The following is a 408,384-nucleotide window of genomic DNA, read 5'->3' on the forward strand; positions in this document are numbered from 1 at the left end:
CCACTGCCTGGGTGGAAACTATTGTTCCAGTGGTGTTTGTCAATGGACTGCTAGGGAAAGGCAAGCAGCCTTGGGAGGGTATAAATTCCGCAGTCCATACACCAGCTCTCCTTCAGCAGAAGCAGAGCATGAAATGAAGTTCCTCATGCCAGCCACCCTCATCCTGCTCCTCCTGTGCCCCCCAGGCACAGGGGTGCGTGGTTACACCTCTGTCCTCTCTGTGCCCAACGGAGGCCACTGGGGCAAGTGGGGCAGCCGGCAGTTCTGCCACCATGGCTATGCCAATGGATTTGCACTGAAGGTAAAAGTCTCTCCATTCCCCACCGTCCCTGTCTCTAAGGATCTTCTGCAGATTTTTCATCTTCTTGAGTATGATACTCTGTACATAAAGCTATGAGCCTTCTGGCAAATGTTACCACTGTAGCTACACCAGAAAAGTCTGCATGTGGCTGATGTTGCTGGGAGAAGTCATGTGGGTGAGAAAATCTGGATTCTGGGAGAGAGGCATCCACCACCAGTGTCTCTCCTGAGACTCTGCCTTACCTGTTGGGTCAGATATAGTTAGAAAACACAAAGAACATGTTACACGGGTTAGGTGGTTTCCCAGTGACAGCTGTCTTTTCCAATGTGCTTCCCAAGGCATTTCCTCTTTCCCAATACAGAAAGGAGGTGGGACTGTTTAGGACAGGCATGTAAAGGACTTTTCCTGGGTCCTTTTCCCCTTGCCTTTACCTCTGTCCCTGTGTGACTTCCATTGCAGGTGGAGCCTGACCAGTTTGGAAGTGATGACACAGCTCTGAATGGCATATGCCTGCATTGCCAGGATGACTCAATAACCATTGAGTCCTTGGTGGGGGAGTAAGTGACACTTTCTCTCCTGTTTGTCATGTACCAGCCCACAAAACACCCATGGCTGTGACCATTTGCAGGGGTCTCTTCTCTCTGACTTGCTGTATTCATAGTGCTGTAGTGTAGTGAATTAAAACAAGTGGTTAGGGGTTGTTTTTCATTAATTTTGGGGGTTATTAAAAAGGGTTTAATAACTTTAACTTAAGTTAAAGTAACTTAACTTTACTACTTTTTGTTTGCCCTTGGATTTCCTGCAGAGCACTGTAAACACCTGAAGTTTGGTCCCAGGGTCAGAGTCTTTCTTTGGAAGGGTTTCTAACCATGCATTTAGAAACTGCCAGGTCCAAGCCCTGGCCATGCTGCAGGGAACAGTGCTGCACCTCTGGCTGCTGTCCCAGCTGCCTGCTGTGTACCTGTCACACATGTCAGGGATATATCATAAAACCTATGCTCAGGCTGCCCTCAGAGTTTCCACCAGAACCATAAATATCTCAGGTTTCCCGATGTTTTTCTTATGAGATATCAATGAAGAGAAAAGTACATCTTTGGAAGGCAAGGAAAACAAAAGGAGAAAGTAAAGGGCCCCAGACTGCAGCAGGATGCTATGTCAGAGAAGTGTTAAGCTTCTGAGCAGCATGACAAGCAGAAGGAGCATTTCCCAGCAGCTCACAGAACCCAGACATTTTTCCATTTGCTTTTTGTCAGGTGGGGTTCCTGGACCAGCTTCCAAGTTTGCTCTGGAGGCTACCTGATCTCCTTTTCACTGAGAACAGAGAAGTCCCAAAGAGCAGGTGATGACACAGCAGCCAATAACATCCAGTTCAGATGCTCAGACGAAGCTGGTTGGTGATGGACTCTCGTGGGGCAGCTTTGGCCCGTGGACCAACAGCTTTAAGATATGTGGTCTCCAGACCAAGGTAGAGCCCCCACAGGGACTTCAGGATGACACAGCACTCAATGAAGTTCTTCTGCTGAAAATGAGCACTTGCTCCATATCCCATATCCCACAGCAAGTGAAGTATCAGTAAGGCTTTGCTCTAGCTTTATCCTGGGGTGTGCCCATGATGTTTTGACTGCTTGCATCTTGTTATTCTGGCCAACGCCTTAGGTGATGATGTCTTTTACAGCTACTGCTAAGTTAGCATAGCCAAATCTTTGCATCAAGTACTGCTGGTATGTTGCTGTGAAAATGCTCAATCTCTAGCAACTGCTCAGAGCTGACAGATTTCTCAACTTTCTTTTTTCTGACTGGCCAGTTTCTTTGAGGTTTGGTCTGCCCATTTTTTCCTTATTTGCAGTAATACTTGATCTGTCGGTATGACAAACAGGGAAGAATGGGTATTTGAGTGCATTTGAAGCTTGACCAAAGCCAAGACGAGTAACAAGAGACAAGCAGGGTGAAACAGAAGTTTGGGTGGGCTCATGAGAAGCATCAAAGGTTTGCTGTCATTTCCCACTCCTAGCTTGAATTGCCTCAAGATTTGTACATGTTTTTTGCAAGCAATCTGTTAGCTCCTGCCTTAGAAAACATGGCTAGAAAGTGTGTTTGCACTGTGCATTCATCTGTGTGGCACTGAACCACCCAGGTGGGTTGCAGCTCCCCAGGCCTCCCTAGCTGCTGCATTGCAGTGTGCTCTGCTGGCTCACCTGGCTGCTAGTGCAAAACATTTTCACGGAACTTGGATTTTGTTTGTTGCCTCTGGGCTTCATGCTTTAAATAGAATGGGGGAGAATCCAAACTAAAAATAAACTCTATGTCATTCATCCATTTTTTATGCTCCAATTTCCTGGTTAAGCTGGAAGTTATTACCTTGTCCTGATATGCTAGATGTAAAGAATGTACTCTCAGTTCAGGGAAAAGGAATGTTTGGAGATCATTATCACACTTTATCAAGCCACCAAAACTCTATGGCAAGAGGTTGAGAAGACTTGCTGCTTCTCTGGGCACCTCCTAGGAAGAGTAGCTGTTGCTTTTTCCTCAAAGCAATGCATTATGCATCTTTGTGTGCTTGAAAAAAAGGTAGGGGCGTGGTGTTGGCATTCTCCAGGTGACTGCTGGGGTTGGGCTGTGGGATGTTGTGTCTGGGACCACAGCCACTTGGAGCAGCACAGAGCTGATGGTGGAGGCTCCTTCTGCCAGTTCACATCCTCTCCTTAGCACACACATAGAGCCATCTCCACTCTGGCTCTTCAGGCATACAAATTTTTCTTACTGTTGCTTACCTCAAAAAGTACTCTAATAATAACTGTATTTCCTTCCACTGAAGCGCTTCAGCAAAGCTTCCATAGTGCAAGAAGAATCTCAGAAAAATTCGTGCATTTGAATGATTTTATTTAAAAAAAAAATGAAATTTTCTAATCAGACCTTCTGCTGCAAATTTTCATAGTTCTGATTTGTTTAATCTCAGGATTTAATTTATTTCTTAACATTTGGTATTTCTAAATGATCCTTTAACTGCTTTCTCTCTTCCTCTTGATTGCAGACATTTTAAGTGTGCAAATGCTTTATTAAAGAAATGCTTACTTTGTAAAACCAGCCCAGTCATCACTTGAAATACTGATTATTAGCTTCAAGGAACTGTTGTGTAGCTTCCATCTCAATTTGGCAGTTTCTGAAAAAATCCTTATTTATCATATATTCAGCTCTCTCTAAGCATATAAATCCCTCAGCTCTAGCAATTAGCCAAAAAAAAGCAAAACAAACTCTCCCCCCCGCCAAAAAAAACCCCAACAAAAACAAACAACCACAAAATCACAACCTCTTTTTAACAAGGGGAACCAAACTAAACTAAAACTAAATTCTGATGCTATCAGAGTTAACTGGAGTTAGCAGTGCCCACACCATATCCTAACTTCCAAAATTACTATTTTCAAGCCCCACAAGGGGACATATTTTAGTTTGCGTCTAGTTGCTTGGCTTTCATTTTCCTGTGAAACAGGAATAATTTCAGCTTGCAAGCTGACATCCAGTGTAATTAGCGAGGCAATATTTGGGGACATAAAAGTAAAAATAGCTGCATTGATCTAAGCAAAACAGGCTTAATTTGATGAAAGTGAGCAGAAATCATGGTGAAACAATTATCTGCATCATCTTCCAAAGCCTGGGAATCCCCTTGCTGAGACAGAGGCAGCTCCATGCCCTTCACAAGGTCTTAGAGGGCCAAGTGCTGGTCACCTTCCACCAGAGCACGTTGGACAAGCAGAAACCATCAAGTATTAATACTATAACACTCTGTCATCAGTGTCACCAGCAAATCTGGCAACAGGACATTCCAAGTGCTTTTGTTTTAGCATGTGAGTAAGTTGTGTTTTTGTGAAAGACGAACTGAGTGGACCTAAGCTGTGTGTGCAGCCAATTATGTGAGGGAAAAAAGGTCAGATAGTTCATCGTCTCCATATAGAGAAGGTTTCTAATAGAGTTAATTTTTGGAATGACCAATGCTACTGAGCTGAAGTGCTTGAAAGAAGGAATGGCATTTCGAGTGACTTGTTCAAGAAGCAGTATCTGTTTTCTTGTATATGTGTATGCACATGTAAATGTAGATGATGGAAAACTGGAGCTTCATATTGTGCATTTCTTCTCCAGAGAGTAATTCAGGCTGGAAGACTCTGATCATCTGCTCTTTCTTTGCAAATGAATGGTTCAGTTAATTTTGAGGTTTCACTGTGGGAAGAATTATTCACAGTGCCAGCAAAACTAACCTTCTCTGCTTTCCTGTTATGCCAGGTGTAACACAGCTTCCTAATAGAGTATGAATAGACACTCCAAATGGGAGCTGTTCCAAGAAATGTTTGGAAAGCAGGATACCATCTTCTCCTCACATACTTTCTCATGTACTTATCAGCAACTTGAAAATTGAATGGCTATTTTTTTATCATCTGAATATTGATAAACCAGCTGGGTCTCCTCGGATGGTCCATTTGCAAAACATGGATCATACACAAACTAGAAAGTAGGTCTCAGGCATTTACTTCACTCAGAGTGGAGGAATCACTCTTATACCAGAAATGAAGGTATAAAACCATCATCTAAGTGTGCTGGAGCTGGTGTGGCTAAAAATGTGCATAGCTGGAATCTGTGAGTGGCTACGTCTGCATGACTCAAAGAAGTGACTGTGTGTCTCTGGCACATCTACAAGTCAGGAATATGTTGCTAAAGAACTAACACATAGTCCCTGTGGAATGTTGGTGGGACTAGTGGCAGGACCAAGGACCAAGCAAGAATTATCCCTGAATTGACTGATAATGTGGCAATTTTAGATCTGGAGCATGAGTAGGCTTGGGGAAGGCAAGAAGGAGTTTTCCACTGATCCATGCATATGCGGCACAGATCCCAGGGAGACTGGCAGAAGCAGCAGACCTGGAGCTTTCCCAAAGTGATTTTTAAAAGCCAATTCTATTGAATAAGACTGAATCAGACCAAGACCAGACCTGCTGTTAGTGGTGCTTCAGTGAACCAAGCTTTGAGTCTGCCTCTGAGAAAGATGACCATAGAAATCCTAGCCTTCATGGCCATATTGTTCCTGTTGCACAAGGAACATAGACATTCCATCCATCAAAAGTACTTTGAAGCTTAAGTTGTTAGTTTTTGTGAGATGCAGGGGAAACACCTGAAGATGCTTTAGCTGCAATTCATTGATAATACTATACATGATGAGTGCATCATGCAGCTCATGCTCAACCTGTCATAGTTAGCAAGTTTTCCAGCCCCATAAAACCAACCCTAATTAACTAGTGTGATTGCCAATGAAGAAACAACTAAAACCATCTGGTTTTGAATTTTATGAGTATCATTACTTGGAAATGTTTTTACAGAATGTGAGGAGGAAAGAACATTAACCTATGGATCATGAAAAGAAAAACATCAAGACTCTGGAGAGGCGATTAATGAAGGACTGAATTCTGGCTTCCATGCTTCCCACAACACTGTGGGCATGCCTGGGTCCTGCAGGACTGAATATATATGGTATTGTGCTTGAACCCTTACTTTTCATCTGAGGAGCTGTTGTGTGGTTTGTACCTGCCTGCTCTGTCTTCATCTCTCCAGAAAGGGAGATCCTTCCCAAGGCAGTCCAGGCTACAGAAAGTAATGTTGGAAGTTGTTGTCCTGGCAGGAAGAAGGAGTAGCTGGCTCAGTGAAAGCTGGGGGAACGCATGAGCTGTCTGACAATGCATGAACACGATTAGCAGCAAGGCAGCAACACCAGATAGATAGAAAATATATTGCTCCTGGGCAGATAATATAGAATCTTTCTTAGAGACTTTTGCATTTGGTGTGTTTTTCCTGAGCTTTCCATGTTCCACTGGAGAAAAACTTGGTAGACATCAGTCACCTCATAACCCCTTCAAAACAGACTGACTCTGTACTGCTTGCTAAAGCTTGGTGGCTTTGGCACAGGCCACCTAGCTGGGTGACATTTGGCTCCACTAGCACCTGGGCCTCTCCAAAAGAGATTTCTTTTTGGTCACTCAAAACCAATTCAACAGTAGCAATAGGGTAGTGGCAGTTTGGTGCATTTCTTAATGAACATAAACGAACAAAATGGACATCAATGACCTCTTCAGTGCTGTGTAGCAAGGGAAAAAATTACAGTGCCACAGGAACATGTGCAGGAGTTTATTAATTCAGTTTGTGAAAAAGAACATTTTCAGAGGGGACAGGACAGTATGAGAAGTCAGGTTACTGTGGGAGTCATTTCAGGATCAGGCCCTGAAGAGGCCCAAGACATCCTCTTTGTGTTTCTGCTGTTCTCCTTCTCAGGGGGAGCATTCTGCTGCTGTCTATGAATGACTTAGAAGTCCATGGACAAAACTGTACATCACTGCTTCATTGAAACCCAGAAAGGGCCACTCTTACCCTAAAGGAGTCTCTTCATGCATTCAAAAATAATTTAACCAATTTCACTTCTGCAAGTAGTAAAAGTAGATTAAAAGATTAATTCCCCAATCTGATGTTGTGCCTAGAATGAACTTCAATCCTTGTACCAATTTTTATGTCAATGAACTTTTTATAGTGTGATAACCAAAAGTAATTTAAAAAGCAACTTTCTGTCTCAGCTTTTGCCACTTATCAAATAAGACCACATTTAGTAATTCTAGTTTATTGCTATAGAATCCACAACATGGCTAGCAATGCTGTCAACTGAAAACATGAAATAGATTCTAAAAGTTGATTTGAACATGTTCTTTTCTGAGGAAAAAACACAAAAATAATTTTTGTCTCCTTCTAGCTACATTGTTTGTACTTCACCGTGACAGCAACTTCTGTGTCCTTGCTGGGAAGAGCCGTGTCAAGGGGACAAAGCTTTTCTAATTTTAAAGGACACTTTCATCTCAGGAAAAGTAGTACCTAAAGGAAAAAATATTACTTCTATGTCTAGGTTTTTTCAAACAAATATCTGGGAACACATCAGTGTTTATGGAAAAAAACATAACTGGGTTTCTCCTCTGGGTCATGCTAGTGAAGCTGCACATCTCTGAAGTAGGGGAGAAGTAAGAAAGACATAAACTTAGGAATCATTACTGTATAAACAACCTGATGAAAAATTTCCTTTCAAGTCCAACCAAATGACTGCAACTTTCCATGTGAGATTATAACACCCATGCTGTGGTGCTAAGTAGTTATGCAGCAGTACCTGCTGAGTCTCACTCCTATTAGAGGTGTGAGAAATCCACTGGTGTCCTCCTGGGCTTTAAAACCCAGCTGGAAGTTTATCAATGGGTTACCTCAGAGGTGGCTCACCTTGAATGAGATACAGTGTCACACTCTTGCTTGTTAAGCAGGCTTTTATATAAGTGTTATGGTTTCCATAGAAACATAACTAAATCTTTCCTCCACCATAATCCCCAAAAGCTTTCACAGACCTGGAAAATACACAGTGAATAGTCAAATCATTTTTTATGCTGACAAAAAGAATGCCACAGTTGTCACCCAGTCAGGTTTCTCACATGGGGCAAAATAAGTTTAAATCCCACACAGCAAAATTGCCTTGCAACATTCAGACATTTTCTGGAATCCCATTTCCCTGCAAGTTCAGTTTTAAAAAGCTCTAGAGAAACCTTACAGAACTGTGTGAGCTATAGGTGGGAAAGACCTTAATTGTGCTTCCCAAAGCATGTTAGTGAGTGCAAAACCCCTGAGAACAGAAACAATAATTATGCTGATGATCTCTTCCCCAGGCCTGTATTGCTTTCAGCTGTACATTTTCAAGTGTTCTTCATGATGAGTTTTAAATGTTCTCCTTCATAGCTGGGACTGCCAGCATGCAGCAGGGATCCTCTGGGCAGAATAATTTCCCCCTTACAGTCTGTTTCCTCTTGTGCAGTTTCACCCCACTTCTCTTAGCAGTTTAGGAACCCTAGGTCATGGCTGAAGACTTCCTTTAGCTTGGAGAAAAGGAGGCTCAGGAGGGACCTTATTGCTCTCTGAAAGGAGTTGTAGCCAAGTCAGGATCAGTTATTTCTTCCAGGCAGCCAGGGACAGAATAAGAGGAAATGTCCTCAAGTTTTGCCAGGGGATGTTCAGGTTGAACATCGGGAAGAATTTTTTCCAAAGGGTGGTCAGGCACTGGAGGAGGCTACCCAGGGAGGTGGTGGAGTCACCAACCCTGGAAGTGCTCAAGAAATGACTGGACGTGGCACTTAGCACTGTGGTTATTTGGATGATGGTGTTTGGTCAAAGGTTGGACTCGATGATCTTGGAGGTCTTTTCCAACCTTAATGATTCTGCTAATTCACTAGGAGGACGACTTCTTACAGATCTGTGTTTAACCCTGTCTGCTCTTTTAGTGTCTTCAAGAATGTGAGCAGAGCAAGTTGAAATAAAATCTGGACAAAATTATAATGATTCATCTAATTAACACTGTATGAAGTTATTTATTTTTTTGAAGTTTAAATATACAGTGCTGCTGCAATTCATTTAAGCAAGTGAACAGAAGTTTAATGCAGGTGCACAGATAGTTTTGTCCCTTTCAACACTTAAACAGAAGCCAGTGCTGGGCTGAATTTGCTCGCTAGAATTATTTATTATGAGTGACAGATATATGAACTGCAGTGCCCTCAGGTGGAACTTACCTGAGTGAATATGGACACCTGTAATTTACAGCCCATCAGTGACAATGTCCTTGTCTTCTGCTTCTATTATGGAAACAGGTCTGATGTTTAGCAATAACCTAACCCTGTTTGTTCTCTGTTTAAAGGGTAAAATGCAGTTCTTTCAGCTTGTAGTTAGGTTACACAATCCAGGCAGAGAAAGAAAAATCTTCCAAGGAGCTGGTTCAGGGCTGCTGGCTGTGGATGACCAATGGGTATTAATGGCAACTGATGGCTTGGTCACAGCCCCCCAGACACTGGGGGCTCTCTGTGCACGCAGTCCCTTCTGCAAAGCAGATGGCCTCGTCCACAGCCAGGAGCCAGGCGGGAATCGAGGGCTGGACACAAAATTCCCAGACTCTGCATCATCTCCACTTCATGTGGGAGCACGGAACGGTTGTCAGCTCTCATTACATCCCTGTCAGTGAACTCAGTGCCTTCCCAGCTGGGCTGAAGCAGGGCTGGCTGGTGGAGACCCAAGGAATGGCAGCTGCTCTGGGGACTCTGCTTCCATGAGGCAAAATCCCTCCCTGGTTCACTGGCTGTCCTGCACGCTTTCCTTGGGGCAGAGCAGACAGGGAGGGAGAAGGGCTGTCCCTTCCATGCTCCTAGCATGGGGAGAGAAGGAGGGGGTGAGCAGCCCTTGTTAGAGCTGTCCTCCTTCACCCTGGGGGTGGCACCCAGCTCATGAGGACTCTGCAAAATGGGAGTGAGTGGGGCTTGAGAGGGGACACAAACACTGTCTTGAGAAACAGCTGTGAGATGAGCTGTTGTTTCATGTCCCCATACTTACTGCCAGGAGTTACTTCCTGAAACATTTTTTTTAAAAATCAATTAATTTAAACTGTAGTTCAAGATAGCTCAATGTCAGGAAGTCCCAGGCGGGTTGGCAGTTGATACAGATTTGCTCTGGCAAGGTCAGGGTATCCTAGGAGCTTGTTGGGAACTCTGCAGGGCTGATCTACACATCTCTGCCAGGGTTATGTTCCAGTCAAACTGTTGGACCTCCAGGTGAAGGGACTGATGGAGGAGCTGAACCCACTCCACAGCATCAGGTAGGATGAAGGGAAGCTGTCCCTTGAGGCAAGACCCCAAGCCCTGTGTTCCATGGAGGGAGGGATGGCAAAGAGCAATCTCTGAACAAGTAGAGGATGGGGATTCCTGTCGTGGGTCCCACTAAATGCTTGTGAGCTACAGCAGCAGGAGAAAGGCTCCTTCACCACCTGTGCAGGGCCTCAGTTGGTGAGACCAGAGGTTGTATTGTGGTAGGAGTCCAAGCTGGTTGAGCCTGATCCATACTCTGGAGCAGTGTGAGCCTCTGAAGTGGTGTTTGTCACTTCCAGCGAGCTTCCTGCTGCTCTGCTTCTGTTCCTTTGCACTGGGCTTTCCAAAGAAGAAGCTAATCAGGATGCTTGTCCCTGAGCTGCAGGTATCAGTGGGTAGCACTCTTAGATGTGTTATGTGTGTTCCCACTGTGAGAAACCATCCTGTTCTCAAATAGCCTAGAGTCAATCAATACAAGAAAAACATGGACAGGCAATGGTGGGTAGTGAGGCAGTGTCTTTGATGATGTCCAAAAAATCAGTGGGAGAAATTATGGCATTAAAGTTGCAGGAAAACCAGGAGTGAATAGGCAATTATAGTTTAAACTCCTCTTCCCAAAGAGACCTGTGGTCTTTTTGCATAGACATTTATAGTGTGCAGTCTGCATTATAATTGTCCTTTGAGGGACTAAGCTTCATGAGATGAATAAAGAACAGTAATACAATGAAGTAAATTAATTAGAGTGTATTTCATACAATAACATGACAAGTGCCCTGCTTCCATTCTCCCTGGAAGCTGTGTCCTTGATGTCAGCACTGACAGTGATGCTGCAGGAGCAGCATCAAACTGGTGGTGATATGGAGAGCCAGGCTTTCTGCTGTGCTGGGAGCTGGGATGGATGCACCAGCTAGGAATGGCACTGCCTGACAGCATCACTTCTGGATGCAGGCAAATGCAGGCCACAGCCATGGATTGTGAAGGCTTTGTGATGTGTCTCATGAAAAGTGGGTCTCTGAGACATGTTCTTATGAACCTTTCTCCCAATTTCTGCTAGACACCATGAAATAAGAGGAGCCCCTGTCATGTAGGATATGTACCCCAATTAAACAAGGAACAGAGAGCTCAGCAGGAAAGTGCTTCTCTAGCATTACTGCAAGTGCATGCCACCTCCTGGGATTGTGAGAGAAAGGAAAAAACATCACAAAACTCCACAAGCAGAAGTTAAATCCTTACTAAAGACCAGAGGCATGCATATGCCAATGTCTCCCTTTCAAGTTTTACAGCTACCTATGAAGATAAAGCTATTAATCAGGTAAGCTGCAAGTCAGATCTCATGCTTTGGCTGATCCAAATGGCCAAAGCTGGATGACAATTTTATCTGAGGTGAGGCAATGCCACCAGCTCTCCCAAGACATAGCATTGCAGAGACATTCCAGATCTGGTGAGGAGTCCTGGTCAGATTTTTCAGATGTGAAAAGAGTGGAGCAGCAAGGGAAAATCTTGATCCACCTTAGGAGGAAAGTTCACTGTCCCTATGACAAAACAGAGCAGTCATTGCCTGCAGCAGCTTCCTTAAAGACCCTAGACACACTGGGGCACACCTAACATATCAAGAACCTCCAGAGTGCTAAGGATGCATACTTTCCTTCCTTGTAGCAACATTAACCACAAAGAAGTCCAATTTCTGCTTAGATTAAAGGAAAAAAGCCCCTAGGAATCCACATCTTTGGAAAGAACTGTTTAGAGCCACATAACCACAGCTTAGATGACTATTTACTGTGATGTTGCAGTCTGAAGTGAATATTGCTTTTATGACCAAATTTTGATTTGGCACCGATTGCCTCTTTGCTAAATGCCTGTGAGCCAAGGACCAGTTTGGGTTAGAATTTGTTTTGGGGATGCTTTGAAGCCTGGATACTTTTTCTAGACTTCTACTGAGGAGAAGTGGAGCTCTTTCCATAAGCTCTTCCCATCAGTCACCATGAGGGTACCAAGTGCTTCCTAGAGCATTTTTTTTTCTTGTGGACCATGATAACCACCTCCAGGTGATCTTCAAAAGAAGTACTGGTTGGTTTATTCCCAGTCCTTTGAAGCACTTGCAGAAAAGGAATTTACCAGTCTCTGGAGATGGAGATATGCCATCCTTGTGGTCACTCACCCTGCACCCTCTTTACTCTGTGTCTTGGAGCCCTGAATCATGCAGATGATGGCTGCGTGCCAACACAGGCAGCAGTCCAGCCATTAGTCACCCTGTGGAGCACTGAGGCCATAAGATTCATCTGAACTCACCAAGGTACAGCAAAAGCAAAAGGTCTCCAAAGGAAGAAGTCTCCTGCATGCTGTTGCAGGGAAGGAGGAGAATGCATTGCTGGGAAGGCAAGAAACCTCCTGGAAACCTGCCTTACCTGCAGGAGCATCTCCGTGACACCTTGGCTCTGTCAAGTTGTTGCCTTCACCCCCACAGAGTGGGATTTTGAGGGGAGGAGCATTGGATCCCTGATGGCAACAGCTGTTCCCTTGTGAACTGACCCATTTGTCAGCAGTGACTCTGACTATGGAGCACAGTTGTGACCTGTGAGCTGCCTTGTCAGTGTGCAAACACTGGCTGTCTAAATGGACAGAAGAAAAACAGCAAACACCAAACTCTCCAGCCCAGAGTGAGATTCCTCTCTGTTGAGATTCCAGCTAGGGCTGGGTGATCATGAAAGAGGATGTGTAAACAGTGTTCCTCAAAATCCCTGAAATCCATGACCTGTCCTGAAGTGGTTTGCTGTGTTTTAGCTGATAGCACAAGCCACGTGCTATCACAGACACTGACCATGTACAAGGTGCATGACCCCTGCAGCAGCCATCCTGCTGGGCTCACCAGCTGGACAATAGCTAGGGAAGTGCTGCAGCAGTTTCTCCTCAATTTTGTATATTATACTGTGTGTATGTTCAGCAGGGGACTCCCGTCAGGGATGACGTGCTGCAGATTGCTATGGCTGTCTGTCAGTACAGAGCCCTTCTGCAGAAGGATGCTGATGTGAAAGGGGCCTGTTAGATGGGGCTGCAGGAAAAAGGTTGAAGAAACGCAAATTGCATGGAATAACATGATTTGGATGTGATGAGGCCCAATAAGCACTAGGCAAGGATTTTATAGACTGTGCTCTAAGCCCAGCTCTACAAAATGCACTGTCACTTACATGTCATTAATACACTGGGTACTCTTTCCATGCTTCACTTCTCACCTCTTTCTCCCTTAAAAGAGGATCCATCTTCTATCCTGGCCATTCCAGCCAAAAATGATAGCAAGGGAGATCTGCATTAACACTTGGTATCTTCTGTTGGTCTCCACTGAGTGTACAACCGTGTCCCAGCCCCTCTCCTGCTCCTCCAGACAGCTCTGGCTGCTGAGCACACTGGTGTTCTCCTCTCCTGTCCTACTGCAGGGCTGCTGCTCTTCACCTTTGCTCTTCAAGTTTTCTGTGATCTGCTCTGCTCAGACTTCCCTGCACACTGACGAAAATCCCTGCCACAGATCAGATATCAAGGCATGGCCCCCATATCAAAGGTGAAGATATGGAGCAACTAATACGTTTGGGAATACTCTGTCTGTGTTTCACAATCCTACTCCTCAGCTGCTGGTGTTCTACCAGGCATTATCCTGTCCAGGAATTGTAATAGCATGTAGGAATATGTGTCCTTTAAGAGCCCAGACTTTAATTTATCTCTGTAAACAATTGCACTCATCTTGTTTTAAGTTAAATATTTGGCTCAAAGAACTTAACTGCACAAATACAGCAAAATGTTACAAGAAAGGTGGAAAGGAACTCTTTACAAGGGCATGTAGTGAGGGGACAACAAGCAATGGTTTTAAAATGAAAGAGGGCAGGTTTAGATTAGGTCTTTTCACTATGAGGGTGGTAGTCATCTGAGCCAGGATCTTCTGCTGTCCTTTCTCTCTCTGAAGATGCTTTTGGGGAGGGACATGCTGCAGCCTAAAGCATGGGCTTTATAAAGGATGGAGAAAGCCTGCTGAAAACACAGAAAGCACCATAAAAAGGATGTCACATGTAGAGGAAATGCTGAAATGTGTGAGCTTCAAAGGTTTTTTTTTTTTTTTTCTGGAAACAAAATTGATACATTGTTTGATTGTGACCTGGAAAGGAAGAAAATATCAGTTAGTGAATGGCTTGTTAAGCTCAGGGCAGAGGAAGGTATGATGAGTTACAGTAGCTGGATGCTCAAGATGGAAAATTTGAGTAGGAAAAAATAAGGTGCTGATATGAACTTGACATGAATAGCTGTTAGAGCAGGCAGACAGGGAAAGAACAGGGTCTCCACCTCTGGAAGACTCCCAACATCAGCAGGATATTCCTCTGGAAGACTGACTGAACACAGATTGCCAGGGCTTGAGGAGGATTACAAGAATATCCTGTAGGAACTGTGACATCCCTGGTGAGTTAGGGAACCCACTATTCCCAAAAGGACTTAAACTCTGGATCAGTGAATAAAAGGAGTGGGATTTCATTTCATCTTGCTGCAGTCATCAATTGTTGCATCAATTCTGCACACACAGAAAGGCTGGTTGAGAGTACTGCCTGTTGCTGCACTGAGCTCGACACCTATGGGAGCTACAGAAATGTAAAATCTACTTATTAAATTAAATTAGTACCACTAATTAGGTGTCAATACGTAGACTGGTCAGTTTTCCAGAAGGATGATTTGCTGCCAGAGGTGCCATTTTCCTTTAAAATTATGTGCCAGTAAGCCTTGTACAACAAATACCAAGGAGTGGTTTGAGTGGAAGATGCAGAAAATAGGGCAGCCTAATGAGAGGCAGGCTGAAATCAATCTCCTGCTGTCCCTGACCCAGAGACTCTGTGTGCTGAGATCTCTGCTGCATAAAGACAAGGCATGTCCTTGCCTGTGCACTGCAAGGAAGGTCATCAGGGATTTACAGGAACGGCACAGGAGAATCTGAGACCTTACATTTGCATTCTGAGATTCACCACAGCATTAAACTCTGCCCTAGCAGAATGAACTAGTTTCAGCTCTATGCCACCAGTTCCCCTGCAATATCAAATCCAGGAACAGGATTAAATTACCTGTGCAAAAACACACATCTTTGCATTCAGACATTGATTTGGTGCTTGCCTTAATTTTCACACTAACAAGATAAATGCAATAATTTTAGCATATGAAAGAAATATTAAAATTTGCAGGACAGTAATGAACAAACCCTTTTGAAGTGGTCTGTCTTTCTCTCAAGAGAAGCTATTTTTGTCTTTTTTCATTAAGAAAATAATAAACGTATTTTTGGTGGCCAGCCAGTACAGAAAATAAACTAGCAGTGTTATGCTGAGCTGATCTATTAGTATGGATACCAAGAGGCACTCTGCTCTTCATTTACACTGTGAAGGAATGGTTTCACATGCTAATGCTCTCCTTCCATCAGTGTCCTACACATGGAATCATAACAGCACCTTGCAGTCTTGCCTGGGTGCTTGCAATTGTGCAAAAATCTCAGCAGAAATCCATGGTAAGTCCTTACCCTTCCCTCCTGAGAAGTGGGCAGCTTTTTAGAAAAGACCCCAAACTGCCTCTGAGCAGAGCAACCCCTGGAAGATGCATTATTTGTGTTCAATAATATTATTTTTGCTAGGGTTCATGTCAATTTGAAAGAGCATTTTAAAAAGGCAGAAGAGTTCTTTCCATAATTACAGCTACACCAGCTTAATTTACAAACTCCTATAAATCTGTTGACACATGGTAATAGTGGTATTTAATCTATTCTAATATCAGATTTATACTGGTTTGGTACACTCAGTGCCTTTCATTGCCAATTCATCCCAAGTGCCTTTCATTTTTCAAAGCTGGGTAAAGGAAAAATTTGTCTAAGCTGTGAGTGTCTGGAAATTCACCATGGTGCAGGTTTTTGTTCTGGGAGAATAAAACAGTTGTGCCAAAAGGGAGGGAAGGGAAGGGAAGGGAAGGGAAGGGAAGGGAGATGACACTTAATTGATAACTGCTCAGAAACTTAGACTGGTCATAAAATTCTGAGTCTCAGCTATAAAAAAACACAGACTCCTTGTCCCCTGCGATCCAGACCAGTTAGTCGTTCTTAGACACCCTTGAGAATCTGGGCCTGAAATTCTGATTTGAGGAAGAAAAAACTGAAAATGTACTCTTTTTTCATCACAGTTTGCCCATGGAGGAACCAACAGATGCATTTTAGTTAGCAACAGAGTGCAGACAGATCTCTTGGTACTGAGACCCATTAGTCAACTACTTCTGTTCTTGATGCAATTAATCAATACATTCTTCAAACTATCAGTTTTCCCAAAACAGATCAAATTACAATCTCCAAAATTCAGTCCCCGAATAGACTTATTTTTAAAAAACTATCAACCATCAACACATAGCATTGCTTTCCTTCTAACAAGCAACAATCCTTTTATAAAGAGGATCAAGAAGGTCCTCTTTCTGCCCATGATGAAATTCGTAGTTAGTCGTTAGTTAGTCCAGAGCACCCACAGAGCTCTACTGGAGCCATGGGTGATGCTGAGTTTTGGACTGGTGAGCTTGATGTTCAGGTGAGTTTTGCTCCCCAGGATGCACAGAGCCCCAGGATCAGGAGGAAGTCAGGAGCAGGGGTAGATGATTGGATGTGCAGCACAGTCGTGGGGTGCTTCTTGCCCCCTGGACCCACTCCAGGCACACCTGGCCCTGGTTCAGGGCCGAGGGGAGCCTGGGTGCAGCCCTGTATTTGCATGGGTCTGGCACCCACTGTCAGCTGCAGAAGTCAGAGGTCTCCACCCTTGAGTTGAAGCAGGGTTAGTGAAACCTTGCAGAGAGTAATAGGAACAATAAGGAAAAAAATCATACATCTAAGAAATTAAATACATGGTCTGAAATACTTTGAATATAATTAAATTGCACTTAGAGTTTTCCCTCACATCAATGAAGCCAGCTATTAAATATTTTTTTATGTGAACCTTAGGAAGATTTGATGCCTTAAACCATTAAACCCAGATATTATAATTTCCCCCATGGCCAGTATGAACATTGTATTAATCATGCAGCACCCACTGCAAGCTATTTCTACTGTACTGCTTTTGTCCAGTCCCCTAAACTATTACCATCCATCTACTACATGAATTTCCTGTAATGGATTGTAAGAAGTCCTTTGTGCAGCTGACTGCGTGATCAGAAGAATTGGGATTTTTTTCCTTCCTTTTCAAAATTTTCATGCATTATCTTCAGTGACTCATATGGTTCAGTTTTTTCCAGGTGTGCTTTAGGGAAAAATGAAAATAACCCACCTCCAGCACAGGCTCAGCCTTTTAGGATAAATTGCAAGTTTTTTGTTATTACTATAAACAAGGTTTTCTGTTTCAGAAGATCCAGTTAGAGCCATTACTGTTCCCTGTATCCTCTGGGCAGGAAGTCTCTTCTCAGGCTAATAATCACTTGCTATTTTTTTCCTATGGAAAAACAATAAACAAAAAACCAAAGGATCCTCATTGGTAATGCTATTCATATTACAGATTAAATTGCCAGAGGAAATATATAGTTAGATATATTAAAATTTTTCTGTGAATCTATACATGAACATACAGATTTTCATTCCTGTCAGTGCAGCCGTTCGCAGGTCTGCATTCCGCAAAGAATTTCAATGCCAGCGCTGTAAAAGCGTCACTCAGCAGCTCTGTTGCTTCTGGGTCTGATGGTAATAGCTTGTCTAAGAAATCTGGACACGTTCATTTTGCCAAGGGATTGTGTGTTGCTGGAGGTAATGCACATCAGACGAGATGTCACACTCTCAGAAGAAGTGCAGAGGCGTTAAGACAAGCCAAATTCTCGGCTGTTTATATTCTTCTTTACCAATCAGGGTATCAGGATGCAGACTGAATTTATAAATACTGGAGTGGGATTTGTTGCATGACAGAAGCTCTTGAAGAGTGAGATATAGGTTAGACCTTTTTCCTTATTATGCCTCAAAGAAAACTGATTATCTATGTTCACAGTTTAAATTAAATAAATATGTTTGGTTGTGGAGTGATAGAGAGATTTCAGGAGAAGAGTGCTTCAGACAGCACATGCTGAAGGCTGTCAGGGGGGAAGCAGAGAACAGCAGCCAGCTGTGTTTTTTGCTGCACAGGTTTCTGAATGCTTCAGAGCAGCCCTGAGAAATTTTGCAAGTTTTAGAAATAACTGTCTCCAATGAACACTAGTTCTTGGCTCCTATTTGAAAGCTGGTTTTGGGTCACTGGTAACTTCCCTGAAGAAGGAGTGAGGAGAAAAAAACCCCTCTGCTGGGGATTAAATGAGAGCCAGAGATATGGCTGTAGCTTCCTTGTGTCTGTGGAGGCACTGGTGGAGCAGGGAGGCAGAGTTGTGGTGGGGTGTTGTATTGGGTTTAGCTGGGGACAGCAAGAAGCAGCAAGAAGACAGAGTCTAACAGCATCTCCTTAGCTTTTTGCCTTTCAGTCTTTTTGCCTATCATGGTTTAGACTAATCCTTTAAATATATTTTGCGTTCATTTCTCAAATAACCAGCAGACATATGGTGCTAATGAGAACTAGAGAGGGTTTGTTTTTTTAATGAGCAAGAGCAGCTGGTAAGCAGAACAAAAAATTAAAAATGGAGGGAAAAGAAAAATAAGCTCAAGGGGATAGATAAGGTTATTAATCACAGCAGAATTCCTCAGCTCTCTCCTCTGAGGGGAAGCATCAGGTGGAGTGGGACACCGGTGACCTTGGGACAAGTATGTGACAGCCTTTCGCACTAGGTGAAAAATAAGTGACTGTCTGATACATGCAGCTGTGTCACTGCTCTCCATGGCAGCAGAGGTGCTCTGCCCTGTCCCTGTGCAGGCAGCCTGGCTGCTGGCAGCCCCTCCAGCTGTCCCAGACTGTCACTGCGTGGTCCTTCATTCGGGAGGGAAGCCTGACACACCTTGTGGGTGGCACCTGCAGAGGGACAGGTGAGCACAGACCAGCAGTGACACATCTGAAAAGGAAATAACTAGAAAGTGGAAAAAATTGCTCCAGTACATCCAGGGGTAAATTTGCCATTTCTGAGTGGTGCTGCATTGCTGGGAGTATTTGTGGCAGATGCTCACAGCTTTCTTTAAGTGAAAGCCACTTCATTTTCTGCTATTTAAACATGTCATCCTAAGCAATACAGAACAATAAGGGACTTTCCCAGGATGCACCTCTGTCTGACTGAGAGGCTCAAAGTAACACAAAGAGCCCTCCTGCCCAGCAGCCCAAGGTTTCTGCTGCACCACACTGCTTTTTTTTAAAATCAAGCCTATTTCATTTAATGACTTGAGGCAGACAGAGCCCAGCTCACAGCTTCTGTGCTAACTTACATTCATCAGGATGCACACGCTTTTCAATACTGCTGAATCAATCTGCCCTTTCCACTCAACAGAACTTCTCTGGATTATCTTGAAGCCTGTTCCTGCCAGAAGCCTCCTGCTCACATGGGTACTGCTGGCCTGCAGTCAAGTGCCTCCTATCCCTTGCCAGACAACACCTGAGTCACAGGCAGTATCCATCCTGTGATGCAGGGAGCCCCAGGCTCTCAGAAGCCCTGAGCACCTCCAGCTGCACTGGTTCCATGGCTGAAGTTGTCCCTGTCGATCAGATCCTGTGCCTTTTCCAGAGAAACATGTGGTTTTTGTAGGTGTGTCTGACTCTTAAATTCAAGTTGTCCTCCGCTCTTTGCATGTGCCTGGCCATGAAAGATAGAAATGATCTGGTCTAGTTCTAGGTGTCTGTATGAGAGCCAGTCTGTTCCTGCAATCCAAGGACAGAGGAAGAAGGTGGGATTTGTCTCTCCTAATACAGACACAGCAGTTTGGACAGGTTAGTAGCCTTAGAGACCTTTCCCTACTGTGGCCATGTCAAGGACAAAGGACAGTCCTATCCCTCCCTATGCTTAGTGGAGTATACTTTGATCCCAGTAACTGTGGGGCAGAAACACAATTGTGGTCCCAATTCCTTGCTCCTCTCAGCAGGCTAAGGACATTTATGGACACCAGTGTTGCTTTCAGTGTTGGTCCATTTGGTGCTGACAGTGGTGGGGAGGGACAGGCATGGCCCTCTAGCTAACCTTTATTTGAAAGGATCCAGTTTGTATCCCCTGAGACACACTTTATGATGTGCAGAAAAAGTGTGTGGCTGGCTGCAGTGTGCCTTCTTGATCTGATCTGCAGCACTGATGTGGATGTACCTTAAGAGCATTTGACAGACTGCAGTGTGAACATTACCCATTGCTAGCTTCTGTGACATTATTGATCTTACAATTATTATGCTGAGGGATGATGATGATTTACACAAAACAAAAGCAGCCTCTTTTCTGAAAAGAATCTTTGGTAAATTATTCATCCCTCAAATTTTGCCCAGAATATGCCCTTAATTTCCAGAGTCAAATGCATGCTGCAGTAAAGTGACCACTCTGAGCAGGAGTCCGTGCCATGCCTTTTCCTCCTTGAGCAGTGCAGTCACCTTTTACTCCTCTGAGGTGTACTGAAGGTTGCTTTTTCTTATAATTGAGCTGAATGTAAGGTAGAAGTAAGGTACAGCCACTGTAACAAAGGATTATGACTTTTTCACAGGGTGAAATCATAAGAATCTGGCTATATGGGAGGAAGTTCTTGTTTGAGCATGTAATTTGAACAAGTAGCAAAGAGAATCCTTGCAGCTGAATGACACTAAGTGGTTTCTTCTGCTTAATAAATATAAAAAATATCTATCTAGATCAGTTGGATGACTAATGGAAGCACTCAAAGCCTTTAGGGACATTTTTGCTGTCTTGCAGGCTTGGATTACTTTTGCACCTAGGATGAGAAGAATTGAAAAGGCAACAGTGGGAGATGATTGCTGCTGCTAGCAGCAGTGAAGAATGAATGCAGATGCATTAGGTTTTACCCCCTACATGATAACAACTTTTCTAGGAACAAAGAGATTCTTTGTGCCATGGGATTTGGTGAAAAAATGGGTGTGAAACTTCAGGGACATAGCTGAACATGCTGGGTTCAGAGACAGGGGAAAGCATTCCAAATCCATTTTTTTCTTCTATCAACCTGTAAAGCCTTTGGTGGACATAAACATCAGGCATGCTGTGGCAGCCCAGCTCTGTGCCTAGAAAATGCTCTCCTGCTGCTTGCTCAGTCCCAGCAATCTCTTCAGGAAAAGACTCCACGTGGCTCACTCAGTCTCACCAGGACCGACAAGTGCCATTTGAGCTGTTTGTGCTGTGAGATTCCCACAAGCCCATTGTGGGGGATGCACATTTTCAAAATCTGGCTGAGGCAGCTCTCTCTTGTTCACTCCCCTATGGTAACCATAGTGCTATTTTTTGCTACACACTGTGCTGAGAGGGAAGGGTCCCGTGGTGTGCCTGAATGCTGCACAGTGTAAAGCAACACTGGGCTCCCTCCTGCCTCTCCCAGACCCCCCTCAATCTCTCAGAAGGGAGAAAAGGCTCACATCAGAGGGATGTTTATGCTGATGTTATTCAAATGAGCAATGAACAAATAAAATGGTATTTAGGCATTGCCTTTGCTTCTCAATACATTTCTTCAGGCAAAATTACCCTCAGTGGTACTTAAACCTCCTTGGGGGGTCTGTAGCTCTTGACAATGTTTTCTTTCCTGCCTGCTACAGTTTGAGGGGGAAAAAAATTCTTTATTGTACTAGCACAGCCCACAAACTTGCTGAGACACAGATGTGAAACTCTTGTCTTAGAAAGAGCAAGGAGGAAAAAGAAATCTGAAAATAGGGAAAAATGTCAAGGGAGACAAGTTCTTCTTTCTGATTTAAATATTTCTGTAACTTATTGTGAAATTCAATGTTTGTAAGTAAGAATAAAAACTCTTTGTATGGAACAGCTTCTGGATAACATGTTTGTGCAGAACAGAAATATTTCAGGGTGAAAAAATCAATACTCAGAGGGGACTGAATGGCTCAAACTATGGGCAAGTGTATGGAGGATGCTATGAAGAGCTTAGCACTTGGAAATTCACCCTGGTCAGTAGAAATGGAAACTAATTTCCAGCTATCATCTTTTCTGAGGCCATTTGTTAGAACCTGTCAAGCTGATATGACCTCTCTTTCCAATCTCAAGAGGGCAAATGCTTCTATTTCCTATTTACAGAGTGTTTATCACCAGGGCAAAAAGCAGTCTCAGCTATTAGACTGGGGAAAAAAAAAAGCCTAGCCATAGAAATAGGTACAGTTCCTGCAAGGCAGGACAATGGCATTTTGTAGGAAATTTGCACAGCCTGGATCAGATCACTCATTGGAGAACAGTTTTTACTGTAGTCAAACTTCCATGAGCTTATGCAAGTACATGGCTTGGTTGACTTTGTGCAAGAGTCAGATCAGTAAATGAGGTGTCACAAAGCACAGTCAGGAGAGGGGTTGCCTATTTGACTTTTGAAGCTGCTTTGGTGTGAGGGATGCAGGAAAGGCATTGAGCCTCACCACCTGAGCCAAGGACAGAGCACTCATCAAGGGCAGGTGACCAATTTGATTGTTTACAGGAGAGAAAGGCAGGAGAATAACATTGACAAATGACATTTTAAGAAAAAGGAAATTTTTCTGGGAGAGCTTTGCTTTCTTCTGATTAAGAACCAAAGGGCTGCTGAGCATGGACTTAGCTAAGTCATGTTAATTTCTCCAGCATAGTGGACTGGTTGAACTCTCCAAAGAAAAACCTCACTACTAAAATCCAGAATAAATTAGATGACAACTGTAATCTATCAGCCATAATAATTTCAGCACACATTGGAACCAGAAAATTTTAGCTCTGTTTTAGTTCCCTGTATCTGGGAACTATTTGAGTTGGTGAGGAGGTCTGTCTTTGCCAGTGGAGAAAAGCTCCTTTCTATCCTGCTGCACCATGATTAATATACCCCCCAAATTATATCTCCTTCTCTGAAGATCAGTTGGAAAGTGTTGGCTGGGAGCAAGTCTATAGACCTGCAGGTCAGCTGTGGTCTTACCCCTGCAAGTCAGGACTGGCAGAGCAGACAGAATCACAGCTGTGACTCACCTGGTGACATCCTGGAAGAAAGCCTGCTGTGAGAGGGCTTGGTGGCTGGCAGCCCCTGTGAACTGCAGGACCACTGGGAGTGGGAAGTGTGAAACATCTCTCTCTGAGTTCACAGAATCACAGAACATACTGAGCTGGACAGGACCCATCAGTATCCCCCAAATCTAATTTCCGGCCCTGCACAGGAGCACCCATCTCACACCCAGTGCCTGAGCACACTGTCCAAATGTTCCTTGAACTCTGTCAGGCTGGTGCTGTGACCACTTCCCTGGGGAGCCTGTTCCAGTGCTCATTCCCTTTCTGGGTGGAGAACCTTCTCCTGATGTCTAATCTACACCTTCCCTGACACAGTCTGAGGCCATTCCCTCAGGTCCTGTTGCTGGTCATGAGACTGAAGAGATCAGTGGCTGCTCCTCCTCTCCCACCATGAGGAAGCTGCAGCCTTCCAGGAGGTCTCTCCTCAGTCTCCTCTTCTCCAGACTGAACAGAAAAAGTGACCTCAGCAGCTCCTCATATGGTTTCCCCTCAAGGCCCTTCACCATCACCATTGCCCTCCATTGGACCCTCTCCCATAGTTTAATGTCTTTTTTATGTTGTGGCACCCAGAACTGCCCCCAGCATTGGAGCTGAGGCTGCCCCAGAGCAGAGCAGAGCAGAGCAGGACAATCCCCTCCCCTGCCTGGCTGGCCATGCTGTGCCTGATGCCCCCAGGACAGGGTTGGCCCTCCTGGCTGCCCAGTTCCAGTGAGAAAATGTCCATGCCAGCTATGGCTGCACTCACAGGCTGTGTGTGAGGTCACTGGCATGTCCCATCTCGATGTCAGTGACCATGTTTTCAGTTGTTGTGAGGCACCTCTGATGCAGAGCACAGAAATCTGTGAGACTGTCCAAGACTTCACTAGAATGGCTCCCTTCTCCTGTGGGACTCAAGCTGGTAGTTTCAGATCCAGCAAGAGATTTCTACATGTTGGATCACTTGGCTTCACTCCAAATTGATGGGTCTAAACATATCAAACTCTCTTTGCATGCCCCACTTGGGAGAATATCATAACCCTCAAGTTCAAGCATCTACAAAAATTTAGACAGAGTGGTTGCTATTCCTCTTTTCCCATTGAGAAGGTGCTTTTGATTCCATAGCACCCTCATTGTCTTGAGCCTGACCCAACTGAGACTATGGGCAGCCTGTACTGTACCTGCTACTTGAGCCTTATCATAAGTTCTCATTTACCTGGTGACCTACTTCCAGCTGTTTTTACCTGCAACAAGTGGCCCATACCCCTTCCCTGCCTAAGATGAAGCCCTGTGTGTGTGCTGAAGGGCAGTGGGCCGTGCTCCCCTAGAGACTCCCAGCTGGCTGACAGCTTACCATCCTCCCTGTGTGCTCCTCATAGGAGGTGACACTGCAGCCACCACAGCACAGTCCCCTGGCAAGGCACAGCCTGCACAGGATGAAGCTCATATCAGCTTGTTGTGCTAGTTTCTTTCCTGAGCAAGGAGGAAGAAATACCTTCCTTTCTTTGCAAACTGACTGTATGTGCTGTAGATTATTTCCATCATACTCTTTGTCTGTATTACCTACATTAATCCAGTACAGCGTGGGATGAAAATGTGCCCCTGAGACTAAGCATGCACATAACTTTGACTACAAGCTGCCAACATGGATGCAAAGTTGTCTCTTCAAACTACTCATAAAACCCTATGGATAGTGACACTAAGTACCTCTCTTTTATGCAATGCAGGCGTTACATTTTTTTTTAGTGTGTTGACACATCATTATATTTCTCAACAAGGCAAATTAGAGCAATGATATGAAGTTTAGTCTTGAGAGCCTTGAGGATTTTTTATGGTTCTGGGAGCCTGCATTAAGACAGACTGTAAAATGGGGTGTAAATATTATAATGATGAGTTATTTCTTCCTGCTTGCTAAGAAGCAGCAGAACTGCTGGTAAAAGCCAGCATATCCCATATGGATTGCTTCTATTATATTTTAACAACTGCTGCATGTACTAATTGCTTTTAGTTCATGGGGACCAAAGATAATGTTATGAATACTCAAAGGAGAACTTGTATTGTACATGACTGCCATGGCTAAGCATCTCCTTTCTCCTGCTCTTGCTGTGAAGACACCCAGGTGGGATCTTCCTTTTCTCTTTCTTTTTTTCTCTCGCCACTTTTGATGTCACTGTGAGGATGTGCAATAGTCTTGAAACACTTGTTCCAGGGTCTAGCTGCATGACAATTTGTCCCACAGGTGCCTACAAGGATGGATTGTCCATGTCCTTCTGATTAGGGGCAGATGGGGTGTGTGTTGCCAGAGTCACTGTGCTACAACCTTGGGCCTGCACAGCCCTTTCTTCTCCTCAACCCCAAGAGCTGTGGGCATCATTCTGTCTGTGACAGCACAGCCTTTATAAAGAAAGAGGACTGGGATTGGGGAGAAGTGCAACCACCATGTCATGTTACCTCTTTTGGGCACCACTTCCCCCTGCTAGCACCTGCTGTCAGCCCATCTACTCTGACTAGCCAACAGGTATCCAGACACACTTACTGTGCAACTCCCCACAGAAAGGACATTTTCACATGAAAACTGACCAAGAAAATGTAGAAATTAATATTCCACAGGATCCCTCATTCTCTGTGTAGAAACCTGCTTGATTTCCCTTTTCTTGTTTCAAAAAGGTGTAATTAAACACAAAATTAAGCAGGGCTGGAGCTCCTGAGAAGTGCTGCAAATTCACTGTGTCATGGACATTTTTTAGTTTAACTTGCACATTACTGGGTGCTGGCATTTGCTTGGGCTGCACCCCACCTCCTTGTCAGGGGCAGGGGTGGGTGAGCACAGCTGCACCCCAATTTTCCTATGGAGAAAGCCTGACCACAGCAGCACGGCACAGTGCTGTGTGCTCTTAGATCAGGAGGAAACTGGATAAAATCTCCTTACATACATTTAACAACATATATGCTTAGCAGGAGTTGCTGCTCAATAGGTGCTACTGATATATCATCCAACCTCCTGCAAACCACAGGACTCATCATTCTGCTTTGCACCCAGCAGTTTGTGTTTGATCACAGTAGGACTTGTCTTTTGCCACACATAGTGTTCAAAAAAGCCATCCAGCCTTCATGTGACACTACAAAGGGGGAGAGAACATACCATTCTCCATGGTCATGTGTTCTGTTGGTTAACCATCTTTGTTCTCATAATTGCGTGCCTTATTTCTAATTTAAATACATCTGACTTCAGTTTCTAGCTGCTGCAACTAATTTTTTCTCTGCAAGATAAAGAAGGAATGTGGTACTGAACATCTCTGCAGTCAGGTCACCCTCCAGCCTCCTCTTTGGTAAAGTAACCACAACGAGTGCTTTAGCCGTATGAGGTATTTTCCATAGTCCTCAAATAATTTTAATTTAATATTTTTAAAAAATCTCCATTTTTTTGGTCAGATCCTAGAGTTGAGAAAATTATTCCAGTAACAATTTCTGTAAACAGGAATGATCTGAGATGCCAGCCACTGCCTGCTTCTTTGAGCTGCTCCTGCCATCCCCAGTGAGACGTCACAGCTCTCAAGCTTGTCCATTTTGACCTCCTGTCCCTGGTGTTTCAAAAACCATGGATGCTGCATCTCTTGCTCTAGATACAGAGCCTGATGTTTGACTGTTCCCAACACTCCATTTTGAGTTTCAGTTACTGCAGTTTAAGGTAAAGCCAGATAAACCTCTGAAGAATCAGACCTTGAAATCTGGATTTCTCTCTGTGTTCTCCACTTTCATAAGTGGGCTACAAAGGCTCCTCTTTGTTCATTTGCTTCCTGATTCCTCAAAGGTACCCTCACAACTGGGAGGTCAGAGCCATCAAGAGGAGTGAAAAATGATTTTGTGGGAGTCCTGGTGCTATCCCAGGGGTTTCGGGATTCCCTTGACAAGAAGGACGATCAATCCCAATTCATCCAGCTTGAGGTGGACTGAAATTTGTGTCTCCCCCTCCCTGGGTGATTGCTCTGATCATCAACCTTTTCTACCACCTTCAGCATCAAAACAAGGAATGAGGCAGTGTTGTGTACCCAGCAGAAAGGCAACAACTTGGGAGCAGAAGTCTGTTTCAGAAGATGCATCTCAGGCTCCCTTAGGTACAACGGTAGAAAAGCAATAAACTTCAATTTGTTCCAGACCAGACCTTAACATTTGAATCTCAGGAGGCTGGTCCAGGTTTGAAATCCTTACCTGGGTGGCCAGAGGTGCTATTTAAGCCCTTTCATACAGCTGGAATCAAGATCCCATCTTTATCACACTCCAAAAGAATGTGGTACTGAAGGACCTGATATGCACACAGTGAGTGCCAATTATGCTTTCTTAAAGAACATTTTCTTTTTAAATGGAGAACATTTCATTGACAATATTAAATTAAATTCCCCCAAATAGTAAGAATTTTCTCACTTAATACAATGTTAGTGATAATAAATCCCTAATTAATGGTAAATATAATTGCAAACCCAACACACTAAATTCTTCTTTTGTGGGCATCAGCATCACTCTGAGGAGAAGGCAGTTTAATGCTGTAAATGTACAAAATTTTGGCCACAGTTATTAGATCTTGGTTTTGAAATGTCTTCTTTGATCTTTTTGTTGAGAAACAGGCAACTGCTCCAATTGGGAAAATGGAAGGACAGGATTGAATAAATAATAGTCAATAGCACACAGAATTCAAGGATTCATGCATTAAAGTATAATACTGTGCACACTGGCATGTCTCGTAAACACGTTCTATCCATTTGAATAGAAGGCTAAGTCAGCTCCCAGCAAACCCTGAAAGATGAACCATTTGTGTTGTGTGCCTTTTGCTTAAAATAGCTTTGTTTTATAATTTGATCGTGTAATGTAACAGAGCTCTGAACTTTAGGAGCTGTATTTAACAAAAAAAGGAAACAAAGATAATGCAAACTTGATTCCTACATCACAGGATATAAATACAGCAGGTACAGCTGTGAGTGCAAATTTTTTTAATTAAGAGGAGTTCAATAGGAAGGTCTTTCCTTTAGGTACTGGGCAACTTTTGATTGCCTTCCCCTTACAGTTCTATGACTATTTTTTTAAAATCTAGGCATTTAATATCAAGACACAAAACACTGGTTCCCTGTCCCTCTTTTAGAAGCATTTTCTAGTGCTGTACACATTTCTGACTCAGCCAAGGTCTTTTCAATGAAAAGCTAAAATGAGTCTGCATTGAATTAAGTAGTTCAAAGCAGCCTGCACCGTTTACCTACAACTGTGAATGGGCACTGGGGCTGGTTACCAAACCTGGGTGAAAATGTAAATGTCTCTTGTAAATGGGATTGCTTATAAGGATTTGACTGACCTGAAGTAAAATCTATTTAGTTTCTGCAAGTTTTGTGCTGTTTTCCTCTTTGGAAGGGAAAGTTTAGATATTCTTGAGCACTGCCATTACTTTCCAAGCAGTACAACTGGACATTCAATGATCTGCAGACTGTGACGCATGAGAAGAAAACAGTCACTGATACAGAACATTTATAAGAAGACTTCTAACAGAAAATCATAACAAAAAATTCCATGTTTTTTTCATGTCTTGTAGTTCTGGAATATCCATCTCACCATGGTCTGTCTGGCTCTTCACTCCTGATAATTTCCAAAGTGCACCCAGGGGCAGAACTAAATAAAAGTCAAAATAATTCCAAGTAAAGAGATATTTGCCTTCAGCATTACTTTTTTTTTCCTCCAAAATGAAAGCATTTAGTTAAAAATTCTCATTGAAACCAAAGACAAAACTCCTGTCATCACCTGCCATCCAGAAGAGAAATTCTTCAGCTCCTACTAGAAGTCAGAAGAGTATATAAAGGCCATTGAACACATATTGCTATTTCTGTCAAATCAGTGGGACCAGAAGGACCTTTGACCTGGCCTAGAGTGGAAGTTCTTGTATTTTTATTTAATCTAAAGTTGCATTGAACAGATCAATAATTGTGGGTGGTTTATTGTATTTTTGCAGACAAAGAAATGTAGGTCCCAGCTGTTAGGTCTTTATAATCTTCCACAAAATATAATAAATTGCTGTAGCATGCTTTAAAAGAATGTATGTGTATGTCCTTTGCACATTATATGAAAGTAAGAAAATATATTCTTGAAGAATATTTGCTTGTTTTGTATGCATAAGTCAATATTCACTCTTCTCCTTCCCCTTGTGTCATGCAGAGCATGTTTGGCTTCACAGGACCTACATGGTGCATCACACAGTCCAGAAATCCATTGGCACACATCACAGATGATCAGCTGGCTAAAAGTGACTCAGAAGAAATAGATTCTATGGATTGCTTCACAAAACTTCTAAGATAAGGCCCAGATTCATTAGGAACATTTAATTTTTTGGTGATGAAAAACCATTTTTTCCTGGGGAAATCTTCCTCAGCTGCTGCATTTGGGTTACAGCAGGCTGGATCCATATTCCCTTAGTATTTCCTCATTTGAATGGATTGTGGTTTGTTTGCTCCTTTTGGCTTCTTTGCCCAGAACAGGGTCTTTGCCTTTCTCCTTCTCATGAGATGAAGGTTTGCAGCCCAGCAGCCCCAGACCACCTGCACTGAAGCTGTGTCTTCAGATTGCCAAACATTTAAATACCATTTTTCCCAATAAATTCTACCACAAGCAGATGGAATTTACAGTTTAGTCTCTGGGGTCAGATGCATAAGAGCAAACTGTGCCCAAGCTTTGTAAACTCTTTCAAAAAACTGGTCTGGCTTTTAGCTCAGAGTTGTACAGACTGTGGCTCAGCTATAGAATGTGTGTACATAATTCAATGCCTCATTTCCCTCCTCCTTCATGAGTCCTCTGGGGAATACAGTGCACTTCTGCAGATGGCTTCTTCCTCAACATATCTCCTGCAGCCCATCTCCTCCCTTCTTTGCTATTTCCACAAAGGAAATAACCTAATTTCTGCAAAAGTGGATCCCTCAGTTCTTGTCTCCTGCTCAGCTACCATTTGTTGAATATCCCTCATAAAGTGACTTGTTCCCTACCAGAACAGTCAATTAGTGACTAGTTAGTGAAAATCCAATTCTTAGCAAATTATATAAATTATATGGTTATTATATAACCATGACTTCCACCTCCCCCTGCCCCCAACCCCCCCAAAATGTAGGGTCTCTTCAATGGTCAGTCTCCAAAGTTCATTAGCTTTTCTCTACTGGTCATAGCCAGGTGCAAGAATACTTCTGCCATCTTCTGGGGACTTTCCTCCGTGTGAGGCACCCCACTGAGAACATACAGCATCCCCTGAAAATACTACCATGCAAAATGCCAAGAATTGAAAAATTCCTCAGTTTTGGTAACTTAAATGCTCTGTGTATAAAGCCCAGTGTGTTTTAAGCAGCTAGCTCACACCAGTCCTTTGAGACTGGAGGAAGTGAAGTGTCCCTTTCTTTAAAGCTTTGTCTTTCTGAGGAGGAATGACAGCAAAAGTCATTCTTAGAATGACTAAAAGTTCTCAATTTTTAATCCTTGTGACAGTTTTCAGTCAAATAAGTGTGACTTTTTCCTCAATCTGCCTTCAATCCTCCTTTAGTAAACATACATCAAAAGCAGCTGAGGCTGTGTTTGGTACAACATTCGCTTTTCTTCATTTACCTGTAACAGGACTGACTGCAGTAACATCCTTGATTTGCACATGACTGCTAACTTTCATTCTGCAAAAGGCAAGATGTGGCCAAATGATGCCCTTGTACCTTCCTGTTGGCAAGCTTGGTCACCAAATACCTGCTTGTTTTGTATATGCCAGGTTAATTTGCTATACATATATGACTTTGCTTCAAAATCCTACAAAATACAAGTTCCTTTCACTACACAGGCATAATTCTCTCATGCTTCAGTGCCATCCATGAACAAGTTAATAAACAAATTAATAATCAATTTAGAAAAACCACACAGAAAAGTAAGCAGCATAAGAGTGGGTGATGTTCCCCAGCAATCTCTACTTTTTCATACTGCACAGGCTTTCTTGTCTTTTTTTTCCAAGTCAACTGCCGGAACTATTTCAGACAGATGCCCCAGTAACCTCTGATGTTTTCTACAGATCTCTTCTTTTTGACACAGAGGTTATAAAAGCAGAACTCTCAAAGAAATTGGAAACCTTGTATTCTGCAAAAGCTCAGTTCTTGATCTTCTCCAAGGAAATAGAGTATACTCTAAGTCTCTAATCCAGATATAGCAAAAAGACCAGAAGGTGCCAGATAAATTTATTTTCTGTACTACCTAATGTTATTTCTATATATGTATATTTATAAATCCTCCTTTGTTAGTATCTGCACAATGTAAAAAGTGAACGGAAGTAGTGTGAGCTATGTTTTGTTCCTGTCCGATGTAGCTGAGAAAAATGTAAGAGAGGTCATGGTCACCCAATAGAAAATGAACAAGAGGCTTGGATTCCCTTGGATGTCTGCCAGTGGATATTGTCTGATGCTCTTTGGACAACACACTTGTGTAAACAACTTTCTTCTTGCAGCAAGTGCTCTGAGGCTGCTGACACCCAGGAAGTTGTCAGGACCTCTGCTGCGCATCTCTTGTGAGGGGTGGCACTGTAACCAACGCTGTGTGCAAGCATTGGTTCATAGTGCCACCTACAGAATCAACACTTCCACTTGATGATGAATTGGATTGCCTCTCACTCCTTTCTCTCAGCTTCATTTAACATTAGGAAGAAATTGTGAAACAGAAGCTTCACAAACTTTAAGTGTTAAATTACCAGAGATTTTCAAGTGGGCTATTACACAGTGCAACAGGGTATTTTTAAGCATCTCCCTTTAATCTAGCCTGTGATGAGGATATTCCTACCCTGGAAAGCAGAATAAAATTGAACTCAATTTCAAGTGGAAGGAAGAAAGATCTGGAACATTAAGAAAAAAAATAACCCCTGAGGGAGATGTGTGGACATTGAATGACATAGGAAAACATGTAGCTAATTAGGCCTGAAAATGTGGAATCTAGTTTCTATATTGAAGGATATTTTTATTAAAAAAAAAAAAAAAGAAATTTGATTAATACACCTGTTTCCAAAAATGAAAATACACTTTTTATGAATGGAATCCTATGTGTAGGATAGGATTATGTGTATCAATATGTGTAAAGAGATGATATGTGCACCTGGAGAGCTGCATTCTAGAGCTACAGTCTAAAGCATATTCATGACAATAGCTTCATCCACCAGGCTAGACTTTGAAGGAGTGAGACCTGTCATTGGCACAAAAGACAATGAAACCTGTTATAAAGAAAACCATCCAAATAATATATTGAGATGAAGAAACCTTCTGGAATGGCTTCCTTTCTTTAAGATTAATATATATATTTCCCCATATTGTCCAGTTTACTTGTCTTCATTTATATATACATATGGATATATGAGGAAATCTGGACTCCAGACCTCTCTGGATTCTTCTTGTGTTAATTTATGCTTGCAAAATTGAAGGTCACTGTGAGAAATATAGAGATTCATCAACTGAGTTTGAGAAACCCAGTGGCATCACCAACTGGAAATTCATATTAATCCCTTGTGTGACCAGTTATTTTTGTATCAAGTGGCAAAGAGATAGGGTGATGCATGTTAGAGAACGATTTCAGTTTCAGACCTGTTCTCACAATGACTGTTTTCAGTGAAAACTTACACACAGGTAATAGCAATTATGTGCTATATTTATGGTGAAACAGCACTAATCGCTTCTTGTTCCAGGTCAGGCCTGAAAAAGAAGTAAGCTCTGGTTCATCTTTATTTGCTCTCCCCTGATGAACACCACATCCTGGAGTTAGTCCTCTCGTACTGGAGTCCTGGGTACCTCTCCCAAGGACATTTGCCTGCCTCGAATGTGTATGATGGGAAAGCCCTGGGAAAACAAATTGGCTGCATCTAAAGAGGAATAATTGAAAACAATAATATGTGAAGTCATAGTATACAAGAGTATGAGTGCTCCTGCTACACCAAGCTTTAGAGTAGGAGAAAATTTTAAACGTGATTGTGGAAGCTCTAGCAGTGAATTAATCGGTGTATGGTTCCCCACTGAGAGTAGTACTTGAGTGGGAAATTATTTAAAACAGGTGGAACAGAGTAGGTGTTATCAGTCTGACTGTCATTCTGTTCCGTTTGGGGAATCTTACTGGTCCCTAAGGAAAGAGAAATCACATTCCTTGACTCATGCTGTGCTGGTAAGGGATGATATGTTCAAATTACTGGGAACATGTGTTGATTTCAGTAGACAGCAGAGAGAAGGAAGAGCTCCCGTAATTAGCATCCTTTCTGAAGTATGTATTTGTACAAACTGGGCTGAAAATTTATGAAATAGGAAAGAAAGAGCAAGTAACTGAGAGAGAACTTTTTCAGCCCCTCTGTGAGTATCTACAAGCTGCATTTCTACTGGGTTAAACATTCTTGCACCTTTTATATGTGATCTTTGTCATAATAAAGGCCAAGATGAATTCCTTGTGGTTGAACTGCTTGACTTAATGTATGACAAGGTGTAAAATCAAAATACAGGAGGAAAAACTGAATTTAAAATACCCTTTTATTGCTATAAAGCAGACTGAAGCTGTATATCTTTTCTCATATTTGCCCTTTAGCTTTTGATGCTCTTTAGATTTATGGCATAGTGCTGAGTGAAAATGATAAGTGGGATATAGATACTGGAAAATGGAAATGTTGCTTGCCAACCTGAATAATATGAGCAGCCATTCAGTCACTAGAAGATATTACAGGTTTAAATGTACTTTGTGATGCTTCTTGTAGGCCTACACCTTTTTTTTCATGCCTCTTTCAGAGATACTATCTTACCGTAAGGTAGGTGCTCTAAAGTAGCAAACCAGCAGCTCAGTTGTGGAAATTACTTTCCATTGCTCCCCTGCAGATGTGTACCTCTCTGTAAGAAAGCACTGCAGCCTAACTGGAACAAAACCTTGGAGCATGAAAGTGAGGATGGCTTTGTTGCTGAATAGTCAGATCATTAACAAGGAGAGGAGTCATAAACTATACTTTTTTTGAACTAAGTTGTGTTTGTGATTTACCCAGTGACTGTGTACTCTAAAGCATCATGGGACTTAACCTAGGACTGAAAGAATGCCTGGTCTTTGCACCATGGAGCTCTCAGTTTATGTTCCATTATCACACATTTACCCAGCCACGGGGTTAATAATAAATTATGATAGAAATAAAATTTAGAAATTCAAATCAATCATACATCTTTTAAAGACGGAGTGCCCTAACATGACAAGGATAGCCACAGCTTTGAGTGAGGAAGTCTGGGATCAAGTCTCCTTTCTGTTTGAGCCAGAATACAGTTGCAGTGAAGGTCAACCACATCTTTAAGACATGTCAGGATTGGGGGTAGATTTTTCTCATCTGTCTTGTTGAAACTGTTCCAATCTATGTCAGAACTCAAATACTCTGGGGCCAGAGAACAAATGAGAATATAAAACTCACTGAACTTCCTACATTGGGCACTCAGATGAGGGAAAGGGAATGATAATTTGTATTCACCCTGATTTTGAGGGATATGTCTATACACAAGACAAAACATCCTGTAACATCTGTGGTTGAACATTCCATAGCATCTGTCTTCAGAAAGCTGATTCTCAGCACAGCTGTTTCTCATAGTTCATAAAGGAAGAAGTCTGGTGCTAATCTCAGACAATAAAAAAGAGATCAGTTATGTGGTATTCAGATGATTATATCCCAAACTTCCTGTGTATTTTAGATACCAAAGGCCCTGAAATGTGAGGGTGTTTGGGAAAGAAAAGGGATCATAAAAAGTTTTGTGGTTTTTTTTTTTTTTCTTCCTTAGCATTGAATTTTAGCAAGTTCTTAGTTACTTGCACACTCCTGGAAACATGAATTTTTTTAATTTTAAAATGCCATGTACAAAATATGGATATTTCCAAAACATTTTCCTTTTCCTGGAGAGGTGAGAGAGTGAGGGAAATGTGAAAGAAATTCCACTATACCCACACTGCACATCAGTTTAAATAGAATTCATGGAATCATAGAATGATTTGGGTTGAGAGGGACCTTAAAGATCATCTAGGTCTAACTCCTCTGTCATGGGTGAGGACACTAGACTAGATTGCCCCATCCACCCATCCAGCCTGGCCTTGAGCAGTCGCAGGGGTAGGGCTTCACAAGTTTTCTGGGCAACTTGTTCCAGTGCCTCACCACCCTTAGCAGTGTAAAGATAGTGAAGATTTTCTTCTTAAAAAAAATCATATTGGTAAAACCAAAAAGCACAGTTTTGGTAAGTAACTTACTGATAGCCTCTCCTCCTTTCCTCCCTTTCCCCAAAGTTAAGGATTCCACAAACTCATAGATAATGTTAGAAGACTATAATCAGAAATGCCAAACTAGACTTAAAAACAATGACAGGAGTTTCAATTAGTGATTAATGGGCTCCTTTTATTTGCCTTCAGTTTTTCTTTTGTGGGTTTCTTTGAAAAGAACTTTGCTGAAAACGAGTTGACCAATGGCTCCTCAGATTCCATAAGAGAAAACCCAACACTTAAACTAATGGAGAATTTTCATTATTTCTCTCAAAATACCATGGTGATGAACACTGGTGAAATGACTGTTAATCATTTGTCAGCTTCAGGAGCAATATGATTTATTTTTATCAGGGATTTCACCATATGAGGACAAGAACAGCACAGAACAGACTGCTTAGTCTTTCACATAATTTCTCACAAAAAGTCTTGGATTTTCACTGGTCTGACAGAAGGGTGTTTGCCTTGGGGAATCACTGGTGATGGCTGTGCCTGCGTGCAAGGTGGGTTATCAATGAGCAGTGTCTACGCTGGAGTGAGACTAGAGGGAAACGTGAATCTTACAGACAGGAGGGTGGCAATGCCTCTGCTTTCCAAGGGAAGGCAGGAGGAGATGGGCTAGATGGCTGGAGGTCAATAGGGATGAATTGTTTCATCACAATTGCCCTAAGGAAAGGACTGAATGTCTTCCAAAGAAAAAGACTAAACAAGGCAATTTGCATATCAGAGGAATCCAGTAATGAAAACTTACATTAATGTGTTAACTTAGTAAATGTGAGAAAGGTGGGTGTGAGGTTGTCCAGTGAGATGCAAAGATCTGAGAGAAATGACCAATCATGTGCCATAACAGTTACCTCCATGACTGCCAGTCTGGAGGGCTGACACATCCACAGCTTCCCCCAAATCCCTGACTGTATCCCTTCTCTCCCTGACTGTATCCCTTCTCTCACTGCACATACAGTCTTCTCCCTTGTTTGTGAGAATAACCAGGGTCTACCCAAACTTACTACATCTGCAAATAGCCCTGAGCTGGTGATATTTTCAGGATACTTTTCACTGTAGAGCCACCAGAAACATTAATTAACAAGAAGTTTCTTGTGTGACTTGATTTTCATCAGGCTTTGATCAAACCTTCACGGAGAAGTTTGGGTTAGAGGTGTACTGAGGAGAGTCACAGGCTCTATCCAGCCACTCTGTCCCACCCTGCAGTGCTGCAGGAGGTTGTTGTGGCCAAAGTGTAAGACCCAGTGCAATACCACTCATGTTTTCTGTGCAGCACCAGCACTGTGACATATTCAGAAAAAAATACTGCTCCAAGGAAAGTTAAGAAGTCATCTTCTCCTGGCTCCTGCCCCAGTGAGTGTGTCTTGCTGTGCCTAAAACCTTGCCTGGCTTCTGGACTTTCAGCCTACTCTTAAAAATCTTCCCTGATGGAGACCCTGGTGTCTCCCTACAGAGCCTGTTTTGGTCCCTAACTAGAGACAGACAGTTCTTGCCTTGCTGCAACCATGGGGTCTGCCCACTCTCCACACAGGGATGGTGGCACCCAGCCCCAGGTCTGCAGTCACAGCTCAGCTGCAGACCAGCCATGGCTTGGCAATGCAGGAGAATAAGTTGTTTAAAATTACACTTAAAAGAGCCCTAATCCTCCTCTCTGAACAAATGAGTAGTCCAAGTGAGTTGCTTAGCTGCTGTGAGCTTTGCCACCTCATTCCAGCATGGATGACTAAGGAAGGAGTTTGGCAAAAGCTTAAAATATTAGAACATATTTCTACCCTAATTTAGGCATGAGCATACTGTGATTTCCAGCCTGTAGGCAGCCACTCACGTTGGGTCAAGGCACACTGACACTTATTTACTGTGGCCCTTCATTTCTGGGTTTGCATGGGAATGGCCTGCAGGTTTTGTGTCAGATGCCCTGCCTCTCGTGGGCTGAGCCCACCTTGCTGAGCATCTGACTAATACAAGGCTTATTGGTGAAGCATTACTGCAAAACATTACCTTTTGCCTTTCCTCAGCTGCTTGTTCTCCTTAAACTTGATCCTTGCAGAAAGCCATTCCCTCATCCCAAATTGCCACTAAATCTGTTTAGGCCCAGACAACAAAAATGACCTTTTAAAGTATTATGTTAGTCAAAATATGATTAATTAGGGTTGAGTTCTTTTAATTCTGATTAGTTTAAATACTTATAAATTAAAATTTAAATAATTATAGTCTTCTCTGGATATTTTAAAGAAAGAGCTATGAAGTAGAAAGTTGAATTTTCAATGCCTCATTTAGCATGCTGAAAAGAAGGAAAAGAAGAATATTAAAATATTTTATATCAGAGGTGTAAAACTGAAAAGAAAGAACTAGCATTCTGATTGCTAATTAAGTTCTCATTTAACACAAATAAAGCATGCAAGGTTGTAAGAAAGTTTGACAAAAAGAAAGCCTGCAGAGATCTGTATTTTTTGTGCTATAATTATATTGGTATTTCTATACTATTATAGTTATTATCTTGCCAGTACCCAAGACAAAAAGCCACTATTAAATCCTCTGAAGTGGATAGTGGCTGCATATGTATGTCTGTATGTATGTAAAAGTGTGAAGAGTTGTAAAAATATTGAATGGGGTTCTGAAAATAGTCCAAATTTATGCAACCACTTAACTGCAGCTACTGCAGCTTGAGTTTCACTTTGTGTTTGTGAGAAATCCAACACAGACCAACTAGAGAAGAACCTTGCTCAAGTCATGCATGGCTACCTACCCTTGAGTTTGCAGGAATTCCACTGAGCCACGTGCCAAGAGCAGGCAGCAATTGAATTACTGGCTGCAAACCCAAAGCCTGATCTAGATATTGAATCCTAGAGGTCTTTAAGGATGCTGGTTTGGCTGACAGCCCTTCACCCCCTGACTGTGAGCAGTGTGTCTCCTGAGAGTTCCTTCAGCATTGCTCTTAGCTGCAGGAGATGAGCAACAGAGCATGAGGCTGGCAGAGCAAAGTCTGACAGTGCTCACAGTCCCTTGCCTGCAAAATGTGTGCAGCCACAGACAGGGGAAGCCTGTGGGCTGCAGAAGCTGCCCAGTCATGCCAGTCAACCCCAACAGGGGTGTTCCAAGCTTACTTTGCTTCAGCTGAGGTGAGAAAAGAGTCCTGTATATCTTATGTGTTCCTCTTCAGCAGCCTCCATCATTCTCATTATGTTGATTTTTATTAGTGTAGAAATGTTTAATTTACTGAAGAGAACAGAAATTATTTGCATGTGAGGCATGTAATAATTTTTAAGAATAGAGTAAGAGTGATTCTTAACAAATACACTTGGATTTTTCTGGAAAGGCCATTTTTCTACTCACATTTAGACACATTAAATTTCTTACGGAGAACATCATCATAAGTTGCAATGACATGAATGAGCGATGAGGACTTTTTTAAACTGAAAAGTTGAATAGCACTGATCAATTATTCGACTGGAAGTTAAAGCTAACTGGAGTTTGGAGATTAATTTGAAAATGGTATACGTATTCTATTTTCAGGAACCTTTATGCATTCAAAGTGGGAACAAACACAGGGCAATGAAGAGGAAAAGCAGCAGCTTGGGAAGATAACTTTTTATGACATTAGCATTATGGTTTCAGAATGAGGTTGCGAGCAAACCTCTTCAGCTTTAGTTGGAGAGTTTGTGCATTTAGGCCAAGCCAGATCTCACTTACAGAAGATTCTTCACAGTGGCAGGCTAGCTTTACTGAAGTTGCAGAAAGGATCCACCTTTTTCAAACCTGCTCTGTCCATCTCTGAGAAAGAAATCAGTTAATCTGTGCTGATCCTTCTGCACATCAGGAAAGCAGGGAAGGTCTGTAGTGAGGAAGGATCAGAGTCACTGAGCCATGGTCTAATATTGGCCATGGGGTTCAGGTGTCACAGGGAGGCCCAGGGAGGTTCACACACCCACACAGACACTGCAATAGCACAGCACAACATCAGAGAACCATGGAATGGTTTGGATTGGAAGGAACCAAAAAGATAATTCACCCCCCCTACCACGGGCAGGGACACCTTCCACTAGAGCAGGTTTCTCAAAGACCCTTGGACACTGCCAAGGATAGGGTATCCACAGCTTCTCTGGACAACAACTTCTATGCCATCTTCCTTGAAATTCAGAATAAAAAATGCTATTGCTATATCAAGCAAAGGTCTCAGGCAGGTTTCCAGATGGAAGATTTCAGTTTAGGAGTTTTTCCTCCTTAGTGCTCAAATGAACAATACTTTGGTCATATGTGGCTAGCAGTTAGTTGGTAGATACCTCCACTTTGAAATCCATAGTACTTGCCTTCTAATCTGTTCTCATTAATTAACTTGAAGAGCCAGAGCCAGCCTGTCTGTGTGATCAGGTAACCCTTGTCACACTGCCACCATGGTCTGTGCCTTCTTCGCTCCTCTCTCCAACCACCTCCTGACCCAACATTTGCTTTATAAAGTGCTACTGCTGGGTGAATTAGCTGCAGAGCAATTTCCTCACTGGTACTACAGTTCATGCCAGTCACAGCCCTGTGCACCATGGGAGGCTTCTCCCACAGCAGATAAAGAATATCCCCCTTGATGTCATCCATATTTTATTTATGTGTCAGCAAAGAAGCCAAGCAACAGCATATTTTCACTGTCTCTTGGGGCATTAACACACCCAAGAGACAGAGAAAAGTGTTATTCTGGAGACTTGTCCATGGCTGTGGAGTCCATAAAAGGAAATTAGAGTGAGAGGTGAATTCTGGGGCTTGGATGCCTGCTGCCATGTGCTCACAAAATGTGTTTTCCATGTGAAGACCTCCTGGAGAAATCTCTCACACCAGGTGCCTGAGAGTGTTTTCAAATGATTTTGAACTCTATCAAGCTGGTCCTGTGACCAGTTCCCTGGGGAGCCTGTTCCAGTGCTCATCCCCTTTCTGGGTGAAGAACCTTTCCCCAGTGTCCAACCTGAACCTCCCCTAACATGGCTTCAGGCCATTCCCTCGAGTCCTGTCACTGTCACCACAGAGCAGAGATCAGTGCCTGCCCCTCCTCTTCCCCTGGTGAGGGAGTTGCAGACTGCAATGAGGTCTCTCCTCAGCCAGTTCTCTTCTCCAGGCTGAGCAAACTAAGTGACCTCAACAGCTCCTCATAAGGCTTCCCCTCCAAAGCTTTAATCATCCTTTGTATACCCTCTAATGGCTTAATGCCTTTTTTATTTTGTGGTGCCCAAAACTGCACACAGGCACAAGAGGGACAGAAAATGAGCACAGGGTATCCTGAGGGGAGCCAACTATGAAGATTAGAGGAAGAAAAAAGGAACAGTGAGAAGTGAAAACCGTGGTGGAGCGAGTATTTAATCTATTTTTGTCCAGGGAAGAAGAATTCCCCCAGCACAGGGTGAAACCAGATTGTAATGAATGGCAGCTCATGTGCATTGGCCAGCAGGGCAGACCCAGACTGTGGTGGGGCTGTGACCACTTCCCACTGGTCTCATACCCTGGCAAAGAGTGTTTCAGATGTTTACAGAAAAGCAGTGAATTGTTAAAGGCTACCTGGGGATTTTTCACACTCAGTTGGATTTACTGCATGCAGAGGACATCTGCTTTCACCTGGCATCCTCTTTCTCAAAAGCATGACATCAGCCCAATGCATGATTGTGATCTGCATGGTGTCTCCCTCACTATTAATGCTTCCCTCAGTAGTAGTACATTTCCCTTCTTAGCTCATTGCCAGTATAGTTTTCTGTTTTCTCTTGGTCACTGTTTGAATTTTTTTTTCCAGTAGTTTTGTGACAAAACCCAGATACAGGTGAAAGCTGCTGTGCAAAAAGCAGCCAAGCACAAAGGAGGAAAAACCACATCTCTCCTCAGTGGCAGGGAGCTTCTCTGTGATTCACTGTGCTGCTGCTGAGCTCACAGCTCTCTGCTGGCTTTTTAACTGCTGCAGGCAAAAGCCAGATCAATCTGTTTTAGGTGTTTGTTTCATTGTTATTCTGCGCTGTCAGTCACAAAGGCAAGGGACACTCTCCCAGAGACAAACAGATGATGGCAATTTTTGTTGTGCCAGATGGGGGTGTGCAATTCAACACTGAGAGGAACTGCCAACCAGAAAGGCCATCATAAATCACAGTATCCACATTTTCCATATGATTAAGGTCTGTCAGGTCTCTGCCAGGCATAAATATCCACAAGCATGCTATCATTTGAATTTTGGAGCACTTTTCTGCACAAGGAGTTACCATTTTACACCTGAGTACTCCTTGGAGACTAAAACATGTTATCTGCCTGACTGAGGGATGGAGGAAAATCCCACAGGATTTTGGCACATCTGAACTGTGCCTCCTGTTCTTCCAGGAAATCTCAGCTGGCTAGGACAAATTAAAAGTCTGCCATTGTTGCAGGAATTTATAAAGTAAAAACCTGACCTTTGTCTTTAAAATACCAACAAACATCAGCAGAATATTTTTTACACCATGGTCCTACAGTGTGAAAGTCAACATGACTTCCTTTTGACCCAGATATAATGGCCTTAATTCGTTCTTCAGGCTGTCATTGTACAAGAGCAATCTTGCTCTCACAGAGAGTTTGCCCACAGCTGACACTTGGGGAAAGGTGAGATATCTGTGCCCTGGGGCTTGGAGTCAATGGGCTGCCATCATCTGAATGCTGTAAGAGACAGATCCCTCTGGTATGGCCAGCACTAAAGATGTGACCTCCCTGGCAGGGGCCAGTTGCTGCGTTCAGCCACCATTATCACTTTCCCATGACTCTCTGTGCCTCAGTCTTACTCCAGCAGCTCAGCAGCACAGGAACATGACAGTGGATATGACACAACCATGCAGCACATCTGGCCCTAAAATATATTTGAGTTGTAGGTAGGGTTTCTGTCACACAGGAAATACCTCCAGATCTATTAAGATCCCAAATCTTTTCCTCTCTCAATACCAATCACAAGAATTCTCTGTGTGTTTGTAGTGCTTGTATTCAACTCCTTCTGTGTGGAGGATTGTGTAGTTTTATTTGTAATGTTATTTAACATTTTTGGAGTCATTATACTAACTTTTTCAGATTCTAATTTAGTATGTTACTGCAGAAAATACAATTTTGTATTACAATAAACATACTTACTAAAATCTATTTGGTGGAGGGAACCAAAATCCGGTCTGTGAGCTGCAATAAATTTACAAGGAACTTCCACTGTCTTTATGAAAGGGGAATGTAAAGATGAAGTGAAGCATCTTGTCTTTGCATTGTGGCTGGGGAGTAGGATCATCTCATACAATTACAGATGTCTCTGGTGTAAGTCACCCTAGGTTCCTTTCAGAGTCAATTGAGAGAAGTAGATATTTTCAAGAAGTGATTCACTTGACCTATTTGTAGCCATCTATTTTCGTAGGAAATGATTGTCCCCCCACCCCCCCAAGTGCCTATTTCTGTGCATTGACTGTAAAGAGCAGTTTTACCCTTTTAGCTGAAGGGCAAAACATTGCAGGTTTTTGCTTTTGGCCAAATGAATTAGCGGATCTTTAGATTTTATCTTTACTTATTCTTGGCTCAGTCCCTAATGTTATAGTAATGGGTAGTTTTGGGGCAATATAATCACACCAAGGACTGCTCTTTTTTTGCTCCTTTTGTCCCTGCCTTTCATATTTTCCTTTTCTGTTTCTCTTTTCTCTTTGTTGTCTTTCTGTATCTCTTCCTTTTCCCTGCAGCTGTTTCTAGTCCTTTCTTGTTCCCTGAAATTGTGTTAAATGAAATAATGAATACAATTCACTAAAATATTATGAAGACTTTTAAGGTAGTATGCCAGTAGGAGTAATGGGAAGGGAGAGAGTTCATAACTCTCAGAACTCTTGTGCTAGTTAGGTTTCAAGGTTATCTTCCCAGTTAGTTAGATCTGGTTATCTTCCCAGTCAGAGGGATGGAAATAAGCATTGTAAAATAAAAGCTTAAGCTGTTCAGAACCTGGACATTGCAGAACTAGAATATTACACCAAATATGCTGCATTCAGACCAACCTATTCCAGGGAAGAGCTGCTCAGTGTGTTTGCTGGATAATGTCAATTCCTGAAGACCATATTTCACTCATGGCTTTTTACAGATGCCGTAGCTTGGGTACATTTCCTCCTTTCCCCTTTGCTGAGCTGGCTGCAGTGAGGCTGGCAGTGTGAGCCTTCCAGCAGGACACTTGGGGTTTGCAGCACTGCAGGGGTGGCGGTGGGGGCTGGAAGGTGATGGGGCTGGGGCTGGCATTGCTGTGCTTGCACCCCAGCAGCCCATGAAAGCAGGGACAACTCTGCTTGTCCCACCCAGTCCTGGCTCCAAACTGCATTCCCAGCCCTGGGCTCTGATGCCAAGGGCTGTGGTGCCCCCTGATATTTTTGGAGTGGGATCTTCTCTCTCCACTAGCTCTACTCACTTCTCCAGGATGGAAGATGACTATTTCTGCCTCTGATTTTTTTCCTGCAAGCATAGTGGCTTGCTGCTTTTCTCATTTCCAACCAAATTATGCAAAACCTAGCATAAAAAGATTTATTACCTCATCTTTACAAAATTCTGTTTCTTTTATGTCTATGGTTCAGTTGATCCCTGTAGTGCCTGATTTTCTTTCTGTTAGTCATCTTTGTTTTCTTAGCTGGAAAAAAAGCACTCAAACCTCATAAATTCCAGTCCTCTAAAATAATAAAGCTCTATTCTTTGTGTTGTCTTTGATACAGAGTCATACGCACACATTATGCACGTTGCTCTCTCATCAACAGTAAAGGAACCCAAAGTATTTCAGAAGAAGAAATTAAGAATACAAATGTTGCAGCTCTTTATAACCTCTCTTTGAAGTTAAAGCAAATTAAGGAAGAGTTGCAAAGTTGGTTGAAGTTTACAGTGAACCCATTTCTGTTCCAGATTTTGCTAGCAAAATTAATTTTACATTGCTACATTTTTTAATGTGGAATTATTGACAGATACTCAGCTTCTGGTTAGGCTCATAGAAGATAATGGGCTGTCTACAGGAAATAGAGATTTCCTTGGAGTGCCTTCTTGTTTCATGGAAAGCCAGAACTGGTATCTTTGAATAAAGTTCAAAGAGGAAAAGAGAAGTTGACTCAAGATTTACAAGTTTAAATTGGTGGAACTTTTTCTTTGATAAAGTATAGATAAGTACTTTACCTATCCATTTCTAATTTGTCCTTTGCAACATCAAACCTGCCTCTCTGCCTGTCTCTCACACTTATATTTCTGATCTACCAGAGATGAGACTTTGCTCAGTACAGACCTTTCACACTATTTAAAATCCAATTACCCTGAAAATCCTTCTCTTCCCAGCTAGGTCTCAAGTGTTCAGGTTATGATGAAATTGCTCTGCTTGATTGTAACAGGTGCACTTACCTTACTAATAAAAGAAGACTTTTTGCTTGTGTTTTATATATCTGTACACTTACACAAGCCTGCTTGAACCAAAATGTTACTGTTTTTAATATTTAATGAGCTGTATTTTTTAATATAAATAACAGTGAACAGAACAGGACAGGAGAAGATGGGAAGGAAGACGAGAACAAATAATTTTGAAACATAAAATATTTAGGAATTACTGGCAGCTGTGGAGAAGGGGGAAGCTACCACAGACAGTAGCACTGTGCTTTCTGTTTCTTATTCTCAGACTTGATCAAAGAAGTTGTTTATTTAGGAACTTACTGTTGTACTATTCTTCAGATTCTTGGTTTTAATACCAGTCACAATAAATTCAGTGCTTCTTTTTCATGTCTCTATAATTTTTTGAATCTGACTCTTTCATTTTCAAATCTTGTCTACATTAAGTAATTTTAATGCTTTTGTAGCAAGTAAAAATTAAATTTAAAAATTAATTTTTAATTAATTGAAATTACTTTAAAATTAATTTCTAAAAAATTAAAAATTCTGCCATATGATGAACTGAACAGGCTAACACTCTAATGCTATGCACTTCCTCTGAGTTTTCACCTGCAAGGAGTTCAAGATGCTTCTTAAAATCCGGGGAAGTGTTTGGCATTTGAGGTAGTATGGATGTTTTAATGTTAAGCTGCTTCTTTCTGCTGCAGAGCATTTGCTTTGTGTTGCCTTTGTGCCCAACCAACAAAACAATTGCTCTTTAACTTTTTTGACACCTTGTTCATGTTGAGTCATGTAAAGCGTTAAACTGTTGTCAGGGGATGGAAAAGATCACACTTGAAGATAAAACACGACGGCATGAGGGAAAAACCATGACATCAATTTGAGATTATACAGCAGGAGTACATTTTACTTCATGGTAAAAACAGGACAAGATAGTTTGCAGAAACTTTGTGCTGTGCACTGATTAGTACTAAAAATAGTTTGAACCAACTGTGTTAGCACTTTCACCTCTCTGGAATCAAATTCTCATTGCTTTGCAGAAGCATCTGTGGTTTAGCTTTAGCTGAATCTTATTACTGAAGAATAAAGGGAAAAACTGATTGTATAGAAAATCATACCAGTGACCTGAACTACAGCACTCTCTTTACAAACCAGGCACTTGGCTGCATCACTGCAGTCAGAGCTAAGATTTCTTTTGACTTTTTAGAAGAAATATTCCAAAAATATGGTTTACTTATTGGTCTTACTAGCAAAATGTTAGATTCTTTCAGGATTTTAATGGTACTTTGTCTGTAAAAATAATTTGCATATTTATTTAACTACAGAAAAATGTTTTTTTAAACATTACTCCAGTAGCAGCAAGTGTTGGTAGATAGAATTTATTTCTGCATTGCTACAAGCAGCCAAATTCCCATTATGTCAGTATGTGCCTTGCTTGTGGATTTTTTTTTTTCAAAGAAGTCCTGATGATTTCTAAAAGGTGCCGAGCACCTCAGCCTATATCAGCAGGGATGAAAACTACAGGATTTGGCCCACACTGCCCTCAACTCCCCACTGAAACCATTCTTTGTTTGAGCTTATTCACATTACATATTTGCTTTGTAATTGCTTGCAAATCACCTTGAGAAGTTTGGAATGAAACATGCTGCAAAAGTGAAATATTCATATTATGGCAAGCACATTGCAACCTCCCCCCACACCCTGCCCCTTCCCAAGGTGTGTGATTCCCTCACAGTAGCCTACCTTTTTTTGACCTTTTTTTGCATAGAATATGTTGATATGAAAGAGAACTTGAGAATCCACTAAGAGTCTTGCACAGAGAAAAGGATTAGTCTTTCCTTCCCATATTTTCCATATTTTGTTTGTTCATCTCCTCCCACCCTCCCCCCCCAACAGAACATTTTAGAAAGGTTCCAACTCAGATTCTGAAGCTGAAATTACACACACACACATATATATGTTTCTAGTTATGTCACTATTACAAAATACATTTATTTAATAACTCCTAGTGCAGATCTTCCCTATTAGTATTCACACTAATGTCTGCATAGAAATATTCCTCTGGGAACTGTCTGTTTTGCAAAGAGCACAAAAAGCTGTAGAATAAGAAATGGTGATATCCTGATGCTCAGTCACATCAGCAAGAGAGACAGTGCTGAGTAGCAGAGGCACTCATATCTGAAAGTTGTGTTCCTTCACCAAAACTAATTTGACAGGAAAATAATTTGCCTTTATATTTGCCTGTGGCCTTGTTTTAAGGAGCCAAGTGAAAGTGAAGAATGTGGTTAAACAATCAATTAAGTTTTCAAGCACTAAAACTTAAGTCACCATATTTTGCAATGCTTTCAAATATTTCTCTAGAATATTAGGAATGTTTTCACACAGGTATCCACAGCAGGTTAGACAGCTGAACATCTAAAAGGGAAAGGATTCTGAGCACTATTAAGTACATAAAACTGCTATGCACTACTAGGCAGAGACAGACTGAAGTTTATGTTGAAGGTACATGTGATGAAAGAGGCTGGGACAGCCACTGTAAGCAGCCACATTACATTTCACTGCTTGAAGAAGTTGCTTTCACAAGAAGATCCTTTGCCACCTCTTGGAGAAATAGAGTAGATTTTATTACAGTAGATTTTATCTGGATGCTCAGTAGGATCTTTCATTTGGACAGCATTTTGGTTGACTCACTGTTCACGAATAATATCCTGTAGGTAGATATGGTAGATAATTTTTCATTTACTCAGACACTATCTTAATGGTTTATTATCATCTACATCTATAAGCATGTTCTTTCTCTCCCTCTCCTGTTGCTGAAACTATATAAAAGTAAAACCTTTCTATTCCTTTTTGACCTTCATGGAAGCAAGTCTTTAGGACAAATAAAAGAATTCAAAGAATCTTCCAAGAGAAAATCTTGCCAGTCCTTACATGATAGAAAGTTTCACTTTTCAACAAGTCCGGGTAAAATATAGTGGGATTTGCTGTCATTAAGATAAAATAGAAAAAGGTAATCTAATCAGACAAGATGTCAGTGTGAATTCACCTTAGACCAGTTGGTAAGCTGGTATTGCCACATAGGCAGCAGTAATTTACATTTTGGAACTTTTCAATAGGAAAATATCTGGTGGAAAGTGTCAGTTTGTGAAGTAACAAAGTGTGCAGTGTTTGTGGCAAGGGCCAGCTCGCCCAGACGAGAGACAAGGAGCTGCAGTGTGACACTCACGGCCTGACCTCCTCTGGTCCCGCTCCCAGCCGGGTCCTGCTGAGCTGCTGCAGAAAGCCCTCCTCACACCAGCTCTGCTGCAGGCTGCTTGCCCACAAAACTGCTCAAAACCTAGTCAAACCTGCTCAGTAATGTGTGATTGTGCTGATTTTCCAGAACTTGCCTGCTAACTCCTTGCTTTTGCTTCCAGAGCTGCTACACGCTTTCCTGGTGCTTCTGGGATCACAGGGCTGCCTAGAGTGTGCTGGGAGAGACCACCAAAGGGAATTTCTACAGGCAGGCCTAGAGTGTGCTGGGAGAGACCACCAAAGGGAATTTCTACAGGCAAGCCAGAGGACTGTGATATAGAGGGTGCTCGAAAGCAAATTTGGTTTAATTTCATATGTACATGCCTAGAAACCATTGTATTTTCTTTGGCTTAGACTTGCTGATGCCATTGATATCCTTACAAAAAAACTGCTTATAGCAGGAAGTATGTCTCTGGGATAAATATGTTTGCAAGGGTGTAAACAAACTGGTTTTCTTTAGGGAGCTTGCTATATAAAGAGTGGCTTGACAAAGCTGCAAAGACTGCTGGGGTGAGGTAGCTCTAGACCATAAAAGATGCTCATCAGCATCTTCCTGTTTTAGTGTTTTAAATGAATTTTAGTGGGGTTTCGCGGTAACTCTGAGGCAGGACTCATGCTGCTCCTGCTGCCTGGTGTCCTCAGGGTAAAATACTCAGGACACAGAAGAAACTCTGATCAAGAAAATGTTCAGTTTACCTCACCCAGGGCTGAATTCAGCACATCTGCCTTCCTGTGGAAGTGGAATGGAAATAGGAGATTTTGAGTTCTGAGCTACAGTTTTTATTTTGCAGTTTATAAGTTTTTGGGTCTGAATGTTTAGCCAGCTGAATGTTCATTCTAGACAATTAGTTCCAATTGTATGCCATCACTTCTCCCTGAGATTTGCAATCTCAGTTCAACCTACTCATCTGGGTCAAAGCACTGCTATTTGGGCATTCTTATTTTTCTCACTCCATCTGGCATTTCCTTCACCTTTTTTTTTTTCCTGTGTGAAATATTGATGATGTCAATATACTTAGCTCTTTCCACAGCCCTGACATCTATTTTTGATCCTATTTTGGCAAGTCAGTATAGAGAAATCCCTGAATTTACAAATGGATCTGATGCTGTCCATTCATGTTTCCAGCCAATTGATCCTGAATAAAGTTGTCTTGAAGTTGGATTAGGCAACAAGGAATTCCTGATTCTGCTATTGATTTGCTAGGTGGTGTGACTCTTGTGGTATGTCACCAGTGCTTTGCTTGCTTTTCTTATCCACAAGAAAGAAGTCCTAATAGTATGCTGAGGGTCACAGATTAAAGATATTTTATGAGCATTAGGACACTGATTCTTCTGCTTTCATTACACAATATGTCATCTTGCAGTGTAAAGCAGATTCATTACTGCTTCAGTAACATGCTGGACTCTAACCTAAGCTGATGACTAGAACAACAACTTAGACCAATGTGAATTTGCTGCACTTTGCACATAAACTATATTTCTGAGTAGTTGAAATATAGAATTGATTTGTTCTTCAAGCCAGCTGTAATTCAACAGATCATTAATGACAAATGGCAGAACGCCCCAGCCATCCTTCCAGGCACTGCTCCAGATGGAAGTCATTGGATAAAGAACAGGAAGGTTTGGCAGAATGTGAAAGAAGAATAAATTCGCTGCCCATCATTCATTTTGCCCGACTGCAATAAAGTAATTGTAACACAATGTTGTCACAGGATAACAGTCTCCTGCTGCTTTAGAAATGCTTTGCAAAACAGGTGTTTACTTTCTCTGTGGGGACACATTGATCCCATGACAACAATCTTTTGTATTAAAGGAAAATTAAGTACTTATAGGTTCAGCAGTACTATAAAAAAGATTATTATAAAAAGCCATATAATGTAATAGGTGAAATGATATGAACTGTGTATATGATATATGTGATATGTGCAACTAATAGAGGGTAAGTAAGAAAGTATTTTAGTTAGTTAAAATACTTTCTTTTAGCAGCTTTACAGCCAACATTTTCTCAACAAAGGCAGATAGGACAATGCAATGCACTATGATGAAGTTGTTTTTGTTATTTTAATCTTCCAAGGCTGTGTGAGCTGTAGAAAAACAGCATTTGTGAATAAAAATAATATCAAAACTCCAGCATATGTCTGATGAGAAATGCACAGTTAATAGCAAATAAATAAAAAATCATGAATAATTAACAGTAATCTAACACACTCTAAATAATGGAAATTAAAGACCATGCATTTTCTGTCAGGACTGAAGTCAGTTTTGTGAATTTTGCTCATTAGCACTAAGACAAAAATGTGAAAATATATAAAATGAGAAAACATTTGTGATTTTCATAATCTTTTCCTTAGAATCACAGAGACACAGAATCATTTAGGTTGGGAAAGACCTCTAAGATCATTAAGTCTGACCTTTGACTGATCATAACCTTGTCAGCTAAACCACAGCACTACTCCATCACCTCCAATCCAATACTTAACCCCCTTTCTGTGGAAAAACAATCTTCCTGATGTCCAGCCTGGATCTCTCCTGGCACAACTTGAGGCTGTTTCCTCTTGTTCTGTCACTTTTTACCTGGCAGAAGAGGGTGACCCCACCTGGCTGCACCCTCCTGTCAGGCAGCTGCAGAGAGTGATGAGGTCCCCCTGAGCCTCCTTTTCTCCAGGCTGAACACCCCCAGCTCCCTCAGCTGCTCCTCACAGCACTTGTGCTCCAGAGCCTTCCCCAGCTCCGTTGCCCTTCCCTGGACACGCTCCAGCCCCTCAATGTCTCTCTTGCACTGAGGGGCCCAGAACTGAGCACAGCATTGGAGCTGTGGCCTCAGCAGTGCTGGGTACAGGGGGACGGTCACTGCCCTGCTCCTGCTGGCCACACCTGGCTGATCCAGGCCAGGATGCCATCGGCCTTCTTGGCCACCTGGGCACACTCTGGATCGTGTTCAGCCAGCTGTCTAATGAGAAGAGTAATTATGCATTAGAAATTGTGAAAGAATTAAAAGTACTCAAATTTTTTTCTGAAATGTCTGTAATGTGGGACACATACATTGCACTCTGTTGTAGTATGAGAGAAAAGTTGCATTGGCATTCTTTTAGTGAACCTTATTCATTTTACAGACATTCTGCTATTCACCTGATAATGTGCCAACTACAGGTTGGGGCTGATGAGACATGTATAAAAGAAGAATATTTGTTCTCTTATATGCTGTAAATATCTATTTCTATGGGCTCTCAAAGGCATTTGACTAGCAGATGAAGCAACCCCTGTGGTATTTAGCTTTTGCCAAGGCTGTGTCTGGATCAAGAAAAATGAAATGAGAATAATTAACTGGGGACTGAATGACTTGTTTGCTCACCAGACTCACCTCCGGGATCTGCATCATCTTGAATCTTCTGCTGTCTATTTCTATTTAGCTAAAGACAACTTATGATGGTGTTTGGTAGTTTTCCAGCTGGTTGCTCTATTCAGCTCTGTGCACTTCATATCATGAATCCCAAACAGAGTTGCAGTATGCACACTACTGATATCTTTAGTCACTGTATTGGGCAGGTATGAGGCTTAATTTCACAAGCTTTAAAGGTTGTATCTAATCAGACGAGCCAACATGGTCTGGGTTTACTCAAAGGTCTGCTTCATCTGAAGAAAAATATTCTTGAAGAACCTAATGGCATTTTTTTTTGCTGAGCTGTGAACTTCACTATCTAGACGTTGAAGGAAAATGTCCTTCATGTTCTTCAAAAGAGTTGGTTTGGTACAAGTACATTTGGTTATGATGTCCTGACCTCAGGAATAGTCACTGAGGCAGAGAATTTTCTTTTCCACTTCAGGATCACTATATTATAGACATAAAAGGAATATGGCCATGAGGAGCATTAGAAAAGTAATTTTTAAAGCTGCAAAGGTAACTCAAGCACTGTCAAATGCTACCAATAAGTTGCATTGGGAAGTGCTCCTTTAAACTTAAAGAAAAAGAGAAAACTGAAGACCTAAAAGGTGTCATTTTTGTCATGTTGAAACCATCTTCCTTAGTGCTGAATAAAATGCAAAATGCCTCCAAGCAAGTTGCTTACCCTACAGCTGAAGCGTTGCACATGGAACCAGTTGACACTTTGGTATTTTTGCAGTTTAGAACTTATAAATATGTATTTGCATTTTCTGTGCTAAACCATGTGGCTCTTACCCAGTTGTCACTGTCACTGCATCAGCCAGGAAACCAGTGATAGTTTACTTCACTGAGGACTGTATGAAATGGTCTGTGAGGAGGAAATAAATTTAATGGAAACTGGAGCATGTGAAGGATGTTAACATCTCAACACAGAGCACCCTGTGCTAGGGGTGATGCTTAGCACTAAAGGGCACCTTTCAGACCCCTTAGTTCCTGAGTCCCCCAGTGGTGGGAGCTTGGCTGTGGGCCAGCAAGGGCTTGTGCAGCCGATCTCAAAGAATCTGTGAAAAGGAAACACAGAGAAGGACAACAGATCTGAAGGTTCATGTGTGAATTACTTGAATGTGAAGTCATGCCTGATTCATGTCCTAGGGCTGCTGAGGGAATCACCAGCACAGCAAAAAAAAAAAAATCTGTGCATCCCAAGTGTAACACTTCCCATGGCAACAGAAGGTACTATGGAACACTCTGGCTGTACTAGACATCCTTTCAAGCCACAGGCTCCAGTCATCAGACTCCATATCTATTTCTATTAAAAAAAAAAAAAAGGAGAAAAAAAAGACACTCTGCGAGTCAAGGGAAACAAGGATGGCACACTGAAAGCAATGTCCTGGCAAAGGTTGTGGTGCCCCAGTTAAAAGCAGCATGTTCAGCCATAGACCTGTGCCCCCTCTGAGAGCAGACGCCGGCTTGTGCTGCCTAGGGCCATGCTCAGAAGCTCCTTCACACCTGTGGAAATCTCCCTAGTTTCTTCAGTAAGTCCTTGTTTAGGCTGCATTCAGACATTTAAAAGGATAAGGTTGTAAAACATGTCATAGTACAGTGAAAAGGTAGAGTAAAAACTACCTAAAAATAATTTCTTTTTAAAATAAGGTTTTTTTGAACAAAGGGAAAGTAATGACAAGCTGTCTTCATTGATGGTAGGACGAACCACTTCAGCTGAGATCACATTTCCTTGGAGCATTTTTGCTGAGGAGAAATACATGGGGTTATCACTATTATAATGAATCTCGTAAGGTGTCTTTAAACTGACAGCATGGGTCGGGAAAGTTGGGAAGAAGACACCTTGTGTGCCATCCGCGATCGAAGCTCCTCTGCTTTGGTCATCTCTCTTAGCCCAGTCCTTTCTCCCATTGCCAGGACTGTAGCGTGGGAATGAATTCAGTTTCTTCGCAGTTTTGGACACGACCTACAGTGTTAACGGGAGCAGTGCTTGCACAAACACGACAGCTTTTGATTCTGAAAGCAGATGGCCGGCATCCTCTCTCCCCAGTTTTTAAAATTATTTATTTCTTAAGCTTCAGCTTCCCTAACGTCATTTCAAAAGTTCGCTGGCGGGGAGGGCTGGCAGGGAGCGCGTACCGGCTTTCCCGGCCGCTGGAGCTGCCAGGGAGCTGTCCAGCACCGCGGCGGGACTGGCGGCGGCGGCGGCGGGGCGGCAGCCACGGGAGGGCCCCGGGATCGTCCCCATTCTCCGCGCTGGCACCGCCGCTCCCCGCGGAGCCGTGCGCGGGTACCGGGCCACCTCCCCGCTTCCCCCAGCCCAGCTCCAAAGCTCCAAAGCGCAGAGCGGAGCGCCTTGCCGCCCTCCCGGCAGCCGGCAGCGGCTGCGCGCCGGCCCTGCCCTCGGCCCTGCCCTCGGCCCGCCCCGCCGGGGGCATCTCCGCGGCGCGGGGCAGCGGGGCCGCGGGGAGCGGGGCCGAGCGCGACAGGCGGCGAGCGGGGCGGGGGAGGCGGGAGGAGGTGGAGGAGGAGGAGGGGGAAAGGGCTCCAAACAACACGTGATCCCCGCGGAGCAGCGAGGGAGCCGGGGGAGGGGAGAGCGGGGCGGGCGGCCGAGGCAGAGGAGGGCAGCAGCCACCGCGGTCGCCGCCGCCGCCGCTTTAAAGGCTCCCGGCGCGGCGCGGCGCGGCACCCGCGCTCCCGAACCGGCGCGGAGAGCCGCGGAGCGGGGCAGCGCCGCGGTCTGCGCTGGCCCCGGCGCGGCGGCTCAGCCGCTGCCTCCCGCCCGCCCAGGGGCACCCGCGGCCATGCGAGGCGGCCGCCCCCGCGCCCGCCCAGCTCGGCGCTGCCCGCCGCGGCTGCCCGCCGCCCCGCGCTGAGCCCGCCGCCGGCCCGCCCGCGGCACCATGTCCCGCCGCAAGATCTCGTCAGAGTCCTTCAGCTCGCTGGGCTCGGACTGCCCGGAGACGAGCCCCGAGGAGGAGGGCGAGTGTCCCCTGTCCCGCCTCTGCTGGAACGGCAGCCGCAGCCCCCCCGGCCCCGCTGACATCCCCTTCGCCGCCGCCGCCGCGGCCAGCGCCGGGGCGCGCCGCGCTCCGCGCCGCCGGCGGGTCAACCTGGACTCGCTGGGCGAGAGCATCCGCCGGCTGACGGCCCCCGCGGTGAGTGAGTGCCCCGCGCCCGGCCCCCGCCCCCGCCGCTGCCCCGGGGCTCGGGTCCCTGTCGGGAGAGAGGCGGCGGTGCCCGCGCCCCCCTCCCGGGTGGTCCCGCCGGGTGGCTGGAGCCCGCTGCCTCTCCGTGCCCGCTGCCTCTCCGTGCCCGCTCCGGCTGCCGGCTGCCAGCCCCGCGGACCTGCGGGAGTGCCGCTGCCGGCGGCCCGGTGCTGGAAATCGGGTCGGGAGTCACGCTTAGGCGCAGCTGCCGCTTTGGCTGGGTTTATCGTTTCTGCCGAGTCCCTCTCTGAATAAAATCAGAGCAATAAAGTGCTTATCACTGGTACTAGCGACCGGTTTTTTTCTTATATTTTTATTATATAAAAAGTTACATCTGTGTGATGCATGACGTGCACGTTGTTCCTGAACAGTGAGGGAATGTGAACTTCTTAGATTTGTAGGGCTTCTCTGTACTGAATAGGGTAAAACAAAACAAAGTTCCGGCTATGTGTTCGGAAATATTTCAGCAACAGATTTCCCTGTGCCTCCTGGATGCGCAGACATTACTGACAGGTCAGTTTCTTTAAAGCAGAATTTGAAATCCACGACTTAATGATTGCCTAGATAGCTGCACCTGTAGTTGAGAGTCAGGGACCCATTGTCTGTGTGCTGTTAACATCAGGAGCGAATTCAGGTAGAGCCTGTAACATATGCTGGTAAGACTGAAAGCAGTGTCTCTCAACACTGTAATCAGTGTTGTAGATTAGTGTAAAAAAGAAGGTTTTTCTCCAGCCTTTTTGTTATGATTGTGCTATGCTCCTGTACATACATCTGTGATCACTGCTAAAATTTCCTCCTGAAGTTTCAGCTGCAACTGAATGTTTGTTTGGGCTCTGAGATAGTTTAATGTATTAAAGCATGAAACATTAATGGCAACAAGTAGTGTAATGTGCAGGGCAACTGTATCTGCTATTGTGCCATCAGATCATCTTTTTTCATATTACTAGACAGCTCTGGAAATTCCTTATGAGTCTCATCACCATCAACTCTCAGTTTTCATTGGTTTTAATATACTCTTTTCTGTTTGGAGTTTAAGTGCTGGACAGGAGTTGATAGGGTGTTTAATGGGAGAAGTTTTAGTGCATTAAATAGCTAATAGTCATCCAGCTGCAGTTAAGACTTTTCTTTCCCATTGATTTTTTTTCCCTCTCCACTGGGAATCTGGTCTTGTAATGCTGATATTAATAGATGATATTTCAGGTGACCTGTCTTGTTTTAGTATATTAAAAAAAGAGAAGCTATTTAATTTGATAGTAAGGCAATGGTATAATTAGAGCATATGTTACCCCAAATATTTGAAGTATTCAGAAGTAGTTCAGCGCAGCATTTTGAGATAACCTTAGTATTTGTGTTTTCTAAGCTTTGACTGTTATTTCCTGTGTTATGTTGCTATAAGAGACAATTACAGTTTTACATATAAGTTGTTGAATTTGTTTTCAAAATAAACACATTCCTTGAATTAAGACATGAATAAAACTCTGATAGATCCAAGTCCTCTTTCTTCCCTGCTCGCAGAGAAATTTTGCTTAAGAATGCAAAAATTTCATCTAACATGGTTTTGATGTCCCAAACAACAGCTTTCATGGTTTCCCTGGGAGGTAATTACAGCAACCCTTGTTGCTAAAAAATAGGTTATTTAAGAATCTTAATGTGATACACATTACTTAAAATTTCCCTTTTTATCTTGGCATCCTAACTACAGCTTCATTCCCATCTTACTCAGTTTGGCATAAATTAATGTCATTAAGTCAAAGAAGTCTTCTTGTCCTAGTCTTGGTTTAGGGAAAGAACCAAGTCCCCTGCCTTTTTATTTTTCACTCAGAGAAACCACTGTTCAGATGCTTTGTTATTTTGGTGCTTTCTTACTGAGCTCTGTGATACTGAATATATGCCTTCATGCAACAAGTCAAATTGCCATATGTCTAACACTTTGGATCTGATTATTTTTTCACATCTACTGATATAAATCAGGAATAACTTTAATTAGAAGTAAAAAAACCCCACTTTGATTTAATAGGATTCATTTATGTTGTTTGTTAAATTAGAAGGCAAGTTTAAAGGGAGCACTGGCAGATGTTCTTTCTAAACAAAAAGCTCTAATACTTTTTTATAGATGTAGATAGATCTTCATTCCATTCTACTATAGATAGGGGTCTCTGTTAAGTATATAAACATATCTGTGTGCATACAGATGTCTATACTGTGTATCTAGCCTGGAAGGTCTAACATTGTCTCTTCAAACATGAATGCAGCAGTTCTTTGTCCTCATTCCAGCTTTCAAAGTTGAAGGATGCTACAGGTTCCTGATGTTTATACTCAGCTGTAGATTTTTGTGCTTTCCTTCAGCAATGACTAGGATTGAACACTCAGTGAAACATTGTTTTGTGTTTTCACTGAAGACAAATTCTGTGTGTGTATTTAATACTACTGTACCATGCAGAGAGTTCTAAGTGGTACCAGGAGCTACTGAGAGCTTCTCTGGGGATGTGGAGAGCATTGAACAGAATGGGAAGGTGCATCCAAGGGGAAAAAGAGCTTTGGGCACCCAAGAGGGGTGTCTGTAGGGCAGAGCAGCAAGAAGGCTTCATCTTAGGAGTGGTAGTGCAAAAATGTGTACGAAATGTTTCTCCTGTGCAATTCATTCATGAGTTAGTACAGCTGTACTGTCAATTGTACCAGATTCTGTACAAAGAAATGCAGTAATGAGATATTCAAGATTTATTACACTAAAATACAGTGAAAACAAGTTACTGCATTTTTTAATCACTTGCAATCTTGTAATCTCAATTTTAGCTGAGTATGACTTTGCACAAACATTACTTTTTACGGAACTGTGGAAAAATATCAAAAAGTGAGCCTTACTGTGTTGCAGCACTGAATCCACCCCATTCTCCTTGCTCCCGGACAACAGCTTCTAGCACTTTCCAGCAGGCATGATATTCCACCTTTTCTCTTATATTGATTATTGGAGATTTTTTCCCTGCAGTAGTTACACTAGAGGATGTAGGCACCTGATCCCTCTTTTGACATGGGTTCATTTTATGTTCCTGTGGATTTGTAAATGTTCCTTGACATGCCTGGATGGGTGAAGGATTGCTACTGTTTATCTGGAATGTGCTCACTGCAAGCCCCCTCTTTTCTGAGTCCCAGAGCTAGAAGGATGATAGGGCTCACGTCCCACCGAAACAGCTCTGTATTTTGGGGAAAAGTGTGTGGTGAGACTTCCATCCACACCCCACCGCTGGCATTTGTGAGTAAGCTGTGCTGGGGAAGCAGGGTGCACCAGGCAGGGAGGCAGAGCAGCCACAATGCAAGGAGAGGCAGCTCTTTTGTCTCAGCCTCACTCAGCAAACTAACTGTGCATGTGCTGAACATCTCACCAAGCTGCTGCCCTGCTGCCTCCCACAGTTTGCTGTGTAGCCAAGTGCCCTGGCATCAGAAGGGTGGAGGCACAGCCTTCCATGGGGCCGGGGAGCTGTGCTCAGCACCTGGGTGTGACGATGATGGTTGGCAGGACCAAACTTTGCTGCCCAGCGCATTAAACTCCGGGCTCTGCACACAGCTCTTGTGGCTCCATCGGCTCACAAGGTCCTGGCAACCGTGCTCCCTGCAGATTGCCCCATGACTGTCCCTGCCCTCTCACAGCCTTTGATCCCTGTGATGTTCCCACGGGGCTGAGTAATTGTGAAGGCAGCTCCTAAGCATTCTAACATGTTCCTAAATCATGTTCCTGACAGAACACAGATGTCCCTCTGTCCTCCTTCATCTGAACCGCTGTCGAATGGTCTTTGGTTATGCACTCTGATCAGAGAAATCTGGAGCCAGATCCAGCTGCTCCCAAAACAAACAGTTGCCCTTGTCACCAGGCTGGGTTCAGTTTATTGGAGATAAATAATAAAATGTTGGGAACTTAATAGGGACATTGATTTATGACCTTGTTTTTAAGAAATAACGCGGTAATTATATGTACATCACAATCAAATTTAATGATACATTCTCCTTTTGATTCCAGCTTTGTTATTGAGTTCCATTTTAAAGGATGAATTTTACACCCACAAAGACATACATTTTGATTAATTATAAGTAGAGAACATGATATTATATGCTATTCATTATCAAAATAATATTTTCTGCCCTTAGGAGCTCTACTATAGGAGAACAGTATCCTGGCACCAGTTGGCATAGATTGAGTCTTTAAAAGTGCAGTTTAGTATGTTACTGAATTCTAGTTCCTTGCAGCAATTTTCAGTTTTGCTCCAGTTCTATTTTGACTTGTATCCAATACCAGGCTGAAAATAGAATCTAAATCAGAAAAACATAATTTGCCACTGATTTGAAAAGTCAAATACTCTGCTCCCATCTAAGAGGCATAGGCTGTCCCTAAAGGAGCTGAGAGTGACCGAGTGCATTCAGAGGAATCTGTGTACCCCTAAGCACTGCACTGATCTTTCTGAAACACAAATTACAGCACAACACAGCATTAAACTGACTAACACTTCAATTTGATTTTATTTTCTGAAAGGCCAATGTAACGCATCACTTACAAAACTGTTAAGTGAAAATCACTTCTGCTACACTTTTCTGTTCGCTTAGAATTATTTCTGCTATTCTTTAAATGCCCAGTTCAGAACACATTAATGTAAGAACACTTTTTTTCCTGTGTTATTTAGGAAGCTGCTATTGGCTGCCGCCAAATAGTTTGAATTTAAGAACTGTCTTTTTGAATGCAGCCCTTTCCCTGCCAGTGGAAGAATAGTGAATGTAAAGTCAGTCATTTATGTTGGTGTGTAGGCTATGACTTATGTCACAGAACTACTGTAACTTCAAATTGCTTAATTGCAAGTGAATCCTCCAGTGAGCGGAGGTGGGCTTTTGGCAGAGAAGTTGCAGTGTAGCAGCTTATATCAAACGTGGCTCCATCATAAACCTCTACCACTTAGTGTCCATGAGTACTACTCCTTTTACTAGCTTTTTACTTCTACTCCCTTAGCAAGCTGCTGCCACTAGCAGGAGAGGTAGCAAATTGCTTTTTGCATAAGATTTTGGAAAGATTTTGCACAAGTATTCTGAGCTCTTAATGGCTTACATTAACACATTGTGTATAGCTAAGCTCTGCTGTTGTAGAAATGACTTGTGCCTGTCTTTCTGAATAAAATAAGGTAATGTCAAATGATACCCATATCACTGCTGTGATGATCTTATTCACTTAGTAGCCCAGGCTGGATAAGCTTCTTATATGAGTAACAACCTTCTCAAGAATGTGGGTGTGAAGCATGAAAATGGTGAAGAGAGGCGCATTCTATGAGAAACTTTTAATTTCTCATTTCAGCAAGCAAGCAGAATGATTTTTTTGAAAGTATAATAAAACCAGACTTTTACCGAGTATCTTCCAAATTAACCTAGGCAAAAGTCAGTTATACAGAAGGTCATGCAAGCAGTCTGTAGTCAATCAATCTGTTATTTCATAGCTTGAAATGGAGTTGTGATGTCTTAAACAAGAACATTCAGGAAAATATCATCAATATGAGCATCACAGTGGGTTTTAGTTGTTTTTCATGCTCAGCACTTTAACATGTGATGCAAAGAAAATTCAGCTTCAGCAAATAAATACTAAAAGAAAATTATCTGGCCAAGGGCCTGCAGCATTGTATTGACCTTGATGAAATTTTATTGAGTGTAAGTTTAAGTATTTGACATGTAATGCTTAGACCAGTCACAGTAATATTGGCTTTCTTAATATTTGTGGTGTTTCAGGCTGAATCTTAACTTCCCTTCAGTGCTTGGAGAAAACGTGTGTCGGAAGCATTCATAGGTTGCAGACATGTTTGCTGCCTGGAAGCAGTGAGCATATCCCTGCTGGGGAATAGGCTTTGCCCACGGGCAGATCAGGACTGCTGGCTGGCAGAGCAGAGCATGGCAGCACTGGTGGTGATCCCACAAAATTGATCTAAATTGCTTTGCACTTCCTCTGCCTCTCCCCTGGCCAGAGTGTGCAGGTGCAAATAGAGAAAGATGTAAGGGAGATGAGAATGTCATGATCATTAATAGATGCCCCTACAAAAGCAGTGAGCCATCATGGCTGCATCAAAATGAGCATGCATGTCTTTCATTTGAAACTGTTTGAGCAGAGCCATTTACCACCTCACAGCAGTTGGTTGTACTCTGATAAAATGCAAAATGTTAATACAGAGGAAAGCCTTCTCTTGCCTTCTACCTCTTGTGCTAATGTCAAAGGCTGCTATGAAGTGCTTTCAGTAAAAGAAGTTATTCTGTCTTGTATCCAGATTTTTCTGTATGTGTCGGTTTGCCAACTCTCAAACTAAGTTTCAGAATGAAGATTAAAAACATCTGTGGTTTGTCCATAGGTTTCAAAGGGATAAATACCTATGCAGAGCTGCATATGAAATTAGGTCCAGTTACACTGGGGAAATTGGTTCTTCTTCTATCGCAGCAGAAGAAAAATCCTTGAAAAGGACCGACCTATAAAGCTTTTCATTTCCTATCAGTCTGCTGGAGTAGCATGGATGATTTTATGTAGTAGATATCAGTTGCATTAAAAGATGAACAGGTAGCATTAGTAATAGATCATCTATTATAATCTTACTGAGCACGTTCTCTCTGCAGCACAGAACAGTTTTTCTGTCCATTTCAGACCAGGCTGAAATTCAGAGATTAAAAAAGTGATTGCAGCTGGTGTTGCAGGGGATAGCACCCTGAGATATTTATCCTTCACTGTCAAGGAGTTAGGCTAGATGATATAATAGGCAATTTCCATCCCTAATATCTGTGATTCTTCTAGCTGAAAGGCAGCTGGGGATTCAGAACTTACAATTTCTAGTCATTATTTAGCTCTGCTTTATTTCTTCACAGTGTTTGCATTGTTGCCATGAAATAGTATTGGGCAAAATTCTTAATCTCAATGCTGTTTATTAAATTAAGGCAATTCTCTGATGTGCACCAGCATTTCTCTGTGAAGAGGACCCCAGTTTGTATGAACTGAGGAGCAGAAATGTCTCAGGTTTGCCTGCGAGATGCGCTGAGCTCGGGTGCTGCACCCTCGCACGGTCCTGTCTGGATCATTGTGAGCTGTTGCAGGCAGCTTGTTCTGCCTCCAGCTGTCAGTCACCCTGCCCTGGATCCCCAGACAGTCCACTCCTGGGGATTATGCATCTCCCTCTCTTGATACCGAATCTGCTGCTAGTCATGGAGGTCTGCAAGCAGGGGGTGCTTTCATCTGGAATTGGGAAGCTGGTCTTCATGAAGAAGATATATTTTTAGCTCAAATAGAAGCAGTTAAAAAATAGGTGCACCCTAAAATGTTCAGAATCTAGAGAGCAGACCTATATTTTTTTTTCCTGGTTATATTATCAAAAGCACTATTAAACGCCTAAAGATTATTTATTTTTTAAAATTTCAGATGATTGCTTATGTTGTGAAACTGTTTCTCCATTTCTGATTTCTGTCCCCTATCATTCCATTCTTCAGCTGTTGGGAATGGGACAGGGAGAATGCTGGCTGTGCAGGACCTGCTATGGAGTTTTCCTCCTTTCTGCACCATCAGAACATTGCTGGATGCCAAAGGAGCGTTCCTTTTCTTTTTCAGTTCTTCTTTTCCCTAGTCGCAGCAATTTCAATGCTTATCTCTCCACTCCTGGCACTTGGGAGTGTTGATAAATGTTTGTCTTCAACTGGAGCCTTGATTCTTTGTTTACAACCTCTTTAATTCAATATTTTGCAGACCAGAAGGACAGGGAGGGAACAGTTTTTCACTGCTTACATGATCATGGGGTAAATATTAAAAATACGCAGACTGAAAATGACTGTTTTGCCATTTATCTTCTTTTGGATGGGCCAGATGCACACCTGCTCGTGTGTGCTTAGAGATCTGCAGTCACCTAAGCACAAAGGCTTGACTAAAATTGGTTTTGAAATATGAAAAAAGAAATGGTTTTCATTTATGAATGATCACCAGCAGTGAATCTGGTGACTAAAATCATACACATCTGCTCAGTTTATGATTGAACACTTGAAATTTGAAGCATTTAAAACTTTCAGTGTCACAGTGCTGATTTGGCTGAGGTCCACAGGCTCTCCTGCATGCAGGGGTGCAGATTTCTCTGGGAAGGACTTTGCAACTCCCCAGGGCACAACACTGTGGGAGGGCCCCCTGACCCAATGAACATACTTGAAGAAATTCTGATAGAAGCAAAGTGGTTTCTAGCAGAGCCTGTTATGCTCTTCAATGCTTCAGTTTCCATGTTTAAAATTTTAAGCACTCAAGTTTTAACAGCATGACTGCTGAAGCCCTTCTGAAGCTCAGCTAGGAGCCACTTAGCTTTTCTGAGGAAAAAATATTTGCAACTTTGTTAGGGTTAAGGAGGAACTGTCTGTGTACCTGGCTGCTCTCTTGGCAGTGTTCTGTACAGCCCCTTTCTTCCCTAATTCCATCTGGGTATCTTAGGATGCAAAAGGAATGGCATGGAGAATTTGAAACTGCATTTATGTAAATTGAGACTGAGTCATCTGGGATACTGTGTGCAGTTCTGTCACCTCAGTGTGGGGTTCGTCTGTCCTTACCTCAACATTTTAAGATGTCGAAGTCTGTAGCAATCAATCAACGTCTCTTCTAGACAAAAGAAAGAAATGGGTATTTATAAAGACTGAGTCCTCAGGCACGTATTAGATGCCAACCAGAGGATTAAATGAATCACTGTGGGTGCCTGCAGTTGGGCAGATGAGCCCTATCGTTTATTTCCAAAGGTGTTGCAATCAAATGAAAGACATTTCAGAGGCAACAGAAGATGGCTAGAGAATAGGCTAAAATCTCTGTACTCTGAGAAGATTGGAAAGTTTATGTTTGATTGCCTTAGGAAAGACATTTGTAAGAAGGGATGCAGTTAAAGTGGAAGTTCTTTTCCCCTTTGCCTTGAAAACTGAGGCAATGAAGCTGCAAGAAGAGAAAACTGAACTCAGAAAAAGAAAAAAGCCCCACAGTTTAAACTAGAATCCTTTTCCAAAAGAAGTTGTCTGAATTTAAAAATCAGGAATATTTCAAGTTCATTTAGCCAAATGTCTTCGTATAGATTTTCTCCAGTTAGTCATAAACGGAGTTTTTGAGGAACTATTACTCCTCTATCTTCTGGACTTGAACAAGTTTTGCGCTACTGGAGAGCAGGATGAGATCTAGCAGGAAGGGCACATTTCTCTAGGAGTGCATCCTCTGAACAGTGGTGGCTGGCAGAGTGACAGTGGCTGCTGTGGCAGGGCTGCCACCGCTGGCATTGCTGCCTGGTGGTGCCAAAGGCCGGGCACTCTGGTCAGAGAGCAGTGAGGTGCCAGGGGGAAGAGCTGTCGTAGATACTGAGGGAGGATGGACAGATCTTAGTCTGTCTTGGGCCCTGCAGAGCCAAGAACCTGAGCTCCATGTCGAAAGGAAGGAGAGAAAAATAGAGATAAGCTTTGAGAGTCAAGGGTGGAAATTTTCAAGAGTGAGAAGGCTGGAGGTTGGTTACTGCTGACAGCAAAATTAAGGTCCCTGTTCCACCTGTGATTCATCAGGTACAGAGAAGGTAAAGTGCCCTGTGAAGAGGTGAGAGAGATGACCTCCCTCCCTTCAGATGAGGCAGTAGATCCAGCAGAGCCTCAGCCCTTAGAAGGTTCCAGAAGAGGAGGGTGGTAGGTATCAGAAGCTCTCTCCTGAGGAGACAGAAGCCCTCGTGTGCCAGCCTGCTGTGCTGTCACAGGAGGTTTGCTGCTTGCCAAGAGCTCTCACATGAGCCTTGTAAAGAGGCTGCCAAAGCTTGTTTGTCTCCTGGACTGTGACCACCGTTGCTCATCCATGTGGGCACCCCTGATGCAGCCAGGGAAGACCTTGAGGAGTCAGGAGTGACTACATGGCTCTGAGTGCAAGGGTGAAGGGTGCAGGTGCCCAGCTGGGGTCTCCTCACTCCTGCTGGTGGAGGGGGGAAGGCTCTGGCTGGTGCAGGCACATCTAGCAGGAAGTCTGTAGCTGTGATGGGGCTGTTGTTAGCCAGGCTGTGATCTCCAGGGACACGGGGTATGCTCTGAGGAGCAAGGACTGCTGAGCAAAGTGATCTGAGGTAATCTCTAATTGGCTGCACAGCCTTGTGAAGGCGGCTTTAAATGATGCTTATTGGGGAAGGGGCTTTGTTCCCTGAAGAAGAGGGTGAGCAGAAAGATGCAGTCTATAGCTGAACTGAGCAGGGTGTGTAGGGAAGATGGAGCCAGGCTTTCCTTGGGGGTACAGAATGGAAGAAGGATGAGAGGCAAAAAAGCTGAAAGATGGGAGTTTAAAATCAGAATTATGGAAAGAAATGAGATGTCATGAGGGTCCAGATGCTGGCCGGATGCTGGCACAGGTTTTCCAGAGAGGTTGTGAGATTGCCATTCTTGGAGAAGCTCAAAACTTGTCTGAAGAACCAGTTTTTAACTCAAATTACTTTGCATAGGATGTTGGTCTAGGAGACCTCCAGAGGTTCTTTCAAACCGATATGACTTATTGATTCTGTAATTTTTTACAAATTATTCTGACACATTAGGGTTAGCCATGGCCTGATGTCTGAATTCAGAGTTATTTTAGTGAAGTCCTCTATTCTTTGCCATGCAAGAGATCAATCTGAGTATCTCCAGTGTTTCCTTATACCTTACATGTCATCATACCATATGGAGCTTGGATGTGATCTGGTATGGCAATCCTTGGATTAATTTACAGTTAGAAATAACAAGAATTTGTTTTACTTTGATTTGTCCTTAGGCACATGAACAGATGTGACTACTCCTCTTGTGATGCATACAAATATTAGTCAATCATCATAATCAAAATGAATTGTTGACATTTAATTGTTTAGGTAATAGTCCCTGGCTTATATTTACATTAAATCCTATAATTTTAAGTAGCCATGAAACTTTACAACCTCTTCAGTAAATAAGTGGCACTGAGCACCTAAATGGCATAACAGTGGAGGAGGTATATGGTTAAAGGCTGTCTTTTACCTCCTTAAGTGGCAGAACTCTGTTTCTGGGAGAGGTCATGTGTGCCATGCTAGGAGAAGGTTTAGCTATTTTGCCTCCATCCAGTCTTGTTACTGAATTTAAAAAAAAGAAAAAGAAAAGAGGTGGAAATGTTTTCCTGCTCATTCTCTGTCTCGTGAGCAATGCATTAGCAGAAGTGGAAGAAGCAGTGCCCCAAACTGCCCTTGTAGGCAAACAGGTGTCATATCTCTTCTCACTGTTTTGTTTAGACATGGCCCTGGTTACAGAATTACATTTGTAGCAAAATGACATTCACCATTGATGAAATACAGCAAACTGAGAAGGTGAGCATAGTGACTCTAACAATGCACAGCAACGTGCCATTATAATTCTTGTCTGAGATGAAGAAAGACTTTGTGACTCTTGGATCAGTTTTCATTCTGGCTCTGAGCGCATTACATTGAGCTCTGTTTATGACCCATGTTTTAATAGTAAATCCTATTTCTGTCTGTACTTAATTTCTAGGATTCGATAGGAGTTGCCAGTGAAAAGTGGTGTGAGTTCATGGGGCTGTTTAGAATTGTCTGACAACAGCTAGGAAACTGATTTAGCTTTCAGGAGAGAAAGTTAACATGGGGATTTTTTTTTTCTGTTCAGCACTGCAGGAGAAGGGATGTTTACCACTGAAATAAGTTCAGGACCAAGAGATTGCTTGTACTGTGAAATCTTGAGGTAGTTGAAATGATTTTTCCCTGGTTAAGGAGTGCAGTATGTGTCCAGGTATGAGAAGGACAAAGACAATCTGTGGCTGATTGCTCAGGTGCTCTAAGCTGCAAAACTTCTTGAGAAGACAAGAAGCTGTTTTTCTTCCTCTCTGCCATGATACCAAGCATTGCTGCATTCCATATTCTTGCTGTAAAAGCACTTTGGGACAACCAGAATGGAGATTTAATTTAGCAATCAAACATTTCTATTATTCCCTATTTCGTGTCAGAGGAGTTGCTGGTGGAATACTGATATTCTGTGTGGAGGGAGTGGGGCTGAGGGAAATGCTGTATGGAGATGGGAAATGGCAGCTCTCACTTCTTTGCTTAAAGCTATTCTGCTTTGCTTTGGTGCTGCTGTGAGGAAATACATCTCTTCTAGATGTAAAGAGTGGATTTTTTTGCCTTCTGAGCAGAGGAAAGCTTCTGAGTCTCAGTGAGAACATGCCATTAAATATGTTTGCAGCCCATTAGGCCTGAAGGCTTCAACATGTGCTGTACCACTGAGAAGGAGATGTTTTTTTGAAATGTGATGGTTTCACTCATATGGTGTTTCCATTGTGTTTTACAAGAGAACATGCAACTTTTAAAGCCTTTTGGCACAGGTAACTTAGTTCCCACAGAGAAGTAAAGTGATTACCTAATAGTGAGTTAACAAGAAAAACCTTTTCCAAGGTTTGCATCTATGTTGAGCTTTTTTTCTTGTTAATGGGATCACAGAATAGTTTGGGTTGGAAGGGACCTTTAAAGGTCCTCTGTCCAGCCTCCCTAGAATGAGCAGGGGCATCTTCAGCCCAGAGAGAGCCCCATCCAACTTGACCTTGAATGCTTCCAGGAATGGGTCACCTACCACTTCCCTGGACAGTCTGTTCCAGTATATCACCACCGTTGCTATAAATATCTTCTTTCTCATATCTAGTCTAATTCTGTCCTCTTCTAGTTCTAAAACATTGCCCTTGTCCTACTGCAACAGGTCTGGCTAAAAAGCTTGTCCCCATCTTTCCTATAAGCCCTCTTATGCTCTTTTTGAGTGCATACATTTAAATTTTAATTTTTACAATTTAATTAATTAAATTCTTTAATACAAAAGCGTAGACGCTTTCTTACAGTTTTGCATTAGAAAATAAATTTTTTGCAGTCGTACACACCTAGTGTAGCCTGGTATACAGTTTTTTCTTCCTGGTGTCATCAGGACAAACTCATGGGCAAGAGTTTGAGCAGAGTGGGAAGCTCAGCTCTTGAACTGCTGAATCTGTAGGTCAGTAAGCAAAATCTGAGACTTTCAAAGGTGATTGTGGTTTTAGAATGAGATTCCTCTAATTAAGGGGCATTTTGACTATTACTTTCTAAAACAATTAGGTGTCTATTCCAAAAGGCAGGAAAAGACCAAACACCTCTAAAATTTCAGTGTGTGTTGTTGTGAGTCTGATCAAAATGTCCATGTGTGCTTTTGATACAGAAGAAAAACTTATAACTCTAATTTGTGTATCTCTGTCTGAATTCTGGCACCAGGTCAAAATAGACAGGTGAAGAACCTCGGATTTGATACAAGCTAGTAATTTTTGAGGAATAACATTTTGTCATAAGTGACTTGGAAAATTCAAGAGAGGAAATTACATGGATATCACACGTCCTTTATTTGCCAAAAAATCTCTCATGAATTCATTCAAAATAATAGTAGCCTCAGCAGCTGTAATACTAAAGAAAGAAAATAAACATTTATATACATAAAGAAAATAAACATTTATATACATAAGTATTTTGGTGAACACTGTAGTAGTGGTAATACTGCAAATAAAGACAATTATATACATATGTAGTTTGGTGAACACCTATTAAAGTGAAATAGCATAGAAGTGCTTGAAGCATGTCATGATTTTCTTCTGAAGAATTTGACTTTCCGGTATCTGAAAGATGACTGAAGAGTTATAGCTTGTAGGAAAATAAGCCAAAATAAATTGCATCTTTATAATATTCTTTATTAGAAAATTCTCTAGGGAGCATATAGAGTTTAAAAATTCAATGCCTTTTCCTGGTGATACTTTCATCACAAAATAATGGCATTTTCTTGCAGACTATTTCAAATTAATTATTTTAATTACTGAGATAGTTGGTGGGTGATAGTTTTCGAGAGCTGATTTTGAGAGTGAAGTGGCTCCTTTGTTATGTGCAACTAGCCTTATGAGCAGTATTAATTATGCTGCATTGTAAAATTCTTCCTATTAAAATGGTGAAGTAAGATACAAGGAACGAATTATAATATTTAATATCTGTTGTTGCGATGGGCATATGGCAGGTAGAAGATAAAGAGGAGTAAAACTGAAGAAAAACAGTGCGTGAAAAGATCTGTTAATTGAACTGTGCTCCAATTCCCTAATCTCACAATTTTTAAAATTATTCTTCCGTAGCCTCAGACCATTCGGCAGACTCTTCAAAAGACACTGCAGTATTTTGAGCATCAAGTTATTGGGTAAGTGTTAATGTGAGGTGGGGAAAGGTGCATGGTAATGCTTTGCTCTGTGCTTTCCAATTCACAGCCTTCCATGATAAGCTTTTTAATTTAATTTTTACCTTTTTCTCTCAAATTCTTAGAGATGCTTTGGAATAGCAATATGTAACCTGGATGTAAATGGTAAACTGCTGTTCAGCACAATCCCATCAGACGGCGACTACTCAATGAACTGGAATGTTTCTTATAAAAAGAGAATAGCAACTTCTTTTCAGTCATAGAATATCAGGTTGGAAAGGGACCTTAAAGCTCATCTAGTCCAACCTTTCTTGGCAGAAGTATGGTCTAGACAAGATAGCTCAGCACCCTGTCCAGCTGAATCTTGAAATTGCCCATCATGGGGCAATTAATCCTTAATCCTTTGCCACCACTTCTGAAAGACATTTGTTGACTTTGCATTTGTATGAGTTGTTATAACTTTTTTTTTTTCCTGTAGTTACAGAGATGCAGAGAAGAATTTTCACAATATATCAAACAGATGCTCCTACACAGACTGCTCTGGCAATGAAGAAACTGAAGATGTCTCAGGAATTCTCCAGTGTACAGCTAATGTGCTTGGTATGTGTTTTTTCAAGGGAATTTGTTTCCTTTAGTTGCAAGGAAGGTTTTCTGACCATCCTAATGCCAACAATGAAACAAGAAATTTTTGCTCCAACCACAGAAATTTAGAATATAGGGAGCAGCATACCAGTGCACTGTTACTACATTTGCCTCCTTTTCTACATACATTTTGAGCTTTTTAGACAATCCAGACATGATTTTCAGTGGAGGCAGTGAATGTGTATTGAGCAATACCCAGTGATTTGAGAAGTTTCAAAGGCTTTTGGCAAGTGGACTTGCTTCTGTGCAGGCCTTGGAATTATCTCTAGTGTTTTTATAGGGGTTCTGCAGGACAAAAGACACTTTTATCTTCTGTGGGCCTGGTGGATGGAGGGCCTGAGAAACAGCAGCAGGGTGTACCTGAGTCATGAAACATTCTGGAAACTTAGATTTTCTTCAGCAAGGGGCACAACACTGAAATCTGACTGTGTACGATAAGTGAAGATAAGTTTTAACTTTCCATGTCAGGGGAATATGGTGAGGTGATAGTCTGCTCATGTTCTGGTCTTTACCATTGTATCCTGCTGACTTAAAATACTTTTGGAGGATATGCGTTGTGTATCTGTCTTACTGCAAACTGTTAAGCAGATTTGGTGTGCTCTGTGAAACAGCAAACATGATCTAGTTTAGGGATGACTGTGTTTCGCTGACATTCAAAATTTCAAGATGTTTTGGTTTTTTTTTTTTTTTTTTGCTATCCAGTGCCTTATTCTGTAAAATGCTAGGTGCTGTCAGGGATATTCTGTGTGCCTTTAGCTGCTGCTAGAAAGAGGTGGCATTTTGTATTTTGCATGTCATGGAGAGAATTTAGAACAATCAAATTCTAAATGTGTCCAGTGTTATTTACCTTTTCTTTTTTAATTCTAAAATATTTGCATGCTAGTTCTCTAAAACAAATATGAGTGATAAGGCAGAACTCATGCAAAGCAGAGTTATCATGTTATCAGGTGCATATTAATATTATAAAAAGCCAGACTAGACATTCAGTACTTGTTTCACCATGACACAAAGTATGAGTTATAGAAAACAGTTATGAATAATTTTTCACCTTCATAGTGCCTTTAAAGCAGTATGTCAGTCCCCGTACCTCAGCATGGCTGAATAATGTGCAAGCTGTTTCTTCAGTGGTATCCTCAAAATGCACGTTTATTAGGGGCAGATTGGGGCCAAAGTAGAAGGATAACATCTAAGCATTACTATCTTGGGGAACTATTAAAGTGGGCTTTGTTGAAAATTAGGTTGCAGAGACTTTTTCTTGGACAAGTTTGCCTCTTAAAGAAAGAGTTCGTAGCAAAAAACCCCACTTCAGTATGAGCAAAACCCTGAGATAATTTAAAAGCAGTGCTTCTCCGTATCTGGGATAAGAACATAAGGGAATGAGCAGTAAACCCAACTTCTTTATTTTAATTGTAGCTTCTATCACAACAGGGAAAAAAATTAATGGAGGCTGTGTAATTAATTCTCACATACACATTATTTTTCTTGTTGAATAAGGATTGGTAAGATTGGCCTCCGTGAAAGAGGGATGTAACCACTGGGGTGTGTACCTGGAGCAAGTGGCATTGCTGAGACAGGAGGCAAGCATGAATCTGATTGTGATGAAGGCTAGAGAAACTGTTGAACCAAATCTGGCTCTTAGTTCATTTATATGAGCAGTAAGAGACACTTGCTGTCTAGGGCTGGAAGAAAATGTTTCCTTAAAGACGATTAGAAGCATCTTCCTGCTCTCTGACCTTAGATACTGCCAACATGATTCACCTCTACCAATCTCCTAACCACCTCTAAAAAAGTCATTTGGCATTCCTTATTCATCAGAAGACTGAAAATGCTGAGATCTCTGGTAAGCTTGGAAGACTGTGAGCAGATGCTTCACACTGTGGTCCTGGTGCTTGCGCTGCTCACAGGGAAGTGCTGACTGCAAGCTGTTCACTCAGCTCGGTGCATGTGATTTATCATGTATGGATGCTGCAATTTTCCTCCTGTCAAGTCAGCACTAAATTGTGTCACCATCTTCCTGCAGTGCAAGGACCTGGTTCTCCTTGTCTCCTTGCTGAGTCGCTCTGCTACAAGTCTAGGCATCAGTACAAGTCTCCTTGCTTTAAACCACTGTGATGGAAGGAACCCATATCCATCAGATTCACATGCTGTAAACTGTGTGTGGCACCAGATCAGTCCCAATGTTTTCCTTTACAATGACAGCTTCTGAGGCTGTAGTATTTAATTTAACTTTCCATCCTTTCAAAAATAGTCCAGACAGCTTCATGATAGACTCAGCTTTCATTAATTGGTGCGTGCATACTTTTACAGTGTCCTTCATAAGCATGTAGAAACAAAGAATCCTGTAGATTGAAAAAGACCTTTAAGATCATCAAGTCCAATTGTTAATGCAGCACTGCCAAGTACACCACTAAACTGTGTTCAGAGGAGATTGACAGTATTGGTTTGAACCTATTTTAGAAATAAATGATAAGAGAAAGATGTCCATGATGAAGTATGTTATGTGGATTGCTACCACATTTCTTTCTTAGGTGACTATAAAGTTATACTGAGGTATGTTAGAGAGAAAAGTTATATCTGGAGAGATTCCTTATTTGACCTTGGGCAAGTTTTTATTCTTTCTGTGCCTCAATTTCCCATCTGTATAATGGAGATAACAGGATTTTTGTAATCCTTTAAACCACATGTCAGTGCTATTCAGATTTCAACCTTCTTGAAGTAAAGACATTTTCATACCCTTTGTACATTCAGCATTTTGAACAATGACAGCAAATCTCGTTTGGGACTGCTTTTGTCCTCATGATTTAAAATAATTTGATTTCATGTAAGATTAGAATGTGCATTTTTACTTAAATGCTTCCAGAATAAAGCAGAAGACCTTCATGTAGCTGCAAATTAAAACTTTGGCAATAGGAATAGGAAATTACAGATAAAAACTTTTTTTTTTGTTTTGTAACTGCTATTAAGGAATTTATTCCGGGACATAAAGCCTTCATGACCTATCTCCTATTTATTTCTTTGGCAGATATTCAAAGAAAGTCTGTGCTACTGAGTTCTACAAAGCAGTAGAGAAATGCTCGATTTTCCTTTTTGAACCCCACTCAGTAGTTCCAATATATCACATGATATTTCTCACATCCCAAATGCACAAGTCAGATAAAAACTGTACAACCTTCACCTCACCTCATCCAAACAATCTTTTCAGACACTGCAAACAATTAGTGTAGCCTTTGTGAACGCGAACTATTTTTCACTCTTCAGTCCTTCACAAGGAAAAAAAAGAAAGGGAGCTTCATTAAGGCAGTTATCTGTCTTTTAAACAGCATCAATATTTCCTTTGGAGCCACTTTGCATCTTGCTGAGGAGCTGTGTAATCTGTCCTCACTTCGATAGTAAAACTAATGAAAAGTAACCTAAATTCATAAAGTCATATAAAAAGAGCTGTTGTGCAAAATCTGCAAAGCAGAAGTAACTGTTCACACCCAGTCTCTAACGACATGGAAGAAATGTTGTCTTTGAAAGCCCATTTGTGTATTTTAAACTGCAGTATCTAAATTGCATGTACTGCAGCACCATGTTAGATAAACTCTATAAATTACACTTGGTCACACAGTCTGAAGCTACAAATACACTTGTATCAGATCATGGTTTCAGCAGAAGGGCCTGGAGAAGTAATTTTACCTATCTGACTTTCCATTGCTTATGGCACAGAAAAAAATTCTCCTCCATTTTTTAAATTCAAGCAAATAATTTATACAACGTAATTATTTTTTTCTCATAAAAATCTGGCTTAAAAAATGCACAGCACATACCAATGGCTAAGTCAGCTCTGCATGTGGACTCAAGTGTATTGCAAGAATTTTTCCTATAAGCATTTGTACCTTGTGGGACAATAATGCTCTTTCTTTTGATCTTGCTTCAGAGAGTGATGTAAAGAATTTGCTTGTTGGTCTATCTATCTGGGCATCTTCTGTTTGGAGGATGATATGGTGCAGTGGCAATTCCCTAGGGATTCCCTAATACCCTGATGATAAGTTTTATGGAATCCTGGCCCAGAGCCCTGTCCTGTCAGGGAGATAAATTGTGTTTCTGGATTCAGCTTCCCCAAGTCACCGAGGAGGAGGTGGAATCCATTGCTAGTGTAAGGTTTTAGAGAGTTCTTGCTCTGGGTGACATTTGCTTGTCACTACCAAAGAGAATATGTGCTGCAGGCTGCTTTATATAGGGCAGATCACTTCATGACTAAATATAACTTGCAGGGCTGATCCTTCATTTAGTACAAAGGGCATAATTCTATAAAAGTCATTTGTTCTCTGTACATTTGTCAAAGTTAAAGATCTGTGTTTCCTTTATGAAACTAAGAAAATCTTAGCTCTTCTATGAGACAATGGCATGAAGCTGTGTCAGGGCAAGTTTAGTCTGAATATTAGGAAAAGGTTAATCACCCAGAGGGTGGCTGAGAGCTTCACTGACGTGAAGGCTGTTCAATTTTTATTGCTCCACTGCTGAGCACTTGGGAAGTGGTCGCAGCACCAAACCTGACAGAATTCAAGAAGTGTTTGAACAGTGTTCTCAGGTATATGGTGTGGTTCTTGGGGATGTCTTGTGCAGGGCCAGAAGTTGGATTTTGATGATCCTTTTAGGTCTCTTCCAATTCTGAATATTCTATGCTTCTGTAATCCTCTGTTGTTAAAGAGGAATATATTTGGGATCATTCTGGTAACTATTAAATAACTGCTGAGAAATACTGTTTTTGAAAAGGCAGGAAATAATTGAAAAGGAGGTGCCAGGACAGATCTTAGCCTACCTTCTAACCACCTTAGACCAAGTGTAGTGTTTGGAAAAGGTAAACAAAGGTTTGGTAGACTGACTGCTTGGGAGGTGTCTGAGAACTGTAAATGCTTAGATACTGAAAGTACATAAATTTTTATCACTTCCCTTTGCACTAAGAACTGCAGCTAGTCATTAGGATGCAACTAATTTAGGATACACAGCCTGATTTATAATTAAAGTTGTTGGTTTACAAATGGCGTAAAAGGAAATGTTACACGGCCCAGAGGATTGGCAATACTAATGGATTCTAATAATACTTTATCCTGGGGGGTCTCAGCTATACTCACAGGGCTCCTGTTATTTAGCAGATGTTACAGTGCACTGGCAACACAAAAGTAATCTAAACAAAAAGCACATAATTCATGTGATTTCAAAACTGAGATGAGTACATCTCAATTAGAAAAGGACAAATGTTTATACCAAATGGCCTTAGACGTCCCACTCTTCTCAAATCAGAGCTATTTATTGTTAGAAAGCAGATGAACTTCCAGCAGATAATGAGCGGTTTGGAATTATGATGTACAATAGCATCTTGTGGAAGACTATTTATAAAGAACATTTTCTGGCCGTGATTCATTGACTAAATGTAGGTGTTTGTCATTATCTGAGTGCTGTGAGGCATCTTGTGGCCTCTGTCAAACCTTCAAAAATGTGTAGGTCTCCCTTAGGTCCCTCATCTTGGCAGATACAGTAGCTATCTGTTGGTTCTTTTGTAGATGTCTTGGATGCCTTATGAAGACTCAAGGAGCATTAGATTTCTATATTTAGTCAGATGAGTTGAGCCCTTTATATATGTGAGGAGTTATGAGAGATAATTCTGCATTTCGTGGGATGAGCTTTTAGATTTCATTGCAATTTTATTTGTTCCAGGAAGTGCAGTTCTGCTCCCTATGTTAATTCAAAGGCACATATATTTACTTTAATGAAAAAAAAGCAAATTAAAAAAATCCTTATTACTGTTTAATGTTTAGAGTTAGCACGAAACAAACCTGCTCTGCCTAATTTTTAGGAACTACCAATCTAATGACTGCAGTTTTCATTTAATGAGCCCTGTGCAAATGTAAGAAGTGAGCCTCCCAGGTGGTAGTGGGGGACATAAAATCATGATAGTCTTGCTTCACATAGCTTGGCTTTGCTTGCAGAATTGGCGGCTACTGAGAGCACTATATGGGGGCAAAAACCTCTTCCACTGCCTGTTGTTAATATCTCATGTGAGCTTCCTGTTTCATCAGTTTTGAGCAGAATCTTTTATATTTATGTTAAGAACTGGCAATCAGCTGCTCAGCAAGAGGCAATAATTACAGTGGTATTTCTATCACTGGTCAAAGGACAAGGAAAGAAACTACCTCATTAAAAGTGGATAAAAGAAATATTACAGTGAACAAGTGTCAGGAGTTCTTTTTTTAACAGTAGTTCTCATTTATATTCTGTGAAAGATATGCAGGCCCTGCATGTCTCTGTAAGAGAGGTGTTGTATAGGTTTCTCAGTTGTGTCACAACCATAGGTAAAGTCATAAAATGATGTTACTGTATTTATGTAAAAACCACCAAAAGGTAATATAAAAATGCTATCTGGATTCCCAGGATGATATAAATACACAATCATAATGAAGTAAAATCTAAGTCATTTACACAGTAATTAGATACTGGTACTAGGCTCACTTACAAGCCAAATGATTCATCTACTGTACCTTCAGCATTAGTCTCTACACAAGAAAACCTTTTTTATTCAGAGACTAAACGTTGCTTTCCCTACCGTCTGAAATAATTCTTTAAAATTCTGAACTGCCACCTGTTTTTCTGTCCACAGGTCTATTTAAGGAAAAGATGTTACTGATGCCAAAAATTTGATTATCCAAAAACATTTAAGAGACACTTGCTATAACTGAAGGTGGCAAATTCTGCTTCTGTTCACAGTATGAGGTCTGGAATTGCATATTTAATTGTTCCAACCTCTTAAGGTTTGATATTTACAGATTCTGAATGGTATCTCAGAAACAAAAACTATTTTTCAATGCCAAATGAGTCAGATGCTGGCCACTCTGCAGCCATTGTCTTCATTATTTACTTTTAGGAAAAACTGGATGGCTTGTAACTGCTTCTGCATGCTGTACCAGTTAATGAATTACATTGATTTTTTTTATCACATCACATCATATTTTTTTATCAAATTTGATTTTTTATCTTCTGATTGCTTCTCAAGATTTGCAATTTTCTTTATGGGAACAGATTCTTACCTAATTTCTCCACTTCATAATGTACAAAATACTTAAAAATAGTGCATTAATTCCTTGACATTTTGTAGTGTGTTTTCAGTTTACATTAACTGCTGAAAAGAAAGTGAAAATCTTTTGCTAGTATGTTATTATAGGATGAAGTCATCTATTTCTGCTCCAGTTCAGCGAAATACTTAATTTGTACTTTGAACCTGTGCTTAAAGACTTTGGTAATTTTGGATCTGGATAGCAAATATAGGATCCCTTCTCTCAATGTCTTTGAGGCACATTTTCAAAGTATAATAATTTTTCACAGATCCAAAAGTGCGTTTTAGTGGAGGTCTATAGCAATATTTTCATTCTGTGGTTGCTTTGCCTCATTTTCTAATGTGCATATTTAATTTCTCTCCAATAGGGACTAGAATAAAAGTGACATTGTAAGGAAAAGCAGCAAAAAGAAACTAGTAAGAAAAAAACATTAAAGTTATGATGTGATTTGTCCTCCTGATGTCAATTTAAGTAGTAGGAACACAGTAGATCCCTCTCCAGGAGGAAAACAAATTGAGACTAATGCATTTTTAAGACTTCATTCACTATATTAGTAGAAGGTTTGTAAAGAGCAGAAGCTCAAAATAACGAGTTACTTCAGTTGGGGAACAGCAGAGAGTGTTGGGATGATTTTTGGTTTATTTTGTATTGCTACCACTTAGTGGAGTGTCTTGGTGAAACCAGGGAAGACCTTTTCCTCTATATTAATTGCAAGCCAGCGCTCATTAGGAAGCTGTGTTGGGGTCCTACATGAGGTGATAATGGGAGTTCAGTGGCCTCTGCATTTGGAAGTTCCAGGCCCTCATACAGATATCAAATATATTTATTTTTTCCTGGGAAGCTGAATGAAAATTTTGCTTAGAGGTCGACAGTGAAAAAGAAAGAATGGAGATGCTGGCTTTTCAGGATGGAATAGCAAATTGTCAGTTTTGATGAACAGAAGTTGACTCACATTTTCAATGCCATATTCAATTTGAATGATTCCACTGCAAAATCAAACAGAAAAACAATTGTTCAACAATTGAATGTGAGATGAGTTTGAAAAGATTGGACTTTTTATGCAGATGCATAATCTGAAGGTTAGAAGAAGATTATTTTAATTTTGTTTGTATTTTCTCGGCATAAAAGAAGAAACCAGGACATACCATATATGTTGAAATTGGAAATCATACTGAATGTAATATTTAAAAATAACAACTAGCTCGTGGAAATATATAAATGTAATAAAGTGATAAAGTGTGCATTATAGACACAGTGAGTTCTGGGATTCTTTTTTTTAGCATGAAGGTTTTTCTACTTGAAATAAAACTATCTCCCAGTCTGGTATTGTCCTGGATTTATCTGGGATAGAGTTCATTTCTCCTCAGTAGCTGGTACTTTGCTGTGTTTTGGATTCAGTATGAGAATAATGTTGATAAGTACTTATGTTTTGGTTGTTGCTAAGTAGTGTTTATCCTAAGCCAAGGACGTTTTTTGTGTCTCATGCTCTGCCAATGAGGAAGGGCACAAGAAAGCTGGGAGGGAGCACAGCTGAGACCCAAACTGGCCAAAGGGACATTCCACACCATTAGAATGTCACGCCCAGTTTATAAACTGGGGGAGTGACCTGAACGAGGACAGGGACTGGCAATGGTGGTGAGCAGTTGCATTGGGCATCACTTGCCTTAATGTGTGGGGTTTAAAAAAATTATTATTATTATTATTATTATTATTATTATTATTATTATTATTATTATTATTATTATATTTCCGTTTTGTTTCAATTATTAAACTGTTCTTATCTCAACCTACAAGCTTTACTTCTGATTCTCCTCCCCATTTCTCTGGGGTGTGAGGGCTAAGCAAGTGACTGTGTGGTGTTTACTTGCCAGCTGGGCTTGAACCTCAACAGCTATGTGTAGAAATATGGGTAGGGAGAAAATCTACAAAAGATTTGCAAAGGATTAGGATCATTTATATGGTAGCAAGTAAAAAGGTTATACTGAAGTATATACAGAGTTAGTGCTAGGTGAGCATCTGTTCATCTGTTTGCTTCAATAAGAGAGGCAGGAATAATTGAGTAAAAATATGTATGGAATATTTTGTGCAACTTTACACAAAGAAATCACTGGAGCCAATAGCTTTGCAGAGAAATACAGAAAAACTTAATCTGTGTGTTTGTGTAACAAGGAATAAATCCTTTTAATTCAAAGATAAACATCATGCTTCATGCAAAAATTATTGTCTTGTTGGTAAGGCTAAGGAAGAAACTTCTTTGAAAGTAACATAATGATTCTTGGTTCTGAAGGTTGCTTGACTTAGTTTAATTTCCTTAGTATATCATAGTGTCTGTTCTTGTAGAGAAAATTCATGACCAACATAGACCAGCAGTTTGTTTGAGTTTGGTCATATCCATTTTTCTATTAAAGCTGATCTGATTTTCTGCTGTACTCTGTGTTACTCAATTCAAAGCTCAAATGTTCTTAAAAGTAGTGGGACGTCCTCGAGCCAGGTATAATTCCTGTTGCTTGGGGTCAGTATGTTGCATCCAGACTGAACAGCCAGTTCCCCAGGATGGACAACGAGACCAATCTAAGACAATCAGCAAAACCTCAGGCCAAATACTGAGATAGAGTTCCCAGCAGTGATAATGAGGTGAGGCTTGCATGTGTAGCAGCAGAGTCCAGGAGTGATCAGTTCTGCAAACCTCATTTGCAGTCAGTGGCGCCAGGGCAGCTGCTGCACTGTATTTGTACAATACATTTGAAAGGCAGTTCACCTGTGCTGTCTTTTGGGTGGCTTTGTGGGATATATTTGGCCATTTGTATTAATAGCCCAGGGGTTTCTGATGCTGTTCTGCTCCCCTCTGCAGTCTTACAGCCTTGGGTGCCCCTGCTAGACTGCTCACTTTTACACACAGACTTCTAAAGTTGCTCACACTTCACTATACAGAACAATGAGATTTAAAAGTATGAATATCTGTTTGTGTGTATATATGAATATGATGATTTCTTAGCTATTTGCTATTAATATCCAGTTATGACAGTATTGGTATGGGTTACAATTTAGTTCTTTTTGGGTTATAGTGAGTATTTTTTGGTAAGATGTTGCAATGCCATGTTATGCAGGCGTAATGGTAATGAGTCAGGAGTTGGCACACAGTCTTCTGAGTCAGGATATTAGGGGGCATTGTGTACCAGAGGTACTTTCTTTTGGCTTAGCTGCAGAGCTGACCATCTGTGGTCATAAAAGATCCTGGGAATATTTTTGTAATAACCTAGTTTAGTGACCAAATTTCTTTATGAGTAATGGCATTTGAATGAACTTTCCCAAATTATAGCTATTACTTCTTTTATAAAATATGCTTTGTCATGTTCTTATGTTGTCATATTCATATACGTAATTTAGTGCATTTTAATTTGCTATTAATCATACATCATTGCAGACTGTAAAGCTGGGAAACACTGAAATCCCTTGTGAATATTGATTGTGTTAACTATGCCTGTGTACATAGGCTGTTCAGACACTGCCTTGAGTTTATAAAAGGTTATTGTCTGCAAACAACATGACTTCTGTGCCCTGTTATACCTCAGGTATAAAAGTCACTAACCACTCTGTTCTTCCCAAATTGAAAGCCTAGAAGCAGTCTAAACAATGAGAAGTTCAGTGATCCACTGGGATATTACCAGTGTTATAAAGCATGCTGAATACACATAAAAATAAAGGGCCTGTTGTGCTCTCAGGAAAGAAATAACTGCCCTTCATTTCTGTTCAAATTCAAGAGGAATTTTAAGGTGTTTCACTAGTTGACTGATAGGTAATTCTGTATGATTTCAATGTATGTTGTTAATTCCCAGATTAATTTCCTTTGAAAACTCTGGATATTTGTAATTCACAGACAGCTGATATATACTTCCTTTTATTCTATTATATCTTAAAACAATACAAACACCTGGTTAATTTTGTAACAGTGAGGAAAAGGAAACAGGCTCACTAATAATTGGCTGAGATAGAAAGCTGAAACAATGAGGACTTAAAAAAATTGGCTTCTAGGGTTATTCCATTCCCAACCACCACAGAAACCTATAGATAGGTATCTAGTGAAAAAGCTGCTCTCACTGTTTTGGAAAAATCCTGGGCAAATAGAGGCAAAAAGGGAAAATGTGACACAGTAGCTATGTTGTTGATATCAGTGTCTCATTGTCCTCTAGGTCTGAAGTTTGAGGAAATGCAAGAAAAGTTTGGGGAGGAATTCTTCAACATCTGCTTTGACGAAAATGAAAGAGTTCTTCGAGCTGTAGGTGGGACCCTTCAAGACTTCTTCAATGGCTTTGATGCTTTGCTGGAGCATATTAGAACTTCATTTGGAAGACAGGCCACCCTGGAATCTCCTTCTTTCCTATGCAAAGAACTCCCTGAAGGCAATCTCATGCTTCATTATTTTCACCCGCATCAGATTGTGGGATTTGCAATGCCAGGAATGATAAAAGCGGCAGCAAAGAAGATTTACCGCTTGGAAGTGGAAGTAGAACAGGTCACAAACGATAAGTTGTGTTCAGAGGGGACAAATCCAGGTAACTGCAGTTGCTTGACTTTCCTTATCAAAGAACATGAAAATGCAAATACCACAAAAGCACTTCCACCAGGAACTTCCCAGTCCCCCTTAGACCTGAGGATTAGTATCAGCACCTTCTGCAGAGCTTTCCCCTTTCACCTGATGTTTGATCCAAACATGCTGGTTCTCCAGCTTGGAGAAGGTCTTAGGAAGCAGCTGAGATGTGACACTCATAAAACGCTGAAATTCCAAGAGTGCTTTGACATAGTCTCTCCTAAAATCAGTGCCACATTTGAACGAGTTCTCCTGAGGTTATCTACACCCTTTGTCATTCGGACCAAACTTGAGGATTCTGATTCTGAAAGTAAAGATAAGGTAAGAATATTAATTTGGAAGTGGATGTGCTTTATATGTGTGTAGTGGGAAAGGATTTTTTGCTCAGAGAAAGGCAGCTCAAGTCCTGTGTACTCTGGAAAGCCCACTCATGCCTTGCAAACAGGGACTAAGTGATATTCCCCAGCCAAGTGAATATTTTCCTAGATTATTTATAAGCTTTGCCTGTGAAGTTGTAGCAAATCATGACATTTCTATTTAGAAAATTCTGCACAGTGGGGTTGAATAGTAAGGCTTGAATTAAAGGGTGAGGAATTTTACAAAATACCTGTATCTTATCCTTAATTTCACTCCAGCTGTATTATGATAAGAATAGTTTTTAAGCCATTTACTAGGGCCTAGCTTGAAGTATTTATTCTGAAAGTTTCTCATAGCCAGTTTCTCATTGCTACCTTACTGTATCTTATTTCCCTCTTTTGGAATGCTTCTTTCCTATAGGTTTCTTCTTACCTCTCACCCTGCACTCAAGAAAACCAGGGCTGTAAGTGGTACTGAGTGTCACTTAAGCCAGTTTTATTGCATTCCAGTCAATCAAACAGGCACTTGTCCTCCTACACTGCATCTTTCCTCTATGTTTTAGGAGAGAGCTACCTTAACCAGTGAGCCCTGTGTTGAGTTCAGTGCATTCAGCTGAGTAGACTGAGAACATGTCTTTAGTGTGGAGTACTCCAATGGTTGGATGGAATTTGTCTCAATGCCCATGCTGGAATTACAGGGAAGTTTTTTGGTGTGAAGTAGGGTTCTGGGTTTTATGCACCAAAGTACTTGTACTTAATTAAAACTTGCTTAAAGGCTTGAAAGTCTGTGTGTGGGTGCCTTGGAAATAGTGCTGCCCTAAGTGGAACTGGATGATCTTTAAGGTCCCTTCCAACCCAAACCATGCTATCATTCTATGATTCTATGATAATTCAAAATATAGCTACTTCTTACAGCAGCAGTATTTCCAGCTCCTCTTTGGCATTATACTTTGGAACCAAAAAGCATATGTCTGGTGCATTTTCCTCTGGAAATAACATGTTCCTCCAAGAGAAACAAACTGGTGCTTTTCATTTTGTATTAGTTGATGTGATTCAACCTTCTTGAAACTAAAAGGGAGTTTATTTTTCAGAATCTGTCCTCAGTGTCACCCTAGCCTTTAATCACAAGAAGGAAACGAGGTTTGAAAGTCTGGTTTCATGACACTTCAGGCAGAATGCACCTATCCCTCTCAGAAACCTTCCCCTCTCCCAGGACAGAGCCACAGCCCTTTGACTGTCTTCTGCTCTAAACGAATCTGCTGTAAATCACTCTGAAGAGGAAGAAGGTTTAGGTGGGGGAAGGAGGCTTTCAAAGCCTTTTCCCCTATTTAAGTTAAACACACAAAATACTGTCTTACCTGGACAGATTTCATATGGCTGTGGCTTGCTCTCAGGAGAAGTGGCAGGAGTAGGGCTTGTTGGAAGCAGGATTTTAGATTAGGCAGTACTAACACCAGAGAAGCAGGTGGAAGGGGATGGCAGCAAAGGACATCCTTTGCCTGCCAGCAGCTGGGAGAAAAATTGTATCTTGAAGAGTGAGGTGTGAATGAGGAGTGATGGTGAGGTGCAGGGGAGTTGTTGTGCTGCAGGCATGGGAATTAATTTGAGAACATCAGTTTATCTGAAGAGGTATTTTCTTCTGTCTCACCCATTTGATAAGCACTTCCAAAAATTGTTTGCTTGTGAATAATTAAAAAAAGCTGAGCATATGATGCATTTTGCTAGATATTTGGGTTTTTGAAAAAAAAGAAGTTGCACAGATTCATAGGCTGTGGTTGACTTGCTTACATAGATTTTGAGAGGAGGAACATAGCAATACAGTTTATGTCATGTCATTATCCATAAAAGTCCTTTATGGATAAAAAAAGTAGACTGTTCCTTGGGAACTGCATGCTGTATTATTTTCCCATAGCTCATGTCACTCATTTTGGAGTTCTTTTCAGTTTGCCAGCACTTGTTTGGAAGTTGAATATTAGGCAGGTAGATCAGTAGCTGTAAGCATGACCCTGCTTAAAAGTTGCCAGTAACTGACTCAGGCATTTCCCTATTTCTCTGCCATACACCTCTATTCAGTTCATAGTGGAATCACATCCCACTTAAAGCTATTTATCTTTTTTTTTTTTTTAAATATCTGACTCTGCAATAACTGACACTTTTCAGACTCAGTTACCTTCAATGGCAGCTGTAGGCATGTGACCCAGACAACTCTGCTGCAGTGTTGAACCTGTTCAGATGTCTTATTGCATTAAAAAAACCAAAAACTCAAAGGCTTTGCAATGAACAGATGCTGTTCCAGCCTCTCTTCAAAAGATGTTTATTTTCATTTCAATGCATAAATCATACATTTTTTCAGACTAGCAGTGAGAAAGAATCAGAAAACAGTTTTCATTTAGTCCTGACACCAGCTCTGTGTTCAGATGAAAGTAAGACATAAACCACGATCTTTCCCTAACTAAACACATACAAGCAAAATCAAAAAAACCAAAACCCCAGAAAACAGCACCTGTCCTGGCTTTCAGGGTGTTGAGTGCTTGTCCAGTTTATTTAAAGACTCATTTGTGTGTTTCAATTTACTGGTATTTGAATAATTGGAATAAATAATACTATCCTAAGTTTCTGGTATAAGTCCTGTGAGGTGTGGGTGATAGGTAGCACTTCCTGCAGAGCTGTGTTGCACTTTTGCAGAAGCACAGCCTCATGCATTAATATCTCAGCAGAATTTTGTTAAGTTGGTATGTCACTGGCTGTTCCTTGGAGCTCAGAGCATTTACAGGATCCCATTGTTCTAGAGACCAAGCAGGAAAAAAAGGACTCTCCACCTGAAGAACATGGATACCTAGCTTTAAACATGATTTCCAACACCATGTTTCCTGTTTTCCCATGTAGCTAAATGCTTGCTATTGTTTTTTTTCCTATGGTATGGTACTACAGATGTTGAAGGGCCCTGTTGCTCTACCTCTTATACAAACATTCTGTTGCTTTTCCCATTTCACTATAGTTTTTGGGTTTTTTGTGTGTGTGTGTGTGTGTGTGTGTGTGTGTGTGTGTTTAACCAGGGACCTTCACTAGCATCCAGTTAGATTTTCCAAATTTTGGATATTGTCTCAAAATATCAAGGACAATGTTTGCTATTTAACCTCTCTAAGGAAACTCGTTCTACACTTCTCTATGGGAGCAATAATTTATTGCAACAATAAAAAATAAATTTGTTGTCACAATTAACCATTGGGATTGATCCCTTACAACTTCACGCATGGTTAACACAATTGTACTGCACAGAAGTTCAGTGAATGTTAGTGGACTCACATGTGGGATAAGAAATTAAATTAGGAGGGCTGAGTCTGAACTCGTGTGATGGAGTGTTCTGAAATCCGTGTCAAGCCCATCCACTGAGGTGAAGGTGCTGGCATGGGAGGGAGCTGATAACCCCCCCGGCAGTGAGTTGTGCATGCAGGGCAGGTTGGTGTCCCCCACCATTTCCTGACCAGACAGGGGCTGGAAGCTCCCACAGGTACATCCTGAGTGCAGCCATTTTCAGACTGTAGTGATGAACAAGGCCATCTGTGACATGATATAAATACTCGTCTCCTTGACAGTACACTGAGGTGCCTGGAGCTGCTTCAGTTTTTAGCTGAATGGGAACACAAGGAATTGTGTTTCTGGAACTGCTTTCACTCTTCTGGCACGTTCTCCTCACGTGCCCCTCGTGAGCCATCAGTGCTGGGCAGATTGAGAGGAGATGGGGCTGCCCTCTCAGGGACCCACTGTCCCCGAGATCTCCATCCAGACCCAGCCCTCCTGGACCATGGATTGGCAGGATGAGCCCTGCCAGCATTTTTGGTGCCCACCAGTTCATGGGCCCACATTGCTGAAACTGGGTTTCAGGTTCCCTGCCATATGCTGTGCATCTGTATTTTTCTTGTATTGCTGCTCTTCAGCTCAAACTAACAGCCCTTTTGTACATTTGAAATAAATCAGTTTTTTAAGGATACTCACTGGCCTTTGACTTAGGCCTCTGGGTGCTTTAGAAATTATCTAAGAATAAAGCTGGCACTCTAAACTGCATTACTGGAGGTGTCCAGACTTTTTTTCTGATGGAATGTATTTGTTTTGAATATTTTATTAAAAGCATAACTTCCCAGTTAACAGTTCAGCAAAATGTCTTCTGGCAAAAAATTACTTCTATTTATATATGTGAGTTAAATTTTTTTTCAGTAATTTTGGACATAAAATACCTTTATTAGGGAAAAAAGTTTACCTTACAAATTATAATACAATGTTTAAAATACGAAACACTGAGTTTGATAAAAATGACCCTCTGAAATTTTTATATTGGCGGAAATTCCAAACTCCACATATAACTCAGATTTATGAATGGCTTGAAACTCTGTCAGGGGAGATTTAGGTTGGATCTTGGGAAAAGGTTTTTCACCCCAAGAGTGGTTGGGCGCTGGAACAGGCTCCTCAGGGAGTGGTCACAGCACCAGCCTGACAGAGTTCAAGAAACACTCGTACAACACTCTCAGGCACATGGTGTGACTCTTGGGACTGTCCTGTGCAGGGCCAGGAGTTGGACTTTGATGATCCTTGTGGGTCCCTTCCAACTCAACCTATTCAGTGATTCAATGATGAAAAGTCCATCCAGACCAGCATGCTGACTCTCACAGTGACCAAGAGAGGTCACAAAGGGTTGTCCCTTTGTGAAACAGGTAAGACAAAGTTCAAGCCTGCAGTGTTCCTCTCTTTTAGCTCTCAGGGGAGGAAAGCACATCCTCTTGCAGTGGTATCCAGGATGTGGTAGGGGATAGCCCCCTCAGGACCAAGCCTCCATGATTTGATTTTCTCTGCTGCTTATTAGCAGCTGTGAATGTGAGACCCCTCTGGCAAGTCTCAGCCAGGTGTTCACATTGAATATGGAGTAAAACAGCTGGCAAAGAAGCCTACTTGCCCCTTGCTTCAGCAAAGCACTTTCCCAGTGTGTTTTCCCAAGTGTGTTTGTGGATCATTGGAAACTGTAAAAAAGTAGTGCTTTTTAAGTGCTTGAAGGATGCTGTCCCCCTTTTTATATTGAGAGTCAATTCTTGATCTCCTTCTGTATTTTTAGTCTGGACCAACTGAATGAGACAAGCAGTCCTGACACTAGCAGATTAATTTAAAACCCACTGTACATAATCTCATATTTTTCTTTTGCTCTGTAAACTGTTTTTCCTCTTCTCCTAATAAAATTAAAATGAAATGGCCTGAAAGTCATTCTGGCATAAGGGACATCTGTCACTCATGATCTAAGAATTCTAATTTTTTTCCTAGAGCTGATTTATTCACAGTCAGTCAGCTTTTGCCACTAAGCTCCTGTTGCTTTTCAGGCTCATGGAACTCTTGGAATCAAATTTCTGTCTTCTGTTTCTGCTAATGCTATTATCCCACCCATTTGCTTGTCAAAATGTGTATGGACTTTGATGGTTTTCAAGATGAATTGGGTTGGCTGGTTTGACTGCTTCTAGAGATTGTGGTGGGTTATGAGAAACAATAGATGACATAACTTTCTTATCTCACCAACAGTTGTGCATTGGAGAACTGTAATAACATTGTGAAATGGGCCCAGAATTGTTAGTAATTCTACTTTAGGACAGGACAATGAAAATGCCATTTTGAAAGTGTTTTCAGTAATAGGACTGAAAAAGTTTAGCAATCTAAAATTAAAATACATCCTTCTCATTTACATTAGCTGAAAAACAAAGAAGCTGTTTGGAAATTGTTTTGTCAAGTGAAGTGGCTGTTAAAACAATGTGACTCCATGTAAACTCTTTCTTCTTATGATTTATATAAAGTTTTGATAAGGAAGCTGGTTGGACAAGAAAATGTCCATATATCTCCTTTTGCTGCAAAACTTTTGCATGGGTAACTAAACTACACTATGTCATAATTGGAACAAAATGCATTTCATTAATTTTTGCATTACATGATGGGAATACTTAGACACAATTCAGTTTGATTTTCAGGAATGAATTTTTTTCCTACCTCTTTGTTCCACTGACTAAAATTAATTGTTGGTTATTCAAAATACATTTTCATGCTTTTCCTCATTTGCTTGTTTGAGTTCCTAAATGACTGTGCTTTTCATGGCATCTGATCTGAATGGGTGTAATGTCAGTGAAAAGCACTTTTCCTATGGATGGTTGACTTAAAGGAGACACATTCAGTCACTCTTTGCCTTACTCCTTCCTGTCCTGGAACCTCCAGCTTGACAATGTGTGAAGTCAGGTTAAGGTTTTATTGATGTGTCTCTTTGTAGAGGCTGAATGGACTTAGAAAGAAGGGGGAAAGCTGGAGTGTCTCCCTGTGGATTGAGTGGGCTCTGTGCAGGAGCTCTCTCAAGTGCATGGGTGGGAAGGTGTGAGAACACCTGGGTGTGCCTCTGAGCATAAACATTGGGTTTATTGCTCTGAGGAGCAGTGAGTGCAAGTGTGGCACTACTTGCATTGTTGGCTTTGGGTTGTAAGGGCACCTTTACCCAGCAATTGCCAAACCTCCTACCAGCCCTACTCCTGGAACATGCTCCGTGCCTGAAGGAAGCCTGAGTTACCCCAGGTCACTTGCAGAACTGTCCACAATGGCCAAAGAGCCCACACAAAAGAGGAAGCTTATCACTTCCTCCCTCCACCTTAAATCTTGTCTTCAAACCTCAAATTGGGACCATGGGATTCCCTTCCTGTTTGGTTTTGAGTGTAGCTTAGTAGTTTTGGACCAGTTTTTGACTACTTAGCTTGTTTCCTCCAATCATGGCTCATAAATATCTAGTCTTTTGAATTTAAATTCTAGTTGACAGCATGGTTTGACTCTAAATATTAATTTATTCATGCTCACTGGCCATGCATCTTGTGAATTTTTCATGCTTTATTTACATGGAAGCAAAGCTCTGAAGTTTTGAGACTGTCTATGAAATAAAAGCTTTGCTGATGTTTTGCTGGCCCATGGACCCAGATGGAATAGGCAGTTAACAGAAATTTACTTTGCCTGAGACTCGTACCTGCATTGGAGCTGTTTATATTCTGGGAATGTAGCTGAATCAGACATTGTAGACTGTGAAGGTCATAAAACTCTAATCAAGGGGAATACTACTAGGAAATAACACTTCGCTGGTTTTGCCTTAGGAATAATTAGTGTGACAGAGTGAGATAATAGTGATTTGCAAAAGCCAGGACTCCAAAGCAGTTGCTGATACCTAGCCAGGTGTTTCGGCTATCTCTGAGCAGTATTGGAGATAAGTTTGACTAGATAACGTTTTGCTGCCTTTTACTCTCGCCAAGGATGTGTTTTATTCACCCTGCTCTACTCCAAGGTCTTCCAAGAGACTGACGGTGTCAGTAGCAGCAGATCACCTACAGTCAGACAGGTGGCCCATGCCAGTGGTGCTAATCATTGTTTCATTTGTGTTTTGCAGTGATGAAATGGTTGAGGAGGCCAGAGCACTCAGTCAGAAAGGATGAGCCTTTCCTTTGCAATTCTTTACCATGTTAAGGAGGGAGTCACAGTTCAAGTGGACAGCCCAGCCAGGCAGACCCAGTGGCTGTGTAACTGGATTTGCTCCTCTGGGAATATTCCTTTGCCACTTGAGGGTTTTTAGGGCATACTGAGGCAGAAGTTACCTCACTAAGCGATATGTTAGATGTAGAAGTTACATAAACCACAGAAGTACTGCTTAGAGGGAACACAGAGCCCAAGTTCTTCTGCCTGTGCTAAACAATCACAAAAAAAAAAAAAATTGTAATGTGCTGTTGTGAGGATTTCCCAAATTTTGTAGGTTGTTTCATTTTTCATTTTTTTGAATATGCCTTTTACAACCCTATATGTTCACATTCTCTCCAGCTGGAATATCTAAGATACATTTCCTTTAAAAAAGCATATAGTACCTCCCTCATATTGTCATGATTAAAGAGAGTGAAAGAACTTAACCCATAAAATAATATTTATACTATTTGTTCCTGTCACTAACCTTTGGCTTTTATAAGTAAAAACTGAGTATCTGAGAAAATAATTAAATGTTCTTTTTCCACAGACAGAGGACAGGCATGCAAGATATTCCTAACACATAATTTTCTTCTTAAAAATAAAAAGAAATTTTTCCTCTTTGTGGATTGCAAACAATTAATCAAAATTTGATACTTTGACACCTCAGAAAGATGTAAACATTTTAAAGTTTGGTTCTGGCTGAAGGCATATTGAAATATAATTTTCAACATTTTAAATAATGTAATTTCTGTCTGCCTTGTGAGTTTTATATATTAGGGTTTACTGTTTTTCTTTCTCTCTTTCTTTCTAAGAATAGAAATAAATCTTCTTGTTCACACTAGACAGCAGCTTTTTCTATAATGATTCTCATTCTGCTGTGGGCTCACTGGAACAGCAGCATTTATGCAGCCATCACAGGAATGAAAACATATTTCATTTTCATTTTCCCATTACCTTTCTTTTTCTTTGACACTTTAATCCTTTTTTCCCTTTCTTAGAAGGGGCTGTTATGTAGTTATAATGTGATCTTCATAAAAACAATTTCAGCTTTAATTTTCTGTGTCTATCTGACAGCATCTTCGTAGGAATATTCCAGTGGAGTGGCTGTAGTGGATTCCTGTCAGCACTGGAGTTGGTAGGATCTGATCATGTCATGTCTCAGTACTTCAGTCATGTACTTCCCTCCTCAAATGTTGAACTGGTAGCTTTAAAAATGTCTGCTCTGATGAAGATGCAGGTCAAAAGGATCCTGCTTGAGACAGTACAGATAATATACTGAAGTGTTTAAAAAAAAAGATGGCTTACATTGACAGGTTGCAAGGATAACTGCCTCTGAAAATTCATAAAATAAAAGCTTAGAGCATAAAAATATTTGGCCTGTGATGTGTTTGGAAGAGTCTGAAGAATGAGCTGAAATTTGCAAACAGTTTATTAATAAATTAATTTCTTAAGCAGGTATTTTAATGTACAGAGATGCTCAAAACTGAGATAACTTCAAAGTCCTCATTCTTGGCTGTTGAAGGGACGAAGGGAAATATGCCTGTCCCAAAACAGAAGTGAAGTCATGTCCCATGGCTAGAGGAAGAAAGTAAAATGGGGCAGACTTGTTTTTTGTTCTGTCTGTGATGGGGTAGGGCCTCTCAGCACCTTGGCACGTGGTGCTGTTCTGGCTCAGTTTGAGCAGGGAAGTTCAGTGATGGTGAGACATGGGCTGCAGGATGGGCACCAGGTGTGGATCAGGGGATACACTTATGTTCCCTCCTTCCACTGGTGTTAGGGATCTTGGCAGTTTAAATTCTCCTTTTGATTCCTCTCCCAATACAATAAGTGTTGCATTATTATGATACAATAAGTGTTGTATTATTTCAGTTGTCAAGTAGCTTCTTCTTATCAGGACAACCTTGCTTAAAAAGGGATGATATCAAAACTGATTTCATACAATACAGCACAGGCTGATTTCTTGTATTAGTGTAACACTTTCCAGTGAATGCTAAATTAATTATAAATGTTTCACTTAATAGAATCGTTATACTTTTTCTGGAAAAAACTGTTGGTATTTTCTGCTTGGTTACCTTAAAGGCACCCAGCAGAGGGAATATTTGAATGGATTTACAGAGCCTGGGGATTGTTTTGGCTGTGCTTGCTGTGGCAAGCTCAGAGTCCTTTGCTGTGCAGACTTTTGGATGACTCCCCTGTGGAAGTACATTCTGCCTCCATGGTCATTGCACCTGGTAGAAGTCAGGCAAAAGTAATGAAGAGCTCCTGTATTCTCAGAGTTCTGTTACTGCCGGTAAAGGAGAACTACCAAGGAAAAAACAGATGAGGCTGTGTTAATTCCAGCTCCACTGAGACCCAAGGGGAAAAATACCAGTGCTTGGCAGGTATTAAAGGAGATACTTCATATTGAAAGAACTTTGATTTTTCAGCTTCACTGAATTGTGTTTAGTTTTTCATTTTAAAGGAAAAATTGCTATAAAAATATTGTCTAAAGCAGTGATGTGAGTGCCGTGCAGACAAGCAGTGTTGTTTAATTTCCATGTGAAAGAAGCATGGAACATATCATTAAAAGAGCATCAAATTTTCTCACTCATCTCAGAGGACTGCTGATTCAGTCTATTTCCTCTTTGCTCAGGAAGGCTTCAAATTCAGTTATTGGATAACTTCTGTTCTGTGTCTTGAACATTCAGTTTCTGGCATTTGTTCCTGGGAATAGGAGCATAAAATAACAGAGAATATTTTCTGTCAGCCAAAAATGCAGAGACCTCTGAGAGGTTTCCTAGCTATGTTCAGCAGCATCAGAGGGTCCTGAAAGGCTTTTGGAACCATTTTGGGTGATGGGGAACTCCACAGAGAATTCCAAGGACATGGGAATAACACTAACAAATACATAAACAGTATTTAAAAATAACTGACTTACTGCTCCAATTCTGTTTTTTTCCCATGGTGTTATATAATTATATTGGGGCTCACTGAATGTGTTGAACACACCAGGGTGCCACACTGGGCTAGCAGGACTTGAAGGACCATCCTAGCAACCCCCTGTTTGCACTGTCCAAAAATTACACATTTTTTTAGTAGAGTGTTCTGTGAGTGTTGGTGTACTCAGGTGTGCAGTTGGGTAAAAACAAAGAATATAAAACTGACAGCATAAAACCAAAGAGAAGTACCAGTGGCTGTGGTCAGGACCTCCTGACCCCTAACTGATAACTGAAATCAAATTATAATTCTAAACTAAGTGTATTGTGCTGCTACTGTGGGACCAAAATCTGGTACCTTTGCTCAGGGTAAGTAAGATGTTACATCTTGATTTGCCTTGCTAGTTATCATCAGCCCAGTTGCAACAGGATTGCTTTGGAAGAAGGTATTTATTTTGAGTAAGGAGAAGAAAATAAAGTCTCATTTGGCATTGTTCAGCCTGAAACAGAGAAGGCTCCAGGGAGACCTTATAACACCTTCCAATACCTAAAGGGGATTACAAAAGAGGTGGAGAGGGACTTTTTACAGGGGCATGTCGAGATAGGACAGGGCTTTAAAATAAAATGAGAATAGGTTTAGAATAGATGTTCATTCCTGTGAGGGTAGTGGGGCACAGGTTTCCCAGGGAAGCTGTGGATATTCCATCTGTAGCCAGGTTGGATGGGGCTCTGAGCAACTTGGTCTAGTGAAGGTGTCCCTGTCTGTGGCAGATAATTGGATAATCTTTAGGGCCCCTTCCAACCCAAGACTTTTGATGATGATGATGATGATGATGAAGTGCAGAAAATACATTTGGTGACTGCTCCTACAAATGCCTAAATGCCTTGAGTATGAAACTTTTGATAACAGAAGTGATCCATATGGCGTGTTCTGGGAACTAGACTTTTGTTTCTAAATAGGAGTCGTTAACATCGTCAACACTGTATTGCTGATTTTTTTAGTTTAAGAGAGATGCAATCATAAATAATCCTCCTCTTTTCTTTTTTAGAAAAAAAGCGCCTTTTTGTCTAAAAAAAGAATTTACTATTCAACAAATTGTGACTTAAAATGTTGTATAAGCTTCGTATTTTTGAATGTGTTAATTTGATTGACATTTTAAGACTTCTTTCTATAGTCACTGTAAAAGTAGAGATTGTAGCATTAATTATGTCCAAAGAATCACCAATTAATAATCAGAAGTGACTAACATGTTGTTTTGCATCTATGCCAAAGTACAGCTCTACAAAATTGAGGTGAAAGAACTGTTTGATCATCCACCCAAATGTTTATTTCTGGTTTTGTTTTAAGCTACAAATGGCTTTTGTAGGCTAAATCAAAGGCTTCTTTCACTAAGAGATCTTGAAGTGATGTTGGAAAATGTTGCTCTGATTGATTACTAGGTTAGGATATAAGTTACATGTGAAGTCAAGTAGAATTTGACCAAAGAATATCTAAGAAAATAGGGCAGATCCAAGATACTGTTTTAAGATGTTTTCATGGAAATATCTTAATATACTTTAATAAGCAGGAGTTATTTTGCCAATTCATAATATACAAGGAATTAATGTGCAGTTTGCTAAGGGGAGCAACACCTGAGTGAGGTGTTTGAGATGATGAAATGAAAAATTTCAACTGTTGGCTTTTTTGTTGCACAGATAAAAATGTTCTCTACAAAATATCCTATCAGCAAGGCTCTTGGCATTGAATCTTCACTAAAGAAGGCACCCCTGTGTGAACAGTCTTGCTGGGTGAAACTTGGAAGGACGTGTTATCCCATTGCCCCAGCATATGGAACTCGCCATTGGCAGGGCTGGCCAGGAGTATAGTGGGCACACAAAGAGGTCTAAAATACACCCTGTGGTATTGTGATGGAATTTGTGGGTGAGCTCCATCCACCTCTACACTGGTGCCATGTGGCCAGTGAATGAGGAGCCAAGTCATGGCTGGTAGTGTGGTGTGTGATGCCCCAGCCATGCTGATGCCAGGGGTTGCTGACTGAGCACTGCTGCAGCCTTCCCCAACAGCAGGTCAACAGCCTAATCAGTATCACTGGGAAAGCAGGCTCAGGAGGTCCTTGGGCATGGAAATTGTCCAGATTTCTCCCAGAGTGTGAGGGGCTGCTTCAGAGCTAATGATCTTACAGAAGGGTGTCTGCCTCCAGACTGATTTCGTCAAAGAAGGGATGTTGTACATCTGGGTGAGCTCTTGTTTCTCAGCTGGAAGCTCCATTTCAGACCTCAGGCTTCTTCCATATCTCAGCTGAGTGAGGACCACTGCTGCATGCCTGAGTCCTGCAGATGTGCTGTTGCTTTTTGAAATTGTTACAGGTACCCTTTGGTTCCATTCAGCCCATCCCAGTCTCATTGCAGGTGAGCATCACTGAGTCAGAGCAGTTGAATTCTGGTTTAGCAGACAGCTAACACTACTTTCTGTCAAAAGAAAGAGCTGTGATGAAGAATAATGTGTTTTAAAATTATGTTGCAAATTAACTATATCAATTAGTAGTTAAATGAGCTGACTGTATGCAAAGCAAAGAGCATATCTGTCTTCTTCTCTGACCCTTTCACTCACCTTCATGCTCTCCACTGTGCATGACCAGCTCTCTAAACCAGGACCCTGGCTCTTCACTAGCTGTGAAGAGTGAATGTTTTTGAAAAAGTATTTTGGGACATTTACATCTCTGTTTGACTACCTTCTAATCCCTTTTTCTGTTACTCCCTTCAGTTTTTATCTGTGTTTCATAAGCAGCTTGGAGCAGAGGGAATCCTCGTCCCCTCTCTGTGGGCAAGGCTTACATGTGCAATATGCTTCTCCTTGAACAAAGGTTCTTCAAGGTTTCCAGGTCCTTGACTGGTGAGAAGCCTCAACCCTTTAGCTGTGATAGCCCTGGTATTTGAAAATAATTGTGCCAGTCAGTGATCCAAAGTAATGGAAACACCACTACAAATTTTCACGCCCTTGAGTAGTCTTCACAGGAGCCGATACTCAGGAGTCTTCTTTAAGCAGATGCAAGAGTATTTTCCTGCTGAGGGTCCTTTCCTGAAAGCAGGCTTCTTTGTAACACTTTTCCCAGATGTGCAATATTCAAATTCATGACAGAAATAGCCAGTTGCCAGATCTTAGATGGCCTTAAACTTCCCTCTGTTAATTGCTTTATCTGGTGGGTTGTGCAGGCAGCGTTAGTGGCTGCTGCTCAAGCAGAGCTTTCGCACATGACTAGGGAAGCAGAGGGATTACATGCAAAGGAAAAACAGATTCCATTTTCTAACAGGCTGAAGAGTTATTAGCATTTTTAGAGAATCTGCATGTGTTTCTGAATTGTGTCTGCTGAAGTGAAAGTTGTGCAGATGATCAGTGTTTGATAATGTGTTGTAGAATTAGAAAAAAGAGATGGTTTTTGATCCCTGCATAGATTAAAAAGCAGAGACTTACTTCTTTGAAAGAAGTGATGTGTGAATCACAAAAAAAAATGCCTTGGGTGTTCAAGCTTAACAGATATTTTCCTGCATAATTCCTCAAGCATTTGTATGTAGTCATCTACCAAAAGGCTGCCTGGTGCTTTCCCACTTGAGTTAGAGAAAATTAACAGAAATAAGGCATTCTGCTGAACAGGACTGATATCCCACAGCAGATTATAAAGGCCATGAGTAAATCCATCTTTCCTTTAGCAGAATTAAGACTGAGAAATTAATTTAATTTATAGGTTTATTCCTTTTGAAGAAATGTATCAGTAAAGGGTATTTGTCAATCTGCTACTGCAGATCTGTGAGAAGAACCTAATAATATAACTCTCTGTTCTTGTTCATGAAAGTGATCTAGATTTAAAATAACCTCTCCCAGAGGAGTGGGAGTGGAAGGTTTGTTTTAAACTGGGGTCAGAAACATCTTGAAAAGTTTACCTGAGTGCCCTAGTTACCGGGACCCATTTACTGTTAGTAAGTTTGTTACAGATATAATTTTGCAAAACATAGGGATTTGGAAAAAACCTAAAAAGCTGTAGAAAACAAATGAGTTCTTACACAGGCAAACAACATGAGACAGCAAGAGAGAGTCTTGCACTTGACACTGCAATTGCACATGAGCTTGGTGCACAAGAACTTAGAAGTGCTGATCTTTTTTGGAAGAAATGTCCTGTCTCCTGAATTCAACAGGATTTGTTCAAATTACTAAAAAGGAGGCAGGCAGGATTTTAGCTAAGATGAAAACAGACAAAAATATATTCCTTCAAGTACCCTTTTGTTGGAATTACAGACCCCCATGCTGTACAACCAAAATCAAATTATAAGTCAGAAAGTCTGATTTTCTGTTACCTTGCGTTTTGTTTAAGACAGAATGAACAGTTGTACACCAGCCTTTTTTTATCTGCTTGGCACTGGAGTCTGAAAAGAAGAGGTGAAGAAATATCTTTTTACTTATGCAATTTGATGTAGTTGACAATCCATCAATGTACTTACCTTTAAGAGTACCAGTTTGCTCAATTTCTTTTTTTTAATTTCTCATTGAAGAGTTGTTATTTTCTATTTAAAGATTTCTGCTAAGTAAATAGGAACACATGAGTAAAATCACCAGCACATATTTTGGTTACTGTTACCACTGTTGATATTTAAAAATTCAGAATTTTCTTATTTCTGAATTTGTTAATAATATAATATTTAAAATTATACCTTAATTGATTTAAAATATGGCATGTATCCATGTCTGCATTCAGAAAAGCATAATGTGTGTAATCCTTGTTTGTACCATGGGCTTTAGTTGATCACAAGGTGTACATTGTAACACAGTCTACCTTCTGTGGACACTCTGGCAGTAGATGGGAAAACAGTATTGAGGCCATATATATGATTATTTACACATGCTTGTATTGGGAATAACACTGAGAGATGAAAAGTGAACATAGATTTTAGGAGTTCACATTACAGCAGTGTGTAGTGTACCTGTGTCCTGTCAGGCATTTGCAAAATTTCCTTTTGAAGAGTTTGCCTATCAGTGTCAAATGGAACAGTTCCTTCCTCCATCTAACCAAATAAAATCTCATTTATTTCCTACTCATGTAGGACATGGAAAGCAACTTGGTACTGTATTAAAAGTATCTTAGATGAAAGATAGTACTACCGCTCAGTAATTTAGATTTTTGTTCAGGACAGTAGGCACTGGAGGAAGCACCCATGAGGGGTAGAATTGCCCTTATTACTTATTTGGCATCACTGATTTGGGATGCTACTGGTACTGGCTGGGAAATTCCCCTAATGCTTTTACTAAGTAGCTTTTAGTTAGAGTTATAAAATTTTCTTCTCTCTTATTTTTGAGAATACAGATGTCTTGAATCATAGTTAGTTAGTCCAGTTAGTTAGTGTATGATTTTCTTGTAAAATTAAGTGTTCAAAGTCTGTACAGCATTCTGTGTAAATCAGTAAGAGTCTGTATACATTAGACACTGCACAGGACTAAATAGAGTGGAGCTATTACAGCTCGGTCTCCAAATCTGAACCAACAAATGAACAAATACGGTTTGTAGGAAAAGAAAGTTCTGAATCCTTTTTATGCATCTGGCAATCTTGCCATCTGCTCCAGGACTGGAGGGAGAAAAGCCCTGTGCTTTTGGGCTCACTCATGAAGCTCAGCACCCGGGCTCCCTGTTCTGTAAGGCAGCAGGTGTGATGAGCTGTTTTAATGTGAAATATTTTTCTTTTCTATTCCTTGTGTCCATAAAGAAGCTGGTCTGCCACAAACCACCTCATAGTACTATGTAACTTAGAAGTTTCACTGTCTCTTTAACTAAAAGCAGTTCTCAATGCTGGAAGTAGGAAGGGATAGAGGAACAGAGGCAAAATATTTTAAAAAGTCTAAATTTTACTCATATAACTTGATGACTAGGGTGTAGTTATAACATTTGACATTTTCTGTGGCTTTTTTCAGTTATGATGTGACTGTCTAAATATTATTTGTTTATTAATGCACTCTTTCACAGGAGAGATAAGCTATAGTAATAAATATGATACTGAGATTCGAGAAAGTTGATGTGATATTTCAAATATCCAATAAGAGCAAAATGTTTTCTTTGTTTTGGTATGAAATGTTGTTAGCTAAATAAAACATCACATGATAAGCCGTGCTATGTGTTGATACAAGGCCAACCAGCAGTCCTAATATCATTTTCACAGTCCAAACCATTTATAGTTTGTTCTCAGATCCAGTCAACAAACTTGAGCTGAATCCATCTGCATGGACAGCAGAAAGGTCTTCCAATTAAAAGCCCTTAAGAATATCTAAGAAAATTATACCATATTAAACCAAGTTGTTTTTTTTTTTAATAAGAAAGATTTAATGTCAAATGAGTATCAGGAAAAAAGCTGTTGTAAGACAATGCTAGAATGCTGGGAAGCACAAGCATAAAGCAGTAAGAAATAGAAAAGTGCTTCAGCCTAAGGAAGACGTCGCAGTGCAGGACGCATTCTGGACAGTCAGAGTAGCAATGGCAGCTCTTCAGAGTCTTTAGAGCTGAATCTGTCAGGAGAAAAAGCAATGGAAAACTCAACAAAATGGTTATAAAGTTATTAAATTTGACTATCTTTTGAAACCGAAGCAAAAGCGGCCTCTGTATTCTGCGTTTGGAGGTTTGTGTGCAAGGGCGAGCCTTTAGAACCAGAAAGGGCATCTGGAGCCCTGGTCAGCATAGCAGCCTTTGTGCCATGCCGTGCTCTTGTTCTGCTCTGAGGTGCTAAATACATGGAGGGACACGTGTGTGCATCTTGCTTTTTCCTGCCCCTTTTAAAATTTATCTTAGAATCCACTGTCTACATATACTGCTGTTTAGATTTACCACTTCTGCAGTACAAAACTATTATGACGTATTACCAGTATAAAGCTATTAACACTATAGCACATTTAGATTGGATCTTGGGAGTTTTCTTAGAATTTAATATCTTTTTATGGGGAAGAAGGAGACAAGGAAAAAGAAATACCTTTTCTTTTAATGGATTAAGGTGGTTTAAATTTCAGGTTACACTGAGGATGCAAAGGGTCTGGGCTAATTCTAACTCCTTCCAGAATTTATGGAAAGGGATATAGCCCCCATGTACTCCTCCTCAGGTAGGTCTGTGTTGTTTTTATGGTGAAGTTGAGTCTTTGAGGCACACAAAAAAATTCTGCTTTGTGGCTATTAGCAGGATAAGTATGCAGTGCTGCAACCAAAATCTGTCCTTTAATTCTTTGTTCAATTTTAATTGCTTTAATGAAATAAAGAATATTTATGAGTGATAATTAATGACTGTATGAAGCACTATCCATTTCAAAGAGAGTACAAAGGAGGAAATGGAATTTAAGATAAAAGTTTGACCTTCATATCTGACAGAGAAAATAACCCTCAGACTTAATATGGACTTCATACTGTTTGAGGCAGGATCATCTTTTTTGTCTGTTATATAGGACAACCAAGCACCAACTAATTAATTAGTTTCCTAGGCACACTAAAATGTTAAAAAATAAACTTAACTGATAAAACCACAGAATCAAGGAATGTCTAATTCATCAACTTTGTTCTTCAGAATTTATGTCAACATAACAAAATTTATAATTTATAGGCACATCCCAAGATTTGTAAATAATAGGCACACAAGCTGTTTTTGGGCTGCTGGATCAGGAAGCAGTGTTCCTGGGTGCTCAGTGAGGTGGCTCCCTCTGGGGAAGACCATGAAGGTGCTGCTCTGCTGAACATGCCTATTCTGATTTCATTTCATCACACCCTCACCTGCATTTGAATCTACTTTTATAAGACTAGTTATGACTCCCTCACACCCTCATCTTAGGGGGCTTTACAGCCTTGAAAAAATTTTTAAAAATCTCTGTTTTCTTCCTTATCACTTCACATTTTTAGAGTACTACCTTGCTTTTAATAAATCAGTTAATTTAATAAGTGTTTTACCTCCCTTCTAGGAGGTAAAACACCCAGCAATCTTTATATGGAAATCTTTATTACTTAGATTGTATTTAGTGTTTGGTAATGTCACTATATTTCTCTTTTAAAAAAAATCAAACCAACTCTTTTAAAAATTCATAACAAAGAATACTTCCTTTTCAAGTCTAGAGTTTTGGTTTAGAGTAACTCTGTAGCAAATAAGAGACTGATGGGACATATTAGAGACATTGGCTATGTTTCAGATAAGCTCTGTCTAGTAAAATGGGCATTTGTCCCATTTGTAATTAACAAGGCCATAATTTGGAAAGAATAAATTAATTGCTCACAGCTATTAGGTAAGTAAAGTATCTAAAGAATTGTATTTATGTTCAGCTAATTTCTTCATTGTTTTAGCTATATCCAACTGTTTTAATACCTTTGTCTAGTCTTCCTAATACACCAATCTGTAATTTACTCCTTTTTCAATATTCTAGGTAGTTCCATTTTCCATTTCATCCTCTGTAACAATTCTTTTTGGGTTTTTTCCAGTTCTTCTGACTTTACTAAACCAAATTTTTATTGTGTTGACTGTTTTTCACTGTAATCCCAGTAACTGCATATTTTTAGGACCCTAAAGGCTACAGTTTCCTGTGATTGCGGCTAAATATTTCATAAAATGAACAAGTGCCATTTTAAATTGTTCAGATTTTATTTTTTCACCAGTTCTTCTACTTACAGGAATGTTCCAATATGTTACTCCCCTGATGGTTGGAGTCATTCTCTTCCTGTTTAAATGTATTTTTTGTTATCTTGTGTGTGTTTATTGTTGTGCAGAGTGTTGAAGGTACTGCTAATACACTGTAATCTAGGTCCTGATGGCTTCTTACAAGATGCACAATATAGATGACCATGCCTTAGGCAGAGGAAGATTTCATTAATGTAAAAGACTCTCAGGTGACATATGAGACCAGTGGGAATGGTCATGTTCTTCATGTTCTTGCTCCCCTTCAGCTTAATCATAGCTTAGCTTATAATATTCTTCTATATCAACCCAGTAAGCCTGTGGAAAGCTCTGAGGTTTGAGGTGGCATGTGTGGAAAGCTGATGCTCACTGCATGAGTTGGCATTTCTTGGTGCTTTATTTTAATTGTGTGATGATTATGTTGGTTCTCCAGCTGCTGTGTTTTTTGAAAGCCATGTTCCATACATAGGGCTTTTTATGAATAAGAATTAGCTTAAACATTTTGCCCTGCCATCTTACATTTATGACATTCAGGGTGGCTGAGAAACAAAAATATTTGATTTGATGAGCTTTGAATGTGTGCTGAAAACCCCACACTGGATTTGTGTCACAGATGATCAACAAAATGTAAGAATCGGAGTAGACCCAATTTCAAATAATAATGAAACCAAATCTTTGTGAATAAAACTAACTCCATATTTGAAAAACAAATTCCTAATTTTGTACCAGAATTATTCTACTCATTTCAGAGCAATTACTCTGGTTTACATAAAATGTACGTAATACTAAGGTCAAACTTTTAATGCAGCTCCTAATTCTGTCTCAGGAAATACTGCTGACTGAATGTCACATAACTTTTGTTTTGGTGTTTCCAAGGAAACACAGCTTGCTTCCACTGCCATGTGTGGAAGATATGTATTTTTTTCTCATCTTATACTTCTCTGGATTGCTTTAAAATTCCCTTCTGTGATTACTGCATATTTCACTCTGCATCTGCAGCATCTTTGCATTGAATTGAAACAGGTTTCTATTCTAATCTTGATTTACTCGGGCACCACACAGATTCAGCTGTCTTCCAGCCACAGTACATTGTAGCTGATCTTACATTTTGGGATTTTGTTACTGGCTGGTTGGTTTTTTTCCCCATCACTAAATGCTTCCATCACTCAAGCTCTTTTGCTCCTACACACTTCTGCAAAACGGTTCCTATGGTGACACGGCTAAATACCTCTCTGTGTGCCTTGCATTGCCCTCTGTCATCTTTGCCTTCAGGAGAAAAGTTGGCATCATGACATCCCATCCACACTGCTTTTATAACAAAGCTAAATTAACCTTTTTGGTATCTTTTTTCTACAGAGCATTTTCGGTAGCATTTTTTATTCATAGAGGTTCTTAATTAAACATCAGTGTGCGTGAAGTTTCAGTTCTTATTCACTCTCTTTGGCTTTGCCTATATTTCTTCACCTCTAGAACTTACTTTCATAATTGCTTTCTGCCTGCAACGCCTGACATCTCTAATGCAAAGGGCACCCTCCAGGATATGGCAATGCCCTTGACTTTTAAAGTGCTTCAAAGGCTTTATTACAATTTCTGTGAATGGCTTCGTTTTTGTGAATGTTACACTCATGCATATTTATGTTACTTTAGAGACCACAGTAAAGAGGTGCATGGATCAGCTGCACGATGTTCAGGATCAGCTTCATGGGAACGTTTCCACAAGGGCACCAGTATTGTTTACGGGGCATGCACCAAGCCAACCTAACAGTTCACCTGTACCCCCTTTGGGAGATGTAAAGGAGCTTGGACAGCTTTTGCTGAGTGTGATACCTTAGAATTATTGTGAAGTAAAGCATGCCCTGCAGCACAGGTTATAGTAGATTACAGATGCTTTCTTCATGGTGTATTTTTACTGTAGCCATTCCTATACCTGACTTGGTTCCAAATCTAGTTTCTGTGACTTTGTATGCATTTTGTGAATATTCCTCCACCAACATGCCAGTTTTCTCTGCCTATAGCTTGTTAAATACAAATATGCTGTAGCCCTGGGAATTATTACAGGATACTTTGGTTTCTTGCATGGAAAAGTTCACCTTTGCTGTATTTAACCCAATTTGAGATTTTAAATTTTCTTTTCAATTGTTATTTTTAAAGCAAAATATTCTGGCAAGATAGTCTTTATTTATGCAATCAGTGGAAGCCTGATATTTTTTATTATTTCCATGATTCAGAAGTGAGCATAGGGGAAATCTTCTCCAGAAATACTGCAGAGTTTTCAAAATTCTGAAAGATTGTCATTGATTTGGTATTTTCAGCAGGATCTTTGCTGTAAACAAAGTCTATTAACCTATCTTCTTTGCAAATTGGAGTTAAAAGCTTGAAAGTCACATAGGTCCTTACTGCATCTTCATCTAGCTCTCTTTCCGTCTCTCTCGATCTATATCAATATATCTATGTGTTTTATATTTTCTTTTTTTGTTTTTGTTGTTTTTTTGTTTTGTTTTGTTTTGTTTTGTTTTGTTTTGTTCCAGAAGGGTGGGTAATTGTAGTATGTTCTGAGCCATCTCTTCACACTCAGTTCCTGTGTTTTCACCCAGCAGTGCACATAGTATCTGTGGTCTGGAATTGTCTGTCCAGACAATAGCAACACAGGCCATATATCTGATGAAATGTGCTACCAGCTGTCTGATAAACCTGTTTTTAAAGGGTCTCTGCATCTGTTAATTTGGATGAGCTGACACAATGGCATAACCACATGCCTGATACAGATGGTAAGTTCCAAATTCATGCTATTATGTGCAAAAGTACTGGAAATCACCAATGGAAGGGTTGTTATTTCCTACTGCATTAGGATTCATTTGCTTTAACCATGAGGACTTTCTGTTTGTTTGGTGGGGTTTTTTTTTAATGGTGCAAACCATTTTGGTGCAAATTCTCTAATGTCATGACAACCTGAGGGAGATGCTGGAAATGGAAAATTTCAGCCTGAATGGTTCAAATATGACAAATTTATGAGCAATGGAAAATGCGATCTGTTAATGGGAAATGTTTGTCACCTTTAGTAGTAAAACAGGCTCATAATGTTGCTTATGATGCAGATAGAGCAGCTTTTAGTCACTGTTTTTTAACCTTCTCAGCATGTGAAGGGTAATGCATTTGAAAAGATTAGTTGGTTTTAGCTCATGACAGTCAACAGTTCATTACAGGTGTAATTAATAAAATGGCCTTTGCCATCTGCTTGAGTTAGGTTGACAAGAAAAACACTTTCCCCACAGTGTAAGGACCCAGGTCATTATGTGTTGGCAACTTGATTACTTGTGAACATTTATACTAAAAATTCTTCACTCAACCCCCACACTCTACCTCTTAAAAGAACCCTCAGCAGCCACAAAACGTCATAGGTATGCATGTGTCATGTATGTAACGTATTCACTGAGATGCCTGAATTCTCTGAAGATACTCAGTGAGCCCCATGCCTGAGCCAAGGGTGGCTTTGTCAGTGCTCTGAGCTTTGTGTCTCTCTGGGATAGGAAACATGGGTTAGAAGATGATACTGTAGAGAAAAGAAGGCAAATAAACAGAGGCAAGAGGTGATGATGACTCCATCTCTATTGCTTTTTACTTGTGGGATTGTGGATTTTAGGAAATGCCCAAGACCCAGGGACAATAAGTCTGTTGTCTGATGCCAAGTAATGTTATGGGGTTTGAGTTGGGTCCTTTGGGCCCCTTTGAATTATGCAGCTATCACACAAGTCTCTGTAGTTGTGAGATCTATATTCCTGGCAGTCTTGAACCACTATGAGGTTCCTGGGATTCCTCCCCTTCCAGTGAGGTTAATGTCAAAATTGCCTTAAATCTCTTCTACCAGGAAGATGCCTGAAGATGTCTGAGTTACTGAGACATAAAGATTACCAGACATTTGTATTTTCAGCTTGCATTACCATTTTTCAGGAGAATATAATGGTATGAAGAACAGCAAGACGTGTATTTCTGAATCATTTGTCTGTACCATGACTGGCTGATTTAACCCAGGATGTTGTCTCTCTCAGTGCCTGGCAGGATATAACTGGAGGCAGTTAAAAGGAGGAATGCACACTAACTTATTTGGTGGGGAATTTTTTCTGACTTTCTGTCTAGTGTGAGGTGTGAAGGCAGTCTTTTATGGATTAACTTGGGATGTTTTATTATCCATGCAAAGTACTAAATGTACTTCTAGTGGTTACAAAATCCTTTGCTTGGACGAATCTTTCCAATAGCTGAACAAGGTTATTTTTTCAGTGTTAATTAAAAAGAATATTCCCTATCCTGCTTTTAACTCTCTTTCTTCTTTCATTGAATGTCGCCTTTCTCATTCATTACGACAGGATCATTAAACTTAAAGCTCAGTACCTTTAATGTCTTTATTACAGATCCCCTCCAGCCTTTCTGGCTGCTGTTGTTAACTCTTAAGTTTTGCCATTCCAGTATCACTGTGGGAGTTTTTTGGTGGTTTTTAGATAATTGAGGAAAAACCAAATGCAATTTCTTTAAATATCATCATCTTAACATACCTCCTCTGAAAAACTGGTCACTCTGTGTTTCCCATTCCTTCCCTTACCCTGCCTCTGAAATGACAGAATACCAGCTAACCCAATGGATGTATGTCCTTTCTATCTTCTTATGAAAGCCTTTGCCATGAGCTTTCTAAGTGTTGTACATGCTCTCACCTTTTGCTGAGTGTTCCTTTCAATAGGATTCCATTCTTCAGAATGAAATACTTTGGAAAAATCATCCTAAATGCCTTCTTGTATGCGTATCAAGGTGTGAAATAGTTCTATTTCAGTAATTTCGTGATGAAAAAACTGGTTAGGACTGAGCAAATGTTCTACTTGCCTACAGTTCACATAGTCAGGCATGAAGCTTTTTAGCTGACTGAGCTGCTAGGAAAACAGGAAGAGAACAATGCAATGTCTTCTTGAACTCAGCTGAACACTGGTGTCATAAGAGCTCATAGACCCCCTTACTCAGTACCTTCCCAGGCTGGTGGCTGTGACTATGTGGTGATTAAACCCATTTTTTTCTAGTACCAGCTATTCTGACATCTTTCTCAAACTATTCCTCCTTAATCAGAGCTTCTTAACATCCTACGTATGAGGAGAATTATGATAAAGGTGTCATCTTACCTCCATGAAAATGTCCTTAGTCCCCTTAGTGAAGAGTTTTAAATGTTTTATACCATGTGTTGGTGTGGTAGACCTGTAAATTCATTGCTTCTTCCACAAATAGAAGTGTGAGAGGGTAAAGAAACTCTCCTGAGTGATTTGGAAAGCTGCCTACCATCTGGACCTACCTTGCTGTTGGTATGATGGTGGCAAGAAGCCTTATCATGTCTAAGCTTGCCTGGGTCTCCTGTAGGGCTGCAGCAGGTGGAACTGACGTGCAGCATGTGCTCAAAAATGGCAATTCATACATTTAGGAAAATTAACTGTGTGATGGGATTGTCTCCCACAGGAACTCTGCAAAATCAAGTGGCAGATCTGTAATGACCTCTGAAGCAAGCTAATGAAAGGGATAGAAAAGTGTATGCAAAATGCCATGAACATTTTATATTCACTTTGCTTTAGTGAAATGCATGGTGACACTGTCTTGGTTTAAGTCTGAGACTTCATAACTATGCCAAAAAAGCATATGAAACTGATGACGGACTGTCAATAATGTAAATTCTGTTCTAGAAATAATTTTAAAGAAACTTAGATACTTATGTTTACTGCAAAGTATACCTGTATGTGGGCTGGAAAAATACTTTTCTGTGTCTCAATGCCTTGCTAAAGGGCTGACATATTAAATATTGAATACTGGTTTTATAATGGATTTTATTGTGATTCAGGAATTGCAGAGCTAGCTGGCCTTGAGGACATAATTCCAACTCAGTTTATTATTTGCAACCACGTGACATGGGTGTGACAAATTGATACCTGAGGTAAGACCAAACTTTAAGTGCAATGGCAATGCAACAGCATTTTCAGTAGCTGTTTAGAATAAAGACCAGACTGATAGTTACTATGACTCCAGAGCACTTTGAAAATCCTATGTGTAGTCTTACGTAGTAAAACAAATAGAAATCCAGGATCACAGAAATGAAATGTTTTCTGAAGCAGTTACATACTTGTGATAGATAAGCAGCACCTGCTAGTGGCAACTGGCAGTGTGGCTATTTGAGAAACAGAAATGACTCAGGGCCTGATCCTCTGCTGTGGCCGATCTTGGGTTCATGGACATTAAAACCTGTGTAGAGTGACATTCAGTCTGTCAGGAGTGTGCTGCATTCATTTACTATTTGCAAGATGACTGCTTGAGTTTCTAGGCAAGGAGGAATTGGGGTCATGACAATTTCATAGCTGCTTTCCAAGTTTAGCTTTACATACATATGCTAGCAAGTTGGCATAAATTTGAACTGGCACAATGCAAGAGGCCTGAACTGCATGTCAGAAAGGGCATGTTAGACAGATTAGCCTACATGCAATTAGCTCCCAAAATTATTCAAGAATTTTATCTGATATAAACATAGTCATGACAGCTGACTGTATCTACACTAGCAAGCATTGTTGAGTGCTAGGAACAGACCTGGAGGGCAAAACAGCAACTGTTGACTACTCAGCACTGACATCATTTGTATTTCTGTGGGTTTTACTGTGGATGGGCTCTCATCTGGTTCTGTGAGCTGGCTGCCCTTTGGAATGTGGAGTTCAGAAGGGAAACTCCTAGAGAAAAGTCTGCTCTCTAAGCCTGCTCTGCCAGGCTTTGCTTCTGAAGTGAGATCTTGATCAAAATTAAAACACTATAGCAGATAAACAGCATCTGAATCTACAAATTTACTGAAACAATTAAGTGTTTCAATCATAATTATTGTGCTATGACCTACATAAACTATTCATTCTTTTCTGTGCAGCCTCCAAGGGGAAAGTTGCAGCTAGTTAGTTCAAATGAACCCTGATCTTTAAAGAAGACCTTTGAGTAGATAGTTTTGAATCCTGAAAACAACTCGTTGGAGTATCTACAAATTGGAAAAATCTTAAATCTCAGATTTACCATTGTTCTATTACTGTTCTAGACAGTCTGTCTGTCTGCTAGACATACAGGCTTTTCAGTTACCTTATTGAGACACACACATCTCCCCAGGCAGTGCACAGGAAAACAGATACCTGGGGCTCAATTCAGTTTTCTACTCTGAATTAATTGTGTGCCTGAGATGCCCTACAGCACATAAGAAGGTCTCGTAGGGCTGGTGGAAGTGTGGGAGACCTGTGCCCTTTTGGAGCAGCAGTAGGAAGCCAAGAGCAATACCACAGAACATGTCAAATGCTATTAATGCAAATGTGTCAGCCAGTAAATTTAATACATACATTTTATGCTTTGTTGCACTATGCTTATTCAATGTAGAAATTGTTATTTGCGTGTAACCCCCAAATTCATACAATTAGCAATGCCAAAAGCAGTGATGCTCCACTGTGAAGTGCTAAGATACATGATTGTATCATAAAATAATACCTCATGATGATGATGGCTCACCGTGCATTTGAATGAGTAGTTAGCAGGGATTTGTCATATTCATGACTATAGAAATGTCCTTTTCCATTCACTATCAGTGGACGGTAGCTGGTTTTCATTTGTGTTGTTTTGGTTTTTTTGTGGTTTGGGTTTTTTTTAAAGAAAATTCTTTTCTGTTAGCTTGTTCCACATTTTCTAAGTTGTAAGTTTATAAAGTCTTACTTCTGCACAGCAGCACAGTTGTAGTGCAAGATTCTGAATTTCATCTGTGTCTTTTGTTACATCTTTTTTTTTGTCTGGTTGTCAGCAGTTTAGTATTTTAAGAAAGTATTTATTCCATGATAAGTCTATGTTTTGATATAATAACATTACTATTCCTTTAAAATTAGACTATGTATTTGTCTTTCTAATTGAAATTCTAATTGAAATAGGACATTTGTGCCCTAATTCAACCAATGGACTTCATGATCTTGGAGGTCTATTCCAAACTTAATGATTCTGTGATTGTTTGATAAAATGTTGAGCTTTTTAGAAATTTTTAAAACATGCTGGATCTTTAAACGTGCTTTCTAAGAGAAGAAGATCCATTCATTGACTTCAGTTGGCTTTCTCTCAATCTAGTATTGATTTTAGTAAAGTACTGCTACCATCAGTAGCCCAGTTAGATTTAACAATTTAAGTGCATTCTTGAATGTTGGAATATGCTTGAAATAGTTCTTTGAAAAGAGATAAACTGCCAAAAATACACCAGATTTCAAGGGTTTGACCACAAATAATGCTAGTTCCTGTCAAAAGATGTATTTGGGACAGAAAGGAGGTGTATTGACTCTTTCCTCAACTGGACAGATCAGAACAAGTTTAAATTATTTCCTGCAGAAAAGATAATGCAATTTTTGTTGTGAGTAGCAAATGATAAGCTTAAATTCCTAGTCAATCTTAGTTCTTAATGACAGAATCAAATACTGCTGCATGTTTGGAAACTGTCCGCCCAGCATGTTTTGTTTTCTGTGAAGAGCAACTGGAATTAGACACTAATTTGCAGCATAACTTCACTTTCAGAGCAAATCCTAATGATGGTGACATTTTAAAAAATACATTTTTGCAATAATGCCATTACAAAGCCATTTAGGCTTCATATGAGTAGCAGAGGTTATTGTTTTCTGTAGAAATATCAGATTTCTTCTGGAGGAGAAAACTGGAAAACATTTGTTAAATGTACCATAAAAGCAGAGTTACCCAAAGTTTTTAATTTTCCTTTTTAGCAGTCCAGTTTGATGAATTGTCCTGATTAGCTCTGAGGAAATTAATTTTAAAATTAGGTGGGACTAAAAGGAGAAAAATAGTGACATGCCTGGGAGTCGTCACAGACTGAATCACGTGAAGAATTAGATGTGTCAGCTAGGAAGAGGCACATTTATTCAGTTTGTTCTATTTACCTCACACCCAGGATCATGCTAACTGGTTCATTAGTGAATTCAGAAGCAGAGTACCACTGCCTAACCCATGCACTGGCCCAAACCTCCCTGTGTTGTGGTGTATCCCAGACCCATGGAAGGTTTCCCTGGCTGGCATGGGAGCAGTGCCAGCAAGTCTCTCATGGGAGTGGGCAGGCAGCACATGCCAGGAGATAGCAAAGTGAGCTCTGCCAGCCCTGACCTGCTCTTAGCTGCTGGAGAGGACTGAAATCACAGACCTGGTCTGCAAAGAGAACCAAGCAGTGATCTGGCTGCTGCAGACTCTGCTGGGCCACCTCTGAGCATGGGCACAGACACCTACAGCTGGTTTAGGGCCAGCAGGGAGATGCTCCAGGAATCTGCATGCCCCACACTGTGATGTGAGGCCTTGCACTGTTTAGCACTTGGGCAGAAAGGCTGCTGCAGGGCTGTTTAAGTTGTCTAAATCCTTTCTTTTTGGAGCTTTTTCTTGGTTCCTTCTGACTAGCCAGAAGTAATAATTGAGATAACAGAAATAACGACTTTGTGTAGCTCACTTCTCAAGCTGCACATTTTGAAGAAAGGAGGGAAAATGTGTTTTGATGAAAAACAGTCTCCTGGTTTAGTTCTGTAAATCAATAACAACAAAATAACTAAGGGAGGTTGCAATAAAATCAGAATGTACACTTTAATGTACATGTAGTCATGCATTTTAGCTCCTTAATTTGGCTATTCAGTTTGAACTGCAAGTGCCTGGATTTTTAAATCTAGAGAGACTACAAGTCTCTGGATTTTCAAACCTCTTGACTAATGGAATAGACAGCTTCATCACTGTCCTATGACAAAAGGGCATGCTAGAGAGTATGCCACACTAACTTCATTTCTTTAATTTAAGAGGCACATGTTGCTGGATGACAACTAGTGTGAAATTGGACATGGTTGGCTTACAGTAATGATATAATTTCTTATTTTTGCTTTATTATATCTGCCAAGTACAAATTTACCTGCAGAATTTGGTCAAGAGGAAAAAATATGAAAAAATATTAGCATCCTACAGAAAAGGCTTTGTTTTTATTTTAGCAGTTCTTTTTCTTCATTAGTCTTTTTTTTTTTTTTTTTAAGAGACTTATTTTAAGAAGATATAACTAGTTCTTTTATATGGCTCCAGAGATTGTATTTTATAATTATCCTTCAAACATTTATAATCTTTTAATAGCTGGCTTTTTTCCTCGACAACATGACAATAATTGCTAGATTAAAAAAATGAGCAATTTGATCAAGCTTAAACGCTGGCTTGATCCTATTTCTGTGGAAGTCAGGGAGACTTCTTCAGTAAGAAGAAAGTTGGAATTTGCTTCATGATTGTTTCTCTTCTCCTGCAAAATCCTCTTTCACTCATCCAAGACAGCAAAGACTTCTGCTTTCAGTCACAGTGAAATCTGGTCTAACTACATTGATTCAAGGGGCTTATTTTTGTAGAGATCAGTATAAGTAAGAAAAGGATTTATCTCAGTTGGATTCATGCTTCTTGTTAGTGAGTCAATGTACTATATAATTGGTGCTGTCAATAAGACTTTCCCAGTATTGATTTCTTTTTCAGTATGGAAACAGATGGAATATATCATAGGGTGTAACTGATATGAATGTACAGTATCTTGCAAAAAAAAAAAGAGAGTTTTTATTTGGCTGGGGCTTTTAATCTTTCATCCTGAGATTTTAAAATAGCAACAAAGTGACATGTATCATTATCCATTGCTCATTTTGTGTAGTTCAACTTTCCTAGAAGTTGCTGACAGAATTGTAACTGTTTGAAGGGTTGGATCCTAACGCAGGAAGTGCACAAGGTGCTGCTTATTATTTATAGCACCCACAAGGTGCTATGGATAGAATATCAGAAAACACATAATTTGAATCTTAGTCAATTCAAAGTTAATGAAAGAGAAGACTGTGAAGATAGAAACAAAATCTGACAAAACTCACATGCTCATAGCTTCATTGAGAATTGGCTTTTAGCTTGAAAAAGTTATACTTGAGATAAAAAATGTTCTCTAATGTAGCTATTAGAAAACAGGAAGGAGAGGGTCTTTTCCAAACAGATGGGAGAGCCTTAATACAAAATCTTAGAAGGAGACTTATATTGTTTAACTTTGTGGAAGAACAGTTTTGAGTGGTTGTTTTGATAATCTGGGAGTTCTTAGGCAATCTCAGTTATTATATTTTAGAGCCAAGATTTCTTTGGCATGGATTTTTTTATGGCCTTTGACATATTTATTTTTGCTGCAGTTTTTCCAAACCAGCAGGGACCATGCTTAGATTGTGCTTAGAAATCTGGAATATGTTCAAGCAATAAAAGAGGGAAAAAAGATAATTTTATTCTTATAAGTTCTGATATAAAAAATAGCTAAAGGGGTCATTGATTTATGTGTTCGGTACTTCCTTTATATTTTGGCAGATTTATATATGTGTATATATATTTTAACTATCTATTTTTCACCTGTGTATGTGTTACAAGAATTCATGCAACATAAATTAGTATGTATGTCCTGTCTGATATGTTCTTTGTGAGGCATGAGCCATTACATTATGTCATTTAGAGATTATAACACATTCAGGAAGTTTAAATTATTCATTTTTACAAAAGGAATACAAAATTAAATTCTGACTCGAGCATGCCATTTCAAACCACCTTGGTTCTCATTAGGGTTCTGATAATCTAATGTTAGATTCATTACCATCTAAAATTATTGCAATCTGCTGCCTTTTGTTTTGATTCAATGTCCGTAATTATTCCACGTGATGTCAGTGATTACTGAGGCTGCTTTAGGAAGAGACGCAAAGACACGGCAAGAAAAGATGATCAAGCCAAGTTTAGATTTGTTATGTGGTTGTATGTGTGCGTCAGAAACTACATTTTAGTAGTGTGTCTGTTTACACTTGGTGTTGCATAGGTTCCAGAAAAGGAGGAATTATGCTGCAAGATAAGGAAAACAAATTAAATATAGTTTTGAATCATTCAAGATTGAAAGGAATGACTCCTGGCTGTATGAAGATGAAACTTCTGTTGTATTGAATAATTTTTTACTTTGATTTCTTTTAAAGACAATATGTGCTCTTTCCTTTGTAGAACCTACTCCCTTTCCATACAAAACAGAATAAAACACTCATACCTGCTGAAAATGAATGCTACTGACCCCAAATTACATTGTAGTTTATAGAATTTGAAACACAAAAATATTTACTCTCAATATATTTACTATAGTAATATGTTCTGTTAAGTTTTTCTTCTTTTTTGTAAATCAGTAAGGCTGTCTTTGCACCTTTTATGAGTGGGGTTGAGGAAGAGGAAGGATGACGCAAACTTCATTTCTATTGTCTGTTTTCATATACCTTTTTATGAACATTTAATAATGTAACACTACATCACAATCTGATCCATCATAAAAAAAGTTATAGCTCTGAGGCAGCCTGAATCCACTGGAGGGACAACACTGTGGGTAATGTTGCATTTCAGTTGTGTTTGGCAATGTTAAAAAACGTGGGTATGAGAACTAAGACATGCTGGTGTGATGGTGGGTGCTATTTGAAAGATATTTTTCATCCCATAATTTTATTTCTCTTATATATTCAAATCTTGGTTGGCAGAAGCTTTTGAGAATTTTGGTAATTTCCTCTCTTTGTCCATTTGTTTGTCTGTGGTTTTTTTTTTTTTTTTTGGTTTTTTTTTTTTTTGTTTTTTTGTTTTTTTTTTTTCTAGTACACATACCCACCTTTCTTTTAGAAGTTTGTATTCTTTTAGAGACAGAAGGGGCTTATTTAGAGTAAATCAAAACAGAATCTCTGGCTAGACATACAATAGATTCAGCAGATCTTGCGTGTTTTAGTTTCTGATACATCCAATTAAAGGACTTTTAATGTTCTGTGGCTGGAATTAGAAAGAAGTAGCAGAAACCTGTAAAATGTTAGAGTTCTCAAATAGATGTATATTTATTGGAGTACTTAACATGAAGAATAACTTAGGAAAATCAAATTGAAACCTATGAAAAAAAGCTGTTTGTTCTGGCTTTTGCATAAAGAAATGAAAAAGCATCAAGTTCGATGCCAGTAAACTGTCCATTTGTGGAAGCAGCTGTAAATCAAGTACTGCTTTATTATATTGCTGCACATTTTGAATAAGCTGGATTACTGCAGTGGGAATTATTTTACATTTGTACTACTGAAAATGAGAACATGATGTTTCCTGAAGTCACTAGCCAAAGTTAATGACAAAAGACAGAATTTACTAAGGAGAAGAAATAAAGAAGAGAAAAAAAAAATCAATGTTAAAATCAAATTTTAAGAGATTACAATAAATAGCCTTGTACTCTTACTTAGTTCTTAGTCTTACTTTGTTAGGTTTAAGAGCTACCATTTATTTTGTATGATACGGAAAAAGGAGAACATGAATTGAAATAGGCTAGAGATAAGTGTGATGTCTGACCTGTGTTAGAAAAGCAGGCTCCCTTTCCAGCTTAAAGATGTTTTTTCCAGATGATACAAATAGCAGATTGTAGTTGATTACCAGTAAGTATGATCAGAGAGAAGATCCTTAGAAACTGGCCCCAGATCACCTGGAAAATTCAGTAACCAACGAGATGAAACCAGATTCTCTGGAGGCATTAAAACTTTTTACTCCCACTGTAGAACAAAGACTAATGACAGTCATCCCATCAAAGAGTTTTCTGTTCGTTTTTATAAGAAAGAGAAAGGAATTAGTGGCTAAGTAAAAAACAGATTACAGAACACCAAAAATTAGCTGTGTTGAAACAAATCCTAGAACTTCTCACAGCAAAGCTGCTAAAATAGGAGAGAAGTTCTGCTTTTGCTGACTCTGAGCTCCCAGGGTGACTTTGTTGTTAGCATCCCATGTGGGGCTATTTGGCTTTCTAGCTAGGTCAGTTTGGAATCCTGATCTCTTCCTCCTCACCTCAAGCAGCAGCTGCTTAGACTTCTGTAAGATAGCTCTCAGGGAAAAAAAAAACCCCAGCAAAAAAAACAACAGCAAAACCAAACAAACCCCCAAAATCACTTGAAAAACCCCCATAAAAGCAAACATATCTCCTGGGCACAAAGTACATCAGCAGCCCTGGTGATTCTGTCTGGTGCTGGTCAACAGCAGGCAGAGGACAGGAGAACAGAGGACCATAGATTAGACTAACATAGCAAATCTAGTGCTGTAATTGTAGTGTTATCACAGTGCCAGGAAAAAGTACATTATTAACTTCCTTTTGAAAAGAACGCCTTCTATTCCAAGGCTAATGAATGAATAAGCGTAGGTAAATCATTACTTCTGTGCAAGGAATTGAGCCTGGCTAATCAGGAAATGTGTGAAGCTGATGCTGTTTGCCAAATACAGGCTGTTGGTGGAATTGGTTGTTCAATGAGAGTAATGGCACAGCTGCATCAGTGTGAGAAAACACAGCATGTCGTGTTTGCTGGTCTAACTAAGAAAAATATGCTCTGATGTTACCTGGGGAGGTGTACAGAAGTCAAAATGAAGACAAAGAGGGGGAAATCACTTTGGCATTACGTAGCCTAAGCAAAAGAATCAGTCTCTGTTAGCAGAATGCCACCTAAGTTTGATAATGAATATTCAGTGGAAAGGCATGCCCACAATTCATCTGAAATGGATTTTTAGACATCTGCTGGGTTGCACCAGGACAGAGATTTTTCTGTTCTTCTTGTCCCAAATCTGATAGTATTGATATATCTGAAAATATAATTTCTTCATCTGTTTATTGTATGAAATATTCCTACAAGTTATCCAACCTTACCACCTTTTTTGATTGAAAGTGCCTGTTTCAATAAGACCATTACTTCTATATTTAATCACTTTATTTAGTCATTTTAGGATTGAGGAGTTTTGAATTTGAGTCCACATGAATACATATTTTGTTTTATTGTTTGGCTTAAGTAATGTATACCTGTGAAATATGTCTCTTTCCTTGAATTATCATTTCCTGACACAAAAAGATATTTTGCTAGGGTGTTTTTGACCAGCTACTGTCAGTGTCTTCTGTAGCTATTAAGAATGCATCTCCCAATCTTACTTTAGGGAGGGATTGTTTTTGAGGGTGGCTGAAGAGCTTGCTACAGTGAGCTTAATGCTGTGTGCCTACAGCAGCTCTGCATATGAAACTGTCACCAACTAGGAAAAACAGTAATGTTTAAAATACATTCCTCAGGTATATTGCCAGTTTGAAGTCTCATTCCAGAAGAAAAAAATTGCAGGTTGTTTCACTGATTAATTTTACTGTTAGGTTTATTTCTGGAAGATTTATTCTGTTAGAAACTAAAATATTTGGAACAATCTTGCTTATGCAAAATGTTTCATTTCCTGTGTGATCTGATTTTAATACAAAATCAGAAATTTTAAGTTCTATAATGAGAATGTCCTGATATAACAGTTTAAATGTTAAGGCGCTGTGAGACAGCAATGTTGTTGTAATTTTTTTTGTGTGAATCAGAGACAGTTTTTCTGATGTTGTTGATTTACACACATGAAACTCTGAGATTTGATTGATCTTTGCAGAATTTAGGCATCTGGTGATGTGAAGTGAGCAAGACACCATATGGAAGTTGATCTCTGGAAAGCTTTTATAGAATGAGCTTTGATTTCATTTTTCTCCTGATTTCAATCACTAACTGCTTTTGTGAAATATGAGCATTAAAATGTTGTGAACCTTTGCAATCACTAGAGAATATATTTTATATATATGGTCATCCATGTTTAAATGGTATATAATTTCAGAGCATGGGACAAAGCTGCAGTGGAGATCTCTATGTAGTTAAGTTGTCTGTTTATCCATTTATTTCACTGGGCCAGGATTTTTACTCTGGGGGCTTCAAAGCAATGAAATGCCTTGGTAATCTGTGATCATTTAACATACTTCTGTTAGGTTATTGTGTATGAAATACAGTGGTGTTTCCAATTGACTGAGGGGCCATCAACCTAAGCAGAAAGGAAAGAAAGTTTAATTCTTCCATCTTTTCACAACTCACTAATACATCATAATGACTTTTCATAAACGATATCTTATTTTCTTGCCTGTTGAGCAAAGGGTGTTATTTCCTTTCACAAACATGTGTGGGAAGAAATTGGGGAAAATGGCTAGTTACACTGTTTAGCTATGACTGACAAATCACAAATGTCATCAGAGAGTTGTTTGTGCCAGACTTTCCATTTATTTCCACTGATGCAACATTCACTTGTAGGTACTGGTAGATATAACCTAGAATGTTTTGTGTGCTGCAATAAAAGGTGAACCAATTTAGATCATTTGAGAAAGGAGGGATTTTCCACTTATTTGTGACCCTGTGTCCTGGAATGTGCTGCTGTCAAAAACAGCCTCTCCATTAATTCCAAATGATTTCAGACTAGGCCTTTTCATTGCTCTAGCTCAAGAGCATCCCTTTTGGAGAGCCATGTGTTTTGAAAGCAATTGGAAAATTTGTTTAAACAAAAGATCTCATACTTCTCATCTTGTGAGAAAATTTGTCTCTTAACAGAGAAATAGGCGATCATATTCTGCTTTTCTGTGTCATTTCTTCTTACCTGAAGCTCGGTAATCATCATCATTTTATCTCATTTCCTCGACAGATATAAGAATAGTTACTTATTTTTAAGGAATCAACTGATCTGTGAATAATGCCATTGATTTAAATCAAAAGACTCTTGCAGTGTGATTAAGGACTGCTAAATCTTACTGTCTTTTAAAAAATTATTATTATGGAATATTATGCAAGAACATAGTATTTGAGAGAATTAGTTTAATTTATTTTAACTTTATAAATAAATCATATGATCACACTTGAGAAGTCAAATTTTCTGTATTCTCAATACATCAACCAGTGTTTTATTTCATAGAATCATCAGCCTGATAATGCAATAACATTTAATATTCCTTTAATTGTTCTCTATAGTGTTAATACTTTATTAAAATTTTATGAAAAATAATGCAATTACAAAAATTAAGCATTCTGGAGGGCACCATGTCTAGCCAAATATTGCAAGTTATATATGAAAACTAGGGAGAGATTCCTTGATTTTGTGTTTGTGTTAATTTGAGTATTACAAAATTAAACTGCTAATATTCAGAGAATAGAGGATTTCCAGTGTAAATGTGTAGGAAAAGTCTACGTGTTATAGAATATTACAGCACTCTAGCCATATCTGGTATCAGTGCAAAATAATTTCCATGTAACACACAGCTGTGTGTGATTACACCAGTTCTTACTGCTTGTTGAATCCAAGTAGATCCTGACTTGTGCAGAAGGAAGAGAGCATTTATGAGAGCCTGTGCTTGTAAATGAAGTACAGGAGTCAATGACAGGCCATGTAAACCCAAATAAATGAAAATGCAGAACAGCTACTGAAGACACACGTATTACAGATGCTCAATAAAACTTAGTCCACAGTTTTAGCTGAAAAGGCTGAAGATTTACAGGTAAAACCCGAAGAGAATAAGGTGGACTAATTTCCACAAAGAGAATGTTTTCTTTTTGGCTCTTCTCATAAGACCATTTTCACCGGAGACTTTAGGCAGGGCCCCCTCCTCAGCTGCACAGGGGAGAGAAAGTTGTGGGTCAAGATAAGGACAGGGAGAGATCACTCATCAATTACTGCCAGGGCCAAAACAGACTTGACTTGGGAAAATTAGTTTAATTTATTACTAATCAAATCAGAGTAGGATAATGATAAGTATAACCAAATCTTAAACCCTTCCCTGCTGCTTCTTCTTGGGCTTAAACCACTCTTCAATTCCCGGCCTCTTCCCCTCCTTCTGACTTTTGCGAAGGGAGTAAATATCTGAAATGTGAAATTTTCAAAGATCTGAAAACTGACTTTTGAGATACAGATTTTAGGCTTAAAGGCTTTAATACTCAAAAGAATTGTTGGAGTCAAAATGCTGAAAATGGGAAGGCTCATCAAATGCTCTGCTCGTTAGGGAATTCCCATCTCCAAATTAGCTGCAGGTCAGTATTTGCATTGGTTATGAATTGGTTGGAGTTGATCCCTGTGGATGTGTGTAAGGACAGCTTTTCATTAGCTCCACTCAGCCTGTCATCCTGTCCTGGGTGAGGTGGCCATGTTCCAGCAGCAAGGTGGCTGTGTTAGCATCGTGCTGTGTTATTTTCTGCTCCTTGGCAGGGTGCTTCAGCTGAGGCAGAGCACTGCTGGGGCAGCCCTGCGATTTCTGGGGCTGGCTGGTTTGTGATCTGCCTGCCACAGACAGTCCTGAGAAGCTGTGCAAAGCTCCCCTGGGGTATCCAGGGGCAGGAATCTGCAAGCTGAGTGGGGAGCTTCAGAGGCAGCAGTTCTCAGTATTTTTAGACTGATCACTTGTGTTGTCCTTTGCTGTAAAGGCTGGGTCTCCCAATTCCATCCACACTCACGCTTGCCCCATCCCACCACACCCCCTCCAGGCTTTGGTGGCTCCCGTGCAGCAATGGGGAGCAGCAACTTGCTTAAATGCATTCTTCAATTTGTGCAGAAAAGTCAAGGCAATAGAGAATGACTGTGCTTTGGTTTCAAAATATCACCTTCAACATTTTTTTTTCATTTCACTACCATATCAAGGAAATGTCAGATAGATGTAGTGAAGAAAATTGAAGCTAAACAGATATTTTAATGTGCACAGAAATGTGAATATTCACTACATCTGACTGTTCCTTCTCACACTATATCCTATTTATAGTTAAATCAAAGGCATTTTAATGTTTTCATTTGCTTTTCATTTCTTGATATGTTGTAAAATAAGTACTTTGTGGAAAATGACACCCTTAACCTGAGGCTACTAAACCAGGCCAATGCATTCTTCCCAAATTCATTAATGCAGCGTGTAGGAGACTCCACAAGGAGACTGTCTTTTACTGGCACCTCTCAAATATGCTACTTACAGCAGGTTATGGATGAAAGGTCTCTTAATGATGTGGTGGATTATGTTGAACACTCTAAAAGAAATTCAACCTTTTTAAGAAATACAGAGAAAATATAAAGGCCTGGTGCAGTTCTCACTAAAATCAGCTTGATATATTTACAATGACTTCAGTGAGAGGTAGAATGGGTTTTTCTTATTATAACTAACTTAAGAATTATTGGACTGGGAAAAGAAGAAATTTCTTCTCCTCATGTTCTGAAAATTTATACTGCACCAGGAGAGCAGAATTGATTAATCCCAATATCAAATTCTAATGATAGAGTCTTTTATCAAAGCTGCAAAAGTACTTGATCTATGGGGTAATAAAAATCAAAGCAAAGTAAAAATACCAACAGAGGACTCCAATTCTCATCAGCTTCCTTGGTGTGGTGCTGGCAGGAATTTTGAGCAGATTTATGTACTTAAGATGAATTAGGGAAAGAGTCAGATTCTGTAAGTCCTAAAGTTGAAAAATTCTGCAGGCTAGCTAGAGCATGGGCTAAGAGATCTTTTAATCACAGGAATTTTAAAATACCTAGGTTGGTGGTGAAATGTGATATCTCCTAATGGTTGCTATATATATATCTGTTCTCACAGATCAAAGGGGAATGCTGCTTCTGCTGCTCCTTGCCTACTGTTTTCATGAATAAACATATGCACTTATTTAACCATTTCACTGCTTTTTGCGAAGAACCAATTTCCACAAAGAAACAAGTGAGCCTGAATCTGAGAAAAAAAAGCACTTAGCAAGAAATATCACATAAGTAAGAGTACTTCCTGCTAGTAGGACATCTCAGGCAGCTGGGACAGATCTTGTTCAGAGGAGAAGCTCTTGAAAGGAGGTGAAGAGTACTAGGGGAAGGATTAAGTGAAAGACTGATTCGTGCACCCGCACAAATCTTGGGCCGAAGACAGTAAGAACTAATTCAGAAAGTAACAACACTGTGGAAAATGGCAACATCCACGCTCCCTTCAGTGTACTGACACATTCCTCCATAATTTTGCTTGGTTGACATTGATAGAAATAAATAAAAAATATCTGTCTTTAACAAGCTGACAGATAATATTTGTCAGTTATAAAGGTTTTCCCAGGCATGAGATAGTTAGATATTTGATTATGTAAATATATATAACATTTATCTATTTTTATAACCAGATGTTTAACAAAAATTAATTGGAAATTAATATCTTTCATAGAGAATATTAAATATGGGAAATTTCCCTTCTACTTTGATTGATCTGTTGTAATTAAACTGTGGTGGGATCATAAGTACAAAAATGCATTTTGCTTTGCTTGAAATATGAAATTAATGCAAGTGTGTGGCTTGGAGCATGTTATTGCTACCACCACTTTCACAGTTCACAGATCTTGAGTTTGTTGCCCAGAGTGGCTGTGGATGCCCTGGCCCTGGAATTCCCCAAGGCCAGGCTGGAAGGGGCCCTGAATAAGATGGTCTAGAGGAAGATGTCCCTGCCTTTGATGGGGGTGGGGGTTGGAACTTGATCATCTTTACTGCCCCTTCCGGCCTAAGCTATTCTAGGATTCTGTAATTCTAAACAAATGAGCATGTCTCTGAAAATTGTTTCCACTCCTCTGCTCCTGACCAAAGCAGACTTTTTAAACACTGATACTGCATATTTTTAACTCTGAGTTGTTGGAGTAAGATGGGCAGCTGAATATCTGCACAGAGTATACTGGCTTTTAATAGAGAGACATGTATTGTTGAAATGTAAAACTCTAGCATGCTAATCAAGGTGTGTGCAACCTGAAAACAATCTTAGGGAATGAAATAGATTTTGCAGTAAAATGAAAACCACAAAATCATAGAATATCTTGAGTTGAAAGGGACCCATAAGGTTCCTCAAGTCCTACTCCCTCTTGTCACAGGACTACCTAAAACTAAACCATATGGCCAAGACCACTGTCCAGATGCTAATTGGTTGATAGGTGTTTCAGGTAAAATGTTTTCTGGATGCTCTCAGGGTACTGCAGGGGCCAGGGCCCCCTGAGTGCCAGGAGCTGTGGGAGTCTGCAGGGTGAAGGGGCAGCACCTGGCAGCCAGGATGTGTCCCAGGGACCCAGACTGGGAATGTGGGGGCAGCCCAGCACCAGCACTGGGACCTCCCTGGGGTTGGCGATGGGGAAAGACTGATATTGGGCTGGAACTCGGGCCCTTGGATGGGCCCATGGCCAGGGAGGGCAGGGCAGGGCTGTGAGGGCATGGCTGAGGCAGGACTGACAGCCCAGGGGGCTGATGTGGGGTGCAGGGCCCTGAGCAGGGCCAGGGGTGTCCTGGGAAGCTGGACAGGGACTGTCAGGCCAATGGTACCTTTGGGACTCACACAGGTTGTGTTTAAGTATATGAAGTTATTTATTCATGGAAAAAAAATCAATCTGTTCTCGGTGTGTTGATGTTCAAAGGGATTTTGAAATTCTCTTAGGAACACTGGTGAGTTTCTTCTTGTGGTGTTGCCCATGCCATGTTCTGCCTGTCTGCCCTGTTGAGTTCACCCACTCCTCTGCTTGAGAGCATCTGTAAGGGAAGGTGACCAAGGAGCACATAGGGTTGAATTCTGACTCTTTGCTGTCTTGTGAAGATAGATGTTCCTTTGACAGAATTCTTTTCCCATTGTTTTTATTCCACAGGGCTAGATTTATCTTGCACTTATCCATGTAGCAGTCAGGAGTACCCTCTTAAAAGCAATTTCTGTGTCTTGAAGCAGGAAAAGATAAACTGTAAATAGTTTTGGCCTGTTTCAGGTGGAATCCACTGTTGCCTTTTGTTTATCTAGTTGGTTTGGCAGACTAATGTGTTAAGGATAGAGTCATCTCCTTTACCTTTTCTCCTTTTCCCCTTTCACATGTCCTTACAGGTGGCTCCATGCTTTTGATATGTCATGCATACCTATGCTTCTTGTGGAGCAGATCCTATCTAACCCTAACTTGTTTGCTTTTAATCTGCCACACTTACTCTTTTCATACCAAGAAATTATTTTAGAGGTCCAAGTTTACAACTGAAAGATATGAATGTTTCTCTCATTATCACTTTCTCTCTCTTTTACATTATAGAAAATGAATGTATTCCCACCAAAATTTTGGATTTCCTAAAGGTACAATATTTTGCTGCCAGTCTGGGTTTGTGAGGTATCTGTGACTTACAGAAAATCTTACATTTGGTCACTTTGCTCTGAAGGCTGTTGCATGTTATGAAACACTCCAGGGTTTGCTATAAATAGCGAGAAATTTTTAACAGTCACTTTGCTGCTGTGTGGAATAATATTCTTTTGACAATGCAGTGAGCTGGAAATACAAACTTGTAAGCAAATGCTGAGAGTTGCAATTTCACAAGAAGCCAAGCACATCCTGAGTTGTGCTGAGCAAACCTTATCTAGTTTATTCAATTGTATCAGGCATCGACTGAAAAGTTATTTTTCATTTCTATGGAGATGATATGTATTTCTCTTAGGTTGCTTTTTAAATAAAACAGGGGTGTAATGGAAGACAGTATTTTGTTATTTTTGTCTACAGAAAAATAGCAAATCAGGGTTTCATTAGAATAAATTTTTTTTCTTATTTTCATGAATCTTTCTCCACAGCTAGTTCTGCTGGCTGTGGCTTTGACTTACCCCACTCTACAAGCAGAGCAGGAGTATTGGAGAGGTTTTAATGGCTGTTTCTTTTTCTATCTTAAGGGTCAAAGTCATGCTTTGCCTATCTGGTGGTCAGCCAGCCACACTGCAGAACTAATTTTACAGGCTTAACAAGTCTTCATTTTATTGAATTGAGTTTTGGAGCATTTAAAATAGAAATTTGTTAGACCAATAGAGAACTTGTATTTCCCTTAATGTGCTTAACATATTGGCATTTAGGTATCTTTCAATGCACAGCACGACATTCGCTCCTATGAATTAAGTTTATTCTGATAGGAGGTAGACTTAACCAGTACAGGCATGTATGTCCAAGCCTTGTGCTCCCTTCACAGCAGAGAAATGTAAAGAAAATGTGTCTACACATGGGGCATGACTCATTTGACCATGACTTTGATGTCTCATGTAGATCATACAACTTTTATTCCAGAGGCACCTGTTTCTGTTGTTGCCTGTTGAAAGAGTCATAAACTGACTGAAGCAATGAATTCCACACTGACACTACATTAATTATCCCAGAATTAACTTGTGTAGTTTTTGTTTGAATACAAAATGATACCCTACTATGTCTCCCCTTCCTGTTTCCACCTAAATTTCTGTTAAGTCACTGGTTCATTCCTCTGCTTTCAAGACAGATTGATTGCCTTTGACAGGTCTCACAAATCAAATGCACAATCCAACTCTTCACCATAGTCCAACTCCTCACCAATGATGTTTCCTTTCTCACTCTCCCTATGAATACAAGAACATCCCATATTAAACTGTTTTTTTTCCAATTTGAGCCTTTTACTTTTTCTTCATTTCATAGACCAAGGTTGGAAGGAACCTCTGGAGGTCATCTGGTTCAACCCTCTGCTCAAGCAGAGTCACCTAGAGTCAGTTTCCCAGGACCACATCCATGTGGCTTTTGAGTATCTTCAAGGTTAGAAACTCCACAATCTCTGCAGGCAACCTGTAACACTGCTTGGTGTATAAAACAAGTGTTCTCTGCTGTTAGAGGGAGCCTCTTTTGGCTAGTTTATCTCTATGGCCTCTGGTCCTGGGCATCACTGGAAAGAGTCTTGCTCTGTCATCCCCGATCCCTTCAGGTACTTATGTACATGGATAAGATCATCCTGAGCCTTCTCATCTCCAGGTTAAACAGTACCAGCTCTCTCAGCCTTTCTTCATAGGGAAGAATGTCCCAGGTTCCTATCATCTTTGTTGACCTTTTCTGGATGCTGTCCAGCATGTCCATGTGTCTCCTGTACTGTGGATCCCAGAACTGGACACAGGACTCCAGGTGTGGCCTCACCAGTTCTGAGCAGAAGGGAAGGATGACTTCCCTCCACCAGCTGCAGCACTCCTCCTTCCAGAGCCCAGAGTACTTCTAGTCTTTGATGGACCGTGTTCAATTTGGTGTCCACCAGGATCACCAGGGCCTTGGCTTCAAAGCTTTTGCCACAGGATTTGTGTTTGACCTCTTTACATTGGCACAAAGTATTTTTTCCATATGCCCACACTCAGATTTTTCTTCTCTGGGGCAAACCATCAAATGTTTTCAAATTTTTTTTGTAGGTCATACTTTTTAGACCTTCCATTGCCTTCATTGCTTTTCACCAGGCTCTCGAATCGATCCACCTTTTTGTTATACTTTAAAAGGGACAGATTTGCCCTTCTGGGGTCTGAAAATTGGTGGTCACAGTATAAGGATTACTTCCGGTGTTTTGCAAGCTGTATTTTTTGTTTATGTAGTCCTGTATAGCGTTTTCTTTCTAAATCACAGCATGCCAGGTTGGCTTATATTCATTTGTTCTACTCTGCACTCTGGCCATCTTCTTAGGAAAAGTTAGCCTGCCTGTGCTTTTTTCATTTGATTATTTCTATCTAAATATATTTATTGCCCTTATTTTGAATTCTAGCTTTAGCCCATTTTTCCAATTTAAGACTTTTTTTTTTTAATTCCAGTGTTGTCTGTCATACTTTCAGCCCTTCTAGACATGTCATGGAAACATAGCAAGAAAGTCATTGCATTTCTTTCTGCAAGTGAACTGTTGTAACTGTACGGTTTTGTCCAGTGTTCACAAAATCCTCATAGCTTCTAACTCCTCAAATGTTATGAAATACCTTGCTGTAAATGTTCCTGAGTCACTGCCATGTATCCTATAGGATATTCAGAGAAGTCCAGTTGTTTTAAAATTTAGGTTAGCAGGTGGATCTCCTTTCTGAAAGTCACCCTAAACTCTTTGTACCTGGAAATTATGATGGTGATGGTGTTCAGGTTCAAGCTGATTTTGCCCCAGTCTTTCCATCCTCTAAATAACTATGAGCCTGATAAAGAAGCAGCTTTGTTTCTCTTACTGAACTTGTCCATTGTATAAAATCAAGCATGGATGTGCAACTGTGTATGAAAACGTGGCCTAGCACTGTAAGTTTCTAACCTAATCCCAGTTAATAAAACTGAAAAAAAAAGAAGACTATAATCACAGTTTGGGAGGGTTTATGCACTGATCAAAATCAAAGGAACAGCTCCATTGAAATTTGTGTATTACAGAGGCTGCAGAAAAGGTCTGGCCAATTAGAAGGAAAATCCTTTTTAATCCCCCAGTTATTTCTCAGGGATACCATCCTGTATTTCCTTAATCTTTTTGAGGAGATGTGTACACCTTCTCTCAATCACTATTCCGAAACACGCATCTTTGTATGGAGTAGTGTCGTACCTCAGTGCAACCAGTGAAACTTTTCCCTGTGCTTTTCCTTAAAGATTAGGCAGTGGATTTGGCATTTGATTCATAAGCTTTTTGGTCCTAGGGTGGCTTGCATCCAGAGTATGCAGAGGTTGTGCAGAGGGTTGGATATTGTGTACCTAATGAAGGAGCTGGTGTGCACTGCTCAGTTGGAGACTCTCCATGTTCCCAACAAGCAGCTTTAGAATCTGTCAGTATTTCTGAGCTGGGTCTTTGGGGAGAGACACTGAAAGAGCTCCCTGGAATCAGGAACCATTCTCTCCCTTTCTTTCAGTGATAGGGTTTTTGTTTTTCATCCCAGAGCTACTTAGGCTGCGCTGTCATTTCACTGCAACATAAGACTGTAGAATATGATATATATTATTGCTCTTTTCAAAGCATTCTCTTGCACCACTGTAAATCAGGAGAATGGCCTCTGAAAATGGTAGAATTAGTCTCATTTTATTCAGTGAGAATATAATTAAAGAGACAGGAAGGCAATGAAATGTAGCCGTAATGAAATAAAAGTGATGACAGGAATGTTCCTGTTTTTCCCTGCTTACAAGGAAGATGGATGATGCCATCCTGCTTGCCTGTAGGCTTATGGTCCAGGTGTAAAGCTGTCCAGCTTTGGGGAGGTGCCCAGAAGTGTGACTTACTATGGCAAGCTTCAGGCAAACCTGATACCCTGTAACATCAGCTGTATTTTTAGATAAAAAAGAAGAATATAAGAAGCATGAGAAATCAAAGAAAAGAGATGGAGGTCATGCTGGATCACAGTTGCAGACTGAAGTCTGCTAGAAGGTGTCTGAATCATATCTGAAACTTCTTTGGAAAGGAAAGGGCTTTGCAAAAGCTGATAAGAGTGATGCACTCTTAACTCTTCTCTACTGTTGTTCTTTACAAGACCTTAGTGTTTTGCCCCAGGAAATCTGGGGCAGTTTTTTTTCTGCTGTCCTGTTCCCTGATTTGGCAACTTGAAGAGACTGGCAGGCCATTTTCTAAAACATCCATCAGTCATCAAGAGGGACCAGGATGACAAAATCACTAATGTAACATGAACGAAGTGATAGGAAACATCAACAATTCCTGTTAAACAGAACATGTGATAATTTAGGGGATAAAGCTGAAATATCACTGAACCTTTGACAGTTTTAGGAAGCTAATCAGTTTTGTCCAGAGAATATCTTTGCAGAAATTTCTCAAAATGCTCTGGAAACAACCTTTTTGAAGCAGGAGGCAGCTCACTTGGTTATTATTAGTTAGGCATTTTACAGGATGGTGTGTCTTTTATTGCTTTTCACACATAAGTCTCCAAGTGTCTTACAGGGTGGTCAATAGCATTGTTCCTGCTGCACTGAAAGGCCACATAAGAAATCAGGATTGATAATTTGCCTGAGGTTACCCAGAAGCAGAGCAGAGGACTCCAGAGTGCCTATTTAGTATATTATTTACACAGTCAGTGTTTCCTGAGAAAAGTCCACCCGGGGAAAGTTGGCACAATATATTAACACAGACAGTGATCGCATCAAAGAGTTTAACACCTCAAATTGACAGAGGCGAAGTGGGAGCACAGGGGGATGCATTGATTTTCTTCTAGTCTCACAGCAGGTTAACAGGAGAAACACACCTCCAAGCCAGGTGCCTTGCCTTGCTGACATGCAGCTCAAGCCCAGGCTAGGCTGGCTCAGCCAGCGTCTGTGGTCACACTCTCTCTATCCTCCTGAGCTGAAAACACCTTGTTTTCACCTGGAGATGGAAGAGGCAAGTGAGGAAGTGATGGAAGAGGCAATATGAGATACTTTTATTTTGCACAAGAGTGAAACTCTACAAACAGAAAACTCTCCGGCACAGGGGAACAAAATAGGAAGAGAATTTAGAAACGCTGTACCATGTATTTCATATTTGGCAACTTGTACTTCAGAGTCCAAATAATTTTGCATGTGCCCTTTTGAAAGCATGAGCCTGCATGCATGAAGAAAGCATCCTATTTCCCAGGGAGCCATGTTTCAAAAGTAGAAAAAGAACACTTAGCCATGGAGCATTAAATCAGCTCATGTAGTTTGCTGACTAGCTTTCCCACTGAGATGAATGTCCCAGAGTGAGGCTGAGAAAGCAAGGCTTATGAATGTAAATATTAGTAGGTGTGCAGGAAAATAAATCAGAAAATTTGACAATTTTAATGACTTGCATTTATTATTTTCACTTGCTGAGTTCCCTGGCTGATATCAGAAGCTGAATGTTAGGTTTCTAGCAGAGAAGGCAGAGGGCAATAGGGACAGGATAGGCTCAATTCCCATGTTGTCATAGAGTTTACAATGACAGCATTATGTAAAAAAATATTATTTAAACTTTATGTAAAAACAACTGTTTAAAAGAAGTGCTTCCTAAAATGTCCCCCAGACATGGAAATACCATGTAGGATTACCTGTCACCTCAGCAGGAGCTTTCAGACCACTGGACACTTAAATCACATCATTATTACAGACACCTCTGGATTCCCTGATGGAGGTTTTTCTATTTTGCTTGCTAGGATTATGGATGGAAGGAGGATTAAATGATAAGTGAATAATGTGACAGCAAGCAAATGGCTACATGATGAAAGAAATGGTGACTGGAGGAGGCCTTTTCATTTTCTGATATTGTGTGGAATAGAAAACACAGATACAAGGCATTATGGTGCCTAACACTGCTTAGGTGCACAAGGTTTGTGTGTTGTGCCTGTGTTGACTGTAAGATCCTCAGGGTAAGATCTGTGGGTATTTTAGATCAGTACTGCCCTGGTCTTTGTGCAGTCCTGGAATGGAAATATTAATGGGGTTGTTTTTCGTGACAGAGGCTATGGCGAGCTGTATTTACAAAGAGATAAAGTTTGTCTGATTTAATTTAGTTTTCAGTGTCCATTTCAGTCTGGCAGTTTTGTGCTTGAGTGCTGTCATGGAGCAAGAGGTGACAATCCATGACCTCAGTGATATCCACCCTTGGACAGTGCTCAAAACATCTAGACATCTAACAAGCAAATGCAAAACCTATAAACCAGTGTGATGAACCACCTGATGCTCCTTCCCTACTCTACCTTCTGCTATCCCACAAATACAAATTGGATGAAGCTCTGTTACCAAGAAATCTGTAGATTCTAACTGAGTGTCAGCCTTCCACTCTGCTGCATGTATGGGAAGGAAAACAGGAAACAGGAGGACTAGTACGATATTTCCATGCCATTTGTTATTTTATAGAGCTGTTTTTCACATCTATTTTTATTTGATTCCTCTATAAAATGGCCACAATTGACTTGCATTAGATATTTTGCTGGAAAATAACAGAAGGCCCTTCATTTCACTAACCTGCTTTCAGACAGTTGCAATTTCTCTTCCCTTTTTTGCTTTTTGTAATTTATAACTAAGTAACAGAGAAAGAACAACTCAGAAATTTGCTTGTAAGTCCAGGTACATCTAGGAGCATTATTTAGACAGCACTCTGAGAATACATATTATTGCTTTCTTATTTAATTGGGTACAAAAAAAATCCAACATCTGATTTGGGAATACTTTTGTGTCAGTTTAGGTTATTTCCTGACTCAATTTGGTGAGCAGACTGTGAGTCTCATTACTTGAGTAGGTGAGTGCAAGAAGCTTCCATATAAAAGGCTACAGTTAATTGTTTTAGCTGGAAAGACGGAGAAAGTAGAACGAGGATCCACATCTATAAGCTGATTTTTCCCCTTGTCTGAACCCTTTCTTTTTTGTTTTACAGGTGATGGAAATTAAAGGACAAATGATTCATGTGCCAGAATCAAACTCTATATTGTTTCTGGGTTCCCCCTGTGTGGACAAGCTGGATGAGCTGATGGGCCGAGGCCTCCATCTTTCGGACATACCTATCCATGATGCTACTCGTGATGTCATATTGGTTGGGGAGCAAGCAAAGGCACAGGATGGCTTGAAAAAACGAATGGATAAGCTGAAGGCAACGCTAGAATGTACACACCAAGCCCTGGAAGAGGAGAAAAAGAAGACAGTAGATCTCCTTATTTCTATTTTCCCTGAAGAGGTGGCTCAGCAGTTGTGGCAGGGGCAGCAGGTTCAGGCCAGGAAGTTTGATGATGTCACCATGCTCTTCTCAGACATTGTTGGCTTCACTGCCATCTGTGCCCAGTGCACGCCCATGCAGGTCATCAGCATGCTCAACGAGCTCTACACGCGCTTCGACCACCAGTGTGGATTCCTTGACATCTACAAGGTAACAGCTCAAGTCCTAACCTAGCAAAACATAACTGAAATGAAGGCAGAAAAAAATCCCAGTAGCTTTCTTCCTAAATTGCAGACCTTCCTCAGAAAAATATGGAGGCAAAATTTTTGTTTTATGTGTAAAAAAACCCAGGTCTGAAATATGACCATTGAAACTCAAATGCTTCGATATGAAACAGTCATCATGGCACTCCCATGGGAATATAGGCATCATATTCCCATTTCCTTATAGAAATACACATCTCCTGTATTATAGCCTGGTTTCCTTTTGATGACACATCAGCCACAGCATTCTAAAAGTGAAGGAGTGCACAGTGATGAATCCTAACTCAGGCTTCAGCTCCTAGGAGGCACTCACTTTCAACTTGAATGGTTTAGGGTTTAGGCATTTATCTTTCCCTTGAAAGAACTAAAATTTTCCATAAGGAGCAGAGCATTCACTAAAAAAAGTTATTATAAGGAACTTCAACTTCCACTGAAAAACAGGAAGAGGAGAGCAGATGTCTATGCATAGTAAACGTAATGAATGGGACATGGTGCTGGTGTGCCATGCTCCAAAGGAAATGTCACACATGCTGGTCCCATTAGAGGACTCTTAGAGAATTCATCTTCACTTCTCTTAAATGGATTTGGTGTCCAGTATGTATTTGAGAGAAAAAAAGGGGAAGGTAGAATTTAATAAATGCACTGAAGATATTAGCAGTGTAATTATCCTGTGAAACCTACAGAATGTTTTGTATATGGAATGCCTTTAATATTGTGATAGAAGAAATAGAGCAAGTCTCTTTTTATATGTTAATGCACAAAAGAAAAGAGATGCGGTTGTAAAATTATATATTGACTTTATCACATGCCTGAGGTTTGCAAACTAACAATTTTCAAACTATTTAATATAGTATTTGTTGATAGGCTGTAAAGCAAAAGGTCTCAAAAATGTCCTGCTCCTTTAATTTCTAGCCTTTAATGCACTTTAAAAGGAATTGAAAAATAATTACTACCTATCTAAATAATAATCATGGCTGAAAAGCTACAGCATGTACCACAGATAAAACTGAAAATGGTATAGCTAAAGGTTGATAGGGCAGTTTACCAAAGTAAACAAGTACACTGTAAAGAAGTTTCGGGCTCCTGGTTTAGGGGTTTGTTTTCCTAATGCTCAGAAGCCAAAGGCCATCTTGGGACATGAATGCAGTGGAAGGTACCAGCCCTAATTTGAAAACTGTTGTGGTGGTGCTGTCAGAAAAGATGGTGAGTGTGATCTCAGTTTGTGTTCATCTAATGTTGCTGCGCTGGATTATGGCTCAGCTTCAGGAACAGGACTTGAGGAACTTTTAACCCAGAGTCAGGAGGATATCTAGTGACCCTGCTTCACATGCTGTGTATTCACATGCTGGGTGTTCACTCACTGTGTTCCCAGGTGATTAATTTCAGCTGTTTTGAAGCATTCAAAATATCCTTTGTTGAAAACTATGGTTGCATGGGAATAGGATATAAAGTATGCAAAACTCTATGATCTGACTGCAGAGAAGGTTGGTTGAGTCCTGTGAGAACACTAAGAAGGAATATTTATGCATAGGAATAATCACCATCACAACAATTATGATGTTATAAGTTATTGTCAGGTAGTGATTTTTAGATACTTAATCACCACTACTTGTACCCAGGCCACCTCAAAGATATATTTGGCTAACTAGGCTACAGAAATTTATCATGTGACCTAAATACATACATTTTTAAATTTGCTTGTTTTTAAGCAGCATGGCAAGAATAATTTGCAAAGATTATTTGGTGGACACATCTGAATACCAAATGCACCATTTTGTAAACAGAAAATTAAGTAAAATACGATAAATATATTCCATGCTGTAAATTATTTACCCAGCTTTACTGTTACAGAATTTTGTGTTAGAGCCTCACTGCTTCTAATCCGGCAATGAACGTAATATTTTCATTTGTCTCATGCTGTTCATCCAGGGATGTTTATAGAGAAATATGGCACAGAAAGAACAAAGATCCTCACATTTAACTCATCAGACATAGAGGGCAAGCATAATAACCTCTTGGATACAGACTGAAAATGCTTGGAGAGAGCTGAAGGGTGATGAGTTAGACTTTGAAATTTCTTGGAAATTAAAGTAAGTAGCTATAACTGATGAGGTAGGGAAAGCTTATCCAATGGATGGAAGCACAGGTAAGAATGACACTGACAGATGATGGGCTCAGAAGATGAATTTCACAGCAGCATTTTGAATGGATAGCAACGATGACAGATTGCATTTGTCCAGGCTGAGGTAGAGCATTGCCGTAATTGAGATGCATGGTGCTATGAGCCTGGGTGACAGTTTTAGCAATCTAGAAGAATCTGTGTTTTAGAGACTGAAACTTGGGAAAGAATCTGCTGACATATAGCCTTGGTGAAAAGATTAGGAGGGACATGCTCATGATAATCATAGAACAAGGAGGTGAAAGAACTGAGACCTGGTGATGCATTTGGAAACTGGGGCTGCTGACTATCAGAGCTAATTTTATTTGGCTTGAGGTTGAGGAGTGGGAGAAAAAGTCAAGCAGGGAGTGCAGTCCAGGTCAGTGTAGCTGCAGATGCTTGGCAAGCTGGTGTTTGTGGACATGCAAGTAAAAGCATGGACTCCAGGAGCAGAAGTCATGGGAGAGATATCTCAGTACATTTTGAAAGCTGTTGCTTTGGGTAAAATATGTACTTTTTGGCCTCTTTTGACCTGTTTTTCTCTGCCTCTGAGTTCCTGTTGTTTATCAGCCAAGGACTGGGAAATGGTGCTTCAGTTAAGCCATCTCTTTATCAAACAAGCTATTTAGATATGCTGCAGCCATGTCTTCTGGCATTTAGACTTAACCCTGCAGTCTGAAATCTTCCCTGCTTAAGATTCCCACAGCTTCTGTTTCTCCTTCATGTAATATGTATTTGATATTGGCTCATTTACAATATTTGTTTCTTGTTGAGTCCTTCTGCCTTTGTAGGCTTACTTTCTCAGCTCTTTCCCCCTCAGTTTCCTTTCTGAAGCATTTCCCTCTTCCACCCTTTAACTGTGTAAAGGCAGCATTTATTGTGCATGTTTTTTTGGCTGCATGGCTGGGTAGCGTCAAGCCAAACAGAGCAGAATCAGGCCTCATCCTCTAGGTGTTAGTTTCTTTGTCTTTCTCTAAACAGAGCAGAATTTGTCCTTGAAGACATTATAGATTTTCTCTGACGCTTATAGATTTTCACTTTCTCTGAAGTCCTAAGTCCCACTTCCCTTGTCTAAGTAGAGAGTACTAAATGTTTTTTGAAAATGAACTGTGGTCAGCTTCCAGAATTTCTTTGCTATACATCTTCATCATAAACATTTTAATTGAAAGTTTATTGATTATTTATATAAGACAGTCATACATTCATTTTACAGTCAGAATCCACCACTTTGCTGTGTGGATTCCTGCTTTCTTTTTGGTTTCATTATTTGGCTGAACTGGCACTCTCTCTGAGCAGTACCACATGCAGCTTCCATGAGTTTTTATTCCTTGCAACATGATACGCTTAGTATGCTACATCTTTATTTTCTGATTTTATATGCCTAACACTGTATACAGCCTTTATGTTTGCTCATTGTAAAGACCCAAGACTAAAAAATGATGGGAAATCTGGACTTTCCTGCAATCATTCAAGACTGATACCAGTTTTGAAAAATGTTTATATTTAAAAATGTTTATATTTAAAATGTAATTTTAACCTCCCATTTTCTAAGAATATAACTTTGCATTTCTGTACTGGTAGTTTAAGTTGCAGAAATCTGTACTCATTTTACAGAAAATACCAGTACATTCTCAGTGCCATGACTGTCCCAACTCTTGAGAACTAATACATCTTGTACTCATATACAAGTAGTTGTACATACTTGTACTCAAATAAATGTTCTCAACCTTACTATCAGTGCTATAATGACTAAAGAATACTTCAGTAAGCAGAGTCATGAGCTTCAGATTATTCTGAAGTTTTCCAGGCTTTATGTTTCATAAGTTAAAAAACTTAGTCTCCAAGTTTTCATGTAAAATCTATGGCCACTATTTTTGCCATCTTTCCATCCAGCTTTAACCTTTTAAGTTCTGTGCAAATACATGGGCATTTTGAGAAGTGTTAAAATTCTAAACTTCAGCTTAGGCATTTGCAAAATGCAGGAAATGCAATTAAGTTATATAAAATGATAGTGATACTCTTACATGAGCAATACAGAACACATAAAATATTACAAGATCCCTTTTTATAAAAATGGAATGGTGCAGTTCTGAGGATTACCAGTGAACTAGGTGTTGCTTCTTCCTGATAGCCTAAAGTCAGTGGGTTTTGAATGTGTAATAGATGAAAATGGGCAATAGAAAAACATTTGCATAGCCCAGAACCTCGCTCTCTCTGCAGTCCACCCAGCCTGGTAGAGCTGCCTTCAGCACACTGCTCTGTTTGGGTCCCACCATGGAGGGTTTCTGAACCTTCTTTCTCCTGTCTCTGAGCTGGCTATGACACTTTCTGCTCCTTGAAGTCTTTGCCTGTACCTGGGCTTCCTGGCACGCTGGCATGTCTCACTCCAGTATGAAGTTAGAGCAAAGCCAGGGCAGCTCTCTCTTTGGGGAACTCAGAAGTGTTCTTGGGTTAAGGGGAAAAAAACCCTAAGGGAAAAAAAAAAAGAAACAGAAAATGTTCCATGGATTTTCCCTGCAGATCTGGTGTAACACCACCCAAGAACTCAAGAATATTTTAAGATTTCTCATTACTTTAAGCATATATTTTTCTCCAGCCTTGTGGACGATTTACACTTTCTGTCTTCAGGGAGATCTGCAAATGAAGCAAACAGACACTCAGGCTCCAGAAGAGTTATTCTTTGCTTTATAAACACCCAGCCCTGCACAAAGCACTAAAACATCTGTGCAATCTGTGCATGTTCTCCTGCGATACATCACCCAAGAATCCTCTAAAGAGCGTAGGACTTCTGTTTCTGTATACAACTACTTCTCTACTTCTTCACTAATACCATAGTTGTATATAGTTCCTTTTTTTTTTTTTCTTTTTTTGGTCTCCCTCCTTTCACTTTTCTCTCATCTGGAATGCACACTGTTGTTTGTAACTGCCCTGGTCCATTTCTCTCAAGTTGCATGGGAGCCTTAGAGTCTGTGTCCAGCTTACAGGTCCTGTGAGCACTTTCCAAGTGCTCAGTTTGTATGTGAAGCCTGGCTATAAGCTTTAACTTGTATAGGTCCAAGAGGGGTGTCCTCCCTGCTCCAAACTGAGGAGCCAGCCCACATACTGTGGCCAGACAGGAAGCATGGCCAAGGGCATTCCCTCTTGCAGCACATAGATGCTATGTCCTTTGTTTTATTCTGTCCAGTTTTTCCACCTTCTAAGTTTTAGTACCTCTGAGGGACTGGAGAAAATTAATTTCACTTTCCATCTGCTTTGGCCCTTTTCATTTTTAAGCAGTCTGGCTGGACTATCATGTATCAAGATGCAACATTTTCATTCATGCAAATAGCATTCATAACTGTACCTTAATTTATTAAATTATTTAAATTAACATGGAGGATACTTAAGTAAGTTTATAGAAAGTGGATGACATAGGAATTTCAGGACACATAAATTAAAGCCTGCATAACCTTGAGGAGGATGTTCTGGTTCACTAGGAGTTTAAATAGTGGGGATACCTCTGGCAAATTAAGACCACACTTACAGTGGGAGAAGGACGATCACATTAAACTGAAATGTGTTTCTTGGGTCATACATGATTATTTTAATATTTTCTTGTTTTGTTAAGTAGTTCTGCGCTTTGATATTGCAATAGGCAGAATTCCAGCCACGAAGTTTTCTGTTCATCAGAGGTAATTAGTCTGATTTTTGCAGTTTCATATTTGCCTACAGAAGAGAGAAATCATTTATACACTATGAATTTTGTATTCCGTACTTGTTGTGTGCAAACCTGATGCTGGGGTCATGTAGACTGCAAGTCTTCTGGCATGACTCTTTTAACTATTTAAAGAAAACCCCTCTTTTAACATACTAGGTAATAATTCTACATGGCAAGTACTGTTTGCCTTTTTTCTTCTGTAAAGGAAGTAACACTCTGAATTACAGTGTAGATGAAAGAGTTTCTCCATATATTGCATACTGAAAGATCTTTGCTTAAGACTGCTAAGTAGGTGCTTTAGAAAGAGTTCAAACACAGCTCTTCCTGCAAAATGCTCCTGAACTTGCCAGTGTGTAGCATCGTTAAATTCACTAAAAATAAGATGCCCTCAGGCCTGGTAAGAGCAATTGCTTCTTAATTAGGCTCCTGGGAAAGGAGCTCGGTTTTATAGGAAGTGACTTCTTTTGAAAAATGAGCTTTACAAGAACAGAGTTCTGAACTTCATAGACTTCATAGATAGATGCCTGTAATCCCTCCCTTCTCACATGGGAGGAGTTTTCCTGGAGTATTTCCAAAAGCGGAATGTCATGTCATAAAAGTGTTGCAAAGTTACCTTGAAACTTGGGCACAAGATTTCACTGCCTAGGAATTGATTTTGAAAACATTAGAGACAGAAGCTAAGAGAGTGAAACACTAAGTAAAAACTGAAGGACATTCTTTGAAAGCAATTGCGTTCTCAGATCCTGTCTTGAAAACTTTATAATACTTTCCAAAGCAGAAAGTTTTTTATAATATACCAGAGATTTGGAAATCTATAAATAGTGCTGTATGCTGATGGATATTGTTAAGCTTAAGCAGTGTTGCAAAATTCAACTGTTTCAAAGCTTTACTGGCAAATCTTTGCAGTAGAAAAAAACTTAGGGAAAACTTCAAAATGTAAACATAATTAGGCCTTAATTTGTATTCAGAAACAACACAAAGCCAAATAGATTTTGTTTCATTTGAAAAAGGACAGTATTCACTCATTGCAATGTAGACAGAAATGTGGATCTAGACCTACCTCAGGATCAAGAATACCTACTGACCTGAGTCCAAGCTCAGAGGAGGCTTTTTTGAACTGCACTTACACCACCTCCAGAGAAGGAGCACACACACTTAATGTCTCAGGGAAATAGCCTTATCTGGTTTCCCTCCAGCATGTTTATTTGTTATGTCTTTCCTTAGAATCTGTGTTTTAGATTAAATGACTTGTTCAAGTCTTTGTACCATAAGCTGCCCAAAATACTTCACATCTGCTCTCCCTGCACTTAGTGATTGAAAACATCCCCTGACCTGCATGCCAAAACATGCATGGCCAGACCCAGGACTTTCTGAGCTAAGCAGGATCTTGCTGTTGTGCTGACCAATGGTATCATAGCACTAGCAGTGAGCACACGTGCAGTCCTTCTCCTGGCTTGGGGTACGCTGTGGGAGCAGGAACATGCCCACTGTGCAGCCCTTTCAAAGGCACAGAGCTCCCCTAGAGCCTTCTGGGAGTCTCACAAACTAAGCCTGTGGCTCACATAAACCTGTTTTTCAGGCAATGCCCAGAAAAGCATGCTGGTGACAACATGGGAGGGGTCTTGCATATCAAATGACAGTCTGGGCATGGATGCAGGCAATTAAGCAAAGGCACACACATTTGCATCCTGCTGTAGTAAATGGGAAAAAAAGAGGTTTACAGAATTCAGAATGGAAAGCGTCATGCCTTGAAAATTCATTTTTCTCTTCAGTTACTACAGAAAGAGTATAGATGAGTATACTGAATTAAAGCTTCATTTTTGTGTGACTGATGCTTGGTAATGTGAGCTCCATCATGAATGAGAACATTGTAAGGTTATGACTGATCTGCAGAGATACTGTGAGAATGATTTGGGTAGAAGGAAATATGGGAGATGTCAATGACATCTTATGGCAGAATATGAATATCAAATAAATTGTTCCTGTGATGAGTGCTGAGATTGCTGACTTAAAACTAAAAAGGAGAGAATCTCCATTTTCTTCAGTTTTTGTCCCATGCCAGTTAAAAGCTGGCCTGTTTGCTGCTGGACTAGAAGTCATGGACGGGAATAATGAAGCCCAAATGAAAAGTCTGAAGCATCATGTTGCCATGTACCACAACCTTTTCCTTATTCTCCTGCTGTACAACTTAGGGCATAAAACAGATGAAAGGAAAGCCTTTGGGAGATACTAATAACTTCAAAGGTTTCCTTTACAGTTAGACTTGCAAGAATTTCATCTTAAGGCTGAATTTGACTGTATTCTTTAGAAGGAAGACATTTCAGCTTTCATAAAAGAAATACATACTTTTGAAGTAATGTGTAGTTCAGTCTTGCAGATGGAATGAAATATGGATAAACATAGGTGAAAGCATAGGTCTTTACTGTAGGCCCTGATAATTTCCAGTGTTCATTCATATCCTGAATTTTGGCCTCATGCTGGGATGAAACTTATAAAATCATCGCCTTTAATATTTATATGCTACCATGGAAATGCAGCCTGGGTGTGCAGGAAGCTAAGATGTGCTCCAGTAAGTCTAGGCTGAAGAGTACAAATAGAACTTTGACTTTGCTCATTAAGAAACACAATCCAGGTCTTCAAATCAAAATAATATGCTAGAAGGCTTTGATTTTGCTGTTAAGGTCATCATAAGAATCACTTAAGGTTTATACCTCTAATAAATGCTTTTCTGGATTAATATCGAAGACTGGAAGGGAAACTGATCTGTGGAGTGTAGAAGGTTTTTCCAGTGGTTCCTCTGACAATCTAGAGATTAGCTTTCCTAAAGGACTATTTGATTTTGCAGAACTTGCCATGTCCTTCTTTTAAAATTGACCTGCCTCTGTGACCTTCAGAGGTTCAATCTGCCCTTCTGCCTCTTCACATAGTCTTGTTAATTCTTCCTTTTCTACAGTTCTGAGGTAGAGGTGAAAATATGCTACTTTTAGCATAGAGTCAATAATTAGACTTATCCTCACAGTCAACAGAGGAATGTTTGATTTTATAGGGTAAGTGTGAATTTTTTTAAGTGTTAGACTTTTGTTTATGAAGGAGGTTTTTAGCACAGGTCTGGTAACTGCAAGAGTTCCCATTGGGTTCATTGATTATGAAGAGAATTGAGAGTGAATAGCTCATATTCAAATTGCTATATTAGACATATTTCTGGTTAGATGAACTGAATCTCACCTGTGTAGATTACAGCTGCTACATCTACATCTTACAGTCTGTAGGATTGAGCTGCAGCTGAAATACTGCTTCTTTCTGCTAGTGCCATCTACTTTTCATGTGTTTTATGGTTATTTAATAATGTTATAGTTTGATGCCATGTTATAGTTAATGCACAGAGTGTATTTTAACTGGGCTAAAGGAATTTTTTCTGCATTTTAATTTCTCTCATACAATCAGTATCCACTCAAGTTATTTCTTCCTACCTTCCTTGATTGTTGTTATAGTGCCACTGGAGTAACTCCCATTGCCACTGGCATAGATATTCTGTTGTCTCTCAATAGGGTTCCTTAGAACACTTAAGTGATTAATTCAAAGCCTGAATTTCTATACATTATATGAATGAATGCGATGATTGTTGTCAAAACACCTTGTCATTGCTCAGTCCCACTGAAACAATTAGTAACATAATTAATGGCTATATTTGAGAACAGGGAATACCATATAGTTATAGCTTGGATTATCTTAGAATCTGCCCAAATAGTGCATTATAATGGTCTGCACTTGTACTGAATGTGGTTGCTTGAAGAAATAAAAGATGCGTTGTGAGCTACTTATGAAATGTCAGGCTCATACAGCAAACTTCTTTATAGCATTTTCATTTTGAGATCTACCACCTAAAATAAAAAGATTATGTTCCTTATCCCCATGTTTGCTGAAGTATCTATGAGAATCTTCACTGTCTGCAGATGCTTGATTGCTTTAAAAAGCTTCTTTTTATCTGAGTAAGACCTTGTTGTCAGTAAGTTTCACAGGTTTCCCTGTTTCCTAATTCATAAGGATGCTGATTTCATTTTTTCACCCTCCACCACTGTGGAAAGCCCACTTGTGTCCCCTCAAGTGCCATGAAACCATGTCTGCTGCAGTCTGGACAAGCTCAGCTCTCCCAGCCCGTTTTCCCAGGTGCTCCAGCCCCCATCTTGCTGGCCCCAATGAGTTGGATCCAGTTTATCAATCTCTGTCTTGCACTCAGGACCCCCAAAGTAGATATAGATATATAGATGGTATATGAGGCTAACAAGTGCTGAGTGGGGGGTGATCGGCACTTCCCTGGCCTCTGTTTATACATGCAGAATGTCATTGGCCTTCTTTGTTCCCAGGACTGATTGCTGGCCCATGTGACATTTGCAGCCCAGCAAGACCCCCAGGGTCTCTCCCAAAGAGCACTCTTCAGGAAGTTAGCTGTATCAGTTCCAGAGAAATTCTTTCCCAGGGACAAGACTTTGCACATGTCCTTACTGAATTTCATAAGCTTCCAATTCACCCTGCCTGTGCAAGTCACTCATGATGGCAGCCCAGCCCTAGAGCAAATTGACAATTGACCTGTCTCGCCCATTTGTAGGCTGATGCAGGTGCAAATAATGTTATTATCAGGAAAAAAGCCCCACAGGTTTTGTTATAAAAGTCAAATATATTTTAAAATTCTAGATTTTTTTCAATATACTGTGTTTTGAAAAGTGTTAACTGTTCAGTAAACATTTTATACACTGAGAATGCTGTGTCTGTATTTTTGTTGGAGAAGGTAAACATGCATAGGGTAGAAGGAGAGGCAGGTTAAGATGGAGAATAATGCTCTTCAGTGCAGGTTAAAAAATGACCCACAAACAAACTAGAAAAGTTAGTTTTCTCAGAGAGAATAGTTAAATGATAAACAGAAGAACATTAAACTGCAATTAGCTAAAGCATTACCCCTTTCCCTGCTCATTATTTCTGTTTTCTTCACTCTCAAGCTCTTTAAGAGGAAACTGATATAATTGCAACTGCTGTTTGTTATTATTTCAGTTTTACAAAATAACATTTTATAGGGTATCTCCCAGCAGTAGGATAGTTTCAGGCTATTGGCAGATTACTCATATGTGATAAGAAACCATTTAGTAATGATCTTCTCTTCAGCTAAACATAGCATATACCCTTTGTACACTGTGTCTGTAAACAGGGTGTGGAGCATAGAAAAATTGTTTAATATTCCAAGTTTCCTTGCCAACTTAAAATTACAGTGATTAGGAACATGTACTTACTTAAGCAGAAATAAATATTTCTGGTGATTAAAATAGCAGAAAAGGGGGGAGACCACAAGCAGGATTTGATGCATATGGAAACTCAATTCAATTGGAAGAAACATCTGTTACTCTATAAAAAGAAGGGTAAGGAATCAAGACATGGCTAAAGAATATCTAAGTCTGGTTATTCTATCTAAACTTTATGTGTATGATACACTTATATAGATTACCCATATATATATATATATATATATATATAAAATATATTTTTCCTCAAACATGACCCTTTTTTCAACAAAGAGAAACCTTTAACAAACATTTGATATGCAATTCTTACATACTTGCTTTCCAAAGTAATCCTATATTCTGGTCATCTGTGTGTAGCAGGAATATTCTGTAATTCTTCATCCTGAACTGGAAAGCAGTCTCACTTTTTATTTCCAATTTATTTTTTAAAAAAACACCATTGAACAGGCTATAAAGGACAGTGACATAAATTATTTTAGGTTAAATGGGTACTAAATATTACAACCCTTACAAGTGAGATAATAAATATGTATGCAGCCCTGTGAGTATTTTAGAGATGAAAACAATAGTATATAAGTACCCTTCAGAGGAAGGTGAAGGATCTACAAAAGACATGCTGTTAAAGGTAGGTTTTCTTCCTTAAAAAAACCAGAAACTTTTGAATTTTCAGAGCCATTTTTGGTATGCATTTCATTTTGAATGTAAACAAAGAAGCCTGATTGATATGAGTATAATTTAACCCATTAAAAACACACAAACTGCACTCAGACTTAATGTCTCTTACCTGAAAAAAATAGTAGTGAGTACTCCATTATAATAGTTCTAATGCAAATTATATATTAGGTTTTCACAGGAAACCTGCTGAGAGAGACAGGACTAAAACTACAGCCTATTCCCCCTCCAGCTACTTCTTTCAATGTATTTAATATTTCTGATTGCAGTAGAAATTTCAGATTAGAATTGCCACAGAGTGACCCGTGCAATTATGTTTTTTATGTTTATTTCCAAGCTGTGCTTTGTAAAAGGTTCTGAGTAGGACTCATTAGAATTGAATGTTTGAATTCCTGAGTATTTTAGGTGAAAAATCTTCAGCCTGCTATTTCAGGTTTCACTTAAAAAAATGGTATCTCTGCCCCATGTATGACACTCTGTGAAATGAAGTGTGACACGTCAGTTTTTTGTTACCTCTAGAAGTTCAGAAAGTTAATGACTGGTGCATATTCATGAATTTAGGATGAAGGATGCAAAGGAGGGATGTTACATCAGTGCACCACATTTTCCCTTAAAAACTGTCACTGAAAGAACACCCTGACTTTATATCCATGAACATCATTTGGCTAAAACTTCCAGTTTCTCAGTTTAATAACAAAAGACAGCATAAGTTTTAGCTACTGATAGTTGGAAGAGACCTGTTGGAGTTGCCCAGGGATCAGGTTATTAATTTCTTTTCTCTGGCACTTTAGATTTGGAGGAATTACATTTTGACTTCTGTGCTACTGAATTGATCTGCAAATCATATTCCATCTCAAATGGTTATGAATTAAGGATAAGTGACTGTAAGACAATTTCTGTAGGGTCCACCCTCTGTAAAAATTACTGTTCACATCTAAAGCAGGCATACAGTATCTACTGAGGACTAGCAGAAGCTGGCTATATAGAAAATGACTTCTTGAAAGCAGGAGGTGTTTGCTTCCTGCTGCAATTGGATGCAGTATTCAGTATTCAGTATTCAGCAGTGTTGGGATACCAGTCTAGAAAGTTTTCCTGAACTGTAGAGTACACAACACTTCAACTAATTATTAATTTTAATATAAGATTTTTTGAGGGCCTGACTGGAAAACATTTGGGCAGTTCCAGTGACTTGAGAGTTAAAGAAGGCTTTAGAGGAGGCTTTTGTATAGCAGTGTAAGTAGCTGCAAAGTTTCCTGGATTCTTCATTTGTTAGTTAAGAATAAAAATTCTGTTATGCAGTTTTTAGAAACTGGTCTTTTTCTTGAAATCCAAGTTCAACTTCTTTTCATTGGTACTGTGTATTAATTCCCAATTAATGAAAACTCCAGTGAAGCTTGTTATGGTAAGTGTAAATCAGTGAAAAGGGATGAAAAGTTGGTAACAGTTGGCCAGGCAATCAGTGTGTAGCTAGAACTATTAGGAGCAGTAAGAAACTATAGTTTAATTACAAACAAAAAAAACCAACCCCTAAGTCTTATTAATGGTAAACTGTCAGTCATCTGCAAAAACAGCTTTAATATTCAGAAGAGAATATATTTCACTTTTTTAAAGAAGCATCATAAGGCATTCCAGTCTTAAATGATTGAAAGCAAAATATCTTTTCCTGCATATGTATCTAGGAAGAATATAAAAAACGAATATACTACTACTAATGCATCTTAAAAGTCACATTACAAAGTCAAAAACTCTGAATCTAGTTTATCACATGGTAGAGATTTCCTCTGGAGTTTTATTGCTGTATATCATCATCTCAAAGTGTATCAAATAGATCTGAGTGCAGCAATTTTTAGACACTTTGAGTGTGCCTGCCTTTTCTTTTAATCCTATTGGCATTGCATATTTACGGAGTAGGTTGCTCTCTGGTATGCACAGTTTCATGATCTACCCAGGCAATACTTTGGAGCAAGCTATGAGCTTTGTATTTCTAGTCCAGTTGCTACTCCTCAGCTGGGACAAGAGAAATTCCCTTCTTCCCTGTGTGCATCTGACTCATTCAAGGGCCCAGCCTGAAATTCTGAAGTGTGGTGTATCAGTCTTGTTACAGTCTCTATTTTAATGTCCTCATATACCCTTGTGAGGTTCAGCTAGGCCAATTGAAGGGTCTGCGTCTGGGTCAGGGCAATCTCTGGTATTTGTACAGACTGGTGGATGAATGGATTGAGACCATCCCTCTGAAGAAGGACTTGGGAGTATTGGTAGATAAAACCAAGAAAAAACTAAGAAAACTTAGACATGAGCCAGCAATGCGTACTTGCAGCCAAAGACAGCCAACCATACTGTGGGATGTATCAAAAGAAAATGTGGCCAGTAGGTCAAGGCAGGTGATTCCTGCTGTGCTGTGGTGAGACCCCACCTGTAGTGCAGCACCCAGCTCTGGTGCCCTAAGCAAAAAAGGGACATGGATGTCTTAGAGCGAGTCCAGAGGACGGCCACAAAAAGGACCAGAGGGCTAGAGCACCTCTCCTGTGAAGACAGGCTGAGAAAGTTGGGTTGTTCCACCTAGAAAAGATCTTGTTGTGACCTTTGATGTATAAATGGGGCTTATAAGAAAGATGGAGAGAGACATTTTACCAAGGCCTATTGTTACAGGACAACAGTCGTTGGTTGTGAACCAAAAGTGATGGTATTTGATATAAGGAAGAAATTCTTCACCATGAAGGTGTTGAGACACTGAAACAGGCCCAGAGGAGCTGTGGGTGCCCCATCCCTGGAAGTGTTCAAGGCCAGGTTGGATGGGGCTCTGAGCAACTTGGTTTAGTGGAAGGTGTCCCTGTCCATGGCAGGGGAGTTGAAATTAGATAATCTTGAAGTGTGCCAACCAAAACCATTCAATGATTTAATGACTCCATACAAGTGGACCAAATGCAAATGCCATGGACAATCTGAAATACAAGAACTCCTGGAACTTTTAGAAGATTTATCAAATCTGGTTTTGAAAAAGGATGGAACCAAGGTTAAAGTTTTGTCGAGGTACTCATAATAAAAATTTCAGCTTAAATGCTTAGTTGAGGAGGACCCTAGAAGTGACTGAAAACAGGGTTACAGAATGATAAATCATTAGACAGACCTGTCAGTACTCATCACATCCAGTTTAAACTACCAGGTCAGTCTAAGCAGTCGTAGTCCTTCCCCTGCTTCTCCAGTATTGCTGTCAGATGAACTCCATAGGGACAAGCTCTTTAAAGAGTAATGGCATTATTACAGTTTTTATTTTTATATAAAGATGAATATGAGGCAGCTTCAGTCCCGTTTTTCTGGTAGTACAGTACATTCAGTGTGTGGAATTTAGCTGTTAAATTACAGCTATGGAAATTTCCAAGGGGGAAGAAGCCAACAAAATAAGTAGCTTTGTCTGAACACTGCAGGAACAGTATATGATCCCACATCTATGCAACCAGCTTTAGTGGAAAAGCAATTCTGAAATTGGGACATTCAACAAGGAGCAGAATTTGTATTTAATTTTTGTATTTGACATCACAGACTCAGCTCTTTCTGTAGTAAGCCCTTTGAATCTATTCCTACTGATGTTTATTCATGATTTTAAAGAATGACAATGGATTCCTGCTAATGCTTCCTTCCAATTTAGAGTATTTTTAAACATCTATTTCTTCCAGACTGTCTTTTTAACTTCTGATACTTCTCACTGTGCTTGTTTGTCTTTTTTCCCAGTTTCTACATTTTTCACCAGCCATGGATATATTCTTGCCCACCCATTTATCTTTGGAAAAACAAACTCCTAAGCTGCAGAGCATTGGTAGTGTCTGCTGCTTGTGGACAGACATCCTGAGATATGGCAAACAGGCAGACGGCAGTATTGATTGCTCCCTACGTGTTTTGTTCTATATACAAGTACTATTAGGAGCTTTCAAAGGTATTGAAGGAGCTCTAATGATTGTCTCAGCTCAGGAGAAACCTTCAGCTTCTTATCTATATTTACATCCTCCTGCACAATCAGCCAGAAGGGTTAAGGTGGCAAACTTCACAATGGGCTTGCAGCAGATTAAGTTTGGTGGTGGGAAGTATTTGCTCAACCTGTTCCAAGCTCATGCTCTGGGTACATTTACATGTGATGCTTACTATTTCAGGTATTATTAGTATTGAGATGCTGTTTCCAGTTTATCAGTTTATCACAGGAAATTAATCTGAGAAGATCCAGGCCTACTACTTAGTAGATTCTCTGCAGAGAGATGAATCAGCTATATTTATTCTCCGAATAACTGCTTTCTCAGTGCTTGCTTTCTTCTCACTCTAGTCTTTCCTGAAGCATTTTCTGGCATTCCTGTAGTGTTGTGTGCAGAATAAAAGCCAGATTAGTTATGTCACAAAAACTAAACTAATCCTTGAGGTCTGCTTGAGCTCATGTTAATAGATTTTGTGTGAGAATGTTACAGAAGTGTGAGCAAACAGACTGCAAAACACAATGCTGTAAATAAAGCTGCAGGCCTAGAGGGCTGCAGTGTTTCTCAGGCTGCCTTTATCCAGAGCCAGAGGGCTGCTGCAATTCATTTTGCTCCCACTTCCTCCTGGGGGCCAGCTCTTTTTAAAGCAAATCAGGATAAGAGAGCAGTAAGGCCTGCCTGAAGAAACCAGCGGGCTCTGTCTGCTGAACTTCATGGCTGCAGGTAGGGAATGCAGAGTAAGACATCCTGCATGGCAGAGAGAGACATCAATTCTTATTTGAAAATAAGGGACAAATGTGCAGGCAAAACTCTGTAGCAATAGCATCTCTTCATAAATTATACCAGGAAGAGTTACCCACTAATGAGAAGTTAGTCTTCACCGTTTTTATGGTGATGTTTTGCTTTTTCTAATTATCTTCCTGATACAATTTTCTAGCATATCAAATACTAATTACGAATTATAATTATGTGGCGCTACTCTTACCCAACAGCAAACTCAGCCAGGATAGTATAAAATGAAGCTGCAAGTGATTTCTCATTTAGGAAAATGCAATTTTCTGTGGTACTGCTGTGGGAGAATGTTGTCATATCTCAGCTGACACCATACACTGTTCTAGACAATCTTCTTTGGTTATTAGGTGATAAACCACTGTGCTGTTGCTTGTAGGGTTTTCACTGTACCTGTTTGCAGACTCAGTAATTATGCTCTTTTTGTCTAATTGCTTATTTATGGGTGTTTTGCTCACATGTTTTAAGCAATGCTATTTGATTGCAGCCCTAATGGCAGAGTTCCCCTCTCATTATCACACCATAACTCTGGGTTTCTCTGATTGCTGCAGGTGGAAACAATAGGTGATGCGTACTGCGTTGCAGCAGGGCTCCATAAGAAAAGCCTTAGTCATGCCAAAGCCATTGCCCTGATGGCACTGAAGATGATGGAGCTTTCAGAAGAGGTTCTTACTCCAGATGGAAGCCCGATTAAGGTAACCCCTTTGGTCTTTACTCTCAGCTAGTCAGTGATACACAGACCTGCTTAATTTCGTTGTGTTCTGTGCCAGAGTGTTTACACTTGCATCACCACGTCTGCAGCTCTGATGGGCCACAGGCCCCTTCTCCAAATTGGTGTAAACCTGCATGAAAGAAGAATCTGTGGACTGCCTGCTCTTTCTCACTGTTAGTGTGGTTCCTTCCCATGCTATGCCATTTCCGCTCCCTACTTTGGTACAGCGGGGGGAAAACCAGATGTCCTTTTGTAAAATTTTCAAGTTCCTCTGCTGTTCTGCTATTTTTGGTCCTATACCAACATATTCAAAAGAATACCATTCTGAAAAAATATGTTGGACTGTGCGTTTTGAAGAAAATTCTATTAAAGCTTCATGTGAACATTCATTGAGCACAAAATAAACTTGAAAAGACTGAAGACACCAGAAGACATAGCATTTTCAGTTTTGATATAAAACTATTTCAAACAGATGTTAATTTAATCCTACTAAAATATATCTTTTAAATTGATTTTTATTTATATTTATTTATATTTTTTTGCTTCTCCAATAACTATAGGCAATTACATGTGCTAACTACATTGGTATGTGCTGGGAGAGCTGTCTTCCAGAGCCTCTTCACTTTCTTTTTTTTTTTCATTGCTTCAATTGTAGGGAAATTTTGAAGGTGTATGTTTTACTCTGAGACTCACTTTTTGTGACTGTTTTCATTAACACACATTATTTTTCAGAACATTCCTCTTATTTTCAATGTCTGCATAATGAAACCTGTTAAAAAAAGATATAAAGACATTGTAGAGGAAATATGTATGAAATAAAATGCTGGGAATAACCAAATATTTTCAAAAAGTGCTAATAAACCTCCATTAGAATTCAGAAGAAAAAAGTTAATCATACTTAAACTGGAAGTAGAGGTACTGAGAAGTTCATCATAATTTCTTAGTTGTTCTGTTTTCAGTTTTAGGTGTAATAGATTTCAGGGCAGGAGGGATGGTGATATTGTAGAATGTTGCTACCTTTGTATCTTATCTGGAAGCTGTGCTTAAAAATAAAGCTTCTCTTTCATAGAAGCATATTCTGATTTTAAAGTTTATTAAGATTAGGGTTCCTCTCATGTGGCTGCCTTTACCCTGTAAACTACTGCAGTAAGGACTTTTGGAGAAATCTACTTTAGTTTGTCCTAGTTTAGCTGTCTACTCTAGGACAAGATGAATCACTCCCTAAAAATGTGTGCTTTTTTAGTTGTCTGTAAGGGAGATTTATGTACTTAACCTAAATGTGGATGTCTATGCTGTGAGCTTCTACACTCTGTCACATGAGTCCTCCTACAAGTGGCAAGGAATGCATAATTTTTCCCAGTGGCTATGTCAATGATCATCATAATTAAAAACATACTCATAATTTCTAAATTCAGTTGGCATGACTTTTGCCTTTCAGACAATGTTAAATTGGCTTGAGTGATCCCTATTTTTGTTAGTCAGCAGTTTTTCACTTTAAAAAAAACATTAAGGGGCCCATTGTGCCACACATTCCCATTAGCAAATGTTCCATGTGCATTAAAATGTCTTAAAGCAGCAGCAGGGGAAGTTCAGATTGGATATAAGGGAGATGTGGTCAAGCACTCGAATGAGGTTCTCAGGAAAGTCATCATGGCCCCAAGCCCATATGTGTTTAAGTGCTTGGACAGCTCTTAAATACATGACTTAACTTTTAGGTTGCCTGGTGTGAAGGTTTATGGAATATATGTATTTTCTAAATTAATTTGATGAATGTATTTTGTTATCATCTCAAGGCTGAATTCACCAGAATGCAAGGATTTACTTTCTGTGATTCTTGAAATGTTCATCCCTGTGATAGCAGTGAATATCTTATTAAGTGACACTTCAAGTCCCAAAAAGTTAAGATGAAAAAGTAAATGAAAAGAATTTAAAAATACCATATCACATAAACAGGAACTTAGGATAAGATTTTCACCTATCAAGTGCATTAGTAGATGATGAAATGAGGCGTATCTTCTTATCTGGGTACACTGGGTACACTGTTATCATATGAAGGTGTTCATTGTAGTGATCACAAAAATAACTTCTTTGTACAACCATTTAGACTTTATGAAAAATCTGCCCCTTAGAGAAATGCTAGTGTGGGCAGTGAGCAGTGATGTGCTAGAACCCTGGATGCTGAGAATTTTAAACTTTCTGTGCTGAAAGGCACAGACTTGCAAGAGAGCACTGCATTTGACCTGAGGCTGTGGAGAAGGCTTCCAAAATTGATTAATATCACTGGGATTATGGGTGTAATATCACAGAGTGGAAAACTTAAGAGTTTGGGGTTTTAGAATATAGAAATAAACATGAAGCAAGATGGAGGTTTTAGGGAGGAGGCAGGTTCTTCTTTACCTTCTTCTTCCTTCTATTCCATGGGTTTGGGTGATGTTTTGTAATTGGACAGAAAAATCCTCATTGCAGGCTTCGAGGGATCAGTTATTGGGTTAAAATGCAAATAATCCAGGTGTCATTTCTTAATTGGATAGTTTAGTCTTAAAAGACCTTGTAACAAGAGATAGTTAGCCATTTTGGGCCTTTGTAATGAAAGGGTGCAGAACTCATAGTTGTGAGGCTGTTTCACTGATAAGAAATAATAAACACCTGAGTCCAAACATGAACTACTGCCTCAAGTGCCTTCAGTCCTGACCCCAACAGAGGTAGAAAAAACAAGCAGAGAACCCGCATGATGGACCTCAGGATGGTGGCCAGGTGTACGAAGCAGGTCTGGTTTGTATCCAGATGATGCTCCCTGCTCTGAGTCAGAGCTCTAGCATGCTGATGAGAGCACTGTGGTGTGCAGCTCACACCTACTCAGGCATTTGGCACTTCCAGCAGAGCCAGAGGCAGCACAAATGCATGAGCAGGATGGGGAGTCTGTGCCAGCACTCCTTAAACCTGTGTGAGCAGCCTGGCACTTGAAGGGTAATGAGGAACTGTTATTTTGCAGAAAGAGAGAGCGAGCTGTATTACAGCAGAACACACAAATCCTATCATCAGTGTTGTAACACAGCCTGCCCTCTTAGAAAGAAATATTTGTAACAGAAAATGGGCTGATCATTCCCCTGTGAGTGATTGAGGAGGCTTCAGGTCCCTGTGTGTTTTTTTTAAACTCAGTTCTACTAGAGGCAAAATCCCGTTACTTTAGAATGAGGTAAGGCCTTAGTACAAAAGAGAGACTTTTGCTTCAGATACTGCATGTAGAATTTGATATACATTTTTATCCTTTCAGCATAAAATTTTATTGTGGAAGCACTCTTTTGATTTATATTCTGTACAACTATTTATATGTAGTGCTTTATGACTTTAGTCTGAAAATATTGATTTAAAATTGCCTCCTACATTTAAGTGAGTGTTACTTGAGTATAGCATGTGCTTCGTACTTTACTACATTTTTTTAAGATAAAGTGGAATTATGTTAATTTTAATAGCTGGAGATAATACTGTAAGTGGAATTCTCCAAGGCATTGACCTTCAGTGAAAGGTTGCAGTGCAGATATGGAATTCCTAGAGAATATTAATACTTGGATAACTTTTTATCATGCTTCAAAGCTTACCTAATTAATCAGTGTGTGGTGTATATCCCAAAGAAAGAGAAGGATCTCCTTTTCGGATTTTTTTTCAAAAGGGCTGCTGTGACAGAACATACCTAGTTTCCACTAATGAGATTTCCTGAGAAATTATCTGCTTATTTTTGTGGTGTATGAAGGTTTATGTAATAGGGTCATGAAGAGATAAGAACTGGGAACTCGGAGGAAAAGTAAACTATTTACACAAAGCTGCTGAAATTAACTACAATTATTTAGATTAATTGTGTGCAGGTGTTCTTGTCTAAAGCATAATGGTTGAGCCCTACCACAGCAATTCAAAACACATTGCAAGATGTTTTGCTACAGCAGAAAAATTTCATCTATATTTGAAATTATTTATGCTACCATAACATGAGAATTAGACCTGTAAATACTGTAATCCCAAGCCGAAGCAAATACATGCCCCTACCTTTCTTTTTGCTCACTTTCTCATGACTAGTTTGTGAAATACTCTAAACAGAATAGTGCAGAACATTTCTAGCTGATACTGGCTTCAATGTGATTAATTTATTCTCAGGTGAGGTAGATGGGACTTTGCATTTGCATGGCACATAATTTGGTACTCGGCTCAGTTGTTTCTTTATTATCACTTGAAGCTTCTAACCTTAAGATTTGCCAAAGCTATTTTATTATTGGATTGGTAGGCTGCACTCAAACAGTGTAGGCATTAATATCATCTAATTTCAAACAGTAACAGTGTGAACAGGTACGGCTAAACTTGTTACTGTAGCTCCCTCTTAAATGAAGAGTAAATTTAGTCTGTATTCATCTGAAATGCTTGCAGTGTCTAATTTATAAAGAAATATATGAATTAATATTTGTCAGGTAAGTCCCACCTCAAGAGTGAACAGGCTAATGACCTCTCAGAATGGATGATCCCACTGGAAAGAGCTGAACTGAAATGGAGGTTCACAACTTTGATCAGTCACAGCTTTTCCATTTGAATTTTAGATGTAATCCAGACTTTCTATACTTCAACTTTCCATGTATAGGTGACAAATAAAGCTTCATGGGTAGAACCAGTAGTTTAGCATGTCTAAGATGTATCACCTTACAGCCATGCAGCTGCATTAGTTTTGGTTTATGCTGTCTATTTAAATATCTGTGATCATGACAACTGAAACAATGAAAGCCTGAGTTTGATAAACCTCTAATCTCTGCTTGCCAAGTGGTAATTTTAACTAGCGTGAACTCAGACTTGTGAGTAAGGGCACAGAAGTAGTCAAAAGGGCTCTGTAGATTGTAACGGTTGATGGCCACAGTGAGCGACACACTTTCCTAAATAACATGGAAATGGGTAATGAATTTTAGAGTGCATACCATTTTCTGCTGGTTCATTAAGTATTCCCCTTTGTATTTCAGTAATATGCCACTTGGGTCCAGGATCCACATAGGAAGTGCCAACATTTGTTTGTATAAATGGGATTTCTATTTTTTAAGTGAAGGGGCCATTCCCAAAACCAGTGAGAGAGAGCGGCAGGTGTTGTCTATGTTATCCTTTTCAGTGTTCCTTCCTTGCTTATTATTCAGGTTGTGGTGTGCTGGTTTTATAACAATTCAGGTTCTATCCAAAAGTACATCTTTACATAAGCAGCAAAAGGTTGTCTGGTTTGTTTTAAGTTGTGAAGGGCTGACTGCTGATGCAGGCATTCTCATCAGCCCTGTGTGAGAAGCTGCTGCATTCCTGCAATGCTCCTTGCTCCATCTGTGGTCTCCTAGCAACTTCGCCTTGTACCTAATGTCTACATCAGACTCTGGAAGGTATAAAATATCCTACTTCAGCCTGCAGAACTGGAAATTAGAAATATCCTTGTGTTGAAAGGAGAAAAAGTCAGAAACAGTTCCACAAAAGAAACCTTTGCATTAAGAGACTTCTAGAGCTTATAGTTTCACAGGTTTACCAGCATTAGAGCATCATGACAGTTTTGGGGATCATTCAGAGCTGCATGTCAGGGAAGCTTGGTACCTTTTCTTTACAGCATGCTTGGGAGATGGTGAGACAAAGTCAGCCATGGTGATGATTCCCTGGACGTGGGAGAGTTCATGATTGCACTTCCTCAGTTTGGCCCAGTGCCTCTGGAAATGTAAAAAGAGAGAAGCTGATTGAAGCACATTTCCCTAGGAATGTGGGAAATTGAAAGTTTTGTTAGACTACTCTAAGGGAAAATTCACTTTTCTCAGCCCTACAGTCATTTTCACTCAACTGCTTCCTTTTGTGTGTGATTTTAGTAATGATCTTTAAAAATCCCAAACCACACCACATTATTTGCAACTTCTTTTCTTTTGAAGTGACTTTGTCAAATACATATTTGTATATTATAGCCACTGTAGGACAGTGTTACTGCATGTGTTGCAGTAACAAGGCAAAGTGGGGTTTATAATGAAGAATCTGGTCTGAAAAATTAGACTGGCACTTTGTCTGCTGAAGAGGGAAGGTTCCCAAAGGGTTGTTCATTCTTTCAGATGGCACACATTTCAGTTCTTAGATATAGTCTGCAGTAGATGCTAAAGGTAGATTGTCAAAGCTACGAGGACTTGATTCTGCACAACATAAGGATCCACCTGCTCAGGCAGAGGCATCATATTGGGATTGGCAACCTAGTGTAAGCCAAACTTGAGTAAACTAGAAAGCTAGGGAGATCTTTTTTTTAATGACTGCTGGGAGAGAGAGAGACCTAAAAGACAAGCAAGGGGCTAATTAATAACGTGAGGATCAGCTGAGAAGAGGTTTTGTCATTAGACCTGACCATTCTTCTCTCATGCCATGTCTTGTCTGACATTTCGTCTCTGGCTAGTAGGAGGGGCAAGTGCCATTCCATCTCTACTTGACCCTGTGGCAGAGATAAAACATGTTTGTAGAAACCAGGTTAGTTACCCAGGGCACCTTGTGAACTTTCCCACTGTTTATTAGTTCACAGTGATTACTACATGTTCACAGCTCTTTGACTCAGTATGCAGATCTAGCTGCGTGTGGAAACGCCTCTGTAATTCAGTCATACTTCCTGTTCCTCAAGGGAGACTAAACCTTGCTGTGATGGCTGCACCTAGCTTTGTCCTGGTGAGGACACACACCAGGAGTGTGTCACAGTGAGCAGATACTTTCATTTCCTTCTCTAGGTGCCATAACTACATGCACAGGGAAAACCAGCAAGGATTTCAAGGTTTAGATCCCTGCAGGGAGCACAGGATATGCAGCTGGGTTGTGGGGTCAGCTTTGAGGTCACGGTGTGACATCTCTCACGGTTCAGCAGTCATTTCAGACACAGACGCCTCCAACTAACACTCCAGATGTCTGGCTAGTAGTAGAACTGGTTGGGAATTTTCCATAGAAAACACTTTTTGGCTGAGAACACTTTATGATAAAAAACAAATTACCAGGCATATCTACCAGCTTTTGTTAATGCACTGATCAAAACCACTTCATAGTACTAAATATCAATAGTTACTGGGACAACGACCTGGGGAGAAAAAAACCCAGAACTGTGACGGTGGTCACAGGGGTTTGCAGGTGAAGAGAGAGACGAGAATGTTGACTCTATGATCAGAAGGTTTGATTTATTATTTTATGATATATATGTCACATTATAACTATACTAGAAAGAAAAAGAAAGGAAAAGGTTCTTCAGAAGCTTGCTAAGCTAAGAATAGAATAGAAAAGAATTGATAACAAAGGCAGCTCTCTCGGACTCTCTCTGAGATAGCTCTGTCTTGATTGGCCATTAATTATAAACATCTAAGAGGGGCCAATCACAGGTGGACTTGTTGCATTCAACAGCAGCAGATAATAATTGTTTACATTTGTTGCTGAGACTTCTCAGCTTCAGCAGGAAAATCTTAAAGAAAAGATTTTCACAAAAGGATGTCTGCGACACAGAACTTTAAAGAGAGTAAAGCATTAAACTTGTATTCTTTATGAGGAAAAAGACCTTTGCATTCTCATTTATCTAGGATGGAAGATATCCTGTGATACAGTTTTGCCCCTGGGCTTGGGTTGGGATATTTTTTGCAGCTGCCAGAACTTCACATTCTGGCTTTGACTGTTACACTCAGTGGAGCACTCCCATGCTGAAGCTGAAATTTTCTGGTTTTGATATTGTACATTGACTCTTTATTCAGACAAAACCAAGCAATAGTAACAATAGAAACGCAACCCTCCAGGTGAATAAATAATTAAATCTGTGCTGCATACAGCATTTCAAAAGGTTGATATTGTTGCATCTTTATGAAGGGAAGAATAGACAAAAATCTAAATTTAGAATTGCAGCATGTACAATGATGTTAAATGTTTATATATAATAGAGATATAAAATTTGAAATAATTAATGAATATTTAAAGAATTGGGCTAGGGAATCTAGGGTAGCAGAGAGCTGAATTTTTATTTCTCCTAAGTCCTAAATATATGTTATCTTCTTCCATTATGTTTCCTGTCAAATAAAAATTAAAAGGTCTGGTTTCCACTATACAGCAAGAGTATTTTTTCTTATCTCCTGAGATGGAGAAGAGATGCAAAACATTACACAAAAGTTGAAAAAAGTAGAAAGTAGTGATATGAAAATACACAAACCTGCAAGGACTCACAGAAGATAAGCAGTAATACACTGAGAAACAACACAGACTATGCATAAAAATAGTGCTTGATTGGCTTTTGTGCAGTAAGCATGACCAGAAAATGCTAGCCTTGAATTGCTGCCTCACTGGGTTAATAGGCACAGGTGATCCCAGAGGCCTCAGAGGGAGATGCAGAGATGAAAATGCCATGCCCTGGCTATAGAGGTGGCTGCAGAGGTGGCTGCTACCTCAGTGTCTGTTTCCAGCTGCTGAGATGCTGTCAGGCAGCTGCTGCCCTGTGCTGCATTGCTCGAGCATCTGCTTCTCCCTTCAGTGACTGAGCTGTCAGCACCTGCTTTGTGGTCTGCCTGCTTGAAAATAAGGAAGCCTGTTCTGTCCAGTGCTGGTGATATTTATTTACTGTTGGAATCTCAGTTATGTACATTCTCTTTTCTAAAGTGGACAATGTGTTGCTTTGGAACTACCAGTAAATCACTCGATACCCAGTTTCTGTCTCTTCCAAGGGTCCCAACAGTTTAGTCACCTAATCCAAATGGTTTTCTTTATCTAAAGTCACAGTGTACCATAAACTTTGTTTTGGCAGTGAATAGAGCAAATCTACTTCATCCTGACCCTCCCCTAGAAGAAAGAGATGGTGTTATACCTGCTGTAGCCTTACAGTGTGCAAAAGTAACACATCCTCCTGGATAATGCAGCTTGGGCATCTGTCGGCTAGACGACAATGCTAACTTAGCTCCTCCTTTCATCCAGATGCAGCTTGGAGAAAAAGATTCAAAAAGAGCCTTGTCCCATCTACACCTTCTCCCCTCTTCCTTGTCTGCTACTGCATGAGTAGTTTTGTATAAAGTGCAGCTGGAAATACAAAAAGAAAAAAAAAAAAAATTGAGCTGCCTGCAGTGTTTCATACTGTATGACTTCTGTTACACATTTGAAGGGCGTTGTTCTCCTCTCCATAACCTATTAGTTCTCTTGTCCCTTTAATGCAATTTTTCTGTGAGGATTATCTCACTGGTAGAAAGAGGCAAAGCTTTTTCATGTTGCAAGGAAGAGCACCTTAGTTGTCCTCCTCTTTCCTTACCCTGGATTATAAGCAGAGCCTTGCCCTGAGTCCCAGAGGAGCTGCTTGTGGGTTGTCTCATGGAAATCAGTGTCTTTGTCAGCCCCACTGGGTAATCCTGTAGAAATGTTAACCTTTATGCATCCATAAAGTTACAGTAATTTTAGGAGCAACTGGCAGCATCTGCTCTGCAAGCTAAAGAAGAAGAAAGTGCATTTGTTAATGGCAGTACTTGGCTTTCCCCATTCTCTCCAACATGCACAGTTCAGGGAGGAAAAGTCAAAGTCTACAGTTATAAGCACCAGTTAAAAAACCCTATGGCATAACTGTTGTCATTATTCTGAGCTAAACAGTGAGTCATTGCACTGTGCTATATTTGAGTGAACAGTTCAGATGAGGGCTGGATGCTGGAGGATTTTACTTGGCCTTCTGTTTGGAGCTGACAAGTTCAGCAACATTGTTCAACAGTTTCAGAATAGTTTAGTTCCCTAAGGAAGAATGCATTTCCTGTCATAAATAAATCCATAAACTAAATGTTTCATGGTATGTCAGCTTCCTTTCATATGAGACATGGAGTGTTTTGGAAAAAATGCCAATACTTCCACGGGATTTGTGACAGCCTTTTCTGTTCAAATACTTCCTTTAAATCTAAACTAGGGTAAAAGTCATTCAATGCAAATCATCCTCTTCAGAGACTTTATGTTTAATAATTTGAACTTTTTTTTTAGCACAAAAATCTGCATATTTATATTGGATTTTGGTTTTGCTTTAGTATTTTAAAGAGAGAGGAGAGGAGAGGAGAGACAAAAGCATTAGTTTTGAATGGAGGAGGAGGGACAAGGCACAAATAATCTGAGAATGTTGAGTCCTACCATGTGACCTATTTGATTGCAGCAATAAAAAGAAAGGGGAAAGTGGTATAAGGAAACGTGGATTAGAATGTACAAGGATTTCTCCACCTGGCAGAACTTGGAGGGGTCAAAGTGATAATTATCCTGAAGGAAAACCTGATTTTTGTCTAGCTTTGGGGCATAATTCCAGGAAAAGAATCAACCCTTAGAAGGAAGATCGGAAGAGATGTATTTCTGAGATCTCATTTTACCCTCCTGCAAAATCTCCATGCCATAAAGCAAATGCTCTGGATAATTTCTTGCTGAGATATAGTTTTCCTAAATGAGTAAGACATTTCTTGAAATTTAGCTAAATATTCCAGTTCTTTCACCATTATTTTAATATCTAAAATGACAAAAACTGATTATAACAAAGCTATCAAAAATCACAAAATCATAGAACAACTTTTAAGGTTGGAGAGGGTTTCAGAAGATCAGTTGGTCCAGCTATTTGTGCCCAGATGACATTATTGACCACCCTGTCCAAAGACAGCTTGAAAACCTCGACTGATGGGGACTTTAAATACCTATGTGCCTTTCTGAAAATTTATCTTTTCTATCATCTCTCTTTAGAATACCTGTTTTTCTTTCTGTGACAACTTACTTTGTAGTAGTAGGTCCATTTGTGCTGCATTTTAAAAAATGGATGAAAAAAAAAGTAAAAACCTTTACCAGAAGAAAAAGAGCCCTAAAAATAGGGAGATTTTTTAAACTGCCATACAGTTTGTTGGGATAGGAACTAACTGCTGTTGTTACTGCTTTACTACTGTCATTTCTGCATAGTGGCACCCACTCTGTAGCCACAAACAACACTTTGCAGAATTAGAGTTATTGTTTCCTTTGGGAACGTCAATATGATTTACTTAAAAGAAGCAGACTCTTACAAAACCTTAAATTGAAGAAGTTTTTTTTTTCCTTGACTGATCTATGACAGTGATGAGAAATATATAATATGAAATGACACATATATTTCCCTTATTCCCTTTCACTTATTTCAATAAGTGTTTCTGTGAGTATTTTTAATTAATGCTATGATCTCAAGGTGTTATGATAGTCAGAAAATAATTGAGCTTTGTGGTCTGAAAATCAGGCATCTGGGGGCATTTCAAGTAGGACAATGAGAACCACTATACACTCCAAACTTTAAAGTAGATAGTACACTCAAAAATTTGTATTTATAGTCCCTGGTTATAGGACTTTGATCTTTTATTTGTTATTTCAGTTTGCATCTCTGTATGTTTTTCCATCTTGCTTACTTATAATGTTTTGAAAATGTGATCATCTCACAGCACACTGGTTGCTTGAACTTAGAGAAGAGCTTCATTGTTCAGATGTCTTTTTGACCAAAATGCCTATTTATTTAATCAAATATGGTCCAGTGTTTATGGATAATTTCAAACCTGGTTTAGCTAACTACACATTTGTAAATGTAAGTGCTTTGGGAGCTGAACTCAGGTCCTTTTATTTGAGTAGAAAATCTTTTGCATTTAGCTGCCTTCGTTCAGACTTGGATTTTCTGAGGAGAAACTGTCATTTCAGTTCACAGATACTGAAAGGGATAAAAATATAGAAAGAATGAACAGTTTCTTCTCTATGTTACAAATCTATTTGTCTTCAAGAATTTGCTCATAGTGGTTATTCTTAGCTCATATTCACCAAGACAACATGAAAATTGGTGACCCTTTTCCTATATAAACTCTAAAACACTAATTAATTTAATTTCATTACATGCTAATTTTAGCATGGACAAAGTATTTTTGTAAGATGCAGACTGACTGTTTCATTATTTTTAACTCCAAAATATTAGTCTCCTTTCACTTTGAATAATGACTTTTTCAAAGGTAAAATTAAAGACGACATAGAGTTCAAACTTAAAGAGTTTATTTCTGCATGTGTTTATCACAAAACTTCACATCTCTTAGAAAATTATTTGATGTTCAAATTTACAGTCTCACTTTTCTTAAACTTCAATGAGAAAAAAGCACAATTGCATCCTGTTTAGCATTCCCTGGAACCTTTTCTCTATCATAACTAGGGAAAAAACCTTCAAAGGCTTCAGTGAGTCCTTCATTTAACCCCATTGGTCTCCAGGGTACCATCCATTGCATACTGGGCTCTCTGTTATGTCTGCCTCCAAGGCCACACCACTGCACTAGATGCTCTTTTGGTCTGATTCAGTACAGTTGTTCTTACATTCTTATCTAATTTATTGCCTGTTCCTAGTCACAGATCTCTGCAGCTAAATGTCAACTCCTGTTTCTGAAGGAATGACATATTTAATAGCTAGGATAGCTCAGATAACAAAAGCTACAAAAATTCTGTCTGCTATGACTGAGATCATGGCAGCTATTTCAGTGTGGTTACCCTACAGATTTTTATAGAATAGAATCATGGAATTATGGAATTGTTTAGGTAGGGAAAGACCTTTAAGATCATCAAGTCCAACCATTATCACAGCACTGCCAAGTCCACCACTAGACCATGTCCTTGTGGTTTGTTTATACATTCTCATTTCCTCCTCAACAGACTCATAGGAAGCTTATGAAATTGCTAGTCATAAAAATATTGAGGACACTATAACATTCTTCTTCTGTTCTCAGAGCTTTCATTACTTTTGAGCATTTGCCAAAGAATTCTTAGCCTTTTTGTTTTCCATGAGCTCTTCCTTGATGTTTGCCATTTGTTGCATTGTGTATATTGGATACCTAAATTATATGATGTTCTGCTGTCTGGACAGAAGAAAAGCTTTAGAGGCATGAGAATGAATGGCAAATAGCTAAATAATGAAGCCTACTCTTGTTCACACACGAAGGCTATTGTTTACAGGAGATGAGATTAATTTTGCTAAGATCTGTTCCCTTGTGAACACAGTGAATAAGTTTTTTAGTCTGACTGTTGATGACTAAAAAGAAATGAACAGCCATTCAGAATCAGTGGGATTGTTTGCAAATGTACCTTTTGCAGAATGGAGGAAGGCTGTTCCCACAGTAGAGCTGTCTCTCCTGTTACGTCTTCACAAATTTAGGGAGCCACAGTGTACAAACAGCAATCTATAGGACAGTCCAGAGTTTCCCGTCTGGTTTTCAGTGGGGCTAAGCCTTGCATCCTGGATAGTGGTAGAGTAGGGTCCACTTCCCTTCACCTAGAAGTGTGAGGTGGGTGTATGTCATGCTTGTTGCTGGTTTTGACAGTTCTGTAATAATAGCCATCTGGGGTTTCTTTTTTTCATTTGTTTTTGGTGGAATATTTTGCTCATATGAAACCAAGATTTATTGTAAACACATTCCTTTATGGGTTTTTAAAATAGATTAAGATTTCTGGTAAGAGAAAGTGTTATTAGGAGTAGCCAGTGTTTAGGGGAGTGAGGGAAACCAAGCTTAGCCTGTATGGCTTACATTAGGAAAAGGTAAATATCCCACACCCCATATGAGGGAGTACCATTAAGCCCCAAATAGAGTAATGGCTGTTCTTGAGCCTGTCATTGTTTTGTCATTTCAGTTTTGTTTCTCAGAAAAGATGTTTAAGTGCAATGTGTACGAAATTGAATGTTTTTCTTGCTAACCCTAACAGCAAGAATCATCAATGCACAGCCCACATAACACTAATATTAAAATGAAATGTAAGCTTTAAACAATGTTTTGCAAGAGGAATCAAAAAGTGTTTTTGAGAAATTGGAAAGTGAGAAATAAATGCATGTTTTAGAATCTCTTGTATGCTTAGTGGGCATCTGAATCCCAAAAATTTACGTTGTAAATGCCTCTGATTGCACCAGATGACTGCTTTTAGTTTGGTCTTCTGGAGATCAGAAAGCAATATGGAACCCTGATGGCTTCCTGAAAGTTCTTCTGTATAAACATTCCTTCTCTCCTCCACAGAAATGGAAAATGAACAAAAAGCCAGTAGGAAAAACAACTCTGAACAGCAAATCTGCATTTATAGGAACTGAATAGCAAGTTTACAGGCTGTAGAAAGCACTGAAATTTGTGGAATTTTCTGAGAGGCCTGTAATACCAGTTTTTCTGTTGCTTCCTTTCCAAGAACACCAGCAAAGAGCAAGTCTTGACTGGAATTGTGGCTTCCTCAGTAGGATGTGTGTCCATGCATATGTGAATACATACAGAGAGGGCATATAACCCTCTGTAAAGCATTCACTTGAATTCACTCTGTTTGCAAACATTGCTAAGCCATCTCCTGATGTGTCTTAGACTCTCATGACAGTGTTATGAATAATCCAGATGCAACTACTTCCTGAGCATATTGACAATTTAGTTGGACAAGGTTCCAAAATGACAGCATGACTTGTGGTCTCTCATTAGTTTGGGTTAACAGAAATTGATACCTTTATAGGTATCAATTTATAGCCCAGTGCTATTGGAGGAATTGCAGTTTTCCCGTGGATACTGTGACACATCTGGAATTCTTACTATTGCATGAAAAACAGATGTGCATATTTTTGTTACTGCCATGTTTCACTCTGGGCTTAGCATCCCAAACCTTGACTGTCACTGGTCCCCTTGCTCCATGCTCCTCTCCCATTCATTTTTTCTTGCCTTGAATTTTGCTTTTTAAGTCATTTTCTATAAGTGAGATTCTCTTTTGCTCTGTGAGGTTATGCTCAGACATATTAATTATGGCCTTTAGGACTTGGTAGTTACAACATTTAGGATCACTGTGGCTTAGTATGGATGAACATGTACTGTTGTCCTTGCCATGAATGCCTTGGGGAAGACCTGTGTTTTATCTTGTGTCACAGCCTTAACTGCCACAGGTCCCTCTACTCTTCCCAATTTCTGTTCTCCTTAAACCCAGGCATCCTAAGCATCCCACAGCATACTGTACACTCACCAGCTTGCATTGCCCTCTGTTGTCCTACACTGCCTTTGACCCAAATCCTTTTCCAGGCACCTTTTGAGTCAGTGAGAGTTCACTAACAAGGTTTGAACACTGCTCTATGTGTGATGCAGATCTGCTGCAGCGTGCTGTCAGCTGTGGGTGTCAGCACAGGGCTAACTGGGTGGAAAAGCAGGGAGCTAAATCATGTGCTTTGATGCTACCTTCTGTTTTAAACTCTCTAGGACTGCACTGGGGTGACGTCAGAAGAACCACTTGTGACCCCCACAGAAATGGCACATTTTCAAAACTGTTTAGTTTTAGGAATCGTTTTTGGGGAAGGCTTTCAGTTGTCTCCAGGCTGAGCAGAACTGATTCCATTCTTCTGAAAAATATTTAAAAATTCATGCTAATTGTGTAATGAATTGCTTCATTTAAATAAAATCAAGGATATGTAGAGGGAAAAAGGGACTCTTACTGTGGAGTTAGAGGCTGGGTTTATCATTACCTCATTTTTACAGCCAGAAGGGCAGAGCAAGGAAAGAGGAGATGCAGTCAAGTAAACTGCCATCAATTAGTGCCTGAAGAAAGGTTACAACAAAGCCTCCCTTCAGTCCCGTGAGCACTTGAGGAGTCCACTCGGTGCATAGCTTTGAAAAATCTGCTGCAAGATGACCAGAAATATGCTGGAACTCAGGGACAGGAAAATACAAGAAAATATCAGTTATCTGTTCTGGTTTGCTCCAGTTAGTTTGAGCAGCCATAACAATCTAATGAGGGCATCACAGAAAGTGGAACTCGGCAGAAGGTGATGTATTCTTACCTCAGAAGACTCAGAGCTGGTTGGAAGCAAGGAAGGCTGGAAAGCTATTACTCTTCATTTGCCATGTTCTGACAATGTTTTATGGGTGTTGAGCACTGACATGGTTTGTGTCAGGACAGTCCTCCTTGGACTGACCTAGCAGCAGTGCTGTGATTCTGTGGCTATATTGAGTCAGGTCTGAACAAGCTTATCTTAACACAGCTTGGAGTCTGTGTTCCTCACTGAAATGTGCAGTGCAGGTAATAGCTTTAAAGGTATTCAAATTTAAAAATAGCCTTTCTCAGCGTGGCAGAAATTAGAGATACAAAGAAATTGTGTTTGCTTGGCAACATTTCCTTGTGATTAATGTGGAAGTGTACTTCCTTGTTAGCAGGCTCTTCACACATAAGCATAATTTGTAAAAAATCTGCATGTCTATTGAGATACATTGTTCTATGATTTAGACAGACATTAATAAAATGCACACTTTAAAGGAGAAGATCTTCTTCTCCTTGCTCAAATTTGCTTATTAAGTTCAGCTGCATGAATTTGGATAGTTTTTGATTTGAAGAAAGCTTCTATTTATTTCTATAGAAATTAATTTATTTATTTCAGAGAAAAGGAAAAGAGTTTTCATTACTCTTCCCACAATTCTACAATAGGGAATGGTGTCTGTGGAAAATGTAGTCTGAACATTATTCATCTTTCCCATGGGGATTACTAGAAGTAAATTAGGATTCTCTGAATTTGCTTACAAACCAAGATCAATTTCTAAGTAACACTAAATGAAGAAAAATTGTGGTGATTTATCAGACACAGTCCACTGTAGTAGCTGCTTTATAATGAGCTTTGAGACACACCATAATGCAGTCTTTTGTTGCAAATATCTTTTGTACACACACTGCCTACCTTTTATGAATTAATTGGAATTTAACATGCTACAGCTTTGAAGTATATGAAGCCAAACCCTTAATGTGGGAAGCTTCTGGGATTTAAACACTTTTGCAATGAGAAATCTTAAATATGTTTTGACTAATTTCATTCAAGGATCATCTACAGCATTTTTATGTAAGTGAATCTCTTAATTTCATGAGCCTTACCGCTCTAATTAAAAGATACATTTCAGTCCTTAGAACATTTCTAAGAGACCCATAACTTTTTTACTTGGTAATATATTTATTGTTATAGAATGTCAGTTACTGATTAGAATTTTAGCACCTAAATTTTTAAATTCACGATCACAGGCTTGAAAGGTCAATGGAAAGTAGTTAGTTTTGCTGTTGCCACTGTCACTCATGGCACAATAAGTGTGCCAGCTCTTCAAGTAGATCACTGCAACAGAAAAGGATTGATGGATTAATGGAGTTAATTTGCTTATTAAGTTCAGCTGCATGAATTTGGATAGTTTTGATTTGAAGAAAGCTTCTTTTTATTTCTAGAGAAATTAATTTATTTATTTCAGAGAAAAGGAAAAGAGTTTTCATTGCTCAAGAGCTGAGGCCCTTGCATCTATACTTAATGTTTTTGAGATTTTTACTTGAAGTGATTTTGTTCCTCATACTAAATGTCTCTACCATACAAAATGCCTCCATAGATCTGAAAGATCAAATGTTGATTTACAAACTGATATGCCTGTAAAAGTTTGTCTTAACTTTGGTGTACATCTTGGGAAGAGCTACTGCTTTAATTTCCCTTAACAGGTTTCTAGTTCATGCAGAACAAACCATTTTGTGAAGTGAAACAATGTAAAGTAAATAGGGGCAGTTGGGGCAGGTGCTTCAAAACCACCTAGAATGGTATAAAAGCACAACCACTATGTTGTACTTTGGAATTTGCTGCCCTTTAGTGAGGTGGTTCTTCCTGTCATTCTCATGGAGGCTGAATGTGCAGCTGCCAAAGTATTTCCTGTGAAAGGGTTTGTTTTGTTAGTTATCCACAGGAAGCTTAGCTGTGATTGTCTGTGATGAGGAGCAGACCAATGCCAAAATAACATGACTAGATATGATTGCAGTGTAGTAACAGAACTGAGAGTTCATCATGAAAGGATGACTGTCTGAAATGTTTTTTTTCTAAAACAAGTGTTTTCTGTCAAGCTTGCACTGTTTTGCTATTCATGGGTGTGCTTGTTACTGCAAAGTATGTTGTTGACATTGATCATCGTATGATTATTACAGAAAGGACGTTAAATACCTGAGTTTGTAGCATGAGTAAAATTGGTTCAACACTGCTGCTGTCTACATTTTTTTTAGTTTTAGTAAAATTCTAAAGACAATGTGAATGAAGGTACACAATTTCTCTTTGAGCTGAAATTCAAAATTCTGGTTTTTTTAAGTGGTTTCAGAACATTAAAAAATATTTCTCCCACCCCATCTGTTCTTAAGGATGACAGGAAAACAGACTTTGCAGCCGTCATTTGAAACCCTCGAATGTAACACCACTTTTTAATTAGTTGTCCTTCAATGCAGTATGATGTTAGAGTTAAAAAAGACACACATATGTTAATACATCCTGTCCATCTTCCTGTCAACATCCTCACAATGTGCTTTCCAGTGTTTCAGTAGTGCCATAATGAAATGATGTAACTTTTAGCACATTTACCTCAAAAACTTGTCACTGTCATACAGTACAGTCTGTATAGGCCTAGATAAGCTGGATGTTCACTATGACTTCATTTCAATTGTATTATTTCTAGTTGTGTCCCCATACATCCCTCTTTGATATGAACATCTTGCGCATACTGGTAGATGATTATCACGCTTCCCCTACTGAGGAATAATTAGCCAAGCTGTAAGCATTTATGGATTTTTAGTTTCCCTCTAATTAAATCCTTTCTGAAGAGATTCTTGATCTTTTCAGAAATCACAGCTGTTGACAGTACCTAGGTTTTAACTTTTAATAGGCTTAGTGTGGTTGACTAGAATTATGTAGGAAGGAACTATAGGTGTCAGATGATGTTCATAACCCCAGATTACTTCTTTCATGTGATAAGATTGCAGGCTATCTCAAATTCATTTTGATCTTCACTCAGAATTTCCCAGCTTTCTCTCTTAAATTGTGTATACTTAATTCAGAGTATATTTCTAGATGCATTCAGTTTGCAGGATCCATTTACTTGCATTGTGTGTTGTTTATTGCAGATCATTAACAAATACAATAAATAAAAATAGGTTATGCTGAATTTTGTTTATTATACACAACTATGGGTGAGATTTCATCTACTTTATTTCATTTATCCCCAGATTTCAACTCATGTTAAAAATAAATAAAAAATGTCAAATTTTCATGATTTAATATTCACAGTCATCTTGCTCTCAGACACACTGATAAAGAACAAGGCACCAAAAAAGAAAGGAATTCTTTTTGATGAAAACACATCTTGCATCATTTGGGAGGAAAGGAGTAAAGAACGAGACTTAGAGCTAAGGGACTTGTCAGAAAAGGTTGCACCAAGAGAGATTCTTCGCCCACTTCTTGGTTGAAGAATTTGACTGGAAAAGTTTCAAATAAAGCATAATCAGTTGGGAGTAACAGCAGAAAAGAAGCAAGCAATGAGAATGCTGGATAAGCAAAATCCAGGCCTGGGGGTCTGTGCCCCTCAGCAGCCAAATGCACCCAGTTAGTATCATTAAAGGTTGGCTGGAGAGCAGTGACAAACAAGGAAGTTGTAGATATGCCATGCTACCATCTCCTACTACCTCCCAAACTAGATTAGTTTTATGTTTTCAAAAGAACATGCAAGGATAATTGAGATTTTTTTTCTGGTCTTACTCACACAAATAATAGCGTAAGTATGCTTAAATTTTTTCTGTATATTTGTGGATTATAGAAATAGAAATTAATTGATAAAAGCTGGTGAAGATCTGCAGAGATAATCTTGGCTATGCATATTAATGTCTAAATTTTTGCAATTGCAAAATGCATAACCTACAGAAAAGGATTTATTATAATATATACATTAAGATTGCTATTTTTTTATAGAAATTACAAGCCAAAAACAACTGCATGTGTTGCCATGCTTTGTTCTTTGTCAGTGTGTCTCTGAGAGAGGGATGAGTGTTAGACACAGTGGGAGAGATCATTGAATGAAATGAAGGAAAGTCATTAGACTGAACATTGAAATCTTTCCTTCCCATAAGTGATTCACCTTCATCTGAGAGCAATTAGTCTTTGTTTGGGTTTTGTCATATTCTTGACATCATCAGGCATTCATTTGCTAATTTTTTGAAAATAAGATCAAAATCTTTCTAGTCATGAAAACACCAGAAATTCAAATTTATCCTGAATCGTCTTCTTTAAATTGTAGTGCAGTTAAGAATTTTCTCTGAAGCAATTTAAACCAACAGTGAAATAGTATCTAATTCCTATTCATGGTTCGTCTGATGTTGAATAACAATCAGATATTGCTTGTAGATTTCCACCTTAAATCTAGGAATAGAAAATGTTACATTTTGCATGAGTTGCAGAGTGATTTTTCATTAATTTCATTAACCATTTTATTTACAAATGTCCTTTTTTAAACTTAGATTTTCAGTGAAGGTAACAAAGCTGTACAGAATACTCTTGAGTTCTGATCCTAGCTTTTGTTATGATTTGTTTTGTAGTGTTGAGAAAATTTGACTGACTTGCTGAAATGCTGTCTATACAGGAATCAGAAGACTCACTAAATGCTTAGATAATTTGCTAAAATCCTCAGTTCAGTGCAAACCAGCTGCCTTTCTCTTTGTGCTAATTCCCTTTGTTGTATGAAGAAGTTATTCACAAGTGTCCGGATTTGCTGTCTGAAAGACTTCAGAAAAATCATTTTATGTGAATGTGTATTTTGAACTCACTGAGGAGGAATTTCACTTTCCCTGCAAAGATCTGCAGCTTTGTGATGGTGAAGTACAAAGGCCAATAAGGAGTATTAATAAACCCCTTCCCAATTATAGCCAAGGTGAAGTCTTTTAGTCCCTTGTTTATAGATCTGTGCAGTCACAGAGCCTCATTTCCCTTTGTATGCAATCTCCACTGCCAGCTGTGGAGGTTTGCTCCTGCCATAAGAGTTGGGTAAATTTTGCAAAAATCATTATCTTACATTGTCTTGTGTTCAGTCTATAGAAATGGCAGTTCTTAAAATCAAACTGGTGAACAAGCAAAGGAACACAGCAGCATTATCATTTTAGAGTAAGGTATTAATGATTATCTAATACAGTGAGCTCTTCAAACATTGGAACCTATAAGGTATAAAATATCTGTATGTCCCGGCTGTCATATGGAAACTTTCTTTACTTTACAGGCAGATTTATATTTATTTTTGATTTGAGCATGAGAACAAGTTGTGATGTTGCACATTAGTATTCATTTAGTATTTGCAGTTAGTATTCAAGTCTCTGTGATGGTAGCAGTGCTTTAAGTTTCTTCACAAAGAAGCAAGCTATTTTTTAGCTATTAAAGCCTGCAATTCTACACAGTCTTTATACAAAGCTTGGTGTTCCCTTAGCCTTTTATCTTTCATGTGGTCATTTCTTGATTTACTGTTTCAAAAAAATCAATAAATTGGCTTTTTTCAGGTATTTGTCTATATCACAGAGTCACAGAATCACACACTTCTCAGTCTAAGAGACAATACAGCCAATTAAATTGTTCAAGAAATGACTGGATGTGGCACTTAGTCTATGGTCTAGTTGACAAGGTGGTGATCAGCCAAAGGTTGGTTGTACTCAACAATCTGAGAGGTCTTTTCCAACATAAATGATTGTTAGACTGAGAAGTGCTGAAGGAAGCAGTCTGTCTGCTTTTCCCAACTTAAGAAAAGATACATTTTTAAAACCTGACCCACTGTTTTGTTGGTTTTTTTTTTTTTTTTATCCTGTCTACTGTGTCCATATGGAGCAGGGAGTTTAACAATTTTTATTTTGATTGTATCTGCCTTGGTGCTGATTGCAAGAAGCTGGGGCATCCAGTAGAAACTACAGGCTTAAAATGTATCTCCTCTTTGTGCAAAAAGTATCAACATACCTTGTGGTGGTAGGGGTTTAAATGATATGGGCAACAATTAAATTTCATTAATAGTGCGGGAGCCATTGGGAAGACTCTGATACATCATTATTGTAGAGGCTAGATAAGGTTGCTTCTAGCAGTAAAACTATAAGATTGTTACAGATCAGTGGTGCTATTTAGAAGCTGCTATGATCCTTTTTGATTGGTTCCAAGCTCTTCCCAAAGCAGATAATCTGGCTTTCATCGATGTGTAAGAACATGAACTGTGGTCAAAAGATGAAGCATGACTCTGCCACTGAAAGGTCATTTCAAAGATTGCAGGCTAGATTCAAAGACCATTACATTAAAACATCTGAAGAAATTTCTGCAGTTCTACAAATAGAATGATCTTCTGATGGGGTCCCATCCATCAACACCAGTGTTTTTGATGATTTATGCACAAGAGTGTAGCTCATTTTACATAGAGGTAAAAGTGTGTCAACTTTGCCAGGCTGAGAGTTGAATTCATCTCAACTTTCTTCAGCTGTCTGTTTATGAGGTGTCCAGGTTAAACTTAAAATTAAATGTCCCTCTCTGTTCCACCAGGAGAATTAAGACAGGTTCAAGAGTGTGTGATTCAGCCTCTCCTGTGTGCCAATTTTAAAATATGAAGAATTGCAGCCCTGAGGTTATTTACCTCCTGTGTTTAGCAGGAGTCTAAAAACCTAACTTAAATGAGGCTGGCTAACTTCTAGGTTTCTGCAATTAGGTGAAATTTACCTTAAATTACTAAATTAGGAAAAGTATCAAATGTTGATTCTTGAGGTTAAAACACTTAGGTCAAACTTTTTTTTTTAATAGAGTTTTTTGTTCCCTTAAATATTTTGAGCATGTGTCATTTATCCTTGTTAAAGTATCACCCAATCCATTCAGTATATGTCATATGATGGCACTGTGAGACAAAGATGTCCTCCTACACCAGGGATCAAAGAGAACTTTCTGATGAATATTTTTCTTTTTTGGGTGTCAGTGGTGGGGAGGCTGGGAAAAATCCTCCACTGCTATGTGGGCTTGTGTGAGTGATTAGCTCTTTTTTAAGTGCCTGCACACACAGGTTCACATAGTAATTAAATTCCTACTGTGGAAATTACTATTTAAAGAAAACAATAAAAGGTGGTTTTGATTAAATGCCCCATCAACAATGAAACGCAATGTTTTATTGGTGAGTGAGAAGCAGCTCATGAAAAAGCACATTAACTTCAATGTTTTTTCTTTGGAACAGTAGGGGAAGGATACAGGTTTTATTTTTCTGTTTAGCAGCTCTGAAAATTCTCATTTACGTCATTTAACACCCACCTCTTCACTCAAAACCCCCTCCAGTAAATAATTTCAGATCAGAAGTTTCCTTACAGATGACCCAAATCCTCTTCTAACCTAGACACTGAGCAGTGCCATACTGAATTCACATGATCCCATTTGGCTCAAAAATAACTTGCCCCAGTGTAAATTTTCCTTTGATGCTAGAACTAATGAGCTCCCAAAACCAGTCTGAGTCTTCATTTTTGTTTTTACCTCATTTAATTCTACCTCATACTGCTGATGGAGACTCACAGGTGTATAATTTTTCAACACAGGTTATGAAATACAGAGTTGTGAAATAAAGGAAGCTGCAAGGAGCCTCTGGAGGTTAACTAATCCAACCACTATTCAAAACAGAGCTAGTTTAGATCATGGCAGAAGAACTTCAAGGGAAAGAGAGAACTAATTTCATCCTTCAAGTCTGGGTCTTCTTTATGTAGAAATGATTCATAGCTCCTTTTCCCACATTCAGTAGAAGTGACTGTATGCCAAGACCATAGCCCAGGGATGTACATATGCAAAGTGCATCACATTGGTTATAATTTAATTGCATCTTTTTTGCACAAACCACATGATTGCCTTACCCAATAATTACTTAAAATGGATTTATTGATCCCAAGACATTCACTCTTTATTAGTTTATGACTTTATTTTTCATTGTCCTTGTATAATTTGCTGTGTATTTAGCTTCAGATGGGTTGAATAATTCTTTGAGTAAAAAATCTAGGAAATTTTGATTAGAAAAGAAGTTAAGTGTTTATTTCTCCAAATGATGTTCAAATGGGGGGGGGGCGGGCGGGGGAAGGGGAATGTATTATCCTGTAGTTTAGTTCTATAGAACACCTTGTGAAATTCAAGTGATCCAAATTTTCCTCTGAGCAGGTCTGTTCCTTGGCAACAATTCTGTAGTGAGCTGTACTGTCATATGTCCCTTTCCAGAAAGGCACTGTGATATTTATAAATCTATCTAAGAATACAGATAACCCACACACTAAAGCATATGTCAGGACATAGCTGTCAGTCCTATCAACCTGCAGTCCTCTGAAGGAGCAGAAAGGCACATTGACTCACCAGTGTGGGGCTCTGATTTTAGACCTCTGAGCTCTGGAGAGTCTCTTTTACATTGAGACATTTTGCAAGTAAATCTCCCTGTGTAAGGCATTTGTTGGGATTTACAGATAGTGCTGCTGTAGAAGCTTCTAGAAGATATTAGAGCAGAAAACACCCTACAGAATTTGGCAGATTCTGTTTGGAATAATCTGGCTCTGTGTCATGGACTAATAGCTAAGACACCATGCAAGAGGTGACTTTGTCCTTTCTGAAGGACACTGCAAGGACAGAAGGGAGAAGCTCCATACTGAAACACAGAGTATCAATCAGTATATTAGGCCAGAAAGTGAGGAATGCTTTTGTCTAAGAAATGTTACTGTACAGATACCAATGTACATTATTGAGGCTGAGACCAAAAGTTCTGATCCAGCAGAATGCTTTCTATTGTATTTAATTGCTTTTCTGGCTTGGGCCATCCGTGTGCCTGGAACTATTTTCATGCAGCTACTGCCTTGTGCCAGCCCTGAGCTCTGCTCAGCTTAGCACAAAGTCTTGAGTAGCCATCAGTCAATCATGTTATTGAGGCTTGAAAAGCTCCAGGTTGGCTGAGTGAGGGATCACTTCTGCCCATGGTTGTTTTCCAAGCTGTGTCACCTACTTCCCAGGCTGCCCTCTCTCCTTCATCTGTGTCTGTGTAAGGCAGACAATTCTGAGAAAATGGATTATGTGTTCTTCTGGATGCAGTTAACCTGTGAGACAACCTGAGACTTCTCTTTCTAGCATGGGAGTGTGTTTTTCAGAGTGTGAGGACTGTTTATTAAGGTCCTTCTTTCCTTGTGTGTAGTGGGAAGAAAGAATGTATGCTGAAATGTTACTGTAATTCATATTTGAGGAGGAACAGAACATCAAACACCTTTTCTCTACAAAAAAGAATTTCTTTTGGCTCAGGAAATCCCTGAACTAAAAGTTACTGGTTGCAGAGAGAGAACTTTGGAAATGAGCATGTTTTTTTGTCTGCGCTTATGAGAAGACAGGTTACATGGTTACCTTTAGTGTGAGTTGGAAAGTCTCCTTGTATGTTTTAATATCAACTACTCTTTACTGGAAGACAAAAAGAAAGGTACCCACAGACTCTTCTTCTTCCTACTTTTCCCTTCAATTTATTCAACAATCCCTTTATTAATTAGACCACAGAAAAATGGTTCAAGCTGTAATGTTTCCTGAAAGGAAAATTAGGCTGATTTTAAACTATTCCTCAAGCTTCTTATGTACATGGTGCTATGCAAAAATATTTGCAGTCCTTTTCAGCTCAGTAATCATTCTTCACAGTCATACCCCTATGCAATTTTCCATGCTATTGCCTATTAGTCTTTTTTTCTGAATTAAGCGTGAATTATGCTTTTTAAAATAGATTTGTAAGCCCATAACGAAAATTGCAAATATTTTTGCAAAGCACCATGTACATATGAAGCTTGAGGAATAATTTGAAACCTGCTTAATTTTCCTTTCAGAAATCATTAAGCTTGAACCATTTTTCTGTGATCTAATTAATATTAATGTATTCTATTGCTTATCAATATGCAAACATATATTGGTCAAAGAATTTTAGATTTGAGGAGGTTTTCAAAAACATTCTTTGGTAGACAAGTGCTATTTCTCAGACTGTCTTTCCACTTGCATCTAATTTTTGTCTTGAAAATTATGTGGAAAAATAAGGAAAGAGGAAGGAGAATACATTTTTCAAAAAGGTTTCAAAAGAGAAAAAACTCAAGAGCTCTGACCATAATGAAAATGACTGGATTTTTCTTTTTTTTTTTTTTTTTTTTTGAGAGTACTGATTAACAGAAAAAGCTATTAAGAAGCAAATTAGCAATGATGAAATTTACTTCAGGCATGCCACTGCATTAATTTACTGTTATTAAAATATTTTTGCCACTTGCCTATAAAGTTAATTTTAGATGGGTTGTGAATTTTCAGTGTTGCATTTACTCTCATCTCAGTTGGAATGGGCTTTATTTTGATGTAAGAGTGCAGTTTTCAGTATCGTGCCTAAGAAGGCATTCAGGCAATTGCAAGTAATTGAAATTGAAGAGCAGATAAAAAAGAAACAAAACTAAACAAAGCAAAAATCCCAGCTCTTCTAGATATAAAAGAAGAATCATGCTTTGGCAATCATGCTTTGGCAATGAGGAGGTGTAAAGAAGTAACATACATTTTTTTAAGATTTGGACATCAGAAGAATTCAGTAACAGAATGTTCAATTCAGAAAAAGAACAAATATCTTTGTGTTGTTCATCCTTGTTCTTGTTTGTTCTTGACTTTCCTCTTGCAGTCTAGTCTGCACTATCAGCTCCCACTGATACCACTTCTGGCACATTTCCACTGGTCATTTTAGATGGTGACCAATGCTTCTCATCTTTCTCATCTTTCTTTATGAATCTTCTTCTTTATCTCCACTAAACAAAATCACTATCCTTCTGGTCACTCAGGTATTAGACATTTCTGCTCTTTGTGCCTTATCCAGTAAGAAATATTCAAATACTGCTACTTTCTTAATACAAGCTTTGGAAACTTCTTTTGCTTCGCACATAGCCACGTCTTTCCTCTCACATTGCATTGATCAATGCAGGCTGCTTTTCTTTTACACCTCTGACTCATCAGCTTTTCTCCACTTCACTATTACCACAGCTCTTGCAGAGATCAGATCTGTTAATCTTTTTTTCTTGTTTTTCATTGCACTCAGTTCAAGTTGTCCCTCTTCATCTAAAAGATCTCTCACAATTCCCTCAGTATTTTTCCCACCTGTTCATGTCTGTTTTGCCATTGGGCCTTCCAGGATAATGCTTTAGAAATGTTGTTGGCTTTTGTGGATCTCTTCACTGTTCCTTACCTCTTGGAGGAATGGTATTTCCTGGTTGTTTTTTTTCACAGCTGTCTTCTCTTTGTGATAGTTTCCAAAGAGTCACCTTTCCATTTGTGTGCATAATGCATCTGAATTTGGTTCAGCTAAGACTTCCCTATTATCCTTAGCCAAATAATTAAGGACATACAAAGGAGCAGTTGGTACAGATGAAAACCATGCATTTTATTAAAAATGCTCCATTTAAGACAGTTAATAAATGTATAATTTGTAGTACACATCTATTTAAAGGAATAAACAGAGTTATGATAGACAAAAATTGCATCCTAGTGTTGTCACCTCATTTTCACTTTTTGTGCTATTTTTAATATTTAATGGTGACTGTTCTGAGAGAGCGCTGATAAGGGCTACATGTACAATATAGCCTGGGAACTATAACTTTATTTGTGTAACTGTTGTTGGTATTGTTCTAAGTTATGTGGTCTAGGCAGATTTTCTTTGCTGCAAAGGTAATGTGAAAGGTTGATGTGCCCCAGTAAGTGCCTTCTTGTTAATAATTTGATCACATTTTTTTTCCTTTGTAAAAAAGTGCCTGAAGCTGTTAACACAACAGTTTTCAACTCTGTGAGGAAAAGACCAGAACAACGAATCTGCAAATGAAGTAAAATCTTGAAAAGACACTTTTAAGTAAACATATTTCTCTAAAAAGTACTATAGGACCAATATATTGGTTATTCTTGGTATAATAAGGCAGACTTTATGGCAAGAGCATCAGTGTTTGCAGGCTCTTTTCTTGTAGAGAGCTATATAATAAAGCAGATGTGGAGCTTTATTGTAAGGCATTCTTAGTGTAATTTATGTCTAAGTTTTATGGAGAAAGCCTACAGCAACTTTCTTCCAACAAATGAAAACTTCAGCTTTTGACTCTCTCTATGCAGTTTAACCTGTGTTTGTGAAACTGTATCTACCTTTTTCATTGTAGGAGCAAGTGTTTTTTAAAAATCTCTTAAGATAGTACAGAAGAACCCTCATGTATGAGGGTTGAAGCACTGAGTAATAAAAACTGTATGGCCATATAAAAGGAAGCAATGAAAAGGAAAGAATGAAAGTTACAAAACAACCAACAACAACTTCAGCTTTCACTGCATATATTGCAAAAGCAAATTTTATTTTCTTAGTATGTTTTTTACTGTTATATTTTCCATCCACTCTAATGTATACTCTTATTCCTGTGTTTTTAGAGGAAAACAAAGCTAATACTTTTCCTTACAGTTTCAATCTGGCCTTTACATGATTGAATGTACTGTGGAAGAGGTCAAGCACACAGTTAATTTGTGATTTTTAAATAAACATGCAGAGTAGCAAAGGAACAAATGGGTTTCATTAGCTCCGTTCCTAAAATTGTGTGCAAAATGACTAAGTCACCTCCCATCTCACAAGAACAAGACATTGTAAATAGGTTGTTTATTATTTATTGAAAGCATGCTCATTGTTGTGTGAGCAAGACTTCCTGCCCATAGTCTTTCACTGAGGGCAGGTACTGACCTCACTTACAGGGAGAACAGCTGTTTACCCAATTCATGACTTCAGGAGCACTTTTTTCCACTGGTAATGGACAGTGGAGTTTAAATGTATGTTGTAGCAAAAGTAGGAAATCTTATTGCTCCAAAAGATGACCAAAATAACCCAAGTGTTATGAATTTGCACAAATGTTAGCAGGCAAACTAAGTTGGTGGATGCTTCCCAGCCCTATGGAAGAGAGGATTTGAAGGATTTCTGTGTGTGCCTTCCAAACCATAGTAAAGGTTTGAAAGTTCAATTAAAGTGAACTTTTAAACTTAAAGAATCACTAAAGTGATTCTTATTCACAGATTTAAAAAAGAAGAAAGAAGGAGAGAGAAACAAACAAACCAAACTACCTAGTCTGTAATTAACAGTCTTGTTGTGAAGATTGAGGGTTTTAGGTTGCCTGTGAGAATGTTGTAAGTAGTATCAAATGCAGAACACATCCTTAGATTATGCAGGAGTTTACTGTATAGCAGATATAATTCTGAACCCATTGTCTGTGACACATAAGAGAGGAACAAAATTAGAAGAGTGCTTAGCTGCATGATGGAAGTCTTGGGCATGTGGGAAGAACCATAGTCAGTGAAATAATGTGGGGTCCCACATGTTCTTAGAACTTCATGGACGCCAGTGTTATCAAATGCTGGCATTTTCTTTACATACAAAAGGAGTAACAATGATTTTTTTTTTAAATGTGTATTTGAGTCCATATGTATTTTTTATTAAAAAAAATAGGGACTGATGGACAAAAGGACAGTGCAATAACTGTGAATTAAGTAAGTAAAAGGACCATATTGAGTACAGTGTTAGGTAAGTCACTCATTCATACCCCATCAGACCCTCTTAGTAGCTGCTATTTATTTCCTTCACCTTAAGTTTTTCAGCAGTCCAGTTGCTATGAGCAAGAGTATCCTCAGAAGATATAAATATCTTCTTTTTAATTTTTAACTGTTTTAAAGTTAACAAGAGAAAAAGACTTCCCTATCTGTAAAAATCATTTTCTTGGCAAACACAATTGTTAGCTAAAATGTATGCAGAATAAATCTCTGATTATTCATTCTGAAGGAAACTTGGATGGTGACTCTGATCTGTACAGGTCTATGCAATTGCCAGATCTCAGACAGTTACAGGGAATGATTGCTGAAATAGTCGCATGGGTTTTTTAATTTGCTGGGGATTTATTCCTCCTTATTTTGAGGAGGATACAATTACCTTTAAAATCATTGGTGCCTCAGTCTTCAGCATTCTCACCACTGCAATATCTCTCTTTCTGACAAAGTGATAAAGACCTTAGACCTTGAAGAGTTTGGAAGAAAAATATGGAGGAGATAAAACTTAACTACTCTTCCTGCCAGTTTGAGAAAAACTGGCTATTACTTCAAAGCCTGTGCTAGAAGTGGTGGCAAAAATAACCTCTGTAATGTATTTATTTGTGCAATTAGATGGCTGCTGTTGCAGTAGCTCTGGATGATCCCAACCTATTCTGTTCATGATCTCTATTTTGACTGTCACAGTCTCCAGCAAATGTGCAGAAGAAAATGTTTTTAGTGAAAAGGTGATAATCTTTTTGTTCTTTCTTTTAACTGCATCTGATCTAAGCTAGAGGAATAGAAGAGTCTGGGTTTTTTTCCACTTCACTCTTTCTTCTTTCGTTTACTCTTTATTTGAAAGGTTGCTTGTAGCTGAGTCCTAATGACCTTGCCCTTGGTGGCACAGGAGAGGCAGCCTGATGTGGATCTCATGTGTTTTTCCAGATGAGGATAGGCATTCACTCAGGTTCGGTGCTGGCCGGCGTCGTCGGTGTGAGAATGCCGCGCTATTGCCTCTTTGGGAACAACGTCACCCTCGCGAGCAAGTTCGAGTCAGGAAGTCACCCACGCCGCATCAACGTCAGTCCCACCACGTACCAGTAAGTCCTCTTCACCCTTTCTTTCCTACTGTTTTTGTTCCAGCCTGTTTTCAGTTCCATCCTGTAACATGCTCTGTCCTCAACACATGGAATTCAACAGAAAGTTGGTAGGGCATCGGGAGAGAGGGAAGAGGCATTGCGTGGGGATGTCTGTCTTCTGTTTGCAGATTTGTATCAGAATGTGCAAAGAAGTCAGGCATTGGAGGCAAGGAAGCACAACAGAAAAGCCAGCTATTCCTGCTAAAAATAATATGTAACAAAACAAGTGGGAGATATCTCCCAAAGTGATGTAGTTGTATGCACTATTACAGCTTTTGACTTGGGATTTGGGTTCCACCCGCTAAACACATTTCATGAAAGTGAGCACACTCCCATTGTCTCAGAAGAAAGTCGTATTTTGCCAGTAAGGCCAAGAGATAACAAAGAGATTTAATGCTTTCTTGAAAACAAAATTTCTTATTTAGCACTGTAAAGGCACACTTGATAGAAGCATTCTCATAATGTAGGAAAAAAATACAAAAATGGCAAAGCATTATCCCTAGTGTTTTGAAGAAATTATGCAAATGGATAGAAGGCTTGATTAAATCTGGTTATGAGGAACAGCTCCTAAATAAAAAAGGTGTTCCTTATTGTTCAAATTTGACAGTTTGACTATTAGAATTTCTACTGTTTAGAGTACAGCTGATGCACTCACTTTTTTTTTGGCAGGCTATCTCAATCTTCCAGTGTTCTGTATCTGAAGTAATTTTCTGAAGGTTTTTAGACTGTGGTAAATCTGTACACAGTTGCTCAAACAATATTGGTTTTCTTTTTTTTTTTTTTCCTATTCAAAACTGTGAATCTTAAATCTTTTCCCCCATAGCTATTTATATAAATAAAAATTTTAAATGGGATTTCTTCATCTGAGTATTGAAGTGTCTGCTATGCTAAAATGTGAATCAGTCAGAAATTAAAGTTAAAAGTAATTAAACTAGTGCATAAAGTGACATTCTTCTGAAGAGCCCATCCATTTGAGATCATATTTTGAGAATGAAGCAAGTGTAACAAATTGAACAAGAGGTAGAATAAATGAATAGGGTTTGAATCATAAAGTGAACAGAAATCAATTCATACAACTGTCTGGTAACATGCAAGAGAAGGACAATCTATTGTTTTCCTTATTCGTCCCAATCCAATCTATTATTGTTTACAGAAGACATTTTCATTTAAATAAAAATAAATCAAATAAATATATAGGATATTTCTGTTTGGAGCTTGGTATCATTTGAAAATTGATTGGTTTTGGCACCTTCCATACACAGCATTCTACAGTGTTTGACTCTTGGTCATCCACTATGGGATAGAAGGAACTCTCTAAAACCTGGTTTGGATACTCACCATAATTTTGTTTACCATTTGTTCTCCAGTTACAAAAATTACACAGTAGCAGGACCTTTGGTGTGTGATTTGTGGTCTGGCAAAAGGTGACCAAGGCCCTGTGACAGGGAGCTGGACTTCTCTTGAGTAGGATCAGTTCTTATCAAGTGCTGTTCTCCAGCCTCAGATAGTCTTCAAGATACTCTGAAAGTGCAGTCCGAACTTTTTCAGGAGATCTTAGCACTTCACAAATGTGGTTCATGGGACTGATTTCATTTGGGGCTATGGTGTTGCTTGCTCATGTTTGTGTCCCTGAGAGCAGAAACTGGTGAGCTAGACAGCTTTATAGAAATATAACTAGAGAGCAGGTCTGGGACCTATGATGCACAGAACTCTCTTCATGCTGGGTCCAGAGTCACTTTCCATGTACCAGTGCACAGTGCCAGTTGTGCTGAATTTGGTTATGAGTGATACAGCACCTCCTCCGTGAGACACAAATTTGTGGTCATTGAAAAGCCTGATCTAGCTGAAGATGTTTCTGTTCATTGCAAGAGGGTTGGACTAGAAGGGCTTTAAAAGTCCCCTCTAACCCCATTGATTCTGTGGCTCTGTGAGTGTATTTTCTTTTCATCACAGTGCTGATTAAAAGACTGTTCTGAAAGTTAGTTTGAGGGCCTGTGTATGGAGCTTGTTAGAAATCTGTGGGTTTGTGCTGCCCTTTTTCTGATTCCTATTACATTCTGGCGCAGGGAAGGTGGCTTCTCTTCACCCGTGTCTCATCTCTGCCTGGCTGCCACTGGGCATTTTGTACCATGGCAAGTCAAATGTGAGTCACCTTGGAGAGCATTCTTACTAAGTCCTAGGCACCAAAACTTGAGTCAGATCTTCTCACCCTGCATATCTCTCAGGCTGCATCAAAACTGGTTTTTTTTTCACTTCCTTTTAATCCTAGAAATTCGTTATGAATAGTACCATTTTTTTCACAATTGCTGAACCTTTTATGACCCTCATGTCTGTACTTACCTTGCAGACAGTTATCAGTGTAGACTGTTGCTTCAAAAAGGGTAGAAAGTAGAAAGGTGACTGATTATGTAGTAATGCTGTAACATAAAATTGCAAAACAATACACAACAAAATACAGAATTATTGCTGTTTTTTATCTGTACTCAGTAAACAATCTGCTATTAAAGTGTTAAAGTGAAAAAATTCAGTGCTTGATTCAGAGAACTTGCAGTGGAAGTAACAGGCTAGACACATGGTTACAGGTGAAGGAAGTAGAAATGGCAAGAAAATATATGTTTGAATGAGATGCAATTATTGAAAATGAGTGGCTAAAATTAGGGAATATCAGGATAGGATCAATTTTTTATTACAAGCTTGAGAAATTATGTGAAAAGATAAAATTAATGTCCATGGGGCAACTTGAAAAGTTGATTTCAAACTATACCTTCTGGCATAGTTGGAAGCTGGAAAACAAACCGGGAAGAAGTCAAGAAATAACACTGTTGACACAGTGGCCAGAAGAGACTGCAATTACAAAACACTCAAAGGGAAAGAATTATTCAGAGTTTCTGATAGTGATTTGAGAGATTTAACAGAATGTCTTGGTGGTGTCCAAATCAAAAAGTAGTGATCTGATGCATCCATATATAATTTTTCTTAAATATAATTTGTATGAGTATATATTTATTGTGTATAAATAAAATGACTAATCACAAACTGAAAATATATATGCATCCATATATAATTTTTCTTAAATATAATTTGTATGAGTTTATATTTATTGTGTATAAATAAAATGACTAATCACAAACTGAAACAGTGTTTATATTCTGTTAAATTCTTCTATCTGATCACACTGTGCTGCTGTGCACTTTGTTAATACTGCTCTTGTTAATATTTCTATTATCTAAGAATAAGTATTTTCCAAAGTAGATGATTTTGCAGTCATTATGAAAACAACAGAATTTTCAATTATATGAAACTACTGGCATTAATCATCACGTGTTTGTGTCTACCATGGCCCCTGATGGAAGTTGCGATACAACTTTTATAAAGCAAGCAAACTTTTATAAAGCTTGGAACATGTCCAATACTTATCAGCTTTCATTTTACTGGAAAGATTATGCATCCTAAAGTGTCATCAGCATTCAAATAATAATCACACCTCAGGATACCTATTACTGGTTACAGACACTTCCCTTCAAGCCTGTAATCTGCCTAAGTAAGAATCAGAGTCTAAAATGGTAAGTACAAGGTGTGATGTTTGTTGCTTAGCAGCAGCAGTGAGCCTGGGGCCATCTTGCTCCAGTTACACCTGCCTGGGCAGAGCTCTGCTAGGTGTGAAACAACAACTTTTACAAAGGTGGACTTTGCATTTTTTTGAATCTGAAACATCACTTGTCTTTGAAATATCCTGTTCGCTTGAATCAGACAGGTCTTTGGACACAAGGATCACAGATCCCCATTTGCTTTGAATCACTGAGCATTGTGAAATTAAATCATTGGAATAGCACTGGTAAAACTCCCAGTGAAAAATGTGGAAGCTGGAGAGGAAGTTGAGCATCCCAGACTGGTCGCTGTATAAACATATGGACAGAAAAGAATAGGAAAAGAAGTTTATTTAATTAATCAACATTATCCTGAATTGAATAAAATTACCCTATTTTCCATAGTCAGAAAGGAAGTACAGTAAGATTTATGAGGCTCTTCAGCACAGGAAAGAAATCAAATATTTTTTAGTTTTTTGTTTCAGCTTTTAATAATGATTTTTATGAGATATTAATATAATATACCCACATTTGTCTTGTTTTCCTTGTAGTGTTGCAATGTAATGCTTTGGGAGTTCTAAGAGGTTATCAAAAGCAGGTAAACATAGTTGCTCCTGTTTGTCAAGTAACTCCTATTTAAAAATGAATTTTTTTTTCCTCTTCTTTCTACCTCTAGTCTTTTGCAGCATGTATTTCCCCTTTGGAGAATGTGCTTCTGGCACTCAGTGTTGGGTACAGGTACTGTCCATTATCACATGTTGGGCAATGTATCTGGGACCTGAGCTTAGGCAAAGATCAACAGCCTGTATCCCACATCTTTATCTTGATTTAGGAGAGAGTGTGTGTGTGCCTCATAATTGAGCTGGGTGAGGGCATTGTGTGTTCATCTGCATAAATTGCTCCTCAGCCTTTAAAATTGATTAAAACTGATGTAGGTTTTTAATAGGTTTTTCACAGAAAGTTGTATGAAAGAAGTTTTATGTAATTAAGAAATATTTCTATGCTTCCCTCTTTACAGGGATTTTAAATTAAAATTAGGCTTTTCTTTAAACTCTTATAGGTTTTTATTTTTATCAAATTCTTTTTCCTACAAGTTATATCTATTTATATGTATCATTTCTTCTACAGGTTATAGCTATCCCTACATCTATATTTTTCTGCCTCCTATGGTCAAACCAATGGGCTTGCTCTCCCAAGAGCCTTACTTCAGATTTTATTTCTCAGCATCCTTTAAAAAAAACTGTTGGTTTTTATGTTGGTCAATTCACTATGAATGTTTTCAAGAGATGTTGGTGGACAGACAATTTAGTTTTGGACAGATTGGGAATACAACTTATTCACGGGCACAAAAAATTACTGCTAGTCTCATTTTAGAAGCATAGTCAAAACACACTGTTTTTTCTTGGGTTTCTGCTCCCAGTGTCACCTGCTTCTGTGAGGCTGCACCCCCATAGTCACTGTGTTTTGTGATGCTGGTCCTTGGGCCTCTGGTGTCTGTCTGTGCTGTGCTTTGTGACACTGTATTTTTGTTCAAGGTTCACTCTACACAGGATAGCTGTGCTGGATCACTGTTCAGTAGTTAACAGTGTATGTTACCCCACAGTTTCACACAGCTGATCTAAAGCTAAAACATCTTTAGGAAAAAGTCATCTGTTGGCTACACAGCTGTTAAAACTACAAAAAGCTCAAGCCTGCAAAAATCCAGGCAGGTCCTGAGGCCAGCACTGTTACATGAGTGTAAAGCCTGAGGCCTTTTAGTAGCAAACCTGTGCACTGAGCCTCTGATGTCCCAAACAGAGAGCAGAAAACCAATATTCTTTTTACTTAGGTGAGAGAGGAAAAAAGTGTTAAAGGTCAGAGATGGACAATCACCATTCTTAGCTGCATGTGGTTTGCAATATATTCCATTAAGAATCATGACTGGCCCTTTCATAATCCCCCACAGTTGACCTGTATGAAGAAGGGACACCAGTATTCTAACTTTCATAGTTTAAAAAGTAATAAATGCAGTGTGAAATTAATTAGGTAGAGATGTAGTCAGGGTTTTTTTTTTCCATTCTCTCTATGTTTATAGCATGCACAGAAACTGAGGAAGAAATTCAAACCTGCTAAAGTTTAGAGCCAAGTGCACTGATTTTTTAGCATTACAATAGCAAATTCATATGTTTATACAGAGTATTTTAAAAGCAGCCATCCAAAATTTCTAGTGAGTGCTGTAATAATTGATTATCTGTATTCATATGGAAACAAATGAGCTGTTTTATGTTATCAAGAAGTTGATGCCCAGTTGGTGAAGGAAGAAACTTGTTGCCACCAAGGAAGGGAGCAGCAGTCCAGCAGGAGACAGTCTTCTCATAGCCTGTTTGAAAAGCCATTAAAATTAGATTTTCCTAATTATACCAGTTAATGGGCAGATGCAAACAAGGTTAACTAAAGGTTTTACAGTGGTTTTAGAGTTAAGGCAGAAAGAATCCTTTTCTTTTGTTGTTTCACTCCCTGTGATAGATAGGATTTATGGAAGATTGACCTGGCCAATGGTGCATACTGTGTTTAGGAGTGCAGTGCATAGTTTCCTTTGTTGCAGAGCATTTTATTTCTCTTAGAACTTTTGTTCAGTTTTGGTCTATGCAGACCAATTTTCCTAAAAAAAGTTCACATTGAAGTTTAGTTCTGAGTGGATGCTTTTGTGCTCTGATTCAGCAATCCAGTGAAAAGTACAAAAGCCTGACATCTCTGAGAGATGGAGGGGAAAACTGTGGGCATGGAGGGGGTTAAGGATCTTCATGGGCAACATACACTCAGTATAGAGGGCTTTGTAACAAATAATTCTGCAATAGCAAGTCTCTGTTAGTTCAAATGGGAGTGATGAGCAATCACCATTTCTTATTTCAAATTGGAGGGCTAGGCCATAAGAATCATAGGAAGTTTAATAAGGGCAAGTGCCAGATTCTGCACATGGGACTCAGCTACTTGTGTAGACCGGGGAATAAGAGGCTGCAGAAAAGCACTGTGGAAAGGGACCTGGGGGTCCTGGTCGGTGACAAGTTGGACATGAGCCAGCAGTGCCCTGGCAGCCAGGAGCTGTGGGGGCATCAGGCACAGCATGGCCAGCTGGGCAAGGGAGGGGATTGTCCTGCTCTGCTCTGCTCTGGGGCAGCCTCACCTCCAGTGCTGGGGGCAGTTCTGGGTGCCACAACATAAATAAACCATTGAACCATGGGAGAGGGTCCAAAGGAGGGTAAAGGGTCTGGAGGGGAAGCTGTATGAGGAGTGGCTGAGGTCACTTTGTTCCACCTGGAGAAGAGGAGACTGAGGGGAGACCTCATTGCAGTCTGCAACTTCCTCGTGAGGGGAAGCAGAGGCACAGGCACTGATCTCTTCAGTCTTGTGACTGAAATCAAGAAAAAGGCATGAAGCTGAGTTGGGAGAGGTTTAGGCTGGATACCAGGGAAAGGTGCTGCACCCATAGGGTGGCTGGGGACTGGAACAGGCTCCTCAGGGAAGTGATTGCAGCACTGAGCCTGAGAGAGTTCAAGTTTGAACAGCACACTCAGGCTCATGGTGTGAAGCTTGGGGATGGTCCTGTGCAGGGCCAGAGTTGGACTTGATATTCATCATGGGTCTCTTCCAACTCAGCATATTCAGTGATTCTATGGTTTTCTGAATATAGAAACCATGATGAAGATGTGACTGTTTCTTGCCAAGATAGTTTGAAATATAATTACTGTATCATTTCATCTATGTGAAGAAAGAGCTACAGCTTTTAAAAGCTTCTTCAAGATTCCCCCAAAGTATGATCCCAATTTTCATTCACACACAGACATCCTGATTTTTTTTCTTAAATGAATTAGCAGAAGAGAAAAAAATATAGGATAATTCTCAGATAGTCTCTTTTTGTCTGAAAGCAAGAGCATTCCCAGCAAGGAAGGGACAGAACAAGAATTTTAAAAGCTCTGGAAGATTTCAGGTTAGGAGGAGAAGGTGTTCAAATTAATCAACTGCAAATCACTGTTTAAGAAATTCTTCCTCCCCTGAAACATCATTGAAGAAGACAAGCTGAGGGCAGACCTAATTCCAGGCAATTTATAGGAATGCCTGAGTACCTTGACCCTCGCAATTTGAGCTCTGAATTGTAAATTGTGTATCCAACTACTTGAGTGGAACCCAGAATTTTGAACCTGTGAAAAACCTACTATAAAAATATCCTTTGCAATAGTGCCCTGCAGGGAAATTCACAGAAGTGATTCAGAAAATACAGCTAAGATAAATGCTTTGGGATATTTTCAGACTAGTTGTTATATGAATATTCCTGAACTGCGGAGGTTGTGTAACTTCAGCTTAAGCTCTCTGAATGTGGGACAATCTGGGGACATTTTTTATACAGTTAAAGCTACAGCATAATTTCCTGAAGGTGAAGGATAAGACTGTGCTCTCAGGATAGATTGTTCTTTTCACAACTGGCAGCCTGTCCTGTTCACAAAGGAGTGCTCTGAGAGCAATCTGTGAGGTGAGGCAAGCAACCTGAACTGGGTGCCAGCACCCAGGAAATGTTCCAGAGCAGAAGGTTTTACACTGGATCTTCTCCTGAACCACAGAGGAAGTGCAAAAAATGGATTGCATGGGACAGAGTGGCTTCATCAGCGCCTGGTGAACAGCCAAGGTCAGCCCATCCCTAAGGATGTGCACTACTCATTCACCTGCTTGGCACAAGGATCTTTTGGGGTCCTTTGTTCCCATAAAAAGGAATTCAGTAAACTTAGAAATGGCCATGGTCATCAACTGCTATTGATTTCTTTTTAACATCACAGGTGGCCTAAAAGTAAGAGGGAAGATTTTGCAGAAAAATATCTTTGCTGATATGCACTGAGAATTTGCAGAAAACTTGTTTCTTTAGTATATACAAAAACCTGTAGGAAGTCAGAGGCAATTTCTGAATTTTGATCTCACTCTCAGATGGGGAGGCCAAGTATCGGGACCGACATATTATTTAAGGAATTTGAAGAACCTGTTCTTTAGGAGAAAGCTAACAAAGGTTATTTTCATCATGATGAAAATCTTTTTTCTTTTCTTTTTTTTTTTTTTTTTTTTTTTTTTTTTTTTTTTTTTTTTTACCCTTAGAAGTGTAAAGTAAGTGGGATAGAATGTAATCATAAGTAACTTCCATTAACATTTGGTAACAAAGGTTTCCTGTCATTCTTGCTTGGGAGCTGAAATGTTATCCCAATGAAGGTCAGCTGGACAACTTCTGAGGTTTAGAGGCTGTATCAAGCATCTAATACAGGGATCCGGAGTCTATCACAGGCCACAGCAGTGGGGGAATCTTCAAAAGACTAATTTGCTATCAGTCCTGGAGCACTTAATTGCAACCAAGATACAATTCACAAAACAAGTGAAAATAAGATGGGTAATTAATATCTTGTACTTTTTTTTCTATGAGGAAATAGTATAAAAGATCAACTAATCTTAGTCCTGGCCTTGACCTTAATCAAATAATGTTGATATACTTTACAGTTTTGGATTTGTGTAACTGTCATTAAAATTACGTGATGTTACACTCTGATGAGGAAACCATTGATTTTTAGGAAGGCAGGATGCTCCATAGCGAAGAGTCAGTGTGGGGAAGAATGGCTACAGTGAGAGCTTACAGATTTAGCTCAGAAAGTTCTAAGATTTCAGCTGTTACATACAGAAATCTAATTTGGGAAGCTGTAAAGTGTTATTTCAATGTATTAAGCCTGTAGTTTGGACACACAAAAATTTACTGTGAACCTTGCAGAGATTAAAAGAGAAGCTTCTCTGTAGGGGCCTCCACAAGCATTCATGCAGTTTAGAAAAGATTGCAGTATTTTGATCATAAAATTGACAATGTGGACTTTCAAACCACATGCTAAGTAAAGTTATCCACAGAAGTTCAAAGGCACAAACTTTGTTAACCAAACGATTACTTAAAAGCTGCAAAGAAAATGCCTTTATATGTCAATGAGCTTACACACTTTTGTCTCATACAAAACTCATGAAAAATACTCTGTAAAGGAAGTGCATATACTGATAATCCTGCAAAATTCTCTTGGCAAGAGGGTTCATTCATTCATTTGCTTTCCAGAAATCAACTTTACAGGCATTAAACAATCTACCTTTTACAAAATTCCATGGAAACTTACAACATTCTTCCCAATTATGTTTTTGAGCTTCAAACTGATTGAGAGAAAAAATAAATATTGTTGGAGGGAAAAGAAGAAGAATGCTTTTATATATCCAACTGTGCTCAGAATTTGCCATTGTCTCAAAACTGCTCTTTTCAATGCTGCAAGGGATTGAATACCATAAACTTAATTTACTTTGGAAACAAAAAGAAAACGTCTAGAGTTACTTCCTTTATTTTACAAGTCCAGCTATTTCTGGGGAAGATACTTGATAAAGATGCTCTAAATTTTCAGGTCTAACCAGAGAAAGATTTCTAAGGTGGCAAACAGCAGAAGGCAGCAGAGTGGGGTCTGCGGTGTTGTACCAGCTGAGCAGGCATGCCAGGAGATGGCTGCCTGCCATCTTGTGGATCCAGGGAACCTGGATCACCATCTGACCCAACCAAATAGCCTGGATTAAACCCATGGGTTTAATGTTGATGAATGGTGTCAGATTTAGTTCTGCTGTTGAAAATGGATTTGCTGTATTTGAACCCAATTTATGAAAAAAGTACTACTGAGTGTAAGAAGGGCACAAACTGACCTCCCTGCTTTTATGTGGGAGAGCTCCCAAGCACTGCCACCTTCATACCAGCCTTCCAGTGGGAAACCTGGTGGTGGCCATTGCTCTGAAATGTTAATTTCTGCCAGACTGACCAAAGGGTTTTAATTAAGCCAAATGATGTATTCTGGACAACTTTCATTATGAATTTGGTTCTCTTTCTGGTACATTACTTTCTGAATGCTGACACTGATTTTCAGAGAATGTTTTTTTGAGCCATCCCTTCAGCTGATCTCAGTCAACAGAGCTCCTTGAAGTTAATGATGATAAGTTCATATAGATCAGCTGAGGATCTTGACTTAGAATTTCTTTATATGCTACATAACAGTGTAAACACATTTTTTACTAGGTTGCACATAGGATCCACCTCTGCCAAAGAGGCATTTCTGGAATGTGTTTTACAGTGTTTTATATCCCTGTGTTTTGTTTTTCTCCAGGCTTTTGAAAAAGGAAGAAAATTTTATTTTTATCCCTCGTTCCCGTGAAGAGCTTCCAGAAAACTTTCCAAAGGAAATTCCTGGGATCTGTTACTTCCTGGAGGTTAGAAGTGGTCAGAAGCCGCCAAAACCTTCCATCCCATCTGCCAGAGTGAGAAAGGTGTCTTACAACATCGGCACCATGTTCCTCCGGGAGACCAGCCTATGAGGCCTGCTGCAGATCAAAGACTTGTCAAAAAAGCACAAGCCCAGAACTGGGTCATGACAGGGGAGTTGGAGGTTCTTTGTGTTTCACTGCCTTCTTCTGAACAGGCAGTAAAATGCTCCATGTAATGTCAGGCAATAATCATTTTAAAAGGTGGGTAACTGCTGTCAGTAAACAAAGTGGAGATAGGGAAAAAATACTAAACAATGTACTTCCACTTCCAGAGGAATTTCTTTCATAAACTTCAGTCTGGCCCCTCTATGGCAAACAAAACAACGAAACAAAACCCCAACTCTCAAATTAGAGGTTGGTCTTGTTTTGTGCAGAAAGGATGATGGTTCTCTGTAGATTTGCACCAGCTAAGCAGAATTGAGAGTCAGTTCTGATTATGCATTCCTATATTTAATGTGTTCTTCAGTAAGGTAATGATGTTTTTAAACTTTATGAACAAGCATTTCATACATATACTGTAGAGCTTAACCTTCCTGGCAGGAGGAATTATGACTCAATACAAATATTGTAGGAATTTTACCTATTTTTATACATATTTCACTTTCTGGATAATTACATTCCACATACTGTAAGCTGAGTGAGCTTAGATAGCTTTTCAGAAGAAGTTACTGTATATTTCATACATTCTACCTATCAAACCTTATTGTTATACAAGTGGGAAGAAGGCATTTCTTGACTTTTTTGGCAACAAAAAAAAAAATCAATATTTACAGAATAAAACCCCCACTTTGATAAATCACTTTATCTGGTTTTTATGCTAAAGCTTTAGATGAGCACTTTCTTCTTATATAAAATAATGTTCAGTATTTGTCCTACAGTGTTGTATGTCCAGTCCTTCCAGGACAATGTAAACAAAGTGCAGAAGATCAATGTGTGGACAAACAGAAAAGTTCTCTTCAATGGGACTTGTTTTCCCTCTAAATTATCAGCCAAACTGATTTTCAGTAAAAGCCCTGAACTTCTCTAAAAATTTGGTCTTGTGAAAACTTATTCTGAGGAATTCCAGCAGACACTGGAAGCTCTCTGGATGCTGGTTTTCCACATTTTTTAATAGGACTTGTGCTCCTAGTCCAGATTGATTGTTGAAAATCCATTCTGTTAATAATGATTGCTCATTTGGAAACTTCCTCTATTGTTGGCTTGACTGAAGGTCCCCTGCTTTATCTAGTTGAGATAAAAAAAAAAACACCGAAAAGGGAAAGGCAGTACTTTTCCAGGTTTAATGCAAATGGCAGTTCAAGATTTTTGTTAGTCCAAGACAATTAAAAAAAAAAAGAAAACAAAAAAACCCCAAACAAAACCAAAAACAAATACAAGCAAAAAAAATCAAAAAAGACCAATTCTTTGCTGTTGAAAATTAGTACAGTATTATTGTCTTCAGTTAATCCAGCTCAAGCAAGATGTGTATCTGGAACATTTTCAGGCATTTTTTATTTCTCAGGTTTTCTTTTTCACAAGTAGTGGTGGTCAGTTTTCCTGTGTGGGTGTGCTGCCTTTGGATCATGCTGGGGTGGGTGATGTTGTGAGCTTGCAGATTGTTAGTGAAAATCTGTGCTGTGGCTTAGCTGCACGTGGGCCTTTAATCACTTTAATTGAAGATAAGACTCAGCAGCAACTAGGAGGCATAAGATAATCTGCATTTCTCTAATTCAGAACAGAAATGAGTTTGCTTATGGATTTAGTAGTCACAACATGAGGCACCTCTTGAAAATAAGTTAATAACTTTCACCACATTTCAAGAATGTCCAGCTGGATCTTCCTGTGAAGGGAATGACAGTTCTCTATTTCTCCCCTTTGACCAGTAGCCCCTGTGAGTCAGCAGGGCACTGCTAGCCTGTGCTGAGAATGTTTCAGGATTCCTTTCCATGAAGCCTCTTTGGATGAGACAGGACTGTCTTGAACCTTCACCGACTTCAGCAGGCAGATGATGTCTGAACTTATTATGTAGGGGTGAGTTCTTCCTTGCCTGAGGAGGGTATTAGCCCAGAAACCTATTTTAATGCAAATTTCCTCACTTTCTAGTGGGATACTGATGTTAGATTTCTTCCATTGGTATTAGAGCATTGCTGGGATTAGAGTTGTTATTTTTTTATCTACCTTGAGAAACAGCATATGGAGTTCTGTGGTCTATCTAAAAAATTACTTAAAAAAACTGTTCAAGCTTGAGATTGTGAAATTTCCATCGAAATTGCAGATCTGAGAATTTCCTGCACAGGATGACAAGTTTTAGCCTATAGCCATTAGTTTGCACATAGACAGGATGTAGCATGCATTTTTTTACCCTGGGAACACCAGTGAGATGTGTAAGAATCAGAAATGGATCAAAGTTCATGTTTCACCACTGAAAGAGGAATGTCACTTCCCAGCTAATAAATCCATAGTTCTGATGTCATTACTGAGTTCCCTAGAGTGAATTTTTTTCAAGTAACCATTAGTAGATTTAGATTTCAGTCCAACTTCTCTGGCACTTCTTCATTGTTCAGTAGTTGCTGATGTCAGAGTCTCGACCTATCTGGCCAAGCTCTTTTTCTCTTCTCACCGCCCACACTCCTATGTGAAAAGTACAAATTTAGAGGTTTAGACCAAAAGCTTGTAGTTCAATATCTTGTCTCTTACAGTTGCCAGTAAGAAATGTCTAGGTTAATTCTGCACCTGATCTTCATAACAGAAACATTTTCATAGTAAATGATGGATAAATGCTAGTTTTACTGGCAAATTGGAGAAGCAATCAAAACCAGTTTGTATCACCATCCTCATGCTCTCAGAGACTTTTTGTTGTATAAGGAGATTTAAAATCAGAGAGATCTGTGTGAGAACTGAAAATTGGTATCACCATTGATAGTGTTTGCAAATAAATCATCTAGCTCCCCAAATCAGAGTACACTGACTCTATAAAAATATGCAGTCTTTGTTTTTCATAAGCATATGTAAAGGTAACATATCTAGAACTGCAGTGCAGATGCTAGGTATTATGCTATTTGTATTATGATTAGGGATGTTGATGAAAAAAGTGTGGACTCTCTGGGGACATTTTTTTTATGTCAGTGTGAGGAAAATGTAAAACAAATTCTCAGCACTTTCAAAAGTAGTAGTTGCATCTGCTGCCTTTCATATTAGGTTGCAAGCTTATTTTGTTGGACACCTTTACAAAGTGAAATGAAACTTATTATCAAGATTGATGCTGTCATGTCAGTTAGGTGGTAGTCAGACTCAACATTTCTCCAACAACACTTACTTTTAGTGATAGGGAAATGGTTCTCATTTTCCTGGTGTTGTCTTCGTAAATAGAAAGGTTCTCAGAATTTTGTACCTTGAGATGATGAGGTGCAGAGGTTAGAGGTGCTGAAATGGTTACAGAAATCATATACTGTTAGTTGGTTACAGAACCAACTTTTTACTTCCTATAAAGCAGATGATCTTTGGTTCCTCTGAGTAAGAATTTACATTCTTGTGTTTCTTCATGTAGCTGCAAGAAGCCACATCTGCTGTCTTGAGTTTCTGTGCAGAACAAATCTACCCTCTCTGAAGAGAGAAGGAGGAGATCTATTTTGTATTGCATGTACAAGGCAAAGGGAAAGTGATATGAGGACCCCTCTAGCTGGGTTCATCAATCTCTTTGTGGCCAGTTGCTTGTACAAAAATCAGGAGGCTACAGTAAAGAGAGTCCACAGTCCCCAGAACACTTTTTACAGATCTTGTGTGAGATTTTTCCATCTGCTTGAAGCTCCCCATCACACAGGCTTTTCTGTGATGCAGTTCATAGAGATCATGAACTCAGAGCAAAAAGGAAATAGTGATGAAGTGGTAGGGTGGTGCATAAATTTTGTTCTGCATCCCTCTGGTAAAATTTGCCATTCAAAGACAAAAGCCTCTGCATGGGAGAATTGCTACTAAGCCAGGACTCTCAAAGTGTGGTTTTCTTGTAGGATCCCAAAGGGTATTTCATTTTTAATTTCAGAGAGCCAATAGTCATTAACTGTGATTGTGGTTTTGGCTTCTCTGCTCATTCCCACATTCAGTTTCAGATCTGAGTCTGTTTTGAAGCCTGGAAACATGCCTCTGCAAACAGAAAACCAAAGCTCTTAAAAACTTGGAAATCTTGTATGGGAATTGCCTGTTTTGAAGAAATGCTTGTGATTGAGTCATTAACAGTCCATGGTAGTTCATGTGTGCACATGCCATTTCACAGTGCTGTCTCCTCTTGTGCTTACAGTGTTCCCTACCAAGCCCAACAGCAGGATTGGGCATATTTAACCTACATCTTCCATTTTTTCCTGTATAAAGCAAGCAGTGCAAAACCATGATATGCTGCATGCATTTAAAAGTATCAGCACTGCACTAAGATGTAAACTCTGAAAACCACATTGTATATTTCTAGCTCTGAATAGATCCTTCTCTCAGGCAATTTAAAAATGAATGGAAAAAAATTAGCACCCAAAACTGCTGTGTTGCATTGCAAATGAGTCTGAGACCTGCATTGGTTGTTGGTGCAAGCTGAATTGCTGGACAACTTTCTGATTCTTGAGCTGCCACAAGCTGTCACATGTACATGCTTCATGCAGACAGTCCTGTAAAAGAATCAGCAGGAGCATCTTCTGAGTTTTCCTCTTCTAGTCTGAGGCCACTACCTCACCTCTGCTGAGTGCACAGAGCTCACTGAGGAGAGCTAGTTCCCCGTCCTAATGCAGTCTCAGAGATTCTGGCTTCCTTTCTGGATTCTGGTGATCTTTTGCAAAATTGTGCATGTGTAGTATTGGAAATAGCAGCGTGCTGAAATTAGCAACAAAACAAGAAGCTAAAAAAAGCTTGTCAAACTCAGAGACAGTTGGTTCCTTTCCCTCGAGGTGATACATTATTCATAATGCTGTACAGGATTGAGGGTGCCAGTGACAGGAGAGGCTATGGATGAATTAAAGATGCTGAGTGTGCAGTAGACTCAACAAGTAGGAGTTGATTGGCTTCTGCTACTGTCAATAATTCCATCATCTTGCATGCTATGTCCTGTTTTTGTCAGGGTTCTGCTCTCCAAAAGATTTCCACTTACCTTCCCGTAGCACACTGTATGTGACATAGTGAACAATCCCTATTGTTGTTCTAATTACCATATATTGTTGACACAGCTGCTTACATCTAAAGAATAACTGGGGTTAAAGGGCTGATCTTACTCTTCTTGCAGCAGAGACAAAACTGCTATGGTGGCACAGCAGGCACTCACATCTGTGGAGACGGAATAGAATGCAGTGCAAGTTTCCACTGGTGGATTTGGGTGAAGTCATTGCATGAACAGCCCATGGCATGTTTTTTAGCTTTCACAAGCACCAAATTTATCTGTGCAGATAGGAGTTACTCCTTAATGATGTTATTCATTTGCAATGCATGAGCAGGCTTACAACAAAAATCTGTGAAGTGTTTAACCTCATACACATGATTGATCTTTTGTGGCTTGGCTGTTAATCATGCTTGAAAGCAAGAGAGACAGTGAAACTGAGGAATGCAGCAATTCAGTCACAGGCAACAGGTCATTCACCTCTGCAGATGCTAACTTGCTCCTGTGGCTTAGAAAGGCTGACCTCCAGTTGTCTGTGGTCCAGGTTAGTGATACTGTGTCACTGTAGCTACGAAATGGCCTCTGAAAACAGCATGAGGCATCTCAGTCTGCTTCCCTCTGGGCTGGGGTTCCCATTAGAGAGCCCAATACAACATGTGATGCAAAGTGGCAACTTTGCTGGCAGCCTTAACAAAAGAATCAGTGGAAGCAGATGTTAAACCAGCTGTTTGCTCCAGGGATTTTAGTTTCCAGAGGCAGAGTGAGCTGAATGTGTTTTAATTTGGACAAAAAGAAAAGAGAGGATTTCAGAGAAACAGGTGTGTTCCATGGCTAGCAAGGAGGCAGTGGAATTAACATGAATCAAGAGGGACATGCTGATTACCGTGGCTGCAACAGTGCCTTCAGTGTCTGGCCCTCTTTGGCATTCCAACAATCAACGTTTCTTTTGAAAACTGGAGGACAGGTAAGCACTTCAGGCACTTGTCCCCTCTGCTTTAGAAAGAGTATGAGGCTGCCTAAATCCTTGAGTGTGCTTAACTTTCTCAGCGACCACAGATGGCAAACTTAGACTAGACATCTGGTTTTTAAGATGGCCAAGATAAGGAGACTGATCCCACTGAATTGCGTTCTTTTCAGCCCAAGTGCTGTGTCTCAGATCTTCTGTTGTGCTGCTTTTCAGCATCTTGCACTGGCCAGAATAAATTGAATTGAACTAAGTGTCAGAGGGACAGATAAGCATATTCCAAGATAAGTAAAGTGTTACCACTGTAGCCATGGTGACTGTTGCGAACATGGGCCACTGTGCTTCTGCAGATCCCTCCTAGTGTCTGAGCCCTTTGCATGTGATACCAGCACTGCCAGCACAACTCTGGGATGCCATTAGGTGTGTGATTTACAAAAGGTTTTGAGCTTTGAGCCCCTAGCCCAGTTATGCAAAACCTGTGTGCCACATTCATCTGAACTGTATGCCAGAATGCCTGCGTAAACCTTATCCTGATGGTAATAACACATACAGATTCTAAAGAGCAGAGAGATAGCTGCCAGGTTATCATTAACATACATTTTTTTTGTGCTTTTGTGAATTTGTTGGCCCAAAATTAACTTTCTATTAGCAGAAGGTGTCACACTGAGCTTCTTGTTTTCTAGGTAATTATTCCTTGGCAATACTCTCTAATGACTACTCTTGAAGCAATAAGTAAAGCCATGTTAATCTCTTCTGTGTAGGCTCCTGTACAACACCTATCACCTTAAGAAACCACTTTTCAGCAGGACATTAAATGGCAGAATAACACCCTGACATGTACTGTTTGTCCTTCCATCCTCTTCCTCAGAGAAGAAGAGCATGTAATGGAATAATTTGATTTTTTGAAGTGGTGGTTTATTTTTTTTAGTTTTCTAAAAGTATTTGTTGCTACTCATCTAAATAATTAAGAGCAAAATCAGAACTATGGACCAGAATTAGAAAAGAGTTTTGGATGTAAAAAGTATTTTAAAAGACTGTCCACTAAGTAAGATTAGTCTCACATTCTAGATAAACAATAGGGCTAATAGATGTAAGATACACCCAGGAATGATAAATAGGAGTAATAAACCAGGCAGGTTATACAATGGATTGTTTCTGTTTTATACACAACAGTAAATAGATGCTTAAACTGATTAATACCCACAGAGGGCAAATACTGTTTAATCCATTTTGGCATTTGTTTATTACCAATACATCCCTAAGGTACTATTTTTTCCTTTCCTAATGAGATTGGAACGTACTGTTAAATCAATATAAGAGTTTCTGAACTTATTGCAAAAGAACAAGCTTAGGAATAAATAAACATCAAGGAGAGATTTTTTAGATGTGAGCCATTGCATGAGAGAACAGATCACAAGAAAAGAAAAAGGAGATACTGACAGATATATTTATTTAGAACTTTCTATGGCACTTCTGGTTGATTGAAATAATTCTGAAACTGTACACTGAAAGCCTAGCTTCCCAGTTCAGATTATTTGCATTTCCTAAGAAGAAGAAGGTAATTTTTAAATTCACATTAAAGGTCATAGTTCTCAATCCCATTTTCTCTGCTTAAACACAATGTCTTTCTGAAAGTTGTATCTTTGCTGAGTGATCCTAAGGTTCTAGATGCCTAAATAAGTTTTGGAAATGTGGGTTAGAAATCCCCCTCTAAGTTAAGTCCCATGTGCTTGTCAGTGTTTAAGTGTATAAACATTCATCTCTGGAAACTTCTTGTAGGTCCTGCAAGTATATAAATAAGAAGCATCTGAAGAAAGTGAAGTCTCTGTGTAGGAGAGGGCAGCTGTACATAGATGTGGTGCTGATGTTAGCTTTCATTTATTTGGAAGCTGGATGACACAGAAATTATTCATACAAAGTGCAAGAAAGTATTGCACATAGTGTCATGAACTCTGAGGGTATAAGGTTGAATTTTAGATCCTTAAAGTTTTAGTGGAATTGCATGAGAAATGCATGATGTTTGAGTTTTTTATTTTAAGTACGAGTTCAATCTCTACTTACAGAGAAAAATTATGGGGGGTAAAAGAAAGTCTAAATGCAAAATGCAAAGAGTGTCCTGCTTCTTTGTATTATTTGGCTTTTCTGGAGATAGGAATAAGAATTCCTCCATGAGTTTCAATACTGAATGCAACACTAGATGTGAAACAGGGTAAGTGAGGTACTTTGCCAACTGGAAATTTGGAGGTGGTAGTAAGAATGTATTTTAAAAAGTATGTAGGGATAAATGCTAGCACTTTTTTAAAAAATGGAGACTGCTTTGCTCTGTAAGGAAATATTGTTTAGAAATACTTAAACAGAAAGAAAGCTTGAAATACTGTTGTATCATAAAAAAAAGGTACTAAGTCTATGAGATAATTTGCAGTTGACACCTTTCCTTCAGAAACAGGAATATATGGAGCTTTCAAATGCACATTCAACCAAGAGCTGTCTGTAGTAAATTTCCAAGAAAGTGGTATTTTACCCAGTAGCTTCTGCAGAAATGTCATGCAGATCATGTTGGGTAAGGCCAAAATTTAACTCCGTTGTTTAGAGCTTAGTAAGAGATACAGAGCATCCCAAAGCCAAGCTTTAAATATGCTCACTGTCAGGACAGCATTGTGCCTTTTACTGAAGTCTAAACAAAACCCATTCCAGGTAAAACTCCCATCCTAATACATGACATTTATACTGCCTTGCTGAAAATCAGGGCTTCACTAAGTTGCAGGCATTAATGTCTTTGATGTGACAATATTCCGTATTATTCTTATGTCTCGCTGTGGCCAAGTTGCACTGGGATACTCTAGAGAACCAAGGGTTTGGGGAGTTGCTGTAAATATGAGTGAAATTCAGCTGATCTGCATTTAGGCATCTAAAACTTATGTCTGGTCTGAACTGGTCAGGTCAGTTCCCTCTACAGTCAGTGCAGACATCCTGGCATTTCAAAGATTGAGCTGTCCTGGAGAAAGGCTTAGGGATGAGATAAACCACTGCCTTGGCTATGCTCTTCTCTTCCCTCCCCAGTGACCACTGTGGAGGTGGAGGACTGGTTCAGATTAGTTGCCATGCTGTAGCTGAGATAAATCCCACTGCTGTTAAGAATGAGAAGATGTAAAGAGTAGAACATCAAATACATATGGAGACAAAGTCACTGGGGCAAGGGCCAGGCTTCAGCCAGAGATTCAAAGGGACGTGACAGTAAAATTATTAATATATAAAATTTTAGAAGTCTGGCTAGGGAGTTTATTCTAGTTATAAGAACATTCATTTCAGTTTAAAAATAACAATCCGTGATTGTTGCTAACTCCCCACTTTTGCTGTACGATAGCACTAGTGTATTATCTGATGTATTCACCAAGAGCCATCTCTCCAAACCATCGTGTTGTTTACTGCTAGATTCCTTCTTGGAATAGCTACTTAATAAATCCATCCATCCCAGAAATGTATATATATATTTTTTAACATTGAAATGATAAATTTTCCTCACCAATTTTTTTTCTGTTTTGTTTCCTTGAAACAGTACATAGGTCAGTGTCTGCAATCACTTGGGAAAGAAAGCAGAGCAGAGGGTGAGGTGCTGGCTGGATGTTCTCTTACTCTGATTGTAGTTACTAAAGCTTCTATCTGACCTCTCTGAGTCACACTTGTGTTGTGCTGCACTTGGAGTACCCAGATTCTCAGGAGTCAGGAACATGTGTCAGGCTCTGAACCAGAGAGGAGTGGGAAGAACCAGGGCTGCCACTCTGCTGCACTGCTCCCATACGTCTTTCTTATGTTTGCAGTTGCCATTCTGATCCTTAGATATCTGTGGTGATTTTCACTGCAGTCATGGTCCGTGGGAAAGTCCCTCTTGAGAAGAAGCAATAGTATGCACTCCTCCACACTGTGAACTGTTGCTCTCCAGAGAAAAGGATTAGAAATAGTATTGTCCTCAAGAGTTGAGAAAACTTGCAGATTTTCCATGTACAGTAAACAGTTTCTATAATTACCAGGAAAACAAAGCAGAGAGGCAGAGCTGTGCAGCAGGGCCAGCCCATCTTATACACACTGCTGTGATAATGAAATCCAAACCCTGTGGAATTGCAGACACATTATTCTCACTTGCTTTAAAGGTCAGCTAAAAAGCTGATTTCTGAAATGGGCTCATAGCTCCGAGACAATGTAACACTAGTCATTTCTTCCAACAAATTGCAGTTGTCAGAGAAACTGGATTAGTAGCTCATGGAGCTAAAAATAGACACTATGAGCTTGCCAGGGAGGGGTGAAATCAGTGACAGAGGTGAAGGTCCATCAAAATATCATAACATCTGGAGAAAAAGCATCAAAAATGCTCAACTGAAATCAAGTTAGCCATAAAATTACATACAAAGAATTGTAATCACAAAGAAGAAGAATGACAAGGTTTACTCTTAATTCTTATTCACCTTCTAAATCCACCTTGAAGTTTCTGTTTTATCTGCTGACTCAGTTTGGCCATAGTCCCTCCAAAGTTAAGTACCACAAGTTAAGCACTGAAAGTCATGTTAAAGCCATTATTTGAATACTGAAAAATAAGTTTTTGGCTTGACATTTCCATCTTCTTCGCAGGAGGGAGGAGAAGATAATTTATTGCTAAATTTATTCAACTGAAAAATAAAAGCTAAACTCCCAAAACCCAAATCTAATAACAGAGCTATAGTGAAAGAAAATTTCCAAACCTCAGCAAATCTTTACTAAAAAGGGGGTAATTATTTTTCATTGCCTCAAACATTTGCATTTTAAAGAATTCTCTTCTGTGCCATGATTTTGCAAGTTCATATTGCTTCTTGCTTGGATTTAACAAACTAAACAAAACAAACCACTTCTTTATTCTTAATTCTTCTTCAATTACCTATTTTCTGCAGCAGGGCAATTCCACTATACTGTGTATGACCCTGAAGGAGCAGCAATCCACTGCAGACAGGGAACCTCAGCCTGTTTAGTCAAGGTGAAAAATTCTTCAAGGTACAGGCTGGGACTCAGCTAAGACAGGGCTGGCAGGAGTTGCATGCAGTTTCTACTATGACTTAAGTAATTCTTTTTATTATATATTCAAAAACTGACCTATGCATAGCTCAGGAATAACCTTCACCACTTTCTTTACAAACTCTTTCTGTAGTATGTGTCTTTTCTGCACACCTGTTATAAAATCTCTGCATTTCACATCTGAGGCACTGACAAGTATAGGGTATAAATAATAACTTATGTCAGTGAAGCAAATCACTGTGAAAAATATTTGTAAAGTATTTATGCTCATTGTCTTTTGGATATCTTATCAGCTAAAGTTCTCTTTGCAAATTTTTGTTCTTGCAGAAGTCCTCATTGTAAAAGAGGTCAAGAGTAATCTTGATATTGGAAATTAATTAGCATCAGTGCAGTTTATCTGGCATTCAGTGTGTCCCATTCTTATCAGGGTGATAAGGTTCAGTGGTGGAACAGAAATGTCAGGACAAGCAGCACGAGCAGTTATCTGCATCGCACGTCCTACACATTATCTTGGCATTCCATGGCATACTTTGAATTTTATAGAACATGATGTGACTGCTTAAATTTGCAGAAATATAGTTAGAGATAAATAATACAAATATGTGAACATTGTCTGATAGCTATCTTGAGATATTATGGATATATTGTCACCTACTCTTGGGATTACTCTAAACCAAATCATGCACGTTTAGCATCCATCCTTACTTCAGTGAAAAGCTTGGCCATCTTCATCCCTTTACTTTTTAAACTTCAGTTTCTTTAAAGCCCTGAGATTAATGACACAAGTATTTTCCAGCAAAGTATTACAAGAGAACAGTAACTGGGGGTTTTTTGTTGGTTTTATTCCCCCCTGAATATGGTGTGCTCCACTGCTAGGACTGACTACGTTCCTGCTTGATGTAAGCTTGACCTTTCCCAGTTTACCAAAATTTGCTAAAGTTCTTCTTTGCAGGATCCCATAGTGTTTTGAAGAGGCTGTGTGTATTCTGTTTGTGCAAGTCACAGGTGCAACACATAAATATTAAGGCTTCTCAGATCACCATCCTGCAGAGTCCAACCAATTATTTCATAGCCACAAATAATACTTTAACTCTCTTTGCCACTTTGCTCTGCCTCTATGGCCAACCCTAGAGAAGGAACTGAATGCTACTAAAAATAATCTACTGGTTTATATTTATATGTTTCAGTGGGATTAGTTTGCAATGAGCAGAAACTTTTGCAAAACAAGCTTGTATTATTGGCATGAAATTCACAGCCTGGGCCTACCAAGTCATAGTTCAGTCTCTTCCCAAAACCTTTGAGAACAAATTGAACTTTGCAGTATCTCGCCTAGAAGAAGAGATAACAGTTTTCCAGTTGTCTGGGACTGTGATTCTGACTCTCCCTTCTAATCAGGAGTCACGAAATTCAAGAAAGTGTGAATGGAAAGTAATTTCTGGTACTTTGTTGAACAATTTTTCTAGTAACCAGCTGAAATTGGTGATTTAACTGGTGATTCATTCAGGCTCATCTTCATTTCCTCTGAAAGAAATGCTAGAGGACAATTTACTTTGCTGCCTTAGAGTTGTATCTTTCAACTTTTCCCTTTAATTTCTGTGTTGCCAAAGTAAAATCTGAGGGCTAATTCCTATCTAAGGTGATCACAAACATCTGTAGTAGGAGAGCCAGACATATGTGAAGATGACTTGGATAATTGTAGGAAGATGGATTTCACCTGAGTTCATGATGCTCAGTTCTGGGAGTGGGAATTTTAGGAAGGGTTATGAACCACCATTGCTGGTGTGTCATTTACTGAGAGCAGACCAAAGGGACAGAACTGTTCAGTAGAGTGCAGTTTCAATTTCAGCTTTATGAATGCTGAGAATTGCTGCTTGTCTTGTTTCAATCTTCTCTGTTCTGGATGCTGGATAAAAGTATTTGGTCCTCCTAAAATGTGAAGAGTGACCACCTCCAAGACTGCACTCCTGTGGAAATGGACAAATGTCCATCCCCTGGGTACAACTGCTTTTTGTGTAGTTCTATAATACTGTTTTAGTGTTGTCTTACGGAGCTTATTTGAAGAGACTTGTACAAGCATTCTGCACTAATAAGATTACAACCTTGCACTATCAACAATGATTGCTTAGCATTAAAATAATCTTGGATACCATTAAAGAGAACTAGAGTTCTGTCAGGGTTTAGAGCACTGAGATGTTTGTGAACCTCAACTTGTTTGTATGAAATTTCTCACAGAAAAAGGATAATCTAATTAATGACAGTATTTACAGTTTTGTAATACACAGAGGAGGAAGGCAGTGTCCCTAGAGACTTCTGTCAACTTAATGATTAAAAGATTAATTTTAGTACTCTGTAAATCTGAACATTATTTTGAAACATCACCCTGCGATCAGTTGGGAAGAGATGGAGCTGTTAGAGTTTTGCTGTCAGAGGGCATGAACAGAATAGCTCAGAAAGCATATAAGCCAGGATCTTCCCACACTGAAATCAAGGGATTAATTGCAAAATTGCATCTGATTACTTGTCCTGTAACTAGCTGTTCAGCAAAGGAGTCCACCTGCCAACAGAAGCAGAGTCCATACAAACTATCACATGCTGCATTTCAATTTTTTTTATTGGGATTTGTTTGGCAGACTTAGTGGTCTGGAAGTTCCAGTAAGTACCTCTGGTTGAAAGTTGCTATTTCAGTTATGATCACTTCCCCAAACCAACTGAATTTATTACTAACCAAAGACTTACCTACTTGAAGAAAAAAAACAAAAACAAAACAGTAAATTTGGTTCTGTCATTTGTGTCTTTGACTGTGAGCAGTTGAAGTGCATGATGTATGTACTAACCAGGCCTGTGCTGTGGCATTGAACAAGTTATTCAGGGCTGCAGCATCAGTATAACACATTTAGAATTCAGTATAAATCCCTCCTTGGGACCACAAGTCTATGTAAAAAAACTTGATGTGCCATATGTGTAGGCCATGGGAAAATTGTGTGTGCAGTGAACTATATACGGTCTTAAAAGCTTTAACATTTGTACTGCTCTTCCTATAACAGAATGTATGTCTTGATAGCTGTTGATCCTATGAGCTTCTGAAAAAGAAATGTAATCTGAAGTTTATTCTTCTTGTCTTAAAATTACTGTTTTGTGTCTAACTGTTTACACAGACCTGCATACAGCAAAGGGTCTTTCTCTGTATGTTGCTGGGAAATGGAAAAGCAGATGCTATTTGTAAATCTTGCAGGCTTAGAGAGATCAGTGAATGCCATTCCTGAATCTCCTCCTGATAAGCCACTTCTATTTACTAGCAAATGCAAACAGTGCCAATAGCCTGGGCCTTCTTTAGAGGAAACAAAACAGCCTTGTTCTGTTCCACTTCTATTGATGCTTCTTATTTTAATCTTTTTGCCTCCTTTTGAGTAGGCTTTGGTGATACAATTCTTCCAAAGTGTAACTGAGGACAGTTTGCCTTTTTTACCCCTCTTTTTTCAAAGCCACTGAAGGCCTCAAACAAGAAGAAGAAACTTTACAAAACTCATGCAGGTATGTTGTTAACAGATAGCAGAAGGATAAACAGCCTTCTCAGAGTAGCCCAGACTATCTTTTAACAGCGTGCCTGCACTGTGTTGTGACTTGACATCTCGCTTTCATTGTGTGACCTGCTATTAATGGTGTTTGTTGCAATGACCTTTTAGTTTGTCCTAAAAGATTTTACTTGTTTGTCACCATATTAGAAACATAATGTACACTCTATAAGAAAAGCAATATACAATATACTATACATCTTCTATTTCAATGCCTCCAGTTTTAGGTTAGTATTCATATCAGTGTTTATAATCAAAATACAGGTTTTTCTCATTCTTCACAAGACCGAGCAAAGTTTTGTCTTGTCTAAATACTAACAGTAACATTTCTACTCAACAAATACTCTTTTCTCATGCTTCTAGTTTTCTTGTGATAGGCTCCATCCTACTGATTCCCCATTAATGCATTTGAAAGGGAAAAGTAATGGGCTATTTCAGTGCATGACCTTTGCACAGTACCTGATTCATAAAGATAAATAGATCCAAAATTTCATTTATGAGTTACTAGAGATCAGCAAAACAACAAAAATCCTTTGAAGTTCTTGTATTGCTTATTCAGTTTTGCAGTTTCTTTAGTCATTGTAATGGACATATTTGATAAAGCCTTTGCCATAACACTGGCATCTTCATAGGAGCTGTTCTAATTTCTGCTTCCAGTTATATGTGAAAGTGTACTGTAGAGAAATTATCTGGATTAAAAAAAATCTGGCAAGTTTTATTCACATCAGTTCTTGCTTTATTTGACCTCATCCTGTGGTAGGTAGCTCACTTTAATTAATTTTTGTCATAAAACTAGTACAGTGTCCATAAAAATGTTTCTCCAGTGAAACCTCACTCAAAAATATTTTGATCCTGATTATGACCAGGATGCCTTTATTTCAGAGTTGAGTCACTGAAGAGGTGATCAAAGAAGACAGAATATTAGGACAAATCAAGAAAATTTTGTGTATATGGTTTAAAAAGTGATATGACGGGGAAGTAATTGAGTTGGTTTTTTTCCTCATTAAAATTTGCTTATACACATTACAGCTACTCATAAAATATTTATTTCTTCCTTCACTGTCTTTCTTTTGAAATCAAAAGATCTCCAAAGGAAAAAAAGTTACCTGGAGACTTTGTACGATTTCCATAGCAAATGCAATCCAGACACCAAATCCATCCAGACTTTAGTAGTCCCAAAGGCAGCTAATTCACTGGAAGTCATTGACAGAGCTTGTTCTTCTGAACATTGTAATTACACAGTATGAAATGAATCAGTTCACTTACATTGTTGGCTGCTCAAGATACCACCCCGACTGTATTTATTATTCTTCTCTCATTGCTTGGAAAGGAGGAAGAAAAAAAAAGCTTAGGTCTGTGTCTCTGCATCACTCGAGTTCTCATATGTGCAGAGTGCATCTGGTAGTATGTTGCAGACTTGCTTTCCCATGACAGAGAAGATGGTTTATCTCTTTTGTGGTACCTTTTTTTAACCTGGCTGGAATTTTTTGACATCTCTTCAAACGTGACAGTAGCTTTTTTTGGGCTGCTCAGTGCCTGGAAGTCCTGGATAAAAGGCCACACTAAACATGTGCAGAACAATTCTGTATCTCGGGTGAGAAGTTTTGTAAGGATATTTTAGGTTTATTACTAACTTTCAGATCAACTTTTCAAGTTCAGTGGGCTCACCTTATGCTGTAGAGCTGATGTGTAAAGGCACAACACATGTTGACATGTTGCTCAGCCATGCAGGCACGTGGCGTGGTCAATGCAGTTCAGTGTGGCAAATCCTGAGAAAAATGGAATTTGCAGCAATTGGAATTGCAGATGTTGGCAGGAGTACATGATTTGTACCACCTACTCTTTTTTGTGTCATGAAAACTATCTAGAAATATAGGAAAATAAGAAGGAAAGGAAAAAAGAAACAAATTGGAGGAATTGTGAGGCAGAGCTCATTTATCAAATTTCACGTTCCAGAGGTGTAACTAAAACCATTCAAATTCAGTGGTCAATGCTGATCAGCCATCTCATAGGAGTTCCATCTCAGTTTCCATATGTAAATTTTATACTGAGCAGCTATAATACTGCCACGGGGCAGGAGGTGTTTGACCAATAACCACTAAAAGATTGGTTAAAGATTGGTTGCTGGAGTGCTCAATACCCAAATACCCTGCTGGGTCTTGGCAAGTAGAGTTCAGTTTCCAGCAAGGTTTTGTGGCAGGAACTTTGAATGTTCTTGTGAATCAGGACTGACCAGGGGTGGTCCTAAGCCTTCACAACACACATCCAGGACCAGTTTTACACACATCCTACATACATGCCTACGTATTTTATGAATCAGGTCTGTGATCAATGTTTTGAACAGTTTGTTTGCTGCAGTTTCATGGGGTTATTCTCTCTTGGTTTGCACTGTAAATAATACTGTACATCTGCTATTTTATGATAAAAATGCCATGTGAGTTGCTTATTTTTAAGATGTTATATAGCTCTGTTATGATTTATTTGCAATGCCATAATACAGTATTGATTTAATATACAATGTATCTCAATGGCATGAGTGAAAATGCTTATATTTTGCAATGTCAAATATTTTATTTTTGTTTTTTAAAATGAATACATTTCATCCTATGCAGTTCCATAAATGTTTCTTAAGTGGCTCATTATGTCTGAAAAGATTGCTTCCTCTCCAGTAGTGCAAGCATAAGAACTAGTATTCCTGATCAAAATTATCAGATATATCATCTAGCAATTTCAGATTAGAAATGTATGTACAAATATGTAAGCATTTATAGTTAATCAGAACATCTACTATATCTTCCTTGCTTTTCATGTTATGATACATTTTAATCATTTTGTATTCTTTTTATTTCTAATTATTTGTGACTCATACACAGTGTAAATAATGTTTCATTATGCAAGTTTTCTAGGTATTCAAGACTACAAAAAAGTTTGTATATGAAAAGAAATTGATAGTAGATTGGAATGACATAAAATAAAGTGGTGATGACTATGTTCTATTTATACTGTTCATTTCCAAGATGTCTGTTAAAGAAAAAACATTTTATTTGCCCTTTAACGTCCAACCAGTTATTTGAAGTATATTTACGTCAATAAATCATGCAAAAGTCTATTAAAATCATGAAGAATCATTGAAATTTTCTTTTTTTTCTGTTTATGGTTTACCTATGGAGAGCAGAATTTAAATATACTAAAATCCAATTCAGTGGGAACAGTTCAAGAAGTCAGTGAAGGTATTTGTGGAAAAGAACTTTTTTCCTCAAACCTCAGCTTTTAGCCCAAATCCAAATTTATTTTCAAACCATAAACCTGTAAAATATGTTATAACAAAATGCTAAACGCTTGAATACATTTTGTGTATTTTCCTTGATATGTAATCTTTGGTTTTCATGGCCATGGCCATGCTAAAACCTTACTAAAGCCTTTGTTCTTGACTGAACTTCTGGCATTTTGAGGCAGAGCTTCTCAAGAAATTTAACAGATTGTTGGAAAAAAAGTCTGGTGTGGGTGATAATTCAACAGCTGATTTCAGTGATTGTTCAGTTCTTGGTTCTGTAGAGCAGCAGAGCAGATCAGATTTCCTTCCTGGAGAACAGAGTGAGAGAACAGGTGACATGGCAGGGGAATCCCAGCACCAGCTCCTTGCTGCCAGTGCAGGAACAAAGGGAGCTGGCGTGCTCTAGTGCCATGAGCTTGACAAATGCTGCTCTTGTTGCCCACTTTTTCATTCCTACTTAATCTTTTCTATATCCCCAAGTGAGAAAATGACTCATTCTGCTCTGCTATTTTTTACACAAGACCATTAACTAGAATTGGTTGCAATATTTTTCTTCAGAATGTGCTACCGGGAGAAAATGGAATTTCAATCAATTCTATGTGTTTTTGGGGAGTTGATTCTGACATTTTTGTTCTAAAATGTCTTCTGTGCTTAGCTCTTACATGGCTAAAGCTAAAGCTAAGGAAGGTCTAACCTGTCCTGAAATTTCAGGGATTTTTGCTGGCGTTAAGCCTAGTGAATATTTTCTAGGAAGGAGACTGATAATTTGCCTATTCCTGTCTTGAAAATTACTTCAGAAAATTGTTCTGAAATTTTTAGAAGGGAAGTTTAATAACTCCAGTATATGGAAGTCAGTTCTTGTCCTCATATTTGAGAATCTTGTGTGTTAACCAGGAAATTATAATAAAGACAATTATCAGAGACTTACTGTGAGAGTTACTCTCTTATGAATATAACACTACATTTTGAGATTTCACTTTCTCCAATAAAGTTCTTTTATGTGACTGTATAAATGCAAGGAATGTAAGAAGTGCCTTCAGCTTAACACCCATGTACATTAAAGATAATTCCAGGACAGAAGTATATAATAGGAATAAAAATTTGTGTAGACAAGGACAACAGCACTTATGAAAGCTATTGTTTATATTCCAGAAATGATACAGGAAAGAATTTCTCAGGTTTGAAAAGATATGACTATGATAAAAATCTCTGAATCCTCTGTTGAAAAGGGATAGAAAATGATTATTCTGTGTTTCTTATAATGGAAGAATTACAGGGCATTAAATGAGGTTACAGACAGCAGATTAAAAACAAGTAATGCAAGAGAAAGCACTTTTTTTTTCCTTAGAGTGTGTAATCAAATTGTGGCTCTCAGTGCCAACAGAACATTTAAAAGACTAAAATAGAAGCAATTAGAAAAGCTGATGGAGGGTAGATTCATCAACTGATTTCAAACATGTTGAACTGCATGCTATTGTCAGCTCAGAAAGCCACTAATCCTTTGTTGCAGGAATCTGGGAGAGTGTCCCAGCCAGAGGTCTTGTAATACTTTTTTATCTCCTTTTTGCATACCATTCCCTATGGATATCATTCAAGGAAATTTGCTGGATAGATGGAGCTTTCAAGAAAAACCCTGGGTTTGTATTTTGATATGGGAGACACTGGAAGAAGAGACTCCAATATGATCTGCAGGCTGGGGGAAGAATGGGGGGGAAGGGAATTTGGAAGCCATACCAGCATCTGGAGGTAGCATAATGCACTGGGAACTTGCTGCTAATGTGCAGTCTGGACATCAAAGCTGGTCTGGGGGAAAAGAGGTGATTTTCATTGGCAGACAAATCAGAAAAGAAGATTTTTGCTGAAATGACTCAGCACAAACAAGTTACCTGTGATCTGTCACAGCACTTTCCTATGCCTGGGAAAAAGCCCCAAAAGTATGGACCAAGGCAATAAAAAAATAGCCAGCAATGGGCCAAGATCAGTTTTACAAGAAAGACTTGGAGAGTTGTCATTCTCCTGATGGGAAAAACACGTTTGTGTGTTGACCCTATGTGAGTACCTAGGGCACAGACCTTGTAGGATGAAATCTGAGTAACAGCTTTGAGTGGAAAGGACTGCTTAAGTTTCCTCACATGTAATATTCCTCCTTAATTTCAGTACAGAGGGAGGGAAAATTGATAAATATACCAAATAAAGAAGCTATTCTTGTAGGTCTGCACACCTGTTAATGTATGAGCAGAACACATTAATTCTGTTTTGTGGGCATGAGTGAGATGCACTGGCTAAGTAGAACAGAAACTGAAGTTGAGGACCACTTTGATTCAGTAGTTTCATTGAAGATCTTAGCACAGAGGAGAAGAAATTACATCTGCTGATGGCACAAACCAGGGAGCTGTTCTGTTAGCAGCACAACAAGAGCCAAATGAAAGAAGGGAAGAATAGAGCAGCCTCCAGACCACATAAAATAGAGGTAGGCTGAAAGGATAAGTAATGTCTGCCAGGATTAATTGCAGGTATTTGTGTAATAACTGGAAACTCGTAATTTAGAAGTGACAGTAGAAGAAAAAGAGATGGAAGGGTACTGAAGGAGAAGTGTATGATTATACCCACTAATGTCATGTGAAAAAGAGAGAGAACTGTTTCTGATAGATACAGGGAGATATCAGTGGCATTGCATAAGGTACTTATGTGATCATATCTGGAATACTGTGTGTAACTTTGATTATTCAAATTCAGGGTATTTTTGTGACTGGCAGCAACATAAAGCCCAAGGGAAGTATAATTATTTAATTAGCTGGTTTCTTTTTGAGTAAACCATGCATCTTTTAAAGGGCATACACATAAGGTGTGCCTGATATATTTGTATGTCTTTAGGTAGAGAATGTGGTATCAAAAATGTTCAAAATACTCACATTTCTTCCTGTTCAGTAGGTTAAGGAGGTACAAAGTGATATAGCTTGATAAAATAGCCAAGAAATAGAGGTGGCTGAGTTACCATCTGGTGTTACTCTTGACAGGTCTAGGTTGTGGTCTTTAAAACAGTTTTTCTTGTTTTATGTGGGGCTAGAATGAACAGGTGAAGGGTTTTCAGCCATTGCCTGTGCTCCTGACTTTTCTTAAAAATGTGAGCAAGAAAGTTAAATAGCAATTTTTCTGCAAGGCATCTTGGTTCAGCTTCCTAAACTCAGATCTCTCCTGCACTTTAAATGCCCTCATTCACCTTGTTTTCCAGGTAGCTTCTACATTACTGAAGCCCTTTTGAATGTCCTGGGCCATATTCACCACTGCCACATTGACCTCTTAGATGCCATAAAATAGCAATATATTCAGACAGCTAAATTAATTACATGGTGCTGAGTTTTTATAATTTATTTCCTAAATAAAAACATCACACTGCTTGAAGGAAAAACTAGCTAGCCAGACGAAAATCACAGGTCATTCATCTATCAGTGTATGTGATTACTTTTAGTGGAGTACATTCACAAATGATGAAACAAAGCTTTGCATATGGGCCAGAATATATTAAAAGAGGGTTAAATAATACTCCTAACACGGTAATGTAATGATCTGAATACTTTAACAAGCAAGTGAAACATAACTGTGATATGATTTATTTAATTTGTCCCTTAAGACATCTCTTTACATCCATGGAAATAGACATAGTATTGTATAATTTGCATTTTTCCTCCCATAGTTATTTCTGCAAATAGACCTTCTTTGGTCTGGCTGCTATGTCTTGTATAATATGCCTTATTGTAATTGCTTTCAGAAAAATCAATATAATCCTACAGTGCACAAATCCAGCTAGACTGCTTGTCCTATGGTGGCATGAAAGAACAAATACCACTTTTATTTCATTTGTCTGTCTGGAGCTGACAGGTTATAATGCTGCACATGAAAATGATGGTATTGAGAACTTTGCAGCACTATGGGAAGCTGAGTGCATTTCTCTTCACCCAAAAAGACTCCTGATTGTGTAACTGGCAATCTACCATTCCCTGTCACAAAGCCCCGAGGCTGGCAGGATGGGGCTGCTCAGCTCTGGGTTTATAAACCTCAGATGGTCCCTCCACAGTGACAGTGGCCTGGTGGTGAGTCAGGTAAGAGAGAGACCTGTAGTCACACACCTGAGTCATTACAGGGCAGGTCATACAGCTTGTTACTAATATAAATTCCTTGTTCAAATACGCCTATGAAAACTTCCCAGTTTAAGGACTGAATGTTATACATTCCTTTCTTTCTTCAATCTTGCTTTCCTTTCAGGTACCTGCCTTGGGAAATGCTGTCCTGGATAATGAAATATGACAAAATGCTTAGCTTCACTTTTCACCTCCCTTTGTGTCCAGATGCATATACAGTTTCTGACTCTTCCAGTCCTTTCAGGTCTGAAGACATCAGAGTGTCGGAGAAATTATTTTGATTTTTCATTTACATTTCAAAGCACTTTGTTATCAGAATTCTAATAAGCCATCTTGTGCTAGATATCCAAGACCTTAATGGGTGCTTCCTCCAAATGGACTCAGAATTTCTCTTGCTCTCTCACTAACACATAGAAGCATTAAAAATGTTCAATGCATTCAGAAAATACTCTTCATCACAAGAAGAAGGAGAGGGGCAAACATTGATTTCTTCTTACTCTTGACCAGCAATAGGACCAAAGGAAATGGCCTGAAGCTGTGTCAGAGGAGGTTATGGCTGAATACCAGGGAAAGGTTCTTCACCCAGAGGATGGTTGGGCACTGAACAGGCTCCCCAGGGAATGGTCACAGCACCAGCCTGACAGAGTTCAAAGAGCATTTGGACAATGCTCTCAGGCACATGGTGTGACTCTTGGGGATGCCCTGTGCAGGACTCAGTGATCCTTGTGAATATTCTATGATTCTATGATTGTCCAACAGCAGAAACATAGACAAATGAGGTATGAGTGCCTAGTTTGGAGTGAGAGCCGTATCTTCCTCTCATCTGCCTGCTGGAAATACAGCACAGCCAAGAGGAAACTGACCAGGAGGTTCCTGGAGTGTGAGTAAGAGAACTTCCTGACATGCATGAAATCAGAGTTAAGTTAGGATCTAGAACTGAGCTCAAATATTGAAATGAGTACAAAACCATCTGAAATAGTCTGGGGAAAAATGGAAGGTAGAAGAAGATGTAGTATAAGCTGGGTAGGACTTGCTAAGGGCAAAAGAAGAAAAGAGATGATGCTGTCACCATTAGAAAACTTCAGAAATCTATTATGAGAGGATGCTGAGCTTCTGTTTAAGTCATGAAATAATAATTTTGCAGACCATTATATTATCTAAATCTGCTACTGAAAACCCATCAATAACTGTAATACCAGTAATCTTGAATTTCACCATAAGCGTGAGTTTAAAATTAGTTTGAACATTGAAGAGTGTAGTTCATAAGGAGAAAAGAATGAATTCTTAATGTCTGTGCTGGCATCCAAGGGAGGAAGACAATTTTTTCTTGCAGTAAGGAGAAGATTATTGTTAGAATAAAAGAAGGCTTACTCTTCACTTTAGGTTCAGATTTATTATGTATTAGAATCAAGAAAAATTCTTTTCTGTCACAGAAAAAGTTATGAATTTCTCAGATACTCTGGAAAAACAAGAGCTAATCAATTTTAATTGTGTATAGCAGATTATTACATCCAGGAAGTGTAATACAGATTACTACTTGACTGAGTATTTACCGTGTGCTCCAGGTCAAAAGGAGCTTGTGTAAATGTCAGTGACATAACTGATCTGTGACACTGGAAGAGTGTGGTAAATCAATATTGTCTTAATTGCATTTTCTTGAGGCAATTATATAGTAGTCAGAGAAGGATGGTATACTTAGTTTCAGCATAATAAAAAAGCTTGACTAGTTAATCAGTAAATTAATTGTCTACAAGTCATTAAGAAACCCCAAAATCAACTGAGGTCTTCCCATAGTACTCCTGTACTTAGGGCATTCCTGGTGGAGACTGTTTCATGGGTGCTGTTCAGACCCACAGGTCACTGTGCTGAAGTGTTGCTGTGGTGCCATGTTGCACTTTTCCAGCACAGGTGATGGATGCCAAGGCTATTCTGGCTTTGCAGCACCTGGCAGCACTGATCTACATCTCCATCCCTGAGGACATCATAACTTCCTTGCAGGACAATGCCTGCAAGAGAAAATGCTTGTTGAATCTTAAAAATACCCAGTCACCAACAGGAGCAATGCAGGAGAAGCAGAGGCAGCCTGGTGGCTCACCTGCTCCTAGGCAGCACTCTGCTGTGTGGCTCCTCCTGGGTACAAAAGCAGTCTCTTAAAATAAACACTGAGATAAAGCCAAAACTCTTCTTCCTGAAAGCCGCTTCTCATTCCACTGTCCTTCCTCTCTAATAAATGGCTAATGCTATAGAATTTGTTTGATTAAAGAACCACTTCTGAGAGGCCAAAATACTGTGGTGGATTTCTCTACTATTCATGTGTGAAAAGTGCAAGATATTCTTTACAACTTCTGTTGTTAAAGAGTGCAGGCAGCTCAGCTCACTGCCCAGGTCACTGCCCCATGAGAACTTCTCTGCCTGACTCATAGCAGTAACCCTGCTCATTTTCTTCCCTTATGTAAATAATTAATGCCATTAGAATGCAATTCTCCTTTAATCTGTGTGCAGAAGTGTCACTCTGTACCTTTAGGAACTTAATTCCTTAATTAGGCTCCAATGTAGTCAATTTTGAAAAATGTGGCATCTCACTCAGGAGTGAGTAGTTGAGTGAAATGACTCACTTTAGGCATGCTTGTGAATTCCTATTCCCTCCCCACATGCCCCAGTAGATGGTGTGGTGTAAATGAAGAAACGGACCTAGAAGAAAATGGTCTTAGAAAAAGAAATGTGATAGGAAGGAAATATTTATGTATAGGCTAGGAAAAAAAAACCAAAAACCCAGTTCTGAGAAAGAAGAGAGAAGGCTCAAATTAACCAAAGTTAAAGTACACAGAACTATTCAGAGCTATTTTAATAGCATCTGCTGCAGAGGTTAAGAAAGCAGGCAGGTGAAAAGGACAAGTACAGACAGTAAGTGAGGAAAAGCCTATTCTGCAGAAAGACTTTTCCATAGTCTCATCAGACTGAGGAAAATTGGTAGGGAGGATGACACAAAGAACAGGGAATGCTGTTCTCCTGGTGAAACGTGCTTTTATCTTTTGTGCAGGCTCATTATTTTTTAATTCAGTTTCATTTGCCATTTCAAAAAGAAAACTGCTGTTCATAATTTAGCTTTGCTTTTCTCTATGTGGTCCTGATTTGGTTGAGCTGAATTTTCTTCAAATTTCTTTGTAGCAAAACACATCAAATATATACATTATTTTTATTTAAATGTTTGCTTCCTGATTATTTGCTGAACATGACTCATAACTGCATTTTTTTTTCAGTTTTGCACATTTGCTACGAAGAATGCTGTAGATAATTCACTTTCACTGTGGTGAAAATACAAAGATTCATTTCTTGTCATCCCCAGGAACTGAGAAAATTATGGGGAATTACTTGGGTGAAGTGAAAAAACAAGAAGTAGAGAATTAGATTCAAACAGATATGGCTTCAACCAGTGAACGATATAGCTGTAGTATGCCAAGAGCCCTCATGGATAATAAAGCACTGAGGAACAAACCACCTCTGTATGTGAAGAGATAACAAAGACAAGAGAATTCCCATCAAAACTGGCTGCTTTCAAAATGGCATTGCAAGTTGGGAAGTGCCAAGGAGGAAATCGGTTTAAAGGCTTTGCATACAATTTGTAGAATTTAGTGCACCATTTCATCAAGCCTTGTCCGAAGAGCTGATTTGCCTAATGGCAAATTATCTTTAGCAAAATAAGGTCCAAAATACAAATTGACTTGCTAACATATAGCAAGAGGTGTCAGAAGTTTTAGTGCCTTGGGAACAGACTCATTTTCCCCTCTAGCTTTGCCTGTAGACCAGCAGGGAATTTGTCTGCTGCAGAAACATATCTGGGCTCTTTGCAATTCCTTCTCCTGACTGTTCATTGCTTGCTCATCACCAGGAGGTAGAGAAGCAGCCCTGGCTGGGTGGGTGGGTGGCTGCAGCAGCAGGTGATTTGAACACAGCCCAAAGGCAGCACATGCTTTGACATCCTCTTTGGTTCTTGCCCAAGAGAATCCATGTCACTGAGTCTGGTCTTCCTTTTATATAAAAAAAATATTTACATAATAGTTTATCATCAACACCTAATTTCTCTCTCAGTAGAAAATGCATTACAAAAATCCCACAGGTTTCATTGAAAGCCACTAGCAAGGGCCTCTGCAGGTTCAAGATAATTTCTCTAGAAAGAAGATGCATAAAAATACAAGACCTGTAGCTCTGCTGGATATTTTCTGCATCAACTTAACTGCAAGATGACACTGGATCTTTGAAAAAATACCAAAACAACAAAACAAACGCAAAAAATGTGGCAAGTCTGTGGTCTCAGGACAGGGTACAGAACTTAGGTTTGTCAGCTGTTCAAACTGGAACATTTAATTGTCCTACCCTGTGGGATCAGAGTAAACCCAGGCACAGCCAGAAACCCTGGAAGGGAAATGATATTTCAGGCTTTTTATTGCAAAGAACTAAAATAATAAATAGTGGATATTAAAACCATGTACCAGGCACTGTTACATTAGCAGGTTTAATAACTTTCTGCAGATATTACCTTGTTGTAATTCGTAAAATGACCATGACTACATTAGCAGTGTGGGTGACTACTGTGTTGGTGAGATACAGCTACTGCTGGGCACATTTGCTGTCACCATGGGCTCACAGATAATAAACATAATTACCTTCACGGTACCAGCCAGTGCATCTGCTCACATAAATTATTTTGCAGCACTGTGACCCATGCCCATGCGGTGTGCTCTGCTGCTATGGTATGTCATGATCCCATTTCAGCAGGTTATTAGCTGCACTGTATCAGAGACGTGGAGCTGTTGAGCACAGCTCCTAGAAGATTTTGGCCATTCACTTAATTCCAGAGAAGGAAAGATTAATTTATTACCAGTGCTTCAAGAGTGTCCTTGGGTTTTCATCTTGAGAATGTTGGGCAATTTTTTTCCCTACACTCTGTTGAAAAGCCATGCTTATAGAATATGATTTACACTTCTAGGTTTGCACATATATCTGATTTGCACTTCCACCCCCTCTCCTGGGACAGTCTAGACAGCTTTACAAGATTGATAGACAGAAAAGTATCATGAAGGCTGCACTTTTCTGTCCAAAGCTGCTTGGATATTTAACACCTTTTGGCAGTAGCCCTGAATCTGGGGGAGTAAAAGCAGTTCTTTGAGATGGCACAAACCCTTGGAGAACCAGCACTGCATCAAACATGCTCAGCTGGAAACTGTCTTGCACACAATGCATAATATCAACAAGCTGTTAGACAAATGTCAGGTTAGCTAATCTCTGGAAGCATGACTGCTTTTTGCAGCACCCTTTCTTCCTGCTTCCTAGTGTAACTCTCCTTCTTCAGATCCCTTGTCACCAACAGCAACACCATTTTCCAGAGCTGAGACACACAGATGTATTCACACACACCGTATTCAGTCTGGAGCAAAGCCTGGTTCTAAGCAACATAATCTTTGTTTCTGGTAAAACAGGTAACAGCACATATCTGTCTGCCTCTGTATCTCTGTAGTATTAAGTCTTCAGAGAGATTGCAGGGCTGTCTTGATCATTCTCTGTTAGTGATCTGTCTCCTTTCAATCTCCACTCTGACAACTATCTATGTCCTACCAGCATCACTGAGTGCCACCCAGGACTTACTTGCCACTGGCATGAAAGACAGGGAGAGCTTGTCTTCCCATATCTTTTGGCTGCCTACCTGAAGAACTTCTTGGTAGGATTTGATCAGAAAAGTTTGGATGTAACCCATGCTATGCCTGACTGGGCCCCACTTCTGTAGAGTGCACAGACCAGGCTAGAGGAGACATCACACTTGCCCTTGGAGGACTTCTAAGAAGAGCCATTTGCTTGAAACTGCCTGTTATTCATCACAGAGCATGGTCACAGTGTGTGCTTCTGTAGCAAACTACAGTCTTTGTATTCTTCCTCTTAGCAGGAGGTTTTATGCATTTGATTTTTGCTTTGTGGGTCTTTTAAAATTATACTAAGAGCACAAGGCTTCTCTGCTGGCTGCAAAAATTAAAATTTCCACTGGCATAAGCAGCCCAGGCACCTTTGGTTCAGCCTGTGAAATGGTTGTCTGCTTGTTTCTCAGAGTGGTCTGCCTTTATTGTTTAAATTGATAAGCAAAATCCTAGCTCTTCAGAAAATTTGCAGGTGTGAAATTATGCATGAACTACATAACAAAAGAAACCAGGCAAATAAAATTGAAGGGGGAAGAAGCATCACTTTACTATGCAGGGAAATAAATGGAACTTTACATTGTCATTAAAACAGTGAAATATTTATTTGATTTTCTTATGCATCAGAAATTTAGTAGGCTCTGTCTGACAAAAGACTCAAAATATGAATCTCAGTCCTTATTCTGAAGTTCTGGTTACCAAATATATCTACCCTGGCAAGAGTTACGAGATTTAACTTGTAAGCCTGATTAAAAAAATGAAAGTGGATCTTGCACAGTAGTTGAGTGATGGCAGTGATTTGCCTGCATGCACACCCAGTGAGCTTAGTCACTGTTCCCTGGGGACTCCAGGGACTCCCCAGCATCCAGGAGGCACAGGACTGGTTTGGTTCAGTGCACTGATGTGTGACACAGTGCTCAGCTGAGCTACTGGCTTCACTAGGAAGCATTTGACCAGTTTTGACAGCTGCTCTCCAGGGGAGTTTGAGCAGCCCTGCAGACTCTCCTGGGCAGCTGCTGCTGTGCACAGACAATGGACAGGCAGTGCTGCAGTCCCAAAGATGTTCTGAGGCCGTTCCTGCAGCAGAATTGACAAACTGAACACAAACAGGACACCTGTAGGGGCAGTAGAAACTGATTCTGCAGATGCAGGAATGGTCACATAGGAAAGTGCTTTCTACCTACTGGAGATAGGAAAAGCTTCTGCACAGTTGAAGAAAATCAGAGTCAGTGGACCTTGCTTGTGTGGGTGTTGTTGTGTTGGACCAGGGGTTCATCTGGATATGAAAAAATCCCCCTAAGAAGGGTGCTGCTGCAATGATCCTCACAGAGTCCATCACCAACCAGGCAGCAATTGGTCATCTGTCTGAGACATTCAATTTCCCTTCTGAGTATTATCCTATGTAGAGATCTCAATAAATCAGTCTATCTAAAAAAATTCTCCGTCATTGTCTGCACCACTATGGCAGAAGCCTTATCTTCACATTTAGAAAACGAATGAAACCATTATAAATAAATATAAAAATAACTGGTGTCTCTCAGAAACACAGTAATAACCTTAAAACAACTTATTTAAAAGCCCTGGTGAACAACAGTGGATGCTTTACTTCCTCACAGGCTCTTAAGCAATGGTGAAGACAGTTCATTATTAAGTCCAAATATTAATGATACTTCTTTATATTTTTTTCCCACATTAAATGTCACAGTATCTTCTCATAAAGTTGGGGTGTAATTCATAAGCTCAGCTCCTAGGAGACTGCTACTATAAAATTTATCACCCTTCCACCTGAAGAAAGGGAGATTGACCATAATGGGCAAAATGGGTATGTATGAAAATAGTACCAGAGATGTTAGCAGTTGTGCCACGGATGTAAATTGGCTTAGTTTAGTTCTGTATTAGCAATAAAGTTTGGCATACTGCACCAGTGTCCTAGAATCTCACCAGCTGGAACAATGCTAAAGGATTTAAAAATACACAATCATATAGCTTTTCATTTGGAAGAAGAAAGAAATGAGAGAAAATTGACAGAGAATCAATGTGAAAATTTTCTTATTTGCATAATTTTAATGTATGGACAACCTGATAGATTTGAAGAAGCTTTTCAGGTGTTTTCTGTGAAAAAGAGCCCACAATAGCCCATAGTGCTGTGCTGCCACTGCCCCTGCTGAGAGGGACAACTGGAGACACCTCTCTCACCTGTTAGTCCAGGTTATCCACAGCTGCTGTGGAGTTTGTTGGGAATTTCAATGAACTTTAATGTCTTCAAGAAAGGACATCCAAAGCTTCTTTAAGTTTTTCTTTAAAGTTATGAGTTTACTGTCAGCTTTCTTCTGTTTGTCTCAGAGCTTCTTGTGGTTTGGTGAGAAATACAATGTTGGTTACCAAGTCAGCCTTTTATTTACAGTCACCATTGCATTTCAGTTGCCTCAGAGGCTTCCCAATCAATAAGAAAATTCCTGTAATATCATGTTCAGACAAAATACTATTTAGCCAAACAGCATACACTACTTCACCCCAATTCCCTGACCTAACCTGATGACCTCAGATCAGTATCCTGTAAGTGTGATTTTTGCCTGCATGGGTCAAATCTGTAGTCTGAGGAAAAGCATTACAGAAAGGTAGAGCCTTCCTATGTTGGCTAGGTAAAAAATATGTGATTTTTCTCAAATAGTCTAAGGCTAATGGTTAGATGCAGCTTTGAGCCAAATGGTCTAGAAGAAGGTGTCCCTGCTCACAGCAGCATGGAACTGGATGATGTTTAAGGTTCCTTCCAACACAAACCATTTTGTAACTCTATGATGCTTTGAAATCATCAATCTGTGAGCAAGCTTGAATCACTGGTACTGACTGTTGGCAACATAGTCATTGAAAAGATTTTAATAATGGACACTGTTGGTTTTTGGTTTTTTTTTTTTTTTTTGGTTTTTTTTTTTTTTTTTTTTTCTGGCACATTTTGGTGAGTTATACTGCTATTTCAGGTGATGAGAGAAAATCTGCATTCTAGAATTTGGGATCTGGGTATTTGATTGCCCTTTTGTGCATGCACACCGGTTTTCTGTGTATTGCTCCCAGCCCAAGTGTTTTGATACAGCACTCCTCTTGTGGTCAAATAATCCAGTACTTGATGCACCACCCAGGGAGAGGCTGTGTGTGCCACAGGTGCAGTAGCAGTGGGGAATGTCAGAGGTGTGTGAGGGACTAGTGACAGTGCCCTTCACCTACCCCCTCTTGCTGCTTGGGTGACATGCCAAATCCACCACTCTATTTCACACAAAGCACCATGTTGCAGCTTGTCTTGTCCTTTCTCTCATTCTATTCTCTGTACAATGTGGTTATTGAAAATTTCTACACACAAGCAGCGGGCACAGCCTTTTCAGTCTCTCCCACCTGCAGGTATGGCATAGATACAGCTTGATGGTGCAGCCTGGAGTGGGAAGACAGCCTGTGTGCTTGTCTTCATCTGAGCAAAACACAGGTTTGGAAAAGCCACCCACAAAGGATGTACTTATGGGCAGTCAATGACCAGATTACCCAGCAGAGCCAGAGTTGGAAGAGCATCATAGGTTTCTGACAGCTCAAACAACAGAAAAGGATGTATGAATTTTCCTGTCCCTGGTTCTTGTCTTGACAGTCGTCATTGCTGCTGTGAAAACTGTGTGGGTTTCAAAACATTGTGGTACTAAGGATATTTGCTATCCAACATATTCCTCAACTTGACAGAGATACCTATTGTTGGACAAACAAAATAAAGAAACCTCAGGGATCAACAGAGCAGGACCATGCCAGAATTAGCTGTAATGATTAACCATTTCTCTACAAGTGAGGATTAATTTTGTTAATTCAGGGTCTTTCCTATTTTCTATTGAGTGAATGTAGATGGAGAGCTGTCTGTTTGCTAATTAGGATGAACTGACACCTCTCAAGGTTTAAGATTCCTTACCCAAGTATGAGAGGTCCTGTTTTATGCAAAGTGAAGATACCCCTCATTCACAACAGATCCTCAGTAAGTGACAGATAACATGCTACTACTAATGGAATCCATGTAGTTACTTCCTTTAGACGGTGAAATCTCATCAAGTTTGCTGATATCACCAAACTGGGGCACAAGACAGTTTGCATGAGGTCAGGGCTTCTATTCAGAGGATCGTGGACAGCCTAGAGGAAGAAGACAGTGGGATCCCCATGAAATGAATCAAAGCCAAATGTCAGCCATGCTGCAGAGCAGGAAGAGTCTGCTGCAGTAATGCAGGACATGAGCCAGTAACAAGCCACAGAAACACTGAATGGTTGAGCTCCAAGGGACCTCTGGAGGTCATTTGGTCCAACCCCCATGAGCAAGCAGGGCCACCTAGAGCCAATGGCCCATGACCATATCCAGATGGCCTTGGAGTATCTCCAAGGCAGGTGACCCTGACACATAATGATGAGATCCTCCTGAGCCTTCTCTTCTCCAGCCTGAACATTCCCACCTCTCTCAGACTTTCCCCATATTTCAGATACTCCACTTCTTTATCATCTTAGAGGCCCTTCATTGGACTCTCTCCAGTACATCCACATCCCTCTTGTACTAAAAAGTCCAGTTCTACAGATACAGCCTCACCTGTGCTGAATAAAAGGGGAAGGATCTCCCATTCCTCCAGCCTGTTGAGGTCTCTCTCCAAGACAGCAGAACCCTCTGGCATATCAGCAAATTCTCCCACCTTTGTGTCACCAGAAACTTGCTGGTGGCACATGTTGCCCCATCATTAGGGAAGTTATTGAATCATCTTGTGACTCTGTGGTCTTCTAAGAACTATGGCTGACCACTGCATTCCTGCTCTCTCCAAGGAACACTTTTCACACTCCTCCACTTAACAACCCGTACTTTTTACACTGCTTTTGCCACAGTCCAGTGTGTCACTGCTGTATCCTTTTGGGTACTTCGAATTACATTTGCTTGAAGAGCACTTGCTCAATTGGAGAGTGTTTAAGGGTGGGCTGAAACCTGCCTTGTATCAATACAGAGAAGGACTCTGCTGTAATTTTTTTTCTCCACTGTGAGGACATACATACAAATTTTTAGAGCTTGATGTTCATACAAATACATTTACCTGTGGGAGGGGAATGACTCATCTCTGGATTTTGAAAATGGATGTGATGACTGAATTGTTTTCTGAAGACAGGCTTTTACACCATCTGCAATGCTGTCATGTTACTGTGAACAGACCCACAATGCAATCGGAACAACACTGTAAAATAGACTGATGTGAGAAATTCCATTGGCCATACTGTGGGAATTTTACTAATAGCAGTGAGAAATGCAGTTTATATGAAACATAAAGAAGCCTGGTACTGACACCCTTCTACCTGTTCCTCGAAGTTAGACACTTGGTTAGGTCTGAAAACTGGGGCCTTATCTTTTTTCTGATATTCTTTCTGGCATTATTTCATGTAACTATTCAAATTTCATTCAACCTTGCAGAATCTTTGACCTCAATTGCACCTCTATCAATGCATTCACACCACACTCAGAATTATCTCCTGTAGGGAATGGATTTTATCAGTTTTCATTCTGCCAGCTTTCAGGTTTGCTAGCATATCTCCATATTCTTGCATCACAAGACAGAGGAAACAGAAATTCTCCATCTATCTTTTCTATCACATTCTTTTATTTAGTATAGTTATTTCTCATCTCCTCTTATTAATCTCATTTCTAAAGGAAACAATTACATTCTTTTCAATCTCCCCTTAAGTGTTTTTCTGTATCCTTAATAATTATGCCCTTCTCTCAAGCCCTCTATAATTCTGTCCAATTTTCCTCAGGAAATGGTGGCTGGGTTTGTATAACTAGCAGCATAATTGAATTAGTTTTGCACTATTCTCCTCAGCCCATTTTTGTGTGCATTCTGATATATCATTTGCTTTTTTCTGTCACTGTGATGCATTAAGTAGGTGTTCCAGTGATTTACGTGTAATGGTATACATATTTATTTCCTCAAGTGGCAAAATCAACAGATGTATAATTCAACTGTTGAAGAACAAATAGTTTAGGGGGATTTTTTGTACTTACCAACTTCACATTTCACTTGCATATATAGTCTGTCTTGCATTCTAAAGTTCTTTGTCCTATTGTCATGTTCTGAATAGAATAAATAACTTTATCAGGTTTCGTATTTTGTGGACAGATTTTGTAGGTAGAGTTCTGATCATTCTTCTTGTTCTGTCATTATGTTTTTTTCTTGTGCAATGTGATATTTCAATTTTTAGTTTTCTTTTGTTGGGGATATTCTATTTCTCCCTAAGTAAGAAGACCTACCAACTTCATCCATTTCCTATTTTCCACTGGGGTTCACCCACAAGTAATACAACTCACAGATGGAGAAAGGAATAAAGGAAAAGGAGTTAAATGGGTTTCCAGCTCAGTCTCCTGCACTTTCAGATTATCGTGTAGAAAATATTAATTTAAGAGTTGTTTATAAAAGTATCTGCTCTCCATTCATCTCCCATCCCATTACACAGAAGACCAGAAAATATCATAGTTAAATTTGTAAAGCTTTCCAAAATTTGAAATTTCACCTGTAGTGTAAACAAAAATTCTGAGAAACATACAATCATCATATGAAGAGTAGCTCCATTCAAAGGGTCTTGCATTTAGTGCAGAAAATTTCTCAAGGATCATGTTCAACCACTTCTGGCTTGATCATCCATGGTACACCATAAGCCTATCAATATGACCTTAAAAGAAGGAGGGAAAGAAAAAAAGAGTAAAGTCTTCCATAGAAAGAGTTATGGGGGTTTTGTAGTAGTACTATGTAGTATTTTGGGAACATAAAGCTCCTGTTTTATATATTTTAGAAGAAATTATGTAAATGTTTTGATATTAACCCCTTGGAGGTTAACTGTGGAGCACATCGGCCACCGGCCATATCCTCCCACGGAGGATGCCGTGCTGGAGCAGGCTCCTGGCAGAACCTGTGGCCCTGTGGAGAGAAGGAGCCCATGCTAAAGCAGGTTTGCTAGGAGGACTAATAACCTGTTATTAAATAGAAATAAACTATTTTCCTCAAATTGATTCTGTTTGTATATGACAGTAATCAGTAAGGGAATTTCTTCTCTTTATGTAATCTCTAATCATAAGCTCTTTTTCATCTATTTTCTCTTCATGTCCTGATGAAGAAGGGGAGAATCTGAGTGGGGCTCTAGTAGCCAAAAAATGTCAAGGCTACCACAGAGCCCTCTCTGTAACATCAGTCAAACACATATTTGCCAACAGAAAATATTTTTCACACTAAACATGTTCACTTATTATATTCAAATGCAAAATCATCACTCTTCCACAACTAAAGGAATAATCTTCCCTATACTGTACTTTGCATCTTCATGCCTATGCTTGGTGTTAGCTAGCACAGGTCTTTCTGTAGAGATATTCTGAAATGTTTCAATCATGGGTACACTGCAGGAGGGAAAAGGACTTTGTCTTTTGACACCACTGGCGTGTCATGTGCAGCTGTGCAGCCATTTCTATTTTGAAGTTGCATCTGTACCAGAAATTGCCAACCCAAATGACGGAAGCAGAGGGACTGGATGATTTGGCCCATTAGTCACTCTGAAAGAAACTTAACTTCCAAGGACCCTGGATATGACTCTTTTGATATAAAAATGATGGAAGAAATTTTCTTTAGTTGTTCAGGCAGATGAAACACCACTGAAAATGGCTGCTCCTAGACTCACTTGCAGCTACTCAGTTTAGGATTTTTACCACATTCTGTAAGTACCCTTTTAAAACAGTTTTTTGTTCGTTCGTTTATTTGAGGTTTTGGGTTGGTTTAATGTATTTGTATGTTTGTTTGGGGTTTGTTTATTTGTTTTTGGCTGGTTGGGTTTTGTTTTGTGGTTTTTTATGTGTTTGTTTTGTTTTTGTTTTTCTCTCCATGTTCAAACTGTTTAGAAGCTCCACGTACTGAACAGGTCAGGGAACTGGAAATGCTGATCAAGGAATACAGCAGAGTGTCTTTGCTTTGCTCTCATTTATGTAGATAAGCTGACCAAGCTGAAAGCATACTTTCAGTAACTAATATTAAATAAATTAAATATTAGTAACAAATATTACTGGAGCATGGAGTCTTGATTCTCCTATTAGAAGCAGAGGCTCCATTTCTTTTGCCTTAAAATGATATGAAACAGCAATTTGAGATCCAAATATTTGGAGGTCCTGACTTTCCCTACTGCAATTTTTGCTCATATCAGTTTCCTCAAAACCTCTTGAAAGCAGCCTGACAGAATTTATTCAGCACCAAGAGAACCTGATGTTAGATTAGACCAGTTACAAAGGAGTAAAGCAGAGGAAATAAAATCACAGAGATCCTCTGAGGAAGAGGCAATATGTGCTGTGAAGCACAGAGGGCTAACAGAACAAAAAGGGAATTCCAGCTGAACACAAACCAGGCATGTAGGACTGGGATTGTTTTTGAAGCAGCTATGTTATACTGGTACTGAGATAAGGAGGTATAAAAAGCAACAAAACAGCTAAGGCTGATGGCAGTAAGCAATGAACAGGAAAATCACTTTCTCTGCTATGAGTTGCTGAGGAAAAACTGAAAGAAAGGCCAAGGAAAGAAGGAAAGAGTTTAGTTTAGTTTAGTTTCCTAGAAAATATTTCTTTCTAAGTGAAATGTTAAACAGTGGAACAGATATATGAATTTCTCTGCAATGGTTGTTTGTATTGAAAAAAACCTGTGGTGTGTAGATTTTATTGGGTTGTCTCTGGAAAATAACATTATTTTTTCTCTTTTGTGTGCATTGCATAAATTAGATTCCAGCTACTGAGCCATGAGAAGCAAAATCCTGTTTAATATCATATTCAATCTGAGAGGAGCAAGCCTCCTGCCATATTGTATAGCAAGAAGGAAACTTGTGGAATGTATAATAACAGCAGGGATGAAATCTGGAGATAATTGAGACGTTTCCCACATGTGAAGAATATATCTTTTTATCCACTCTAGGTATACTTATCCTCTGGAGGGATTTTAAACCCATTCATTTTCAACTCAACACCTTACATTTTGTAGAGATCGATTTTGTTGCACAGAGACATCCCTTGCAATCTCTTTCCTCACTCTCAGGCATAATTTATCTTTCTATACTAGAGACCAAAAGCCACTCTCACGATGCTGGAAAGTATCTGGGAGTACTAAAAGTAGAGACAACCTCAGGCAACAAAGCATGCAGAAGCTCTACACGTTTTTCCTATTTGGAGGAGAAATCTGGCTTTAGATCTGTACCTACCAGGTTTCCAACATGCCTACACACATGTCCATCTGTTGGGTGGCACTGTGCCTGCTCTCCACAATGCAGTAGAAGTTCCAAGGAGGAGCAGGCACCAGCCAAAGTGGAGCTGACAAGGACAGCCTTCACACCAGAGGCATGGCCCTCACAACAAGCTGTGTCCATCAGCACTGTACTACTCTGCAAGGTGCTCCCTCTGTGATCCCTCAAGACTCTTTTCCTTGGGTCAGGGGTAGAGCCTGTCAGAAGTTACTGCAGGCACCAGTGGGCACCTCCCTCCAATGCCTTCTGAACTAGCCTCTCTCTGCTGCCCCACTATGCCCTATTTTCTCTTGGAAACCTTGTAAACAGCAGAGAATCAGTGAAAATCTCTTTTATAGATATTAAGGAAGTTGCAGCCCATTTTGTTGTAATTCTTTGCTCTTCAGAGACTTCTGAGTTCCTCCTAAGACTCACTACCAAACAAGCAACCTGTGGAAATGTTCGCAGCATGGATTGGAAGATACTCATTTTTATGTATGGAAAGGCAAGCAAAAAAGTTGGAATTATTTTCCCTAAAAATTGGAAAAAGGAACTAATGAGTCATACTTTTGGAATCTTTTGAGTTGGCTACCCGACAGAGCTGCTTTCTCTGTACCTCACCCACTGGAGACATGAGCTGCACACTTGTGCGGCGCTTGGCTGAGGGTTTACTGAGAGGGAAATTCCAGCTGACCAGACACTGAGGTTACCCCAGAATAATGTGAATGGATTGTTTTGAAAGTGGCAAACCCTGTGCTGTGGAAAGGACATTGGGAGACACCTACACCAGCTGAGAAATCAATTTTTCTTTAATAATGTAGCATTTTAAATTAATCTACCTGATTTTTCTCTGAAAGTGTTACTTCAAGCTAAGTTGGGTGTTGACATTGGACTTAGGCTGGATAAGGAGGCTGTGCAAATGAAATAAATAAGTATGCCAATGGCTCAGTAACATGGACGTCAGGAACCTTATCCATTTGGGTTTGGATGTTGATGTCTTCTCAGTGGTTACTCCAGTGGTTTGAAACTTATGGATCTGTTGAATTGGGAGGCCCTTTTTCCCTTTGTTTCCAAGTATATTCTTGTTCTGTCTTACTTGAAAATGACGTGAAAGCTTTTTCTTGATTTATGAGAGTTCTTCCATAATTGAGAGAGCACAGAAGACAGACATATAAAGTAAAACAGTAAAATCCCCTTTGAACTGAGTTTTCATTAAAACAATTATTCTTGAAATTCAATTCTTAAAGGGGATTTTCTCTGAAGTATTTCCTTTGAATTTCAATGTAGGGTATCCTTATATCCAGAAGTATCAAGGCTAAATATTTCTGAAATCCTCTATGATTGTAGTTTGCTGCATGAAACCAGGAAAGAAACCCCTTTCAGGGACTAATTTATTGGTACCCGCTCTTATGGAATAAACCATAAAATACAGTAGGCAGATATATTTCTGAGCAGAGATAGTTCTGCCACAATACTGACTTTCAAACCTTTGGTATGCAAGCTGGACCTTGATCTCACTGTCTTCTTATTAAAACAAATACCTTACTAAATAAATAATTTGCTGGGTCACTACAGTTCTGTTTCAAGACTGAGTTTAAAATGCTTTTTCAGGGTGTAAAGGGATGACTTTTTGGGGTTTTTTAACTATCAATGAAAACTTGCTTTCCAGATGAGTGGCTGCCTCATCTACCTATCTATCCTGTATCTCAAAAAAATATTAAAAATAGTTTCTGAATCTTCTTAGGGTATTGAACTGCAAAGAAGAAAAGTATTCTGGTTAGTGAAAATAACTTGACACTATTCAACTTGACATACCAGGAGGTCCTTTCCCTCAAATAACATTTCCTCTGTCAGTATGTCACAGCTGTGATGTACCGTGCGTCACCATCCTATGGTATCCCATCATGTGCTTTCTTTGCCATGCCTGGTCACTTTTCTCTCTATGACAGTGCCCCAATGACCAGCAGGTCTTCTGGTGAAATTGGGCTTGGCTCAAACAGCACCCAGTTTGTGATGGGCCAGGGAGGAGACTGACACTCAGATCCTTGTGTTTCTACACCAGTCATAAACACTTGTAGCTCACCACACTCATATATTCTCTTTTTTGACAAATTAATATTCTTGATTGCTCACACCTAGTTAACATGCAGTGCCACTGGAGCACTAACCCTTTCAGGGCAAAAAAAAAATATCACGAGCTGCCAGAACTAACAATGCACTTATGAGTTTATAATTTAAATTATGAAAGGCATCAACAACAAAAAAAAGAAATTCAATTATTTACTAATTGTTTCAGCTAGAAAAATAATTACAGCAATTTACTGAAGGTTCTTTAAAGCATAGATTGCTTTCAAAAAGTCTTCCAGTTGACTCAGAGTAACTTGAAAGAAATTCACTGCAGTCTTTGCATGACAATGAGGGAAGGAGGCACTACAGCAAGGTAAAAATGGACTGTTCTGAATTTCTTTATTAGCTCTTCTGAAGTGATCTGTGGCTGAGCTAAAGAGTGTGTGGTTTCTGTGTCTAACTAAAGTATGATTTTCTTGAGCACTATTCGAACTGTGTGTCAATCAAACCTGTGGCTAATCAAAAAAGTGGTGCCAGGTACTAGAATCTTGTAGTATTGACAGCATCATATCAGGTAGTCAATTGAGACACATACAAAATGGATGAAAATGGAGAATCAACACACCTTCTTCCCCCAAAATCCACACAGAAGAATGCTTTTGCCTCACCAGTACTGATAATAACTTTGGATCTAGAAAGGCCTTTCTTTTTCACAGTTCATTTTCCCTTTCCGCTATTCCTTTCTCCAGAAGTCTATACTGTTAGTTTTGGCCATAATGAATTGGAGATGTGGTTTTGATTTATTTTTGAAATTCTTAAATAATTCTTTTTTCACAGAGTGCTGAGCGTTCTGGATTTAAGGGTAGAATTTAGATAAAAGTTCGGACATCTACAGATATATGACACAATGCCAGACTATTTTAGAAAAGCCATCAAAGGCAATTGAGGATTTTCCAGACCTGCCACATATGAGTGCTGCCCTCTAATTATAATGCAAAGACTCCTTCAACCTCTGAGCCAGGCATTTAAGCTGCCATTAAAATCAAGGGAGATCAGTCAAGTCAGCCAATGGAGTCTAGAGAGCTATTTACCTGTGCAAATGTAGGTGTTTGCTTTTAGAGGAGACAAATGTCTCTCCAGAGTCCATATCTGCACCAGCCAGGTCCCCATTGGCTGCCATCAAAAGTGAAATTTCCAACTCGTAGAGACACCCACATTTAAGTGCCTAAATCTTCAGATACACTGTCTGAATCTGGTAACCTGCAGCGTGTCTGACATTTATTTACACAATGCTGACATAAATTACTCTAAAAATCACTTTTACCTGCAGTGTACACCATTTTTTTCTGAGCAAAATCTAAAGAGGTAGTAGCAGTGGAAAGTCCCAGGCAGAGAATGGCTATTGTGCTCAGAAATGTCTGTAAACTTTAGAGAAGAGTCCCAGCTTCAAGCAGCTATCACTTACATAAACCTGAGATGTAAGTAGATCTTTATATATGAAAAAACAAGGAAGGAACAAAAGCAAACCAACAAAAAAAGGGGGGGAGGGGAACAAATCTTAAATATTTTTTTCACAATTGCAAGATTGTATTAATTCTTTACACTTGCATTGATGTGAACAGTCTACTGTCTTGATACTTTTAAAAGCTGGGAAGATGTACATTTGTAGAAATACTTTGCTTTGCATCTGTTTTTCCTCTGGAATTCTTCTTCCACAGATGAATAAATTATGTCTTTACTTGCTCATTTCTTATTTTCATCCTTTCTCCCTTCCAGTTGTAGAGCACTCAGTCACATTTTTTGCTTCCTTTTTAATCTAATCCTCACTAGTCTGTCCCTTGGTCTCTTTTTTTCCCCATCTATCCATAAGACTCACTTTGATTCTCCAAAAAGCAGAAGCACATCAGTTTGAATTCCAACTTTGCTTATCAATTTAACTTTCTCTTCCAGATCTATGATGCATCTAATTTAATTTTTTTAAAGAGAACTAGAAATTTTCATGGTGCTATCTGCATAAAGGCAATACAGGTTTTTTTTTTTCCCTAGGCTGTCACCTTTTATTTTCAACTCCACATTGTAGCACCTCTTTTCTATTGTGTTGCGGTGTAATTGTTCCTCACTGGTACAGTGAAAAGTGAAAGTATAATCATCCTGCTGACATTTCTCTTTTGACTTCTTATTAAGTATTAATGTGAAATGTTGGTAATATGATACGACATGTCTATGATATTTAAGGATGCTTAAATACGTGACAACAAACAGAAAAATTGCAACCTTTTAAAAATCTGAAGAACACTGTAAAGGATATTATTGCTCCAATGCCTGAGAAACACATTGTATTACACATCTGCAGAAATAACATTCTAAAGTATGCTATTTGACTTACCCTGAAACACCAGAACATTTTCCTAGGTATTACACAAGTACATGGTGAGATTTATGTATTTGTTTTTCAAAGAGCTCAATAAACCCAACCATACATGACTGGATTGCAAAAAGCCTAGGAAACTGTGGCTCCCTGCATTCAGTTTTTGCTCAGCTGCATGTAACACAGAGAAGAATGATTGTATCACTGTGCCCTTCTCTAGAAGAAGAAATAGAGGTGGAGGGGAATGATGTTACAGTGGGCATCAAGATAGACAAGTCTATCTTAGAAAACTTGGATGCAGTGTCTACATCCCAATGTGTACAAAGTCAAGCAAAGACAGTAGCAGCTCTGCCCGCATGAGCAGGGGCCTCTTGGCAAAACTCAAACACAAAAAACAAAGTATAAAAGATTTGGAAGCAGGAAGAGTTGACCCAAAAGGGATATAGAGGCACTGTTCAAGAGTGCACAGTTAGGAAAGCCCAAGCCCACCTGGAACTGAAACCATAAGGGACAATGAAACTGTGAAGATCAATGAGGAAAGTTTCTACAGGTACCTCAGTAGCAAGAGGAAGATGAGGGAAAATGTGAGCCTGATGGTGAAAGAAGCAGAAGGCCTGATGCCATAGCACATGGAAAATGCCAAGACGCTCAATGCCTTGTTTGCTTTGGCCTTTATTGGTAATATTTGCCTTCAGGAATCCCAGACCCCTGAAATCAGTGGAGAAGTCTGAAGCAAGAAATTAAGTTGGGGAAGATTTAAACCAAATCCAACATATGTGAGTTATTGGCATCTGGTGGGATACGCCCAAAAGTGCTGTGGGAGCTGGCCAATGTGAGGCTGCTCTCAATTACCTTTGAAAGATTGTAACAATCACAGGAGGGTTTTTGCAACTGGCAGAAAGCAAATACCCCTCTGACGTTCAAGAAAGGCAAGAAAGACTATCCTGGGAACTGCAGACTGTCCCAGCCTCTCCTCAATCCTGGAACATTCCTGGAAACTCTTTCCAGGCTTATGAAAGACAGGAAGGGAGTAGTCATCATGGAGACATGGGATAGATTGGGCCCTCGGAACACCATCATCTCCTACAATGAAATTAGTAACTTAGTACAAGAGGGGAAAAAAGTGGACATTGCTTTGACATCAGCAATGCTTTTGCTCTTTACCATAACATCCTCACAGACCAACTGAGTCTGTGATATATATGGACCAGATAGTTTTTGGCATTTAGGGAACAGAATTTGCCTTATGTACTTCTTACTGGATGTGTTCCCAGTTCCTTCACAGGCTAGTAAAAGATCTAAGACTTTTCTCTCTCACCTGATGAAAAGCAAAGTGGTGACACTTGGGTTGAATGTGTCAACACCTGCCAAATTATCTCAAGACAGGTTTCTGGTCCTAAATCAGATTGCTTTACTTGCATTAAGTTTGCAGACAGGAGGATCTGGAGTAGTTTGGATTTGCCAGCTCTTTTGAAAACTGACTCATTTGAGAAAATGATTAGTTAGACTTTTCAGAGCCTAAATGTAGGCTGTCATCATTTTAGCCTGGGCCATGGATTGGGCTTCTGCTTATGCTTAGTACTCTTTACTCTCTTATAGCATTTTAAAGCATATGGCTGAAGTTATTTTGTGTCTTGGTAAATGTGTCATCCAAGAAACTCTGACACTTAAAATGTTAGTCAGATGGTAGTTTTCTATTTGACAAGTCAGGACATGACATTGTGAAGCTCTTGGTTTCTTAGATGCTGCTAAGTATATGCAAAATATTGTCGTTTAATGGGAATTTCAATTTGCCATCACTATGCATTGCATCAGAAAATATAAACAGATGGGTCACCTTGTGATAACTGGGAATAAAATAAATGGAGGTGTTATCCTAGTTTTATAGCTCTATAACTGAGGGCAGAAACTGGCTGTTAGGGCATTTGCTGTCCAATTGCATTCCAGTTCCTGACTGTATGAGGTACTGTGTGGATTAAGAGCTACTGAAACTCACTTCTAATACATTATGTTTTATATCCATCCCCCACTTGCTCCCTCTGCAGCATCCCCAGGTTCTCTCTGTTCCCTGAATTCCCATGATACTATCTAGATTATCTCATGCCCAATATCTCTCTTGCTTCCCCTACTCCCAAATCATTCCCTTGCTACTGTGTTCCCTGTATGTTTTCTGTTTTCAAGGCAAGAAAAAAACAAGTCCTGTAGCTAGGTTGGAATTACAAGTGCACTGACTCACCATCTGGTACTCATGCCAGGTCATATCAACTCTCAAAATAGATAAGCACTCAATTTTACATTCCTTTTCATAATTTTTAACCATTTGTTGATTTTCACAGGACTTGTTGGCTCTGGGCTCTCATGTGGTGCCTTTCCCAGTTTAACAGTAGTTGAAGTTAACCAACAGGTTTAGAGGTTACCAGTGGAGTGTGATAAGGCATTGTATTGCTATATGGAATGGATCCCATAAATACAGTTTCTGTCAGGAGACAGGATAAGCAAAGCATAGCAAAGCAAAGAAGAATACTAGAAATCATTCTTTTCAAAGCAGAGAAATCTGTTTCATTTTTTAAATTTCAAATCAGAGAGTCTGTTTACTGTTTCATTTTTAATTTTGTCTGGTGCTATGGAAGAAAATTTACCATTGGTAGGATTCATGTCTTATATGCTTAAACTTACTTGTCTATGTCATTCCATAATAGGTGAAAAGGTGGATTTTGAAAGAAGATTAATTTTATTCAATCACAGGTCAAATGAATTTTAATCAATATTCACCTCTCGGAGACTAAAATTAATTAACAGGAATCCCATCAAGTGAGACTGAAAATAATTCCATCTCTTTTAATTTAAACATAAGAAAAACCCTTGTTTTACTCTGAGTGTTCAAACAGTGGAACAGGCTTTCCAGAGAGGTCTGGAGTGTCCATCTTTGGACACATTCAAAATGCAACTGGACACAGCCCTGACCATCCTACTCTAGTGACCTTAGTTTAAACAGGGTGATTAGAATGGGTCATCTGCAGAGGCACCTCTCAATTTCCACTGTTCTGTGATTCTCTGATGTTGCTTTGTTGTGTGCTACAAAATGCATGCCTAAGAAAAGAGATTATATGGGCAGATGTGCCTGCACCTTGCAATGCTTCTTTCAAAGTCATTATTTATTCTCCTGCCAGTCTTACTGCTTAGGCAGTGAAAGATCTGTATGATTTGTATGCATGAACTAACGTCATGCAAAGTTGATTGTCTTGAAAAGATGATGTTTACTGAAGATTTCCTGAGTGTTTTCACAACTATCAGGAGTGGAGCACATGACATCCTTACAGGAGATGTTTATCCAATATTTTAAATCTGAAGCACTCATTGTTTTCTGTCCCTTAGCTTATCCGAGTTCTCCTGTGAGCAGGCTCAGGGAGGAGGGGTATGACCAGCAGTACGTGAACACTGGGAGTGCTTGCAAGGATGGCCTGCATGGGTTAATTTGACTTAGGCTGCATCCTAGGGTGCTGAGAGAGCTAATAAAGTCCTTGCAAGTCTGCTCTCTATCATCCCTAAAAGTCATACCTGCAGGAGAAGGGTCTCCAATGAACAGAGGAAAGTGTACATTGCACTCCTATTCAGAATGGCCAGCAGATCACCCTCAGGAACTGCAGGTTGTTCTGCCTTGCTTCAGTCTGTGGGAAAATCAGACTGAGACCTTCTGGAAGGCATTGCTGGGCACATGGAGGACAAGGACATACTGGGAACAGTCAGCATTGATTTGCCAAGGATGACCAGTCTAATTGTGAGGATGGCAAGACACTGGAACAGGTCTTGAATCAGCTGTGGATGCTTCATCCCTGGAAGTGTCCAAGAGCAGTTTGGATGGAGCCCTGAGCAACTTGGTCTAGTGGAAGGTGCCCTTGTACACGGTAGTGGGGATTGGAACTAAATGGTCTTGGAGGTCCTTTCCAAACCCAGCCATTCTAGGATTGCCACAATAAAATGGTTCTGTGATCTGACAAGATGATAGGACAGCCTGCTCTGTCAGCATTAATAAAACTGGGGTTCTGATCATTTGCTTGGCAAATGGCAACCGAAATAAGGAGGAGGCTAATGAAGAGCTTGTCTATTAGGAAACACTTGTTGGAGCACATCTACGTTTCATTATGGAAATAAATCTTCACATACCCATGAACTGAGGCAGTCTGGAAAAGAGACACTATGGGTTTTTTTGTTTGTATTTTGTTTTTTTGTTTTCATGGCTTTGTTTTGATTTGCTTGTTTGTTGGTGGTTTTGATTTTTGTTTTTTTTTTTTTTTTTTTGCTTTGATTGTTTTAGGTTTTTTTTAATAACAGAAAGTGCTTGGCTTCTTTTGTGCTGAATTTGAATTATGCTGGTATAGCTTGAATACTGTGGGGTTTTTTGGTTTTTTTTTTTTTTTTTGTTTGTTTTTTTTTTTTTAGTAGTAGAAAGCATTGAAACCTGAGTTGATAATCAGCCAGTGCTAGGAACAGCAGCTGAGGAGCAAATTGCCATTGTCTATGCCCAGTAGATCTGCTGCTCTTCATAGCTCTCCTGACACACCCACAGAGACTGAGCTCTCATCTTCCAGCAAAAGCTTGGAAGCAGAAACAAAACTTTTCTACTCATCCTCTCTTCTTCCACCTCATATAAACTAACATATCTAACCTAAACCCAGGTAAATTGCTTATCTTCTTTTTCCATTCCTTGATGTACACATACTCTAAACACTTTCCATTCCTTCAGGGAAATGGACATAATGGGATCACTTCTTTTTTTCCATAAGCAGATTGGATTCACTTGTGTAAAGCAGCTTGAAGCCTTTCTCTAATTCTCAAATGAAAGCACTGAATTAAGCCCCTGATCTTTGCTTATCACATTAAGTCTGTGTGTTCATCAAAACTGGACCAACCAATTTGTCCTTAATTCAATTATATTATTCCCTAGATCTTTCTACAAGATCTATTACTCCATTTTCACTTAAATATTATTTTCAGTGGGAACTATATGAAAGAAATTTTTCTAAAATTTAAATCTCTGCAGAATTCTTTCCCATTGCAACTCTTTCATTGGCAATGGATTAATTTGTTCCCACTTCAAAAACTCTTCCATTATTCAGGTATTCCTTTTATATTTGTGCATATGTTGAATGCCATGAAAGTAAAAACCCCAAACAATTGGACCAATGGAAAAAAACAGCTGAAGAATTAACAGGTGAAATAGAGAACAGTGGAATTATCTGAAATGCCAAATGAATAAAGGCTCAGAGACCCACCCTGAAGTCACAGCATAATTTTCTCATCTCTACTCCCATGGCTTACTAATATAGTACTGCTATTACTAATAATAGGTCAGAGGTTGTGTACTGATTTCACAAGGATAGTTTAAAGTTTTTTGGCCAGCCTAGGGCTTTGTTTTCATTTAATCAAAACTGCAATTTTTCTAATAATGAGCAAAGCTTTTTTTGCTTTGATTTCAGGAAAGGAGATCAGAAGCCTTGGGGGACATTTCTGTATATACTTGCTCCTTTGCATTTCTTTGTTTCTCTTATCAGTTTTGCAGCAAAAATGGCCTTGGCAAAATGCTTGCATCTTTCCTTGCATGGAGTCAACTTTGTACTTTCACACTGCAGAAATGAAAATAATTTGTGTAGGAGAGTGGAATAGAGGTAGGGAGGAAAGCCAGCATATTTCTAATGAATGAAGACTCATCACAACTACACATTTTGTGAAATAAGAAGCAGTTTCTTCTAGCATTTCCTTGATTCTACAGGCCAAATGGTACCACCAAAAGAGGGGACTCACCAGCGTGAAGGAGCAGGATTTCCTAGAGGAAAGCAGTGTCACATTTGTAGAACATGTCTACTGTACTCTGTGTTGGAACTGATACGTGCAAATCCTCCCACCTTCTGTCCAGCATTTATCTATTTCTTGCTGCTTTCTTCCTGACCTGCTAAGGTCAGGACCTTGCCACCTTCCAGCAGCATAGATAGCAGGGCTCACTGTGGCTTTTTTCCCTTGGTGTCTAGCACAGTAGCTCTTGTTTGTCTAGTACAGTAGCCACTGTTAAAAATTCCTAGCTACCACTAAAAATAGAAAGAGTAATGCATTATTTATAAAAGGTTGGAATCTTGAATAGTAGTAGGATTTCATTTTGGCCAGTCACTGAACTAAACACTTCATGCCCTGACAAGTTACAATGTGGAGATACAGGCATTCAAGTCTGAGGAAAAAAAAAGGCTCTGAATATTTGTTGGGCCAATACATAAACAACAAGTCTAAATCTGGGGAGGTTTTTTTCACTGCTATTGAGATATAGAGATATGTTTTTCATAGGACAAATTCACCACATGAATTCTTCTTCCCTCCTGGATCGCAGTGTTATGAATGTGCCAGGCAGGTCTGCTAAAGAACTAATTACTGTTTCCTTATGCTGATCAGTATTACCAGGGCAGAGGGGCCAGCATGTGACAGCTAGGAGATGGCATGTGATACCTGGAAAGTGAACATTGCAGGACCTATGTTTCTCTGAGGGTGCAGTGCAGCCCTAAGGCTCTGCTCAGAGCCATGCCTCTAGCTTTCTGTGTCTCATTCCAGGTCAGATTTTCTCCTGTCTTCTATGGGTCATGATATTATTTCACACATTCACTGTATCAAGGTCAGACTTCCAGAAGAAATGTTTTTTTAACAACCAACAGGCCTTTGGCTTTGCATTCTCTTTTTCTCCCATCTAAAATGAAATCTGAATTTTCCACTTCTCAGCTTTTCTGGTGAGTTCCTAAAAGCCTGCTTTTTTCTAGCTAACATAGGTGTTTCTGAAAGGATCCAGCTCTTCAAATAGAATAAGTCTGTAGCTTATTAGAAGAGCCTGAGATGACTCTCCTTTGATTGTCCTTTTCCATTTCCCTGCACTTGTCCTGTAGAGAAACTGAAGGGACTGTGGAAATTACCCTGTCATGTCCAGTTGCCAAATTCAGGCAGAAACTTGCAGAAGTGAAACTCTAAAGCAATGAACAGTTTATTGGGTTTTGAAACAGAAAGCTCCTTGCTGGCCTGGAAGAGACTAAAAAGCAACCAAAGAACCTTCCAGGCTTCCAGCTCATAAATATTCTTGGGTGAGCTGGAACTAAAAGCACAGGTCAAACAATAGATATGTGTCTAATCCAAGGGTAGAGCCTGGTGGTTTACATCACAACTTAAACTTTTAAGTCACCTAGGAACAGTTATCATTTATATGGTGGTGGTAGATAAACCTTTTCTTCTTTCTCTTCGGTTCTTCTCTTGACACGGAGAAGTTTCTTATATAGACATCTGGCAACTAAAGCTGTATTTTAAAGCTACATTGAACCAAGATGATAGGAGGCAGATGGTTTCCATGGCAACTTCAAAGCAAATTTTAGAGCAATTTCTCCCCACTCTGGTACATTGCAGTATAACACTCATCACCTGCTGGTTCGAAAACTCTATTTGTGGCCACTTGAACTGGCTAGGTGTGATGAGAAATAAAAATAAAGGTGACCCAAACAGCCCACAGTCTCATGCACAGAAGTATCCCAGACATAACCCCAAAACTCAGCTCATCTCCAGGTTTCTGGTGCTCCCTTATGAAGCAGCTGCCAGACTAAAGGAATGACAAACCCCTCTGCCATGTCCTTGGTCACATCTGACATGGAAGAATTTTCTGACCAGGATTTTGTGTTTGTTCATCTAGTTTCTGAAAGTCAAAAGGAATTTAAAGGCAGTATAAGATTCATCCCCTTCTGTCCATATGTCATGGTTAAAATGTTAAAGTAAGCTTATCTAACAGCATTACAGGAAAGATGTCAAGTCAAGAGAGGTGATCAAACGTTTATCTGCCTGCACCTTTACAGGTAAAATGAAAGAATCATCTGGACTTTGAGGAGCTTTAATGAAGCCTGGGATTCAAAAGTGCCTGTACAGTCTGGAGATAAAATATGCTGTGTCTTTTTTGTTTGTTTGCAGGAAAAATTTGGAAGCATAACCACTACATGAGTTTTAATTGGCGTGCCTGTAGGCATATAAGCAAACCCAACTTCTCAGACATGGATTAATACAATAGCATAAAATTCTGCTTGTCATGATTCTTGATAAGGTCAATAAATTCTGTATACATAAAAGGCACAAGCCACCCTTGCCAATATAAATGAGATCAACAAAGAAATCTTTGTATGGAAATTCCCTGCACGGTGTTGCATTTGGTATTGAAAAAATGCCTTCTGAAGCCAGGAAATCCTTAGGAAAGACACTTGTAAAGGACTAACAACTTTCCTTCTTAAAAGTGTACAGCTAAACATAATCATAGACATCTATTTTAGTTAAAATTTTTAATTAACAATAATTAACTATGTATAATATAGTTTATGCAACAAATGTAATAATATTTATATAAGATTTATTCCTTCCATTTTTACTTGATTAAAAACTGTAAACCTGTGTAGTGTCCAGCTTTCCTGTTTACATTGAAGAGAGAAATAGTCTGTATCATCTAGAATAGGAAATGAAGCTCATAGATTAAGATCTGCTTTGTCTCTGTGCATAAAATAATCTTGTGATGAACTCTCACTGTTGAAAATAATATTTATGAATTCTGTCAAATATTAACTCAGAGTTTTTTGGTGCTTTTTTGTCAGGATTTCACTTTTTCTGCTAACCAGAATTTGACAGAATTGCATTGGAGGAAACAAGCAAGCAATGCTGCCAGGTCTGGGGTACTGAGCTAAGCTAAATATGTGTTGTGAGGTGCTAAAGACAGGATTATTTTTTTTCCCTTCAAAGTACTAACAAACATTGCTGGAAATCCTGGGTACTGTGTGCCAACAGCTGAGTTTTTATGTGACATATCCAAATGTGCACACATGTGGCTCTGAAATTTTAATTAGTCCACTCCAAAGTACACTTGTTCTCACTCAGAAGATTCAGAGAAAAAAAGGCAAGGCTGTGATGAATATTTGGATTTGACTCTTCAGTCTAATGTGACACCCCAAATTCTCTTTTCTTTTCTTTATTCTATACAATGAGGAAGATACATACAAATAGCTCTCACAGTCTCTGTTAATTTGATGCTATTGATGGGGTGGGATAAATATTAGCTCAGAACAAACTCTTCAGAGGAAAACCGCCTATACCAGATACTCCTGCTTTGATATACATTTTGTAGAAAAATTAATTTTATTATTCTCTTCTGCAAAGGAAAATACTCCATTGCAACGTAGACATGAGCCAGTATGTGCTTTATAAGGACATTAGAAAATTAGTATTGAATAAAGAGAGGTCAGTTGAGGTATATAAGGAATTTTATATGGAGTATATTAATTAGTTGAAAGTTGTTCCTTGAAGGAGAAGATGAAGACAAGTTGGATGGGAGAAAGATCTAACTTAATAAAGATCACCTATTTTTTTATTAATAATCAAGTGATTGGATAGGACACATATAATTCACTGAATACATGTGGTAGTCTTTACACCCTGATCTTCTTTAGGATAACAGCCCCCTTATCTTACTTGGCTCAATTCCTTTTCTTCAGTCCTGCCATTTTGCTTCTCTAACATGCAATTTCTATCAAAACACATCTGACACTCTTTTGGACTGATTTACAGCAGTATAATTTTCAGCACTTATGAATATTGACCTTTCAGTTGACAACAAAACAACCATTATTTTTATTGCCAACAAAGACTGAATATCCAGAGAAGAGCACAAACCTCTGCAAGGAGAAGATAATTCTCTAGGACAGGTGTGCAGCAGGTTGGTCCTGTCTGTGGAAGAGTCACACGTCCCACAGCAATGGTTAGGTCGCATTGGGCTGAAATTGCACTACACTACAAAAACCTTCAAGGACTCCTTGGGGGTGCAATCCATTTAAGGGTGAGCTGCCTGTTCTCACTGACATCAGAACAGCACCAATAACATTGGCAGTGTTTGAATCCCTTCAGTAAGCTGGCGTGGAACTGCTGCTGGTACTTAACAAGAAGCCAAATGCCTACTTGCAAAATGTGGTTAATCACCACTGACAGCACATTCACACTTGGGTGTCCCATCAAGCTGACTGTAGTGAAATGTTAATATGCTGGTGTCAGTGGGAAATGTACACATGTCCTCAAGAGGCTGTGTCTTTCTGACAGTGTGTCTGAAGGCTGTGTGTGTCCCACTGTGGTGGTGCACCCAGTCAAACAAACAGGGTGGTGTGTACGAGTGCACTGCTGCTACCCTTCTGCCTGGCAGGGCACATCTAAGCCTCCCAGTGACATGAGTGATGGCTGTCATCAAAGCACACAGTCACAGAGAGATGGGAATTGCTCCATGCCCTCTCAGACTTGAGTTAGCCATTAGAGAACTGAGCCTTACAATGCCTAAGTGACAAAACTAAAGTAAGTCTCTCTCAGCAATCTATTCCCCTTGGTTTTAAACTTTTCTTCCCCTCCCTCCCAAGAAGAGTATTCCTTCAAGCTTTTTAAGGATCTGGAAGTTGTCAAATGCCAAACTGAGGCTAGAAAGTAGTGCAGCATACTGGCAACCATTTGGAGAAGCAAACAGATTTGAAAGGACCCAAAGTCTCTGCTTCCAAGGCATTTTCACCTGGACTAACTGGATCTTGTTAGATTAGTAGTTAGAACCCTTTGAGTTCAGGGCACACCACTGGCCAGAGCACCCCAGTGGGGTCCTCTTCAGGTTTAGCTTCATCTAGAATAACCCATTTCTGTTCCGTGAGGTCACCACGTGAAGATATTTGCTTCCAGACCACACTCTTGATCCAAACTACAATGCACTTAAAGTTACATAGTATTTCAGAGTCCTGCTGGGGTAACCTAGAAGTAAATTAACTACCATTCTGAGACCATCAGATCACTTTGAAGCATTTCTGGTGAAACAGTTAAATGTGAATAGTATCTAATTTCATCAGATACATATTCCAGCTGTGACTGCAAGCTAGGAGAAATTTAGATGATGGTGAGAAACAGTCATTCCTCTTTTTGCCCTTCTTTTCAAGGGAAATATTACTCATCATCAATAATCTGTGCAGCTATCTAGTCAGAGTAATATTCTGCAAGAAAACAGAGTGTGTTTTCAATTTTATATTTTTTCAATTTTTCAACTTTTATAGCCAATGCATACCTGAGACATAAATGAAATCTTGTGAATAAACTCAAAAGCTATAATAAGTCAGATGCCAGAAAGCTGAATGTTAATAAACTGCCTGAGGTTTAAGTAAACACCAGAAAAATACTGAAACTCCCTATAGTGAGGAAGAATTAATAAAATGGTCATTCCCTGCAGGAAAGTATTTACTAGGTCAAATAAAGTACTGCACATTTCAGGAGGTTGGTAGGCTGCTCCTGATCCAGGGGGGACTCAGATGTTCTTAAAAGGAATGTCCCTTTTTTTCTTGTGGTTGTCAAGGTGCCATAACTATCCCCTACTTTTAGGGATATATCTGGGGTGCTTTTGAATGCTTGGGTCAGAAGAGGTGCTGGTTTGGTGGTGAGGAAGAAAGGGATCCAGTGACAGGCTGGGAAAATATATAAAGAAGAATTTCCCCTCTTCTGCTTTACTGATCTTTTGGCTGTTGTGATAGGCTGACCTGGGCTGGAGGATGTCAAGTACTCACCATGCTGCTCTATCACTCTTCAGCTGGATGGTGAGGGAGAAAATAAAATTAAAAACCACTTCATGGGTCAAGATAAAGGCAGTGTAATAAAGCAAAAGCTAAGGCTGTGTGCAGAAGAGGAGGAAAACAAAACGTTTATTCTCTACTCCCCATCAGCACGTGATGTCCACCCACTTCCCTGGAAGTGGGGCTTCAGTACACATAGGGCTTGCTCCAGGAGAGAAATCCCCCCATTATCCGTGCTTTTATTGCTGAACAGATGTCATATGATATAGAATATCCCTTCAATCCATTTTGGTCAGCATCCCCAGCCATGTCCCCTCCTAAGATCTTGACTCTCCCAGGTGTGCTAGTGAGGGGGTATGTTGTAGAGACAGCCCTGATGCTGTGCCAGCACTGCTCAGCAGCAGCCAGAACATTGGTGTATTATCAGCACCTTTCTAGCCACAGCACAGCACTAGGGGCTGCTTTGGGGAAAATATAGTCCATATCAGCCAGACCCAACACAACTGTAAATAGGTACAGCAAGATTGATCAGTGTCCAACTTCTCTGAATTAGCCTTTGTCATCTTTCCAGTTTCCATCTACTCTCAGGTTTCAAAAGCAGTTCATGTAAAATTGCCATTTCAGGTGGTCTCTTGTTCTCTGTGGCCTTAAAAACTCATAATAATCTAATAGATTCAGTTGGCTTGACACAGTCCTTGCTGTGTAGTCCATTTTCATACAAGGGCTCCTGATAGAGTTTCCATTGCAGCTGAGCCATTAGCTGTGGGAGAAATTAAATCTAACATATTTAATCCATTGCAATCATCTAATGTGGGCAATGCTATTTCTTTCACATCCACTGTCACAAGCCTGAAATATTCTCTGAATCTTCTGCTAGCTGGAGCTACTGCCAAAGTAATGGAAGTAATGAAAAAATGTGATGAGGTTTTCAATACACTGCATCTTCTGTATGGAGAAAATAAGGCATGGAATTACAGAAAATAAGTCTTGTTGAGCAAACTGTTTACCTATTTTTTTTTCTGTATTTTCAGTTTTAGTCAGTAAAACCTCAGCAAATATAGCAAACTCACTGGAGTTTGTGTTGACATAATACAAGATTCTTAAAATGCTTATTATCATGAACCAGATATTAAATGCTCAGAAATATTAATAAGAAAGTTCCAAAAGATGGAAGTTTATGAAAAATGAAGCAACAATCACAGAGTTAACAAAAGGATGATGTCATATTTTTTTTAAAGAACAAATGGCTTGCAGTTTGAGAAAGATATTTTTCTGTATCTCACTGGACAGGGACAGATGGGATTTTCTGTAGAAACTCAGCCTTTCTCCAGGTCACCAAATGGAAAGGAGAAGAGATGCTTTTGTAAAGTTTAAGCATGGCTTTCCTAAGGACTGGAACAGCTCATTGGAGAGCTGGAACCTAACAAAGTGTGAGATCTCTGACTTCCTCCGACATTAAATGGAATCAGTTGCCAGGCTGGCAATTGTACCAATCAATTGCCAGACTGAAATGCATTAATCCTACTCTGATTCTGTCCTCATTACATACACTGAGCCGGAGTTTGCTGATGACAGTCTCCATGGGGTGAGTGCTGGGAAAGTTCCAACTCCCTGTAAATTCTGGGAGCTGTATCTGGTCTTATTGAATGCTAAACGATAAATTGATATCAATATAATTGTCAAATACTCTGTACTATGCTTCCACAGAGAAAGCAAATGTCTGTGTCTTTCTCTTTCAGAATTCAGTAAAACTATAAAATCAGATCCCACACGTAGACTTTTTTTTCATAACTATATAAAGGTTCTTCAGCCTTGTTGATGGAATCTTAGATTGCATTAAACACAAGGATGGAAGACTCTTAGATCTTTTGGGGATGGAGACAAGTCAGAATGACTTCTAGAACAGAAGCTAGTCCATGGAACTACTCTGCCAATTTATTCTGCCCAGTGTCTGGAGTGGATCATCATAAGATGTTCAAGTTCACACTTTATCTAAACACAGAAAACAGAAGAATCAAAAGCCCTGAAAGAAACTCTTAAGGACATTGAATAGTCAGGGGCAGTAGTGTGCAGTCACAGACTGAACTCTGTCTATGGAGACAGGCAAAAATAGAAGGGAAATCACCAAGACTGGTAACTGAGAACAGACAAAATTCAACCTTGGCAAAGGACACATCCTTGGATTGTACAAACTGAAAAGTTCATTCACATTACAAGGCTCTGGATGAACTGATTATATATACAGATGATTATATAAATATGTATGTATTTATATGCAAGTACATATATATACATGCACACACTGGTATAAATTAACATCCTATCCATCAGAGTACTCTGCAATTTTCATGATGCAGTTGCCCAATACAAAGATAAGTCTTAATTCTGATTTATCATCTTGTTACTGTTTCTCATTCCTATAAAATCCTTCTAGAAGGGAGAAGTTTTAGACTTAACTGTAATTACTTCTACCCCAAATACAAAATTATAAGGGAAACATGAAAGTCTGCCAAAGCTGAATATGCATACTTTTCTAATTTTCTGCAGGTTTAATAAATAAGTACCATATAAATATTGTGTAATTTTTTTTGTAATTTTCCAATTCCATTACAGTAAAAAAAAAAATTATATATTTGGCTTTATCTTTCATGGGATTGCAGTGTTCATTAAAATGAGAATAAAATGAACTGCATATTATCTTTCTTCCTTGGTATATCTCTCATGAACTCACTGGAATTACATGAGGAACCATTTTATCTTCTATCTTCTTCAAAGTACATTTAAAAACTCCCTCTCCTCTCCTCTCCTCTCCTCTCCTCTCCTCTCCTCTCCTCTCCTCTCCTCTCCTCTCCTCTCCTCTCCTCTCCTCTCCTCTCCTCTCCTCTCCTCTCCTCTCCTCTCCTCTCCTCTCCTCTCCTCTCCTCTCCTCACAAAAAAGTCTACTCTATTCACAAATGTGAAAACAACCATAGTTTGTACTGTGCAAGGAAACTGCAATATGACTGTGTCAGATGTTTGAGATCAGACCATTTCAAGATGCTGAAGGATCCTTTTTTCCCCTGACCTAAATAAGAGACTTAGGACCAAAAGTGTTAAGTGGATTATATAAAAGAAGTACTTCAGAAATTTCCCTTGGAAGACAGATGCTGTAACCCTAATATGGGACAATTTTGGTAATCCCTTCTCTTTTCCTGTTTTCTGAGGTCACTCACCATCTGCTCGAACTATTTGGCTGTGTGGCTTTACAAGTCAGCTCATTTCTCAGCTCAGGAGGAAAAAGTATCTTTGGAAGTTACCAGAGCAACCAGCTCTGAATTACAGAACAATGTCTAGGCAAGAGAGATAGTCTTTATTTATATTCTTTCTATTTTTAGGAAACATTGTGTCTTGTAAACTGTGGATCTATTTTCTCTCATTAATTATGTGAAATTATAAATTTATTTTAACTACCATGAAAAGAAATAAAGACAAGTGAGACCATTGGTACCAAAAAAAGCAGCGTCCAGAATATCCAAACATACCCTGTGTGTAAGGGATAGGACTGCAATGTGCATTAATTAAACAGATGTCTATGGCTGCCTTGTCAGCTAGTCTTGATCCCCCCTCTTTTGGCTGACATTGTCAGTATATTGCTCTTTTCACCTCCATACCTCTTCCCAGCTCATCACTTTTGCAATGCAGCCCCCCCACCATTGCGTCCCTACTCTTTCCCCCTGTCCAAGGTGTTTCCTGGTCCCTCCACCATCTCAGAATTCTTACTCAAGTTCCACCTTCTTGTCTATTCCTTTTCTAGTTATCCTCCCTGTTTTCAACATGGTAAATCTTCTCCCAAGCCCTATTCCTTCCCTTTTTCCCATGGCAGAAAAATTCACTTTTACCCTTTTTCCATCTAACTTATTCACTTGAGTTACCTTTGTCCCAAAACCTATTTTTATCTGAACTGACAATTAAAATCCAATTTTCCAGACATTTTTAAAATTTCATTTCTTCCTAATCTCTCTTTCCATTCATGATCCCAGCACCCCTTGTCCCCTACTTCTCTTTCCATTTTCATTATCCCTACTCTGCCTGTGAAAGTACAATCTCTTTCCTCCTTCCAGCCTTTTTTAAAATTCCTAATGGTCTAGAAAAGGAGACATCTTTCCTCTGAGTAGTATTCTCAGATAGTTTCACCAAGAGGCTGAAGATGTGTAGTCCATCAAAATATGGTGGAAAGGAAAAGAGATAAAGGAAAAAAATCAACAAGATTTTTGAAAGATGGTCAGTCTGTGTATATATATATATATATATATATATATTTATACAGATTTGAATGACATTTCTGGGAAAAAGAAAAATGTGTCATAAAAGAGAGCAAAGTTTATAACTTGAGGATGTGAAAAAGTCTGGCAAACAACTAACCATGTCTATCTCTGGACAGTATGACTTGTCATCTTTTCCCAAAACAGCAATTTGCAATCTTGTGGTACTAAAGTCATAGGCAGTAAGTGGAAAAAGGCAGTTTAACCAAGCACTGTTTGTTTTATCTTAAATATGTGTGAAGTTTTATATTTTTTTTCATCTTATGTGTTCTTTCTTTTTCAGTGCATAAGTGTGAAAAACTGAAGCATATTATTGGTAGTGTAATAATAGAGTACTTTTGCCACCTGGCACCAAGCTGCACAGCAGCATTTTTCATGCATCTAAAAAATCCCCCAGTTTAGGCAGTGAACACATTAAAATCCTGGAGCAAATGAGGGTGTTGGGTAGGATTTGAGAGATACAGCCTCAGTGTCTACAAACTGGAAGAAACCCAGAGTCAAATGCTGCCTTATTATCTGTGTGAAGTCGTGCACAGACAGGGCTGGGGCAGGCTAGACAAAGGCTGCCTTACATCATGAAGGAACCAACTGAAGTTTCTAACAGACCATGCTTCCTCTGGACATCCATCTTTTGTTTTGAAGGCAGTCAGACTCAGTGTTTAAGCAATAGGAATGACTGATGTGTCTGTGCAGAACACTGTTTCAACTCTGCTGTGGAGGACAATCAACTTGTTTATTCTAAAATTTGGTGGCTGCATGTGGCACAGCCTGGCCGGCAAAAGCAGAAGAGAGGAACAATCCCAATGTTAGATTCCTCAGAGGGAAACAATTTTTCCTCTGTCCTTTCCCAAGAAGCATCTTGCTCTAGAAGCCAAATTGAGCATGCTGTGGATCTCTGAACATTTAAAACCCCACATGTGATGAAAGTGCTTTCCATGACTCTTTGGTCTTGGTTAGAGTGGTCTCTGAGATGAGGGAACAGCCTGGGCCATGCATGCCACAACATATGACAGCACGTAATAGAAAGGCAAGAGTGCTTATACAGCAAACTGTGCACAGGAGTTTGTCGCAATGGTGTCTGCTATAAACATCAGGTGGTATTTTGACAAGGAGACACAATGTGGTATGATCTGCCACAACACAAGGATAGGCTGGAATGCATGGGACAAATCCTACAGCAGTCAACCCTGCTCTCACAGCAGAACTCACCACCCTGCTGAGCCTGGATTTGCACCCCAGCATTTTCTGCACTGCAATCTGATTCTACCCCCGTCTCACCTGCGGTAGTTTTCTCTGAGGGAGGATCTGGTCATTCTTTTATATTTGATTTTCTTATTCACAGATATATTTCCTTTATTTTTTTGCTTTTTCCACTTCTGTAGAAATAGTGACTACTTGCTGTTTGCTCATTCTGTTTTGCTTTCTGAATTGCATGGAATGTCTGCTTGTAGTTGGTGACTGGCATTTTTAAAAGATGAGACTAGTGCATGGAAAACAGTGAATTACTTCCAGCCCTATCTCAGTGTAAATAACTGTTAATGTTAAGCTTCATGAAATGTTTAGTAGTTATGAAAGCAATTATCAACTAATTCATTGTCATCTGACCACACAGAAAAAAAAGATATTATTACACCATGAAAAACTATGTATAGAACTCAGTATGCTCAATTAAGAGGACATTAGAACAACTACATTTGTAATGTCTGATTTCATCTAAATGGGTATTCCATAAATTTGAAGAGCTCATTTCCAAAATTATGTTTTCCATCATCATCTTTCTTTCATATATGTCCATAGAGTGGCTGCTCTTTTAATTTCAATATCATATTTTGACAAGCAGTTTCAAGGAAGGCATGTTTTATAAGTGCTTTTAGCAAACAACTGATATAAAATGATGTTCTATAGTTTGGCTGAGTGTCCGAAATTCTTTGTCAAAATACTCCTTCAGCCAAATCTAAGGTTTTATTTTAAGGTGACACTGAAATGTTTAAGCAAACAAGTAGGCCACTGTTCTAAGAAATGCATCTACTCACTGGCAGAGCATTACTAATTATCCCTGATATATTTATTGCACTTATTTATTTATTGAATTTAGGAAATTCAATAAATTTATTAGAAATTTATTGAATTTCCAAGCAGGATGACATTTATTTTAAAGGCATATGTGAGTTATAGTGACACTTGATTTATTAGTCTTTTACAATCCAAAAGTCCTATTTGTTTTTGGTGAAGCAAAGCTGTAATCCTGCTAAACTTTGTCATTTTATTGGCTTTCTTTGGATGCCTTGTGTCTTCATTGCAATGCTATCATTAACCTTATTAGTGAATCAGACCACCCTATAGCTTGGAATAGTTATCTAAAATTTGAAGAGATGACTTTCTTATTTCACTTCTGCAAATAAAAATTAGTATAACACTAAGCATTATTGTTTGTTGTTTTGCAGGTGAAATTGTTCTGCTGAAAAGTTTGTCAGTTGATTGGTATTCAGCAGTCTAAAAACACTTCTTGTGTTTGTGTGTGTGAGTGTGTTTTGAAAAAAAGTATCTATATCTGACTTTTATCCCAATATCTTAATTTATTACCACTTTTAATAAGCTACATCAAAAAAAACAACTTGTAATGAATAACTTAAAAAAATATGGTTCTTATTCAATCTCCGCTAAAATATCCTTGGGAATTCCAAGGGCCAGAAGAGCAGATTAAAAATTCCTTTACAGATCATATGAGCTATTGCTTATTAAAGCACAGATTAATTACTTCTCTGTTGATAAATTACTTCTGACACATGTAATTAAAGCAGAAGATTCAATCATTAACTTCAATCACTGTGAAAGTACACTTAAGAGGAGAAAATTGTGATGCACAAAGGGTAATAGCCTAATGGTACACTGCTTTTAAATATATCTAGATATCTATCTAGATATAGATTTATAAAAATATCTTTTACAGGAAAATGCTTATAAAAATCTAATTGTATATATCTGATTTTTCATACTTCTAAAATCTTGAACCACTGAAACAACATGAAAGAAAAAAATTATTGAAAAGGTTTTTTTTAAAAAAGCTTTAGAGGGATAACTGTTTGACATGGCATGGTACATATATCTGGCACAAATCTCTGATGTTCCTTCGGTGCAAACAAGCTGGTGCCTGACAATATTATTATCTGGCTAGTGATTGTACAGTGATGGAGAGAAAGGCAGTCTCTGCCTCAGAGAAATGTTTGTGACATTAATAACTGCACCCCTGCATGACTGCCTCACACAGCAAGGAGAAAAATAACTGCACCTAACTCAGAGACAGGCCGGTGCCACTTAGCCTGGCTAAATGCCTGCTAGTGGGAAAACATGCAGTGATTTCCAGGGACATGACTGCCTTGGAGTATCTCATGCACTGAGTAATCCTGGTAAAGTGGTTCCACTTTGAGGTGGCTGGTAGGAACCAGCTCTGTGTCTTCTCCAACCCAGACTTCAGCCGTGTTAGTACATTTCTCCAGTTCAGTTTCATACTGCACCATTGGCCACCACCAGGCTCAACAGCTATCCCTTGCTTAGGAGCAGGGGTCAGGTAGACCATTATCCTGACTGTTCCCTCTGGGATTTGCATAAGGAAATAATAGATGCCTCCTGTGCTGCTTGCAGTCCTGCATTTTCTGACTTGTAGATGTCCATGTTGCTGAACTCCACTCTGAGGAACAGAGCCTGGCACTGGGAAACTTCTCCAAGTCACTCATAGAAAAGCTTCATCCACTTCATTCTTCATATGAGGGACTCTGTAATAGACTCCCAACAGATTGTCCCCAGTGTTTCTTTGCCTTCTGTTGAGGACTGTCAGGTTCTCAGCAGACAAAGGAGGACATAAATTTTTCTCCTTTGTTAACGTCTGATACAGGGGAAGGGAGAGAAATCTGAAGGATCAGTGGTCAGGCCTGATAAATATTTATTCTGTGAGAGTTTTGATGCACTTCAGAGACATTTTCCCATTAAATTAGGAATAGCGTATATATAAAGGGGACTTACAAGAAAGATGGGGACAGACCTTTTAGCAGGGCCTGTTGCTAGAGGACAAAGGGCAAGGGCTTTAAACTGAAGGAAAGTTGATTTGGTTTACGTGTAAGGAGAAGATTTTTACAATGAGGGTGGTGGAACCCTGAAACAGTGTCCAAGAGAGCAGTTAAGATGTCCATCCCTGGAAATAGTAAAGGTTGGGTTGGATAGGGCTCAGGATAGCTTGATCTAGTTGAAGATGTTCTCATGGCAGGAAGGTTGGACTAGATGACCTTAAAGGTTCCTTCTAACCCAAACTATTTTTTAATTCTATGATTTTTTGCTGAAGCGAAAGGTTCTGATTGCCATGATGTTTTGAAATTTAAACCTATCTCTAAAAGTGTCTGGAGTAAGATAGCCCTTTTGGAAAGGAAAATCTGGAGTTTGGGCACTAAGAGCAGGAGAATCCATCTGGAAAGGTGATGGGAAAGCTGTTAAAACATGTTCTGAAAAGCTGGAAAAAAAATTAATTTTTAGTGCACAGCTTTCTTGTGTAGAACTGGAAAATCAATGTAGGGAACAACTGACAGTGAGGCCAGGTCACCCAAGAGCTGTAGTGGGAGTGTCTGGTGGAAGGAGGTCAGACTGGAGGGTCCACAGCAGCTTGCTTGAGTCCTTGCTGCTCCCCAACAGTCCCACAATTACATTCCACTGCAGGAGGAAAAAAGCAATTGCTCTATTTATAATCTCTGTTGTCTATAAAATGAATGAATTTTATGACAGATGCTTAACTTTTAAAAGCCAAAATTAGGTGAAAAGTGTATTACCCATAACAATGAAATATTTCTCAAAGACCATAGAGAAAACAGGAAATAAAAAGCAGCTTATTAATTTAACATAGGCTGTAATGTAGAGGGTGATTGGGAAGAGTACAGCTGTGCCTTCATTTATGGAAATGAAGTTGCATCCACTTACACAGAAATGATTATAGCCTCCACTGTCCTAGATTAAACAACCCCCAGGTCTCATTTACCTAATGTGCCCAAAGTTCAGATTCACCCAGCCTTTCTTGACATTTGAATAGCAATTTGAGGCTTCAATTCTTTCTGTCCTTCTTCATTCACAGTTGCTAAATTCTAATTATGCTTTTTTAAAGCAAGCAGCAGGCCAGTGACTCTCCTGCCTGAAGGATTTGTCCTTTCAGTTTTTTGTTTCTTTTGTTTTCTGTGTTTTTGTTTTTGGTTGGTTTATTTTTGTTTTGTTTTGTTTTGTTTTGTTGGTTGGGTTTTTTTAAAGATGGAGTAAGGAGATCTCAAAAAAGCTTAAAACTTTTGAGTAAAGGTATCAGAAGAGGAGTGTGTTGCTTGTATCTAATTCTCAGCCATTGGTAACGTGGTACCATCAGACATTTTATTCTGGTAGGCCTTTTATGTGTACCTGTTGCTACTCAAACAGTTTGGAAGCAATGGATATAATTATTTTCTTGGGAGAAAGAAAAAAATATTCTCAATATTCTATAGGTATTCTTATTAACACAGTTTCTTAGGGTAAATAGCAAGCGCCTGGCAGGATGTGTTAAGAAAACCACATTACAACAACTAACTTTTGTTTTGGGACTGCCTAGAAAAGTGATTAATGCAAAATACATTTCATTGCTATATTTTTCTGTATTTTGGTAGATTATATGGAATAAAATACATGGACTGGGTAACCAAGGAGGAGAAAAAGTTACTTAAAAAACTACCTTTATCCTTATATTCATCATTTGTTAGTGAAGAATAGTGGAATGATAATGCCATATCAGAGAAAAGGTCCTTTTAGCCTTGCTCTGTATGTCAAACAGTGGGGGATGGTGGGATTACTGGATAATTGTGGCAGGGAGGGGACCTAATTGTATATATCTGATATACAATACCAGGAGGTCCCTGGTCCAACCTCCTGCTTGCAGCTGGCTCAGCTCTGGGGCCACTCCAAGCTGCTCAGAGCTTCTCCTAGCCAGTGCTTGCATACCTCCAAGGACAAAGGCTGCAAAACCTGTGCCTTTGCCTGACTGTCCTTTCATGGGAAAAGTTTCTCCTTATATCGAGGGCAAGCCTCTCCTGCTTCAGTTACTGCTGCAGTCCTTTGTCCTCCCACCCTGCACGGCTGGGATGAGCCCAACTACATATCCTTCATGATCTCCACATAGGTACTGTGCCTGATGTTAAATTCTCCCCAAATCCATAGCTCCAAGCTGTAGAAGTCCAGTTCCCCTGGCCTCTCCTCAGAGGGACACTGCTTCAGACACACCTTCATGTCCCAGTAGGAAAAAAAGGAAGGCCTGAAGAAAAAAACACTGTTTTTTAGATAAAAACAACCCTAGCTTTTGTTGCAGTGTGTATTTATGTTTCTTTTGATTAGCTTGCCTATCCAGTTTCTTACCCATATAGTTACCAGCCTAGCTTGGCTGTGGTGTCCAAACATGAGTACCGGAACATTGGGGGAGATGTTTCTGAAACTCTTGCCAAGGTTGATGTGATTGGTATCCCTGCTCTCTCCTTGTTCACAAACGCAGCCATGTTACTGTAGAAGACAATCAGGTTGGTCTGACATGATTTATCCTGGCAAACACATGCTCTCTCAGTCACTTTCCTTTCCTCTCTGTTGTCAGAAATGCGCTTCAAGGGGATAGAAACTTGTGCTCAGGGAAACATGCAGAGCTGGGAATGCAGGAAGTCATAACTACCCTTGCTTGCATTCCCTATTTCCAGCACACTTCAGGGTAGAGGCTTACTGAATTGAAATTGGTATCTTTGTATTAGGGAACATTAAAGTACATTATCTCCCAATAATACCTCTAATTCCATCCTAATTAAAGAGGTAGCATCTCCAACAACCTATGAAAGTGTCACACTTTAATTTTGTGCTCCGTGAAGATGTAGATGCCTCACCTTTGGGGTCCAGAGACTTCCAATCATCAGTCTTCTCTTTACATTCAGTGATGAGAAGTAGGCTCCTAAGTAGGAGGAACAAGCTGGTTTGCTTTGATTTTGTTGGGGTTTTTTTCAAAAGACTTATTTATTTTAAGGTGCTTGCTTGGAACAGTAAATAAAACTCTCTTTTTTAGATAGAGGCCACATGGGATCAAAGACTTGTATAGAATTAAAAAGTATCTCCTTCCTCTGCCCAGTAACCTTTGTCTTGATTTGTCAACATACTCAGAAATCATAATGATTTTTACTTTCATTTGAGTTCTTTTTCATTTAATTTTCAATTACTTCACTTATAGGTACAGTTTGCCCAGGGAGAGGTCAGGGAGTTGGAAAGGCAGATGGAATATCTGGTGAAGCATGATAAATGCAGCTACTGAGCATGTTCCATGGGATCCCCAAACCACACTGTTAGATAATGACTCTCCTTCTCCTGACTGGGATGCATCTGCTTTGTTGTAAGCTATCTTCTTTCTGAGGATTTTACAAATACTATATGCAACCTGCTGAATTCAGCTCCTGTCATTCAAGATGAGATCCATGATTTGGTCACAACCACTTGATGACAATTATTAGTGTTATCTGCCCTAGGGTTGATGCTCAGAATTTCACTTGACATCACATCAGCTTTAGCCACATACCCTTAGACTTCAGAGCATTAACCAAAACCAGTGTCTGTGTGTACTTTGCAATAACTTTTTGAATAACCATTAATTTATATAGAGCTGTCAACTTCATTTTTCCAGCTGTAGGAAGGTATGAAGTACTGATGTCTGAGTAATTTTTAATATCTTAAGGGGCATAGAAGTGCTTTAACGGGTTCATTTTTTTTTATAGTTATCTTTGATTTTATCTAGGCCCAGTGCTTTAAAATTTGCCTCTTCACAGTTAACCTTGGTCACTTCCATAAATATTTCTGTGAATAGTCAAGCTCCTCTAGTTGTTAAGAATTCATGGCTGAAACTGTATTTGCAAAGTGCCTTGTTTCCTCAAAAAGCTGTCTCACAATGCAGGAAATGCCAAATATCTGTGCTTCATGGAAAAGTATGTTGTACAGCTGTCAAAATAAAAATGTTTATATGGACATCAAATTATCACATCTGTTCAGGGAGGGGTGTGTGTATGTACGTCTGTAACATGGTTGTATTTCATACATACAAAGGATAGTTGAAGCACTGCTTCATTTGTTTTGAAAAGAATCCTTCTTTGTATAGAAAAACCATATATACATATGAATGAGAGTTTTAAAAAAATTCTGAAATGTTTTAAAAAATTCTGAAAACATCCTGCTGCTGTTTTATTAGGAAAATCAGCAGCTAGTCTTGAAGTGTCTTATCTGAAATATTTGAACAGGTTGCACTTGCAAGCACAAAGTTTTCATTTCTAATTTTAGAGTGCAGCCAGCAATAATAGGATTTAAGGAAAATATTTCAGTTTGTATAGACATTAGAGATAAATTTTTAAGGCAGCAGCTTGAAACTCCTATTACTATGTCATATGTAGTTGGTTTATTTGATATAAGAATATAAGAATAGGAAAGATAATATACTTCAGGGAAACTGAATGTAATGCAAACCAACTATACCTATTCAAGAAACATTAATTAGTCTGGTGGCTGATGTGCCAAATAAGTAGCATCTTAAGGAGATCAGTGGCTGTAACTCAGTACACTTCAAAATATTTGTACTTAAATGCTACATTTTCTTGTGAATTTTAAGATATGATTAACCTAGAGGCAATTGCAAAAATGTTTGTGACAGGGATGCTATGTTTGAAGAGAACTTGTGAAAAATTCCAGTATGACAATGCCACTGCTGTAGAATCTATAAACTCTTAACCACAGTGTAGTGAAAGAAGATTACATTATAATTCACCTTGGGTAAGTTAAATGAAGATTCTATCCTGCTTTGAGTGAAGGGAATAATAAAATTGCAGTTGACTTCCCTGGGGACAGGATGGGGTCCTACCAGGCTTGGGATGATAAATCAAAATAATATATCAGCAGCAGATGGTTGCAACAGATGATTGAATAAGCACTATGTTTAATTTTTATGAAATAATTTTTTTTAAACATACAACTTGTCAAGAAATTAAATCTGACTCAGATGAATTCTAAAATGTGCTATATTTTCATCTTGGTATGTAGGGGACAATTTCATTTGCCAAAATAATCTCTAGAGCAAAAATATTATAAAACAGCAACATAATATATATACTCATTCAAATTCAGAAAAAAATAATGTTGTGTAATGGAAGAAGAATGCAATAGAAATAAGGAGAGAAAGAACAAAGAGAGAGTAGGAAGAGTTTTAAAATATTAGCCACTTTCTCTCCAGACCTTTTTACTCATACTACAAAGGCATTTAGATATCTATTCCCTGTGAAACTGGGGGAGTCGGGCTTCTAAAAATGGTGAGGCACCAACATACCTCTGTGGATATGTCTCCTGCACACAGCTGTTGGGGTGTTATATATAAAGCACAGCACTGAAACAGAATGGGTGTTTTGACTCATCCTGTCAATACGCATTATAGATGGCAGGAATCGGACGCATCCCTGTGGCTGCTGCATACACAGCTGGGATTCCCCAGCCACTGAGAACATGTGAAGCACTCTGAGCACACAGGGAGGGAGCTGGAGCTGTCCTCTAGGCATATGACAACTGCTCATTCAGTGGACAAATAATCCATGCATCTACAGCTCCATACCAGCCATCCAACAGCTCCAGCCAGGTGTTCACCAGCTCTTCTGGATGGCCTGCAGGTACTCAGCCCCTTGAGGATGTCAGGATCTTCCCCTTCCTTCTGAGCAAGCCTAATAGTTTTATTAATGCACATCTGTCATCTGCCATAACTGTAGAACCGTAGAAGGGTTTGGGTTGGAAGGGACCCTAGTTGTCACTCTAGTTCAACCCTTCCCACCATGGGCATGGACAATTTCACTTGACGAGGTTGCTCAAAACCCCACCCGACCTGGCCTTGGACACTTCCAGGGATGGGCCATCCATGGCTTCTCTGGGTGATCTCCTCCAGTGCCTTCACAGTGAAGAATTTCTTCCTAATGACTTCTTCCATAATGCCTACTTAGGCTTCCATTGAAGCTGTGTTTACAGTCTGTGAATGAAATAACAAGGCATTGCCTGTCCTCACACAGCTGATGCTGCACACCCAGCTAGGGAGGCCTCACTGAGTGCATCTCAGGCACTTTGAAAACAAATATGCACTGTGGGCATCCCACTCCTGCCCACACTCAGATTTCTGAAATATCAATATTCCCTGATTTTTTTTTTTTTTTTTTTGAGGGGCGGTGGCAGGGAATCAATTTGCTCAAGCCAAACTCATGCCATGAAGAGTGCTCTATATTTAACAGCACACATGGCGATGCAATGTGCTTGAGACCAAGGCCAGACTCTCGTCAGTTTTCTTACAAAGACATAGCAAAGTTGCCATAAATCTGTTCAAATATGTTAGGAAAGGAAGGAGCTTTAGTCATGGACACAAGTTAATCTAGAAAAATCACATTAGCTAGGAAAGATTTTCTTTCTAAGTGTTAAATTCATTTAACACCAGGACTCTAAGAACTCATTATAAATTAGAACAAAAAAAACCAGATTTATAATATCTTCCCTAGATAAAGCAAGCCAGATACAAAAAGTTTATTATTGGAGCAGATTTATGCACATAAATGCAGTGTCTCAGAATTGCATACTCAGTGCACTCATGGCTGAAGGAAGACATTAACCAAATTTAGTGCAAGAATGAGCTGTGCCTTGTAAAGGCAGTGCAATAAATTATAGGGACAATGCATCAGCTACGGTGGGGTGGTTTTTGTTACTGGAACTCTTGAAAGCAACACAAGAGAGCTTTCAAAAATAAGATCTCAACCAAGGACTCTAAGATGAATATAAGAGTTACTGGATAGAATCCTGAGTCATGTAAAAGATCAGAGTTTTAGTGGTGCATACAAGGCCACCCCAAAAAGGAGAGGCAGGTTCATCTGGGTGCCTACTTCAGGGTCAGTGCTTTCTCACTAGAATGTCACAGGTGAACAGATAACCTGTCATTAATTTTCTGCCCGTGGGTAGGTACCTTATTTCAGGTTCTTGATAGACTTCAGTCATTCTTCTATGATTTATGAACACTTTGATTTCAAGAAATGCTCTTCCAACTGAAGTATCTGCTATATGGAATCCTGGAAAATATATTGCAGATTTTTCAAAAATCTGCAAGGAGACAGCAGCAGGTCTGAGCATTAAAGATGCCATTGTTTTCCCTGCCTCCAAGCACTAAGCAGTTGTCATGCCTCAGTTTGGTGGCAGCTGGATTGAAACAGTCACTGATCTAGGGATTGCTGTTCAACCAGATGTGGGACCTTCAGGGAGAAAAATGGAGTATAATCAACAACTATTATAAATAGCAATGGACTCGAAGAGGCTCACAGACTCTGCACAGTGTGTTCAGCATTTGCAGAAATCTGTCTCTGCATTTGCTATGAGAACAGGAGAAGTCTGAAAGTGGTTCACCTTCCTTACAGCTCTTTAAGAGCCCAGGTGCCCTGAAAAATGATGGGAATCTTTCCAGTCACTTCACAGAAATGTGGATAGGTTAGAAGAGGAATACCCTACCCAGATAGGGTAGAACAGCAATCAGTTTTTACTATCTAGTGTCATCCTGTGAAAGGTATTTGCCAGGAAGGCATAAACCATCTGAGCAATTTTTCTCATCAATTTCAAGTAAATAAAGCTAACATGGTTACAGAGAAACTATGCAACGTGCAGCATTCCAAGAAAGAATGGAAAGTTAAAAAAAGTAAGTTAAGGGAAATACTCCTGTGACATATATGAAGACCAATTTTGTTTAAATGGGCCGTGAACTTTGGATGGAAGAGCAAAAGCTTAAACTCCATCCTCACTACCAGCTAATGACAGTACAAAGTCTTAAATGTTGACTGGTAATCCCCTGGGAGCTGTTATGACTTCAATATTCCCTTGATAAATTAATTTCTCCAAGATGTTCCCAGGGTTTTTGTACATTCTGCTTGTGGCTACACTGATAACAAAGTCACATTCCTCAGCTCTAAAAATCCAAGAAATACATTGTGTTGCTTTGTGAGATTTGTGTGCATTGGAGAGACAAGAAAGAGGACATGACATGACCTTTAGCATATAGCCTTCTGATTCTGAGGACATCTTTCCATTTGTATGCTGGAGAAGCCCGCAGCTCCTTTCAGGAAGCGTGGCTGCACAGCCCACACCACAGGCATGACCACTTACTTTGATGGCACATGGGAAAGAGGCATCTGAAGGACAGCATACTGTGACCTGTGCTGCTGGGTGTTTAAATGGATACCAGCTGCATGAAACTCACCTTGGTAAAACACAGATTCCTTATTCCAACAGGACAGTCTACAGCCCCAGCCCCTAGCCTGCTTAGGTGCCTTTGACATCACTGCTGCCTGTTTCCCCTAAAATTCTTCTATGCAACCTCTTGCTCCTCTGCTGATTTTGTTGTGTTGGGTTGGTCTATGATCACCCATAGATCACATATATGTGGATGGTAGATGAATGTTTCTGTCCTCCTCAAAGGGAAATCTCCAACCACTCTCAGCTGTTGCTTCTTCCTAGTGCAAATGCTTGGTTCAAGTTTGGCCAAATCTGAAGCCCCTAATGATGAAGGGGCTCTCTGTCACTTCTCAGGGCACTGAACCTGTCCTTGCCAGTCTGCACACAGAGGAACCTTCCTCTGTTTCCAAGTCTCAAATCTCCAACCTCCTCCATCTCTGTCATCCACTCCTGAACCTTTACAGCTTCTGGCTGTCCCTCCTTTGGTGTGATGCAGGTTCAGTCTCGTCTCTCTAGGCAATCCTCTGGGATGCAGCTAAACCTGCTCTCCTCCTTTGGCAGCTGCTTGAGGTGGCAAGTCAGCTCCTCAGCCACAGTGTGTTTGTTACAGGTAGGACACCATTTCTCCCAGTCTCAGAAGCACCAGACACTCCCTATGGCCCAAGTCTTGGGTGGCCATATCCTCCCTCTGAAGATCCCTGATTCTCCAGAGATAGTTTACCCAGTTTATGAACTGGACTATGTTCCCTGTTGATCAGCAGCCACTGGCTTTCCTAAGCAGTTTTTGGGATACTTCTCTACCCCATTTTGCACAAGGTGTGGGACCTGTTGATTTGAAAGCCATGTTCCTGATGATGTGAGTCCTCCAGAACTTCAACAAAGGGAAATGACAAGAGCTGCACCTGAGGAGAAATAACATCACGCATCAGGGTGGGCTGAAACACTTACACATCTGAAGCTTATATTAGTTGAAGGAGTACTTTCTATTTAAAAGAAAAAAAACAAGCAAACTGAACAAAAAACCCAGAGAAAAAAATCCTGAATAAAGGCAGTTGCAAGACTATTAATCATAGTAGATTGGATGGTCTGAAAAAAACTCCAAATGTCACATCAACATTCCTGATGATATTAAGCCCCAAAAAGATGTTCTCATGATAGTTACTGTGCCACAGATAACAAAGTGAGTCAGAAACTTGAAAGACATCCAGAAATGAATGGGGGGAGGCAGGAGAGTGTCCAAATAAAAACTTTAGATAAGGGTTAGTTTTCTCCCATAAGCTCATTAAATTGGATTTTTTGGCTGCTGTTGTATGATAGCAACTTGACAGCAGGGAAAGGGACAGTTTCAATACATTTATCTTCAGTATTGGCCTTATCTTGTTAGATTCCCGAAGAAAGTAAGACCAGGTCCCAGTTTTATAATGTATTTCATCTCCTAATTTAACGTCTTTGAAAAATATTTTCCATTTCAATGTTCTGATCAATGAATGGGGTTTTTTGGTTTGTTTTTTTTCCTAGGTTGGTTCTAAAGGATAGGAAACATTGCTGAATTTGAAGTTATCTCTTGGAGAACCCTCTGCAAGCCTTCTTTGAATCTATCAACTCCAATATAATGGCTTTGTTTCTAACCCACATTGCAGCATTGAGCAGGCAAATAAATGGCTTTTACCCTCTCTCAGCTTAAATGGATACCTAGCAGTGTGCAGTGACTCTAAAAGGTGGCAATCAAATCTAAATATCCCCTTCTATTATTCTAACCAAAGCTGTGTTTCATCCTAATGGTGTCTAGACTAATGAGACAAATTTATGCAAAATTCACTCGTATTGCTGGAACAAAAAGGGCAATGATAAATATAGAGCACTGTGGAATTTGGCTCTTGGTTGCTATTACTGACCTTTCATATGTAATGGAAATTGTCATTATGTCCCCATCACCAAGTAGAGTTTTTATCTGAACAACAATTATACCAGTTTTGTATGGTTTTGTTTAACAACTAATGTTAAGTGTTCAGGCTCTTTTCTCTTTGTATCTGTCTATTAATTGCATAATTAACTGGCCTATAGATCTTTGCATTTCCTTTCTTTCCACTTTTGGAAGAAACTGGTTATTCTCTTTGACCTTAAATCCTCTAACATTTCATCAGTACCCCTCTTGCTCCCTGTCAAGTGATCATCTCCAATTACAGCCCTGATTGCAGATTTTCAAAGGTCACAATAAGAAGCATTCAAGGGTATAAAGACTGGCTGGCCAGCTCACCAAAACAGGGGAATAATACCTTCCCAAACAACATACAAATGTCACAAGGCAACCTATTAAATTAATCATATTTAAAATTCTATTATGTGGTTTTATATGTCAACAGAATTATGCCTAAAATATACTAAATGACAGGCAGCTTAGTCCCTGTGAATCATTTCTGTTTATGTACTTGAATGGTGTCAAACACAATCCTGGATCTCCCATTAGATCCTGTCTGCCTACCATGATGAAAGAACCAAAACTTTTACGATGATGTTCTAATCTCATAGCAATGGTAAAAAAGCATAGGTCTTGCCCAGAAGTACTTGGAATCTTGTCTATTACTTCTTCAAAGTTTGCTTGTATTTTAGATGAAGATAGTAACACTAAGTGATTTCAGAAGCCTGATTTCTCCACTCCTGTTATTCTAGTCATATATACCTGGTGACTTCCAAGACTACCATCAAATGTTTATGAGATTCCATCTTCAGGTAGACAGTGATGAATTATAAACACCATCTAATTCGACTTCACAGGCAGGAATGTCTCAGGTGCTAGAATTAGTGTCAAATCTAGACAGCTCCAGATTTCATGGGAACCTCCAAAGAGAAAAAAACCAATTTAATTTGTTAGCATTTCATATGCTCAAGTGTCCCAGAAGCATAATTAATTTTGAGTATTGGCAGAATGTAGTACATTTCCTGATCTTGGCATAAGGAAAATATTTTGAGATAACATACTTGGGCCTCTGTTGACAGCTAACAATAGCGGAACCACAAATCAGTCATGCTGGGATTCATCTCATTTAGCTTTGAGTGCCTGCAATGGACACCTTGGCACGTGTGACAACACTAAGCTTTTCTCACAGTTTGTAGTGAGGAAGTTACACTTCAAGGACATGGGCTGTTTCCTACTCTCTTTCAGATACCTACTCAAAGAGGCAAAAAATTAAGCTTGCTTTTTTCCCTGACCCTGATCACTGGCACTCTGGTAAGTGACACAGGTAACTGGGTAACATGTATTGGCAGCCCTGGGAGAACAGAGTGGGATAACTCCTCTAAAAGGAGAAGAAAGAATATGAAGACTAGTCAGTGTAAATATCTGCATACACAGGCAGATAGGTGATGTTTCTAATACTTCTTCTATAAATTATTTTATTGTCATGTATTATTTAGAAGTGCTTAAGGCCTTTAGAGAAAAGAGAACCTTGTGGTTGTCTTTACATATTTAATAAAGTCATGCATTGCCTATTGTTATATTTCATGCCTTCTCTCCCTATCAATTTCCTACCAGTCACTATTCCCTCTTCTTTCCATAAATGAAAAAAAGAATTTCAGGTACTACAGTGGTAATTAAGACACATGGATGACAACAGGTTAGTGCTCACACCCACATTCTACCCCTATTCACTTTACTGGTGCAGCTGCAACACCACGCCACAGCTGGAGAAAGAACAAGCAGTACAAGAGCACAGCTCTTCATATGCTACCCACAGCCATCCTCCTGTAGGTACCTCCTATGTTTTTCCTAAAGCAGCATTTTCTGACTAAGATGTCCAATTTACAGATGCTGAGGTGGAAGCAGATGAGAAGCAGTCTCACTTTCCTGCTGCCCAGCCTGAACACAGCTGTCGGTACTAGGCAAGCAAGCACAATGGGACCTACACCACAGACATTTAATTGCAAATAGTCCTAAATTAGGGACCCAAGATATAAAAAGGCATTCTTGAAAATAATTTTTGGTGAGCTTTGATACTAGAATTTTCATTAATCCAGCAAGTAAAATTTTAGATAAGGATGGTGTGATTGCTGGCAGACACATAGTGCCAGTAAGTGCATAGTAGATAATGTCAAATAACAGAATAGCGATCAATACACAGATGCAAAAACCAGAGAATGTGATGGGATTTTTTTTACAATAGGCTGAAAGCAGGAACAACATGAAAAATCTAAGAACAAACGCTGCTTTAACTGACTATGACATGTAGAGTAGCCTGGGCAAATGTAGTTCTGATGCTTGATAGAAGTACCACTCATTAACACTGTGTTGAAAGAAGGTATCTTCCCTACAAAACCTTGCAGGGGCTGCTCAATGTATAGATGGATTCATCAACTTCCATTAAATAAGTTGTCTAATTATGATAAGAAATGTTTGCTGACCCTTAAAAGCTACGTATTTCATTAGCTTGCCTTTCAGGCAAGCAGCCCAGGGGGCAGCAGAAGTCATGTAGTTGCAGATAATGGAAAGAGACTGGAGTAACTAGGCAGAGACATGGCTAAATAGCTTTTAAATGAGATTGTAAGAGTGGGCGGGAGGGGGTGTAATAGAGGTCATCTCAGGGAGAATGCATAGCAGAGTGAGGTGCAGGAATGAGCAGTTCTTGCAAGTCTAGATAAAGAGCTGGAAAGATATTTCTCCTTCACTGGTTGACTGGAAAGTAACTCGGAGAGTGTTGGTGCTGTGTACACACCGTCAATAAATATTCTCTCATTTTCTTCTCTCTTCCTGCTTTTTTATCCTACATGATGCCATGTGGAAAATAACTCAGAGAGTGTTGCTGTTGGGTACAAAAATGTGTAAGGACTGGTGAAATGATTAGCTATCTTACTGACATTGATGTTTTGTGAAGAGATGAGGGAGCTATGGGAAAATTACTGCCAAAGTTTAGGTTTGTGAGCAGCAACACAATTTAGGTGAGTAGTTCTTATAACACCAAACTGGGAGCAACTACTGTTGCAGTGGAGCTGTCACCAAAGCTCATGAAATTTTTTGCTGTAATTTGACTTGAAAGCAGAATTCTAGTTTTTAAATGTTCACAGAGTTTGGCAGTACTCCTTAAAACTTTAGTACTTGATATCAAAGTTAGAAATTGATATGGAAAATATTTTAATTGTTTATTTTAAGCTTAATCTTAGTTTTTAAACCTCGTACTGCAGACTCCAGGAATGTCCGCTATGGCTTTCTTTTTTTAGATCACAAATGTGTAAGACCTGATGTTTGGTCCAGAAGATGCATTTATTCATGCTTGTCTTGGAGCATTTAGACAATAACCATGAGGGAATATTCCCATATTTAGTCCATGATTAGGACCTCAAAAGAAAAGATAGCCTCTGAATGCCTCAAAACACAGGCAACTGTGACAGCATGGCAGATCACACTCTTCCTCTCGGAATGTTTGATGATATGCAAATCCAGCCCCACACTGTATGTATTACACAGTAATGGAGGATTGTCATTGCTAGAAGAAAAATGTCACTGTGTCACTTTCAGGGTAATTGCTAGGGAGCAAGGCTGATTTCCTTCAAATGTGGAGTCAGAGCTCTTTGATGAACGGATTGACGAGTTCATTTTTATCTACAGTACAGAGAATCTGGATGTTTACTCTTCATTTTCTGTGTGCCCTTTTTTTCCTCCAAAGGAACAACAGTGGTGACAAAAATCCCTCTTCTGCCTGCATTATTGGAAAGGATAAGAAGACTTTTTTAGCTTAAATAGCCCTACAAGTTCCTCATTTCTCAAAGCACTACCCTCAGGGGATAAAAGAAAGCTGTTTCCAGAAAAGTAACAAAGTATTTTAAAGTTACTAAGTATTTCTCCTTACTGTTTCAAAGCCAGCATTTTTATAAAACCATGGAATGGACCCTGTGCAAGAATGAAATAATCCCATAAAATTATTTCCTAAAGTGATGAGATTTTTGATACAGCATTCATAGCTTCATATACTTTATTCGTAGTATAAAGAGGGTGGAACAAAAGTGTTCCGATAAAATAAAAATGTTGGGCATAAACTAAAACTCATTGATGTAATCTTCCAGTTTGATAAACCCAAAGACCCTATAAATAATTGACCATTGTATTCACCTTCTGGCTACATTAGTTTTAAACTTGCATCTGTTACCTTGAAAGGCTAAGACTTACTTTTTCCCAGTGAAAAGAAAGCTGAAAAACTGTCAGATACCATGAGTACACCAGGAGCTGCTACTTATGTGAAAACACAATCAGTTTTGAAACCAAAATAAACCCAAAAAAAACTTCACAGATAGTGTTAGAGCTGGCTTTCAGATAAGAACTCAGGACTGAAGGTGTTGTCATCTTCTTGGACAGGGCTTATGAGGCCTGACAGAAATACAGTCTGTACACTCAAGTTGCTGCCAGCTTTGAAAAATCATACCATTTTTGGTGTCCTGTCCAAGCTTATCTGCAAATCCTCTACAAGGTCCAAAATTGACTAAATTTTCTAAATCCCCAGTTCTTTTGTCCCATCAAGAAACTTTGGTTACTTGTCCTGTGCTTACAGGAAGATTGTCACATTAGTCTGCTCAGATCTGCAGAGAAATAGAGAAGACAAAATATGCTGCAGCAGTTAACCTAGACTGGGTTTTCCACCAGTGAAGTCTCCCATGGGCCAAAAATGACACATTATAATGCATCTGAAAGCCAGCATTATGTTGACATGTATGCTGTGGATGTGCAAAGTTTGAAAAGACAAAGTACACCAATGAAAACCAGATCATATAAATAGGGCATACATAAAATTTATGGGGATTGGACTGATGACTAAGAAGGTCACAGAGCTGAGCCATTTCCATGCAGATTTGGAGCAAAAGACAGCTTCAGTTCTCCTTAACACCAGCCCCAAGAGCTGGAGTGTCCCAGTCCAAAGAGCTGGAGTATGTGCCATGTTTAAGAAAGAATATCTTTGAAGAAAGTTTGTTCACTTGAGAACTCCTTTGAGGGTTGATTATCCCAGTTCAAGAATCTATTATGAAAATAAGACTGAGATCTAAGGGAAGATTGAGTTTTTCTCATTGAAAGAAGACTTTGCAAGACAGGGGTGGCTTCAATGCTTACTGACCAGCCAGGAGAAGCTGTTTACAAACCCCTGTGTAAATTTATTCATGTCCATGTCCCCAGGCCTCTACAGAGCTCTCCTTTAGCCTTGGGGTGACATGAGAGTCTGGGGGTGAGATGCTGCAAATGAGTGGTTTAGGTTACTTTAAAAATATAAAGTTCACTCTATTGCTCACTGTGTAGATAAAACACACAAAGAGAAACCTGATTAAAAGCAGGTTTCTACAATAGTTTATGTGGAGACCAGACATAAAAAGGGTAAGGAAAGAAAAGAATAAGGGAGGCTCTTCCATTGAGTCACAAGGTTTAGAATAGACCCCCCTGCCAAACTTAGACTGGATCAGCAGTTTAGGTCTAAAGGATTCAACAGCACTAAATCATAACAATATCCAATCCACACCATAACTGCAGCACTTAATCAATTAAATAATCTACCACTTGCAAAATGATTCAATAGATTTTTCTATAAGTGCAACAGTAATTTAACCATAAATCTAATTTAACCATAAGATTAACACAGTTTTTAATATTTACTTATAAATTTAATTATGAATCTAAAAATGCAACATTCTTAATGTGCACGCACACAGACATAAAGAAGTGTGTGCAAAGGTATACCTATGAAAAATTCCCCTTGAGCTCAGTGAAATTCTTATGTTGAAAGCCTTTGCATCTTCTCGATGGGCAGAGTTGATCCTCAGGGAGTGGAGACTTGGGCTCAGGTTTCATCATTGGCTTTCAGCAGCAGTCATCTACATGTAGCAAACTGGAGATTTGGTGAGCTCCAGGAGGAGCCCACTCAGACTATGGTACCAACAGTGGTTCAGGTTAAAGGGCCTCACTTAGCACCATTCTTTGTAGGGTATCAAGATGCTGGGCTTTAGTTGTCAGTAAATTTCCATCCTGGCCACAATCTGGGTCAATATTACTGAGTTTTTCCTCAAAAAGCTCAATAATGAAGTTATCTTACTCTGTTGTTCAGACAGAAAAATAGAAAGTCTCAAGGCAACCTATTAGAAAAGAAGCTCATTAGGCAAAAGAAGTTCTGGGAACAGTGTTTCTGCTCAAAGGGAGGTAGCTGCCCAGGTTTCATCAATTAATAAAAGCTGAGTCCTAACAAGTATTCCTGAGAACATAGTGTGGTTGGGAGGGGTGGAGGTGTGAGGTGTGGTGGTGGGGGATGCAACACCCCATGAGGCTGTAGAAATTATATTATATTTCAGCTGCTGATCCAGGCAAAGTGAGATTTTTGACAGGAAAGAGTTTTGCCAAAGTTCCTTATTAAAAACTTAAACTTATATGGTGGGAAGCAAGTTGATATTGTCACAACTCTTTCTGTAAAAATGTAAAAGCAGAGCTGTGCTTTCTGCAGTTTGTACCAAAGTACAAACACATGTAAAGAGCACATTATTAACAACAGAAAATCCTACTAAATCCCTCAAGGGAGTGTTGTTTCTTCACAGAGTGAAGAATTTGCAGTGCTATCCCCACTCACATTACTGAATCTCAACCCCTCTTCGAGGCAGGTTGCACAGAATGCTGAAGCCTAATGGGTTTTGGGGATTCTCAGCATCTGAACCCATGAAGGATGTGCATCATGGACGTGGAAGCAATTTCACCCAAGTCTGCCATGGCATAGAGTGGATGTGGCTTTTCTGCACAAAGAAGGTGCACAGGGCTGTGGGAAGGTCTTCCTCTTCTGCTGTAGGTATGGCAGCTTAAGGGAATTATAAGAAGCCCATTTGTATTTGGAGGTCATTTATATGCCTTAGGGAAAGGACTCCTGGCTTTTGGTGCTCCTCACTGAGCACACTGGCAGTCAGATGTCCTTCAGTCATTAGAGACTGAACCATTTAAAGTGAACTCAAATTAGCCAAATCATGAGATTGGACTTTTTTTTCCCCTGGAAAAGGGTAACATAACTGGCCAGAGGGAAGAAGGAGATAACTGTCCTGTGTTTTCTAACCCTGGGTACTGTGGGTCTTCCTTAGACATAGTACACCCAACAAAGCACAAACAGGCAGCTGCAGAGAATATTTTCATCTGAGCAGACAATAGTAGAGTAACTCCATGGCTGGGCAGATAACTAGAAAGGAATCAGAAGGCATCAGCTCAGTTTTATATTTACAGAATATTTTCTGAGGAAAAAAAAAGAAAGACAACTTATAAAACATCCTTAGCTTTAAGTCATTTGGGTTTTTTTGGAGGAGGTGGTATTTTGTTTTGTTTTTTTTTCTTTTCTCATCACATATTTTGTTTGCAAAATGTAGCTAGATCCTGAATTTTCTAAGCTTCCAACTACAGCTGTCTTGAATAGAAACTCATTATCATTAAATAAGGAAAGTAAAACCAATGGATTTTAGAGTGGAAATTCAAAGGTCCTTTATTATATATTTTACACATATGTTTTTCATATATATATATATATATATATATATATATATATATATATATATATATATATATGTCTTCATGCATTGATAAACTGTGTGATGTTTTGATATACAGAGTAATAATAGACTGACATTCCTGTTCTGTTTTTTTGTGGAATTTTGGGAAATATTTCAAGAATTCCAGAGAAACTGGAATTCTGGTGTGCTTCTCTGCTTCCCCTATGCAATAGAGAGCAATAGGGAACAAAAAGGGATAAAACTACTTACACTGTGCTGATGAAAGACAGCAAAGATTCCCTGATCATTTGTGGAAAATTGAGGAAACATTCCTTTAACTCTGAACTGAGTTTCTAGTGAGAAAAAATTCTGGAAAGAAAAAGTTTCCTTCAAAGGGTTGCATGAGGCAAGATACTTTATTGGGACCATGGCTACACCATGGAGAGCAGCATTTCAGCTGTGATTATTAGATAAGTTGTTTACAGACTTTTTCTGCCAGCATATTAATTTTTTTCTTGCCACTGCAGATTCATTTGATACAAAACCTGTAAATGGTATCTACAGCTACACATAGAAGAACATCAGCAGTATGACCACTTCTGTTTCTGGCCCTTTCATTGCCTGGGGAGGAAATATCTTCCACCTGGAGATGGTAAGACACAGTGACAGCCATACCCATGAGTCTGTGACAGGTTTCTCTTTGAGTGTCTTTCCTGGGACTTGTCATTCTCTGTTCATTCCCAATATCTGTACACTGCTTTCAGCATGCAGCAGATGCCTGCTCTCTCATCTCAAGGATCTCAAGAGAGTCCACTGAATAACTGGTCTACTACAGCCATAAAAAAAGCTTTTTCTGATGCCTCAGAAAGTGTTTTTGGGAGCCACTGCTAGCAATGCACATCAAGAAAAAAGCATGACTGGCTATCTAGTGTGAAAAAACATCTCTTGGGAGAGAGCAAAGTCAGCTTTAGAAAAGCAGGTTGGTGTGAGGTGAGCTCTAGGGACATTTTCTTTGCTTTTCCTTAAAAACCACTCACTCTAGTCCTTCTGCAGAAGCTTAATTCCATGAACAAAACCCAAACATCTCAATTTTCTTGCTCTCCTCCTCATTACCTGGCACTCAGTTTTCTGAAGCGCAGTAGGGGCTGCAGAATACTAGTTGAAATGCCTTCTCCTGGCTGATGTGGAAAGACAACACAGACTACATCTGCAAAAGAGTTACAAAGGGCTGGATTCACTCAGATCTGCCTTATGGACCCTGCATTAAGCATCAGGTTGACAAGAAGGCCAAAGGATCATCCAAGTTAGCAAGGCACTTGTTGAATCAGTCAGGAGAGGAGTGACAACAGAGCTATGAGCCTGTGAGCCAAGCCAGGCTGGGAACAGCAGGGCTTCAGTCTTGTTAAGAGCCCCACTGAGGGGAATGGTCTCACGAGGGATGTCTGTCTCTGATTTGCCCTTTGGGACTCATGGTTATTTAGGAGTTAGCCAGTGGCTTCTGACAGGATTGTCCAAGGAGGTTTGGAGTAACCACATAAAAATATTTTTGTCTAATTTGCAGCCTAATGATATTTTGTCATGATTCCGGAGCAATGTGGCTCATTGTGTGGGAGTCCAGACAGATATAATTCATGTTTTGTTCTGCCTGTGAGAGAAACTTTAAAAATTTGAGGAATTAATTCCCCTTTGAGCTGAAGGATAATTGGATAACAGAGCCTGTCATTAAGATATTCATTGCAGATCTGCTGCCTGTGGCATTTCTGGGCAATACCTTACAGACCCTTCCTGCTTGGCAGCTCCTGAGAGCACTAATCTTCAGTTCCCAATCCTTCCAATCCTCTGCACAGGGAGACAAAAAACTCAGGGGCCAACGGGGCTCACCATTCATAGTGGATGTTATTGTGGATTCCTTCAAAGTCAAAAAAATGCATTAATTTAGATCATAGTTTGGAAGGTTAACAGATGGATCTGATCTACAGTTTTCAAAATTAACAGATGTAATAATCTTAGAATGTGAGTTTTGCTTTGATATCCAAGGAAAATGGTCTTTGATTAGTGAAGCTACTTGGAGCTGGAAAGTTCACATGTGACTGGAGAAGAAGTTAAATCAGGCAAAATCCCGGATCTGGAGCCAGAAGATGGGGCTCTTACTGAGCCAAAGTGGCTGCAAAGAAAACTTTGAAAAGATGTTTGGTGCCAAAAGAGCTCCACCACTGCCCTCTCCAGCTGCATCCACAGGCAATATGCTGACCCCTTGCCCTGCTTCCTGCCTACCCTCACTGAGGGATGGGAAGGATGGGAAATGCTGGCCTTTAAACCAGTTCGGTTTTCAGACTCTTTACCTCTTTCTCCTCAATGTTTTCATCTGCCTTAGAGTGACAAACTTATTCCTAAATAAAACTTACCAGCCCAGAAATGATTGATTACCTGGAATCAATAAAAATTACATTCAACCTGAAATTGCATTTGATGTTTTCAAGTAATGTGTATGTGTGACAGGTTAAATACAGAAAAAAATATCAGAAAAACACAGTACAAAACAAAATGTATTTGCCAACATGCAATATCAGTAAACCAACAGATCAATAAACATTTTCAGATTATGAAGAGGTTACCTTCCTCATGTGTTAAAAAGTTCTATTTATCATCTAACATTTTCTACCTTTTTTTAAAAAATATAGTAAAAGGCAGAATTTTATCAACTAGTATGTGGCCTGACAGTCTCAATGCCTGGACTTTAGGAAAAAGCACACTAAACAGATTTGCCAGACTGGTTGGAATGGAAGTGACTTGCATGATGCTTTCTGTGACATTGCATGACTTAGTGTAAAAACTTCCACATGTCAAGAGAGCTGTTCATATTTCCTGTCCTGTGAGATCAAGCAGCCTGGGATAGCAGCTCCTCTTCAGGGAGGCTACTTCAAGGCTTGCAACTCTTCACATCACTTCTTTGCTGTGTTTTCTAGTACATAGAATTTTTCAACCCTTCAACCACTGGAGCTGAGATTTTGAAGGAAGCTTCTGCCTGTCATTGAAGCATACCTGAAATCAACAGAAATACATCAGATGAGCTTGACTTTGAAATTCTCTCAACTTGCAGTTTGAAGTAGATGTGCCTTGTTCAGCTAAGTGCTTCACTGTGTGCTGCCCGTTCAACTCACATTTGGCCATACTCTGCACTTTTCAAAGCCTGCAATATGCATCTACTCAGCTGATTTCTAAACTCTTCAGACATTGTGTATAAATGGGGTGCATGCAGCAGAGAGCTTATCAATATCTGTAGGAGAAGTGGTGTAAGGTAAGAAAACTGGTTCTGGTTTTGTGGTTTTGGGGAGATTGCCCAGGCACTGGGGAAAGGGAGGAAGAAGTGGGATATAATAAAAAGAAGAGACAAACTGATAATTGGATTTTGGTTAAGAAACTTAGGAGTTGAAAAGAGGATATTAAAGGTGGATAAAGCCATCAGGAAACTGTGCTGCTGGAAGGAGGAACTGGTCACACAGCAGATTTGTGATAGTTAAAATGATTGGACTGAAAGCCAGAAATAGCTTGGGAAGGAATGGTGAGGTCCTTTGGAGACTCAAGGAGAATCCAAAGACTGAGAAAGGAGACTAATGGAGACTGACAAGGATGAAGCTTGAGGATAAGGCTAAACTAATTTCTTCAGTTCTAAACTCACCTGGGGATGAGTTTAGAACTGAAGAATTTTATTCTCAGCTTCTGACTGCTGCTTCCTCATCTTTTGGGACAACTCTAGGATAAGTTTATGACTTTATGACTGCTAGGAGAAAGACTGCTAGGTCTCCACAGACTGACCTGTCCAGTGCCCAGCTTAACCTCTGCCTATCAGTGACAATGTTCCCATATTCTCCAACACTTCAGCAAACAAATGAGGGGAAACAGATGCAGAATGGTTCCTATCCCACATCCTTTCCTTTGAGTGTAAGATTACACATAGAGAACCTGGCTAATATGGGATTTCTAGAGAGGCAGGATTAGGCTATTTAATGCAGTTATCCTTTCAGCCTGAGAGGAGGGGAAACTGCTGGAAAGATGACTTACTAACACCTCCCTCAACAGCACAACAAAGAAGTTACATTCAGGCCTTCTGGAAATCTCTCTAACCTTGCAAAAGACCAAGTATTTCCCAGTTGTTTCCCATTTGTTTCATCCATATGCTGCTAAACACTTCAGGACAGCAGCCAAGTTACAGAAGAGGCAGAGTTTGGGAGCTTGGAGTTTTATTTTTTGATTCACTCACAACATATTTTCCTTTTCTATATTACTCAGGTAATATGTGAAAGAAGTACTTCTTTCTCTCAGATGCTTTTTTCCCTTCATAACCCACGAAGCATTCCTGTTGTCTCTGCACCATGCCTTTAGAAGACAGATTTCCTCTCATCTAAAGTAAAATCCACTGGAGGGGGCATTGATCCTACCCGATCTTGGCGATACTGAAAGTCCCTGGAGTTTCCTTTGGCTTTTCAGACTCCTCCTTTCCTCCCTCTCGTCTACCCACCCTACTGCACATCTGGGTCCTAATGGGGCCCTTTCACTGAAGCCTTACCCTAAGTAAAAGCTTCTGTGTGAACAAGGATTTACAAAATCCAATATCTATAAGGTGTTTATCATAATTGTTTTTAAACTCTGTGGGAAAGGCCATCTTTCATCCAGATGCATCCCTACCCCTTTAACAAGACTAATATTGTAGAGGAAAGATATAACCCTTCCTGCAGGGTTTTTATCATGTATTGACTCCACTAGTCTTTCAAGTTAAAAAAACAACCCCAACTAAATTATATATGAGATGACAAAGTAGAGAAGTGAGTTGCAGAATGGAGAAATAGATTAGCATGTACCACAGTAATGTGTCTGTCCTAAAGACTGAAGACTTTCAAACATGAGTGTCCTTTTAAACTTTGAGGGGATTGTACCTAGCCACAAGGCTGCCACAATAGCTTTGAACTGCTCTTTTGTCACAGGCTGCAGCAACTTTCTATCTCCTATTGCTCTGCAGAATATTAGAGGAAAACTTTTGTATGTGGTTTCCCACATCAGTGCTCAAGGCTATTGCATCTTGTTGAGATGGAACTGTGGAGCTATGGCTATTCAAAGCTTGAAACATCCCTCAGTTTAGAAAGTATTGTGTCAATGTAAAATAACATTACTGTTTCCCACCTCAATGTAAACTGTTCACAAAATGAAAGAGTTTGAGGGAAATACCAAACAGCAAAATAATCCATCTCTCCCCACATCCACATGTTAAGTTAGAAGCTCAGGAAGACAATAAAAGAGAATTGAAAACAGAACTTACCCATGGTCTGAGGTTTACCACATCCCACAAGGCCAGATAAGGATTGATCTACACAGTATAGTTCTAATGATTCTTTGTCAAATTTAATTTCCATAATGGATGTACCAGGACTAATGTTTTCCTGACAGATTATTCCACATTTTTGATAGATCATATTTTCCTGCTGTTCAGGCTCATTTTTTCTCTTCTCAATTATGCTTCTTCATTGTGTCTCAGGTGAAATTTCACCATAATTCAAGAAAATTTTTGTTCCAGCTCTTTTACCTGAAAATATTATGGAAATTTACCTTTAGTACATTTTTCCCTATAAACCTAACTTTGGAAAAAAACTAATTCTGTTCAGCACATATCCTAATCTAGGTCCTTCCATCAAGAATAACAGATGTCTAAAGTTTCTAGGAAAAGCACTTTAGTATACATTGCAAGTTGAACATATTTAGAGCTCTCCAGTGCTAGACTTACTTGAGTAAGTGTAAGCTGCCTACACTGAGTGCTTTCCAAAGCATGGCAGCAAGGACTGGCCTCAGATGTGCATGGCAGAGCAGAGGGAGAGCTGAATGACTTCAGCTGATGGCTTCAGGTGTCTGAGCAACTGCAACTCTATTATGGTTCTCTGTGAAAGCAAGGACCAAAATTACCCCAGATTAACCAAAGCTGAACCCCAACTCACATAGCAGAAGAAATAATAAGAAGAATAATTTATCTTATGTGTGGAGATGCTGCTATCAAACTACAGATTGGAACAGAAAATTTTGGTTTTTTCTTTCCTGTACTGATCACAGGTGAGGAGACTCTGCACACAATGGTGTGAACAGAAGCCAACAAGAGCAGCAAATATTCCCCTACTACTGGTCACCAGGTCTCATTATGTTCCCAGTAGTGTTATCCCCCCTAAACACTGTCAGACATACTGGATTGTACTCTTCTGCTCTTTTCTTACTAAAACACAATAGGAAAATATCTGGTGTTAGAATATGAGATGTTTGTTTAGCCTTTTAGCTCATGCTGCATATTCAATTTCAAAAGGCATCTGCACTGAGACACAGCTGAAGAGAACTTGAGAGACTGACTTTTAAAACACATTGCTTTATATTGAATTTTCTGAAAAAATATGAAAGTACTACATGCAATGCATTGTATAGCATACAGTGTTTTGAAACAAAATATATTCAAAATTAGTTTTCTAACAGCAGACAAAAAAAAATCAGAATGTATCAGACTGGAGCACAAAATGTGATTAATGTAATGGCATTTGATAAATTGAATATACAAAATTAAATGAGATGTCATGGTCAAATGGGAGCAGTCATACTGTATGGATGGAGAGAATACCAAATTCGAGATGATAAATACTGGTCTGAGTATGTGGCACTGAAACACTGACATCATTCAGCAGGTGAAGAGAGTGGTATGAGCTAAGGCAGAGGACAGAAGGGAAGAAAATACCCTCTGATGGACACAAAGGAACAAGTTTGACACGAAGGGCTTTCAGGTATGCCATATCTATAAATTATTAAGATACTTATGGGAAAAAATCCTCCGTAGAAAAATCCTCCTTTTCCTCCTCCTTAGAGGAAAAGTCTGAGAGAATGCATGCAAATGAAGCCTAAATGTGATGAACTAAGACTATGATTTGCTACAAAAATTTGATCCAATCACAATGCACCAAAGAACAATGAGCAATATGATGACAAGATACTACCTCATTCACTTGATTCTGATAAAAAAGCCTTTTGAAAATATTTTTTTAACATTGCAAAGCATAGATGAGAGTTTACCTGAGAAAAAAGAACTGTATTAGCAGCTACAGAAAATACAGAAACAAAAGAAAAAAAACCCTCTTGTGATTGCTTCGAGTAATTACAATCTTGTAGTCATGAATGCAGCAATTTTATTTCTAAATAAAAAAGGAGATGAAGAAAGTTTGGTACACTGTTAGCACAGCAATCAGTGAAGCCTGTGTCATAGTTATGTGCATTCTTTCTGCACTCACAGAGGATATTTTCCTGTTCACAAATTTTACCAAATCTCCTCTCCTCTGAGCTGCATTACAGGCTGCAGAGCAGCTGCACACACTTAAGGCCATTGCAGACAGACCTGAGATCCCTTTCCCTGCATCCTGAGAAGGTCAGCTTCCCATTGAATGTGCCCGGGCTGCAGCTAGGTAATCCCCAAGTCTCTTGGTTTGAACATTTGCAGATCATCAATGGGGGACAAAAAGAGACAGGATTTGAAGATAAAACTTGTCAAAACTGACTATTGAGAGAGTTATTCTAAGTATTAAACACATTTACTGAAGGTTGTTTTGGTTTTTTGCTTTCATTGCTTTGGAACTGATGGAATAAGGGGGCACACAATGTGACTGTGGGTTCTCCTTGCAGTAAAAGCATGTTTTATCCAGAGGGTCACAGGTGCTATGACTATCAGTGGAGAGTCAGCCCTGCTGTTTTTTTAACTCTCAGGCAGAAATATTTCAAATCCCCTGCTGTCAGGATGGTAGTCTGAGACTTAACAAATTTTGCTTGTACTTAGATACCCATTGCCCGAGTGATGTCTCCTTTTCCCAACAAGCATTCCCAGCTTTCAGTAACAACACAGATTAATCTGCAAATAGAAGGAAAAGTTGCAGACTCCTGCTCCCCTTGCTGGTGGAGCTGTGGCCACCACGGGAGGCCAGCACAATGAGCCCATTAAAATGCACAAGGCCAAGCCAGTCTGCAGTGCATGGGAGAGGCATAATCAGCTTTACCTTCTCATTGTAATGCTTAATAAAAATGGATAATAAAGCATTTGGAGTACTGTTGAAGCAAAATGCTTTTTAAAATGAACCTGATAGTAAAAGGCTCAGTGGACTTCCTTGAATCAAGTGGCAGCCTCAAGCAATCAAAAAGAATTTCCCAAGAACTTGCTTAATAAAGGAATAAATGGAAACATTTATTATACTTCTCACAGCTCATTCTCCTCATCTGTGGTTAACTCTGTTATTGCTTGGGACCCATAGTGATGCCTTCCAGCCCCTCAATGGAGTGAGTGATAGTGTCCAGCACCCCTTTGTCCAGGCAGGCTGCTCACAGACACACAAGCTGTTTGGGCTGCAAGAGCAGAAACTACCTCTGTTCATCAGATGTCCAGGAGAAGCTTCAGAAACCTTCTAGTTAAGCAAGAAGAGAGAGATAAGGATCAAGCCCTGTTTCTGTCCATTCTAAGTGCCAGAAATTTCATCTACAGAGGTTATTGGGCAATAATTGCAAGTGCAGGGCAATGTGCAGTTGGATGTGCAATGTGAGTGATGTGCATCCAAAGGACATAGGGCTATGAGAAACTTAAGCTATAAAAAAAGTATTCAAAAGGCATAAGCACTGTCTTTATTTTACAGATCCTTCAAGCTGTCTCTTGGACCACAAAATTTGGAGGGCTACTGAACAATGCAAACAAGATATTTTTCTTATTATTTTATTATACTCAACCATTCTTTGTTTAAAATTGCATCCTTTAAGTGCTGCCCTTTTCCCAGTGCCACCAGACCAGGAGTTGATGGTAGGTCCTGCCTGTAAACTGAGGTGGAACACATCACCCACCCCGACCCATCAGCAAAGATCTATCCTTCTGTCAAGTACTATGCTTTGTCAGACATTGAATCCCTTCCAGCAGACACAGACTTTGGCATTAATCACAATAGATACGGTAATTTTGACTTGCAATGAGAGGAAAACTCTTTTAGTTTAAAAAAAAAAAAAAGGAAGCCTGATCTATATTCCATTAAAAATAAATGGAAGTGCTTCCCTTAACTTAAAAATGGAAGATGACCAGGCTTTTAATTCATTACCTCATTTCATATGTAAAATAAATCTGGCAAAGCTTCTGTTTACCTGCAGTACTGAAACTTGTCAGGAGATGTTATGTACTGCAGGGGAAAGTGTCACAGTGCAAGAGAGTATGTTGAATGTCCCACAGGAAGAAGAGAAACCTCCTGCATGATGATTCAGAGAAACTCTTGCAGACCTCTGACACGACTACAGTCATGGTGAACTGCCACTGTGCTTTGCTTTTTCCCCCTGCCCTAGATGCAATATTTACACACATACAAGCTCTTGCTTTAAAAGAATTCATTTTCTATTTTTCTTATTGTCTTACATCTCTGCCAACCATCAGTAACAAATGGGTGAAATCCATCTTTTTCTTGAGGAGTACCACAACAGGTTTGGAAGAGACAGTCAGGAAGAAAGGAAGATGCATCTGTTTATACATTCCAGTCTTGTGACAAAGTAGAATATTTAGCAGTTTGCTAATGAAGGTGGAAAATGGAATGTGTTTCGCAGAACAAAGCAATCCTTTGAGAACCTGCTTAATGAGATGAAGGTTAGTTGATGACACAGTCTGTGGTTTAAAGTCCCAAACTACCTGTGTGGAGGAAAAGATACAAATAAGAAAGAAATTAAACTCCCTTTTTTTTTTTTCAATCAGGGCAGGGGATAAGATAAGCATCAGGTACAAAAATAGCAGAAACACGAGATTCACACCTACATAAAGAAAGAAGGTACTCTCATTTAATACAATGTAGAAAAAAATTGTACACAATTTTACAATGGTAAGCTTCAAATCTGTTTGCTGCAGTTGTTCAGTAATCTAATACATTATATTTAGTAGCCTTACAGTATGAGCCCATATAACCACATAATATCCAGCATTATTCAGTTTGATGAAATTTCAATAGAAGGGCTAAATACAGACAACATTTTCTCCAGTGGGATTAACTGAATAAATGTAAATATGACAAATATGGATACAACTCACTGCTCTGAGCTGCCTTCTAGATTGAATCAAGGACAAAAACAGCCTATACATATGTTCTACTGAGTCAAATACTTATAAGCAGAGCAAGATTTAGAAGCATTACATTTACTTAGACTAAAAGGGTACAGGACCCTAGGCTATACATTCTCCAAAGGCATATTGTCTTCTTCTTAGTGAGTGATAGATTTTGAAGCCAGGAATTATTCGAGATTGAAAAAGTCAGTAAATCCACTATTTCTATAAAGTTCCTAAAAGACAATCTTGCACATATTGCTCTTAATGTGCAATTTTGTATGAACAACCCCCCTGCAGAAAAATGTTTTCCCTGAAAAATGTTCCCATTTTTCCCCAGAAAAATGTTTCCCTGCAGAAAAATGTTACCATCCAGTTCTAGAGTTCATAGATCCTATAGGCCAAACAGACCCTTTTGTGCCATCTCATAGTGTCTGTCTGTTTAGGTTTGCAGAAAACACCAATATTTACCTCATAAGGAAGGATTGTTAAATGGCCCTTGAAAGCTGCGTGAAATTATTGTGACATGATGCATGAGGAAGGTCTTTTATGACTTTAAACTTCTCATGCCTGGTACTTTAATGATTGGGAGATAGCAACTGGTCAGCTCTTGACTTCCCAGTTATTTATTGTCTTGTGTCTTTGGAGGCTGAATGGAACTAATAGTCCTCTGTGTATTTTGCATTGAATAACCCAATAATTTTTGCAGTAAGTACTCTATCACAAAGGGAATGCTGATTTTCAGAGTATGGTGCAGTTCATGATAAACTGACTACTTAGTAAGTACTGCTGGTTTACGACCCTGACACGTCTTTGTTTCCTTCTGTCCAGGTTTTCTTCTGTCCATGTGTTCCTGGAGCACTTAACTTCTTTGTTAAGGGAGAACAGGCACAAAGCTCACAGAGCAGGAAAGCTGAAACATGCAAAACCTTCTCTGCTTTTTGTCTGATTAGGGTGTGTCAGAGGGAATGGATGCAGCACACAGAGCAAGAGATTCTGTTTTAAGGATGTTTTTTAAAACCTTCTGTGTGTTTTGTTTATTAGAAATAATTCATATGAATTGTCCACATTCAGAGCCACTGACTGCTACTTAATTATGATGCTATCAGTGCTGAAGGAAGAATGACTTGATGGAAAACAAAATCCTTCATACAATTCATCAGCCTGAATAACAACCCCAAATAATTAGAACCATAGACAGCCACAGGATGCAGATGGTGCTGAAAAGCCAGCTATCTGCAATCAGTCCAATCAATATGGGTTTATCTTGGCATGGGTGTTATTCAGAGCCATAGAGAAAGGCTGTCATGCTTCCCTATTTTATGAGCTTCTCTACCCTTAAATGACTGTTGAGAGGTCTTTTTGCTTTAACCTTATCATTTTCCCTGTACATGGCATAAATGATGTTCAGAAAAGTATGCTCACATTCTATTGTATCATATGACAAATGAACAGAGACAAAGGAAAAAGAAGACAAAACCCACAGACTAATTGGTAGGACTCAAAATTCCCATTGATTTTGACACAATGAGGAGGCTAAGTTCATAATCAAAAAACCAACAAAAAAAAAAAAAAAGGAAAATCAATGTTAAGATTTCCTTTACAACCTTACTTTGATTCTTTCCATGACTTAAAAGATTGTTTGACATTCTTTTGTTTGGGCAATTCTTATCTGACATTTGATTTTTCCTCCCATTTTTGTGAAGTTACCATCCCCTACTTGCTGTTTAGCCAATTTATTGAGGCAAATAAAGATGGTTTTTACAAAATCAGACTGAGGAAAAGGTCAATGTTTTAATTTTCACAAATCAATAAAAGCAACCTCTATAATATTTTGACTGCATAATTATTATTATTATTATTATTATTATCTGCTATTATTTGTTATCACTATAATAATCATAATAATGAAATACATGTTTTTCTCTGTTCTGTTAAGAGTCAGGAAGGTCTGCAAGACTGCTACATAGCCCCCAGAAACTTGCACCAATATTAAAATTTTTGCTTCATCCAGTTTTGCAGAAAAGCCCTTCTCACATCTGGTCCTGCAAGGACTTGAATGGTGATACCATTTCATTTTCTAGAGTGCTCTTAAGAGCATTGATGGTCAATAACATCTCATCTAATCAGCACAAAGAGGCAGGGAGGGTCTGTCAGTCTCAATGTTTACAGTGGAGAATTGCGGACATCTCTGGGCACAGAAGCAGCTTCTTGGTGGTGGAGGGGAGAAAGACATGGACAAAAAGGTGAAAGGGGGCTCCTTCTCATCTCCTTGTGACAGCTCCTGAATCTCTGCAGAGCCAAAAATGCTGAGTTCAGACCTTTTCTTTCTGTGCCTCTTCCTGACCAAGGGCACTGCAGCAAGGGCACTTGGTCAAGTCTGGCTGCAGGAGACAAACGGAGCAAATTTGATTGCTCAGCGTAGAGGAAAAATTATGCTCCCCGTGAGTGAAGTCCAGACCTGTTGTAATACAGCTGACATCAGCCAAGCTTTTTTCCAGGACTACAGCTAAATCAAACAAGAAAGGCTGAATGAAAAAAAAAAAAAATGTTTTTTTCCCTTTATTGCAACTTTGGGAAAAAATGCCCTGAGATTTGTACAAATGTTCTGTTGTGTGTATGGCATAGACAGTGCTCTCTAGCCCTGTTTTTGATTAATTTTTTTCTCTTCTTTATTCATTAATAAAGAATTAGCTCAAACATTCATATATATTGACATAATTTGGGGTTGTCATGGCAATGATGCTATACCAGAAATAAATGCAGTGTCAAAGTATAGTGTAATTATAATCAGGACTCAGATTCAAAAGGAAATATTTCTGAGACAGCTTTAAGTCAATACAATGCAAGTACCTTATTTGTATGCATTTGCAGAGATCTTATTTTTATAACAGATCCTTAAGCAGAAAGGGCATTACTGAGGGCTCACTGAAGACAATCAGATTCTTGCTGTTGATTTTAGCAATTGTTCTTTCACAAGTGTACATTCATTTTGCTTTGAGCCTGTGCCTGGCAAAACACAAAAAGCAAATTTATTCCTTTCAGCATTTTCATTTTCAATGCTCTTTTAATTTCAGGCTTTGGCCAATGAGTATCAGGTAGCTGCAGGTGAAGGGTGGCATTCTTACAGCCAGTCTGTAAATTCCCACCTCACTTTCACCTGCACACCAGGGCATGTAAAGGAAGATGTATGGAGAGGAGGAGGAGAGGGATGAAAATTAAATGATTTATAATCTCCTCTGTGCTGCCCTTGAAAGAACAACAAGGTACACAGAAGAAGATATGTGAGGAAATGGTGGCAGACCATGCACAAAGCATCACTGGGTAGGGGAGGAGGGCATATCCCTCATATGCCCTAAGGCAGAAGTGGGTCTCATGTCATGGAATTTCTCTTAATTACTGTCATGATCTGGAAGGTAGGAGTAACATCATCAAAGTGCTTGGATTTTCTGAGCAGTAAAAAAAGGCTGAGCTTGATAATACAAGTTCAGGATAGAGGATTGTCTTGCTTGTTACAGTAAGTCAGGATAGAGGATTGTCTTGCTTGTTACAGTAAGTCAGTGCCTTGCAAATATTGCTGCTGAACTGTCTGCCTGAACATCAGTGATGCTTCTGTCACACACTTTATGGCCATGTCTCCTCCTATGGCAGGTTTACCTCAAGTGAGTGTGGCAAAGTGTCCCACAGGAAAGTCAAAGAGAGAAAAAGTGTCCATAGGGACAGTGCAGGATGCAGAGCTCACACTGGTTACATGACAACGTTACAGGAGAGGAGAAGGAGAGGGAGAGGGAGAGGCTGACCAAACAATAAAGCATTAAGGCATAGAGGGCATTGTCCAAATACCTTTTAAACACTGACAGGTTTATGGGCTCAACCTCCAGAAAACCTATTCTGGTACTTGACCATCCTCCCTGTACAGAAATTCTCCCTAACATCTGTCCTGAACCTCCCTTGCTGCAGCTTTGAACCACTCCCACACATCCCACCACTGTATACCAGGGAGAAGAGCTGAGCACCTCCCTCTCCAAGTCCCCTCCTCAGGAAGCTGTGGAGAGCAATGAGGTTTCCCCTCAGGCCCCTTTTCTCCAGCTAGACAGGCCCCAGGTGAGCTGCTCCTCACAGGCCATTCCTTGCAGCCCTCTCACCTGCTTTGCTGCCCCCCTTCAGAGGCATCCAGGTGCTTTCCCACCCTGAAATTGTGGGCAGGGAGCTGCACGTGGTCCTGGAGGTGAGGCCACAGCAGTGCTGAGCACGGGGGGCCAATCCCGTCCTGTGGGACTGTCCCATGGCTGGACGTGCTGTGCCCTATGCTGGGCTGTGCCCCAGGCTGGGCTTTGCCCTCCTGGCTGCCAGGGCTCCCTGCTGGCTCACACTGAGCTGCTGCCCTCCTGCACCCCCAGGGCCCTCTCCAAAGGGCTCTCCAGCCACTCCTCTCCCAGTTGCACAGGAACCCAGTGTTACTCTGTCCTACGTGCAGGATCTGACATTTCAGAGTGTTAAATTTCAGTGCTGGCACAGCAGGCACCAAACACCAAGGTTTCTCCAAACATCTGTTGCACTGAGCACTCAAAGCCCTTAAGCAGTCACAGGCCAGGAGAGTTAGCCTTTTGGTTTTTAGGTCAGGTCACATTTTGGCATACATGTATCTGAGTGTGTGTGTGTGTATGATTTTTACCACCGTATATTTTTAACTTATTTATAATGCATAATAAAATAATATCAAATATTAGCAACAGTCTTAAAAGGCATAGATGAAACTAAGTAAGAAACACTTTGTGTTGACAGAAAGGAGACAGGAAAATAATACATTCAGTGAATGCATTATCATTTACAGGTGATTCTGATGCATCAAATAGCAGAATTAGAGTAGCAGGTTGGTGTTTTAGAATAATCACTCAAGGAGATAAGTTTCCTGACAATAAAAGCATGTTTTTGGTTCAGGAATTGATTTTAATGGATATGCTATGCCTAAAAGGCTGTATAGTATTTTGAAAATTGAGGGTTTGCTGAAGATCTTTTACCTTGCAGAGAGATGATTCTGCCAAAGACTGGATGTCTGGTTTTCAAGAGGCAAAAGAAACTTTGAGGGATATGAATCTTTAACTTGTAGATCAGGCACAGGCCACAGTACACTTCTGAGAAAAGAGGGGAAAAGGAGAGAAATTAAAAAGCTTTACATGAAATTTAGGGAACTGAGACACAGATTTATTTTTTCTTACACAGAACATTGTTATTTAGGGGTCACTGAGAAGCAAGAAGGGCTTCCATGCCTCTGACATTAGCTGAGGAGGAAAATGGATTTGTAAAAGAGAAATTGCATTTCAGTGGCACTTGGGCAAACTAACTGACTACTAATTAGGCCCTGGAATTAGACTCCTGAAACAGGGTAACTGTTCTGTTTTCTTCTTAAATAGCAATTAAAATTTGACTGCACTGCCTTCATGGATCAGTTCTGAATACCAAGAACTGCACCACTACAATGTTTATTCTATATTTTATTTATTTGAAATGAAAACTACTAGATCAGATACAGAAATTTTCACAGCCTACTCTTACTTGCCATAAGATGTAACTGAGAAAAAGAAACCAGTGCAGGAAAAAACCCTTAAGAGGTTGAGAATATGTACCAGCAATGTCAGGTATATGACAGGAGTCAAGAATACAGTAATTTTCCTAAGCAGTGATTATTTTTAATGTAACACTTAGCATAATAATGTGTATGAATTTGTAACTGAGCAATTAAAGGAATTTAAGTATATCATCTAAAGTAATAACAAGGAAAATGAATTGTAAATAATAATTATGGTATTTTTCTTTAAAAAGTAGTTGAGTCTATTATGGTATCACAAGCACTAAAGTCAAAACAAATTTTTGTTATACAGATATCTCCAACATCACTGCACTCTGAATTAAGAATAAATAAAGATAGCTTGACAGCTCCAAGCACTGCTTCCTCCACACTGCTGGACTGTCTCTTGGATGCTGCTTACAGTACCACACCCTTTACCATACTCCTGACTTCTTAAAAAATTGTAAATGCAGTAGAATGACTTATTTGTACTTCTTGATTCTGACACCAAGTTATTGTTCCAAATATCTTATCTCATTTCCTCTACATGTAATCTGTGTATGGTTTTTTTTCACAGAAGTCAAATTAAAGAATTCTGTGTTCTTTTCAAGACATCTAATCTCATTTTGAAGACTCCAGTGCAATGGAAAACATTGCACTTTTCTACGTAATCTCTGCAACTGGAAGTTTACTGATAGAAAATTACAGCTAATTTCAAGGTCGAGTGTGATGACCTCAGTCCCAAGATGCTGCTTCTTGTTATTCCTTTTCACATCAGGGAAAAGGGAAAATTAACACTACTGTCAGTTAACTTTTTCCTTAATACTGCTAATGCTATGCCAGAATAAAATAATTTCTTGCCCTTCTTATCATTTGCTGTCATAATAGTAAAAACTCAATAGCACCACTGTGCCTTTAGAATCCCAAGTATTTGCTTTGTGATCCATCCCATCCTCTTCCGAACGGAGGGCAGCTGCAATGGTGATCTTCCCTGTGAAATGGAGAGACCTGCACAGCCATCAGGCAAAATGAGATGGACCTGTTCCCTTTCTTGGCCTGAGGGGAAAATGACTCCCTGCAGCTTAGAGCCCTTCCTGCTGCCTCAACTTTTTGACCTTAAGCTGCATTAGAATGTAAATTCAGAACCTTGGTTATCAAGCACGGAAAAGAAACTGCAGCTAAGCCTTATCTCTAAATACCTTAGTGGGCAAAAGGGAGCAAAGGGTTGTTAGGGTTCCAGTCTTGCCCATATTATGAAATTAAATAGCTAGGTGCTGTAGCAAATGCCTTTGGAGTAAAAATGAGATATACATCTTTAACAGGGAGGATTACTAATGACTGGAGCCACTATGTAGAAGTGCAGTGGATTGTCCAGTTGTTTTTTATTTGTCCATTAATTACTTGAAGTCATTTAAAAGAGGAGTGACTCCATCTTTCTCAAGATTACCTGTCCTAATTAATACGCAAAATGTTTGGAAGACCTTTATGGAAAAGCACCAAAATCAATCATTTCTGACATTCAAAACCACAAATCATAGGAAAAGATGACTGATAAACCCTATCAACCACTGGATAGGCATTAATTTGCTGATGAATTAGCACATAACAAGGTGGAGTTTATCTAATGTTTAACTTGTGGGAAACACTGGAGTAAAAATGAAGTAACAAGATACTTTCAAATATTACTCATGAAGTATCTTTACATTCATACAATACCCTCCTGTTTGTAAGAGGCAGTCAACATAAATTCAGATCATTAAGGGATCACAGATCACAATCACTGCTGCCATTCATCATGAGACAGGAAAAGAAAACAGACTCTACACACCACATGAGAAAGGTTCATGGGACCGAGGAGAAATATCAAGAGGCTTTATCCATGCAATGTGCCCTGTTGGATCTGTTGCCAGCAGTGAGTGACAGCTCCATGCAGGGACTGAAGCATGGAGGCTTGGACAGCTTTCAGGTGTGAAGAGAAGCTCTGCTAAAGCATCCTGCTTAATGGGACAGAGCAGATCCCAAAAGTCTCTCTGGGTATAACTGGTGGGTTTTAGCTCTGAATTTCACTACTGGTCAGAGACTACTGGGCTGCATAATATCCTGGCTGTAAAACTGAAGGAGTGAAATAAAGCAAGATGGGTTTTATTCTGTTTCTTTCTTGCTAAGTGAAGCAAGTGTACACCTGCTTCCTGGAAGTTCACATTAATACTGTTAAATAGTAACATTAGTAACACAAACAAAACAAGGTGTGAATTTACTTACAAGGTGAAATGGGTTAGGATTGCTTACCTTTCAAGTTAGGAGAAATATTTGGAATTTGTCTCTAAGATTTCTTTAGAAGTCTAAAACCAGAATCTTGCAAAAACATGGACTTTTAGAACTTCCTCATGGTTTGAGACTTTTTTTTTCTTGGCACTCAGATTTTCAATTGTTCAGGGTTAGGATTTTTTCCTTCTAAATTGATGAAAACACACATAGGTGTCATTCCTTTTCTGAAAAATCACCAGGTGCTTGACGAATCCTCTAGGCATGAAATATGGTAGCTCAGTGGGTGGCTAGAACTGATGCACTTTTCCCTTTAAAAATACATGAACTTGATTCCAGTATGAATAACATCCAGCTAAAGTAGCGATTCACTTTCGTAAAGAGCAAGTTAGAATGAGATGATTCTTAATCTGCTAATGAGGACATTTGGAAGATGAACCAGAAATAGAAGTACACTTTGTACACAGAGCTAAGCCTACTGTGGACTTGGGGAGGAAACAGCAGAGGTTGGAAAGCTCTGTGTGGAGAGTACAGATGGAAAGTACAGCAAAGCCTGGCTGAGTCTCCTCTGCAGCCGGGGGTGGGAGTGGGATCCTCGAGTGCTGAAGGTGAGGGTATTTCTGAATTGCTTTCCCCCCCTCTTTCAGCTTTCCTGAGTCCAGGAAGATGACAGAGGAGTCCTGCTTGCCCATGTACTGTGCACATGGGCCACTGCCTCCAATGAGACAGTCCAAGTAGTTCTCTACTGCTCTCTTTCTCCACTACCCTCCAGCATGCAGACATTAGAAGAGTAAAACAGGAGCTTTGTTTGCAGGTGATGGGCCACTGCAGGTACCCAGCTGAGGTCACTGACTGGGGAGCAATCTAATCTCCATTTGACACTGTCCTAGATTGCCAAGAAAACTGTATTCTATCTGCCATCTGTATGGCAGTTGTCTTCTGTTAAGTGGGCAGTTTTCCTTATCTCTTCCACAACCACTTCTCCCTCTGAGGAGACATCTGTTGATAACAGGCTGTTGAATGTCACTGCATGACTGATAAGAGCTGCAGCATCCCATTGTGAGATGCTCCGCCCAGAGGGAGGAGCCAAGCATTCCTACCCAGCTATAATCTTGAGTTTCTGGAACACCAGCATGACTTTCTCCACTGGATTCCCCAGAGAAACAGCTGCCTCTTCCACTGGATCTTCAGAGGAAGACTACATCCTTCTACAGGATCACTGCTCCAACAGAACCACACCTGACACTCCAGGAGGGCTGCAGCCACAGTTCCAATTGGACTGCCATCAACACCCTGACCAGGGTGTCAGGTCATGTTCTGACTCTGTCAGTGTTGTTTTGGTTTACTGCATTGGTTATTTTATCTTTTTTTTTTCTTCCCTAATAAAGAACTGTTATTCCTGCTACCATATTTTTTGCCTGAGAGCCTCTTAATTTAAAATTTATAGCAATTCAGAGGGAGAGAGTTTACATTCTCCATTTCAGGGGAGGCTCCTGCCTCCCTTAGCAGACACCTGTCTTTCCAAACCAAGACAGACACACAGAGGACTCACTGGAGGGGAGATGTAAATCTCCTCACAAGCCACTCTGGAAAAGAAAGTGGGCAAGGTCAGGACAGTCCCTGTCTCAAGGTCCCCTGAGACAGGCACTCAGGAATCCCTGAGTCCAGTGAAGGCTTTGCCACATCAACTCTTCTTTCTCACCTCCTGTGGTTTTGACTGTTATATCACCTGTTCCCTCTTCTGTTGCATTGGATTTTTAGTTTTCAACTCTCTCAAGCATATTTTAATAGTGCATTAAGTAACTCTTTATTTGAGATGCATCTTTGTCCCTGATTCCCAGGCTGGAAACTGTCACAACAAATTATTCTGGAGCCCACATGTCACAGAATATACACTAAAGCATGCAAGGCTTTGAAAAGCCTTCAGACCTCTAAATATACACAGTTGTAATAGTGAGGAAAAGGCATTTATTTTGATTTTTTTTATAATCTTGAGTAATAGATCACTGCTAATGGAAAGTAATTAGAATTTTTGACAGGAATTTAAAATATGAAAATATAAAGTGAAATTCCTAACTCCTAATTTAGAGAAAATGAGGACTTTAATCTTCACATTCTGGAAAGCTTTTTTGTAAACATTGGTAGAAATGCCTCATTATCTTCTCCAAGCCTCCTCTTAAAACATTTCTTGCCCTAATGCCAGGAACAAACTTACAGTGGCAAAACTCCTGCTGCAATGATCTAATGACACTCATCTTGACTGATGTTGTGCTACTGATTCCTTTGTGTTTCCATCTGCCTCTTTCCATCTGCCCTTTGTCTTGGATAGTAATGTCTTGAAAAACAGAACTTTACTTTTATTCTTTGATTAACTTTCTGCATATTTCTGTATATTCTGCATTTCTGTATATTCTGCATATACACATTCTACGAAGAAGAAAAGAAGAAAATGTTAGGACATTTGTAAAAAACATTAGGACATTTGTATTGGCTCAAACCAAAGATCTGTCTCAGCAAGTCTCCTGCTCTAAGAACAGCTATCAGCACAGCTAACAGCTACCAGGACTAGTGAAAGTATCCAGATTTGAGCAATCTGAAGCTTTGGGACTTCCTAAACTAGAGGTGTTATTTTTTGCTTTTTATAGTCCTGGATTATGACATTTCCCAACTAAACTTACAATGTTTATGTTTTCCTATGAAAATGTGTCTCATATCTTAATAAGGCTTTATTTTGTTCATTTTTGAACCCTGGTGAACAGTTTCATTCATCACCTGCTTTGAAAACCTGTGGTAGCACGGACAAATCCATGGTAATATTGCCTAAGCAAGGTGCTGAACATGCAGTTTATATTGCTGGCCCAGATCACTGCACTAACTAGAGCCCCACTGATTTTGGTGAAATGCTTTGCATCTGTACAGCCTTCACTGCTTGTTTTTCATGATGTCTGAGGTATTCAGTGAAGTTCATATGGGTGTTCTTGACTTCTCTTCTTGAAGAAGTTCCTACCCATTTTTCATTTCTCTGCACAGGAAGAGGAACAGGAGCAGAGCATGTGAGGCAGTGTTTGAGGAGCCACAGCTCAGTACTTCCATTGTTATGCAGATTGTCTCACAGCAGAGAGCATCAGCCAGTGTATGTGCCATCACCTCAGACCCATCACCCTCATGGATGCTTGGGTATGGATAACCTCTCACACATGGGCATATACCCAGCCTGCCATGTCTGGGAGGGCAGACAATTGAAAAAAATCTTGGGTAATCTCATTATTTGCTGAGCTTTGGAGCTCTCAAAGCATTATAGTTGCTCAGGGATGTGGGGAAAAGCCCCTTCAAGGCCAAGGTAAAATGCATCTGGATGCGTCAATGGTGTTATAATGTTCTATATCTGAGCACACATTGGAACGACTGCATCGGGAGTAGTGGCTAGGTATTTTAAATATGCACCATCTGTGTTTTCATGCATTCTTGTTTCTGGTATTGGGATACTGGGATCTCCTGTTTGTGTTATGGAGATCAGATACTGAGAGCAGGCAGTGCAGGAGAGACACATTATGCTCTCAAATATGGTTCTAAGAAGCATCCAGGGCCTTGTGTTCCTTTCCTTGATGAGCACATTCAAAAGCACTTTTGGTGGTGAGAATACCTAAAACTATATTCTTCTAAAAAAACCCCAGAAGTAAAGTCAGAATCACCAGCCTGCCCTTTGGAATACCAGAGGCAGCTTCACTGTTTAGATCTTGAGTAGCAGAAACTGACAATAGAGTGTAGTTTTATGTGACTTGTCCGCCAAGAACAGTAGAAATTTCAGATGGATCAGCGTTATCATTGAGTCATGGAATAGCTTGGGTTGGAAGGGACCTTCAAAGATCATCCAGCCCAATCCCCCTTGCAGTGAGGGTACCCAAACCCACCGCAACACAAGCTCTGTGAATGTGGGGTCAGCAGCAATTGCTCTGTCAAAAGTTATGCCCTGAGAACTGACACTATAGTCAGCTTCTAGACCAGTTAATACTGAGTCATTTATGAATTATGAAACAGTTCCAGTTACAGTGCAAGTGAGAGAGCATAGCTAAGGGGATGTTAATTCCCTCAAGGAAGATGTAGGTGAATTAATTCTGCTAAAGCTCTGAAATTGTGAGCAAACGGATCCAAATATTTTCTGCTCATCCTGCACTTACCTGCTCAGAACTAAGAGAAAGAGCTGATTAGGGAGAATGAAAAACAAAAAGAAAAAAATAAGCATTAATGGGTTTCATTGAGAAAAATACTTACAATATATCTGTGTAGAAGAAATCAGAGACTGCAGAAGAACAAGAAAAATTTGCAGAAGGCTGTTGAGAAACCAAAGTCTAAATGCATACAGACAAATTTAAAGTTGTGGGAAACATTGTTTGACAAAGTTGCTCAGGAGAATACTTTGAAAGGTACCTAGATGTGATAAAAAAATGGTGGAATTAAACAAACTGGCTTTCAAGAAAATAATATCTGACTGCAGTATGGTCTCAAAAAAGTAAAAAAGCCCAACCATCCTTTGCACATTCAGTTTTACATTAAAGAAATAACAGAAATTTTATTATTATATTAATCAAAGTATAACAAGTTTAAGTTCAAATCTGATGAAAATAATAGAAATTCTGTTTCTTCATTAAAAGTTTCCCATTATTTTAATGAAAATTTGCAGTTTTCCATCAATTACGTTTAGGTGAATATATAAATTAAATATAACTTACTTGAACAAAAAAGTAATACATTTAAAATACTTTTTTAAAAGTAAGTCTTAAAAAATACAAGTTCTAGAGTGCAGAATATGTAACAGTGCTCTTTGTGTGCAGAAGTGAGATTTTGTATTTATGCTTTCTGTTTATCCTGTTGCTGAAGAATGCTTCAACTCTTAATTTCATAGACTGTCTTTAGACATCTAGGCAAAGACCTAGAATTGCTCTACTAGAGGCAATTTTCAGAGACAGAAAAATCAATAGTTGGCACCCTTACTGCTCTTTTTTACCTCATTTTGTAGGTGAATAGCAAGAGAGAACAGTGACTTTTATAGGCTACAAAACAAACACAATATTCCAGCAGTGGCTCTGGCAGAACGTGCTTGACCCGACCCTTACCCCTTACCCCTGTTGCATCCCTTGCTGGTATCTGTGTCACAGTCTTCTCCGGGAGTCCTCTCAGCATTTTGCCCCAGTCTCTGCCCAGAGGGGCTGTGTGGAGATTTCTGTCCTCAGAATAGGCGCAACCAGTCCAGACAGAAATGTTGTTACCTCTTTCCTCAGATTTCCTCAAATGTTTCAGAGCATGTTAAATTATATTGACCATTTCTATGACCAAAAATGTCAAATTGAAATGTCTCATTTCATACACCTGAGCCTCTGTCATGGAGATGAGACATTTATTCACTGCCATGCTTTCCTGAGATGGTTGATCCCTACCAAGGGTGGTTTTACTCCTCATTCCGTGCCTGGGTCTCAGTGCTGCTCACAGCCCCCTGGAAATAATTCCTGGTAGAGACCATACTTCTCATTTCATCTGCTGCAGTAAACTGCCCTCGGTGCCATTTTTTCCCGGTACCTTCATTTGCTGTTGTCACTGTGCTGTGAAGTTTTTCTGGAATGATTGTAAAGAGTTGTTTAGTCACACAAGATCTCTGGGAGTTGACTAACCTGCTTAGCTACTCCATTACACCAGTTTTATGAGATATGAGCCACTTCAGTTCAGTTTTTTCTCAGCAGACAAGGAACAACACAAACCTGTATGAGCCCGTGATGATATGGGAATTACTTGGCACAGCAGCAGAGCACAGGGCAGCCAGACCTGCTGGCCAGCCTCCAACACACCCTTCTTGAAGAACTGAGGCCAGAGCCACATCTTGATGGCTGATGAATCAGCCATCAGCCATTACCAGGGGGTGGAGGTGAGGATGAGAAACAGGCACTTTCATATGATCCTACTGATGCACAGAGATGACTTTATTGTGGTCAGGAACAACACACTGCTGGGGAAAACACACTTTTTTACTGCTTACAGAAGAGCTGTCTTTTCTGAGACCGCATGACAAAGCCCAGGGTCATACAGGCAAGTAAACAGCCTAAAACACCCTTTATCCTCATGTAAAAGGAGTACAAGAGCTGTCTCAAACACAGAGGAAGACTGTTCAGCTGTAATTCTGGATTTCAAACAATCTAGCCAGAATATGACAGACACAGATATTCAATAAGCCACTCATAATCTTACCAATACATTTATTACTAAACAGAGCACTCAGGAATGAAGAAAAAATTTTCTCTCTCTTGCTGGGTTTGGGTAGATTTGGACTTATATCTGTTTATATAAATATGAAATAGTAATCTAACCACCAATAAACTATGATGTTCATTTTTGGGATGCCCCTTATATTAGGGTCCTCCTATGCCCTGGGACATATACAGGAACTCTGCTGCTCAGGGACTGACTGTGAGATGGAGTGAAAATCACTACAAGGTACAACAATGAAGGATAAATAGCTCCATAAAGATTATTTGTGAGTTTTGGTGGGTCTGTGACACCAAGTAAAAGGCTACAAATTTTTACTGTCAAAGAAATAAGAAGGCCTATTCTCTGCTTGAAGGTACCTGGTAAAAATGCATAAAAATCTACTTTTCAAGAAAAATCCTTTGGCAAAATTATGGATTCTTTAAAGAAGCTGCATTTATTTATTCACGGACTTGACTTTTTTAGGCAGAGTTATAAATTCATAACAGTTTTCCTGAGTGCCAAAATTTTGCATTTGGGAATACCAGTGAAATGCAAGATGTTCACTGTCACAATTATAATTGTATATTTATAAGAAAGGCTCAGAGTTGTGACAGCATTTGAATACAAAATCCAAGATATTTGTGTATTCCTCAAGAACATAACTGATTACATGTCCCTATTCTTCATTCAAATGCATTTTAATCTTGGCTGTCAATTTCTACCACAAATTATCCTCTATGCAATTTGCAGTTTCTGATCAAATTTTGAAAACAAAATTAATGACTTTGTGCTGTGTATTAATATTAGGTATGATGCAATTTAGATGTGATCAAACATTTAAGCTAATATTAAAAGAAAGCAAGGAAAAAACTGGATGCAAAATCTGGATGATAAGTCACAAAAGTGCAATACATTTAAGTTTATAGGGAGGGTAAGGGGCTGGGAGAACAGTGGATTAAAGGCATTATTCAGATTTTCAAGGAATTGCTCTTTTTAACTGCTATTCCATGGTGTTTTACAACAGCTTTAGCTCTTTCCAGTCAATAAGGGATGGGACAGGCAATGCACTAACTCCCTAGAAGAGATTTCTCAACCATAACTGCCTGACACTACTCCTATAAGCTCTGAAGCCAGAGGACCATGGGCATTGGAAAAGATCAAATAACAGTGAAAGAGAGAGAGAAGGACTCAGGCTGTTTTCTCTCAGTGAGTCATTCTGAGTCCCACAGTCTGACACTTGCCTTCCATGGAAGGCAAGTTATGGACCTTCCATAACCCTTACACAGATGAATAAATTCCTGATGTGAGTACCATGGTATGGAGTGCCTCTTCAACGCTGTTACAAAGCCAAATAAATGGATAATTAATGCAACTGAAAATCCAGGAATTGTCTAGGTAAGACTGTTGAAGGATAAAGCAACAACATTATTGAAATTACTTTGTTAGTAGTTTGTATGGTTTATTCATATAAAAGAATTAATGAGTTAAAAATACAGGATTTTTCATTATCCAATCCAACCTTCCTGTGTCAATAATATACATACTATATATTTCATGTCCCAGAACCGTAAAGATAATTTAAAATTCTCAGGCTGCAGATCAATGTTTTGTTGTATTTGTAAATATTTTTCTTTTATTCAGTAAAAGGTATTATTTCCTAAATCTGTAAATCTATCAAGTGTGAGAGCCAATGAGCAGTATCTAATATATACATACCCTACTGAATAATTCTCTGGCATCTTCTTTCTAAAAATGTATTAAAGTAATTTATTACAAAGTTCTGTTTGTTTGGTAAACAGAACTAGTTTTATATAAGTCTGTCACTGAAAATGAAGAAAAGGTCTATTGGAATGAACACCACTTTGAAAACAAAGATGAAATGGAATTACCTCTAATTACATTTCAGCTAATCTGAATAGACAGCACATCTACACAACAAATTCAGAGTAAATAACTTCTGTTCATCTTGTGACTGGTATTTCCTTTCTTCACTGTCAGCCTAGTATGCTAAAGCAAACTTTTGAAAAATTAGAAGAGATTGTTTGAATTTTCCAAATTCATCTTGCAAAAAGTGTCAAAGTCAGGTTGATAAAGTGTCATTGTGGTCTCAGATTATTTTAAGGTTATTTTTACATATAGCACCACCCCTGCTGTCTGCAGACCTGCACATCTGGGGGTCCCCAAGGCAGACCTACCAAGGCAGGTACCAGACCTGCCCCCTGCTACCAGACCTACCAAGACACAAAGTTCCTTGGTTTGTGCATGGGCAGGATCATACTAAACACAACCCAACTCTGAAAGTGAGCAAGATTACACTTTCCCGTGGGAATTGAGGAGCTTAGAGCTCTTTTAATTTACTACCCTTCAAACAACACTCTTTTTCACACCTGGAGCCACACCCAAATGCAAAAATGAACTGTTTCGTAGGAAAGAGCCCTACTCTTTTATAACCACCACCAAAAGGAAAATTGCCATGCTGTGTATTTGTTTCTAATTATAAGCTTGTTGCTTACAAATAGCTATTTTTAACAGAAAAACCCCCCTCCTTTCACACTCATTTTCAGAAGTAGGAAGTTACACAGGAATTAAAGAACCTTATTCTATCTTCCACAAACCTGGTGTGCAACTAGGGAAAGACACTTTACCTTCATATGCCTCATTTTATTCCGCCACAAATGGAAATAAAGATACTATTCCTTGTATAATCCTTTAAAATCTTGTAATAAAATGTTCTAAAAAGAGCCTGTTACTCCTGTACTAGTTGTTCTTCACTGTTTCTTGTCAGTACTCCACATGTTTGTGACAGAAAACTGGAAGGAAGCTCTTAAATCAGAGTCCAGTCCCCTGCTTGAATTGCATCATTACTGTATGATTTTTTTCCAGAAGACAATTGAACTCTATCTTGAAACTACTTAGATGCCTTCCATTAAAAGTCTCATTAACTGCATGTAATGATGATAAGGAAATATTTTATTTTTATCATTTTGAGCCTAAATGCATTCCATATATATCTGTTTTGAAGTTTATTAAGGGATGTTTTTAAGGATTGTTTCTTGGCTTCCTCCCTCCCACTGTAATACTGTACTTTGGTTTAAATATCTGGTCATGTAATGTGTTTATTATATGCCACATTTTCCTTTGGAATTGCAAAGGAGTGCACACAGGGGTGAACACAGATTTGCAGAACAGCAGAGGAAATCTCACAAAAAATGTTAATACTCCTCACAAGAGCCATTAGTATTTTTTTACCTGCACTGAACTCCAGTCTGCCATGCAGGTGAAACAGACAAGCAGCCTCTGCTGGAAACGCCTCTCTCAAAACATCTGAGGAACGCTCTTACTTTTTTATGTCCATGTCCCCATGGTCCCTCAGAAGATACCTGTGCTCACATATCACCATTTCTCTGCCTCATTCAGCTGATGAATTCCTTATTACTGCAGAAATTCTTAAGCACATGGTCTTTCATTTTACACACCATTAAATTTAATTCCATTTCCATCACCGCAATTTCCAACATCATCCTCTTCTTCCTGGCTTGCCTGTCTACTGGGAATGTCATGATAGCAGAGAGTTGTATCATCACATACTTGTTTTTGAGATATGATAATTAATGAAAATAATAACAAATTAATCTCACCAGCAATTCTTGAGGATCCTCACTGTTATCTTTCCCTGGTGACTTACCCTCTGGAGAACACCATTTTCATTTGGTCTTTGTGCACTTCCCTACCCACCTTAAAGTAGTTACACTGAAACATTACCCACATTACAATTAGCTCTCTTGTTCTTCAGTCTCATCATGATTTTCTTAATGTAAAATGCCTACTATATTTAATTTAAAAAATAACTTTAGCTTTTAAAGAAAATGAATAATATTTTGACAGAATTTAGACAAAACCATATTGCATTTATTTATTTATCCCTGTGTCTTTTCTAATTTTTTATATCAAAATTTGCTTCAAAGCTGTGCAATCAAATTCATTCTTCAAATTTAAATACCTGAGATGGGCTTCCAAATTTTAATTAATTAATTCTCCTAAAAATGGGTAGGTCCCCCACATGCAGGGGAAAAGAGCAGACATTTTAGAAATTCTTCAGAGGACAAGCTTGTCTGCATTACTAGGGTATTAATTAAAACACAGGCTAAAAATATTCAAATACTATTTAAAAACTGTAAGAAAAGATTTTATGTAATTTTATATCTTTGACTTGTTTTTCTTTTTTTCATCGTTCTTAAATCTGTATTGGCTTTTTTTTTCCCTACAGTTTTCCCCCATATAAGAGTGAAATTAATTTCAAGTAGTTTTGATTACTGGATTAATTAGTTATTTATCAGTATGTAGTTCCAAAGGCAGTAGTTCCAAATTCCCTCACAGTTAAAAGACAGCCCAGATCTTCTCAAGGTAGCCACCCTAAAGCATTGTTCAAAATAGGTGAGATGAATTAAATTTGGCTGTAACATATTTCTTTCCACTGACTACACAAGAAAATAGACAATTATAATGAAATGAGATGCTTAAACAGTTAACATTTCAAATGCTTTAAATTAGGCAAGATTAATCCCACCCTAAATGCTTTAAATTAGCAAGATTAATCCCACCCTAAAAGATTGATTTTCCTTTTTAGATTACTTAGTTTTTCATCAGATTAACTTTTTAAAATTTATTTTTACTATCTTGGCTGTCTGTTAAGCTCCTTTGTATTAGGTGTCTCTCCTACCTATCATATAATTCTTCTATTTATTGCTATTCATGCATGAAAATGAAATAGGACAATCCCTACTATTAACACATATATTAATGTATCTGTGTTCCTACTTGCTTTTACCTTGCTCTCTGCTTTGACTAGTTTTTTCTTTTGTTCATCCATGTTTTAATTGTTTGTGTGCAAATAGAATTGAGTGATTCAGTACATTTGTGCTGTAGTCCAGCACTCTGTAGTTTCTATCAAAATTACAAAAAATCCATAAAAAGTGTTGTAAGTATTCAAAAATCATTATCCTGGCTCAAAAAAAATCAACCAGCTTCTATTTTAATTGAAGGGATTAATTAAAAAAAATAAAGATCTATTTGACTTGTGTTTTTTAAGTCTTAGAGAATTACAATCCAATGATTTCTCTCCCCAGCCATATGGAAAATGTGAAATATTCATAAATGCCAAAAAGAGGGAGAGATAAAGCAGTGGAGGTGCTACAGAATAGCATGAGCACCAATGCTAAAGAATTAAATTTCTTGTTTCATGTTAAAATACTGAGTGATGATAATGTTTGAGAATACTGTTACTTAGTTTTCCCTATCTCTTTCTGTGGATGATAATTCTGTCAAATAATCCTCTATATATTTCTGTGAGTTCTTAAATTCTCCACTCATCTCATTTTGATTGGTTTAAGGCATACTACATTTCAGAGCACCCTGGTCCAGCTGCTAGAAATTTCCCCACACATAACCCTGTTTTCAGTTTTATTCCAAAGTAAATCTATTCTGTTGAGCTCCAGGTCCACTTGTCTGCTAGAGAGTTTGACACATTGACATCCCCTCTGAAAAATCCCATTGAAGTTTAGGGCTTCATGCAGTTTTCATACACGCCTCAATCTCTTAAACCTTTTCAAAATGCTGGAAGCATGAGTGTACCCAGCCTGGGTAATGAAGCAAGCCTTACTAAATTCCCTTTAAGTGTCTGTCTTAATCCAGGTGATTGCTAAGAAAAGAACAGCAAATAATTGTTTGAAAAATGAGATACAATTGTGGATTCTCTAAGAGTGCAAGAAAAAGATAACTTGACAGGTGGGTTAAGAGGCACACATTTGTTCAGACAGGCACACAGGGCTGGGTGAGCCTGGCATCCTCCCTGTGCCTTCAAAGAGATCTCTCATTAGGCCTGTTAGTTGTATTATTATCTATTTTTGCTACATAGCACCAGAAGCCTCAGCAAGAGCATACTGGTGGCCTCACCACATGTCCAGCCTCAGTGGTCAGAGGAGTACAAATAATTACATTATTTGTGGTCAGGCACCCTAAGATGGAACGACTGGCTCTGCAATTTGTCCATGTGCTCAGGGGGGAGTCCTGATAAGGCAGCTGTATGGTTTCTGATAGCCAGGCCAGTCTGGATGTTCTTTCACAACGTTGCAGTTGTGCTGTATTCTTGTTGTGCTGGAGCTGTGTTGTTGGATTCTCAAAGACTCTCCAATAAGCGAGAGAATTTCCATGGCCTTTCTTTAAATTCTGAGCTGAGTATCAGAGATATGTGGTGTACACACCAATGTGCCTAGAATAGATATCTCAAATTTTAAGCTAATGAAAAGACCTAACTGTCTTTCCTACTAGCATTTTCACTTATATTTGTGTCTCCTTTTAGCCTGCTTTTAGAGACTTCTGGAGAAAAGGAATGCTTCCCAAAGAAAGACAAATGAGATAAGCTATCAAATTAATTCATTTCAGCTGCTTTGTTCAAGTGACAGCTCAAAAGGACAGCAGGCTAAATGACTCAGAAGCGTGAGACGAATTTGAGTACAATTTATTATCTTGACACCCATTATATAATCTTTGTTTTGTGCTGTACATCAGAAACTGTCTCATTAAATGAATTTCCAAGGATTTTATTATTTTCTTTACTTAAATCTATTTTTAAGCAATTCTTTTTCAACATGTAAAGATTAGATTTTTGATGGATGTCTGGGGACAATTCACAGGATTTTTATATACCTCTACATCACATGCTGCATACAGAGCAGAGGCACATGTTTTAGAATTGCTGTCTTAATGGTTTTTGTCAACTTTTGGCCCCCACTCTTTTTTAGATTTGAACTCTGCTGACAAGTCCATATGCATTGTACTCTCTCATGTATTTTTCTTTTGCCTCAATTTATCTCAGTCTTGGTGACTGGGATATTTTGGTTTAATTTTTAGTTTTCCTTTTCTTACCCTTTCAAGGTCAGATTTTAGGAGCCAGAGTGGCAGAGCTGAGCAGCAGCATGCTACTTCCCCATGCCTCTGAAGGTTGCAGGGGGTACAGGCAGAAAAAAAACACATGAGAGATGCTTATGAATGACAGATCTAGATCTGAGACACCTGACAACTCTTATCTATGCTGCTTGAACTGAATCAGATTGACATAAACTTTATCCACAATTAAACAAGAAGATGAGTTTAATAAGAGCACAGATGGAGACTGCAGTCTGGCCTAAGAAGGTGCAGAACAAGCCATTGCAAATCTTGATAAGAGGCATAGAGATCAAAAACTTAAATATCCTAGTGGTCCACACCACCTATTCTATAAATGTTGTATAAATCCTTCCTTTTCAGTCAAATTTATTACACTATTGTTAAAAAGTTCATGGGAAAAAGGACAGATCCTTTAGTGTGACACCCTGTAGAAGAGAGATCTGCTCTGAATTCACTTCACGGCTTCCCAGCAGAACATTATACTGGTGATGGAGACTGCACCAGGCATACTGGCCAGCTGCCTGGCTGGTGGCTACCCTCCCTCTGGAGAACAGAACTTTATTTTTAACCTGTATTTATCTAATTCCAGTTTCCAATCACTAGAGTTTGTAGTCTTCATTTGCTACCCTTACTGTGATCCCCCCGTAGGTATGGTGTGGGTGCTGGTCCTCTGCTCTCACAGAGCTGGTGAACAAGACACCCAAGGCAAAGAACACATATTTAGGTCAAAAGCTTTCAACACAAAGAGTAAACATTTCTGTTCTGTTAATCCTCAGTTTCAGAGCTATTTACTATCCCCTAATGCTGTCTGGTCCCTCACTGCCATCCTCAGGGCTTTGAAAGGAAATTTTCATCAGCCCATACAAATTAGCCAAGGCAAACATGGAACTGTGGTTCCTTCCAGGTATTTTTAGTTTTTTGCTACCTTTTTGCATTTCATCTAAGTCAGTTTATTTCATGCAGAAAACTTCTTTAAGTCTGGAGACAGAGTCACTCTGTTCCATTTGGCAATCATTATCAGGGTACTAAGGGACAAGACAATGCATTTATGAACGTTTCACAGTGAAAGTCTGGCATCTCTTATTCTGTTGTCATTGGCTTTACTGGTCCAGGAGGACAATTTCTGCATGCTGTTCTCTTTTTATAGCGTGGTCCTAATTCAGGACAGTATTGAGATGTTTTTAGCATTCTATTCAACAGTTTGGATGCAAAAACATGACTGAACTGAGTCCTGTATTGGGACCTTTTTGGCATTAAGTTAAATGGAAAATCTGCACTATGGAAATGTAATTTGCATCAAAAACAGGAAAGTATATTATTCTTTTGCACTTTTCTTCTACAAAGTGCTTTCAAAGTATTAATTAATCCCACAGTGATTTTGGCATTCAAACTTCGATTAAAACTTTCTGTAAATGTTTATGTGCCACTGAACTTTGAAAATGTAGACACTGTAGACTGTACTGAAAATGTATTTTGTCAAAAATGCTCTTCTGAAGCATAAAAGGTAAAGAATGACAGATTATTCTTAATAATATTGTTCAAAGATGCTTAAAAGTCAGCATTTTAAAGGTGTGAATTTTAAAGCTTTCCCCTCCTGAAGAGAAAACTCTTACCACCTTGAACTGTTATTATCAAGCCCTTCTTTGGACTTTCTGTGACCCAGGCCTTCCATTTCATCTCATTCGCCTCTAAACATGACTGTTTGTTCTGTTGACTCAGTACTAGTGAAATCCTTCTGTGGCAACCAAACACAAAGCAAAATAAGAACTTCTTCATTTGCAGATCAACTTCTGTGTAATGAAAATGCTGATATGCTCAGAGAAAGCACCTAGAAGTTGTACCAAAGCAACCAGCCAAAAATGAAACCAACGTAAAACAACGACTCTTCTCCAAGTCAGCTGAGCATCCTGGGAAGCAGGAGGGGCTTCAGAAATTCCTCAAGGGCTTTGTTTATGGAAGTATCTTGGGCCTATGTCAGTCCCTGAAAAGATTTCTGGGCTTTAAGTAGTATTAAAAAATTACAATTAAAGTACATAATAATAAGCAGTCAGTGAGCTTGCTCTGACATCCTCCGACATCTTGATTTCATCCTGTAATATTCCCAGTGGAGTTATAAACAGAGTGATACTATAAATGGTGTAAAACTAGAGATAGAACCTGAAACAAGACCTTGTTGAATGTATGCCAAGGTGGCTTCTTGTTCCATGAGATTACCTTCCCTCTTACACAGACAAAATGAGCATAGGTAAAAAACAGCCAAAAAAGATCTCTGAGTTTTATGGCTCCTCACACAGAATTTTGTAATGAGGACCCTGTCTGAGAAATACTTTCCAGATGCTATCTTTCCTCACTGTCAAGCTTTTCCAGCTGGCTATGTAAGAGCATGCACTTTTCTGTCGGGCTCACACCCACCTGAAAGAGTTCCATTTAAATATTCACATTTTGTTCAGCATGCTTAATGACCATTGCAATTATTTACAACTCACATACTAAATTTCATATGCTCTTGTGTTGTCTTCATTAGCTCTAATGAAGACAGAAACGGGCAGTGAGGTAAAAAGAGTCAGATCTGCAAAGGGATTTGGAGACTAAATTTATCTTTCCCATCCAGTAAAGGGGCATCTGCTCCATGTTCAGGCATATTCTTGCAAATTCAAAGATGAATTGATGCTTCTGTTTTGAGAAATGGAGTTCTGTTTTGAGAAGTGGAGTAGGAGCAGCAATTGCTTAGGATTATTCTGTCCTGGTGGGCCCACAGTCCTGCAGTGTCTCAGGAGGAGTCTGAGCACAACTGAGAGACGTGAATTCTTAAAACTGACTCAAGTCGTTCCAGAAACAAAACTGCCCCCACATGCCCAGACAAGGGAGGAAGAGCCCATTTGCCCTGACTAACACCAGCCTCAGTCTGATCCTCAGACCATATCCTCACCCGATAAAGTTGCCCTACAGAAAGCTCTAAGTGTTTTTCAACTGATGAGAAGTGAACTGACAGCTGTTGTATGGTCTCTGTATCTTAGGGGTGGCTTTCCCAAAAGAAGAGTTAGGCAACTTTCAGTATTAAGGTAATTTAAAAGAAAGAGGAAAAAAGAAAAAAAATCCTTCCCTGCAACAAGTTAAAAAGCATAACCAGGGCACCAGGGTGCGTTTCTTATGCAGGTAAGAAATAATCTCCTTCTGCTGTTGACATCACTTAATGAAGAAAATTTTGCAGCTGGTGAACAACAGAAGATATTTCCTTAGGGATAAAAGATGGATCTTCTCTAACTAATCTGACTGAAATCCTGCTGTGGCAAATTCCTGGAGACACTGGGACAAGGTAGCACAACTCACTCTAGAAGAAAAGCTGACAGACCAACCCATGAGTTAGATCAGAAAGCAGAGCAAATGATGCAGTGCTCTCCCTTGCAGAGCTGTATGAATTATTTGCTCTGATTCATAGGGAAGAAGTGCCATTATACAGATGGCTATTTTACAGTAATTTTTGTTGGGGGAAAGAGGCAAGGTCACAACTATCCCAGCCAAAAGGAAGGAAAGGGGCTTAGCTAAGGTGAACAGGCCAGGAAAAAGACTGCTGAGGTTCATGCAGTCCTTGGACGATAACTCAGAGTGCTCCTCCAAATGGGCACCAATAATATGGCCTGGAAGAGCTGGAGTGTGTTGGAGTGACCACTGCAGCTGCCAAAGGCATCGCAAAGGGAACTCAAAACTGCCACAACATGGCTGCCTCCATGGCTTTTCCTTGGGACCACCCTGAGGCCAAGGATGCTTTTACTGCCTAGGGTTAGGCTTAGGGTTACACCTAGGGTTAGCATCTCAGAAACCACAGAGCCCAGATCTCCAGGGCTCTTGTCAAGACAATAGTGAAGACATGCTGTCCCTGGTTTCTGCCTGATCCTGCCTGAGAGGGAAGGGCTGGAGGAGAAGGTGGTAGATCCTGCAGGTCTACAGCCAGCTCCATAGCTAGCATTATCAATAGGGAGTGTTTGATTGACAGAGGCCTTAAAACCCCAAGACCCAGTTTGAGGCTATAGGTTAAGTGTGGAGAGACAGGACACACCTGATGCAGTGGCCTTCTCTAACAAAATGATTGTGTTTCTGGATGAAAGAAAGCAGTGCCTCCCACAATATCTTTAGATGCACATGAGGACATGATGGTCTGGACAGTGGACAAGCAGATGCTTTTGATAGGGGGAGTGCAGTGTTTAACGGGCTGTATTGCTTCTGGAGGCCAAGAACAAGGGGAATAACACATGTCTATCAATTATCTAAAGGAGGAGACAGAATTCCCCCCTCAGCAAGACTGCAGATGGCACCAAACCTGGGTGCAACTGGGATCCAGGACCATGTGGCAAGGAAGGCTTTCCCTATGCACACTCTGCTCTGCTTGCCCATTGTTGTTGTTGCTAGAAGACTCCTCTTGCTTCTTTAGCCTGGAGGTTTCAGGAACAAAGGGACATCATGATAATATAAGTTTTAAAACCTTTATTTGTGTTAGCTAACTTTCCTGCTGCTTCTTCTTCTCTTCCTCCTCCTGGTAGCTTTGAGTGTTGCTCATGGGGAAGATGAAGGTACAACAACTCTGCCCACATTTGGAAACCAAAGAGACAGATGATGAATTTGTCATTTACAAAAAACTTTTACTTCTGTTCTTGATACAGCAAAAAAAGTGCCTCCTCTTGAAACCAGCAGGAGTGCTTTCCCTACAAGGTTTCCCATACAGCCCTTCAAATCTCTAGGACTCACTTGGGCTTCTTTTGCCCTAAGGTCTTTTTTGTTCTTTGAAGTTGAGGGTTAGAGAAGAGGAAGTTGGTTTTGAGGTTTGCCTCTCACCTGCTCGCTCTTCTCTTGTTTTTCTTGCTTTCTTTCCTTCTCATTGTGTGTTTTGATGACTTATGCTTTCAGAGAAGCAAGGTGCTTCTGGGAATGTCTGTTGCTATTCAGATGCCTGGAGGAAAGAAAACTTTTGTAGGAAGTTGCTGAAGTTACTACTAAAATCATGTTAATTTTATGTTCTTCTGCTTTCCACCATGATATCATCTCTGATACACATAAGGGCATTATCCTGATCAAGAAGTCTTGTCTATTGCTTGGCCTACATTTCAGTGGAATATTCACTGAATACTTTTTTCCTCTTTGGAGATTCAGGGACTCAAGAGATGTGGGAAGAGCAATTGCCAGTGAAAACTGATGCCAAAAAGTTGTTGAAAACATCAGTCTTCTCCATAACAGTTGTTACCAGATCCCCTGTCTTATTCATCATGAGGGGCGTTTCAAAGTCAGCAGAGCCATGTAGAAGTCCTTGGAGGTCTGCTACATGATGCTACCAGAAGATACAGCACAGAGCAGTCTCATTTTCTGTCACACACATGTCCTGATGCAGAGAGGAATGCCATGCAGAGTTGGAGGCAGTGCAGTGATTGCTTTTGAAATTAGGATCTATGGGAACTTACTCTCAAATTTCCCTAAGTCATGATCAAAATGCTTGTATTGTTCAATACATGAAGGAAGGAGATTTCCTTGTGCTATTGTTTGGGAAAGATACCCTTAAATCTCATTATACTCAGCTTTATCAGTGCTGAATCTCATATTATTACGTGGCTCCCAGAGAGGATGCTCCTGGGAAAATGTAAAACACTGAGTTACAAATCCAAATGGCAACAACTGCGGACAGTATGGTTGCATCTTCTCAAGTCAGCCCTCCTCAGCCTTGCAGGGGCCTGCAAGCCTCTACAACGAGGTTTAAAGCTGCACATCTGGCACTGTGCAGGTGGCAGGATAGCTTGCACTGTGCTGCTCCCAGGGGAAGCCAAGGGGCCTATTGTGAGCCCAAGGCAGTGAACCCCCCATGGCCATGTTGGACAAGCATATGCATTGCAGCCTACTCTGGCAGGTCAGAGTCGTCTCTCAAGCTGTGCCAGCAGATTAGAGCACACATTATCCAAATTTATCTCAGGAGGCCATATTTACAACCCAGCAGTCTGTGCTGAGCTCTTTGCAAATGGGCAATCTGGCTTTGATTACTGCTTTGATATAACCACTTGTTAAAACTGGAGGCTTAACATTTAGACTTCCAAAAAATAATTCAGGGCTGTAGTTCCTTACATTCTTCATTAATCTTGCAATATTTGTTGATTTTAAGGCTCCACAGATGTAGGAACATGATTAACCCATGTGCTTTTGGCTTGATCTGCAACCACATCCAGGTGGGTGAAGATGCCCTTTGTCCACCATTGCCAAGACACTGTGTGTGTGCTTGTACTTCAGCCTCTTATGTTCTGGCATGGAACAGAATAAGCCAGAGCCTTTGATGTTTTCACAGATTGTGTCAGCTGTCCTTGTCATGGTCACCAGAAAGTAGGGAAATATTTGTTCCCACGCAATTAAAGGTAGCACATTTTAACACATTCAGGAGGAGGGAACTGGGCACAAATAACAATTCATTCAATTGCCTTACTGAACTTCTGAAAGTACCTGGAGTCTGATTTGATAATGCTGGATTTTTTCCCCATCATTTGATTTTTGTGGCCATGCATTACCTCACTGGCGTGCTCAGTGTAGTCAAAAAATAACAGTTACAGTCATTAACTCTGACAGTGTTATGTGACATGCTGCTATTAGGCTTCTAAAGGAGTGAGAAGGGATTTTTTAGTGTAGGGATTGACTCTCAGTGCTACAAGTTTTCACAGGCTGCCCTTAAGCATTATTTGTAAGCAACTATCTTTTCTGCATAAGAAAGTTCTTAGAGTACAGCCTAGAGGGTTTTTTATCTTGGAAGCAAACATACAGATGCTCCTTGCAAAATATAGACATAGGACTTCTGATCTTGTGTTTATTCTAAATAAGAAATCCTTTCCCATAATGGAAAATCCTGATCAAATTTAATTCTGAGAGCTGAAAATCAACAGTGATTAAAACTTCAATGTCTAGACCAAAGAAATATATGTTTTAATGATAAATCCAAATGGTGGAATTAAGCAGCTATATCTGTCTAATCTTCTTTGATCTTCAAATTGGTTCTCCAGCTCCTTTTCGAGTACAGTACACAAATACATTAGTGGACTCTAATCTGGCAGTTAAGAACATAACAATGTAAAATGGCTTGAATTTGAAGTAAATCAAATTCAGACTGGAATATAGTGAACAGTTTTAAGAGTGAATGTTGTACCTTTTGATCAGATTATTATTCATAAACTGTATAAGGTTATTAAATTATAGAGGTACAATGATCCGATTTAATTTTTCAAATGCAAATTCCCTGATAGCCTTTTGTTACTAGACCATATCACATTCCTAAAAAATATTTTAAATGCGTTAAATCGGTGGCCACCTGAGAAAATAGATCCATCACTACTGTGCAGCAATGAACTTATTGCTCATGCCCTACAGATTACATCTGTGCAAGCATGTCTCTGTTACTGAGTTGCCCCTAAAATGAACTTGCCATTGCTGGAAGAGTTCCAGGCCAATTGCATTAAGGGCATTGTCCAAATATCTCCTAAACACTGCCAGGCTTGGGCACTGACCACCTTTCCAGGAAGCCTGCTCCAGTGTTTGACCACTGGTAAAGAAATATTCCATCTAGGTAAAGAAATAGTTCTTAATTTCCTCCCTGAACCTCCCGTACTGCAGAGCTGAACCATTCCCACACAGCCTGACACTGGATACCAGGGAGAAGAGCTCAGCACCTCCCTCTTTACTTCCTCTCCTCAGGAAGTTGTGGAGTGAGATGAGGTTGCCACTCAGCCTCCCTTTCTCCAAACTGGAAAATCCTTAAAGTCAGCTCAAGTGTATTAACTTCAAAAAATATTCAAGCTTCAGAAGTTTGGAACTTTTTTAACTGGCAGTGTTTACCAACAAGTAGGCCTTGGGGCTGTACATACAATTAAGTCCTGATCCCATTAGGATCAACCCTAGACAGAAGGCATGTTTGTAACCCTCATGTTATGGTCACACAAGCAATGATGGAGGCAGAATTATCCATCATGGTGGCAACTTCAAAAGCTTTGCAAGAATGAACATTTACAGACAAAGAATTGCAAAACTGTGTCTTCTAGGGAGCCTCGCCATTCAACAAATACATTCCCCTTGTCGTTCATCATCAGCTTCCTGTCTGCTTAGTCATGTTGAGGAATGCCATCACTCCTAAGAGAAGTCTGCTTTCTGTCTTCTTTATTCACCGCTCTTTATTTATTTCTGCAAATAAAGTGGCCACCCCTGGGTTACAAACTGATTGCAAACTGGCCAATGTTCAGCTGGTGCCATTGAAGAGTCTTCATTCCAGACTATAGGACTGCTGAATCTTTCTCTTGTTCCTGATGGGGAACATATTAGTCACCAAACTGACTCCAGATTATCTGTGTTCAGTCCTACACCATGGGGATTATTTCAAAGACAACAAACGGAAGACAAATGATAGCTTGGAACTTCCTTAGTAGTTAATGAGTTGCATTCCTGTGATGAACACATATGCTTAACACCAGCAACTGTGAAGACAGAAACATTTTCATGTGTTAAACAGAATGAAACAGAACCACACATCAATCAGCTCTCTATGACAACAGAGATGAACAGAGTTCTGAAGCTGAGTTGCAGACTGGGGGAGTATATGAGCATGTGCAACCGGGCTGAGCCAACTAGTTAGTAGAAAAGCACATTACAAGGATTATTTTTGACATACATTCCTAAAAGTCTAACACTTGAGCTAGCTTCACACCAAAGAAGACCAGACACAAGCCACACTTTGCAACGGTATTTAAATGTTTGCACTCACCACAAGCAGAAAGTTATTGACAGTAATTTTGTTGGACTCATTAGAACAGAATCTGTTTTCTGAAACATTCAACCATCCTTCTCCTGTCAGAATTGAAAGTAGACAATGCTGTCAGACTAAGGCATGTCTTCACTGTTTTGATGATCTATGAGTAAAAACTCAGTTGCTAATCAAGGTGCAGAAGGTTAATGTGAATGGAAGAACAGAGTGCCCTAAAATGATGTTGACTTTCCATTTTTTTGCAGCTATTTTTTGGGTATTGCCAAAACTGCTTGTTTTGAATTAACACCTCTGCAGAACTTTTTCTTTTTGTAAAATTCTGCTTTTGTTTCTCTGAAGCACCAGTGAGAAAAATCAGGTCTATGGATTCTGTACAGCTCAGATAGCTCTTAGATTTGCTAAATAGCACATTATAACTTGTTTGTCGTTGTTATTTCTTCACTAAAACCTAGATGGGCTGGTTATCTAAATGTTTTCCACTTCTGTCATATCTGCTGGAGTGTGACTTGCTCCAGTAGAATATTCCAATGCTCAAAACATACCAACAGAGGAATACCAGAAAATAATTTGACTCATAGCTTTTTCTTAATAGGGCAGTAACCACAGGCTGGCAAGGATCTTTGAAAATTTCCAGGTCTCTGAAAGTTTTTTAATTCTGTTAGCCCAAACATTTCAACTATGTTACCCACAGGTGAGCAGTGTCAGGGGTCTGTCTGCACAGAGAGGTTCTGCAAGTCCTTCCCCTCTCCCATGGATTTGGCTGCCTGTGTTCCAAGCCTGTCCTGATACAGCGTGGCTGGGTAACCTTGGCTCAGACATGCAGCACAAGAGCTGGAAGACTTTGGGGCCTCACTTCTTCACTGAGGAGCTGAGTTAATGACCTCAGCCCTTGCCTGAGCTTCATTGCAGGGGTTCCTGCACCCAGCACTGTCCCACACTTCCCCCTGCCCCAGCCTTGTGACCTGAATTCCTGGCTTGGCCATGGTCCTGCCTTGCCACTGCAGACCTGTCTGGCAATCACTGGGCTGTGGTTATGGACACAGCACCTGCTCTGTCCTTGCTGTCTGGGTGCCATGGGGCATGGCACCTTGGCAGAACGGGGACAGCCGTGCTACTGTGGCTGTCACCCTTGGCTCCCAAACCACCTTCTTCCGTGAAGCAGCCTGCAGCTGCTGCTCTCTGACAAGCAGATGGTCCAAACAATTTCAAAGCCTGTAGAGGATTTTTAATTTCAAGTATATAAAGCATTCAGAAATTAGTCTTTTTATTGTTCCTGCATTTTCTTTCTAAAACTGAAAAATGAGCATTACTCCATGGGCGGCCAGTAGCATATTTACCTTTCAAGTCTGTTTATCAGTTTGATGCAAAGATTTGCATCAAATCCATTTTTATCTGAATTAGGTCTAATAAGCAGACACACATTTTCTTCACGACTGTTCTTCATGCCAAAACTGCTCAAGCTTAAAATCAATATTGCATTATTGTGCACCTGTGACAATATGGCTAGTAGCTTGTTTCCCAGCTTTTTTACCTGTTGGCTGCACATGAAATCCTTTTCAATCCAAAACCTCTCCAGTTGGAATTTAAGCTTTCTATTTTGGGACTTGTCAATTTAAAACATACCCATATCACTGTCTAAAGGTTGCTTGGCACCCAAATGACACCATGACACCCAAGGCTGCTGGTGTGTGGGAGTATCTTCCTCAGAGAAGTGGCAATTCTGAGCAGTTTTGACAAACTGGAACCAAGCATTGAAATACAGCTGTTGAAGAGCAAAATTCAACATCAGGAGATCATATTTTTTAGCATTTTCAAAACTTACTGTAACGTTAGACATTTTGTGACACTTTTCTGAACTGGAGCTGGTATAAAGGTCTACTGACACTTTGTGGATGTGTTTAATCCATATTTGGGAAGTCTTAGAACAGGTTCATAGACCTCTTGCTCTCAAAATTATAAACAAGCCCAGTCTTTTTTTTTCTGTTATTACTAGTTTAACATGCCTATAGTAAGAGGGTAACTCTAATGTAAACACCAATTAGAAAATTTTTTTGATCAGCGTTGGGAAATAGCGATTGCCCCAGATGCAATATTTCTAGGTAGTGTGATTTCAAAACTTCAGAGTAAAAATGAATAATGAACATCTATGTAAACAGTATGTCTTTATATAAATGTTGAAAAACACCTTGAACTGATGGAGCAAAAAGAATGTACTTTGCTTTTCCAAAACAGCATCACAACAAAATTAGAAAACAGAAAAAATATTGTTTGAATGAAAGAATATGATGAGCAAGATCGCCTTGTTGTGACTTTGTGCCTAAACTGCTTGTGATGTATAAGCATGCCTGTTAGACACTCATAGGAATCAAAACAAAGACCATCAATTTTGAATGTTTTTAATCCATAATCTCAAAGTAGGTATCAGATGTCCAGCAAGGAAAACATGCAGATGAGGAATGGTGAAGCCTTATGTGAGCAATGATGTGAGCAATAATGAAATCATACATACCATGAAAAATGTGACATGAACAATGGCTATTAAGAAGGCACCTGAGAAGGTGGGGGATTTTTCACCCTTTGGTGTCCTCAGCTGAAGATTTCTATTGCCTTCAGGTGAAGATATTGATTTTTTGGGGAAATATGCTATAGCCAAGCAAATAATGTTTTACTCAAATATACAGTTATATGATGTAAACAAGTACATTTTTTTCTGCGATTTTGATACAAACCAGAGAAAATCAGACACTCAATGAGATTATAATTGGAAAATGGATGGCTATCTGTCAACCTCCTTTGTAAAAAGCCCTTTCTAAATCTGTCTGACTGGTGTTGTCATACTTGATTTTTTCCTGTAAGGAAAACAGATTGCTTGCTTCTTTATGGTAAATTACTGTACCAATGTACTCAGAACATCCCTTAATGGTGGTATAACCTAGTTAGATGCACTGTATCATCAAAATTTTCATTTCTGCATAAATTTATTGGGAGACTGGATGGCTGTAGTTTTTGAGTACCTGCCCACCTTATGTCTACTTATTATATTACAGATGCTGCTTCTTTAATTTTCTTATGTGCTTCTCTGGAGTTCATAGTGTTCCAATGAATTTGTAGTTGATATTGTAAGAGTGCAGTTTGTATTAGCTGAGCAGAATGGTCGTGCATCACTCCCATTTTTGGTATTTCAATGAAAAATGCACATCCAAGCACTGTTTTCCAGAGAATTCAGCAGTGACTGTACAGATGTGTAACGGTGTTGTACTAAGAGAGGATTCCTATTCCGACCACTGGAGTTAAAACTGAAATGTGCAGAGGAAAATCTGAAGCATATCATGCTGGAATTAGGCTCTAGACAATTACAATGGTTTCTCCTTAAAATTAAGGGCAAATTTGTGAAAGTTCCTGTTAAATATTATTTTTAAATGATCACTGACTCTATTTCATGTCTGATTTAGTTATACATACAACTCTCAGACAACAAATTGGAAGCCAGAAAACACTATAAAAATAAAAATAATTCAGAAGTGGTAAAGCAAAGCATCACTGAAGAATGTTTTATTTGTCACCTTCAAAACCAACAGGTTTCTTTTCAAAGTAAAACCAAAGCTTGTTTCAAAGCTGCATTGTGTCACAATTGACTACACATTTCAGCCTGACTGAGGCAGCCCTTTCCAACAGGGAACTGTTTAACCAGAAAACCCTTGAGTGTCTCTGACCTTGGGAGAGTGAATCAACCTGCCCAGAGATGCTGACCTGCTTGGGCAGGACAGGAGGATGTTTGTGGCTGGGATATATCAGGACCCCACACTTCACTGTGGCATGTTTGGAGGAGCTCTGCTCAGTTTTTATGTCAGCTGTGCCTTTAATGCAATGCTTTCCTTTATTTTTGTGGTCTGCTTCTTCTAACTCGATGTTCCCACAGTCCCTTAACACATAATTGTGTTCAGGGAACTGAGGCAACCTGCTCTTTCTGAGGCTATTTTCCATGATAAACAAAATAGCAACATGTAAAAGCTGCTAATAAATGGCACATTCCTCAGGAGAGAAGGTATTACCTCAGTATTATCCCATTTTCTGCTCATTCAAAGACTCTCAAGGTCAAAGAGCCTGAGGCCTCCCTCGAGGCCATGCTAATGCCAGACTGGCTGTGCATGCCAAGCTGCCAGCCCAAAGGTTATGTGGTACAGGCTTTGACTGTCAATATTACTATACTGCTGCTTTTCTTTCCCATTTAACATTCCCCTGCACTGCACCAATTTTATGTCAGGCTTTTAAAAAGTCTCTTCTTCTCTTATCACCTGAAATTTTCGAAACAGTAGGTGAAGAGGCAGGCTATATATAAATACTTACATACATTATGCACAAAAAAATATAGGTTGAAGGAACTATCTCAGGAGGATAAAGCACTTGAATTCAAGAATTAAGAAGAATAAGACTATCTGTGTAGTTTTAATTTATTCTCCTGCCCTCCTTATATAAAACTGAAGTGCTGAACTGAGTTATCATATCTCAAGAGACGTGTAATTCATTCTCTTTCTTTTTTTTAATCTCAGACTGAACCACATTTCTGATAACCTAATGCAAACAAATACACTGTGCTGCAGTGTTCCTTCCAAGAATGGATGTGATCATACAGAAACTGATAAGCAAGCAAAAATATTACAAAGAAATCAAACCTGCATGCTTTGTATGACGCACTAAAAAAAAATCTTCAATTAAAACATGGTCTTAAAAGAAACCTGTCGTCCAGGCTGCTATGCAACACACTGACAAAAGCAAATTCAGGTTGGCAATTCCATTCCAAACTTCTTTTAAAATTTTTAATCTATTATCAATTTTAATCTAGGACCTGTGAATGTATTTGCATTAGGAAAGGCACACACAGAGGTTTAAAAGCTGTCTGTGCTCATAAGGAGGGAGAGAACACTTGGGACCGGGATTTTCTTTCTCATCTGTCTACCCTGCATGTAAGGACAGCATCAGGTTGCTAAGGGCAGAGAAAGAAGGTGTGCTACATTCCCTGGCTGCCTGCTGGGTCCGAAGAGAAGGGGAGCTGGGAGAGAAATGAAAGGACAATTCCTGTACCTCATGACTGGCACATGAATTCTGCTGTTAATGAAATCAGAAAGTGCAACATTTTGGAGTGTTGCCACTGGGCTCCCTTATGGGCTGTGCCACAGCAGACAGACCTGAGGGTGAACACCTCTTCTAGGAAGGAGAGGAGATGACAATTCAGATCAAACATGGGGATTTTTTAACACTTGCTGTACACAGTAACAGTCCCCAGCTTAAAAGAAAAATTTGAGTATCAGAGAAAATATTGATGGGAGAAGGGACTGGATGATCATTCTTCCTTTATGAGACAAAGCTAAAAGGCTTTGCATGAGGCCATAGAACTGAGACACCACCATTGAACCTGTATCAGGTGCTGGAGAGGTTGTGCTCCTGAGGCTGGTACAAACAGTTTACATCACTGTATATCCCAGAGGGAACTGTAAGTTAGAAAACCTTTCACTGACCCAGCATCTTTAAATGTGACTTTGCAGAGTTCAACTCTGTTGCAATTATATTTTTTATTCTCCCTCCATTCAAATATTGCATATTCTGGTCACAGGGTCAGATCACTTTAAAAAACATGATTTTCAGTCAATGCCTAGTCCATTCAAAGAATTTCAGATACAAAGTTTGCACAGCTGCCTCTGTTCTAATTCTCTGAGCAAATGTTGGAGGCTGCAAATATCTGTGTTTGTGTCAGAGATGTTTACAACTCTGTACATGGAGAGAACTTCCCCAACAGGGAAGTGACAACTGCTTTCAAGGCTAAGAAGGATCTATTTCCTGTCTTTCTTGAATCCACAGCAAAACCTGCCCAAGTTCTTCTGTTCTGAAAGTTGAAAAATAAGCATTGTGGAAAACTTAAGGAAAATGTTAAGATATGTACAGAACATTAACTATAGCTCATGATTTCATAAAGTAAATTTTAAAATATTTAATCTAGGTTTGCTAAAGTGGATTTCTTCAAACTCATGGTTTTATCTCTTCTGCTAATTTTTCATGAAAATCAGCTATTTCTATAATTATATTTTATAGTGATATTTCAAATATTGTTTAATTACTGTTTACAGCAGATTTGAGAGTAAATGGAAGTTAGAATAAACAGTAGATTTAAAAATCTTTAATATAAATGGTCACTATTTGTTCAGATTTTAATCTTCAAAAAACAGCAATTATGGATAAGGGGATGAGACAGCACATCACATCCAACAAAGTGGACTGAAAAGCCAATTCTACAGATACAGATCTCTTCAGGACTGCAGCAGACAAATATTGCCTTTCCCAAAGGATACATGGGTGGAAGGTAGACCACAGAGCTGAGTGACTGTCACTTGTGTGACCTTAGTACAAACCAGAGACATTCCAAAAAGGGGAAACTCCATGCATGGTCCTCACACCTGCAACTGCTTTTAAAACTTTTATCTGCAAACTCTTGCTAGAGGGGATTGTTGGCTTGTATGCAGTTTCTGGAAGCTTTAATTCCTGCTTTAACCAAATGGATTTCCTTGGAAATTTTGGTTATGAGAAGAACCCATAAGAGAATTTATAGACAGTCGAATTAAAGGTAATTCACGAAATATCTACATTAACACACAGAGCTCACACCATCTATGTTATTTACTGTTATTCTAAGATATGAAATTATTTCCCCAGTGTCTTAGGAGAGAAAAAAAAAGTTTAGAGTACTTCCTAATAACACTAATGCCAGAATACAAACTCTACCTGAATGTCTTAGGCACAGTGTATTTGATAAAGGACCATACCTTTCAGTAGCATATGGGCGAAAACCAACAAATGTTAATCCTTCATTCAAGCTTAAAGCCTTTGGGATTTGCTGCTGTTGCCACCAATTAGAAATCACAAATTCTGCTGTTAAAAAGGAGAATAAAAATAAAAAGGATACAATGGTTTTAGCTTACTCAACTTATTCAACCTCTTATACTTATTTCATTCTGCAGTGCTCTTCCCAGGCAGTGACTGGGGCCTCTCTCAGCAGCCAAGGGATGAGCTGGTCAGTCCTGTGGAGCAGGAGCCTGGACACTAGCCCTGAGTGAAGAACCACCAACACACAAAGAGTTCATCTTTCCTTATTTTTCCCCTTGGAAACTTCAAAGGGAGACCATGCATTTGTTGTGCTGATGCTCCTGTCAGAAACTGATGAATGAATTAGAAGAAAATCTTCATTTTCATCCCTTTGCCCTTTTCCACTTTCTGTGTTTGGTTCCATGCTGGACCGTAAGTGTCTCTGCAGAGAGGTGGTCTTTTTTCTCTATATGTTTATAGTGTTTATTTTAATATTTACATTAATTAGTAAAAACAGCCTTTTTCATGAAAAGTTGCAAAAACTTTATAACCTGGATGCTGCCCTTGGGTCACTTGTTCACTTTCAGATGGCCCCTGAACTCAAAGGAGCAGCCAGATTGCATCCTCTGGCTTCTCTTTTAATAATCATCTCACTATTGACAGTCATTCTTCTCCAGATGGGAAAATTAACATCCAAGTGCAAAACATTTTTATTGGGGATTTATTTTGGATAGGTAATTTCATTTCTTTTCTACAGTTTTGAAATGCTGCAGAGATAACAAGCAGTCTGCCCCATTTCAGATCTGGCATGAAGTGCTGCAGGATTTCCATGCTGATTCAAGTGGCACAGCCATTCATTTGTCATACGGCCAGTTGGAAAAGTTGTTTATAACTCAGCAAATTCAGTCGGTTTCCATCTTATACTATTTTCCAAAAGATTTCACACCTGTTTTTAATTTCTTTTTAAAATCCTCTTTTTGCAATATCTCATACTTTTTGAAGTGACCTTTGCTTGCAAAGAGGAGAGCAATTATCTCTGAGAAACATGTAAGTCTCTGGACTGTCTTCATCCTTCTTTTTTGGCTTCTACTGCTGACTCTCTCAAAATTTTATTTTTTGGACCACTTTTTAGAAGTTGTCAATAGTGTTCAAGCAATGCAAAACTCATACTCCAAACAGTAACTGTTATATTTTTGATGGTTCAGATTGTAGCTAATAGCTTCCATATAACTACCAAGAAACAATTTTTTCAGAAGCTCTATCTTAGCAGCACATATTAACCTCTGCAATTTCACCTACAAATGCTGAATTGAAGTGGTTTACTAAAAATTCCTTTACTTCTATCAGAAAGAAAAAATCACCTCTTATCTACTTTGTACATTCTTATTTGGTTTTATTCTAACAGGTTTAGCTAAATAAGGTTTGAACAGCGAAAAGCAATGAGTTTCAGAGCTCCCTCTGTACATTGCATCTTGAAAATTGAAGTAATCACAGATGATTGTTTAAACATGAATGGAAAACAGCTAAGCAAGATTTTTAAGAAATGCTTTTTCCTCAGCAGCACTTGGTCATGGGGCTTAATAGTGACTTACGATGGCTACAGCTATTTAGTCAAGCAGTTTTGCAGGAAAAATTAGTAATTAGTCTCGTATTTCTCTTCTCCTGGAGAGTGCCAGTCTAAGACAAGTCAAGTTACTGTTCTGCTTTCTGCCATTTTTAGATAGAGTTCTGAAATAGGTTACAGAAATATAGAAGGAAAATACTATATAATTTCTGAGGAAGACTCCTCATTTGCAGACACCTCAGACCAGCAGTGCAGGAGGCATTCCTGCCTCCTAAAGCCATCTGCACTGGGGACAGACTACAAAATAAAACCTGTTCCCTACACCAGCAGCAGTGCTGACTCCACCTTAGGCTGGATTTAATTTGCCATTCTTACTGAAGTCAGTACACACTCACCAAAACAATTGTCTGACACAAATGGAATTGCATTCTTGAAGAAATTCTCTGAGCTGTCACCAATGCAGCATTGTGCAAAGCACAAAGCATAATAATGCTTCTTAAAATTACAATGACGATACAGTAACCTTACATCTGTTGTGTTTCTTAGGGGGATTTTTAATCATGTATAATACAATATGATAGATTTTAATGTACTGCAAGTCACTTAAATACTTTAATTTAAAAATAATTTTGAAATTACTGTTTTCCTACTTCATTGCTGATATTACGGCTTTTACACATTCCATGTCTTGTGTAAGCTCTTAATCGTTAATTGCTCAGAAGGTACCACCTTGTTTAGGTAAGTCACTATTAAAAATTTTAACCAGGAGGGTGGATGAAGACTCCCAAAGCCAAGAACATCAGCATTCACCTTTCACTCAGAGTAAAACTGAAAAGCAGCTAAGTGTCTCCAAGAAATGAGAGGGGCTTTTGCCCAAAAAGCACATTGCACATTAATGTGGTTAGAAACTGAGCTGCATGAAAGGCAGAGTAACCTGGGAGGTGGTGCTGATCCCAGGCTGATCAACAACTGAGTGCTAAGAAATAGTGTGTGATTTTGGGGTGGGGAGTGGTAGAGGGGGAATGGGAGATACTCAGAAGGAGCTCCCACAAATTGTTTGTCCCCTGAGGAAACATAACTTGGAGCACCTCTTTGGGAAACTAATCAAGTTGTATGATAAAATTCATAAAGCCCCAAGTACCAATAAGTCTGGCCAAATAATTAGCCTTCTTTCACCATCTATGAGGGAAGCAGGCAGCAAATTACAGCCACTCTTCATGTTGGACAGCACAAATTACAGCATTTAAAGCCCAACAGAGCACTTAGGCCCCCCAGCGCTGGTTACCAACAGACTCCATTTAATGATGTATGTCTTTCCCCAAAGACACCATGTGCTCAGCACTGCTGAATGTAAAGTACCTTGTTGTATTGTGTTCTGTTAGAGTTGGACTGTTCTGTTCCCCCCTTGGTTGGTAATGGTTCTGCCCCGGTTATCCCTCCCCCCCCTGTCAGTGTCTGTCACCCTAACTCCACCCCAGTTATCATTGTATCTTTTGAAACTCCTCCCCGGTTTCCCTAGAAACCAATGTATCCTTTCCTTAACCCCTCCACAGTGCCCTGCCAGTCACTCTCCATTCCCACCTTTATTGCTAGAAGTTTCCAGCTGGAGAGCTGAATGATTGGCTCAGGACCAGGGCCCCTCCTTCAAATTGCTCCCATTGGTGTTTTCCCCGTGTCAGTGCTTTGGATCTCACTCCCCACTTTATCCTCATTGGTCAAGCGACTGTCTCCTCCCTTACATCCTCCACTCTTTAAAAGCCGCTGTAGTCCCTTCCTCCTGGTCTTCTCCTGTTGGATCTCCTGGGGTCCTTTAAGGCTTGGATTAGCCACAGTTGGAGTCCGCCCTCTTTATTCTGCTGGTTGCGGCTCGGAGACGGCCACGTCCTGCACAAGGCAATGTCTTCAGCTATAACACTGGGCGTTGGCCTTAGGCGCTGTCCTGAAACCTGGTTATCGGGTCAAGTCCCTGCCATGCTGCTATCGGTGCTGGCAAGCTAGCCGGACGTCTCTGTCACAGCTGCACTGCTGCAGTACCTCACTGACATTTCAAACTTTCCTCCTCTCTGGAGTCTGTGCCCCAGCACCAAGAAAAGCCAAATCCACTGCTAGAAAAGTACCTCGTAAAAGGTGAAGCATGGGTTTAGTCCTTCAGCTTCAGTTGTAGCTGGATATTTCCTACAAGCCACAGAGCAGGCTGAGGGCACTGCAGCCACTACCCACTCCTGGGCTGAGCAGCTACACAGACTCTGCTCCCCATAAGGAGCATCCTCCACGCCAGAATTCAGGCAAAATTATTGTCATCCATGTGGAGAGCAAGACATCAACTCCAGCCCACCAGTAACTGTGGGGCTTCAACATGAACCCTTGGTCTCCACCAGTGTTCTTTTCACAATGTGAAGCGGTGTAAGTGGTGATGCAAGAGGCAGGGATATCTCACCAGTGTTTCATGCTGAAATAAAGGCTGGCCTTTAAAAATGGGCCTTTATGTCATACGGAAACCTGCACAAGATAAATGAAGAAGCAGTTGGAGGCTGTGATTGAGGCTGTTCCATGTGCCCTGTCCTCTGCCACTCAGCCTTCCCTCCCAGGTACCAGTGCTGAAGCCATGGTGGGCAGGTCAGTGAAGGGAACTGGGCGAGCTGAAAACTGTGCCCTCGGAAGTCCACGGGCTTCTCTAGAGGACACCTACACAACATATGCTTTGTGTTTGACTTGTGTTGTCAAGCTGCACCTTTTAGAGGTAGCATCTCATTGCACTTCAGCTCTTCAGCATTGTGACAAATTCAACCTTTTGCTTGATGGATTGCAGTAGTGAAGAGGGGACAGTAGCCTAAGCATGTGAATCATGAATAGGATGAAGGAGGTCTTTCACAGCAAAGAGAGGCAAACTGGATGAACATCTATTGAGTTAGCTTTACTTATTATTTTGCAATATACCAAGGTACAGGACCTGTTCTAAACACCTAATACAGAAAACATAAAACTTCAGCAGTATTTTTTAGGCAAAGAGTTATAATTTAAAAAACCTCTGCAGCTGTTTCTTGCACCAATCAAAGTTTTATTTTAGCAAGTTGTAAGAATTCTTTTCAGAAAGTTTATCAAAGCTCTTTTCCTGACAAACTGAGACAAAATGACAAACAAATATGAACAGTAGTGTTCTCATTTGCATTTAGATAAACATTATAAACACAGCTTAAGTAGTAGTGATTCTGAGAATACTTAAATGGCTTGTAGTTGTAATGCTACACTCCACTTAGCTGAAATAGTTACTTTCTATGCATCATTAGACTTGCATTAGACACCTTGTACTTCTACATTCAAACCAAGGCCAGCCTTGAAAATATCAGGCAGGGTGTGGATTTTGAATGGGATCATTATTTCCAGAATATTGGGCCAAACTATAATCTGGTGGAAATAGGCTGGAGGATTTTGAGACAATTGTACAAAAGGTGCAACTTGAAAATAAATTTGAAACAGAAAATTAAATACAGCACACACCTAACTAGACTGAGTGGATACAGCCCCTGCTCTTCCTAGGCATAGCTCCAGGTCCTTTGGAAATTCAAACCCAGTGTTTCCACTGGAAGCCTCTAAGCCTGACACACCTCAGTGGCAGAGAGGTCTGCCCACATATCTGCCTTTGCTGATTCAGGATAAACTCATCCCCATTTACATCCATTAAAAGCTGTCTGGCAATAGCAACAGAAATGTGCTCTCTTGCAATAATTTAAATAATAATTATGTTATGGAAATAATTTAAAGGTAAGTTTATATTGGCCATTCAGCAAAGGCTGATTTATATGAATAGCTCTTCTTATTCATTCATCATATTCTTTAAGTTGTTTCAAGAATAAAATATGTTGTATTGAAGTAAGGAAAGTTAGAGAAGAGATTTGGTCTGGTCAAACTTAAAGGACACAATTTTTATAAACAAAAAATCATGAAAAAAACCACCAAATTTAAAAGTAATCAGAAGCCTAGTATATGGAATAGAGAAGAGAAACCAGGAAAGGCTTTTCTCCAGAAAATATTCCCAAACACTATTTGAACTTCTCTACATTTTTATGATTACTTCTGACTTGAGGGAGAGGATAAACCTGTGAGTACTAACCAAAAACTAGAGCAGAAGCCTAAGTAAAATTTTGAAATGTTTTCTCCTTTTTACAACTGCTGAGACAAGTCACAGAGAGGGTAAAGAAAGAAGCTGATGAGCGAACTTTGCTTTCTGATTCTTTCTGGAGATTTCAAGGAGGAGAATCTGGAATCAAGGAGGAGAAAGTCTCATTTGCTCCCATATGGCAGTGCAGCTCATACACAAGGGTCTGACTTTCTCCTGGCCCATCTGTCAGTCCGTGCCTGCAGGACAATCACCCATATGCACCAGTGCAAACACTCCTTTTGTTTCACATCGCTCTGCTGCCTCTGATACTCTCCTCTGCTGCATCCAGGTAGGACTAACTATAGGCTAAGCTGGATGCTGATCCTGTAAATGTGGGACAGTAAGGAACTTGCAGAAAAAGTCCAGCATCAATAGCCAGCACAAGCTTTTAATGTCATGGGCATATCAAGTTTTCCTGGCTGCAGCACTGCTCAGCGATCACACAAGTCCCAGCTGCCTTCAGGCAGAGGCAGGAATTCAGCTGCCATTGCAAACAAAGAGGCAGGGGTAGGCACCACTTCTGTGTGACTCCATCTAAGGATCTCCCCAGTGCCAGTGACAGCTGGGCCACCCTGCTGCATATCCAGCTCAGTCCTCACCCAGTGACTGTCCATGGGCCACCCCTGAAATAGAGGGAGAATGTGGTATTTTCAGGGTCCCACGTGGCAGGAAGGAAATGATGAATCTGACTCCATGTTCTTAGAAGGCTAATTTATTATTATATTATATTATATTATATTATGCTATACTAAAACTATATTAAAGAATAGAGAAAGGATACTTACAGAAGGCTTAACAAGATACTAATGAAAAACCCGTGACTCTCGCCAGAGTCCCGACACAGCTGGACCGTGATTAGTCATTAAGTCAAAACAATTCACATGAAACCAATCAAACAACCACCTGCATGATAAACAATCTCCAAACCACATTCCAAAGCAGCAAAACACAGGAGAAGCAAATGAGATAATATTGTTTTCCTTTTTCTCTGAGGCTTCTCAGCTTCCCAGGAGAAGCATCCTGGGCAAGGGAATTTTTCCAGAAAATATGGCAGTGACAGGAGAAGGTCACAATAGAGGAATGTCTTTACATTAGACACAGAGCAGAATAAAGGGAGGGAAGCCCAGGGTAACCATATTCTCTTCATCTCACCTTCTCTGTATGGCAATGATACATTTTCTAGCCCAGGCAGTGCATTCTCATTATTTTGTTTTCTTCCTCTTTGTGGCAAAATTTGATTTTGCCTCCATTGCTGTACAGGGCTGTGCATTTTGAAGAGTCTGAGATCTGCTTCTTATGAGTTACCACTGTATGTCATCATCCAGCTCTTACCAGAGTTCAGTAAGTCAGAGCTTTTTACATCTTCCTTCCCTAGTCAGACATAATATTAAGAACTAAAAAATTAACATAATACTAAATTAACATAATACAGAATTTCAAACCCATCATCCTGTAACCTGTAACAGTTAATGAAATTCAGTGGGTGCCCAGAGGGGCATGGGATGTTCTGTCTTGCCTCTACTGCTCTTATTTCTGAAATGGTTGTGGGCATAAAAGGTCTGGGGTCTCTGCCTCTTGGGCTTTGTCAGCTACAATGATGGAATTCCATCTCATACATTGACCTGTTGTCCGTCCTCCAGGAATCAGAAGATATTGCTTCCTCTTTCACAGTTTATATACATCTGGGCCCAAAATATCTTCTATTGAGAATGCTATTTAAAGGCTTCTGGGTTGTAGATTCTCTTCACTGGCTCATACATGCCTTTGGACATAGCTGCTCCTGAGATCTTCATCTGAAGTTGCCTCAGGATGTTTAAAACCTATCAAAACAGCTGGTATTTTAAAACCTCAAAGGTATCTTTTCTAGATTGCTTCATGCTACTCCCACAATGGCAATCTTCGTTTCTTATGACTTACATGTCCAGTGGAAGAGAAGGAGCAAACTAGTTATATGTCAAGTTTAAGTGCTGCTTTGGTTACAGCTTTGTTCACTGTCCAATACAAGTGAGCAGCCAGATGATCAATGCCCAGATACACAGTTCTCTATCACAGATGACATAATGAGTAATTTGGACCTCATAAGTCTGTTGGACAAAGATTGAAGAGAAGCAATGGCTCCGTTTATATTTATTTGATAATATATTCAAATATACTGAAATATTCATATTTCTCTCATGGGGAAACAATAGAAAACTTATTATGTACTGCAGAAACTAATAAACTCATAAGCATTTTACTTTTTATGCATAATTAAGCTAGTCACTGTTTCTGTTCCTGTGGTGTGCAACATAAATCATTGATAAGCAATTAAAATAAAAACCAAGCTTTTGAAAACATTAAGCTAACGTAAAATTATTTACTTGTCACATTAAATGAACATTTATCTAATTCCTACAGCTTAGCTGTGTGACCTCCAGCTATCTACTACATTTTGATACCTCTGAGAAATAATTTTATCCTTATAAACTTCTAAATACCTTAAGACTTAAAATGAAACTTTATATGCTCTTTATGCAAATGATCTCATCAAAAATTCCAGTTGCATTCAGACTGCTCACACAAACCACAGGAAACCAGTGTTCTTTTTTGACTTGCCACACTGTTGGGGTACTTCTTTTTTTTGAAGTCTTTGGGTGGGGTTATCTGCTTTTTGCAGTCTTTTGGCTAGCATCAGCCACCTCAGTGAGGAGACTTAACTGTTTTGTGGGTGATTTCATCCTTTCCATCAAACCGATAATTTGAACATTTTTGTTTAATTGACTCAATGCCAGACTGGACCAGCCTGGGAGGAGCAAAGAAGCAGCAGTGACTCAGTGCATCCCAGAGAGCTCATATAGTGCATCCCAGAGGGTTGACAGTGGCTGTGTAGTTGGCTTTTTTGGCTCTGACTGCACTACTTGAGGTAAAGAAAGCAGTAGGCTGTCACCTAAATCTATTCAGGTATAGTCTAAAACTTAACTCTATTCTGCTGGTAATGTCTGTGGATGCACTCAGAAACCTTCACAATGGATTATGCTGATTTCTGCTGGAGCACAGCTACCAAAGCTTCTAAAATCCCTTGATGTCTTTCCAAAACCCATAGACCCAACCAGACTAACAATTTTTTAAGACATTTTCATCTCTTTAAAAGCTTGAATCCAAGGGCTCTGAGGCACTAAACAAATCAAACCACTGGGTAGTAGAAATATCTCAGCCCATTTTACATGTGAGGAAGCAAATGCATTGATAACTTGGTGCAGGTCCCACGTGAAGAAGAAAACAAGGCCAGCGAGACCCATGTGGTACAAACCCATACACTTTCCTTGCCTCATTATAAATTCAGGTCCTGCCCCAAAAAGATAAAATAAAAAATATTTATTAAATCAACATAACCCTAGTCTGACTGCTGTTCAAAAAGAGTGAACATCGTCTATGCCAGAACCTGGAAGACTCTACTCCTGCCTGAAAACAGTGTCACAGGGCATTTTCAGTCAGACTAACTCAATGCGCCTTCCCCACCTCTGTAGGCAGAACACAGCAGGGTGAGACCTTCAGGCTGTGAAGAGGGAGCAAACTGGGAAGTAAAATGTGGATATGTTCTATGAGAAAAAATAGAAAAAGCTTTAGATTGAAGAAGAGGAAAACATATCCAGAAAAATAAAAAGGAACTGAGAAAGAAAAAAGGGAAATCATAAAATTGGGAGAGAAACTATCCAGACTCACACTGCAGATACTCAATTTCACTTGTGTAAAATGGGAGCCTATTGCTCAGAACACCTTTGCAGTCAAGGGAAGGAAAATCTCCACTGCAAGGAAGGACTCAGACTCAGTCCCCATAGAGGGAAATTAAACTGAAATGGTAAAAGAATAGGAGCAGGAGGAAGAGAGTGCTGGAAATGTGCTGTGATTACAAAGTGTTTGTGAACTGGCTTGGGATGCAAGCAGCATCACAAAAGAGACCTTGGCCTGCAGAAGATAAAAATATCCTGTCCAAGAAGTTGTACGTTAAGCAGGAAAGCTTGACAAGCAGAGGCTATATACCCTAAGCACAACTGAATTAACTTTTTGTTCATACATACACTCACATTTAATTAAGTTATGATATTGTCAAGCCTTTGGCATACTGCCTGCTGTATAAACATTACTGGCACAGATATTCTGTAATTCCATTACAGACTTAGTAATTCAAATGGAGGAGCAGGCAGGCATGAAACCAGCTGGAAATTTCATCTGAAACCCACCTCCGGTTCAGACAGAGAAATGCAATGTGCCAGGATTGTCTTCACTCACAGCAGCAATGTCTTCACTCACAGGAGCCACCCAAGGTCTCTGCTCATCTCTTTAGTGTATTAGCAGACAAACATCAAGTCATTCGTGTATCAGCACAGCATCTCAGGATGATCCCCATGCACAATAACATCATCAGAGCTCGAAGGAGCTGCTGTTGGATTATTAAGTTTGCTATTGGTGGATTCAATTATTCCTGCAGTATTTATGGAAGAGTAATGCAAAGGGGCTCCAGCTGGGACCAAGCCTCCATTTTACTGGGAGACAGTTTTTTTCTCAAAAGGGGCTTGCAGTTTCAGCTGAGGATACACAGACAGAGGGAAAACAGAGGCAGCAAGAAAAGATTTTATTATGGTTGCACAGAAATACAGGCAGCAGGCAGACACTAATTCTTAAATGACACTTCTATATTAGCAGACATCCAGTTAAAACATAACTACATACCCTTCAATAGTTAAAATAGAAGAAAGGCAATTTTAGACAAATAAAATAAATAAAAACTCATATATCACAATAACAAGAAAATGTACGTTAGACATGCAGAAATATTAAACTTTGGAAGCTAAAGGAATGGAGAAAAATATTTTACCACCAGAATTGGAAGACTCCTTAAAAAATACTTTATCACCAGAATGTGAAGCTCCTTAATTCTTATCTCCCCACAGTGCTATTGTCCTGTACTATTTGTAATTGAAAGTGCATGCTTTGATGTACATAAATGAAAAACTGACAGACTGGGGCTCTTATCTTAGATTCTATAAATCCTGGAACAGTAGTTTTCACCACAAATAGCGCACTAGAGATTCCAGTTTTAGCTGCTTTTGTACTTACCTTAAGAATTAAAGCTTCTTCTTCCAAAGTCTTGTTTGATGTCAGCTCAGGTGCTAGACTGGTTTGCAGTGCTTGGCCTGATTCATTTTTCTCCCCAAATTTCCCCAACCTATGTGAATTTTCAGAGAACTTCGTGGGTCCAGGAGGTAAGACCTGCATGCTGTAATGGACAAACATCTGACTCAGTGTCCTGTGGTAGAAATGGGATACTTTAGAGCTGGGGAATCATCACGCATAACAGATAACAGGTGTCCATTCTCAGAAGCTCAGGATTGAAGAATTCACAAGAGTTGAGATTCAGATTTCCATTAACACTTACACTCTTGATTACTCTTTTATCAATAATTTTACAGACACCAAGAGCAGGTTTGTCTAAGTCCTAAGGACCTGTACTGCACAAAGAACATGTAGGCAGCATTTCTTATACCCTGTCTTACACCAGTACTATGAAACCACCCTTTCAAAGCAGGACACTATAGTTATTTGACTGTGATGTGCCCACTTGTTTTTCTAATTAACAGGTGTTTTGCTACCTGCCAAGCCACCATGAGCTTCTCTTTCTCAGAAGCATTTGTTTTCTGAAACAGTTGCATCTGGTCTCTCCTTTTAAAAAAAATTGCAAGCATGTCCTGTAAAGGTACCATGGATTTTTCCTGTGTCCCACTCAATGTTGAACTAGGAAAGCCCTTAAGAGCAATGGACTAAAGCAAAACAAATTCGGTGCAGTTGCTTCAGTTCCTGTTGACTTCCTTCATACAAAGTACCAATCATTAAATGATAAAGAAAATAGATATTTACCTACTATATTCACTAATTTTCACAGTATTTTAACTCATGTATTTTTAACAAAAGCTTCCAACAGATAAAAAATTCTATCTTAATCTGCTCCTTCTCCTATTTGTTCAAGGCACCGTTTTTTTATTTCTCAGCTGCTGGATCTTAAATTTTCTCCTGCATCAGCCCAAGTTATTTGTACCATTTGTATTACCAACTCTTGAAGCACTTCTCTGACACTTGGTTACAGAGTTAATAAAGATGGGGTTGGTTTCTAGTTCTTGTAAGGCTGATTATGTGTGTATATATATGCGTACGTATGTGCGTGCACTCTACATATCTGTATCAACGTAGCAAACAGATACTTGCATCAACACATTTAAATTCTAATGCAATTGAATTTTCATTTGCCTTTTAAAAGCCTGTGTATACAAACTAAACAACTCAATCCAATCAATGCTGCAATCCAACTGCTGTCGCGCAAAAAAAACCCCAACAGAACCAAAACCATAATCATTCTATTAGAAGACTTCTGAAGTCCCCAAATTGGCATGTATAAATAAATCATATGTGTTTTAGAATTCCTACTACATTCAGGAGATCTTCACTCTTTCAGCAGTCCTTCAGGAGAAATTATTGCCTTCCTTCCTTCCTTCCTTCCTTCCTTCCTTCCTTCCTTCCTTCCTTCCTTCCTTCCTTCCTTCCGAAAGCTCACCTCAGAGAATAAAAGTATCTTCTGATTTCTTAAAGGCATTTACACAAGCAGTGCTCTATAGCCCTATGGCCAGCACATCTGACTTTATCCAATCCAACTGAAACTAATGTGCTTCCACTACAATCAGCAATTTCTTATTTTCTAGTTTTATCCCAAAAGGTGACCAAGAGATAATAATGATTTCTGCAAAGAGGAGAAGTCTGACTGCTAGAGTTGAAATGCAAATAAATATCCTACTGCACTCTAGGGAAAGCATTCTAAATTAACAAAGCAAATAATCTAAAGATCCTAACAAGCAATTAGGCAGAAACAGCGATATCAGAAAGATCAGTCTCTTTGTAATACACTGTTTTCACTCACATGAGAACAGTAATTGTGGTATGTGGAAATACAAAACCAGAGTACAACCTCTACCCACACAGTTTTACTATACAAAATTAATCTAATACATTTTCCTAATGTTGTACAGGCAGCTAATTAATTGTAGACCACGTAACTGTCACAAGATTAATAAAATGCTTTTATGCAGGTAGTAAACACTGCTTGCTGAGAATATTATTCTATTCAGTAAACAGTGTTTGAACTTAATAACTGCAGGAAAATTCCATTTCTCTAACAAAGAGACCAGTGACCTCACTGAATAAGCATTTCACTGTGCCTTTCACAAAAGCTCTCAGTTAGAGAGGAGTACATTGTACAACAGGAGGAGTACATTGTACAACAGATACAAGGATTGAGAATCCACTCACCTGATGGCAGCTGTGATAAATTACTGAAAACTTTGCTACTGAAGCTGAGAAAACAAAGGGTATCCATTTTAAAGAAAATATTTTCAAGGCAGTATTTTTTGATTTTTGCCTGTGTGCTGTTTTAAATGCAAACCCCAAGTAATTTCAATAGGGAATCATTTAAATATATCAAAACACCCCTAGGATGAAAAATAACAAATTAGTATTTCAACTATGTACAGATAATTGTGTACTTACTTATTTGCAGAGGAAAACGTAGACCTCTGCTTAATTGAAAGACAAGCAGTGTGTGCATTCATATAGAAGTCCACATATATAAATATATAGTACATTTATTATTATTGTAAAATATTACATATACAGCTTACTACATACAACATGCAATAATACATATAAAATCTGTAATAATTTTTATTAAGATTATTAATATTTTTGCTAGTCTTATTGAATTTCCCTTCTGCACTAGTTATTAAGATTGCTATCTATGATACCTTAAAGCCAAAACCAGTGGTATATTCATACAAAGGCAAAAACTGAAAATAGTGGTGACAACAGGTGGTAGCAAATTCATGGGCAGAATGTTTGACTCCAACACTGCAAAACAAAAAATCAAAACAGTCACACCATGGAGAGTTTGATATTCAGTGACATCATGCAGCAATATCACTCAGCTGAGCGAGGTAATTCCAGAAAGCAGGAGGCAGCTTTAGAGCCCCTGCAGCAGGAGCATGTCCTCTCCTTCTCTGAGCAAACCAGTGTCACACCCAACAGATGAGACATCACTGCCTGCTCAAGCAGCACCAGGCTGCTGAAGCAGGGCACACCAAGCTCCTGACTTCTGCCTCTGGACAAAGATTCCCAGGGATTTAGTGGATGTGACTGGCTGCTTGGGTGAACTTCAGCCTATTTCATGATTAAAGGAAAGCAATTTTTTAGAACACTGAACCAAGTCTGGAAACATTAAGCTACAGGGATAAGAGAAACTCACAGTTGGGAAATCTTAACTGGGACTTTGAAGTTGTAACACAGATGCTATTTAACCTTGAGGGGAAAAAACCCCAGAAGCCCAAATAATAGGGTTGAAGCAAGTTCAGCTGCTTTGAAAACTTAGAACAAAGCAAAACTAAGAACTAATGTGAGTTAAAAGCTAGCATTAATATACCTTTTCTTTTATATTTACTTTTCATCATTTGCATTACAGCATTAAAGTCTTTACATTTAATTTCTTTACTCATATTTTCCATTAATCTACTAGAGTTTGGTAATGGTACCAATACATTTTCTTCTCAGCTCAAAGACAACTTTGCCAGCAGGAATTGTCAGCATGCTGGGACTAGCCCCACAGAAAGTTGTTGCAGCAAAAGTACCTCAGGTGGGTGTGTTAGAGGTCCTATGCTACCAAGGGCACAGCACAAGGCACACCAACACACAGAGAAACAGGACAGAAATGAGGTACCTGTCTACTCAGGTGTTTTAACAAAAAAAGGGCAAGTATACCATGAAAATCTCAGTGTTTTTGTGGAATATCTGGCTAGACTTAAATGCCTGTGTTTATGAGGTAATTACCAAGTCCAAAGTGAGACATTTATACAACTTTTAAAAGTATGAACCTGAAGAAAACTCTTATACAACCCCTTCAGAGCTTTGCCATTTATAACTATAGCATTACCATTTATCAAAGCTCCTAAAGTCCTTCCAAGTTCTGGCATTGCCTATTGGTCTGGCATTGCATCGTGATAATGCTGGGAATCTTGGTGTTCCTGCTCCAAATGTCAAAAGGCATCACTAAATCCTTAGGACATATCTGGCAAGCATCCTGGCAAACCTCTGAAGTACTCTTAAGAGGTGTTGGAAAACAGAAGATGCATTTCAATTGAAATACCCGTTTCCTTACTGTTTAACTCACTTAAAAATACAAACAGGTTTTCACATATTTTAAAGAAAGTCTTGTGCAAGTAAAAGAGCTTTTTCTGTGTGAAGAAGCTCCTACTACAGCCTAAAAAACCTTTGTGTTCCATGTCCTAATTAAAAAACAAATCTTCAGAAATTTCATTTTAAGCAACACTGGGCAGCACTGTAGTCTAGTATTTGAAAATGTTCATCCTCCTAAGAGTGCTAAACTTCACACTATGCCAGTTTCGACCACAAGATGAGAAAGACTCCAGCACAGAATGCACCAATATTATGTCCTATTTGTCAGAAACTGGGTTGCATGTTATAAAATTAAAATTGAAAGCTAAGTAGTGGAGAACTGGTCCAGACCTTGGCTGCAAGATTCATCCAAAGGATGTCATTAAGAATGTACAGTTTAATGGTCCCATAATTTGTTTCCAAAATCGCAAAGGAGTGCTAGACAAGTGTTTCAATAATCTTACCTCTGTCTCAATCTAAGTAATAGCAAGATAAAATAATAACCACAAACAGACAACTCAAACACAAAATAGTCCACACTTTATTGCAGTAAAGAAATTATACCCAATCTTAGAAGAAACAGGATTCATAATAATAATCTGCCTGTGCAGAGCAAGAAAATAACATATTGCAAAAAGTTACTTTTTGAAAAAAACAAACCTTATTTCAAATGCTGTCTCCCTTGAAAATTTAGAATTTATTTTCATGCTTACATTTTCTACAAAGAGCAAAGTAATCAAAACTAACTGAATTCTGGAGGATAATGAAGCACACCTGCAGAATTAGGCAGCAGTTAAGGCTGACAGTCTCAATTGCTGTTTTAGACATGGTTTCAATTTTGCTGAGAACCACTTATCTTTGTAGAATGTAGCATATAATCGTGTAAAGCTCCAACAAAGGCCACTCTATGCTGACTTGTATAACCATCTTTTCAACTTTTTCACAAATCATCTCCTTATTACAAATCATCTCCTTATTGCAGTGTCTTGGGTAGAGATGGTAAAGTTGAGCTGTTCCCCAGATGCTTCCCAGAGCACACATATAACAACCATATATACATTTTTTCTGTTGATGCACCTCTGATTTCTTGTCTGAGCATACTTGATTAACATCAGTGGACTTGATCCCATAAGATAGTAACAATCTACATCTTGTGTAAGTTTACAGACTCTGTAAAAGGCTGAGTGAACTCTCATGATCCACTTTTCAGTTACAATTTTCACACCAAATGGCATCTGTCTCTTGTCACACAGTTGCTAACTGCCTTGAACCCAGTTTTACTCCCTGAAGCTCCTAATCCACTCGACCGTTTTTGATGTAAGATACAAAAAGTTTTGAACAAGTCCAAACTAAAACACATCTATTCACTTTTAACCATCTTTTCACTGCAGACCAAAACTTTTGAAATTTATTTTTTGATCAGAGACTTAAGAAATACTTCTCAGAAACACTGTGTTGATATGCCACCTAGGACAACCTAGGATCTAATCTAAGACCAAAATCTGAGAACTTGAGAAACGGGAGGATGGGTCAATGCTGTTCCATAGGGGAAAAGTCTACCCAGCTGCAGCAACTGCTGGGAAAGGCTCATGTGGAGCAGAGCTTGTGTTTTTACAGCTTCTTACCCTCACAGGCATGTGGTACAGCTATGTCAAGGACACTATATAGAAAACAAAACAGATGAAGGAATGGAGCTCTGGAAAAGGAAAAGAAAGGCCCTGAGGCTTTTAGATGTAAATGGGAAAGAAGAATGATGGGAGACAGGAAAGGTCAGCTCACCTACCCTGGATTGGGCCGACAGCTTGACCCTAGCAAGGGAAGCTGGAGCTGTTCTCAAATGGCAGAGGGGTTCTGTGGCCATTGGCTCTGTATTCTGTGGAAATGTCAGTGTTGTGGCCTTGTTTGGGGAAAAGGCTCAATTATCTTTTTTATCAGCAAAAAGTGTGATGGTGAATTAAAAAAGAAATTTATCTTAGAACTGTGAAATAACATCAATTTATTTGTACACACTAACAGCACTTATTTCAGTATGTGCCTCCACAGCACAGATATCCAGAAAAACTTACTTCTGACTTTAAGAATCATTCACATTCATAAGGAGTCAGAATGTCCTGCTGGCCTTTTAGCAGCATGCTTTTAGCCAAACATTCCATAATGATCTAGCTGCTCTTTCCCACTGAGGTAAAAGCAAGTATAACAATTGTGTCCATTTGCAATGACGTAAAACAACCTGACTCAAGTGGTTCTTCAAAAGGCATTACCATCACCTAACCTAATTGCTATTAAAATTAAAAGAGATTGACCTTATTTTTCAAACACCTCAGTGTAAATTAAAAGACAGAAAAAAATCACACTGTGAGAAACTGCAGTCTTCTAGAAAATTCTTTATGAACCACTCTAAACTAAGATTTTACTTAATGGAAAACTAACCAAAACAAACTCTTCCTAATTAGATACAGTCTTGAAAACTATCATATATCTTGCAAGAAAACCAAGCACAATTTTCTAATTTAACAAAATTGGCTTGTCCTCTACTTACATGCAAGCACAATATTATAAATAATTTCATTAATACTTTTAAAACTCTTTCCAATGAAAGAAAATTTCTGGTTTGAGACACTGCTTTCATGCAAAAATAACTAATCTCTAATATGAAATTAATTCTCTTATTCCCAGAAATCTAGGTTGGAAATTCTTCTATTCAGCTCATCCCATATTTGCAGTTTGATTCATTGGCCTAGCAAAAAAGTTGGCAACTTCAAACTGTCTGGCAAAGTTGCAACTGATGGGTCCAGTGACTGATTGGCATATACTGGACCTCTGTGGATTGCAAATTATTTATTGCAAATTGAATTTCATTTTTCTAAAAGACAAACACTCTGGAATACATGACTTAGAATTTGTATATAAGGTATTCTGTATTTTTTTAAACTTCAGATTTGAAGTTACTGAACATCTAATTTTGCCCCTGTGGAGACTGAAGGGAAGAGTCATTGCTTCACTGATTTGCAGTTTTGGAGGGGAAAAAAAGCACAACATTAAAAACTATGATTAGCATGCAGGATGAGAGACTCATAGAAATGGAAAAAAATTAATCAGCACTGGAAGCAGGAGAGTTTAGCAGCATGTTGAATTCAGAATTATTCAATGGAGTTCAGAACTCCAAATGCTTGTTTAATAGTTATAAAAATCATCCTCTCTCACAAAATTTTCTTCATCTTTGTAATATGGGATAGATTCAGTGGTTACACTACAAGTAGATTCTCCTTTTCATGGTGTACACCAGAATACAGGGTGCATCCCAGTTGTACACAACCCCAAATTCAATGAAGATCTATGTTTAACCGCAGGACAGAAGGTAATTATTTTTGTGCAAAGATCATTCTGTTCAGTATGTTTTCTCAAATTTAGATGGACCACATTGTATCTATGATTTCCAGAAACAAGAGTGAGAAGTAATGGCACAAAACAGGATTTATTTTGAAAAAGAAGACAAAATACTCTAGATGCGCACTCAAGATCTACAGATCTCCAGAAACCTTCATTTGATGCTAGGACAGTAAAATGTTCTGTCATCAGACATTACAAGACTATTTGGAAAAAAGTAAATAGCTTTCTTTTTTCTTTGAGCTTCCTTCCCCGCATGACTGATGCAAATGCAAGCCTAGGAAAATTGAACTGCTGCTTGGCTTGCATCTGTTGCTGAGGAAAAAAAATACAAAAAAGAACTGTTAAAAGACAAATACTAAGTTGAATACAGGAAGCTTTAATAAACAAAGATAAGAAGTGAAAAGACTATTTGTAAGTTAATTCCCGTCCACACATGTACCTCCAAGACTAATACAGACCTTTACAGCCTGGCATTACACAAACACCAAGTGTTGTACAGCATAAGAATTTGTAGCATTTTTTTTATTCATCCATCTGAGAATAAATGAATAATTTTTGTAAGAGAAAAAGCAGTATCATAATTTAAGTTTCAGCATAAATTAGTATGGAAACACATTTTTATAAACACTTGTTCATTATAAACAACATTATTGTACAGCTGCTTTCTGTTCCTAGCCTGGATAATTACTGAAGTGTAAGAACCACAGGCAAGGAGATGCAAAAAGGCATGTTGGTTTAGGCTTCTGATTCAGAATTCCTTCAGAAAGGAAACATGTCTTCCTTAGAATTCCAATGAAGTGTCATGAAAATCAGGTTGTCAGCTTAAATAGAGAAAGATACATTTTATTTACATATGTGCACTTATTCATGTACTTCAAATTAAACAGGATAACAGCGTAAGAACTTTGTCAAGTTTCTTTTTCTTATACACAGTCTTATCTTGAATGTGAACTCTGTCTCACTGGACCCTCCTGCTTTGAACAGAAATTGTCCCAATATGCAGAATCCTCAGGTGCTACAGGAATACCAGATGCAACTAAGTCTTCAAAAGTCAATAATGTAAATTGTGGTTGGTTAGGCTCCATGGAATGGACCTAAAGAAAAAACATATTAGCACAACATGAATCAATAAATATCAATTTTCTTCCTGTAAAATTTTCTGTCACATTTAAACTACACATTGCTAATTGAAGAAGAAAGAAGACAGTCTATATTTGAGACTAATGTCACTTCACCTCATTTAGGCTATGCAGTCACTATTAGAAGCACGTAACAGGCCACACAGAAAAACTGAGCTTTTCGTTGAAACACAGTTCACAAAACTGATGGAATAAGGGCTACAGAATGCTGCAAGTATGACAGAATGACTATTTAAGTCCAGTAAAGAGAAAGACCACCATCAAACAAATTGTACTTCATTCTTCAGCAGATAAGGTTATTTGAGTCAATTGTGTGAGGATTTATTCCACTAGGTGTACCTATTTGTACTCATTTTAATACAGTAGTCACTGATGTTTTGCATGCTTCTCTCAGACTCAAGTGCTACTTAAAAACTGAAGTGGTCACAATCAACCTGCAATTCCCCGTGTTAAAACCAATTAAATGTGGACTGAGATATTAGAGATGATGGTGTCACAGTCTCCAAGTTAGGTTCATCACTCCAAGAAAAAGAAAATCACATTTCAAAGAAGAAAAAGATTTCAGTTTTTTTTTTTGTTTTGTTTTTTTTTTTTTTTTTTTTTTTTGAGCACACTACTGTGCACCCTGCTGTATGCCATCTCCAAATGTAATTGTTTGGAGACAGCAGGGCAGATAGTACAGCCTGCATGAATCAAACGTAAATATAGCTGATTCTTCTAAATAGGCATTTGCTGGAGTGACCTATTCTTAATGTTTAATATTTCATAAAATTCAGTAGGGCTCCTCTGCAGTGGTGCTACTCAGTACATCAGACAAACTGACTCATTTTTGATGAGCTTGTCAGAGTCTCTCTGTGTGGCACTACAGCCCTCTGGTGTAGCAGTCACTCCTCCCAGTTTGGTGTCACCAGCAAACCTGCTGAGGGTGCACTGCACCATCATCCAGTTGATTAGTGAAGATGTGACACGGGACTGGACCAGTACTGACCCCTGGGGCACAGCAGTGGTAACTGGCCTCCAACCAGACCTTGTATCTCTATCACCACACCCTGGGCTCAAACATTCAGCCAGTTTCCAATATACATCACTGTTTGCTTACCCAGCTCTCAGCATTTTTCTAGGAGGATCTTATGAGAGACAGTGCCAGAGACAGAAGGTACTGAAATACAGGTAGACAATTACCCACTGCTCTAACCTCATCTACCAGGCCAGTCATTTCATGACACAAATTTACCAAGTTGGTAGAGCATGATTTTCTCTTGGCAAAGGCTGACCACTCTTGGTGATTTCTTTGTCATTGCTGTGCCTGGAAATGGTGCTCAGGACTAGCTGTTCTACCGCCTTTCCAGCAGTCATGGTGAAGCTGTCAGACCTGTAATTGCTTGGGTCCTACTTCTCCTATACTTTCTTCCAGTCTTCGGGCACTTCTCCCAGTCCCCGTGATATTTGGGGACTCAATAATCTTTGGATTATTGAGAGGGGCCTTGCAATGCCAGCTGTATCCCATAAATATTACTGACTTACACTCATCCAGTTTGCTCAAGCATTCCCTGGCCTAATCCTCTTCCTCCAAGGGCACATCTTCCTTGCTCCTTCCTCTTTCATCCCTGCAACCTGGGATTCCTGACATCCAGTCTTGCTAACAAATACTGATGCAAAAGGGGCATTCAGCACCTCAGCCTCTTTCAGTATTAGGCTTGTTGAGTAAAACCCTTTCCTCTGGCTTCTTTGCACGTACAGAAGTGCTCCTTGTTGCTTTGAACATCCCAGGATGTTCAAAGAAAATCAGATTAAATTCTATTTGAGCTTTTGTTGTGTTGTGTCTGTATAAGTTGGACTGTTCTGTTCCCCCTATCATGCAATGGTTTTGCCCTAGTTCTCCCTTCCCTCCCTTGTGCTGCCAGTTATCCCAACTCCTCCCCAGTTGCCTTGGAGATCAATGTACCCTTTCTCAAATCCCTCCCTGGTGCCCTGTCCGTCACTCAGTGCTCCCACCCTTCTCTCTAGAACTCTCTAGAAACTTCCAGCTAGAGCGTTGAGTGATTGGCTCAGGGGCCGGGCCCCACCCTCAAGTTATCCCCATTGGTGTTCTTCCTAAGTCAATCTTTTGTATCCCACTCCCTTCTGGAACCCTATTTGTGCAAGGACTGACTCTTCCCTTGTGTCCCTCCCTCCTTATAAGCTGTTGCAACTCCTGCCTCGCTCTCTTCGGTTGTTGGTTTATTGGGACCCAATAAACCTGGATTCACCGCAGCTGGAGAGCGCTCTCTTATTTCTGCTGACTGTAGCCATAAGCCAAGCCACATCCTACCACAAGGTAGCACTGCTGTCATAGCACAGAGTGTTTGCCTCAGGTGCTGTCCTGAACCACAGAGATTGGGATAGTGCCCCACTACTGCTAGCGGTGCTGGATAGCCAGCCGGGATGTCCGAGAAGGACAATCTTTCTCCAGCTGGACTGCTTCAAGGTTTAGCTTTTTAAACTTCATCCCTGGATGCTCAGATATTTCTGTATTCTTCTCATGTTACCCACTCTTGCTCCCACCCTCTGTATGCTTCTCTTTCTATGTCCAAGTTTGGCTAGGACATCCATGCAGATGTTTGGCCTGTTGGCCAAGTTTGGCCTGTTCATCCATGCAGACCTCCTGGCCTTTTTGCCTGACTTCATATGCAATGAGATGGAACTGTCTTGAGAGTGGAGATGATCTTTGAATCAAAAGCAGCTTTCTTGGCCTTGGCTTTCCTCTGAGGCCCTATCCCACAGGACCACTCTTTCTCCTTTGAGGAGGAGAAAGTTTGGTGTCCTCATGTTAAGGGTTGTGAGTCCTCCTCACTGCTAGGATCCTGAATTCCACCATCTCATGCTGTTGGAACCCTGCAGCCACAGACAGATCTGTGACTCATCGTGTTTATTCCTCATCCTGAGTGCACTGGTGTACAGGCACTTCAGAGGCACTCCAGCACATTGAGTTTCAGCAGAAGATTTGGGGAATTTGTTCAAAATTGTGCCATCTAGACCTTCCTTCCTTACATCCAAGTGCTGGAGGTGACTTGGTCCAAGGTCAGTTTTGAGGATTTTGTTATCCCTTTCTGTCACATCAGTGAAGGTAGGTCAGTAAATAGGCAAAAAGCAAAAATTCTCCACGTCAGTATTTGAGCAATAGGCTAGTATTAAGAATAAATGCAGAGACAACAAAATGGTTTGTGCTTGTTGTAACAATACAGAAGAACTCTTAGCTGTCAATGCAGACTGAAAGTGAAAAAGATTGAGCTGCCTCTCACTTTACGTGCTTACACAAGTGACATGGTGTTGAGACATTTTTGCTCATCTGACATTCTGTAGATGAGGTAAAGCTGCAGGAGTGGTGCCTAGAGCCATGCAAGTGACATGACAGATGCATACCAAATATGAACCAAGCCTCTGAGCTAAGTAGTTGTTAAGAGATGTAGTCTGAACCACAGCACATGCTTGTCTGAAGGAAGCGTGTCCTGACAGAATGCATCACAACTCTTGTGAAGTACAGCAAGAGATAGACAGAAGACGCTTTATATCCTACACAGGATTTATAAAGAGTTTTAAACTCAGTCATCTTTTATTGAGACTAGCCTCAGATAAATGTCTAGATCTAGGTTAAGAGCACAGATAAACATTCTGCTTCCTCATGCATATAGCAGTCACTACCATTTTGGTAAGACTCTTGACACTATAGATTTTTAATTACAGTACATTGACATAACAATTGGTCTTTCCTGGGAATTGTAGGCACATGCCATCATTTTGTGAAGAAAGCTGAAAATAGATGTTCTGCAAGAAGGCCATAATGAATTACTCCTGTGATTGCAGAGAGGGAACAGACACAAACACTGGCATCCTAAAACAACTGGGTAACATTTACACACACGTTAAGCTAGAATCAACAACTTTTTCTTTCAACACATCTAGCAATAAATAGAATAATTTTTATGGTTCTTTTACAAAGAGAGAAGGTAATGTTCATTTCCTCCATGTTCCTGTTAGAAAGAGGCCTAAAGAGGCACAATGCAACAGTACATAAATTTTCACTTAATTTCCTTACTGGGGAGTCGCAGAATGTGCTCTTGTTCTGCTTAAAATGACTTTCCTTTATCAAACTGAAATAATGAAATTTAGGCCATCATAAATTTAGTCAGTAGACAAGTAAGCCTTTGAGACTCTTGATTCAAAGACTTTTCATCATAACCTTTGATATCAGGACTATTTTTTCTATGGTACGTTTAAGCTAAGTCACCATGATGGTGAAAGTCAATACTTTAAAATCCTGGATTCCTGTAGAATACTTGGGTAATTAACTTAAGTATGTCCTGCCAAAAAAAATGCACATAATTTCTTAAAAAATATTTGTCCACTGATTTATCACATTAAATCCTCAAAGGTAGTTTAACACCTCTTTTTCTCTATCTAACCAATACTAGTTAAAAGGTCTGCATCCCTTTGCTATCCATGAACATAGACTTTGTTACCATGATAGATAGTGTTCGTTACCACTTCCATGCTTTTATCCATTCCTATACTAATTTTCTTTTTTCTTTCTAGTTCCTGGTAGAATCTTTGTATCTAAATAACAGAAAACAACTAACCAATTTTCTTGAGAGCAACTAGAACAACAGAGAAAATCTGGCAATTTGTCACACTCTCATTTGCTGACTGTCTGGCTGTTTTGGCTACAACTTGCCAATCTGCCTGTCCCTTAAATTTGACTTTTATTGCTATTTTCAGGACTGAGGTCTTTTTTAAATTACACTGAAAATAATGAAAAGCTTTTAAGTAGCTTTTCTCTTTCTCTCTACAGAGACACCACATGGAATAAAGACTAACACTGCTGTTCTTCCCATCTGTTGGTTGTTGCTGCTTGTCTCAGGGGTTATCTTGTCATAATGGTGTTTGAGCGATGGATCTGCTCTGGGATACACACACTGACAGTCCCCCACTATAATCAACTTGGTGAGGTGTCAGCAAGTTTAGCAGTCCAGATTGGTTCACTGTTTCCATTTCCCTCTGTGAAAACCATCTTTCCCACATGAGTACTAGCAGGCTGTGACAAAAATCACTTAATCTTCTCTTGAATGAACACATTAAATACATGCATTACAGACTTGACATTATCTGTTGCTATCCTCTGAAACTATTTCTCCTTCACAGACCTTTCCTGAAATAGGCACAACAGAACTACAGGAAACACTTCAGTAACACTGCTTGGTTCTGGTTAATACTATGCCTAAGATAAGCCTTCTTCTTGGCCCTGTATATGAGATGACACCCTTTTAGCTACAGCCTAAGTTTATATTCAAGTGATCACCAAGAGATGGAACTACTTCACAATTCCTTACATCAGAATCCTTCTGTGCAAATCCCTCCTGTTTCCCAAGTGCCACTGCAACATGATGATTGTCATCCAAGCGGGTTTCCTAGTAGAGATGAAGAATGGCACTGTAAATGCATTTTCTTTACTGTTTCCAGAGTACAGACTATATAAGTGTTTAGAGTATGGTTCAGAACAATAGCACAAGATCATTTAAAATACTTTAAAATAATGACATTCAAAAAGCAATAGTACTTTTTAGCAGTTTTCCTAGAGTTCAATGATGCAGACACATTAAATGTTCACAGGGCTGAGGACAGATTACTATAGGTTACCACCATCTTATCCATTTTTAAATATTTATATTCAAGTTTGTGACCTAAGCATTCCTTTACCAGTTCCTTCTAAGTCCCAAACCATATAACCCATCTTAGTTATCTTTTTCCAGGGAGATGAACTGTGAACCTCAAGAAGGTATTCTGAAAAACAGTGATGTCAGTGTAAACTTAAACCAATGACTCTTTCCCTCTTGGTTTCAGACAGCATGTAACAGCACAACTTTGAATTCCTGACACAGTCTGTGTACTGCTATGTGTAAATACTAATCAACAATTTTTAGATGTATAACTATCTATTTAGTAATGTAGTGTTTTATCCATTTAATAGTTTGGTTTGAAAGTGTTTTCTTCTAAAAAGACTAAAAATTTATCCTAAACAATTTCAGGAAAAAGAACCCCAAAGACATTTACTGTTTCTGAATAATGCTTATTCTATAGCCAAGCCATAATTCCATTGACTTTAAAAAATACATATATCTAAGGGGACAAAATAAAATTTTCCCTGCTTATTTATTCAAAAGTTTTCATGCAATTTCTGCACACTTTCTAAACTAGAAATCAAGAATAACAAGAATTTTACCTAGGAAGGTGACAGATTTTGATATTGCCATTAATCTGAAAATTAGAAAGTCATTGGGATATTCTCCTGGGACTTAAGACTGAATCTCCAATTTTGGCTTCCTTGGGAAATATTTTAACCGCTATATTATAATATAAAGAAAGCACCAGGATTTTCTCCTATTTCCTCTGACAGGTTGTTGGTTGCCTTATTTTTCTCCCCTTTTAATCTAAGCAAAATGTCTTTTAGAAGAATGGTGTCAGTGGGCATCAGGCTTTTCTACAGTTCATCTACTATGCAGAATTTTCAAAGGCTTCAGTTGCCAGGATACCATTCCTGTGATTCCAAAACAGCCCTGTGCATACATATATACATATATATATATATAAAAACATATATATGTATACTGAAAAAAGCCCAGCTGCTTAGCTCAAACCTACTCAGCCCAGCCCAGCCCAGCCAAGGCAGCAGCTGCTCCAGTCATGTGTAGCACCAGGACAACTGTAAGGTTGGTGGACCTGTCTGGCAAACACAGTGCCTTGGCTGAGAGGTGCTGGTGAGGAAATAGAACTGTGCTTTTACTTTGATCTCTTCAGCACCAAAACTGTGCCCATTTGACAGCTTTAGCAGTGAACTTTAGAAACCTCACCTACTTAAAAAAAACCCCCATCAAGCCTGTGCTGTCATACCTTTCTGCAAAGTGCTAGTAAGAAAATGAATATTTCAATTCTGTCTAGATTAAGAAAAATATTTCATATAAGAAAAGCTAATAAACCTATAGAATAAGCAGTACTTTATATGACTGCAAGAGCTATTAATGTACTTCCTATGGGGTATTTTACTGGCTTTTCCACTCCTTGACTAGGATCCAAAACTGAAAGTAAGTCAAGCATAAAGAATGCTATCTCAGAGGTAACACTTGTAGTCAGTGTGTACATTTCTGTAACTTCCTCAAAAATAAGAAAGACTCTGAATACTAGATACTTGATCAGGTGTTGCTAAACCATTTCTATAGTTCTGGGGTGGCAGTGTTTTGTGTTCTTCTAGATGGAAAAATTACTGTATCCTCTTTTTAATTGCTTCATTTTCCACCCTTCTTCATTTTTTTTGCACGTCCAAGAGGTCAAAGACAGATCAGAACAGAGGGCACAGTACAGCACATTCAGCAGTGGCTTACAGCTGTAATCAGAAATCTGCAAACAACTTTAAGCACAGAATTTTCTTTTTATCAGCTAAGAGGTCAACTTATATTACTTCTTGTTTGTTCAACTAAAAACATATTATAGATGCTATTTCACATATTGTTAGCAAAATAATGGTGTTTTCAGTTCAAAGCTGCCTTTAACAGGCAGTGATTGTTTAGATAGACCTTCCCTGCAGAGACCCTGCCCAATGAACAGTAAATGAAAAAGGTTCCATTTCATTTATTTCATGTATCCTCTGTGGTCACAAGAGAGTTTTCAGCATCTTACAATAAAACATAAACTATGCCCTTCATCTATCTTTGCTGTTTCAGAGCAATGTAAATCCAGATGAAATACAGAAAGGAACATCCTTCCTGGCCTTTACTAGTGGCCAGCAAAAACCTTAAGCAATGGAATTAATGAAACATACTGAAACTATAAAAAACAGTGAATCAGCTTGTTTCCCTGGAGATATTGCTATATCAGCTTATAAAATTAGTATCTTAAATGGAAATAGATAATTAACAAAAAGAGGACAATCCTATAGAATTCCTTCAGGGTAGAGAGATTGTTCTGTTAAGATTCCTCTCTATAAACCAGAAGTCATATAATGGACCAAAATTTGTTTTTGTCTGCACAGAACAAAAGTGTTACTAGAGCACACAGAGATTTACAATGATCTCATTTCAAAGACTTGGCAGAATGATGTGTCTGGAATTCAAATCATTATGAATTCACTCAACAACAGACAGCTTATGATGTATCTGTACCTTCCCAGCCAGTAGAACTGATTGATGAGTGAATCCAGTTGGATTAGCTAGTCTTAGAAATGAAAGTTTCTATTCTTATTTATTCCTGACAATGCAACAGGATTAACTTCTCTTACTGAGGGTGAAAGATGCCAACTACAGTTGCACACCAGCAATTACTAAATATGTTTCAAATTGACCCAGGTAATCTCTCTTTGAAATTCATATTCTGGAAGTAATTTATTTGCATATAAACAAATCAAGCAAATATTTGTTGTGAAAAAATGCAAAATGTTATCTGTGCAACAGCAGTCCCGACAGGTGATTCTTAATCCCAGAGCAAAGTTTAGGATAAATCATGTGCTTCCTGTATGAAATAATTGTATCCAAAATTGAGGTACATACAAAAATAAGTGTTATGTCTCATTTAAGATTCTTCTTTAACATCGATTCCAGTAAGTACTATCCAGTTATTCTTCCTGATCAATTGTACACAACTGGGACTAATAAGGAAAGGGTCACGAATATATTTAACATTTTGCAAATCACTAACTAGGAATTTATTTTTCATAATCTCATAGAATGGCTTACATTGGAAGGGACCTCAAAGATCATCTCATTCCAACACCCCTGCCTTGGACAGGGATACTTTCCACTATACCACGTCGTTCAGGGCCCCATCCAATCTAGCCTTACACACTTCCAGGGATGGGACATCCATAAGTTCTCTGGGAAACCTTTTCCTGTGCCAATATATTTTTCCATATTTAAGATCTGCTACAAATTTGTCTATCTTATAAACTTGCATTGATCTCTTTAAATTCTAGAACTTGTCATAGCTGTTTTCAATCAACTTCTTCTGTTTTTACTAGAATTAACTATTACTTCATTCTTGTCATAGTAGTAGACAGCTCATACCACACAGCAGGGTACTATGAGAAACTGGAGTCCTTGACTTTGTTTCCATGTGTTAACAGCACTACTCTCATCCTGAATTCAAAACACAGCACTACACCAGCTACTAAGAAGAAAATTAACTGTACCAGAGATAAAACTAGTACAATTTTCCAAGTTTATTTTCTTCAAAGGAAGTAAACGGAGCATACAGAATTACCCATAATAATCATCATCATCACCATCATCACAATGACTCCATCCTAAATCAACACCCTGACAAAATACTGTTATCACTCTCCACTGGGCTAGCTGTCCTTTGTTAAGCAATAGCTAAAGTCACCTTTTTAAAATGAGGAAAGCATGTATTGTCTATATGAATAAAGCATATTTAACACGTATAGCAGACATATCTTAAAATGAAATTGATGCTTTTAAACAAAGCTTTTTTTCCTCCAACTCCTTCCAAAACAGCTGAAGGGAATCTGCGTAGCAATCTCTAGAGTAATATACAAAACCAAGACCCTCAAGCTAAATCCTTCCATCAAGACCAAACAAGAAGAGCCTATTTCTGATCAACTGCCTTCCATTGAAGCCAAAAAATGCGGGGTGTGAAAGAGGGCAAAGATACTTCTAGCAAAACTAAGCCCTTGGTGAAAGGACCACACAGAGTCAACTATTAACTACATAGTAGTTAATTTGGTATTTACAATGAAATTAGAGAAACCTTTCTGCACTGTTCACAGAAAATTCTATCTCCAATTTGAATTGGCTTTGCTCTGACTGTGAACAGTTACAGGGTGTCTAAATAGTGTCAGCTTTGATTTGTTCTGATTCATTAGTATTTCTCTTGACCTTTTAGTCATGACAAGTATAAGGTGGAGGATCTTTTCTTGGTCTTTATGAATTTAAAGTTATCTTTTTCATATTACATGGTACTTTCTGAAGGAGATTTCAGAATATTTTGTGTAACTTAATTGGATAAAATCCCCTTTATTTCTCCCTTCCATTTTTAGTAAATTAGCTTATCTTTAAAGAGAAGCTTTAAAATCTTTCTCTTAAAAACTGAAATGAATCAATCAAAAATATGTGATAACTGAATTTTAAAGAGTCTTGCTCTCTTTGATCATTTCCTTTCACTAAGATTTAGGCAGTTCTGGAATGTAGAAGTGAGGTCATTATATTTTTTTATTTGATAGAAAAAGCTCCCTAAAGTAAAACTGGCACAACAGGGAACCTAAGGAAAAGACTGTATCAGTAATATGTAGTCTTACAAGTGACACTTTCAGATTTCTCAAAATTAGTGTTTTCAACTAAAAGGTTATTTCAAAAATGTGATGAGACAAAAAAAAGACTGTTCTAAGTAAGAAAACGGACACAAAATTGAAAGAAAACTTGGGAAGAGACAAAAAAGTAAAGCTATGCTTAATTTTTGGCTCTCCAGAGCTTGGTAACTGAAAAGCATTTTATTTATTTAATTTTAATGAATGTTGATATTTAAATGAAATTATATCCCAATTGAGCTTGTATTTAAAGGAAACTTGATATTAAGCCCTTTCTTTGAAATACAAGAATCTGCCTCATTATAATACTGTACTTTTGGGAAGCAGGTGGGCAAGCTTGGAAGTGGAGACATCCCTCAGACAAAAACTGCATGAATGTTCTAGCAGTAATTACTAAGTAGTAGGAAAAAATCCAAACAATTAGAAAGCATTTAAGTATTACAGGGAGCTATCTGCATCATTGTCTTCAGGCTATTTCTGTCAATGAACCATAGGCACATTGAACACCAAAATTAGGAGTTCCAGAATTCAGCGAAGACAGGCAGATGTTCCCTTGGCCATGGGACACTGCAGGAAGACAGAAAGCATTCTGGTACAAGACCTACCACAGGCTTTCCCAATAACTTCCCAATAACTTCTTTTGCCAGTGTAATTCCAACTAGTGAATTCCATGACATACTAATATTGTTATACTATATAGGAATTGAGTAAGGGGACTGATTTAGTATGCATAGACTTGTAACACAAAACCAAAAATGGACAGGAGTGCTCAATGAAGGAATGAACTGTGAAGAAAAAACTTATATTCTGAAATTAAACATTACTGGAACATTCATTCCTTCAGACCACATGCACAGGGTACATGTAGTTTGTATACTAAAGAAAATAAACATACAGCAGAAAGTAGTCATTCAGACAGCTCTATTGGAACAGCTGTCTCCAACAATATAGGTATTTTCAAAATGCAAATATGTATTTGAAACTGAATAATCTTACTGAAAAGTGCACTTGACAGTTTGTGCCATTTTTTGCTTTGTTTAAAGGGGTTGAATAAACATGCCTCTGGGGTGTAGAGATATGGATTGTCATTTATTTTGTTTTTAAAGCTTGTTTTAGGTAATTAAATAATTTGAGAACATTATGAATCAGAATCATCTCAGCTGGAAAACACCTTCAATGCCAGCAAGCCCAACTGTTAACCCAGCACTGCCAGGTCCATCAGTAAACATGTCCCTATCTGTTTTTTCCCTATGCATCCTTTACGCTACCCGAGATGATACTGATAATTGATTACCAAATCTGAAAGGACAGATGTTTTAGTGATAAGCCCCAGTAACTCTGAAGGAGGAAAACAAAAGCCTAAACTCTAAGACTCAGTTAGACTATTGAGACCAACAATTCTACATCTTCTGATGAAGAACTTTAGAATCTTAGACCTGTTCAAGAAATCAGGCTGGAATATATTTCTGTGAACTTCCTGCATAGGAATGTCCTTCCCAGAGTGCAGGAAGTATATTCCAGACACAGAAAAAAACAAAAAGGCATTATGACTAATCCATCTATGGGGCGTCTTTGCAATCTTAAAAAAATCTTTAAAATGCTGCAGATTTATATTTTAAGTTTTGATTAATATAAGCTCAATGGGGCTCTACAGAGGAAAGAGGCAAAGCTGCAATTAAAAAAAAAACCAAACAAACATGCAACAAACATGCAATGCAATGATAAGGAGTTGAGACTGCTTATCACTAGTGAAAACATTTTCTTTACCTCAAATGTCCACTCCTCTTCTTCTTCTCCATCCAGAAACATCTTTGTCTCCTTAGACACCTTTCCTATTTCCAGTTGCAATGGAGACACATTAAATTCAATTCTTTGCAAGTTGAAGCCAATTCCAACTCCAATGGCCTTTAAGAAGCTTTCTTTTAAGGCCTAAAAGACAAAAATGTATTTTATTTATACTGGCTACAAGCTGTTTTTTAAACTGCTATTTACTGCTCTATAAACATTACTTCTGAGCACACATTGCAGATAAAATAAATTTAAGACTTACACTACTGTAAATGTGAGGGTAGACTGATGAAATTATCAAGAGAAAAAGTTATCAGCATAGTTTATACCCAGCCTAACCTGCTGCATTAAAATAAATATGCAACTGAAATTATTCAGTGGCACATAGAGATATAAATGCTTTATCTTGTTTTGGCTATGTGTTTAAAACTACTAATAAATCCCATTGGAAATGTCAGCTGTACCATGGTTCTCAAAGTTATTCTGATATTAAAATAATCACTGAAATATAAAGTCCACAAATGTCTTCACATGAAATGGTATCAGCACCAGGGGAGTTTAGACTGGATAATAGGAGAAACTTCTTCATCAAATGGCATTTCAAGCACTGGAACAAGCTGCCCAGGGAAGTGATTGAGTGACTCTGAAATTCTTTAAAATATGGGTAGAGGTGGTGCTTAGGGACATAGTTTAGTGGTGGATTTGATGATCTTAGATGTCTTTTCCAACCTAAACCATTCTACGATTCTAAGCAAATACAAAAAGATTACATTTTTACTATAATGAAAATAAAAAATTACATCAGAAAAGAATGTGAATATTTGCAGACATTAAATAGGAAAAGAAGTATTACCCAGTGCCGATAAAACATATCCAGCTGCATCCATTCATTACTCATGGACTTGATTACATCCCACTCTGTTTCAGTAAACTGTCGCTTCATTATGTGAAAGAAATTTGGAATTGAGCTACTACCTATAAATCAGACAGAGATATTTACAGAAATTTTAACAGAGTAGTAATAATAAGCAAATGAATTACCTCACATTATTGCTCTAGAAAAACCTCATGAGAAAAAAAAGATTATGAACCAACTCTGCTCCACAATTTGAATTTATACAGCCTCAAAGCAGTGAGCTGATGGTTGCACAGGATGTAGTATTTCCAGCATTCTCTAAAAAGCAAAGTATTCAACCAATGATAATTTTATATAAACATAAAAAATTTATATTCAACTACAAAAGTAGGATATATAGTCTCTGGCACCTGACAGCTTGATCCAGTAACATTTTATAAAATAGCATGCTGTTTGTCAAAATTTATCAAGCTATTCTGCCTCCCACCCTTGGATGCTGAGATACAGAAGAAACACTTTTTTAAGCACTTGTAACAGCACAGTCTTCCGAATTTATCACACACATTAAGCTATTTGGATTGGATTTATTCTGGAAGAAAATGGGGATAGAGAGGTGCCCATAATAACAGTAAGAAATATACCAATGGAAAAAAAATCCTCCAAAAAATCCAGCCTTAAACTACCAAACCTTCAAATCCTTAGATTAAATTCAAGCTACCTCTAAAAATAATCATAGCTGAGTGGCACTGCAGCAGCCCTTTGGGGGCTACACCACTTTTCCCTAGTGGTCTAAATTTGCCTTCTAGAAAACACTACAGTGGGCAGTTATATTGATCAATGGCATTTCTATAGTACATTGAAATCTGTGAATCTTGTTACAAGCTTGACTACCCATAGCCTGTGTTAATCAGTATCCCATGCAAGCATCCAAGTCCAACTGGACTTACAGGTGGCTAAAGAGACAATGGCAGAAAACAATCTCTTTTCTCTAGTAGGGATAATAAAAATCTGGATAGAGACAATTCCACATATTGAGACAAGTTCTTTGATAGGTTACTCAATGTTCCTACTAAAAATATAACATTAGTCATATTTAATCCACAACATTTTCCCCCTCCCAATACCACACTACTCTGAAGAACTCACTCACTAAATAATTGCTTGAGATGCAGATTCTAACTAGTTGTGCCAGTAATTTTTTTGAGTTGACTGGGCAAGGAACTTTCCTTTTCTGTGCTTATGTTCCCCATCCTCAACCATGGGTAAAGGCATCAAGCCTTCTCTATAAAGTGGTTGTCTTCTACAGCTATCTAAGTAGTAAATTAAAACAGGTACTGGCAGCAGTAATAACTGATCTGAACAAACCACTGTAACACAAAAGCACACGTTCAGGTTTTCTCACAATTTCCAAACCATACTGCAAAGTCTGACATACACATTGCACAAGATATGGCAGTGACATTTCAGAGATGCTCTCAATTGCATTTTAAAGCAAACACCTTAAGACAGAATTTTGTTGACAGTTGAAGCACGAAGCTATGAATGGAATGATCCAGAACAGTTTAAGGATAGGACTAACTTCTCTCTGGAGAAAATAAAGTAGAAGAAAAAAGCAACCACAACGTTAAGTATGCCTTGATGAATTACCGAGGCAAAATACTTACACAATCCAACTTCCCTGAAACAAAAGAAAAAAAATTGTTGAACTTGGAGAAGGGTATCTTTCACCTCTGTGTTTGTATGGCCCATTTTACAATCAAATAACTACATTAACACCTGCTCTAATCCACTTTTTTCTCCCCCTTCTCTCTTTTCTTGAAGATTTAAGACAACAGTGGTGAGGTTCCAGCCTGTTCTTGTGATTCAAACTACAAAACACTCCAGAATGTCCTGGTGTACCTTTCCTCCCCTATTACTTTCAGAGAGCTCTCCTCCTTTCAATAACCCAGGACTACCAGAGAAAACCACCCAAGACTATTCACACGACACTACCTTCAGCTTGCAGATGTATATAAAGGCTCCAGCTTTGTCAGTCCTGCCACTCCAGCTTTATCACATGTGGTGAATATACTTGATGCTTAAACCATTTACTACACCAAGTGCATATCAAACCCATATGCTACTGCTTTCTTCCTCATTGTTCACCCCTTTTCCTGTCCTAGGTTTCTTCAACTGTTCAGCTACCCTTCGTAACACTCAAGTTCAAAGTCACACAGCACTTTCCCTTCCATTTCCACCTGTCACATTCCTCCTTTGAGAAGCTTGGGCACCCCTTTGTCCTTAAGTGCACTTACTCCCTGTTTCCTAAGACAGTACAGTTGCTTTGCTCTGAGGAGTGGATCAGAAGACTTAGGACTCCTATTCTCCACAAGCTGCCTGCAGTTCCACAGCCTGCCTAGTCCCTTCTCCATATGTGCTTCAGTATCAGAGAAAGACAGATTGACAGAACTATGGGGAATATGTAGGTTGAAAAGGACCTTTGGAGACCACCTGGTCTAACCTTCTGTTGAAAAACAGAGCCTTATGTTGGGTTACCCAGGGCTCTGTCAAGCAGAGCATTTCACCCCTTCTCTGGGGAATCTAGTCCAGTATTCTGCTGTTCTCATGGTGCAGACTTGTTCTACAGAGACAGAACTCCCCCTGAAGCAACCTGAGCCTGCTGCCTTTTGCCCTGTTCCTGTGCACCCTCATAAGGACAACTGTGAACATCCTCTCTGCAGCTACATTTCAGGGAGGCTGTGATTAGGTTCCCCTCTTCAGAATTTTCACCTTTTCAGGTTCAACAAACACAGCTCCATCAGCATTTCTAAATCAGTCAAGTTCCCCAACCCTCTAACCACCTTGGTGGCCCTTTGCTAAATCCCCTTCAATTTTCCCATTGTCTCTCATGACATAGGAGATATGAAGGGGACAAAACTAGAAGCAGCAGAAAGTTTATGTTTAAATGCTATGTTTTTTACTTTTAGTTTGATTTAAAAAAACAGCCTCAAGTTATGGCCAACTACTTGCCACAATTTATAAAAAACTTCATTTGAAAGAACTGGAACAAGTCCATATAGCAATTAAATTAATTATTTGGTTTTAAATTTGCATTTCTAAAGTAGCTCCCCCTTGTCAACTTGTTTCAGAAATAAACTGACTTCTTAAGTAAGTACTTCTTACTTGCCTGTGTCAGGAAATAGAGTTCTTCAAAATAACAAACTAACTCCTTTTAATGCTGAGCATTAATCATATTGCTGTCTCTGATTTTAAAATATATGCCTTGTTAATCAACTTTTAAGTACATCAGCTCCTTAAGAATATAAACTGAGTAATCTTTCAAAAATTGCATTCTAGTCATTGTAAATAAACCCTAAACCCAAAGTTAAGTCTCATTAAATTAAATTAAAAGCACACAACACCCTGGAAATTTCAGGAAGAGTGATGAGAGGAAATAGTGAGTGATACTGGAAAAAAGACTCCAATATTAAGCCTGTAAAGTAAACATGCTATATACAGGTAAGTGTGTGTGTGTTCCTATGTGTGCATATGTGTCTGCATTTTGGATTTTTTTGCATGAGCTATTTACATTAATACATAATGCCATTTTTTCCACTGCAATGACAACTGAGTTTTTGTTACACTTTTTTAAAGACTAGACAAAAATATGCTTTGCATTTTCCCTGTAGAACAGAAATGCCACAGACCAGATATAAAAGACTGATTTTAAAAAGAGGCAGGAGTGAGAAATAAGAAAACAGACTGTATTCTCTAATCCTGTTTGCAAATGCACTGTAGAAATAGCACATAAATACACTGTAATTTCCCCCCATTTTTCTGCCTGCTAAAGAATCCCAACAAGCTACATTTGTAGGAAGATAAAGACAATCAGAATTAAGATCCATATAAACTCTGATGCTATTAATAGAGAAAATTACAATCTATATGGCTAATAAAGAAATTTTTTACATTTTTACAAACATCAGGTTAATCTTAAGTCAGCTTTGGTAATACAGTGTATACTTCACAAAGGCAGGGTACAAACTTGTATCAAAAATTATTAAACCATGCCATGAATTCTCAAAAACAATGAGAAGAGTAGATGACTGACCATCTTCACTTCAGGTTTTATGAGTTTACAGTCCTCAACTTGGTTTGGTCAGATCCAAACAAACTAGCTTATAAAGCTACTTCTGCCAGCTCATTGATCAACTAATCTCCTGAAAAACACAACAAACAAACAAAACCAAACCCAAACAAACACCCAAAACAAAAACATGACAGAAATCCCAGAATGCAAACAGCCTCCTCACCAACTTGAACTGCATAAAAGAAAGAGGTCAGTGATTCAGAAGTAATATCTAATCAATATGATCAGTTCACTTTCAGATGGAAAACAGGTAAAGCGGCAGTGTGACACCTCATACATAGCAAAACAAACAACTGAAGCGTGAACAGCTCAATCTAAAATGTGAAACCTAAATGTGAACCTAAAATGTGAAACACAAGATAGCTATGAAGCTTCTAAACTAACCAACTGTATTGGATGGATGGTTCAAGTCCTGGATGCTTGGGCTGACAATCCTTTTGATGTAGGACCATATTTGATCACATTTTATCATCTCTAAAGGAAACCAAAGAAACCTGATACAGAGAAAACATTTCTGCTGCAACAGATGCCCAAGCCCTAATTGTTTATTAATACCAACTAACCCTTGTACAGACATTTAGAAACAACACAAGGCAAATAATTAGTGAGATAAATGAGTAACTTACAAGAACCAGATAGAACATTAACAATTCATGTTTTCTCAATCTACCAGCTCACACAGCTTTCGTGTGAATTGGAAATTGGATTTAGATTCTCTGACCTCCACACTTCCTGTTGGTATCCCACAATTCTCCCAATTATATGTATGTTAAACATCTATTCTCATCATGTTAACTTCCACATGTTTTATCTTGGAATACCCCAGAGAAGCACTAACTCTAAAATGTCTGAAAATTTGACATTGCCTCCTTTGAATTACCCAACATCTTCCAGATTATAAAAATGTCAAGCTGGAAAATTCAGCCATAACGAGAGTGAAATAATTTGATAATGTTTGATATTTTCTCTGCAGATAGCATCATTAAGTCTCTGCATTAATGTGGTTGGGTCTAACAGCAGTGATGAAAATTTAAGCAAGCTGCCTTGACAGTCAATGTAAAACAAAAGGAAGTAGAGTCATAATGGCTTAGATAGCTCTAACTCTAAAACTGCTGGAAAAACAGCAGCTATAACTTGGTTAAAAAAATGAAATAAAATTAAAAGCTGTTAACAGCATATCACATAGCTGATCAATTTAAAGACAAGTAGCACACTGTCTGCAACAGATTCATGCTTTTTTGTCATTTATTCTTAGAATTGAAAAAAAAATTCCACATCCTCTCAAATTTTGTTCAGACTCCAGAATATTTCTACATGTTCTTACCATGCCAAACATTCAGCTGGAATATACACTTGCTATTGAAGAGCTTGCAGACAAACTCACCCAGATGCAAGCTCATGGTTTTAGCTTACTTCTGAGTGGAGAAAATAAAAACATATAAAATACAAAAGATCTTAATCACTAAGATGACTCGGGGACCTCAAACTCTGAGAAAAATGCACATACAACTAAATAAGTGATAGCAAATAAGAAAATGAGCAGTAATAAAATAAGAAGTTTCCTAACTTGTGCTTGCCAACTCATACCTTTTACTTGCTTAAGCTCTTTACAAGAAGTTGCATGACCACAGCTAACAGAGCTCTAGGTAGCCATAATATTTCAGCAAAACCAAAAATTACCCCACAAAAAAGACATTTTAATCAGTTTCTCATTATGGAACATATATCAAACAGTTACAGCAATCACTCCATTGCCAGAATAGCAGGAACTCTACTTCCTTTCAACAGTTAGGAAGTTATAGTACATCACACTAAAACACAACCCCAAAAATATAAATAAACATAAAAATATATTTTCCTTTATAAAGCAAGTCATGGTGACACAACTACAGATGTAAACAGAAAGTCCAGATGGTGTCTGACCACCTTCAGCCTTACACTACCTAGTACTACCAAGCCACCAGGTCTCTGAAAAGTTTTATTACATTTTATGATCTCCCTTTCACAGTTTATCAAGCAGAAAAAGTTAGGCATTTAGCAACAATGTAATTATAGGGAAAGTAGGCCCATCTTTAAGAAGCTAACACCACTGCAGAACCTTGGTTTGCACTGGAATCCAGTTGATATTTGGTATATAAAATACTATACTGTATAAAAGGGGTGGGGGGGGGAGCAAATTCTCAGTACCTAAGTCGTCTTCATCTTCCACATGAATTTCACTACATGATTCATACTTTCTAACACCTCCTTCATCTGACTAATGCAATTTTTTCCTGGGAAGCTCTGCGACCTTAGAAAGCAGAAGCTGATTCAAACTGTGCTGGTTTCCCTGAACGGGTCTGATGAGAATTGCTCTTTAATGGCAGCAGTCAGGACACTGCACAGAAGCTGTCCCAGAACATGAATTGCACAGCTGAATGCAGTAAAAATATCCCTTATTTTCACACTTAAAACTTTCCCACTTCTGTCAGTACTCCATCCTTCCCTCCTTCATAATGAAGTCATAAAAACTCCACACGATGACAGAAGTAGTATTAGTGTTTTAAATTTGGGAATCAATCTCTCCTACATAAGGACATTCTTTAAAAACAAATGAACAAAAATCCAAAAACCAAAATCTTATAAAGCCATTTGTTTGGCTTGCCAGCAGATGGAAGACTGTTTGTCCCACCTGACAGCTAAAATCCAGCATGTTTTGCTTTGTTTGGTCTTCCCACAGAGAAGAGACAGCAGTCAGCTAGTCATTGGCATGTTGTCCCTCCACATCCTTTGCCTTAACATCACACAAATTAAATTTTGCCACTACAGGAGCTGTCTCTTATCCAGCAAAATATACAAGGAAAGATGCAAGTGTAAGATAAATGTGCTGCAACGTGGCAAAAGCAGATGAAAAACTGATGAACTCCAATGGTCTATTCACCTGTATCAGCTGTATCTACTCTTGTAGATATCACCTCCAAGTGTTTGCTTTGCTTTTATTAAATTTCTTTTTACTAAGAAAGAAAAAGGAAGATATATAAGCTTAACACAAAACCCAACAAATCTGATGAACAAACCAGAAAACTGTGCAGGGCAAGTAATAACTTTTTAATACACTACAAAATTGGATTTTCTATCAAAATACAACACGGCACATAATAGCTATGAATACTTAGAATTCCCAGCACCAACCCAATAAATGGAAAGAAAATATCTACCTGTGGAACTAGCAAATGTCTCCCAATCCTAAACACTCCTGAAAACCTGACATAACACAAGCAACCTGTCATCTTTATTTAGGAAATATAAAAATATTTGCCTTGTTGAAAATAAGAATTTCTCTTAGAAAGGAAATATATCAGGCAAATACAGCTGAGGCTATTTTTCCTTATATTTACTGAGAAGAGATGTGAAATATTTAAGATAAGTTTCTAGCATTTCGTAAGTCAGTATAAAAAAAAAATCTGCAAGTCTGTCTCTAAAAGGCTGTCTCACAACCTTGAGACCAGTAAGGGCTCCAAACTGTAATACCTGCACAGTCAATATCCAAATAAGCTTGTGACAACACAAAGCAAAGTCAGCTTCTATGTTGCAGTCTTGCAACAAATGTATCTGTGGAGCTGAAGCTGTCTGAACTGGGCAGTCTTAGCAAGAAACTCCTCAAAAGGCAATTTTTTAACACCTACATAGTAATTACATAACCTTAGTCCTTGGATCAGATTCTTTTGCTATACTTTCTTAATTTGGAAAGCCAAAGCTAACTGTCAAAGCCTGAGAAGCACTTTTAGTTTTGTTAAAAAAATCAGTTCTATTTAGCTGCTCATTGTGACTGTACAACTTAATTTCCCAAAATACCAATTTAGTAATAAATTGTGATTATTGTGCAGAATGAACAAAACCACAACACCAAAACAATCTAAGAAGCATTTTTATAGTTTCTCTTTATTCCAACTCTTATTTTTAATAAAAGCTCCTAGTTTAGGATTTTTCTTTTCCTAATCACTAGTTTATTCCTCATTTTAAATAAATATTCTTCACAGATTAATTTTATAGTTTTGCATTTTGCCATCAGTTTATATTTTAATCCAAATTGTTTTACATTTTTCTATTAAAGAAATAGTCATAAAGGATTAAGAGTGTTTCTTTGGAAAATAAAGAAATTTTCCTTTAAAGAGGAGATTTAATCACAAGATCAACTCTCTTTCACAGTTTATCAAGCATTGGTGCTTTATCAATTACAGAATTGTGTGATTCCCAGTTAAAACTGTGTTAGAAACGTGAATAAAGCACAGCAATGAAATTGTTACATATTATACATCCTTTAAGAATACATTTAAGATGGCTGTTTCTTCCCAGTTGCAAACAGAACAAGAACAAAGAAATGCCTCCCTGTTTACTCAGTGTAAGTGCATAACATCACTGTGATTCTTTAGCTCAGCAAGGATATCAGCTGTTTTAACATCCTTCACATCTAAAAGTGATGTGCTTACAGAAGTATTGATAAATTAGGACTTCTTTGATCTGTAAGAAGTAACATTTAAATCAAACCCTTTGTTAATTTCTTCATTCCAAGCAGTGCACCTACACACCTAAACCTGTAACATTAGCTAACAATTTGGTGTTTATCTCTAGCAGTAAAAGATTAGATACTGATTGTTGCTATAAGATTTACTGAAATACAACAATAAAACCAGGAACAGTTAAAACTTTGTTTAAGGTAAATCACCTAAAGGACAAAAGCACTCTAAAGAACAATCTGATTTGAATTTGTTTCTAGGTCAGGAAATTCTTATTGAAAAGCTGAAATGCAGCAATTAAAGAAGCATTGCAATTAAAAAAACTGAACATGGCTGCTAGATAAAAGACATGCCAAATATCTGAACTATGATGTAGGTGAGCCTAACTCAATTAGGCTTAGGAATACACCAAAATTAACAGCACAAAGTTTAAAACTGTCTGGAGACAGAGCTTTCCTCCACTAGCTAGACTAAAGTACAGTATTTAGCTTCTTCATGTGGGACTTACATACATGTTTGACCTGTCTCTGATTTGAAGAACTCTACCATCTCTTGCATTCCCTCACCTCAATAATCTGATAATGAGAATAAAAAGAGAAAAATGAGACAAGTTTTTTTTTTTTATATTTCCTTGCCTCAGAGAAAACCAGTTTCAAATAATTAGGTGTTTGCACACAATAGCCTACTTTCTTAAAAAAACATTTATTTGAGTATTTTTAGATCAAATTAATTTTTCTGTGAAATTCACATGCAGATAATTTACCCTTTTGTGTCTTTTAACAAGCAAGCCTAGCATAAAATCAAAATATTAATGAGAAAAGCTAATTCTACTGCATGTCAAATATTTAATTCTGGAATAAAACTGATATTGGAGACGTCTGGATCAAAGTAAATATAGTGGGATATGTAAGAAAGATTGCAGGCTGATTTTCAAAGATATGGAATGAACTGTTTATTTATCTTTGCAAATCCATCTAAGCTAAAAAATTGCATTAGTGAAAAGAAATTCACTTGCACAGCAGGAAAGCTCTTGAGCCTAAGATCTAAACTTTTTTCAAATGCTCAAGGCAATCGTTATTAAGCTGTAATTATTTCCTAAGTCTCTGAAAACATTGTGCTTTACAGAGCTTAAGTGACTGGTCAATCAACATCCCACACACCACTCAAACCAAGTTGACACTTGTTGCAGAATTTCTTTTCCATAAACGAAAAAATCAAACACAAGCTCAGTTTTTTCCACAGGAGTTAACAGTACTGTGAGAATCCTTCTCATTTCTTTTTTGAAAGGCTTAAAATAAACTCATACGCATTACCTTGCCAAATAATGTACACAGACACTTCTACAAACAAATTTACAGGACAGTGTGCATTGTTCCAAATGACTCAAGAGTTCATCTTAAACTGATCTAAAGAGAAGAAAAATAACCATTGATCTCAGAAATTCTTCAAAAACAATTAAATTGAAAGACTTATTTAAATCTAAAATAACCTGCCAGAAAACCAAAAGGCAGCAACACACAATACCTGAAGAGGATATTTTCCTTTTCTACCATCACTACAGTATTTACTGCAATATCCGAATAGAGGAAAAAAGGTGATAAACCATTGCACACCTGTGGAACTTTTGTAGAACTGCTGCTTTTTGCAATGGTAAGAAAAGCTTCTAGTGTGGCCAGCCTTCACCTTTGAAGAAGGCTATGTCTTGCAGTATTTCTCAGATTTTAATAAGGAAGCACAGTAATATGGAAAGAAGCAGCTTCTTATGAACAATAAGTAAAACAAAAATACATAGGATGGATTAAGAAGTGACAAAAAAAGTTTCTGTGCACCAGGATTCCTTGTTACATAGTAGCACACAAACAACAGACTTCTCAAAACTTTCAGCTGCACGATATTCTTGTATAACTGCACTGCAGATTTTGTATGCTCACTGGTTGAACAATTAAGGAATATAAGAGCTAAAATACTACAGACCTCAATCAAGATGCTGTTGGATAACATCATAAAATGAAGAACTTTAAACAAGTGTCGGAAGAAAACAAACAAACCTACTGAAATGTACTTTGTTCATAGGGAACTCTTTGTCCTTGTAGCTGTTCCAAGGAAAGAGATTTATAGTGGATGCACCTTCAGAAATAGAATGTGCTTAGCAAGTGCAGGACAAGAGCACCACTCAGTGGAACTATCAGAGAAAATAATACTGGTAAAGTCAGTGCTATTTATTCATAGCCCAGCAATAAAAAAAAGAGCTGAAGGTGATTCTACTAAGACAAAAATCTTCCTCAGAATAATTTCAGGTGAGAAGATGGCCAGCTTTAAATTATAGTCTCTGTAATATGAAGTTCTAACCTTAATATTACTTATTTACTGGCTCTCTTTTCAACATACAATTATTACATTTCCATTAGCATCTTATTCCTTTTTCAAAAATAGAAATTATAATTGCAAGAAGGAAGACATATGAGTCATCTTTCACTGTTCAGGTTTTGAAATCACCAGCATCTCCCAAAACCACTAAAGCCTGTCTGTATCAGATCTCAAAGTATTACTTAGTCTTTAGACTTCAGAAATAAAGTTTAAAACCCTTCATAAAACTTGTCAGCTTGACATTGACCACATGCCTTTAAAATGCCAGCTACATTTACCCCTGCATAAAATACCAGCAGAGGATGTAAGATATTCCCTACTTCCACATATAAATTTTTTTATTTTTCTTATAAATTTGAATTTTGCAGTTCCCAAGAAAAGCTTCAAATACAAGTGCTGGAATGTTTTGATTTTCACTATTTACCTGCTGAAACTAGAAACTTTTTGGAATGAAGAATTAAAATTAGCAAGTCCTGTGGTAAGGCCAGTGGCAGCCCAACCAGAGTGTTTCCAAGGATACTGGGTCCAGGTGTTACCTTTGCCATGGCAGCCTATGGACTGCTGTGTTTTAGGTCTAAGCCTAACTCAGTGTTGATACCACACCAGTATCAGCAGTGTTTGCACAGCATCAAGGCCTTCTCTGTCACTCTGCTCCCCCAGTGAAGAGGCTGAGCATGTGCAAGATGCTGTGAGGACACACAGCTGGGACATCACCTTGTTTGCTTTGCCTGAGAGAGCTATGACAGAAGCACCAGCTTCAAGCTTAATCTGGTTATTTGGGCCCTGTGTTACTGCAGTCCTGTCAGGTGTGGCCCTGTACCAAAGCAGCCTTACCCACTGGACACAGCTCCTGTCACCAAACACACAACAGCTCTGGTGGAGGACTCTCCAAAGGCTGTCCTGTGGCCTCACCTGCTGACCACTGTGTTCAGAGCGAGGGTCTACAGCAGGTGTGAGTTACAGGAATGAACTTCAGATTGCAGCAAAGCTTCTGTGAATCCTAGCTGAATGTGACAGTGCAAAACTATACACTGGTAGCTATCATTAAAAGGTGTAAAGTGATCAGACAGAAAGTTATCCATCCACCCTGAACCTCTCCCTTACAATACCACATATTTTGCAGCATAAAATGCCGGGCAACTCCAAAAGATTAGAAGAAAGATCCTCTAAGAACACAACTACTACTGCCATATTTGGTTAAATGTTTAAGGAAGATTCTAAAAAAAAAAAAAAAGAATTCCAGTGAATCAGAAATCCCAGTATGTTTCTCCTTTAACCCATGACTATGCATTGATGAACATCTGCAAGCTAAATCACCTCCATAAAACTGTATTTAAGAATACACTTTGCTACAATCCTAATTTGGATCCTGAAGTTCACTAACCTATACAGTCATTTCATACTAATAAATAGGCCAATAGCTAAAGTTTGTAAAGTCTAGTCTTTTCCAAGACCACCTCACATGTTCCCTCCTCATGATCCCTTCTCACTGAGGATTACTGCACATTCACAGCTAATCTGTGTTGCTGACACACAAAATGTCCATACATATGGGACAACTGAGTAACACAGTCTATGAAGTTCTCATGGGGATGGATCCTATTGTCCCTATTTGGAAAGATGTTCTTCCTTCTGCCTAACACACAGCAAATCCATAATTAAAGTATCTGCAGATGCTGCCCATATGATAGAAGGATTCATGATCTTATTTTCCCAAAGTTCTGCTTCTATAAAAGAGAAATATATCTGTATCTGTCCTACAATGCTCCCCAAAATAAACAAAGAGGAGTGCATTTAACAGCACTAGAAATCCCAAATACACAAAACATTCACACACTCTCTGCTAATTACACTACATTTCTAGGACAAAGATTGGTTCTTTGGGAAATATGAAAATGTTCAGTACTCAAACACTACAGAATCTGCTTCAGTCACCATAATAAATTACCTGGTAAATCAGTCTTCATAATATCAATGCCAACTTGAAGCTCAGGCTCAGCTGCAAGGACTGCATAATCTCCTTGATGAGAGACATTGAAGTTGTAATTTGAGTTGATACCAGCTAAGTTACTGGCCAGGAAGGGTTTTCCTTTTGGTGTCCTTTGCAAGTGGACTTCATTCCAAGGTATGCACAGCTCCTCTGCAATTAATTTCCGCATCAGCAGGCGACCAGCCTGTGAAATAAAATGGAAGTAATTCATACAGAATTATTGTGCTACGTGGTTGCTAAAAAATCACCCACCTAAAAAATGTTGGTTAATTACTGTTGATATCAATTCGTGTATTTTAGCCAAATAATTAAAATTTCTCCCTTTTATAAAACCTGTGTCAAGTAAGTTTAAGCAGAAGAGTCCATCAGAGCATCAAACATATGGTCACTATTAGCACAATTAATGTAAGTAAGTCCCAGCCCAGACAAATCGCAGTAGTTCCTTTCTCTATATTAGTAACTTATTTACGATACTTTATGGCACAAATAAATACTTTTAACACCACCCGGAACAGTAAAATTATCTCAATAAACTTCCTTTCAGTACATCCATTTACTACCTAGGTGCTATATGAAATTCTCAACAGCTAAAAGTGATGAGTAACTCCTTTCAGACTAATTAGCAAGCGTGTACTACTATGCTATTAGGCGAGATTTAAACTCTGGATTTTGGAAAACAGCTTTATTCTCCCAGTCGTTACCCCGATGTCCTATGTAGTCCCTCAGGGTACGCTGATTTTGACTCCTGACTTGGTATCGCGACTTAGAAGTTGTGAAGTCTTTCCGAGTACCTACTGACAGCAGCCTGCCGTCCCTCCCGGCTCCTCAGTGAGGCACAGCTTCATACTTTTATACAAGCCTTATCCTTTAGTTTTACACCCCTGAAATGCCCTCACACGGCATGTTTTCCCACGACAAATCAGGAATTTGGGCACCGCTGACTGTGCAGAGAGAAAACCGCGCCCCGGCTCCCCATGTACCAAGGCGGCTTTGGCATCGCGAGCAAACACAAACTGGCCGATGCGCTCCTTCTCCTCGGGCTGCACCAGCTGCGCGGCCAGCAGCCACTCGCGGCGGCGGGGCCGCCATGCGCCGCACGGGAAGGCCCAGCGCACGCTACCCATGGCCGGCCCCGCCGCCACGGCCCGGCCGCGCTCCCTGCGCCCGCCCCCCGGGTCTGGCGGGAGCCAATCGGCGTGCGGGAAGCGCGGAGGGCCCCGCCCCCGAGAGCAATACCCAACCCGATGTCAGAGCGCCCTCTGAGTGACAGCGGAATGCGCCAGGTAGCGACCTATCAGAGGAAAGGCGGTGCCTGCGGCGGAGCGGCACCCGCGGTGTCGTCAGCGAGGACAGGTGGGCGGGCCCTCACCTGGAGTGGCGGCCGGCAGAGCCATTCCGAGTGCAAGGAGCAGGAGAATGATGCCGGAAGGAGCCAATCTGCCGGCGTGGCTGCTGCGGAGGGTGGGCTAGAGCGGTCGGTGAGCTGCGGGTGTTGGCTGCAGGTGGGTGTGCGCTGCTCGGAGGGAGCGCTCAGGGGGGACTGGCGCCTCGCCGCCTGCGGAGAGGCGGCAGTGGCGGGGAGCGCCGCATGCCGCGGCCGGGTCGCGCTGTGAGGGAAGGGGATCCCTTTGCCCCATCCCGCCCGTCCTGTCAGAATTAGTCCTCCCTTAGAATGAACGGAGCCGCCGCGGGGCGCAGGCGCAGGCGGCCTGAGCATGCGTAGTAGGGGCGCTGCCGGCGCTGCCCTCTCCGCGGCGGGCGGGGCGGGGGCGATGGCGGTCGCTTCTTCTGCGGGGCTGGGGATGGCAGATAACCCTGGCCGTGGCACAGGGAACGTAGCTGCCCTCTAAATTCCGCTTCCCTCGGCCCTGTGCGGCACTGGGAGGTGGTTATGCCCTCGAGGGGGTCCGGGGGAGGTGGTTCTTAATGGCAGCGCGCCCCGTTGCGGACAGGTGATGCGCGGCCCATCTCTGCCAGCAGCGCATCCTGCTGAGGTGTCGCCGTCAGCGCATCCATCCACCTGGAGAGCCCTCCGGGCCCCTGGCAGAGCTGTCGCTGCGGGCTGGGCTCTGTTTACCTTTCATTGACTATAAAGAGGACCTGATTGTCCCGAGAGCAGATGCAGCGCGCTGCATCACTCTAGCGGGGTTCTGGCTCCTAAGGATCTGTGCAAACAAAAGCCTCTTGTATCCCGTGCTCATTGTTGTGTTAAGAATTCCAATGGTTGTCAACTGGATTCCCCTTTTTCCTCAATAATAGTCCATCTGTAAATCCTCAAAAGGTAATAAATTTGTTTGCCCTTTGGTTCTGGAGTTGAGCCATAGCTAAAAACCTGGGGCCTATTTGAAAATTTACAACCTTTCATGTTGCTTGCCTTTAGAAATACATGCACTTCATCCATCCTCTATTGACCATGTACAAATGATGCAAAAATGCTGAAATTTGTATTATTGCAGGTATTTGTTATAATCCTCCTTTTTTGTTGTTGTTCACCGTTGCTAGCTCACTGTTAATATGGAAAACTGCTGTTTGTGCACAGGCCAGAAGGTCTTTCTGTCCAGAATAAGTCTCAGTTATAGCTGAGTATAGATTGGTCTTTGCAAAATATTTTAAACACAGAAGTAACATTGAATAAAACATGTTTAATCAAGGAATCAATTGGGTATTTGACTTATTTCAAAATATTATTCCTGTTTTTCTCCATGATTTAATGAAGCAAGGAATGGCATAATCTGATGCATTATCCAAACCCATAGACAAAGTTAACTGACAGCAGAGGAGGATTTTACAGTCAAGAAAAAAAATCAGGAAAATACTCTTCACTGATATCAAACTGTAGCTGAGGCTTACATTTCTAACATTGTATTCTGTGCACTTTGATGAGAAAATTTTGGCAGTTTGTATATTTAGTTACTGATAGATTATAATACTAATGAATTGTGGATCCTACCTAGTTCCAAAAAAAAAACTCCTCTGGTTTGATTGATATGCTCTCTACTTAAGAGATTTAAACATGTAGCACTTTTTTTCACTAGTGGATGATTTTTTTTTTTAAATGAGCTTCTTGTGTAAGTCCAATCTGAAGCTCAAGATGCCTTGTATAATATGTAATATAATTATGGATGTATTCATATAAACCCACATTTTTGAGTAGAACATGCTATTATAATAAGGTATGCTAAATTAATCTCTAAAGATGCTCAATATTGCATGCATGTTTTGAAAAAACCCACATTTTAATCACATGCAAAAGTGACAGACTACAGAAGCCATTAAAAGCTGTCATTTTCTTTTACAGAATTTGCAGTTATTTTCAGAATTAGAAGTACAGTGTGTCATTTTAATTCCATTTTTTTCATCAAAATTATAGTTCTTGATCTTTTTTGGCTAAGGAAATAATTTGCAAAGTAACTTGATGAAATGAAGAAATTTAATTTTAAGAGAAAGTCCAGCCAGTTTTACTTCTTTTAAGGGATTACTGCTTTATCTTAATGGGTTCATGTGTTTATCAGGGAACATGCACTTAATAATCACTGCTTGCAGAGTGGGAATCTTCCACTTTGGAAATGCCTCCAGGAATTACTGCAATTTCCTTACTTCCTACTGATACCATGCTAGGTTTTTTTCCATGTCAATTTTTTTTTAATCACTTCTAAAGAATACAAATCTTTAAAGTCTCTGTGTCACCTTTCAATCTGAGAATATTATCCCAACATTTATTATTGATAAATGTCATTTTTGTGGATTAAATGTCTCAACAGGTCCTGTGCTTTTATTTTTTTTCTTGCTGAAATGTTTGACTGACTATGATTTTCCTTTAAAGTTCAGTTATTTATGAAAAACCTGTGAGACTCAGTTGCATTGAAATTTCCAGGCAGGAGCTTGGAATTCTCTTAGTGTTTTCAATCTTAGGCAATCAGTGACAATCAACACATTAATGGAATATAAAAGCACAGGATTTGTACTCAGTATTTATAGTTTAATTACATTTTAAATGACTCTTGGCTTTTTAGTCAGTCTTTTTAGTTCATTAGAGGTGTCACCAAATCCTACAGATATGTGTTCCACTCATACTCATCTTAGTGAATGTAAATTAGATGCATAGTGTAGAGTGGTATCTTTAAAACTTCTTTAAAAGGAAGTTACTAATTTCTCTCCTTTTGAACGGACAAGGAATGAAAATAGCAAATCATCTTGATGGGTATACAGTGGACTCAATAACACAATATTTTAATACTAGATCTTAGAATGCTGATCTTGAACTTTTCAAAACACATATTAATGTGCCGTTAAATTTTGTATGGAAAACACCCCCTGAAAGTTCTCTAGAGAAATCTATACAATTTCTTCATCTTCACTGTGCTTAATTCTTTCATCCTAGGTGCATAAAGTGTTCTGTAAAATACCAGCTTTTAGATTTCCCTTTTTTAAAATCCTAGTCCCTAGTAAGACATATGATCCAAGCTGGGAAAAGGCTATGTAATAAACACAATGTTCCATTGAAGAACAATTTATTTCTCATAAGTTACCTGCTATGAAGTACAAAGATTTAATTTTTTTTAATTGGCGAGTGCTGTAGCACAGCTCTGTTGTGCTAGAGAACCTCTCGAAAGCCCTGATGACTGCATCCAACTCAGCTACCTGAGGTGATCCTTCCACCTTGGCAATATCAGCCTCCCAGCACTGAATTTGAGGATCCTTCCAAGTCATAACAGACTTGTGGGATGCTCCAGACGCGTCTGTAAACACAGTCAGTGCTTCCAAAGGGGTCCGACTCTGAATTTTTCAGTAAATTGAAAAGGGGGGCTAGGTCATCAGTTGGTATTCCTAGCCAAGGCCTTACCCAATTCAAAGACACACACAGCTGGTGGACATCCGCAAAGGCCTTAATGTTAGTTCTGATGGCCAATTTTTGCGGAACAATGGTCCGCCTAGTTATCTCCAGACCCAGGTACTTCCAAGGTGGCATCCGTTTAATTTTGTCCAGCTGAAGTTCAAACCCTGCAGCAACCAATGCATTGATTGTCAGGTCAAGTGCGTGGGTAAGTGTCATCAGTCGGAGCACAAACGAGGATGTCATCCATGTAATGGTAAATGACGGCATCCTCAGCAGCTGTACATATTGGGGACAGCAAGGAAGCAACATACCATTGGCAAATGACAGGGCTGTTCTTCATTCCCTGCGGAAGAACACGCCAATGGTAGCGCTTACTTGGGGCTCCACGGTTGATGGCAGGAACCATGAAAGCAAAACGTGGGGTATCATCTGGGTGAAGAGGAATTTGGAAAAAACAGTCTCTTATGTCTATAACAGCCAAATTCTAGTCTCAGGGGAGCATCGTTGGGGACGGCATCCCTGGTTGGAGAGGACCCATATCTGCAATGATGTTGTTAATTTGGCGGAGGTTGTGAAGGAGCCGCCACTTATCTTTGTTTGGCTTTTTGATGACAAACACTGGGGAGTTCCACTCTGACATGGTCTCCATCAGGTTGCATTTAAGTAGCTGCTCCTTGACGAGCTTGTTGAGCGCTTTCAATTTTGTTTGTTGAGCGGCCACTGTGCTACCTGTACTGGTTTATCCAATTTCCAATTCAGTTTCCAGGTAGGGCGCCCCTCAGTGACCGCTGCCCAAAAACCTGGGGAGCCGCTGGAAGGTCAATTCAGGCTCCCCACTGGGCAAGGAGGTCTCTCCCCCACAGGGGTTCCGTGTAGTCCAAAACAAATGGGCGTATAGAGGCCAATTGCCCATCTGGCCCCTTAATTTGCACGGTGCTCTTTGATTGTTTCGCCAATTGTAAACCCCCAACACCTCGAATGTGACCTGACACGTCCTGCAATTCCCAATGTGACGGCCATTCCCGAGAATGAATGATCGTCACATCTGCCCCTGTGTCCAATAGACCCTTAAGAGGTTTCTGTCTCCTGCCTCGAGAGCTGCCATGTTATTCTAGGTTTCTCCTGCCCTAGAACTTGAGCCCAGGCTACCGTAGGATGTGCATCTTGAGATGGTGTGGAAGGTAGTCCTGGGACCCAGGTCAGCCCAGGCACAGGAATAGCTTGCGCAATAATTTGGGCTTTGGGCAGGAAGGGGGGGGGGGGGGGGGGGGGGGGGTGGACACAGTGCAGCCCGATAGAGAACTGCCCCAGGTCTGACGTTAAGAGACCTGGGACAATGTTTACCTCAAGTGGTGTGAACTTTGTGTCTCTCTCCGACAACTACATACTTACAGCTGATCCGTCCCCAGTTACCTGGGCACTCTGGGCACGCGGTCACCAGGTGGAAATTGGAGTCCTTTAGGTGGAGAGGCTCCGTCAGCTGCAGCCTGAAAGGTACGGTTTTGGAAGAGGTAGTTAGTACAGGCATAGGTCGGAGATGTAATAAACATGACAAGTCCAGTATGTAATGGTCAAAATCAGTCGTGGCAACAGGCAGTTCTCCTGCTTTCCCCTCCCCACAAGATGGAACCAAACCCGCCTTATTTTTGTCATAGCGCGGGGGAGGACTGCGCTCAGATCTTAGTTTTTTGGTGGGGATTCCCCCAGAGTCCTTGCCCCTTTTTAAACTCATAGAACTCCCTTCTCAAGGGACAGTCGGGCATCCAGTGCCCCAGCTTCCCACACAGGTGGCATGGGGAGGTAATTTTCTGGGCCGGTCCCAGAGTGTTAGAATGATGTGGATGGTCTGATGAGGGAGTGCGTTGTTCTGCTGATGCAATGTCCATGGCAGCAGAATCAGCAGCAGCAACATGACGAGATGGTGGTTTGACCTTCTGATCGGAGTCCCTTGATGGTAACGAGACCTTTCGAGCACAGACTTCAAGCATTAGGTGCAGAGTGGGAGGAGGGTCCAATGGTAGACTGAGAATGGCATCCCTGCAGGTGAAGTTGGCATTTGTGGATGCCACCTCTTCCAGAATCTCCATTCTGGTTTCCTCACTCTGCACCTGCACTTCGATTGATCTGCAAAGTCTCTCCACAAACTCAATAAATGGTTCATCTGCACCTTGAAAGATCTTAGAGTATATAATTTGAGGGGCGGCTGTCCGCAGCCCCAGGAAGGCTCTCTCTGCTGCCTTTGCGTTTTCCCTTAACACCTCTGGGGGGATGGCTCTGGCCTGGGAGAGACTGTCTGCCCAGTTCCCCGTCCTGCACAGGTGGTCGATGGAAATGACCTTGCCATCTAGGTCGTGTCCTGTGCAGGGGTCATCCCACAGGGATGGAAGGATCCCCACCACCTCCTTTTTCCATGCCTCCTCCCACCTCACAAATTCCGTGGGGTTGAGGAGGCATGAAAAAAGGTGCCAGAGATCGAAGGGGGTGACCTCCGATTCCAACAACGTGGCCCTCAGGATCCCCCGGAAGTATTCACTCTCCCGGGAGAAGTCCTTTTGGGCCTTGCATAGTTCTTTGATCTGGTGGTGGGGAAAGGGGACCCACTGGGCCTGGGCTCTCCCTCCCTCTCTGGGTGGTATGTGACCAGAGCCACAGATGGAATAGAAACCGGCCCAGGTTCCCAGGTCGTCCCCCCCTCCGGACACCAAAGCGTGGGAACCGGAAGGGTGAGAGGAAGGGGAGTGGCTGGAGGACTGGGCAGAAACGTCAGATGTTAAAGTCTTCACCTCTAGGGAGGAGATAGGGGGCAGAGCTTAATAAAAAGCGGGGGGAGGAGAAATGGGAAGTGTCATGGGAGGAGCTGACAAGGGAGGAGGAGCGGAGGGAAACTGGGAGGAGTCTGGGGACAGGAAGGGGTTTTTCCTGGACTGAAAGGGACTGTGGGGAGAAGAAGGGATTTTTCCCACCTTAGCCATGTGGCTCTCTCCATCTTGGACTCCAGGGAGCCATCTTGTGGAGGGAGACAGAAACGAACCGAGGGTTTCCTAACTGGGGGCTTGTGAACTGGGAAAGAGAGAGAAGGAAAGGGATCCCTGAGAGTCTGGCCAGGACTCCTAGGGCAGGGGGATTGGGAGCTTTGAGGGGAGCCAGGGGAATGATAGACTCCCTGCGCCTGGCTGGAGCGAGCTGCTCCTCTCAAAATCCCAACTTTAGGACAGACAGGGGAGGGAAAAGGGCTAGGAGCAGGGGTAGAGATAGAACTGGGGCACAAACTAGAAAACGAAGGCTGTCTTCCCAACTTTGAACTTGATTTTAATATAGATCTAATTTGAGAAACCCAATAAATTGTAGTTGTTAATGAGGAGTCCCCTGACTTAACCAGATTTTGTAATTTAACATTGACACCATGCCAAAAATCCAAAAATCAGGGTCATATATTTGTTCGGGGGAAACTTCAGGAAATTTAGAAGACAGCCATTTAATCAACTTATGTAACTCCCTTTTTTGAACTTTAAAGCCCCCCCCCCCCCAGCAAGGATTCCCTCAACCTGGGTATAAGCTCTCTTTTGGGTTGCAGAAAGTCTAGCACCCATGACGAAAGATCTTAAATGGTGCAACCCAAACCGCCCCCCATTCCAGAAAAATTGCAAAAGAAAATAAGGAAGAGCCCCACACCAGCCCCGGTCAGAAGTATAAAGCTGCACAGCGAAGAGAGAGAAGAAAAAACCTTTGACACCACCCGTGCTGCAAAGGGATAAAAAGGGCTAAAAGGACAGGGCAGAAAAGAAGAAGCACTTACAAATCCAATGGGGGCCAAAAGAAATCTGGAGCGAGGGGTCCTGCAGTGTGAATGACACCTTGGGCAGGAGGAGCTGCCGTTCCCGGTCCCCCAGGAGCACCACCCACTATAACTGGGTCTGCTCCCACTGGGGGTAGTTTGGCGGCCAGTGAGACTTTCGTGATCCTGCCCGCGGGGTCTGTAGACGCCCTCAGGCGATGCGCTCAGGCGAAGCGAGGCCAGGAGCTGCTCTCAGGCCCCACGTTGGGCGCCAGAACTGAAGCAGCGTGGCTAGAGACATCCCGGCAAGCAGGCCAGCACCGCTTGCAGCCAGGGGGGCACTATCCTGACCTTAATGTCAGGCACAGCGCCTAAGATCAGCACCCTATGTTATAGTAGCAGTGCTGCCTTGAGCAAGGACGTGGTCATGTTAAAGCTTCAGCCCGCAGGAAAGAAGAGAGCACTCTTCAGTTGCGGCTAGTCCGGGTTTATTATAAATTCAGGGAAGGCCAGGAACCAAAGAGGAAGAGGGAAGGGTTACATCAGGTTATGAAGGGTGTGGGAGGCAGGGGTGGAAACCGTTCAGGAACAAATGGGAATCCAGGGGGGAGTGAGGTACAAGGGATTGACATAGAAGAAACACCAATAGTGACAAACTAAGGGAGGGGCCGCGGCCCCTGAACCAATCACTCAACGCCCTAGCTAGAATGTTCCAGAGAAAAAGGTGGGGGTGCAGAGTGACTGGCAGGCAACTGGGGTGGGGTTTGGAAGAAGATACATTGGTCTCCCGGGAGACCGGGGAGAAGTCAGGGAAACTGGCAGAAGGAGATACATTGGTTTCTAAGGAAACCAGGGAGGGGTTCAGGAGAGGATACATTTGCAACCAGGGCAGAACCATTACAAAATAGGGGGAACGGAACATACCAACTTAACACACCCCAACAGTCTCCTTTATGAGTTTAACAGTATGCTGTGTTTGTAGTCTCTTAGAATAATATCTAGGATTCAACATATATCCAGGTTATTAAATTCATGTCTAAAGGTCATTTGAACTTCCCATAGGAAAAGTATAAGAAAATAAATTACACATTTCAGTGTCTTCTAGGTACAGAATTATAAGAACACTTAAAGATTGTTGACGGTGCTAACTAAAAAACAATCAAATATGTTACATCCTCCATATATCTTTGGAAAGGGAGCATTAGCATTGGTGAAGTGAAAAGTTCCACTAGAAATTCAGTGATGTTTTGGCAGCTGTTTGCATGGATTCAAGGTCAGTTAAACACTTTCTTGTAGCTTTTTACAAATGCTTAGATACTAAGAGGAATGTATGTATATCTCGTATTTTGACTATGGTCTTATCAGAGTTCTCAGTGTAGTTACCTGGCATCTGGGTCAATGAGCTCTTTATGTTCTAGACTGCTCCATCCCTTAGTGTCCTGGGAAAAGGACAGTGTTAAATCTGGCAAAGGCTTGTAACTAGGTGATCCCTAATGGCCCTTCCAACCCAAACCACTATATGCTTCTACGACAGAGGGGTCTTATAAACAGTGCAGCTAATGAAGTCTGTAACCTTATTACTGGATTCTGTGACAGATCATAAGAATGCTCTTACCCTCCGAGCTCTCAGGCTGTCCCTTATTTCATCCACCATAATGTCCAAAAGTAGCTTACTATCCCTGTCGGGGCCTCTAGCTTGTCAGAGTGACCCCAAGAAAAGTTGGAAAGTCCCTTTTCCCAGCCTGGCACTTGAAGAAAGAGTCAGGGCTCTTCATTTCTCTGTCTAAAGGTTATTTATTGTATCTTATCTATAAAATTCTTTCTCCTGTCCTGCTGAGGTCCCCTCAGCAAGACAGTCAGAGGCACTTTGCCTGCCCCCGGGGCGGTGTTATGTCTTTATACTAAAAACTAGGTATACAACGTTTACAATTACTTTCCAATTCCTATCGCCTATGTTAGTGAGCTTCTACTCTAAACCAATCTAAAAGTGCCAACATCACAGCAGAAGATGGAGGCCAAGAAGAAGAAGGAGAAAGGCTGGACACGTCCAGATCCCTTCATCTTGCCCCTTGGACCGCCATTCTAAAAACCCCAAAATCTACTTTTTCACCTCATGATAAATTCACTATCATTCTACTTAATTTGTCATGGCTTGCAGATCTTCATCTAAGGTTGGTAACTTGCTCCACAGGTCATAATCAAAACCACAGGTGTTTTGGGCTCCATGCCAGGGCTTCTGAGACCTCTGGCAGGGGTCTTGGCTGCTCAGAACAGCCAGAGGGATGTCCTGGGTCCTGACATATCCACAGCCTTCTGTTCAACTGCTCGCTGCTCTGTGACCTTACACAGACTGGCCATTGCTTGCCACTTGACTGTCAGGCATGCAGAATCTGGCCCCTCAACTGGACACCTGTACAGATAGTTTTGAGAGGTACATATATGTCCCCCACACATGTGTTATATGGGGTTGACCTTAATAACTGTGAAGTTTGTATCAGTTTTCACTGTAGCAGCCAACTGGCCTTGTGTTTCAGGTGTTATCCAATAAAAAGAAGCGAGGGCAAATGTTTAAATTTTAACTTTAGGGGAGTTTAGTTTTGGAATCGTTTTCAGTTGTCTTTGTCAACCAGTTGTTGGTTTGTTGTTTTTTCTTTTTTTTTTTTTTTTTTCAGAAAAGCAGGCTAATAGCTAAGGGGGCATTTGCCAGTGTAAGACTGTAAAGGTCCAGGAGGAGCAGGGAGGTTTTGCCAGGTGGTGAGAGATTGCGTCACGTACAGCAGTACTTGTGTCATGTTCCAGGAGAGTCTGCAAGGCCGATTGCTGAACAACACACAGACGTGTCTTAAAAGAAAAAGTAAGAGATCCCAGATCTAATGAACCATTTACTGGAGCTTGGTTCTTGGTAGTCCACAATAAGACAGGCTTTGTAATTGGAATCCTGTGGGAGTTTATGGAGCAAATAGAAGGAGGGGTGTTGCCCAGCATTCCTGAGCTGCAGACCTCTTCCACGTATATCTGCACCCCCTACATTTCTTACCCTTTTATCAAATATTTATAAAAACCCCTACTGATCAAATATTTATAAAATCCCCTACTGATAATTAATATGGCTTTGTAGAAGAATGCATGAAATAATTATAAATGCCTTGTTTAACATACCAAGTTTTAGCTGAATTGTTAAGAGAGTTTGAAGGGCTCTAAAATCATCAGCAGATTCAGTGAAGTATTACATTAATACCAAAATTATAAAGCAAGTCAGGAATTGGCTACAAGACAGCTAGAAATTAAATTTATTAATATGTATTTTTTTAATAGAGAGAAGGGTGAATTAGGCTAAGTCACTGCACACTGTTCATTACTATATTCCTTAATTGTGGACAAAAACATTAAAGATACACTGCTGAATTTTGCTTTTTAGAAAATTATGAAATACTGCTATTAGAGATTAGTATTAGGATGCACTAGATGACTTGGAAATTGGTCTAGTGAGACAGTAATGACGTCTGAACCATAATGTTGTACAACAAATCATGTATCAGTGAAAGAAATTTAGGATCAAACCAGAGTAAAGAGAAAACTGCAAGCAATAAGGAAACCCAGAAATTCAGCCTTATAAGTGGACCTTGGAAAGTTTGACAATTATTCATTCTAATGAAAGTTGAGACAGGATATCAATACTCTTGATAATTGTAAGAATGAATAAATATACAAAGGAAAATTAAGTCAAATAACAATTTTAACAGAAGAACAAATATACGTAAGCATTAATAAATTGATGTGTAATTAAGAGGTTTACAGTCTACACCAATGTACTGGAATAGAGTTTTTGTGGTAATAGTGTGGTAAAAGAAAACTTTCTGAAACATTGATTGCTTCTATGAAAGTGATCATATGATGTCTTGCCTAAAATAGCATAGTTTGACTTGATTACAGTAGATGTTTCCATGTTCATAATACAAATATGAATATTACTGAAATTGGTAATTTTATCATCAGAAAGCACATTGTAGGTTGAAGCTTGCTATAGAAATTACATGTAAGTGGAGAAAGATGTCTAGTATCAATTGTCAGTTCTAGAATTTTGCAGAAAGGTTTATGTTGCTTTTAGAAGAAGTGTTATTTGATGTGATGCCAAATAAACTTTGAAATTCACTTTCTTTTTAAAAAAAGTTTCATTCAAATGTGGGAAACTAATGTTATTGAAGCAACTCTGCTTTTGAAGATTCAGCCTTTTGAGGAGCAGGCTTTTAAATTCATAAGAAAAAGGTATTCTAGAGAATTCTACCATACGAAAAAGTTTCGTGATTTATGGAATTGGGGTTTATGAGGCCATACATTATCAGAATAAATGGTGGTCTTGTTCTTCTGTATTTTCCTAGTTTCTCAGGCTTAGAATGGAAAGAGTGAATACGTTGAGATTGTCTGGCCATGGGAAGGAGAAGATGCCTGCTCCAAGGGTTCCAGTGCTGGCAGCAAGATCACTGGATCTCTTCTCTTCCAGGAGACATGGAGGTCTATTTGTGGTTGGAGCTACCTGACTAGATAAAGTATAGATCAGTCTGCTGTGAAAGTACCTCACATGAAGAAGACTGCCTGATGGTTTAGTTTCTGCTGAATATATCGTGTCATCAGATGAGCCTTTTTAGAAAATTAAAAACCAAAACCAGTATTTTCTTGTTTCTGGGTTTTGTTTGGAATATTTTGTCCCCTGTCAATTCAGGTGGGCCATTATCTGTTACTGATTTTAATTGGAATTGTGGAAGCAAAATCCTGGAATAAAAAAAAATTGGAATGTTTCTTTAAGTTTTAAAATAGGCAGTCTTGACTCAGATTTTCAGTAAGGGCAATTTATGCATCTGCAATAAATAAATAGCTCTTTAAATAGGTGTAAATAAAATATAATCATGTTTGAAGTTTCTTTATATTGACAAAGTGGTATAAAATATTTTCATTGTAAAAAACAGTTCAAACCAATTTACCATAGAAAAAAACTTCAGTGTAGGGATTTTCACCAGAGAAAAACTTGGCTGCTGAAAGGGAGATGGTCTTAAATTTAAATGTGTTCTAAAGCCAGTTAATTTACGCCACTGTAAATGAACCTTAGGGTGGGCAAACACAAAGCTTCCTAACACGACTAGAGGTACATGACAAAATCAGTTTCAATTGACTAAGCACTCAAAGGTGCACTGTCAAAAAACTGTCTCTAAATGACCCTGTTTAGTAAGCCCCAGCAATCCTTTTATTCAGCCAGGCTCTTGGTGTTGTTTGTATGCCATTATTGCAGTCCAGAATGCCTCATGGGAATCCACTTAGGATGCAGTCTAATAGCCTCTGTCTCCCTTCCACTACAAGATGTAGAGTGATCAGCCTTTTGGAATGTAAAATATGTAACTAAGTTTTCTTTTTCCATCTTAATTTTACATAAAATTGTAAAAATTTGGGGTTTTTTGAGGGTACGCCTAGGACTAGTCTTTCTCTTAATTGACAATTAAACACACTCCTTGATGTGCTTCCCGTGGACTTTATTAAAAAAATTCTTACAGGTGGGTATTATCTGTAGAATTGTTCTCTGATATATGGCAGATAATCTACTTTACAAAATTTGCCATATGAATATATTTTACAAAGTAGTAGTATTATCAAAGTCACTTGTAACACAAATTTCTAACTGTGCATATGATACACAAACTAAATTCAATGCTGGGAACTTCTTTGTTTGTTTTATGGTGTATTGATTTAGTTTGTTTTTTTTAATGATAAGACTGTAGAATCAATGACTTATTTTTCCATTTCAGGAATAGATTGAAGAAAACATGGCCAATCAACGGGATTACATTAGCAGACCTATTTGCAATGGAATTTCTGTTCCTGAAAATAAAATCAATTCCTTAGTGGCTGAAGGTCATGGACAACAAATTCTAAAAGTACTACAAAAGTTCAGAGAACAAAATATATTTTTTGATTTTAAAATTCGTGTGAAAGATGAAATAATTCCCTGTCATCGTTGTGTACTGGCAGCATGCAGTGATTTTTTCAGGTAAACCTAATTTTGGTGTGAGTTTGCAGGAAATAGATTCTAAGTTCTCTGGGAGGGAAGGAGGGAGGGAATAGAATTAAAAAAAACCCAACCAAACAAACCAAAAGTTAGAAAAATTATCACAATTTACATATATCTGCAGAGTTTTGAGCACAGCATTCAAACATCCTTTTAGGGGTATGCGAGATACAGCTCTTAGTATTTTCAGAAAGCCATGAGGACTTTATGAATCAGATTCCAACTGCAGTTGAAACTCTGTAATGCAAGTTTCAAATCATAAATGTGTGATTCTGCTGTTAGGTTGAACTGACACAGGTTATGTATGTTTAAGAGTTACCTGTTGCCTGTATCAGTACTTGAAGGTCTGCAAGGATATTGTTTCAGTTTTTATATCAATTTTTTTATGATAGTCTATGTACTTTGACACATTCATGTTGTGAAATGATTGATTACAAATACATCTTGTACTGAGCAATTGTGGATAAATTGTACATAACTTTGGAATGGAACTGGTTTTTGTTTGTCCAAGAAGAGTGGTCAATATTGTAGAAATTGTCTTCAGAGGTATTTAAATAGATATGCATATTTTTCCTAAACTAGAGATTTCAGCCTTTCAGCATGAAATGGATCTTCCTTCCTGTGCTTAAAGCTGTGTATTCTTAAGGGACAGTCTTCATTCACATACAGAATATTAATTTATAAATAAGCCTTGCTAACCTTTTTATTAGAAAGGTTCAAACTTGCAGTTCCATACTGAAAGTGTTTCTGAATAGAGTTTACTAAAAACAAAGCTGACTCTAACAATGAAAAAATGGACTCTTGGGAATGAGTTAATAGCCTCAATTCGGTTGCCCATAGATAGGTGAGTGTTATTTTCAAATGTCCTGGAACATCCCATGGTCTAAGGGAGTCTGCCATGTATGACAGAAGATAGCTAGATGTATTCTAATAATTACTGAAAAAAAGAAGAAATGTGGATGAAATGAGCACTTTCTCCACTGTAGGAGCAGATTTGTTTTTTTCTCTGACACATAAGACTACTTTCATTTGTCTTTAACTGCTTGAGAGCACCGAGATGACCTGGTAGAAAGAAATACTAGGATGAAATAGCTTCCAGTGGTAGTTTTTAGAACTGTAGTTAAGCACATGGAAACGTGTGTGTCCTTTTCATTACCTACAGACTCTTCAGATTAAAATCTGCCAGGAGAGATCTCTCCCTGCTCATAATGGTTGATATGGTAGATAATAGCAGCCATCAGGTTCATAAGTTGTCCTGAAATGCAAGGCCCATTTTTTACCTTCAAGGAATAAAAAGTACCTAGGTCCACTACAAACATTTTGAAATGGAATACCTTTTGTCTTCCTTGGCCTTTGGACTTCTCTTAGTTTTGGCTTCATTGTGTAAACCGAATAATCAGCAACATTTTGATCCTCACTTGTTAGCTTTAAGAGTCAAAGCCTTTGCCTACATTGCTCTTCTTCTATTAGTATTGTTCAGTTGCTATTTTACTCCTGAATTAGAGCTTTCATAGCTCATGGGTTAATGAGGAAAGGATTATAAACATCATCACTTAGTATGCAAAGAGGTCTTTGGGACACAGTTGTCTTACTGTAATTTTGTGTTCTTGTTCGGGAAGTCAGACAAGTCCTCCTTTACCAGGTGTTCACATCCCAAGGAGTATGTGCTATACACAGGGATGGTTTTTTTTCCTCTTTGGCTTCAGAAAAAACTGAGATTTCAAAAATCCCATGCAACAGAGATACTAAGTGTATAAGTGAACTATAACACTTTTTTTAGTATGAATTAACTATGATCTATTAATATCCAGATTCTCTGCTTTGCATTTGTGATTTATCAAGCTCTTCCTCCCTTATTATCTTGTGTCATATTCAGAAGCCACTGCTATCCTAACTTGAGGCTTAGTCTCTGGAAGGGTAGAGCAAGGGATATTGCAGCACTGTTCTGTTGCTTGCACTTACCGCTTGTAAAACTAATTATTTTATCTTGCCGTGCTAGATTGTGTGAAAGAGTTAAATGTAATTACATAGTTAGAATAAAGCAGTTAAAGTGGTAATAAAATTTCCACAAATCTCCTGGTCAATAGTTCATTCCGCAATTTCAACCATCATCTTTGTATCCAGTCACAATCTACTTTCTGCACAGTTTCATTATATCATGCAATCATATCAAAATCTCATTTTTTCTCTGACATTGGCTTGTGCTCATACATCTCTCTTCAACTCTAAAGCAAGAATTAAGTTTCCTTGTGTTTTTTCTCCTCATTTATCCCTTACCTACTTTTATTTCTGAGGACTACACCCATCATCTGTCTGGCCATTTGCTCAGCCTGCAATTTGGAAGGGGTTTTTTTTCCACATAATTTTATGTACTCATCCACATTGCATGACCTAACTCATGGGGCTTTTTTACTGTGTATTTTTTTAAATCAGGCTTTCTTTCACAAAGTTGAAACTGATGCTGTCCTGAAATATTTCATATATTCTCTCATGCTGAGGGCTGCAGACTTCATCACCATTTGTGAAAATGCATACAAAACACAGGTGCTGCTATGATTTTGTTAAGCCATCACATTGAATATGTTCTTATCACCAATATTTTTTTTCTTCAAACACACCAAGTAATTTCATTGTTCATATAAGAACTTCCACAATTTAGACCAATTTTAGACTAGCCCACATTATTAAGTGCCTGTAATTGTCTCCTTCCACATCAGTATTCTCATCTGTTTGCTAAATCTTTAATTTGTGTGTATATCTTCTGTATTCTATTCACAGAGCCATGTTTGAAGTTAATATGAAAGAACGGGATGATGGCAATGTTACTATTAGTAACCTATCACCCAAGGCAGTGAAAGCTTTTCTTGATTATGCTTACACAGGAAAAACAGAGATAACCAATGATAATGTGGAAATGCTGTTCCAACTGTCGTCATTTCTTCAAGTTTCACTCCTTTCCAAAGCTTGCAGTGACTTCCTAATAAAAAGTATTGATCTTGTGAATTGCTTACAGTTGCTTTCTCTATCAGAAAGTTATGGGTCTGTCCGCTTGTTTGATCATGCACTAGATTTTGTACAACACCACTTTTCATTGCTGCTCAGATCGAGTGACTTCTTGGACATGAATTTTGAGATATTACAAAAATGCCTCGAGGCTGATGAACTAGATGTCCCTGAGGAAGAATCAGTGTTGAAAGCTGTCCTCCAATGGACCAAACACAACTTAGAAACACGGCAGAAATACCTGCCTAATTTGATTAAAAAAGTGAGATTACACCAGTTACCTGAAAAGACTTTGCAGGACTTTCTGCATTCTGAAGAGCACTTACTTAAGAGTGCTAATTGCTCAGTAATAATCAATGATGCCGTTAAAAGTGTGCAGAACTTCAGTGGATTGTTTCCAGATGCACGTCCTTCAACAACAGAAAAATATATATTCGTTCATAAAACTGATGAAGATGGAGAAAACAGACATACGTTCTGCTACAACATCAAAACCGATAAATGGAAAGAACTACCACATACACACATGATTGATCTGCCAGGGTCAAGTTTGTCTAGCTATGGAGAAAAAATATTTATAACTGGAGGATGCAAGGGTAATTGTTATAGGACTGTCAGGCTTCATATTGCTGAACCGTTTCATGATGCCACTGACCAAACCTGGTGCTACTGCCCAGTCAGCAATGAATTCTCCATAGTGTCAGCTATGAAAAAACCGAGGACAATGCACACATCTGTTGTAACCTTAAATCAGCTCTTTGTGATAGGTGGAAAGACCAGAGGAGCTCAAGAAACTCGGAGTCTTTTGGATGTAGAATCCTATAACCCTCTTTCCAAAGACTGGAAATCTGTAAGCCAGTTACCAAGAGGTATCTACTATCCGGAAGCAAGTGCATGCCAGAATATAATTTATGTCCTTGGCTCAGAAGTAGAGATTACTGATGCCTTTAATCCATCCCTTGACTGTTTCTTTAAGTATAATGCTATGACTGATCAGTGGTCTGAGCTTGTAGCAGAATTTGGGCAGTTTTTCCATGCAACTCTAATCAAAGCTGTTCCAGTGAACTGCACATTGTACATATGTGATCTCTCCACCTACAAGGTTTACAGTTTTTGCCCAGAAACCTGTGTTTGGAAAGGGGAAGGATCTTTTGAATGCGCTGGCTTTAATGCAGGGGCAGTTGGGACAGAAGACAAAATTTATATACTAGGTGGTGATTATGCTCCAGAAGAAATCACAGATGAAGTTCAAGTCTACCACAGTAGTAGGTCTGAGTGGGAAGAAGTTTCGCCAATGCCAAGAGCCTTAACTGAGTTTTACTGTCAGGTCATTCAGTTTAATAAATATAGGGACCCCTGGTCACCTGTACTGACGATTTGCTCTGGAGAATTTTGAAACTCCCAAGTTAAAAAGAGTTTATTTAAATGCACAAATTGTAGAATAGTTTTTAAGTATTAGTTTACAGATGGAGAAATATGTACTTATTTGTTTAAATTTTCAGTTTCGATTAAATGCTGTAGGATTGCTTTTGGAAGACTCCATTAAAATGTCATTCATGCTAGTCTTTATACAGACAGTATTATATACTTAATTTTATATACAACTTTTCTCTGTAATTATTAGAATAATTTTCAAAATTATATTAATTTTCCAAAAAGAATATTCATGAGGAATTAGTTGTGTAATATGTGTCATTATTTCTGTAATATTCACAGTTGTCCCAATAGACAAATTGCTAAATGAGAAAACTGACTGTGATACTGTTTTCCCTATGTAACTGAAGTTTAAAAGACATTTTCATTAGTGTTATTCAGATTTTCTATGTTCATAAACCTGTAAGAGGAATTCATTGTCAGCTTTATCTTATCACAATGACCTTAGCAAGGACAAGAGCCAAAGTGACCTTCACATATTAAAACCAGGTATCTAACTTGAAGAGACTGATAATTCCTGGCATCTTACTTCAGCTCTTCAGTTTTGCCAGTTTTCTCCATCCTTGTGCCTTAGTAGTAGCTTTATTTTCTGTTTCCATGCCATTAACTGTGGCAAAGTAAACTTCAATAACATACTGCAGGGTAGGTAAGATTTCTACAGGACAGATGATTCATGTGATATCTTTGCTTCAGTCATGTTGCTAACTAAAGAAAGAACACTTCAGGGTGTTTTCTATCAGAAGTCTTCATCTCTGAAGTCTACAGTGCTACCTACTAAGCAGTCACTAGGCTGCTTATAGCAGCAAGCTGTAAACTGAACCGTAGCTGTTGCTTCCGTTAACTATGGGAAAAGTTTGTATCTTGTCATACATCAAATACAAAGTTACAAAACTACACCCCCATATTAAAAGTCAATAGTAAATAGTATTTCTGAGGTGAGAAATCATCTCTTGTGGTTTAAATTAATTCAAACACTTTATCTTGAACTTCATTGTATTTTTTAGATGTTAAAATATTACACAGTTAACACTACACAATATATTGCTTGATAAACTTTAAATAGTCAGCTATGATAATGTTAAAATTGTAATGGACTTTTAGTGCTAATATTAGCCTAGCCATATATTCTGAAGTAAATTTGATCTCATGCTTACAAAGTCAGTCTTCTTTCTGACAGGAGGACACTGAAATTAGCTAGGTTTCATAAATTAATTTGGATTCTTCCACAGCCTGAGAATTTCCTTTCTTACCAGGTATCCAGATAAGACACTGAGAGCCCTTATGTTCCCTATAAGTGTTGTGAAAGTAGTAAGGTTGTCTTCTGCCAGACAAAAATAATGATTCTAAACATTTAATCACATCTTTTCAAGAAGTTTAAATAATGAATAAAATTTAGTGAGGCATCAGAGACATCTTTCATATGTCTTGAGACAACTGTGGTAAGTTCATTATCACATCACTACTGCATGTACTTTTTGTAAAACCCAAGCTGAATATTAATGCTTAAAGCTTAATATTGCCTAGAACAGGCTTCTGTTTTAAACAGTAAACAATGGAAGGTTCTGATTCTGTGACTGACTCTGTAATTTGTTATGAGATACCCTTACAAATTTAGATAACATTCATCATAGCAATTTTCATAAGCATGTAAAATAAAATCATGTACATTTGGAAGAGAGCAGGACCCTTCCACTCAGTAATTTCTGTATATTAATATGTGTGTCAGTTCTGTAGAAGTAAGTAGCTTGCTACAGTATTTCAGGCAACTTCCCCATTTATTTTGTTTTTTTTTCATAATAAGTCTCCGTATTTTAACTAAACGTAGCTAGGTAACCTCTACAATCACCTTGCAGAAATGCAAGTATTTTTATATTGGGACACAACTACTTTTTGTTAGTGCAAAGCAAATGTATTGAGTAGAGAGAGGAAGAATACTATTCCTACTTACTGAAACAATAGGAAAAAACCAAACACATAGGAAAATGGTAGTTTTAGTTTTAATGAAGCTACTCAGGGTAGCATAGAGACTTCATTAACCATTAATTATTGCAACTTGTCACATCATTGGAATAAAAGGCCCAATTCACCTTTGCTTATGTATTTGTGTTGTGTTTATACCTGAGTAATATGAGTATACAATTTATGCATTGAGAGAAATGACATAATATGCCCGTAGTACATGGGTATAAATAGCTATGCAAATTGAAAGAGACTAGAGATTTGCAAGGGTGTTTTAATTGCCACTGTCATGACCAGATTGCTGGGTCACATAAACTGCAAGCGAGTGAGTCATTCAGGTGATGCTCTTTCCTCTAAGTTTTTGCCTACAGCAGATCTTTTTGGCAGTCTTCCACCCAGCTACTTGCTAGAAGACTCTGGCATCTGACATCAGACAGAGCAATGACGTATGTAAGAAATTCCTCAGTAGAGAGGAATTATAGATAGTGAAAACTGACTGTAGCTGAATTGGGAAAATAGACATGCTTCTTTAATATTCTACACTATACTTGTGCAGGAACTAATGTCAGTTCCCAGTCTGAAAAATCATTCATGGATTTCACAGGGAGTTGAGCTCTTACTCAGTGATCAGGAAATAATGTAGTAATGTCAGTTACTTTCTAGTATTGCTTACAGAAAAGTTACTGTGAAATGGTACTGATTTTCTGCAGTTAGGCAGGTAAACCTGTACTACAGCTCTCACAGAAGGAAAAAGGATCATTTGCCACATTTCCACATACAAAGTATTAAATCTGGTAGCAGAACTGAATGCAGAAGAAGCAGAAGTGTTCGGAAGTCATGTTTAAAAACAAGGCTTTATCATAGAAGAAAGGACCTATGTTCCAAACTCTGTGATTAATTGCTAAAGATGTAAGAATTCTCAGTGAACTTCACAAAAAAAAAGAATTATTTGCTTGAGTAACTGTTGTAGTCTGGATCAAACAGATTTTTCAGTCTACAGAGCATTTATGCAATAAAAACAAAAGTCACAAAATTAATGCAAAGTGAGTTTTTAAAAATCTTTTATGACTTTCCAAAGCTCTTTGAATCAAAGCTTTATGAAAAAGTACCTTCCTCTAAAAATAGTAACTAGATTAATGACTATGTATGTTCTCACTGACATAGAGTGATGTTTAAACATACAAAATGCATGTAAAATTATATTCTACTATTTGCACTTAAATGATGTAACCAAAACATTTCTAATAGTATTCTATTTTATGTCACAGAATACATTATAAGCATGACCAGTATAATATACACGAAGATAATATATATTGTATGTGGGAGTTTATTATCCAGTGATGATTATATTGGATAATCTTAATTTTTAAAGAATGCTATGAAAATGTTATGGCACTTTGGTAATGTTATCATACTGGTTTAGTTGTTTTAATAAATATCAATTATTCAGGTGTTTTATTGATTATGTTTGCACAGACCTGATGATTATTATTTAAGGACTAATTAATCTGTTTTCTATATTCTAAATACATTTGTAGTAAGTCGGTTTACTGCTGTTAAAAATTCGTTATATTCACAAAATTGAGTAGATTTTCTGGGTCAGATTTATTTATGGTATTACTCAGTGAAGAAAACTGTTTACCTCCTCTGGTTAGTAAAGGGTAGTAGGTAAGGTATAGGCTATAGAATGTGCTGACTGCAGTTCCTAATGTGGAGATTAATTTTAGATGTTTCTGTTTGTAGGTGACCAACAGGAGGCAGCATAAGATCTATTTTAATTAAAACACACTGAAAACAGGGATATATTTGACAATATTTATAGTTGAGCATTAGGCTCAATTTACTTTTTTCCTTCTAACAGCCAGTAAAGCATAGAGAACAGTAACATTTCGCTGCTGCCTGGGCTCTGCTGATATGTGGAAAGTATGATACTACACATTTGCTGAGATGTTCATTCTTTTGTGAAATAAAGCACTGAGCAACTGAATCCTTCTTGGGTCTCTCTCTTTTTTTTTTCTTTTTTTTTTTTTCTTTTTCTTTTTTTTTTTTTTTCCAGTGAGTTTTAAACTGCAGAGATTCTACAGTGTTTCTAATGCAGGTAATCTCTTTTGGGGTTTGTTGGTTTGTTTGTTTCCCTTCAGTTGGAGAACATTTTGAATACCATAACCAAGAATGCAGTTAGCATGGATGAAAACTGCCATGAGGGGGGTTTATAATTATCCTTGGACCTTGTATTTGTATTTCCTTTGCATACTGAATTACTGTTCCCATGCTAATTTTAATTGTCTGCTGAAAAGTTCTTAAGTTTACCATTGTAAGGTACTCATTTCAATTGGTATAATTTTTTAAAATTAGATCAGATTGATATACAGGTTTAAGTATTGCAGATAATTGGGTGTTTATTGTTACTGAAATGGACCTTCCATACTAGTAGAAGGAGCTTTATACAGAAGGAAAAAAAAGCTACAGAGTCCAAAATTTGCATGCTAAGGCTTGCAGAAATGGCATCAATACAAAGTGACAGAGCCCAGTGTTGTCTTGTATCCTTCCAAAACTTAAAATTCTGTAACCCTGACACTCCTCTATAGATAGATTAGAGTTACAGCAATACAAATTAACTTTCCAACACTCTAAGGCCTTTGCCCCAATACCCTTTCAACTAGCAAAAGCCTTTTGGAGACATGTGCCAAGCATTCCAGCAGCATTCACAATATTAAAAGCTTATATTGAACAATGAAGGGATTCACAGACCAAATCTGAGAGCTTAAGTTGCATAACCCTGTGCACAATCAAAAGTAAACTGTATATGTATGTTCTACAGATCCAGGGAATTCACCATGGACTTAAACAGTTTGTGTCTGAAGTAGACCATATGGTAGGGATTTTCTTCCTGTCATCAAAAGCAAGGAAGAAAGAATCTGGATTTAATTATTAAAATACACATAAATTACACATAAAATCAAGTCGGTTCACATAAATGAAGGAGGACCAAAGATTTTTGTTGGAGGAATCTGTTATACACCAGGATTTTTCACCAGTCATTAACAGCCTCCATAAAAGTAGAGTAACAATTCTGGGAGAAAGTAGAGCTAGGTTTATGTGCATAGCTACTCTAGGAAATAATATGATTCCTAGTTAAAATTATTCTAGGAATACTAATCATATTTAGTGGGTTTGTCTTTCACAATAAAAGAAGGACATTCAACAAGGTATAATTAGGACTAATTATTTTTGCAGACTAGCAGAGGATTAGACTGTTGATGACCTCCCTTTTCCATCATTTATCCACCTACTTGCTCCTAAATATAGTTTGAACTACCTTGCAAGACCTTTACAGAGTGCTTGAATTTGATTTCTGAGCACCAGAAAATTACGAGTTAAAATACTGGTGTCACCGTTAGGTCAGACATGACATACACACACATGATCAGGGTCCAAGAAAAAGTTTTTATTCTGCGTATTCTCCAGTTTATATACTCTTAACAAATCATGATCTTAAGTCATTAACTACATCACAATAACGTATTATATGAATTGGTGGAAAGCAATTAGCGTCAATATAATTGGCAAAAGTTTTACAGAAATATACAAAAATTTTTACAGAAATTTTTGTTAGACTACATGCATAAGTAAATGTGTATACACCTTTACTTATGCATGTAGTCTAAAAAAGTGTTCATGTATCTTTTCTAATCTGTTCCCATGCTGATGGCCTTGTCTTCTTCCTTGCTATGGATACACTCGAAAATCATCAATTGTTATTTCTTCTTGTAACTCAGCTTTGTTTGCAGGCCAGCTGTCAAGCCCCTCCATATACTGGTAAAAGTGTAAAGGGAAGCTGAGTTCATGTAGGGGTCTCAGTAAGACATACCCCAGTATTATATTTGTCAGCAATGTGGCATGGTCTTGCTCCACTACTCCTCACCATTTTCCTTTTTGACTGGATTTTCAGTACACAGTGGGCAAGTATGGCAGCAAAACAATCACTACCTGTTAGCAAACTGGTAAATGAATAGTTGGCTGAAACTGGAAAATACCGTTTTAGGGAGATTTGTGATTTCATCACAGTTATGATCTCTTAAAGCTGTATTAATCAAATAACTATCCATACAGTGAAAGAACTTGGAAAGACTGAGCAAGTAACTGTTAATGAATATGTGAAGTACTAAATGCACACGTCAGGTTCGGCAGACTAAAGGTACCAAACTTCGAAAAAGTAGGGGTTACATCGTTAAGGCGCCAGGACCTAACACAGAAGTAAAGGACCAGACACATCTTGTGTGGTGGAGGGGACGAGGAGCCCCAAGCCCGAGAGCTCCAGGAAAGAGATTTATGTGTATATTGAACCACATCAATGGCGTGGTGCAGCGCTTCCCGAAAAATACTTTTATTTCTTTTATTACAGGATGTGATAGACGTCATTTCTCAATTTTAATCACAAACCGCGCAGTTCAGGACGAACAGCCGGTTGCCGCGCGCTCGCTCTGGGCAGCAGCATCATAAACCTGGCGGCCACACCGGTGGCTTGTGCACGGTTATCCCACACAGTCGGCCTCCCCCCCGTGTCTCCCTCCTTCCCTCCCTCCTTCTTTCCACGCAGGCCGCCGCCCAAAGGCGCCGGGCCCCACCCCGGGCCGCGCCCTCCGGCGAAGCGGCAGTACCACACCCACCCCGCGGAGGGTCCCCGGCTGAGGGGGGCGGGCCACCACAGCCCGCAGCCAATCATCGGCACGGCTGGCGAAGACAAGCGGCAGCTGCAGCCAATGGCTGCCCGGCGGCTGCGCGCGGCGCGGCCCCGCCGGCGGAGGCGCGTTGGGGATTCCGGCCCGCCTGGCGCGGCAGGGCGGGGCGGGGGAAGTGGCGGACACGGAGCACCAATAGGCGTGCGGAGACGAGTGACAGGCAGGCAGCTCGCCCAATGGGAGGGCGGTGGCCGTTAAAGGGCCGGCGGCCCGGAGGGGAGCGCCGGGCGCAGGTGAGTCGCGCGCGCGGCCCCCGGGGACCGGGCGGGGCGGGCGGCGGGACCGGCCCAGGGATGGGGCGGCCGCTCCCCCCGCGGCGTGGGGGCAGCCCCCGCCGCCCTCGGGGGGTACAGCGGTGGGGCTCGTCGCCCTCGGCCCCTGGGGGGGATGAGGCGATTGCCCGCCGTCTTATCTCCCCACGGGGAGGTCCCGTTCCTATTTCTCCTTCTCCCGGGAAAGTCGCAGGGCCCCGCCGGCCGGAGAGGCCCTGGCTTGCGGCAGGGCCCACGGGCCTGTCTGTTCCCGGGGCCTCGGGCTGTGCTGGCCGGGCAGCCCGCCGTGCCCCCGCCTCCCTTTGTTGCCGCCTTGCTTTGCCTGCAGCGCTCTGGGTGGGACCGCGCTGAGCCTGGAGCCGCGGCCGAGCCCGCCCTGCCGCCTCCCAGGGCGCTTCCCGCGCGGGGACCAGGCCTCCTGTTCCCTGCGTGGCCGTGGCTCGTCCGGGGGAACGGGAGCTGCGGCCTGATACGTCTGTGCCTTCAATTGCCTCAATCCTCAGCTGCTTCCCATCTTCCGCGCTTTCTCCCTGCTTCGTTGAATTGTCCTTTTCGGTGCTGTCGGTTCCCTTCTGTGCCTGCTTTTTCGTTTGTGTACGCAGGCTTCTTCCAGGGCTGTGTTGGGTGATGTGTTGTGCAGCGTCCAGATGCTTCTGTAGTAAAATCCTTTGTACAAAAGCATAAGTTGCTCCAAGCCAGTGTAGCCGTCTCTTAGGAATCACAAAAAAGTTTTCTAGAAAGTCTTAAGCAGAAGATATTCAAGACCCTAATTTTGTTTAAGAAAACTTAGTGATAGTAGGTCCTTGTAATTTGATTTTTCTTTTTATTCAAGCATAAGCCCTAAAAGTTTGGTTTTTTTAATCAAGACATCATCTTTTGTAAAAAGTAATGATTTTCATAAAATTCAAGTTTGATGCTAGCAACAGTCTTCCACTCCTGGTGAGTGCATGGATTTTTTTGTTTGCCTCATTGTTTGTTTGGTGCCTTTACTAATTTTTTTTTTGTTGGTCCAACATGTGGTCAGACAATAAAAGTGTGAACAAAAGAGACAGAAAATGTAGAGGCAGAATGAGGATGCTTCTGTCTTTAACTATGCCAGAGGTACTCAGTGTATGCATATTCTGTCTGTTTGTGGAGTTTCCAGCTTAGTTTTACAGTACTTGTTTCTTTTGAACCCCAACAGTTTGTATTTCTTTTGTGCAGTGATGAGAGCCTTCTTGAGCACAGGTTGCTTTTGGCCTGACAGGCCCAAAGTCAAAGCTCCATCTTGCTGTCTTTTCTGGAAGACATTGAAGTCTTTATGTTGTCATCAGAATTGGGTTTTTTAGCCAGCACGTCATGTTTCTACCCAAACTGTCAAAGTATGCATTTTGCATTGCAGTTCTCCCCAGCTTCTTGTGCACCTCCTCACTGGCAGAGCATGGGAAACTGAAAAGTCCTTGGTTTAAAGTATGCACTGCTTAAGCACAACCAACACGTTGGTGTGTTGCCAACATTATTGGCAGACTAGTCCAAAACATAGCATTGTCCCAGCTACTAGGATGAGCAGTAATGCTATCCCAGCTGCTGAGGTTTGGAATATTGGTGGGTTTTTTTCCTGTAGCTATCTAGAAGGTGTACAAATCCTAGCTTATTTACATTCCCATCTCTTAGGTACTTTGAGTATGTAACAGCTCATTTTTCCTCATTAAAGAGTAATATCCTGGAGACCATCTGGCAGTGGCTAAAAACTGAATATCCCAAACCTCAGCTTTTGTTAGATAATAATGTTTTTTAGTTAGTACATCAGATAGATACACAGAGCCATCTTTGGGAGTAAATATACTGTTAAGACAATTCACTAACTCAGTTTATATTAATTAGAAAGGAATTGTCGTTAACAAAGCAATATGCTTTCAAAAAGGAAAGAGTTAAAGAGGCAGGATGTCCGTACCAGTTGGAAGTTGATAGTCATGAGTTTTAAAAAATATGTTTTGCTGATGTTTCACTGGGAAAGTCAGGGGTTTGTATCAGATGTGTTCTAGCAAAAGTTTTATTTAAAAGTCTAAAAGAAAACTTCACCTAGTAAAGGAATTTGATGCCAGTAGTTTCCAAGTTAGTATTGTCGTTCTTAAAGGTCATGTCCTTGGCTTATGGCATAAAATCCAAAACAGAATAGACATTTAACAAAGCATGGCTGGGGAGATCAGTCAAGTGATGCAGGGCACTGGTGCAAGGAGCAGGGGGCTGGCCCACAGGGTCATTTAAAACATTTGCATGTTTTAACTCTCAGCCTTCTCTAGAGCTAAGGAGAAAGCTTACCTGTCAGCATTTTCCATGTTGATGTACAATTGTATTTGGAAGCTGATGAAAATTTGGAAACCCAGTTTATTTTCTGTTTGTTTTTCTGTGTTTGTTGGCTATGAAAGAAAACATGGATGTGGAAAACTGCAAGTGAGCCACTTACTTACAGTCAATAGTATATCAGAGATGAAGAACAATGTCCAAACTATGAGACCTTATTCCCCAGGTGGGGAGTTGTAGTGCAGTGTGCTGATGTGTATGCTTTAATCAAGTTTAGGGAGAACAATAGGAGGAAAAATACTTAGTAATTTAAGAATCCTGTATAGGTGGGAGGGAGTTATTTAAGAATTAAGTCCTTTAGTTAGTAACAATTGAATCTATAATCTGGAAGCCATTTCCCTTCAGGTGGACCGATGTCTCTACTGCATGAACAGTGAACAAACAGCAGCTAGAAGCTGCATGTAGTGTATAGTGAGTCCCTGGCCCACTTGACTTAAAGCCTTTTAAACCTACCTGCAGTGGTAGGTAACATGGTACAAAAGTCTGTTCAAAATAATCCTAAATTGAACCTATTGCCAAGCAGTCTGTGAGCAAGAGCCATTTTTGATTCGTAGTCTTTTCTTCCACGATTTGGTGGGTTGTTTTGGGTTTTTTTTTTAATATAATCTGTTATTAATGCAGTAATAATATTCATTACTGTGTTAATAGTCCACTCACTCTCCACTTCTCTGCAGAGTTGCACACAGTCTGTCAGGTGAATTAGGGGGGTTTGTATTCTCTTCACCATCAGGCACAGGCCCAGCTGGTGCTGAGGGTAGAGCACTGGCTGACCTGTAGAGCTGCCATGGTATCTGACAGGAGATGTTCAGCAGCATGAGAAGGATGCAGGAGGGTTTTACCATGGGCATATAGGGACTTAAATCTATTTCCTGTTAAAATGTCTCTAATGAATGACATTTGTTTTAACTAGTAGTTATTTTGTGACATTCAACAGGATTGCTCCAGTTCTTTTATTTATGATTATGTTAAGTTAGAAGAACTTTGAAAATGTCAACTTTTCATATTAATTTACTTTTTTTTAATGAAAATGTTTTCTTATTTAAAATGTGTCTCAAAAATTTCAGTACCCTAAACATTTCATATGTTTGAAGTAATGATATAACAATTTTAGCTTCTTTTGTAATTAGTTGAGCGTTCAAACTGAAATGCATGTGTCAAATTTCAGTCTTAAGGAAATCCCGACTGACAAAACTCTTGAGAGCTGAAGGAAAATATCTGTAGTTTTGTAATGGAAATACCAAATCAACCTTAACAGTTTGTGACATGGATATATTAATATATCCATGGTTTTATGATTTATAGGAGATTAGAGGAAGTATCTATGACTACTTTGTATTGAAAGTTTAGCAAAATGGTTTTCCTTTATCAAATAAACAGTTAGTTCAAAATATGCATTCCTTAAATGATGACTTAGGAGTCAAGTTGTTAAATGAAAATATCTGGTGTATACCTTGGAGATTTATCTTGTTTGCTCTTTTTCTCTTAGGAAGCCTGACAAATAGAAAAATACAACAAAGTGAAGAGAAAATTCACTTCATGAGAACTGAGCTCTGCTTTCATTTGCTTTTAAATTTATTTGTATTAGTGGCTGATTAGTGTCAGATTATCTCTGTGGTCTGCTTGGTGAAATTACTAGGTTAAGTCTGGAAAAAATGAAACAGTTAAAAAGAAAAAGAAAAAGCAATTTTAGTGTTCAGGAAACTCAAACTCTCCTTAAGGAAATCAGAAAAAGGAGAGAAGTACTCTTTTCGAAGCAACTTAATACAACAATTAATGAGATGAAACGGAAAGCTTGGGAGGAAATAGCAGAGTGTGTCAATGCTGTAGGTGAAGGAGAGCAGAGAACAGGGACAGAAGTGAAAAGGCGATACCTTGACTGGAGAGCACTCATGAAGAGAAAACGTCTGAATGCAAACATCAAAGTAGTAGGTGCTGGGTTTCACCTTCCTTCATCCAATTTAGATGACTCTCTCAATGAAGACATGGATGAGAAAATGGGATTTGCAATTGAATCTAGTTTTGAGTGGCAAAATATCACTGACTTCAGAGAAGCCGGGGGATCTTTAACAGAAATCAAAGTGGAAGAGGAAGAGGAAGACCCGCAGAATTTTGAAGTGAGTGACTGATATACATGAGCTATGTGCAATATGGCCTTTGCTTCATTTCAGCATAAGGCGTTTTACTGTGTTTCTTCATAGCATCTGTTTCTGTTTTTTTCTGAACGTGTGAATTAAACTGTAGAAATAAATATAATTCAGAGACATGGTATTCAAATCTAGCAACTTGGAATTGTCTGTAAGGTCTTGGATGTTGATTACCGATTTGATATCCCTAAACTTTGAGTATGTCTTTGCACATGTATTTTCCATTTGCATGTGCCACAAATAAGAATTAGTTGCGTCAATGCAAGGAAAATACTCTGTTGAAGGAAACTGGTCATTTTAGTATTCAGAATGCCTCGATGGATGAACAGAGAAGTTCTCATCTTTAACAGGTACAGAAAGGTACAGAAAGAATCTGCAGGTACAGAAAGAAATAGAATACAGAAGGAAATAGGATACTGCTTGCATTTTTTGAAATGAACCTACAGGAGATAAAAACATTACTTGAATTAGTAATTAGTCAGTCAGCCTTTCCTCTCTGTCAGAATTTTAGTGTGAATTTGGCAAGCAGTCGTGGATTCTATAGACAAGTTGATACTCCTAGTAATACTGTGACCATCTTGGGATAGGCAACCAGCTGGAGTACAGTCAAATGTTGGGATAGTTTTGCTGTTCCTCTTTAAACACATAGTTCCCTTTTCCAGAAGGGGTACTCAAACAATTTTGTGTGGGGTATTTTATTGCTTTAGGTTTTTTTGGGGGGAGATTTTTTGTTGGGTTTTTTTTTTTTTGAGTGGGAGGAGTGGGGAGGCAACTCCTGTCTTAACTCCTGTGATATGTATGCTGGGAGAAAACCAGTGTAAGCTGTTAGATGGTAGTGAGACCTGCTGTCAGACAGTGCTGAAGGAACAGTGTATGTCTTCTCTAATGCTAGAAGACTGGCAGTGGCTCTCCTAGTCCTTAAGTTTTTCTGAACACTTGCCTTCCTCATATTGGGAGACAGTTTATCTCTTTTGTGCTATGAATTTGTAAGGGCTGTGATAATACACAAAATGTTACAGTCTGCTGAAAGCAGTGGTCTTCACCACCTCATCACAAATAGCTTTACAGCAAATGTGATAATACAAAATGGTTAAACAAGTCCTGCTTATTGACCCACTTAATAGTGTTGGGAGAGTTAGGAGCATGTGAAAAATGTCAGTGTTAAAAGTTTTTTAGGAATGGAATAGCCCAAGTTATTGAAGGTTAGGCTAGCTTACATAACACATAGCCTATGGATCCATCTGCTCTGATAAATAATTAGTCACAACAAATGCCTGGTGGCTTACATAAATGTCACTCAGCTCTATGAAAGGTAAGAACAACATATGGTCTTCTAGATCCAGTTTTTTATCAGTTGTTCTGAATTATCTGTAATAACTACTCTTCTATATTTTATGGATGTTTTTGTATGTTCACTGACAAGATTTTCCATTTTTCATTACCAGATATTAACTCGCTGATAAAGCCTGTTTCTCTTCTTGTAATGATAAAAAAATCTTCTGACGTAGCATGGTTATTTTACAACATATAAGTTAGACACTTCTGAATTGCTTTAAAGATGATGAAAAAAATGCACTGTGTTCTTTTCAGTCAAGTTATACATAACAAATTTGTTCTGGCATAAAGACTGGAATGTAATTCTTGTCTGTCGCATTCCTCTCTGCAGTTTCCTATTGAGGAAGAAGAAGAAATATTGTCATCAGTTCTACCAGATTCAAAAAAGGAAAATGATCTACCAGACTTCCCCCACATGGAAGAGTTTGGAAATCTGAGCTCTTCTCAAGCTAGGCTAGCCTATGAAGATTCTCACTTGCTTATAAATCTGGAGAAGCAAAAGGTGGAGTTGGAGAAGCAGCGACTGGACATCGAAGCTGAAAGGTTGCAAGTGGAGAAGGAGCGCCTGCAGATTGAGAAGGAGCGGTTGCGCCATGTTGACTTGGAGCGTGAGCGCCTGCAGATTGAGAAGGAGCGACTTCAGATAGAGTGGGAGAAACTCAGGCTAGAGACTCTGCATGCTGAAAAACCTGCCCTGGAAAATGACCTCACCCAAACTGAAAAACCCATCATGCAGCCTCTGGATCTAGAAACTGAAAAGTTAAAACTTGAAAAAGAACGTTTGCAGTTAGAGAAAGAGAGGCTGCAGTTCCTGAAGTTTGAGTCAGAGAAGCTGCAGATTGAGAAGGAGCGCCTGCAAGTGGAGAAGGAGCGCCTTCGAATTCAGAGAGAGGGTCACTTGCAGTGAACATCTCAGCTAAGGTGTCAACGTTAGTGTTTCGATGTTTCTAAATTAGAAGTAGTTCTTTCCTTGATACTGAAAGTGTCCTAGAGGCTTAACATTCTTCTGTTCAGAGTTGAATGTTGATGTTAAATTGAAAAAAAATGGTGCTCAATATGTCAGTGTGCCTACATAAATGATCTTACGTGTGAAATTGCTTTTTAGTGTATCAGAACTTACGTGTTATGTTCTCTTGTCTTCAGTATTGTGCTGTATTAGTTCGGTGTCCTCCTCTCACAGAGGCCTTGAGAAGAGTCCAGGCTGAACCTTGTACTTTTGTCACCGTACTAACAGGAAGGAAGGATCGGAATAAATCAGCTTGCTGTGAGGACATGGTACTGACAATATGGTAAAGAAGTATCATTTCGGCAGAAAACAGGAATACAGAGTCATTATGAGAGCAATTCATTAAATTTTATTCCCTCCCCCCCCTTTTTTTTTCTCCACCCCCATAATTGGGAAAAACAGTTGAAGAGTTATCTAGAAGTTAAAGTGCAAGTTAAATTCGTTGCAGTTGTGTTTACTGTTGTTCCATGGCTTGAACTGAATGGGAGTGCAGAAGATAGGTTTGAGTTTTTATGGTGGTTTTTTTTTTGGTTGACATATTCATATTAGGCAAAGTTACACATCAGCCATACATACTATGAGCTGGCCTGTTGGTTTCACCTCGCCATTAGTAATGCTGTATGGAGTAAAGCACCTGTGTTAGGATAGCACAGGGATTTACTGATTGATCAGACATGCTGTCTAATGAGTCTGTGATGACCCCCTGTAGGAACTTGCTAGACCTTGTTTGTTCTTGGAAGGCAGTAGCTGGTGATAGGAATCTCAGAAATGGAGACTGAGCTCAGCCTAAGAACCTCTGAGCTTGAACACTTCTGCACTCATTGCTGGTTCTGCCTGGCCAGTGCCAAAGTCACATCTGCAAGGCAGCCAGAAGAGGCTTCTGTTGCTCTCTATGTAATGTATTTTAATTAGACAAACAGAAATGGTCAGTGCTGAAGGCTGTTAGTATTTCTCATAGGCAATGTAGTCATATAACAGAAAAAAAAAGAAAAAGCCAAGGAAGGAAGCTTTCTATTATTTCATATATGTTTAAATCCCAACTGAGCCAGACTTCACCTTTCTCATCTTTCTGCAAGTAACCGTTGTGTTAACTCCATTGGAAATGTAGAACTGTGGGAATACTAAGTCTAAACATATGTTGAGTGACTTAGGTGAATTTGTGTGCAAGTAAATAATATTTATACCACTACAGGTTTACTTTTATTCTGCAAAGATTATTTTTTTATTACTGAAACAAGTGTGATTCTACAGTGGAAATAAATTTGACTACTACACTCCAAAATGGCTCTTGAGGCTTTCTTCACAGAGAAGCTAAGCTACATCTGAAGAGAAACCTGGATACTGAACACTGCAGCACCCCAGAGTTGCTGTGCCTATATTCCCTGTGTAGTCAGTCAGAAAGATTAGGCACCTCAGAGCTGGACTTAAATCACCTGGGACTTACTTGAGAAAGGAAGAAGGAAGGAGATACTAACCAGTTAGATAAAAATGCCCTGGGGAAAGTTTCCCTGAGTTTTTTCTTTCCAAATGTGGTGGGCTGACCTCAATGGGACGCCAGGTGCCCACCAATATTGCTCCATCACTCTTCAGCTGGATGAGAGAGACAATATAACAAAAGATTCATGGGTGGAGATAAGAGCAGGGAGAGATCACTCAGCAATTACAGTCATGGGCAAACTGGCTCGACTTGAGGAAATTAGTTTGCTATCAATCAGTTAAGGGTAGAGTAATGAGAAATAAAACCAAATCTTTAACCACCTATCGCACAGCATTCCCTTCTTCCCAGGCTTAACTTCACTCCTGGTTTTCTCTGCCTCTCCCTGCAAGGGGTGCAGGAGGATGGGGAATGGGGACTGCTGTCACTTCAGCACATGCTGTCTCTTCCCCTCCTTCCTCAAGGGGAGGAGTCCTCACACTCTTCCCCTGCTCCAGCATGAGTCTCATCACATGGGAGACAGTCCTCCATGGATTTTTGTAACAGGAGTCCTTCCCACAGGCAGCAGTTCTTACTGAAGTGTTCTGGTGTGGTTCCTACAGGGTGCAGTCCTTGAGGGACAGGCTGCTCCAATGTGGCTGCCCTGTGGAGTCTCAAGTCCTGCTAGCAAACCTGCTCCAGTGTGAGCTCCTCTCTCTCCACAGGTCCTGCAGGGAGCCTGTTCCTTCGGATGTCTCCATGTGCTTCAGCATGGGCTCCTCCATGAGCTGCAGGTGGATCTCTGCTCCCCCATGGGCTGCAGAGGAACCTCAGCTCCAGCACCTGAGGCACCTCCTGCCCCTCCTTGTGCATTGACCTTGGTGTCCAGGGCTTTTTTGCTTGGATATTGTCATTCTTCTCTGGCTGCATTTGCTTCTGTGCATTTCCCTCTTGTTAAATACATTATCCCAGTGTCACTAGCACCATCACTGATGGACTTGGCCATGGCCAGGGGCAAGTCCATCTTGGAGCCCCAGGGACTGGCTCTGTTGGACATGTGGACAACTTTTGGCAGCTTTTCTCAGAAACCACCCCTGTAGCCCCTCCTTCTACCAACACATTACCTCACAAATCCAATATACCAAAACAAAGGGACAAATTGGCAGCTCCCTGGTATGCATCATGCAAATTGATATTAAAGTAACTTTCTGTCATTTGGAGAAAATCTTTTCCTTTTAAAGCATGAAAGAGGCAAAATTCACGGAGTTAGTCAGGTGTCTAGTGCATAGGACATTGACCAAGATAGTGGGATAGCATGGATTTTATGACTGTGTGCCCTGAGGTGACCAGCTTTCTAGATAACTATTCTGACTGCCAAACAGGGTCAGAGTAGGAACAAGGGGCAACATTGCCAGCTCTACAAGAGGTAATGCCCAGAAGGACCAAACCAGGAGAGAGAGAACATTCCTATAATCTTACCTGGAAGATGTGTCTTGCCAGGGCGGAGCAGATGTGGATTCTGGCTCCTGTTTTGACAGGTAGTTGAGCTGTTGCTTGATACCAGTACTTCTGTCTTCATGAATTACTCCATTTATCCATTAGGATAATGATTTGTATTTTACATTTAATGACTTCAGAAGTGTACCCCAAGAGCATGAAAGGTTTTAGGGAAAAATAGGTAGATAAATCTGAACCATCTCTGAATTCTTAATTGTTTCAGAAATTTGAACACTTTTCCAAATGTTAATAGAGCTGTGTGTAAGTAATTATTTTTACTAACAACTGTTCAGCCTCCTAGGGAAATGATACATCTTTTGGTTATAGAAAACGTCTTGGAAAATATTGAATGATGAAATTAAGTATTGAGATAAATCATTGAAAATACAGTTTCAATATAAAATTTAGAGAAAATTACAGAGTTTAATTTGTCTATTTTATAGCTTGCTTTTTTCATAATGAAAATGCAGTCATTTTGTGATAATTTGAATTAAAATGTCATATATTTAAATACTAATCTGCAACCCCTTAAACTATAATTGCTTGATTTACCAACCTGTGATCCTGATGGTGAAGCCTAAGGTCAAGGTTTCGACCCTGTAAATGTCACCCAGGTTAGGACATGCACGTGAGCTCAGTGTTCTACCAACATTGATCATGGGGTAAAGGTTGTAAATGCAGTCCCCAAGAACAGACCAGGATGAGCAGTGTCCCAACAGACACAGCTGACAAAGCACAGTAGGATTCAAAGACAACTTCCTTTCCTTGAGTCAGTGGTCTTATGTTATTTCTAGGACATTTTGAGCAACTTTCATTGCACAAAAAGAGGTGCTGCAAGCAACATACAAAAGGTATAAAATATTAGTTTATTAAGATGAACAAGAGATGGTTAGGATTTCATAAGCATTTGTATCCTTATCACCTCAAGGTATTTTTACTACCCAGGGAATTATCAGCCAGCGAGGAGGAGTTTCTAAAAGCCCCCTTGCAAGTGGGAACAGAAGCCCATAATTTATATTTGTTCACCTTTTCACAGAACTGTTCATGCAATTACCACAAAAGAGCATCAGTGATGAGTAACCTCTCTGGCTCATTCGCCCCCAAAAGCTCCCTGCGGAAAGGCACGGAGTGCTCCAAGGAGATGGAGTCAGACCTAGGGCTGATATTTTACAAACACAAAAATACCCTCAAAAATCCTACTCTCTGTCAGTCAGGAGCCTTGACAGAAGTGATAGGTGGGAGAAGAGAGAGGAGGAAAGACTAATTTTTCTCTGTTGTTGCTGAAATTATTAGTGAATTTAAGCCAGACTGTATCAGAAAATGTCAGCACATGCAATAGTATTCACCTTTTTTCTCTTTTCTTTTATCTTTTTCCTCCTTTCTTTTGTCTTTTTCCTTTTGCTTTTAATTTTTTCTCTTTTCTTTCTCTTTTTCATTTTCTTTTCTGTGTATCACTATAAGTCTAAATACCTGCATCACTCAGACACTGTTGAAGTTTGCAGCTAACATTAACATGAAATTTAAGTAGGCTGGATTATTCTGTAGGATAATGGGTTTGTTTTGCATCAGGGGCTCAGAATGTTTGTAATTGGTATTAGGACTATGGAAATATTTTAATCCAAGTTCAAAAAAAAAAAGGAAAAAAGAGAAGAAAAGAAAAATTGCATTTTTTTAATGAATTCCCACCTGTTTTTTTGTTTCCAGATAATCAGCTTATTTGAAGATGCAAGTACAAGGAGTGAAGAACACCTTTAGTATGGGCTTGGGGCAACTTGTAGTACTTCATCTTTTCCTTTTTTTTTTTTTGGTTTGTTTTTGTTTGTTTGTTTGGTTGGTTGGTTGGTTGGTTTGGTTTGGTTTTTGTTTTTTGTGTGCCAATTTGTACCAAACCCATGATTTCCAAAGCACTACTTATGCCACTTGTGCTCTTGGCTTGTGCCCCAGGTGATCGAGCAGTGACACAGTGATCAGCCTTTTGCCATTCAGACAGCATCATATGGGAGTTGGGGAGGGAGCTATGGACAATGGGAGCTCTTGCCCACACCTCTTTGGGTTTTTCTCTCTAGTCTCTTCAAGCAAAGTCTCCTGATGCTATGTCACATGATGCCAATGAATTCAAGAGTTCTCAGCCATCACAAAACGTACTAGGAAAAAAAATAGGTCACCTAACAGATGACCAGAAGAAGCCCTTTTCAGATGCTGCGCATAATCCTTGTAAACTTGACCTGCTTTAGAGGACGCTTCCATCCTCTCCTTTTACAGATTATTAAGAATGCCATTGTTATTTTCTCTTCCAGTTTTATTGGTTTTAATTTCCCTGCTTCACTCTATCAGTAGTTTTATTCTATACATTAGTAGACTGTGAAATACCTTGTCTTGTTACTTCCATACTTTCTAATTGCAACACTCCATCATTAGTCAACGGGTTCATAATGTGGAAGGCAGAGTTGCTATTTCATTTCATGCTATATAATACAATGCTTTTGGTTCAGTAATTACATTGTGCCAGACTTGTGATCAATCCTGAGATAGCTCACTTGTGATGGATAGCCCCATCACAGAGCATATAAGAGTTAAAGGAAGAAGCAAATTTTTAATTTTGCTCCTCTGTCAATTTAGCTACTTGAATACTTCTTTGCGGACCAATATTTATCTTACTGTAGAGATTACAGAAATGAGAACTTGAAAGAGAAAATTGAAGTTTGAAAAGCATTTTATAAAGTTTTGGTTTGCAAACCAGGAAAGATAAAAATTAAATGTTCTTCCACAGAAAGCTATTGTGTGTTATTCTGTTAATGGATTGCCAATCTTCTAGTCACCTGTTTAATGTACTGGAGAAAATCATTACCTGCTTCTTATAACTATTCTAAGGGTTATGTGAAATGAGCTCATCATCTTACTACTATTATTGCTCAGTGCTAGGCCTGTGAAAAAAAGATTTCCAAAGGTTTTTTTTTCCTCTGTCATAGAGGTGTTTGTGAGTAAAACAATTTTCTGAAGTGACGGCAATGTTCAAACAATCATAGGATATAGGGAGTGCCTTTTCCTAGCAAGGAAGGAGTTACAAGTATGGGGTGCAAGAGTGTATCATGGGTTGCAGGGACGGCAGGACAGCCACGCCAATGGAGTAAAGGTAGAGAGAGCTGTGGCCTTTAGGGACAAATGACATCCTAGTGCCCTGAGATTACAGCAGAGGAAAGCCTGATCCTAGTGGCACATGTGTACACTTTTCTGAAAAGGACCTGCTAGGAGACACAGACAGAATTTCTGTCCAGACAGACTATTGCTTTGGTTAAATAAAGCAAAACTCTTGTTCTTGAATATCTTTATAGATAGGAGGTCACAACCTATTCCTAGTTTATGTTCCTAGAACATAAATACAAATTTTTCCTATTTGTGTTATAAAATTCTCTGGTCTTCATTGTTCTTTGACTTTTGCTTGGGGCTGCATCTCAGACTTTTCCATCTTATATCCTATCTGCCATACTTTTTGTATATAATCCTTCTCCCAAGGAATACCAGCGAGATCCCACTAGTAAGAAATAACAAACTTAAAAACCCCTCAGAAAGCCAAGGTCTGGCACCCTAATGGGGATTTTGTCATCTCACCAAAGCAAGGCAAGGTGGCTGTGTCTCAAATTATTTCAAGGTCATTTTGTATCCAAAACTTTGGGAAAGGTCTGAGGTTCAGAATTCAGTTAGGGGTAGTTCAAAGGAGAAGGGGCAGCAGGAGGACTACACTGGTGAAGCAGGTAGTACACAGTCTGCTCTGATAGTGGATATTAAGACAGCTGAAAGGAGTTAACTGTGATACTTAACAAGTAGGGAGACAAGGAGGTATGGAGAGGAAAGGAGGCATCAGACAGAGCATTCTGGGTGGGCAGAGCCTGCCTTCCACTGCCTCCTCCCCTTTCTCAAGAAGAAACAATACAGCATTGCTTTGGATTTTCCATTAGAGCAGCTCCTTCCAGCATCCCCTACATGGCAGATGAGCAAAACCAACATGGCAAGGCCAGCTATAATGACAAAAGAACAACATAGAAGGACCACATCTGGAATTGGATTGCAGCGGTTGAGTCAGTAAGTGAATTCCAGGGACATGGGTGAAGGCCAAGAATGATGGCAGCTACAGAATGGATAGCATCTCACCTCTCTTTTTGGCTCTATAGGATCAATATGCTTTTCTATTGATTCAGGTATTCAACTGACTTTGAAATGGAAACAGTGCTACTATTTTATATACATCCTACTAATGCAAAAGTTTTTTAGTTGAAGGACTTCAGGTGGTTTCTGAGAATAGCAAACTGCTCCACCCAAGAGAATTTTGGAGAAGTACTGTGAAGACAGATCATTTGTTTAGTCGCTCCACTTTCAGTATGCATCTTATGCATCACTATTGCATCAAGATAGCAATTAAGAAAGTAAAAACGCAGCAGAAAAAGTGGGGAAATTGAATATGCAAAGGTAAAGTGATGAATTACTAATTTTACCATGCCTGGGTTCAGATGTGCTCAGCAAGAGCAACACTAGTGCTTTGAGCTCTTCTAGAACTGAGATCTGCTTGGTGATCCCTCCTTGGGGAATAAGCCTCAAGATTTCTCGAGAGGACCTGAGACCTCAGGAGGTGAAACTAAGATGGTGGGCAGTATCAGCACAGACCCCTGGGGAGTGTGATTGTCCCTAAGCCTGGTATCCCAGGGGTCAGCCTGTGGCAATTCTGAGCAGCTGGGGGAGGAGGAGAGGTTCAGCATCCTATTGAACTGTGGTTGTCCTCTTCCAACTGTCCCAAAGCTTAAGGAATTGCAAAAAATACAGAAAGGAAAGGAAACATAGATAAGTGTTACTATTCTTTCATATTGGTTTTAATACACAATAAAATCTCAGAGCTGAGGGCAGGAGACAAAAAGGGACCAGTCTAATGAAAACATTTTAAAAAAAAAGTTTTTGTTGTGTGGCTGTGTGAGTGCTACTTTTCAAGATCTTCAGAGGGCTTGGGCAAGAGTACAGCTGCTTTTAGATGTGTGCAGGTCTCCCTGCAGAGACCTCCCAGAGCACTGGCATGTGGTCTGCTCCAGGGATGGTGGCTGGTGCACTAATGGCTCTCTAAATCATTCAGAGCAGACTACAGTTAAAAGAACTAACACTCTTTCTCTTACAGGTTGGACCTGGAGAGACCTTTTGGCTCAGAAATGTAGAGGGAAAAGGGTGGGCTAATCCAGAATGGTTTGCAGGAGAGCTCTTACTTCTAAAGGACAAGCTAAGGGTTACTGCCAGCCTCTGAACTGTCTCACATACAAGAAAAAGCATTTCTGTCATGTCGAATAGGCATTGTCACATAAAGTACTGGTTTATAGTTGACCTCATATAAAAGATGTAGATAATCTATTTTTTTGTCTTGAAAACAAAATATTTTCTGGTAGCAGTTCTTTCAGAGGCAGGAGTGAACACAAACACTTGAACTACTTCATTTTTATAACAAAAGGACCCTTCCTGTGAATCAAAGTGCACGTGCCAGCTCCTCCTTCTTCCTGGAGCCTGCCAGCTTCCCTTCCTTCAGATTGTTTTTCCATCTGCAGTGTTTATAATAGTTGCAATATTTCTGCAAGATGGAGAAAGGGCTGTTTATTTAGGAGGCTATACTCAGAAGCTTGTCAGTTTAGCTGGACTGTTTGCCAGAAAAGAAAATTCAGTCTATTAAAAGATGCCAGCTTTTATTCAGGATGAGCAAATCCATTCAGAAAATAAATGCCTTGTGCCCTCTTCATATTCTCCCTTTTGATACATGAGCATTTTTAAGTCTTAGTTCATATGTTTATTCTTTTTGTAGAAAAGAGTTATTTCCTGTAGAACAAAAGTCTTTTGAGAAGGAAATCAAGCTCTATGAACTTCAGTTCACAGCTTTTTATACAAGAGTTCAGAAAGAGGTTAGGGGAAAAACAAAAACAGTGCAAGTGGAGCAGACTTTGAAAAGCTTCTCCTGAATCTGCTGTGTCAAAGGGAAGGAACAACCTCCAGACTTTATCTGCCAGCTTCCCTTGGCATCAGCAGAACCTTCTGCATGGCACAGATGGTATCAGAGTCATGGTCCTTCTCCTGATGGCATCCCCACCACTGCCTGCACTAAGGGAAGCTTGGAAGGCTCAGCAGCATCTCTACTGCTCTTCGGTTGATGCAGACATGGATGCAGACATGATGCAGACATGATGCAGACAGGAATGTGTCGGTCTATGTGTGCACATAAACCAAAGGAGGTTTAGGAGAATATAGGTTCTGATGGAGATGGACCCCATGGACCACACGATAAGAGCTGCCCCTCAGCCTGTGGGTGATGCAGTTGAATGCTCGCCTCAAGTGTTGCTGTACTCCTACCCAGGTGCACGCTACAGATCTGACACATGTGACATTTTTGTTGGGTGGTTTTCATGGGTGAGAGGTGTGGTGGTGCATCCCTCCTTTCCTCCCAGGCCACTCTGTGGTCTGGGAGATGCTCGTGAGGCCTCAGCCTGTGATAAACAGTACTTGGAAAGAGCTCCTCTTGACCTTTTCAGAAACACCTTCTGTTCTCAGGAACTTCTGATGCCTAACAACCTCCCGCCCTTGTTTTTTTTGTAATGGACAGCCTTAGAAACATTTTTTTGCCTGAGTACCAACCCAAGTGGAATGACATTTTTGTTCTCAAACTTTCAAAGAAAGGGTGCCGACCTGAAGTGCGGCCAGGATGATCCTTATGACTAGAGCTCGCTCTCTTGAGGCCCTATACACAGCAGTCCAAAATGAGACCCTTTGAACTCTCCTGGACCACAGTGTCTGTGTGCATACAAGTGTGTATGTGCTATAGCCAAAGTGGGAAAAATTGGATTTTTCCTGCTGCTCTCCTGGATTCTTAAGTACTTTAGATTTGTAAGTAAGTTAGGCCTGTAAGTATGTTACTGTTGTGTTATTGTAAATCCCATATGAATTCTTTACTCTTTTCCTGTACCTCCCCCCCCTTTCCCCCATCTCCGCAAAGATGGTTTTGGGTTTATTTTGGTTCATTTTGGTTTGGATTGATTGACCCTGGATTTCTTCTTGCTGTTTTTTCTCACTGTGCTTAACCATCTAGTACGCAGCAGAGTGAACCTTGCCAATGAACTTTGTCATGCTGTCACTTATATTTATAATTAACTTGTTTTTACTGATACTTTTACTGGTGATTCTTTAAGCAATTTACAACACTCATTCACAAAAGGAGGGGAGGAGGTTGTTGCTTTCCTTTATTCGTCTTGTCCAGCATGGCACAAGCATTCTGGATCCTGTGGCAGGTTTTCCATCTGCTTCACAGCCTCCCCACCATTGCTCTGTTTCTATAAGTGGAACCAGCAAAGAACAAAAGGATGGAGAGCCACGGCAGTCAGAGAGTTCAGAGATACTATCAGGAAGAGACCAAATTAACACTAGTAATTCCTAAGGAAATTTAAAGCACTTTCCCTATCAAATGACCAGAAGAACATCATTAGCTCAGATCCAAAGTCTAGTAAGGAAAAAACAAAAGTGCCTCTTTGAGAATGAAAAAAGAAAGGAAGAAGCAAGTCCCATTGTTAAGAAGTGACTATACTGGATATGCAAACTGATTCTATGATAGTGAGATAAATGGATTTTTGTCTGAAATCATTCCTCCAAAAACAATGGTGAACTTCTGTGGTGAGACCTTCAGAAATTTAGTGATGCATCTGAGGAAAAGGAAATCATAACACTGGAAGGATAGAATGGAATGGCTCAGGTTAGTTGCAAAGCAGATTTTCCTGATGGAATATTTCTTGTCAAAGGCCTGGGCTATGGAAGTGTCCTGGGATGAGTGTCTGAGAAGAGTGAGTGGTTCCAGAGCTGTGACAGATACAGTTTATGTGACACAATGGCATTGTTGAGACTTAATTTTAATTTGAAAACTAAAAATAAATACCAGAAAAGAAACAAACAGGGAACTTTGAGACTATATTTTCAGGTAAACCAATATCTTCCCATCAAGCTGCTTTTCTGACAGTGTCTTTGTTTTTCCAATGTAAATTCCACAGTGATCTTATTAATCCTGTATTTTTATTAGAGATATTTTTTCTAGGCTTATCTCTGCTCCTTTGTCATATTCAACCTGGAGTTCAAATTGAAATTTTAAATTATTTTTTAAACCAGTATAGTGAGGTGGGTAGTAAAATTGAAGTGTCCCGTTTAGATTTCCCAAATCCTGGGTACAATGGCTAGCTGGAAAAGTTTTACCCAATATACAGATTTTTTTTTTTTTTTTAATATACTGGAGAAGGAAGGAAAATAATAGGGACTGAGCAAAGGTAAGAACTTGTTTTAAACAAGTACTAAAGGAAATTCTAACAAGGTATTTATGAGAACAAAACCCAAACACCTACAAAGTTTTTAAATTTAACATTTTTGTCTTGTTCCTTATTGAAATTTGACCTCCAGTGTAACTACCATCAACCTCTGCAGCCCTGAGAGATGCTGTTTCTTAGGTGATGAAAATCTTCAGGGACAAATAGGCTTGCAAGAGCTGAGTATATTTATGTCAGCAGCAGAAAGAATGGCCCAAATCAATTCTCAGGTGTTCCCCTACAGTGGTTTCCCATACCTCAGCACCCAAGTTTGACAACATCACCAAGTGACCCAAGAGGGTTACAGATGGACAGACAGCTTTGTCACCATAATACTGGGCAGTTCATCTCCAGAAGCAAAACACAGAGAAGGGTAACTGAGGTGTGGTTTTCCCTTTAAATAAAGGCTGATGTCAAGATTTACTGGTGTGGTCTGGGGGCAGCCAGCACTGTTAGTGCCTGTGGAATATTTTTCCCAGGGCTATACAAGAAATTTCATTTTCAAATGGAGTCTGTTTGGTAAATTTTAGCAGTGCCTATGTATTTTGCAAAAAAACCCCTCCAACCCACCAACCATGCTACTAATATAAATGAAATACAGCAGCCAAAAAACTTTTTGTCCTTTATTTTGTGTATGTGTGGGTACATAGGAAATTATCCAAAAAAATCAAACTAAGAAATGCATCACCAATTATCAAATATACATAAATTAATCTTTTCTGCCTGAAATACCAATTCAGGGGACATATTCACCTACTCATCACATTTCCCACTGAAATTACCAGAGCAAGGTTGTTGGCCCGCAAGGAGTAGGCAGGGAAAAAGCCACCACATGTTCACTGCAGCATGTGATAATAGCTCACTGCCGAGTGTGGTTGGGCTCTCATCCCACCTTGTCCTCCCTCTGACAGTCTGTGGCTGCCTTGGGATTTGGCCAGTTGCTCCAGGATCAGCTCTGGACGGGTAAACCTGTCCTAGGGGTCCTGGCTGGGAGCTTGGCTTCATTCTTCTCTTCCCTGAGGTCTGTCCAAGGCTGGTGGCTGTGGTGGGGTCTGGGCACTGCCCTCTCTGGCTGCTTTTGGAGGGAGGGGTGGCATCAGGGAGGAGCATCTCTTCATTTGTGTCATTGCTGGGACAGCAAACCTGCCACGTCCCTGAAGAGAGGTCAGGCAGATCTGCAGCTAAATCCAGGCAAGGCAGAGCTTTCTGTCTTCAACTGCACACGTCTGGATGGGTCTCTCACAGCTGCAGAGAGGTTTCCCTTCCCCTTGCCAAAGTGGTCTCATATGAAATATGGCTGATTAAAGCATTGTGCTGACACAGCCCAAGGGTGCATGGATCAAGAGCTGCTCCACGTTGAAAAAAAATGCTGTACAATCAGCTATTTAAATAATAGATCAATTTAATTTATTTGAGAGAACATAGCTCGACAACATAACTTGATTAAGGTCTAGAAATATCTACATGGGAGATTTCAGAAGGTAGAGTATTCTAGCACATAAAGGCAAAACAACACAATCAAATTCCTGGATTCAGAAAGTAGCTGTATTTAACCTTGAACAAAGTTAGGGTTTAAATCAGTTCTGAGTGGCATTTGGAAGCCCAGCACCAGCACAGGAGGTGCTGTGGGCTGTGACAAATGTGCCCTCCAGTGAGACGCTTGTAATTTTTCCCTCTCCACTGTAGCCCTGTGAGTCTCTGAAAAGAGCAATTTGGGAATGCCCAAATTGTCCATGCTAATAAACGATCAAGGTGTAAGTGCCTCAAGAAGATAAACACCCCAGGTGGTAGGTGGGTATCATGGGATGGAGTCAGCATGTACCACACAAAAAATTAGCTTGTGATACCAAGTGACCAGCCTACACCCCAGTGTTTCTTCCCTGTTATCTTTATATGGTATGAATTATCTTGTGTGCTGGCAGATGCTGCTTATGTCCTTGCAATCCCACCATTATGATGTGTTTTTCCAAAATAAACACCAGAAAACAGCAACCTCTTGAATGTTATATTTTAGTGGTGGACTTGTGTTAGGTGGAAGTGTTAGGTTTGCAGTTGGACTCACCAATCTTAAAGGTCTTTTCCAGCCTAAATGATTCTATGATTAATTTGCAACAGTTTGCATTTACTCTGCTACAACTGTTTGCTCCCTTCAGCGATGATAACCACCTTAGCACTGCATCTATCACATGTCTCCTTTTCTCTGCTGGGACTTTGCTATAGCTGCTCTCCCCATTCTTTTGTCCCGATGCTTTTCCTTAAATATCTTTTAGAAATGAAACTATTTCTTTTTCCTATATATAGGGAACTGTGTGCCTATGGACAGTAGAAGTTCAGGCATGGATCTTGCAAAATTGGGGTTCTCTTAGTGAAAGAGATTTGGGAAATATATGGTCATGAAAGGAGCCAAGAGAGCAAAGGGGCTGTGGGGAAGCTGGGCATTATAAGGAGCAACTGTTTAATACATGGTCTCATCCTTTTAAAAATAACCATTTACTAGATATGAATAATCCTTGGTGAAGAATGCCAATTCCCCACTGGGATGGACAAATCAGGATCTGTGGGTGTGCTGTTGGCTCCTAAATTTTGTGTATGATCAGCACCTTAAATTGCACCCTCCACATCATCTCCCAGCACACAATGCTGTATCATATGCTAAGCATAAACCTCCTGCTCAGCAACCTGTTCCTTCTGTCCCAGGAAACTTGTTGCTTCCTTCATCTTTGTGACTCATTACTGCCACATTGGTTGCAAAGAAAATCCCACTTATGCAATATACTTTTAAGAACGGCTCCAAAGTCTCATGTCAGCCAGTTCTGCTGCCTTTTGCTCTTTAGTTCCCTACGTAGGATCTGCTTGGCCACAACACAACTGTTTCTATCTCTCTCTAGATTGTCCATTCAAGGAACAATGCTGCTCCATGTTGAAGAGCCAGTGACAGGAAGGAAACAGTCCTCCACTGAAAAATGTTTAGAGAATATCAATTAACTTGCAAGAAGCTCAAGGCCATTGCAAGTTTCTGTACCAGCCCCCACTGAGAGCTAGGACATAGTGTTAGATCAGGTTGCTCAGAACCATATCCAGCAACTTTTAATTACCCCTGAGAATGGAGCCTCCACAGTCCCTCTGAGCAGCCTGTCTCCATGTTTGACCATTTTTACCTTTCTGTAAAAATTTTGTTTACAATTGTCTAACTTTGATTTCTGCTGTTGTTACCTCTCTCCACTGTGCCATGACCTTTCTCTGCCTGTATGTCCCCTTCAAGCCTTTGTACACAACTCTTGGCATTTCCGGAGATGCTCTCTCTTTCCTTGGATCAATCTCCCACTGGATTCGTTCTAACAAGATGTTTGGATTTCTGCTTGACTACTAGGGCCAGCTCAGTACAAAAGATTTAGCCTTTCTGTGACTCACTCCAAGGACTTTCTCCAAGTACTGTCCAGTTTTGAGAATACTGTTAGAATTCTTCCTTTCTTTTTTTTTCAATTGCACATTCTCTGTTTGACATTAATGGTAGCTGGAACTGTGGAGTTTGGCATTTTTTCTTTTCTTTTCTTTTTTTTTTTTTGTGAGCTGACACTGGTCTTCCCATTGACTGGAATGTTGCTTAGTGGCTTGTGCTGATTCCCTATAAAAATTTCAATACCACAGTTGGAAAATGTGCAAATCTTTTTCTTTCCTCTTCTTTCTTCTAACAAAGAACATAAGAAAGGATGTTCTAGAAAGGGACGTTTCTTTGTCTTAACATCATTTTACTGAATAAATAGGCTTTTTTTTTTCATTTATCAAAGACAGCTAATTAAAAAACAGAAGATAAAGTTTTCCAATTGATGACTTCATACCATGAAAGAAAAAAATATTATTCTGCCTATAAAGTACTTCTGTTTTCTAACTACTGGGAAACCCTTTAGATA

At 39.5% G+C, this 408,384-nt stretch overlaps 5 protein-coding genes and 1 long non-coding RNA gene across 18 annotated transcripts; 4 read left to right on the top strand and 2 right to left on the bottom strand.

The window, feature by feature from the left end:
• The first annotated feature begins 133 nt into the window (after positions 1-133).
• Positions 134-1,877, top strand: LOC139593150 (vitelline membrane outer layer protein 1-like). The gene is given in 4 exon segments (XM_071433841.1): positions 134-301; positions 761-858; positions 1,555-1,686; positions 1,688-1,877. Coding segments are annotated over 4 exon segments (588 nt in total).
• Positions 1,878-53,993: 52,116 nt separating this feature from the next.
• On the top strand, positions 53,994-275,031 carry GUCY1A2 (guanylate cyclase 1 soluble subunit alpha 2). Of its 3 annotated transcripts, none has more exons than XM_071434160.1 (8): positions 53,994-54,522; positions 68,738-68,799; positions 69,275-69,396; positions 80,723-81,441; positions 129,596-130,081; positions 147,252-147,395; positions 177,741-177,895; positions 274,775-275,031. In XM_071434160.1, the coding sequence occupies exons 1-8, from the start codon at positions 54,268-54,270 to the stop codon at positions 274,779-274,781; spliced, it is 1,950 nt and encodes a 649-aa protein (XP_071290261.1). In that variant the 5' UTR covers positions 53,994-54,267; the 3' UTR covers positions 274,782-275,031. The 3 variants fall into 3 exon arrangements, with proteins under 3 accessions (XP_071290261.1, XP_071290260.1, XP_071290262.1); XM_071434159.1 differs by lacking the exon at positions 274,775-275,031 and adding an exon at positions 188,703-206,670; XM_071434161.1 differs by lacking the exons at positions 177,741-177,895; positions 274,775-275,031 and adding an exon at positions 267,141-267,242.
• A 55,284-nt stretch (positions 275,032-330,315) lies between these two features.
• On the bottom strand, positions 330,316-361,441 carry AASDHPPT (aminoadipate-semialdehyde dehydrogenase-phosphopantetheinyl transferase). 5 transcript variants are annotated; one of them, XM_071434168.1, is made up of 6 exons: positions 361,278-361,441; positions 360,256-360,481; positions 347,313-347,434; positions 346,439-346,600; positions 339,693-339,770; positions 330,316-334,281 (listed from the first exon to the last, which is right to left on the bottom strand). In XM_071434168.1, the coding sequence occupies exons 1-6, from the start codon at positions 361,419-361,421 to the stop codon at positions 334,123-334,125; spliced, it is 891 nt and encodes a 296-aa protein (XP_071290269.1). In that variant the 5' UTR covers positions 361,422-361,441; the 3' UTR covers positions 330,316-334,122. The 5 variants fall into 5 exon arrangements, with proteins under 5 accessions (XP_071290269.1, XP_071290268.1, XP_071290272.1 ...); XM_071434167.1 differs by having other exon boundaries at positions 361,240-361,441; XM_071434171.1 differs by lacking the exon at positions 361,278-361,441 and adding an exon at positions 361,089-361,232.
• A 200-nt stretch (positions 361,442-361,641) lies between these two features.
• On the top strand, positions 361,642-383,350 carry KBTBD3 (kelch repeat and BTB domain containing 3). Of its 5 annotated transcripts, none has more exons than XM_071434164.1 (4): positions 361,654-361,799; positions 373,289-373,629; positions 374,705-374,946; positions 377,743-383,350. In XM_071434164.1, exons 3-4 carry the CDS (start codon positions 374,723-374,725, stop codon positions 379,361-379,363), a joined length of 1,845 nt encoding a protein of 614 aa, XP_071290265.1. In that variant the 5' UTR covers positions 361,654-361,799; positions 373,289-373,629; positions 374,705-374,722; the 3' UTR covers positions 379,364-383,350. The 5 variants fall into 5 exon arrangements, with proteins under 5 accessions (XP_071290263.1, XP_071290265.1, XP_071290264.1 ...); XM_071434163.1 differs by lacking the exon at positions 361,654-361,799 and adding an exon at positions 369,841-371,763; XM_071434165.1 differs by lacking the exon at positions 361,654-361,799 and adding an exon at positions 369,841-371,763 and having other exon boundaries at positions 373,289-373,421.
• Positions 362,868-369,055, bottom strand: LOC139593340 (uncharacterized). Its single transcript, XR_011680260.1, has 3 exons — positions 368,931-369,055; positions 368,098-368,194; positions 362,868-366,621 (listed from the first exon to the last, which is right to left on the bottom strand). It is a non-coding gene; the product is annotated as an uncharacterized lncRNA (long non-coding RNA).
• Positions 383,351-386,213: 2,863 nt separating the features above from the next.
• MSANTD4 (Myb/SANT DNA binding domain containing 4 with coiled-coils) lies at positions 386,214-394,487 on the top strand. 3 transcript variants are annotated; one of them, XM_071434174.1, is made up of 3 exons: positions 386,214-386,338; positions 390,207-390,834; positions 392,531-394,487. In XM_071434174.1, the coding sequence occupies exons 2-3, from the start codon at positions 390,373-390,375 to the stop codon at positions 393,104-393,106; spliced, it is 1,038 nt and encodes a 345-aa protein (XP_071290275.1). In that variant the 5' UTR covers positions 386,214-386,338; positions 390,207-390,372; the 3' UTR covers positions 393,107-394,487. The 3 variants fall into 3 exon arrangements, with proteins under 3 accessions (XP_071290275.1, XP_071290276.1, XP_071290274.1); XM_071434175.1 differs by lacking the exon at positions 386,214-386,338 and adding an exon at positions 387,596-387,826; XM_071434173.1 differs by lacking the exon at positions 386,214-386,338 and having other exon boundaries at positions 387,596-390,834.
• Positions 394,488-408,384: the final 13,897 nt, after the last annotated feature.

This window comes from Agelaius tricolor, unplaced genomic scaffold (genome assembly GCF_023055355.1).
Source record: "Agelaius tricolor isolate 1412-34295 unplaced genomic scaffold, bAgeTri1.0.p SCAF_9, whole genome shotgun sequence".
Classification (NCBI taxonomy): domain Eukaryota; kingdom Metazoa; phylum Chordata; class Aves; order Passeriformes; family Icteridae; genus Agelaius; species Agelaius tricolor.

Coding starts and splice junctions, on each gene's coding strand:
- AASDHPPT (XM_071434167.1), bottom strand. CDS start 361,386: ATGGCGGCCCCGCCGCCGCGAGTGGCTGCTGGCCGCGCAGCTGGTGCA. Junction 347,435..360,255: donor TATGAAGACTGATTTACCAG/GTAATTTATTAT, acceptor TCTGATTTATAG/GTAGTAGCTCAATTCCAAAT. Junction 334,282..339,692: donor TTGCACAGAAGGATTCTGAT/GTAAGGAATTGT, acceptor TTTTTTCTTTAG/GTCCATTCCATGGAGCCTAA.
- GUCY1A2 (XM_071434159.1), top strand. CDS start 54,268: ATGTCCCGCCGCAAGATCTCGTCAGAGTCCTTCAGCTCGCTGGGCTCG. Junction 68,800..69,274: donor TTTGAGCATCAAGTTATTGG/GTAAGTGTTAAT, acceptor TTTTTCCTGTAG/TTACAGAGATGCAGAGAAGA. Junction 130,082..147,251: donor GATTCCTTGACATCTACAAG/GTAACAGCTCAA, acceptor TGATTGCTGCAG/GTGGAAACAATAGGTGATGC.
- MSANTD4 (XM_071434174.1), top strand. CDS start 390,373: ATGAAACAGTTAAAAAGAAAAAGAAAAAGCAATTTTAGTGTTCAGGAA. Junction 390,835..392,530: donor AAGACCCGCAGAATTTTGAA/GTGAGTGACTGA, acceptor TCCTCTCTGCAG/TTTCCTATTGAGGAAGAAGA.
- KBTBD3 (XM_071434162.1), top strand. CDS start 374,723: ATGGCCAATCAACGGGATTACATTAGCAGACCTATTTGCAATGGAATT. Junction 374,947..377,742: donor GCATGCAGTGATTTTTTCAG/GTAAACCTAATT, acceptor TTCTATTCACAG/AGCCATGTTTGAAGTTAATA.